This window comes from Chrysemys picta, chromosome 2 (assembly GCF_011386835.1).
Source record: "Chrysemys picta bellii isolate R12L10 chromosome 2, ASM1138683v2, whole genome shotgun sequence".
Lineage (NCBI taxonomy): Eukaryota > Metazoa > Chordata > Testudines > Emydidae > Chrysemys > Chrysemys picta.
In genome coordinates, this window is record NC_088792.1 from 73007827 (window position 1) to 73553831 (window position 546005).

Consider the following 546005-nt stretch of genomic DNA (forward strand, 5'->3'; position numbering starts at 1 on the left):
GAAGTCTGTAGCACAGATGGTCTCCCATCCATCCTAGCCCCAAAAGCAAACAGATGAACAAAACTTATAACTCACTTTACTAATTTGTTTTCAGATTAAGTAATGATGAGCATCTTTGCTAATGAAGCTGTGCATGACTTTTGAAGCGTCCAACTATTCAGATCATTAAGTCATAAGGGTTCAAAAAACCCAGAAGACTCCCTGGAAATACTTTTTAAAAGGAGTGTTTTTAAAGTGCTTAGTACTGTTTAAACTAGGGTGGTTTTGAAATTGAAATATGTCTAAGAAATTAAAGTCTGTCCTCATTGATAGGGTAAACGTGAGTAATAAGACAGGCATGGTTTATCGTTTTAAAGGTCTTTTTAATCACTTGTGCTATGTGGAAAATGTATCTCAAATCTAACTTAGGGGCTCCTAGAGTATTTCTATAATGTCCAGTAGATGCAGAGTGTGTCTTATATACTTATATGGTGAATACAAGTGGACAGTACCTAGATCTGGTACCAGCAGCATGTTTTAAAAATTAAAAAAACAATATTTTTTATTAATCTCTCACAGGCACTAAAATGTTTGAGAGAGTCAGCCAATATAGTTTTAGCACCTGATTTTATTTTTAGAGACTGTCCATTCTTCAGATGTTAAAGTAAAACATCGAGGGAGTTGTGAAATTTGACTAGATTATGCCTTTAGATTATCCTTTAGTGGTGCCCAAGGATTGAAAATGCATAAGGTTTCAGCCCTTGTTGAGGATAATGCATGAACTGTAGTATCCTAGAAACAAAAGGCTTCATTTCAACATGTTGATGTTAAGACAGTTTCGAGGAAGTACTTGCTATAAAATATTTGTGCATTCTGATGAATGAAATATTCATTCCACTCATCCATGTATTTATTTATTTATTAGCTGCCAGACTTATTGCTAGAGTATCTGAGATTATAGAAATCTAGTGGTTCTCTCTTGCATGCATAGGGGTGTGAGGTTTGTTTTTTTTGTTTGTTTGTTTTTAAATCAGTGACGGTGAGATTACTGTGCTGAAGAGTTGTACCTTGCATTTTGCCCTTTTAAAATGTGCTGATTTCAGTTTATGGATTTATTCCCTAGCAGGGGATGATAATATTCCCTATGTAATCTTAATGCCTCCTGATGAGGACCAAATATCTGCTCACTTGTAAATGGGAAGAAAAGCCCTCACTCTTGACCTTTCTCTGGGGCCAGTGACCACACAACTGTTAACATAGTTTAATTGTTCCAAAGAGATCATTTGCGACTACTATGTTATTGGTGCCTGGTGCCCTTTCTTTGCACAAGTTGAGGAAGATGATCCACACTACCAAAAATCCAAGGTATATTTTGGTTGTGTAAGCCTCTGGTAAACAAAAGTAAATTGTTATGTATGTGGATTTGCAATCTTTGCTGGTGGCCACTTTAGCAGTCCCTTTTGACTACTTTACCATTTACATTTATAGTTACCATAGGAAGTTAATGAAACTCAGGCCCACGGACTGTTGATATAAGAAAAAAAATGGTGATATGGTCAGATTCACTTGATTTCCTTACTGATGAGATTTATTTTGCCTGTTTCAAATTACAAGCTATGTTCGACATGCTGTGTTGGTTAATGTTTTTTATTGTTCTTATGTTGGCTTTGACAGTTACAAGTTGTTTGGCTGCAGAGAACTTAAATAATGGTAAAGTGAGCACTTATTTATTTTTTTTAAAAAAAAGAGGCATACTCACAGAAAGACATTGATCTGTGAAAGGAAAACGCTCTTAAATTCTTGCATCAATGACACATCCTTGAAGGACTTAATAAATCTGTACACATCTGAGAATCCTAGAAAGTACCAATGTAAACGATTGGTTTACGTGGCCAAGCCTGTCCTTATTTTATCCAAGTTTGTTGATAAATGAACTGTTTCAAATTTTGCATCTTTCTTGTAGTTGCTTATGCATATTTTATCTTTGTAAGAGTCAGGCCTTTGGCATTGTCTCATTTGCTTGAATATACTTGTGCCTGTTAGATTTCAGACTTTCAGTATTACCTGTTTGCAGTGAGGGGATTTGTTGAAAAGGATCATTGTTAGCTGTGGAGTTCCAGGAGAGTGGGCCAGCCACAGGATGGCTCTGTCCTCACCTCCATTCATTTCTTGTCAGTGTGTGTTGTGCTTGTTGTGCCATTTTTAATAAATGTATGCCATTGATTTCAGTTGTTTTCTTTTATTTTAATTGAAGCAGTTTGTGTGAATGTAGCTTAGATTCTGCTTTCCAGTGCTATTTTTGAAAGGTAACTGAACTTCTGTTGCTTCTGTCGACTAAAAATATATTTAAAAAAATTGCTGTTCAGTAAAAGAAATATCTGTGGCTACAGTTTATATTTTGTAAGTAGAATAGAGGGGTAAATAGTTGTTGAATGTGTACAGTATGTGAAGCTTTAATGCTCCTTTATTTAATTTCAGTGATTGGGGGGGGGGGGAGGGTTGGAGGCATGGAGAGTAAAGAAGGAAGAGAATTCAAAACACCTTAGATATTTGCCAGATTTCAATTTTGAACTAGGTGCTAGATTTTAGGTTAGAATTCATTTTGTTGTCTCGTACTCTTCAACTAGACTGTTAAGAACAATTGACAAATTAAACCCAATAAACGCTACCTATTCAGCATTGCAAAAAAAGTGCCAATGAATATGATCCACTCTTCATTAGTGATGCATCAAATTATGCCTTCTAAGGCTTTTTGAATGCAGTCCATTGGAGGCTCTTCAGATGCTAAATATTTTTCAGAACAGAGGATTTTCTTCCATAGTCTTTTTCTCGCTATTCCTTTCCCAAATACACGCAATGGCTGTCATTGAAAAGGATTGCTATAAATGCTTTTTTCCTTTTCTTTGCCATTGCACTTGGCTTGTTGAAACTGACACTTTTTTTTTTTTTTTTTTGTATTTTAAACATTGCATCATCCAAGGGAAACGCACTGTGGGAAAGCCTCTTTAGTACAGACAAAACAGACTCGCAGGATAATTCTGGCTTGCTGCAGTGAATCCCTGTAGTATACATGCTGAGGCCAAACATATAATCACTGTGAGCAAAAGCTGTAAGATATGATGAATGTTATATGTTCTGTCATAATTTGGTGGTGCAATTAGCAAGCAAGATAAAATTATTATAGATCTGCCAATATGGAAGACTGCATGAGTTCATGTGTGTTCTGAATAAATGTGTAGGTAAAGGGACTGAAATAAGCTAATACTTGTCTGCTTATCAATCTTGGATAGTCTTTGTACCCTTTCTTACTGTATTGTTCTTGAGGCAGCAGCTGTTCATTTTATCTAACAGGGAGCTAGGACAATATGCAGCTATTTATTTGTGCATTTATACATGCATACCTAAAGTGACCTCTGTGCCAGGTAAAATCATAGATCTTTAAACAAATTTTGATTATAACTATATAGCTTTTTTTAGGAACAACTGATCCAAATGTCATCCAGCTTGATGATGTATCTTTTTTTTTTTTTTTACCTCCCTGAGATCTCTTGTTCTCTGTTTCCCCATTCTTCCCGTCAGCACGAGTTGCTGCTCTTATGGCTATGGCAACACATCATTAACAGCAGAGTGGTGGCTTTCATTAGGGCCCTGCCAGACTTACCCATTTTCTCTTTAAAAATGAATAAAGTCTTAATTGTGTCAGAACAGTTAGAAAACATTCTTTATTTGTGTTATAAATTATTTCATTTTCTAAAGAGTACCCATAATAGACAGAGGTCAACATGACAATTATAGTGAGCAGAAGCTCCCCTGTCCCAGCACTCTCTTCGTGCACGCCAGAAATGTGTCTGTGCATCCACTGAGCTTCTTCCAAAGGTTCTTTAAATATAAAAATAGCACATCCTCCTCACAGGGAGACTTTGCTGTGTATTCTTACTAAAAGGCAACTTCTTCATTTCAGTCTACAGTTTAGTTTAAACAAATATCAATGATGCTGATACAAAGACCAAGGTTGTTATAAGTCTCTCCGAAGCCAAAAATCCCCACTATTTGGGGTTTTGTTTTGTTTTTCTTTCCCTGCTGGGGAAAAAATAGACCTCTTCCCAACCCCTATTCAAAACACTGTGATTCATTTGTTAGCATACTTTGCCCAAACATAAGAAGAACCATATTGTTAAAAATGAAAAGTGTGCAGTTCTCAAACTTAAACACCAAATGCAATAAAATGGAGTCTTCTGCCTATTAAGTAATTAGGCTCACTACTCTTTTTTATTAACCTATATGTACGGTTACAAACTCATTGGGTTTTTCAGTATACAGCCTGTTTCAGAGCCTGTTTCAACCAAACTAATCCAAACGTGTTCAAAGCACACTTGATGCTGAACAAGAGTGCAGGCTTTAAAAAAAGGGACAGAACTCTCCAGTCTTCTTTGATTTTGTTTCCACAATTTACTATCGTTTTGACGTGACAAACTACAACACAACTTCCTTTGCAAATACAGATTTGAAGTTGAAATCTGGATCTTCAATTTTAAATGTTAGACCATAATCCCGAGTTCTCTCCTTGTCTTCTATCAGCCATGTTACAGCCTCCAATCTTTGTTGACTCCAGCCATGACCTTTTGTATTTGGGATCAGTCATGTTGATTCATAGACTCCAAGGCCAGAGGGACCATTGTGATCATCTAGGCTGACCTCCTATGTAACATAGGCCACGGGATTTCCCCAAAATCGTTCCTAGAACATATTTTTTTAGAAAAAAGCCAATCTTGATTTAAAAGTTGTCAGTGACACAGAATCCACCACAAGCCCTGGGTAAATTGTTCCGGCCCTCCCTGCCTGCCCTGCTCCCCAAGCAGAGCCGGTGGCACAGTTCTGAGCTGCACCCCTGACATGCTCTTGCCTCTCACCCGAACGAGCTCGGTGGCAGCTAGCAGTGCCACCTGGGAGCCGGCCCCTGCCGCGAGATGCTCCTTGAGGTGCTTGCTCACCATTGCCTTGGCACTCCTGGCTCTGCTGCTGCTCCTCAGCCCGCAGGCGATGCGTGGAGCAGTCACAAGTCCCCCCCCCAGAACCTTTAAATTGTCCCCCCATCATCCTCAAGAGTTACAAGTCATCTCTGGTTCAGCTGATTATCCATCTTGCTGCCCAAGTCTTTGCTTAACAGGATTGAGTCTACCATCCTGTAAATATGGCCTACATTCTTTCTTCTTAGATGTATAAATTTACTTTTAACTGTATTAAAACACACATTGTTTGCTTGCGCCCAATTTACCAAGCAATCCAGATCCCTTTATATTGGTGACCTGTCCTCTTAATTATTTAACATTCCCCCAGTTATTTACTACTCCCCCAGTTCTTATGTCATCTGCAAGCTTTATCAATGATGTTGCCTAGGTAATAGATTCTGAGGCTTCTCTGAATTACTTTTCCATTTTGTCCTTGTGTGGTTCTAGTTCTTAGGTGAATAGATCAAGCTGGATTTCTTCTGAGATTGCAACACTGGTGTGATCAGCCTATAATCCGTCAAGTCCCTCTGAAACCTCCATGTAGAGTTCTTCGTTGTGTAAAATGCTTCCTGTGTTTTGGTCAAACTTATCCTCCTGCTTAGTGCAAATGTCAACGTAATTATACTAGTTAGAGGCAAATAGAAAGGTACAATCTTCACGTGAGTTCTGTCAAATGTCATTGTAAAGCAGAGGTATCAATCCTCCCTTTTCAGTCAACCAACTATGAGGCAGACGATGGCTTCTAAGAACTAAGTTTTCACAACATGATTTAGAGCTGTTAGGTGATACTGCTTTCTCATTGAGGTTTAAATAGTGAGCTGAACACGTGCACATCAGCAGGTCTAGATGACTACACCTGAGCAGTTCTCTCATCTTTTTTCATGGCACTTTGTCTCGGCCAATGGCACTTTCAGCAACTTGGATGCTGTATTCAGTGTGTTTCTTTTCAGAATCACTAGCATTAAGTAAGAAAATATTTTTCCTTCTATGGATGCTTCTAACCATGCAAGGTAATTTCTCATGTTCTCATAGACTCATAGACTTTAAGGTCAGAAGGGACCATTATGATCATCTGGTCTGACCCCCTGCACGCTGCAGGCCATAAAACCATCCCCGCCCCTTCCCTGGACTCTGCTGCTGAAGTCCCCAATCCTGTTATTAGTGACCTCAATCGGCAGAGACCCTCCTGCTAGAGATCCCTGCCCCATGCTGCGGAGGAAGGCGAAAAACCTCCAGAGGCTCAGCCAATCTGCCCTGGAGGAAAATTCCTTCCCGACCCCAAATATGGCGATCAGTAAGACCCCGAGCATATAGGCAAGAGTCTCCATCCTGACCCCTTTTAGCCATTATGCTATTTACCTACCATTGCTTGGTTTTCCTTGACAACTATGTTTTACCATTAAACCATTCCCTCCATAAACTTATCTAACTTAATCTTAAAGCCAGACAAGTCCCTCGCCCCCACCGTTTCCCTCGGAAGGCCGTTCCAATATTTCACCCCTCTAACGGTCAGAAACCTTCGTCTAATTTCAAGCCTGAACTTCCCCACGGCCAGTTTATATCCATTCGTTCTCGTATCCACGTTAGTACTAAGCTGGAATAATTCATCTCCCTCCCTTGTATTAATCCCTCTAATATATTTAAAGATAGCAATCATATCCCCCCTCAGCCTTCGCTTGGTCAGACTAAACAACCCAAGCTCCTCTAGTCTCCTTTCATACGACAGGTTTTCCATTCCTCTGATCATCCTAGTGGCCCTTCTCTGCACCCGTTCCAGTTTGAGTTCATCTTTTTTAAACATGGGAGACCAGAACTGCACACAGGTAATAGATGTTCAACCAACTATCCTGCCAGAACGTCGTGATTGAGTCTTTTAGTTCTCCCTTTGTTCCCTCTTTCTTTACTTGTAGGGTCTAGTAGTAGACTGGCAAGTTTAAATATGTCTGGAGAAATATATCCAGGGTGAAATGCTTCAGTTGTTTATTTAAACTGTTCACTTAGTGCTACATTGAAGGCAGCGTTGTTAGAATAAAAGCAAGTTCTGACTTTTTTAAATAGAATTCAAAACTTTGCATTAGTATAATCACCAGTTGATCTTTGTTGTTTTTAGGCATTGAAAAGAAATGGTGATTCCGTAATTATGCTTAAATGCTGCTGGAAGCTCTGAAACAGGGGCTTAAATTATTGAGAATGACCAAAGGCATGGTAAACCCTCTCCTATGAAGAGAGTGAAAAGATTGGGATTGTTTACCTTCAAAAGAAGATAGATAATCAGGGACATGATAAATTATATGAAATAATGAACAGTACAGAGAAGGCAGATTGGAAACTTCTGTTCTCCCTGTTCCATAACACAAGAACAAGGGGATATCCAGTGAAATTAAAAGATGGCAAATGCAAAAACCAATTAAAGGAAATTATTTTTTTAACACAAATGGTGAAACTTGCTGTCACAGGAAATCACTGAGGGCAAGAATTTAGTAAGGTTGAGGATTGGACATTTATAGGGGTATCACAGATAACTTTGGATAGTATAATCCTGATTTAACAAAAAAAAAAAAAAATTGTGGCAGGGGTATTTAACCTCCTGCTTCAAGTGCTTCCTCCTTAATTTTGACCAAGGAGGACTGATGTGTACATAAACTGGCAATTTCTTTTTTCTCTGCCTGCTTCTACCTCTTCAGGCTTGTGCATCTCAAAGTATTTTTCTTTGGTCCTTCCCCTCTTACTGATGTCTACTGTTCTTCCCAGAAGAGGTTCATTACACACCATTTCTGAACAAGTTGCATGAAAAGCCCTATAGAACTGGCATATGACGTGATGAATAGAACCCTAAAACTTGTGAAGGATTAATAACTACATAAAGAAAGGGCTATGATGGTGGTTAAACTTAAGTACACAGTGGTGTGTGAAATCACTGCAGTTCTGAAAAGGATGTGATGAGGATAGCAGGCATATTACAGTAGGTAACTACCATGTCTTGGCATTTTATTAGATGGCACTTTAAATTGTGGATTTAATTGCACAGAGTGGAAAAATAGAAGTGGGGAAGGTAGTAGCTGTGTTAAAAGGGTTGGCCATTGTAGCTGACATTGATGTCGATGGATCTCAGCGTTTTAAACAGTACAACTCCTACATATCAGAGAAGAGAAAATGTATTTTTGCTGCTTTATTTACTAAATTTTTATCTCCGTTATCACAAGAAGAGTGGTTGAAAAAAATGTAATATGAACTACAATTATAAATCTTTGGGGATTAGCCAAGGTATTTGTTGTCTTCAGATTCTCTTCTTGTGAATTTATGAAAGGGACTTCGACTAAATGATGTAGTTTAAAAGGAAGACCCTTAAACTGCTTTCCTTAGAGAATTGTAGTCCTCTTCACAGTGTAGTGTGAACTCCATATAGGGTCTTGTGTTGTTGTTAATCTGAAACTGTAGTTTTGTTATAAAGGTTAAAACCACGCTTTTTATTTATAAAATATATAGAGTCAGCAGAACCAATTGGTGGCAAAAGCCTGAAAGTAAACTTTTGAAGTTCCATAAAGAGAACAAAATTCTGTCTTTTTTTTTTTTTTTTTAAACGAGGATTTGAAAACATTTGGTTTCTAGTAGCAGGTGTGAGGGTGGGTTATCCCTTAATTACTCACTGTTCTGAGGGTGATTATGAGGAGCCACAGTAAGAATTGGACAATCCAGTTTCTGACTTAATTGTGCCTTTTAGGTACCCAAAGAGGATTTTTATGTATCTTGTAATACACATAATGGGTGAAATCCCGACTCCATTGAAGTCAATGGGGCGTTTTTTCATTAACTTCAGTGAGGTCAGGATTTCACACAGAGTCCTTCCAAACTGACACCTGCTGAAAGGACTCCATGGATAGCTTTCTTAGCAAATTTGCTAGTGGAACAGGCATTCAGCAGAGTGCGGATTGACGTGAACTCCCTCTTTTAGGAATATGGTTCAAACCAGTTCTTCATCAACTTTGCAATCTTAGGCTGTAGTGTAGACCTAAATTATGCCAACAAAGGTTATGTCGCGCAGGGGTGTGAAAAAGCCAACCCCCGAGTGACCTAAATTACACTGACCGTAAGCATTCGTGTTGACAGCGCTATGTTGGTGGGAAAGCTTCTGCAACTCGTGGAAGTTGTTTTATTTTGTCAACAGGAGAGCTCCCTCCCATCAGCATAGAGCGTCTTCACCAGACTCACTGCAGGCACAGCTGTACGCATGGACATGGCCTTTGTGTATACCCAGGATTAGAGAAACTTCCATTTTGGGCCAACAAGTGTGATGATTTTTTTTGGTGGGTGAGTGAGGATGGTGAATAATACAATATATAGTCCTGGGGGAATTCTGCACCAAAAAAATAAAAATTTTGAGCCAAAAAAAAAATAATTCTGCACACAGTATTTTAATATTCTGCACATTTTATTTGTAAAAAATAACACTACATAATCATGCCAGCTTCAATTATTTTGGTAATTTATTTCAAAATACCTGTCAGCAAGTATGTAACAATACAGACACACACACACAAATTTCCCCAGGAGTAGAGAGTTAAAGAAAGTCCTATGACAACCTAATTCCTGTTTCTCTGCCCGAGCCCAATCGGGGGGCCAGACACCCACAACCCCTCCCACCCAGAGCCCAGCCGTGGGTCCCCTCCCCGCCAGCCAATACAGCCGAATCCCCTACTTCCCAGAGACCAGCTGCGGGGCCCTCCTAGTCCAGATACCCACTCCCCTCCATCCCCAGAGACCAGCTGCAGGGTACCCCTAGCCTAGAGACCCGCCCTGCCCTGCCTTGCCCAGACACCTGCATCCCTCCCCAGACCTCAGCTGCGGGCTCCCCCCCAGCCCAAACACCAACCCCCCTACCCCTCAGAGCCAGGGATGCAGACGGAGAAACAGCCTGATGCTCAGTCCCAAGCTTGCATGGAGTACCCTGTGCACCACCACCTTCCTTCCCTCAGGGCATGCTGGAATTGCAGCTGTTGGGAACCCTGTAGCTCCCTCAGTCCCTCCCCCTGGCAGTGTATTCTATGGGCAAGCTGGGCTCTGCCGGGTCCAGTGATTGAAAAGACTGGAATTGTTTACCTTGGAAAGGAGATGAATAGGAGTCATAATAAAAGTATATTCAAATAATGAATGGTACAGAGAAAATGGATCAGGAGCATCTATTCTCCCTGTCTCATAATACAAGAAGGGGATATTTCATGAAAATAAAAAGTGGGAAATTCAAAACTGATAAAAGGAAATACATTTTTATACAGTGTGAGATTACACAGTGGAATTGATTGCCACTGAAAGTTGTGGAGTCCAAGAAATTAGAAAGATTCAAAAAGGCTTGAACATTTATATGGATAACAAGATTACACAATGTTAAACTTAATGATGAATTTTGGAAAATGTAAAATTTCGGGAGGGGCATTGAACCTCACGCCACAGGGTTTAAGCCAGTCTCAAACTTTCGGAGATTAGGATCAGACCGAATGTAGAGGGCAGAGATTACCCCACATCTGTTTACTGGGAGTTCTTATACCTTCTTCAGAAGCATCTGGTTCTGGCCACTGTCAGAAGCAGGACACTGAACTAGATGACTTTGCATGTGATCCAGGATGGCAGTGCCTATGTTTCTATATACCTCCTGTTGGTCCTGGAGTGAAGAAACAAAGTGCAGTACCAAAGTGCGGATTTGAACTATATAACCGAAGTCTAGGGCTGTAGTAGGAATATTACGTTACTGGGCTGACCATGTTCTTATTTATCATATTTAATGTTTACAAAGGAAAACTCTGTTAAAGGTACAGACTATTTTTCAAAGTCAGTTACAGAGGAATTTATATACATTACGAACCTTCCATATGACAAAACCACCTAATAGAGGTCTGCCCAATAGGATTGTCCTTCATACTTTTGTTAAATTAACAACATCTGCTTCAGAGTATCCAGTTTTACAGCTGAACACTGAAATCTGCACACATGTGTCTTTCAGTTACTCCAGTATTTAACCTTTAATGTGACTTTGCTTGATCATAATTCAGGCTTGTGGCTTAGCTGACTGATGTATTGAAAGATAGAATATATAAATATGTAAATTACACTTTGCAATTCTGAAAGATTAAATGTTTGTTTTGGTATTACTTTGGTTCAATACCATCTTTATTGGTATCAACACTTGGCTGATTAACATCTAGTTACGCAATTTCTCATTATACAAGTATGTCACAGCTCTTCAGATTTTCATGACTAACACAAGCTCTACAGGATAGTATACTCCTCAACTGAGTTTGCTTAAGCTGTAAAAGAGTTTTATCTTATCATGGTTTTACTGGGTCATTTCATTAAAAAAATCAGGGTGGTGGTTGTTGTTGTTGTTTTTGTTAGATGATTGAGAGGTTGTTTAATGACAGGAATGTCAGTTGACTTTGAAATACAGGTATTGTCTTTGTAAATTATTAAGAAAAAACTACCTGAGTGTACTCTACCTTCCTTGGTATTTGTTTGAGCCTGCCAAATATGAGATAATGATGTAGGAATCTTAGATTTGTGAAGTAGGAATCTTACTCGACTCTGCCATCATTCAATTTTTAAAAGTTTTGATGAGATTGATTAGACCTTAACATTAATTTACTAATCTTGGGTTGAAATGTATATGTATTGCTGTTTGAACATCTTTGTTATTTCATTAAAAGGAACATTTAAAATATGCTTGTTTGTCCTCTTGGTGAATAGGTGGAAGAAGATTAACAAGCTTTTTCCATATTAAACCATAGGGTTTTTTTGAAGAGGATGATTTAAATATCTTCCTAATACTGATCACCCCTCTTTAGACACAGGGGAAAAATGAAAAAAATACTTGTGTGCTGTTGTATGATGTAATTTTCCCATGTACAAGGATTAAAGATGCCAGGTCTCCCAGAAGTTTCATCATTAATTTGGAATTTCCTTCCTTTCATGTGTTTGTCAAGCTCTAGCCAGATATGAAAGGAAGGGATATAAAAATAAAAGTGGCAAAGTGGCAGGTGTAGTACCTGACACTAATTTTCTACTATTAACTTTTTATTTATTTTAAAATAAATTATTATATGTCCAGAGTCTGATATATATAGATATATATATGTGTGTGTGTGTGTGCTTGTATGTGTGATATTATTTGATTTCCCTTATTTAATGGGACACTATAATGCCAAGTCTAGCTTGTTCTTCTTCTTCAAAAAAAGAGGAGTTAGAAAATTAGTTTCAGGTACTACATCTGCCATTTGGCCAATTTTTGAAGTTTTACTGTTACATTTTCTTATTTTTTAAAATCTTTTTCTCTCACCACTATCTGTGTGAAAGACACTTACAGACATGGGGAGACTGATACAGAGCTCTCAGGTGTGCAAAATAAACAAAGAAATACATATTGTAATCTGTGGTATTACTTGTAACAACAGGTTTAAAAAAAATTAAATTAAGTTGGTATCCATTGGTGCAAATCAAATTTTGTGTTTAGTCCAAACAGTGTGACTGCAGTACAGATATCCATGAATTCTGCTAAATGTCATGAAAAATAGCTTTGTGTAATTTTATAGTTAAAGAAGCTTATGAAGAAAATATTTCCCTGTATGATTTGATAAGTGACCAGACTCTGAGAGATCCTTCCTGAAGTGCTATTAAACTTCAAAGTTTTTATCTAGTTACAATGTGTATTTGTGAATAGAATGTGGATTGTTTTTAAGCTAAAATTGCAGGTTGACATTAAGGGGGGGTCAAATTGGAGGAGTGGAGCTCCTGAGTTTTGCAGGAGCAGAGGTGGTAAGAGGAATTCCTAAGTTCCAGCAGTAGTTCTTTATGTGCCTGGCGCTAGGCTGTATCAGGCAAAACTTGCTCTCCTTTGTTGTCTCATTACCAGTATATTTAATTTATCAACAAGTTTTCTCTATTTATGTGCAGGTTGATGACTTTTTTTTAAAAAAAAGGGGGAATTAGGAGGGCATGAGTTTATACACATGCTGATTTTGGTATCCGTATATATGGTATGTTTCATCATATCCTTTTCCATGTATTTATGTCTTAAATGTGCTGAAGCTTCTGTTACCGTCTGCTGAGTCATCTTTATTACAATAACACTTATGTAGACAAGCCCCCTGATAATTGTAGAACTAGTTAAAATGATATCAGCACAAGAGTCAACTGAGAGTACAACTGAGAGGGAAAGCGTGTTTCCATCAATGTTTAAAACTGTTTGTTTTTTGTTAACACTTATTAGTCACTCATTGAAGTTAAGTGTTCTGGGAAAAGTACATTATTTGTTGAAGATTCACTGCACCAGCCTGGTCAGTTATGAAGTGAAAGCTGTCCATATACAGCCTCTGAAACGTCCAGTGTGTCCTGCAAAACCAGAGAAGACCAGAGTTGGCATTGCTGATATTTTTAAGATAAAAAAACAAACAGAAATAAAACTTCAAAAAACAAACCCCCTTAAGCCATCTTTCATATTTCATAAAATAGCAATAAAAGGGCACAAACCCAATAATTTATTTCAGGTACTTTGAAAGTCACCTTTTAAGTAAACACTCTCTTATTCTTAAAGTCAGATTGTTGACTCCTGAATAGTATCTGCTGATACTGTCATTATAATAAACCTTGATTAACTACGACACTTGCGGGCAACAATAGGAACTATTATTTATTAACTAGAACAACCTACAATGCTATATAAATGATTTTTAGTAACTACAATGTAATTGTCTTGTGTTTTACTTTAACAGACTGTTTAAGAATAAATTATTATCAGAAACCCTCATCCCAGACCTGTCAGTTGAACACATTTCTAGGCTGTCCACTCTACAATTGTAAAATGCATTTTATTGACTTGTGTGGCATGCAATTGTTATAATATTCCACAGTCCCCTGTAAGCAATAAAAATATGCTGTGGTAGTGTAGTATAGTTCGAACTTAAATGTTTTTTATAATCAACTAGGTTTAGCCAATTTTGTTTCACCATGTTGTGAGTTACCCAGAATTTGCCCCCAGCCACCTTAAAAAACATTTCCCTTCAGTGACAATAATGTATGCATCAGTTAATATGAATGTGGTGATCTCGATCATTTTAGTCTTTTAGAGCATCTTTTTAGATGGGTGCATTAGTTTTCTCCTCCCATTTAAAAATATTTCTTAAAAGTATTTTTCCATAGAAATATGAATGTTGGCTTCGAAAGAAAAATCAGTTTCTAGCCCAGGAACCCAATCTTTATTAGAGGAATTTGCAGAGTCTTCATCAGCTGTCAGGTCTTCAGCATAGGAGCACCTCTAGCCAAATGTTACACATAATTATTAACCTTCTGAGTGCCAGTTTCTGCAAGCATGTTCATAATTAGCAGTGCACTTTAATCTAAGTTATTTAGCTTTTGTATTTCTTTGACCTAGTAGTGGTGTGACCACTAATATTAAACCATTGGTAATGTAACTTTTATTACTAATGAGCTCTAAGGGAGATCGCCCACTCTAGTAACTTCATACAGGGTAATTTGGTTTACTCAATAGTTTGGATTTTTTTTTTTAACAAAAAAATGTGCATATGGATTTTTATTTTTTTTATTTTATTTTTGGCTGGAGAAAGAAGCCTCCCAATCATCTGGCTCGGAGTCCTATTGTTTAACTTTATGGTGCACCGTTTGCAAACTCTGCAAATGCATGGATGGATATGCTAGGTCTTCTAATCAGTTTGTCTAGGCTTACTCTCTCATAAATAGTATCCATGCGTCTTGTTCCTGGAGTGGCAGGGTTATCTTACTGTATTTCTGTTTTTCCAAATGGGTAGAAAACATACGATTTAGGAAACAGTCTTCTGATCTCTTTAAAATGAACGTGGACAGTTTGAGCGGTGGGATTTGCTTGCAGTATTTGAAAATATGTTTATGGTCCTGCTACCTGCAAAGAAGTTAGCGGAGAAAGTGAACCATAAGCCTGTCTTGTCTTCAGAGATATTAGCTGAAGCCAGTTCTAGTGACCCATGTGCTTTGATTGATATCTTGTTGGCAATAGTGATGCAGTATTTCTTGAAGGAGATGCAGTCTCTTTTCAGTCCTGAAATGAACAATCTTCATTTGTACAAAGATCACTTGATGTGCTGAATCCAATTTAAGGGTCTGTTTGCCTTCTGACAGCATAAAAATTACAGAAGTTAATTTACTACTACTTGTTCTGTATCAACTACCAAAACCATGTTTGAGTCTGAGATGGCACTGAGCAAGTGGCCAAGATACAGAAGTGCTATACCCTTGAGACTATTTAGCTTTACCTATGAATTGCAAATTGTATACAGCTATACAATAAGTACTACATTTGGAAACAAGCTCTGATTATCTGGAGGAATTTCTTTCCTCAGGTTGGTAGCTAATAGTCCAGTTGACAAATGACAGGAAGGAAACTGATGGTTAAAATAGCACAAGGTTGTTTGCAGAGCATAGCTTTTACCACCACATCTTTTCTGTCATTTAAATAAACCATTAGGAGTTGTTAGCCGAGTCATACTCTTTCACTTCTTCCTGATCTTATTGTTTCCTGTTTAGGTTATCATTGAATGGGAGATGTAAAGTCAAATTTGAGCTAGTTCTTCACTTTGCCTTTGTCTTGAAATATAACTTTGCAGGAAAAAGTAAAACAGATTTGCATAGAATAAGAATACTTCTACTAACATTTGAAAGTTTGGCATTTCATGTCCTTGCATATTTAAATAAAGGTATATGCTGCAACCTTGAGCTTTTATTAGGGTTACCATACGTCCGGATTTTCCCGGACATGTCCGGCTTTTGGGGGCTCAAATCCCCGTCCGGGGGGAAATCCCCAAAAGCCGGGCATGTCCGGGAAAATCGGGAGGCTCGGCCGGGGCCTCTTTGTCCAGGGCCGGGGGCATGGTGCAGGGGGCCGGGCTGGGTGCGGAGCCGGGTCGGGGAGCCGGGCCGGGCCCGCGGAGCCGGGAGCCGGGGTCGGGGTGTGCGCCGGGCCCGCGGGGCTGGGGGTCGGGGTGTGCGCCGGGCCCGCGGGGCTGGGGGTCGGGGGGTGCGCCGGGCCGGGAGCCCGGGTCGGGGAGCCGGGGAGTGCGCCGGGGTCGGGGAGCCGGGCTGGGAGCCGGGGTCGGGGAGCCGGGGAGTGCGCCGGGGTCGGGGAGCCGGGGTCGGGGAGCCGGGGCGCCAGGGCGTGCGCCGGGGTCGGGGCGCCGGGGCGTGCGCCGGGGTCGGGAGCTGGGCTGGGGGTCGGGGAGCCGGGGGGTGCGCCGGGGTCGGGGAGCCGGGGGGTGCGCCGGGGTCGGGGAGCCGGGGTCGGGGAGCCGGGGGGTGCGCTGGGCCCGCGGGGCTGGGAGCCGGGGGGTGGTCGGTCGCGGCCGGCACCCCAGGGCCCGAGCCGACCCAGGCTGGAGCTGTGGGGGGACCAGCCTGGGCCGCGCCTCCTCCCCCCCCCCCTTACCTGCTTCAGGCTTCCCGCGAATTAAATGTTCGCGGGAAGCAGGGGAGGGGGCGGAGACTTTGGGAGGGGGCGGAGTTGGGGCGGGGGCGGGCCCCCGGGGAGTGTCCTCCATTTGGAGGCACAAAATATGGTAACCCTACTTTTATAAAACAGTTCAACCTCTCTGTTGCAGGATTGGAAGCTTAGCAACTGTTCATACACATGGTAGGTTAAACTTCCAGTGCTCAGTGGCAGAGGGAACCTATGAAGGAGGAAGCCATTGCTGGAGAAAGTAGACCCCCTCTGGGAGTGGAGTAGTCTGGATTTATTTTCAATTTTGGAACCGATGTTAAATGCATTAATTTCTCCTGAACCTTTTTATTAGGACTTGCTTCTAAATTGAAGGGATTATTGCTAAACTACATAGAGCTTCAGTATACTGTTGAGAAAAATGTAAGCCTCTTTCTGAGCCCTCCAGTAAACAAGAGTTTTATTTTTAAGCTTTGAAGTAAGGTTTAAAAATTGAACCTTGCAGCAAAACAGTCCAACAGCATTGGCCTTCCCACAAAAGGTTATCAAATAGTTTGATAGCAACCTCAGAATTGTGCATGCTGTAAGTAAAACATACAAGCTGTGGTCCTAGTCCTGCAAACACTTACTCTGGGGCACAGTCCTTTCTACCATAATAAGGTAAGGTTGCAAGCACCTCACCTGATTGATAGCTCTTGCAGGACTGATCATTTACTTGGATTGTGTTGTACTGGTTTTCACTCAGCTAAATTGAACCATTTGCAAAATATCTTTGGTGTGTTAACCCCACTAAATTTTCACTAAGAAATCCCCAAAATGTTTTTACTCTAACTCATACTTCAATGTTGGATCCTAAATATTGTGATTAATTCATACTTTAACTTCTTCCTAAGTTAATTTGCTATGAAATTTACCTTCCAGTTTCAAGCATACACTTTTTCTTGCAGTATTATTTCTTTCAAAAATGCCTTTTAATAAATTAATTAGATAATTGAGAGTCATTCTTTTCCAAATTCTACAAATGAAATGTTGTGTGAGCCTTCTCTCTCTTCTGTTAGGAATAGAGTAAGATTTGGAAGACATTTGCCGTTCATAATGGTTGTGACTGTCAGACAGAAAATACCAATATCTTCAAGAAGTAGATCTAGTTATTACCATAATAATACTTAATGCGTCATGCTTTTTCATTCTTATGCTCAAAGTGCTTTACAATGGGAATTAAGTAATTAGGTCTTGTTATCCCCATTTTACAGATGGTGGGATCACCGTAACAGTATTCTGTTCTATTTTTACAATATTCTCTCCCCTGCTTCCTCCTCTACTTCCTTTAAAACACAAAAACAAAAAATCCTAGCCAGGCCTCCACCTTCTCTCTGGTGTCTATTCTCCACTCCTCATGCAGCTCCAAGGCATTTTACCCCTGGTCAATCCATCATTTTAGTTAATCTTGACACTGGGGAGCAGCTGTCCCTAATTAAAGTGGGCAAAAATATTGCTCTGATTTACTTGGTCACATGATAGTCCAGTGTGCTACCATTAGGCTGTCAGAGCTGCCCAGAAGGGGTTTTGTTGGTGGTAGTATTTTTTGTTGTTCTGGTTTGTTTTGGTTTAGGTTTCTTTCCTTGACCTAAAAATGAGACCAAGTTAAAATTCTATCTGATGTTTAAACTGCTTTACTGAAAATAGTAATTAAATGTGCATGACTTGGGGCATCATCTTAGTGTCTTCTGTCTTGGCTGTTCAAATTCATTTCTCAGTACCTTGTGATGTTTCAGTGCTTATTGAGACAGTTTCCTTTGACGATAATCTTGTGGAATCTTAAGAGATACAGAACATGCATACTCAAACTCTTGTAGACAACTAGGCATGTACGAGATATGTTAGAGGGATCTTTTCCTATCTGTCCTGCATGATTTAAACTGGGAGACAGACTAACAGGGATGAAACTGTCTGCAGCCCTTACTCTTCAATTTACACAATTAGTAGTAGTATTTATTACTTGTTTATGCTGTAGAGTATGCAAAAATAGACCTGCCCTGCCCTGAAGAGTAGCTCTGTTGGTAACTCAGAATAACTACTTTGTACGGAGGGGGGGAGGGCGGGAATACATTTCTAGCAGGTACAGTGTGTGTGGGAGGAAATAATTATTTCTAAAATTATGGTTGTGATCTTGTATATATTTTTAAAAACAAGAGATCATGGCTAAAGGAAGCTTTGTAGTTTTTTTGCTATACTTTGATGTTTCTGTATTTGGAATACTTTTGAAATGCAAAACCCCTTAATAAAAAAAATCCCGAGAACAGAAAACATATTTAATACAGAATTTCCTGACTTTGCATGTTTACATTTTCTGTTAAACTTCCAAAAGCAATGTTAAGTCTGCACCCCACCTTTCCTCCAATACCTACGCCTGTCATTGTAGAGCAACCCAAACCCCTCATCCTCCACTGGTCAGGGACTTCTTGTGTCCTTAACTAGCCTCCCCTAAGTTCCTTCTCATGATCTAGGTTAGAAACCCCCACCATTTATCCCAAACACTATATTGATAAGGGCTACCAGAGTGCGGCAGAGTTATAACGTTCTACAATGGAAGATATATTGCAGTGGATGAGGGGGGAAATTTAGGGTCAATGTTGGAAACAAATGTTTCATTACACTTTCATATTAAACGCTCAAACTTAAGTCTCTGTTTACAAAGCATTTTGCTCTTGGATCTTTTTTAAAAGAAAAAGTTTGTTTATATTTTTAACATAGTAGATAAAGAACTCTGGAACCTGTAACTAATGATCACCATCGGGACTCCATTTTTTATTCAGTTGTTTACAATAGGTAGCTTCATAATATAGTGACAACCAAACAACTTATTAGTTTTAAAGTGTAAAACAAAATAAAAAGATAGATATTGGTGTAGAGAAGAGAAATATTATTTTAGTCTGTATGGTTTGAGTATTATATGAAACAGAAAATTTGTATCACTGTACTAGAGACCGTTCTGTAAGTTGCGTAAAACGAAATGGTCAAACCATGATGCATTTTTGTGTTTTAATAAAATAAAACACAGAATTCTGCCATAGAAACCATGGCTTTTTTAAGTCCAGTCCATTTTATTTTATGTAATAAGTTAAAAAAAAATCTTCACTTCAAAATTACTGCTCCTGTTTGCAACTTGTTTGGTGTTCAATTAAGACTGTTGCCATCACTGTCGAATTTAGCAGCAATAGAGCAGAAATGACTGAGGTGGTTTTGCCTGGGAATACCCAAATTCTTCCATTGTGGTGTTTGCTTGCATGTAGGTTTGATCTGGATCTCTGGAATGGGTAGTCTCTAAAGCATTTTTGTTCTCGTCTTTGTTTTCCAGAGACATGTAACTCCAAAACAGCTTGGCCAATTTGCTTTAGATTCAATTCAAAAATAGGGCTCTGGATTTGTGAGAGAGTTAATGGTTGTATTCCTCATAGTCCTAATTGAAATATTTGTTAGTTTTTCATGGGCTACTGAAATTAATTGTGGCTAATGAAATTCTTTTCTCACACCATCCTGTCAAGTTGACCTAAGGTGGTTGGTGGCATTTTAAGTGACATCCATAAATTGATTAACCCTTAGAATAAGGGCAGTGGCAGAAATTTAGGCACATGGAGGATTTTAACAGTGAAAATTTAACCGCAGGATTTTAGATGCCTCCAGGGTTAGGCAGCAGCCAAGCAGAGGTTTTGAGGATCTCAGTGATGCATGAATATTGGACGTATGTAGCAGTTAGGCACCTAAATCCTTTTGTTGATCTGTGCCTCAGTCTTTTAACACACCCCCAACCTCCACAAAACTCTCCCCCAAAAAGGGTTATTGGCTCTTGGATTTAATACAGTATGTAGTAGCTATTTGTAGTGGAATTAGTTTATATTATTTTAAATTGTCTTCAGAATGGCCAAGTGTTTGATAGCTGCTAAATGTTGCATCTGTCTGTTATAGTTACTTAACTTGAGTATAGCAGTGACGCAGATTATAGGAGGTATCAGTTGTGCCTATCCACCATATATCTACATATTGATGTGTTCTTTTTAAACAGATAATTGCAAAGGATTTTAAGCAAAAAATGTAATCCCTCACCTTTGACTTCTTTTTGTATCTTCACTGAAGTTAATGCCACTGCACTTAAACTACATTCAAGTACCATCACTTTTCTAATAAGCACTTGGGTATTGCGCCACTTGATAGTACCTAATCCTAATTTAAACCCAAATTATATTGCATTCTGTAACTGACTTGCATCTCTCCCTTTCAATCTTTTCTTTATAAGAAATCAGTTATGCTATTTAAAAATTGAAATCCTCCAGCTATTTCATACTGTTAATTGAAATGAAAGGCTTGAAAGGTAAGCTACATGCATCACTTTTTAATAAAATATTGGGGAATGTCTACTAATGTTTTACAAAGATGTGATATATATATATTTAATCCAAACCTCTATTAATATACTACTACATCTGTGGAAATGAAAGCACCTTGCATGCATTAATAACTAATTGGAAGCCTAATAGGGCATAAGTCATTTCTAAGACTATTATGAATAATATTTTTGAAGTCATCGGGTTTTTATTGAATAATAATTTTAAGTCATTGAGCGGTTTTTTTTGTATTGACAGTTCTTTGGGTTTAAACTAGAAATGAAATGCAAAATAAAATACTGAAATATTTCTCATAGGCCCAGAGGGCCGTATTCAGTATGCTGATTATGTTGCTTCCCCCTTTCCCGCCCCCACCCCCGTTGAAGTACTCCCAGTTGACAGTTCTTACTTTGTAAATTCCAGCAGTAAATTGGTATTAACAAATTGCAAGGACCTGTTCCAGGCAGTAGTTCCATCTTAAGGGGGTTGGCTTGTGCAACTTGGAGTAATGATAGTGTTTCAATACCACTCCAAGAGGTAATTTCTTGGAGTAGTGGCTAAGGGCACCCAAGAGTGTCCTTTTCAATAACTTTGCACAGTTAAGTTGGTGCCTGTCACTAGGCAGGGCTTTTTGTAGAAATACAGTTGTGTCACAGCCCATTACACGTCCAGTAGCTGTAGAGCTAAGCATCCAGATATAGAGACCTGTATGGGACAAAGAGAAATAATTAGGGAGGAGAGGGATATCATGAGTCTTTAGGGTACGATGGCTTTTATCTTACATTAGTGTTTTTGTTCGAAGCCTCATTTCACAAGCTGTGTGAAGCTTTGGGTTGGGATGAGAGAGATATTTACCAATGTACGGTATGTAATTTTTGTGCTAGTTTTCAGAACTTTACACATTGGGGAGGATGTGGGGAGACATGCAAAGAAATCTTCTAGTATGGGTCTTGCTATTAAAATTAATCGTCAAAGTACCATGGGCATTTATTGGATTTGGAACCTAAAAATGAGATAATAGAGGTATTCGATATAAACTTCCTTCTCCTCGCTTTGCTTACCCATACAGCAGAACAAAGAGCAGAAAGCAGTCCATCATCCTTGGGTGTGGGAGCTTTACGATGTGATCTAAAATTATTTGTATTTATTTATTTCTATTTATAACACTACTACTAAGCACCCATCAATTACTCTGGATCCCTTCACATTATCATGTCCATATTGAATGCATTCGATGCCTTCCACCTCTAATACTAATACCCCATAATTATTATAATGAATAAAAGACCTTTAATTTATCCCTCCACCCATATCAGTGCTAGGAGAAAAAGGTGGTCTTTGAGGTGTGTCTGGAATGTTAAATCCAAGATTTAACCCTGATTTTATGTGAATTTGCAAAAAACCAGCTCTGTAAAATGGGCCCCAACATTAGGAAAAACCCATATCGTTGCTTCATTTTAGAAACCATTTTGCACAAAATGTATTGTGGCCAAGCGGGGATAAGTTTGACATTGTAAAACACCATGATATAGTTTTGATCCACTCAATTAAAGCAAATGAACTACTACTGTTCAGTAATAATGTAGGAAATGTAAATAATATCTCCTCTTGAGCACATTAAACTAAAAAGAAAATCAGTACACAAGGATACTCTTTTTTTCACTCTCTAATTTGTTTAATGAAGTTCCAGTAAGCAAGTTTCCAATTTTAATATGGTCTGTGAGGTTTAGCTTATGGGAACCCTGTAATAAAGCTTTACTAGGGCAGCCCTTTCTAAAATATAAAATTTTCCTCTTTGAAGTTGTGTAGTACTTAACTACCGATGTTTCTTGTTGCATTGAACTGGTGCTACCTGAAGGGATGTGCATTTTGTTTTTGTTTGCAAGGACAAATGGGGAAGGTGGTACTTCTTCTAAACATCTAGATCAACAGAACGGGATTTAAAGACCCAGAAAATCATTTCCCCTCCTTCTCCAGACCCTTGCCATACAGTGTGCGCCCCGTAGTCTTAACAATGGTACAGATGTCCCGGTATAAGACTGTAGATTGCTTGTTTCCAAGCTTCGTTACTTTTTATTACAGTCCTAACCTCTACATTGTGTATTAAATATCACATTGTTGAGATTAAACTGTTTTTTAAATCTATGGGATCATATTTATTCAAATCGTAGCTTTACCTCCTAAATGTATGTATCCTTTTTATTGCACAGCGCTGGCCCCAAAGGCGATAACATCTATGAATGGAGATCAACTATTCTAGGACCTCCAGGCTCAGTATATGAGGGTGGAGTTTTCTTCCTTGATATCACATTTACACCAGAATATCCCTTCAAGCCTCCAAAGGTAAGAGAGACAGCCTAACATTTGCTACCCAGTGATCTGTAGGGTGTTTGCAGAACTCAGTGTTCATGGGACACAGTCAATTTGAAATCAAGTTGATTTAAGAAAATGAGTTAAACCTGGTTTCAAGAACCACACCTGGAATCCCCCACCCAATTTTGGTGGGGTTTATTTTTTGATCACCATTTTTCGGGGGGCTTTTAAAATATTTGTCCCTTTCCCTGTTGTTGCACAAACATGGGAAGCTGACTTACTACACAGGGGAAACTATGAAACTGAATATACGAAAAGTGCTGTGAAATATAGAAAGAAAACCAACTGGAAAAATAGAAGCAAATATTTCTCTCTCTCATCTCTTTCAGTTACAGTAAACTTTAAGGTGTGTTTTGTAACAACAGTAGGTTAAAAGATTTCAAGCAGAAGTATGGTTTTTAAGTGCCATGGTTCTTTTAGGGACTTGCTAATAGTTGATTTATGTGTATAATATCAATTTCTTAGTAGTGCTTTTCTGGATTCTGGATGCAAATTATATTTTGGAAGCTTGTTGTATTCTGTGTTGTTGGGTTCTATCACAAATCCAATACTAATGTAAGTAGATGTAGGTTTATGGTTCACACATTTAGGCCAATATGTTTGGGGGGATACTTTAGGACAGTCTCTTAAGACAGGAAATTGCCTAACAAGGTTGCCTAAGGGTGGGTCCAGGTTTCATTGCTTTAGTATTTTTTGGTTGGAGGTGATGGTCGCAAGGAGAATCTTAAGAGGATGTCAGCTGGAATGGATATATTCAGCAATGTTTCTTTCCAGTTGCTTCACCTTAGGCAGAAGTATGCTACCATGAGAATCTTATACCCTATGGTGCCAAAGGTTTGGTTGCCATTTCATTGGCGCTTTAGCTTGTCTATCTCAAAATGGGAAGAGCAAGTTTCATTAATCTGCATGAATGGGTCTAAGGCTGCAGACATGGAAGTTTTTAAAAATGAAAGTGGTTTAAAGTTCTGACTTAAAGTAAGCCACTCAGTGCAAGAAACTTACAAAAAAGCCTATGACAGAGGCCGAAGTGTCTAGTCTTAGGGTACATCTACACTACAGGGGGGAGTCAATTTAAGATACGCAAATTCAGCTACGTGAATAGCGTAGCTGAATTCGACGTATCGCAGCCGACTTACCCCGCTGTGAGGACGGCGGCAAAATCGACTTCTGCGGCTTTCTGTCGGCGGCGCTTACTCCCACCTCCGCTGGTGGAGTAAGAGCGCCGATTCGGGGATCGATTGTCGCGTCCCATAAATCGATCCCCGAGAGGTCGATTTCTACCCGCCGATTCAGGCGGGTAGTGTAGACCTAGCCTTAGTAATGTATAATGTAAATAATTTGTATTTATGGAGCACATTACATATTTAGAGTTCCGTGTTAACATTAATCCTCACACTGTTCCTGCAAAATAGAACTATTATCCCCATTTTGCAAGTGGAAGAGATTGAAATACAGAGAGAGCGATTCAGGTTCTGATTAGACAGGCACATGCTTAAGTGCCTTTCTGAATCAGGGCCTAAGTGAATTGCCCCAGGCCACCCAGAAAGTGACACAGCCAATATTAGAATTGAAGAGCTTTTGGCTCTTTAAACTGTACTTTGTCCTCAAGGCTGCAGCTACTCTTCTGCAATATTACACCATACATTTTCTCTGGTTCCCAAGAGTATCATTACGGTAAGGCTGCATTTTATTTGTGTTGAGGTGAAAATAGTAGCTTGGGTTGACCCGATCTGTGCTTTGATCTTTTTTGTATTAATAACCTCTAACCACTTTCTTCCCCCCAATCTCACTTTGCTGGTTATATTTATTACCTTATCCTACCACTTATCTTGGTGAGTCACGGGACCAGCTTCTTTGTATCTTTTTTTCTAATGCAACAGTGGTTTCACATTAACGCAGTGACCAAGACGGAGCTCTTTCAAGTGCGACCTTTCCAGAGGGAGGGGTCCAGTTTCATTATATTGTCTGCTCTTCTTCCATATGGCTTAGTGTTCTGTTGGCTTCAAATATCTCTCTGTATTGTCTTAATAGCTCCGTGTTTTCCAGATCTGATTTGATTTTGTTAATACTGTGTTGATTTTTCACCATTGTGATCACTCCAGCATTTGTAACAAACTTTTACTTTAAACTAGGGCAGTCAAGCAATTAAAAAAAATTAATCCTGATTAATTGCGCAATTAAACAATAATAGAATACCATTTATTTAAATATTTTTGGATGTGTTCTACATTTTCATATATATTGATTTCAATTACAACACAGAATACAAAGTGTATAGTGCTCATTTCATATTTATTTTTTATTACAAATATTTGCACTGTAAAAAAGAAATAGTATTTTTCAATTCACCTCATACAAGTACTGTAGTGCAATCTCTTTAACATGAATGTTGAACTTACAAATGTAGAATTATGTACAAAAAAAACCTGCATTCAAAAATAAAACAATGTAAAACGTTAGAGCCTACAAGTCCACTCAGTCCTACTTCTTGTTCAGCCGCTCGCTAAGACAAACAAGTTTGTTTACATTTACGGAAGATACTTCTGCCTGTTTCTTATTTACAATGCCACCTGAAAGTGAGAACAGACGTTCGCATGATACTGTTGTAGCCGGCATCGCAAGATATTTATGTGCCAGATGCACTAAAGATTCAATGTACCTTCATACTTCAACCACCATTCAAGAGGACATACTTCCATGCTGATGATGGGTTCTGCTCAATAACAGTCTAAAGCAGAGCAGTCTAATGCATGTTCATTTTCATCATCTGAGCCAGATGCCACCAGCAGAAGGTAGATTTTCTTTTTTGGTGGTTTGGGTTCTGTAGTTTCCGCATCTGAGTTTTGCTCTTTTAAGACTTCTGAAAGCATGCTCCACACCTCATCCCTCTCCGATTTTGGAAGGCACTTTAGATTCTTAAACCTTGCGTCGAGAGCTGTAGCTATTTTTAGAAATCTCATATTGGTACCACCTTTGCGTTTTGTCAAATTTGCTGTGAAAGTGTTCTTAAAACGAACGTGTGCTGGGTCATCATCCGAGACTGCTATAACATGAAATATATGGCAGAATGTGGATAAAACAGAGCAGGAGACTTACAATTCTCCCCCAAGGAGTTCAGTCCCAAATTTAATTAACACATTATTTTTTTAAACTAGCATCATCAGCATGGAAGCATGTCCTCTGGAATGGTGGCCGAAGCATGAAGAGGCATATGAAAGGCATATGGCACGTAAATACCTTGCAACACTGACTACAAAAGTGCCATGCAAATACCCGTTCTCATTTTCAGGTGACATTGTAAATAAGAAACAGGCAAGAAGTATCTCCTGTAAACGTAAACAAACTTGTTTGTCTTAGCAATTGGCTTAACAAGAATTAGGACTAAATGGACTTGTAGGCTCTAAAGTTTTACATTGTTTTATTTTTGAATGCAGTTATGTAATAAAACAAATCTACATTTGTAAGTTACACTTCCACGATAAAGAGATTGCATTATAGTACTTGTATGAGGTGAATTAAAAAATACTATTTATTTTGTTTATCATTTTTACAGTGCAAATATTTGTAATAAAAGAATAGTGAGCACTGTACACTTTGTATTCTGTGTTGTAATATAATATCAATATATTTGAAAATGTAGAAAAACATCCAAAAATACCAATTGAAATTTATTAAATATTCTATTGTTTAACAGTGCGATTAATCATGGTTAATTTTTTTGAGTTAATCAAATGAGTTAACTGCGACTAATCGACAGCCCTACTTTAAACATATTTGTACATTTTTTTTTTTTTTTTCAGATTTTATTCTTATGTTCTCCATGTCACTGGCTTTTGTATCATCAACAAAAATTGTAAATGGTGAACAGCTGGTCTGTATGTGTATTAAAAACAGAGGTTTGATTTTCTATTTAAGTGGAAATCACTTAAATCCTTTTCTCATTGCCTCAATTAGGCAGAGCTCCTCTAACTAGAGAACAGTCACTTCGATAAGCATCCGTAAATTTAGGTTAGTCTATACCACTGATGATGATTTTTTTTTCTTGTTCTTACATTAACAAATATGGCTTATGCTTTAATTCCAAATAGTAACCTACTGGACTGAAAATCTGTCTGAAAAAGTTATTTTCTCAGGTTACCCAATTTTCATCTCCTGTGCTCTGAGCCAGTGTGCATTTGCAAATTGGAATGCTTGAACTTTCCATGAATTTGGTCTTTACTCATGCTTCCTTTTTGAAAAGTTTTATGATGCCTTTTAACAAATTGCTTTCTGAAAGCTGGTGAGGTAGAAATTTTGGAAAATCAGAGCTGAAGGTCAAAATAGTGCAATATTAAACCAACAGTGGATGGAACTGCAGGCTGCTTATGAGCCGATAGCAAAGTCTTGCCTGGGAACTGTACATGCCATGGACTTCCATTCTTCTTTGCCCGCCCCTATCCTAAATGGAGCTATGTTTTTTCAGTTGCTGTTATCACCAAGTGAGGTCACCCATCTGCTTGGCCTGATCCACATGACTTAGACTAGGAAGCACTCATTGGGGTATATGAAGCAAAGAAACAGATGTCTTTGTGGTTTCTGTGTATCGTACCTTTAAAGTTCTCTGATGTGCAGAGATCAGCAGCTGGTTTTGTTCTCAGTTGCTGTTGCCTGTTACAGAGGAGAGAGAGATGCTGTGCTCTCTCCTGGAGATTTTGTTACTTCCATACATAATATGCAAAAGCATGTACTTTTGTTTAATTGAAAATCAAAGTAATTTATAAAGAACAAAGTGTAATGTCTCCATGAGAGAGCATAGTGTGGGGGTGTCTCTTGTGTAACAGGCTACTGTACCTCTGAGAACAAAAAGAGCTGCAGCACTCTGCATAGCAGGTGAGTTCTTGGAGACCTAAAGATGCATTGCCCAGGAAACTAGAGGCATTAGTTTTGTAGTTACACATGCCACACCCCTGCCAGTGCTCCCACTCACAGACTGAGTGAGAGGGAGGGGCATGAACAGTGTTTTTCGCATTGCTGAATGCTAGAAGGATCCAGGAACGCAGCAGAACAGCTACGAGGGAGGACAGACAAGTTTAACGTGTGGGCCAGTCTAATCCCAGAAAAAACACTGGTACATTCTTCTTATGCCACACGCCTACTGAATGTGCAAGTCACAACTAACTACCCTTGTTACCAATAAACAGACAATAAGATTCATGGGCATGGACAGCTGGCAAATTCTGAGGATTTAGGACATGATCCGACAGCTCTTACTCAGGTGAACAATTATAATTCATGCAAGTAGTTCCATTGACTTCATTGGGACCACACATATGAGGGAGGGTTGCAGGATAGAGTTATTGTTCTCCAAAACATAGAGTTGGGACGTTTTTAAATGTGTTTCTTTTTAATGTGAAGACATAGGCACCCAGGCTAAACCTGGCCTAAAATTAGGCTCCGAAGTGCGTACTTAAGAATCTAAATAAAAGTGGACTGAATTTTCAGAAGCGCTGAGCTCTTTGAAGTCAATGGAAGCTACAGTTGTGCTGCCCCCTTTGGAAATCTGGCTGCTCTTCATGGATTTAAGAACCTAATGTGAGAGAAATCTGAGCATCTGGTATTAAAGCATGAGCCATATTTGCTATTCTGTAAGAACAAGGGGGAAAAAACATTGGTTCTCATACTGACTTTAGGCACCCAAGTTTGAAAACTTTGACCATGGCTTTGGTAACATGAATTAATGCACTCTTGATTTTGAGTCTGCAGCCAGACGCCTGGAAACGGTATTGACTTGCTGTGAGGCCTTGGGCACAGGGCTGGCTCCAGGCACCAGCTTGGCAAGCAGGTGCTTGGGGCAGCCGCTCCGGAGAGGGGCGGCAGGTCCAGCTGTTCGGCCGCAATTTGGCGGACGGTCCCTCACTCCCGCTGGGAGTGAAGGACCTCCCGCCGAATTGAGGCCGCAGATCGCGATTGCGGGTTTTGGTTTTTTTTTGGCTGCTTGGGGTGGCCAAAACCCTGGAGCTGGCCCTGCTTGGGCGAGTCACTTGAACTCTTGAACTTCCATTTCCTCATCTTGAAAATGGAAATTGTGGTGATTACATAAATTCTATGGATTTAAGTGGAATGAATAGGGAAGAGTTATGGCTGCTAGTTAATACAATCCATACCTGTTCTGCAATAGGGGAAGCAGTACTGCCAACCCCAGATGTTCAAAAATCATAAGTTAAGCCCCCAACATCACAAGATTGGTTTAAAAATTATGATTCTTTTAATTAAAAATGTGGGGTTCCTTTATTTGCCTTCTGGGTTTTAGGGTACATTTAAGTCACCTTTCCAAGCTTTTCTCTGCAACCATAAGGTCTAGGAACCTTTTTAATTGTTTTACATGAACATTAGAATTCTCACAATCACTTAATCTCCAGAAGCAAAACTGCAAATATCACAAGACTTACAATAAAATCATGAGATTTGGGAACTCTGAAGAAGGGGGCTTTGAAAAGCATTCTTCACTTCCGGACTACTCTCAAATACAATACAACTTTGACATAGTCACAACCAGAAGCTATCTGCTGGTGGCTATTTGAAATTAATTTGGTCATTGCCTTGCCATGCTGAATGGACAGGCGTCCATATCTCTCACACCATTATGACGGTGCTCACCATGATGATCATTAATGCCCTTAGTATTGAGACTGGTTTTGAAATGGAGTGGAGACAACCATCCTGCTGACCCTAGAATTGGTTCCTCCAGGTCCAGATTGGAGAAGAGCAGGAAGGTTTTTCTACTGCTTTGGTTTCATTATTTTACCTGTTCTGAGTTGTTCCACAGTTTTAGAATTCTAAGGGCGCTGCAAAAGCCCCTCACTGCAGCAGCCATCCCAAGAGTGGAGGCCTGCCTTCTTCTGACACAGGGGATTCAATGGGAATCTGCTACAGATATTGGCCTGGATGTGCTGTGGACTCTCTGATAAACAGGAGACTTCAATTTTCAACATCACACTTTCCTATACAATCTGTTTATGTTATAGGTGGGGGGGGGAAATCTAGTCTCATAATTTAACTGAAATATGATTTGCATTAGAAATGGAGAGAATTGTGCAACAAAAATAAAACAACAAAAGAAATGTTCCATTAACAGTGGGAAATTTAGCATGGAGAGAAACTGACCATCCAGGTTGATCTTATGGTGCTTGAGAAGCATATAGAATTCAGTTTTATCTGTACAGTTTGTGCAGATGTAAAGTATAGCTCATTACTTCTAATTTTCATTTAAAGTAAATACTTCATCTTCTGTTAAATTTAAGCTAAAAGTGAATTGAACTATTATTTCACACTTTTCTTCTACAAATGAAATATAACCACTGTTTCGCTTGTTGCATAAAACAATATGGAAAACACAAAAGAAAGATTAGTACAATAGTAATCTGCTTGTTTTAAAAGCTGATTTAAAACTGTTGTAATACAACTAGACACCAGAGGGCAGCAGCACACCAGGAATCTAAAAAACCCACCCAGTTTTATTATTGATTATTCTGATAGGAAAGATATTAAATGGCACTCTATAAATGTATACTAAAGCTGAGTGAGATGTAAAAATTAACTTTACATCTTAGCCATGCAGAGCTGGAGTTACTTTTAATCTGAATTAAATGCTGGGTTTTCTATCCTGTTTCTGTTTAAATCTGAAAAGTCAAACTTATGACTGTGTAGTGTGACATGTTAGCAAACAGTCTTGTAATTGTGTTTTTTCTAGGTTACGTTTCGGACAAGAATCTATCACTGTAATATTAACAGCCAAGGAGTGATCTGCCTTGACATTTTAAAAGACAACTGGAGTCCAGCACTAACTATTTCTAAAGTTCTCCTCTCCATCTGCTCACTTCTTACAGACTGCAACCCTGGTAAGTCTCTCATACCCTAACAGATAACATCTCTATTGATACTGATCATCTGGCATTTTAGTAACTTACACCCTGATCCTCCATCACTAAAGTCAAAGGGAGCTTTACCATTGACTTCAATGAGCATAGGATCAAGCCCTTGGAGAAGAGAATATCTGTCCCCACAAGATAGCCCAAGCTTTCTGTTGTCTTTGAGGGATAATAGAAGTTGTTCTGATATTCTGTATATGTCTGTAGTTTATCTGTTCTTAAGCTGCACTGCAAAGAAAGCAGCAACCAGAAAAATCTCGGACAATCATCCTGTAGATTGAAATTCCAGCTAAAAAGAAAGTGGTGTTTTAAACACCATATTCATGTGTGGAGTCTGCACCATCTGAAATTCTAGTGATTTGGTAATAGACTAGATGTATTTAAAAATTACCACCATAAACAAGGCTGAGAAGATAACGAGCTGGAAGTTTTCCTGTTCAGCTTTACAGTAAATTATTCAAGAATAAACTTCCCACCACCATATTTATATATAATTCCTAAGTAAGTTAAGAATTGTTTTTAGTACTTCCCTCCTGTGTCCCGCTTAGTTAACTAAGTATATCTCAGTAATATAAAATAAGCAAAACTTGTAGAAATTCTTCTAACTTTTATAGAAGTGTAGTAGCTAAGGTGTTGTGCTATGTGTACGTCACCAAAAACACCTGATCTAATCTTTTCATGGAAGCCAGATTTATATGGATATAGGTGCACTTAATGTCTGAGACATGCATACGGCCTTAGAAATGGTAAAGGAAATTGAAGCACACAAATCAGGTAAAATCTGCAATATGCTTTGCCATCCTTGTAGGTTATAAGTGTCTGTTGTCTTTTTACCTCCTTAAAACTTGAATTAGTGAATCTTTTCCCCCCACATTGAGCAATCACTTATAAAGCACCATAAATTTACATGTACACATTAAGACCTGTTCTCTACTTGGAAAGTCTAATAATCTATGTACTATAAAATGGGTCAGTGTTCCACCATGTACTTCCCCGCCCCCATGAATGCTTTTGGGTAACCCATCAGACCAATTCTCAACTTTCTTTTATGTTTTTCCCCAGTTCTCTTAACTAAAATGAGCAGGAACTTTTTTTTTTTCTTTTCAGCTGATCCCCTGGTTGGAAGTATTGCCACTCAGTATATGACTAACAGAGCAGAGCATGACAGAATGGCCAGACAGTGGACCAAAAGATATGCTACATAAAATGGATTTTTGTCAAACTCTTGCATTATTTGTCTGTGATGGAAAGAGCTGCTTATTGATTTTGAAGTGGGGGGAGGGAGGGCGCTGGTAAAGAGTAGGGTATTTCTATAACAGATTTTATTCAGTCTTTTATTTCCTAAGATTTTGTTGTTGTAACTTAAGGTATCTTGCTACAGTAGACAGCTAGAATTGGGAATAGCATATTTTAAGACTGTCATTAGTTCAGCAATATTAGCTCACATATAGTACCAAGAAGAATGTAAACTTAGACTTTTTTTTTTGTTCTGTTGCTTGCGATATGTAAAAGATAACAGCTTAATTTTGTACAGGTACATATGTTGACATTTATGTAAAAGTCCTTTGACGATTCTACACACTGGGTTTTTTGTTTTTGTTTTTGTAAAAGATGTTGGGATTTTTTTTCCCCCTTGGGAGGGTGTGCTGGTATTTAACAATTCCTTTTCAAAGACTCATCTCATGATATGTAATATGGAGGAGTGGATATATGGCCTCATATAGGAAATGAGAAGTAGTTGTTAATGTATTATTTTATATGCCAATCTACCTTTGTGAAAAGAATAAAGGTTTTAATCAGGATTTATGGCAACCTGTAGTGAAATACCTTAAGCTGTTTAACTGTAAGGCGTGGAATAGGAGTCACTCAGTGGATTGGTTGTATGTTGTGGGCTACTTAAGTCTGCATTTGTTACTGTGCTAATAAAAATATGTAAAAAATGACTCCTGCTTAGTGACCTGCTTTGTTGTTTTGCTGAAATAGCTTCTCCCCAATACATTTTGATGAAAGACCTATATTCAGTATCCACTATTTTTCCTTGTAAGCTAACTGCTGTCTGAAAGCATTCAGGGAAGAATTCCCTGCACTGATTTATCAATGGCCATAAACTTGCCTAGATGGGTGCTTTGTAGTAAGCAGCTCCTACAGCTTCCATTTTTGACAGGCTTTTCTACATTAGTATGTACTGCTGATGCCCCAGGAATAGAGACACGGGGTGGGGGAGGCGATATCTTTTATGGGACCAACTTCTGTTGGTGAGAGAGACAAGCTTTTGAGCGTACACGGAGCTCTTCAGGTCAGCTACAACCCTGCATACCATAGGAATAGTCCAGCAGAGTACAGTAAAACCTGAAGGGATCTACGTAGCATCCCTGTCACAGCACATTGCTGAACATGCCATGCTTCTTACCTTTAAGGTTAACTGCTCCCAAAACTGGTTTTGAAGTGCTACCCATTAGCGAAAACTGCAGAGAATGCAGCTGGAACAGTGTCAGACTAAGGATGGGCTGCAGGTGAGAGGCCGAGGGGAATGTCTGTCACAGCTGTACTGAGAGACAGCTGTACTTCCAGTTGGAGGAGGAGAAGGAATGGCATCATAAAAGAGCTGGGCAAAACACAACTTATATGAAAAGTGGAGGAAGATCAATTCTAACCTGCTGCAAAACTATTTCCTGATAATGTCACTTGTACAGCCAAGTAAGGGATAGGGACAATCTCGCTGTAAGGGAGCTAAGTGATCAGTCTTCGACAGGTATTGAATCAATGGTAAAGCAAAGAACAGAACACACTAGCTGTGCCTCAGTCCGTCCCCTCCCCGCTTTAGTCACTGAATCACACCATCTACAGCAATAGTTCACTGCCCACAGAAGCTTACTAATCCTGTAGAAAGCTGTATGTATATGCAAGTTTCACTCTGACACAACACCAGCTGCTCCAAATTGTTTGAGGGCTACAAGTAGATCAGTTACTTTACTGCAAGGGATGGTAGTACTTAGAAAGGACACTAAGCCTGAGTGACTAAAAAGCAGTAGGACAGACCTGTAAAGAAAAGGGCTTTTTTTCTTTTTAAAAGCCCCAGACAATGCCAGTATCTAGTCTGACCAAATGAAAAGTAACGTGTTGGGTTTTCGTTAGCTTATGTGGTGATGTATTACTTCTTAGTCACCCTGTATAATCCCTAATGCCTTCTCCCTTTATTAGGCTATGTCTACACTTAAAATGCCACAGTGGTACTGCTGTAGTGCTTCAGTGAAGCCACTCACTAAAGCGACCCATGGGGTTCTCCTTTCACTATAGTTGATCCACCTCCCTGAAAGATGGTAGCTAGATCAACAAATTTTCAGTGTAGACCAATTAGAAACCACCTAGGTTCTTAATGCCCAATAGAGCAGTGCTGATTTGTTAGGCCTGGCCTACACTGAAAAGTTACATTGCAATAGCTATGTGGCTTGGGTGTGAGAAATCCACACCCCTGAGAGATGTAGTTAAGATGATCTAACCCTCTGTGTAGACAGCACTAGGTTAACAGAAGAATTCTTCCATCCATCTAGCTATTGCCTGGGAGGTGGATTGCCAATGAGAGAACCCCTCCCAGTGCTACAGTGGCAAATTGATGCCATACTACCACCTGATTTCCTCTACTTCAGACAAAGGGATCAGGTCATTTAGATCACAGCAAGGGCAGCAAACAATGTAGAACTTTCTCCTGGCTCATAACCGCTATAGGATTCAGGCTATGTAGTGCAGAAGTGTATAGGGTACAGATCCACATGGTAACACTGTCCACTCCAACCTCACAGGCCTTCAGTGTTAATTCTGACATACTAGCATTATGTATCTTGCCTGCTTTCCCTGCTCTCTAATACAGAACACCCACTCATGTGGTGACTTCATAGGCAGTATTTGGTTAGACACCTGGCAAGTCCACGTGGCTGATCTGAGTCTGAATCATCTGCCATTCTGAGCATGGGTTCTCCACCTGCTGCTATGACAGCAGGGGTGGCACACCCTACTTCCTCTTTGTTATGGGTAGATAGGAGCTCCTTAAACTTGATAACATGGGGGAGGGGGGGTTAATGATGGCATGTAAAAGCTGGAGAACCACTGCTGGTAGAACAAGTTAGTCCTATCTTCATCCCACTTCCAAAATTAAGTCAGTGGTCTGCTGCAAACACAGGGGACTTGACTGTTTACATGTAGTATGGTGAGAAACATGGAGAATTCATGTACAGTCAGCAGGAAATTAAAGTGGGTGGTGTTCCACTGCTGCTCTGCTAGTGCCATAGCTCTTAGTCAGCTGCAATCCTGCAACAGAAACACATGCAAGGTTCTAGCAGAGGGTAGCAGGAGCTTGCTCAGTCATAAGGAATAGCAAATAATTGAAGATACAATTGCTGACTCTCTCATCATACGCCTTGCACACAGGAAGAACACTGATCCAGAACTACCTCATGGAGCAAGACAAAAAACAGGTTCAACTGTACAGGTAATCCAAGTTACTCCATCGTAAAAACTTGCTTCAGTTTGGTAAATTGTATTATTGCACCATCCTTACTAACTGTTCATACTTTGCACTGAGGTATTCATACCACTGTGAAGCAGAAGGATATTGCAGGTACATACTTAAAGGGTTAGTGCAGCCATCAAACTTGAGACTTTCAACTGACAGTACTCAGCAGCTTAAGCGTCACCACGAATAACTATTGAGGTCTTGCTGACTCATGACAGTACAACACAGTACAACAAAATACCAGGAAATACTACTTAGTTGGAAGTGTATGGAACTTTACTCATCTGTTCACTGTTTCACTCATCTGGCTTTCCAAGCAGCTGCTATCTCTCTGTGGAAATGATTTGCTCTCCCGCTGCTTTCGCTCTATCTCCCTCCTCAGGCCTTGTCAGGGTTCCCTCCCCACTCTGAATGCTGGGGTATAGATGTGGGGACCCGCCTGAAAGACCCCCTAAGCTTATATTCCACCAGCTTAGGTTAAAAACTTCCCCAAGGCACAAATTCTGTTGTCCTTGTCCTTGGACGGTATTGCTGCCACCACCAAGTGATTTAAACAAACATTTGGGGAGGGGCCACTTGGAGCCCTATCCCCCCAAACCCCTTCACCTCCTTTCCTGGGGAAGCTTGAGAATAATATACCAACCAATAGGTTAACAAATCCCTGGTTTGTAGGTCACTGAAAATTAATTAGGTTCTTTAAAATAATTTTATTTAAAAAATAAATAAAAGTAAAAATCACACCTGCAAAATCAGGATGGAAGATAACTTTACAGGGTAAATAAAAAGATTTAAAACAGAGGATTCCCCTCTGACTCTGCTTCCCAGTTACAAACAGAGATAAAATTACCTCTTAGCATAGGGAAAATTCACAAGCTAAAACAAAACAATCTAATGCATTTCCTTGCTATTACTTACAATTTCTGTAATTTTAGATGTATCATTTCAGGATCTTTTTAGGAGCTGGTTTACCTGCTTGGTTTCTCTCTTTGTCCCAAGAGGGAACCAACAAAGAGAGCACAAACAAAACCTCCCCCCCCCCCCATTTGAAAGTATCTTCTTTCCTCATTGGTCCTTCTGGTCAAGTGCCAACTAGGTTAATTGAACTGATTAACCCCTTGCAGGTAAGTGATTCTGTACCTCTGGCCAGGAGGGATTTTATGTTACTGCATACATAAAGATTGTTACCTTCCCTTTATATTTATGACAGTCCTGTTCAGATTGTTGGGAGAGCAGAATCCTGAAACGTGTTGATCTGTCCTTTGAGGTCAAGTTCAGTATCATATGCATCTGCTGTTGGAAGCTGTGCCACTTGTTACAGCTGAGGGATCTGCACAAGCATTTCTGCTGATCTGCCATTTGGAGCTGGCTGGCTGACTTTTAGATATACCCACCACTAACAGGCCTCTCACTACACTCATTAAGCCTCTTCCACAGAGATACAGTGCTTCACACTGTTGTTTACTTAGGCTATGGCTACACTACAGAGCTTACAGCCAATGCAGCTGCCCCACCGGTAGTGCAGATGCTCTAAGCCAATGGGAGAGAGCTCTCCCATCGACTTAGCGACCGCCGCTCACAGGGCCGGAGTAATTATGTCAGTGGGAGAAGCTCACCTGCTGACACAATGCTGTCCCCACACATACTTAGGTTGGTGTAACTTACTTTGCCAGGGAGGGATACCGACCTAAGCTGTAGTGTGTACACAGCCTTAGTCTTTCTACAGAATACAAGCTGTAACTTCCCTGTGTAGATGGACAGCAGCTGTGTTTGTGGCTTGCTCTGCTGGGCGAAGGTAGTAACCGCACCCCTTCCTATCTCATATTTCCTAAGCTGTTGCAGGGTTCCAGCTGGCTTAAGAACTATGGTACTAGCAACAGGGAAGTTGTACCATTTCTTGTCAGTGAAACCGTCCGATATCTAATCATAACCAGGCACCAATTTTTGCTTCAGTTGACAGCAGCAATATAAAAGTGGAACAAAATTACATAGTTAGTCTACCCTCCCCCAAGGGTTAGATTTTTTTTTTTAATTGCTCCTCAAGCTTTTGTTTTGTACACCACATAACAGTAAAGGTCACTTTCCATATTGGATGAGTCTAGTGGAAACTACAAGGAAGCCACATCACGTTCCAGGCTTTGATCGCTAGTTGCAAGTCAGGCCTGACCTATCTGAGGATCACTCATGGAATGTCTCTATTTCCACATGCAGCAGGAACATTGATGCTCGGATATCCCTGCCAGGTAGGCAATGTTCTTGTCTATTTCTCCTGGAGTATTCTCGCTCAGCTGTCGTGGAACTTCTCCAACTGTGTACACCACCCATGGGTAGTAAGTGAGGCGCAAAGGAGCTGAAACAACATCACACGTACCCTTTCCCAGCCATGGGAAGATAGATAAGCCCTTTCTCCTTTGCTGCAGCCAGGAGTTTTTGCAATTGCAAAAGGGGAACATCAGAGGCTGGACAGCTGCATATGGAGTAGTTTACTAATTGTCCACTTGTGAACTTGACCCAGTAGCACCCTGAAGTGGCCATGTGTGGGGATGTAGACAGCCATCACTGCTGTACATCTCTGTGCTGAAGTGGGCTTTAATAGAGCTTCCCACTAAAAACAACGCCCCCGTCCCCAGTGACCATTACAACATTTTTACAAAGTGCTCCCTTGCGGAGTGCTTTAGACCTTGACTGGCTGTGGTTTTCCAAGCAAATACTGGATTGAAGGACAGCTACATTTACGACTTTGCTGCTTTTAATTCTGAATTCAGTGTTGCCTCAGCAAAAACATGCCAAGCAATTGGCAGAGAAAAAGAGACACTATGCCCTTGCAGCAGCAGATAAACAGCTTCCCGTGGAATAGGGGTTTTTAGTTATCACAGTTATTGCCTTTGCTCTTCCTCCCAGGCAAGGGAAATGCTGACTTGTTCTGGGATTGGGAAAGCTTGCTGGCTAATGAAGTGAAAGGTTCAATGAGCGTTTTCCGATCTGTCACTGTCACCTCCCACAGTCTCACCTTCTCAGCCTTTGCCCATTGCTGTGCTTTTTCTGTTTCCACTTGTCTTTGCTCTGTGAGGTCAGTTTTGTTTCCTAAGACAACAATTGTCACCTAGAAGGAAGAGAGAACAGGCTGTGGTGGTATATACAGGTCAGTCACTGTAGCACAGAGTTGTTAAATAGCAGACAGTAGTGAGGCCGTTCACAATCTAGTCTCTATGTTAATTTCGGCTCACCCTAAACACATTCTGCATTTTGAAGTAGTCGAATGTGGGGTTCAAACTGTTGTGTCACTCAACGCGCTGGAAGCAAAGTGGGTGGTGATCGCTACCCACAACCGGAGGGAGACAGGAGAGTGGAGAGTCACACATCACCCAATGGAAACCCATTCTGCTGATGAGCAAAGCTCTACAGCCAGATTCTCCATTTGCTTTGCACTTTGTGTTACTACACACACCAATGACAAGAATGGAGAATGCTTGTGAATGTCAGTTTGACACCTACTTCACACAGGTGATGACAATACAAGGCAGTAAGGCAGCCGAGACCTAGCCCAGACTGCTGCTTTCTGAGCCCCAGATTGTAGCGTAAGGAGAGTAGGGCCTTGGCTACACTTGCGAGTTGCAGCGCCGTAAAGCCGCCCCCAGCACTGTAACTCACTCCCCGTCCACACTGGCAAGGCATTTGCAGCGCTGTATCTCCGTGGTTGCAGCACTGCATGTACTCCACATCCCTGAGAGGCATAGCATGTATTGCGCTGCCACTGCAGCGCCAGTGTGACCGCCCAATGTGCTGTGACTGGCCTCCAGATCTATTCGGCAGTATCCCACAATGCCTGTTCTAGCCACTCTGGTCATCAATTCAAACTCTACTGCCCTGACCTCAGGTAACCAACCATGTGACCCACCCTTTACATTCCCTGGGAATTTTAAAAATCCCCTTCCTGTTTGCTCAGCTCAGCATGATGTGGAGTGCTATCAGCGAATCTTTCCAGGTGACCATGCCTCCACGCGCCAAGCGAACCCCAGCATGGAGCAATGGTGAGTTGCTGGACCTCATAAGTGTTTGGAGGGAGGAAGTTGTACAGTCCCAGCTGCGCTCCAGCCGTAGGAATTACGATACCTTCGGGAAGGTATCAAAGGACATGATGGAAAGGGGCCATGACTGGGACGCCCTGCAGTGAAGGAGCTGCGGAGTGCCTACCGCAAAGCCCGCGACGCAAACAGCCGCTCGGGTGCTCCCCCTGCGACCTGCCGATTCTACAAAGAGCTGGATGCGATACTTGGGGTTAACTCCACCTCCACTCCGAGCACCACCATGGACACTTCAGAGCCGGTGGGGGGAGGGGGAGGAGGAGGAGGAAAATGGGAGTGAGGGTGGTGGGCCGGATGGAGACACCCCAGAATCCCTGGAGCCATGCAGCCAGGAGCTCTTCTCGAGCCAGGAGGAAGGTAGCCAGTCGCAGCGGCCGGTACTTGGTGGAGGACAAACAGAAGAGCAGGTTCTTGGTAAGCGTTTTTTTCTTCAGGAAGGAATTTTTTTGGTGCGGACTCTTTGGGAGAGGAGGGTTAGGCATGCATGCCTAGATGCGAAATAATGCATTGATGTGGTTTATCACATCACGGTAATTGGCCTCAGTAATCTCCTCGAATGTCTCATCCAGAACGTGTGCAATGTGCTTGCGCAGGTTTATCGGGAGAGCCACCGTGGTCCTTGTCCCAGCCAGGCTAACGTGTCTGTGCCACTGTGCCACAAGGGGCGGGGGGGAACATTGCTGCACACAGGCAAGCTGCATATGGGCCAGGGCAGAAGCCGCATTGCAGTAGAAGACCCTCCCTTGCTTCCCAGGTCACCCTCAGCAGCTAGATGTCATCCAGGACGAACTCCTGTGGAAAATGTTGGGACAGTGTTCAGTGTAGGTGGCCCCCTGAAGCTGTTGGCTCTCCCCAAGGCACAGAAACCCAGAGGACAGTACAGCCCTAAAACAATCAGTCCCCCTTACTCACCATTTTGAGGCTCCCGTGGGATGTGTGCGCTCTGTTTCGGACGGGAAAATTATGCTATTGTGTAGACCCTGTGTGTTTTCTATTCAAGTGCGGGGGGAATCATTACTCTGTCTGGTATAAACAATGCTACCTCTGTTAAATGTTGCATTTTGCCTATACAGCTGCATCAACCTTGAGACCTCAGCCATCCCTCTTATCGGCTGCTCAGAGCCTGCAAAGACTCAGGAAGAGACCGCGAAAAAGCAAAGAAGACATGCTGCAAGAAGTGATGCGGCAATCTATTAAAGAGAATGAGAAAGCACAGAACTGGAGGGAGAGAGAAAGCAGGATCCGCCAGGAAAACGCAGTACACCAGCGGCAAAGCACGGATCGGCTCATAAGCATCCTGGAGCGCCAAGCAGACGCTATCCAGAAGCTCGTAGCCATGCAGAAGGAGCAGTACCGCAAGCGCAAATGCCACCCCCCCCCCACAGCCCTTGTCCCAAAACTCTTTCCGTTGTGCCCCACTCTCACCTCCAACCCACTTTCCCCAACTTCCGTGTTCTTCACACCACCAGCTGCCTCCAACACCAGTATCTTCACCACCCAGCCCTGAAAACCATGACCCTTACCCTCTGCACTCAACCCCCATCACCATGCAGTATAGCTATCCTGAAGAGCAGCGCTCTCTGCACAGCACACCAGACAGGACATACGTGAATCTGTGATTGTACCGTTCCCTACTCCACCCCCTTGTTTCTTTTCAATAAATAAATTTGTTTTCTTTTCAATAAATGGATTTCTTGGCTTTGAAAACATTCTTTATTATTGCATAAAGTAAAAGACTCCATAGCCCAGGAAATAAACAGGCACTGCAAGTCTGCTTAGCAAACACTGATTCCTAAAGATTAGAACTACTTCACTCCCATGCAGGGCACCAGATATCACTGCTGGTTTTCAGCCTCAAATTGTTCTCTCAAGGCATCCCTAATCCTTGCAGCCCCGGGCTGGGCCCCGTAATAGCCCTGCTCTCTGGCTGTGCAAATTCAGCCTCCAGGTGTTCAACCTCGGAGGTTCATGCCTGAGTGAAGCTTTCACCCTTCCCTTCACAAATATTATGGAGGGCACAGCACGCGGATATAACCGCAGGGATGCTGTTTTCAGCCAAGTCCAGCTTCCTGTACAGAGATCGCCAGCGGCCCTTTAAACGGCCAAAGGCACACTCCACAGTCATTCAGCACCGGCTCAGCCTGTAGTTGAACCGTTCCTTGTTGCTGTCAAGGCTCCCTGTGTAGGGTTTCATGAGCCACGGCATTAACGGGATCTCCAAGGATCACAATGGGCATTTCGACTTCCCCTACCATGATCTTCCACTCTGGGAAAAAAGTCCCGGCCTGCATCTTCCTGAATAGCCAAGTGTTCCGAAAAATGCGTGCATCATGCACATTTCTGAGCCAGCCTGTGTTAATGTCAATGAAACGCCCACGGTGATCCACAAGCGCCTGGAGAACCATAGAGAAATACCCCTTCTGATTAACGTACTCAGATCCTAGGTGGGGTGGTGCCAGAATAGGAATGTGCATTCCATCTATCGCCCCTCCACAGTTAGGGAACCCCATTTGTGCAAAGCCATCCACTATTTCCTGCACGTTATCCAGAGTCACGGTTCTTCTGAGTAGGATGCGATTAATGGCCCTGCAAACTTGCATCAACATGATTCCAACGGTCGACTTTCCCACTCCAAATGGTTTGCGACTGACTAGTAGCTGTCTGGAGTTGCCAGCTTCCAGATTGCAATAGCTACCCGCTTCTCCACTGGCAGGGCAGCTCTCAGTCTCGTGTCCTTGCGCCGCAGGGTGGGGGCAAGCTCCTCACACAGTCCCATGAAAGTGGCTTTTCTCATCCAAAAGTTCTGCTGCCACTGCTCATCATCCCAGACTTCCATGACGATGTGATCCCACCACTCGGTGCTTGTTTCCCGAGCCCAAAAGCGGCGTTCCACGGTGGTGAGCATGTCCATGAATGCCACAAGCAATTTTGTGTCGTACGCGTTACGCGGCTCGATAGCATCATCGGACTCCTCACTCTCACTGTCACTTTGGATCTTAAGGAATAGTTCGACAGCCAAACGTGACTTGCTGGCGAGATAAGTCAGCATACGCCTCAGCAGTTCTGGCTCCATTTCCCGCAGACAACAGATCACGCTGCACAGAAACCGTTGAAAGATGGTGCCAAAGGTGGCCGGAAACAAAGGGATTTCTGGGATGTGAAGCGATGCATCATGGGGTGTTGGGACAGGACCCAGAATGTCCCGTACCCAAGCCCCCTTCCCACAATCCACGGCGCCAGAATGGAAAGAGGTGCTCTGTGGGATAGCTGCCCATAATGCACCGTTCCCAATGGTGCTGCAAATGTGGCCACAACAGTGCGCTGGGCAGCTGTCAGTATGGACAGACTGCAGCGCTTTCCCTACTCAGCTGTACGAAGTCAGATTTAACTCACAGCACTGTACATCTGCAAGTGTAGCCAAGGTCTAAGTCTCTTCCACCATAAGATAACCTGTTGATGTTACTACAGGCTGTTGATGTTCTGAGTAGTGCATACAGGCAACCCCTCTATGTTTTGCCTCTAAATATCACACTCAAGTGGCATATTGTCCTGGAGGAGAGACGTATAAACTAGGTACATAAGCTAAGACTAATACAATTTTTTTCAGAGGAGTTTATCTAAACATTCTCCTGATTGTTTTACAATCCAATCTGTTTGCTAGCGCAGGAGAAGCTGAAAGCAGAACTGACTACATCAGGCTACTAGTGCTATTTAACCTTGTGTATTTCAAGAGGTTTTTCCTTTTAGTTTTAATCATCTCAAGTGTTAGCAACAGGTAAGAAAATCTGTGCCAGTATTTACATTATATGCTCCTTGGAGAAGCCCTGCTCTGTACAGCCCTAAACTCAAACTTTTTACTGTGTCTCTTTAATTCTAACCCTCTCCTCTTGCTTTGGGTTGTTTTCATTCTCTCTCTCCCCCCTCTTCCTGCCAGCACTGTTTTTTACTGTAGCCAGGCCTAACTATTCTTTCCTGTTGAGCAGACTCTGGGATGTCGTATGCCTCCAGTTTCTTTCCCGGGGTCCTTCTGTCTGTAAGTACTTTACTACAGGTTCTCTTGCCTTAATATCTTCTACGACTCCCTGGAGAGCTCTCAGAGCATCATTATCTTCTGAGCAAGTCAGGATTACTGCTTTAAGTTATGTCAATATTGGTGATGTTTTAACTCTTATTGTTTAGGGCCACCATTTCCACCACGTGCTTTAGTCAAGATCACAGCATCTTTCATTTGCCACAGAGGCCTTTCCAGACCCACCCATAAGCAGCTCTGTATCTGTCCAGAAAGGGGGAAGTTGACTTAGAAAAGCACAATAACCCTCAAGAACATAACTTCTGCAACCCACTCAGGAAACAAGATACCTAGCTATGGTCAATGGCTAATCTGTCTCTTCTGTGACTGCAAGTTGCACTGCTGTCAAACCATTCCTTCCCCCCGATACGTTTTGAGTACTAACTAGTACGTCTGGTGTTTTGCAAGAAGTGGTATGACATTCTGCCTGTGTCTCCCCCCCCCTTCCCCCCCCTTCCTTTTTAATAGCCTGAATGAGCTTTATTTTGCTGATCTATCAGCTAAAGGCATTTAGCAGGGAAAACCATTAAAGGATACATGGATTCTCTAAGAAGATGGTAAGCATAAGTGTACTGTGCAGGTGATATTCAGCTAGCAGAGCTGCAACACTGTATCAACTGATAACACTAGCTGCTTTCTAAGGGAAAATACAGCAGTCATTCTGCACAATAGAAGTGATTTAACAGCCACACTGGAATACAGTAGAGCCTCCTTGCTAATTGACTCTAATGTGTGGGAGACCCACTGTCAACTACTGTATTTTGTAAATGAGCAAGTGAATAAAACCAAGTGACCACATTGTTTTATCCACTGCACTTTGGTTTTCATGTATAGCACCTGATCAGTTTACAAACTATACTACCGTCCGTATGAAATACTACGATGAAATATTACATCGCTGCCGAGAAGAGGGGCAAGACATTTATTTTATGTGCCAATTATATAGCGTGTGGATTAATGAAATTCTCCTGTATAAGAAAAGTTCTTTCATTAGATGGCCCGAGACTGCAGGGAAAATTTGCTTTGCTTTGTACTGCTTTGTAATTTAACTTTCCATTACTGTGCTATTTCAGACATGGCCAAGAAATTAAGGCATCAAGCTTTTACCTCTTTTTTGTCTCTGACTGTGTCAATCTCTTTTTTGATCACTTCTGCTCTCTGGAAGGATTCAAGGCTGTTCACAGCATACACAAGAACAAAACCATCAGCAACAGAGAAGTAATGCTTTGGAAACTCTACTCCCTCTTGCAGACCTGTAGTGTCATAGAGACGTAACTGTTCCTTTACCCCACGATCTGTTTCGACTGAAGCCAAATACACATCTTCCACTGTTGCACCCTCTTCTAAACCTGTTGTTTTAAAAAAGCCCCCTAAAAGTTAAAACTTATAATAAATTCTGTAAAGTGATGATGTAAGTATTTATTCATACTGCAGTAAAACTAATAACACTCGGCTTTCAACAGTACATTTCAATCAATTTTTTAAAAAATTGCTTTTTGGATGGTTTTGATCAGGATTTGAACTCAGATCCTATTGTGTTCTCAGCAAGACCAACAGGCCAGCTATTTACAGTAATGAGACCATGTCATATACACATTCAGTACATGAATATATGTAATGCATTTTTATGGGCATAAGTTTAGGATGATATCACTTAGGTGGCTCTTCCCACAGGTTCCCCAAATCCTGCCCACCAGAACTGTACCAGTTGTGCTAAGTATAAAGCCAGCTGTGGAGAAGTCAGAATTTGCCCCTCAGGCAGCATAACGGAGGAAAAAGGAGTACTAAAGAAATTACTAGTGTAAGGCTTAATTAAGTTTTCTTTAGCACCCTATCTAGTCCCTATAGCCCTAATGTTGCCACTCTTCCTCATATTGAATAGTACCTTTCTCCACGAGTAGGGGGACTAACACGTGAAGTCTATGGGACTACTTGTGTAAAGTACTAACAACCCAACAGGTAGACTCAGGCCATATGATGCTATAAGCAGCAAGGTTGAAGGATGTTTGAGTGCAGAGAATCTACATAACTTAAGGACATGATGGAGATCTCAGAATTTCAAGTCTAGCTCACTGGTTTTAGTAGTAGTAGTAGTTTCAAGTTTTCAAACAAGCCTTCTGTTACCAAAGTTTGTCATCTCCTGCCTCTATTGCGCACCCACAAACATACGCTTGTTGGTTCTTGTAGGATAGCTAGCTTTCTGTTGATTTTCAGACAATATTGACACATTGTGTTAGAAAATAAGGATTTTACTATGTTGAATAACACTATTTGAAACCCTTCATACCAACAAAGATGCTTAAGTATTCCACCCACACGTGTGCTGATTATTTCCCCTGCTGCATGCAACCTTTGTTTCCAGAAAAAAAGTGGCACAAGCTCTCCTTGCTACTCCCTCCCTCTTTTTCTAGTCTTCATAAAGCCAACTCCTATTAGATTCACAGCAAACTCTGAATCCAACTCTATAGTTGGAGGCAAGATCAAGACTATTTGATCTTGCCTCCAACTATAGCCACACTGACATGAGGACATAAGACTAACAGGATGAGGAAAGACCGGACAGATTAATAAAAAGAGAATGAGTGCGAAATAAGGTTGTAGATCTGATTTAGGAAAGTGGTAGCAGGAGGGTATGCTGGGGCATTTTTAAAAACTAGGTGGCTAATTGAGTCCCTTCTGGGAACAATAATTTCTTCCTGCTCTCTGCCTCCAGCCACTGTACATGTGGCAGTTCCTCCCAACCAACATAATGGAACCAGCGACAGATATGTCTGTACCATCTTACCTGATGAGAAAGGGGTGGAAATGAAGAAGTCTTTCATGCTGGAAAGAGCTGAGGGTGGGAGTGAGAATAAGTAACCATGATGGAGGACCCTGTGCCTCAGAGAGGTCCTTAAGAATTTACATAGCAGTAGTCTCAATGGGTGAAATTCAGGCCTCTGAAAAAGGGCAGCACAAGGCCTATGTGCTACTCAAAACAGGGGTTAGAACATAAGAACGGCCATACTGGGTCAGACCAAAGGTCCATCTAGCCCAGTATCCTGTCTTCCGACAGTAGCCAGTGCCAGGTGCCCCAGAGGGAATGAACAGAACAGGTAATCCCCTGTCGCTCATTCCCAGCTTCTGGTGGCACATAGGCCTCCTGCTGGCCAGTCATGTGGGGGGAATTTCCCCCAGTTAGAATAACCCACCTTTGAAGATGATTAGTAAGCTTAGACTTGCATGCATCAGCTAGAGAAAGAGGAGGACAGAACCATCTGACAATGCTATGGTTGAACCCATGCTGCCAAGAGCATTTACAGTTGTTGGCTAGTACAATCTGCCTACAGACATTTTTCTTAGAACCTTGTTACAACTGTTATGAAACAATGCTAAAGATTACTGGGGGTGGACAGGTACATCATTTATAACATTAGTAACTAGCCTAAGTCTCGGAGAGTCCAGGGGGTGGGGAGGAAGAATCCTTGTTTACATTGCAAATCAGCACCATGCAAGAAACGTGCTCGCAAATTTCATCTGTAGTAGACAAGGCACACTGTAAATTCTGCTCAAGTTTAGTGTAAATGGTTTTGCAATTTAGAAATGTGAAGAGTAAGGATCAAAGATACTGAACGCCATTTACCAATAAATATTTGACAGTGAATATTACATAATAAACTTAGACAATGCACAAAGAAACTGCAAATACGGAAAGCAAATTACTAAAAAGTGGGGTTTTCAGAAATGTCCAAGTGACTTAGGAGCATAAGTGCCATTGTCCTTTAATGGGATCCATGCTCCCATTGTGTTCCTTGGGCACTTTTTGAAAATCCCATCTCAGGTTAACAAATTTATTGGGCATAAGCTTTCATGGGCTAGAACCCACTTCATCAGATGTATTAGTAAAAGATACAGGAGCAAGTATAAATACATGAAAGGATGTGGGGTGCTTTACCAAGTGTTAAGTCAGTCTAATGAGATAAATCAATTAACAGCAGGATACCAAGGGAAGAGAAATAACTTTTGAAGTGGCAAGAGAGTGGCTGATTACAGACAGTTGACAAGAAGGTGTGAGTGACAGTAGAGAGAAATTAGTATTGGGGAAGTTCATTTCCTTAACTTATCTCATAGCTGATAAGCTTTGGCAGAAATAGAGGGGCCATAGGCACCTCGAAGTACAGGGCTGACCTCCATCTGAGACATCACTGAACAGAGGGAACATTTCAAAAGCTTTTCCAGACATCTTTAGGAGAAATTAACCAGTCAATGCTCTAGTCTGCTCTCACAAGACAAGTCAGGCTAAAGAGCCCCAGGTGCTATGGAAGTCACACCCTACCTACCAGATGTTCAGCTAAACAGGTGTCAACCACAACTAAAACTAAGTTTTAAAGAGTCTACAAAAGTGAAATCACCTCCCTTTTCAATTTAGCAGGATTCCTATTCTAGGTATCTGTATCTATTACATTTCAGATGTAATAAGTCTACTCTTTCTACAGTCATCTATATAGTCTCCCAGGTGGAAGACCAGAATTTCTAGTGTCAAAAAACAGGCAGAAAGAAAACATATTGCACCCTCCACTCTTCATCTTTTTTCCCTTTTAAACTTTTATGTTAAGCAGCAAGACGAACAAACAAATAACCTCCCACCACCACCACTACACACACACACACACACAGCCACTTTTATTGTTACTTTGCAAGTGTCCATTAAGAGGTGGTATAGAAGGCTTGAAACAGAATTTAGAAGAGTTCCAGAAAACTGATTGCTGCCAAAAAACCAAGACCATATTCATTCTCCCCCTTCATCTCAGTAAAGGTAAGAAATTAAGCCGATTGGTACCCCCAAAACTTGTTGGATCATAAAAAAGGAAAACCTATCTCACCAACAGTATGTTTTCCATAGAGAAGCTGCTCCAAAATTGCTGTTTTTCCCACTGATGCCATTCCACAAATCACTACTTTGTAGCCCTTTCCCATCTTCTTTCAGGATGGCAAAGTCAGCAAATAAATCCTGTTCAAGCAAAGAGATCTGTTATATTTAAGACATTACATTAACAGAACTCTGAAGACAGACTAAAGCAAAGCCACTGAAACATTTAGTGCTTCAGTATATTTTAATTATATAGTTCAACAAGCCATGGAGTTGATTTTGAAGCAGAGCTCTCTCTGAAGAGGTCACTAGCAGCTGGTATTTCCAGGACAATGCAATTTGCTCCCACCTCCACTTTTTAAGCCTCAAGCCTGCCAACGTTTACACACATTTAAATTTACTTAGGCAAGCAATTCCCTCCACTTCCGGGGGGCTGTTCACACAAGTAGAGTTACACACCTGCTTACTACTTGCAGGATCAAGGTCTTGCAGCCTCTTCAGGGCAGGGGCAGGGACTGCGTCTGCTTTTGTGTTTGTACAGCACCCAGCACATTGCCTGTGCAGTGCTGCCAACTCCCACCTCTACCACTGTGGGTTTCATATCTCTCTCTCTAATATATGGAGATATACCTATCTCATAGAACTGGAAGGGACCCCAAAAGGTAATCAAGTCCAGCCCCCTGCCTTCACTAGCAGGACCAAGTACTGATTTTGCCCCAGATCCCTAAGTGGCCCCCTCAAGGATTAGAACTCACAACCCTGTGTTTAGTAGGCCGATGCTCAAACCACTGAGCTATCCCTCCCCCCATCTGACCACTCCAGCTCCTGGAAACACGAGCGCCTGGGCCTGCATTTCAAACCCAGCACGAGTCTCGCCCTCACATTCGCAGGGAAAAGCTGGCAGAGGTGCCCCCAAAAGCTCAGACACCAGCGGGCTGAGAACAGCTGCGTGCTGGGCACTCTCAGGCTGGGGGGTGAGGGGGGGGGCTGATGTGCGATTTTGACATGGCTGGAGGCGGCTATGCCCAGGCACCACCCAAAACCGCTGGCTCGATGGGCAGGGACCCCTGGCCCGGAGACGGGGCGGAGAAGGCACCGTAGGCAGGCAGATGCCAGCTGGGCCCGAGGCTGGGGGAGGCTCTCTCCAGGGCCATTAGCCCAGCGAGCTGGCCCCAGGCCCGCCTTTCCCTACGGCTATTAGCCCAGCGACAGGGGGCGCCCCTGGCAGGAGGGGTCGGGGACCCCGAGCTGACGGAGCAATTGCCGCGTGCGCCGGAAACCCCGCCCAGCCGCTCCGCTCCGCTCCACCCACACGCCCGGCCCCAGGAACGCGGCAGGACCTGGGACCGCCACTCGCACAGAAAGATGCTCCTCCCACCTTGGGGGTGCAGCTCCTAGGCCACTTCCTCAAGCCCTGCCCACCCACAGCCCACTTTGTGATCACAGCCCCGCCCCCTCCTTTTATTGGCCACGGGGTGAGGGGGGCGGTGCGGTTGGCCCCCTCAGAACTACGTTTCCCAGCAGGCTCCAGCGCTGGCGCCGGAAGCGATAGGGGGCTGCAAAGGATTGTGGGAACCAGGCCTCTTCCTTTCCGGCTTCGGGCGCCATCAGGTGAGGGTATGTGCCGTGCTGGGCACTTGGCTTTATCCGATCCCATCGGAGCTTAGAGCCGCCCATCCGTCTCTCCTTCTTCGCTCCCTGCGCGGCCCAGGCCCCTAGGGGCGGGCTCCGAGGCAGGGACAGGGCGGCAGGGAGCGGGTCGGGCCGGGCCGGCCCCCTGAGTGGTGTTGGCGCGAGCTGGGCCGGGCCTCCCCCCTGCGGGGGGGTGTGTGCCTGGGGCGCAGGCAGTGGCGTGCCGAGTGGGGAGCCCCATTGGGCGGCCGGGGGCGGGTCACTGAACCGCCATGACAGGGTGAGGAAAGGGGCGCAGCGGGTGCCTAGGCCTCTCTGAGCTGGCTGCTGTGGGACAGCCCTTAGAGTGTGAGGGATGGGGGTGACCGCTTCTGACTGACACGTATGGGGGGGGGGCGTGTCGCACTAGGGTCCAGGGGCAGCCAAGCCTTAGGGCTGTATCGTGGGGGAACCTCACTGAGGAGGAGTTTGGGTAGGGGGTAGATACTGACTCCAGTTATTCAGCTTGGCTTGCTTTTACTAGTTTGTGTTCTATACAGACATCTGCACCCTGTGGATCAGCAAGGGCTTCTTAAACTGCCCCATTGAAAACAGTGAGGGAATGGTGTAGGAATGCCACCCCATATAGGTAGACTGGAAGACAGAGCTTTTAGCACAAGAGGGGAAGATAACCAAAATGTGGTTTGTTTCTAATCAGGCTGTCTCAGGTTGAGATATTTTTTAGGGTTTAATTTGACGTGGCTGAATTAAATTGGCTTTTTGACTTCCCATGAGACCTGCAAAACTATGCTGCATGGGATAAGTGGCTTCTTAAATATTTTGCAGAATTTTAATGATGCTCTTCTGGAGCTTTCAAAGAACGTGAGATACCAATAAAGTAAGCTTTTTGTTAGATGAAGAAACTGAGACCCAGCATGACTTCCCTGAAGTTTTAAGTTTCACAGAGCAATAACTAAAATTCAGGTCAGATATTATTTAGTTTGTGGTAGCAGCCAAAACATGCTGAGTATGTTCACAAAGGAAAAAAGTCTCTGGGCTGAAGAGTTTGAGGTATAAATACATAAACAGATGAAAAGAGGAGGAAACTTCATGATGGTAATCAGAATGTGTGGGTTAGTTACAGATCTCCAGAATCCCAGATGTGTGTTTCTTTAATAGTGTAGCCATGCTTGACACAAACACACACACATATATATAAAATGGATCCTTGGAGATGAGTTCACATAAGGCAGCATATTTTTTATTCCCTTTGTGTGATGTTGTTTTGGTTTTTTTGGTTGGAAAGATGCTGCAAGCTTACAGAGATCTCTAATTCAGCAGGTAAACAAACATGGGTGCCTACAAATACATCCAAGAGCTATGGAGGAAGAAGCAGTCAGATGTGATGCGTTTCCTCCTGCGTGTCCGCTGTTGGCAGTATCGCCAGTTGTCTGCCCTCCATCGAGCTCCCCGACCAACCAGGCCAGACAAAGCCCGTAGACTGGGATATAAGGCTAAACAAGGTAACTAGAACTAAAAGGGTGTGAGGTCAGCATGCTTTAGTGGTGTAATGGTTTTTGATAGGTCCTTCCATGATTGAATATTAATGAATCAGTGTAACTGGGAGCATGCTGCATACTTAATCATGCTCTTCACTGAGAGTTTAAATTTTTGTTTCCTGTGTGAAGTTAGTTTGGTATCATACCAAGTTACCATATGAGTTGTGGGCACATACGAGAAGTAGAACCTAGATTAACTCTTAATTGGCACCCATGTTGGCATTTTGGGTAGAGAAGCTAGCCATAGCCTAAATATATATGGAAACTGAAATCCTCTCATTCTTATGGTATATCTTCACTACTGAGTTAGCCTCGGTGTTCAGCATCTGGTTTAGCCTAGCTCAAGTATAGACCAGCCACAGTCAAGTTACTGTGTTTTCACTGGTGCTGCATTCCTCCTTGTGTCACCAGCACTTCTGGGGACAGATCCCATGGTTCTATGTGCTGCAATGAAATGAGCCCTGATTCTTTCCCAGTGAATTGTGGGAGACCTTGTCTGTCTTTCTGGGCACAGAAGGAATTATGGGAAGGCACTTGAGTGATCTAGACCAGTGGTTCTCAAAGCTGGTCTGCCGCTTGTTCAGGGAAAGCCTCTGGCGGGGCGGTTTGTTTACCTGCTGCGTCCACAGGTTCGGTTGATCACGGCTTCCACTGGCTGCAGTCCGCGATCGGCCGAACCTGAGGACGCGACAGGTAAACAGCCTGGCCCGCCAGGGGCTTTCCCTGAACAAGCGGCGGACTGGCTTTGAGAACCACTGCTATAGACTATATCCTCGCTGCAAACTGCTAAGTGAAAGTGGAACCTGGGTTCTAATCCACATTCCCAGCTAGACCCGCTAGCCAGAGTTAAAAGCACTAAACTTGGGTGAAGCATTTGGGAGGGGATAGGAGGGAATTTATGGGGAAACACCCAGGTAAGAGCCTGTATAAGTGTACTCTATATTATTGGTAGGTTATTTCAATTCCCAAACCAGAATACTCTATGCCAGTGGAACTGTCTATACTTGGGGAGTTTTCCGCTTTAACTGTACCAGTATATGTAAAACAACAAAACTTTCTCACGCAGACAAGCCCTTAATGTTCTGTATTACTTGGTGAGCAATGCGTGAAGATTATTGTACAAAAAGCAGTACTTGTGGTAGCACAGAAGTATAGCCCTTGGTGGGGAAGCCTAATAGCATAATTAGTGACTGAAAGGTTATAAGAAGTTTGTAGTTCCAAGAAACTCAGTTTTTAAAAAATTATGTTTGCAGGTTATGTTATCTACCGCATTCGTGTTCGCCGTGGTGGTCGTAAACGCCCAGTCCCAAAAGGTGCTACCTATGGTAAACCTGTAAATCATGGTGTTAACCAGCTGAAATTTGCCCGGAGCCTGCAATCTGTAGCAGAGGTAAGTGTCTTTCCTTTTGGTATTATGTCCGTTCGTTTGCATCTTCCTTTCCACAGACATCATCTGTCTTTCCTTGGTGTCACTCAGTAGCAACTTCTTTGGGGGGCTGAGTTGCACTGGTTCTGAATATCCTCCTTTACCAAAAAGTGATTTCCTCTGTAACGTAGAAGATCATGACTAATGATAGTACCAGAGTACTTGTATAGGATTCTTTATCCATTTCTTATTTTACAGATGGGAACACTAGTGTTCAGAGAAGTTAACGTGAGCAAGTCATTTGCACTGCACATTAATGGCAGAGCAGTCACCTAATGTATATATGCACCTAATGTGTCAATGCAGCTGTCCTATGCCCAGCAATATAGCCTACATCAAATAAGGGGGTTTGACATCAAGAAACTTCAAATATGTTATGGTGCATGTTTTCACCTATGCTTTTGGTCTCTGTAACCTAGACTGTCCAAACAAACCCACCCTGATGTTTAAACTTGCTATGATATGCGTGGTATGGTATGCATATTTATTCTGCAATCTTAATCACTTTCCTGCAGAAGACTTCAATCTGAGTTGTTGCTTCCCAATACTCTGCTTGCCAAGTAGTAAAATAATTTTTATGAAACTAACGTCAGTTTCATCTTGCTACACTAAGGGAACAACACAATGGTACCTGGTGAGAATCCTAGAATACATGGAAAGGATAGGCTTATGCATAATAAGAAAACAGGGAATAGATTAGAACATCTATCAAATTCCACCCTAAAACATAATTATTTTGCTTAGTATTTCCTACCATTGTCATAGTTCATTACATACTGTTAAACCTGTATGATCAGACTTAGATTGTAACCACCTCAGGGCATGGATTGTTGTGCTTTATACAGTATAAGAGCTAACACCATATAATCAGGGCATTCGCTGTGTCCCATAGCTTCAGAACGCCCCAATCTTACTGAATTGATAGTTGAAAGGAGTTTTGTATCTCTCCATTCCTTCCCTGTAAAGTTCTCATTTACAGTACACCCAACGAAACATCTCTAATGCTTAACAGAAAACTGCTGATGAATCAGTTAGCTAGTCACTGTCTGACCTGCCTTACTTGGTGTGGGGAGGCTGTATTAAACAAGTGTCCCTAATGGGGGTGGGGAAGCGGGAGGAGTAGCTCAGTGGGTTTGAGCATTGGCCTGCTAAACCCAGGGTTGTGAGCTCAATCCTTGAGGGGGCCATTTAGGGAACTGGGGTAAAAATCTGTCTGGGGATAGGTCCTGCTTTGAGCAGGGGGTTGAACTAGATGACCTCCTGAGATCCCTTCCAACCCTGATATTCTATGATACCCTGAGAGCTTGAAAGACTATGTGTGGGTTAACTTAGCTCTGGATTTGATGACTGGCTACTGAAATACTGAAGCTATAGTGATGCCAGAAATTGCTAATAGAAAAAAGTTTGGCTGAACGATAATTGAGAGCTCAGTTAAACCTAATTACTGTCAAAAGAACGTTATGAGGAGATGTTAAAACTGTGTTATATATGGAACTCCATCCTGCGAGTTAGAAAAATATCCAATTGTCCATCAACCCAAAAAGATACGTTTGTTGCAAACAAACTGCCTGATATGCCATTAAACCTTTTAAATTGGTTTTGAAAGGTAGGCTTTTTCCATTATTGGAGCCTTCAAGCACTAGACGGTTCTAAAGAGACTTCAGACTATTCGGTAGCTTCAGTTGATACCACATACACTTTATACAGTGTCAAAGAGTAGAATGTTACTTATTTGCACACATTTTAATACAAGAAATGAAGAAGCTGGTGGGTATCCATTGTATCAGCTGGTAGAAAATTTCACCCAAAAAAAAAAAAAGTGCTTCCATTGGTTATGCAGTCATGATGTGCTCTTGAAATGTGATGTTCATGGGTCATCCCAGCTATCATACGGAGAAGCCTTGAATTCCATCTGCGCAACCACCCTTTCCAAATCGGAGCCTTAACTATACATTATTTTACATCGTGATGAGCAGAGTGAACTGCCTTTCTACAGCAAGTTCATGCCAGCAAATCTTTCTAAAAACAAAAGACAACATTGTGAGAATGGGAGTGCTGTGTGTCTGACACTATACTTGTAGTTTCCTTGAGGGGACACTCCTCCAGTGTTTCTCTTGACCGTGCATCCGAAGAAGTGAGGTTTTTACCCATGAAAGCTTATGCCCAAATAAATCTGTTAGTCTTTAAGGTGCCACCAGACTCCTTGTTGTTTTTGTCTCTTGACCATGGGCAGAGGTGAGAAGGAGGGGGTTTGCAATGCCAAGAAAAGAATGTCTAAGAAAACAGTTGCTTGTTCTTTATAAGTCAAAGCCTGTCTGAAATTGTCTTCTGTTGTGTGTTTTGTCTATCTTTACTCTGAAAAGTATTTCTGTATGTCAAGAATGTTCCAACTTCCCTCTTTCCTGTAAAGTGTCACTTTTGTGGAGGAAAATAATTTATTTCCTTTTTGGCAACCTGAACTGAGATCCAGGTTGTCTTTGAGCAAGTCACTGTTTATTTTTTTAAAAATTGTAATGTTTTCAGATCTGTCTGCCTCATGCTAATCAGAGTAGTTCTGGTCACTTTAAAGGACTAACCAGGTTTCCAGCTCTTCCGACCCCAGTTTACTTAATTTTGTATACTTTTTTGCATAGACAACTTTTGCTGCTAATCTATTTCAGTCATTATTGAGGCTTTGTCTATAGGCAGGAATGCTTGTGTTGCAGTGTTCTAACTTTTGGTTGGAGTGTAAAGAAGATGAATATTGCATTGATTTAACTGCAAGGAAATCAATGCCCTTTACTGCTCTTTTTTATATTGAAACATGGCTTCATGTCCTTGCTTTTTGTTTCATATATAATAGTCATACTAGATCCTCGCTTCTTGCTGCAGGACTGGAAATGGAGTGGGATGTTGGGGAGATCTATTGGCCTGTGGAATAATCTTTCATGGGTAGTGATGAAAGTCTTCTGGTTACACGTGCTTAAAATTAAACTGAACAGCACTAACAAAAGTAAAAAGAGAACAGTCCTAAACTCGCAGGGGAGGGGACAGGGTTAGGTGACCCAGTAGGTCTTTTTTCTCTTGTTTCTGTGAAAACTGAGCTGCAGTGTTCTTGGACATCAATTAATGGAGAGAGGATGTTGTGTCTCAGACAAAGTGGGCAGCAGACCTCCATAGAAATTTGAGAGATGGAAAACACTTACCTCTTCCTATCCTCCCTTCCAGCCAATACGGGATTATTCCCTGTAGTGATTTTTGTGTGTGTTTTTTCTACTATAACATGGTGTCTATTAATGAGGCTTCCATCACTTCCCTCAGAAGACTTTCACAGCCTAATACACGTTCAGTAACCTGATGATACTCGATTCATATAGTCCTTCTCCTTTAAATTCCTTAACTCCGTGGTGCACAAACAGGTGGGCATGGAGGAACGTTCTGGGAGCAAGCAGTGATGCCAGGTGGCTCATGCCAGCCCCATGCAGTAGGGCCCGGGCCAGCCCCCATGGGGGAGGGGGGCTGGGACGGAGCACCAGCTCCTCCTCCACCTCCTGACTCACCTCAGCAGATCACCCAGCCTGTGGGTCAGTGTGCTCTGCGATTTCCTGTGCACAGTCCTAAAGAATTCCTCTCCTTCCACCCTTGTGTGAACTCTTTTTTTACCCTGTTGTCTAGGAGCGTGCTGGTCGCCACTGTGGGGCTCTGAGAGTGTTGAACTCCTACTGGGTGGGTGAAGATTCCACATACAAGTTCTTTGAGGTAATCCTGATTGATCCATTCCACAAAGCCATCAGACGCAACCCTGACACCCAATGGATCACCAAACCAGTTCACAAACACAGAGAGATGCGTGGGCTGACATCAGCTGGCAGGAAGAGTCGTGGTCTTGGCAAGGGCCACAAATTCCATCACACCATTGGTGGCTCTCGCCGCGCTGCATGGAGAAGACGCAATACCCTGCAGCTCCACCGTTACCGCTAATTCTTGTAAATGTCACAGTTTAATAAAGCTTGAGAAAGAACTTGAATTTACCACTGCCTGTCTCTACTTAATTGGTTAAAATGGGAAGTCAGGTTTTCTCAAGGCAGTCATAGTTGGTACTATCAATGCTACGCCCACATCTCGAATACTGCGTACAGATGTGGTCTCATCTCAAAAAAGATATACTGCATTAGAAAAGGTTCAGAAAAGGGCAACTAAAATGATTAGGGGTTTGGAACAGGTCCCATATGAGGAGAGATTAAAGAGGCTAGGACTCTTCATCTTGGAAAATGGGAGACTAAGGGGGGATATGGTAGAGGTATATAAAATCATGAGTGATGTGGAGAAAGTGGTTAAGGAAAAGTTATTTACTTTTTCCCATAATACAAGAACTAGGGGTCACCAAATGAAATTAATAGGCAGCAGGTTTAAAACGAATAAAAGAAAGTTCTTCTTCACGCAGTGGACAGTCAACTTGTAGAACTCCTTACCTGAGGAGGTTGTGAGAACTGGATAAATTCATGGTGGTTAAGTCCATTAATGGCTATTAGCCAGGATAGGTAAGGAATGGAGTCCCTAGCCTCCGTTTGTCAGAGGATGGAGATGGATGACAGGAGAGAGATCACTTGATCATTGCCTGTTAGGTTCACTCCCTCTGGGGCACCTGGCATTGGCCACTGTTGATAGACAGGATACTGGGCTAGATGGACCTTTGGTCTGACCCGGTACGGCCGTTCTTATGTTAAAGGATTGGCAAAAAAATTTAACGTGGTGATTGGGTGCTAGAATGACATCCTTGGAGAGAAGAACTCTAATCACAACAGATAAAGTAGGGGCAATAGTGCAAGCGTCTCCATTCTATTCTGGTCAAAAAGGGTGATGTGGTTTCCATGTCTATTCAGTGTTCTCTGCTGAGGCTGCTAACGAGGCCAGCTGTGATGCACGCACTGTGAAGTGAACCAAATACCAGATCTGTTTTATATTGGTATCAGACAGTACACTGAAAGATGCTTAAAACATAATTTGCTTGGGAGTGATGTTTGGTCCTTAAATGTGAGTGAGCCAAAGCATTTTTAGTTGTAATTGTTGAATATGAATGAATACTTTTAGAAATTTTCAAGCATAGGTGCCTCAAATAAGGTGCTTAAATCTATACCTGGATTTAAAATCTAGTATGAAGATACTTGTTCTTTTCATTAAAATATTGTGCATTTTAAATGCACATTTAATAAGTTCACACAGTTATGTTCAAAGATACAGGCTTGGTGAGTATTTACTACAGTTCTTCAGTGTCTGCTCAGCTTTTCCAGACTGGAACTCTGTTGCTCTTTATAGGTCTTCTGGCATTTTCTTCTGATTTATTTACTTTGATGTACCTAATCTACATGGAACAGATATATTCATTCACCTGTTTAGGAACAATGCAACCTAACACACACACAAGAAACATAATCTGCTTTCCTAGTATACTTCATTCATTCATTACAGTGGGAGTAGAGAGAGTAATGATGCATTCTTGCAGAAATGTGCCACAAAACTGGGCTCTATTTTGGACTCTGATGCCCACCAGGGCCTAGGACCGGACCACAGGGAATGTGGTTTAGAGCTATAGAATATCAGGATTGGAAGGGACCTCAGGAGGTCATCTAGTCCAACCCCCTGCTCAAAGCAGGACCAATCCCCAGATAGATTTTTGCCCCAGTTCCCTAAATGGTCCCCCTCAAGGATTGAGCTCACAACCCTGGGTTCAGCAGGCCAATGCTCAAACCACTGAGCTATTCTCCCCCACCCCCCTTAGGCCATGGAACTCCAGATTAACTGACAGCCTGAAAGTAGCTAGGGACATAAGCTTTCGTGGGTAAAAAACATCTTGCATCTGAAGTGAGGTTTTTTACTCACCAAAGCTTGTGTCCAAATAAATCTGTTAGTCTTTAAGGTGCCACCGGACTCCTTGTTGTTTTTGTGGATACAGACTAACACGGCTACCCTTTGTTAAACCTAGTTATTATCTTAAATTCCCTCTCCCTTTCCAATTCATATATTATAGGTATTTATGGGGCAGAGGGAAGGTACATGATCAATATTATGTGCTTTTTGTCTCCAGTATCAATATTTACACACTGTTTTAAGGAATCACATGAATACAGTTAAAGAAACTGGGATAGGAGTGTGAAAAATCTGTCTTTTTAAGTCAGTCTGACTCTAAACATTTTTTTTCTTTTACATGTAATTGAGAACAAACTGTCTGGTACTTTTTAGACCAGAAAGAATGGGTACAGCAATTAAATTCCAGAACAATAGCACTTTGTAGCAAAAATCTCTGCTGTTGCCAAGTACCATCAAAAGTAGTCAATTGTAAGCTTTTACCACCTGAAGTAGTATCAGATGCGTTTTAAGCCTCATGTATTAACCACTCACTTAGCATACAGTTAAAGGTGAGTGCTAGACAAGCAACTTAATTTTAACTATGGTTCAGACTTAATTCATTCCTCTCTAAAGTTGGTAAGTGTGTTTAAAAAAAAAAAAAAAGTGTTAAAATTGATTAAATGGTGTAATTTAGCTGGTGCTCTGACCAAGTTAGAAGAGCTTGCTGGCTGCCCTGCAGTTGATAGAGATGCTCGTTACTTGGCAATGCTGGTTAGGCTGAAAACTGCAGGCTACACTAATCAACAGTGAGTTTAAGTTTTATTGTTTTGTTTTCTAATCACTGAGAGCCTTTCTATAATATAGTTATGTAGAATGTAAGGCTTATAGATTTACATTTAATGGGGTCAAATGAGCTGATGTTTGGGGGAAGAGAATTGTGAACCAGCATTAATTGGGACACATTGGGGTGCCATCAGCCCTGCCCACAGTCCACCCTCGCTCCTCCCAGGCTCTGCCCCAGGTCCTGCCCCCTCCCTGCTCGTGGCCCCCCCTTCCTCATCCTCCAGCCCCCTGCTGACTTGTGTCCCTCCTCAGTCACCCACTCACCTCCTCACCTCCCCCCCCCACCTGCCGCTTGCTCACTTGCCTCTTCACCCCCCCAGCCTGCCACTCACCCCTATGGCACCAACTTCCCCTTTGCTGGGTGAGTGCTCACCCACTCCCCGATTCTTCCCGCCCAAGCATCTACCCTTACTCCGCTCCCATTCCACCCCCTTCCCCCAAGTCCCTGCCCTGCCTCTTCTCCACCTCTTCCCCTGAGTGTGCTGCATCCCCGCTCCTTCCCCCCTCCCTCCTGGAAAGTGCTAAGCACTGCCAAACAGCTGTTAGGCAGCAGGAAGCGCTGGGGGTGGGGGGAGGAGCGGGGATGTGGCGTGCTGGGGGGTGGGGGAGAAAAGGAGGTGAAGAGGGGGAGCTTGGTTGCAATTTTTCTCCAGGGGTGCTCCATGGAGTCGGTGCCTCCCTCCCACTCACCTCCTTACCTGAATATCGGGACAAAGGATTAAATATTGGGACAGTCCTGGGACATCTGGTCACCTTAAGTTGACCAGACCCGTGGAAGTGTAATTCTTTCTGTTTCAGTATTGGCATTTGTGCAAGATGAGGCAACTGACTTGGGAGCAGGGTAATATCCTAATCTGTTGTCTCATCTCTCACCTTTAAAATACAATGCAACAGTCACTTGCCTGTCTAGTTGCTGCCACACAGTGAGAAAAGCAACAAGCAGGTGATTAGTCCAGTTGATTCATCTGATGAATCTCAAATTCTCTTACTGGTCCTTTGACTAAATTGGGAGAAATATAATCTCTGTCCTCCTGCAAATATTGTCTATTACACAGCCAGAGTGGTAATACATCAGGCTATCAAATTGAAATATTTAGCTCTTTGGAACCTTTTAGGATCAAAACAACTTGGATCTGAACCCAACCAGGTGCTGCGAGTGAACTTAGGGGCTGCTTGAACCCATTCTTCCAGACTACGTTTTGAAAATTATAGCTCTCTAAAGGGATCCACAGTTCTGTAGGTTGCTCTCCTCTTCCTAACCCAGATGTTTCTGAATCAGGTCTAATTACTTGCATCTAATTACATACAGAATGTTAAGGTTGCAGAGTAAAACAAGTTAGGAAATGCCTGAACTAAGCTGCTTCTGCAAATTTAATTCAGCCTTCTTGTACATTATAATAGTGTTGTTCAGCATCACTTAGGAGGTCTGTAGCAGAGCCAGGAACAGACCCTGGCTCTCCTGGGTCCTAGTTCAGTGCCTTATCAGGGAAACATCTTTTTCTGCTCCAGCAGACCTCCTGTCTTTATTGCATTGTGCAATGAATGAGGCAGGGGTCCCATGTAACAAATGATATGTTATCATGTAAGTAAAGACTGCTACATAAGGAACATGCACCATTTGTCTGAGAGGTAAGCAGAATGAGATCTAGCTAATGACAACCAAAGCAGACTTGGCTATGTATTTCATATTTCAGCGAGAAAGAGCCAAGCAGAACTACCTTAGTATCAGCTCTGAGAATTGTGTCCTACAAGATATACTTTGTGAGTTATTTTGAGTCTACAAGTTCTGCTACATCTTCACAGTTTTAATCAAATCTTGAGACATTTATATATTAATAATCAGTCGTATGCCAGTAGCTCCTAGATGCCCAGTCACAGGAATTAGGGCTCTTAATATACTAGGCAGTGTGTATTAAGCTACTAGGCTATACATAATAAGAAAAGAAATTCCTGCCCCAAAGAGCTTACAACCTAACTACATCTTAGGTCCATGTTCATTCATACAATTATTTTTCTCTAATGTACACCTCTTCTGGCATTGTTCATTTTCATGACTAACAAGCAATTGGTTGAGTCCTTTTTCTCATAAGAAACAGTACACAGAGCCCCTGCTGTGATAATGCCTGTCTCTCACTAATGGCATCATTAGCCAGCTAAATGGAGCTACTGAGTTACATGATCCTTATATTGTCTTTACTGCCTGGATAAAAACGCAATGTTTATAACAAATATCATTAATAAAATGAGAACTGTATCTAGAAAGGCTGAACTAAAATTCAAGAAGATGCTTTGGTGTTCACAAATATTTAATGGGGAATCAATGATTATTGAATGTACAGTGAAACAAGCTTATAATGAAACTTTATAGTGAAGTAGTAGGCTCCAAATTATTTCAGCAAAGTTTATTATAGTGGACCTGCTGCTGTTTGAGTTATAGAGAACCTCTGTTTACAGTCAACTTTTTCTATGTGGGCGGTAGGGGAAAACCTTTGTTAGAAAAAGGTGTAAACTATATGTAATAAAAGATCAGAATAGTTTTAGAAATAAACTAATTTATATTTCTACAAAACTTTAAGAATACATATGTTAAGCAAAACAACTTCCTTAATTACTTGCAAGAATGAAACAGACACATGTTCAAATGATTTTTATTGATTTGGAGATGGTGGGTTCCCATAGCAGTTTAAGCAGATACATCTAATTGATGTCTAGTTGTCCATTCTCAATAGAACTAAGTGAGATCAGTTCAGTAAAAGGATACTAAGGTTTCTATGTTTAGGTCATTGATTTGCATTTGGAACATGGTGGTGACTACAACTGAACAAATCTTGCAAATTTTTATAACAAATTTGCCAGGCTTGGATTTGTGTCCTTTTATGTTCACTTTCTCTGAATATTCACAGGGCTGTTCGCTAAACCAGCAAATTTTAAGCATTCATTTTAGAATAGCCATGGGAAACACATCAGATGTATTACTGTGAATATTTACACTAGTAACTGGATTCTAAGATTCACACTCATCCAATCACTAAACAAAATGTGTCCAACTGAAACAGCTTGAAATCTGTACTGATTTAAATTTTTATTAAAGCTAATGTTAAAAAATTATATAATCCACAGGTTAAGAAAAGAGTTGTCTGTACATCTGGGTATAGTGCTTAGATTATCCACAAATACAAAGTTTGTTTTAAAAGTCATAAGATACATATAGTACACAATCAGCAGTCACCCAAATTTAGGTGAATAAATTTAACAATACAATTTAGATATTAGCATCCAAGTATTTGGGTACATCACTCATGAAAAGTTATACAGAGAGTTGGTTGTGGAAACTATTACAGCAAAAAACACTGTAATGGGTACTTCCACAGGATATCTCAGTGAACAGGCAAAGATTACATAAGGCTGGAGACCGAATGACCATTTATTGCAAGTGATGGTCCCACTATACCAGGGTTGAGGTACCTTAGCAGAGGTATAAGGAAGCTTACGCTACCACTGCTCTTACTATTTCTGTCTAAATAGAAGATTTTGCTTTTCAGTGGGTGTCATTCTGACAACTTTCATGAGTCCTAAAAATGCACTTAAAGGAGAAAAAATGATTTCAATGTAGGAAATGAGAGATGATGTTTGAGTCACAGGAGTGATTTTTTTAGCCAAATTTAGCCTGAAAGCTATTACTAGATAGCAATGAGCTGGATGGGAAATTGGGATTAAAGCCCAGGTGATACCAAGGCCCAGATCCATGAAGGGACTTAAGTGCCTGTGTCCCAGTTTTAGGCACCAGTGCAATCCACAAAACCTCTGTTTAGCTGATGCCCAGACTCACTCTGTGCCTAAATTTGTTGTAAAAATTCCGTAAGCACCTAAATTCCTGCCTGTAGGCATGCATGCTGCAGCTTCCCTCTAGGTGTCCAGGCACCTATCTCCTGCCTAAGCCCCAGTGGATCCCCAAAGCAGAAGAAGATAGGTGTTCCTCCCCCTTCCCCTGGGGCCTGATCCTGTAGGTTGTCTGAGCACAAAATGGTCAGTGTGGGGGTTGGGGGGTGAGGAAGAGGAGGCCTATCTCACAACCTTTAGCCCAGTGATTAGGGTACTCACCTGGGATGTGGGAAACCCCAGTTCATTTCTCTCCCTCTGCCTGATGAGGAGAAGGGATTTAAACGGGTTCCCCACATCACAGATAGGTACCCTAACCACTGAGCTAAAGATTATGATGGATGCTGCCTCCTCCTTCCTCCACCTCTTGCCCCAGTCTGTTTTGTGTGGAGTTAGGCAGCTACCTAACTCATTCACACAAGAAACACCTTCGTGCCTATGCCGCCTGATTCCAGGAGTGGGGGTTCTCAATTTGTGGCTTGCTAACAAAGATAGGCATTTCCCTGCAGCCCTGATTTAGGTGCCAACCTCTGTGAGGAGGCGAGGGTTAGGACACACCCCTTTTGTCAGCATCTTCTAATGGTTAGCTCAGGCAGCTCCCAGCCTAGCTTCCTGGCTTTTGTGGATCCCATTCTAAGGTATCTATCTATCTATCACTGTGCATTGTATAGGTGCCTAAGTCATGCTTAGTGAATTATGTTGTTCCAGTGATTTTCTAGGCACCTTGAAGTTAGGTGTTGCAATGCCTAAGTCCGTTTGCGGATCCAGGCCCAAATACTGGAACATATGGAAGTGGGCAGGCAAGCTGTCCATAACCCTTTAAAAAGCTATTGTGTTGTCCCAGTAAAAAAAAAAATTACTTTGACACTGACATTCTTGCTAACTACTGATGTTATCAAATATCCCATTTTGGGAGAAATTAATTAAGAAGATTGTGGCAGATCAGATCTGGCAACGTTGGGAATCTTTGGAGTTGTTTTAGACCCTGATTTTGAGTAGAAACTGTGGTCATTTGCATTGATTGATCTCCTCGCAATGAATAGTCCATAATGATTTTATTAGATCCATCAGCTGCCTTCAGTACCAGTGACAGTGAAGTTCTGTTGGGATGCCTGTGGTCACCAGTAAGAGTGAATGAAGTTGCACTTGAGTTCCATTCGTTCTTAGTTGGGCGATCTCAAAGGTAGCAATTGCCCTGAACCACCTTTATCTGGGATATTGCAGGGCTCAGTTTTCCCAAAGCTGAGGCTGCTAGATTAATGAGTGGGGAAATGTGTGCTATATGAATTTAGTAAGATGCCAATACCCAACTCTTTCTATCACATCAACCCAGTCTGGTCCAGTTGCATGAATAGCCTGATGTAGGAGATGAAAGAGGACAAGTTGGCTAAGGACTAATCCAGAGAGGACTGAAGTAGTGATGTGGCCTGGAAGATGCCCCCAGAAGAGTTGTTGAGGATGGTATCTGCACTCCTGGGGAAGGGAGTTCAGCTTTGGATTTGTTTGGACCCAGAGCTTCTTTCGGAAGATGAAATAACGGACGTAGCCAAAAATGTATTTCCAGGCTCTATGAGTGTAATTTGGATCTCTCACTGGTTTTACACCATTGTAACTCCATTGATTTCAGTGGAATTATTCCTGATTTATGCTTGCCCAAATGAGATGAGAATTGGGCTCTATATTTGCAAAATAGTTTGTTTCCTAGGTAGGAATTATTTCTAACAAGCTTTGGCTCATACCAACAAAGTCTTGTGCATGCTTTCATAAGAGATGTTACATGGTTTTAACCGTTAAGGTTTTATAGCTGGAAGCAATTTTCTTTAGCATTTCAGAGCATTTCTTTGTGACTAGAGAATATTTGATTGAATAACTAAATATTTGAAACCTGCATGACATAATCATTTATAAAGCTTCTTCTCTGACAGTTTGGTGCATAGCAGGCTTATTTATTTAAAAGGTCACACAGTCATATTTTACCACTGATAATGGCATTTTTATCCATTTAAAAGACTTATCCTAAATCATATACATTTCTAATGCATTTTACTTTGAAGAAACAGAAGCAAATTAATTCCTTTAACTCTTAGTTGCTTTTAATAGGATGGAGAGCAAACCAAATAGAGTCTGTGGACTTCGATTTCATCAATCCTGTGAAGTGCTGAGCAGCTCCTGTGAGGTGCTGAGTGTCTTCAATTCCTGATGATGGATGGCACTCAGCCCCCGGCAGCGTTAGGTCTTAAATTCTCTGTTCTCATTTAGACCTCTTATTTCCCAGGTTAGCCACATTCAGAGGGAGTTCACGTGAAAATGACGCAGTAAATAGAGATGATAAAAAACGGAAGCGATTATAATTCCTGTATTGCCAACTAATCACCTCCCTGACCTTTAAAGGTAGTGGTTTTCAACCTTTCTAGGCTGCGTACCCTTTTCCAAATAATGAGTCTACCTCGTATCCCCAACTGAGATAGGGTCATAATAGACCCATGATTAGCTTGCCAAGTCTTACTAAATAAAGTGCATTGTCTGCCATTACAGGATTTTTCTCGCATACCCCCTGACAAGAGCTCGCATGCCCCTAGGGGTACAGGTAACCCAGTTTGAAAACCACTGCTTTAAGATATTCATTATAGGAACTCTCTGGGCCAAATTAAGCTCTCTTACACTGGTATAAAACTCAGAGTAACTCCATTAAAGCTGCGTTGTGCTTACAATGGTGTAAAGGAGCAGAATTTGACCTACCTGGCCAGCTCTTTGGCTGGTGTAAATTGATGTAGCTCCATTGAAGTAAATGGAGGTATGCTGATTAACACCAGCTGAGGAGCTGGGCCATTCTATTTAACTGTAACAGGAAAAAAAAGTCAACGATAATATAAACAACAACAACATCATCATCAGTTGAAACATTAGTTTCTTGCAGTCTCAAGAACAGCCCTTGGATTTGTTTAGATCAGAGCTAAGTAGACAGATTGTCTCACAAACACTATCCCTTCCTCGTGGGACTGTGCAGACCACTTCTCTTCCCAGTCAAAATCACATAACCTCCCTGAATGTATTTTTAGCTTCTTTTAATCTGCTTCAGCACTGGAACCAAGGAGGAGAGCCAGCACCACGTAACCGGCCTGCTCTCCATGGAACACCAGCAAGTGTGCCGCGGACCACAGTTTGGGGACCACTGGTATACAGAATTGGGAGGGCTGTGCTTTCTGCCTTATTAAGCCATTTTCAGCCCAGGTGTAAATGAGAGTTTCATCTGTTTAAGACTGGGCTGAATTTTGTCTATTGATTCTCTAGTAGATTATACTAGTCCAGGGATTCTCAAACTTCATTGTACTGCGACCCCCTTCTGACAACAAAAGTTACTACATGATCCCAGGAAGGGGGACCAAAGCCTGACCCCGTCCGAGTCCCGCAGCACCAGGCGGGGGGTCCAAAGCCAAAGCATGATCCTACCACCCCAGGTGGGGGGGCAAAGCTGAAGCCAAAGGGGTTCAGCCCCTGGCAGAGGCCTGTAACTTGAGCCCCGCCATCCAGGGCTGAAGCCCTTGGGCTTGGGCTTTGGCTTTGGCCTGGGCGGTGGGGCTCGGGCTTTGGCCCCAGGCCCCAGCAAGTCTAATACCAGCCCTGGCAATCCACAGTTTGAGAACCGCTGCATTAGCATGATAGTGCTGCATGGCTCCAGAAGGGAAAAGCACAGATGATATGCAGGAATAATAGAAACGTGTGAGGAACTTTGGCAAAATTTGGGGATTTATTTTTGTTCTACTTAGGCCTTGAGCTAATGTTATTCTATGATGTTGCCTTTCTGTAGGTACCTCATCCAAGGATCAACTAGGTTAACGAAGAAGAGAAGCAAAATGAATTTAAACTGGTGGCAGCCAGGCCTGAGGAGGGAAATACCTCAGGGCAGTTGAACAGAATTAATGTAATTGGTCAACAATTATTTTGCCCCTGTGACAACAATACTACTGCATGGGAGACTCTGACCAAAGAGATGGCCTCAAGGGAATCCATCTCAGGTTTTATCCTGAGCCCAGTTGCATGTTGGGACAGGACTTTGTGCGATTTAGTGAGTACTTGCGTGCATACTCATGCAGTGCAGTAATGATCAATAAAGCCTATAGTTTATGTACTTCACTGGTGAGTCTCGGTGCTTTAATTTAAGACTCTCCAGCAAACTGACACAAGACAGTTTAAAAAAATCAAAGGAGAAGAGGACATATGTGGAATATTTATTGTTTCACAAATTATGTTACATGGAGGCCTCTCCTGGAGAGAATTCAGAGAAGGAGGAGAAAAGAAATGCAGCTGTTCTACACATAGAGCAGCATCAGCACCACATGGTTGTGTACTGACTGTATGACTTCAATAAAACTGTTGTGATATTTCTCAGGGAAAGTAAAATGTATTGTTAGAAATCAGCTGTTGTAAGAAATGCAAATATTGGTGCAATAGTGCATGAGAGAAAGTTATGGGTAGTTTATTGTGCTCGCATAATCCATTATGCTTCTCCCCAGTAAACCACAATCAACATAATTAAATTATAATAGCATTATTTCTCTCTTACAAAGCAATAATTCAGTCCTCCGGTAAATAAATTGGGTTTGGAGGCCAAGTAATTTATTACAATGAAAGAAAGATATGGCTGAAAAAAACTGAGCCATGATGATGTTATTATATAGGATCAATTAATACAAAAGTAATATATCTTGTCTTTAACTCCTAAAAATAGAGGCCCATATCCTGGTCTTCCATTGGCCTAGTGAGTCCATTTGCATTAGATGTTTATAAGAGTAACAACATAGTAACATTACATAGGATAAAAATGTCTGAGGGATATAAACTCTCATGCTTCATGCCATATACTAACCATTAGTCACGTGGATTAGGAAGAAACTTCTCTTATATGCCTCTTAGTACATAACTGAGAGACAAGGTGAGTGAGGTGATATCTTTTATAGGACACACTTCTGTTGGTGAGAGAGACAAGCTTTGGAGCTTACACAGAGCTCTTCTTCAGGTCTGGGAAACTCAGAGTGTCACAGCTAAAACAAGATGGAACAGAATGTATAGCATAAATAGTTAACACATTTGTCTCTCTCTCTCTCGGTTTGCTCTATTGTCTGTTTTGAAAGGTTCTGTTCTGCATGAGGATCATCATGAGGGACAGGGTTATGTGCTCACATTTGCAGATGCCATGACAGAAAATTAAGGGCTCCCATCTCACCCTCTCAGACTAGATATAAGCCTTTGGGGCCAGAATATATTATGAACACAGCTATAATCCTCTCTGTCCCCGCACTCCTTTTGGGATGTTGTTGATCCGGGAGGTAAGGCGCTTAATTTTATTCTTTTAATTTATTTACTCTGCTGTATATTTTTATAAGTTTACATTTTTCAGTCTCTGCTTTTTTCTTGTGCAGTTTTGTAGTTGAACAAATGGTTTCTTTCTTTCTTTAGTTTCCCTCTAGGAACCAGGGATGGGAGTGGTTTCTGTGCCTTGTGTCCTGAGTGCCAGCTAAAAGGGCCCAAAGGGACACCCAGGGCCCCCCGATCCCACTCCCAGTGGTTGGAGTACCCTTCAAATGAATAGGGATGGATCTGATGGGACCCCTAGGGAACAGCGCATCTGGGTTCTGATATATACCGGTGGTAGTGGACTATGCTATGTGGTACCCCAAAGCCATCCCACTACATACAACAATCAGAGGGGTAGCCGTGTTAGTCTGAATCTGTAAAAAGCAAAAGAGGGTCCTGTGGCACCTTTAAGACTAACAGAAGTATTGGGAGCATAAGCTTTCGTGGGTAAGAACCTCACTTCTTCAGATGCAAGTCTTGCATCTGAAGAAGTGAGGTTCTTACCCACGAAAGCTTATGCTCCCAATACTTCTGTTAGTCTTAAAGGTGCCACAGGACCCTCTGTTGCTACACACAACAAATGCAGCCACCCTAGCGGGCGATCAGGTCTTTGCCAGGGTTGGGATACTGAAGGAAATATGGACAGACAGGGGATCCAACTTCTTATCCAAAATGATGAGAGAACTGTGCGAGATGCTGAAGATCAACACTCTTAGATGCCTGTCTACCACCCACAGACCGTGGAGCTGGTGGAGCAGGTCAATAGGACCCTGAAGTCCATGTTGAAGAAATTCATTGACACTGATCCATTGTGCTGGGACTGGTTGCTGTCATCATTGTTGTTCGCCACATGCGAAGTCCCCCAAGCCTTCACCAGGCTTTCCCTTTTGAGGAGGCAGCCCAGGGGGATCTTGGATCTCCTCCGGGAGACCTGTGAAGAACAAGAATCCTGAGTCGTGGGCGCAATGTTGTACATGCTCCAATTATGGGAGCGACTCAAAACGCTAGGGGGATTTGCTAAAGAAAACCTGTTGAGAGCCCAGCAGACACAGGAGAGCACATACAACCAGGGGCCTGATTGCGAATATTCAGACTGAGTGACAGGGTGTTACTGCTGCTCCTGTCCTCCAAATAAAAGCTCTTGGCCCAATGGAAAGCTCTGTGTGAGGTGGTCAGGAGGGTAGCTAGGACGTATTGACTATGAGATCCATCAGCCTAGGAGATGGAAGGAGACTAAAATCTATCACTTCAACCTCTTGGAGGCCTGGAAGGCTCAGGAGACCTTACTGATAGCCCCGTACCCCCTAGAACCAAACCTCAGGCCTCAGGCATTGCCCCCCCCAGATCCAACCCCCCTACTGATGGGGCCAAAGCTCAGCCTGAGACAACAAGCCCAAATAATAAAATGACTCAGGCCTTCCCTCCGTGTTCTCGGCTCTCCCAGGGAGGACACACTTAGCCCATCACCACATTGCTATGACATTTGGACAGAAGATTCAAGAGAACCATTGACCCCTGCCAAGGAAAATGTGGGACGTCATCCATGAAGAACTCCAGGCTATGCTGGCTCTGGGGGGGAGGTCATTGAAGAATCCCTCAGTGAATGAAGGAGCCTTATCGTACTGGTGCCAAAGCTTGATGGATCAATGAGGTTCTTCATTGATTTTAGAAAGGTCAATGAGATATTGTGTTTTGACACCTACCCTATGCGCTGGGTGGATGAGTTATTGGAGAGACTCGGAAATGCCAAATACATATCCATGTTGAACCTTACCAAAGGGTACTGGTAAATCCCTCTAACGAGGGCATCCCTGGGGAAGACGGCTTTCCCTACTACCTATGGCCTCTACCAATGTGTAACCATGCCATTCGGCCTGCATGGAGAGACCACCACCTTCCAGTGACTGATGGATCAACTACTGTGACCCCACAAAGAGTACGCTGCTACATACATTAATGACATAGGTCATCCTCCCAGTTGGCACTATAGATGACTATGTCCCTCTCAGAGGTTACCCAAGCCCTCAAGAAGGCGGGACTGCCTGAAAACCTGGCCAAATGCTGCCTGGGCCAGAAGGGAGTAACATTCTGTGGGTACATCATGGGGCAGGGATGGCTACAACCCCTGGGGATGAAGTCCAGATGCAAACCACCTGTCTGGCCCCCTCAACCAAGAGACAGGTAAGGTAGTTCCTTGGACTGGCGGGCTAGTATAGGTGCTTTGTTCCTGGCTTTGCTACAACAGCCGACCCCCTTTCTAACCTTGTGAAAAGTACCTGACCCATGAAAGTGCAATAGACCGGGGCAGGTGAGGTGTGACAGAGCCTTCCAGGGTTTAAAGGTCTGGCTAACTTGGGGATCCGTTCTCTTTTACCCTGATTTTGCAAAACCATTTATCCTTTAGATTGACACCTCAGATGTGGGCCTTGGGACCATATTGTCCCAAGAGGTAGATTGTGAAGAACATCTGGTGTTGTTTTTGAATAGGAAGCTGTTCCCCAGAGAAACAAACTACTCTACGATTGAGAAGGAGGAACTGGCAGTGAAGTGGGCCATAGAGGTCTTACATTACTACCTGTTACGAAAATCCTTTTTACTTGTCATGGGCTACACCCCTCTACACTGGCTAAACTTGATGAAAGACATCAACATCCAGATTCAGAGGTGGTACCTGCAACCCTATGACTTTCAAGTGCTCCACTGCCCAGGAAAGGCGCACGCTAACACTGATTTCTTCTTGTAGGAGGGAGGAAGAGAGATGAGGAATGCTCACTGCCCGGTTCTAGCCTGAGGGGAGGGAGTGTGATGGGGTGTTTGAACCCCACACCATTGAAGTGAGGGTTAAGGGGTTGCTCTGGACACAGGAGGCATGCCCCACCCCTTCTGGGCATGATCACAGTGGAGATAGAGTTCAACGGGGAGCAGCTCAGCTCAGGCTCCCAGACAGAGCAGAAGAGCTCTTGGGTGTTGTAGCCTCCTGCAAAGAAGCTGTCAAGGCACCTCTGAGCCGGGACCAGACCCTACATTCAAGCCACAACAGACAATTCAGATGCAGGGGCTGTGTATGACAAACCACCACAAATAGAGGGAGACCATCCAGACAGTGGCCTGAGAGAACTCCAAGGGGGACTCCAAGACAGACTAGTGGCACCAGCAGAGGATCCAAAGCTGGGGAAGGAATAGGACCACGGAGCAGGCATAGGGGCACCTGTCTCCTAGGCCAGTGGTTTTCAAAGTTTGGGTCGCGACCCAATACTGGGTCGCAGCATGTCAGGCACTGGGTTGCTCTGGTCATGAAAAGTCCCGTCGACGGTGCTGCCCAGCTAAGGCAGACCAGTGCCTACCTGTTTCGACACTGCACTGCGCCCCGGAAGCGGCTAGTAGCAGGTTCAGCTTCTAGGCAGGGAGCCGCCAGAGGTAAGTCTGCACCCCAACCCTGCGCCCCAATCTCCTGCCCCAACCCTGAGCCCCCCCAAACCTGGAACCCATTCCTGCACCCCAAACCCCTCATCCCTGGCCCCACCCCAGAACCTGCACCCCCAGCCCAGAGCCCTGACACCTCTCCTATACCCCAACCCCCTGCTCCAACCCACAGCCCATTCCCACACTCTGAACCCCTCATTACTGGCCCCACCCCGCAGCCCTCACCCCCGCACTGCAACCCTCTGCCCCAACCCTGAGCCCCTTCCACACCCCAAACTCCTCAGCCCCAGCTCCCTTGGGTCGCGGGCATCAACAATTTTCTTCAACTGGGTCCCCATAAAAAAAGTTTGAAAACCACTGTCCTAGGCCATGGGTTTTGAATGATTGTTTCTTTGGGTCCTTGATTGGATCCTGGTGGAGCAGGGAGAGCCTGAGTTCCCCTACCTCCTGGCCACAGACTCTTGCTACTAGGCGATATTGTCCAGAGTATTGCCCCTGGACTCAACCTCGCCTCCCTCTCCCAACTAGCCCCCCGATGTCCAATTTCCCACCTAATGCAATGCAGCCACAAAGGATACTTCACTCCTTAAGGGGAACTGGTGGGGGCAGCACAGGGGAGGAAAGTAAGTGGATTTATTTCAGGATAGGTGAGTCATGTAACCTATGAGCCTTTTCCGATTTTTCCATCTACATGTAACTGGCTGGCAGGGGAGTAGCTTAACAGGTGAGAGAACCAGTGAGAAGGATTGCACAGGGAGGAGTAAGTGCACTCTTGCAGTCCCAGTATTCACATTTCCATTCACTCTGGTGCGCTGCAGCATTACAGTGACATGGTGGCAGATGACACAGCGCTTAGCTTTGCTGCACTGTTGCAAGTACTGTTGTGTGTGGACACATGCTTCTTGGTGGAGGATGGCACTGCCCTTTGCAACAATATGCTCTGATCTAGCAACGCTTACTGAGAGTCTATGTGCTGTAGTGTTGGGGCCTAATTTGACAACCTGATAAAGGCAAAGGACGGAAAGGCTCCAACACTATTTATTTACCCCTGGCCCTGGCCTCTTGTTTTAACCCTTGGGCTGCTGTTTCAAATATAAACAAGGGATGAGACTTCTTACTACGCCACAGGGAAGGGGCAAAACGAACGTTATCTTTCAGTTTGGCGTCAGGCCACTCAGGGAAAGGACAGAGGGTGTGTGTGTGTGTGAGAGAGAGTGAGTGTGTCCACCATCAATTCTGCTCTGCTCTCCCCGCGGCTGTCAGGACTCTGAGTGCTGATGCCTGCTCCCTGGCCTGATCTCTCCCCCCAACCGTGACCATATATATAACAAGTTGGGAATGGGGCGAGCAAGCAGGAGTGCAAAAAGTTCTGCAGCCGCGCTGAGAGGAGCAGTAAAGGGCTGCAGGTCGGGGGGAGGGTAATTGCTGGCTCCTATGCACCCCCAAAAGCACGTGCGCACCACCCACGCACGTGTGTGCGGCCTGCGCTCCCCGCAGCCCCCCACTCGGGACTGCAGGGAAGTGTGTCACTAGGTAAAGCGAGAGAGCCAAGGTAGGAGGAGGGAGGCAGCGGCCGGGGGAGGAGCTGCCTGCCAGGGGGAGGAGAGGGGACTCCACTGCCCAGAGCGCGAGGAGAGAAGGGGCCCGCGCAGGGAGGGAAGGAAGGGAGGAGGTGGAGGTGAGTCACATGGTCAGTGCCGCACTCTGTGACTCTCCTGTGTCTCAATCGCTTTTGTTGTAAAGGGGAGGAAGCCGAGGAGCGAAGCAGCAGCAGCAGCCGCCGCCGTGCCAGGAGCCAGCCCAGCAGGAAACCTTCCCAGCCAGGCTCTGCTGCTGCTGCTGCTGCTTTGCAGACACACGCCCAGCCAGGGCTGGGGAAGAGGCGCCCCCGCTGCAGAGACAGCCGCTGTACTGTGCCGACTGGCGGGGAGCCTGGGGGCACATGTAGAGGGGCAGCGGCGGGGAGCAGGAGAGTCGGGGTGCTAGGTCTGCTTGGTCGCAGAGTACCGCGTCCCCCCAGTTGGGAGTTTCACGGTCCCTGGTGCCGTCTTGTCGGAGGAGGAAACTATGGAGGTCAATGCAGGTAAGAGACTTGCTAAGCTCAGCTGCTAGTATGGGGTGCTGGTATGGGGAGGGGGGAAGCCCCAGGGTGGATGCTTTGGGGTCAAGGGGGAGCGCACTACGTTGGTCACTGGGGGGATCTGGGGTGGACGATCAGCGACCCCCATGTTAGTGTCGGGTGGGTGAATGCCTGATCGGGTAATGAGGGCACTGGAGGGCGGCTGTCGCTGTCAGGGTAGCGTATCTAGTAGAGCGTTTCGCGTGTGGGCTGGGCAGCTGCCCCCATGTTGTGGGGTTTGATCCCCGTTGGGGAGGGGGGGTTATTCTTATTCCTAGCCTGTGGGGGTTTAAAGTCACCCCCCACACATACACACACTCCTCGGCTGCTCTGTCCCATTTGTGTGTGGTGGATGTTGGGGAACCTGGGTTGCTACGGCTGCCTCCCACGGACTGATACCGCTCCCCCCCCCCGCCCCTTCCCTGCGGAGCCTGTGGCCGGTGTCTGCCCTTCCTCACATGGACCCGCTTGCCGAGCCATGTGTGCCTTCTGTTTACGTTCCGCGCTGCGTGCTCGCTTATTGGCTGTGCGGGGCTGTGACGTAACGATTGCATAATAGGGCTGGGGCGGGCCAGCTGGGTGGCTGCCGGCGCCGGCACGTGAGGCCCGCAGGAGGCCGCTGTTTTGGTGACCTACATTCATCGGGGGTGGCGGGACGGGGCGCGCAGGGGACACGTGGGTCAGAAGACGCCCGATCGATGCGGCGCTTCTGACCACGCCCACCGGAGCGCCGGGAGGGAGGGGTTTGCACCGTTCTGACCCCGCCCCCAGAGGTGTTCCAAGGTTCTTACCGCTCGCCTTTTGGAGCGGGAGGCGCCGCCTCTAGGCGTTGCATTGCAGGAGGGGGCGGGGGGAAGGTGTTTTTTTTCCCTTCGGAAGAGGGCGTGGCTAGAACCTTGGAACACGGAGGGTGGCTCCGTCCCGATGGGGCGTGGTTAGAATGCCCGCAGAGTGGGGCTGGGGGTCGCTGCCCCCTTCCATTCACCAGGTGATTGTGGCTGGGCAGGGGACCAGGAGGAGAGGATGGGGCAGGAGAGAGGTGTTGCCCTTGTTCCCCTCTCCGACCCCCCCAGTTCCTGGTGCTTGCCCAGAGCTCTGGCGAGTAAAAGTGCTAGGTATTTAGGATCCCTGAAGTACGGTGACCAGATAGTAAGTTTGAAAAATCGGGAGGAATAAGTGCTTATGTAAGCCCCAAATATCAGGACTGGCCATATAAAATCGGGACATCTGGACAGTCTCCTCTGGCGTAGGGTTGGCCCCCGGGCGGCAGTCTTACTGGCTCGTTGCAGCATAGCATGTTGTATTTGTGTGCCTGCCCATGTGATTGGAATGAAGACACGTTTAAAATTCTTCTCACGTGGACAGGCTCTTGCAACAGCAGGAGTATAACAGGTGAAAGAGGGGGGCAGACTCGCCTGCGCTGATGGTTGCGCTCATGTAATGAGCCCAGCAAGTCAGATGGCTGGACACGTCCAGATTACAGCATGTTACACGAAAAGATCTTGGGTCCCACCTGAGCGTATGGGAATTAGAATGTCTGTCTGGGCTTTATGGGAAGGTGGGGGAGTTCTGGCTTTACAAAAATAGCAGAAAAGTAATTGCCATGTAAGGACACAATGGCTCCTGCATCCTCCCTTAAAATAAATTGAGTGAAAAGGCTGGGTTTTATTATTCTATATATAATAGCGGCTGATTATGTAACAGCTCCTGTGGCTCTAGTGAAAAACATTGGGCAGTGCTTTATGAAACAGAATTAAATTGACTTTGGAAGGACGCATTTGCTGTGCCAGCAGCTAAATAACCCTTGGTGTGACTGTGCATCTATAAATTATTTCAGCAAGAGCTGATAATTTAATGTGCCAGTTTTGTTATTTTCAAGACTGTTCCTTTGCCCTAGAATGGGATGGTTCCCGTTTAATTGAACCTAAATGTGATAATCTTGTACAGTAGAAAATTCTTCATAGCAGAAAGAACAGTTAGCTTTCCTTCTCTTGACTAAAGTCTTCTCTTTGTACCCTATATCATTTCAGTTATTTTCATTGTTAAACTTTTATGTCAAAGATGAAAGGCAAATAATCTAAACTATTGCAACAACAATAGAGACTGGTACTAAAATAGCATCTGGGTAGGCTGAACTCTGTTTTTTGCAAAGATTTAATAATCTGCTGAAATATAAATAACGGGAGTCATCATTAAGAAGTTATATAACTTCCTGCTCAAAATACATGTTCACCGTGAGCTGGTGGTAGTATATCATTTGGAATTCTAAATTTCTTTCAGAATCCTTTGTGAATATGACTAAAATGAACATCCAGAATTGGTTTCACATCACAACAATTCAGTTTAGGATAAAATAAAATTCCTTTGTCTTCTATGTTAGCAAATTCTATTTTAAGAGTCAAGAAGTTTGTGTCTGCAGCGCTGACTCGTCCATACAATATCAGGACCTGCTGCTTCTGTGAAATGTTTTTTTTCTGCACTGCATACGTGGGTTTTTCTGAAATGCAGCTATAACCTAGTACTTCTAGTCCAGGGGTCGGCAACGTTCGGCACGTGGCTCGCCAGGGTAAGCACCCTAGCAGGCCGGGACAGTTTATTTACCTGCTGACGCGGCGGGTTTGGCCGATCGTGGCCCCCACTCGCCGCGGTTTGTCGTCCCGGGCCAACGGGGGCGGTGGGAAGAGGCACGGACTGAGGGATGTGCTGGCCGTGGCTTCCTGCCGCCCCCATTGGCCCGGGATGGCGAACCGCAGTGAGTGGGGGCCGCGATTGGCCGAACCTGCCGCGTCAGCAGGTAAATAAACTGGCCCGGCCCGCTAGGGTGCTTACCCTGGCGAGCCGCGTGCCGAATGTTGCCGACTCCTGTTCTAGTCAAATAGAAAAGAATATTAAAATCTGAGCAAAGGATTTCTGAGGAGCCACAGAATCTTCCAAGATAGTCTCAATTTTAATATATTTCTCAATAATATGACAAGTAACCAAGAAGTCCCTAGCATACAGAAATAGTTAGTATACCCAGTGGGTCTTAGATTTTCAGTGGGGACTCAGGCGCCTAACTGCCCAAGTCCAACATTTAGGCACAACTGGCTTTCACAGAACTAGGGCTCAGCTGCCACCTGATCCTGTAGCTGCCAAAGTCCCTAGGCATTCAAGTCTCCACTGGTAAAGTCCCCAAGGCACCTAGGTTTCTGTGGGTGGGCATGTGCAAATCTGCCTAAGGCCTGGCACTGCTGAGCAGCTCAGCACCTAATTCTGGCCTAAGCTCCAGCAGCATTCACAAACGAGGAATTCCCTTGCCTCTCTCAGCTGCTGAGCCCAATCTGGTAGCTGTGTTCTGAGTACACCTGCCCCACACCAGAAGACCAAGGAGGAGGTGTGCTTATATTCGCCTGGTTCAAATTCCCACTCTGCCTGCTATGAAGCAGGGACCAGGCCTCCCCCCACCCAGATGAGTTCCTGAACAACTGGGCTACTGAGTATTCTGGGGTGGCTGTCTTTCATTCTGTCCTGATGAAGCAGTTCCATGTTGTATAAATAATTAAATAGTCATTGGGCCAAAGAAAGCATGAGGATGACCGGCCTAGTGGTTAAGGCACTCACCTGGCTTCAAGTCCCTGCTCCAAATCATGGCTCTTGTTCAGCGTGCTGGTGTCTGTGAAACTCTTTTTAAGGGCCTCTCACTATGTGTGTACAGGGAACCTGAGAGCCTAACTCGGGCCTGTGAATTCTACTAGGCAGTAGGATGTTAGGCATTGTAATGCTAGATTGTGAATCTAGCCCTGGGTCTTTTGGTTTTGAAAACCTCATTAGGAGGGGCAAAGGTAAAATTAATTTGCTGTACAATACTCCTCGGTTAGGTCCTTTCTTCCACCTGTTCAGGGGAGAAGGCGCAGCTCAGTACCCTCTATCCTATAGGACAGTGGGGGGCAACCTGCGGCCCCTCAAGGTAATCCGGTGGCAGTCCGTGAGACAGTTTGTTTACATTGATTGTCTGCAGGCATGGCCTCCCGCAGCTCCCAGTGACCGTGGTTCGCCATTCCTGGCTAATGGGAGCTGTGGGAAGAGGTGTCCAGCACATCCCTGTGTCCCGCGGCATCCCGCAGCTCCCATTGGCCGGGAACAGCGAACTGCAGCCACTGGGAGCTGCGGGTGGCCGTGCCTCCGGATGGTCAATGTAAACAAACGGGCCGCATCCGGGCCTCAGGTTGCCCACCACTGCTGTAGGGTGTGAGGATGAGTCTCCTTCGCTGGAGGAGACATGATCGTTTCTATATGGTACTAGGTGCAATTGCTTAGTGTTCCCCGCTGTGATTAAGGCGGGAGGTCTCCTTTGATTGGCATTTCACTTGCTCTGCTTGGGCTCACATGGAAAGAAGCATGCTTCCCTTCCTTTGCTAAATCAGTAATGTGACTTAATGTCAGGTACAACAGTAAGCAGGACACTCAGGGAAAACATGGATCTGTCCAATGAATTGCAGGACACTTGGGCCATCTCTACAGTGGCATAGCTAAGAAGCACTTTTTCCCATCGCTGTAGAAACTCCACCTCCCCAAGTGACAGTAGCTAGGTTGATGGAAGCATTTTTCCATTGACCTAGCTGCATCTGCCCTGAGGGGTTAGGTTGCCATAGCTGCAGCATGCAGGTGTGTGGATTTTTCACACTCCTGGCCACTGTAGCTATGTCAAACTAAGTTTTAAGCATAGACTAGGCCTATGTGTCCCCCAACTGGTTAATATGGGGCTTATGTAATATTTTAGCGCTTCTTTGGTGGAATCTGGTGCACAGCTTCCATTACGATAACATGACTTGTGTCAAGTGCCACCTCTCTCTCTCACACACTACACTGAAAACTTACCCCTGGATGAACTGATCATTGCAGTATATATGGTTTATAATAATAACCCTAATAATAACAGGAATGATGTTAAGGAATATAACATTGCATATAGCATTGCATTTCAGGACTTGAAAAGTAATCCCTGTAAGGTGCATACTTAAGTAAGCACTTGATATCGAATTCCACCTGAACAAAGTTTTGCTGAAGGACTAGGTAGAAGGTAAAAAAACTTTTACATAGTGAATGGGAGATTTAAGTTTGAATTAATTTTAATGTTTTGACACTGCTATTAAAAAGTAAAATAGGTCCAGTAAAGCAATGCTAACAGGTTTAATTAAATTTACAAAAGCAATGAAATTCCGAGTTTACTCTCTGTCTTTGATTCTTGTGCCAAGTATTTCAATTTGTATGTTGCAGAGGATCACTCAGTGTTCTAGAAATTATTTATGTATCACAAAGGTATAATAGAGTAGTAGGACAGAGTGGCAGCATTTATCCTCAAATGTACTATAATTAACATAAGGCACTATGACCCAGGACCCGCTGTACCGACTTAATCTGTTGAGCAAGCACTCCTTGTCATTTGTAGCTTTTACTGACTTAAGGCATATGCATCATCTTATTCTGGTCTGTAATGAGTCATATGTAAAGGGATCTTCCACAGCAGTACAAAGGGAGCAGAAAGGGAATTAAACACAGTTTTTAAATAGCTTGGGTTTTGCCAATGAGCTTTTACATTCACCGATTTTAGTGTGAAATAGTAAATACTTTGTAATGGCTTTTAAAATATTAGGTCTTGGAGATGACAATTGACTTGGTTCTCAAAAGAAGGGTAAAGAATTGTTGTGTCCCTTGCGAGATCATTCCTTGGGCATATAACCTGGGGAAGGGACCCTATGAAAAAACAAATCAGTTTCAATGCCTAAAAGAGAGCAAGAAGCTTTTTTCTCCAAAAGTATCTCAAGAGTTTAAGACTAAACAGTCTCCCGGTTCTGCAAGTGGGAGTGCAGTGCCTTGCAAAGAGCCTGGCAACTGAAACTATATTTAAATGTGCTACAAAGAGTTGTAATGCGACAAGAGGTACTTAATATAAAAACAGGCCAGGACTGAATTCCTTATCTTCACGCCCCATCCCCTTTCTCCATTACTGTGGACACCACCAACCACCTCCCTCTCTCAGGCCTGTATCCTGGGTGTCATCTTTCACTTTAAAGACTAACAGATTTATTTGGGCATAAGCTTTCGTGGGTAAAAACCTCACTTCTTCCCACGAAAGCTTATGCCCAAATAGCAACAGAGGGTCCTGTGGCACCTTTGAGACTAACAGAAGAAGTCACCAGACTCCTTGTTGTTTGTAGATACAGACTAACACGGCTACCCCCTGATACTTATCTTTCACTTTGCCCTTTCTCTTACCCTTATCTAAATGATTTCTGCTTCTGTCTTCATAACACCTCTAAGATCTAGTCTTTTCTCCCCCTCCAATTTGCACCTCCTACTCTGAACTCCCTTCAGAACACTGCTTCTGAGATCAGGTTTTGATTAGGTTATATCCTCCCAGCTTTGAGTCCCTCCAGTGACTCCCCATCATCCACCATATCAGATGCAAGCTTTTTACATTTGCTGTTGATCCCATCCCCTGCTCCCTCTTTTATCTAATCTCATTTTCCATTTTAGGAGGCAAGGGAAGATGGGGTGGAAGGGGAGGTCAGTCATTGAAAGCTAATGGAAAGAAATGAGTTTGGGGGAGGGGTTTGAAAGAGGCACATGTAAAGACACATGGCATGCTGCGTCAGGTGGTGCTAGGGTGACCAGATAGCAAGTGAAAAATTGGGACAGAGAGTGGGGGGTAATAGGCACCCATGTAAGAAAAAGCCCCAAATATCGGGACTGTCCCTATAAAATCAGGACATCTGGTCACCCTAGGTGGTGCTGGCTCAGGAAGTGGATCACTTGCGAGCTGTGTACGTACATTTGTCATTACAGTCTTTGCTTTCCTTCCCCCAGGGGGCGTGATTGCTTACATCAGCTCTTCAAGCTCAGCGTCTAGCCCAGCCTCTTGTCACAGTGAGAGCTCAGAGAGTAGTTTCCAGTCCTCCTCTTCGCCTGTACCATCTTCACCAAACAGTTCCGCCTCCGAGAGCAGCTGTAACAGTAGGAGCGGCGATGGTTCTGACGGTGCACCAAAGAATGATCAGCTAGATGATGCCGTTAAAACAAGCCGGTCGAGTGCTGCTGGATTGACCAAGGGCCATGGTGGACTTACAAGTATGTATGTTTTGAGGTATTATCAGGCAGATAAACATGCACTGTCATGCTCCACTGTCTCAAACTGATGGCTGGTTTTACCTGGCCTGAGGACATTCCCAGCCTTCATTCTGGTGACCACAATTTTCCCTCCACGCTTAATCTCTAACTTCCTTCCTTCTAGACAGCGGTAGCTATGGTGCTCATCCTCTGGCCAAGATGTTGAGCAAACAGCCTCTTGCTAGACAGAAGCCACAACTTCAGCCTGAATCAGCCATCTTTCCAATCTTTTTTCAACCCTACTCCTTGAGCTCAAGCTCATCACCTCTGCTATGTGCCTGAGTTTTACTGATCCAGGATATGAAATGCACTGATGCCACTCCCAGACCTGGAACTGCTTCCTCACAGTGCAAAGTGGTGCCAACAGGCCATATTGTCCTTTGGCCCACAAGTAAGTTTAAATCAAGAACTCTCACTAATTTTTTTTTTATAAAAAGCCCCAGCAGTTTTGAAATTATGTAAGTGCTAAAACAAAGTCTGCTACAAGTCTCTCTCTGTGCTCCTTTCACTGAAACCTGGCCAAATGTCATTTTAAAAGACAGTTTAGTCCACAGGCTCAAACCTAGGAACAAATTCTTATTTCCATCAGTGTTTCTCTTTAATGACTATAGAGATCAGTGGAATCATTTTAGAAGTTTATATTGTGATAGCACTTAGGAATCCCAGTCAGGGCCCAGGACCTCATTGCGCTAGCTACTATACATGCACACAAGTTCCTTCACCAGGAACTACTCCAGACAGACACCAGTAAAAATGTGTTCAGAACGTGTGCACTAAGTTCCAGCTACAAGTGATTTTATTTTTTTTAAACCACAAATAAAATAAAATTAAAAGTTGGTATGGCCAGAACTACAGGGGTGCTGGTCATTGCAACTATATTGTAGGCTTCGACATAGGCGCCGACTCCGTGCGTGCTCCGGGGCTGGAGCACCCATGGGGAAAAATTGGTGGGTGCTCTGCACCCACCAGCAGCCAAGATCTCTGCCCCAGCTCACCTCTGCCTCCGCCTCTTCCCCTGAGCGCGCCGTCCCCGCATCTCCCAGCGTAAAAAGCTGTGGGAGGGAGAGGGGAGAAGCGGGAACGCAGCGCACTCAGGAGAGGAGGCAGGGAAGAGGTGGGGCCGGGGTGGGGATTTGGGGAAGGGGTACAATAGGGGCAGGGAGGGGGCAGAGTTGGGGCAAGGACTTTGGGGAAGGGGTTTGAATGGGGGTGGGGCAGGAGTGGAGTCGGGGTGGAGCGGGGTGCGAGCACTCACCGGCGCCAGGAGAAGTCGGTACCTGTGGGCTTCGACTTGCTTTAGTTACTGTGTTTCTGCATTATATATTCTTTGATAATCAGAAGTTTAGCAATAAAGGAATTTTTTAAAGCAATCTTTACAAGTTAAAAGTGATCCCCGGTTGTTTTTTTACAAGAATGTTAACATTGAATAGTGACTGCAGTGATATATGGTTCAGAGGGTATTTCAATAAGCTTTTAATTTGAATTTAGATGTTTTTCTTCTACCCGAGACAAAATTATTTTTGCCAGCCAAACTTTCTGGACAACCCTCCTATTCAGGGGCGCTGGAACAATTTGTATAGTAGGGGTGCTGAGAGACATTGAACCAAACTGTAAACCGTGTATATGATGGAAACCACTTCAAACCAGGGGATGCAGCAGCACCCCCAGAACCCCTAGGTCCAGCACCTATGCTCATATTTTGTGTTTTGATGGCATTATGAAGCCAACACTAAAGTCTGATCATTGTGCTTTAAAAAGCCTTCAAATTATTTAAAAAAATATTTCTCTCCCACCCAACCCCCACCCAAAATAAATAAATCCAAGATCTTAGTAAGACCTTTCCCCTCCTCTTCTGCTTTGTACATTGTTTGGCAAACATGAAAGCACTCAACGGGACTGCTCATGTACAGAAAGCTGCTGGTGCACTTAAGTGTTTGCAGAATCAGGGCATAAGAACCTGACAGTGAAATTGGCTGTAAACAAAATTGAGACTGATTTAACTGATTTTTAGGGTGGGATTTTTAAAAGCGCTTAGCAGAGCTATGCAGAGGACAGAAATTCCCTTTCACAAAGGATTTCAAGATTGACATTTGCTCGTGTTCTCTTTAGGGACTAAATATGAACTTTAATGCAACTGCAGTCTCAGATGGCAAATGGTTCCACTGAAATTTTTCCAACCCGCTCTAGCGCTCAGCATTAGTCCAACTCTGCTCCCCTGAAGTCACTGGCAGAGTTGGCAATGCTGAACACTTTGGAAAGTCCCATTCTTTACTATCCGAGCTGGAACAAAACATGCAAAATATAAAGAAAGAGCATAAAAAGTGGCAAGCAAATTGGACTTAGAAAATCCTTTCAGCTTTAAGAATGTAAGGTCCTGTTTCTGCAAATGCATCCCAATGGGGAGGCTCTGTGTGGCTGTGGAGGACTGCCTGCATGGAGTCAATTGCAGGATGTGACCAAAGTTTTTATTAGTAAAAAGGGTAAAATAACTTATTTGTTTGCAACATGTGATTTTGAAGTTAACAGTGTCTTTTAATATTTCTGTTTTTAAGAAAAGATCTTTATTCTCAGTTGGGGAAACTGCAACATTTATATGGGCTTCCTTGTCCTGATGGGAAGACAGATTGAGCCCAAACTTTGGTGACCTAGTTTCCTAAATGATCCTTTTAAAAATTCATAAATGTAAGCAGACTTTTTTTTCTACCATTGAGTGCAATGCTACTTTTATTAAAAATTCACTGTTAGCCCAGTGTATGTGTGTTCTCCCCATTCTATCCAGCGATTCTTCCGAAACTAATCCCTGCTGAGTTGTGCAGGGTTTTCCTGTGTTCTTGTTTTTGTCTCCTCTCTTTCTTGTACATTGAACTGATTTGCAGTATCTCATTTGCAAAGCACGTTTTAAGGGGCAGAAGTGTATTCTATGGGTAGGTCTGCACTTGCAGTGGCATGTAGAATACATACACTGCATGCCCAGCTAGCACAGGTATAAAAAGCAGTGGAGACAATGAGGCACTGCTTAGACAAGTAGAGTAGAGACCCGGCTGAACCTTAGGGTATATACCTTATGCGGCTCTCTACGTGCCTAAGCAGTGCCTCCCTATCTACATTGCAATGTAGTGTCCCACTGCCAGAGCCTTTCCTCACTGCAGGGAAAGGCTCCAGCAGGTGCGCACTCTCACTGGGGTGTGTAGCTACATGTACCCTACATACCCTGCCACCAGTGTAGATAAGGCCTATGAGGCAGAATGTTACCATTGGATTTTCATGCCCACTTTCTTCTGTTCTGTTTCTAGAATTTAATGGCATGGTCCTTCTGTGTAAAGTCTGTGGGGATGTCGCTTCAGGATTTCACTACGGTGTTCATGCTTGTGAGGGTTGTAAGGTAAAGTATAATAGTCTCCTTTCTGTTGTGGATGCTGACTAGTTTTCAAATCACTGGGTAGTTAATAATTGGAATCATGGGGTAAGCGGATGATGATGTTGAAAAGTTAAATTTATATTAATCTAATAAAAAATTAATCTGAGAAGGTTCAAAATATATGCAGGTTGCTTTAAAAAGACAAGCTGCTTGGGAATACACCATGCCTTCCCATGGGAACAACTAAACTGGTGGTCTACGTGTCACCACTGATTGATCAAAGATCTGTTCTCAGACACTGGAACACCATGAATGGCCCATTTTGTGAAGGAGCTTTTGGCAATTATGTAAAAGCCATTTTCTTGAATGGAGGAGGCTAGACATTGTGCAAGAGGTGGTCTGGTGGCTAAAATACGGGGCTGGGAGTCAGGAGAGCTGGATTCTATTTCCATCCCTGCCACAGATATCCTGTGTGATCTTGGGTAAGTCAGTTAACCTCTCAGCTCTGCTGGTTCCCCCATCAGTATAATGAGGATAATAATGGATCGTAAGTTTTGACTGCTGGGGAAACTTTTAGAATTTATTATAGTTAGAAACAACCAGTTTATTGTATTGATCCTACCGTGTTCTTCCTTGCACATTATGCTTCACTGTGCTAGCAAAATTGTCTGAGAGAGTCAGACGAGTCAGTCACGAGAAGTTGTAAAGTGCCAGGAGTGGCACCTACTTCTTATGGCTCTGAAAGTGTATATGAGGAAGTGAAGCTTACTTGCAAATGGCCGGATCTTGATAGAAGATTTGACCTGTACGGTAATGGGTTGTGGTTTTTATCGGCAGGGTTTTTTCAGAAGAAGCATTCAGCAAAACATCCAGTATAAGAAGTGCTTGAAGAATAACAACTGCTCTATAATGAGAATGAATAGGAACAGATGCCAGCAATGCCGCTTCAAAAAATGTTTGTCTGTTGGAATGTCAAGAGATGGTATGTTCCTGAATTGAATAATGACATTGTAAAAATGAATTGTGCTGCATATGCCGCCCGTCTCAAAAGAGAATGTGTCAAAGATCGTAAGGAGGCAGAAACAGATAGTTGAATCCTGTTGTACTTGGACGCTAATGTTGTCTCTTACATGTGGATTAGCTACATCTTCTCACCGTGTGGCTATACTGAGCACCATATATAAAGTAGCCAAGAAAGCCCTCCCTTCTGTGAGCTTCTGGAGTTGGGATTAATACAATAGGACGCGCGACAGCTGCTAGATGGACGGATTTGATGTAACAGTCTTAGTTTATTTTACTGAGTTAAACAATATTTTAAACTCCTCTGTGGGTATTAGGCCAGTTTTTGATCTCAGTTACACTGGTGTAAATCCAAAATGACATTCTTGGTGGCAGTGGGGTTATTGTGGAGTTACACTGGTGTAACTGAGATAAGAATCTGAACCCTCCTGTCCGGTGTATTGCATACATTTCCTAGGTTTTATTTTTAAACAAGAGGAAATAGTGCCCAATGTAGCTCTCACTGAAGTCAGTGGAAAGACTTAATAGGAGCTGGGTCAGGCCCATAGCACACTATCTTCTTATTGTCACTTCACGTAAGGCTATTACAGAGAGTAGAGTTTCAGGAGTAAGTTTTCAGTGCAAGGAGAAAGCACAGAGCTGCACAAGTTTAATGGTAACTGAAACTGCACCGCTAAATCTCTGAACGCCTCACTGAAAGTCTGCCTCGTGCAATAGTTTTCAGTGAGGTGCTGAAAATATAGATTGTTTGGCTTCCAAAGCACACATTTAATTGAGCTGAGACCTTCACCCCTCCCCCCCACCTTGTTTCACTTTTTCTTTCCCTCAGATTCATACTGAACAGGAACAAATTTAACACTCATTGGGCAAATTTAACCTAGAACTTTATTTTAAAAAATTGTGCTGTCATTCTGAGTATCATTGACAACAACCTCTAAGGGGCTGTCTACACTCAGGCTGGTACCCGATTGATTTAAGTAAACCAGTTTAATTAAATGCCAAACTCCTGGGCAAGCACACTTACGTTGGTTTAAAACTGGCTATGTTGGGTGAACTAGCCCTACAAATGTAAGCTAATGTGATATAAACCAGGTTTAAATCAGTTTCAGAGTGTCCACAGTCAAAGTTGCACTGATTTAACTACATCAGTTTTAAAGCACACATTTGAGTGCAACTGTGTGTATAGACCAGACCTAGTTTGGAATAACCAAGAAAAGGGACATACAGATACTTTTGTTATATTTTTCGCTGCCTTCATTTTACATATAAACAGTGGTGCATAACATGATCTTGGACCTGATTCTAATCTGACACCAGCTTTACACTGGATTAACATTACTGCTGATATACAGCCATGCAGATGAGATCAGGATTAGTGCCCGAGCGTAAAAAGGCAAGATTATCAGTTTTGTGTGTACTGGTTTTCATGACTGAATTTGGTGTGCACCTGTGTAACTAAAACCGTTTTTTTCTTCCTTAGCTGTTCGATTTGGCCGCATTCCTAAACGTGAAAAACAGAGGATGCTGATTGAAATGCAAAGTGCCATGAAGACCATGATGAACAGCCAGTTCAATGGTCACTTGCCAAATGAAACATTAACAGAGCATCAGGAGCAAGCGCCCCTGTCATCTCAAGAAGAGCTTACATCCAAACCCCAACAAGAGCTCGAAAACATCAAAAGTCCATCTCCTCCTCCTCCCTCTGACATTGCAAAGGAAGAAGTGATTGGTATGGTGACCAGAGCCCACAAGGACACCTTCATGTACAACCAGGAGCAATCAGAAAACCCAGCTGAGGCCAGGCAGCCACAGAGCGGGGAAAGAATTCCGAAGAACCCTGAGCAATATAGTTTGAATAGTGACCATTGTAGCAGTGGGCTTAGTGACACCCATTATACCGAGAGTGAGCAACATCTTGCTGGACAATACAAAGGGAGAAATGTAATGCGTTATCCAAATGGGCGCACCGTTTGTTTCACAAATGGCCACTGTATGAACTTTACCAATGGTTATACTCAAAGAATGTGTGAAAGGATCCCAGAAGATGGGTTTTCGGCAAATGAGAACATGAATATTTACTCATGCAACACTGGAGGGAGAATGCACCTGGTACAGTAATGTCTGTTGTTGCTGGTGCAGGGAGACTTTTTTGCCATATGTTTTTAATGATCTATAAATACAGATGGGACCAAGTGTAGCCCCAGAATCAGTGAAGTTGCACACAGGTTAATTTGGTCTACAGTGGAGACCCAGATAGCACCCAACGGAGTTTAAGGCAAAGAACTACTAGATAGAGATCAACGGCTTACACTGTGTATGGGATTTGAAATCAAGCAATTGAGATGGTTCGTCTAACAATGCTTTTAGCTGCCAGATAGTCTGTTTTCAACTAAAGCACATAAAAGATATAGTTGAAAATCAGGTTACAGTAGGTTTCTTGGAAAAGTGAGCCCTATGAATCACTAAGTCCTTTTCCACCCTTTTCCTCTTGGGGATAAAACCTTTAAAATAATTTACAAAGGTAGATACACTAACTTGAAGTATATTTTAAAAAGTATCCAAGCACGAGTTCTGAGATGCAACTTTGATCCCCGGAAGTCAGTGAGGACTTCAGTGGGGTCAGGATTTCGTCCTAGAATTAGTCTAGTTGATTTAAGTCTGTTTTTACCGAGGTCTTTTAGTACTTGCTCATCTTGTCAGAATGGTCATTTTTTAATTTAATTTAATTTTTTTTTAGGGCTAGGTTTATTTATTTATTTATTTGAGATCAGATGTTTTTATGGAAACTACCTAAAACATTTGGATTTGGAGGCTTCTGGGCTGTTCACAACAAACCTGTCCTTCTACCCCTACAACAATTTAAACTCTGAGCCAGTGATAGGATTTACAAGGACGGGTCCCTCCCTTTCTTTATCCCCACTCATCTAGGACTGTCCAGTAGCAGCATCATACCAGAAATTATTTCCTTGTTGCAGCCTCTTTGATCACCTTAACTGATTTAAGTCACGCAACAATGCTGCATATTTCCCTTCCTTTGCCCCATTTTTAAATAAGCCCCCCCACCTTTAACCTTGCAGTAGCTGCCTTTTTTTTCCTTAAAGTAGACTCTCTCTCTCTTTCTCTTTCTATCTTTGCCAAATGGAACAGACTGGAGAAGGGGAACATAGGAAATACTCCAGTTCTTGTTCTGTTATGCTCCATAATTGCAAACCTTCAAGTACAAATTGGCTAAACTTTTCCACTTCTAGTTTCTGACGATCCTTCAAGCTTTTCTCAGCTCCCTGAGAATCCCCTTATTTGTAAGCTCTTTGGGGCAGGGACTTCTTTATTGTGTGTGGCCAGTGCCTAGCCCAGTGGGGTTCAGACCTCCAGTTGTGGCTGTAGGCCCTACAGCGTTACTAATAATTCCCAGTCTTGCTAGTCTGCCTTGATTTCAGACAAGACTGGTGTATCATGGTTACTCTCCTAAACGCTGAGCAGATCTTGCTTGACACTGGTGTTTGTCTTTCTCTGGAGTTTGTCACAGCTGTCCCTGAGATGACAACAGGATGACAGCCAGTGTCTGAACATGCTTTCCCACCAGCATTCTCTTCCCCACCCATTCCAGGAGTAAAAGAGCAGTTTAGATTCTTTGATCCTGGTTTACAGTGGAGTAAGTGAGGGCAGATTCAGGGATAACTATAGGAGCCAGAGAGAGTGAGATCAGAAATGGGGGGTGTTCAGTTTCGATTCCCTGCATGGTAGTAGCTTTCCCTAATTTCATTGTTGGAGCAGCCAAAGTTAGCAAAATTTTAAACTGATATTTAATGGATCTGCATAAAATATCCCTGTTACTTAACTAATGAATATTCCTATTTTATCTGTTGTATGATTAGCGTGATGGTGTCCTAAACAACGAGTCTAAGATTGGTTAAAATGCGGAATATAATTTGAAGAGGGGTTTTTTGTGTGTGTGTGTAAATTCTAGGTTTGTCCAATGAGCAAGACTCCCTTTGTGGACCCAAGTAAGAGTGGCCATGAAGTCTGGGAAGAATTTTCGATGAGCTTCACCCCTGCAGTGAAAGAAGTGGTGGAGTTCGCAAAACGCATTCCAGGGTTCCGAGATCTTTCCCAGCACGACCAGGTCAATCTTCTAAAGGCTGGGACCTTTGAGGTGAGAATCTCAGCGAATGCCTTGCCAACATCCTTCATGCTTTAGATGTTGGGCTGACTGTGCAGCAATCTTATGCCTTATTAATAGAGATGCATGTGTCTCAATCTGGAATCAAACTTCCCCCAGGGTATGCGATTGCTCCATTAGAGAGATGGAGCCAGATCCTCAATGGTACAATCGCATATTAATGTCAATAAAGCTATAGCAGGTTACACCAGCTGAGAATCTTGTTCACATCTGGAGCCTGTTAACTTCACTTAAGCCCCAGCTGGGTTCATAGTTTTGTGTCAGCTCAGCAAAACCTTTCAACCAGAAACCCTTTTCCCAGACTTAGACAGCTGAGAACCTGCTCCACCTCCTCCCTCACCCCAGAACTCATCATTTATTTCTTTTAAATAGGTACCTGTTGCTTAGCCCAGAACTACGGGGCAGCAGGGAGAGGCTGCAGGTAGCAACCTTGCTTCCGTGGGTCTAATCTGAATTATTCGCCCCACAGAGGCTCATGTTCTCTGTTCTGCACCTGTTTCCTCTGCTGCCTGAAGTCTCTCCTGCAGAAAGAGCTGATGGGGCTAGAGTGATTCCATTTGCACAGGAGTCCCTCTGGTGGTAACTGGGGGTACTGCAGTCACTGGAACCTCCAGCATCCCCTGGTGTCACTAGCTGGAACTTTACTCAGTAATACAGTAGCTACACTGTAGATACTACATAGTGTCTACAACGTGGCTGATAGCTGGGTCATTAGTAGTGGGCCTTAGCACCACCAGCTCTTTATGACAAGTCATGCTTGCATATGGTCATTATGTACTGTACGTAAATTGGTATCAGCTGGTTAATAATGCAAGGACTCCTGATGTGGTGTTACAACTAGTCAGTGTCCCTCACTTGATGACCTTTATTTAGGGGCGTGTCCTTCTCTGTGTGTGATGCACACTATTATTAGTGGAGTTAAGCTTGCATGACTGGAGGAGACCTGACCCCACAGAATTCAAGGTCTCGTTCAGACAGGTCTGGTTTCTATAACACTTATTTTTAAGCAGGAATATTGGACTGTGGGTTTACTTGCATTGAAGAAATCATTTTCTCTTTAAAGTTGTTGGGTCCCTTGCTTTCTTCACTGATAATGCATTAAATTGCACAGTTCTAGAATGGTCAATTGTTGGCGTGAGAGGCACGTGTTACACTGTGAAACTCAGATCCAGGTCCTGGCATCTTCTGTGTTAGTTTCTCTTTACTTCTGACTGCTCCCCCTTCCAGTGCCCTATCTTACGTTTTCATTACCATATTTGTACTTAGCCTACACTATCACCTCTCCCCAGCACATCTTTTCCTGAAGTAGCCATTAAAATTCTTGCTCAAATTATACAAAAAGACTGATTCCTGTCTGAAAAATTCTACACGTTTTAGGCTCCACAGAGCGGAGACAGTCATCAAGCTGGGGGGATAATTTAGAATCATAGAATATCAGGGTTGAAAGGGACCTCGGGAAGTCATCTAGTCCAACCTCCTGCTCAAAGCAGGACCAATTCCCAACTAAATCATCCCAGCCAGGGCTTTGTCAAGCCTGACCTTAAAAACCTCTAAGGAAGGAGATTCCACCACCTCCCTAGGTAACCCATTCCAGTGCTTCACCACCCTCCTAGTGAAAAAGTTTTTCCTAATATCCAACCTAGACCTCCCCCATTGCAACTTGAGACCATTACTCCTTAAAACAGAACAACCACATTAGCAAGTTTAAACCTTCCCTCTGGCACTTCAGCATCTGAACTTGTGAACCCCATTCTTCTGTCTTCACACCAGTGATCAACATCATCAATAAAATGTTTCCATGTGCAAAGGTGCTCTCAGTGTTCAGACATATCCTTGGAAAATAATAAATAGCCCTGGCTGGCCACGTGCTTACCTTTATTCCCTCGTTTATACATAACAGTGTAATGAATAGTTAGATGTCAGTGGGGCGGTGCCAATGTCAAAAGGCCTCTGGGCATCTGACCAAAATTTAAAAGCAAAACCAAAATTACAATAGTTGAAAGTGATGAGCCAGTGAAAGACAATCCCAGGAGTCACTGGAGCTGTCGTTAATATAGATTGAAACATCAGGGAGCCAAATTCTCTAAGTACAGCCTCTCTTTGTACCTGTACAATCACTTGTGTGTAGTTTTGTACATCAGTACAAATGAGATGCCTTCCAAGACACAGTCACACACAAGCACAAATGATCGAGGCCCCTTTTGAAAACACCAATTTGATTTCCTGTCTAAAATTCCTATGTGGAGTCTAGATTTTATTTTACACTCTGGATTTTAGCTCTAGATCCTCCCCTGGTGTAAACAGGCATAGCCTCAAGCGCTTCAGTTGAACTGTGCTGGTTTACAGCAGCTAAGGAGTGGGCCATATGGTTTGACGTCCAGAATTAACGCCCTGTTCACCTAGAAGAGTCATTATTTTAGGCTAGTGACTCCACACTTCTGGGGCTCAATCCTGTGAAGTTCTGAGCATTTTCAGTTTCCAGGGAAAATTGTGGCAGCAGGGGGTGTTCAGCACCTTGCAGTGAAATTCCCCATTGCAGAAAGCCAGCCCCAGACCAGTCCACTGTTCATGGCCCATTTAAACTATTTTGCATAAGCTTCCGCATGGTGCTAAAATTCACCACAGCATATATTTCTTGGGTTGAAAGTGAACCCATAATATTATAGTGCTCCTGGGCCAGATCCTTAAGTGTATTTAGGTGCCTAACTCCCTCTTTAGGCACCTGAGTCCACTATTTAGGTGCCAGTTAGAACTTGTCAAAATCAGTGCTTAGCTGTTGCCTACCCACATAGAGTTTCCACCTGTACGCGTGAGCAGAGCCACCTAGGTCCTGATGCTGTCCCACAGCTAACAAGCTGCACCGAACTCTTGCTTAAACAGAAGCCTCCGTGGGTTTCTCAGACTAGGCTCCCCCTCCCCCCCCCCCCCCACGATGTCCCCAGCAAGGCCCGCTCCAAGAGGCATTCTCAGAGCACGCTTAAGATCCGCTGCTAGTCATAAGAGACAACCGGGACCGGATTAAGTTTGTGTGAGTAGGGCACTCCCCTGGGATGTGGGAGACCCAGGTTCAGATCCCTGTCCCAGTGAATAGCTGATAAGTGGAACAACTTCAAGAGGAGAGATTGAGCAAGTCCCCAGAAAAGCCAGGAGCTGGTGTTAGGGCAAGCACCTGGGATATGGGTGATGTTGGTTCATGCCCCTGCTCCAAATCAGACAAAGCAGAGGCTTGAAATCAGGCCTCCCTTAGCGCAGATAATTGCTCTGACCACTGGGCGATCGGCTGTGTGAGGGTGTGTCTCGTTTTCTACTAGAAAGGTCTGGGTTTGGGCTGCTGAGGCATGGGCTGACCTGGCTTAGGTGCTTAATTCCAGGAAAGGGTCCAGCTGAGAATCCTGAGTTGAAGGACGTGCCTAGCTCTAGCCTGTCAGTCAAGTGCTTAAGGCCCTGATCAGTAGGAATTAGGCAATTGAATGCCTTTGTGGATCTGGTCCTAACACCCCCCGCCCCCCCAAGCATTTCGCACCAGGCAGCTTCCCGGCCTTCCAGGATTCCTTTCCTAAGGACCTAACCTTGCATTGTACAGGTGCCCTGGTGCTACCAACAGTCCCTGCCCAAAGAACTTACACGCTAACATAAGACAAGAGATGACAGGTAGATACAGACAGATGGGGGGAGTGCAGGTAAACAGTGAGACAGTACTGGTCAGGATGACAGGCAGTCTCTGCACACCAGCAGCCTGTTTTGTTTTGGGTGGGAGGGGGGGAGAGAATCAAGGCCATAACACAAAGCAAGTTGGACGTTTTAAAATGAAGTTGGTTTTAGTTTATCTAAGCCAGAAGGTGGCAGTTCTGCACATTATATTTAAACAATGGAACATGTTGGGAGTTATTAAACATTGAGCAAATGGAACCTTACTAACCATTCCACATGGAAAAAATTCACAGTGCAGCTGAGAACAAGGAGGCAAAGTTTGACAGTTGTAAATGCTCAAAAAGAGGTGCCGATACCAAAAATATATCCCCAGTTGGAAGCTACAGACAAGGTGTAATTTCAAGCTCTGTTGTGTTAGTCTTTCCAAGGACACACATTCTGTTCTTTTCCACTGAGGTTCACTAACATAGCCTGTGAAAACCTAGCAGTGGCATAGTACTTTTACAGACAACACACCGTGGGCTACTTCCTCAGCTGATATAAGTCACCATAGCACCATTGAAATCAATGGAACTATTCCAGTTTACTGCAGGAGAGGATATAGCTTGATACTGTTACTTGCTACCCACACACACAGGGCGAAGAAAACATTTCTTCTAATACCATGAATATTTTTGTTTGTTCAGTAGCTGTAAACAAGCCCTCATACTGGTGCATTTGTGAATAGTGTTTTCTTTATGGCTCAGGATGTCTGAGGCTTAAGTTTTAGCTCTGCTATCCCCCCTCCCCCGTCAAACAACAGCTAATTTTCTTTATTCTTCCAGATTTCATGGATGTACCTTGCATCATTCTTTAGCGCTAAGTGGGGTACTGTCTATTTCTAATCAAGATGCTAAGTGATAGGAATGAACTATTTGAGTGTTGTAAAATTAGTTTTATTTTCTCTTTAGAGCTATACAAATCTACCTATATTTTCTTTTCTCTCTTTTGCCAGGTTTTAATGGTACGGTTTGCGTCTTTATTTGATGCGAAGGAACGTACTGTCACCTTTCTTAGTGGAAAGAAGTACAGTGTGGATGATCTGCATTCAATGGGAGCTGGCGATCTACTCAACTCCATGTTTGAATTTAGCGAGAAACTAAGTGGCCTGCAACTCAATGATGAGGAAATGAGTTTGTTTACGGCAGTTGTCCTGGTCTCTGCCGGTAAGGAAAGAAAGTTAATCTATACCTTTGCCAAACTTCGAATACATTTTTTCATTAGAGCGAAGGCCCCTGTAAAATATATCCATTAAGCCAAATTAAGTTGTCTTGAAGGATTTAATGGGCCTTCTCTAAATTCCTGGCAGCCTGTAGTTTAAACTTTTACAGCTCTGGCAAGGGGGAAATTGCATATGTGAAAAACAGTTCTGATTTGCAGATGTTTAGGACTTTTCTGCTATTACTCTGGAACCCAAACTTCTGTTTAAAAGAAAAGAAAAATATCTAGCTTTTGCTGCTGCTGTCTCACTGCTGTAGTAAAATATCCTTTCCGAAAAGTGTCCGCAGCCAGACAAATAATAGGTCAAGAGTGGGAACTATGGGCCTGATTTTCCCCTCCCTTATCCAGTTTTACACAGGTGCAACTTGACTTGTGGGAAGTTACTCCTGACTTAGACCAGTGCAGGTAATTGGAGAACAAGGTGCCTTTTTACCTCAGAGATATCTTCAAAGACTGGTACATAGTTTAGTAGTTTCACTTTTTTTGGTGAGGTCTCAATCTTGCAATTGGATTGGAACTTGTATTAACAATAGGGTTTAGTGAACCATACCTTGTGCAGTGGAAGAGCCCATCAAATCTTTAAAAAGATGAACAACCTCAACTATTGAAATCAGTGGGAATTGAGACACTCAATTCTTTGCTGGAGCTGACCCAGTTTTCCTAAAGTTGTCACTTTTAGTCTGTCTGGAACTTGACAAAATACTTTAAAGACCATCAAATTCTGTTTTCTGCTGCCATAAAATGCTAAAATGTCAGAGTTGAGATTTGGGCCCCAAGTTGTATTCCTGCCACATCCCAAACTCTCGATGGGGTTCTTAGTATCACTGGGAGTTTCCAGGGTGCAAGGAATGCAGGACTGGGCCCTTAAACAGTTCCCAGGTTATTGATTTTTGAGTTCACCATCAGACCCAGCAATTCATTTTCTAAGGGCCACATGGTAATATTACTTGGTGATATCACATGGGTGAGCAGTTATTCACTTGAATAGTCCCACTGGTGAGTAATCCCATTCTCTCCAATGTTGCTGCTGTGATACATTAAGTGTTTAAAAAACCAAAACAGCACCAGCAGGTGGAGACTGCAGGCCAGCTTCTACAGCTGTTTGGGAATGCAGCTTATTCTCTCCCTGTCCCCCATTTTGCTAGCCAATACATAAGAGAAGCTGGAGCAGGGGCCATGCCTCCCTTCCCATCCACCTTTTGATTCTACATGCCCCAGGAGCGTAGGGAGGGAGCAGTCCTTGTGCTCCCAAGTGTATAAGGGCTGCATTTCTGCCTGGTCCCATACCTGAGCCATGTGAGTGTGGGGACAAGGCTCCTTATACACTCCCACAAACTGTGCACCCACGTTCTGTACTTGAGTCAGGCAGAATCTGAGTGGAATAGTTTTTCTTGAAAAAGGGAAGGAGGTTGAGAAATTTAGATAGTAAACATGTTCTAGTGCAGCAGTCTCCCGTGACGTGTTCTGTTATCAGGGCTTGCTAACTAACTATAACTGGAGATAGGGCCCAGTCCTGTAAAGTGTTGAACTTGCTGTGCTTCTGTTCATCAGGGCAACAAACACCTGGCTCAGACAGCTTCCCCAAGCCGATGATTTTCAAAAACAGGACCTGAGAGCTCGGCTCTTAAATTCTTTCTTAGACCTGATTTTCTGCAGTGCTGAGCACTTGCGGTTCCTGTTGAAGTCAGTGGAAGCTGCTGGGTGCACAGCGCCTCCAAAATGTTAGGCTACTTTCATTATGCAACTAAGGTCCTGATTCAGCAAAGCACTTTAGCACATACTTCACTTCAAGCGTGTGCTTAAATCCATCTCTCTTCAGTAAAGTACATAAGTGCTTTGCATTGCTGAATATGTCTGAGCTTTGCTGAATCAGGGTTTAAATAGGGACGTGGGGAGACTCGCTTGAGGCACCCAGGTTTGAAAGTCTTGGCTTACATTTTTTCCTATATTTGTTGATTTGGACAGCTGACTCGTAACTGCTTTTTATCTGCAAACTATGTCTGCCTGTCTTTTCTCCCACCCTCTTTTTCCCTTTAGATCGATCTGGAATAGAAAATGTTAACTCTGTGGAGGCGCTGCAGGAGACACTAATTCGTGCACTAAGGACCTTAATTATGAAAAACCATCCAAACGAAGCCTCTATTTTTACAAAACTTCTTTTGAAATTACCTGACTTGCGTTCCTTAAACAACATGCACTCTGAGGAACTCTTGGCCTTTAAAGTTCACCCATAGGCCTTTAGCTCTTATTTATACATGAACTTGCCTCATGTTAAGCTATATATTTTGTGCTAAAATATTTATTTATATATGTTTGTACCACTTGTCGGAGAAGAAAACCTGAGTGATTGGTAGATATTCCGTAACCCTGCAATAACACTTCAGAGGGAGTACTTTCAGTGGTTAGCAGTGTGGCATTCAGAGTTTGTCAAGATACCCAGAATCATCAGTATGTTGACTGTTAGGTCTTTCTGTTGAGTGAAAAACTTGTCATCTTCCGCTGGTGAAAATCAAAAGCATAGTAGCTGTGTGGGAAATGAGAGAAATGACAGTTGGGCTTTCCCATATCTAACTCATGTAGTCCTGCTTGTCTGGAAAGCTCTTACTAATTCACTCATGGTTTCACTGTTCTTACGCCATGAAATTTCATGGAATATTTCCAGTCCACGTCATCATTTAGTGCACATACACACGCCATCTGTATATAATGTAAATAGATACATAGTTGGTGTTAATGACTATATAAAGTACAGAATTGTGTGTGTGTGTATATATATTTGTGTATGTATATAAATTGTTCTACATAAAAATATAGACATAATTTCTTCACAATATTTTAAACTGTGAAGGAGTTAAACTTGCAAACGCAGCTGATCTATGGAAAGAACCAAAATAGATGCACTTTGTCTATTGCTGAACTAATTATCTGACCGTTTATAATTTTTAGAAAACAGCAAATTTGCATTGCTATGCTATATTTGTTAATATAAGAAATACTGTGGCACCAGAATCGCAGTCAGGTCCAACTTTATAACGAGAACTATTAACTGAAAGAGAATTGTTCAGGGTACTAGATTGATTATTTGTTGCAGCTAAGGTTCTTACCTTGTGCTGATAGTGGTTAAAAAGCTGTTGGACACTATTCAAGCCTTCAGTACAGCTGACTACCAGATGAGCAACAGAATCCATCAATTCCTCCTCAAGAATCAAGGACAAATTTCAGGAAAAGTGTATCCATCTAATATCCAGATTACAGGTTTGTTTTTTTTTGCTTTTTTTTGTTTTTTTTGCATGTGTATGTTCTATGACCATTTCTTTCTTACACTACACCAATTTGCTACTTGACTGCTAAATAAGATTTGAATACATAATTGTGAGAGACACCTCTGTCTTTTCATGTTATTTTCCCCCCAACATTAATATGTATATAAATATTGGAGCTGCATGCTTTTTAAAGAACGTTTTGTGTATGCAAAACAGGTGCACTCGATTGTTGGATATCATGACTTGCTTAACAAAACACAGGTTTGGGGTTCTATTTATTCCAGACACAAAAATTCCCAAACTTGAGGGTCTGTTTTGTATTCTGCTGCTTTCCACCCTAGAAAGGGGGTTCCTCATAGAGTTGGGTTTCTTCTGTTATAGCAGGAAGTGACACCACAGACTTGTGATTTAAAATGCCAAAGCAGTAATGTTATAAATAGTCATGTTACTGTCATATAATGTGGGAGTGGAAAATACTCTTTTTACCTTCATGTTTAATTGACTTATGTTCAAGTTTGACCCTCTAAGGTCTTAAAATTGTCTAACACTAACTGTTGTCAACTGATAGAGGGTTGTTGCTAAAGGGTTAATGTGATGTGTAAGGGTACAATCCCGCAAACCTGATGGCAGAACTCCCATTAACCTTGCAGGTTCAAAACGCTGTGGACCTGCTTCAAAGCCGGTTTAAGTCAATACGAATCTTCCCAATGACTTCAGTGGGATTTGAATCAGGCCCTGGAGAGCTGATTCTGCACCATACAAGTCAATGGCAGTTTTGCCGCTAACGGCAGTGGGGTGAGAGGTTGCACTGTACCATGAACAGTTCTTAAGCAGAAATCTCAGTTGAAAGTGATGAGTTCTGCCCAAAAGTGAATGGCAAGGGAGCCAGACTAAAGGGGATCTGGAAAGAGTGCAGCTCTATCCTTGCTTTGCCAAAAAGCAGAGGGGTGCAGCCTTTCCCAATAGCTCCCCCTCCTCCTCAGCAGGTGGGGCGAGAGCTCTCCTCCTGTTTCAAACTACTTCAACCACTGGAGAACGGCCCCCCTTTTTAAAATGTTTTCAGCAGATTACATTTCTAGGGCATTTCCCCCTCGTTTCTGTAAATACTACATTCAACCAATATTAGTTTTAGAGCGTCACTTATATTCTAAAATGCACATTTATGAAAGGACACAAGTGCATCATTTGTTTCTGCAAGGAATCAGGGTGGCTCTTTCATAAACCCTATTTCAAAAGTGACGGTCAAACTGACCCCTGATTTTGGGCTTCTTATAGAGGCCTCTTCACCATCTCTCTCTCTCTTTCTTTTAAAACTTTTATTATTAAGCCTTTAGGAATGTATAACCAGGACTGTGTAAGTATTGCTTATTCAAATTTTAGTTAGGTTCAATATATATGCACTAGATAGATATTCTGACTTGTGCAATTTCATTTGAATGAAATCTTCCTACATGTAATGCAAACAGAACTTATATCAGCTGAAAAAACCCCAGATTCATGCTGAAAGGTTTGATGAAAAAGAAAAAGCTATTCAAAATGGCTCTTATTTTGTGAGCTCTATAACTGAACTTCAAACAAAAGTGACATTAGCCATGTCTTGTGAGCTCTTTCTTTTACTGTGTCACTGGTTATACACTTGTTAAAAGCTGAGATAATCATCTTCAGGCAGGACACTGTAGATGGGACTTTTGCGGAACGATTAATATAACGTACTGTATGAATTTATTGAAATGTTCCTCTGATTTTACAGGTTTAAAAAGATTAAATATGGGCATTATGTTAGCAAACAAAGCTGTTTCCATGCTGTTATGTATTGCTATACATATAAAGTCTACATCGGGGAGGAACAGTACATATGCCACTGCACAACAAATCAGAATGCCAGCTGGTGTAAGGTCAGTGGAGCTACACTGATTTACAGTGGCATAAGATACTGATTTTTCCTGCAAGGTGGATGAATGGTTGGTTAGTTGCAGATGATTTATTATTACAAACAGGATAGGAATAGATTTCTATCATTTTAATGCTAATTTAAAACCTCTTCACTGCATTGTAACTGAGTAGGGTACATGGTTTGTTTTCTGTAAAACTAGTCTCAGGAAGACAAGTGCACACAAAAGCAACTGATTAGCTTTGATTTTCCAATTTAAAATTTGTGGAATGTCAATGAAGCATTTACCATTTCAAGCTATCGGTTCTGGAGAGCTGGAAACACAATTTAAAGGGGCACTGTCAAATTTCCCTGAAAATTGTGTAGCTGCTGCTGCTAAACAAAATAATCACACACTCTAAAACCACCATTATTGAAAGAAAATAGAGACAACTCTTGACATTTGGCTTTGTGCATTTGGCAGTATTTTGTGTATTGGCACTGCTTGCCGTGTAGCGTGGCTGTCCACCAAATCCTTCAGTCCTGCAGTGAGCTCCTCATGGTCTGAAACCTGTGCCCACAGGGAATCTTTGTGACTCCAGTGGTGTTCTGTGCTGGTGCAGGGAGGGGGTCTGAGGGGAGCTCATTGCAGACTCCCAGCCTTAAGCAGAGCACTTAAGCATGGGCCTTGGGAAGTTTCCCACTTTGTGGGAATCTCACACACAGCAGCATGGGGGAGGGGAGGAGGAGAGTGACAAAGTCCTCCAAAATAGGCAGGGAGCCAGATGAGATTACTTTTAATTCATTTGGAGAAACTAACTAGATTTCAAGTTGACAGTGCCCCTTCAAATGAGGATCTTGCCTTGCCTTGGTCCCAAATTCTGATTTCCAGTTGTTCATGCACTAACAGAAATAAATGGTACCTTTTACAAGGAAAATGGATCTAATATTGTAGTCAGTGTCTGGGTACAATGTATTATTAAAGTATAAATGGGTATGGGCATAGACAGTATCTCATCCTGTTTCTGAACCAACATCTAAAAACTGTGTGGGAGGTATGGAGAATAAAGATTATTTCTAACCAACTGCTTTGTGTTTTAATTGTTAAACACTTACTAAAAGTAAGTGGAAGTAATCATTGCATCCTTCCCCTGAAGAGCTTTCCAAGCCCTTAATCTTTGAATTCCTGTTTAGGTTGAAGTGAACACAGATGGTGACTCTCCTGAGAGTCTCCTGTCTTAATAAATTGTTCTCAAGTAACATCATCATGGTCCACTTGTGTGCTTGTAAACAGGAGGAGAGGCAAATGAAATGTGTTAAAAGAAGTTGCAGTTAACATGTACAGAAGTCCTGCATCAGGGTGGTCACACTGTAGTTAAGATTGAGATAGGTACTCCTTTCTGAGCCCCTGTTTTCAAACATTCAAGTTACTCCCCAGTTTACCTTTTGTGTTGTAATTGGTCATGCTTATGCTCAACTCAAAGCCAATTTGTGTGTGTGTGTATTTATATATGGGAAAACCATAAAGGCATTTTTAGTTACTTTTTTCCCTATGTTAAAAATGTCACATTTTTAATTTTTTTTTGGGGGGGGGGGGAAGAGGGCCCTCTCAGGCCTCAAACCTGGCTTTGTTAAAAAAAAAAAATCACATTTAGCAAAATGCCCACCACTTAAGGATTACCCAAAAATTGGTTAAGATTTTCCAAGTTGACATCACCTTCCATTTACCGGTAACAGTTTAGGGCCAGCTTCAGTGCTCGTGTGTAACAGTAAACACACAGCAGTGAGACTATGCACAAGTTTGAAGTTAAGCCTCACACTTTACACTTCCTCATGGTGTAACAGGAATTATTCCATGGGTGGGTTCCTAACATCATCCTCTTGCATCAGGAAAACTCAAGCCAAAAACTCTACAGGCTGCCTTTAACTGCAGTTTCTGTTACCTACGTCTCTCAGGTGATACTAAGGGTACGTCTTCACTTACCGGAGGGTCGGGCGGCAGGCAATCGATGTTCTGGGATCGATTTATCACGTCTGGGGAGGTGACCAAAAGCTATTTATAAAATGCTGTAAAGTGTTAGAGCCATTTTCCTTGACTGGCCTTCATTTACAGGTCATGTTTTGTAAGCTGAGGACAGGGAGCACTAGAGGTGGTTGCTGCATAGGGTAATTGACATCTTGTTCTTGTTATATTTTTTTAATGTAGTACACTTTACATACAGAAAACATTTTTTTAATGAGACAAGCACCATAATTCTCAATTGCCCCTTTATGCCATTCTGGAAGTTTAAATGCACTTCAGATTCAGCAGATATGGCCCATTCACACGGTCCCAAACTGGTGTAGAACCACTGGAGGAAAAGCTCTGCACTGGCCCTGCTCCCAGCCTCTGGTGTGCTGGATGGCGTGGAGGCATCATCCAAGCACACTATGGCTATTTGCAGGGGCCACTCTTATCTTACTTTAGGGGCTGGGTAGGCCTCTGTATGTCCCCAGAACAGTGGGAGCACAAAGGTGGCTTAAAGGTGCCCCATACCCCTCAAATCTCCCACTCCTGCTCCAAGTGCAGGAGCGGCATCCCTGAGCATCGTGGCCAAAGACCATAGTGTTCCAGCCAGCTTGTAAAGCCTGTGCTGCGCAGGTGCCCGGGCAGGGAAGATTTCTATGTGAGCGTCTGGCTAAGGAGCTGCTTACCTAGCATGCTGTCCGGTACACTGGGCCCCACAGTTCAGCTGCACCTCATTTAACGGGGCTGCACTTACCAGCGCCTGAGCAGGTTCTTCTGAGGCAAACCGTCACTTGTGGCTGGGACTTGGAGCAGGGGCTGTTTCCAATCAGATGGCTTCTCTTCACCTTTCACCCATATTATTTCCCCCTACCCCCATTGCTCAGCTAGACTCCCTTGTTCATCTCTTCCCCTTAGCTCAGGACTCTTCTGTGGTTGCTTTATTTCTGTCTTCCTATCAGCCCTTTTCTGTACTTTCCCTTATACAAAGTCACCAGCGTAATCCATACTGGCACCTTGCCACTAGCGGTACCTTTGTAGCACTTCCTTACTACGCTGCTGAGCTATTCAGTGGCATGTATGAGCCCCCTCTGGTGGCTAGTTTGATTAGGGTTACTATATTTCAGCAAGCAAAAAAGAGGATGGGAGTAGCCCCGCCCCTGTCCTGCCCTGGCCCCGCCCCTGCCCCTGCCCCACCCACTTCCCACTCCCCTCAGAACCCCCAACCCTCCCCCCCGCTCCTTGTCCCCTGACTGCCCCCTCCTGGGACCCCTGCCCCTAACTGCCCCGCCCAAGACTTCACCCCCTACCTAAGCCTCCCTGCCTCTTGTCCCCTGACTGCCCCCTCCTGAGACCCTCCCCCCATCCTAACTGGCCACCTAGGACCCTACCCCCTACCTGTGCCCTGACTTCTCCAACCCTTATCCACACCCCCACCCCCAGACAGACCCCTGGGACTCCCATGCCCCATCCAACCACTCCCCACCCCGACAGCCCCCCCAGAACTCCCGACCCATCTAAACCCCTCTGCTCCCTGTCCCATTGACTGCTCCGATCCCTCTCCCCACTCCTGCCCCCTGACAGCCCCCCCCCAGAACTCCCAACCCCCCCCCGCTCCTTGTCCCCTGACTGCCCCCTCCTGGGACCCCTGCGCCTAACTGCCCCCCAGGACTCCACCCCCTACCTAAGCCTCCCTGCCTCTTGTCCCCTAACTGCCCCCTCCTAAGACCGCCCCCAAACTGCCCCCCATGACCCTACCCCCTACCTGTACCCTGACTGCCCAAAACCTTATCCACACACCTCCCAGAAAGCCCCCCCCGAACTCCCGATCCTCCCCGTCTCTTGACTGCCCCCTCCAGAACCTCCCTGCCCCTTCTCTGACCCCCTGGCTCCCTTGTCGTTGGCCTTCGGTTCGCCTAAGGTCTCTCTGGGAGCTTGCTCAGGAACTGTCTGAGCCGTTCTCCCGGCACGCTGGGCAGCAGTGCGGGAGGAGCTCCAGACTGCTGGAGGCGAACGCAGGGAGGGAGGGAGTGAGCTATGCTGCAGGGGGAGGAGGGACTCTCTCTCGCTGTCGGAGCCACATGTAAGTGGCACCATCCGGCTGCCCTGTTAGCCGCGCGTGCTCTGCATTGGGGGGGGGGGGGGAGAGTCCGGACATTAACAAATTCCCCCCAGACGCTATTTTTAGTTCAAAAATCTGGACATGTCCGGGGGAATCCGGACGAATGGTAACCCTAGTTTGATGCATGGACTTAAAAGTGCAAATTGGTGCCGCTCTGCTATATTTGTTTTTATATGCACTTCAGGGCAGGGAGTGGCTCTGCCTCTGTATTTGGCAGCACCTAATTCACAGTGGCCACTACCTGAAGCATTAATTATCGTTTGGCAGTAGTTAATTTCATGGGTGGTCCAGCTCAGTGCTGCTCTTACAGTGAGCCCGGCATGCACACAAGTGCCAGTTGTGATTCAGCACTGGTGCTAGTTGCAAAGGGACCAGCTGGCACGTGATAGCACAGGATCAAGACTGGCCCCCCCTGTTTGCAAGGCTCGTCCCCTGGATGTTCAATTAGTCTGGCAGGATGGGGCTCGCTCCTTGCTTAACAAACCACAGGTCTGGGAACCACAATCTTGGGAATCCTTGGCATCAGCAGGAGAACAGCTATACCAGGGCAGATCTGTGCCTTCCTTCCTGTACTCCCCTACAGCCCACTCCATGGCAGCACAATTCCTGGTAGCTTTTGTATAACTCAATGATTCCCCTTCTTTTATAAATAACCTCACCTAGTCCTGACTGCTACTCAGTTACCTGCCCATCTGAGTTTCCTGAAACCACTTGAGATCCCTGCAGCGGCAGATTGAACCCAGCCTTCTCAGAACCTATGCTCTTGCCTTTCTGCAAAAAAGGCTTCAAAAGGCTAGTTTCCCAAATAAGAGAGAGCCCCACAACCTGATGTTGCCAGGAAACCTTCATCTACTTATGCCCCTGCCTTTTAATGAACAGCAGTAGCCCATCACAATACCCTTACTTGGTCTGGCTAGAGCCTGGGCTCAATCTGTGCTCAACACCCTCAGCCAGAAAGGAGCTCTGTCTTAGCTCCCCCAGCTTTCGGCAGCCCTCCCCAGGCTCAGCCCTGCCCAAACTGAGCTGCTCATGGTCCTGCTGCTCTTCCACCCAGCCAGGAATCCCAATTCCTTCTCTTCCAGATCCAGGCAGTAACTGACTGCTCTGCCCCTGCTGTTTCTTTTTATATGGCCCTCCTGGCACCTGATTGGTCATTCCAGCAGCCCCTCTGATTGGCTGCTTGCTCTACAGCCACTCTAGGCTGCCTGGAGGATTTCTCCTCTGCTCTTTTCTGGGGCAGGGTAAGGCAGGGATACAAGGCCTCCAGCAGGGGGCCTCTGGAGCTAATCCCACTCCATCACAGTCCCATTGAAATCTGGGCCAAGTGTCAAGCAGTTACAGGAGATAATGGTCAGTTCACTGCACTACCTTTTTCTGTGCTATGGCTTTTCTGCTGTAGTTTATCATTTGCTAGGTCGTACGAGTGCTATGGCAGACTGCACTGCCTCACTCTCAAAAAGCCAAAGCCAAATTCACCCAGTGACAATAGCGTTATGCCAGGGGACAACATAATTTACTGTTTAAACCTACAATTAACATAAAACACAAAGAAATTGTCCATGCTCACTATGATATTGACACTTTAACTATGGGCATAAATGAGCTGATTGCAGAAGCATGCCTATTAGGGTATGTCTACACTATGGGATTAATCCGAATTTATATAATTCGAATTTTGGAAACAGATTGTATAAAGTCGACTGTATGCGGCCACACTAAGCACATTAATTCGGCAGTGTGCGTCCATGTACCGGGGCTAGCGTCGATTTCCGGAGCATTGCACTGTGGGTAGCTATCCCATAGTTCCCGCAGTCTCCTCCGCCCATTGGAATTCTGGGTTGAGATCCCAATGCCTGTTGGGGCCAAAAACATTGTCGCGGGTGGTTCTGGGTACATCCTCCCCCCTCTCCAGAGAAGAATGGCAGACAACCGTTTTGCGCCTTTTTTCCTGGATGAACAGTGCAGACGCCATACCACGGCAAGCATGGAGCCCGCTCAGCTCAAGACAGCAGTCATGAACATTGTAAACACCTCGCACATAATCGTTCAGTTTATGCTGAACCAGAACCTGCAAAACCAGGTGGCGAGGAGTAGGCTATGGCAGCGCTGCGGCGAGCGTGATGAGGACATGGACATGGAATTATATCAAACCGCGGGTCCCGGCGCTTTGGAGATCATGCTGTTAATGGGGCAGGTTATAGCCGTGGAACGCCGATTCTGGGCTCGGGAAACAAGCACAGACTGGTGGGACCACATAGTGTTGCAGGTGTGGGATGATTCCCAGTGGCTGCGAAACTTTCGCATACGTAAGGGCACTTTCATGGAACTTTGTGACTTGCTTTCCCCTGCCCTGAAGTGCCAGAATACCAAGATGAGAGCAGCCCTCACAGTTGAGAAGCGAGTGGCGATAGCCCTGTGGAAGCTTGCAATGCCAGACAGCTACCGGTCAGTCGGGAATCAATTTGGAGTGGGCAAATCTACTGTGGCTGCTGTGATGCAAGTAGCCAAAGCAATCACTAAGCTGCTGCTACGAAAGGTAGTGACTCTGGGAAATGTGCAGGTCATAGTGGATGGCTTTGCTGCAATGGGATTCCCTAACTGTGGTGGGATGATAGATGGAACCTATATCCCTATCTTGGCACCGGAGCACCAGGGTACCCAGTACATAAACCACAAGGGGTACTTTTCAATGGTGCTGCAAGCACTTGTGGATCACAAGGGACATTTCACCAGCATCAGCGTGGGCTGGCCGGGAAAGGTTCATGATGCTCGCGTCTTCAGGAACACTAATCTGTTTAAACGGCTGCAGCAAAGGGACTTACTTCCCCGACCAGAAAATAACCGTTGGGGATGTTGAAATGCCTATAGTTATTCTTGGGGACCCAGCCTACCCCTTAATGCCATGGCTCATGAAGCCATACACAGGCAGCCTGGACAGGAGTCAGGAGCTGTTCAGCTACAGGCTGACCAAGTGCAGAATGGTGGTAGAATGTGCATTTGGCCGTTTAAAAGGTCGCTGGCGCACTTTACTGACTCGCTCAGACCTCAGCCAAACCAATATCCCCATTGTTATTGCTGCTTGCTGTGTGCTCCACAATCTCTGTGAAAGTAAGGGGGAGACCTTTATGGCGGGGTGGGAGGCTGAGGCAAATTGCCTGGCTGCTAATTATGCGCAGCCAGACACCAGGGCGATCAGAAGATCGCACCAGGAAGTGCTGCGCATCAGAGAAGCTTTGAAAACCAGTTTCACGACTGGCCAGGCTACGGTGTGAAAGTTCTGTTTGTTGAATACCCGCCCCCTTGATTGACTCATTCCCTGTAAGCAAACCACCCTCCCCCCTTAAATCACAGCTTGCTTTTAAAGGAAATAAAGTCACTATTATTTAAAAATCATGTATTCTTTATTAATTGATTATAAACATAGGGAGAGAACCGACAAGGTAACCTGGGTGAGGTTTGGGAGGAGGATAGGAGGGAAGTAAAAGGCCACTGAAAAAATATAATATAATGACAGCCTTTTGGTTGGGCTGTCCACTGGGGTGGATTGGAAGATTGCACGGAGCCTCCCCCCCCACCCCCACGTTCTTACACGTCTGGGTGAGGAGGATATGGAACATGATGAGGGGGGAGGGAGATTATACAGCAGCTGCAACGGCAGTCTGTTATCCTGCTGCCGTTCCTGAAGCTCCACCAGACGCCGGAGCGTGTCCGTTTGATCATGCAGCAGCCCCAGCGTTGCAGCCTGTCACCTCTCATCTTCAGTATCCCTCATGACCTCACATTCACTGGCATCTTTCCTGTATTTAGATACCGTGTCCTTCCACTCATTCAAATGAGCTCTTTCATTGCGGGTGCATTCCATTATTTCCGAGAACATCTCGTCTCACATCCTCTTTCTCCACCGCCTTATCTGAGATAGCTTTCGGGACGGAGGAGGGAGGCTTGAAAAATTTGCTGCTGTTGGAGGGAGGGTTGAAAAAAAGGAGAGAAGTTTTTAAAATGATACATTTTACAGAACAATGCTTATACTCTTTCATGGTGAACAACACTATTCACATTACATACCACATGTGATTTCAGTACAAGGTCGCATTTTCCATCTTAATATTGAGTGCCTGTGGCTTTGGTGTTAGAGATCACAGATGCAGGTCCGGGCAACAGAATTCAGCTTGCATGCGGCCATGGTAAGCCATTGTCTTTTGGCTTCTGCACCCTCCTTTCCCACATACCAAGCAAAGCCCATTGACTGCTGTGGTTTTCCTGTTAACCTTCAGCAGCAGAAAACAAACTAACCCCCCCCATCCAATTCTCTGGGATGATCGCTTCATCCCTCCCCCCACCGCGTGGTATCAGGGAAGATCCCTGCAGAAACCAATCTAACCCCCCGCCCCCTCCTCCCGCCATGAATTATCTGGGATGATCGCTGTACCCCTCCCCCCATCGCGTGGCTGGTATCTAGGGTGACCAGACGTCCCGATTTTATCGGGACTGTCCCGATATTTCCTTGTTCGTCCTGTTGCCCTGCGGGACCTGAATGGGACGGGGGGGCTGGGGCCTGCTGCCCCCACTCCGGGGCCGCTGCGGGATTGCACCAGCTGGGCAGCAGCCCAGACGCGACTGGCCAGGGGCTGGGCGCAGCGTGCGTGCTGCTGGGTCCCCGCAGCAGGCCCGGGCTCGGGGGGTTCGGGCCCAGGCGCCAGAGCCGCAGCCACCGAGCTTGGCCATCGGCCGCTTCCTCCCCCCGCAGCAGTGGGAGCTGCTGCAGCGCCTGCTCCCGAGTCCCGGGAGGGGAGAACAGCCGCCGCCTGGCCCCACGGGCCGCCCCGCTACTCTCCCTACCGCCCGACTGAGTCCTGCCTGCTCGGGGCCAGGCCGGACTCTCACTCACCCTGGCCCTGCGCTTCCCCTGCGTCTCCCGGGCCTCCCTCCAGCGCTTGTGGAGGAAGGGTGTTTCCCCCCCCCCCCCCACGTCACGCCCCCCCCACCCGCGTCCTGATATTTGACTTGGGTGATCTGGTCACCCTACTGGTATCAGGGAAGATCCCTGCTAGCCAAACGTGAAAAGCTCAGGGCCAATTCTCCCCCGCGCTTGGCTAACTGCAGGGAAGGATTTCTTTTCAGCCACAGGCAAACAGCCCAGTAGGAATGGCCACCTCTGTCCCCTTAATTAAATTCTCATATTTCAACCAGGTTACCATGGGCGATATCACTCTCCTGAGGATTACACAGTGAGATAAAGAACGGATGTTGCTTGAATGCCAGCAAACACCGGGACCAAACGCTGCCAGGCTTTGTCATGCAATGATACAAGATTACTTGCTACTAGCATGGCGTGGCCAAGTGTCCTACCATGTGTTGTGAGAGGCTACCGGTGTGGTGCTTCTGCTTTCTCCTGTTGATATCACTCGGCTGCGTGCGTGTGTTTCCTCTGTGTGCTGCCCCAGCTCTGCGCAGATAGCTGACACAGCAGACCCGACGAAAATCCCCAATAACCACAGAGTCTACTAAGATACAAAGGCACCTCGGCCAAGTTTATTGCGATCTCGGACACAATTGCAGTTCCCCGTAGATTACTTAGTCTACCGGGCATACTACTAATAGATGTCTCTTGGCAAGGACCCGGCTCAGTGGCGGGACTTTCCACTGCCCCCGTGGCCGGACAAAGACACCACCCCAGGAACACATTCTTATACACAAGTACAAACAAGTTACACATCACTCCTGACGTATTGAGGTGCAGCCCCTCTACGTAACAAGGTACAACCCCTCTATGCAGTAAGGGGCCGCCTCGCACCTTGTACCTGTTGGTTCGATCAAAACATCTCTATCCATCATTTTACCCTTTTGCCCCTGTCATTGGGATGGGTCGGTCTGTTCCCTGTTATCTGTGGAATGTTCCGGTATGGTATGTCTTGGTACCATGTTTATACTGTAACTATGCTAAATGAATATGTATTTCTGCAACATCAGCCCTTTCCTTGCCAGCTTCTGTGAGCAGGGCCTGCCTCTTGCTCACAGCTTAACTTTGCTTTTTATGCTAGCAAAGCCTTGACCATTACTTTAGTTTGGTTCAGGCTTCATACTGGGCCTTCATTAGGCCTTTACCATGTTGCCTTCACTTACTACATTCCCCCACTTTTTGTCTTTTTTAAGGGGAGGATGTTTACCCATCGTCCCGGAAAAGCATAATGCATGGACTGAAGATAACCCAGTGGGCTAAACACTGTGAAGTGGTTACCCTATTTTTACCATCCATACACTCATGCCCCATCCGTCTGTCCAGTCTGCACATTCCCTCGTACGACTGGCAGACAGCTTTTATGATCCAAAAAAGTTGGGGCCAAATGCGCTGCATACATTTTTTTGAGCACTAACTAGAATTCACTGGCACAGAACCCATTTTCCCCAAACAGAAAGTAAGCAGATACAGCCCACTGCCCAGGAGCCAGTGTTAGAATCCATCCACTGTGCGGGCAGACAAAGTGTGTGCGCAAAGTTGTTTGCACAAAGATAAAAGCTAGATTGAAGCCCTTTGCATTCTAAACCTTAAAATGTCCACTATGATAACGGGTTCCCCACTAACCTTTAAATACAGTCCTCTTGTAAATCCTCACACTCCATGCAAGGAAACTAATACACATCCAACATCCTCTTTTAACAACTTTCTTTATAGCTGGAAAAAAGGCGACATGATGTTTCCAGAAGGGGGCACTCTACCACAAGAAATGCCATCAACTGGGTCAATTTATGGTGGCAAGGACATTTTCTGCTGTCTGTGTCTCAGCCCAAAAGGAAAGCTATTAGGAAAAATAAACAGATTATCAGGCTTTGCGGCAGAGACATTAGACAAGAGGGATTAAAGCACAGCTCTAGGGACAAAGATAATGAAGCATGCATTTATAGAAATGTCAGGACAAATGAGAATGACATAACCAAATAATCAAAAGCAGGGAGCAGAGGGAAAGCAGCAGCAATGATAAAAAAAATTAAAATCACAAGCACATCACAAAGAGCAGCAATTATCCCAGACTGGAGGAAGAGAAAATGCATAGCAGAAAGGGAGCACACGAGAGAGGTACAGAGCAGGAGTGGAAGAGCTCTGCTCACAATGAAAACAATACAATTCAAACCACCCAGATGCATTTAGAGTTCGGCTCAGATACCAAATTCCCGGAATAATTGGTTCCAGCTGCTCATCCATTGCTTGCTGTGCTTGTAAGCTTTTTTATGGGGAGGGGATGGCAGCCAGACTTATGCCACATACCTGGGGGGGAGGCTGGTCCCAAGGCATGGAAGGGAGCACAGGAGCAGGGGGAAAAGGATGGAAAGTGTTCAGGCAGAGAGCAGTGGGTCTACAACGTAACCCTCCCATTCCTCCCACACCACTGAGAATCCCTTCCATGGGAACACAGCCTTTGGGTGGCTAATGGGAGGTGCTTCAGGGAAGAGCCAGGCAGCCAGCACCAATTTGGTCAACAATGTACTCTCTTTCTCTCAACACACGGACATCAGAGATTATTTGAAAGCTTATTATGGCTACTTTAAGATGAGGTATGACGTGGCGCTGTCAAGTGCTGCTGTTACCATAGAAACAGGGACAAACATGACAATCAGCACATTAAAATGGCCACTTTGAAATATTTGCGTTTGTTTCTGTTAGTTTAACGACTCTATGCATTATTTCAAGACATACAAACTGGATTGCTTTGTGACCTCAAAGCATCACAACAATCTAAAGGCTAAAACAAAAAATCTAGTAATAAATTTGTACAGGTGTAATTTAAATGTAATAGGGCTGGTGACATTTTTAGTCAACATCATCATCTTGTTCATCATTATGAACTTTGTCAAGAGTGCCTGGGTTACCACAGTCTTCATTGCCTTGGCATGTACACAATTCTGAGCAGGGAAGATTGTTCTGACTACTGACAGAGTTAACTGTGCGGCAACTTCTACTGGTACAGGTACAAATAATGTCTTGTACAAGCTAAAATGCCATTGGGTCCTCAAAGAATACAAGAAGTAGTTCATCATCCACATTTTTCCATCCAGGTTGCAATGGTGATCTCACCAAGCTACCAGCTTCCTAGGTGCAGAAATCGCGGCTTCTCCATTACTCTCTCCCAATTTGCCAAGATCCCTGAAGCGGTAAACTCCCTTTGTTTTGACAACACAGATTCTCCCTCCCCCGACCACCACCAAATAGGGATGATACAGAGTCATATACTGTTAATGCGTGTACAACAGGAAGTATGGTGCAGAAGTCAGGAGGGAGCATGTCACAAGTTGCGTGCACAGGTATGATGAGATGCTTGTCAATTGTGCTTGTAAGGGTGCCCTTTTCAATTCACATGTTCTCTGCATGTTCAATTTTTGGAAAGTAATGAACAGAAAGGACCAGAACATCTATATTAAGTGATCTAATTACTATGGTTCCTTTGCCACCAAGAGACCCCCAAAGCCACACTGGCACATACAGCATGCAGAAACATTTGTGTGTCTGCTTCCTCTTGAGTATTATGCAAGTCTTGGGCTTCTTCCACACCTCTACTGTGATGGAATTTGCTACTTCACCACTGGAAAAGCCTCCAGCAAGGAGGAGTGTTTATGCTGGGTGCATTTGCAAAATGCACACTCCCGGGTGCATTTTGAGCTATATATTCACAGAGGAATTTTACAAGTGACTGCTGCTTAGATGCCAGGTTTAAGAAGCTTTCCATGGAGGCACAAGGCATCCACCGATGAGCTGGTATTTCTTGCATCCAACCTTAGAACCTGTCCGGCCCTGTCTTTCTGAAGTTTTCGCAGTGTTACTGTTGTCGTATCTGTCATAGACTTTGATTACAGCATTAGCGTTGCCAAATCCTTTTAGGATCTGCCTCAAATACACGGCAGACAATTCATTCAACGTGTGGAATTCATCTCCAGGCATCATTGGTATGACAGTTATGGCATCTCTGATCTACGCTATGATTTCTTTGTTGCATGCTCTTAGCTCATGGATTTTTTTTAGATTGAGTTTCCAGCTGATGCTCTAATTCAGCTTTGTCTGTTCTTCTTGTTGTTCCATCAGCATGGAAGAGGGACATAGACACAGGTCCTATTGGGTGACTAATAGGAGTTGCCATTGAAACATCATCTCTGCATTTTGCTAAGAACAGGGCTCTGAGGAAAACAAATTCTATATTGCTGGCTGCTGTGATTGCCCTTCCCTTGTCAGACTTCAATTTGGTTTCTTGCTGATGTCAGCAAATGTTTTGATGCCAGATTTCTTGTCTGGGCTGAAGAAGCTACATGTCCCATCACAATCAAATACACCTCTCACAGATTTCTCCAACAATCTGCTATTTTCAGCAGAGACTCTTGTACATCTGATATTACATACAGTCCAATAGATATGTTGATGTGATGTGATCAGGGTCAAATGGGTTTGTCATATTGTTGATGACATGGTTGGTAAGAGCTGTAACACACTCTTCAGTGCAGGGGCAAGGACTTGTTTGTGGATTTTTGTCTTCACTACTTCTTGTTAGGCCACATCTTTCAGAGCTTTTGCTATTCATAATATGAAGTTGTGTATTGTCATCTCTAACACTAATACTGACCTGTGCGTAAGTGTTATTGAATTAAAAAGCTAGTTTCTAGAATATTTCAAAGGCGAGTACTGCATGCATTGGCAATCACAAATTAAAACCTTCTACCAGGCAGACTAGATGCTACATTGTATGTACAAAAGGACAAACATTACATTAGGAAGGCACATACATTCATATCTACTGACTATGCAGCACAAATTATGGGCACGCAATCTACTGGTACTGGTGCACAACCTTCACTGAGAGACTCATCTGGGGAGGTGGTGGTCGTATACTGGCAGAAAAAGCCCTTCTGTCAACACACACTGCGTCTACACTAGCAGGCTATGGCATAGTCTCTTTAGTGTAGCCATAGCCCCGCTCCACGAGGTGGGGAATAATAAGGGTGCAAAGGTGTCTTCCAGATGGGGAGCTCAAAGTACTTTACCACCTTGAATGCAGCCTCAACCCCTTGAGTCTTGGACAGACTTCCATAAACATACACTAGGGCCTCTCCTTCTTTAAGAAGCTGCTTCTGCAATCATTCCACCTCCAAGGACAACAGACTATACTGTGGCGGCATACATGGTATGTGTTCCATATTGTTAGAGCCTGCATAGTAGTCATGTTTGCCTGGGTGTCTGTACCCTAATTAGGCGCAGTATTTGTGCTCGTTTGTGTGGCACACTCAAGCTGCGGAAAGGTCCATGTGCACACAAGGCCCCAAACCCTGACTTTCTTACATGTGCAAAAAAATGAGCACAAGAGTTTGTGCTTACATGTGTATGTGCAGTTACCTCTCACCGATGTTCATGCACAAATACCCAGTGTGCACAAAGGTGCTAATCAAACATATGATATAAATGGTTATTTATTTGCATGTAAAGGTGCAGACAATCCAGGCACACCCCCTTGCAGCTTGGTGTGGTGCTGCAGGTGTGCCTCACCTCAATTTCTCCTGGTTCGGGGTGGTAACAGGTTCGCTTTGACACCTTGAGGGGATGGGAGAAGAAGCCAACACATGCTAATACAATAGCATGTCCTTTTTATATAAGGCTTCAGGCCAGGACCAGCTCAAATAAACAGTTCATAAGGTTCTCCTCTCAGAGCTTTGGATCAGCTCCCAAAGCCTGTCACAAACAAAGCCTCGGATTAGGACGGTCTCCTAGAGCCTGATAGGAAACAACCACCACTCACTGCAGCCTACATAGCTTTTACCCCCTTCTCTCTGGTTCAGCTTCCTCTTTCTATGTGTCTAGCCCAGCCCTAGGGTGGGGCAGAGCCTCCTTGATTACCCCCAGGCTGTCCCAGCTGTAGGCTCCAGCCTGTCCTGTAAAGGGGGCGTACACTCCTTCACACACCTGCCCTAGAAACTTGCTCAGTCCTAGGGAAAGTTCTACTGTTTGTCCATGCCTATATGTGCACTCCAACAAGACAATCTTCCTAGCTGATGGAACAGGGATGCTGGTCTAGCCACTTCCCCATAACCATATCCTCCAACCAAAGGGGCACATCCTGCTTGGAAGCCCCAAGGATGTCTGCAAGACCCCTGGCCATATTTTTATTCTCATCACTACAATATAGAGAGACCTGGAATTGTGCTCCCCAATGTCCTCTGTAATTTGTTTGTCAAACAAATTGCTCCGCAGTCTTTAATGTGTCATACTTCAAAACAAACTGAACATCTTATAAGGCCAGCCATCCTGTCAGGCCACATTGGAGGTAATTAAGAACACCAGGCTCGCATCATTGGTAGATCCGCATAAGGCTGCCTCCCAGGCTTTTCGAGCACAGCCTCCCCAGATACACTCACAGGCAAATCCTTCAGAGTTATGGTCATCTTTCATCCAACTTGACTCCCTGTGAGGATTTCCAGTCACTACTGACTGCATCGTTTTTCCTGAAGGCTTCAGGAAAGGACTGAAGTGAGCCAGCCCCTTTCTGATCCTTTTGACTCATGCTACTTTGTGAGCGATCGTATCAGCTAAGGAACCACCTTTATTCTCCTCCCCTTATGGAGTCATCTTTTCTTTCGAGATGGACTTATTTGGGGAACACTAAATGATTAGGGGTTTGGAATGGGTCCCATATGAGGAGAGATTAAAGAGGTTAGGACTCTTCAGCTTGGAAAAGAGGAGACTAAGGGGGGATATGATAGAGGTATATAAAATCATGAGTGATGTGGAGAAAGTGGATAAGGAAAAGTTATTTACTTATTCCCATAATACAAGAACTAGGGGTCACCAAATGAAATTAATAGGCAGCAGGTTTAAAACAAATACAAGGAAGTTCTTCTTCACGCAGCGCACAGTCAACATGTGGAACTCCTTACCTGAGGAGGTTGTGAAGACTAGGACTATAACAGCGTTTAAAAGAGAACTGGATAAATTCATGGTCCATTAACGGCTATTAGCCAGGATGGGTAAGGAATGGTGTCCCTTGCCTCTGTTTGTCAGAGGATGGAGATGGATGGCAGGAGAGAGATCACTTGATCATTGCCTGTTAGGTCCATTCCCTCTGGGGCACCTGGCATTGGCCACTGTCGATAGACAGGATACTGGGCTAGATGGACCTTTGGTCTGACCCGGTATGGTTGTTCTTATGTTCTAACACTGGGCACTGATTAGGGCCCCATGATGCTGGTCTGGGCCTGCAGCTGGGGAGTGGACCCTTGTCTTTTTCTTGTCTACTTTGGTTTCTTCCTACATGGGTGTTTCTACATTACTAACATGGTATCTTTTCCCTTCAGTGAATTGAAACACTTCCTCACACAGCCTCTTACTGGACATTCCCCAGAATGTAAACTTTTCTTCAGGGCTGACCTCTCTGTCTCCAGGAGTTCCACCTTTTGATCTGGGTCTCAGTGATCTGGTACTGCCTGAGGATTTCCTTGTGAAGCTCTTCCAGGTCTCTCTCCAACAGCAAACACTTTTCCTCACCATTTTCTTTTTTTTACCCTCAGGTGGGCCAACTCCTGCTTCTTTTTTATGGCCTGAGACAAAACATGGTTCCTGGAGAAGCGTCTCTCTTCCTTTTCTTGCAAGGCCTCTTATTTTTGAGCTTGTATGGTATTCATCTACGCAAGGACACCAGCCTGCTGGCAAGCTATTGCTGGGCTTTCCATCTCATTGCACATACTTGTGTTCTTGTTGTGTACCTCTGTCCTCTCCAGAGTCACCATCTTTAGTCCTCCAGTGTCTAAATTGTTCCAGGGGATGAATGTTTTGCTACTTGATTTTCATAGTTATTTTCCTCTAACTGGACCTCCAGGCCTGTAAGTTTTGGTACACATTCTTCTAGTCTTTTAACTGCACTACTCATGTCCTGCAGCTCATTCTGGGTTTGCTCATTCTCAAGCTCTGGGCTTGTCCAAACCCTTCCAATTCCAACTCTCGGGGAGGTTCTCCCCTGGTATAACTCCTTTTCCACCTTGGCTTCCTGGGGGCAGGTGGCCTGGCATTTCTTGGACTCAGAGTCCAGTGGCTTTTCCAAGCAGGCTATCCTTGATTCCATGGCTGCAAAGGGAAGACTGATACCCGGGCATCAGTGTTCTTTCCAATTCCTGAAATTTGGTCGTCAAGTCCATATTTACTTAGCTGACCTGCAGATTTATTTTCTCAGGCTGGTTATTCACTATCTGGTGGTTGTTCTGCTCCTCTTCCAGCTGAGCCTAGCCTTGCTTCTTCTTTAGGTCTTTGACCCTAAGAACTGGCCACCCCAGCCATCAGACCATCCGTGTTGTGCAGTGCCTGGCACTTGCAGGAGAAACTTACAGCTGATAAATGTGGCATTTGGACCATCTCAGTCTTCATCTGGTTGCACCGCTACTGGAGCTTCCTCTTTAACTGCAGGGCTTCTTGGAGGCTAACCCAGATCTTCCTCTGAAGAATGTCATGTTTGTTTTCCAGTGTGTTGATTCATTCCCTCATCTTAGCTGCAATCAAATGGCTTTGCTCCTTTTCTGCAACTTTCTGTCTGTCCTCTCGTTGAAATAACCCATAAAAACAGATTGCTTTTCATCAGGTCTAACAGGTTAAAGCTTAACCGGTCCAATTGAAACTGGTATAGTGCCATGGTTGATGTAGAGGAGCTGAAATGGTTCAACTAGTTGTCCTGCTACTGTTCAATAGTGGCCTTGCAAAATCTTAAAGAATGCACTGCTTCTGGGAGCTGAGCTGAAATTTGTGGGGCAGGTACCCCAAAAGCATTGCAAGTGGAAAGTTTAGGACAGTGCTAACATAGGCACAGAACAAAACTTCAACAGATTCACCCTGACTAGTGTGAATGTACTGAATGAAGCATTTGTGTTTAAACTGTTTCAGTACAACCAGTTCAATACTCTAGAATGCACAAGGTCTAAGGGAAAGGTCAGGTGAGTACTGTGAATGCGTGGAGTGAGTGAGCAATGCTGCATTTAAGTTGCTAACATGGGTGGAGCTGCTCCAATGGGTATGTGCATTGGTGGCAGATTTTAACAAAAGGGCCAAAGAACTGTGAGTGAAGTAGGCCAATATTCCAGTAATGACTGAATCAAAAATGTAATACAGAACATGAAAGAGTCTCCATAGACATCCCTGGGATTCTGTACTGGCTTGTCATAGTAGAGTTTGCCAAGCATTCTTTGTGACTGGAGTCCTTCTTTGGGACCCAAGCAATTTTTTCACTTTGAATTATGGTCTGCCAGGTTCTCAAAAGCTCCTGTACTGCAAAGCTATTTTAGTGATTAAAGCAGTAAGGCTGGCAGTGAACAAACACAGTAAAGAACTTAGAAATCCCAAATCGCAAAGGACTTGTATATGGCTAGGAATACAAACAGAAGGTCTCAATAGAGTCTACTGATGACTGTGTCTCTGATTTGTGTTCTGCCAAACTAGCACTGAGAACCAGTTCCTCAAGAGTACTTGATTGTGTCAAAGAAAATATTAATTATTCTTATGACTGCTGGTCTCACTAATCAATTTGATGCAGTTTGCACTTCCACTGTGATGAGCACTTGTGACGAGTGACACTCAAGAGGTAAAATAGAAAAATAAAACACACCAGTAAGGAAAATCTTGCCCAAAAAAAAAAAAAAAAAAAAAACGGGGGGTGGGGTGGGGGTGAGGAAAACACCTGAAAAGATGTGTGCCAAACTTTGCCAGTGAGTTGCTTTCCTTGTGCTGTATTCCATTCCCTTTCTTCACTTGGACTGTCTCTATATAGACTGCAAGTCTCTCAGGGCAGGGACCTGTAACCCTTACTGCTGAGACTGTTTATGCAAATAAGGGCAGAAGAATCACAGCCCTTGTCTTTTTACCTCTCTATAAAGTGCCTAGAATGCTTTGTGAGCTGGTCCTACATACATGAAAAGAATTTCAAGAACAGACTTGACCATTTGATTTAAAAATAAGCCTCAAAAGTTCAGATGCTCCTCTGAACCTGCTGACCCCCTGAACAAAATTGTGCTAGAATTATGCCTAGTCATGTTTTAAATGACTTAGGAACCTTAGGAGTCCCACTGACTTTTGCTGAGACTTAGACTCCAAAGTTACTTAGGCACTTTTGAAAATTTAACTCCATGTCTACATTACGAAATTAGGTTGAATTTATAGAAGTCGGTTGTTTAGAAATCGTTTTTATAAGGTAGGTTGTGTGTGTCCCCACACAAAATGCTCTAAGTGCATTAAGTCAGCGGACTGCGTCCACAGTACCGAGACTAGCGTCGACTTCCGGAGCATTGCACTGTGGTAGCTATCCCACAGTTCCCACAGTCTCTGACGCCCATTGGAATTCTGGGTTGAGATCCCAATGCCTGATGGGGCAAAAACAGTGTCGCGGGTGATTCTGGGTACATGTCGTCAGGCCCCACCCTCTCTCCCTCCCTGCCGTGAAAGCAATGGCAGACAATCGTTTCGTGCCTTTTTTCAGCCCAGTCGCCATAGCTCTGGGATCATGGAGCCCGCTCAGATCACTGCGGCAATTATGAGCACTTTAAACACCACGCGCATTATCCTGGAGTATATGCAGGACCAGAACCTGCCAAGGCAAAACCAGGCAAGGAGGCGACAGCAGCGCGGTGACGAGAGTGATGAGGAAATAGACATGGACATAGACCTCCCACAAAGTACGGGCCCCAGCAATGTGCAAATCATGGTGTTAATGGGGCAGGTTCATGCCGTGGAACGCCGATTCTGGGCCAGGGAAACAAGCACAGACTGGTGGGACCGCATAGTGTTGCAGGTGTGGGACGATTCCCAGTGGCTGCGAAACTTTCGCATGAGTAAGGGCACTTTCATGGAACTTTCCTGAGTTGCTTTCCCCTGCCCTGAAGCACCAGAATACCAAGATGAGAGCAGCCCTCACAGTTGAGGAGCAAGTGGCAATAGCCCTTTGGAAGCTTGCAACGCCAGACAGCTACCGGTCAGTCGGGAATCAATTTGGAGTGGGCAAATCTATTGTGGAGTCTGCTGTGATCCAAGTAGCCAACGCAATCAAAGAGCTGCTGGTATCAAGGGTAGTGACTCTGGGAAATGTGCAGGTCATAGTGGATGGCTTTGCTGCAATGGGATTCCCTAACTGTGGTGGGGTGATAGACGGAACCCATATCCCTATCTTGGCACCGGAGCACCAAGCCAGCAAGTACATAAACCGCAAGGGGTACTTTTCAATGCTGCTGCAAGCACTAGTGGATCACAAGGGACGTTTCACTGACATCAAAGCGGGATGGCCGGGAAAGGTACATGATGCTTGCGTCTTCAGGAACTCTGGTCTGCTTCAAAAGCTGCAGGAAGGTACTTTCTTCCCAGACCAGAAAATAACCATTGGGGATGTTAAAATGCCTATAGTCATCCTGGGGGACCCAGCCTACCCTTTAATGCCATGGCTCATGAAGCCATACACAGGCAGCCTGGACAGTAGTCAGGACTTGTTCAACTATAGGCTAAGCAAGTGCAGAATGGTGGTAGAATGTGCATTTGGACGTTAAAAAGCGCACTGGCGCAGTTTACTGACTCGGTTAGACCTCAGCGAAACCAATATTCCCATTGTTATTACTGCTTGCTGTGCACTCCACAATATCTGTGAGAGAAGGGGGAGATATTTATGGTGGGGTGGGAGGTTGAGGCAAATCGCTGGCCGCTGATTACGCGCAGCCAGACACCGGGGCGGTTAGACGAGCACAGCAGGGTGCGGTGCGCATCAGAGAAGCTTTGAAAACCAGTTTCATGACGGGCCAGGCTACGGTATGAAAGTTCTGTTTGTTTCTCCTTGATGAACCCCTCTCCTCCCCCGGTTCACTCTACTTGCCTGTAAGCTAACCACCTTCCCCTCCCCCCTTTGATCACCGCTTGCAGAGGCAATAAAGTCATTGTTACTTCACATTCATGCATTCTTTATTAATTCATCACACAAATAGGGGGATAACTGCCAAGGTAGCCCGGGAGGGGTGGAGGAGGCGGGAAGCGCCGGGTGGGGTGCGGGAGGAGATAAGGACAAGGACACACTGCAGTTTAAAACTTATTGAATGCCAGCTTTCTGTTGCTTGGGCAATCCTCTGGGGTGGAGTGGCTGGGTGGCCGGAGGCCCCCCCACCACATTCTTGGGTGTCTGGGTGAGGAGGCTATGGAACTTGGGGAGGAGGGCTGTTGGTTACACAGGGGCTGTAGCAGCGATCTGTGCTTCTGCTGCCTTTCCTGCAGCTCAACCATATGCTGGAGCATATCAGTTTGATGCTCCAGCAGCCGGAGCATCGACTCTTGCCTTCTGTCAGCAATCTGACACCACCTATCCTCTTCAGCCCACCACTTGCTGTCTTCAGCCCACGATTCAGCCCGCCACCTCTCCTTGCGTTCATATTGTGCTTTTCTGCACTCTGACATTGTCTGCCTCCATGCAGTCTGCTGTGCTCTGTCAGCATGGGAGGACATCTGGAGCTCCAAGAACATGTCATCCCGAGTGCGCCTTTTTCACCTTCTAATCTTCACTAGCCTCTGCGAAGGAGAGACATTTGCAGCCGGTGGACGAGAAGGGAGAGGTGATAGTTAAAAAGACACATTTTAGAGAACCATGGGTACACTCTTTCACGTTAAAATCTTGCTGTTCACATTACACAGCACATGTGCTTTCGTTACAAGGTTGCATTTTTCCTCTTATATTGAGGGCCTGCCGATTTGGTGTGAGAGATCACTCACACAGTGCCAGGCAACAGAATTTGGCTTGCAGGCAGCCATGGTAAGCCACAGTCTTTTGGTTTTTTTAACCTTTATAACATGTGGGAATGGTTTCAAACAGCAGCACCCTCATTTCCCATACCAAGCGGCCGTTGGGTTGGCCATTTAAAATGGGTTTGCAATTTAAAAGGAGGGTCTGCGGTTTCCAGGTTAACCTGCAGCACAAACCCAACTAATCCCCCTCCCCTCCCCCAACACCCAATTCTCTGGGATGATCACTAACAGGGGGAACATTTCTGTTCAGCAGAGCAGAAACGGACACCTCTGAATGTCCCCTTAATAAAATCACCCTATTTCAACCAGGTGACCATGAATGATATCACTCCCTTGAGGATAACAAAGAGAGATAAGGGATGGATGTTGTCTGCATGCCAGCAAACACTGGGACCATACACTGCCATGCTTTGTTATGCAATGATTCCAGACTACGTGCTACTGACCTGGCGTGGTAAAGTGTCCTACCATGGAGGACGGAATAAGGCAGACCTCCCCAGAAACCTTTCGCAAAGGCTTTGGGAGTATATCAAGGAGAGCTTTCTGGAGATGTCCCTGGAGGATTTCTGCTCCATCCCCATACACATTAACAGCCTTTTCCAGCAGCTGTACTGGCCACGAATGCCAGGGCAAATTAATCATTAAACACGCTTGCTTTTAAACCATGTGTAATATTTACAAAGGTACACTCACCAGAGGTCCCTTGTGTGCCCTCAGGGTCTGGGAGCACACCTTGGGTGGGTTTGGGGGTTACTGGTTCCAGGTCCAGGGTGAAAAACGTGTCCTGGCTGTTGGGGAAACCGGTTTCTCCGCTTCCTTGCTGTGAGTTATCTACAATGTCTTCATCATCATCTTCCTCGTCCCCAAAACCCACTTCCATGTTTCGTGATTCTCCATTGACGGAGTCAAAGCACAGGGTTGGGGTAATGGTGGCTGCACCCCCTAGCATGGCATGCAGCTCAGCGTAGAAGCGGCATGTCTGCGGCTCTGCCCCGGACCTTCCGTTTGCCTTTCTGGCTTTGTGGTAGGCTTGCCTTAGCTTCTTAATTTTCACGTGACCCTGTTATGGCCTCTGTCCTTCATTCCCTTTGAGACTTTTTCTAATGTTTTGGCATTTTGTTTACTGCAACGGAGTTCAGCTAGCACTGATTCATCTCCCCATATGGCGAGCAGATTCTGTACCTCCCGTTTGGTCCATACTGGAGCTCTTTTGCGATCCTGGGACTCCATCATGGTTACCTGTACTGATGAGCTCTGCGTGTTCACCTGGGCTCTCCACCACGCTGGACAAACAGGAAATTCAAAATTTTGCAGGCCTTTTCCTGTCTACCTGGCCAGTGCTGTCCAGAGCAGTCACAATGGAGCACTCTGGGATAGCTCCCGGAGGCCAATACCGTCAAATTGCATCCCCACTACCCCAAATCCGACCCGGAAAGGCCGGTTTCAGTGCTAATCCCCTCGTCGGAGGTGGACTAAAGAAATTGATTTAAAGAGCCCTTTAAGTCGAAAAAAAGGGCTTCGTCATGTGGACGGGTCCAAGCTTAAATCAAGGTAACGCTGCTAAATTTGACCTAAAATCGTAGTGTAGACCAGGCCAAAGACTGAACTGATTTAACTAAACTGGTTTAGAAATGGGTTTAGTTAAATTAGTGCAACCCCTTGTATGGAACACTTGGTTCAGTTCAAGAGTGCCTTGTATCAATTTAGCTTAAGTCAGGAAGGAATCAGCTTAAGGAGAGATCAGCCTCTTTCATGAGCTGACAGCACTTCAGTCTTCCGGTGAGGTCAGGAAACAGTATGTCTACACAGCATAGAGAATCAAGTCTCCCAGCCTAGGTTGACAGACTTGGGTTAGCGGGGCTCGCACTAGTGCTCTAAATAGCCGTATAGCTGTAAAAATAGCTCAGGCGCTAAAGCCTCAGGTTGGGGGTGGTCTTTCGAGCCTGAGCTCCAGCCCAGCCCGCAACTTCAAAGTGAGTCTATGCAGCTATTTTTAGAGCGCGAGTCTGTTGCCTCTGGCTGGGAGGCTCACTGCTCCGGGGCACGGACAAACACCTACAGAGGCTAATGAAATGAAATGAAATACAGTGCAGAACTCAGACAAACTTTTGGAACGGTTTGGTTCAGGTTCGTCTTGGGTTTTAGGAGATGTTTGGGTCCCTTCTTTGGCATGAATACATTCAGTCATCCCCAAGGGCTATTTATTTTATTATAAACACCCAAATATGTGCTGAATATTTTACAGGACAAACATCAGTCAAAATAAACCAGTGATGCATTTTGGATTGCTAGATTCCTACCATGAGTTGCATATGGTGTGTAAGTAGCCCATGTATTTTCTGGAATGTGCGTTTTGCTCATAGACCTTTGCTCTTTTTGGCATCCTTTAAATCTCCTCATTCATTCATGACAGTTATGCTATCCCCATCCTCCTTGTTCCCAGTGGACAGGATTTAATGTGCTAACCCCTCTGAGAGTTGTCAGGGAACGAGAGATGATCAGTGTACAGCTCCAAAATCTTTCACTTCAGAATTCCACTCAGCACTTCAATGACTGTATTTATGCACTGCCCAGTATGGCACAGTTCCTTCCTACATGAAGCATGAGGACTGCAGCCCAGCATCGGGTGGATAATACAGGGCTAACAATTGATCTGGCTTGATGAATGAGAGGATGCATGAACTCACTCTGAGATCAATGTGTGGTCTACCAGGGCTGTCTGCAGACATACGACAAATCAAGACAGGCTCATTCTGATCCTCACACTTCCATTATAAACATTCTTTCCTAAGCATGTGTATGAGCTTGTGTCATAACTATAAAGGGAAGGGTAACAGCTGTCCTGTGTACAGTACTATAAAATCCCTCCTGGCCAGAGACTCCAAAATCCTTTTCCCTGTAAAGGGTTAAGAAGCTCAGGTAACCTGGCTGGCATCTGACCTAAAGGACCAATAAGGGGACAAGATACTTTCAAATCTTGGGGGGGGGGAAGGCTTTTGTTTGTGTTCTTTGTTTGGGAGTGTGTTCGCTCTCGGGACTGAGAGGGACCAGACATCAATCCAGGTTCTCCACATCTTTCTAAACAAGTCTCTCCTATTTCAAACTTGTAAGTAAATAGCCAGGCAAGGCGTGTTAGTTTTCCTTTGTTTTCTCAACTTGTAAATGTACCTTTTACTAGAGTGTTTATCTTTGTTTGCTGTACTTTGAACCTGAGACTAGAGGGGAGTCCTCTGAGCTCTTTAAGTTTGATTACCCTGTAAGGTTAATTTCCATACTGATTTTACAGAGATGATTTTTACCTTTTTCTTTAATTAAAAGCCTTCTTTTTAAGAACCTGATTGATTTTTCCTTGTTTAAGATCCAAGGGGTTTGGATCTTGATTCACCAGGAGTTGGTGGGAGGAAGGAGGGGGGATGGTTAATTTCTCCTTGTTTTAGATCCTAAGGGGATTAGATCTGTGTTCACCAGGAGTTGGTGGGAGGAAGGAGGGGGGATGGTTAATTTCTCCTTGTTTTAAGATCCAAGGGGTTTGGATCTGTACTCACCAGGGAGTTGGTGAAAGGTTTCTCAGGCTTCCCAGGGAGGGAAATGGTGGCAGCGGAACCAGAGCTAAGCTGGTAGTTAAGCTTAGAAGTTTTCATACAGGCCCCTACATTTGTACCCTAAAGTTCAAAGTGGGGATCCAGCCTTGACATGGTGGCATAGCGGTGGGATCATTTTAAACCCAAAAGCCAGTGAGATTTTTTTTTCCTTCTAGCTGCTTGGAAAGCCGAGCTGGAGGTAGATAGATGCATATCTTATCTCTCCTTGCCTGAAGGCAGAGGTGTTAAGTTTTTTTAACAGGTCTTTTGTTAAGAGAAGTGTTCAAATGAGCAAACTTGACTGGTAAAAGGAATTTACAAGCTGAATTGTTTTTTTTTTCTTTTTACATCCTCGGGAGTAGCTAGTTAGAAAGTCTCTGTTAACTCAGCAGCAGCCAGAGCTGAGAGCTTCCCAGTTTCAGTCAACTGCAGAGGGGGTGACCCAGCACAAGAAAACAGGAAAATGACTACCACAGAAGTAGCTAAAAAAATAGAACTGGCCAAACTAGAAGCAGAAGAAAATGAAAGAAAACATCAGAGACTGCTTCAATTAACAAAACTCGAGACACAGCAGAAAGAAAGAGAAGAAAAAGCCAAAGAGGAGGCCCACAAGAGAGAGATGGAGCTGAAAGAAAAAGAGATGGAGCTGAAAAAAAAAGAGATGGAGATGAAAGAAAAAGAGATGGAGGAGAGAGAAAAAGAAAGGAAGCATGAACTGGAAGTAGCAAAGGCTAAGCCAGATACAACAGCCCATCCCAACAACCCCTCTCCAGGTACCACTTCCCATCCCAGAAAATTCCCCACCTACAAGGCAGGTGATGATACTGAGGCCTTCTTAGAAAATTTTGAAAGGGCCTGCCTTGGATACAGCATCGCTGCAGACCAGTACATGGTAGAGCTGAGGCCGCAGCTCAGTGGACCCTTAGCAGAGGTGGCGGCTGAAATGCCTAAGGAACACATGAACAGTTATGAACTTTTTAAAAACAAGGCCAGACTCAGAATGGGGCTAACACCCGAGCATGCCCGTCGGCGGTTCAGAACCCTAAAGTGGAAACCGGATGTGTCATTTACCCGTCATGCCTACCACATTGACAAAAATTGTGATGCCTGGGTATCAGGAGCAAATGTTAAATCTCTGGAAGATCTGGTTTCCCTAGTAAAAATGGATCAGTTTTTAGAGGGTGTTCCTGAGGAAATAGAAAGGTACATCCTAGATAGGAAGCCCAAAACTGTAACTGAGGCGGGGGAGATTGGAGCCCAATGGGTGGAGGTGGCAGAAAAGAAAAAAACTAGTAGCAGTTGGAGCGAATATCAGAAGGGGCAAGCCGAAACAAAACCTTACCACCGGGGACAACCCAAGGCCCCACCCACATCCCAAGGGAAACCCCAGACGCCTTCTCACCCCACCACACCAGTCTCCACCAACCAACATCGTCCCGGTGATACCTTAGCAGGGCGATGTTTTAAATGTAATGAACTGGGACATATAAAGGCTCACTGCCCCAAGAACCCCAACCGATTACAGTTCATTACACCCCAATCACCCCAAATATCCCCAAACCCAGATGCCTCTCTCATACCCTCGGAGCGAAGGGAAACCTTGAGAGTGGGCGGAAAGAAGGTTACCGCCTGGAGGGACACTGGGGCTCAAGTGTCAACTATCCACCAATCCCTAGTGGACCCCAAACTCATCAACCCAGAGGCTACAGTGACAACTCAACCCTTCGTGTCACAGTCTGTAACCTTGCCTACAGCCACGTTGCATGTCCAGTACAAGGGCTGGTCAGGAATGTGGACTTTTGCAGTCTATGACAATTATCCCATTCCCATGCTGCTGGGGGAAGATTTGGCCAACCATGTGAAGCTAGCCAAGAGGGTGGGAATAGTCACCCGCAGCCAGGCTAAGCAAGCTTTCACCCCCATCCCTGTTCCTGAGCCGTCCACCAGGGCCCCGTCTGTGTTACCGGAGACCCAGACAAAGGTGGTGGAACTGAATCCCCTGCCAACGACTGCAACAACCGTAGTGGATCCAATCCCAGAGACCCAGCCAAAGCTAGTCCCAGAACCGGAACTGGCAACGCAAGCAGCACCAGAACCATTGCGAGCCCTGAGTCCAGCGCTTGCAAACCCGTCTACAACTCCAATGCCAGAGGGCACCAGCGAGCCTGACCTGGCGGAAGCAGCAGATAACCCTACCCAAGAGGCTCAGCCAGAGCCTGAGATACCACATAGTGCACCAGTGGACAGCGGTTCACAGTCAATGGAAACAGCCCCAGCACCTGCATCGCTTCCAGAGGGACCAAGCCCCAGTCCACAGTCCAAGGAGGAACTGATGTCTCCAGAATCAAGGGAACAGTTCCAGGCCGAGCAGGAAGCAGATGACAACCTTCAGAAAGCTTGGGCGGCGGCGCGGAGCACCCCACCGCCTCTCAGCTCCTCTAACCGATCCCGGTTTGTTGTAGAACAAGAACTTTTATACAAGGAGACTCTTTCTGGTGGGCACCAGGAAAACTGGCATCCTCAAAGACAGTTGGTAGTTCCCACTAAGTATCGGGTAAAGCTCTTGGGCTTAGCCCATGATCATCCCAGTGGCCATTCTGGGGTGAACAGAACCAAAGACCGGTTGGGGAAGTCCTTCCACTGGGAGGGAATGGGCAAGGACGTTGCTAAATATGTCCGGTCTTGTGAGGTGTGCCAACGAGTGGGAAAGCCCCAAGACCAGGTTAAAGCCCCTCTCCAGCCACTACCCATAATTGAGGTCCCATTTCAGCGCGTAGCTGTGAATATTCTGGGTCCTTTCCCAAAAAAGACACCCAGAGGAAAGCAGTACGTACTGACTTTCATGGATTTTGCTACCCGATGGCCGGAAGCAGTACCCTTAAGCAACACCAGGGCTAAAAGTGTGTGCCAGGCATTAACAGACATTTTTGCCAGGGTAGGTTGGCCCTCCGACATCCTTACAGATTCGGGAACTAATTTCCTGGCAGGGACCATGGAAAACCTGTGGGAAGCTCATGGGGTAAATCACTTGGTTGCCACCCCTTACCACCATAAAACCAATGGCCTGGTGGAGAGGTTTAATGGAACTTTGGGGGCCAGAATACGTAAATTTGTAAATGAACACTCCAATGATTGGAACCTAGTGTTGCAGCAGTTGCTTTTTGCCTACAGGGTGGTACCACATCCCAATTTAGGGTTTTCACCATTTAAACTTGTGTATGGCCGCAAGGTTAAGGGGCCATTACAGTTGGTGAAGCAGCAATGGGAGGGGTTTACGCCTTCTCCAGGAACTAACATTCTAAACTTTGTAAGCAACCTACAAAGCACCCTCCGACACTCTTTAGCCCTTGCTAAAGAAAACCTAAAAAATGCTCAGGAAGAGCAAAAGGCCTGGTATAATAAACATTCCAGAGAACGGTCCTTCAAAGTAGGAGACCAAGTCATGGTCTTAAAGGTGCTCCAGGCCCATAAAATGGAAGCATCGTGGAAAGGACCATTCACGGTCCAGGAGCGCCTAGGAGCTGTTAACTATCTCATAGCCTCCCCCACCTCCAACATAAAGCCTAAGGTATACCATGTTAATTCCCTTAAGCCCTTTTATTCCAAAGAATTAAACGTTTGCCAGTTTACAGCCCAGAAAACAAATGACGCGGAGTGGCCTGAAGGTGTCTACTACGAAGGAAAAAAGGATGGTGGCGTGGAAAAGGTGAACCTCTCCATGACCCTTGGACGTCTGCAGCGACAGCAAATCAAGGAGCTGTGCACAAGCTTTGCACCAATTTTCTCAGCCACTCCAGAAAGGACCGAACGGGCATACCACTCCATTGACACAGGTAATGCTCACCCTATTAGAACCCCACCCTACCGGGAGTTACCTCATGCCAAAACTGCTATACAAAGGGAGATCCAGGACATGCTACAGATGGGTATAATCCACCCCTCTAAGAGTGCATGGGCATCTCCAGTGGTTCTAGTTCCCAAACCTTCTCCTAAAACTCCAGGAAGAAATCACAGCCAGTGTGGAACCCAACGTCCAACACTATCTGTGATTTGGGAGGCGTGTCATAACTATAAAGGGAAGGGTAACAGCTGTCCTGTGTACAGTACTATAAAATCCCTCCTGGCCAGAGACTCCAAAATCCTTTTCCCTGTAAAGGGTTAAGAAGCTCAGGTAACCTGGCCGGCATCTGACCTAAAGGACCAATAAGGGGACAAGATACTTTCAAATCTTGGTGGGGGAAGGCTTTTGTTTGTGTTCTTTGTTTGGGAGTGTGTTCGTTCTCGGGACTGAGAGGGACCAGACATCAATCCAGGTTCTCCACATCTTTCTAAACAAGTCTCTCCTATTTCAAACTTGTAAGTAAATAGCCAGGCAAGGCGTGTTAGTTTTCCTTTGTTTTCTCAACTTGTAAATGTACCTTTTACTAGAGTGTTTATCTTTGTTTGCTGTACTTTGAACCTGAGACTAGAGGGGAGTCCTCTGAGCTCTTTAAGTTTGATTACCCTGTAAGGTTAATTTCCATACTGATTTTACAGAGATGATTTTTACCTTTTTCTTTAATTAAAAGCCTTCTTTTTAAGAACCTGATTGATTTTTCCTTGTTTAAGATCCAAGGGGTTTGGATCTTGATTCACCAGGAGTTGGTGGGAGGAAGGAGGGGGGATGGTTAATTTCTCCTTGTTTTAGATCCTAAGGGGATTAGATCTGTGTTCACCAGGAGTTGGTGGGAGGAAGGAGGGGGGATGGTTAATTTCTCCTTGTTTTAAGATCCAAGGGGTTTGGATCTGTACTCACCAGGGAGTTGGTGAAAGGTTTCTCAGGCTTCCCAGGGAGGGAAATGGTGGCAGCGGAACCAAAGCTAAGCTGGTAGTTAAGCTTAGAAGTTTTCATGCAGGCCCCTACATTTGTACCCTAAAGTTCAAAGTGGGGATCCAGCCTTAACAGCTTGTAAAGCAAACACTTCAGGAAACAACAAACAAAATATCCTGTTATCTCTACGGTCAGCTTTCACTTGACCCTGGGAAGACCATATAATGAGTGCAACAGAATGAAGAGCAAAGATTCCGATTACCCACGGTCATTATTTTAACTGACATATGCTTCCTGCTCAGGCACATTGAGATGTGTACACATGAAGCATGCAGCAAGAACCCAGGTGCTGCAGACACATTTACTACTATGCAGCCAGTGTGCAGAAGACACTATTACTACGCAAGTCACAGGCAAAGAGCTAGGCCTAGAAACCCGTCGCTTCAGCTAAGACAACAAAGGCCTCGGCTACCTGAGCTTAAGGAGAGCACCTCTAGTTTGCACTGCTGGTAATTCCCTTAGCTTCCCTTAGTCACAGGACACCACCACTCACTCAGACAACACCAGGAAATTGGAGCAGGAAAGTTTTTGCACTTCCTGAGGGCCTCATTCATCACAATGGTCTGTCAGTTTTACTAACTTTACTGTGGTGACTCAGGTCCCGGATCTTTGAGTGAGATTATTCAATTAGAACAATTGATTCATTTGGAACAGGAGACACAGGGAACACAGTAAAAGGTTTTGGTGTGTTGCTGTAAGTTAGCTCTGAAGAATCTGATAAAAGGAGCCATGTTTAGCACACCTTCCAGGGCTATTCATTGAAACAAACCAATCAGATTCTGAAGCCTAGCTCAACACATTATACACAAAGGGTGATGTTCATATGAGGTGAGCCTGGCCGTTTTTTGAGATGATCTTCTGCACCATGCAGAGGGGCTGTGTGTGGGCTCTGCAGGCAGAGTGGCCGCACAGAGGTGTGTATGCATCCCCTATGTCTCACACAATGGGCATCTGGGACAGCCTACATCAACTAAACAGAACTAATGCTCCCAGTATCCTACTAATCTGGTACAGAAGGGCTGAGATTACCTTTGTAGGTACGTACATGTCCCTCATCACTGCAGTATCCAAGCACCTCACAATCATCAGTGCTACCATGAGGTAGGGAAGTATCATCTCCATTTTACAACGAGGAACTGAGGCACTGATTTACAGTAGAACCTCAGAGTTACGAGCACCAAGGAATGGAGGTTGTGTGTAACTCTGAAATGTTTGTAACTGAACAAAACGTTATGATTGTTCTTTCAAAAGTTTATAACTGAACATTGACATAATACAGCTTTGAAACTTTACTATGCAGAAGGAAAATGCTGCTTTTAATCACCTTAATTTAAATGAAACAAGCACAGAGACACAGGAGCGGCACCAGGGTTTTTGTCACCCTAGGCGGCAGCGCTCCTCCTCTGAGCATTCAGGGGGCCTGGGATCTTCGGTGGTGGGGGTCCTTCCGCTCTGCGTCTTCGGGGCACTTCGGCGGTGGGTCCCGGAGTGAGTGAAGGACCTGCCGCCGAATTTCTGCCGAAGACCCGGAGCGGAAGGACCGCCCCTCAAATCCTGCCGCCCTAGGCGACTGCCTAAAGTCACCTAGTGGAAGCGCCGGCCCTGCAGAGACAGTTTCCTTACCTTGTCAAATCTTTTTTTTGTTTGTTTTTTGTTTTAAACCTTTCCCTTTATTTTTTAGTAGTACTGTATTTGTGCTTTTTTGGTCTTTGCTGCTGCCTGATTGTGTACTTCCAGTTCCAAATGGGGTGCATGGTTGACCGGTCAGTTCGTAACTCTGGTGTTCATAACTCTGAAGTTCTACTTGTAATTAAGGGCTAGTCTTCACTTACCGGCTGGTCCGGAGGCACGCAATCGATGTTCTGTGATCGATTTATCGCGTCTGGTTAAGACGCGATAAATCGATCCCGGATCGATCCCGGAAGTGCCCACAATCGGCGCCGGTACTCCAGCTCTCCGAGAGGAGTACGCAGCGTCGACGGGGGGAGACTTCCGGCCGCGTCTGGACCCCAGTAAGTCCGGACTAAGGTACTTCGAATTCAGCTACGTTATTAACGTAGCTGAATTTGCGTACCTTAGTCCGAAGTCCGGACTAAGTGGGGACCAGCCCTAAGTGATTCACTGAAGGTCAGACTAGGAGCCCTTGGCTGAGCTAGAAATTCAACCCCGACCTTCCGAGTTCCAGGTCACTACCCCATCCACTACAACATCCTTCCCACCTCCACGCTAGTCCAGTATAGGTGGATACAGCAGTCACAGGAGTCTGCACAGCATGACTCAGGGTTGGGACCGCGCATCCCTATCTGCTCGACACTCCATCTTCAGGGAGCCAGAATACCGAGCTGTTGGTGGGTGGAGTGAATTTCACCCATAGCAAATTCCTTCTCACCATACCACAATGAGCCTTGGGCAACAAAGCATTCATTCGGCACCTTCAACACATGGAGAGGAACCTGTGCTTTAATTATGCTGTATATTACATAAAGTGTGTTTCACAAAGGCCAAAAGTCCTCTGCTATAGTGAATCAAATAAGCAAGGCAATGAATAATACCCAGTAACAAGATTAGCTTAGTGTACTGAGTATTATTTACCTTGAATGGGGCATTTTATATGGGAACAATTCACAACAAATCCATTAAAAAAGATGATTGGGATTAGAGAATGTGTTCCACGTTTGACGCTGATCAGATTGTTCCCTAGTCTTTCTAGTTCAGTCTCCACTGTGACTGAGGGTAGAAGGAAGCAGATTCTCATTTATGCTACCCCAGGAGGCTTTTCTTCGTGGCAATCAGCACACCTCTTTGGAAGAGGTGCTAGGGTTCAGACTGCATTCTGCTGATCATCACCACGCTCAATGAACTCTATCCTGCTGGATTGTTAGAGGGGTAGAAGACTGGATGATTGCAGAGACAACTTGTTTCCAAAATGTGATCGATGAGCATAGAAGTGCAATTATAAGGCCCAAGGAAATGAAGCTCTTACTATTGCCATTACAGACTTGTCCTTACCAGGGGGAAATCTAAACGAGGGGCTTTGAGGGAAACAATGGCCATTAACATTTAAAACGCTGAGTCTTGGAGGTCTAGTTTCTCAGTGAGGCTCTGTTATGGGATGATCATTGCTTTGATAAATGCACAAGTCTGAAGGGAAACATTTGGATAGTTAAACATCTCACAAAGTCCTGTGAGGGAGGGGGAAGGAAGAACAATTATCTCCACTTTGGAACTGAGACACAAAGAGATGAAGACCCAGATCCTCACAAGGTATATGATTCCAGGGGAAGTTAGGAGCCTGAATGCTCATGAGGAGCCTGGCCTAACTGACTTGTCCAAGGTCTCACGCAAAGTCTATGGAAAAGCAGAGAACTGAACATCTCAGCACATATGCTAGGTCCTCTGTCTCTACAGAGCCACTCTCATTTTCTTTACACCCAGGTGGGTTAGCAAGGTACCCGCAAAAATGAGTCAGCAAAACACACAACACTTTTCAGCAGGCCAACAGTATCATTCTGTTACAAAGTTAAGCCAACTTTTGCTTCTTGAAAAAGATTTGCATTTTAAAACATAAGAACAGCCATACCGAGTCATTCCAATGGTCTATCTCTCCCAGTGCCCTATCTTGACTAATACGGTGATGGACCTAACCTCCATAACCTTATCTAATTCTTATGTGACTCCAGTTGTACTTTTGGCCTTCACAACGTTCCCTGGCAATGAGTTCCACAGGTTGACTGTGTGTTGTGTGAAGAAATACTTCCTTAGGTTTGCTTTAAACCAGCTGCCTAGTAATTTAATTGTGTGGCCCCTGATTCTTGTGTTATGTGAAGGGGTAAATAACACTTCCTTATTCACTTTCTCCACATCGGTCATGATTTGATAGACCTCTATCGTATCCCCCCCTTCAGGCATCTCTTTTAAAAGCTGAACAGTCCGAGTCCTTATAATCTCTCCACAGATGGAAGCTGTTCCATATTACTTAGGCAGAGGTTCACATCAGTTCTTTCTTCATCCAATCCAATTCACTGCAGTGAGAGCCAGGACAGGCTGTGTTTAACATAAATACAGCTGGCACCAAGCTAAATGTTCTCATACCTTGGGGAAGTTTTGAATGGGACTGAGGCCAAATCTTATAGTTCAGCCCCATTGCTAGACACAGCTAGGGGTGCAAAGTGGATGTACACTGAGCGGAAAGCTTTTAGGCCAGAACTATTTCCTGGCTTGGACTTGTTGATATGTTTGTTCTATATGTCTATATTCTGTACTGAGCAGATACAATATTAACATTATACAGTATAACACACCATCCTGTAAGGGGTGGGAGAGTCACAACATTTTATACAACTGAGCTGTAAATACACTGCTCCTGTGTTAGGCCAAGCACAGTTCTGAGTGTAAGTTAACAAAACCACCCAGATTGCTTTGCACTCTCTTTTCCAGACAAGCACATGGCTCATTAGTTGCTATGCTTGCCTCCATTTCTTTTGTTTTTTAGAAGAGCCACCATTATGCAGAGTCTATACAGTAGGGTTGCCAACTTTCTAATCGCAAAAAACCAAACACCCTTGCCCAGCCCTCTGCCCCGCCCCTTCTCCGAAGCCCCGCCCCTGCCTACTTCATTCCCCCTCACTCTGTCGCTCACTCTCTCCCACCTTCACTCACTTGCACTGGGCAAGAGGTTGGTGTGCAGGAGGGGGTGAGAGCTCCAGGTGGGGATGCAGGCTCTGGGGTGGGACCAGAAATGAGGGGTTCAGGGTGTGGCAGGGGGCTCTGGGCTGGGACAGGGAGTTGGGGTGTGGGAGGGGGTGAGGGCTCTGGCTGGGGGCGTAGGCTCTGGGATAGGGCTGGGGATGAGGAGTTTGGGGTGGAGGAGGAGGCTCAAGACTGGGCATGGGGTTTGGGTGCAGGAGGGGGTGTGGGTTCTGGGAGGGAGTTTAGGTGCAGGAGGTAGTTCCAACCTGGGGCAGGGGGTTGGGGTGCGGGAGGGGGTTTGGGCTCCCGCTGGGCGGTGCTTACCTCAGGCGGCTCCCGGAAGCGGCCAGCGTGTCCCTGTGGCCCCTAAGGGGAGAGGCCTGGGGGCTCTGTGTGCTGCCCACACCTGCAGGCACCGCCCCCACAGCTCCCATTGGCCGTATTTCCTGGCCAATGGGAGCTGCAGAGCCTGTGCTTGGGGCAATGGCAGCATGCTGAGCCTCCCTACGCTGCCAACTGGGACTTTTAGCAGCCTGGTCAGTAGTGCTGACTGGAGCTGCCAGGGTCCCTTTTCGACCAGGCATTCCGGTCGAAAACCAGACGCCTGGCAATCCTACTATACAGGCCAGCTGAGTGCAGTGGAGTATAAAACAAGCAGCATCAGCTTCCATTCCAGTGCGCAGCGTCAGATGCAAACACTTTTCTCACTGTTGAGTTTCCAGCTGTGTCATCTATAACAAACACAATTGAACTCCAACTGCTGCTGTTTCCCTTTTCTGGAAAAATAGGCAATTTTCAGTAGGTCCTTTATAAATTAGATTATTTTATGTAGCAGAGTTAATCCTATTCCCATTTAAGCACCTTAATCCTGCCTCAGCGTGGAGAGAGTGATGAGATTACCTCTTGAAGTCCCTTCCAGCCCTATATTTCTATTATCTTTATGCAGAAAACAGTATAAGTGGAACATTTCTTCTTGCCACATCCCCCCCCCCCAACAGTAATCATTACAACGTCCTTTTTGGGCCAGATTCTGAGGCCTTTACTCAAACTGAATAGTACTTTACTCCATGTGTTGCTGCATCACTTTCAATGGGCCTATTTGTGGAGTAAGGTGCTACAAAACTAGAGCAAGGCTAACAGAATTTGGCCCTATACTTTTGGTTTCCCAAACACCTATTGCACCCTCTCTACTATATCGAATGTAAGAATCCGTATGTCCTGCAAAATCAGAGAGGATAACTGCTAGCGCTGGCAATGCAAGATCTAGCTATACGTACTTCCAAGAAGTATGCAGAGCCTATTTCTACCACCAATATCTATTACAGGACTTGGAGCCCAATTCATGTTGCCTTGCACCTTGTATTGTCATTTAAACCAGTGCATGGCGAATGCAAAGTGGGTGTACAATGCTACAGTTAGGAGCTGGTAGTGTTTTACACTCATTTTGCACTGGTTCAGGGCAAGAGAGAATGGGACCTGTCCCCCTGCATTGTTTAGGCCTTATCTACACGCAAATTTACACTGGTGTAGTTAAACCCCTAAGTGGACACTCTTATTTTGGTTTAAGAGCAGCTTATTTGGGGTTAGCTTAAACCTGTTCCTAATCACTTTCACCTAAACTGAAATAAGCCTGGTTTAAACCAAAATGAGAACGTCCACACAGCCTTTTGCACTGGTTTCATGTCACACCTTAGGTTACACTGGTGCTCCTTTGAAAATAGACAAGCCCTTAGTATCACAAGCGGTTCCAGTGGGACTAAGCAGGAAGTCCTGAAGTATATTTTTGCAGGATTGGCCCCTTAATTTCTTCCACATATTTCATGTGCTCCAGAAAACTACTGATGCAACACAGGCAAAAATGCCAACGTTAGTCATTAAGAAATAATGTCACTTTCCAATGCTTTTAAAAACATTTTAGAAAAAAAATCACTTCTCTCAGAAATACGCTCATGGTAATAATTTATGAAGACTGCAGTCTGTCTGATGCAAGGAACATATTTTTCTACACACCAGCTTTCTACCCAGTGCCATGCTATTGTTCTAGCAGCTTTTAGACCTGACCCCAACTCCATTATCTGCTCGTCAAGTCAATGCTGGAACCAGATGGATCTTCAGTCATCACTTGCCTCCAGGCTTGCTTGATCCGGTGTGTAATTTTAATTCAATAACTATAATCTTGGCACTATAAAAAGCTTTAAAGTAATAATTCTCCAATTCAGTAGTCTGACTGTGTATCTGCATAATAAAATGAATTATTTTATATTGACAGTCAAGGGAGTGGAAAGATTTTTCTAAAGTCTTCTTGGCAAGAACCTTAAGAAGGAGACTGAGGCTCCAATTCTTTACATTGGGGCCTCCTTTCATTAATCAGCAATTAACTTGGAGTCTTTAATATTCATCACTCTTATTAATAGCATCCCACTCCCACTGGAGCATGCATGGACAGCTGCAACAGAAAATTTAATGAAGACCACTTGCCATCCAATACAAGAGCAAAGGTGAAGGATCAACAGTCCAAGAGAAGGAAGAAAAGTAGTGAATTCTCAGTACAACAAAATCAAATTAACTTAGGGCCAGGCAAACTATAGCTGAGAACACATTTCTAGGTTTAGATCTAGATCATTTTAGACCACTCCATCCAGAAATGCAGTCCCTGCACCATTCTTCTAGCTGTAGAGAAAGGAGACCAAGTTTTTGCTGCTGATTAACTCTAACAAAAGGCAATTTCTATTCCTTTATCATGGAAGGCTCACAGAGAAACAAACAAATATAATGGTCACTAATGCATTGCTTGCACATTTTAAAAATTCTACAGGTTTACATCATTCAAATTAGACACGGAACTCTGGTGAATGGCCAGAGCACCCTTCAGTTCTGCAAAGTTTGGGCAGCTGAGCTCAGATCCGAGAGTTTGTACCTGCCACAGAGAAAGAGAATGAGACAGTATGTGTGTGTGTCTGGGGCAGCCAAAAGGATAACAAAGACAGGCATCCAAACAGCAAAATTCTTCCCTAAAGGGCCTAAAATGGAGCCCTTCCAGAGAAAGAGGAACTACTTGCAGAATGTATATGGTAGAGTTTGATTCCTCTAGTCTCCTGCCTATTGTGTTACAGAGCTATGATCCCTGGGTGCTCCTCACCTGAGGAGAATGTGGCCTTAGTATTCTGGGCCATCTCTGAACCCAGGAGAAGACAACTCCTCCTCCTCACTGCTGGGTGAGGCCATCTTGCAATAAGGGGACTGGCTCTGGGACTACTACTGATGTATAGCCTCCCACAGCATCACCTGGTGGGAGAAATGCAGGAAGGCAGCTTCCCACTTAAACTTAAGAGAGAATGCAAATGCTAGCTTGTTTACGCTGTGTCTTTAGCTTCTTCTTTTGCTTCATAGTGGGCGTTGCTGGTATCCCCTTGGTTGTTAGTGACCAGAGGGGATGAAGGTGTTCTGCTTTGTTGTTAAGTGTAAAACACCATCATCATTACCACTATGGGAAAAAATTGCCAGGAGAGTGAGTGTGCATGTGTGTGACAGAGCTGGAAGCTCTAGGCCAGTCAGATCCGAGTTGGGTAAAGGGTAGAGTGTCTAAGCAAAAACTAGGTACTTGGTAAAGTGAAATTATTACCTGAACAGATGTATGATGATTTAATCTATTTTTTTTACAGAACGTTAACCAGGGGGTCACACACTTTGCACTGTCAGTAGGATGAGCTCATTGCACAACCCAGGGGCTCCTTGCCTCCCTGCATTCCACCTCTCAAACTCCCTGTGTGCCACCCTCCCATCCCCCTTTACTGCATGGACTCCCTAATCTCCCCCTATACCAGTTGCTCTGTGTGCACCTCCATTTCCACTCCCCGCCCTATTCCCTCCCTTTCCCCTTTCCCCCATTGCAGGGGTTCTGGGTGCTCCCTTCCCCTATATCAGGTTCCCCAGTTCCATCCCCACCCCCAGAGTTCTGTGTGCTCCCCCCCCCGGGTACCCTATTCCCCCTCCATGGTAGGGGTTCCATGTGCACCCACACATTCTTTTCCCCCCATGCTTCCCCTTTCCCCCTTTCCTCCATAACAAGTCCCCCATTCCCTTCACAGGGGTTCTGTGTGCCCCCAGTCCTCCCCTCCCCTTAACAAGGTTCTGCATTCTTTCCTTATACCAGGGGCTCTGTGTGCCCCATCTCCCCTCAACCCCCAGCCAGGGGCAGTATTCCACATACCCCTTCAATCAACAGCATGTGGACAGATTGCTACATTCGTACAGGTCACCATTGCAGTCAGTGGGGCTACATGTGGGTGTAGCAGTTCACCTGCTGTCAGCTGCCGGACCAGGGCCTGGATGGCCAGATTTTCAGAGGTGTTTAGCATCCACATTGAAAATCAGCCCATAAAGATTTTGATTCAGGTGTGGCTCAGAAAATCTCAATCTATTCACAATAGAATTTTTTCAGTGGATTGGCCCAGCTCTAATTTTTAGCATTGTGCTTGGAGTGCAGACTTGATATACAAACACAGATTCTCCACTGAGACCAAATTTCTATTCCTGTGGCTCTAAGTGAGATAGTTCTCCCTGAGTCTTCCCTAATAATGTATGTCTAAATTATTAACCAGAGTATTCAGCGTTTGTTAATAATTTTAAGTGCTCTCAGGATGGATCTGAATGAATGAAGAACAAGGAAGATCACTATGTTTCTAGTAACTAGTAATTAGTAACTAGATGAATATGTTAATACTATAGTAATACTTTGCACGTATAGGGAAGAATACTTTGCATATGAATGTTTAGCATATCTGGCACATAAATACCTTGCAATGCCAGCTACAAAAGTCCCATGTGAACGCCTGTTCTCACTTTCTGGTGACATTGTAAATAAGAAGTGGGCAGCATTATCTCCCGTAAATGTAAAAAAAATTATTTGTCTTAGCGATTGGCTGAACAAGAAGTAGGACTGAATGGACTTGTAGGCTCCAAAGTTTTGCATTGTTTTGTTTTTGAGTGCAGTTATGTAACAAAAAAAATCTACATTTGTAAGTTGCACTTTCACAATAAAGAGATTGCACTACAGTACTTGTATGAGATGAATTGAAAAATACTGTTTCTTTTGTTTATAATTTTTACAGTGCAAATATTTGTAATAAAAAATAATAGTGAGCACTGTACACTTTGTATTCTGTGTTGTAATTGAAATCAATATGTTTTAAAATGTAGAAAAACATCCCAAATATTTAATAAATTTCAATTGGTATTCTATTGTTTAACAATGTGATTAAAGCTGTGATTAATTGCGATTAATTTTTTTAATCACGATTAATTTTGTTGAGTTAACTGTGTGAGTGAACTTCAATTAATCGAGAGTCCTAATTACTAGATTCTTCAGCAAAAGTGACTTCCACATAATGTGCTTATCTTGTTTGAACTACAGCACATCTCCTATGTACAAGACACATTGAAATGGACTCACAAGGCACTGGAACATATTACAGCAAAAATGCATCCATAATTTCACGGTTAAAGACAAAATGACCTATAATGAGATGTGTTGTAGTCATTCACTTAAAAAATACATTGCCTTTTGAATCACATCCATCATATGCTGGACTGAGGGTTCCACTTAAATCAAGTGCACCAATATAATCATGAATGCCATTAATTGTTCCTAGGAGCTGTGCACTCATGTTGCCTTCCACTCTTATACTTTGCCTTCCTGATCTTCTCTTAGCAACATGCAAAATTTGAGGCCAAGTTTATGGGTTGCTTTTATCTGCACAGCTGCCAATAGATCTCTAATTGTGTGTACCATCACTGTAGTATCTGATTATCTACAGGGAAGCTCTACCAAGAGTGCCAATGATGGTAATTTTTTATTGGGATATTTCTTGTGTATCAACAATGGCTTATTACAACAATCAGTAGCCCACTAACCTCCCCTTTTGTCCTATGACTTCATGGGTAGTTCACCTTGAATGGTCCCTTAGAATATGTGCTAACTACTTACGCTAAACTATCTGTTCCATCTTGTATTTAGCTACCTTTCCCAGACCTGATCTGAAGAGCTCCGTGTAAGTGCAAAAGCTTGTCTCTCTCACCAACAGAAGATAGTCCAATAAAATATATTACCCCACCCAGTCTTTCTAATATCTCTTGTGCAGAATTAGACAGGATAGCTCAATGCACCTATACCATTCAGTTCTTTAGGGTTTTAGATGATTTCTACAGCACTTTATTGGTTCATTAAATTCTATAGGACTGCTCTATAAGGGGGGGTATTTAGTTCCTGTGAAAGATACCAGGACAACAAAGGAAGAAACTAAAGACCTCTGTTTATCTACAGAATAGGTACAGAATTTGCAGTGGCAAAGCAGAAGTCGCCCCACCGTGCCAATGTGATTTAACCCTGTTTGAAAGGGAACATTTTTAGGAGTGAGCATGTTTAAATCCAAGTGAGTAAGTAGATCCAAGGGAGCCCAATGGAGGCATGACATTGACAAGACAGCCAACAGCCGATGTAAGGAATTCAGTGTCTACTCAGACACTGCGTCACCCTAACTACACCGACATAAGCCTTATGTCTCTTGTAGAGGTGGAATTAGTCTGTCGGTGTTGTAGGGCACTTACATCAGTGGGAGCAAGGCTGCAGGGTGTACACTGACATCATTAGGTCGATTTAAGCTTTTTACGTTGACTTAACTGTGTAGTGTAGACAAGGCTTTAATTTCTCTGTGCCTCAGTTCCCCATCTGTAGGTTGGGGACAATAGTACTTCTCTACCTTACAGGAGGATTGTGAGGATAGGTACGTTGATGATTGGGAATTGCTCAGGTACTATAGTAATGGAAGGCCACAGAAATACCTTAGATAGATCTGCTTAGGTGCGTTCCACAGAAGATGACATCCCTTGTCCAAGACATATTTGCATCTTATTCACCTGAAGGAAGGCAGCAAGAAAGAGTAATTTCATTGACAACCCATTATTCTATCCCCACCTCCAAATTTTTGGTCAGTCCCTGTCTCCATCTTAGAACTGGTTTCCTTTCACATTCCCTTGACCTGCTTTGACAACCCCAGTTGGCTCCTTCTCTGACAAACATCGCTGGGCCTTCTTCCATGCTGGAAGACCCTACACCATAGGTGCCGACTTTCTAATATACTGGTAGTGCTCCCCCCGGGTACTCCCCAGAGGTACTCCTCCCGGCTCTGCGCTAGGTCCCGTCCCTACTCCACCCATTCCAAGAAGCCCTACCCCTGCCCCGCCTCTTCCTGCCCTGCACCACCCCCACCCCACCTTTTCCCACCCCCTCCACCAAGCGCGCCACGCTCTTGTTCCTCCCCCACATACTTCAGAGGAAGCTGCAAGAAACTTCACATCAGGCACATGTAGGATAATCTGCCACTCATATTAGGTTTCCATCATTAGCAGAGATCCTAGTTTTCCGTGATAAAAAAGCCAAAATTTTCCGATAAAAAAATCCACATTTTCCACAATTAAAATGGAACGCTGAGTTTTAGTTTCCCTAGCCACAATATATATAGGTATCAGTTGAACACAATGTTTTATGGATAGAGTTCCCTACACCCTCCCTGAATTTTCCCAACACCCCTCCCAGTTTTGTGAACTAGTTACATGCCAAACCTGGTGGCTGAACTTTGCGACTTTGTCCTCACCCACAACTATTTCACATTTGGGGACAATATATACCTTCAATTCAGCGGCACTGCTATGGGTACCCACATGGCACCACAGTATGCCAACATTTTTATGGCTGACTTAGAACATCGCTTCCTTAGCTCTTGTCCCCTAATGCCCCTACTCTACTTGTGCTACATTGATGACATCTTCATCATCTGGACCCATGGAAAAGAAGCCCTTGAGGAATTACACCATGATTTCAACAATTTCCATCCCACCATCAACCTCTGCCTAGACCAATCCACACAAGCGGTCCATTTCCTTGACACTACTGTGCTAATAAGTAATGGTCACATAAACACCACCCTATACCGGAAACCTACTGACCGCTATATGTACCTACATGCCTCCAGCTTCCATCCAGGACACACCACGCGATCCATTGTCTACAGCCAAGCTCTAAGATACAACGGCATTTGCTCCAATCCCTCAGACAGAGACAAACACCTAGAAGATCTCTATCAAGCATTCTTAAAACTACAATACCCACCAGGGGAAGTAAAAAAAACAGATTGACAGAGCCAGAAGAGTACAACCTATCCTGAAAGATGATCCCTCACTCTCACAGATCTTGGGAGACAGACTTGTCCTCGCTTACAGACAGCCCCCCAACCTGAAGCAAATACTCACCAGCAACCACACACCACAGAACAAAAACACTAATCCAGGAACCTATCCTTGCAACAAAGCCCGATGCCAACTCTGTCCACATATCTATTCAAGTGACACCATCATATGACCTAATCACATCAGCCACGCCATCAGGGGCTCGTTCACCTACACATCTACCAATGTGGTATATGCCATCATGTGCCAGCAATGCCCCTCTGCCATGTACAATGGCCAAACCGGACAGTCTCTACGCAAAAGAATAAATGGACTCAAATCTGACATCAGGAATCATAACATTCAAAAACCAGTAGGAGAACACTTCAACCTCTCTGGCCATTCAGTAACAGATTTAAAGGTGGCAATTTTGCAGCAGAAAAGCTTCAAAACCAGACTCCAACGAGAAACTGCTGAACTTGAATTAATATGCAAACTAGATACAATCAACTTAGGCTTAAATAGAGACTGGGAATGGCTGAGCCATTATACACATTGAATCTATTTCCCCATGTTAAGTATCCTCACACCTTCTTATCAAACTGTCTTAAATGGGCTATCTTGATTATCACTACAGATTTTTTTTTTCTCCTGCTGACAATAGCTCATCTTAATTAATTAGCCTCTTAGAGTTGGTTGGGCAACTCCCACCTTTTCATGTTCTCTGTATGTATATATATCTTCTTACTACATGTTCCATTCTATGCATCCGATGAAGTGGGCTGTAGCCCACGAAAGTTTATGCTCAAATAAATTTGTTAGTCTCTAAGGTGCCACAAATACTCCTGTTCTTTTTGCGGATACAGACTAACACTGCTGCTACTCTGAAACATGACAATTTAGTGAGTGTTTCGTAATTTGAATTGAAGTTGAAACATTAATACACACTGTAAAAGCATATAGAGTGTATGATAAAATATGTGTATCTGAAAAAGTATAATAGATTTGAAAAGTATGAACATAGACTAGTTTCCTTATACAGCTGTTGTTTTTTATGACAATGTCAGTGCATTCAGTTCGGTGATGTTGGCCAACCTAATAATTTCAAATGATGCATTCTAGCATTCTGGAGCAAAGTCTAAATGAGCTCTCCCTGACAGCTAGTGATGAGCTGGGGCTGGGGGGAAAGGCTTCAGGGCCACATTGTATTTACATTCACACCTAATCTACCTAGGTATCCAGTAAACAGACCTGTGTTGCCCAAGTGATGGATTTTGGCTGGTTTTGGGTTACAAATCACATGAATGCGGGGGGGGGGGTGGGAGGGAGAAGAGGAATGAAATGTTGTTGTTCTTATTGTATGAGTAAAGGTCAGTAGAACTGGACTTAGCCTGTGCTGATTGAGGGCATCAAGCGAGAGGTGGGGACCTGTCCCTCTCCACTGTTTAAAGACAGTGCTGATTAGGCTCCATAGATAGTCTTTTGTTCTGTTAAGTGACCACTGCAGCTGAAATCACTGATAATCAGGTCTAAATGCTTAGTCCTGCTGTGGGGACAGTGTTCCTGTGGGGACAGTGTTTCTGTGGAAGAGTCAACCAGACTGCACTAGCAGCGAGGTTCCCCCCCGGAGAGCTCAGCTGAAATCACTGACAGATGGGTGGAACCTCAAGAGACCAACTCGCAGAGATCACAGTGGCAGGTGGCAGCAGGAGGTGATGGCGCAGGGCCATTGGCAACAGAGTGGTGGAGTGAACGGTGGCACAACAAACAGCAGTGGCCAGAGCGAACAGTGAGCAGCTGGAGGAACGAGCAAGGTGCCTTCTTGCCCCCCACCTGGGAGGTGTATTCACATGAAAGCACCTCTGAACTCTGAGTCTCCACTGACCAAGGACAACACCGGTGAGTGGGGTGCAGTGGAGGGAAAAGTAAGGGGCATGTTAAATAAGCATTTGTTTGTTGGACTATATTTTAGTGACTTTGCTCCAGAATGCTAGATTTGTGACTGGGAATGGAAACATATATAAATATGTTTCCTAGTAGGCCAAGATTTTTAAAATGCATTATTTACCCAGGTTATCATCTCACATCTTTGCTATCTTGAGAGGTCATTATGTCAGGGAGTTTCTGTATTAAACATTTTTATTATTATAATTAATTTTTACATAAGAATGGTCAGACTGGGTCAGACCAATGCTCCATATAGCCTAGTATCCTGTCTTCCGACAGTGGTCAAGGCCAGGTGCTTCAGAAGGAATGAACAGAACAGGTAATCATCAAATGATCCATCTCCTGTTGCCCATTCCCAGCTTCTGGCAAACAGGCTAGGGACACTCAGAGCATGGTGTTGCATCCCTCCCCATCCTGGCTAATAGCCACTGATGGACCTATTCTCCAGGAATTTATCTAGTTCTTTTTTTAATCCTGTTATAGTTTTGGTCTTCACAGCATCCCCTGGCAAAGAGTTCCACAGGTTGACTTTATGCTGTGTGAAGAAGTACTTCCTTTTGTTTTTTTAAAACCTGCTGCCTATTAATTTCATTGGGTGACTGCTAGTTCTTGTGTTATGTGAAGGATTAAATAACATTTCCTTATTCACTTTCTTCACACCAGTCAAGATTTTATAGACCTCTATCATATCCCTCCTTACTCGTCTCTTTTTCTAAGCTGAAAATTCCCAGTCATTTTAATTTCTCCTCCTGTTTCATACCCCTAATCATTTTAGTTGCCCATCTCTGTACCTTTTCCATTTCCCATATATCTTTTTTGGGATGGGGTGACCAGATCTGCACACAGTATTCAAGATGTACACGTACCATGGATTTATATAGAGGCAATGATATTTTCTGTCTTATTATCTATCCCTTTCTTAATGATTCCCAACATTCTGTTGGCTTTTTGACCGCCGCTGCACACTGAGTGGATGTTTTCAGAGAACTATCCACAAATCTCTTTCTTGAGTGTAAACAGCTAATTCAGACTCCTTCATTTTGTAGGTATAGTTGAGATTGTTTTCCAATGTGCATTACTTTGCATTTATCAGCATTGAATTTCATCTGCCATTTTGTTGCCCAGTCACCCAGTTTTGTGAGGTCCCTTTGTAACTCTTTGCAGTCTGCCTGGGACTTAACTATCTTGAATAGTTTTGAATCATCTGCAAATTTTGCCACCTCACTGTTTACCCCTTTTTCCAGATCATTTATGAGTATGTTGAACAGTAATGGTCCCAGGACCGACCCCTCAGGGGTACCATTATTTATCTCTCTCCATTCTGAAAACTGATAATTTATTTTTGTTTCCCATCTTTTAACCAGTTAATGATCCATGAGAGAACTTCCCTCTTATCCCCTGATGGCTTATTTTTCAAAAGTCAATTTAAATTAAATATTATTTTTTTTAAATTATATTTTTTAAGAAATCTAGACCTGTTATGTGTTTTGGTGTAACTTGCATTATCCTTATGTTAAATTTGCATTATCCTAACAAAACATTTACTTTATTCATATCCCTTTTATATATCTCATGGGCCCTGACATCCCGCCCTGTAAATTCGAACACCTCCCCTAATTTCAATTCCTGGGGAAACCACTGGTTATAATTTTTAAGCAAGTACGAAGCCTATCAGTGCCATCAATCATTATAATAACATTTATAGAATTGCAACTCAGCTGAAGCCAGAGCCCGAGCTGCCCAGGGCTATCAGTGGTACCCGCAGCTGCCTGGGGCTGTCAGCGGGAACCCCAGCCCCAGCCCGGACACCCAGGGCTCAGTCTGTCGACTCTGGTTCAGTTAATACAGAGAGCCAGATAATGGAGGCTGGATAAATGGGTTTCTACTGCGAATGTTTTTATTTTTTCTGTAAAAATGCAAATTCCACGTTTTTTCCATGGCAAATGGATTTCAAGGATCCCTGATCATTAGTTAGAGATGGGCTTCTGGCCTGACGCATGAGGTTTAATAGATCTTCTAAAATTCGTTAGCATTCATTTATTGTCAAATCTAGCCTGTGCTTTTCAGGACAGTGACTGAGCCCTTACTTGGGAGGGGCCTAGCTTATCTTCTGCGTGTTCAGTAAATAATAGATATTACTCATCATGAGCAGATTCATCTATATATCACATAGAGACATTATGTTCCTATAAGGCTGATCAACTATCCACCTCCAGGGGTAAGGCGGACTCCCTGGTATAAGTTTAGGAGAAAAATTTGCCCCTAGCTGTTAATATCTTACATTTAAAATTGAATGTGCAGTTGTAACTTTGGTGGTTTTTATTTGGCTTAATTGTTACCCTGTAGCATACAAAAATTAATGATTACACTGTGGTCTGGATAATTCAGCTCTTTTGTGTAAGTATCTCAGAGCCAAACTATATTTAGGAATGAGCACTTGGTATTCTATAGTGCAACAGCAATAATTACCCTGCGTTCCTACACACTTCATTCAACCAAAAAAGGTCGGGACGGGCGTGTCTATATGACAGTATAGCTAGGAGTTTGGGCCTGGGCAATGCTCCCAGATCAGATCTCTATGGAGAACAAAGCCATGCACACACATTCACCCTCTTAAAACCACGCATGGAGAAAGTTTCCACGTTCTTATGAAGTCATTACAGACTGGAGTGCACAGGGTAAGAACGACGCTGTAACACAGCCAGGGCTGCAGGAGCAGAATGAAAAGATTTCTGCAGCAGATTGCCTGTAAAGAGAAACGTGTCTAGAAACTTAGCCTGCAACTCTTCCCCAAACATATTGGGTCAGTTATTCAGCTGGTGTAAACTGATGTAAGTGGAGAAACCTCAATTTATATCAGCGAGGATCTGCCCCATTGACTTAACCGAGCCTACTGATGTGAATGAGGGTTACTCTCATGAATAGGGGTTGCAGGCTTAGGCCTATTATCTGTCAATCCATGGACTATTCATGGGCAAGCAGCACAAGATTTCTTTTCTGTCCACTAATTTAGGTCCATTTAGGACCAAAAAACATTCAGGCATGTGATGGCTGGCTGCTGCTTGGCACGTTGCTGTGGTGTAGCCAAAGGTGCAAATGCTGCTTTTGCTGACATTTGGCAAAGCCCTCCTGCTTGAAAGTGCTGCCGCCAGGACATACCGGTAGCTGATGTAATTCTTCAAGGACTCCTGTGATAGATTTAGAATGGCTTCCTGAGCAAGGCCAGTATCATGGGGGAATGCTATTTGTTCAGTGCTAGCAAGCTATTTGAAGAGGAGGATCTGGTTCATGCCAAGGAAATAGTTAGATTTAGGAAAGAACATGAGCCGGTACTGTCAAATAGTCTGGGTTAGGGAACTGTTTTCCATCTTCAGCAATGGCATGGTAAGGACTTGATTGATTACAATGGGACCTGAGTGCATTGGTATCTCAGTATCAGACCTATGCCAAATTGCTTCTCACAACACTGAATATCCTAGAGGACATTCTTGACATTAACTTACAGCAGAGGTGGGCAAACTATGGCCTGCGGGACCCTCCTGCCCGGCCCCTAATCTCCTGGCCCGGGAGGCTAGCTCCTGGCCCCTCCCCCGCTGTTCCCCTTCCCCTGCAGCCTCAGCTCGCCACGCTGCGCAATGCTCTGGGTGACAGGGCTCTTGCAGAGCCGTGGCCTGTCCTGGTGCTCTGGGCGGCGCAGCTGTAGCGCCGCCAGCCACCGATGCTCCAGGCAGCGCGGTAAGGGGGCAGGGAGAAGGGGGAGTTGGATAGAGGGCAGGGGAGTTTGGGGTGGTGGTGATCGGGGGTGGGGGTGTGGATGGGGTCGGGGCGGTCAGAGGGCAGGGAACAGGGGGGTTGAATGGGGGCAGTCAGGAAGGAGAGAGGGGGTTTAGATGGGGCGGTGGGATGCAGTCAGGGGCAGGGGTTCCGGGGGCAGTCAGGGGACAGGGAGAAGGGGTGGTTGGATGGGGTAGAGGTCCCGGGGGGCAGTCAGGAATGAGAGGAGGGGTTGGATTGGGTGGGGGGGGTGGGCAGGGGTTCTGGGGACGATCAGGGGACAGGGAGGGGTGGATGGGGCAGGGATCCTGGGGGGGGCCGTCAGGGAACGGGGGGGGGAGGGTTGGATGGGCAGGAGTCCCGGGGGGGGGGCTGTCAGGGGTCAAGAAGCAGGGGGCGTCGGATAGGGGTCGGGGGCCGGGCCACACCTGGCTGTTTGGGGAGGCAAAGCCTCCCCTAACTGGCCCTCCACACAATTTCAGAAACCCAATGTGGCCCTAGGATGACCAGATGTCCCGATTTTATAGGGACAGTCCCGATTTTGGGGTCTTTTTCTTATATAGGCTCCTATTACTCCCCACCCCCGTCCCGATTTTTCACATTTGCTGTCTGGTCACCCTATGTGGCCCTCAGGCCAAAAAGTTTGCCCGCCCCTGACTTACACTCACCACAAACACTACTTCCAGGATGGTCCTTTGCATCTGCAGAAGTCCTGATTTCTGCATTCGCTCAAAGGAAATTAGCACCCTTCTACATCTGAATGGTAACTTCAGTCACAATGGAGACAAGAAAATGACAATTCAGAATTTCAGCAGCTGCCTTCAAAATAAAATACCTTCACCATGGAAACAAGACCTTTGAGGCTTGCCCTGTAGAAGCCCCTTCTGGGATAAATGGAAGTCTCCAGCCTTGTCACGCCTCAGAAGGAAGTCATGAGTAAGACGTAAACTGCTTAATTCAGCTTTACAAACTTTATATACTTGAATCAATTTCCAGGAGTACTAATTTCACTTCCAGCTGTCTCAGTTGCCTTTTCTTCTCACAAAAGAGCCACACCACAATGCTTTGATGTGGCATGCTTCCAAAACCCCTTATAACACTGGAAAATAGCTAGTGCTATGAAAAAGCCTGCCAGTGAAAGTTGGATCCTCTTTATTAGGCTGGAGGAACACACAGCATGGATAACAAATGACTGAGATTTGGAAATAGAATATTCAAGCCACTTGTGACTTAGCCCTTAGTGGTCTGGACACACTGCAGCTACTTTCTGCAAAATGCACCTTGCCGCATTTCAGGCTACAGAAATTTGCCAGCTTATTTTATGACTCTGCTGGTGACTATGGAACTCTGGGAAATTGGCTCTGGTTTGGGTTGGCCTAATATGCCCTGCTCCCCAATGTGCTAAGAATTTTGTCTATTACTGTAGGGTTACCATACGTCCGGTTTTTCCCGGACATGTCCGGCTTTTCGGCAATCAAACCCCCGTCCGGGGGGAATTGCCAAAAAGCCGAACATGTCTGGGAAAATGCCGGCCGGGCACTTCCCCTCCCACGGCTGCTCTGCTCCTCCCCTGACTCTTCGGCTCTGTTTAAGAGCTGAGCTGCCTGAGCGCTATGGGCTTCAGGCAGCCCCCTTGCCTCCGGACCCCAGCTGCCGGCCAGGCACTTCCCCTCCCGGGCTCCGGCGGCGCAGGGTCCGGAGGCATGGGGGCTGCCCAAAGCCGGTAGCGCTCGGGCAGCTCGACTCTTAAACAGAGCCGAAGAGTCAGGGGAGGAGCAGAGCCTCCGGCCGTGGTGACTCTGCTCCTCCCCTGACTCTTCAGCTCTGTTTAAGAGCCGAGCGCTACGGGCTTTGGGCAGCCCCCATACTTCCGGACTCTGCACCGCCGGAGCCCAGGAGGGGAAGTGCCCGGCCGGGGGTGCAGGGTCCAGAGGCATAGGGGCTGCCCGAAGCCCAAGCGCTACTGGCTTCATGGTTTGCCGGGCAGCCTCCAGACCCTGCGCCCCCGGCTGGGCGCTTCCCCTCCCGGGCTCCAGCTGCGCTGGGGAAGCGCTGGCCGGGGGCACAGGGTCTGGGGGCTGCCCGGCAAACCGTGAAGCCGGTACCGCTCGGGCAGCCCTTTTTGCCTGGCTGGGAGTGGGAGGGAGGAGGGGCGGAGTTAGGGCGGGGAAGGGGCGGAGTTGGGGCGGGGCCGGGGGTGGAAATGAGCAGGGCCAGGGCCCCGTGGAGGGTCCTCTTTTTTTATTTGTTAAATATGGTAACCCTAATTACTGACAATAAGTTCTAAGGTTAATCTGTCAAAGCAGCGCACAGAAAATATAGGGACAGAACATGTTAATGAATATGACGGCTTGTCCCAGCCACCCAGAACCGAACAGAGAAAGAAAGAGCAACTGAATTCTTTTGTATAGAGAACCACCTGAATGCAGTATATGAGCACATTGGCGGCAGCGAAGAACAGGTGTAAATGCCACCCACCATTCTAAAGTCTTGTTCTTCTGATAGAGCATTTCCAGGCTTTGGGGGAGTAAGTCGGATTCCTAGTATTAATTCTGAAGAGTTTTGGGGTCATTGATTCCCTTTTTAATGGCTTTATGGGGACACTTGCACATGGGCAAAACTTACTTTGACCCGTATGATGCAGTAGCAACTCTATTGTTGGCTACTACTATGGTCCTGACTCTGCAGCAAATGAACAGTCTTTAAATAAGGACTATTCCTACAAGTAAGGTTTTCAGGCATGTGCCTGTGGACTTTGTAACCCTCTGTTGAGTGTTGTTACAGATCCCACCCTTGTGCCCAATCCATAGAGGATATGGCTGTCACAGCCTTACCTAGGGAGTTTGGAGTCTTTCAGTCGCTCCTGCTTTTAGCTCCAGAGATCTCTGGTTCATTTGCCAGTGTGTCAGTCAGGACAGCAGCCATCTCATCTTTACACAATATCATGTGTTAGTCTTTCTATGGACACTCCCTTGAACTCAGTGGGGTAGGTTCGGTTTTCATTTGGAAACAAGATCTAGCATAGTCAAAACAATATACACGATACCACTGTGTGGATTGCACAGAAGGGCAGTCTTGCCTCCGTGGCTCCAGAAGGTCCACCAGGGCCCAGACAGTGAGTGTATGTAGATCATGGGTGGGCCCAGAGAGTGTCAAAGTCAAAGCCAGATTCTTCCATCTGCCCAGTGCTGCAGGTGGACAGGTATGGGATAGCTGAAGTTACTCCAGTAGAGGCCACTCACCTCTGTCCACTTTCCCTTCACAACTGCCCTGCCCCAGAAAGGTGTTATGATCACAGACAACAGCCCAGCTACTATTTCATTCTTTACTCAGTCTGGGCCTGATTCTGCTCTCATTTACCTCAGAGTAAATCAGGTGTAACTAACTTCATTGGAATCAGTGCATTTACACTACAGTAAAACTGCTAGAACTGTGATAAGGACCAGCCTCTAGTTGTTTAGGTAACGGTGTTTAGGTTTAATTTTAAACACAATGGGCGTGAGCGCAATGGAGTTACATCAAGTAAAAACAGAGCTTTGAGAAAAGTCACTGGGGAAAAAAGGGCTGCTTATAACTGATACATTATTTGAGGTCGCCAAAAATTTTCTGCAAAAACCAAACATTTTTGACAGAAAATAGCATTTTTTCCTTAAATGAAAATTTTAATGTTTTTCAACAAAAACACACACACAACCTTCTTCTCTCCCCCCCCCCCCCCGTTTGACTGCCCTTTTCCATGAAGGGGGGTGGTGGGAGGAAAGGAAGAATAAAACCCACAATGATTTTTATGGGACTATTAAAAAAAAAAAAAGAATATTTTAACATTTCAGGAAAAACAATTAACATTTTCTAAACAGCTCTAGCACTATTATTATTTTTATTGCTATTTACATTAAAGTAGGGCTTAAAATATCATTATGAAAAAAATGTTTGGGGTTGTTCAACTACCACATGTATTTTTTTTTTAAATATTCAGCTCAGTGTAATTTGGAAATGTCAAGCGCTAAACATTAATATTTTTGCTGAACATTTCGCTCCAGCAGTCGTGTGAACCCACAGCTGTTATTTTTCAAAGGTTAACAGCTAGCCACTTTAAACTGTTTCTTCCTTACCCATTACCTCCTCCCCCCCATCCGTTAACATATGGAAAACCATTTGGAACCCAGTTGTGTGTGGTGCTAAACTGAGATATTCTCACTCAGGTCATGTCTAGCTGAAGAAGACGGGGCCTGTTTTAAAATGCTTTAGCTTCCTGATGACATGATTTTAAACAGGACCTTTAGACAGGGCACGTTATCTTTAAAAACATGTTAGCTGGTTGTGGTCAAGCCTGGGGGACAGGAGCAGATGTTCCGAGCCTAGACATGGTCACAATGGGAGTTGAGGGTGCTCAACGCCTCAAAGTAACTGGTCAGCACCATGGCAGAATCAGCCTTTAGGGACAGATTCTTACTCAGAGTCCATAGTGATTCCATTGGAACCAATGGGAATACTCAGGGAGTAAATCACCACTGAACGTGAGCAAGGATGGCAGAAAGTGACCCCTAGTGTGCACACAAGAGTATAATCTATGGAAATTATTCTAAGAACCATATTTAAAAAAAAATTCTAGATTTGGTTTAAGAGCATCAAAATCTGTTCAAAAACCATCTTTATATGTTGACTTTATGACTTTAAAACTGAGCTTATTATAACTAATCTTCATCAAAACAACAACAATAAAAATTGGCACCTGGATAGATACCTTATGTATGCAGCATTCCAGCCAGATGCAATTAAATTAGGATTTATTTTAAATTGGAAACTCTTAACTAGGGCTGTGCTGCTGGGCATGGCTCTAATAAAATGATTGCAATGTTAATATACCACGTGAGTCATACGGTTATATAATTTATTTGCTATATTTTGCCCTCACTCAAAAATTGCTCTTTGAGTCTGTCAAATGGTCAGGTTATTTCTGGCAAATCATTTGCTTCTGTGACAGTTTCTGTTAAGGCAGCTACAGCCAACAACTGCAGGGTAAATGCTCTCCCCAACGACAGAGACGTTACTGTGAGATCCATTTTGAAAGGGAATCTACTTTTATGAAAACCCATTCACTTAATTTTCAAAGTAAAGAAGTAATGTGAGATAACAAACATATTTGAGAAACATTTCCCTCTCTCGTTTCGTACAAAACCCAGGCACTTTAAGACTCACAGAATACAGTCTGTGTCGCTCCCAATCCGATTAAAATGATAACAGTGTCCCCTGGCTGTCCATCAGTACGGTGTTGCTCAAAGCAATGTGTACACTCTATGGAAACTGGAACCAAAGTAACTGAATTGGTTGTAATGTACATCTAGTTAGTGCCCATGAAAGTCTGTCTGCAGACACTCTTATTTTGGAGTAAGGGTGAGGTGTTTTGATACAATTTACATTGCTAAAAATAGTGGCCTATATATATTTATACACACACACACACACACACACATACGAGACCAAGATTAAAAAAAAATAGATACCTGAAGTTAGGTTTCCAACTCCATATTTAGATACGAAAACAAGTGGCCCAGTGTTCAAAAGGAATGAGCACCCAGCCTCTCCCATTGAAGTTAATGTACAAGCAAGTATGTGATCATGTAGTTCAAGACTGCCTCTTAGCGTACACTAACGGAGGCTGAATTAAGGTTGCACAGGCACCCTTAATACTGACATTTTCTAACTTTTAGGTGGTGAATTTGCCACTTTAACATGCTTTTAATTTTTTAATGTAATTATTTATATATATAATCACAGACACACCCACACACCAATTTTGCCCGCAAATGACCATCATGCTCCTATTTGCCGGTGCTGGTATTTGATCCAATTTGAGCTCTTTTTGTGACAAACAGAGAATTCACCAGTTAAAACAACAAAGCTCAACGCAGCAGAAACTTCAGAAATAACCAACTGAAATGAGCTATGTAAATAGCAGCAATTTTATCTTGGGCATAATTGTATTTTAGATACATATAACCAAGGTGTTAAGCAGCAAATAATTCAGTCGTTACTGGTAAAAGGTTCCCCTTATTTCCCCTTCATGCATGGGCTGAGCCTGTGAGGTGCTGCGCACCCTCCTTCATTACTGACATCACCTCAGCGCTTCAAAGGATCTTGGCCAAAATTTTCAAACTTGGGTACTTAAAATTAGATGCTTCAATATGGATTTAGATGCTTAACTTTAGGTACCAAATTTGAAAATGTTGTCCTTTTCCTTAAGGGCCAGGTCCTGTTCCCATGGATGGCAATGGGAGCAGGTGCAGACCCTTTAGGTGCACATGGGCATGAAAGACCTGACCCTGCAAAGCGTCAGTAGAAGTTGACAAAGCTCAGTATCTTGCTGGAGATTCTTGGCACCAGGGATGCTGTTGGGGTCTGGGGGAACCAGGACCATTATCCTGGGACCAGACTCAGCCAGTGGAAAGCCTGTGCCAAGCACCCTGAACCTACATCCTAACCTGTAGGTCCCATCAGGAAGTATTGGGAAACTATATCCACTACAATCTCCAGGTCTAGCCCATCCCCATGAGGTAGATGAGAGAGATAGAGAAGGGAAAGACAGAAGGCTTGTGAAAGGGGAAGGATGGAAAAAGAGAGAGAGTGTGAAAGAAGAGAAGCAGCACCAACAGGGAAGAGAGGGAGTGTGTGCATGTGAGAGAGAAATGGGGTGTGTGAGCAGACAGGGGATCTCATTCTCCTCTCACACTTGCACTGTCTAGACTTGGAATGTGGTATACTGAGGATTGTCTTGAAATTGCAAGTTAGCAATTTAAGAATGGGAGTGGGGGGTTTCTGGTAGTGTTTGCAGGTGAGAGGTGTAGGGAAGTGTAGGATCAGTTTGCAGCTACCCCAGCCTAGAGTAAGATGGGGTGAGTTGTGCCTCTCTGTTTTTTTAGGGAGCAGCCTGCTTTGTCTTTCTCTGGTTTTGGGATCTTGCATGTAATTAGGGCTGCCAAACAATTAAAAAATAATTGCAATTAATTGCAAGTTTAAAAAAAAAGTTGTGCTTCATTGCAGTTTTAATTGCACTGTTGAACAATAATAGGATACCAATTTAAATTAATTATAAATATTTTGGAGGTTTTGCTACATTTTCAAATATATTGATTTCAATTACAACACAGAATACAAAATGTACAGATCTCACTTTATATTATTTTTATTACAAATATTTGCACAGTAACCCCCCCAAAAGAAACATTATTTTTCAATTCACCTCATACAAGCACTGTAATGCAATCTCTTTATCATGAAAGTGCAAATTACAAATGCAAAATTATGTTAAAAAATAACTGCACTCAAAAACAAAACAACGTAAAACTTTAGCACCTACAAGTCCACTCAGTCCTATTTCTTGTTCAGCCAATCACTAAGACAAATAAGTTTGTTTACATTTATGGGAGATAATGCTGCCTGCCTCTTATTTACAATGTCACCTGAAAGTGAGACAGGCTGGTTCTGCTTGATAACGATCCAAAGCAGTGCAAACCAATGCACCTTCATTTTCATCATCTGGGTCAGATGCCTCCAGCAGAAGGTTGATTTTCTTTTTTAGTGGTTCAGGTTCTATAGTTTCCACATCGGAGTGGTGCTCTTTTAAAACTTCTGATAGCATGTTCCACACCTCATCCCTCTCAGATTTTGGAAGACATTTCAGACTCTTAAACCTTGGGTGGAGTGCTGTAGCTATCTTTAGAAATCTCGTATTGGTACCTTCTTTGCATTTTGTCAGATCGGCATGTAGCAGAATGTGGGTAAAACCATGGAGCAGGAGACATACAATTCTCCCCCAAGGAGTTCAGTCACAAATTTAATCAACACATTATTTTTTAACCAGCATCATCAGCATGCAAGCATGTTCTCTGGAATGGTGGTCAAAGCATGAAGGGGCATACGAATGTTTAGCATATCTAGCACCATGTGAATTCCTATTCTCACTTTCAAGTGACATTGTAAATAAGAAGTAGGCAGCATTATCTCCTGTAAATGTAAACAAACTTGTCTGTCTGAGCGATTGGCTGAAGAAGAAGTAGGACTGAGTGGACTTGTAGGCTCTAAGTTTTACATTGTTTTGTTTTTGAGTGCAGTTATATAAAAATAATTCTACATTTGTAAGTTGCACTTTCACGATAAAGATTGCACTACAGTACTTGTATGTGGTGAACTGAATATTATTATTTATAATAAAAATAATATGAAGTGAGCACTGTATACTTTGTATTCTGTACTGTAATTGAAATCAATATATATGAAACTGTAGCAAAACCTTCAAAAATATTTATAATACATTTAAATTGGTATTCTATTATTGTTTAACAGTACGATTAAAACTGCGATTAATCACAATCAATTTTTTTAATCTAGTTAATTTCTTTTGTGTTAATTGCTTGAGTTAATTGTGATTACTTGACAGCCCTATGTGTAATTGGTCTGAATTCTCAGAAATACAGTAGTGTTACATTGCAGCCTTCCAGCAAGAGTATTTTTGTGTTTTTAATCTAACTCCTCTGGGTCTATGCTTCTAACATAACAAGGAAAAAAGGTGTTCATTTTAAAACATAACTAATGTCAATCAGGAGTAACTCCACTGAAGTAAATTAAGTTAAACTGGTGTGAACAAGAGGAGAATCAGAACCATTGTAGGAGAGAGTGTATATGAGAGGAGAGATTATATATGATGCGAAAAGCCTAAAAGAACAGAAGTGTGAACAGGTTGGGGAGCAATATAAGGCTCATCTCAGACCCCGTCATTCCCAGTGTAGCACTGCATAGCACTTTACAACTACGTAACAGCCCAGATTAAACATTCTGGAAGAAAAAAAGAGAGAGACTGAAAACAGGTCAGTTATAAGCTTTTTCATTTTAGAATTCAAGCTTACACAGTTATCTAGGCCCACTATATTCATAATTACATTTGAATATCTGCATACAAAAGCTATGTAAAAATTATTCTCCCCCCAAATATACAAATTTTCTCTTCGGATAGTTTAAAACATTTGTGGTCACAGATTTTTAATATATATATATTTTAGGCTGAAAAAATATTACTGATATAGCATATCACTTACTCCTGTTTGCAAAAAAATACATCATCCAAAGTACTGTCTCTCATTATACCGTGTAATGTTTGTCTTACCCTCAGGGCATGAAACCAATGATAACAATAAAAAAAGTTAACCTTTTGTCTTTTTTAAAGAAATGGCATGAAAGACTAATTTGATGTAGTTGTGAACAAATTAAAAATGAAGAGTTAAGAAAGTATGAAAAGAGAAAAAGAAATTACAGTGTGTCAGCTAGTTCATGCCCTGATATTATTTATACCAACATTAAATGGGTAATTAAATAAAGTGTCTTTTAATGTTTTACATTGTGCTCAGTAATTTAAACAAATTTAATCTACACCATCTGGCTGATGCAGATTTACATTTGATTGTCTTGTGCATAAATAGGGTTAGCTTTTAAAGTAGGTAAACTGTGCAATGGACAGTCACAAAAAACTTTTACTTGCACAATATTGCTTTTGAAGGCGACGGCAGTCAATGTGGATACACACAAGAAATGCATACTCTTTGCATTTGCTAAACATTTATACAACACGGTAAAACTTTGTGATAAGGCCAAACCTTTTTTTTTTAAAACAAGATTATTCTGTTGTAAAAAGATGTGCTCACATTACTTTGAATCTTTACGTGGAAAATAAATCTCTATTGCACTAGAATAAAATTTCTCTATATAAAATTTAAATAGGGATCATATCATAGCAATATCAAAAGGAAACAGCTGGTCATCAGTTCCATATTATTACAACAACAGGACAAATTAAGAGCTTGTTTAGGTCCTGGAGCCTCTACGTTAGTGAAAAGACAAGTATTGGACACTTTTAACTGCTCTCACAGTGAGAGAGAGAGAAGAATGTTCCTTGGTTGCTGATTTTGATTCTGTCACTGAAAAAGGTTTAGCCTTACAAATGTGGGCTACGTCTCAAAACAATAAGACTGATTTTTATAGTGTATGATTCATGCAGCAAAAAGTCAATATGACACATACAGGTTAGAGTTCCATAGCATAAAAATACATCACTAACAATGACATGCTCTGCTTGTGATCAACAGCCCTACCTAGGCTGATTTCTGATTTCTCCCTCTGGTCATTTTTTTCTTTTTTCTTTCTGAAACCGACCCCTGAAGGAGCAAGCATTTACCTCAAAGATGATTTTGGACCTTAGAGGTCTAATTTTAAAGTCTACATTTTGGCAGAGTGTAAACAAAAATCATTATCACACTGTATATACGTTATTTTAAATATTGGAACTAAGTTGGGATGCCAGATGAAAGGAATAAAATCTATAGGCATGTATTATGTAGGGCAAAAACAGTGAAGATGACAATGAAAGAGCTGGGTTGACAGAAAGAATCATGAATAAAAGACCCAACTTGCTATACCTCTAGACCAGAGAGCAAAAATGAGAGTTATGTGGCACCATCAAACACAAGAGTATGGACTGCACTGAAAAGTTCAGTTCTGTTGCACTCAGTCAGAAGGCCTTAGTCTACAAATACTACTGGGTGTAGTGCTTACTACTGGTAATAGTTAGTCACATTAAAGTCTGTTACTCACAGTAGCAAGCACTATGTTCTTGAGCCTGCAAAGACTTGGGACTACGCATGTATGCAAATTTAATCATGTGCATAAGTCATTGCAGGAAGAGGGGCTAAGTCCAGTAGCAAGTGTTTGCAAGATCAGAGCCTAATATAGGTTCTAATTATGCACTGGTGTAAATCTGAAATTAATGAAGACAGACAATGTAAAACTGGTATGGAAGCAGGGCCTTAAATGTCACTAGATCATATCTGTTAAACTAAAAGATGGATATTGGTTTTGGATTGATAAATACTGGTAATTCACTGCAATGAATTACTGCCAGATCCCATACCTTTAATATAAAAAAAGGGTTAAAAAATACTGCTATATGTACTCATTGCTAAAAACACTCACCAACATTTTCAGGCTTGTTTTCCTAACATTAGGCACCGAAATCCATGTTTAGTCACTTAAATAGAGGTGGACTGATTTTTCAGGATACTGAGTAGTCACAGTTCCCAATGAAGTCAACATCTTGGAAATTCACCCACTGATTCGGACATTTAAATACAAGTTCAGTGCCTAATTCCAGGCACTCAATAGTGTAATCTGCTAAATCTAATACTTTTAAACCTCATTGCTTTGCTTGTTAGAGTCAATGGGGACAGGTTCACGTACCAGTAGCCATTTTAACAGCAGCCAGCCTGTAAAGTGTTTATTCTCAGTGCTGGATCAGACTGATGAAGCTTTCCTGAGTCCTGAGTCAGATGACTAATCTTTTTTGTTTTTGTTTTTTGTACAACTCTTACCTTTTCTATCCTATTTATTTTGAATAACTCAGAATTGCCAATCCCAAGGGTTCAAAAGTCATGAACCAGGCCCCCAAAATCACAAGATTGGCTTAAAAATCGTGAGAGTTCTAAATTGTCAGTTTTGAGTTCTTATTTGCCTTCTACATTTTGAACATTTGAGTTTCACATTTTCAAGCTTTTTTCTACAACCAAAAGCACCAGAAAAAATCATGATGTAAAAAAATCATGTAACAACATGATTCCCAGAGCAGGGGCTATCAGAAAAACAGCAGATATCTCAAGACTTGCAATAAAATTGTGAGTTGCCAACACTGGTAGCTTCCAGAAAGAAGAGTGTTTTTCTCCCTCTTTCACCTGCGGCACGATCAAATTTTTGTACACTAAATTAGTCATAGATAGCCTTAGGAGCATGTGTGGGATTCTCACTGGCATCAGTGGGCGTTTCCCATGAAGATTAGGGGCAGAATACAGCTCTAAAAGGTTTGTATGTTTCATTTTATTTTTGCTTACCAGATCTGGAAAACAGAAGCAAGAAATGGATCAACTATTTTATTTAATTTCTACAGATATCTGTCATTCTAACTAATTTGATTTTAAGATTTGTGCAATTATTTTTCTTTTAATGCATGCAGTTAGGAACTGCTCATGCAAGCCCTGACTCGTGTGAGCAGTTCTCACACTACTGACTGACTTTCTTGAGACTGCACATCTGAGGAAGAGTTTGCAGGACCAAACCCATAATTCTCATTATTTGGTATGGGTTTTGATTCCAAGTATAACCCCCAGTATTCTGGATGATGTCCCTGACCCCATGACATACTCTGGGTTTTACTGCAAAACAATCTGGAGAATGGTGTCATTCAAACATTTGCTTTGGGGGAAGGTGGAGGAATGGGAGCCAACAGGTGTTTTTAACCTCATACAAAAACCAAACATTTAAGAGCAAGTTTCCAGTGGCCTGGCTTCCCTTGTGCCTGCAAAAAATGCACCTGTGTGTTTTACACCCACATGGAATTTTGGGCACAAATCTTAGAAGTCCAATATGTAAACTACTAAGATTAATGCTCACAACTCATTGCAGGTATAGATGCAAGTTGCACCAATAAAAACGGCGGCAGGTATTCAGCCTGGCTGAAAATATGACCGTTAGTATTCCAAATGCTTTCTTCGCATTGCAGCAGGAGTGAAAATAATTTCAAAATTCCCCTGGTGTTTTGCCCACAATGAAAGTTTTCCTAGTACCACATTTTCACGAATCAAACACCTAGGGCTAGATTAGGGCCTTTAGCTTTGAATGTCCAATTATCACAATGCCTGCCTAGTTGAGCAGGAAAAGATACCTCCCCTTCTGTCTTTGTTATCTATTGATATGTGAATGCACAATGCAACAGAGGGAGCATGAAACATAGTCTGAGGCTGTACTAAATCTTTTCAGTTGCCAGGAAGAGGATATCCTTCTGATGTATCCCACTTATAGATAAACCAGGAGACTTGCCTGGCCTGGAGTTCATAAAACTTCAGAGACTATCACCCTGTGATGAGGACGGATGAAACAGAGGAATCTCTACTCATAATGCCCTTGAAAAAGGCCCAAATGAGTGCCAGGAGCGCTGGCTGGCAGATTTCAGCAGCAGGACATCCTGTTGTTGCTCAGTTCAGCTCCTACTAGTGCAGTCAATAGAAATAATTGATTTCAGGGAATCGAGAGAGAATCTAGCCAATCAAAATAACAATGCACGTACAAAAAGGTACAAAAAGATGGCAATATGTTTAAGACAGATGCTGAAGTTTCCTATGTATTTATCTATCAGAGATTACTCTCAAGACATACTCTACATGTTACTGGGATAAAGCTGTACAGTCTGGAGCATAACTAGTAATAGGATAGGTTTCTATCCTATTTGGAGTTCAGCATAATCATTTTTTTCTCCCTGTGATCATTTGTATCTTTGCGTAACCCTGGGCATATCCTGCAGCCAGGATAAAAAACCCATTCCTGCAGAGTGCTGAGTGCATACCGAGACTTGCCAAGTGCCCATCCCTTCCAGTGCCACTTGGATGTTGATGTGACATCCCCCTTCATTTCCTCTCCTGAAGTCAACCTGAGTTAACGGCTCCCTGCACCTGTTGGAAGAGCTCAACACCTCACAGGATCAAGCCCTCAGTCTTTATTCCAGTAGACCTCCCACTGAAGTCATCTAGAGTTTTAACTGAGCAAGGGCTGAAGGATTTTGCCCTCATTTTGTACAAATGAAAAAAAATATATCAACCCCTCCTCCCCACTGTGTATTTGAAAAAAGAATTGATTGTAGAGAACACAGATATTTATGATCCATGTCATAATCCCAAGGATGTGATGCAATCACAGTGATGATGGTATTCTTAGGTCACAATGATAATGGTTACACTTAGAATGACCATGGAAAACTAGACACTGTATCTCACTTGTGGCTTGCAAAATGAGGTAATACTGGGAAAAAGGCAGGGCAAAGTGCTTTGCCTTGGAGGCCTGTTTATTTTCTGCCACTTCAATTTTATCTTCCCATTTCCCCAAGCAGTGATGGATGTGAGCTGGTGACCACTTAAGTGCTGGTGATCAAGATTGGTTTGTTTGTGTTTTCACTGTTAAGCTGTCAAAGCATTCACATCAAGGGACTGAAGGACAAAATGCAATAGTCACAAGTACCCGCATTAAAGGGACATTTTCATCAATGTCTATACAAAACAAAAACAAACAAAACAAACAAACAAAAAAACCAAAAAGAACAGAAGAAGAGCTAGGCAATGGAATGAAATGACAGCCAGTAGTGCTATAGGAATTCTGAGAACCACTCCAGTCTTTCTAATCCTCAAACACTTCCAAGAACAAAGGGGGAAAGAGTTCTGTGGGGCATTCCACCTTCATGTGCAGGAAGCGGCTGGCGTGGCAGGCTCCAATCATTCGTAGATCTGTCACTTTCATCAGCAGTTTTGGCCAAAAGTGTGCAACGTGATGTTTTCTGTAATTAATGTAGTGTTCAAAGGCCAGGAGGAAACCTTCTTGACATTTTTCTATCCTCTCAACACTGAGGAGACCTGGGCGATCTGTAGGTAAAAAGAAACACGATGAATGTATTCATTTACAATAATAAATTCCTAATCAAAATCAAGAGAGGAAGGATGACTATGTAAGAAAGGCACTGGACTGAGACTCAGGACATCTGTGTTCAAATCCTGTCTCTGTCATAAACTTCCCATGTTTTCTTGCTCACTTAATCTCTCTGTACCCCAAAGATAGTAATGGTTCCTTCCTCCTACTCTTTGTCTGTCTAGTCCTCTTAAAATGCAAGCTATTCAGGCAGGTAAGTCTCTTATTATTGGTATGTTCATTTCCTAGCGTAATGGAGCCCTGATCTCAGCTGGGGTTCCAGGTGTTACTGTGTTACAAATAATTATGAATAAAAACTTCCTTCATCAAAAATCCTGCCCCCTCTAAATTACAATTCTCTCCTGTCTTTGTTTTCCCTTTCAGCGGCAGACCTACAACTGTGACCCAAGAAGCCCTCAATGCCAGCTGGCAAGAGGGATATAGAAATATCCTGATTCTGCTATGTACATTCTAGTTCACCAAAGAATGTCACATTAGATCTTAAATGAAACCCAGCTCACATGGTCTTTAATGCTGTTGTGAAATGTATGTACAGATACTAGGTAAGGAGTTCTGTATAGATACTGAAGATATGCTCATAGAGTCTGCAGCAAGGTATTAGCCACCAGCAGAGATGAAAAAACTGGTTTTCTGTTAGACAAAGAGATGTTTATTCACTGGTCTCTTTGTCAGGATGTAAATCAAGCATTATAAGCCAACACAATAGATGCCCATTTACATACAAAGTCAACGAAGAGAGGTGAAGTCAACAGGGAAGAAGCAGAGATGCAAAACATGCCACAGGTGGTTAGCCTGTACTCTGACTACTGACAAAGAACTTTGGGGATTTATGTAGAAGGCAAAGAAGACATCCCCTCATCCTGCTGACTACACCAGTGTGACAATTCTTGGGGTACCCAGGACTGTGAGTCACCTTGTTCCCCCTGCGTCCAGTGTCAGTGAGTCTTGCTTGTGCTTAGCTGGATGTCAGCTTTCTAACATCACCAGCCTTGTAGCCACCCAAGCACTCTCCTCTGTGCCATGCCAGCCCTTACTGTCCTTACCAGTTAACAATAGGTGCACCCCAGTCCCCAAGTCCCTTTGAAGCATTCCCCTTTGATATCCAGCCCTTGACTACTTATAGAAACATTGTGTCTGCTGCCCCCAAAGGAACAATACGTACAGCAGCTTATAAGATTCAGCTCAGGACCAGTATTTTACTTAACACCACAGCACTGAGATATATTTATAGTGAAGACAAGAATAAGTTTATTATCAAAGTCTAGACATTCAGGAGATGGTGAGTAAGAATATTGGAAACACATGGTTACATAAAAAACAAAATTATAACATGCTTTCTAGAGACTAAACTTAACTATCAGATTAACCTCCTATCTAATGAAGGATATCTCACTCAAAGTCTTTTGCAGCTTTTCAACCAAGGTTGGCTGAGATCTTGCATCTAGGGTTTACAGGCAGTGAGTTTACATTCATGAAAACGGGATGGAGGATCCCATGGGAAGGCACAAGGTGAGCAGGCCTCCAGGAACACCTATGAACTGCACTCAGTGGTGCTGGCAATTCAGCAGACAGTGCTCCTCCCTCGAAATCAGCCCTGAAGCAATGCGCCAGTCTGGCTGTGAAAATGCTTCCTTTATGAGAAAACATTTAAAGGTTACTTTCAAGAAAGAAGTTCCTATGGAAATGCCTTCTGAAATCACTGTTTTACAAGCCAAGGCTTTGGAAAATAAACAGAGACTCAGACGTTTTCAGTGGAAATGTCAAATGAATGCAAATGATCAGGAAAGTCAATGTAAACCCCTGCCCTATGTATTGTTCACTATTCAAGACTTAAAGTGGTCTCAACCCCTCCTCTCCCACAAGTTGTCAGGTCTGTCGTTGCCCATGAACCACATTCTCAGTCCTGTACGTTACAGCACCCTGAGCTAGAGCAAAAGAGCAGGACACTTAGGGCTTGTCTTCACAATGGGGTAAGTCGACCTAAGTTATACTACTCCATAAGGTAGCTGGAGTCAACGTAGCTTAAGTTGACTTACTCCAGTGTCTTCACTGTGCTGCATCGATGGGAGATGATCTGTGGTCGACTTCCCTTACTCTTCTCGGAGAGCTGGCATGCTGTAGTCGACTGGAGAACACTCTGCCATTGATTTAGCAGGTCTTCACTAGCCCCGCTAAATCGATCCCTGCTGCATCGATCGCAGCAGCATTGATCTCCCCGTAGTGAAGCCCAGGCCTTAGAGAACTTAGCCTGAGGATGGCTGATGCCGGGCTCTCTATTTGTAAGCCAGGGAATGTTGGCCCAGACTCAGCTACATCACTGATCCCTTTCCAGCAACCAAACCACCTCAGACCTCTACACTGTTTGCACATGGTCTGAGACCAAGGCCACCATTATCTATCATCAAGTTTTTTTTTTCGTGCTCATCCACATAGTTTCTAAGCCCCAGTGTGATGCAATAACCAAGGATTTCAGTTGCATCATTCTAGTGATGCCTTAGCCAGTGCTCCTATATTTAAAATACCCTCTGCTTTTTTTTAGAGAGAGATTTGCCGCAGATACAATGAACCAGAACTTCACACGGGGTGGTTATAAAAGCTCTGGTGGTGCCCAATACGTTCTCGTTCTCACCTGATGACATGAGCAGCACAGCCTGGAGCAGGGCGACCTCCGTGTCATCCAAGTTAAACGAGGACAGCGACATGCCCAGGTCGAAGATGGCATCAGACACTACGCCGAGACCCCCGTTTTTCAGCTGACCCCTTGTCACTGCCATCTCCCCATTTAGTGTTAAAGTCTCACTCTCGGGGTCGTAGCGCACTGCTGCTCGGAGGGACATAATCTCCATACAGCAGCCTTTCAAAAGGATTATCTGGTCTTCACATGGCAGCTGCAGAGATTACACATGATAATGAAACAGTCTGCACTAACCAGAGTTTTCAAGCAAACTTAGTTTTGAAATACAATAAAATCCATGTTACTCTCAATAAACATCCAGGGCTGCTAAATATACTATTAACGCTGTTACACACCATACAGCTGATTGACTAAATACTCCCAAATATGAATGACACACCACAAAAGCTAACAACTGTGTGTATTATATATTTTGCCATCCCTCTGAGTGGGTTCATTCCACCCAATTTCCATTGGAAATTAATATATCATATCATCGTAATGAAGTACTAATGGGTCAGAATTTCAGAAGACCTCAGATCTCGTTAAGGCACTAAAATGAAGGGATCAAATTTTCAGAAGTGCTGTTCTCAATGGGGCTGCTGGAGGCTAAGCAGGTTTGAAAAGCTAGTCCAATACATTTTCATAATATCACTTTCCATTTGAAAAGCATTCTGCAAGGTTTAATCGACAAATTAATACTATCAGTTGTTTCTTTGGTTACAACAATACTGCACCTCTTACTTTTCTGACCTAGGAATAGGGGGGGAAATGATCACACATGGGAAAATCTATAATTGTGGGCAGGTTTTTAGTAAAAGTTGTAAAACAAATATTGTCTCTAGAGGAGATTTTAAAAAATGCCTAAGTGGTTGGGACTTGTGCTCCTTATTCCTTTAATCACTTTTGAAATCTCCTCCTGTAATATTTTGGAAATCATCAGATATCAGCATTTAATAAGAGACAATGAGCCAGATTCTGCTTTCAGCTATAGCAGTGTGACTCAGTTGCCTTTAGTGGTATGCTGGGGTGACTGACAGCAGAATTTGGATCATTATCTTCAAGGCATGTTGCAAGGCTCATCTTTTTCCCAGGGTTTGAAAATGGTGGGAGGAAGTATAGGGAGTGAGAGGGAATTGTAATGCCAAAGATGGGGAACTATTTGAGCAGGATAATTCCTGAATTACTGCACTTAGGTTGTATTTATATGTTATTTCTAAGGTGCCTGCATAGTAGGAATAGGTGCCCTTTTTAGCATTTCTATAAAACTATCTAGCTACATAAATAAATGATAATGAAAGAAGAGTGAAATCTCCAAGACTGTTTTGAAGATGTCACTGTAAGTCAACAGCAAACATGACGTAGATAATTACGTGAAGATGAAGCTAAATCCTAATTGGGTTCTAGAAAGGAGAAAATCTGTTTCATTTTTGGTTCACATTAAGATATGATTTTTTCACTTTGAATCTCAAGTGAAGTAAATGTGTGTTTTTGGCAGTTGTGCACTCACTCGCATAATGATTACATTTAATCTGGTAGAAAAACTTACAGCATGGATGATGGACAATTGGCTAACAGAGGCAAAAGCAGTGTTCTATAGGAGAAGAGTTTTAAACATGGAGCCAGCGAAAAAAGAGAAATTGACTAGGATTGCACAGTTATTTTTGCTGTGTGGCCAGTCAGGTCTAAAGTGTTAGATACATAAGGAAAATGACATGTCCCAGTCAGGGCAAGTCAGCTTCCTTCTGCATCAAGCTCAGCAGTTGCACATAGATGGGCTGCATGGGGAAAGTGGCAGTTTAGCTTCCCAAAGGAAGTGCTGTGGTTTGGCTGCTGAGACCCAGTAAGGGAGGAGAGAAGGAGAAAGAAAAAAAAGGAGAAAAAAAGCAATTATATAAAGATGGTAAATGGGAGACAAATGCAGAGAAAAAAGAGAGAGGGAAAGAAAGGGGGAAAACAGAGAGGGAATAAAGAGAAAAATGAGAAATGGCAGGAGAGACAAGGAAGGAGGAAAGAAACAAAGATAAAAAGCACAGGATAGGGAGATACATAGAAAAAATTTGTTGTTTTTATAGGAAAAAAAGTAAATAGTGGGATATAACATGAGCAAACAACTCATTATTTTTTCCACTGATCTAATAAACAAAGAAATTCCTTTACCCTCCCACCTCTCACGTAACCCCCTTGTAACTTCTTTATGGTGCACCTTTTCCCATAAGCCCGAAAGAAACACTGCACAGGCCATGGTTGAAGGGACATTGCTAGGTTAAATTGTGTCCAAAAAGTGGGCTTTGTAAAAATAAGGTTTTACCAAACTGAAGACCAATAGAAATGGTTCCTTGACTTAATTTGTTTTAAAAATACCACAATTTTATTTTTCTTAAAGAAACAAAACACCCTCAGTGCTTGTAGTAGCCTGCACACCGTAGCATATCATGGTTGGGTCTGATGGAAGTTGAGAGGCCACTCTGGCAAGTTTTAGGGACTTGTTTCTTTTAGCTCTTTTCCCCCTTAAAAGGGCAAGAAAGATGGGCATAGAAAATAACCTGTAATTCGTCAGAAAGCATGTAACCTCCTGGCGGCTGGAGCCCAGCCCCCGACAATGAAAAATAATTCCTTGTCTATTTCAAATATTCCCTTCCCCCACTCCTCCCAGCTCTATTCTTCCCCTCTATACCTTCCCTGTCTCTACCCTTCTTTGTCTATCCATTGCTTCCCTGTTTTAACCCTCTTCAGTTCTTCCCCTATTTTCTCACCTATCTCCTTATTGCTGGGCAGGACTTGAATCCTACCTCTGTATGCAATGAGCCTTCCTGACAGACCAGGTAGGATCCTGCCTGCTAGGGCCAGGACTGGCTTCCTCCTAGCCTGCCTGGAGCACAGGCTGTCCACGCTGCAGTTGATGTTGGCATTGGCATCAGGATTCTCATCTTCCAGCAGCAATGAATGCCCACCAGAGATTAGGGCTGCATCTACAGTTGACTGTGAATGATGAGTTCATCTCACTGGGCCCCCTGCTGGCCACAGATATGAACTTGGCTGCTCACAATTTGATTTTGAGACTGAAGTGACCTAAAGCTGCATTGGCAAAACTCAGCACAGTCTTAGCCAAACTGGGACCATTGACAACTCTGATACCATGCTACTAACCCATGAGCCTCTGAAACTGGGACTGACTAGCAGGTGCCCAGTCTATTTTCATTGTCCAAGCTGAGGGAAGTACAATAGGGAAACAATAAAAATACAGTGTGCATCCCCTCTTGCAGCAGGCGGGGCATGGGGGAAAAGGGCCATGGCCCTTCGCTGCTCTGTCTCTTTTGCAGAGGTTAGCTGCACTGTTCTGGCCCCATGACAGCAGGGACTGTGATTGTGTCTGAACTTTGTGCAGGGGCCAAGTGGGGAAGGGAAGGGCTTTTCCTCGCAAACTGATTCACAGCCAGAGTCTGGCCCAGGCAGGATTATTTGTAACCGAAGTAAAGACACCTGCATTTTTAAAAAAGTGAATCATTTTAGCCAGACGACGTCCCTTTCAAATAAGTACTAACGTTTGCCATTCCCATTCCTTTATTCCACATCTGTGGCCACATGAGAAGGCAGCTCTTCTGGCCCTTCGTATTCACTGTGAATGGTTTCTCACTCTATTGTCAGATACAGGGCCGGCTCTAGGATTTTTGCCGCCCAAAGGAAAAACAATTTTGGCTGCCCCCGTCCCCCGTTCTTTAATTACCCCACCCCCGGCCCCGCCTCAACTCCGCCCCTTCGCAAATCCCCAGCCCCGCCTCCTCCCCGCAGGCTCTCAAGCCTAGGAGGGAGGGAGGGGGGGAAGCAGCGCCCGCGCCGCAGCCACTCGGGGTCTCCCCCTCCCTCCCAGGCTCTCAAACCTGGGAGGGAGGGGGAGACTCTGAGTGGCCCCGGCGCGGGCGCCACTTCTCCCCCTCCCTCCCAGGCTCTCAAGTCTGGGAGGGGGAGCAGCGGCGCGCGAAACAACTGGTTCGCGCGCCGCGGCCGCTCGGGATCTCCCCCTCCCTCCCAGGTTTGAGAGCCTGGGAGGGAGGGGGAGACCCCGAGCCGCCGCGGCGCGCAAAACAGCTGATTCGCGCGCCGCTGCTCCCCCTCCCAGACTTGAGAGCCTGGGAGGGAGGGCGAGTAGCGGCGCGCGAATCAGCTGTTTTGCGCGCGGTGGCAGCAGCAGCGGAGGTGAGCTAGGGCGGCTGGGGCACATTTTTAGGGGCAGCATTCTGGCGCCGGCCATGCCGCCCCTAAAAATGTGCCGCCCCAAGCACCAGCTTGTTTTACTGGTGCCTAGAGCTGGCCCTGGTCAGATATTGGTGTCTGTAGACCAAAGTTTAAAAGGTGGCTCAGCTGCTAGGGAGGCCTGACCTAGCCAAAACGTGTAACATACAAAGGTTGTGCCACACAACTCCTGACTCATTTTCTTCATGCTTTCCACTCGCTTAAACTGTGAAGCATGTGGGCCCTGTGTGGCCAGGAGGGGTAGGAGATGTCAGATGGGCATTGCAGCCTGTTGTCTGATAGACCAGGTTTCCTAATTAAAAAGACTGCCTTGGAATGTCACTGCAACTTCCCACCACAAACACTAAATTGATGCAGACAGCTCCTCTCAGACACTGGAGTACTGCAGGGGCCTCCCTTTGGATTTTTAGATCTTCATACTTGGCCATTGTTTCATGCTTTCTTGGCTGACAGAGCCAATCCTCAGGTTAGCCAGGGAGAGCTATTTACAGTGAGCCAGCTATTGATACTTACTGCACCCTCTTTTGTAGGTGCCAGGGTAGGCAGAGGGCATTACCTGACATAACAGCTCTCCTTGACTAACCTTAGAGATTGAGCTGTCAGCCACGGAAGAGCACAATGGTGTGCCTGCCTTGAACTTCTTCCCTGACTGATGTTCAGTCAATGGGGGAAGAAGTGGTTCATTCCCATGTTTGGATTTTGGATGATCTCCCTGAGCAGGCTCACTGTCATTTCCAAGGTCATTCTCTTGGCATATAACCAGTGGGGTCAAGTGCTGTTCTGCAGGATGGGATAGTAGGGAGGCAGTCGGCTGCTGCTGCAGAACTTCCATGGGTGTGGATCCCAGGAGACTCTCAGATGTCAAGGTTATTTTCCAGTCGATTCAGCCCAGAATTTAAGTTAACATTTTTTTAAGTAAAGAGAACAATCATCATCATTGTCTACTGCTCTCAAATTTACATTCATTCCCGATTTCCACCAGTGTGAGTGAGATCAGAATAGGGCCTATGCATGTCCTAATTACACTAAAATTTAATTTTAAATATTCCTCTTACAGTATATCTCACACATTTGAATATCCTTCTGGAGTGAAGTGTTATTAGTTGCTTCCACTCTTTTGGAGTGTACATCTAACTTACATTTCACTCGTGGTGATGTGTGAGGGACAGATTGTGGCCTGGGTTTTTGCTGACATCCCATCCAGTACAAATGAGCCAGTGAGGGAGGTATCTTAGTCCTGGATTCAGGAAGGAACTTAAAGCACATACTTAACTCCATCCCTACGTAGGAAAGCATTTAAGTAAATGCTTAACTTTAAGCATGTTCTTAAGTCCCAGTGGGTTAATGGGCGTTAAGTATTTTCTTATATGCATCCGAAGAAGTGGGCTGTAGTCCACGAAAGCTTATGCTCTAATAAATTTGTTAGTCTCTAAGGTGCCACAAGTCCTCCTGTTCTTCTATTTTCTTAAAGTTATGCAAGTGCTTAAGTGCCCTTCTTGATAGGGAAGATTTATTGATTTTGCCACTGGTTTAGGCCCATACAAAACCACAAAAAAGGGATTTGGTTGATCATAGGAAACAGGAAATTAAATGACACTGAGATGATTTTTATCCTATTTTTTATTCTTCTAAGCCATCTGATTTAAAACAAAGTGAACTGGTTAGTAAGGTCTTACCTCTTCACTTCATTCTTGCATGGTTCAAGTCAACAGGAAGTGGTGGGATTTTATGAGGCTCAGATATAATTTTGTGTGTTTTCATGTCACAATGACACTACTTTCTATTGTTTCTCTTGACAGGTGCATTTAGAATAGCATAAAGCAAAAAAAAAGAAAAAAGAAATTCTTACCTCACAAAACATAGGCAACTTTTTGGCAAAATCCACCACTCTTGTAATTGCTGGTGTGATAATTTTTGTAAACTGGCTGAAGGCTTCTAAATCCACTTTCCCACTTTCTGGGGCATTAACCATTGGTGCTTGCCCAATATCTTCTGGCTAAAGATATTAAGAAATACATTAAAAGGGAAAACTTGTTTCATTCAAGTCATCTTTCATAAATTTTTATAATATGGTAGGGATTATATATAAAGTCCACCACTCTGTTCCTATGAAATTAAACAATAACATTAACCATTATTTATGCAGGCCCTATAGGTGCAATTTTTCTAAAACAAGCCATAAAATGTGCAGCTGTCTGTAAAATAGGTGATTACATAAAGAAATGGGTGATCAGTGTGCCATTACACCCATTTTGTGTGGGCAGCTGCATATTTTACACATGCAATTACCTGTTTGTGTCTATGCATATTTCGTGGGAGAAGCTTAGGTGTTTCTGCTTGGAAATTTAGGGCTGATCCTCCTTCCACTGCTCAGTACCTTCAACCTCCCCTGAAATCAAAGGGAGTTGAAGATACTCATTACCTCCTATCTACAAGATGCTCAGCACACTGTAGGATTGGGCTCCTTGGCCTACCCAGGGTTATAATGTTATAACATCACAAAGAACACAAGCCAACTGCCAAGACCTATTTACAGAGGTGAGCTAACATGACTGAGACTAGGGATGGGCTGAAATTGGAGCTAGTTTGGATCAAACAAGAACTCCCTAAACATTTGCTCATTTAGGCTGAAATTTGTTCCTCTGCAGGGCTTCAGCACAAGGCTTATGCAACATGTAAGTCCTATTTTGAGGATTTAAGTGGGGCTTATATGTATAAACTTTATCCTGAAATCCTGCAGAGGGGTGAATTTCACCTCAGTTGAATTTAGACTTGCATACTTTCTTCTGTTTTTTAAAAAAACCCACACATATCCAAAGCTGTTCTTCTGTGTTCAAAGTAAGGCTTTGCAATTGCAAAAGACCTGCCAAACACTATGTGGAGGGAGCATTTTGTTCCGTTACTAAGTTTAAAACTGCACAGGAGTTAGAGAAGAACTCCTTCAAGACAGTTGAGGTGTATGAAATTTACAGAAGTAGCTTCGAACAGTGATGCTGAAACTGCTGTTTGAAAATATAAATAACACAGGCTTAATAGGTTTTTTTAAAAGCAAAATGTCAAAGATTTTCCTACAGTTCTGCCATCAGTCAAAATCAAAATCTAACTTCTGTCAGAAGAAAAACTGGTGCTCTGTATAGAGTACATAAGCATCTGATTTGTAAAGAATTGGGAAAACCCACATGCTATGTAACTCAACATACTAATGCAACGGAGGTTAGGGGGAAAAAATTTAGTACACAGTATCCATGTTCTTGCCCTTTTAAACCAAACCAAACTGCAAAGTTTGCTACATAGTAATTTCAAAAACAACTGCGTCACTCTTTGCATATTCATTGTCTTTGTGTTATCTTCTTTATGTCCTGACACAACAGTGTGTGACCGTACATATAGAAATGTGTGATCCACTGTTGGAACTGAGTAAACATCAAAAAACCAATCAGTTGACTCAAATGCAAAACTTCCTGTAGTGGGCTTAATGATGGCTCAAGATTTGTGCAGTGGAGTATGCTGCAGGTGTCTGTGCTTATAGATATGAGAATTTCCACCTGGAGGTCATTCTATGGTCTGGTGCACCTTGGACTGAAGTAGGTTTCACTTTCCTTTGAGGCCCTTTGGTATTTGTGACATATGACTTTAATCACTCTTGTATGCTTCAGGAGTATTTGGTATTCTGCATTCATTTCCTTTACAATTGAAATTTAGAAAAATGAATCAGAAATGAAACAAATCCCTTTTAAGCGCTGAGCATCACAAACTTCCTTTTATTTTCTAGGCTGAATCTCAGTTATAGCTTATTCAATAGATAGACCTTTCCCCTGAAAAGGTCCCCAGGGACTTTCTATATTTTGCGATCCCAGTGATGTAGTATATGTATTATCCTGTTTTTGCCGCGCTTAATTCCTCCTCCCAGCATTTTTTTTGTTTAAATAAATGTATTCATTTTTGAACAAAGGGGCAATAAAAACACAATTTTTAAAAAAATCTGATTTTTGTGTTATTACTTGAAGCCATGCTGGATATCTGTCCATATGTAGAGAAGTGTGTCTGAATACACATGCACACACAAAAGACTTTATTTATATTATGGACTGACACCAGCATATCAGGAGTAAGACGTACTTTCTATTTTTCCTTACTCTACCAAAACAGTGGGATCCAACTGCTGTGTCTGTTACTCAATATCATTCTGGTTCCCGTTTTAGCTGCATAGTTTGATCAGATGACCAGATTCACAGAAGCTGGCAACCACTAATTATGAGATTCATGTGATTTTTCATACAGTTCACCAGTCAACATACAAACAAATTTGGGGGACAGTGCTGGGAAGAGGCTTATGAGGGAATAAAAGAAACTGGCAACAAAAGCAGAGTACAAGGTTACAGTTCCTACCAGAAATTTCCTTTTTTGTTTCCAGTGACTTCCTTGTGCATTGGTGGCCACATGTGCTTCAGTGACAATTTTGATCAGCTCCCATTCCTCGTCTGTTGGCTCGGGTCTGTGCCCAATTGTTTTTTGTAGCTCCTCCCGACGTCTCTTCTCTCGGTTTTCTTCTATCAGTTTCCTTTTTGCTAACCGCTTGCTGTCATCCAGCACCACTATCAGGAATAAAAACAAAATAAAAAGTAACAAAATGGACGCCTACTCTTGGGATTGTCTGCATTTTAGTCTGACCTATGCCAGATGTGCTGAAAGAACTAGAAACAACTTGACAAGGCAGTGGGTGAAGAAGTCTATCAGCCAGCCTGGTAGGCAGCAGGGCTAATCTTTCTTACCTCCACACTTATCTCTCTAGATCCTGAATGATTTACTTACACATGTGCTTAACTTTATGCACTGAGAGTAGTGTCATTGTCTCCAATGGAGTCCCACTATCGTCAATGGAGTCCCTTTACGTTCAATGGGACCACTCACAGAGTGTAAAACTATGCAAGACTGAGAGTAAATTGGACCCCCCCATCCACTTGTTACTGTATTCCAAGCTAGAAAATGAGGGGTCTTTCTTTTTCCTTAAGAAAGAAAAGAAAAGAAAACAAAAAAACAGCCAAGCCAATGCTCATGTTACAGTCTCATAAACTGATATGAGGTAAAATGGGAAGCAAGAATATAATTGCGTAGAGCAGTGATTCATAAACTGTGAGTCGGGACCCCAAAGTGGATTGCGACCCCATTTTAATGGGGTCTCCAGAGCTGGTGTTAGACTTGCTGGGGACTGGGGCCGAAGTCCCACTGTGCAGGGCCAAAGCTGAAGCCCATGCTTCAACCCTGGGCAGTGGGGCTCAGGCTACAGTCCCCTGCCCTGGGGCTGAAGCCCTTGGGCTTTGGCCCCATACCTGGGGCAGTGGAGCTTGGGTGGGCTCAGACTTTGGCCTCCACTCCTGGGGTCGCGTAGTAATTTTTGTTGTTAGAAGAGGGTCATGGTGCAATGAAGTTTGAGAACCCCTGACCTATACCAATTATATGAAATTGGATGTGGGCAAACAAAATTATGGAATGAGGCAGGGCTCCAGAGATTGCCTGCAGAAGTGGGGTGTGTATCTAGAGACCCTAGCAACATCTGAGCCAAGGTGTCGCAGGATTTGAGGGTCACAGAGGCACTATAGAGGAATATTATTGTTGCCTTTATAGAATCTAGCTTCTCTTCAGCCTCCCTATTTTGATCTCTATGAGACCTCACTTTCCTAGAGTACAAAAGGGAGCAAGTGATGACAGCAGTTCAAGTCTATACCATGGCAGAATGTAAAGCAATAAAATATTCAGAGTCCCCTTCAAGAGGAGTTTGAGAAGCCAGTCTACATAGTACAGTCAGGCTCTCTAAAGGTCTATCGACCTGATCAAAATACACCCCTCTTCCAAAGTGGCTCCCTTCGGCGGCCGGCAGGCCCAGGCCAAGAGGCTCTGGCCCCAGTGTCTCCTGCCTGGCTCGGCTCGGGCCCTGGGGCACTGGCCCCCAGCCGAGCACCGCTGGTCCCGTCCCCGTCCCGGCCCCATCCGAGCACTGCCGTCCCCGTCCCCGGCCGAGCACTGCCGCCCCTGGCCCCATCCTGGCACCGCCGGCCCGGCCCCGGCCCCCGGCCCCCGGCCGAGCACCGCTGGCCCCGGCCTGGCCCTGGCCAAGCACCGCCGGCCCTGGCCCGGCCCCGCACCCCAGGCCGAGCACCGCCGGCCCCCGGCCGAGCATCGCTGGGCCCTCCCTCCCTCCCTATTTTCCCAGACATGTCCGGCTTTTTGGGATTTCCTCCCGGACGGGGATTTGAGGCCCAAAAAGCCAGACATGTCCGGGAAAATCTGGACGTATGGTAACCCTATCTATATGGACAGCTCCAGTGGATTCCTCCGCTTTTGCTCATAGCTTCCCCAAGCTGCAGGGTTAGATTAATCTGTTGCCTTGTAAGTCCCACCATTGTCCACAGGACTCCAAATATCCTCAGTTTAACTGATAGGAAACTAGACAATTTCCCACTGGTGCAATCTGGGAAAGCAACGAGCAGCAGTAGAGGCATTAAAGTTTGCAGACAGAGTTCACGAAGATAGTACTACCTCTGTTTCAATTTGTCTCATATTGACAGGTTGCAGACAAAGGGCCAGAATTTAAATTTTGTAAATGACATTAAATTCTGCATAATTTGATGGCACTTGTCTGTGAAAGCTTTCTACTGACCATGAGCAAGAGTAATTTTCAAACCTAAATGCAGGATTTCATTTCAAGGAAGTTATTGCAGAAAATGTGTTTTAACGGTGAGTGCTGGTTTTCCTATAACAAACTCCTAGTTGCCTCTAGACCAGTGGTTCTCAAACTGCGGGTCGGGACTCCAAAGTGGGTCAGGACCAGTGGTGAGCTGGAGCTGGTTTGCACCGGTTCGCAAGAACCGGTTGCTAAATTTAGAAGCCGGTGTAGAACTGGTTCCTAAAGGGGTGGGCGGGTGGGCAAACTCCGGTCCCCGGGCCACATCCGGCCCACAGGACCGTCCTGTCTGGCCCGCCTGAGCTCTCAGCTGGGGCCCCTCCCCCGCTCTCCCCGCCACTCGCAGAGCTGCCAGAGCTCTGGGGAAGCAGCGGGACTCCCGCGGCTATTTAAAGGGCCCGGGGCTCCCCTGCTTTTACCGCCCCTTCTACTGGGAAAAGGTGGGGTTGGGTAAGCGTGGGAGTCCCGGGGGTCTGTCGGGGTGGTGATGGATGGGGTTGGGGCAGTCAGGGGACAGGGAGTGGGGCGAGTTGGGTAGGGGGTGGAGTCCTGGGGGGCAGTTAGGGTGGGGGGTCTTGGGAAGGGGTGGTCAGGGGACAAGGAGGGGGGGATTGATGGGTTGCAGGTTCTGAGAGGGGCAGGACATGGGTTGGGGTCGGATGGGTGGGTAGCGGGGGCGAGACAGGCACGTGGGGCTTGTACTCACCGTGCGGTTCCCTACCGGGTCTTCGGTGGCACTTTGGCAGTGGGGGGGCGTCTTCACTAGCTCCTGGTGAAGGACCTGCCGCCAAAATGCCGCCGAAAACCCGGAGCGAGTGAAGACTCCCCTGCCGCCAAAGTGCCACTGAGGACCCGGTAGGGAACCAGTTCTTAGGATTTTGGGAGCTCATCACTGGTCAGGACCCCAATTTAATGGGGTCACCAGGGCTGGTGTTAGACTTGCTGGAGCCCGGGGCCAAAGCCTAAGCCTCACCGCCTAGGGCCAAAGCTGAAGCTTGTGCCCCACTGCCCAGGGCTACAGTCCCCCGCCTCGGGGCTGAAGCCCTTGGGCTTTGGCCCCCTTCCGGGGCAGCGGGGCTTGGGCAGGCTCAGACTTCAGCCTCCACTCCTGGGGTCATGTAGTAATTTTTCTTGTCAGAAGGGGGTTGTGGTGCAATGAAGTTTGAGAACCCCCAGTATAGAGGTTGACTAGGTTCTGTGAATTCACAAAGATGATAAATGACCTGGAATATTATTTGGTCATATAAATTTCCACCACTAACAATTCTCCTCACCCTTATTCCTGTAGGCTTTTCTAATCTTTTTTGAGTCCAGTCCTAGTGAGACATATTACATTAGACAGCCCTAGAGATGGATCACCTCTGTTTATCCACAGAGAGCAAAATCCTCCTTGCCCTACTCACATGAGTTGTTCAATTTAAATAGATTGAACTATTCAAGTCAGAAAAGAAAGCAAGTTTTGCCCATAACTGGTACCACACAGGGAGCAGCAACGCTTCCTGTACCATGTCCCAGTAATATGGATCAATTCTAAATTGGAAGGGTCACCTCTACTGGTAGAGGGAAAGTTTGGCTGTCATGCTCATTCACTCCTTTACTGGGACTATCAACTAATGGTGGTGTTGACATCTGTTAACAGGAACCAAACTGAGATCAATATCTCATTTTAAATAGCCACTAAACAGCCAATGGTAGTAACTTTTGGTCATTGCCAGTCTAGGCTGGATCTGAATTGGTGGCCTAGAGCCATCCAGTCCCCTCTCATGCTGTTTTCACTGGGAACGATGAAATGACAGGTACTTCATTCTAGTCAGCACCTCTGTGCTTCCATGTATATGTAAAACATTATAATTCCTATTAGGACAAACAAACTTAGCACATTTTAGTTATGTAATTTCTCCGTAATGGGTCTTTTCTTACTTTGTTTTTCTGCAGGGGATTACACTGGTAACAACCATTAACTAATGCATGGGGTGATTTATGTAAGTTACTCCCATTTATACTAATTGAAGTTATGGTGTAAATCCCCTGTGCAATGATGGGAAAACAAGACCCCTAAGGGGTTAATCTTGCAGCCATATGTCCTGGTTCTCTAGAATTCGAGTAGCACTCTCTCTCAGTACATACGTTCTTTATGGCTAAAAATAAAATAAACAACTACAGGATGACTCATACAAAGACATTCAACTTCACATTCTCCAGAAATTTCTAAACAAGATGTTTTTCCAGCCAGGCATCTATCCAAATGGATTCCCTCTCCCACACTAGAAATTAACATCCTTCATGTTACATAATGTGGTTAAGGCCAAGAGAAGGTCCAATCTATTAAAAGTAAACAAAATATTACCACCCTATGATAGAAATAGTTTGGTATAATAATAAACATATTTCCAAAGACTACATTATACAAGGGAAAAATTTCTGGTGGCTCTGTTATGTTCAAGCAATCTTCACCAGTCAATACATTTTAAACAAAGAGCAAAATTAAAAGAAGAAAAAAGAAATCTACTTACAATCTGTTGCCATGCCAACATAGATGCATTTTTTGAAGCGACATTCTTGACACTGGTTTCTTGTTACTTTGTCTATCACACATTTTCCTTCATATTTACAGGAATAGGTTGGATGGAGATTTTTCTGAATGGTTCTTCTAAAAAATCCCTAAGTGGGAAAGAAAATTCAGGAAGCATTAGTGTTCTGTTTTTTTTGGTTTTGAAAGGTACTTGGACTTGGTACTGATGCAAACATGTATGCAAGATGGAATATTGTGTGTCATAAGTTCTAGGATATTTAATGAGTACATCAGTCCTCTAATATAGGCTCCTTACTTTGTTGGGTTGCGAGAAACTTTCCCCCCTAAAATTAAAACTAGAGATAGACCTGAGATGTAAAATTCAGATCCAAATGTGGGTGGGGTACTGTTCAGATGCAGGGTGTTAGGTTTGCCTCTTTTTGACAGAGGTACCAATTGTAGTATTTGCATCTAAACTCAGATTCTGAACCACCCACAAAGTGTGTTCAGAGCTGGTGTTTTCGAAGAGTCCTATTATAAACACAGAGGCCAAGTAAGGAATTCTGATCTGCATCCAGGTTGAGATTCAGACCTCCCAAAAGCCCAAGAGCATTTGAATCTGGGGGTTTGATTCAGGCCCATCTCTAAATTAAAACATTTATGTCTGACTAAAGGGAAACATCTGCTTGTGCGCAAGATGCTTGTGTGAAAGTAATTAAGGCTACCTAGAGAATTAAAAACAAAAACATGCAGCAGTAGCATTTTGCCAGAGCTAAACAAAACTTGCCCATCAGAAGTTTTAAGCTCAAACCTAAATATTGAACCCACAATTTTCAAGTGGACTATAAATCTGAGGAAATGAGTACAGCCTTACCTATGCCCACCTTTGTAGTCAGGACAAAATGTCACATGTAAGATTATCACCACCAATTGCAGTATGAATTTGGGACCTGCTGGCATAAATTGATGTAGCTCCACTGACGTCAATGATTTACATTAGCTGAGGATCTGATTGCTAAAGAAATCAGATAGAGCCTTCTCTCTGAAAGTTAAGGACCTGAATCTGCTATCATTAAAGTCAACAGGAGCTTTGCCACTGACGTTAAAGACAGCAGGATCAGGCCCTAAAAGGGTATGCAACTACAGTGGGGGCAATCCAGAGGGGAGCCAAGCAAGATGTTCAGATCTGTATTTGATTCCAAATCTCCCAACAGTTTGGGCCTGCCTCTAGCTACCATGCACATTATGGACCTAAAAAACCTGAAGCACTGAGTCTCAGAACCCCAGGCAGTTGACTCAGTGTCACAGGGCTTGAGCGGGGGGGGGGGGGGGGGGGGGGGGGGGGGGGGGGAGGAGTGGCGGGGGGGCTATAAATTGCAGTGTAGATGTTCGGGCTTGGACCAGAGCCTTGTCTCTGAGATCCACCCAGAACTCAGTTTCCATTCCAAACCCGAACGTCTACACTGCAACGTTTAACCCTGCAGCCCAAGACTTCCGAGTCCAAGTCAGCTGACCTGGACCAGCCGTGGCCATGCCGTGGATCTTTTATTGCTGTGTATACATACCCTAAGGCCCTGACCATGCAAAGACCTGCACATGTGCTTAATTTTTTTGTACAGTGGGTGAAATTCAGTGGAGTCAGGATTTCACCCAATGAGTAGTCTTTTGGGTGTAACATCACAAGGAAAAAGGTGCATTCTTAACTCAAGTTAGCTAACTCTAAGTAAAATCCTAGCGAAGACAAGGCAGTTTGTAGCATTCACATGAGTTAACAGGTTGAGTTAAAGTTATGGGGGAGCCTAATCTTTAACTCAACCCGTTAACTCATGTGAACACTAAAAACTGCCTTGTCTCCATAGAATTTTACTTCAAGTTAGTTAACTCGAGTTAGCTAGCTTGAGTTAAGAACATACCTTTTTTCCCTAGTGAAGATCAGGCTTTTGAAGTCAATGGAACTCTTCACAGTGCATAACATTACGCATGCTTGGAAGCCTTTGCAGCATCAGGGCCCGTGGGCATGAGCCAAAGCCCACTGATGTCAATGGAAAGGCTTCCACTGTCTTCTTTGGGCTTGGGATCAGACCCCAAAACAAATAACTGGATTTGAACACATTCTCAATCCCATAATGAATGCACATTTTAATAGGAAGAGAGAGTCTGAATCTCTTCTTACTTATGCTGGTTTTGCTCTGGTGTGGCTCTATTGACTTAAGTGAAGCTACTCTTTCATTACAGTGGTATAAGTGAAGAGGGATGGAGGCCAAAGAGATAGAAAGCAGCTCTGCAGATCAGCATACATTGGAACTCTGGGTAATTATGGTTAAAGGAGGAGATGCTATATGATCCCTGGGGAGCCCTAGAATGCATTGCTAAGGTTTAGCTTCCACAAATGCTTCTTGTCATTAGTGTGGCTTTGGCTTTATAATTTTTAACATTCTTACCCAAATAAGCTACTCAGATTCTGGTTTCTAATCCAGCCTCTTTGCACTGCTCAGAAACTTTTAGTTAAAAACATTCCCATCAGCTCTATAGGATGCCAACACCAGTCACAGTCTAGCCTGTTCTTCAATGTTGGTGTTTTTTATTCCACCTATTCTTTATAATATATGTGTAGATTGATACAGATAACTAATTACACACACAGCCAAATTTTGCCCCTTTCGGATGTGTGGGTCTTCCCTTGACTTCACTGGGAGTTGCTTAACACACATACCAGAGGGCTGAATAAGGCCCAGGAACACATTATATTATAAGGCTATGGCTATACTAGAGAGTTTACAGCGGCGTAGCTGGATTAAGTTGTGCCCTATTTTGTATTCTGGGTTTAGGGGAAGTGAGTACGTGGGTGAAAGTGATCATGAAATCACAGAGTTTGCAATTCTAAGGAAGGGTAGAAGGGAGAACAGCAAAATGGAGATTTCAGGAAGGCAGATTTTGGTAAACTCAGAGAGCTGATAGGTAAGGTCCCATGGGAATCAAGACTGAGGGGAAAAACAACTGAGGAGAGTTGGCAGTTTTTCAAAGGGACACTATTAAGGGCCCAAAAGAAAGCTATTCCGCTGGTTAGGAAAGATAGAAAATGTGGCAAAAAGACCACCTTGGCTTAACCACGAGATCTTGCATGATCTAAAAAATAAAAAGGAGTCATATAAAAAATGGAAACTAGGATGGATTACAAAGGATGAATATAGGCAAACAACACAGGAATGCAGGGGCAAGATTAGAAAGGCAAAGGCACAAAATGAGCTCAAACTAGCTACAGGAATAAAGGGAAACAAGAAGACTTTTTATCAATACATTAGAAGCAAGAGGAAGACCAAAGACAGGGTAGGCCCACTGCTTAGTGAAGAGGGAGAAACAGTAACAGGAAACTTGGAAATGGCAGAGATGCTTAATGATTTCTTTGTTTCGGTCTTCACCGAGAAGTCTGAAGGAATGCCTAACATAGTGAATGCTAATGGGAAGGGGGTAGGTTTAGCAGATAAAATAAAAAAAGAACAAGTTAAAAATCACTTAGAAAAGTTAGATGCCTGCAAGTCACAGGGCCTGATGAAATGCATCCTAGAATACTCAAGGAGCTAATAGAGGAGGTACCTGAGCCTCTAGCTATTATCTTTGGAAAATCATGGGAGACGGGAGAGATTCCAGAAGACTAGAAAAGGGCAAATATAGTGCCCATCTATAAAAAGGGAAATAAAAACAACCCAGGAAACTACAGACCAGTTAGTTTAACTTCTGTGCCAGGGAAGATAATGGAGCAAGTAATGAAGGAAATCATCTGCAAACACTTGGAAGGTGGTAAGGTGATAGGGAACAGCCAGCATGGATTTGTAAAGAACAAATCATGTCAAACCAATCTGATAGCTTTCTTCGATAGGATAACGAGTCTTGTGGATAAGGGAGAAGCTGTGGATGTGGTATACCTAGACTTTAGTAAGGCATTTGATAAGGTCTCGCATGATATTCTTATCGATAAACTTGGCAAATACAATTTAGATGGGGCTACTATAAGGTGGGTGCATAACTGGCTGGATAACCATACTCAGAGAGTTGTTATTAATGGTTCCCAATCCTGCTGGAAAGGCATAATGAGTGGGGTTCCGGAGGGGTCTGTTTTGGGACTGGCTCTGTTCAATATCTTCATTAACGACTTAGATATTGGCATAGAAAGTAAGCTTATTAAGTTTGCGGATGATACCAAACTGGGAGGGATTGCAACTGCTTTGGAGGACAGGGTCATAATTCAAAATGATCTGGACAAATTGGAGAAATGGTCTGAGTTAAACAGGATGAAGTTTAACAAAGACAAATGCAAAGTGCTCCACTTAGGAAGAAAAAATCAGTTTCACACATACAGAATGGGAAGAGACTGTCTAGGAAGGAGTACGGCAGAAAGGGATCTAGGGGTTATAGTGGACCACAAGCTAAATATGAGTCAACAGTGTGATGCTGTTGCAAAAAAAGCAAACATGATTCTGGGATGTATTAACAGGTGTGTTGTGAGCAAGACACGAGAAGTCATTCTTCCGCTCTACTCTGCTCTGGTTAGGCCTCAGCTGGAGTATTGTGTCCAGTTCTGGGCACCGCATTTCAAGAAAGATGTGGAGAAATTGGAAAGGGTCCAGAGAAGAGCAACAAGAATGATTAAAGGTCTTGAGAACATGACCTATGAAGGAAGGCTGAAAGAATTGGGTTTGTTTAGTTTGGAAAAGAGAAGACTGAGAGGGGACATGATAGCAGTTTTCAGGTATCTAAAAGGGTGTCATAAGGAGGAGGGAGAAAACTTATTCACCTTAGCCTCTAAGGATAGAACAAGAAGCAATGAGCTTAAACTGCAGCAAGGAAGGTCTAGGTTGGACATTAGGAAAAAGTTCCTAACTGTCAGGGTGGTTAAACACTGGAATAAATTGCCTAAGGAAGTTGTGGAATCTCCATCTCTGGAGATATTTAAGAGTAGGTTAGATAAATGTCTATCAGGGATGGTCTAGACAGTATTTGGTCCTGCCATGCGGGCAGGGGACTGGTCTCTATGACCTCTCGAGGTCCCTTCCAGTCCTAGAATCTATGAATTAGTTCAGTCCAGCAAACTTTTCCAAAAAATGTTTTTAATATCCCCCACCCCCAGCTTATGCTACCACAAACCTACTATATATAGTATATATAGGTTCTTGTCTTCTTATAAATAAGGCTGGGCAATGTTGCAGAATTTAAGAAATGATTTCAAAATGAGTGTTAATGTTTTATCCTAGTACTCTTGAATTCAGCTGGTATTGCTTGTAACTTGCTGTATTTTTTTTTATTGTTGTGCAATAGAAAGATTTAAAAAGTATATTGTGCAGAGACTTTGGGAAAACAATGATGTTAACAACATAATATGTGTGATAAGATTGAATGGACAGACCTTGCTCTCAGTACAGAATGGGTACTATGAGCAATTGTTGTTGGTTTGTGGAAATTAACACACATGCTATTCTTGAACAGGTAATTACTAATTTGAATGGTGTTAAAAATACAAAATGTTAATAAAATATACATCTGTCTATCTATCCATCCACCTGTCGACACACATGTGACCCTAGAGTTCAGATCCAAATACTCTACATTTTTTGGGAAATAAAGATCTGCATCTGATTCCTGTGATTCACCCATCTCTTTGTATGACACCAGAGTGTGTACTGTGTGGTCCTGTCTTCTTAAGATGCCTCCTTTTCTGCAGGAAGGGAATATCTTGTTTACAGGATCTCAGTGTTATTCAATTGAATTCACTGCAGCGAAGGAGTTCTTTTAAAAGGACATGCCTGTACCATGCAGTTTTTTACATTTGTTTGTCTGAAACAATCTCTGTCTTCATTTAAAACAAACAAACAATTGTTCATATAATTTTATAAATACAGTTCATGGTTTAAAGTATATATCATTAGTCATGATATAGAAGGTAAAATAGTAAAAGAAAAATTCTAAAATACAGTACTTCATGTTGTGTTTGCAAGTGCCTGTGTGGGGGTTTTGTTTGTTTTTTTGTTTGTTTGCTGTTGGGTTTTTTTTTTTACAATAATTATCAGAGACACAGGAATACTGGCATTTGTCAAAAATAATTCATACCAACAGGCTCTTTCCTGGTGTGATTTAGCATAGCTCCATTGAAGCTAATGGAAGTATATTGCTTTGCAACAGGTAAGAATTTAGTCAAACATATTTTAAAAAATAGAAAACAGACTCCTAACATTTAAGCTAGAAAAATATAATTGTATTGTCCTCTCTTCAGTTGTGAACTGTCTGCAAAAATACACCACATACATGATGCATATAAGAATCAATAACATAACCAGTCACCTGGATTATTATGTGTAAGAGATGTTCTTGTTCTCTCCTAATCTGCCTTTATATTTTATGTGACAGCCAAGTACAGTAGCTTTTATGTGATTGGAACATGAACTGGAGTGCCATTTCCAGGTCCCAACTTCCCGCCCTGGCTATTTACCTTGCATCCTTCACAAGTGATGCAGCGATAATGATACCCGGTGGCTTTGTCACCACATACTACACATAGCTCGTCCTTGTCTAAGTAACTGGGTATGTATCCTGTAAAGGAAAAGAGAAAGTGGCATGAAAACAATAAAATAATGCAGATCTTCTCTGCCTAGTCCCTACTTCTGACTTTCCATAGCAACTGATTGACACTCCTGGTTTAAAAAGTCACACTAGAAAAGTGACAGAAACATATAAAAGTAATCTACAATTTTCAAAACTGCTGTTTCAGTATCTACTTGTAACACAAGTCTACAGAGGCAAGTCAGCAACGTGTTCTTTGAACGAACAAAATATTATTTGATACAAATAAATAGAACATGTTTCACTTTTCAACTCAAAGTCTTAGGTAGGAAAAAATAAATGCAAGAAATACAGCAATATTTAATTTCTCTCTGTTTTGGTCTGTGTAATCTGATATGCTTGTAGCATGAAGTAAGATAGTTCCAGGTTACTTAAAAGACTCAATATCCTATCAATCAAAAATGTTTATTTACATTGTGTTCCTTTCCAACTATTTTTGTAGGCATGATTCAGCATATAGCCAAAATGATATCAATCCTACTTTACATAGGTGTGTATTACTGTAACTTATTTAGTGTAGGTGGAATTTAAAACAGAACATAGTTACTCTCTATGTGAGAATCAAATATGGGTGTGTATATCTCTCTACGAGTGAGAGAATGACACATTTTTTCTCATTCATGTGGTTTACCATACAGCCAACATCTGAAATTAACATGGATATCATTAAGTAAAACAGTTGCATTGATTGGTTCTTTTTCCATAATAACACATTAGATTTTAGTTTTATAAAAGTATTTAAAGAATTTAAAATTAATTTTAAAAACAACACAAAACATAATTCTAAAGGTAACAAAAATATATTTTTAAACTAGGGAGAAATTTAAAACCAAAGTCAAGCATAAGACAATTAGAATAAAAGTTTTGTTCAAACAATTTAGAATTAATAGAATTCAAAATGTGTTTATTTAGGAAGGTCTCTGCATAAGGATTATCCCATACAGGGATTTCCAGGTGAGATTCACTTTGTGGGAGCAATGGAAAATTGTAATAATTTCCACACGACTCTGGAAGAATTATTAAAACAAAACAAAACAAATACAAAACATATTGAACATATATACATGGTATATATAGACAAAACAAGGGGTGGTTTTGGTTGTGCAAAGGGTTTGCAGTACCCAAACAAAATAAGGTTTTTATCTGCATCCATTTTATCCAAGCCTGCAAAGTTCAGGGAGGCGGAGGGGGGATTAGACGAAGGTCTTCAGTTTTGTATTGTTTCTAATATACGTAAGGGATACCATATAGCAGTGGTTCTCTACCTTTTTTCAGACTCCTAAAGATTTCAAATGGAGGTATGGACCCCTTTTGAAATCTTAGACATAATCTGCAGAGGCCCTGGACCTCAGCTTGAAAACCACTGTTCTATGTTAATGGCAACTGCTCACGGACCCCTTAGACATGGTCTGCGGACCACAGGCTGAAAATCACTGCTGTATAGGATCCCAGTTGAAGAACCTCTGAGAGAGAAGATACTGGTGCCACCCACAGGGGAAAAGGAGAAACTGAACAGAACGTTTACTAGTTGACCAATGCCTGGTATTGAAGTGCTTGCCCTGGTTTTTAGAAGGCAGGATTGTTATTTCTTTTGCAAAGGTTTGTAATTATATCTTTTTAAAAATCTTTCCTGCACTGGGCATTTTTAAGGCTGGATTGTTACCAAAACTAGTCAATAAAACTGAAAAACAAATGCAATTAGAGGGACTCTTTTGGATGGAGACTTCTGTAAACATGATCCTTTCCACTTGTTTGTTGAGCCTCTTTGTGGTGTTTTGTCTTACACTAGACTGTAAGCACTTCGAGGCAGGGGCTGTGTCACTTTGTGTGTTCATACAGCACTCAGGGTATGGTTACATAGCCACCGGGAAGTGTAGTTCCCAGTGTGGGTAGACAGACATGTGCTAGTACCCTCAGACCAATAGGGCCCCAAACCTGAGTGGGGACTCAGCAGACAACCACAATGCAAATAATAAATAACAATAATCATAAAAACAATAGAAGACAGCTACTGGGGCTATGCTACAAGGTGGACTGCTGCTGGTTTCTTGTGCCTAACGCATGAGAGAGGCAAGCCCCAGAAGTAATGAACTAGAAACTGAAACTGCTCTTTGAAAGACGACTTTAGAAAAATCAGACGGGATCTGTCCTGAGAAGAATGGGATCAGACTGGGAAGTAGGACTAAATCAAAGGCATATTGAGTTGAGATAGACCAAATGAGGGTGTTTGAGAGTTTCTGGCCAACCCCAGGGCAACTTGGGGGTTACTGACGTGCCACTTGGCATATGGAATTTGGGGAAGTTACCAAGACCTTATATTAGCAAGAAACTGCTGAAAGTAAAAGGTCCCAAGGGACCTAGTAAGTTGCCAAGTATTTAGGTTTAGGCCATCATTCTCACTGTGTCCAAGCTGCACACACAAAGCTCATCACAGCTTCTTGATCTCTGGCTGCCTGCCCCAGAGAAGGCAGGAGCAGCTGGGGGCCCATTCTAATTTACAACACAGATGCCTAATGGACCTTCTGCCAGTGAAGGATTAAAAATAGTGGAGCTCTGCTCCACCACTCCTCCTCCCCCTCCTCCCGGCTGCCTCCACATACATCATGGTGGGCTAGACCAGGAGGCAGCAGAGCTGGCGGAGAGTTCCCCTCTGCGAGGCTACTTGCTTAGGGCAGATATGCGACCATTCCTGTTATCCCTCTCTGCCTTGGAACGTCCCACTTTTAAGGATCATAGCAAACTTTTTTCTACATGGCAAGAAGGCAAATGAACTGCAAGACCATGGCCTTAAAGACACACTCCAGTTTAGAAAATAAAAATGGCAATATTGAATGTGAGAACAGTCCAAAGTAAGATGGGTTGTTTGTACCCAATATTAAGTTTTCATCGTACTGATCTTAGACATGTATAACTACACCCTACGATGTGCTAAGTGCCCTCTTCTCCCATTGATTTAAAATGTGAAATGGGGTGCTCAGAACTTTGCAGGATTATGCTCCTAGTTTACAATTCTGCAGGTAGGACTGGTGCTGCTCTTCTACTAAGTCAATAAGAAATATTGGCAGAGAATTCTTATCGCAGGCACATGTGTGATTAAACTTTTGGAGAAGTGAAAGCGATAAACTCTCTTTTTTATATTTCTGCTCCAAAATCTTTGTATTCAAAAAATCTGAGAATCATATTCATTTTCTCCCAGCAACTTATTGGGCCACCAGCTACTGGGGAGCAAGAAACAGGGCCCTGAGCAGTGTTCAAAAAAATCAACATGCTCCAAGTAGAAAGGAATCTGGCCAAAGGGAATGAGGGGACCTACTTAATGAATTCCTATAAATCTAAGCTTTTATTACAAAAATAAGTTTCTAGCCATTATGGTTGTGACGATAACCTTCCAACTGTGATCTAAGCATAAATCAGTGAAGTGTTGTCTTCCAACAGCAGCCCCCGTGCATTTTGCTATTGCTTATAGCTGGATCAAGCAGCAGGAGAGAGAAATTAATTGCTGCTACTCTAAATCTGTCAGCAGCATAGAAATTATGCATTACTGCACAGTGTTGCTGCTTGGGAAAACTGTGGGCAGCAGTAGAATGGCATTAGATTTATTCCCAGGGAAAAATAACCCAAATAACTTAAACTGAGTTTCAGGAAGGGATAAAGGAGCAGACATCTCTTCCATTCCCTCTCAGCAGCAGCTGCCAGGAAAAAGACAGAGGAAAGGTAGATGGAGACTTGTCTCTCACTTCGGCAGTAAATTCACATCTCTGGTGCATTTAATAATTTCTGGCTGAAAATATAATTTCCAACGTTGGAGAAGCAGACATTGTCTGGACAGGATACCCAGGTGTTCTGCCACCAACATATCACGGCCAACGACAAGTCCTCTGTGAGGTTTACATCTCTGATCTTGATTATTGTTGCATTGCTTAGTCAGAATCTATACTCAATAGTCAAGCTGGAGCCATCCAGCATTTGCTAAGAAATTCTTAATGAAAGCAATATCTATATCACTGCGAGTTACAATATTAACCAACTTTATTCCCTGGTCATTTCAACTCAGGCGTACGGTGCGCCTGTCAACCTCATCTGACAGACACAGCACGCTGCATACAGCTTGGTGTCTGATCCTCATCATTATCCGTTTATCCATCCAGTACAATTGACATTGTTCATCTTAATTCCCAACTGCAAACCTTTGCTCTGAATGGGAGAACACAAATAAATGTTAATGACCTTGACCTGTCATATGTTTGGTATTTCTCTTGCAGTCTAACAGATAACTCCGTTGCCTTCCAGACTACCACCTGCCAATCTGACTAATCTTATTCTCTTGGCAAGACTAAATGCTCAGCAGAATAGTTGTCCTTACCTTAGAGTAACGTGTGTCATAATCCACTATGTGCAATCCTGTCTTCAATCTGAATACCTGAACAAATTGAGTTTTTGCCTATAGCATCTTTCTACAGGTATGGCAGGAAAAGTTTACTTCTCATAGGGGTTATCATGGTTATCATCCATAAGAACAGCCATACTGGGTCAGACCAAAGGTCCATCTAGCCCAGTATCCTGTCTTCTGACAGTGGCCAATGCCAGGTGCCCCAGTGAGAATGAAAAGAACAGGTAATCATCAAGTGATCCATTCCCTGTCGCTCATTCCCAGCTTCTGGCAATGCTGAAAGAAAATCAGATCTGTTGATCTATGGAGGATGACCCAGGCTGTCATACTTTGTGGTCTGTTTTTGAATGCTACATGTGTATCATAATCTGAAGAGCTGACAACTTGCAGCAGCACTCATGGCCCATGGCATTCTTCCAAGGTTGAGGGGAAATGGAACAGATAACAGCTTGCTATTCTTGCCACTCCCTCAAATACAGTTAGGAAAAAGAATAAAGAAAGAAAACTCAAAAATACTTCAGCAAAACCTGTCTACAACCACTCACAAAACCCAGGAGGATCTTATTGCCTATACAGCTTGGCCCTGCCCTGCTTTTCAAATATACATCTATTGGCAGGTGGTCTGTTTCTGCTTAGTCAGCTCCATGTGGGCGGAAGTGTCTGTTTTATAGACTATTAAATTGTCCTGCAGCTTTTAATTGCAATGGACTTAATATTATGGGGCCAATCTCGCGAGGTGCAGAATATCTCCTGTGAAAGGCCAATTGTCTTCAACGTCCACTTACGGCCATTGGGAGCTCACAGAGCTTTATGCTACATGAAAGGCACTTGGAAACTCATAGGATCAATCACCTAATCAAAAGAAAATGTCTCCCCCCTCCATAAAATGCCCCTGAACTCTTGCTGGGGAAAATATATCTTTTCTAAATGTTTCTGTTCTCCAGAGAAATTGGAAACCCATTTTTAGAGAGTCAAAGAACAAACTTCAGTTATAATAAAAGTTAAGAACTTCTCAAGTTGTAGGGGCACCAGGCCTTCAGGTCTGAGCATCCCACTGTGCTGACAAATATGTCAGACTTTTTAATATTAGGCTAGCTAATAAACTGCAGTTCAGAAAAACTCTATGACCACTTTCAGCAACAGAAGAGTGGGATGTGCGACATAGATCTGAAAAAATAATTCCTATGTACCAATAGTTGTTTACTGTTACATTCTTGCTGCTGCAATAGAGCAATCTTAGATTCATTGCTTACAAGCAGAAAAACCCATTTTAGCCTTTGCACAGGAAAAGAGATCTGTTTTTAACAATATTAGTATTTTAGTGCATTTTCATTGTATCGATGCGCTACAGCATATGTAGGGCCCTACCAAATTCAAGGTCCATTTCGGTAAATTTCATGGTCATAGGATTTTAAAAATCATAAATTTCATGATTTCAGCTATTTAAATCTGAAATTTCACAGTGTTGTAATTTTAGGGGTCCTGGCCCAAAAAGGAGTTGGAGGGGTGGGGTGGTCACAGATTTCACAGTCTGTGACGCATTTTTCATGGCCGTGAATTTGGTACGGCCCTAAGCATATGGTAGTATACACAGACCTATTCTTGCAATCCTTACTTCCCCCACTTGCATGAGAAAGGGCTTCTCATTAACATAAGTGTTCTGGGACTTGTCCCTAAGATAGTACTGACACACACTGCATTGTACTGTGAAAATGAAGAACAAAAATTTATTACTATGTTGACCTATTTTGTACTGTATCAAACCTGAAAGGTAAATTTACATTAATGTTCTGATGATTCAATCTGATACTAACACATTGTAACACCCAACAATTATAAAAAAGTGACCAGAATCAACCAAATGCAGAGACAGGTTGTGTGTGTGTGTGCAAATGTAGAGAGAGAAAGAGAGAGAGTTTTCCTGGGATAAGGCACAGGGCTGGGAGCCAGGGAAATTGAGTTCTATTCTGTTATGGGCCCTGAATTGCTGTATTACAATAGGCATTTTTGTACTTAACCTTTCTGTGCCAAATGTTTCCCATCTGAAAAATGGGGAAAGATACTATGTATTATTATTATTTATCTTCAGTTTTTTGTTTGATCAGTTTTGACTGGACCTCTTCAAAACTGTCTGTTTTCTCTTCCTCATTTATTCAAAAGTTATCTTTGAGAAAAAGTGCTTCATGTTTTGTAAAGCACTGAAGTAGAGAAAATGTTATTAAACAAATTCACACTTCCCTGGACAGGTGATTAGCTTGCTGGCCTGCGTTTTTGACTTTCATTTACATTATTCTTTGTCTCACAGTATCACTAAACTCTGGTAAGTGACTGCAAAGATGCCATTTCAGGGCTCCCTGTTTATTTTCTTTACAGTGATTCCAACTGTGCTCGGTTTACAAGTAAACATGTGACTTTTTTTTTAAATAAGGGCTAGCCCACAACATTTAGGTTGGGCTCAGAATCTTTATCAATAATATCAGAGTTTGAGCAAGTGTTCTTGACATGGTGTTGAAAACAGTCTAGTTCTATCTGCACTCTCTCTTAAACTGCTGCCAGCATTCGAGCAATTGCATCTGTGGCTAACTATAGATACAGAATGTGCTAGTGTAAATAATGCTAAAAAGTCAAGCCGTGTTCTTTTTGACTTGGACCTTATTACCAATATTAAGCATTCTGCATTTGGGACTCAAGTTAAAAATTTCAAAGAAACATCTAAGTGACTTGGGAGTCTATGTCCTATTTTCAGAAGTGACTTAGGCTCCTAAGTTTCACTGAAAGTGAATGAAACAGCATCCTAAATCACTTAGGTGCTATTGAAAATTGTACACTTAGTTAACAATTTTGCTGGTGATGTGCAAGGCAAATGTAGAATCCCTTTTGCTCTCCCACAGCTCTTTTGGCTCTGCTGGATAACACTGGTAAAAGGCAATCAAAACTTTTTTTTGTCACTGCAAAAAATCAAGCAGCTATGACGCCAAATGCACCCTGATCTGTTCAGTTGCAAAGATGCCCCTTTTCTGATCACAATCATCCCTAAATTACTCACTTGAGCCAGGAATACCTATTTTTTGTAAGCCCTGAAGATGACAGCTAAAGTGCAGGCAGTTGTTTCCTTGCAAAGGCCAGAGACGACAAAATGATCAGTCTCTATTTACTGTTTTGTTAATTGTGTGTATGTTAATTAATTATATTATATTAAATTGCTCTTTTAAGGAGACAGTTGGACAAACAATTCTCTACCTCACATTTTCTTGGGGATTCAGAAAATAACCTAATGACTTTCACACTGTTAGGAACTCAGTTTGGACTAATTAATTGGTATACTGTGACTACCATACTGTATGCACTCTTAGTTGCATGTAAATTGGCAAAAAAGATATAAAGAGATAAGAATAATACTTTAAAAATACACAGCACCTCTGATCCCACAGTATTAAAGAATTTTGCAAATGTGGACATTAACCTCATTGTAAAGATGGGGAAACTGAGACACAGACAGGTTGAATGTTTTGTCACCATCTAACCTTGGACTCAGAGAGTCCCAGCTTACAAACTTTTATTGACGTGCATATTTTTTATTCACACAGGGTGAAATTTATTCCACCTACATAAGGTCTGAGAGTGAAACCTTGGCCCCATTGAAAATAATGGGAGTTTTGCCATCAATATCTCTGATGCCAGGATTTCACCCAAGTACATGGGCTTTATGCAGCTGGGGAGGTGAAATCCAACCCCAAACCTAGGTTCAGGGAGGAAGTTGTTCTGCAGTCCCATCCTGTTTCAGCCTACAGGCGGGAATAGCATACACAGTTCCTTCACACCAGTTTCATGGGATATTGGAGCTTCTGGACTTCTATAAACATATTTTCTATGGCCCCTCAACTGGCTCATCCCTACCTGCCACAATGCATTTCTCCTCACTGGCCTACTCAAGGCTGGTGCAGAGATGGTACATGAACACCCTGTCTAGGAACTCAGCTGCCTGACAGCCATGTAGCCTCTATGCAAGACTTATATGGTAAAGAAGACCTTATGTTGGCCCCCTTCATCAGGCCATACTAAGGTTGAAGTCCATGGAACAGAAAACTTGGTATCAGCTGACTGGTGTTTTATTCTCAACTATGCCTCAAAGGCCTGATTCTGCAAAGCTCTACTTTATGTGAGCAGTCCACTGAAGTCAGTGAAACTAGAGTGAATACAGTTTTGCAGGTTCAGGCACTTTTGGGAAGAGCAATCAGCTCTCTGTTCTAATGGCTAAAAATAGCTACTACAGACAGAAGCAGAGCAAGTTATTCCTCTGCGTCTGCCTTGCCTGTTACATCGGGCCGTGGCCTCTAAGCACGACCAACATACAAATAATAAATTCTCATAATAATAATGTGCTGCCATCTTTCAATAATGTGCAGTACAGCACAGAAGTTACTGACTGCCACAAAAACTAGGAAGCAGACACCACCCAGCTGCCCCTGATTTTCAAGAACTTACACAATTTTTCCTTAATATTCACGTGTCCCATCAAGGACTGTGATTTAAAATGGACAATAATGAGATTGTTAGTGTGCAATGATAGCTAGGAGTAGGATAAGGTGTTTTCTGATGTCTTAGATCATTTGGCTTAATTTTCTAAGAACTTATTATTCTCCTTTAGTAACTATCCCTCATGTCACATGGGCCTTTTGTTCTTGATTTTTATTAGTGAGTTCCTCAGTTTCTCTGTGAGGGGTTGAGAGGTAAGGGAGACAGTAAGGACCTATTTATTAACACTGGCTTCCTTTAGCATCTGAAGGATTTGAATTGTTTTTATCTTTTAATAGGGAATAAACCGAAGACTAAAAGTTTAGACAACTTTATTACTGGAGAATACAAAGTGAACAGCATGAACATTATTGAGACTAATAGGAATTTCATGGAAGTAACAGAAAGCTCAGTTGCAATTATAAGGACTGCTCAAGGACACCTGCCTTGGGTCTTAATTTTGCCTTAATGAGCTATTACTAAGGCTTCACTAACAAACAAAAAAATCAATTTTGGATCAATACAGACACACTTGTCCTGTGCAGTGCCTTCTGTTGTCAGGACAGGATTAATACGTGTTAACTTTATGACAGTTTGGCTGAAAGCATCACATAAAAAAGAAATACGAACATGCCTGCAACTTCTTAGATTTCTTCTGTTTGGCAAACATAGCGTTTGACTAGGTTTGATATTTTATTGCTGTCCACGGAGATCAAGGTTTAAAGAATCCATAAAAACTGTGCATGTTCTCTGTACATGATCAATGTGAAACAGGCACCAACATTTAAGTGTGATTGAGAGCCTGTTCCCAATGAAAATCTCTGAGACTTCTGATGAAATTGGTGCAATATATTGCAAACACTGAACAGGGAGTTTTAAAAAATGATTACACTATATTCGGAAATTAAGCCCTACCAACAGGTAGGAATATTGTTCATGGATTACTAAAAATATCACGTCTGTGTGCTAAAACAACTTGTTTTAAGCCTTGACATAGATAATTATTACTTAGGATCCTTTAACATAGTAAAATGACACATGCAGTGGCAAATCCCTATTTTATATGATAAATTCATCATGACCGGTATCTTACTGCCAAAGATAAAGATATGAACGAAGTCTACAACAAAGTTGCAAATGTATCACTTAAAACCACCTAGTTTAAAAGACCTTTAAAATGTTACAAGTAGAAAAACATGCACTATTTAATCTTTAATATGATCACGTTCTCTGGGTTTTCTTTTCCTAGATTTGGATTAGTTTTTAGACAGATGCCTTTATAATCATGAAAAACTATGCTGTTTGAAATACAGTACAGAGATATTTTTTCTACTGAAGTTACAGATTTATTGCACCAAGTTCTAATGAATATTTCCTATAGGGTTTTCAGTGTTCCTAATAATATTAAACAGACTACTTTTGGTTACAGAGCCACTTTAAAATAGCAAATAGTGTCTGTTCCCTAGCTAGTTACATCAGATTCACTAGGTTTTTGATTAATTGCACACAGGTCTTAACAACTAAAGGGCACCATCTTGATACAAATGATATTGCCCTTATATTCTTTAATTAGGCTAAGTGAAATATATCTTAATGCAGATATATAATGTATTTTTATAAAATGCCTGCATCAAGTTTTAAGCCAGTTTCAAAGACAATGCATAATGTTAAAATATTTGCACACAGTTGCTAATATTCTGGGTTCTTTTTGAAAATTTATATCTATTTTATCCATTTAAAAACAACAGGGGAAATTCTATAAAGGAATGTTATGGAAAATTTAAAAATGAACAGTGATTTAACCCGACGGGGAATGGATATTACAATTGGAATATATTCTACAAACATTTTGATTAGATCAACTTTTTAGAGGGAAAAATAAAGTGTCATTATTGCATTATCTTTTATTCTTGAATTTCTAGTCTTTACTGCCTTAAATAATTAGAAACTACATGCTTTTCAGCTTTTCATTTTAAGCACATCAATTATATTAAATTAAATCATTTATTTTTTAATGAACATTTACAGTTCCATTTTTAACAAATTCTGTTTGATATGGAGCTACTTAGCAATTAAACACTATTAACATTTAATGATGTCAAGGATAAACAAAAATTATTTTTATATAACCAGAAAATATGAAGCATATCCAACTGAAGGACACACAGTGAACACATCTTGCAAGGGAAACTTTCTCATTCAGTCTGATGAAATACAGTAAATGAACGTAACGAACATGCAATATGCAGAACTAGCGATATATTTGAAAATGGCTTTTACAGATTAAGAAAAAAGTGCTTGGAAATCCTCATCATTCACAGAAAATCTTTCAATCACCTAGCAACCTGCTGCTGCTTTCAATTTTGAACAGGCAGCCTTCACATTCAAAGATGTATCTGAGCCAACTGATGCAACTGCAAGTTTAAAGCAAAACAAAAAAACAAAAACAGATCTTTTTGTGTGGTTATGTAAATAAATTGCCCCTACCTTTCTTCTGAGAGTACGATGGCGACTGCACTTGAGAAAAAGTAGGTTTTTCTTCTGTGAAATATTCAGGTTGGTTGTACTGATTCAGGGCCATGTCCATGTCAGAGTACTCGCTTTTAAACACGTTTCCAGGGTAACTACAGGTATATGGCTGATTCACGGCCCAGGCCTGTTCCATATATATGTTGTTACTGTGCAGGACCTGAGCATCACAACTGCTGTAACCCTGACTATCTTCAATATATGTGCAATAATCGGCGGACTGCATGTAGCAATTGCTACCAGCAGCAGGATGCACTTCATATATTTCTTGCATACAGTAGCTCATTTTGTTATCTGATCTCAGCTTCTACTTTACATATACACACACACACACATGCATGCATGCACACACAGACATGCATACACATGGAATGGGAAAGGAGAAATGAATAAACAACGCCAACAAAGTCGATTGCAAAACAGCGTGTTTTACTTTGGAGCAGCACCTTATGTGCTAAAATCCTATTTATATTGGGATGGCTTGTGAGCTCCCCTGCCAATCAAACATATTGGGAAGCAGATTTATGACAGTCGAAGGTCTTAATCTGTGACTGTAATTCCTGGGGAAGATGGCAGACAGGTAGCAATGACCACCAGACAAAGAAGGCTATGGCCAGACAACCCTCCCAACTGTTTGTTAGAAATAATCATTTATAAACCATTTCAGCCCCTTCCAATATGATTAGACAATGATTACTAAGGCAAAGACAGTTATGTCACTATAGTTGTCAATTTAAGTGTGAAGCATTATAAAGACCTCCTAAGAACTCCCAGAGGGGATATGCTGAAAATCCTAAAATCAATAATCCTGTTTTTCAGCATTAACCCATAGAAAATCCAATAGTGCTGTGTTGTTGACCCAAACAGGAGTCTAATTTTACAAATTTTAGCATCTTAATCTGTCATCAGCTTTATTGATTTTGTTTTACAGAATTATCTGCATGAACCTCCCACGCCTCACACACATACATGAACTCCCCGCTGCTTGTTAATGCATTTACAGGAAAGCAGCTTTTTTAAACTTCAGTGATTTTGGTAGGTAATTTCTATTAAGTTCAACAGGTGGGAAACTTCAAAATAATTTGTCTTGATCAGCAAATAGGATACTGCTTAAATAAGCTAATTGGTTTGCCATTACATTTCATTCATCCTGTTTGCATGTTTCAGTAATGAAGTACTGAATTTATATTTGATCGCAAATATAGCATGATTACAGGTTTTCCCCAGTCATTTTATTCACTCACGCAAGCTATCAACATATAACACCATTAGTTCAGAAACAGAGTTACTATATGACCTTATAACAATTCACCATCTCAAACGCTAGTACTACTACACCCATTTTAATCTAATCTCTCTCTCCCCCGCTTTTTTCTTTACACCAAAAAGAATTTCTGTTGTCTCTATTTTTTCCCTAGACAAAGAATTTTCCTTCAGTGGCATGCTACAATATGGCAAGATGTTTGTGAGAACACTAACATGATTGTATTATTCATTGGATCACTAAGTTCTTCTTGTTATTGAGAAGCAAAAATAACATTAACAATATTAACAAAAGAAGAAACTGTTTCTTAATGTTATTGTTTCACTGATGTTAAACAATATTCACCACTCTTAAAAATGTACTGAAGTAAGGCCCCCGCTTCAGCCAGGAACTTAAACATGGGCCTAACTACCTTGAACTGAGGCCTTGGGTCTTAAAAAGTACTCTTGAAAGTCCAAAGAATGGGACTTGAGGAGGACACATTGTTCCTTAGTTGGTTTCATGGAACATTTTAGAAAGATTTAAAGAGTACATGAAGGAACACTACCTCTTCCTCCAGACACAACTAACCTATTTTATTATGGGCCAAATCACTAAATCCTGAGCAGTGCAGAGCACTATCAACTCTCACTGATGCCAGGGCAGGTGCTTTTCACTTCTCAAGATTTGATGCATTCTGTTTCACCCTCTGATTACTTGACATTTGTTTTTCTAACTATAAATCAAAAGCTGAAGTCAACAGAGTTGTTTCAGGAATGAAATTGCCCCTGTGAACTCTCATCGTGGAAAGCGTCAACACACCTTTTGGAGAAAGGGATGTTTACTAATATTTCCAGAAATAAGTCCCAAAGCACCATACACCTCTGTCCTCTGTTTTTCAATGTCTCAAACTCAACAAAATATAATTTAAAATTAAGCTTTCAGTAATATGCTTTATAAAAACACATTGTAAGTGTAATTTTGGTTTTAGCTGGAATTTATGCCATAAGTTTTCAAAACTAATGAGTGGTTTTGGGTGTCTAACTTGAGACACCTTAAATGGACTGATTTTTTAAGGATGGATGCTTGGCAATTTCTGAAAATCAGTCCCCTTTAGGGTGTTTTAAGTAAGGCACTGAAAAATGAGCCCCACATATTACTATGTTGATTTGCTTGTGCCTGACGTTTTTTCTGCCACGTTATTAATTTCTTTAAAAGGCCAAAAAAAACCCAACAACGAGTTTCTCTTCTCCCTTGAGAACAAAAGCAACTTCTTTACCAAAAAGTATTAAACAGAGCCAAGGCCACAACTCAAGCTGAAAATGTACATTAGAAATCAATAAAAAAAAAATTGGTGGAAACATTTTGGGAACTATTTTTCCTTTATGATTTATTGTATGTAAACATCAGATGTGAGTGCACAAATATTTTAGTACTTGTCACAGTTTCCTTCTTTGACAATAACACTGAAACAAAATAACCAGGAACCTTTGCAATTATTTATTTATGCAGAAACACATAAACATAGGCTATGTGATTAGTTTGTGTGTGTTACACAAACACACCTTTTAATCTACTGAGAATACAGTACCCTCATTGCCCAGAAACAAACCATTCCATACATGCAGAAGGGTATTTTCTTTTGATTACCACACACAACTCCCATTTCACCTAACGTGAATTTATGTAAGAGCTCACAACAAGATGAAACTATATGCTACAGAATAACTGTGTAGGATATCTAAGCATATATTTTCCTCAAATGTTCAAATGTTATCCATTGGTATGTCTCAAGCACTGTTTACCTGAATAAATCCTCAGTTATTTAATTTAATAATGAATTATATATATTAGACTCTTGATATAACCTAAAATTAATTATTAGCCATTTAAAAAAATTAGTTACATGAACATAGGGAAATGTTCAGTCTAATTTTTTTTTTAAATATTGTCATTTTAAATACCAACACCAAAGATCTAATCCATTTACTTCTGTTTAATTTGGTACTAACAAGGAAGTCATGAACTGACTTTTCAAAAAGGTCTGAGAGTTTAAATAGTCCTTTGCTTATCTAGTCAAGACAGAAAAATTATATTACTGTCTGTACGGGAGCCCTTTCAAATACACCTTTCCTGGTATCAGCTCGAGTAGACATGTAACATTGTGTGTATTTTATTCCATATATTCCATGGATACAGAATCAACAGATTATTAAGGACAAATTTTGCCATCAGATGCTTATGTAATTTCCAGTAAAGTGAGCCAGAATCCTAGCTCCATTCATATCCCAAGGCAGCATTTGTCCCTAAGCAATTACTATCTCTTCTGAGTAAAGACATGTATTAGTAATACGTTTCAGTCTGAAAAGACTAACAAGCGTATCTGAGCTAAATTATATTTAGCAAATTGTAAAGATAAAGATTATGTAGGTGTCAATCCTTCTTTGACTAAATCTGCAAGGAATTTAAGTTTTTCATTATTCTAGAAAAACAAGCAGATAGTTTTCTCCATTTTTAAGAAATAAGTAACTGAGATGGTGCATTGGTAACTGTTACAATATTCATATACTCAGGGTGAAATCCTGGCTTCACTGAAATCAATCTGAGTACAGCTTAGACTTCAATGGGGTCAGGATTGCACCCCAACACTTTTCTTTGAAATGAGTTTGGGGGAAAGACCTGAACAATACATGTTCAGAAACAGACTAATTTAGATTAGACAATAAATATTATAAAGTTTAAGGGATACAGACTTGAAATTAAACCATTTATATAGTGTGGAGTGGGAAACTGAGAAATCACATCCATTCAAACTGAAAGACTAGAAGAGTTGTTGAAGATGTTTGCAACATCTAGGTGGTTAGCATTACCTATTGTGTATTGGGTCTGTCATATATAATGTATAACATATATGTATTTCTGAAAACTGTGCTCCAGCAATTGGAAGAAAAATCTTGCCTAGAGTCAGAGAACAGATTGTTGCACTGAGAGACTCTGACATGCCAGTCCAGGCTTCATTTGCAAGACAACAAACTTACTTGTGGGCTACACTGGTCTGCATCTACACAACAAATTTAGTTCCTGCATTCCCCCAGTGTAGTGAGTCAGTCCAAAAGCCATCTGGCCAAGTGGTCAGTTCTTTTTAGTTCTTTAGTCTCTCTGTTCTGGAGGGGGCCCTGCGAGGTCATATATGGGAAGAATCAGCCCCTCTTGGGGGTCCCCTCTTCCTCTCCTCAGGGCTCTGTCATGATAGAGGGGAGTGGGGGATAAGGCAGGGGGACCCGGGATCTCCTGCTCCACCAGGTCCCAACCCAGGGCTTAATGTCCAGACTACTTGTTGGTCCATTCCAAGTTACATCCCTTCCTGGTCTCTCCCTTTAGGGAGTGATCAGTAGCAGCAGTTTAGTCTGCCATGGGATGGGGGAATCCTGCTCTTTGGGGCCTCTCCTGGGTTCCCAACTCTAAAGCAGGGGGTGGGAGGAATCTGGACCACTGCTTCCAGCATCTTCTCACCAGTGTCATAGTCACACTGTCCAAAGCTCCAGACATCAGCCTCACTCCCTGCTCCAGCCTGTAGCTCCTCCCCGCCTTCCCCTGGGCTGTCCGTGCCCTTTTAAACTATCCCTCTGCCCGGAGCATGCCCCACAACTCCCAAAGGGTGGGGCCTCCCTACCCCAATATTGCCCCAGGCCTTGCTCTGGTTTAGTGAAGGGTCTGTAAACCCCATCACACCCAGTCAGTGATCATAACTTTGGAGGCTGTAGTGTAGACAGGATTCAGGCATTTTTACCACTGGGTTGTCTGACCCTGGCGATTTGTCTTTCGCTTACTGAAGCACAGTTATCTGGCACTGTTTGGTTCTTACTGTGTTTAAACCACCAGTCAGAAATATCCATTGGCCAGTAGTAAAAATGGCTGCCTTCTCCACATTACAGCCTCCATGGGTGCTATTACTGGGGAAGCTGCGGTTGTGAGGAATTATGGATCCTAAATGTGCCAGGGTAGATGCAGTTCCGATTCCATCTCTGAAAGGAAGGACTTGGTACATGATCAAAAAAAGGACAGAATATTTTTGATGTAGACTATCTGTAGGGCTGGATGAACCTTACACTGATGGAGGGGAGGAAAAAGCAAGTGGAAAAGTGTAAGGTTAGGCTGCAGTGTGGCATGCCACGCTACATGCATTACTGCCTTGGGATCTGCAGGGAAGCAGCCTGAATTTCCCAGGAAGACTTAGAATTTCCTGGGGATTCCAGAATGTGGTGCCTCTTCCTAGAGAGAGGAGGGAACTATGTGAGGTGAAGCTTGAGAACCCGATCCTGTAATGCCCTCATGACCCATTAACAGAAATTCTGTCACAGTTTAGGGCACTCAGCACCACTCAAAAGCACCTCCCAAACCTGGGTTTGGAGTTTCCAGCAGACACTTTCCGCTTGTGATTTTGTTTTGATAAATGAGGCAATCAGCTTCTTAGTAATTATCCTTCACCCATCTCTTTTCCTCATCCATTTAATTTAACTTTCTTGTCTGAAAATGAATAGAACTGATATAAAATACCCTAGGATAGAGAATCTATGGCCATGATATGGAGAACTCTGTTAATAGATCTCTCTCTCTCTCTTTCTTTCTCTCTAACATTAAGTCTCATCTTATTTGTTTTTTGTAATAATATCAATAATACTTATGCTACAGAATATGCACTGTTTTTCTGAGAGTAACTACCACAACACAAAGAAGTCAAGTTAGAAAAGACTGGGGAGAGTGAAGAAAAGGGCCCAAATGGGAAAGGCCTGTTTTGACCCAAAAATAATAATTATATATATATATGACAAGAAGTATTGGGGCATGAGTGTCTCCACTTGCAATATGCTAGTATTTAGCTGTCAACATAAAACTCAGGTTGATAGTCCTGCAAACACTTGTTTCCTTGGAAACAAATCAGATCATAAAACAGTGCCAAAAATTAACATCACTACTAGAACCAAAATGTTGCTGAAACATTTTCATTTGAATCTCTTAGGGCCTGATCCAACAGCCCTCACTCAGGTCCCAGAATGGGACTAATTACCTAAGGAAGGATCGCAGGACTGGATCCAAAGAGTCTGGAAGCAGAGTTGAAAACAATACACACAATTTCTACTTCAGCCATTTCTTTTGTGTATTGTAGCTGTATTTTGGTTTTTTGATTTAAATGGATAGTGGATTCTTTCATTTGTGAATAAAAACAACAAAAAATAACATACATAAACATTAAAAAAAACACTTCTGTGATTATTCCTACGTAGGCAATGATTTCATCAGCACAGTGTCCAAGACAACCCAGAACACTGACACATGCAGAAGCAGAGCCATTAAACACATTCAACACCTGTAGAGTATAATTTACCATTTGAGTGCCCTATTCCCCAGAAGGGTTGTATTCTCTTGACTGTTTGCAACCTGAATGTGTCTGGCTATGGTCTATGTTATCTCAGTTCGGTGCATGACACCCCAGCTCCCTTTTTAAAAACATTCTGAATCACCATCATATGGATTGCATCACACAGCATATAAATTATTCAGGACTCGACGGGAATCCCCTAAGGACTATAGGGAAGGGTCTTATGATGTCTTTGGCCCTGAACTGTATATACTGATGGAGAAAAATATTTATAGGTTTCAGAGTAGCAGCCGTGTTAGTCTGTGTCCGCAAAAAGAAGAACAGGAGTACTTGTGGCACCTTAGAGACTAACAAATTTATTAGAGCATAAGCTTTCGTGGACTACAGCCCACTTCTTCGGATGCAAATATTTAAATATTTAATATTTAATATTTAAATATTTAAATATAAATAAATATTTATGTGGTCAATATATTTTTGCACATTTGAACATTTAGCATGAAGGATTACCACATATTTCAGAATTCTAGTGTTGTTGTACAAAGTAATATTATCATCTCCTGGTTTTTGAATACAATTATATGCATTTTGTTTCTTTTGTGTTATTATGGCCATTATATTCCTTTCTTCGTGCCATATTTATATGATTACAAGTGACAACACAGTATTGTATTTTAAAATACTAACCCACATTTCACTCATTAATCACACCAATTTGATGTTCTTTTACCTTTAAAAGAATGCCAGCATATGTTTTCTATGCCAGTTCTGACAAAACCCACTATTCTGTACTATTCTTTGAAGAAATTACAATGCAAACTGTCTGCATGCTGTGGTCTCATATTGCATACTGTGGAGTTGATTCAGGACAATGTTTATCTTTGTGTACTGTAAAGAAAGTACAATTTACACCATCAACTGTTCGCTTTGGCAAATCTATTAGTGTGGCTCTGGCTCTAGACAAGGTTTCCACCATATCTTTCTCTGCCAAATACACCTATACCTGTGCCCATATGGTATAATGAGTCCCTACTTTTTAAAAAATGTGTGTTTTTGATCTACTTGACTCTTTATTTTGTATTACAGTTATATGTATCCCACGCTTTAGGCTCAGGACACTGTTCAAAACACAAACTTTTATCACAGAACAAATTTTAAAAGAAAAAAAAATTCTTAAATGCCAATCCAATGACAGATGCAATCTCTCTTTGATGTGCCCAGATATCAGCCAACCATATTAGGTTCCTAGTTCTGGCTCTCCAATTCCTATATTATGCTGGATAACACAGAAAACGAGATTTATTTCTTAAATAAAGCTATGTTCAGCTCAAACTTCAGAGTCCAAATAACATATTCACCACTTATATGAGCAGAAAGTGCAATCTTTATAGTATTTGCCCTATTTTTAACCACCAATGTGTCACTATTATAATCACAAAGTACATATATCAGATACTATGCACTGTTGTCTCATTTCAATGTTAGCATTTGGTGTTTAGGGGCATGCATCTCAGTGGAATCAAAGACCTATTAAAGAATAGCATTTTGGCTATGACATTCCACCAAGACTGTAGTAAGATAAAACACCAGTGTGATTTGTCTTTCATTCCAAGATTTAATATCCCTTTTTCTATTTGGTTAACTAAAAACAGTTAATTTTATACTGAAAAGTTCAGACTAGTCATGAACTTAGTCCTCAGTTAGGATAAGAGCCCTTGATGAATTTGAAGAAATTTGGTTTACAAAGAATGAAGTAGTCTCTTTTCATAATCCAGAATTTTCTGTGGGCTCACCCTGGCCATTATTTGATTATTTCCTTATAGCTCATTCCAGTGTAGGATGCTCTCATGTCTTGTCACAAATAAATTGTTTATTGATAGTTTGCTGACAAAATGGCACAAACAGGCAAATTCTTCAACGATTTTTGAAAACTTTTAAGACTAGTACTGAACAAACATTGGTAAGTACAATTATAGTCCGATGACCAAGGCAACCCAATTTGTTAAGTCCCCTCATGTCTCATAATCGGAAGACACTGTTAAAAGACATTAGTTAATTAGACAGCTTATCTCTTGACAAAGTAACTACTGCTACTTAAAATGTGCACCTTTTTTCAAGTTGTCTTCCCTCAAGACAATTTTGAGGTAAAAAGTTCTTTTCATTCAAAAATGAAGAACGGATAATTGTATTAAAACAGTTTAACACACAACTTAATTAATAGAACCCTTGATGGAGCTGTCTGTATTCTGCAGACTTCAGACAGCCCTTAGTAAGACGTTAAAGCGATCAACACCTGACATCTGTTAGCTAGAAGGCATTCTGAGGTAAAGAGCAGCTAAATCTAAAGAAATCAGGTACTTAGACCAGTTTAACTTTTTCATGAGGTGATATCCTTCCTGACACTATAATCTTTCCTCCTGGAGTGACGCAAGACTTTAAGTAAAAGAAAACAACTTGTTGTTCCCTCCCTCAGAGCATGATGCACATATATTTATTTCTTTGAGAGAAGAGCACTGACGAACTATTTATTCCAGTTTAAAAAGGAATATAAACCACAAAACCACCAAATTTGTGGTGACAGTTACGCATTTACAAGGCATAACACCCCCCTCACAACTCTGCTCTAGCTTGGACAAACAGGACCATCCTAAAACAGAACTTTCAATACTACTGCCTACTCAAGGAAAAGAATATTCACTATACAAAGGCCAGGCACAAAAAGAAATAATTTTGGTCAGGGTTCAAAGGGGGGGGAACCTTTTTAAAGGGACATCAGGAATTAGTTATATAATGTATATAGCAAATTAATTTTTAAAATACATTTCAAATTGTACATCACTTTAGTTCTTTACAAATATATTAAAATATACAAAGATGAAATACTCTCAGGATAAACTGAAAGCCACAACTATTGCCATGAAAAACATCCGTAGCTAGATTGTCCCATATTACAAAGCTGTTATCTATGGCCAAAGCCTGACCAACTCCACACACACTCTGGCTTCTTTTCTTTTTAAATATTTGTTATGTTCTAAATAATAATTCTAATTACCTTTACATTTTTTTTCTTCTATATCGTACTCCTGGGCACTTGACCTGCCTTGAATATTCACTTCTGTATGACCTGGATGTAATATTGAACTAGTCCAAACTGAAGCATGTAGAAACTGTGAAGATTGCTGTCCATTTCTCAGCATATCATTTCTGGAATGTCTTTTCCTACACAAGCGATTTTCTGTTATATCTACAAAATTCCATTTGTGATATCTGTCAGGAAGATGTACCAGCCTATCCCAGGCTGGAAGGCCATTTTTTGGTGGGTTGACAAGCACTGGCTGACAAACTGTTGGCATTGCCAAGATCTTGCTGAGCTGTGGAGTTTTGGAAAGCAAGTGGTTTCCCAATTCTCTTGATCTGGTGGTATTCACAAGCATCTCCACTTGACCGCATTGATAAGATGCAGAGCTTTTCAGCCATGCACTTTCAGCCACCGTAGTCAGTTTCCCTTCAATGCAATTAAATGCAATGATTTCCCCCTCTGTTAAGCCTGAAAAGAGAGCTGGATCTACATGCACAGGTTACCACTTGATGCAACTTTCATCAACACCACAACTAGAACATGGGCCCGGGGCAAGTTACCATCAATTTATTGCCTCGCTCATATGATCATTTGAGGTCTTGTGGGTCGAGGCTGGTCGTGTACAATTTTCAGATACTTAAAACACAAAACATCAAGGATTCAGCCTTGTTTGACTTTGCTCTTAGCGTAGGCTGACCTGAGGGACACTCTGTTACCTAAGTATGACATTCTTATGTGGGCATGCTTAGCAGTTCCGCTCTTGCTACCACTACCTTTTTCTAGTTGAGGTTACTAGAGCAATATCAGAGAGACACATTTTATCTTGTGAATTTTAACACTGTGGTCCTAAGCAAATAACAAATACATAAATAATAATAAATAACAAGGCACCAATTATTATATTTAATTAACAACAGTCCTGAAATTTATTTGTTTTAAATAAAACATTTAAATACTGTCAGTTCATAAAACTACGTGTCTAAAAATAACTCCTTTTTACTACTGGACAGCAAAGCTAGATTCTACAGCAGGGGTAGGCAACCTACGGCACGCGTGCCGAAGGCAGCACGCGAACTGATTTTCAGTGGCACACACACTGCCCGGGTCCTGGCCACCGGTCTGGGGCCTCTGCATTTTAATTTAATTTTAAATGAAGCTTCTTAAACATTTTTAAAACCTTATTTATTTTACATATGACAATAGTTTAGTTATATATTACAGACTTATAGAAAGAGACTTTCTAAAAACATTAAAATGTATTACTGGCACACAAAACCTTAAAATAGAACGAATAAGTGTAGACTCGGCACACCACTTCTGAAAGGTTGCCGACCCCTGTTCTACAGTAATGTTATTCCATAGCTGGTGTTCCAAATAGTCATTGAATCATAGAATCATAGAATATCAGAGTTGGAAGGGACCTCAAGAGGTCATCTAGTCCAACCCCCTGCTCAAAGCAGGACCAATAGTCACAAATGTTTATATTTTAGATTACATGAATCAAAATTAAAATGTAAAATAGTTTTATAACATGTTTACTGAACATCTTAAGTCATTGTCAATGGATGTCAATTTGATATTCATTGCTACATTAATCATGATGAAATTCTGCTATTCTTATGGACTGAACAGGTAATTTTACAGGAATTTCACTCAAGAGAATTCTCTGTATACAAACCAATAATTGGATGTATATTAACTATGCAAGTAGGTAATAAAGCAGTTTTAAAACAATTATGAGAATCAGATTTTCAGATTTGACATGTTGTTAAAAGTTCTGAAAGTTATCGCTATGTACTTTAGTAAATGGAATATTGCTATTATAGGACTCTTGAAAATGCGAGTCTGGTTAGAAAAGTGACTATTAAATACTGTTATTTTGTGTTTGTTCTTATTCCCATATATCTCATTCCCAAATATCACATTTACTCAATTTGTAATTCAAAGCAATCCTTTTCTAATTGCTATCAGTGCATACTCAGCCTAGTATTTGGAAATCAAGCTGCATTCTTTCTGTTCTGTGTATCTCTATTTGTTATCCACAAAAGTATTCTGAAACCAGAACCTGACTAACAACGTAGTGACTATGTCTGAGGTAGGAGAAACTAAAATAGAGTTTTCTCTTGTCTACCTTTTCTAGCTCTATAGTTCTCACCATAGTTCAAACTTGATTTTGTCAGTAACTACAGCACATTAGACCAAAAAGACACACAAAGAGCAGGTACAATGACAAGGCATCATTTGTATGATGCTATTCAGAAAACGTTAGACACAATTATTTAAGAATTGAAATATTAAAACACAAATATTTCAGCTTTTATATTCTGAACATGTTTACACCTTGTAAGTTTCAATACTTGTTTAAATCTAAAGGAAAAGATGGGTTTGTTATGACCTCTACCTGTATGCACTTATTTGCAACTATATGAAAATAAACACTTTCTAGGAACATTCTGAAGATTTTTGAGGCCCCACCATACAGGAAACTGTAGGGAACAATGTGTTGTAATGCAGTTTTCCACAATTCCTTGAATCTCAAAAAATACTACCTCTTAAATTAATTTCACTTTCCAGTGGTCTCCCTGTACGGCTAGTACTGTATATCCATGCTAATGACAGGGTCAAAAATTGGCAAGATTACACAAATATGCAGACCCACATACATATTTTTATATTTTGTTATTCATATTTCATGAAAAAGCCACTGCAACCCTGGCAACCCCACATGACATGAAAAAAATCAGTTACATAACTTAGTAGTTGATTTAAGGACTGGAACTGAGATTCATAAGCTAGACCAGGGGTAGGCAACCTATGGCACGCATGCCGAAGGCGGCACGCGAACTGATTTTCAGTGGCACTCACACTGCCCGGGTCCTGGACACTGGTCTGGGGGCTCTGCATTTTAATTTAATTTTAAATGAAGCTTCTTAAACATTTTAAAAACCTTATTTACTTTACATACAACAATAATTTAGTTATATATTATAGACTTATAGAAAGAGATCTTCTAAAAACGTTAAAATGTATTACTGGCACGTGAAACCTTAAATTAGAGTGAATAAATGAAGACTTGGAACACCACTTCTGAAAGGTTGCTGACCCCTGAGCTGGACACTTGAACCTTTTCAGAGTAAATTTCTGTCTTTTTCACCAACTTTATTTTTGACACAAAAGTCCATCTACCATGTTACTCTACCATATACCACTCGGCTCCGGTTTAGTTATGAAGTGCATTTAAAAATAAACAAGAAGGAAAAAGGTGGGCTACAGAGCCACCACAGTTGGAGAGACCAATGCATCCTGAAATGTTCTGAGAGAACACTTTTCAATACCTCTGTATTATTAAATTTACCAAGGAATTTTCAAAGAAGTCTTTACATTAAAAAAAAGATCAAAGATCTTTTTCTCTTTGTGTTTCTAAAGCATCCCAAGGACTTTTAGACTTGAATATTAACGTTTGTAGCCTTGCAAGCTTGTATATGTGCCATGTTGCTATAACAGCTGTGTGAGCAAAGCTTGTATTTCTTTGAAATTTGTCTGTGCAGTTTTGGATTTCATAACTCAGCATCAAATGGTCTTTTCTTGTCTCATTCTGATGTCCATGGTGGTTGCAGTTTATTTAGTGTTGTAAGGTTCCTCTTTACTTAACTAAGGTTCCTGAGCTACCAGGAGTTCTCTCCTAATAGCTGTTGCATTCAGCTTTTGTCAACACTTCTTAGAATTCAGCAATCTCAAAGGAAATTAAAAAGAAAACAAAATTGGAGAGGTGTATTCCCAGCTGAACTATATTAGTGAACAGGTTAGAGGCTGGAAGCTAGAAGCAGTAACAGTGTGGAGGGCAGGCCACTGAGAATAGCTCAAGATGGAAGGTGAACCTATTCCCAAATTCTCCATAAAATAAAGCCTAACACACACAGAGTGTGATATAGCTGATTGGAAATATTGGGCCAAATACATCCTTACATAGTACAACTCCATTAACCTTAGTGAAGTTAGACCAGGGATAAATTTGGACCACTGTGTGTAGAAAGACATGAAAGGGGGAAAACTGCTTGAAAAAATTGCATCTCAAAATCTCATTTCCAAAATAAAAGCTTTTGAAAAAAGGATTTGTTATAACTAATATCACAACAGGAAGCTTTCCATATAAGATAATGTACCATTTTCAAATTATTTCTATGCATGGTTTTTTGGTTGTTGAGATTACTCATACACAAAGATGTGCCAGGATGCAGCAACTTTAGGGTTACCATATTGAACAAATAAAAAAAGAGGACCCTCCACTGGGCCCTGGCCCCGCCCATCCCCCCATCCCTGCCCCAACTCCGCCCCCTCCTCCCTCCCACTCCCAGCCACGCGAAAAGGGCTGCCCGAGCGCTACCGGCTTCACGGTTTGCCGGGCAGCCCCCAGACCCTGTGCCCCCCGGCGGGCACTTCCCCAGCACAGATGGAGCCAGGGAGGGGAAGCGCCCAGCCTGGGGCGCAGGGTCTGGAGGCTGCCCGGCAAACCGTGAAGCCGGTAGCGCTTGGGCTTCGGGCAGCCCCTATGCCTCCGGACCCTGCGCCCCCGGCCGGGCACTTCCCCTCCCGGGCTCTGGCAGCGCAGGGTCCGGAGGCATGGGGGCTGCCCAAAGCCCATAGCGCTCGGCTCTTAAACAGAGCCGAAGAATCAGGGAAGGAGCAGAGCCGCCGCGGCCGGAGGCTCTGCTCCTCCCCTGACTCTTCGGCTCTGTTTAAGAGCCGAGCTGCCTGAGCGCTACCGGCTTCAGGCAGCCCCCATGCCTCCGGACCCTGCGCCGCCGGAGCCCGGGAGGGGAAGTGCCCGGCCGGCGGCTGGGGTCCAGAGGCAAGGGGGCTGCCCGAAGCCGGTAGCGCTCGGGCAGCCCGGCTCTTAAACAGAGCTGAAGAGTCAGGGGAGGAGCAGAGCAGCCACGGGAGGGGAAGTGCCCAGCCGGCATTTTCCCGGACATGTTCGGCTTTTTGGCAATTCCCCCCGGACGGGGGTTTGATTGCCGAAAAGCCGGACATGTCCGGGAAAAAACGGACGTATGGTAACCCTAAGCAACTTGCATGATCAGGAGTTTACCATCTACAGTTAGCAGTTAACGGATAAGGCCAGACTGTGATACCCGCATTTATATTAAGTAGCATTTTACACTATGAGCAGTGCCACTGAAGTCAATGGGACTGTTGTGGAGTAAGCTATTACTCAGCATGGGCAAAGGCATCACATTCTGGCCCACAATGAGAGTCTGTTTTTGAAAACAACAAAAACCCGGAGCAATGTGCAAAAAGAACAATTATGATTCCACGACTGTGTGTGTGTTTGGTACCCAACTGGCCGTTTGCATGCCTAAATACCAAACTTGCATTCATCAATTACAGCACAGTAACTGTATGTAAAAATCAGCTGAGGAGCTGCACCCTTATGTTTGTGTATTGCTCCTGGGCTCTGACTGTTTGAAAATTTGCCTCGTTTGAACGTTCAGTTAGAAAGAAAGTAGAGTTTTGCTGTTGCCGCTGGGCCAAATCTTGCAATGTTTACTGAGGCAAAACTCCTATTAACACTTCAGTGGAGGTTTTGTCCAAGCACAAGCTAATTCAAGGGTGCAGAACATATTGTAGTGAGCATCCATTACAGATGGGCTCTTGCTGTGTTGGGGAAAATATTTAATTTATGGATTAGTTAATTTAGTAATCATCTTTTAAAGTGCCTGATTGATAGGACTATCTTCTCTTATGAACTTGTTGGCATTTCTCATACTTTCAAATTTCTACAAAGGGAAAGGACCTGCCACAGAGGGATCACTCATTTTGTCTTCTTTTCCCACGTTATTATGGTGTGGCCTTTTCCAATATTTCATTATGGTCTAGCTTGTTAAAATGTGGGTTTGTTTCACCATTACAGAACAATATTATTTATCTTATACCCTTTTCTTCAACACATTGTGCCTTAATTTGTCAGCAGCATTTCCTTCAATAAAGAGAACATTGTGTCTTGAATTGTATTCCCAGCTTTGTGGTGCCCTGAGTGAGTCACTTCACATCTCTCTTCAGATTCCTCTATAAAATGGGGATACTACTATTCACATACATATCTAAGAGGGGAATAGTGAGAATAAACTGGATGGAGCCGGAGGGTGCTTTCTCCATGGGCAGCTCTGCAAGAAGGGGTGGCTGCAAGGAGCTGTCCTTCCCTTTTGCCCTAGTGCATGGACCAAGCACTACCACAGTCCCTATTCTTTTGCTCTATTGAAGGGGAGGAGTATTCCTTTGAAATAAGGAGCAGCTTCAAGATCTGTGTAGCCTGGGGAATCTGCAGAGCTTTCTTGGTGCTTTTTCCTGAACACAGCCCAAAGTAAACGGCATTACAAATATTTGCAAACAGGATCTGTGACTAAAGGTGAAGGTGGAAAAAACAAGGAAAGAAGGTAAACAGAAAAAATAAATATAAATCTAGGCGCTATACACAGAGTGTTATTTGAACCTCAATATACACAGGGCTATCAAAGCCCCAGTGACTACAGCCATCATTCACTTGTTTATTAACTTAAATAAACCTACTCACATTTTTTCCGTTTCTCTATTTCAATGTACTAATGGGTACTAATGGGTGTGCTAGTGGAGAAGAGGGCACAGCAATCTTCCACATTCTCCTTCCTCCTCCTTGGTGCATCTGGGCAATAGGGAACCATAATATGGCTGCTACCAGTAAATGGGAGGGGCAGGGCTGCCATCAGCTTTTACTGACTCCAAGAGGTATTTCTGGGGGTGGGCTGAGGGGGTGTGTCTATAGTCCTGATCCTGTGCACTGACGAGCAGGATGGTTTGAACAGCAGCTGCTGTTCAATGCGCTCCTCACAGTGACCCTTAAAGCACTGAGCCAGATCCTACACCAGCTAAAGATCTAGCCCATTACACCGGATACAGGCATTTTATGATGATAATGATTATTATTCTTAAACATCTATATTGTGGTAGCACCAGATGTTAACCAAATTGTTCCATTGTGCTAGGAGCTTACTCCATCGATACCACATTAGTGGTACAAGTATTTTCTTCCCTCCTTTGCTCCCTCCGCACAAGGCCATAACTGAGCCGCGGGTAACTAGGCAGAACAGTAACACGCTGAGAGGTCGTTGTTTATACTAATCCCTCAGTTACAACTCAAATTAGTAAAAAGGGGTCAGTAAGATGCAGACTGATGTATATATATACACACACAATACTGAATTGTTATTTTTACTGTTACACAGCAATCTGCTGTCATTGAAAAAAATTATTTTAAACCTAAAAGGAGTTCAAAATCTACCACAGTTTCTGCTTGGACATGATCAATGTAGTTGCAGCAGACAAATACATTAGTCTCTCACTTGCATCTAACTGACTTCCTTGGAAAACAAATGACTCAAAACAGTGAATCTTTTACACAGCCTTGCCTCCTCTGATTTGCACATTTTATTATAAACTGGGCAGCAAGTGCTATGGTGTTTTTTAAAAAAAAACACTAAAATATACAAGCATCTAAGGGCACAAAAGTGGGCTGGTATCAGAGAGATCAGCTAAGGCAAATGTAATCAGGATTATGACTAAGGGTTCACGGTAGGTTGATCAAGTAGGCTAGATTTGCACGGGCCCAATCCAGTATATCTAGATGATTTTTAAATAAGAAAGGCACAACTAAAGAACAAGGAAAATGAAAAAACAAAACAAATAAGCAAAACTAAACTAAAACCCAACTCATCTTATGTACTAATGTCTTGGGGGCAGAAGGCTTTAATGTGTGTTATGCTCTAATTTGCTGTGTGTGATAAAACTGTCTGTTCCAAGCAAGGTTGAAGTTTCTTTTCTTCCTGTGAGTTGCACGTCAGAGAACATTTTTTCTTTTCCATACTGCATCATGGTAATGTTTCCTTCCCCAAGAAATATGAAGAAATTTCCTCCTTGGAGTTTCCTACTTGGAGTTCCTACTATCTGTTGTGTTTAACGTTTGCAAGGGGCAGAACTAGTACAGAAAGACCTGCTTGTTATGTATAAACACCAGCTCTGTCGCGTCATTGGCCAGAGGTACATATGGTTCTCCACATAACAAATGCAAGCAGATGTGAATTATAGCCTAAATTTCATACATTTAAAAATGTCAAACTCAATACAGACAAAAATCTCTGATCTAGTGCTGGAACGACTATAACCTGGTGCCACCGCCACGGGCCGTCTGGTATTTCAATAGAGAAGAATAAGAGCACGCCTACGCTGCAAAAAACCAACCAAACAAACAAAAAACATGGCAGTGAGTGTCAGAGCCCGGGTCAACTGACTCGGGTTTGTGGGGCTCCAACCATGTGGCTAAAAATAGCAGTGTAGGCATTCCTGCTTGGGATGGAGCCTGGGCTCTGAAATCTGGTGGGTGGGGAGGGTCTAGCTAGATTTTGCAACTTTAGCAACATTCTTTTAACAGTTTTTGGGAGTGGATTTTCTTCAGGTTCAAAAAAAAAAAAAACTGAAAAAACAAAGAAATTCCATTGTGTGTAATGGTAATGAGCCCCCTAGTCCATGTGGGTTGAAAGCAGGGTCTGAACTCAGGACCATCAGATCCATGCCACAGTCCTCTATAACGTGAGTTGAAGGAATAACTCTACTATCTGACAGCACCAGTATAATGTTTAAGTAGAAACCAAGTATGGGAAATTCTGGCTTGAATAAATGAAGTTTGTCAAAGTTACAAGCAACTGAAAACAGAGTTATAATGAAAACTGTTAGCCTACCTTAACTACAGGGATCACTACTGCTCCACCTATAATATACAACAATTTTTAATACAGAATGTAAAACAGAATTTTCACTGCTTACGTTTAATCTTATAGTGAACACAATGAAAGATAATGTCCTTGAGAAAGAATAGAATCCTTCACAAAGATCAGTGGCACAATGTTTCATAATTCACATCATACTCAACCTCAACGGCGTTTTTTTGTGGCTTACACTTAAAGGTAATTACATGACAGGAAAAACAGATTTCATTTTTGGAAGCAATGACTGTTGCAAATGGTGTTCATATTAATGTGTAACAAAAGCTAAAGATAAAGTCTACAGCTGGCATTGTGACCTATCCAAAAGTACAGCACATACTGTATTACCTTTATACCGGCTTGTTGTTGACAGATATCATAAAACAACAAGCTCTTCCGTACGAACCCGTGCAGTTGCTTTTTTGACGGACTAGATCAGTGCCAGCTACCATTTGCAGTGCAGATACACTGGGGATTAAGTTAGCTATGTATATCTCCTTAGGAACTTGGGCAGGATTACGCTCAAGTAAACAGAAGTTCCTAATTACTTACAGGGAAAAATGAATCAGAGGAAAATAATATCTAGAGGGATATGGTAGCCCATTTGCAAGTTAACCAGCAGCAACTGTCTCATGCACAGGGTCTGATGCTCTCACTACTTGATGAATATGGGTGAAATCCTGGCCCCACTGAAGTCAATTGGAGTTCTTCTGCAATTGACCCAGGGCCCAGGATTTCACCCTAGATTTCAATGACTGAATATGTAGTTTTGTGACAGCTAATGAAAGAAAAAAATAGTAAAGGGAATATAAATGAAAAAATAGAGGTAAATGGGAAGGAGTGGCAAACTGCGATGATAAGCAATAAAACTGGAGAGTTGCCATAAAACAATCCAGGCACATAAAAGGTTAGTTTTAATGGATTCTTTCAGATTTCCATGAGGTAGATGAAATCCACATGAGGAGGAAGTTTAAAAATAAATAAATTAACCACACATCATATTAACACATTATTATTATATGTATTATTTATACTATGGCCAAAGGTATACTAGGTGCCTCTTTTAATTCTTGGTGACAGGCTGAAGGACCTTTAGCAAAGTAAAAGGAGCAAGCAAAAGCGTCATTTGCAGAAAACTACATCTGAACTTGATCAGCTGTGGTCTTAGAAATTTGTATGATACTTTACTGCAGCTGTGAGGGAAATGAAGTGATCCTTCTCCTTCTACACCCCAGCTTTCTGGCCATGAGTCATTCAATTAATTCAGATTGCCTTTGTCCAGTCTCAAACTGGAATAGCACTCACTTCAAGGAGCTGGCTTCTTTTCTAAAGCTTCTGAATTATTATGATACAATCTCTCTGATTCCACGAGTCAGCGTGGAAGTCAGGAATAATCAAATATGAAAGTAAAGAATATCTCACTTAGGCAAAATTTGGACAAGACACTGGGGTTTACACTACTACTGTTTTGAAAAATGTCATAGGATCTTTGATGACCACAAAAAGTCAGGAGTTCAGTATGAGATCTCATCTGAAAGTAAACATTGCCAGCAGTACAACACCGAGTAACAGCGTGCTGGTTCCCTGGTTCATTACTGGCTGAAAGGAAAGCATGCTACCTACTGAAATGCCAATATCACTTCCTATAGTTGTAGGTTTTCCTTGAGGTCCTCCACAGAGGTTATACTGATTTTAGTGCTGCTACACACTGGTAGGGGTACCACAGTGCAGGGGTAAAACCTTAGCCTCCAGTTTTTAAGGTATATCATTTCAATTCAGTGGTTAGAATACCAGATGAACACAGATAACAAAATGATTAATGAACATTGCATAAATTAATTATGTCCACTTTGAAGACACCTTTGTTCTTATAATTAGACTCTAGGACAAACACTTTCAATTCTGGAAGCCTACAGTTAGGTTTCTGTAGCCATATTTAGGCACCTAATAAGAGGCCTTACTTTATTTAGGATCTTAAATATGGTCTCAGTTTTTTGCTTTTGGCACACAGGTTTGAAAATTCTAGGCTACAATATTTGTGTGTGTGCATGGGGGTTTGTATATAGAGAGAAAAATGCTGCCATTAAAAATAAACAAAACAAACAGATGACAAACCATCAATTATTTTACCAAAGCAAACTGTATGTGGGCGCTACATGGAACAGTAGTTGGTACATAACATCAACGACTTAAGAGGAATGGGCCATTTACATGGTGGCAAGCAGTGAACTATTTAGTAGTTTAAGAAAGCAAAGCAATAGAAGCATGTAAAAAAATCATGAATAGCTTTAAAAAGGCCAACAACAATTTTGCCAGTTGTAATTTTGGGTGGAGGAATTATATGTTATTACTTTGTTAGAGGCATGCTAGGGTTACAAATTATATATACAGTGTGCACATATATAGTGTATATTCTATGCTATCCATCTCCCTTGACTATCACTCTAAACCAAATGTTCTGCAGCAGGAAGAGAAACATGCATCCAACCTCTTCCAGAGTTTTAACCTCCATCCCCATTCAAGCCAGGGATGGGGAAACAATCATAGACATAGAAAGTGAAAAGCTTTTAAACAAAATGAAAAACTTGATGCTGAAAGGCGTCACCGTAAAACTCTGCAGATCCAACCTATAGGGATGTGAAAAAGTGTGGAAAGATTTCTACATGACTGCTAATACACTTCTACTATGAAAGTTTCCTTGGAACAAGTAGAGAATGGCTTTTTGAACATCTGGAAAGGACATGAAGCTCTGATTAGCCAGTCATTCACACAGGGAAGGTGCCTGTCTTCTCTTCAGAGGTCTGAAGCTGTTTCTGTTGCTATCATGATCTTATGAAAATGTATGGAGTTGCGGCCTGATTTCAAAGAAGGAAATTTGTAAGTGTTGAATCTCAGCTTTAAATCTGTGGAACAGACAGATTATGTGGCCACGGTCCACTGAGGCCTTACAGATGCCAAAGTCTGGGGCCATGTGTACACAGCTAAGCTTTTTGTTCTTCAAGTGCTAATTTAAGATAACCTAGTTTAAGCCATTTTAGTTCTAAAATTAACAAAAAAAACCCTTGTACCTTGAATGAAGCCCATGGAAAGGCTTTTGCTCAGGAATTTGATTTTGAGCTGTGATCATGCATGGCAAGGATGCCCAACTTCCGGCCCATGGGCCGTTCACAGCCCACCAAAGCATTTAATAAAGCCTGTGGCCTGCTTCAACATGATATACTAATGGCCAATTCATTAGCATTTTGTCATCATGTTTACACCATTTTAATTTACACATGGAAATATGTAAAAACAACAAGGAGTCTGGTGGCACCTTAAAGATTAACAGATTTATTTGGGCATAAGCTTTCGTGGGTAAAAACCTCACTTCTTCAGATGCATAGAGTGAAAGTTACAGATGCAGACGTTATATAATGACACATGGAGAGCAGGGAGTTACTTCGCAAGTGGAGAACCAGTGTTGACAGGGCCAATTCAATCAGGGTGGATGTAGTCCACTCCCAATAATAAATGAGGAGGTGTCAATTCCAGGAGAGGAAAAGCTGTTTCTGTAATGAGCCAGCCACTCCCAGTCCCTGTTCAGCCACACCATCAAGGGCTCATTCACCTGCACATCCACTAATGTTATATATGCCATCATGTGCCAGCAATGCCCCTCTGCCATGTACATTGGCCAAACCAGACAGTCCCTCCGCAAAAGAATAAATGGACACAAATTGGACATCAGGAATGGTAACATACATAAGCCAGTAAGTGAACACTTCAATCTCCCTGGTCATTCTATTACAGATTTAAAAGTCACTATCATTGAACAAAAAAACTTCAGAAACAGACTTCAAAGAGAAACAGCAGAACTAAAATTCATTTGCAAATTTAACACCATTAATCTGGGCTTGAATAGGGACTGGGAGTGGCTGGCTCATTACAGAAGCAGCTTTTCCTCTCCTGGAATTGACATCTCCTCATCTATTATTGGGAGTGGACTACATAGGGTTACCATATTTTGTGCCTCCAAAAGGAGGACACTCCACGGGGCCCTGGCCCCGCCCCCAGCCCCGCCCCTCCCCCGCCCCAACTCCGCCCCCTCCCCAAAGTCTCCGCCCCCTCCCCTGCTTCCCGCGAATATTTGATTCGCGGGAAGCCTGGGCAGGTAAGGGGAGTTGTGGGGGGAGGAGGTGCGGCCCAGGCTGGCCCCCCCGGCGGCTCCAGCCTGGGTCTGCTCGGGCCCTGGGGTGCCGGCCCTGGCCCCCGGCCGACCACCCCCGGCCCGCCCAGCACTGCCGGCCCCCGGCGGCCCAGCGCACCCCCCCGGCTCCCGGCCCCGGCGGCCCAGCGCACCCCCCCGGCTCCCGGCCCCGGCGGCCCAGCGCACCCCCCCGGCGGCCCGACCCCGCGGCCCAGCGCACCCCCCCGGCGGCCCGGCTCCCGGCCCGACCCCCCGGCTCCCGGCCCCGCGGCTCAGCGCACCCCCTCGGCGGCCCGACCCCGCGGCCCCGGCCCGGCTCCCGGCCCGGCCCAGCACACCCCCCCGGCCCCGCGGCCCAGCGCACCCCCCCGGCGGCCCAGCCCCGCGGCCCCGGCCCGGCCCCGCGCACCCCCCCGGCGGCCCGACTCCCGGCCCGACCCCCCGGCTCCCGGCCCCGCGGCCCAGCGCACCCCCCCGGCGGCCTGGCTCCCGGCCCGACCTCCCGGCCCCGCGGCCCAGCGCACCCCCCCGGCGGCCCAGCTCCCGGCCCGACCCCCTGGCTCCCGGCCCCGCGGCCCAGCGCACCCCCCCGGCGGCCCGGCTCCCGGCCCGACCTCCCGGCCCGACCCCCCGGCCCCGCGGCCCAGCGCACCCCCCCGGCGGCCCGGCTCCCGGCCCGACCTCCCGGCCCCGCGGCCCAGCGCACCCCCCCGGCGGCCCGGCTCCCGGCCCGACCTCCCGGCCCCGCGGCCCAGCGCACCCCCCCGGCGGCCCAGCTCCCGGCCCGACCCCCCGGCTCCCGGCCCCGCGGCCCAGCGCACCCCCTCGGTGGCCCGACCCCGCGGCCCCGGCCCGGCCCAGCGCACCCCCCCGGCCCCGCGGCCCAGCGCACCCCCCCGGCGGCCCGGCCCCGCGCACCCCCCCGGCGGCCCGGCTCCCGGCCCGACCCCCTGGCTCCCGGCCCCGCGGCCCAGCGCACCCCCTCGGCGGCCCGACCCTGCGGCCCCGGCCCGGCACTGCGCCCCTGGACCCCGGCCCGGCACCGCGCGCCCGGCCCCGCGACCCCGGCCCAGCCCTCCCTCCCGATTTTCCCGGACATGCCCGGCTTTTGGGGATTTCCCCCCGGACGGGGATTTGAGCCCCCAAAAGCCGGACATGTCCGGGAAAATCCGGACGTATGGTAACCCTAGGACTACATCCACCCTGATTGAATTGGCCCTGTCAACACTGGTTCTCCACTTGCGAAGTAACTCCCTGCTCTCCATGTGTCAGTATATAATGTCTGCATCTGTAACTTTCACTCTATGCATCCGAAGAAGTGAGGTTTTTACCCACGAAAGCTTATGCCCAAATAAATCTGTTAATCTTTAAGGTGCCACCAGACTCCCTGTTGTTTTTGTAGATACAGACTAACACAGCTACCCCCGATACATGGAAATATGTAGAATCTGTTTGGCCCACACAAGGTTGTGTGGTCTCCTGTGTACTAAGGTTGTGCACCACTGATGGAGGGTATGTCTACACAGCAATTAAACAGCCATGTTTGGCTGGTGTCAGCTGAGTTGGGCTCACTGGGCTCGAATTCTACTCATTAGCGTGAGTCAGCTGACACCACCCGTAAAGGGCAACTGCTAAAACTAACAAGCCGTGGCAAAGGTTTAAGGAACTGATTAAAGAAAATATAGATAATACTGAGAATGCTTGTCCAAATAGGCCAACAACAAACATCTTTGGCAAGAATGTGTGATCGGGATGTGAAGAGAGGCTTCTTTTATACCTACAACTCTAAAAAGTTCCATTTAGAATTTTTAAAGGCCTTGTGAATGTGTTCACATTCTGAAAAGCCAGAAGCAGCCCATAGCATCCTCTCTTTATCAACACAGTAAAATAATAATAATTCCAAGACAAAAACGAGCTAGAATTAAGCGGGTAAATAAATAGCCATTAATTTACGACATTAATACAATTATCATTAGAATGTCCTACAGTAGTTATAAAAAATCCTAACTATTTGAGAACGAGGATAATTGTAGCTGAAGCTCAACAATGAACCTTAACTTTGTTGCCGATTCCCTGCCCATTTTATATATTTACATGTCTACCAGCATTTCTACAGTGACTATCACTAATACACCTCTACCCCGATATAACGCTGTCCTTGGGAACCAAAAAATCTTACCGCGTTATAGGTGAAACCGCGTTATATTGAACTTGCTTTGATCCACTGGAGCGCACAGCCCCGCCCGCCCAGAACGCTGCTTTACCGCGTTATATCCGAATTTGTGTTATATTGGGTCGCGTTATATCAGGGTAGAGGTGTATTATTAGCCAACTACCAGGGGTGAGATTGTATTATAAGGGTACATTTTTTCAGTTATTGACTGCAAGTAAAAACATTACATTCTGAAGCTCAGTCAACTCTTTTCTCCCCATGATAAATAAATGTTCACTGTTTTGGTGAATGAGGTCCATAGAGTGAATCGGATATGATTGGATATGTTCTCTGTACCTGAAGGGTGGATTCTTTAACTCACATGTGGAGGATAAGTATGAAAGGAAGATCTAGTGGGGTTTCCAGCCAGTACAGGGAGATGCATGGTTTAGATTGTTTTTGCTAGCTCCTAGTGAAATAGGAGATAGGGGAAGGTGTTATTTTAGATATTATCTGGAGATTAAGATGGAGCTCTCTTGACCATAGAATCATAGAATATCAGGGTTGGAAGGGACCTCAGGAGGTCATCTAGTCCAACCCCCTGCTCAAAGCAAGACCAATCCCCAACTAAATCATCCCAGCCAGGGCTTTGTCGAGCCTGTCAAGCTTACTAAAAACCTCTAAGGACGGATATTCCACCACCTCCCTAGGTAACCCATTCCAGTGCTTCATCACCCTCCTAGTGAAAAAGATTTTCCTAATATCCAACCTAAACCTCCCCCACTGCAACTTGAGACCATTACTCCTTGTTCTGTCATCTGCTACCACTGAGAACAGTCTAGATCCATCCTCTTTGGAACCCCCTTTCAGGTAGCTGAAAGCAGCTATCAAATCCCCCCTCATTCTTCTCTTCTGAAGACTAAACAATCCCAGTTCCCTCAGCCTTTCCTCATAAGTCATGTGCTCCAGCCCCTAATCATTTTTGTTGCCCAGTATGAAGTTGGAATTGGGTAGGATCAAAACCTTAGTATATATATGGAGGATAAGTGAGATTCTGGTGTCTCTGGCCTGTAGTAGAAATAAATGATGGTCTGTGGCTGGGTCTATGAAAAATGTGTGGTGGGTGGATAGTAGTTTTGAGGTCCTTTTAAAATGGCTCTGTATCGGTTTCTGGTCTACTGGCTTACGCTGGGAAAGAACACAGGGAAATAGATTGATTTAGTTTGTTTTTTTAGCCGTTTCAAAATTGTTTTTCATTTGAAATTAACAAACAACAATAATGTACTGCAATCACTTCAATTTATGGGGGCAGAGTGACAGATGTAACAGAGTGACAATGGCACAGCTGCAAATGGAATCCAGGACTCCTTACACATAGTTCCGTGCTCTAACCACAAGGCAATGTTTCAGGAAAACAAAGTTCCAAAAGAAAACAGCCTTTGTTCCAAATGAAACTGACCAATCTAATTGTGGAGGAAGTGTCAGGCTGAACTATCCAACATTTTTGAAAATAAGAAAAGATTTTAGAAACTGACCCAAACATACTGATTTGCTTATTGAGAGCTTATTGAGAGAAGAAGAGAGCACCAAGATTCTAAAATAATGAACCATGCTTGAGAAAATGGCTAGCAGTCTTTACAGAGTTTAAAAAAAAAAAAAAAGTAGAGACATTTGCTTCCTCCATTCATTATTAAAATTGACCTAAATGTGATTTTATTTTTTTGAAGACGAAAGTGCCTTTTGTCTGGAAAAGGGAATGGTTGTTTACATGAGTTATGACAGCAATATTAAATAAAGTGTTCAAATTGGGCACCTGCACAGGTGTACAGAGATAAGCCCTTCTTGTTTTGTGAACATGGAAGTGTTTTAGTAGAAACTTGTTTTCTATAAAGCAAAAACAATCCCAATGCAGTGCTAAGAAATAGTATCTTTAAAGGTAAAAACACTGGATTTAAAAAAAAGCATCAGTTACACAAAAAGAATAAAAATTAACAATAAGCTACCATGTCGACATGGTACCATCTATTAAATATGTTATTTTTAACTGCACATTAGAAAATACACCTTCCCAAGTAAAAGGGCCTTTGTGGAGTGATTCACAGCTTCATGCAAAATCAGCCCACATTATAAATCTTGCTAACCTTTGAAAATCCCCAATAGCTTACTACAAAGCTGCTGAATCCTGGACTAACCAAACCTTACATTAAAGTTTTTACTGTCCTTCTAAAAAGTCCATTAGTTAAAGGAAGTAATACTTCTCAGTTAGTGGGCTTTTTGTCATGGTCTGCTGGACAAGAACAGGGAGACAACTTGCTGTGCTACACAGTGATGTAGGTTAAATTAAGTTACCCTAAGAAGATCGTTGAGGGAATTTATGAGAAATCACTCCTCAATTGATACTCGACAATCAATTGTTTTCCATCTGAATTATTGCAGAGGGCTACAGGTTAATGAGCATTACAGAGAAACAGACTACACAGAAAAGGTGACTGTTTTATCTGAACCTATTACTTTTCCTAGTCCTTTGAAATTACATAAACTAGTCTTGCAGCTACTCATTTGCAGAAAGATTTGTTTTCATAAAAGCTGATTATTTTCCTTCTCCAAATGAGTGACCTATTACAAGAAATATTGCATATTAAGGTCTGCTTTCTGAAAATATGCATTTATGACATTTAAATTCTATTTCCCGTCAGCACTTAATTATATTATAATTCCTATCTTGATTCAACTTAATGGTCATTTTCAAACAGAACTGTATTAATATCTGGGCATTGAACCCCAGTTTCTGGATAAATTGTGAAAAGATATACACTCAGGGTGAAATCCTGGCCCCACTGAAGTTAATGGCAAAAAATCCTGATGACTTCAACAGGACTTAGTATTTTACTTCAGTATATTGTAAAGCAGAAATTAATGTGAATTTACTGTACACTGCAGCTGTTATTTACTTGCTCACACTTTGGCCCAGACTTGATTCCTTGCTCAGTTCCCACTATAAGTGAAGTCAATGTGAGTTTTGCCTGAGGAAGGACTGCAAGACTGGTGTCTCAAGACTTGACCCTGCCTGCACCAATTGTGTCAATGGATATTTCACCACTGACTTCAATGGAGGCAGAATCAGACCATCAGTGAATATGTTACTGCTACTCAGGGGTGATGCTTCAAGCATCAGCTCTGCTAGAATATTTGAACAAAGGAAAGTTTTGTTATAGAGTGTGTTTCACATTCTTTATTGGAAACTAACTTATTAGAAACTACATCATCTTAAAGAGAGAGTACTAGTTCCAAGCCTATATTCTATTCTACATCTGTATTACAGTAGATAAAGTTATAGTTCTAGCTGAAAAGGCAGTTTCTGTATAAGCCCTTGTTTCCAAGGTACTTATATCTTTCTGCAAATATTACTCTTTGAGTTGACATTTCTCACTGCAGTTATGACATTTTTGGGAGGGGTTGGGTGGGTAAATACTCACTTGGGCATTTTCTAGCTATCTGTGCATAAATAAAATAACTCTTTAAGACATTTCTGCAATTCAAACATGGCTTCTTTAAAAACATCTAATTTGCTATATAGTTAATCAGAACTGAGAATAAGTGCCTTTAACATGTTTAAAAGAATTTGCTTTTGAAATAGCAAAGTTATAATTATACATGCATGTATATTTATACTGTCCATGCATCATACATCATTTGTCATCATTTATTTAAGTATATGCTATGATGCTGAAGGCAGCTATTTGAAGGTACCAGCATGCATGTATTTGAAATCACACTCAACTCTGAATCCTACCTGCAGTGTGTGAAACTACCCCTCTTCTTGAATTTCCCCTTTATTTGAACGTGTGATCATTATAATCTGTACTAAAAATGTATGTCTCTAAATGGGTGCATCACATAGACTGCAAAATTTGAGATTCACAACTGATAATGTTAGTAAAGATGTATAGACCAACACAATGCATGCCAGACCTGCCCCCTTCCCACAGCCAGAAATTACAAAATTTCATGCACTCGGTAGGACTACTTAGATTCCTGTGGCTATGTTCCAGGGCAAATTAAATTTATTATGAGTCTGCATTCTAATAAATGCACATTCACATTTGTGTAAGAATTTATTTTTTATTTTATTTTCACTTGGCTCTCACATAAAAACACTGCACTATAGTGCCATTTTCAATTTCGTATTTTATACATTTACATACAAAGGAGTCCCACTTTCTGAAAAATCAGGCCCCATAAAGTGTGTCACCAAGCCAACTGCCTCCTGTCCTGAACATCCTCTCGAGGCCTGAGGTCAATCTCCAGACAGCTTGCCTCAGTTTCTCCCGTTCACTTATTAAATACACTCAGGCTTTATGTCCAATAATGCCCCTTCTCCTGGGGTCTAATTTATTGACATAGGACATAAATCAAAGCTCAGTGCTGGTGCTTCTCTTTTCCCCCGGAGTCTGCTCTGTGCAGCATTTCCCTGCCATGTCAGGCCACTCTCAGCCATACCTGGCTGGAGATTTTTTTTACTCCCATGGAGTCTGTTTTCCCTGCCCCTTAGCCTTCTTCAGCCCTCTGGTTCTGGCTTCCAGACCCAAACCTTCCCCGGGGTCAAGGGTCTCCTGCAAGGGCCTCCTGCTCAGGGCAGCAATTCTGCACTCTCTGCCATACCTTTCTTTGACTGTTTCTCCCTAAGCATCCTCCTCTTTCTGCAGCTTCCTGCTGCTCTTATAGTGGAATCACCTGATCCCTGCTCAGATGTGCCTCCTGAGCCTAGGGTTGACTGCCTCAGGCCTTTAGCCCTTAAAGGGGCAAGCCACCTAAATTGGGCATCCAAAGATTGAGGCACACAAAATCATTTTGGAAAATTTGGCATCTCTCTTTATCGTTATGTCTAGCTAGAGATACAGCTAAAGAGTCAGACAGATAAACACAGCACACACACACACAACATTCACTTCAAAATAATCACACTACTACAATGTTAAAGTTGAGATTTTAAATGCACCAGAATAAAATAATTCAAAAATAATGACTTGCACAGTAACTGTGACTTGGTTATTAAACAGAGTGCCAAATCCTGCAATCCTTTCTCAGGCAAATCTCCCACTGATTTCAGTAAGGACCAGAATGTTTGACCAATATCTACTAAGTAATCAACAGTAATAAAAAATGCAGCATACATGCAAGGGGGCGATATATAAAAAAGTGAGTAGATATACATTCAGTATAATACAAGATATAATTCGAGGTAATCTAACACATTTTGGGCAAGATTTTGCTCTCAGTCACGTGGGTGTAAATGAATGGTAGCTCCATGAACTTCGGAGAGCAGAATCTAGACCTTTATTTTAATTTATTAAGGATGACCTCCCATCTGGCTTTAGACCTTTCTCTAGCAAAGATTTGAAAAGCTTTATATTCTAAGCATGCTCCTTTCTCCACTCTCAATCATGCAGGGGGATTACAAGCTCTCTTAATAAGAAATGAAAAATTAAAATGGATCGGGATGAAAAACACTTTAAAGCAGCAGCTGCACTGACACTGATTTTAAAATCAGTTTCTTTCACCCAGCCATTTTGCTTTACACGTGTCTGTGGTGCTTACTCCTATTTATAAATGCTAAAGAGCAGATTATACCAGTTAACCCCTTCTTTGCATCCAGGGCAGTTCAGTCACACTTCCCAAGGGGAAGCACAATGAGACATTTTGCTTTGGGGAGTCACAATGTCTCCAGGAGGTCCCAGTCCACAAGGCCAGAGTACTGGGTACTTTTATGCCCTTTGTAGGGTGCAGCTTTCTACCCTCTGCTGCACAGTGCATGGAAGGAGGGGCAAAACCATGACCTACCTCTCCTTGCCCCCTCTGGGGCACTGGGCATTCCCAAGGGAGTAGAGATGGGATGCCTCCTGAGCATAGTGACTGGAATTCAGTCTGACCTGTTGTGACTTCCCCCAACCAGCTCAAAATTTGCATCCTGCAACTCACACGGGAGCTTTTAAAATGCAACATGCAAGTTTAGAAATGATAAAAAGCTATTGAAAAATACGGCATCACCCACAGCTTCTTTTTGAAAATGCAAATTAAAAAAAAAAAACCTAGAAATGTACAGTGAAAGTGAGAGATTCAACATCATTTCTGTACATGGCATCTTTGTAGACATCCCACTCTTGGATTACAGTTTTTTTTACATCCATGATTCTAATGCTAAGTGAACATTCCCACATTTTATATCTAAAAGGGGGACAGGCTGGTTAAGGAGACTTGAAATGAAATCCAGAGCCTTTCGCTTTGAGATCCTTGGCCTCAATTCAGCCCAGGTCAGTAGTAAAGAAAGCCATTTTTACAGGATGATTGCTTGATGGTCTGAGTTTATTTCAGTCCAGTCCTTAGAAGACATGTCCTCAACAGAGAAACCACCGTGACACCCGACACAGTTGGTAGCAATTGCCACTGTGTTGGCAGTTTCAGCAGAGGAGTCCAGGAAGGAATGGTCATGGAGCATGAACTACTCCCTCCCTCTCTGGAGCAGGCCCCTCCAGCAGGGGAGTTGAGGCACATCAACAGGGTGATGTGGGGGAATCTTACTACCTGACTTATACCTGTTCTGGGGGTACAAGGAGGACTTCTGTCTCCAGGACCAATTCATTTCAGAACCTTTGAAAAGCACTCAATGCCCATAAAATATTATATATTATTTTATTTGACACCGTGTAGAGACTTTGTAGAAAATATGGGTACCTGACATACTGCTGGGAGTTATGGATAAGTAATCATTCTCATTCTTCTTTTTCACCAATATCACCTGCCAAAAGGAGAAAAAAAATATATATGTGATACATCCACAAATGTAAAATAGTTGGGCTAACAGTAAGTAAACAGGATAAGACATTTTTGGTACTGGATGCTGCAGTCCATGTCTGCTGGCATTTCACATTGCACTGAAGCTGAGGTGCCTTGCACCACTGCAGAGGGCACAAAGTGTGAGCTACTGCCTGAAACCTAGCAGAGTTGTGGAAGACCAGGTCTCCAAACGCATAGTCAGAAAGCATGTGCATGTGAGAGAAGAATGCTCCCACTCACACCATGGAACTACCAGCCAGGGGACTCCTTCCTCTGGATTTTATGTAGAAGGCAGGACCAGCTCCAGGGTTTTTGCCGCCCCCCCCCCCCCCAAAAGCTACGATTGTGATCGGCAGCACTCCGGTGGCAGCTCCACTGCGCCGCTTTCTTCTTCGGCAGGAATTCGGCGGCAGGTGCTTCCCTCCGAGAGGGACCCGCCACCGAATTGCCGCCGAACAGCCCGACGTGCTGCCCCTTCCCCTTGGCCGCCCCAAGCACCTGCTTGCTGGGCTGATGCCTGGAGCCAGCCCTGGTAGAAGATTCCACTGGGCCCCAATTAATATTAATGCAAAGATGCCTTTAGAACTTCATAATATCTTGCAAGGGCCATGTAAGTTACTTGTGTTTTCCTCCCACTATTCAATGAAAGCTTTTCGGACATGTATTCTTATTTTCTTTAGATTTATTTGGGTTCTAGGGACACTTCCGCCCCCTCTTGAGAGATAACAGGCTTGATCGCCAGCTAAGGTTCTGCCCATAAACTTTATAGTGAAGTTGTTAGCATTATTTCACAATAACCAATACATCCATTACTTAGTTGTTGTATGGCGTCTTTCTTATAGACAAGTACTACAAAACATAATATTTCCTTCAGTAATTAAATCAAATAACTTAATTGTAAAAGAAATGCAAGCTTTAGATATTGTAAGCAAGAAGATGCTCTATGGATAGTGTGATTACTTTAACTGAAAATTCCTTTAAAAATTAAACCAGAGGATACATTGTTAAAATAAATACGCCTGTTTCCTATATTCTTTACCACACCAGTTGCAGTATGGGAAAGTAAATGCTTGGGGTAAATGTGGGCTCCTAACCCACAAAAAGTCAGAGTAATCATTCAGGCTTTGAACATGGAACTCCATGGGGACTTGGAAGAACAGAACGGACCACCACCAAAACTGTGGCATAACGTCTCACTGTCTTTATTTCAACCTAGACGCTGGAACACCAGCTGCACACCCTCTGCACCATCTATGTGGAAGGGTCCTGGGTCTCTAGTAGCCCTTCTGTGTTGGCCTACATGGGCCTGGTATGGAACCTCCTCTGCAGGGTGCAGAGGGTACAAAGACACCACTGCACGTCTGCTCCACCTGTGACCCTTCATACAGGGCTATCATGGGTGCAAGGCAGTGCTATAAATTCATGTGATGTCATGCCAGCAAATATTGAAAATCAGCCAATCATATTTTGAAGACCCATGTCAGAGTCCCCAAATATAGTCAGTCTGATGTGTTTTTTAAGGTAAAACAAGAAAAACGTTTTTCCATTTATCAGGTCTGCCTGTCCACATTACCTGTTCTTTATTAATTATGTGGCTGGAACCCCTTACTATAATTTGGCTGGCATCATGTTATCCTCTAGCTCCCTCTAGTGCACCATTGATACCAACCATGAACAGGATGTCATACCCAGCTGTGAGTTATGAAACGGAGCCAGTCAGAGCCACTAAAGTGGCAGGGGAAGTGTGCTCCAGCAATGAAGAAAGTACAACAGTACTAATGTGTTAAACGAGTGACACGCCGGGGGTAGAAAGCTAGCAAGAAACAGTCAGTAGTGTGAGAAAAAGGAGACGGGAGCCAAAAAAGGTTTAGCAGAGATGCATGCAGAAGTGCATACATAAGCAGATGAAAGAAGCTCTCCTTGGGAACCTGGGCAGGGTACAGATCTGAATTTAGAGCCACACATGATATAAAATAAGAAACAGCTGCATTTAATCTTTTGAGTCTCCTTGAGCTTCACTCTCATGATTTATGACACTGGCACAAACCCCTAATGAAATTATAGCCCTATAATTCACTGTTATTTATTCTCTCTTGACATGATTAGAAACCTACTAGTCCAATGTTAGGATTTTTCAATGTGAGTTTAGCCCTCATAATGTAATGTATTAGTATATTGTTTTAATTGTAACTTGTTCTTAATTTGTTTTAATCATTTTTGATCCATTTAGCCTGACATGTTTGATAAACCTTAACAATAAATTGTTATTCCAAAGTTTGAGATTGCTACACCAAGTTCCCAAAGTATTTAAAGGATCTCAACTTTTATGGTAATTATAACAGCAAGAAAGAAAATAAAACCTTCTGGATGAAGGTTTTATGGGACAAAAGTCAAAATAATCAGACTCCTTGCATGTTCTGATGTATCTGTGTCTCCTCTTTCCCTCCCTACTGGCTGCCTGAAAGCAAATCTGAACTCTTCGTAGAAATAACAGTATGTCCTTTAATCTTTAGGTGCAAAACAGATATTCTGTTTCACTTTTGCCATGTACAAACAAGTATAAACAGAGGCTACAAAGAAAACTTTATTCTCTTTCTACTGACATCTTGTGGAACTCTGAGGTATTTTATACTCTGCCAAACAACAAATTAAACAGGAAAGTAGTACACATAGATCAGGTCTGTTCCTACTCCCATTAAAGTCAGGATCAGACCCCTTCCAACATGCCAGTGGAACTAGTGAATCTCACCAATAAACCATTTGCCTGAATGTAATTGTGGTTAGGTGACTTACTGACAATCTGACAGTACTCTTAAAAACAAATCATCATGTTTTGGAAATAAAGCTTGTCCCTCCTGTAAATAATTAGTTACTAGTCTTAAAATTATTGTCTACAGGCCAATTTAAGAAAGAAATAAAGAAAAATAAAAGCTTTTTCAGCCAATCATGTTTTAAGGACCAACACGCCGCAATGGGATTTTGCCATTTTCCTCAGTGAGACCAGTACTTGGCATGAAGTAATCACTCATGTAAAAAGTCAGGAGGAAATGAATGAAAGGAAAGATGACCATTTGTTTAGGTCACTACACTGAGACTCAATAGATCTGTCAATGCCACAGACCTCTTGTGTGATTTGGAGCAAGTCACCTAATCTTTCTGTGCCTCAGTTCCCTGTCTGTAAACCTGAAAGACTACTTTCTTCCTCTTTCTCTTGTCTGCGTAGCTCACTGGGTCAGGGACTGCCTCCTGCTCTGAGTATATACAGCAACAAGCACAATTGGGCCCTGATTGGTTGGGGTTGCTAACTGTTTTATAGATGACAATGATTTTAATAGTGTTTCTTAGGGTTACCATATTTTGAGCCTCCAAAAGGAGGACACTCCACGGGGCCCCGGCCCCGCCCACGCCCCCCCCCCCGCCCCAACTCCGCCCCTTCCCCAAAGTCCCCGCCCCAACTCCGCCCCCTCTCCTGCTTCCCGCGAATATTTGATTCGCGGGAAGCCTGAAGCAGGTAAGTGGGGTGTGGGGGGAGGAGGCGCGGCCCAGTCTGGCCCCCCGGCGTCTCCAGCCTGGGTCGGCCTGCCCAGCACTGCCGGTCCCCAGCCCGGTCCCCGGCCGAGCACCTCCGGCCTGCCCAGCACTGCCGGCCCCTGGGCCCCCGGCCGAGCACCCCCGGCCCGGCACCGCCGGCCCCCGAGCCCCTGAGCCCCCGGCCCGGCACCGCCGGCTCCCGAGCCCCCGGACCCCGAGCCCCCGGCCTGGCACCGCCGGCCCCCGAGCCCCTGAGCCCCCGGCCCGGCACCGCCGACCGCCGGCTCCCGAGCCCCCGGCCCGGCACCGCCGACCGCCGGCCCCTGAGCCCGCGGCCCGGCACCACCGGCCCGCATGTCCCGATTTTCCCGGACATGTCCGGCTTTTTGGGATTTCCCCCCGGACGGGGATTTGGAGCCCAAAAAGCCGGACATGTCCGGGAAAATCCGGACGTATGGTAACCCTAGCAGTGTTTCTTGATTCAATTCTGGAATTAGTAATTAAAGTTTCATCCTGCATTTTATCTGCAGTAAATAAAATAACTTCCTTTTAAGGAATGTGGCAAATTGCAGGGAACAGTTCAGTCTGTGCTGTTTATCTGTTTTGTTGTCCCAAAAGTCAAATGTTTTTGTCTATAGATCCACAAGGGCATGCTTTGCCTCCAATCTTTAGACAATCTCTCTGGAAGAATACTCCTTTTAGTGCTGGGCCTTAAGGCTCCACTTTTTATAAGGAGGAGCCCTCTGGCCCTGCTATACCACTGACTTTAGCACCCCTGTTTCTGACCTTGGCTCTTCCAGCCAGTCCAAAAGAACAGGAACGCCGGTTACAGATTTTGGAAAGCTATGCAATCAGCAGATGCTTGCAGGGACACAGTGCAGCCTTTTCAAACCAAGGCAGCTTTTATGTCTACACTTAAACTGCAACATCGGCACCACTGCAGCTGCACTACTGTAGCATTTCAGTGTAGACGCTCACTACAGCAATGGGGGGAGGGGGGTGTTTCTCCCATCACTGAAGTTAATCCATCTCCGTGAGAGGTGATACTAGGTTGATGGAAGAAACCCTGGGGGTTAGGTCACTTAATTATGTTGCTCAGGGGTGTGGATTTTTCACACTCCTGAGCAACATAGCTGGGTCAACCTAACTTTTTAGTGTAGACCTGGCCTGAGTTAACTGGAATACAGTATTGAAATGTCCTAGGGCTAGAATGAAAAGAGTTCTGATACCCAAGTGCTCACACCTCAGTCCTTTGTTCCCAGTCCCAGTCAAGCTGCTTCCATATTTCCTTTCCCTTGGCTGCCAGTTATTAAAAGTTAATATCCAGTCACTTGTCTTCCATTGTATCTCCAGTGCAACCCTATTCATATGTAGACAACTCTTGGTAGTTCATTCATACCAACTCAGACCCACCTGACTCTTACCCATTCCCCATCCCAAGAAAAAAATTAGTCCCTTCATAACCAGTGGGTAACATTAGAAAACAGTTTTCCCTCTTGAGCTACACATTTTTTTTTTGTTAAAATAATACCCAAATGCCCCACATTCTTCACAGTTTTCTCTGGATCTAGTATTGTAATCTGTTTGAGGGGTGAGTGGTGTCTAAATTAGCTACAGAATTTTCCTCCTTGGAGGCTGGTTAAGTGTGGAGGATATTAGAGAAAAACTGGTTCTCATTCAAACTCAGTTACTGATCTAAAAAGGTTGTAAAAGGGTACAAATGGCATCCAGGCGGGAGATTTATGGGGCAAATCCCTTCTCCACAACAGCCCAGTAATGTTTGGGATTCATACATTATGAACATTGGTGCCTAACTTTTCCCTTTCTGCACTCCACAAATGATACAACTTTTACATGAGAGAGAAAAGGTGGATGATGTAATATCTTATGGTCTGGGAAAGATAATCAGGTGGGTCACAGCTAATTACAGGGCAGAACAGATTGTATTTAGCTCTGACACTCTGTTTACCTGTCCCAGACCTGAAGAGGAGCTCTGTGGAGCTCAAAAGCTTGTCTCTTTAACCAACAGAAATTGCTCTAATAAAAGATATCACCTCACCCACCTTTCTTTCTCATATCGTAGAACCAACACAAATGCAAACAACTTTTAGGTTTTCACTCTTAATGTTACCACCCAGGAAGCAATCTCTAGCAATCTAAACTTTTGTGCCTTTAGCAATCTGTCTAGTGTTTTGCAAGAGGGCTAGCCACAGTCTCACTCTCCCCTTACAGTCCAATCTTTCCATTCATGAAGGATTTCCCTAGGCTACTATCTTGAGATAAGCCCCATCCCAAAAGCATTAGTTGCAGATATATGGCAGTTAAGGTTGCAAAAGATTTCTCCTGTCCTTTCAATGCAGATATTCTGAACCTTTTCCCCAGCCTCCAGATTTGCAGCCACATGCTGTGTGTATGATTCAGTGTCAGGAAAGGAAGATTCAGGGTTTGTCTTCACTTGACGTAGCGCACCTGGTGAAGACACAATATGTCAACGGGAGAGCACTCTCCTGTCAACGTAATTACTCTACCTCAACGAGAGGCAGAAGTATGTCTGCATAGTGAAGACAGCGCTTTTTGGCTTTGTCTACATTGGCAATTGAAAGACAAAACTTTTGTCGTTCAGAGGTGTTAACCCTTATACCACCCTTATCCCTCCCTCCCCCCGAAAGAAAAAAGTTTTGCCGACGATAAGCGCTGGTGTGAACAGCACTTTGTCGGCAGGAGTACTTTCCTACCAACAAAGCTAACGCCACTTGTTGAGGGACAAACAGCAGATGACAAACAGCAGCTGCTGACAAACAGTAGCTACACTGTGCACCTTTTAGCAGCACAGCTGTGTTGCTAAAAGCTGCATAGTGTAGACAAAGCCTAAGTCAATGTAACTTATGTTACTTAGGGGCGTGGCTTTTTCACACCCATGAGCAACGTAAATTGCATCAATTTAAGCAGTAGTGTAGACAAGCCCTCAGATTTGTCCAAACACAGAAGAAACATTAGAAATGGCTACATACTGTCCCTTTCCCCATATCATATCTCAGGACTCTTAGTCTCCACTGGCTAGAAAAGGGCATATTTGGAATTCATTCAGAAACCTGGGTTTCAAGTTTAGGAATGGGGTACTGAAGCCTTTCACCTCTATATCACTGTTTCAGATCTAAGCAGTGGCTGGTAGTCTTTAGCATCTAATGGCTGTTTTAGTGAGGTATGCCAAATGATTTTGCGGTTTGAGCTCAGTCCCCTGTGGACAAATGTTCGCATCACAAAAGAAAGTCTTACTGGCAAATGTCAGCAGAGATGCCAAGGACTGAATGGGCATGAAGAGAAATGACTGACTGACTTTTTATCTGGTTCCTTTCCAGAAAAGAGCTGTTAGGCAACATGGAGGAGCCAGCACAGTGGTCCACACTACCACTTAAATCGATATAATTTATGTCGCTTGGGGGTGTGAAAAAAATCACCCCCCCCATGTGATGCAAGTTACAGCGACCTAAGAGCTGTCCACACCAGCGCTATGTTGTGGGAGATACTCTCCCACTGACATAGCTACCGCCTCTCGCGGAGGTGGAGTAATTACACCGATGGGAGAGAGCTGTCCCATCGGCATAGAGCATCTTCACCAGATGCGCTAGTTCGGCGCAGCTGCGTCAGGGCAGCTCTGCCAATGTAGAGCTTCTAGTGTAGACTAGTCCTCAATCTCCAGTACTGTACTGTCAATCTAGCATCTGCCAGAAAGCACTAACAATTCTGTCAAAAGCATTAGGCCAGTCTCTCTTTCATAATGTAGCTAGTCTCCCGAACCTTCTCATTTTTAAAGCCTATCACAGTCTAGTGTGATGAAGTCAAGGCACTGAACATGTTCTAAAGTCTATAATTACATTGCCAGCAGTAAATAATATACTTTCAGTGCACACTTGTAGATAGACTTGCCAGGTAACAAAATGGCTTCCATTAATGTACTACCAACATTTCTTGTGTATGCTGAATCAAAAGTGACCTTGAGATCTTCAGATGACTCAACATATGACTTTATAACATGATTGACAACAGAAATGCCCATGCACTTCCCCAGGGCTAAGCTGAATGTACATCACATGGGAGCTAATAAAATTAGGCGCTGAGTCTTGGAGGGTTCTATATATATTTAAATACCACTGATTTGAGGTCACTCAGCAGCACTTCCCAGTCCCAAGAGGTGTGCAGCAAATTAGATTATCGTGCCCTTTAAGAAAAAATTGGGAGACTTGTCCATTCATCTTCAGCTAGAAGAAAAGGTGGTTCTGACTCTGCCACTCGGTAGCTATGTGACCTTAGGAAAGTTACTTAGCCTCTCTGTTCCTCAGTTAGCCCATCTGATAAATGGGTATAATAATATATACCTCCATCAGAGAGGTGTTATGATGCTTAAATAAGTAGCATTGGTCTGGATTGTCTCCAGATCTGATTCTTCCCATGTCAAATGGTGGGCTAGCAGGCTCCACAACACCATCCCTCCCTCTTCCATATCCCACCAGAGAGTATTCTGTGAGTCTGGAGTCCGCAACAGGGGAGAAGGTGAAGGAAAGCAATGGGTGGGTTAAGGATGGTGCAGCGCAGCGCTCCACTTCTGTCCTAGGTTAGGATGGCTTCTCCTGAGCCTGACTGCCCAGTGGCTCTGCTCACTCCCATCACCCATGCCGCACTCAAATGGTGTGGGCTAAATTTGAGTGATGAGTGGCCTTGCGACTGGGTACACAGGGTCACAGTGCCACTCCGGTTTGGCCCAGCTGCCTGTCCACCATCAACCCGTGTGCCAAGTTGCAATGTCAGCCACAGAAATTTTGCCTTGCTGCCCCTGCAATCTTCCCCATCATGATGGAAGAGCAGCCAGGCCAAATCTGAGTGGCGCTGGGACATCTAAGTGCCCAGTTGCAATACCACTCAAATTTGGCACATCCAATATCACTGACCATATTTAAATAAAGATTGGATGTTGTTCTGAAAGATCTGCTCTAGGAATTATTTTGGGGAAGTTCTATGGCCTGTGTTACACAGGAGGTCAGACTTCTGACTTCTTTCTGGCATTGGAATCTCTACATCTTCTGTCTTGGAGAGGATGATCTGGTCTATTTCTACAGTTTTCATAAGAACATAAGAATGGCCATATTGGGTCAGGCCAATGGTCCATCTAGCCCAGTATCCTGTCGTCTGGCAATACATGGGTGAATCACAATATTGTGGAGTCTGACCTTTGATTTTTGAAGGCTGGCGGCTGGCAATACTGCTTCTATCTCAGTCATTTCCAGAACGTCTGGCTGTGATCACATAAACACAGGATTATTTCTTGAATGCAGGGTCAGTCAGAATTGGAAACTGAGCTGTGAGGTAGAATGTCCTTATTAAAACATAAATATCCTAAGCCACAGCAAAGGGAACACTCAAAGGTAGTAGCTGAGTAGATTTTTTTGTTTAAACGTTTTTAGATTCATATGATCAGAAGAGGCCATCAGGATCCTCTAGTCTGACCCGCAAAACAAAGGCCACAGCATTTTACGCAGTGATTCCTGCATAGAGCCCAATGTTCTCCCTTTCAACTTTGTTCTAATGTAAAAGTCCCTTCTAAAATGCAGTTCTTATGGTTTTGTAATTGGGAACTAGGGAAGTGAAGGGAAAAATGCCAGTTAATTTTGATCAGGTGTTCCAGGCTATGAGACCTTACATTTTGTTTTGGCACAAGATGTGGCACTTTTATTTTTCTTGGGGGCTATCTTAGCTTTGTGGTGAAGGATTTACTTGATGTATCATCTGAACATTTTGTTCTGTAAACTTTCTCCACAAAAGCTACTTTCATTTTACCCTCCACTTTCTCTGAGAAAGTCTGAACTGGAGACTCCAATTGCAATTTATGAAAAACAGTCAGTAGTGCATGGATAATACTTATTATTAATCGAATATCCTTGAAATATATTTTTAATAGTAAACCAAAGTCAACATTTTTGGGGTTATGTTATGTGCGAGATTCTTTTTCACTGGCCACTTTAGTGGAATATTTGTAGGCCGCAGTTTATATGAGATGATACCTACAAAATAAGAATGCAGCATTCTCTTTCTTCAAAAACTGGACAATTTAGCGCTCTGTGAGAAATGACATCAGTTCAATACCTGGCAAACAGATATCCCCATCACAAAAGCCACCATCACAATTAGATTTTGAGGGGCCATCTCTGCAGGAAGCTCAACCACTATTTCCCCAGTAGATCATTTTGAGTGTTAGCTTCCCCACAAAATAATACTGTGCGGTAAATGATAACTGTATAAGTATGATTGATATACCTTTCACATAAACATTTCAGTCTCTTATCCTTCAGCATCTGATCATATTAGCAATGAGACACTGTGCCCTACAATTAGGACATCTGCCAGTAGTATTGTCTATTCCTAGTCTTTCCTTTTTCACAGTGGCAGTATTCTAAAGTGGCAGTCTCCTTTCCAGAGGGGTAGTTTTTTACCATTGAGCTTCAACACTCCCTTATTTTATCTTGTCACTAATCTACCCTGAGAGGTTTTTGAGCACTCACAACTCAACATGAATGGTTGATCCTCTGCATCTCTCCAGTTCAAACCATTAGACAGTTAATGTTCAGCTCTGTAATGAAAAGTACAGAAAGGCCCTGAGTTTCAGCAGGTTGTCTACAATGTAAAAGCCTGAAAATTGTTACACGCAGATAATACTTTTAATAAGCTATTATTGAAACCTCAGCCCCAGCCTCCTCATGTAGATTTTTGAAAGCATTTGGATTTCAATTAGCACAATTGTAAAATGAACAGTGTTCGTTCAGATGGATAGAAATAATTTTAAAGAAGTACAGTGCCAATGAGGCTGCTATTCTTCTACATGGCTTTCTGTGTCTGAAGATGTCCATGTAATACATGAATATTTCTGGAGATAAGTTAGATGGTCTGCAACGTCCGGAAAGGTGACATAATTCAATACGGTTAGAGTTCCATTCACGTTTATCAGAACCTGCTGTATGCAATTATTTTGGTGTGTTTGTGTGAACCTGTCACCTACTGGAAAATATCATAATTAATCTGTCAGGGCAACAGGGGAATGTGGAAAGACAGCTAAAATATGTTTTCCATTCTCCAAGGATTCTAATACACCAGTATCATCCCCTTTGCTTAACTGAGTAGAGAAAGAGATGTAGTCTTTAAGCAGGATGGATACTAAGCTGAAAATGTAACAAGTCAGTACTAGCTATAAATTAAAGTCATGCTTGCCTTGCTTAATATGTGCTCATAGATAATGATAATACACTTACAAAATATATGAATCTGATCATCATTTGGTATCACAGTTGTAGATTTGATAACATTAGATATATAGCTCTAAATAGGGTGACTAGATGTCCCATTTTTAAAGGGACAGTCTCGTTTTTTGGGACTTTTTCTTATATAGGTGCCTATTAACCCCCACCCTGTCCCATTTTTTCACAGTTGCTATCTGGTAACCCTAGCTCTAAAGGCTGCATATGTGCTATTTAAACACTCCAGTAGGTTAGAAGACATATCCCTTTAGGGCTGTGGAGCACTAGCTGACATATCCCCCAGCTCAAAAAGCTCCACCATTATCACCTCTGAAAATGTGAGCAACAAAGAGCAGATTTCATCAGTCCTGCCACCTCCCTACAAAATTGTTCCTGGAAGCCCATAAAAACCCTCCTTACAATCCACCAAGAGTGTATGTGTGCCTTCATGCAGGCATACAGTAGATGATTAGAAGCTTGTACCTCAACAGTACTGGAACTGGAAGCCTAGCTTTACAGATAACTTTATGGTGCCCAGCAAGTAGGGTGACCAGAGAGCAAGTGTGAAAAATCAGGATGGGGGAGGGAGGGTAATAGGAGCCTATATAAGACAAAGCCCCAAATATCGGGACTGTCCCTATAAAATCGGGACATCTGATCATCCTACCAGCAACTTATTTTTGAAAATTGGATTTTGTGCCTCTTTCTCATTTTTTACAAAGCATAAAGATTGGAAAGGGGCTTTTTTGTTTTATATGTTGTTTTACATAATTTTTTTCTGATCGTTTTTAAACTCAGAAATATCAGGAATGTCAAATCTTGTCATCCCTGGGTCTGCTTCCCTGCTGTGAGCCCAAAAGAGCAAGGGGGCTGAAACACTGACAAAAATGACCTTGCTTCCAAGTGCTCTTTGGCAAATTAAAATGTTTGGTAATGATTCCGAACTTTGAAAAAAAATTGATACACATTTCACAGAAAGGGTCACAGAAAATGGGTCCATTTCAAACCCTGAAAGATGGAAACCAATTTATAAATTTCTGTATTTCCCATGAAACGGTTTCTTCATTTTTCAGTCAGCTTTGCAAAAAATCCTTTCCCCTCATAATAGCTCAGTCTCTTGACTCTTGTGATGTCATAATGTCACTAGTTCACCAGTCACTATAGAGTGAAAGTAAATAAAACCTGAACTTATAACATATTCAAAAGAATAAATATAATAAAATAGTCACAACCCCCTCCACATCTTCTTATGAAAAAAATCAATCAATCAAACAAACAAAAACTTGTGTGCTTTCTTTGTATATCTCATAGATCTAAAAAAGGGCATGGACCCTATATTTTACCTGTACAGGTCCCCTTTAACAGAAAGCATTTTAACCAAACCTAGGTGCACTCACAAAAGTTCTAGCTGATTTGCAGTTGTGTATTAAAGATATTTATAAATGGAGTGATTTAGGCCTTGATTCAGAAAGGTACTCAAGCACATCCATAAGTATCTTGCTTAATAAGGATCCTAGTGGGGGCTACTGGAGATGTAAAAAAATAATTAAAAAAAAAAGAGTTTAAATGTAAGTGGTTATTCTTGTATATGTTTTAAATGTAAATGTATTTGTTTTAAGATCATTGGAGATACCCCACGGCTTTGACGTAACATTTTTCTTATTTTTGTTTTCTGTTCTATCAATTCAGGACACATTAGCTCTCATTTAAATTTCAATAAGGGAGAGTTTATCTTCCATGTTAATTTTCATCACTGCTCATTGTGAAGTCTGTAAGTGATGAGCTGTGTCCTGCAATTACTTGCAGGTCATCTTGAATTACCCGCCACTCTCTACAAATGACTAATTACAGATAACCAGAAAGATAGTAATTTTCAAACAGTTTTACTGAATGTGGTAATTTCCCATCATTATTAACTGGATATTAAAAATTACATTTTCTAAACCTCCGACAGGAGGTGTCTGAATGAAACTTGTCAAAGGAAGACAAATGTTGTCCATGTGCCTCGTGTGAGTGCTGTGCCCATAAGTTTAGTGAAGCAGAAATAAATATGATCTGAAATGCAAATGTCACTTTATTGAATGGAGATGAGAATTACCTTAAAAACTTCTACTGGCATTTGTTTTGAACTATTTCAGAGGTATTTCAGCAGGATTAATACAGCTTCAGGCTGGCTGCTTTCCTTAACCAAAGCTTTATAGATAAAGAAGTTTGCTTTAAAAAGCAAATCTAACTACTGAAAAGTCATTTTCCATATCAAGAGTCTCAGAAATCTTTTACAGTGGCCAGATAATTAGAGCTGCGTAGAAAGCATTGGATGAACAAATGGAGAAGATTCAGTTATGGGCAGAGAATCAGATCCACGGTTTTGCACCAACTGAAACTTGGGGAGGTTCAGGAACTGAACCTGCATCTGAATTTTCCACATGGTCCCTATCTTTATAACTGGACAAACTAAAACCTTAGATCCAGATGCCCACATACACCTCTACCCTGATATAACGCGACCTGATATAACACGAATTCGGATAAAATGCGGTAAAGCAGTGTTCCAGGGGGGCGGGGCTGCGCACTCCGGTGGATCAAAGCAAGTTCGATGTAACGCGGTTTCACCTATAACGCGGGAAGATTTTTTGGCTCCCGAGGACAGCGTTATATTGGGGTAGAGGTGTACTTTGGAGTGGGAGTGTTCAACACCTGAGATTTGTGGGATGAGTGCATCTATAATTATGGTTTGGGGAAATTTCTGAGGTACTGTTTAATGAATAAAATTTAGGTTGTAGGACCAGGACAACAATTAAAGTAGTAGCACCAGTTGCCTCGTCTCTTCTGAATGTTTACAGGCAGCAGAACTTAGTAGAGAGGGATGTAGGGAGGGTGAAAATCTGCTCAGCTCATTTCTGGGGACAAACTGGTTGCACGAATTCTGCAGCACATCAGTGTACTGCTGCATAAACAGAGTGAGAATGCATATTGGCCATGAGCTTACCATGTGATATGGCACCAAAGAAGGGTAATGCAATTCTGGGATGCATAAGCAGAGGCATCATGTAATGCAGCAAGGAGGCAATAATCTCTCTCTGTTCGGCTGTGGTGACCACACACCTAGAATACTGCCTTCAGTTGTGGACACCTCAGTAGAAGAAAGATAGTAATGAATAGAGGAGAGTTGAGAGCAGACCAGTGAAAAATGATTATGGGGCTGGACAGACTGATTTCTGAGGAAAGAATAAGAGAGTTAACTATGGCTTGGCTAAGTGACAACAAAACACTTGATAACCATATAGCCAAGAAGAACAAGAGCTGATGGCCGAATGCTCTTGCTATGGAGATTCCAATCAAATTGCTGCTTAGTGTTACTGGTGGGTATGTAACTATGTTAAAAGGGTAGGTATTTTTAAAAGTGAAAATTCCCTCCTGTTTTTAAACTGATATTTTGAAACAAGCCCATACGGCCATTTCAGAAACTTAATCCAAAGCTTATTTTTCAACAGAACAACCCAATTATTCCAATAATAATTATGCTTCTTAAGTTCCAGAAACATACTGAAACTCACCAAAGACATCATGACATATGCCTCAATTGTTCATTAGAATGATGGTTACTAGTATTACTCACTGATGATTTCACTACCTCTCGCAAGGAAACAACACACACACTTTTAACCTTTTCCCTCCTTCCTCTCATCCTATTGAATTATTTATTCTGTAATTAACCAGTTAGGCTCCATCATGTTATTTTAAAGTGAATCATTTTAACTGCTAGCAAGTAGGGTTTGTTTGATTCTCAGTACAGGTGTTATGGGGTCATGTAACGGGGCATTTTGGAACCACAGAGAACTACAGGTGGCTCTCTGCAAACTGCTGATGTTTTTTTGCTGTAAGCTGCTTTTCTTTAAGTGATTTGATTTTTAATTTTTTAGACATATTTATAAGGTGCACAAGTTTACTACAAATTTACATTTTTTTATTTTTCATTCCTTGTGTCTTGGTCACATGGGACACTACTTTATTCATCTCTGTCATTTTTTCAAAGTAAGATTTTTTTAAAAATAATAAAGTAATTACGTTACCCCCACAAGGGCATCTAGGTTGCTGTATAATAAAAACTCTGTAAAAGACAAAACCCCCTTAATAATAAAGCCCACGCTACTTGAAAGTCAAATAAGGAAAACACGTGGAAAGGATCTGACACATGGGAAAAAGGAAAGGGAAAAAGTTATACGATGGGACCAATATAGATCACAATAAAATTTTTAAGTAACATAAAAACTCAGGTATGATATAAAAGATTTTGCTCTACATAAGTGTGTCCGGGTTACTTTGTCCATCAACTTGATTTAAAGAATCAGTATCATTCCAAGGTTAAAAAGAGTTAGGCCTGATCTACTCTAAAAAACTAAGTTCGCTTAACTATGTCGCTCAGAGGTGTGAAAAATCCACACCCCGATTAGCATAATTAAGCCAGCTGAAGCCCCAGCACAGACAGTACTAGGTTGATTGAAGAATTCTTCCGTCTACCTAGCTACCGCCTCTCTGGGGGGATTGTCTGTGCCAATGGGATTACCTACAGCGGTGCAGTTTTGCCGCTGTAGCATTTCAAGGGTAGACAACCCCGCAGACATTCCAGTTATGAGTAATGACTTGGACATTAGACATTCCACGCTTGATTTTCAGAAAGGCTTATCCGCAGCTCCCACTGGCATATGAGTGCTCAGCACCTCTGAAAATCAGCCCATCGACCTAATTATCAAAATGACAAGAGTGCAATGTTTGGCCTCTAGACTGCATTAAATGAAATGAAATATCATTACTGAGTGCTAATACCATGGGGATCTAGGGTCTATTGCTATGAAGTAAGCACAATCCTCCTATTCTATCATGTTGATCTTAATCTCCATGCAAGGGGAGCCTGCACAAAAGAAGGGGCATTCTGACTCTGTGGCATGCTCTCTCCTTTTCCGCCAAGAAGATGCCAGTGGTGTTCCAGCTCCTGATTCAACCCCCCACTGGAATCAATTGCAAAATGCTCCTGGGCCTTGGGTCAGACCCTAGCCTCCCTAAGCTACCTATGGGGGAACACAGCTCAGGTTTATACCTGCTTTGTTAACTTGGGTTGTTTCCTCTCTGTGCTTTGGAGCTGGCTTTTATTAGACAAAAAGAACAGGAGTACTTGTGGCACCTTAGAGACTAACAAATTTATTAGAGCATAAGCTTTCGTGGACTACAGCCCACTTCTTCGGATGCATATAGAGTTACAAGGGGAGATAGATTCAATGTTTGTAATGGCTCAGCCATTCCCAGTCCTTATTCAATCCTGAGTTGATAGTGTCTAGTTTGCATATCAATTCCAGCTCAGCAGTCTCTCGTTGGAGTCTGTTTTTGAAGTTTTTCTGTTGTAATATAGCCACCCGTAGGTCTGTCATTGAATGACCAGACAGGTTAAAGTGTTCTCCCACTGGTTTTTGAGTATTATGATTCCTGATGTCAGATTTGTGTCCATTAATTCTTTTGCGTAGAGACTGTCCGGTTTGGCCAATGTACATGGCAGAGGGGCATTTTTTCTCTCTTACTTAATTGGCCTCTCAGAGTTGGTAAGACAACTCCCACCTGTTTATGCTCTCTGTATGTGTGTATATATATCTCCTCAATATTTATTCCACTCTATATGCATCCGAAGAAGTGGGCTGTAGCCCACGAAAGCTTATGCTCTAATAAATTTGTTAGTTTCTAAGGTGCCAAACGTACTCCTGTTCTTTTTGTGGATACAGACTAACACGGCTGCTACTCTGAAACCTTTTATTAGACAGTCAAAGTACGTGTGATGGGGCAAGGCCAGATGGCTACAGTAAAGTAGTGAAGAACAGGTATGTTAGCCCCAGGCTAAACAAATCCCTGGTACCATGGTAACCAAATGGCAGTTGCTCCAGGTTAATCAAGACACCTGGGGCCAATTAAGATCTTTCTAGATGGCAGGAGAGACAGCTAGATTGATTGGGACACCTGAAGCCAATTAAGGACTGGCTGGAACTAGTTAAAAGCCTCTCAGTTAGTCAGTGTGGGGTGGGTGTCAGGAGCTATAGGAGGGAGCTGTGCTGTTGGAGGAACGAAGTAGTATGAATCCATACCAGGTGCAAGGAAGGAGGCCCTGAGGTAATTGTGAAGAAGATATTGAGGGGGGGCTGCTGTGGGGAAGTAGCCCAGGGAATTGTACATGCCCTATTTCCAAAAAGTCAGCTTTCATAGCTGCTAAGTTTAGGGTCCCTGGGCTGGAGCCTGTAGTAGAGGGTGGCCTGGGCTCCCCCTCCCCTCCCTGATTAATCATGGATACTGGGAGACAACAGAGACTGTGAGGGAGGGTTGTTTCTCCTCACCTCCCTTGCTGGCTTATGATGAAAATGGCTCAGTAGACTGTGACCCTTGCCTCTAGAGAGAGAAGGGCTATGTGGAGGGTCACAGTGAGCCTCTGAGGCTAGGAAAAATCTGTCAGGAAACGCAGGACCCACGGAGTCAAGGACAGAACTTTGTCACATACGGTAATTTTTTATCTGCAGTGTGGATCTCTGTTGCATATTCTGCTCTTGTTGATCTCAATGGAAGTTCCATGACTGACTGCTAATTATTAATTAAGGTTTCTGAAGTCCTTTGAGGATTGTAATCTTCAGCACTGAGGAACAACTCTGAGGTTTTGTTGCTCAGACATTCCTCAAAGAGAGGCTTGGAATGTAACAGACCAAAGAACCACACACTTGATATTAATTATTAAAAAGACTGATGATCAAATCAAAATAATAATTTGTTCCGATATCAAATATGATAAATAAATGGTAACAGTGTAATACAAATACAATGTCAAATCCAAGACAGGCTAAACTTCTTTAATTAGAGAGTTTTACAGACTCTCATTGTCTAATCCCTTGTCCACACTAAAATTTACTTTGGTATAATCCACAACCCTGAGTGACTTAAGTTTTAGCAACATAAGTGCTAGTGTAGACAGTGCTATGTTGGCAGGAGAGCTTCTCCCTGTGGGAGGTGGAGTAATTAAGCCGATGGGAGAGCTCCCGTTGGCTTAGAGCGTCTTCACCAGAAGCGCTACAGCAGCGCAGCTGCATCAGTGCAGTTGCAGTGCTTCTAGTGTATATGTAGCCTAAACCGATCAATGAAACTGAACTTTTTTCCATCTTTTCATGATTTTACCCTAACGGAAGGCATTATGTAAGTGCTAAGTATTATTATTATTACTGTTATATGCACTGGAGAGCTCTAGTGTGAATTCGAAAAGAAAATCTTTCCCTTAGTACCAAATCAAGTCAGGAAACTGGTAATGGTGGCCCGGGACATCAGAAAACATGTTCCATCCTGAGTCCTCATCTGTGCTCCAGGGATAGCTATGTATCAGAGAAACTAATCTGTATGGCCATAAGCATGAAGGCCAACAAACCTGGTTTATTGGTTATAAAGTAGAATCAGAGGTTTCATTAATGTTACCACAGTCTAAGAATCACTTAAGTTTTAGACATTGTCCTCCCTATTTCTTTAAAAAAAATAAGTAAATGAAACCATGGATTTTGCTGAATGCATTAAATAAATGTATTTCCGAAGACAGTCTCTTTATCAAATTACATAACATTAGGGAAAAAAATCACATTAAAACCTTTCTGCTGATTAATATATTAACCAGCAGAAAATTTATGCATTCAGTGCACTTCTGCTGTCAGTAAAACTATGTTAATTACTATGAAAACATGTGGCTCCTGGATTTAGAGCTTGGTGTTCATTGCCGCATCTTGATGCTGCCAGACTTCTACTACCACATTCATACCAACTTCTTCCTGACTGGCAGACATAAATCCATGCTTCATCTAGCAGGATACCTGAGGAACTTACTTTACCATCTTTCTATCTTTTCTTTTTCTATAGTACCACTCACGACAGTATCTGATCACTGCATACACTTTACTAGTGCCTGCACAAAAGGACAGAAATCCTTGGTGTAGAGAGGAGGAGGAGCAGATACTGCAGAATGATGCAAAGGAGAAAGGGAGACAAAGTGGCGGGATTCAAAAAGGGGGGAAAAGGACAGGAGAGAAGCTATAAGCAGGGCTAGTGCAGAAAGAAAACACCAAGCGGGAGGAAGGACAATCTTGTCATTAAGTTACTGGAATAAGATTCTGGAGCTCTAGGTTCAATTCTTTGCTCTGCTGCAAACTTCCTACATAATCTTGGGCAAGTCATAGGGGGTTTGATCCAATACTCTTCCTCCCTCGCCTTCATTACTGCAGCCTGCCATACTCCCCTTCCAGGCCTCCTTTTCCGTTCCAGAAAGAGACTCCACGAACCTCCTCTGCATTCCTCTGGCTCCCTTAAAAGTATTGTATTAGGGTGTGTCCCCAAGTGGGAATTAATTAGGGTTTTTTTTATTATGGCAGCATCTAAGAACACCATTCAAGGATCACAGCTCCATTATGCTAAGCTTTATACGCACATTTATTAAAGATGATGGCCCACAACTGAGACAGCTTACAAACTAGGTCTCAGACAGGGCAGAACAGGTGGATGAGACAGATGAGAGGAGGTGGAGTTGAGATGATGAATTAACAATAAAACAGAGTAGCATAAAAGCTGAAGTCTCAGCTCACTACTTGCTTAAAAAATGCCAGACAAATGCCAGATTTGTAGCCATCACCGCAGAGGGATGCATGAAGGAGGAATTTTAAAGGGATTATGAATTTAAGAATTTTGATGAGGCGTCCTGGGAGAAAGCATGGAGGTGCCTATGGAAGAAGCAGATAAACAGGCAATTGAGGCTGGCTGCCATATTTGGCAGGCATTGACAGCTCACTAAATTGATAGGTCAGTAAGACAGGGTGAGGTTAGATGATGTAAGATCTTAAAAGCAAAGACAAAGTTCATGTGTTTGGTGGGGTGAAGGAGAGGAGCCAGTGAAGAGATGCCAAGATGTGACTGGAGTGACAAGCCAAGCAGCTTATGTTTTAAGTGCATTTGAGGGAGACGGCATGGCTGGCGTCAAGGCCAGAGAGGAGGAGATTACAGTCATAGTGCAAAGGTGATGAGGGCATAAATGAGATCTGGGGCAGCCTGGACACATTGAAAAGGCCAAATATTTGGAATGTTACATAGGTAGAAGCAGCAAGATTATGGCACAGCCTGTATATCTGGATAGAGACAGAGGGCCAAGTTGAAGAGGATAGGCCTGAGTGACAGGGAGGACGGTGATGTTCACCTTAGTGGTAGGTGAAGGAGAAGAGCTTGAGGGGAAAGTCCCATGCTACCCACTGCCTTACCTGAGTTGCTGGTTACCTCCCTGCGGCTCCCCTGCTCTCCCCACTTTGCCAGCAATGTGTGTGTTTCTCCCCCTCCCAGCTTCAACGCTTCTCCCCCATGCAATGCTTTATGACCTAAGGGACGTACTGACTAGAGCAGGAATAGGCAACCTATGGCATGTGTGCCGAAGGTGGCACGCGAGCTGATTTTCAGTGACACTCACACTGCCCGGGTCCTGGCCACCGGTCTGGGGGGGCTCTGAATTTTAATTTAATTTAAAATGAAGCTTCTTAAACATTTTCAAAACCTTATTTACTTTACATACAACAAGAGTTTAGTTATATATTATAGACTTATAGAAAGAGACCTTCTAAATACGTTAAAATGTATTACTGGCATGCAAAACCTTAAATCAGAGTGAATGAATGAAGACTCGTCACACCACTTCTGAAAGGTTGCCAACCCCTGGACTAGAGCAATGAGGGAGGTGTTCCTGGCAGGGAAAAGTGAGGCTAGGTTGGGACTAGTTCCTCCCTAGAGTCCTGACTAGGGTGACCAGGTGTCTCACGCAGCCGAACATCTGATGACAGTCGTCAGAGAGAAATGCATTCTCTAAGGCCTTGGCTACACTTACCCGCTAGTTCGGCGGCTGGCAATCGAACTTCTGGGTTCGACTTATCGCGTCTAGTCTGGACGCGATAAGTCGAACCCGGAAGTGCTCGCCGTCGACTGCGGTACTCCAGCTCGGCGAGAGGAGTACCGCGGAGTCGACGGGGGAGCCTGCCTGCCGAGTGTGGACCAAGGTAAGTTCGAACTAAGGTACTTCGACTTCAGCTACGTTATTCACGTAGCTGAAGTTGCGTACCTTAGTTCGAATTAGGGGGGTAGTGTAGACCAAGCCTCAGTCTCCTGGAACACTTACACAGAGGAGCTTGAAAGTCAGGAATGAGACTTGGAATTTGACCTAGTGTTCTACAGAGCAGCCATTGCAGTGAGAAATGCACTAGAGGGATGTGCTTTCAGCAATCGGTGTTGCATTTTGGACTCATTGTTCTAAAGTTCATAACTATGAAAACTGAATTGGATTAATCAAGCCTTAAAGTCACAAAGGTATAGATTACCAAGGCCAACTCATCAGCAGACAGGATGAGTGCAGTCTAGTTTCTCTCAGCTGGGGAAAAAGTATTGTGACCATCCTGCACCAGTGAGGGCCCAAGGGCATTTTGATGGTATGGGGAAGATTCGCTCCCTAGATAGCCCCATTATGGGGAGAAATGTTGTTTGGTGGGACAAGCAGGGAACTGAGAGTCAGGACTCATAGGTTCTATTTCTCATTCTGTTATTTACTAGTTATGTGATTTTGGTCATAATTCTGTAATCCTTTTGGCTCCGTAAAATGGCTATGAAACTCACTGATCTCTGAGGGGTGAAGTGGTGCAAAATTAGTTAGTTTTTGTGAAGCAGTTTTGAGATCCAGACATGAAAAGCTCTACAGAAGGGCTTAGTATTAGCATTTTCTTTGAGATGTTGTAGGCAAATTACACGTAGCTTTGTCCACAAACAAAGTACTTTTTAGTAACTTTGGGTTTTAGATGTCTTTACGGTTCTCTTCACAGTGGAGAGTTCCGTTACTGCATGTATCAGAAAAAAATATCAGTGCATGCACATCTATAGCTATATATTCCAGGGTACATGTTGTGCGACTGCTCTAGTTTACACTCAGTAAAATGTAGGTAAGTATAACCCAAAAGGTCGGGTCAAGAAAATCCTGACTAGACAAGCAGGAAGCCCTAGCTCCTGGATTCATGTGAATATGTAAGAATCTCAGCTTTCATTTATAAAATCAAAAGTTTTTAGTCCTTATGGTTGTGGAGAAAAGCATACCCTCTGAAAGGTAAAAAACAAAAAACAAAACCCAAAATTAATTATTTTAAAGAATATCATTATTTTTAAACCAGTCTCATGATTTTTGTGGCTTGACTCATGATTTTTGAATGCCTGGTGTTGACAGTCCTGAAGCATTAATAGTGTTTTGGGTCCTACAGAAATCTTTTCTCCCATACAATATGTGATATTGTGATATCATTGCAATCGATCAACCTACTGGAATTCACAACTGTATTGACATTTATATTTCTTGTTACTTTACCAGAGTTACATGAAGGAACAATGCAAATGAATGAACTTTTCCCATATTCAGTAATATTAGTCAATGCTGGGGAAGCGTGAGGCTCTGATCCTGCAAAGACTTAAGAACCTACTTTACTTTAAAGCTCCTGAGTAGTCACAGTTAATTAAATACAACCTTAATCGGTCTAGTCATGTACTTATGATTAAGCATCATGTTTAAGCATTTGCAGAATTGAGGCCTAAGATACACTGTAATGGGAGGTGAATTTTGCAGCCAGGAAACCTGAATTTAGAGTGGTTTTATCTGGGCAAAATCAACATTGCAAATGAGCTTATTTTCATTTTTTTCCTGGTAAAATAAAGATTATTACTGATTATTATTATAATGAATCATAAAATGTGTGGCTGAGTAACTCAGTGAACAAAACATTCTAGTTTAGAAATATAAGCTAAAGTGAGGTTTAATTTTCTTGTGCACTGTAGCAATCACAAACCAGGCATCAAATTCAATATATATCTTGGCCAGAATTTCTCAGTCTAGATTTCCCCATGCTACTGCACTGGTTGATACTAATAAATCCTGACCCACAAAAGCAAGGTCTTTGAGTTGATCTATTTAGCTTTTATTTAATTTATATTTCTCTGTATTGATTCTATTCACCATGCAGAATGTTACTGTATGTTAGGGTGAGGAGGCAGGGTTAGCCTGGATAATTGTGGTGGTCCTTTCAGGCCTTGGAATCTGTTCATTTCCTGTTAATCTCCTTATTTCATAAAACACAGGGAAAACAGGATTGCCTGCATTGCCCTCAACATGCTCATAACTCCTGCAACGCTGCCTTAAGACAATGCCTATAATAAAATGTCAAGCTTCAAGGCTTCAGCTGATCACCTGAAGGAGTCAGGAAGGAATTGTGTTCCCCATTGCACAATTGGACAGCTGTATTCTGGGATTTCCCCCTCCCCCGTACTTTTCTACAAAGTATCAGAGATTGGCCACAGCTGGAGATGGGACATAGGGCAGGTTGGACCAATTCTCTGAGGCTATATAGAGAATCCTCTTTCTTACATGCCTGTCTGGTGGTTCTTGCTCACATGCTCAGGGTCAAGCTGATTGTCACATTTGGAGTCAGGAAGGAATTTTGCCCCAGTCAGATTGGCAGGGCCCTTGGAGGTTTTTTGCCTTCCTCTGCAGCCTGGGGTGTGGATCACCTGTTAGGACCCTCTCGGTGCATCTCACCTAATCAATGGCCTGTCATTTCAGGAGCTCAGCCTAGATGATCTAAGGATGTCTTCTGTCCCTATTTTATGGGTATGTCTATGTGCCAAAAATAACCACAGAGGCAGTGAGTCTCAGAGCCTGGGTCTACAGACTTAGGTTCATGCTACGGCACTAGAAATAGGTGTGTTGATGTTCTGGCTCAGGCTGGAGCTCAGACTCTGAAACCCACTTACTTCCCTGGGCTTTATAGCCCAAGCCTGAATGTCTACACATCTGTTTTTAGCATCTGTAGACCTGGGCTGTGAGACTTGCTGCCGTGTTTGTTTGTTTTTTTGCCATGTAGACACACTCTATGAAAGTGTATCTAACTGCTGCATCTCACAAGGCCATTTCTCTGGTTCATAATAACTCAGAAAGAAATAAAGATTAAAAAAAAGTAAAAATTCAATTAACATGTGGGTTTGACCCATAGATTCTGCCACTCTTGCTTGTGTTGAGTAGTACCTCACCCCACAAGGAGACCCACTAAAATCTACTCTGAGTAAAGCATCGCTCAACGTAAGTAAGCATGGCAGAAAACTAGCCACAAGGAAGGATAGTCCAGTGGTTAGGATGCTTGCTAGAATTTGAGAAACATGGGTTTAATTCCCTGTGTTGCCACAAACTTCCTGGGTGAGGCTGGCCATATCATTTTAAGACAGACTTTCAACGGTTAATAAGGCACCTAGTGGGATTTTTCACAACTACATAGGTACCTAAGCCCCACGGAATTCAGTGGGAGTGAGGTGCTTTCACAAATTCCACCAGGTACTTATCTGCACCATTAGGCATTTAAATACCCCTAAAATGTGCCTCAGTTACCATCTATCAAATGGGATTGGCAAGTTTCAATTTAAATTGTTAGTCATCGGTAAACATCGATCTCACTTGACACACAGAAAATGACCACAAATATTTTTTATATAATATATATACAATATTTTATATATATATATATATATATATATATATATATATATATATATATATATATACACACACACACCTCTACCCTAATATAATGCGACCTGATATAACACGAATTTGGATAGAACGCGTTAAAGCAGTGCTCCGGAGGGGTGGGGCTGCGCACTCTGGTGGATATAACACGGTTTCACCTATAACGCGGTAAGATTTTTTGGCTCTCGACGACAGCGTTATATCGGGGTTATATAGAGGTGTATATCCATCAATAATAATCAGCAGGGATCGGGTGTCATCAGCTCCATGGTTATGCAAGGAGCCCACTGGCTCACTCCTGGGCAGGAGTGTGGGGCCGATCCCTGGGTAGGAGCCATTTAGCAGCATGGTGGCCTCTTCCTTGCAAGCCCTGGAAGCCCTGGCTGGGGGATTCGGTGCCAGTGGGCCAGGACTGTATGCTTCGCTGCACTTTGCGCCTGGGTGTCTTGGGCCTCACAACTGTACAGACAACCCCCTGCAGCCCCGCTTTCAGCACTGCCCTAGATCCAATCCATCTCCACCTTAATTTCCTGCAACTGTGAAAATTAAAATAGTTAAAAATAAAAAAACCCTAATAAAAATTACTATTAATTACTGAAATTACAAAACAATAAAAATTGAATTCTGCCAAGCCTAAAAATGATGATTATAGCACTGCACTTCCCTGCCACAGAGGAGTGCAGTAAGGGTACAAACATTCAAGTTTGTGAGGTATCCTTTCATAGGCAGTTATATGTGGGCAGGCACAAATTTGCACCTTTGCAAATATGCAAAACTGGAGTCTGGGTTGATGGCTTTTTAAAAAAAATTAGGTGCTCAGGGCCAGATGATACACAGTGCAGCTATGATGGTACAGTAGCTCCAGAATTTGGCTGCAGTATAGAATGGGCTGACAACAGCCTCCATTCCTAACTGAGGACCTTTTACTAGGTTCCTGTCCTCCTAAAGGTCAAGTCTCTGGCTCTATGTCCTCCATTGGCATACAGTTAAGAAATGGTTCACAAGGAGTGTAGCATCACCAAGCATGGGGAGAATCAACACAAAAACAAGCCGTGTCACCCCTTAGAAAAATGAGAATCTGATGGGTACATTTTGAGCATGGGCAGCTCTGTATGTTTTGCCGCCCCAAGCACGGCAATCAGGCGGCTTTTGGTGGCGTTTCTGGGGGAGGTCCGCCGGTCCTGCGGCTTCGGCGTACCTGCCATCAAATTGCCACCGAATCCGCGGGACCAGCAGACCTCCCGCAGGCATGCCGGTAAAGGCAGCCTGACTGCTGCCCTCACAGAGACCAGCAGGCCGCCCCCCACGGCTTGCCGCCCCAGGCACGTGCTTGCTGCTCTGGTGCCTGAAGCCGCCCCTGATTTTGAGCATGACCGTAACTGGAATAACTTGCTTTTTTCAATATCTGCTGCAGTTTAGTTACTATGTACCAATTGGGCTACACTTGCTGCTTTTCCTGTCTATCAGCTAAATCAGATATCAAAATGTAAAAATTTAGCACTGAGGAACATCATTTACACCCCACGAATGCCTGATTTGAGAGCCATAAACCACTGTATAAATTCAAGGAAACACGAATGCATTATTTTAATTTGAGAGAGCTAATCTTGGTCCAGTGTTATTCAAGTGTCCATTCTCCTTTGATCAGCACTCTGCCATTTCAAAATGTAAGAAGCATCTCTAGATATAAATAATGTTCTTTAGGGAATAATCTTGCACTGGTGGAGGGATAATTAATATGAGCTAACAAAACTCAACAAATCTTTTTCATCTAAGGCCCTGATTCAGCTTAGCCTTTAAGCATATGCTTAAGTCCATCCCTATTCAGAAAAGCATGTAAGCACACGTTTAACATTAAAGCCAAAAGGGCATAAGGGTATGCTGAAATGCTTTGTTGATAGGGATGGTATGCTGAACTGGGCCTATTTTCAGTTATTTTTAACTGAGACATACTGTATATTTGACAGTTAATCTGAAACTTAAAACTTTGTAGTTCTGGGGTGCGCACATGTATATAGATTCCTCCTCCCTACACTGTTTTACGCCATATGTCACTGAACACAATACACTGCTTATGCAAAAGTGAGATAGAATGGCATCATTTTGGGGTATGATTCATGTATGAAAGTAAAGTGACAGGCATTGTTACACATATGATTTTGGGGGGCTCATGTCAGACATCAGCAGTTTCATATCTCAAATTAGAAAAATGTAATAGCAGATTAGGTGACATTCTACAGCCTAAAAACACGTGTGACAAACCTCTCACTTTACTTACATATTTCTAACATGCTGTAGAATGTTTCATCATGACGGCATACTATTCCATATATGTAATTGCTGGACTATATAGTTTAGTTTTTAGATTGCCCAGAACTGTTATACACTTGCAAAGTGACCAGCTGTCCCCATTTACCAGGATTGTCTTTGTTTCATGGGACTGTCCTGGTTGATTCTAATGAAACACTGCAATTCTTTATCCCTTACCACTTTACTTTTGAAGTCAAGTTCATTGCTACCTCTCTCCTAGCCTGATGTGCCAGCCAAAGTCCACTTCTCTCTTGGTGCCCAAAGGAAAACAATAATCATGGCATTTCAGTGTGATTCACATACTAAAAACTCATCAGGATCCTATTATATCAGCAATACCATTACATAAAAATATCAGTGACAATACCTATATTTAGATGAGGTTAAGAAGCAAGTAGCACTATTCACACACCATTGCACCGTATGTATATGCAGTTATCTATAGTACATCATAACTATAATTTCATTACACAGAAAGTAAAGTAAAATATCTCCACTGCTGCCCAAATGTATGTTAATAATACATAAGCTATTAAGTATATTTCGGAACATTTTAATAGTCAATAGCTGTAGCCCAAACAAGAAATACACATCTGTTTTCCTTTTTCTTTATTTTGCCAATATGATTGCTAATAGTAGAGGAAATTCTAACACAGTTCTCGAAACAAATTACAACTGATCCTCATCCACAAATTCAAAATAACTTCATTGATATTAGACAAACGTCATTTTTAGAATTCTCAGGGCTTGATTCAAAGCCCACTGAAATTAGTGGGTGTCTTTCCTATATCTCCAAGTGGTTCTAGATCTGACCCTTAGTGTGAGAATAGGCACATGTAACAAAAAACTTCTAAGCCAAATTTTGGACTAATTTCCTTATGTTCAGTTCTTATTCAAACCAGTGGAATTGGGTCTAAGACCAGAAATTTTTGTTTAATATGCAACAAAGGAAACATTAATTGTGAAAAACTGTTTTTATTTAAAAAAAATAAGTGTTTTTCCTTCAATTTCTGTTTCTTCCATTACACAACATTCTTTTGTTTTTTAATCTTTTCGTAGTTAGAATACTCAGAAAAAACAATGATCACCTCACAGCTATTACCATTTTTTTTACTGTATAAATGTTTTTCCTGTAAAATCTTAGGTAGCTCCTGATCTGAAAGACAGAGCTGCAGAAACAAATATCACTTACATAAAAGGAAGGTTGCTGACCTTGGTCAACAAACTGGCAAAGGCTTGGGTATGTTGCAGATAAGGGAGATGCTGTCTCCATAAGTCAGACAACTATGAATGTGAATTAAAATATGGCAGTACATTAGGGGAAATTAAAAAAAAAAGGGAGCTAGGCTAAAAGAGTCACCAACCTGGAAAAGAAAGGGGAATTCCTATAACTCTCAAGTGGAAGGAGAAGAGGGAAAGGGGTGTTGCTCCTTGTGGAAAGCATTTATTAAAATCTCTGGAATCAACTTCTCACAACAAGAAGCTGTTGACCAAGACAACAGCTAATATGGCTTAAACCCATAAACAATGCCTAGTGCACCTCCCCTTGCTCTCTTTAGGAAGTTTCTGAAAAAATGTTCTGTTTTCATCTAGACTCTGCTGGACTGATTCTCCACTGCCTTGCACTGTGTGTGGTCATTTACATCCATGCAAAGTGGGCGTGAAATGCTACAAAAATCAAAAAGGTTGCACTTACACCCAGTTTGCACAGGTGCAAATAACTACATGAGGCATACAGCACTGGAGAATCAGATCCTTTATAAGGAGAATCTAGGGCAGTCTAATTACAGCATTTTTCTTGTTTGGTATAATAAGAGATTATAACAATTAACAATACAACAGACTCTTTGTAACACTCTCTCCTTATAAAGGGATATTTATTTAAATATAATGCCAACTTGTTACAGGAACATGGTAATAAACTCTACTAGAGAGAACACCATGCCTCAGAACTTTAAGAGATTTGTACATCATTCAAATAGCAAACAGGCAGAAAGAGGAGCAAATTATTGCAGGAGTGAAAATCATATATTCTAAGCTAAATGGAGGAGAGTGCACTCAGGTATTGTATATTGGGAATTTTACAGTTTTGGGGAGAATTTGCTCTAACCTTCAGGTTACAGAATCATTCTCATGCTGTGTGTGCTCTTGCATTCTCTCTCACCCAATGATTCTTTCATTTATTCACAGTGTAACTGCTTCCATAGGAGAGACTGAGTGAGGCCACACCAGAAAACCCCATAACCTATCTTTCGTCAGTTCATGCATCACTCTGGAGCTTAGGCATCCAGACACCTGGCATGGGGCTGCAGTGTGCAGGCCCAGAGAGAGATACATAGATACCTAAGGAACATTTACTGCAAAAATGTAGGCACCAAGCAAGTTTATGTTCCTACAGCATTCTGGGGAAGCTGAGCAGCGGTGCTGTGAATCTCAGTGGAGCCTGATTCTGGGATTTAGGTCCCTAAAGTGGCAATTAGGTGCCCAAGTCCATTTGTGAATCTAGCTAATCCTCTGTTACCTCTGCATTTGGTTTGATTCTGAATTGCAAATAAATCCTTTAACTTTTTTTTTTAAATATATCTAGCCCTGGCCCTACAGTGGTTTGACTTTAGAATAGCATTGTATTACTCAATATATTCTACTTTTCTTACTCCCTTCCCAAATTTCCAGTACATGTCAGGCCTGCCATTGAATATACAATGGGTTCACTAAATCTTTGCAATATTTTGTACTGTGTCATGTGTTACTGAATAAGATATACTGGCAACCTAGACAACTGACTGTCTATAAAAGATACAATGTGAATGTGTTGAGATGTCTTGCCCATTTCTCAGATACTTAAGACATGAAATCCACCACTATGTGATGTGGGTGCAAAGACTGAAAAGTAAATAAAAGAGCCTTTGTTGGTAGTGTAGTGCTAGGAAGTCAGAATAAACTTGCAAGAGGAAGGGAAAGGAGGTCTTCTTGAAGTTTCCAAGAAGCTATTACAACTGATAGTTCTCTTTCCATTAAATACCATAAAAATGGTTGATATTTCGCACATTATATCATCTCTGTGACCTACATAAGGCTCCCTGCACCAATGAAGCCAAATTTAAGCCATGCGCAAGGGCTTACGAGTGGCTTCATAGTATATACGGCTTTGTGATGGACCCTCTGCATGGGGGTGAATTTCATTCTCTCTATATAAACATTAGCTCTGATCCTCAAGGATTTGCTTGGTCCACCCATATGGACCCAGCAGCAGCACAGAGGCTGTTGTAACTTTTGCAATTTGTGTTGGAGGCATGGCAGGTAGGCTTTTAGAGAAGGGATATGGTAGAAAATGAAAGCGAAAAGGACCTACTGTCTCTTGGAGGAATCCTGGTATGTTTCTGAATATTTTGACCTGTCTAGTTTTAAATGACTCATGCACTGAGTTGGTCACTGCCCCCCACAGTGCAATAGATTTAACGTAAGGTGAATAGAAGAAGGTATTTCTTTTGCTTAATTTCACCCATTACCTATACTCCCTTCTTTCTATTTGCACCCTTTGAATACTAGCAGATGTCTGATTTCATCTCCACAATTTATGTCAGGATTTGTCAACATGGGGATATTGACCAATAGCTTTTCTGGTTCCATTAAGCTGCTCTGGAATAGCTCCCTGTTTGGACACTATATTCCAAATAAGTGACTATTCCAGTATAAAATCCTTTTTATTTCAGAATACAGCATTCACATAGGGAAATTATTCCAAAACAGCAAAAAGGGGCAACAAACAGGGGAGTTTGTGAGGGAGCGTGAGAGGCAGATACACCTAACAAGCATACTCTAAACTTAGGCCAATCATTGCCTCCCAAAAAACCTGCAGGAATTAAAACAAATGCAGGCAGAAGTCCAGCAGCAAAGTCAGTGGGGGCTATCCAGTTTATTGCACTGAATGCAGCATTACAATTACCTGCCTTGCGTACAGGTGCCATGTGTATGCATGCAGAGCAAGCAACTCATGGCCTTCATAGACACAGTATAGTCTCTTAAGGCCAGAGTGGCTGACCTGGAGGAACTAAGACAGATAGGTTCATAGAGGAGACTTTCAGGGATACAACAGAGCAGTCTCACCCCCAGGCTGACAGCCTCTGTGCTGTTAGGGAGGATGAAAGTCTCAGGAAAGGAGAACATCAAGCTGCACTGGTGAGAAACAACAAGAATTGGGATCCTCCTTCCAGATGATGTCATGGTATCATCTTATACTGAGGATACCTCCTCAGATACACTGAGAGACCTCAATCACTAGAAAGAGCAAGATAATAGTAATGGGGGATTTGATTATAAAAATATAGATAGGTGGGTTTGTGATGAGCAGGAGAACTGCATGGTAAATTGCCCGGGGGCAGCGAAGTCTGTGGATCTCACGAGACATCAAGACAGACCCATGTGCAATGCTGGGGAGGTACCAGTTGTTATGGTACATGTAGATACCAATGACATAGGGACAGGTAGGATAGAGCTGCTAGAGGCCAAATTTAGGCTGCTAGGTAAGAGATTAAAATCCAAGACCTTCCTGGTAGCATTCTCTGAAATGCTTCCAGTTCCTTGAGCAGGACCAAAAAGACAGTGCAGTTTTGCCTATCTCAATATGTGGATGAGACGACGGTGTAGGGAGGACGGATTTAGGTTTATTAGGAACTGGGGAACCTTTTGGGAAAGGAGGAGCCTATACAGGAAGGGTGGGCTCCAGCTAAACCAAAATGGAACCAGATTGCTGGCATATAAAATTAAAAAGGTTGCAGAGGATATTTTAAACTAAGGGCTGGGGGAAAGCAGACAGGTGTTGAAGAGCGCACGATTTGGACAGAGACATCCTTTAGGGATGAACTTATTAAAAGGAGAACTTTATATCCTGGTAAAGAGGATAGGAGAGAAGATGGTAAAGTACAGATAGGAGCTAGTGAGGAACAGTCAAACATGAAAGTCCCATTTAAATATAATATGTGCAGGCAAGCAGCCAAATATTGACAAAATGTATAAATGCTTACATACAAATGTTAGAAGAAATGCTAAACACTAGCACTCTAGGTCACCCATGTTAGGCATTAAATGAGGATATTGATATAATAGGCACTGCAGAAACTTGGTGGAATGAGGATAATCAACAGCACATGGTAAAATACCAGAGAACAAAGTATATAAGAATGACAGAATAGGTTGTGTTGGTGGGGGATTGGCACTATATCTGAAAGAAAGCATAGAATTAAAGAAAGTAAAAAACTGCACCACAGAATCACTATGGATAGAAACTCCATGCTTGAACAATTAAAATATAGCAGAAGGAATATACTACTGGCCACCTGACCAGGATGGTGACAGCGACTGTGAAATGCTCAGGGAGATTGGAGAGGCTACAAAAGCAGAAAACTCAGTAACAGGGGATTTCAACTATCCCCATATTGACTGGGAACATGTCATCTCAGGAAGAGAAGCAGAGATAAAGTTTCTAGACACCATAACTGACTGCCTCTTGAAGCAGCTTGTTCTGGAACCCACAAGGAGAGAAGTAATTCTTGATTTCATCCTAAGTGGAGCAAAGGATCTGGTCCAAGAGGTGAATATTGCTGAACTGTTCGGTACTAGCGACCATAATGTAATTAAATTTAACATCCTTGTAGGGTGGAAAATCTCAAAGAAACCCACCACACTAGCATTTAACTTAAAAAAAGGGAACTAAACAAAAATGAGGAAGCTAGTTAAATGGAAATTAAAAGGAACAGTCACAAGGTTGTAATGCCTGAAAATGCATTGAAACTATTCAAAAACACAGTAATATAGGGTCAAATTACATGTTTACCACTCAACCCCGCCAAATCAAAAAAAAAAAAAAAAAAAAAAAGGAAAACATTGTCAGAGGACCAACAAAATGCCACCATGGCTAAACAGCAAAATAAAGAAGGCTGTTAGAGGCAAAAAGGCATCCTTTAAAAATTGGAAATCAAATCCTACCAAGGAAAATAGAAAGGAACAAACTCTGGCAAGTCAAAAATATAATAAGGCAGGCCAAGAAAGAATTTGGAGAGCAACTAACTAAAGACGCAAAAATTAAAGAGAAAAAACAATTAAGTTCATCAGAAGCAGGAAGCCAGCCAAACAATCAGAAGGGCCACTGGACGACTGAGGTGCTAAAGGAGCACTCAAGGAAGACAAGGCTGTTGCAGAAATGCAAAATTAATTCTTCGCATTGGTCTTCACTGCAGAGGATGTGGGAGAGATCCCCACACCCGAAACATACTTTTGAGGTGACAAATCTGAGGAACTGTCCCAGATTGAGGTGTCAACAGAGAAGGTTTTGAAATAAATTGATAAATTAAACAGTAATAAGTTATCTGGACTAGATGATATTCACCTAAGAATTCTGAAGGAACTCTGATTTGAAACTGAAGAACTACTAACTGTGATGTGTAACCTATGGCTTAAATTAGCCTCTGTACCAGATGACTGAAGCATTGCTAATGTAACAGTAATTTTTAAGTAAGTCTCCAGAGATGATTCTGGCAATTATCAGCTGGTAATCCTAACTTCAGTACCATGCAAATTGTTTGAAGAACAGAATTATCAGACACATAAACAGGAAACGTTGGGTAAGAGTCAACATGACTTTTGTAAAGGGAACTCATGCCTCAGTAATCTATTAGAATTCTTTGACAGTGTCGTCAAGCATGTGGGGAAGGGTAATCCAGTGGATATAGCATTCTCAGAGTTTTAGAAAGCCTTTGACTAGATCTTTTACCAAAGGCTCTTCAGCAAATTTAGCAGTCATGGGATAAGAAGAAAAGTTCTCTCCTGGATCAGTCACTGGTTAAAAGATAGGGGATAGGAATAAATGGTCAGTTTTCACAGTGAAGGGAGGTAAATGGAGGGGCTCCCAAAGGATCTGTACTGGGACCTGTACTGTTCAACATTCATATATGATCTGGAAAAGGGGGTGAACAGTGAGGTGGCAAAGTTTGCAGACGATACAAAATTACTCAAGATAGTTAAATTCAAAGCTTACTTCAAAGACTTACAAAGGGATCTCACTAAACTGGATGACTGGGCAACAACATGGCATATGAAATTCAATGTTGATAAGTACAAAGTAATGCACATTAGAAAAAATAATCCCAACTATATATACAAAATTATAGGGTCTAAATTAGCTGTTACCACACAAGAAATATCTTGGTGTCATCGTGGACAGTTTTCTGAAAACATCCACTCAACATGCAGTGGCAAAAGTGTTTATAATGTTAGGAACCATTAAGAAATGGATAGATAATAAAAACCAGAAAATATAATAATGTCACTGTATAAATCCATGATATATCCACACCTTGAACATTGCATGCAGTTCTGCTCACCCCATCTCAAAAAAAGATAAATTGGAACTGGAAAACATATAGAAAAGGACAACAAAAATTATTAGGGGTGTGGAAGATCTTCCATATGAGGAGAGATTAAAAAACTGGGACTGTTCAATTTACAAAAAGAGATGACTAAGCGGGAGTATGACAGAGGTCTATAAAATCACAACTGGTATGAAGAAAGTGAAGAAGGAAGTGTTATTTATCCCTTCACAAAACACAAGAACTAGAAGTCACCTGATGGCATTAACAGGCAGAAAGTTTAAGACAAATGTAAGAATGTACTTCACAATGCAAAGTCAACCTGTGGACCCCTTGCCAGGGGATATTGCGAAGGCCAAAAGTACAACTTGGTTCAAAAAAGAATTAGATAAGTTTCTGGAGGATAGGTCTATCATGGTCAAGATGGTCAGAGACTCAGTCTGCTCTGGATGTCTCTAATTCTCCAACTACCAGAAACTGGCACTGAACAACAGGGGATGGAACTCTGGAATTTGCCCTGTTCTGTTCATTTCCTCTGAAACATCTGGCACTGGTTGCTGTCAGAGGACAGGATACTGGGCTAGATGGACCATTGGTCTTATCCAGTGTGGCTGTTCTTATATTCTTATGTAATAGCTAAATTATATTAGAATAGCTATAGTCAAATAGTTGTGCTGAAATAACTATGATCAATTTGTCCCACATAGACAAGGCCTTATTTATCTCTCTTCCACGTCTCATGTCCTCTCTGTCAATCATCATTTAGTCTAACTATATATGGATTTAATCACCCAAGTATGAAATGTACATACATGTCAAACTTAGGTGATTAAACTTATATTTGGGAACCTGAATAAAAATAACCTAATTTTCGAAGGTTCGCAGCATCAGTTACTTCTGCTAAAGTCAATAAGCAGGTGCAAGTATTCAGCACTTAGACTGCTTAGCTTTGGAAAACAATTTTTCACTTGCAGGTAAAAGGTAAATATCACAATTTCATTAATGAATTTGATATGTGCTGTTCTCAAAGATAAATAAGTTTAAATTCACTCTGAAATTTATTTGATGGGAACAATCAGTATATCACAGCAGTAGATATCATTCATAGCATATAAAAGACCACAGTAGAAATGTACTATGCTAAATATGGACCCAGCCTCAGTAATGGCTACTCAACTAAATGAAACAGTATAATAAACACAAGTTTATCTCTGTATTTTAACTTGGGAAATGTGTAACTGTATTAAAATCTGAGGTTTGGTTCCTACAGTAAGAGAGAGTGTGAACTGAAGTAATGGGCATATAACATTTAGGATCATTATGCATGTAACCTACTCATAGAAAATTGTATCATTTGAATTATACTTTTTGTCCAGAAAAACACTACGAATTATAATCCAGATTATTTCACTTTTATTGAAATTGCAATCTATTTGAAAGGTTCAAAATAAAACCTTTCCTTTTCCAACAAGACATATTAAAAAATTGTAAATGTATTCTATAAAGTTAAATGAGCACTAAAATAGCATTTTCAAACTTATTTATTTATTTGTATATGTGCCTGAAATGCCCACCTGCATGAATAAATACAGGATTTGCTGAGTTCAATAGTTGTGTGTATGCATTTTTTGGTGCACCCATCCACAAACCCCTTTAAGATCTGCAAACCCTGAAATACAATACAGTCTAAGGTTCTGATCCTGCAAAAGTTTACATGAGAGCAACTCTCCCCAGTTGAGCAGTCCCAGATAACTCTGTAGGACTACTTTTTTGTGAAAAAGTTATTCACAAGAATAACTCTTTCCAGGACAAGGTTCTATACAGACAGCAGCCTTGTTGTTGTTGTTTAAATATTTGTGGCTCTATTTTTAAATACAATTGTCAATACAGAAAATTAACTGCTAACTTCTACCTCCAAGATATCAACTCTGGATATAAACAAGACATTCAGAATCTGTCCTCAGTTGATTTTTTTTGTGCACCGATATTATAGAAGTCCCTAGATCATACCTAGGAAAAATAAAGTGAGATCAGGGTGGTATAATAATATTTAGCTCTTCCATAGTACCTTTTATCTGAGAATCATCACATCCTTTATACAGAAGTTATATAATTAAAACCTCAAACCATTAGTGGTAGGTACAGTAGTTCAGCTACAGATAAAGTTCCAACCATACACCATTGGAATGCAGCCACTTTTAGGGTGAAACATGGAAGTACATCAAGTCTACACAATTTATAGCAAGAAGTAATTTAGAATGCCATATTCAATTACAACTGCAGGGGGAATTTAGTTGGGCATACTGCAATTATCTGAGTTGGCCAGTAGGATTTTAACAAACCTGTACTTACTAAAAGTTCTCTTTCACTGATTGCATATGGTCGGGACCTAATTTTATGGAAATCTCATCCAAAGATGGCACCTTGCCTCTACACTGAGCTGGGGCATTTGGTTAGTTCTAATTCAGATGGAAGAGCGTCACCTACTCAATCCCCCAAAATCACTTCCTGCAGTACCTAGAGCAGATATTCATTGGAGGTCTTTCATTCAAGTACACATATATCCTAGCCTGTATGGTCAGAAAGGCAACTTTTATTCTTAATTTCCTTGGCTTGCCAATTTAACTTAGTCTTTTGGTGCTAGATCATCCTAGAATTGTGAAATTAATACCTATATCATACATTACCATTCTAATACACTCCTTGTGCACTCATAAGAGTGACTTTTCTGGCTATATGCAGAACATGTTATGGCTGGTAGCAAAGGTATTACATAAAAATTCCCCCTTCCCACTATTCCTCACCTCTTTCTCCATTGCAATAAAAAAGAAAGAGGAAAAAGTAGTTTATATGATGAAGGTAACTTTCTGAAGAGCTTATGTGGAAGAAAGAGTTCTTAGTTTGAAAAAAATGCATATACAATCCTATTATGAAGCTGCAACATATTGCAACATATGCCGGCATAGAGCCTCATGTTTATAAAGCACCGCTTTTAGGTGGTGTACTTGCCACTGTAGTTCTGCATAAACTGATGATTTAAAACTGAATTTTCATTGTAATGTCTAAAGAATTTTGGCTGACTGGTAAGAAGATGGCACACAAATGCAACATTACAGCTATTCACACCCTGTTTTATTGTTTGCTTTCTCATGTTAAGACATGAGACATGATTATGTACCCAACAGCTAAACCAGAGAAACATGAAACAACCTAATAAAGAAAAATTAAAATAATAATTTGAATAAAGAATAATGTACATCTTCTTTGAGGTGCTCAGATACATACTGCTCAGATACATTTACTGTATAGGTAAAGAAAATGAAAAATAAGGTCAGACATAAATCTGAGAAGTCTTATTCCAGATGGTTGTAACATACTGAGAAATGGCACATTTGAAACCTATATTATGGTTAAATTGAGGGGGGAGACTAATAGTTTGTTATTTTTTATAGTTTCATCTTTGTCTAAAGAAAGAAATGACCAAGGAATGTGTTGTTTGCAGTGTTGTTGCAGCCGAGTTGGTCCCAGGATATTAGAGAGGCAAGGTGGGTGAAGTAATAACTTTTGTCAGATCAATTTCCGTTGTTAAGAGAGACAAGTTTTGAACTACAACCAGCTCCTCTTCTGCTACTGTTTGTTTTCAGAAGAACTTTCCCCTATGTTTTTTTTTTTTTTACAGCTACAATTTTATAAAATGATAATTTCTCAAAACATGTATTGTTCACGGTAAAAATGCCTGATGACCCATAACATTTCTGGTTTCAGCCCATCACTACAAACCATGCACATGTCTTTTTAGGATGTTTGCTCTGCTCATGACCACGGTTTGTAGAGAAGGGCTCAAACCAAAACCCAGCTCCCTGGAATTCTAAAGAAATTCTATTCAGAATCCAGACTCAGACGTTTGTAGCTAGTTTCTATGACGGATTATTGCTAATGGGCTGATCAAAATCCCAAATCTGAAGAGTAGCAAATTCTGGGAAAACTCAGGTCTAGATCAGAATGTTAGAATCCAGACCCATCTCTAGTAGTAATCATAATAATACCCTTTTGTAAATTCAATTATTTATATTAAAAAAAAAACAGAAAAGCTCTGATCAAATCAAAACATAGAATTAGGAAAAAAACAAGCTTCCCATAAATCAAATTATTATACACAGAATTTTCCATGGGTTCGCAAGGTAAATCTGAAAGGAATGAGGAGAAAGAAAGACACATAAAATAACAGAAAAACAAAACAATAGTTAAAAACAAGAGTCAAGATTAATTCCTTTCTTTCTTTCTTTCTTTCTTTCTTTCTTTCGAAAAAGAACAGTACTCCAATACAAATATCACCTGGTGCAAGCCAGATGCCACAATAAAAAGACGTACTATGCACTAAAAATTGCTTAGTGTTCAAACAGACATAATAAAAACTGAATAATGATCCTGAAATAGAAATGTAATCCACAGTGGATAATCCTTAGTTTAACTGGATAGAAACTATAGAAAAGTAGTTAAGACGTCATTTTGTCTATATATAGCTCACAATACCGTAATAAAATTTTGTCTTAGATTTTATTGTTGTTGCTTATGATAGATCTAGATGGAAAATTACTTTTTTTTTTGCCAACGCATATTTTCTTCTCTGCTTAGGCAACCTGAAAGACTGCCTAATTCAAAAATTTTGTCCACTGTATAAAAGTCAGTCTAGCTTTTGAGGTTAAAATCATGGATGAAGTAGAACCTCATCTTTAAAACTGAATTATTGGTTTGATATATCATGGGGATAAGGACAAACCTTTCAATATCCAAATTATGATAGATCATATATTATTTTACAAGTTTTAATCAAAATATGTACACTTGGATCCATAATCTCAACACCAGAGGGTAAACCAATGACGCAAAAGTCCCAGCTTTAGTGTTGCCTGGTTTGCTGCTAACAGGTTATACTGAACTATACTATTGGACTTTGGCTATGTTTGGGCATTAATTCTGTTGTAAATTTAAACCATGCCATGAGTGCTGACAGCATATGGATAAGTGCTCTTTTTTCAGGTATAGATGAATCTAAACACAAAATGGTTTTATTTTTTTGCTCTGCTTTTCAGTGTGAGTTGCCATTCTCCTGAACTGGCACATCACTAACGCCACCATAACTCATTTATACTGACTCACATCCATTGCCAGCTTCTCAGGATCTCTCATTTTAATGTCTACTGCCTCCTTGTTATGGTAATTCAAAGATCCAGAATTCTCAGGGTAAATACATTCATGTGTTTTACATAAAAAGCTTGTGTAACACTTTAGATAGACTTTAATGAAATAGCTGTAATTCATAATTCTTCAGAACATTTCTGAGCTGGGGGAAGGGAGCAGTTACTTAATACAGAATTGCCTGTCTGTGTGTCTCTCTCTCCTTATCTGACTCGCTCTTGTTCTAGGACCTAGGTTGAGGAAAACCCACCAGAAGCCGTCTGACCTTCCTTTTTTTAAAAAAAACCCTACCCTATAATTACACCCTGAATAAGGAAAAGAGGAGAAACATACATGTAGAACTTAACCTACCGACTGGAATGGTGCCTGCAAACCAGCAACAGGAAAAAAAGGGAAGGAATAACTCACCATGATAAATTGTTGCCAAGGGAAGACAATTTGATAGCACCTCTCAAGTCAACAGTCTGAGGGAGCCCATATTCTCTTCTCCAGTCTGTTCTCTACTCAGCCCTCCACCCCACATAGGGGAGAAAATAAGGAGGAAAAAGAAGCCAAGAGACTTCAGGGATTGTGAAATGAACAATCAGATCTCTTGTGCCAACACTTCTTTTAAAAACATTCACTAATAAAGCTCCCAGAGGCCAGCAAGAGGCAGAAACACTAGCACACCGTGCTGTAACAGCACATTTAATACAATGTTATGAGACGCTTCATACCTTTCCCTTCATTGCCAAAACTCCACCCCTTCCCTCACCACAGTTGAGGCCAAACTCTGCTCTCTGTTACACCCATGCACTCCCAATAAGTCAATAGCTAAATGATGACAAAATCTTCCTCGTTGTTATTAACAGCCTTGGCCCTTTCTGAAGTTTTAGCAGCATCTCACTTCTGCCCCTTTCCCATGCCTAATGCAAGGTGGACATCAGTCTCCTGAATTGCTAATATGAGCGACTCCCCCCCCCCCCTTAGCCCGTTTTGTAAAAAACTATCAGTTAAGTGGAAACTGGACACTGTTGGGGACGGATAGCTTGGTGGTTTGAGCATTGCCCTGCTAAACCCAGGCTTGTGAGTTCAATCCTTTAGGGGGGCCACCTAGGGATCTGAGCCAAAATCAGTACTTGGTCCTGCTAGTGAAGGCAGGGGGCTGGACTCAATGACCTTTCAGGGTCCCTTCCAGTTCTATGAGATAGGTATATCTCCACATTAAAAATAAAATAAGCCTTTTAATGTCTAGGCTGTTGGTTTGAAACAGCCCAGGACTGTAGGGATTGATAGTCATTGCCATCTGATGACAATTCAGTGATCTATATGAAATAAGCTGGTTGATTTAGTCCACTTCTTTAGTTCACTTCTTAGTGGGCAGGTGTTGACAGTGCAAAAACACCACCAATATTGGCACAAATTAGTGATCTCAGCAGAGAGGTCACAACCTGAATGAGTCTGGCAACTTAAGACAGTCTCTCCAGAAGAGTGGTGAAGGATAATGTGAAGGAAGATTCCCTCCAGTATGAAGAACTTTGGCTACCAGAGCTAAAGGATAAAGCTATTCATTAGCTCTGTTCTTCTGTTTACCTAGAAGCTCATTATTCAGCCACCCACTGACATATTTTCTGACTCACTCACTCATGTTTTCACATGAATTTAATAATCCTGAAATGTGAAAAGTCATGCAAGAGTTTTTATTAAGTGGGAATCTACATCTCCACACACACATTTTCTCCTCATGCAATACAGAGGACTGGTCACCCCTCAAACCTTGAATAGCAGTAGGAAGACCAACAATGAAAAAACAGCATTGTTCCTAACTCTCAGCTGTTTCACATATTTAACCCAAATTTCCGTTTCCCTTATCCTCATGTTTATACATGTATTGTGTTACAATGATTTGTTAATGCCAGATTATAAACATCAAGGAATTTAAATATCTTCTTTATGTATAATGGATTTTCTAGATTATGTCTTGTTAGTCCATCTCGTTTTGAGTCATTTTGTTGTGTTTTGACAAAGTATTTTGCCATTTGTGCCTTTAAGATACAGTATTTAATAATGACACGTAAAACAGATGTCACCAACCACAAAAAAGATGATGATAAACCATTTAGAAATCAACCACACATGCTCTTAGACCAAGATGGTCACTGGCCCTAAATACAGCCATGTTGAGGAGCATGGCATCATCAGCTGCTCTCCTCCCACCTGCACTGTTTGTTTGGATTGCCACTTTGGCTGTAGGGGAGGCTCTGCAGGGCCATTACTTTGCTCCTCTGCCCATGAGTGAGTGAGAAGCAGGCAGAGTAGAGCTGTGCTGGTAGAATGGGGGAAGTAAGGTGTACCCTGTAAAGGGCTATAATAACTTCCTTTGCTCCAGGAGCAAGGGAGAACAGAGAAGGAACGGTGATTCACAGTTCTTTCCTGGAGCTGGCTGATCCTGAGGCAGTGCAGCTACATGCTGCCACCCAATTCAGGGCTAGATGTTAAATCTCCATTTCAAGGTACAATTGGTATGTTTTGTTAAGAGCTTGATAGATAGGGACACAACTTTTTCTTTTATAAAAACTAAAAGGCAGCTGAGTGATATATGTATATGTACCTTTCCCCCTTCTCACTAATTTAGCTAATTTTATAGCCTGAATTTCTAAGAAGGCAGAGCACCTTGCCAAATGTCCTTTACTGGGCTATTTTTGCATTCATCTCCCTCAAGCACCACTGCTGTATCGTGTATCAAAACAACCGCTTGTGTGGATTTGATAGCCTGCTAAAAAGTAAAGGTTACCCATAGCTACAGCAATTTGAGCCCTGACTGGAATTTACCAGCTGGTTTTCCTGGAGTACCTTTCACTTTTGAGTTTGCTATAAGGCTTTGCTCTTCTTTCCCCATGAAAAACTCCCTATACGCTGCCACCTGAACTCCAAGTTTGAACTCCTTTCCCTACACTCACATTGAGTGACCTTCCTTCTGGTGAACAGAGCTGAATATGATTCCTTGACCGATCCTTCCCACTGGGGCTCAGTGTGGGTTTCTGAAGCAACGCTAGCCCTGCTGTAGTAGGAACTAGTGACCAGAGTTGAGAATTAAACTGAGGTCTCTAGCACTGAGCCTTTGCCGCATGGGCACTGGCCTGTTCAGCGTCCTCCTTTTTATTGTTAATTTCACTAGATATGATTCTGATACATGGGTGGCAGGTTTGTAGAAATTTTGGTGGTGCCTAGAACCCGCCCCCCCAATTCTGCCCCCCCAAACTCCACTCCCCCACCTGCCTAAGGCTCTGGGAGGGGGGTTGAGTGGGGGGAGGAGGTCTGGGGTGCAGGCCCTGGGATGGGGATTAGGGTGCAGGAGGGGTGCAGGCTCTGGGATGGAGTTTGGGTGCTGGGTGCAGACTCCGGGCTGGGGCAGGGGGTGGGTGTGCAGGAGGGGGTGAGGGGTGCAGGCTCTGGGATGGAGTTTGGGGGTGGGAGGCGGTGCAAAGGGACGGGGTGCAGGCTTTGGGAGGGAGTTTGAGGGCAGGAGGGGGTGTGTGGGAAGGGGGAGGGGGTGCATGCTTTGGGAGGGAGTTTGGAGATAGGAGGGGGTGCAGGGGTGAGGGCTGTGGGTCTGAGGATGAGGGGTTCATGATGCAGGAGGGGGCTCAGGGATGGAGCAGAGGATTAGGGTGCGGGGGGATGAGGGGTTTGAGACATTGGAGAGGCTCAGGGCCAGGGCGGAAGGGCAGCCTGCCTTCCCATTAGTGGATGGAGGGCACTAGGACCCCGGGACAGCAGACAGCAGTTGCTGCCAGGAGCAGGGCTCCCTGTAGGAATGTGCTACTCCGGCAGCACAAGCAGGCACTGGAGAGGTGTGCGCTGCTGTCTTTCGGGCGGGGGGCGGGGGCAGGTGGAGGCCGGGTCCCGCTCCAGGCAGGTACGTGGCCGGGTTGGGGGGGGGAGACCCAGCTCTAAATATTGCTGGAGCAGGGCCCCCGGCCCTGAATATTGCTGGAGCTCGGGCACCACAAAAGAATATAACCTGCCGCCTATATTCTGATACCATATTCCTATGCTTTCCCTGCCCACCGCGCCCATTAACCTGTTTTCTCCCTGTTTCATCACTTTTGTTTATTGCCCCTTAGCAAGTTTCCTGACACTCACTTAACTCAAGAGTATCTAGTAACTCATCTGTCACCCTTCCTGACCACTTAGCACCATTTAAAGCGAGTTACAGTGCGCACAGCATTTAATTCTCTTCTTCTTGTCCAAGATCTCAGAGGAGTGACAAAGTTACCACCCATTTGTTCTTAGATTTTGTTTTCATCAAAAATTGCCAAAAGATGTTTTTCCTGCAGTGACACTAAGCCAAGCAAGCAATACTCCTGCCTTCTCTTGATGATGTTAGCAAGTCTATGGTAGGCTGTTAAGCTCTGAAATTCAGGGCTGGGCCAGGAACATTTAGAAGAATGCCAAAATAGCTGAAAGAACTGACTTGCTCAAGAAATTAAAGCCCTTCTGACTATCTTCCAGAATTCTGGTGAAGAAAAGGGAGGGAATGAGAGAGACTCAAGAAAAATGGACAGAAGCCCAGCTTGAAGGTTTAAGCCAGAATGGTTTCTGGCCAAACAGGAAGGTTGGCGAGTAAACAAATGAAGGCTTTATTACAGGCTTTCATAAGCAGCATTATAAATACTATATGAAAAATGTCAAGCCATTTAGATTTCAAGCACCAAGATAGGATTTACTCTAGAAACAGAATTATGTTGGTTGATATCTCTTCAAACATTTCAGCTGAATGTCAAAACTTCAGGAGAACTTTATCAAATGAGAATACAAGGAGCTGTTGACAACTACAATATTCAAACATTTAATCAAATGGCAAAGAAACTGTGTTCATAAATTGTCCTTCCCTTCTCTTTGCCCCCCCCCCCCCCACACACAAATATTAAAGGGAGAAGAGGGGTCCGATTTCTTAACCAACTCATCTTTCAGAAATGTTTGAAAGTAAAACGTAAGCTAGCCCTGCTACAATATTTTATTTTGAAAGAAACAGGTACCTAGAATAGATTGTTGGTGTGAAAGTAAGTTTAAATAAACCATGAGCAGATGACCTTCCCATAAAGGTTTCTTCAATATTTCAAGAATCCTTTAAAACGCACTCTTATTTCAAAATATAAAGAATATTTTTTCTCTCTTTTAAACACAATTGAAAATTCAACTCCCCACAAAAGAAATATTCAGGATGGAATCTTGGGTCACCTAGCCTGGTCCCCATGTATACAAAGTCTGAAACACAGAAGAAACAGTTTCTTCTGTGTGCATGTTTGAAGAGGTGAGTGGACCCACCTCAGACATCCCACAGCAAGGGAATATTAGACCCTCTACACACTGCAGAACCCTGCTCCATGGTGGCAATCTGAATGCAAAAGCATGGCGGAGGGGTGGGGGCGGCCTGCAACAAAGTGGAACATGACTACTGAATCAGTGCAGATCAACCTACCTGAAATCTTGTGTGAGGGGGTGCAGTGGGCTGCAGCCACTACTCCAGACCAAACAATGGATACTCCTGAGGGAATATGCACCAAAAATGCAAAATTCTGTAAAATTCTGCATATTTTATTTGTCAAAATAGTGCAATATAATCACACCAATTTCACTTATTTTGGTAATTTATTTAAATGACCATGCAGAAAAAAAAATCACAATAACTGCTCAGCATTTCCTAAACATATGAAAGTTAAGTTATAAATACTTGGTAACCACTACCCTGCATTCCAGTTATAATCCTGGATTTTCATTTAAATTACATTACCTTTATTTTGGTATTCTGTAAAGTAGAATGTTGCTTTAAATGGCTCAGAATTTCACACCTGAAAGAGTTTTGCTAATCATTGTCCTGTATTTTTTTAAATGGGTAAGTAAAATAGATCCTGAGCTGTAATCTAACCCCATTGTGCCTCTCTGGCACAGGGAAAAAAGCGAGAAACCACACAGCCCTTCCAGCTGAGGATTCCATTACTGTCATTTACAATAAGGCTCCCTTGCACCACTCTGGCAAGGTAAAGGAGTCTTGGGTTTTAGCCCACAAAAGCTTATGCCCAAATAAATGTGTTAGTCTCTAAGATGGCACAAGTACTCCTCGTTCTTTTTAATTGACTAAGAATGTGAACAATTAACTGACAATGGGAACATTAGCAGCCTGTCTGCTTAGTTGTTACATTTCTGCTCTGCCTTGGGGACAGAGTCTGCTTCACACAGCCCTACGCCTCCAAGCCCAGGATACTGCAACAGTGAGCAAGATGGACAGAGTCAGTCTCTCTCACTCGTTGTTAACACAGGCATGGGCCCAACCCCACCTGCTTAATGTCTCTCCACAGAGGCGCATGCACACCCAGCCTCCCTCCTCCCCTCCGCGGTGATCTGCTCTCTGCTGCCGACTACTCCCAGCAGACACGCCCGGGCTGCCCAGAAGGGGCGTGTGTTCCCCACAGATTTCTTTGCTCCCCCATTTTTTTACGGGGCAGCCAAGAAATCTGTGGAAGGTATGAATTCTGTGCCCCCACAGGAGTAAATGAAATGAAGGCTGTCTGGGTTAGAGGATTGTGAACATCTTATTTCTCCTGCAGGAGGAATGTCCTATGTCCTCCATGCAAAGCCCACTTATCTTGCCTTTGATGAGGGGAGGTAATTATCACACCCAAGGAGTAGTGCTGGGGGTCACTCACTATAAAATATCAAGCAAGAAGAGTCTTTGTGCAAAGTGTTAGAAACATTCTGAGATTCATCCTAAAATTTCTGAATATCTTCATTTTTAACAATGAAACATTAAAGATTGCCTCCTGTCTCCTGAATCTTCCTGCAGCCCAGGACACTCTCATTTCTCTTCGAAGTTATATTTCCTAACAGCTAACAATAAACAAACAGACACCCTAAGCTATTCTTCCTGCTCATGTCCTCCAGTCACCCAGAAACACACCTGCAAGACAGAAAAGCTTTCCACAGTATCAAAAATAGAAAAAAAAATGAGCCAAGAAAAACCTCAAAACACAGAATTAAAAAAGTAATAACTTCCTTTTGGCTAAATATAGAAAAACTAGTTTGAAGTTTAAAGAATCTGAATTTTTATACCATTTTATATAAATGTAATGAACACAGCAAAACATGAATTATAAAATTATTGTAGAACTCTTGGTCCCATAAATCACAGTATGAGATCTGTTTACTGCATACTGGATATAACTGGAATGAAACAATGGTTTCATATTCTGAAATGACATACAAATAGCATATCTTCTACATTAGTTTTTATTTGTTAGCATTATATCTTAGAAAATTTTGGAGCAAATATGTCTATCTGTAGATAGTTTTCTTTAAAGCTACCGGTCCATTACAGGCTATATGCTGTGCAATAAACAGTTTAAACAGTCCATGTAATCATATGAAAGTAGAAGCCATCAGCAAAATGCTGCTTGGCAAGGGGTAGCTTAAACACTGATGTTGCAACATTATATTATTTTGCTTTTCCTATATCAGGAATGAAACTATACTCAAACTCAAACGTATGATCATAGTTAGATAAATGTCAGTCATTATTTAGTATTATTAATCTAAGGATTCTTTAGCATTCAACAAACAATGGGTGTAATCCTCTCTCGCTCATATATAGAGCTAGGTGAAAAACTGATTTTTGGTTTGCTAGCAGTTCTAATAAATAGGTGAAAAAACTGGTTTGACCCAAACCGAATCGGAAAAATTAAAATGTCAGTGAATTGAAAGAGGTGACAAAAGTTTTGTTTCGGGTCAAATTAAGCAACCCAAAATGAACGGTTTAGTTTTGTTTCCTGGCACTTTTTAACATAAAAGCAAAGGAAACAAAAGGCTAGATTCCCAAAATGGCTGGAGGAAAAGGAGATGATGGTGTTAGTGCTGCTTCCTGGTTATAGGCTATTCTGAGGCTGGGCTCTCTCAGTCTCTCTTGTTGAAGCTGTGCCATATTGTATAAATACTTGAATAGTCCTGGGTCCAGAAACAGTGGCTAGGGCACTCCACTGCAATGTGGGAGTCCCTGTTCCACACCAGCAGAGGGGGAAATTGAACTTGGGTCTCCCACAGCCTAGGAGAGTACCCTCATCACCGGGATAAAGGTTATAAGACCGGTGGCAGCACTACCACTGCCTTCTACTCCAGCCATTTTGTGAATGGCACCTAAGTCCTGGAAAAAAAAAATTTAGCCAAAACAATTAGTTGAATTTGTGACTAGTTTCACGTTGACTGAAACTTCATTTTTCAGTGAATAAACCATTTGTCCAAAAAATTTCACTCGGGTCTATTCACTAATCCCATTGGGTTCAAATAGACTTCTTACGTGAGCCTGGATAACTCACAGAGGGTAATTGTTGCAGGATGGGAGTCTATGATTCTGGCTACAACTGGAAGGGGAAATACTAAAGTACACAAAGCTATTTCTGCCATGACTGGAACCAAGGATTACTGGAAATCAAATAAGACCATTGTCAAAAGATTTCCATCCCAACTTGTAGCTAAACCAAAGGGCGGTTGAACAAGCATCCAAAATGCTTGGCTGCTTACGTTGGACTGTTGACCTTTGGCTGCCACTAGTTATAACAGGGAACCAATGCATGCATCCATTTGCAGTGATTTACTATTTACTATTACTTTGCACCAGGGCCGGCTCCAGGGTTTTTGCTGCCCCAAGCGTAGCAAAAAAAAAAAAAGCCGCGATTGCGATCTGCGGCGGCAATTGAGCGGGAGGTCCTTCGCTCCGAGCGGGAGTGAGGGACTGTCTGCCGAATTGCCGCCGAATTGCTGGACCTGCCGCCCCTCTCCAGAGTGGCTGCCCCAAGCACCTGCTTGCCAAGCTGGTGCCTGGAGCCGGCCCTGCTTTGCACTTATATAGAGCCCTCTATCCAAGGATCACAGAGTGCTTTACAATCTTTAACAAATTTAGCCTCAATATACCTGCACACTTCTAAGATTAGTATTATTTTACATCTGAGAATATTCATGCAATGGGACTACTTGGTTATGCGTTTGCAGGGTTGATCCCCCAGTGACTGGTATTTGTAAAATCAGGTAGAGTGGAGATTAGAACTCAGGTCTCATAATTCCCAGTTTTATACCTTAATCCTGCAATCAGTCTCCCTGACAATGGCACACAAAGTATCGCCTTAATAAATAAGATGAATGGGGAAAAATTCTACAGATAAATTTTTTTGGGGAGGTGGGGGGCAGAGATGTTTAAAATTATTTGTTTATTTCTACTTATTTGTAGCACAATTCAATAGGAAAGATGATGCAATGGAATTGGCAAATGAAAATAGCTTCTGGTCCTGCCTTACATCTAGGTCTTAACATGCTTTGACAGAGGCAGCTACGTGGTCCAGTGGTCTAAGCACAGGGCTAACGGCCAGGAATCCTTGAGTGAGCTTTCATCTCAGCTCTGCCACTGACTACCAATGAGGCCTTGGGCAAATCATATAAGCAAACTGAAGCAGGGAAGTTATCTGTCAACTAAAGTCAATAAAACCTGCCTCAAGTGGCTACTGTGAGGATTCATTAATATTTCTACAGTCCTTGGAAAATAAGAAGCACTATTTGTTGGGGCTAGCTCTGAAAACATCCACTCAATGTGCAGCATCAGTCAAAAAAGGCAAATAGAATGTTGGGAATCATTAAGGGATAGATCAGTGGTTCTCAAACTGTGGGTTGGGACCCCAAAGTGCGTCATGGCCCTGTTTTAATGGGGTTGCTGGGGCTGGTGTTAGACTTGCTGGGGCCCAGGGCTGAAGCCAAAGTCTGAGCCCCACTGCCCAGAGCTGAAGCTGAAGCCCAAAGGCTTTATCCCTGGGTGGCAGGGCTCAGGTTACAGCCCCTCTGCCCAGAGCTTAAGCCCTCAAGCTGCAGCTTCACCCCCACCCAGGAGGGCTGGGCTTGGGCTTTGACCCTCCTGCCTAGGGCAGCGGGTCTCAGGCTTTGGTCCCCCTTCCTGGGGTCATGTAGTAATTTTTGTTGTCAGAAGGGGGTTGCAGTGCAAGGGTGTTTGAGAAATGCTGGGATAGATAATAAGACAGAAAATTTCATATTGCCTGTATATAAATCCATGGTACACCCACATCTTGAATACTGTGTGCAGATGTGATCGCCCCATCTCAAAAAAGATGTATTGGGAATGAAAAGTTTCAGAAAAGGGCAACAAAAGTGATTAGGGGAATGGAACAGCTTCCATATGAGGAGATATTAATAATACTGAGACTTTTCAGCTCAGAAAAAAGACGACTAAGGGGGGATATGCTAGAGGTCTATAAAATCATGACTGGTGTGGAGAAAGTAAATAAGGAAGTGCTATTTACCCCTTCTCATAACACAAGAACCAGGGGTTACCAAATGAAATTAATAGGCAGCAGGTTTAAAACAAATACAAGGAAGTATTTTTTCACACAATGCACAGTCCATGGAACTCTTTGCCAGAGGATGTTGTGAAGGCCAAGACTATAACAGGGTTCCAAAAAGAACTAGATAAGTTCATGGAGAATAAGTCCATCAGTGGCTATTAGCCATGATGGACAGGGATGGTGTCCCTAGCCTCTGTTTGCCAAAAGCTGGGAATGGGCGACAGGGGATGGATCACTTGATGATTATCTGTACTGTTCATTCCCTCTTGGGCACCTGGCATTGGCCACTGTCGGAAGACAGGATATTGGGCAGCCCTTTGGTCTGACCCAGTATGGCCATTCTTATGTTCTTATGATTGTTAATAATTAGCCTATTTAACAATTTACTGTCTAGGATGACATGTACAAGAAAAGTCATTGTGTTACAGCAATTTGATCCTTTCCTTGATGCTAAGTTTAAATGCTGGCTACACGACATTTTTCAATATTAGTGTTGTTTGCATGCCACATGATTTTGCTATACACTAGAAAGCATCATTTAACATCAGACAAAAAACAATATAGAATGACATCTATGACACTGCACCCCATATTCTTCATAGAGATAGTATTATGATATGATTATGGCATAATTCTGATGTATTTTGTGCAATATAGGTCATGTGAGATATCATTGGAAAGGTTATGATTTACTGAATCTGATTATTCTGTTTAGATACAAAAATGATACATGCATACAAAGTTAGGAATATTGACTATATATCAGTATATAGTAAAAGGCTATCAGTCTAGATGACTGGCTGGGAAGGGCCCATTCATGTTAATGAGCCATTAGGAAAACAATAGGCCTTAAAAGAAGCTTTTCTTCCTGTTGGAGAAAAACAGAGTTCTCACTCTCAGGTTGGGTGCAGCAAGTCAGATACTTTATTTTCTCTAGCAATTGCGTGGAGGGAGAGAGCAAAACAGGTCTCTCCCAGGTAAACAATTACAGCAAGCATTTATGCCTTTTGTTACATACAATAATGGCGACAGCTGCATTTTGTTTATACATATGTTATCCTGATATCTTATTTTCCTCCACAATTTAGATTATAGTCTACATTCCATACTTATCTAACACAAGGTCGCAACAACTTCTCATACAGTTCTTTCCCACTCGCCTCACACAATCCTCGCTTCTACAAATCTCACGTTATTAGGGTTACAGCTAGCCTGACTCTTGCTCACATAAGGGGATTGTGTGGATTTGAAATCTCCTTCAAATCCCTGTCAGTTCTTTCTCTACTTCCACATTCCTGAACCTGGGGAGTCATCCTGAGGACACTACAAACAGCCTCTGACTCATGGCTGCTGTAGCACTACAGGGACATGTGACCAGGTCACCTGGTGCTGGACTCCATCTTGGGATACCACTAGGGTGACCAGATGTCCTGATTTTCTTATATAGGCTCCTATTACCCCACCGTCCCCATCTCGATGTTTCACATTTGCTGTCTGGTCACTCCAGATACCAGTGTTTTTCCACTGACTGGCATGGGAACCAAGCTTTGAAACAAAGGGTTCCTGCCACAGGGCCGGCTCCAGGCACCAGCTAAAGAAGCAGGTGCTTGGGGCGGCCAATACCAAGAGGCGGCACTCTGGCCGCTATTGGGGCGGCACGTCTGGGTCTTCGGCCGCAATTCGGCAGTGGGTCCCTCAGTCCCTCTCGGAGCGAAGGACCTGCCGCCGAATTGCCAACGAAGAGTGGAGTGGCATGATTGCGCTGCCGCGGCTTTTTTTTTTTCCGCTTGGGGCGGCAGAAAACCTGGAGCCGGCCCTGTCCTGCCATAGGCAAAAGCTATATAAGGCAGGGGAGTGACGTCATCAGAGTTCTTCACTGACTCCCGACCCAAAGAGACTCTTGGAAACACCTAAGAAACAGAGAGACTGAACTGGGGGAAGTGCTGGACCCAGGCTAAAGGGATTTTTAGCCTGTGAATAGAACACCTGGGGATTTTAAGATGTAAATTAGTGCAGCTTGCCCCTTAAGAATCTGCAGCCTGCTGGTATCATCACTTAGGGTGAGGATCTGCTATTCATATCCAATTCCTTTAGTATATTAATCATAGTTTGCGTGTTTTGTTTATTTGCTAGGTAATATGCTTTGATCTGTTTGCTATCCTTTTATAATCACTTAAAATCTATCTTTTGTAGTTAGTAAGCTTGTTTTTGCTTTGTCTAAAACCAGTGTGTGTTGAAATCATAACTTGGGGCAGAAAGTTGTTTTATATTTCCTCTCCCCATTGAGGGAGGGGGTGAATTTCATGAGCTTACGCTGTACAGTTCCCTATGCAGTGCAAAACAGTATAATTTTGTGTTTACACTCCAGAAGGCGGTGTGTGCCTGAGTAGCTGAAGCCTCCCCATGCAGAGCTGACTACAGCATCTGTATGTAACTGCAGCTGGGTGTGTCCCTGTCTATATGTGTGCTGGTATAAGTGCAGACTGGAGCTTCGGAGAGGGCTTGGCAGGCTGGGCACAGGAGTACAGTGTAAAGGGAGCCCAGGCTGATGGGTCAGGAGGCTCAATCGTTCTCTAGTTCCAGGCAGCATCCTGTGGAGGGACCCCATCACATCATCTATTGCTGCATTGTCTGCAAAGTGTCTGTTAAGTGCATCAGTGAAATAGGGTTTCTCTCCCTGAACTCCTGCTGACAGATCTAGGAATTTTTAGGATTCATTCTTTTTTGAGAGAGCATAGTACTTGCCTGAAGTAAGCATACTTCTTCCCTATATTGAAGATACTTTACTGCTATGAGGCCCAATACTGCAACCCTTACTGCCCAAGTAGTCTCACAGAAGTCAAAGTGACTCTCGCGTGAATAATAACTACTCACATGAGCAAAAGTTGTAGGATTCGTTTCTTAAATAGGAAAAGGACTCTTATGCTCTTGTTAAGTGATACTGTTTATGGTTATGCACCTTTATTTGTGTGTTTAGACATAGGGCATGCCCTTTTTTTTTTAAACAGAATGCTATAGGAAGATTTTTATCATCTTAAATGGATTAAATTTACAACACATTTAGTACAAAATTAAAAGCACATGTTAAATTAAAGTGCGTCATCTCCACTGGGTCATTTTCTGGGAGCAAGACATTTGCCTATCAGTTTCAGGAATTCCCTAATCCCCTGACAGAAAGACTTGTAGTGATGCAGTAAAGTGATACAGCAATGAACAAAGCCAGGCCATGGTTTCTGACGTGCAATTCTTGGTGTGTTGTGTGCATTATTACATGCTTAAAAAACCTGCCACAAAATAATTCAACATTTCATGCCCTGCACTGAATGTTATACACAAAACCAAGTGAGAGTAAATTCTGCCCTGTCCTGCGACAAGACTGGAGGGGGGGGGGGAAGTAAGGCAATGGAAAAGGTTTCCAGTTTACACAAGCAGGACAAAACCCCTCCATAGCACTCAAGTAATCCCAAAGAGAGATAGCTGGCTAATATGCTAACTTGCATATCATCAGCTGAGGGGTGTGTAATCACTCCCGTCTGCTTCCTCCCCAAGCAAGGTTGTGTATATTCTGCTATCAGTAACAGCACCAGCTGGCAGTAGTAGGGAAGCATGTTGTTCTGCTCAGAAAAACAGCTAAGTTGCTCTCCATAGCATATTCCTCCCAGTGTACTGGCAGGATTTCTGTAGAAAATAAGATTCCAGGTAGCATCTCTACACCTTAATGCACTGACCAAGGCAGAATTTCAGGGTAGTTTACCGCAAATCCTCACCAGCCCCAATGCCTGGCCACATATTATGGAATGAAAAGGTTGCAGTGCTCTTGGAACAGTGCAAATCTTTGATCTGAGAAAGACAAACCAGAAGCACCTATTCCCCACTGACTTGCAACCCACTCCCCTCCCCGTCATCTACCTCTTTCTCTATCCTACCCCTCTTGTGAGGCACAGCTCATGTCGCTGCTGCCAGCACCACCCCCTCTCCCTGGCATCTCTCCGTATTGCCACCTCCCCTCTCTGGCAGCCAGCCTGGGGAGTAGTCAGAAGTTGTCCTAGCCTAAACAGCACTCATTTTGTAAAGTGCTGAGATATTATGGTGATGAGCACCACAGATATGCTTATAAATACAGAGACCCTGACTACTGTCCAGAAAATTTCCCCCCCATAACTTAATAATAGGATGATGCTTATTCACAATAGGGTGAGATTCAGCCCATGCATGGAGGCTGCATAGACCTTACATACCACTTAAGCCTGACTTGAACTATTAATATGGGGCTTGTGTGGGCTCTTTACACTGCAGTGAATTTCACCCAGTAGTGAATAATATAGTTAATTGAAGCAAAAATGAACATCTGCAAAGCTAACTCATTATCATCCTTCAAATCCCTCTTTAAAAACTTTCCTTTGCCATAAAGCTTACAAAAAAACACCTGGACAATGGCAAGGCTGCCGACGCGCTAGGACCACAACCTATCATGCTGGACAAGACTGTCTCATTGTTCCCTTGTACTTGTCTGTCTGTATCCATCTATTGTTTCTTGCCTTATACTTAGATTGTAAGCTCTCTGCAGCAGGGACTGTCTTTTAGTCTGTTTGTACAGAACCTAGCACAGTGAGGTCCTTACCCATGACTTTGGCTCCTAGGTGCTGTAATACTATCATCATCAACACTGGAGTTACAATGATTTAAAACAGGTGTTCCAGAGTGCAGAATCAGATCCCCCGTCTCTAATGGACTTGAGATGCTGTGGGATGTTCACAAGGCTATTTTACATTAATTTATATTACATGTTTCTCCTGAGTAAGATTTCTAATCAATACAGTTTATTTTACAATTGTTACATGGATGATCCCATATTTATTTTTCCTTTCCTGCTCCTTATATGCAGGTACAGAAAATATGATCAAGTGTCCATTGGGAGTGAACAACTGGATAGCCAAATATTTCCCAAAACTCAATTATGACAAAACTAAATTATGAGCATGAAGATAGCAACAGGGTGGAAGCAAGCCCCCCCACCAACTGCGATAACATAAAAGAGTAGTAGGAGACTAGTTTGAAGGCCAGCATACAGGAAGGAATATAAGGCCTAGCAGGCTGCAATGGGCTAGCAGTAAAGATGCTCCTAGGGTCGGCCGTGTACTAGTAGTCCTCTGGCCCCAGCAAGTCAGCAAACTTTTGCACAAAAGACACAACAATTGTTAAAAGGAAAGATGTTGCAACTTGCATGGAACTTGATGGAAAGAGCACAGGCTGCAGGAGGGAAGAGTTTGGAGAGCCCCAAGAAGATAGTCTGTTTGCACATGGCTGGAATTGCAGCACCCCTGTAAAATGTTTTCTTAGTAAAGATTTAAATTAGTTTTAGAAACATGGAGTCCTCTCCTGTTATTATGCAGCACATGGCAAATGAAACAGGATTGAACATTCACGGATCTTCTTAAACATACATATGTATATTTAGGAGAGATAGAATAGGAACATTCTCTGCTGGGGTTCTCTTTTTAAATAATTATTATATGATTACACAAAATATCCACAATAATACAAAATGCTACATACTTGCATTTGTCTTAAGTCTGAATTACTGTACTTAAATACTGTGTGATTAAGATCTCAGCCTGCTAAATTAACACAGGGTTTTTCATATTTTTTTTAAACAACAATAAAAATATCAAAATCAATACACCAATGTTTGTAAAAGCACTCTAGGAGCCCCAGATAAAAAAATGCTATATAGAGCAGATGTAAAGTAAAGTATTGTTATGAAAGAAGGGTGGCAAAGATATGCAAACAGATGTGCAGGAAAAGGTTCTGTATGAGATGAAATAGCAGCCTTAGTAAGATACACAAAAGTTACGTGTGTATAGGGTGACCAGATGTCCCGATTTTATAGGGACAGTCCCGATTTTGGGGTCTTCTTCTTATATAGGCTCCTATTACCCCCCCCCACTCCCTGTCCCGATTTTTCGTACTTGCTGTCTGGTCACCCTATGTGTGTAATGGACTGGCTTTTTCCTTAGAAGTTTCCTAGCTAATACTGACCTGGCCCAACATGGCTTATCTTGTGATATTTGATGAAGGCACAATCTTCGGTGGTATGGCTGCAGGGTTTTGTATATTCATTCTGTATCTACTGTATTCACTAAAGTTCCAGGGATTGAGAAAACAGCAGCAGAAATCAAACCCAGGCCTCACATATAACACTGCAGAACACCAGAAAGGCCTTTGGTACATGAAGGATGAAAATGTAGCCTCATTGAAGTCCATGGGAGGTTTACCATTGATTTCATAAGGCCAGCATTTCCCCTGAAATCTTCCAGTCTAATTTAAATGTATATAATATTATTAAGCAAAGCCAATACTACCAGCAACAAACCTAGAAATGGTGATGTCCTTAAGCTGTCACCATCCATGTACTGATCAGAACCAAACATTTTTAACTTTCAAAATTGGGCAAGGGTCCAATGTTGTTTTCATTGAAGTCAAGGAGAGTTTTGCTATTAAATTTACTGGGCAAAGGAACAGGCCTAAAAGAGACCTACACATTAAGGCTACTTGTTTTAAAGCAGTCACTTCCTATCCCTGAAGCTGCAAATTACTCTAACTCCCATAACTTATTCATCCCATGATTTATTTATAAATATACAATATAATTATCATACCACTGGCTTTAAAATATTATAAACTGCTGCTCTTGCTGCCATGAGAATGTGGTCTTTCAAATTTCTGTGGGTATAAGTATTCTGGGCATTCGCCCTGGTACCTCTTTCTGAAGTTAAGGGGAAAGATGTATTTGTGCACAGTACGAATGCAATTTTTAAGTCTTTGTAACTTCAAACACATTTCTTTGAACATGGCAAAGGCATTAGACTGCATTTAACACCAAATAAAGTACATGTCAAATTTGACATTGAAAAAAAAAATTTAATTTCTAAAGTAACCACGATCAAAACAAGGACCCGGTTCTGGTCATTCTTACATTGATTTTACATAGTATAATTCCATTGGCTTCCCTGAAGTTACTCCAGATTAACACCAGTGGTCGGTGAGATAAGAATCAAGCCTAATTGTCTAAAACATTTCTAAACTGGAAAAAATGCTTCTCCTGCCACATTCAGATAAAGCAAAACTGGAAGGTTGTTTTTAATGAGGCTTTGAAAGAATTCATTTCTCAGCAAAGAAAAAGCATGAGGAATTTTTGTTGAAAACAAAAGGAGAGGAGGTTTGAAAGATATAAGTAACTGAAATTACGGCTCAAGTATCGGGGGTAGCCATGTTAGCCTGTATCCACAAAAAACATGAGGAGTCCGGTGGTACCTTAAAGACTAACAGATTTATTTGGGCATAAGCTTTCGTGGGTAAAAAAACCACTTCTTCAGATGCATGGAGTGAAAATTACCATTTCACTCCATGCATCTGAAGAAGTGTTTTTTTTTTACCCACGAAAGTTTATGCCCAAATAAATCTGTTAGTCTTTAAGGTGCCACCAGACTCCTCGTTGTTTTTTTGAAATTAGGAAGGTCAATGAAAATGCCATCTTCATTTTAAGGATAGAGGCAGTATATTATGTCTACCATCTCCACTGAATGTGTCTTACTCTATGTTTGTAAAGCGCCATGTAAAGGTATGATGCTAATAATAGTAATGATGTTCCTGATTGTGCCTCCTGGATTGCACACAGGGGGTCATTGCTGCAAACAGATTTCCCCATCTTCCAGGCAGACAGGGAGTGTCAACTACTACCAGGGCACTGTGCTCCCCACCTCCAGACTAATGGAAGGTTCCCCATGGGTTCAATTGTCTGTATACAGAAAGGAATAGGACAGCCAAGGGAGAAGTAGTTGTCAGGCCAAGGCAGACACATTGTTCCTTCTAGATCAGTGGTTCATAACAAAAAAATAAATAATACCATCAGGGAACCTGGCTGTATTATCTTTTCTATTTAGCACCTCTACTCTGTGGGTCTCAGAGGCCACCACACAAGGAAAAGATCATGGTAATGCAGTGGAGTCACACTGCCAAGGAAGGGGAAGTGTCAGAGGTCACAGCCAGTGCAGGGACAAGGGGCCTCTGCACAGAAACCCCTGGCCCATGGAGCTAGATATTCAGCAGGTTTGTGATGAGTCTGGTGGTCTACTCCATGGGGTGCAAACATTCTCCCTGATGGAACACTCAAGAAGAAATTCTGCCAGAGGAACCTCAACAGTGGTTCTCAACCTGTTTCATACAAATTGCTCACTCCTGGCTAGCCAGGAGCCTCCTCCCATTTAACTATATGGGAAGAGCAAGGTGGTTGCGACTCCTTGATCCCTGTTCTTGACCTGCTACAGGTCATGATCCCCCAGGATGAGAACTCATGGTCAAGGAAATTTTATCCATTGAGCCCATTTTTTCATAGGTTTTTCACCCTGGGAGAGGTAAATCTGGGCCAATAAATAATAAATAAATAAATACACCTTCCAGTTAGATTCGCTTTTAATATAAAAGTAAATGTTTAACTTGAAGATGGAGCTTCAATAATGCATTGTTGTATAGCAGCATCATTTTTTGAGAGACTGGTGTAGGCATGGGACTGGATCAATGGGGAGGAGGCCCATTGAAAGTGCAGGCAAAAGTCCAAGGAAAAATGTATTCTGATAAAACGGTTAACATGTTATGCAAACACTTACAAAACTATGCAGAGCCAGTTTTAGGTCATCATCTTTGATACCAATTATTAATTAGAGACTATTCTATTTTGGCAGAAGGCCTATCAAGAGAAGAACGTGTGCTGCATGAGCTCTAAGAACAGGCTTAGAGTGCTGTTTTGAAGCTTCAAACTACTTTGATGAGCAAAGAGCAATGGGCCAAGAGGTGTATCTCAGACATGCCAAAATGTAAGGGAGGAGTTTTGAAGCAGTTTGGTATTTCCCAATTAGCTTCATCAAATAATACAGGACTGACAGGAAATAACAGGGGAAATGGTTCCAATAAAAAGGTAAATTGGCATCTGGGTGCTCTCCAGGAAGCAATTCTCTCTCCAGATTAAAAATGTACTACTGTTGAGAAAGGACTAAATGGGAGGAACAGAGGTCTTCTCAGAGAGGCAGACCTCAATGGAATTGAAAAATGAAGTAGATATTGGATTAACAACACTGAGAAGAAGGGATGGCCTGGTACTACGGTAGGGAATGCCCTTAAGAAATGTATCACTTGTGATACAGGAGAGCCAGGGAGCAGCGGTAGAGGGGAAATATATAAGCCCTAGGCTAATTAAGGTGTGGTTACCTGTAGACTAGGGAGGGTTGCTACAGGTTAATTGGAGCACCTGTAGTCAATTAAGCCCTGTCAGGAACCTAACAAAACCCCCTGCTTCAGGCAGTCAGGGGAGGAGGAGGGAGGAGAGAGGACTGGAGCTTGGAAGTGTGTTGTAAGATTTGAAAGACCAGAGAACCGAAATAAGGGAGACCCTGCCCCAGCAGGGGAGGGAGACTTCCTCCCCCAGTGTCTAAGGGCCAAAGGTTCCCCACCCAAGGGGAAGAGGGTATGAACTCGCAGGGGTTGAGAGGGGCTGGGGCTCAGAGTGAGGTGCAAACCCAGACCCCTTCCCTGCTTCCCTCCTCTACCACTTTCCCGGGCCACTAGTGGGGACCTCGGTGGCCCAAGAGCAGGAGCAAGAGGTGGCATCTTAGCCCCCCTGCCAAGAAAAGCACAGGACCCACCATACTAACATCAGCCATGTTGTCTCACACTACATAGTCTATATGAATACCCTAGTGTCAGGGCCAGGCCATAGGCAGCCAGTGTGCCCTGGTCAGCTCTTAAGTTGCGATTGGGAGACAAGTCACAAGATCAGGAGCGAGCCAGGTCAGAATGCCAGGAAGTCAGGGTCAGGCATGAAGTTGCAGGCGGATAGAGCCAGGTCAGGATATCAGGAAGCCGGAGTCAGGCACCAAGTTTTAAGCAGCAATCAAATAGGAAAGTGAAGGACAAACTGGGGTCACAAACCACAGTCTACCACAAGCACAGTCTGGAGCAGAAATCAACCACAAATGGACTTGAATCCTCAATCTTCTGATCTAAAGTCAGATGTCTTATCCATTAGGCCACGTGAAATAGGCATGCAGTCTGTCTTGTTGCTCAGACAGCTCCTCCTGCTGGTTTCTGGATTTAAATACTAGTGTTGGCCAATCAGTGGGTTGTGAGGTGTGCTGGGAGGTCCTGGTGGGTGATACTCCCTGATGAACCTTGCTTCACAGATAGACTGTAGTGATGCAGCTACTTCAGCAGCCTAGAGCCCCCATAGTCCCAGGTTCTTACACCTACTAACGCAGATTTTTTTTGAGACAAAGATCAAGTAGATTCTGTCAGACTGATGTCTCTAAACAAACTGAAATTTGGGACTAGAAAAAGCACCGCAGCAGTCACTTGTTCAAGTACAAACTGCCAGCACAAGATTTGTACAGCTAGCAGGGAAAACCACAGAGCATTTGTACCGAGCATCACAGATTTTATTTTATCCAGATTGCATCAGTGTATTGAAGAGAAGAGGAGGGACAGGTGACTACAAAAAGGAACACAAAATCTGACTTATATTCTGTAAGTGAGACTCTGATTTTGAGGATGTTTTTGTGCGCCCTTACTTTCCTAATAGAAACAGCTGTTTCTTGCACTGAAGATCCCAAAAGAAAGATGAATTCAGACAGCACAGAATCAGATGCCTCAGAGATTCAGACTGCACCAATTTCAATTCCTCATTCGGGATTTTTTGTATTTTATGCTTTTCACTGTTTTATAAAGATTTGTCTGGTACATACCTAAAAATTATATAAACCAAATTAATGAAAATAACTGATAAAAAAGATACCAATACACTAATCATCAGATACAGGTAACAGTAATAAGATATTTAAGAAATCTTGAATATTGCTCTTGGAAAACATCCAAAACCAAGGATTTAACAACTAAAAAAGTGTGCCTTCCAGCTGCTTGAATGGAAGCAATGTTATCTTTTATAAATTTTACTTGAGGATTATGATAAGGTAGACAGTAGACATTTATTATACTTTATTATACTGATCCTATGCAGAGTTTGTATTTCTTCTCTACATTTACTGTTCTCATCATGAATTACTTTGGAAAGCAAGCAAAAATACCAGCATGTGGCTGCAGAGAGTTTATGGGAAGATGACTGAGGACACGCAACTAGAGCCAGCACAATTTTGTGGGAAGGAAGGCTGCTGGAAGCCTACTCCTCCCACGAAGAACAACTGTCCCAGACTAGCGCTACAGAGATCCATTAGGAAAACCGTCTCCCAGTTTGAGATGCTATGGCCCTCGCACAAAGAGCAATTTCTCTGTCAGGTCTGTGCTTTAGACACTTCTGACCCCAGATAGAGACTTCTTCTCTCTCAGGCCACAGAACCTTCACCTAAAGCAGTTTCCCCATTTAATACCAAAGCCTCTTCTTCACAGATTCTGTCAGTCTAACCAGTGTGCCTAAACATTGACTACAAGAGTATTAATAAATGAGACCATCAGAAAATAATCTTGTTTGACCAGTGGCCAATAGGTCATTTGTTTAGAAATATAGTCACAAGACCAGCACCACAAACAAGAAAGGAAAGATATCTGTGTTGAAATAGAATTTAACAACAAGAGTAATATGTAACTCCCCAGTTCTAAGAACTATGTTGGAACAATAGTGCTCCAAAGGCAATAAAAAGCATTTAATTTTTGGACATGGCCACAGGACTACCCTCAGAATATATACCTAAGGGAAGTGTGGAGTTATCCAGTATTAGGTATTTAGAGGAATGAGGAGTTGAAGGCTTTCTGCTAAGCTATTGTTTTCTGTCTTCTTCATTCTTGTGAAGATTTTCATGTCATAATCATCTTCTTTACATGTCCCAGTGACATTTTCTGTGTTATGTTTTACTGCACAGTTTAAGAGATTGATGAACGGCAAACATCTTATAAATATTTTACTATATCCTGGGTGATTAGTTTTAAGAGGCATTGAGCATCTGGATCTCAATTTGATATGATAAAAAAAACCAAGTTAGGCAATTAGCTGATAAGCAATTAACAGGATTAACAACATATGTAATTAGCTACAGTCAGATCAGAATGGCATGATCTTATACACATAAGCAGATTATTTAGTTAAGTGATAGGCATTAAGTAGAGTGCACAGTATCAGAAGTGTGTATGTTTATTTGCAGTCACGTCTAAAAGAAGGGTTTCTCAAATATCCAATAAACATATTATCGTTATATAAGGGTCTGGTAGCACCACCTATTTTGAAGATTGCTCAAAACTTCTTACTATAAGACCCTATTTTCAGTTGCTTATAAAACTTTGCCAAACTGCAACCATTTGGGCTGAAATTGTCCATGCTGGGTGTCTGCCACAGCCTGAAGTTTGGAAAGTTTCAGCCAAACCAGTTCAGTCACTTCCAGGAATGAGGCTAGGAAATGTTGATTTGGTTTGCAATGTTAAAAAAATATCTGGTCACTTTGTCTTTGGGAAGCTGTAGTTCCCTCCTGCTTTGGATCAGGACTTGAAATGATGGGGAAGGAGGGATGGGAGGAGGAGGCATGGCCTTTATGTCAGGGAAGTGCTTTGGCATCCCTGTGAAAATCCACCAAATTTGGCCAATTTATAAGCCTTTGCAAAATCTCAGTTTGTGCATATTCACTGAACAGAGTTTAGCAGCTGAAGTTACCAAAAATTTTGTCCTCACTGAGCATGCTCCATCCCCTCACAACTCCTAGCACTGACCAGACTGTCCTAAGGTATCCTCTGCATGCTGAGAAATGGGAGACATGCCCTGACCTAGTGAGAGAATTTCTGTAAGTTTCATTAACTTTCTGAAATTTGACTCTCTACGTGTTGGGTGATAACCAGCACAGTACTTTGAGAGGAAGTGTCAAGATGAAGGTGAAATTTAAATCATTTATACCTTTGCTATATTTACTGGTGAAATGAGTGAAAGAACTTCTTTGTTATATGCATTATGGTCTTGAATCAAAACTCACTCAAGTCAATGGAAAGACTCCCCTGTTGATTTCACTGGGCTTTGGATCAGGCCGTATGGGTACAAATAAAATCATATGTAACTGACTAAAAGAAATGACTGCCATCTGTAGATATTTTGTATTCTTCAGTCAATTACTGGACACTTTTTCTCCGTGACAGTGCAGTTTACCTAGTCTTTTTCCAAAAAGTACAAAGAGGAGAATGTGTCTTACACCACTTACTGGTCTTGAAGCGTTTTAGACTATAATAAAGCATGAGAGAGGCATGCAGTCCTACATTCCTTCTTTTGTTCCTGATCTCAAAATTATAGTTTTCTGGCTTGTTGAGAGGTCTGGTTGGATATAAACTTCAAATACCCATTATGACAATTTTTGTTTCACTGATTATAATCTTATTAATGCCAGCTTTTCTGCAGCGAAGAAAATCACCTCTTATTAGAGAGATGGTTTGCAATTTCATAATAATTGTGGTATTTCTAAGCACTTATTTTAAAAGGACAAAGCAATTCTTATTTTAAAAGGTCAGCAGTAAACCATTGCATAGAACAATGCTCTAAACTCTTCAGAATACCGGCATCTCTCTAGATTAGGTAAGGCAATATGAACATGAACAACTAGAGTTTTATGATCCACTGTCACTTAAATACAGAAAAGCATACTGCAGTATGTAGACCTGTATGCAGTATTTGAAATGGATTGTTTGGAAACAGCATCTCACCCTAATTCATGTCTAAGCAGTTCTCCCAAGTAGACAAGGGTTTGTTGGTGTTCATTTTTCCTTATAACTTTATAAAACTTCTGTATTTTACATAGTACAGTGGGCAAATGCTCCTTCTGAAAAAGGACCGGGAAATAAGGAATTAAATATATAATTCCACTCCGAAGTGGAGGTTGCACCAGGTCAAGAGAATTTACTGCTAGAGAGTCAACTGAAGTCAATGGGAGTCTTTCCACTGACTTCAAATGAGGCCTTGGATGAGGCCTACAGTCAGAATGGTATCATAAAGATGCCTATACCTGGCCTTTCCCACCCTCAACCCCCCCCCTCCCCAAAAAACTGTGATTTTGTTGCCTCACCCTTCATGTATACCTCGTCCTTTGATTAGCCAACCAATCCTGACTTCTCTTTCACTACTCCTGCCTTATTGACTGATTCTCTTCTCTCAAACTGTAAGTATAGGAATTTTTAAAAAAGAAGATTCATACTTAACATGCATAAGATGTACGCATGCAACTCACATTGATTTTCATGGGAGTTGTGCAGAGATCTGAAGGCCCTAACTGTTTTAAAGGGACATTAAAATAACTTTCACCTTTTACTTTTCATAGCTTTGTTTCAGAAAGATGAATCAGCATAGGGACAAAATCTGGGTACTGGCATAAAAATGAGATCACAAAAGCTACACCACCCAAAAACAAACCAACAAAGTTAGAACCCCTCCCAAAATGGAGCCGTTATTTCATTCATATAAACCTAATTCTCAGCATATTACTATTATTATTTCTTAGGCATTGACAAAGTACTTTGTGCTGTACATGACAGAGATATCAATCTAGGAGACAGATGTATAAAGAGAAGGCACCCAGGAAGATCCAAAAGAAGATGATGCCTTTGATAATTTCTTCTCTTCATCTTAATCTTAGCCAGTAGCTGAAATATTTTGGAGGTGAAAGGGTTCATAAGAGTAATTTCCTTTCGACAACACTAACATATTTCTTGTTACAGAGAAAGTGAAAAAGAATGGCAAAACCTTACAACACAATTATGTTGTGACACCTTGTTTTATTTTTTTAAACTAGCTGCTAGATAACTGCACAGGGACTCACTAGATCCAGCCCAAAACTTACTATCAACAAATTAAAGTGAAAATGTTGTCAGTGCACGTACAGGCGGTAAAAAGAAATGCTGCAGAAAGGCAACACAAAGCACCAAGTGAGTTGGAAATGGTCAGTGAAAGGCAGAGGACATGCAGTGCAGCTGTTTCATGCTCTGGTTATTTTTTGTGAGGTTGCTTTATGTAAAATTAACTAATCTTTCTTTTCTGAAAATAATTTCTGCTTCAGGGCTGTATTATCTTCCTAATTTTTCATCCAAAAAAGTCACAAAGAGCAGCACAATTTACAATATACAAATCATAACAGCTAAAAAACTGAATCATGTTCACACAGTAGAAATAAAAATTACCAAGTCTTAATATAAAATCAAGCTCTGGTGTCCCCCCTTCCCCCTTCCCCCCACCCATTCCATCACCAAAACAAAAAACAAAGAATGAAAGAAACTGATAAAATGCAACTGTTGTGTAAGTAGTGTATTGGCCAAAATTCAGGCTGGGTAATTAATTACATTCTGCCTCTCCAAATTCCCACAGTAGATTGACTTAGAGAAATAATTCTTTTGCTTCCCCTCCTATAAAAGACCTGCTGTGTAGTGTTTCTATGGCAAATGGATACTGTGTTCCACCTCAGAGAAAGCTGGCAGCTTTATTGGAGAGAAGTTAGAGACATTTATAATATTTGGATAGAGAAGACAGCTGAAGATACAAAAGAGCCAGGAGCATATTACAATAAGTTTGAAGAGTATGTCAACCCAAGTTACCCGATGTTTGCTTGCTACAATTTCTATAAACACAATATGAAGCATAACTGAACCCACAGGACATTCCGCAATTTAGCTATAGTGTCTCTCTGAGGATCGTGACATGAATGGGACAGGAGAGTGCTTGGGACAAATTCAGAAAAAGTCTGGGAAAAGCCGATAAATTAGGAAGCTAAGTTTGATTTAAATAAAATAGTAGACCTTGCTAAAACACATGAAATAGCATCAGCCCCGCTACATTCATATCTAAAGAGGGAGCAGTGCATAGAGTGCCAAAGCCTCACCATGCTTTCAGGAACCCCTAAAGCAAAACAGTATCTCAAGCCACAGGCTAGTAGGCTATAAAGGAATGGATAACTATTGTGTTACTTGTGCTAGTTGTGTTAATAAATCATTTGAGAGATGGGAGTTATAATCAATTTGTTATGAAGCCAATGGTTGAACAATGTGGTCTGAAATTAAATAGCACTATTCTGAATTATTTATTTAGAGCAAATGTCAAGTTTTTGTAAATAGTAGACTTGATAAACTTTCTTTGGTTCTGTCTGCGATATTACTGCAAATCATGCAGACGGCCTTGCTAGTTCTGTTAGCTCTTGAAAAAATTGCTCATATTTAGCCGTGGTAGAGTTCTTTTTGGATGTTGAAGATATCATCAGTAAAACCTCTTTTTTTCCTTTTCTCCATCTGCTCTATCTTAGATTCTCTCTCACTGATTTACTACTTATGTGTAGCTGATGCCCACAGGTTATACCCATGCAAGCAAAGAAAACATTATATGGTGACAACATATTTCATTTTTGTATTTTAAAATTTTCTCAAGTTCTAAATCAAAACCAGGGATAGTTCAGATTCAAGTCCCATTTATCTAACTCTCCTGCTGCACCCAATTTTGGGGGATTTGATCAATTATTCCAGTTTTGGCCCATCTTTCGTTATGTTCCAAAATATTTTTCATCTGGCAGGGATAAAATGTTCACAGTTCTATATGAACAAAGCAGTGGGCACCACAAAGATAACACTATTTACCCATCTAACTCACTACTACAGACAAGTTTTTAACATATTTCCTTTTGTTGTTGGCATTTATTGCAACACCTCCAAGCATATGAGCACAGGTTTTCTCTGGACCAACCTTATTAGCTTTGCAGACCAAGTTCTATATGCCCATCCTCCTAGCACAGACTCAGGAATATAGATCAAATGGTGTGATTTGCACCATGCAACTTTCCAAGAGAAACTGATCTTGATCTAATTTTCTCCCCAATGGAAATGTATAGGCACTACTGAAATATTGAGTCAGGTAATTTTTGGAAACTCATGGACAGGATTTTTTTTGTGGTTCAGAATTATATTCATACACTATTTTTAAATGACTTTTCCTTTTACCCAACAGACTACATTGGTACTACATTCATATTTAAGCATAACATATGCTATGCATAGTAACAAATCCTTGCAGCAGTCAGGATGTTGGATCCCCAGTTTCCTTGTTATTGGGGCAGGAGTAATAAAGTGTTGTTACCCTTGTTGTGTGAACCGAGAGCAGCAGAACTGTACCTGGCATACTCCAATGGAGGGACTCACCCTCAACTGAATGGCACTTTCTAGGCAGGGGACATGGGTTCCAAAGCCCAGTGAGTTGAGAGAGGGTGGGGATAGGTACTTGTACCCAGTGGTGAGGGCCCTGGCTAAGAGTCTTAGACATCATTTGATCCTTTCTCTCTCCACGGTATAATAAAAGAGCTAATTTAGACTCAAGTGAGAGTCTTGTTACATGCTGCAGAGCTGAAATCACTGATATCTAAGTATTAGACCTACTTTGGGACAGTGTCTCTATTGCAAGAGATTTCCCAGTGTGCACCAGCAGTGAGGCTCCCCCACTAACAGCTGAAATCATTGAGAGCTGTGTTAAGTGGGGGGCCCTGAAGACATCTTGGCGCAGCCGGCAGGGCAGCTGGTGGAGAGGTCCGGCCAGCGGGCCGCCAACCCCCTACACATTCAAGGATTAGTTTGCTGTCTGTGTTGCAGGTATCTGAAGAAAAAACAATTTGGGATATAATAGGTCTTTTCAAAGGAAATTAAAATTTTATCAGCATATTGATCCTGAAGATATAGGCCCCCGGCCAACATTTCCTAACATGGGGATCTATAGGTAGGCATCTAAATCAATATTTTGCCACCTAACGCAAACTGGCTGAATTTTCAGAAGTGCTGATCACAGACAAAGCCCTCTGAAGTGAATGAGAGCAGAGGGTCTCAGCACCTTTGAAAATCAGGCCACTCTGATATAGATACTTAAAATACAGATTCAGGTTTCAACATATAGGCATCAAGGGTAGAAAATTTTGGTCATAATGTCTAGTTCTTCCCACTGTTGGAAGTAATCTTCCAAGGAACAGAGTGTATCCTCATTTTGGATGCTGAGCTGTTTTGCATTGTTTGAAGACTCCATGACAACTAATAAATGCAATGTAAATCACTCCCTGTAAGATCTCTCAATTCACTTTGGTAATGGTAATCACGGAGAGCATGACCCTAGGCTTGAATGTCCACAATCTTTTCTATAGCTCATGCATTGTTGAAAATATTCAAGCCTAGGGGGCATATTCTCCAAGATTACCATAATCAAAGACCAGTACGGGTATCTTCCTGTCTTTTGTATAAACGGTGTGTTGTACTGAAGTGATTATATTTGATTTTTAGAGTGCTACCTACCAATCACTGCTGTAAAAGCATACGTCCCCACTGGTCCACCCCTCCAAAACTATAGGTTGCATCCATACATCCCTGTCTCCAGCCTTGAAAAGCAAGTAAGAGGGCTTGATTTTCCAGGTGTGCAAACATGCCTACTAAAATGCATGTGTGTTTTGTTTCCTAAAAATACTATAAGATTTGATTCATGCACTAGCAAAACACCTAGACGAAAGGAGAGACAGGAGAAGAAGAGGAAGAAAAATTAGAAAATCCCTCTCTGTTCTACATTCTGAAGATAAATCCTGACATTAGGCCAGAGCACACCTTAAAACGAGAAAGGATTTTAAAAAATGGTAGAAATAAAACATGACGACTACAGAAATATTAGTACTCTCACTGTTTAATTGAGCATGGTAAATTACCACTCTTGTTCTCATCAATGCATATTTTTCATGTACCACTATCTATTTGAGCTTACATGCATATATAATTTGTTATATAAATGTAGGCACCTGTATTTTAAATTAGATCCCCAAATGTGCCTTTACTTATCTACAAGAGATGTCCTGCCCAGGCAGCACAGAAAATGCTTCCTCATATTTCACCGACAATATGTTTCAACCCTACAATGGGGAAATCCTCACCTGATATGAAAATGCAGTATTTACTGTTACCATAGGCCCCTGTGCTGCGAAAGACAAACAAAGTTGCCAGGTTTTGTGTTGTGGTCACCTCTCCTCTCCAAACTGGACCAGGACTGAGATCATCATATCATTCCTTGTGCTGTATTTTAGGTATGTGAGATAGCTAATACTTTTGCTGTCAGCCTAGGCTGGCTTTAAAGGCACATGTCTGAATTGCTTATTTTTATAGGCAAAAGATGTCAAGCATCATTTTGTTGGTTCATTTATTTCTCCCTTCCTGGGCAACTAAGGACTCAAGGGAAGCACTGGAAAGCAAGGTGTGGTGTACCCAGCCTCAGAGGAATTAAAGTAATCAAAGTCTTGCCCACGTCTGCTTTCTACAGTGAGATGATATTTTAATCACCCTTCTAGCAGATGTGACAGATGTAAGACCTGGGAATTCAAAAGGCTATACTGAAAATATGCCGGACACGTATGGACTTTTGAAACAATAAAGTGTTAATGGATTTCCTGAGGAATCCCCAAGGAGAAATCAGTACAAATTCCCAAATTCAGGTTATGCAAAAACCCCGCCTTTTGAAGCTACGCCCTGAGGAGAGGTCATTTCCTGCTGATTACCTATTACTGAAGGCCAAGATCAAAGGCCTAAGCTGTACAAAGAAACAGCTGATCTGCCCAGCCATTGTCCTGGTTTGGATTTAAGATGGATGTGCACTTGGAAAACGTGGTTGTGTGTTTTGAAGGACTAAAACCTACCAGAGCCCTAGGCTGGAGTTGGGGGTGACCTCAAGGTAAGTTTTTTAGCAAATGGGCAGGAACTTTTTTTGTTTTTTTTATGTTTTCTCTGTAATGCTTTTATCTTAAGAATAAATGTGCATGCTTAGAAGGAGCTATATAGTAACTTATACCTGTGGGCAATATACTTGGAAGGATTGATTCCTCTTGGATACTGGCCCAGGGGATACACCCCCACAAATGACTCCATTTGCATTTTGGCTAACACAGTCTCTTGCAGGTCTGAAGCTAACTCATGGGACCTGATTCACCCCCTCTACTTTTAAAGCCATAATATCACTCCTCAAAAGTAAATAATACAGAATATCTGACAGTACACCTATAACCAGCACCTCGACTCTTCCTGGTCTGTATAGAAATCTGCAATGTAGGTAGTAGAGTGAAGGCTTTTACACCAGGAATTTTAACCCAGATTTTACAACGTGCAAGCATTAGATGGGGTTTCATGATCCCAGAATTTCTCCATCCAATGAATGTCTCCCCACTGACTACCATCTTCTGTTCATACTAGCGATCCAATGGCTCTGCACCCAGGAGGTTGCAGCATGACATGCGGACAGTGGTTTGGGGTGTGAATGGCTCAGGATGAATATTAGATGCCATCGGCAGACTGGCTGTTTGACTCCCTTCCTTTGGCGATTCAGTCATACAGTTAACTCACTGAGGATGGGGGTGGAGCTGGTATTTCCATTTCCACACTGGGCCTCAGCGGGTGGAGTAGGCAATCCCAGGCAAAGTGATTTTCAGCTGGTCACAGATGGGACACTGTTTTTCCCCACCGGTCCTGGGGCTTTTGGGAGGTGGCTTCCTTCCCCCCTGAGTGTGGGTCTCCACTTGGGCCCATTCCCTGTCTTCTGATCCCTTTCCATCAAACCCAAGCTAACTATCCACACTAATGCTAAATAATTGATGGAGGTGATCTCTACGGGACTAAGTGCACATCCTGTGTCTCACTAGTTGAAGGGATGTTGCCAATAGAGATTTCTGACTCTAAATACAAAGGAATCTGGATGATGCACACTTCAAGATGCATAAAAATGAACTGGCCACTTGCTCCCCAAGTATTATACTTCAAGAAAACAAATTCAAGAAGATTTATTAAAATGTTAATAAAACAGTTCTCAGGCAACTGTAAATCTGTGTTCTGGCACCTTCCAAAAAGTTGGGTTTTAATTCACTGCATCCTAATGACTGTGAAGGAATTATGTTCTTAAATGTCCCAATCAGATACTCAGACTCACGCTCGCGAATCGCAAGTGTCTCTTTAATGTATCTCTTGCAGCTCTTTGGAGCATATGATATTAAAACACTGTGATTTAATTATTAACCACTCAAACTTATTAACCAATCAGGATGCTTTTACTATGTTATTAGCCAAGTGTATTCATAAACTAATAATACTTGGTCAGTCTTTTTGCTGTGATAATTAAACACACACACAACATTTCACCGTCAAACTGTTTAACTATGACTAGATAGTATTATAGTAAATGAAACGATGAATTCACACTTCTATGGCTCTTTTGGGTAATATTGATCGCTAATGTGACTCCCGAACCACTGAAGTCTGAGTATCACTGGTCCAGATGATTGCCCGGATAGATTTCTATCAATAGTTCTTCTCAAGCTTTTAAGGTGTGCTGCTTCAATCCCGCTGCCAAGCATGTGCACTAAGCCAAAAATCTCACATGGAATTTTGCTTTATTAAGAAGTTTGTGAGTACAGAACAAAGTTCATTAATAAACAAAACTAATGGGTCGTATATATATATTTAGTGACGCAGTAGTAGGTGGCACTCTTTTTTCTGTGTCAATGTTAAGCCCGTGCTCTGTTCAGCATATAGCGTCAGTGGTACTGTGAAGGACTGCTGGGCTCTTTCAGATGGAATGTGAACCTTAGCCCCTGACTACTTAAGGTGACTGAAGATCCAATGGCATACTTCATAAGAATAGAGGTGCTAATCCTGGTATCTTGGCCAAATCCCAGTACACAGTAAGTAACGCAACTGCTCTACCTAAATAACTTCACCCTGCAGTTGAATACGGTTTAGAGTTGCATGAGCTGTTTTACACATTTGTTACATTAAAAGCCAGACGTATGTAAAAATGGATATATAGGGAAATACATATTGGTGTAACATAAAGGCTTTATTGGCATGAGTTTTGTATGCGTGCATTAATCATGATTGGAGAACCCAGGTGTGAGTTATTTAGGTCATCTCAAATAAGTGCTAATAATATCTTTGTTCCACATCACAGAATTATGTGTTCTATATAAGCTACATACAGTCTTGGCAACTTACAATTCAACATATCCTTCAATGGATTTAATACCTTGCTGAGTGAATTCCATTGAGCTCCAGTAAATAAGACACTACTTTCCTTCAGAACAGGTGGAGTTTTAAGACTCCATGACTGACAGTGCCAAAAAACTATTTTACAAATATTTTAGACCATTTTAAAAGATTTGATTGGGATTATTTTTCTTATCCTTACACCTGTAAATCAAGGCACCCCTTGTTACCATGAATCCTGCAGAGCAAAGCTTGCAGGGAGAGAAATTTGGATACTGATGAATGTAAAACACCTTTAGAAATACCTAAAATGGCTTATCTACACTTAAAAATGTCACAATGTATAGCTTGATATTATACCACACCATCATGTACTAACTTGTGAATTTTAGAAAAGTTTATCATTCTTATAGTATTAATGTTGGTGTGGCTGTAAAGATGTGTTTGGGTGACCATGCACGTGCAGAATGGACATAAAACATTTAATTACAATAATTTGAACTGGAAATAAATTTTTTAAGATTTTTTCCCCCTACACATTTGGGTGTTTGTTTATGTTCATGAAACATGTTGGATTGAAAGTTCTCTGCTTGGCTACAGATCAGGAGCAGTGAAAACTTCCCTGAACTGTTCCACCAATGGGCCTCAATCTTGCCTTGGAGGAAGCCTCTCTTGAAGGCTTCAGTCTCCATAGCTCAGACTGCCAACAAGGACTCCAATCAGTGTCAACGGCAGTGAAGATTTTTGTGATGTGGATGATTGTCCACTGGAAACCAGACAAAGACCAGCTAGCACTAAGCTCATTTCATATGGACACCTGAACGGTGATTAGAGGGTAACAATTTTTGATCACTACTGATCTGGTCTACATTCAAGCTTAGGAATTTTATTTTTTAAACTTCCATTGTTTCTTTATGCAGTTCAAAGGGGAAAGGGCACTGTGATATTGACGTGGGTAGATATAAAAATGTGTTTTTAAAATTTTCACTTTCCCTTTTATTTTCAGTTCTGTTGTGCTATGCTTAGAGTTTATCTCAACTTCTGTTTATAGTGCTTTTGTGTGGGGCCCAGGCTTCACACCTATCTCACTCTCCTCCTCACTCTCTGCTGACAAGCCAAAGTTTCTACTTTTTGTGTCTCTTTTTTTTTTTTTTTTTTTTTATAATCAGAGAATGAGGCACAACATGGCTGTGCAAGAAGAAAAAATTGAGAAATGTGTAAATTGTCTCAGCATTTTGAAAAATATGTGAAAGACCAATGACAGAATACCATAGACTAGCTTTGGCTGTGAGGCTTCAAAAGGAGTATTGTACCTTCATTCCATAGCCAACCATGATAAAATGTACATGATACAACAAAAAGGGTAGAATTATTGACCCATTTAGTGGCAAATAACACTGACTTTAAGAACGATCTGTTACCTTTCATTATCTAGTAATGCTTGAAGTAACCAGCTTGTTAATGAATAATTAAATTTTTGAATGACTGACAAGGAATTTTTCCAAATTAATTTTTTTCTTTTTACTATTTCTTTTAAAAAAACCCTGCAATTTTGAAATGGAAGAGTTATACTCACGAGCATCTAACAGCCTGGCATTTGTTACCAAATCACATATGAAGAAACACATGGACTTTTCAAAAGGTAAAAAACCACAAACAAACAAAAACAAACAAACAAATAGGGCAGGTCAAATGTTTGGTCTATCAGCTCCAAAAGAGTCACTTAGTAGCTTTTTTTTCTATTTTTCAAACCATGAACTGTAAGTATCACTACAGAGATCACATAATAACTACAAATTTTTGCAGTTTTACAATGGATTAAAAATGGAAGTAGAAAGTCAGTACGCACTGACTCCCCACTGATTTGTTGACTCACCATATGTTCCTTTTCTAGTCTATCCTGTTCTATATAGGTTCTTATACTGTGCTCATCACTGTTGTATTGGAGTACCTTCCAGTAGTGCATGAAACAATATGACTACATGTCTGTCACAAAGTTTGTTCTTTCATCCTCTTCTCACGGGGAGAACTGTGTGGAGTGTTTTGGTCTGGAATTTTTTTATAACACTCCCCACCCTCCAAATCCACCCCAATATGTTTATGTTAGAGAAAGTAAGGTCAGAGAAATGCAACTTGCACTTGGAGTGGAAGGTGGTGAGGGTTGATTCTTAGTTCCTATAGGAGCTCATGTCACACTGGTGGGCTGGCGCCTGAGAAAGTTCTGTCTCTTGTTCTACAGTGAAACCAGCTCTAAGGCACACTTCTGTTAGGCCACTCATCTTAAATAGTCACTTTACAGTATATAAGTTTTTTTAGGATACTTTTGTTTAAAGGCCACTGTTAGGCCAATGAACTTGGTAAGTCCTTAATGATAGAAAAGAAGATGAAGCCTGTTTTAAGATGCAGTGTTTGAATGTTAGAATACACGCTTTACTTCTGAAAATACTTTTTTTTTTTTTAAACAGAAGCTAGACCAGCACCGCCAGAGGATGCAGTCCACAAAGGCTCTACTACGCATCATATGTCAAGGCCAAAAAGCTATAAGTGGAGGAATGTGATGCACTAGAGACAAAAGAATTTAGAGACCTTCAGTTAAAAAGTACCGGGGTAATCAAAGAAGGCCATTAAATCAAAGATATGAGCCAGCATTAAGTTTGAGTAAGAAGATCCTAGAGGTGAAGAAGGGTGTGGATAAGTTAGAAGGAAAATGAATCAGTGATCAATATGAAATATCTCCATTGGTGGATAAAAACAGAGCAACTGAAACAATGTCTCTTGCTCTTTAGTTGTACCTAGCTTTATTTTCAGATTAAACGAACAGCAATGGTACACTGATGCTTCAAAACCACACCTAACTAGCAAGTAATTGCCCATTATTGGCAATTCTGAAAGTTAGCTATTGATTCTCTATCACAGTACAAAGAAATTAAACTAGATAATACTTAGTCCTGCCAGGAGTGCTGGGGACGGGACTAAATGACCTCTCAAGGTCCTTTCCAGTCCTACGATTCTATGATAATGAATATTAAAACACATCTAGGCTGCTGACTTCTCATTACAACAACAAAAGTAGTGGCATTTGTTGTTGTTGTTGTTGTTCACTGAAAGACACCAGGATTTCAGGACAAGTTTGCAGTGTCAGGGAATTTACTGACAACAGGCTGTGGCTATTCAGTAAATGTATGACCTTTCCTTTTTTTGTCTTCTGTTCAAAGACAGTCTTTGTGATTAATAAACAAGATACACACAGTCTAGACAAACAGACAAATGTAACAATTTAATCAACGAATACCAACTAATTCAGGACAAACAATAATATTAAGTACTGTTGCAGTTTCATTTTATCCCCAAACGAAACAACTGTAATCTGAATACAGATTTAATTTAATAAAATTTAAAATTGTTCTCCAGCTCAAATATCCTACCTGATTGTCTCAGGGAAGAAATTAATATGTTTGTAAATTGATACTCCTGATAACCTTTTAATGACATCCGAATGTCTGAAATCAGATTAAAAAACCTGATAATCTTTTGGTGATCTCTGATGGCAAAATCAATTTCAATATTTTATCGTCAGTGACCAATATGAATAACTGTACCATATTTCTAACTGAGTGGATACATTGAAATTAATCACATTATTCAGCCACTTGTTACAAGGGTCTGTATTATATCTGTCTTCACAAACTCACTCACACACTTGTTATAATAAATATATAAAACATGAAAATTATTAGATTGATTATAAAGGGGTAGATGTAATGACAGATAGAATAAAGCAATGTTAGTTTGCCAAGGGTGTTCTGAGGAAAATGCAATACAGACGCAGACTGCCTTAGCTTTTCCTAGTAAACTCTCCTGGGTACAGAAATATGGTTCTGCATCATCTTGGCTCCACCCTGCCCTGTCTAGTCCCTACTGTCTCCCGCTACATGGACCCCTGACCAGCACCGAGGTCTCCATGGGATCAGATGGCAAGGGGGATGCTGCCACAGAGATGGCTGAGTTTGGGATGAAGAAAGAACTGCACATGGAGGATCTTCTCTACACATGGATCTGAGGGGCACAATACCCTTTTAGTTACAACTTGGTTAAACTTGATAGTGTAGACAAGAACTATGTAGTAACTGGGCTACATGACCAAGGCTTTAATGCAGGTATTAAGCACAATGGCCTGCTAACCATACAAAATTTAATCATGCTGCAATCAGGTCAGGGGACAAACAGTAACAGTTTGTAAACAGTTATTTTGTTAGGTGTAAGAACCCTTAGACAAAAACACAGTAAAAAAAAAATGCACGTCAGCCCAAACTTATAAAAACTGCTCTCCCTCTCTCTCTCTTCCTTGGAACAAAACTAGGTCATCATCCAAGAGATAAAGGTCTTCATTTGGATTTACATAAAAGTCCTTAAAGAGAACAGAAGGCATGTTGTTCAGAAATGTTAGGAAGACCCGTCTTAGACTGAAATTAAAGTTATGGAGCTTGTCAGCAGTTATTTTTCTCCACAGACAATTTTAATTTTTCAGCAGCAATTCAAATACTGAGAAATTTCAATGTGGAACTGCTGCCACAGTGCCGCATTAAATTTGTAGTTTGGGTGCATCATGAGCCCATTTTCCTCAATAGGCCAAGCTTCCTGATCAGACTACATCTCCCATAATGCACCATGGGCTCCCATCTTGGAGAGAAGATGTTGTACATCATGTGAGGTAGTTTTCAGCCGAAATTTTTCAGTTTTGGTCCACATGTTTTTGATTTCTCAATTTAAAAACAGTTTAGATGAAAAATGTTCCATCTAAACAGACAGAAGCTGGGACTGGACAACAGGGATGGATCACTCAATAAATTTCCTTTTTTTCATTCCCTATGAAGCACCTGGCACCAGCAACTCTCAGAAGAAAAGCATACTGGGCTAGGTGGGTCATTGGTCTGACCCAGTATGGCCATTCTTATGTTTTGATGTGATGTTCAATTAGCCCTAGATGGCAACCATATTTAATAATAATTTATCAGACAAGCAGATATATTATTCAATGGCAAAAACTATGTTAATGCAGAGTTAAGTGTGTCATTCCCTTGCAGAATGCTGAACTGAGCAAAACTCTGAAAACCAGGAAATGCATGGTTAAAGTTGCCTGTGCAACCTTAACTTTGCCCTCTTACAGCAATGCCCCAAAATGCCCCATTCATCCACATAACTTTTTGCCAACCCCACAGTGGCTGAAACATATAAGCTCTTCACCTCCTTTTCCATTCACTCTCATCCACAGGATTCCATCTAACACTATTAAATGACAAAAAGAACAGTGCAGTTATTTGTGTTAACAGGACACACTGGGGCACTGCTAAAAGAGGGCAGAGTTAAGGTTGTATTTTGACTCACACACATGGAGACACAAACCCTAGAACTTTTTGAAAAATGGCTATTTTTTCCAGGACTTATATTTCTGGAGTCCTTGGCGCAAATGACCCCACATGTTGGTCAATAACTCTACTCTGCACTCAAACAAGATGTTGCTAATTTCAAGAAAATCTGTGAATCTGTGGGGATTTTAGAGCATTTTGAAATGTCATCCTTTAAACAAGAAGGATAGAGGGACCGCAGAGGGAACGGGCTCTTCTACACATCCATCTGCAGCACAGCAGGCTCTGAAAGATGTGAAGTGGCCCATTCATTCCAATGTGATGTTCTCAGCTGAATGAGAACACTCCGTGGAGACTAACAGAAACTGAAACAATATCTCCGAGGGCAAGTCTATATGACAAAATTAAGTTGACGTAAGTTATGTTGACGTACAGCCACCACAGTAATTGAATCACTTTTACACGTCCACACTATGCTTCTTGTGTCGGCATCCTCATCTGGAGCGCTTGCGGGGCATTGAGGGACAGTTTCTAAAAGGCAGCGACAGTCGATGTAAGCAACACTGTGTCTACACCGACACTGTGTCAACCTAACTACATCGATCTAAGTGCTATGATTCTCGCGAAGGTGGAGTTATTAAGTAGGTATAGTGAGTGAATGACTGGTGGGAGCTACATTTTAGTGTAGATGCTTACAGAGTTAGGTTGACATAAGGTGCCTTACGTCGACCTAACTCTGTAATGTAGACCAGGCCTGAGATACGAGAACTGCTCCATTCCTACCAGCGGGTGTTCCCATCCTCCTCCTGAGTGCTTCAGAGCTTGTGACATGCACAAAGTATGCCCATTCTCAACTCCCCACCCAAAGGGGCAGGACTTCCCCAGATCCTGGCTCACATGGGGGCAAGGAAGGGGTTGCCACAGACCTTCTTTGCTGCATCCCCAAATCCCTCTCCCCATATTCCCCCACTCCTCTGCCCCACTGCCCCTCTCTTTCCAGAAAGCAATCACCTCTCTTTTCCACAAAAACTTTGATTACATTCCCCCCCCCCAAATGAAAATTGCCATCCACAAATCACAAATTGCAGCAACTTCCAGTCACTTGGTTCAAAACTCCTTTTGTCCTAGGTGGGGGCTTCTGATTAAGTTATCCTTAGTTATATTAATTGAAGGATGAAGTCACAGCCATCAGGATGTCTGTGCTTCATCCAAGGATTAGTACCTCTCAGTTTAATAGTACACATCAGCAGAAGGAAAATGGTTTTGGGGGGAGGAATAGGGGTTATAGCTCGGGATCCCCTAGGTCAAGTGACCCCAAGTTTGGATCACTAAATGCTACCCAACATCTTCATGAGTGACACCAATGCAATCCGATTAACCTTTAATTTGGGAGCAAAAAAGAGTCAAACTTTAAAGCACATAAAATGGTTGGAATGGAAACCCTCCAGCCACTCTTCTGTATTGGCACACTCACAGTGTAAAAATGTACATTTTTCTTAAATTCCATTCTCAGTTTGGGTCCCCCAAAGATTTAGAGGGTGCCAGGTACTACCTCGGGTAAAAATTGACTGATTGAGATCATTTTGACCAACATCACATCAACATCTTGATCCCTAGCTCAGGGGAGGAGAGAATCCACCTAGAAACATTTTTTTAAGATGGCCTTTTTTTTTTTTTTTTTTTTTTTTAAAAAGGGCATCTCTCTCCAGAACCCCAGGCTCAAACAACTCCAGATTTGGATCACTAACCTTACTCTGCACTCTCCTGAGGCACACCACATGTTAAAGAAATTCAACTAAACATATTGATTTAGGAAGACTTGGAAAGATCCACTTTTAAAAAGATGTCATGGCACAACATGAAGTACAGTTGCTCATTATGGTCCTGTCTACACTATAAACTTTGGTCAATGAAAGTTACTTTGCATAAAGCTGCCGCAGTTAGTATATCACTTGGTTCCTTGTGTTGGCACTGTGCATATTTACCAGGAGTACTTGTGTTGATGCACAGTGCAGTGCATCATAGGAAGGCATCCCAGTGTGCAACCCACCACCATCCAGCGTGCTGTCTTTTGGGAAGTTCTGGCAATGCATGGTTGGGCAGAAATGAGTCAAGCAGGGATGACTGGGAGTAAGGGGTCATATTCCCAGCATGCATCTATCTCCCATAATGTCATCTATATCACACAATTTTTGCACCTTCTTAAAAAAATCCCTCAAATTTGCATGAACCTCCTCGTTGTTCGTCATCTCTGACAAAATCACGGAGACTGCACAGCTCTGCACTACTGTCATAAGAGTTCCAAGCACAAGACATACGATCCTCCGATATTTGCAGAGCCGTAAAAAAAACCAGATCAGCAAGGAACATGATGATTTCTCGGAGGACAGATTTCTTGGAGGATATAGAGCGTACCATTTCAAGGTTGTTGCTGGCATTTACAGAGCAGCTGCAGATGATGGAGTGCCACTTCTGATCCCGAGAAATGAGCACTGACTGGTGGAATCACATCGTAATGCAGGCATGGGATGATGTGCACTTAGTGCAGAACTTGCAGAACACGCAAGGCCACGTCCCTGGATCTGTGTGTTGACCTGGCCCCAGCATGCCAACGCAGGAATACAGAATGAGAGCTGTACTGGCAGTGGAGAAGCGAGTGGTGATCGCATTGTGGAAAATTGCAACACTAAATTGGGAAATCATTTGGAGTTGGAAATTCCACTGTGGGAGGCTGTTGTCATGCAAGTGTGCCAGGCCATTAATTGTCTCCTGCTATGCAGGACTGTGACTCTTGACAATGTGCAGGACATAGTGGATGGATTTGCAGCAATAGGGTTCCTGAACTACGGTGAGCAATAAACAGCATACACGTCCCTATTTTGGCATCAGACCACCTTGCCACAGAGTACACACACAGGAAGAGCTACTTTTCTATGGTTATGCAAGCATTGATGGATCACTGGGGATGCTTCACCAACATCAGCGTTGGTTGATTGGGGAAGGTGCATGACGCTCACATCTTTAAGAAAACAGGACTCTTCAGAAAGCTACGAGCAGGGTCTTTATTTTGTAAATGGTGAATTACCATTCGCACGTTGAAATGCCGACTGTGATCCTGGGGGACCCAGCCTACCTCTTGCTCCCCGGCTCACGAAGCCATACACCAGCCATCTTGACAGCACCAAGGAAAGATTCAACTACCAGCTCGGCAGGTACAGAATGACAGTTGAATGTGATTTTGGTAGATTGAAGGAATGCTGGCATTGTTTACTCACAAGATTGGCTCTCCGTGAAAAACAACAACAATGGTTATAGCTGCCTACAGTGTCCTGCATAGTATCTGTGGAAAAAAAGGGGGAAAAGTTGCTGCCAGGGTGGAGGTGGAGTGGTTGTCTACTGAGTTTGAACAGCCAGACACAAAGACTATTAGAAGACCTTAATGGGGAGCTATGCGGCTGAGGGACGCTTTGAAAGAGCACTTTAACAGTGAGTCCTAGTAATGCATTGTGGTGTTCTGTGCTCTATCTGTCCCTGCTGTTCTGGGGCTTGTTAGGAACTGTGTGGAGCTTGATGTATACCTATGAATATAACACTGTTAATGCACCTATTAATTTTGTGACGCTTGCTGTACATTAATGATTATTACATTGTTATCACTGATCTGATGAGTTGGGTCACATTGTACAGCAACAAGTAAGCTTCTGAACTGCCAGGCACTTTGCAGAATATGTTGTGAACTAATAGAGATGAATTATTTTCCAAATAATAGCATTTTATTCAATAACAAAACCAGTGCAAAGAAACGTCTATGCAATTTAAAAGCAAATACATTAAAATGTAATATATTAATGGAACTGAACTTAACACAGGGAAACAACATTCATATCCATTTTACCTACACATATAGCAACTGTGGCTTTCACAGGCCCATGTATGTGAAGCTGTGGTTTTCCTTAATGTCCCCCAGGGTGGAATGGTAGGGGTAGGGGTATGGACCCTGGAACGTAGAGGGGGATGTAGGGAGGTGCTGTAGTGGTTGTCCATGGATTGCAAAGGGAGGCGAGGAGTCTGTGATTGTTGAACCTGTAGGTCTGCAAGAGTCCACAGCATCTGTGTTTGTTGCCAGAGAAGCCCAATTATGTCCTGTGAATCTCCCTCTCCTTTTCCTGCTGGAACTTCTGGGCCGATCTCCTCCCTGCTCTTTCTTTCTTCAGGCTGCCTGCGATGTTCACCCTCCAGGCCCTTTCCTCCCTAGCTTGTAGGATCTCATTGAACATGTCAGCCCAAGTCCTCTTCTTTCTCCTCCTTATCTAGCTCAGGCGTTCCATGGATGTGGAGGGGGAACCTCTGAAGACTGTTACAGCAACAGATGCAGATAAAACACAGAGTTACCATTGTCAATAGTGACGACAGTAAGTGAAAGTTACGGTTCAGAACTCCCTTCCTTTGCTACCATAAAGTTTTAAACAAGACAAGACTTGCATATTGACACTTCTGCTTCAGTGTGCTTGTGCCAGGCACCACTCACAGCTGGTGAGCATGGCCCACCAGGGGCGAGGGAAAAGCGGAAGGAATTGTTTGGTTGCATGAAACTAGTATAGGGCAATGGTACGGAATAGTGGCACCATTTTCCACAGGTAATGGTGGTTTTAGCTGGTATCTCTCTCCTGGCAGCAGCAAAGGCAGAGAGAGCACAGCTGCTGCTGGTGGCATCCCAAAGCTGTCTGGACCCATATGCTGCTAGCCTGTGTAATGCAGTGGTGCCTGCTGAAGTTATCACAGACTGGTGTGGGGAAGTGTCTTACCAAGGAGGAAGAAATAAGGCTGCCATCCCTAGGAACCTTCGGCAGAGGATTGCCGAGTACCTCCATGAAAGTGCATTGAGATATCTGAGGAGGATTCAAGGGACATTCCTGTGTACACAAACAAAGTGCTTTGTGTGACCCCACTTGCCTAATTCTACAAGGGAATGAAAAGCAGATAAAAACGTTGCCTCTCTTTGTTGTACCGCAACCTCCTATAGTATGAGTAAATTAATGAAAAGTCAATAGCTGTGTCCTGCTAAGTTGGGGGTGCCATCACTGTAATGGGAAAGAAATTTACAGACTTACCTGAGGTTCCTTCCCCTGCATCGGGCTCACCCGTGTTCGACTGCCGGGAATGACTGGACTGTGGTGGAGCTTCAAACAGGTCCTGCATAGCTGGAACCCCTGGTAGCATGTCCCTCATCCTCTTCCACCTCCTCATCCCCGCTGTTCATGCCAGTGGCCTGTGGCTCAGGCTCCTCTGAGGCATCCATGGTCAACTGTTGGCCTCCCTGGCCTTCTAATGTGCCTGACACAGTTCCTTTGCTTTCACGTGGCACTGCTGCTGTTTCCTGTTGTATCCCTTCTCCTGCATCCTCCATGCAATCTGCTCCTTGATGTCCATGTTTCTACAACTGGTCTGTAGCTGTGCTTGCAGGAAGCTCTTCTTGCTTCCAAGCTGCAGCGTGTCTGGAAATGCAGCTGGCATGGGCAGCTGCACACAACAGTGGAGAGCTGCTAAAGTGTGCTTGCCACGCTGGACAAGCAGAAGAAGGCATTTTAAAAATTTGCAGGGCCTTAAAAGGGTAGTGGGGGGCTTCTGGTCTCTGGGACCCCTAGGCAGTGGACCAGAATAGTCAGTGCCAGGCGTTGTGGAAGAACTGCTGGAGGGCTGTTAGGATTAAGATAAGTAACACAGCGTCTACACTCGCATGAGTCTCAGTACATCGATCATAGCTCAATGCTGCTTGGGGAGGTGGTGCTACTGCATTGTTGTAATGGGGCGACACAGTGGAATACAAATTTAACTGTAGACACATGCATGACTAGGTTGATACAAAACAGCTTATATCAACCCAATTTTACAGTGTAGATCAGGCCTATGGTTAAGTAGCTAACCACCTTTTTTCTGTTTAATTTCCCTTTAAATCCACTTTTTCAGAATGGGAGAAATCAGAGTGATTTCAAGATAGCCATGCAAACATTTCTGGTGTGAATCTTCAAGTGAATACATATTTAGGAGACTTGTACTTTCTACAAACAAAATATAAAAATCACTTCTACAAATGTTTGTGGAAAACAAAAAGAATTGTAAATACCATCAAAGCAAATTCATGTTTCTATTTTTTATCCTAATATAATCGTCAAATCCTTTTAGTAGCATTTACCCAGATCAAATCAGCTGATTGGGTAAAAAGATAGCAAAGGGGAGGAATGGGGGACTCTGTAATCTGAATGAACTTCTGACTGATTGTTTGCAGTATTGTTGTAGCCATGTTGGCTTCAGGATATTAAAGAGACAAGGTGGGTGAGGTAATTTCTTTTATTGGACCAACTGCTCTTGGTGAAAGAGGCAAGCTTTTGAGCTTACACAGAGCTTTTCAGCTCGAAAGCTGTCTCTTTCACCAACTGAAGTTGGTCCAATAAAAGAAATTACCTCACTCCCTGTCTCTCTTCATAATGATGGCACTTAACCTTAACTATGAACTTTTTAAAGTAATTGCAGCCCTGAGTGAATTCCATCCTAATTTAACCACTGGCTTTCACTCTTTCTTCATTACTGAAATCCTATTTTCTTGCACAGAAGAAACTACTTACATTGGAAATGTGTATTCAGTGTAGACTTAAAACAAAGGACTACTGCCACATTGACGATACCACCTTGAATAATGTGATTATTGTAAGCATGAATGCCCCAACCTCGAAGACTCTGAGGCAGAGTCTTCAAACTACTGTACAATTAATCACACATATACAAACCACACCTGGCAACTGTCACTCAGATGGCAGTACACAGGCATTTAGTGACACTCAAATGTTTTGTAAAGGGAATTGCAATGTGAATAGTTTTCAGAACGGTAGCCGTGTTAGTCTGTATCCGCAAAAAGAATGAGGAGTACTTGTGGCACCTTAGAGACTAACAAATTTATTTGGGCATAAACTTTTGATGAAGTGGGTTTTAGCCCACAAAAGCTTATGCCCAAATAAATTTGTTAGTGTCTAAGGTGCCACAAGTACTCCTCGTTCTTAATGTGAACAATGTACAGAGAAATTGTGCAGTTAAACGGAAATTACTTCTGCTACTATAACATTTTATTAAATATATATTTTCCACTCCCCCCCCCCTTTTTTTTTTTTTTTTTTTAATACAGGCATGCACACATTACCAGTATTACTGCTCATTATTTTAGGCATTAACTACTAGGACAAAGTATTTGAAATTATAAATGTAGAATGCAAAAGGATCCAATCCTGCCAAATGCAGAGCACCCTGTAAAATACTCGATTTCTACCAGGCTAAAGGCACAATGCTGCACAGACAGAGGAAGGGACAAGTTGACCAAGTAGATAATTCCAGTTTTTATGAATCTACAGATTTACAGGGACACTGCCTGTTGCACTAAAACCTGGCAATTGCAAGCAAATAGCCAGCAAAAATTCCAGGGAATCAAAATTAAAAATATAATGTAATTGAACAGTGTAGTAGCTCATTAAAACAAAAAGCAGGAAAATGCTAAATTCAATAGGGTGTCATCTGAAATTTACCAGAATATGTAATTATTCCTTAATAAGGTGAATGGATTTTCATTAATACCACACTCTCAATTCAAGCGGAACACACAATTTACTGTAAAATAATCAGGTTGTATTATGCAGATGCGTAGGTGCTTTTAAGCAACTCACTTAACCAAAGATGCAAGCCATCGTGTTTTAAAAAAATATTTGAAATATTTTATCATTATAATATTTGAAATATTTACATAATTTATAGCATAACATAACAATAATTTAATGTATGCCACCACAATCCATTTTAAAACACATTGCTTTCCCAGAAAGAAGGCCCAATTCACCACTGCATTACCCCAGTTTTAGACTGATATAACTCCATTGATTGCAGCCTGTTAACCTGATCCAAAGCCCACTAAAAGCAACTTCAGGGGGCTTTGAATCAGGTACTATACCCTGCACTGGCAAGAGAACAACTTGACAATATAATATTGATGGGGCTGTAAGTAGTGTTGCCACCTGTGTAATCACACAAACCTAAACATTCTTGTCCTGCCCCTTCCCCTGCCTTGCCCCTTCTCTGAGGCCCCAACCCCCTTGCTCACTCCATCACCCCCTCCCTGTGTCACTCATTCTCCCGCATCCTCACTCACTTTCACCAGGCTGGGGAAAGGGGTTGGGGTGCGAGACGGGGTGCATGCTCTGGGCTGCAGGGTGGGGCTAAAGTGTTCAAAGTATGGGAGGGGGCTCTGGCCTGAGCCTAGGGCAGGGGCTTGGGGTACAGGAGGGGTGAGGGCTCTGGGAGGGAGTTTAGGTGCGGGAGGGGGCTCAGGGTTGGGGTAGGGGGTTGGGGTGCAGGAGGAGGTGTGGGCTCTGGGAGGGAGTTTAGGTGGGAGAGATGGCTGAGAGCTCGGGCAAAGACTTTGGGGTGTAGGAGGGAGTGTGTGGTGCAGGCTCTGGGAGGCACTTACCTTGAGCGGCTTCCGGAAGCTACTGGCCTGTCCGGCTCCTAGGCTCAAGAGTGATCAGGTGGCTCCGTGTGCTGCACCAGGTAGGCACCGCCCCCACAGCTCCCATTGGCCGCAGTTCCTGGTCAATGGGAGCTGCGGAGTCGGCGCTCAGAGTGGGCATGAGGGCAGCGTGCAGAAACCCTATGGCTGCCCCTGAACTTAGGAGCCAGACATGCCGGACGCTTCCAGGAGCTGCGCAGAACCAGCGCAGGCAGGGAGCCTGCTTTAGCCCCACTGTGCCGCAGACTGACTTTTGGCCTATTAAAATCTCCCAGATTATTTTTTAATAGTCACTGGGAGATTGAGGCTGATTCTGGTAGACTCCTGGCCAATTTGGGAGGGTTGGCAACCCTAGCTATAAGGGTGTCTCACCCTTAACGGCTGGAGGGCTTGAGGGAAGCCAACCCTGACTACTAAAGGAAGCATACCTATGTGAAAGTAGCGGATTCCCTATAAAGAGCAGCAAGTGCACAAACCTATCTTGGGAAGCTGTAGTTGGCTTGAGGAAGCAGAAGCTGCAAGGTGAAAGACTAGCTCTTGCAGAGATATTGAACTGTGCCCCACTTCTAGGAAAGAGAGCTAGGAACCTCCCCCCCCCCCCAACTAAAGGGCGAGAGATACTGAACTGGGGTTGGGGCCTGAAGGGCCAGTATATATCTGATGACTAAATAAATTGGACCCCAGGAAGGGAAATGTTTTAATTTCCTTTGGCCTGTGTTGAATTTGTTTAAGCAGAGACAGGGGGCCATAGAGTGACCTCTGGCCATGAGGGAGTACTCAGCTGGTGGCTGACCCCGTGACAGGTACAAAAACTGAAGTTAATGGAAGCTGCATTCATACTAGGGTAGGGGAGGAGGGATAGCCTGCTTAAACCGAGGGTTGTGAGTTCAGCCCTTGAGGGGGCCACTTAGGGATCTGGGGCAAAATCAGTACTTGGTCCTGCTAGTGAAGGCAGGGGGCTGGACTCAATGACCTTTCAAGGTCCCTTCCCGTTCTAGGAGATAGGATATCTCCATTTATTTTATTTTATTTGGTACTGTGGTTCTAGTGAAGTTGTGCAAGGTACAAGTCAATAAATAATTTTGGCCTTTGTAGTATTACAGTACTCTATTGAGTAGTAATTAATTTTAGCAACACAAGTTTGAAAAAAGTTAGATATCTAATAAACACATTTTTTTTAAACAAGATAACTTATCTAGACTTTGTTTCTTTATCCCAAATACCAAAAGTAGTATTAGTATGCATTATGGATTAATGGCACAGAGCATTTCAGTTTTAAAATAAGCAGATTGGTTTTGAGTAATAAGAAAACAATGCATTTGAAAAAATCACTAATGGGGTATAATTCTACTTCTTAAAACCTTAAAATGAACAACATTAAAAAAAAAACCCGTAGATATTTTAGGCTGAGATTTTATATGTTAGGTTTCTACTAGGAGTAGAGAGCAGTTATAAATCCTTGCATATCAGGATTTATAACTACTGTACAGTAGCATAACAGAATCATTTTAATAAAAAAAATCAAAATGTGATGAGTATTCTCGATCCAAGTTATTAGGAGTGGTAAGATGTGAAGCACAGTGAGGGTATTAAGTAGAGCACATATTTATTTAACTTTAAAAGTTTGTGACTTTCCTCATATGACCTTTCTGGCACATAGCCAGAGCTCAGCTCTTGTTGACATTTAATCTGAACATAATCCCTGAAATCTCTCCACTATTGCTGGGTTACTGGGGAATGATTCTTGGGCAATGTACAGAAGCTTATGTTGGCAAGTTTTATTTTCAGCTTGTGGCTAGTCTCTCTTTTTCTCCCAGATTTTGCAAATGATTTGTTTTAATAAAAAATGTATGTCCCTTATTTATTATAGAAGAATGGCATCTAAAAATAGAAAACAAATCAGGAGAGAAGTTACAAACAGAAATAACTGTACCATTTCATTCCAGATGATTTTATTCTTATCGCTACAATAGTCTTTTAAAGGTGCAAACACAACACAAAGCTCATGAAAATGAAGACCACCCAAGGAAATGAGCCAAAGTGACCAGAAACAGAATCAGATCTGTTTGAGAAAATATATTCACAATACCTTACAAAATAGTTTAATATAGCTTTTCTACATGTTCTCCCTAAAGCCTCTAATCTGGGTGCCTTGTTTTAGGCCCAATTCTGCACCAGAGGTTCTGCATGGAGTCCTATTAACTCCCCACTGATATCAGTGCAAGATCAGGACCTTCGTGTGCAGAAGTAATAACAATTCCAATAGGAAATGTACACATTTAATTATCAGGTTTGCTCTTTGTGTGAGAATGGAAAATTGTAAATATTGCATCTTTATAGTGAAGAAATATTACTTAAAACTCCAGTGAGCCAGCATGCCTGGAAGCTATAGAGATGACTAGAGTTTTGTCACTAGTGCAGTGAGAGTCTCAAACTCAATGATTTTCATGTTTTTTTTAAATATATCCATGATTTTTTGCATTTCAGGATTTGTTTTCACAAGACTGGGGAAGCTTGTGAGTGAGGTGGATTGGATGGTAAACAGTTAACAACATTAATAGAGGCTAAGAGAGAACATGACCTCTATGACACCAAGGACTAGACCAGTGGACACTCAGGCTGAAATCCTCACTGCATTGAAGTCAATCGCAAAATTTCCATGGACTTCAGTGACACAACAATTTCACTCTAGTGACAGCTCTAATTGCCCAAGTAATTATGAAATTATCCCATCTCCCCCAAATACTGAATGTATAGCAAAGTTACTATGGACCACACATTTAAAGTAAAACCTGTTTTACTTTTTAATCAGTGACATCCAGCAAAGCCTTTCCCCAGCATCATACAAATGGCACCGGACTTTCCTCTCTGTATTTAAACCTCTTTCTACAAACAAGACTTTCCAAGAGCTGGGAGAAGAGGAAGTGTTCCAAAGCATTGTGGATACTTTTATAAACCCTTCTTTCTCTCCAAAGCTGATGGGATTAGCTGTAAAATATTCTTATATTCCGTGTTCAATCTGTAATGAAGAGGTGCGGGGGCTCCAGCAATTATTTTTACATTCATAACAGATGCAGCAAGCCCAGAGATGTCAGGGCTGTGAACTGTCCGCCTGGGCTCAGCCCCAGTGAGCCCTGGCACAAATTAAGCACTGCTTATATTCAGCAGCAAGACCAAGGCTCTCGAGTCTGTTTTCTAGGATCATGTCACTTCCTCCTTAGTAAACAGGCATCTTGTCGTCACCACTTTCCTCTGGTCTAGTGTCCCTCTTGAGCTTTTCAATACTACTTTTTGTCAAAGGTCATCTGCTCCTTGCAAGCAATATGTGCTAACCAGTGGCCTCATCCCACTTCCGCTGATGCCAATCAACGGGCAGACAGTTGGATTAGGTCCCCGGAGAGTGAGAAGTTGCATCAAGGACTTGAACCTCAGCTCTTTAGAACAGCACAGTATCATCACTAAGTCACTGGGTTGCCATAACGAAACCCTTTTAAAGGAATATCTGAACAAGGAATTGATTAATTAAATGCAAACACTTTCCACATGTCTAGGAGGGGAAAACGTTGCAATTTTTTTCATGGGAATTTTTAGATGAAGGCATAGGAGGGTCAAGACAAAAAAGTAATGGAAGAATCTTTAAAATTTTCAAAAAACTCACAGCTATTGAGCTTGATTCACCTCCATGGGCACCAGAAGATACAAACTGCTAGCGGAAGCCACTCTATCGCAGGAAGAATTCACCCATGGTGAAAGGCAGGATTTGTTAGCACAGCCACCCGTCCTTGGGAGTTACATCACTTATGATCAGAGCTGGTATCCTGCCAGAGCTTCATAGGAGCTCCACCAGCAAGAGTTGCCTGGGGGATGTGCTGACCAATGCATCCCCGGATACTTTGCTCACGTCCCCCTCTTTGGCCAGAACTGCCTACTTTTGCAGCTCTAGGTATCCTGCAGAGCAAAGGCTGTAAGCACCTCAGTCAGCGCAATCCCTCCAGATAGACTTTTCAGGGCCAAGGACTTTAAGTTGAGACCCTTGTTTTTGTTCCCAAAGTAATCTTTCTTACAACGGTAATGCAAATAACAAGAACAGTGCATATGCTGTGCTAACAGTTTAAAACATACATTATAAACCCAGCTCTCCACTTTCGTTATCTTAAAGCCTTTTCTTCTCTATAAAAATCTTTGCATCACTGTTATCAGCGGGACTCTTATGAACCTCAAAACGAAAACTGTTCACAAAATCTTCTCCTAACCCACAGACCATCCTTTCAGCCCGTGCCGACACAGTGAGCCCCTTCTGCTCCACGTTTTCAATCCCTGATATAACAGCACTGTGCACAAAACAGAATAAATAAGCGTTAGATTGGTTTGTCTAGTGACTCAGCAACAGCTGCTTATGTTGCTACTTCAGAAACACCAGAAACAGACTCCAGAGCCTAGGTCTTGCTGCTGAATATAAGGATATTGTGCAGGCAATCCCATCAGGCTTTGAAGAGAAAGAAGGCTTTGCATAGCCTACAGCAATCACTCATACATGATCCAGGAGGAGATATTAGCAGTGACTATTTGAAGAAGACTCTGTTCATCATTCATTCTCCATTTACAATGAGAAGGGGAGGTGTCAGAAAGCAAGAGTCAGGGAGCCTAGAGAAATAAACACAAACAATATTATACACAACAGACATTCAGCTACAACCTGTTTTAATGTTACTAACCGTGTTCAGTTAAAGCATTAATAATGCTCTGCACCTATGTGGTACTTTCCATCTGATAATCTCAAAGTGCTTTATAAACAACAGTTCTCACAACGCTCCTGAGAGGCAGACAGCTATTACCACATGGCTAAACTAAAGCAACACACTGAGATTAATAGCCTGATGTTCAAAAATGTACGTGTGCAGTTGTGTGCCTGATTTGTTTGCATATACAATCACAATAATTGTGCACATCAAGTACTTACACACAAAAATGGAATGATGTGTCTAACTGGTCAAGTGCATGTGCCAATACCTGGTTTGCGTGTGCACCTGTGGTAACTGTGCATGCAAATTAAGTGCACATTGGAAGGTAAATGCAAACTACATACATTCTGAGAAATAAGTTTCCAGACAAATTGATCAAGTTCACACAGAAATTAAGTGATAGAAAAGGGGCAGAGCCTAGGGGCTTTGACTCCAAATCTCACAGGCCAGTCGCCACTAGATCACACTCTAGAAATACCATAATAGCAAAGGGGGGAAAACACGTCATTTCTAAATGTAAAGTCAAGTATTTCTCTGAAAATTAAAAAACTGGGCAATTAGAGCTATAATTCACATAAGAACAAGCAAAGAAGAAATGTGAAATGGATGTTTTCCAAAATTTAGTTTGGTAAGACTAACATCATTTCACAAATTCATTGTGAGTGGACCTGTTTTTGTTTCTGGCTCAGACTTTGTGAGTATCCTGCTATATTTTCTTTACCATGATCAGAATCTTCTCTACTAAATGTCATTATTCCAGGTTCCACTTTTCTCTCATTTAATCCTAGACTCCCCAATCTGTAAACTCTGTACTTGACCTCTGGGTAGGAGTGTAGACAAGCAGATTAACGAGAAGCCAGAACAACACATTAAGATATACCTATTTTAAGAGCCTTCCACTGTAAGTATCCCAAGGCACTGTATAAAAATAAGTCTCTGCAAATCTCATTTGAGCCTAATGAAAAGCTCACAGAGACTGGAATGTCTTACTATGCTTGTAAACACAGATACAAAGATAGATGGTCAAATGTCATTAGGGAAAGATTTCCAAGCCTAGGGGCTATATTAACACAGGCCTTGTTACATACCATCTCAGGTCTGCATATAGCAATTTGCTTCAGCCTTAAAGCTGAAGTGTCTTAGGCCAGGTCAACACTAAAACGTTAGGTTGACACATCTCCATCGCTCAGAGGTGCGAAAGAGCCGCTGCAGCTGTACCACTGTAGATATAGTGTTTGTGAGGACCTACTGGCAGGAAATATGTCCCCCTATATCAAGTAGGCTGACCAGGGAAAGAAGACAGCTTGAGAATTGTTACAGAAATTGGTTGGTTCAGGTGGCCCCTGAGCCTTTGCCTAACAGGTTAAAAGGAGTGTGCCATGCACCTTTTAAATGCAGCTATCGAACTTGTTCCTGCTTCTTTCTTTGGCTCCACAGTTGCAAGAAGTTCAGGTACAAGAGCTATCACCTGTAGCATCTGTAGTGACCCGGGCTCAGCCTGGGAGCAGCAGGCTGGGGGACATGGAGAGGAGAATAGAGGAAGGTGAGAGTGTGAGCCCTCTGCCCACATTCCACCCCACAGACCCCCACGCTTACTGTAGAATGCCCAGCCAGAATGCCTCCTGCCACTCTCTGGCCCCTCGAGTCCTTTGCAGAAGGTCTCCTTGCAACAGGCCCACACTGAACACAGCCAAATATTGCAACAACCCCAGGGGAGACAGCAGGAGGTGACTCAGGGAAGGGAGAGGCAGGAGTAACAGGGACAGGGCTTTGAGTTAGCAGAAGAGCTACCTGCACACGCACACCAGGCCCTGGGCTACCCTTAGGAGCGGTGTCAGTTTCCATGGTGCCAACTCTTGCGATTTCTTTGTCAGTCATGTGAGTTTGGCTGGTCTCAGCCCTCACTCAAATTTCAGTGCTGCCTAGGGAAAACCCCCTCTGATTGGCTGTCTTCTCCACTGCCCCACCTCTGGGGGAAAGAGTGGCCAATCAGAGCTGCTGGAAGCAGGCAGAGCTCTCTCCTCCTCCCCTCAGGAGCGGACACCATTGTCACAAGGGGGTCGAGGGGTGGAATGGAGCAAAAAGAGCCAGGCAGCTCAGCTCCATCCTTCCCCTTCCCCTCCTGTGAGCAATGGGATGGCTCCTCTGGCCTTCCTCCTCCGAGTCCTCCACTCTCCCTCTCTGCCAAACCCAGCCTGGGAAGGGGCAGAGGCGTGTGAAGAACTCCCAGAGCTGCAGGAGGAGCAGAGGGGAAACCGGGGAGCAGAACTGGTTGGGGCTAGGAGAGAATGAATCGTTGGACCGAGGGACCGGCAGATGTGGGGACGAGGGATCCTACAGGGGAGCCCCAAGTCACCTTAATGAATTTGGGTGCACTGACAACACTGTTGCACACACAGTGTGTGTGTGTGGTGCGGGGGGGGTGATGGGGGAGGGAGCTGAAGTTCAAAAACCAGAAGGCAGATGAAGCTGCAATATCATCTTTTAAAAAAAGAAATCTCATGATTTGGGGGGCTGGACTTGCATTTTTGAACCTTTAGGCTTGGCAGTATTGCCATTCTGGGCTCAGAAGCTGCACTGGAGAACGGTCTCAGGTCCTGGCCCTAGAGCTGAGTGGTGGAGGCAAGCGGGTGCACCTCCGTGTGCTGGCTCAGCAAGACAGCACAGCTCTACTGCCGCTGCCCTGGCTCTCCTAGCAGCCAAATGGCTTCAGTAGAATTTACAATCCCCAATTCCTCAGCAAGGGCAGCAGTGCTCCACAGGAAGTACTTGGGAAAATTTGATGGCCAGGGTACAGAACAGTCACTCAGCCTGGGTTCCTATAACTTGGGCTGCTACTCAATTGACCTTGTGACCTCCAGAGGCACCACCCAGGAGGCAGGAATTCGATCCCATCTATCTAACTAGTTGGTACTGACTAGCCACCAGCTACAGATTCCCCCATTTGACTACAGACAAACAAGGCAAAGCCCCTTGGTTACGTATGGATGTGTCACAAACAGGCCTATTCCACCACCATCTGAGCTTGGGCTTTGGGTCTCCAGACTGTGAAAACACAATGGTTTAATCAAGTGTTTGTCCCTTGAGAACCTGGATTAATTTACAGCAGCCATTTCCAAGGATCATGTGGTAGAGTGGGATGTCAGGAATCCAGTGTCTCTGAATCAGGCCAGAAAGAACATCAACAAGGAGATGAAGATATCTAGCCATGGGAAGGAAGGTCCTGGCTACTGTTCAGCTGTCAGATTCTGAGGACTGGACATTATCATTCCATGCCCAAAACCCCAGCTACTAGAATTACAGAATTAGTATAGCAGAATCTCATCTTTCACTGAAAAAAAATAAAAATAAAACCTCTAGTCCTCATGGTTGTGAAGAAAACCTTGAAAACATGACCTGAAAGTAGACAACACAATGAGGTCTGCCTGAACCTGCAAACAGCCTAAAATGACAGCTCTCAGAAGAGGGAACTGACTCATATTTCAATAAGCTGTTAATTTCAAGTCCCATTGCTCTCGAGGGCTCTGCCAACATCATGCCTGCAGAGGACTCCGTGTAGAGGAGGAGAAGAGTGCAGTAGGCCCATCCCATCCATCTACGTAGGTCAATGGTCTTAAACCTTTTTGCATTTGAGGACCCCTACAAATTTTCAAATGGAGGTGTGGACCCCTTTGGAAATCTTAGGCATAGTCTGTGGATGCCCAGGGATCTGCAGACCACGGGTTGAAAATCACTGTTCTATAGTAACAACAATTTTTTGTGGACTCCTTAGACATAGTCTGTGGACCCCCAGGGGTCCGTGGACCACTGATATAGAAACATCCTGGTTGCTGGCATAAGTACTGGGGGGAAAGGGGAGTCTTCACAGATGTCACCTCTGCCTCTCCAGGGAGGAGAGGGATCCTCAGCTGCCACCCCTGCTACTCCCAAGGGGATGGGATCCTGCTGCTGCTACTCTGGGAGATAACGTGCTGCCCATGCCCACTGTTAAGATTACCTTCAGGAGTGCAGTATAGTTAGTATGGTGACTTGTGCATCCTTTCACACTCTTGGCCATGTTTACATAGCGGTTATTTGGTATTCATTTCATATTTTGTGGTTCTTATTTCGAATGACATATTGGAATGAATTTTCAGTACCATTTGTGGAATATCAAAACAAAGTTTCAGGTTTCCACCATTTTACCGAAATATTCATTCCAGTAGGCCATCCAAAATTAGAACCACAAGGTATGAGACGGATACCAAATAACAGCTACATCAACATGGCCAAGAGTGCGATAGGATGCAAAAGTCAAATGTTGAAACCCATTCAAGAATTTATGGGAAAGCAAGAAAATGGATGAAGTTGGGATGAAATATGATCATATTTTATGCTGATGATTAACTTTGCTTCAGTGTCCTGGAGAGAAAAGGTTTCAGGCCTGTAATATTTCTCAAGTGATGAAAGGAAACTCTTTTTTTAGCTTCTGATTCAAGGGTGACTTAAAAAATAAATAGGATTCGAAGGTGGCTCCCTATCTGCCAGCAGCAGAGAAAAGAGCTATTCTAGGGTAATCACAAGTAAAAGGGGAGAAACAACAAAAGGAAAAAGAAAGTGGCCAGTGATAAATACAATATGGAGGTTTAGCTGTTTATATTTTAAACACCTGAAAAATTCCATGGCCTTCATCTAGTGATGGGTGGGTCCCTTATCTATGGATCTTTTTCATCTTATATGTTCACTCTGAAAAGTTGGCAGGTGGGCTTTCATACTCATCAGTATGATACTCATTCAACTGAATGTTATTTATAGAAATATACAAGACCAACAAAACCAAGACATTGATAAAAAGGCACCACACTTTTATCACCTCATATTTAAATTCAATCATATCTAAAGCACAAAATATCTGTTAACTTAGCCACATCACTCAAAACAGAGTGAGGAGATGCAGTTTGCCCAGTGAATAAAAAAGCTTAAGAACCACTTCATCACTACTAGTTTTAGATCTGTCTGAGTAAGGAAAATTTCAAATAGTTACACATTTACTAATTTATTTATATATTTTCCTAGTCAAAGGTGAAGTTAGTTTCCAACTTCAAGCCTGACTTTTCAACTCCACTGTAACATACCACAAAAATATCTGGAATGTCACAATGCCACACTTCAACCCAATGTAGAATTTTTGGAAACATTTTTTGGGTCAGGGGGACGGCGAGAGGGAGAATCAAGGCTGGCGTTTTCAAACTCCTTTGTTTTCAAAGTTATCCTGTCTTTTTTTTTTTTGGATATTTTCCTAATGTTTTTTGTCTCCTCATGTCTCCCAAATGGTTTAGCTATAAATGCTAATTTATTTTCTCTATCCATCCATCCATGTATTTATATGATCTCATTACAGTAGTATCTGAGCACCTCCCAAGTACTTAAAAACTGAAATAAAAAATAATCTCTCTCCTTTTTTGAGCTCAGCTAGTAGAAGAAATAGACTGATTAGTTTATAGGGGTATTCTATTATGTCAATATGCATGAGTGTGTCCAAAGAATTTATTCAAATGCATTTTGTATTTAAAACTGTAAGTGGTTCATGGTTTCATAGGCCAGACTGTACCACTCTGATCATCTAATTTGCTCCTGCATAACACATAGGCCATACAACTTTCCTGAATTAATTCTTGTTTGAACTAGAGCATAACTTTTAGAAGTGTTGAGGTCTGTCGTCATTCTTTTCCTATGCATGAGCAAGTTCCATAGTCTAAAGTCCAGTTCCTGTGAAAGTTCTGTCTCCCGCACTCACGAGTTCCCCTGCCCCCTTTGATCAACTGTATTGTTGTTCCAATGTAACAGTTGTTTTGGGAGGCCATGGTTATGGAACTAGTGCCAGTCCCATGGAGAGCTCTGAAAGTCAAGACAGTGACTTGGAACAGGACTCTGTTCAATGGAGCGAGTGGAACAAATGGGGTGATGTGTTTCTACTTGGTTTGGTTAGACTGTCTGAAAAAAGGTGCCTTTTAGTAATTTTTTCAGGGGTGAGATTGGCTAGTGGTAGAATCACAAAAACGTATATCACAGATCACAAAGACCACTTTATCCAATTCTCACTGCTCACCCAGCATTAAAGGGATACTGTTAACCTGAATTTTAAAAAATGACTGGTGTTTTAAAAATTCAAATTTCTTATAGGACACCCTGTAAGTAGCATATATGGAATTTTTAAAATTCCTTTACAAAAGAAAAAAGAATCAGGTTTTTCTTGCACTCCTGTTGATATTTATAAGGATCCTTCCAGCATAGAAGAGAGGACAGACCCAAAATCAATGCCAAACATGCCCATTCCTTCTCTATGCACATATAGAGTGTGCGTCTTTCTTTCCCCAATAGCTGAAACTGAAACTAGAGTCTGTGGGGGCTTCTCTCCTGACAGTGATGTAATCATGCTAGATCATGATTCAGGAAGTGCAACTAAGCAGAAACGAAAGACAATGAAACTGGCAGTACGCTATACGTGGATGGCAAATTCAAAGAGTGAAACAAGAAAAAAATACCAAAAACTACATTTTTTTCTAATCTCTTTCAGTTATGCACAATAATCTTGGGTTTTACTTATGAACAATAGTAGGTTGCAAATTTTCAGACAGATAACATGCTTTTTAAGTTGATGGGAGACCTAACATTTTCACCTCCCTAAAATTTGCAGAAAAAGTATGACTAGATTAAAATAACAAATTTATAGGAAATTATAAAATCCCATTTTCTATTTTATAGGGTCCATTCCCAACGCACCATAATACTAACATACGGAAAATTAATAACTACAAAAAAATCTCTACATGTGCCAGTTGCTATACAATGTAACTAAAAATACAAACTTGAAAACTTTAAATGCATTTACAGAAACCTGGATGAATTCTCTTCATAAAGTTCTGCGCCACCAACACATCACCCTGTGAGGAAGCTGACAGAACACTAACATGACAATGTACCAGGTGACTATGTCCTTTATTAAATCCTTACCAAGCAGTCAGGGTTTGATTTTTATAGGTTCTGATCACTGATGTTGCTGGGAGCTGGTGGATGCTCACACATTTGAAAGATAGGCCCTTAACAAACTATATAGCATCAACAGTAAACAGCCAATAACATAGGACCAGTAAAGAGCAAATCAGAGAGACAAAGTTGAAGTTGAGTGGATCTGTGTAGATGGGGTGGGATGATGATACTGAGGGATGAAGGACTGACCATTCATTTCCGGATATGTCAACATTTGGCTTTTTGGAAGCTGTAGAATTTTTGTAAAGAAAATGTAATTTACTGTGGGGTGTCACCTGAACTTGACTGAAATACACTTTCTTTGCTAACTCTTTTTTAACAGACTGAGTGTTTAGGAATAAATAATGTTCCTGAATCAGTATTTGGAAAATCCACATGCGAGGTACTGCACTTCTCCAATAGGCCAATTGGTTTCCATAGCTTATTTTGATATTCAAGTGACCCTTTCCCCTTACAATAAAAGGACACTTAATATACACTGCCATTTAAAAACAAAATAAATTAACTACTTGTTGGATTTTGTTTAGAACAAAAGAAGGATCATGTCTGCACCACTGGAAGAAAGGAGGATGAGACACTTATAGGTTTGGTACTAGATGTGATAGGAAGTCTGACAAATGTTATTTCACTGGACCTTAAATGGAAAATAGTAGTTATAGTGAGGACTTGACGTCAGCTCTTAGCCAGAGAGGGTCCAAAAATGACCGTTCGTATCATGTTCATTCTGTACCATCATCTTGTGTACTGAGAGATATCTCTGGATGCATGTGAAATAGGAAAAATAACTCCTATGTTCATGTCTTGGATGAAAAACATGAAACACAGACATAAAAGGCAAATATTAATATTTTCTTCAGAATTACAATATAGCACAACAGCATCAACAAACAGTCCAACAACAATTTGGGGCAGTCAATGGAGCTGTACTTACTTCTGTGAAACTATGACAATTTATACCAACTGAGGATATTGCCTCATAAAAAATATTATCTTTTTGCAAAGCAAAATGCTGAAAATAGTCACTCAGCTGTTCTAAGCAAGTTATAAAACTGGATTAAACAGTTGGGATACAGAATCTAAAATACACTCATTGGATTTTTTTTTTTATAAAAGTACCAGGATTTTATGGGCTAAGGGCTGAGAAGGGCGTAAAATATGAATTGCACACAAAGACTTTGTGGACACCCATGAAATACACTATATAGATTTGGGATATAAAAAGGAATTTTACATCCGCTCCAAAAATATCACTTCACTTTAAAATTTATGCTAGCAGATCAATTTCTACCCACTGTCAGAGACTTAATTTCTCCTATATCTAAAATAAATTAATATATTTTTTTAAATTAGTACACGTACAAGCGGTCCCAAATTGTTTGGTTTATCTCCAAAATGTAGAATTCAGCAGTGCTTCTATAAAGCAAGATATGAACTGGAAGAGCAGTCTGGGTATTTACATAGAAATTAGCATTCAGGTATACCTTTTTATTATTAATAGGGGATATTTTCAAAGGGACAAATGGAAATCAGGTGCCTAATTCCCATGAACTTTCAGTGGGAGTTAGGTGTCTAACTACCATTTATGCCTTTGACAGCCTTTTCCATAACTCAGTTCGTATCGCCTACATAGTGTGAAGCAGAGCTAAAATTTAATAACTAAACATATAATAAATTGCAAATAATTTATATTAGCAAAATGCAAGAAAAATGCTCATTAATTATTATAATTATTAATCCTCCCTTGTTAGGCCTTCCCAGTAAATTAATTTCCAACCATGGACTGAATGCCAGAATAATTTGACTTTATAAGACCTCATAGCTCAAGATATAAGTAGTCTGTATACTCAAAGGCTTGTGAATGAGTATGGGAGGGAAGGATTTGGGGAATTACATTTCATGGAACATGTGCACCCCCACACTACTAAGACCAGCTACCCACATAAGGAAGTACAATATATAACCAGTAACTGTACAGACTCATTCCAGAGAAAGCAGTTCTCTCTCCACTGGAAGTGTAATACCACGTGGGACACATCCAGAAAGATTGGTAGGCAAAAGGTTAATTCCTCTGTGGAAAAGTTGCTTCCCTACTCTTTGCTGGTGATAGAAGTCTCAGAACATGCAGAACAGATGAAAATAAAATGTAATAATTAAAGGCTAATTATCTTTATTTAGCCATCGGCAACCAGGTGTTCTGAGTCAGAGAAAATAAAGGACTGAGAAAAGAACTGGGGAAGTTTTCCTTTGGCTCAGCGAGTAGATGTGAGCAAGTGCTCTTTGACTATACCCAAAGGCACTATCTACAAAACCAGCCATTGTTAAACTCAGTTGTGTCTGAAGCAAGTTATAGCACATTTTGCTCCTCCCTGTGTGGCCAACCGCCAAAGCCAAACCCTGGGATAATTTGGTTGTTTTTTTTAAAATCTTCATGCTTTATGGTCTGATCCAAAGCCCACTGAAGTCAATGGGAGTCTTCCCCTTGATTTCAGTAGTCATTGAGTCTGACTCTTAGACCAGGTCTCAAGCGTGTTATTATTAAATCGCTGAATTACAAAAGTGAGAGGTGGGAAAGACCTGATAGCTCAGCCAGCCCATCTCCCACCATGCAGATTTGCTCCTTAGTCTTTAGAGTATATTTTCTATAATTTTCCTCAGTCAAGTTTTAAATATCCCAAGCAATAGGGCTTCCACCACTTTTCTTGGAAGATTATTCCACTGCTGTCCTTGGTGGAAGACTTCAGCAGCTTAATACATCTCAACAGCATGCAGCTTTTCCTGACATTCATCCTCATTTGCCCTGCTGTTTTCAGTTTCGTATCACTTGTACTCCAACACATCATCCAAAATAATTCCCCTCCATCCTAGGTGTTTAGACTGTTATCAGGGCCTTGGTCCCACCATTCTCGTAGATGAAATATACTTATTTAGCTCTCTTAATCTGTCCTCAAAAATGTCCTCAAGTCTACTGATCATTTTTGTTACTCTTCTCATGACTCCATTTGACTGTGCCATAGACTGGATAAAGAAGATGTATATTAGCAACACAAACACTGGTATAGCATGGGCAGACAGCAAACTCTTGGGCAGAGAGCGCCTGAGGACAGAATGAGAGAGCACAAGACAGATCAAGCTACCAAAGTAAGTAGAGTTTGGCTGCAGCAAAAGTTGAACGACGGGGGAAGAGGCTGAGGGATTATAATCATTATTACTCCTGGGGGAATTCTGTGCTACTGCGTGTGCGCAGAATTCATGTCCCCCACAGATTTCTTTGCTTCCCCACAGAAAAATGACTTTCTGACAGGGAAGGAAAGGGACGCCGCAAGAGCAGTCACACACCACTCCCTAGCTGCGCAGGTACATCATTTCAGGCACCCAGAGCATCCACCAGAGACCGTAAATCACCACAGGGCTGGGGACACCTCAGTCAGTGGCTCCTACCCAGAGCCAGGATCAGCTGCTAGTCCCGGCTGGGCTAGAGGCAGGAGAGCATGGGATTTCCTCTTCCCCTGCAAGGAGTGGTTGGGTCTGTGTCAGACCCACCCCAGAAACCTCCCCCAGCTGCAGGAAGTTCACCATCCTCCCCTGCTTCCTGTCCCCATTGCTCCTGAGCTGCAGGGGCAGTGGTCACTGTGGGGGGAGCTGCTCCCCCATCCGCCCAAACCCTGTGCATACCCAGACACCCCCACCAAGCCTGACCCTCACCCAGAACCCCCTAGCCCTTGATACCCGCACCCCATCCCATTGAACCTCAACTCCTGCATCTGGAACCCCCTGCATCCAGACCCCCATCTCTGGACCCCCATCGCTGCACCCAAACCACCCCCACTGAGCTCCCTGCATTCAAACTCCCACCCTGACGAACCTGAGCCCCCACATCCAGACCCCCATACCACTGACCCCTAATTAACTGCACCCAGACCCCCACCCCATCAAGTCACACTTTCCCAGAACCCAGATTTCCCTGCTGAGACCCCCACATCCAGACCTCTGCGCTGAGCCCCAACCACTTTCACCCGGAAGTCCCTGCAGAGTCCCATTGCCCCTGCACCTGGAATCTCCCCAACGAGCCTCTGTGCATCCAGATCCCCCCATACCTAGACCAAGCACTGAGCTGCCTGCACCCAGATTGTCCCACACAGAATCCTCTCACCCCACACCTGGATCCCCCCACACTGAGCCCCTCCACACTTGGATCCTGCCTGGTTGAGCCTGCCTAACCCATGCCCAGTGCACCTGGGGAAGAGGGGCAGGGCCCCATGGTGTTTCTGGGGCAGGCCCGGGGCGTGTGCTGTATCAGGGTCGGGTGCAGCCTCACCAAGTACGTGTCCTGGGAGTGGAGAGGCTATAGGGTGATCTCCCACCTTCGTACAGCCTGTGTTCCCCACTGCCACGTTGGAGCTTCTGCATTTATTTATTGACAAATAAAACTTACAGAATTTTAAAATATTGTGTGCAGAATTTTCAATTTTTTGGCACAGAATGACCTCAGGAGTAATAATTTAACTACTAGAAGGGCACCAGAATACCCCCCTAGAAAAAAAACTGTGGGCTGTTGTGTGGGGTGGGGGTGAGTAGGGTAGGAGAAAGAGAGAAAAGACGCAATACACCCAACAAATATACTCTAAACGTAGGCCAATAGCCCCTCCAAAACCCAAAAAACAAACCCCAACAGGAGTGAAAATAATGCAGGCAGAAGTCCAGCAGCAGAGTGGGGGCTACCCAGTTTAATGCACTGAATGCAGCATATATTACTACCCGCCTTCTGCTGCAGCCATATGTGTGCATGTGCCTTAAGCAACTCAGACTTCAGAGACACAACATGGGCTCGTAAGGCCAGAGTGGCTAAACTGGAGGAATTAAGTGAGACAAAGAGGTACACAGAAGAGACTTTCAGGGACACAATAGAGCAGTCCCACCCCAAGGCTGACAGCCTCCGTGCTGTTAGGGAGAATGAAAGTCTTGGGGAAGAAGAACATCAAGCTGGAATGGAAGGAAACAATCCCATGGTTGGACCCTCCTTTCAAATGATGTCATGATATCCTCTCACACTGCGATATCCCTCCTGGAGAGGGAACCCCAGTTACTAGGAAGAACAAGGTAATAGTAATGGGGGAGTCAATTATTAGAAATATAGATAACTGGGTTTGTGATGGCTGGGAGGACTGCATGGTAAATTTCCTGCTGGGTGTGAAGGTTGCAGATATCACAGGACATCGAGAAAGACCAAGATGCAGTGCTGGGGAGGAGCCGGTGGTCATAGTTCATGTTGGTACCAATGACAGAGACAGGTAGGAGAGAGTCCTTTAGGTCAAATTTAGGCTGCTAAGTCAGAGATTAAAGTCCAAGACCTCCATGGTAGCATTCTCTGAAATGCTTCCAGTTCCATGCGCAGGGCCAGAAAAACAGGCAAAACTGCAGGGTCTCAGTGTGCAGATGAGAAGATGGTGTGGGGAGAAGGGGTTTAGGTTCATTAGGAACTGGGAAAGGAGGAGCTTATACAGGAAGGATGGGCTACACATACACCAAAACAGAACCAGACTTCTGGCATGTACAGTAACATTTAAAAGGTTGTAGAGGATTTTAAACTAAGGGCTGGGGGGTAGGGAGGGAGTGGACAAGCCAACAGGTGCAGAGGAGCACATGGTTCAAGCAAGAACATCCCTTAGGGATGAAGTTATGAAAGGGGGAACTCTATGTCCTAAGTAAAGATGTTAGGAAAGAAGTTGGTAAAGTACAGGTAGGAGCTAGTGAGGAACAGTCCAACAGAAAAGAGTCCCATTTAAGTATAACTCATAAAGGTAAGCAACTGAATATTGATCAAATGTGCAAGTGCTTACATACAAATGCTAGAAGTCTAAATACTAAGATAGGTGAACTAGAGTGGTTGGCATTAAATGAGGATATTGATATAATAGGCACTGCAGAAACTTGGTGGAATGAGCCTAATCATTGGGAATGCAGTAATACCACGGTACAAAATACATAGGAATGACAGTATAGTTCATGCTGGTGGGGAGGGTGGCACTATATGTGAAAGAAAGCATAGAGTCAAATAGTAAAAATCTTAAATGAATCAAACTGTACCAAAGAATCACTTTGAATAGAATTCCATGCATGAACAATAAGAGTATAGCAGTAGGAATATACTAATGACCACCTGACTAGGATGATGGTGAAATACTCAGGGAGATTAGAGAGGCTACAAAGGCAGAAAATGCAATAATAATGTGGGACTTCAACTATCCTCCTAGGACTGGGTATATGTCACTTCAGGAAAGGATGGAGAGATAAAACCTCTAAACACCAAAACTGACTGTTTCTTGGAGCAGCTTGCTGTGGAACCCACAATGGGAGAAGCAATTCTTGATTTAGTCCTAAGTGGAGCACAGAATCTAGTCCAAGTAGTGAATATAGGTAAACCACTCACTAATAGCGACCATAATGTAATTAAATTTAACATCCTTGTAAGGGGGAAAATGCCAAAGAAACCACAATAGCATTTAACTTCAAAAGGGGAACTAAACAAAAATGAAAAAGCTAGTTAAATGGAAATTAAAAAGAATAGTCACAAGGATGAAATGCTTGCAAACAGCATGGAAATTATTTAAAAACACCATAATATAGGCTCAAACTAAAGGTATACCCGTCCAAAAAACCTAGTAATAGGACCCCAAAAAGCCATCCTGGCTTAACAGCAGAATAAAAGGAGTGCTTAGAAGCAAAAAGGCATCCTCTAAAAATTGTAAGTCAGATCCTATTGAGGAAAATAGAAAATGCATAAGCTCTAGTGAGTCAAATAGAAAAGTTAAGGCAGGCCAAGAAATAATTTGAAGAGCAACTAGCTAAAGATAAAAATAATTTGCTATTAGTTTTTGTAAGTTCACTAGAAGCAGGAAGCCTTCCCAACAATCAGTGGGACCACTGGATGATCAAGGTACTAAAGGACCATTCAAGGAAGACAAGGCTATTACAGAGAAGCTGAATGAATTCTTTGCATTGGTTTTCACTACAGAAGACATGAGGGAGATCCCCACACTTGAGCCATTATTTTTAGGTGACAAATCTGAGAAACTGTCCCAGATAGAGGTGTCAGAAGAGGAGGATTTGGAACAAATCGATAAATTAATCAGTCATAACTCACCAGGACCAGATGGTATTCACCCAAGAGTTCTGAAGGAACTCAAATATGAAATTGCAGAACTACTAACTGCAATATGTAACCTGTCCCTTAAATCAGCCTCTGTACCAGATGACTGGAGGGTAGCTAATGTAATGCTGATATTTTTAAAAAAGACTCCAGAGGTGATCTTGGTAATTACAGGGTGGTAAACCTAACTTCACTGTCAGGCAAACTGGTTGAAACTATAGAAAAGAACAGCATTATCAGACACATAGATGAACACAATTTGTTGGTGAAGAGTCAACATGATTTTTGTAAAGGGAAATCATGCCTCACCAATCTATTACAATTCTTTGAGAGTGTCAACAAGCATGCAGACAAGGGTGATCTATTGTGTACTTGGACTTTCAGAAAGCCTTTGACAAGGTCTCTCACCAAAGACTCTTAAGCAAACTAAACGGTCATGGGATAAGAAGGAAGATTCTCTCATGGATCAGTAACTGCATAAAAGACAGGAAACAAAGGGTAGGAATAAATGATCAGTTTTCACAACAGAGAGAGGTGTTGGGATCTGTGTCATTCAATTATATTAATAAATCATTTGGAAAAGAGGATGAACGATGAGGTGGCAAAATTTGCAGACAATACAAAATTACTCAAGATAGTTAAGTCCAAAGCTGACTGTGAAGCTTTACAAAGGGATCTAACTAAACTGGGTGACAAAATGCTAACAAAATGTTAGGAACCATTAAGGAAGGGATAGATAATAAAATAAAAAAAGTGATAATGCCACTATATAAATCCATGGCACACCACACGTTGACTATCGTGTGCAATTCTGGTTGCCACCTCCCCAAAAAGATATATTAGAACTAGAAAAGGTACAGAGGATGGCAACAAAAATTATTAGGGGTGTGGAACAGCTTCCATATGAGGAAAGATTAAAAAGACTGGGATTCTTCAGTTTAGAAAAGAGCTGACAAAGGGAATATATGATAGAGATCTATAAAATCATGAATGGTGTGGAGAAAGTAAATAAGGAAGTGTTATTTACCCCTTCACATAACACAAGAACTAGAGGTCACTCGATGAAATTAATAGGCAGCAAGTTTAAAAGAAACCAAAGGAAATTTTTTCACACAATGCACAGCCAACCCATGGAACTCATTTCCAGTTATACTTTTGGCCTTCAAAACATCCCCTGGCTTCAAGAAAGAATTAGACAAGTTCATGGAATAGGTCCATCAATGGCTATTAGCAAAGATGGTGAAGGATGCAACTCCATGCTCCAGGTGTCCCTAAACCTCCATCTGCCAGAGGTGTAGATTGGATGACAGGGGATGGATCACTAGAAATTGCCCTATTCTGTTCATTCCCTCTGAAGCATCTGGCAGCAGCCACTGTCAGAAGACAGGATACTGGGATAGAGGGACCACTGGTCTGACCCAGTGTGGCTGTTCTTATGTACAAATGTCTAGAAGACCTAGACTTTGCTGATGATATTGCCCTACTGAGCACAAAAAGTTACAAAAACAGACAACCTGGCAAAAACACCAGGAAAAGCAGGGCTCAAAATTAGTTAAGCTAAAACAAATAGTCTTTAAACCCAGACTTCAAACAGTAACGTCACATTAGAAGGGAAAAATATGAAGAAAGTTGAAGAGTTCACCTACTTGGGCAGCATCACATTGGCCAACGGAGACCCTAAGAAGGAAATGACATCAAGAATAGGACAGGCATCCATAGCATTTACTAAACTCAACTGATGAAATCAATATTTAAAGCATCAGAACAAAACAGAGAATTTTCAATTCAAATGTAATCTCAGTACTAATATACAGCTATGAGAGCTGGAGATCCACTAAAACGTTAGAAAACTAGACACCTTAGAAAATAAATGCCTACCAGAGAGTCTGGGAATGGGTTGGAAAGACTTCAGAAGAACCCTTAGGAGGGAGAGCAGAACAGTTGATCTCAACACCCTAGAACTGAAGGAAGCAGCAGCAAATGGCAGAGGAATGGAAGAGACTAGTTTCTGCTTTGTGCACCAACATTGGGATGGAAAGGATGTAACGTAATGTATATAACTGATCATCTTTGTTACTCTTCTCAGGACTCCAGTCAGGCTGTACCTAACTGGGTAATAATTTGGTTTGGTCACAACTAATTTTAGCAGTTGCTAAACTCAGAAATTTTGGAAAGTAGAGCCTAAGGATCCATTGCTTCAGTCACACCTGTGCAGCCCTACATGGTTGTATGAACATGAGTATAGCTAAGGGCAGAAAATCACCCTAAAACTTCAAATAGTTTCCGTTTGGTTCATGGATTAAATGAAAATTCAACAATCAGCCAAAGTGTCTGAGTTATTTTTAAAAACCCCTCTAGTTTTCTATTTTCTTTAAAAGAATCAGTTTGTTTTCTGTCTCTCATACAGATCTAGCTTAATCTAACCTGAATCATTAAAACCTACCAATGAACACACCAAACAGCCCATTTTCCAGACATGTATGATATACTCATTTGCAAATCACTTTCCTTTTTTTCCCTTCTTGATCACAATTAATCATAACAGTTAACGATCATGTTATACCACATATAGTTTTTAAAAGGTAAGAACCATTTTTAGTTTGAACATATTCCATTGGCATTCTAGAGAAGGTGGAAAAGGTCAAGAGGATCTAAAAGGATTATGAACAGATTTACAAGGGGAACATCATATTATGACAATCAGAACCAGTAGTTTCAGAATGTTACCTAATGTGATAGGGCAAGGCCAGATGGCTACAGTAAAGTAGTGAGGAACAGGTTTAACCTCCTTTCAGTCTTCTTGTGGATGTGACTAGTTCTCAATGCAGTTAAAAATAATTTGAAAAACACAGAACAACAAATCCAGTCCCATAAAGCGGATGCCACCAAGCACAGCACGCCACTTTCCCATTCTGATAGGTCCAGTATTGGTTGCCTAGAGTAGGGAACGCTTCTTGCCATTTTCATTAATCTTTTGCTGCCAGGAATGTGGAGCTCCTGGCATTAATCCTTCCTTCCCGATAGTTTCCAATGGGTTAATTTCCAGCTATGGAGTTCATGCCTGGAAATGTGACTTCCAACACCAAGGATTTAAGAGATAATGTAGTTCTGTATCATGCTTAATTACTGGGGATCCCGATTCTTGGCATCAAAGTTAAATACGATTATTCCTTTATGTCAGGTATTCACAAGTGGCTCAACACCAATCTTTTTTATTTTCCTGTATGACCTCATATCCCTGTTTCTTTGGCTTAAAGATGTAGTATATTATTCTACTCCACAATTAGCAGGAAAAAGGCTTCCTGCACCATCATATGTCTGGGGCAGGAGACAGGTGGATTTGGTGAAATAAGTCCGAAGGAAACCAGGAATTTCAAACCTGATCCTGAGGGTTCTCTCTCAATTTATCATACCCTATAACCTACAAACAAACTGCAATTTATGCTTTAATCAGGGACCTGTGATGTTCTGCAGAACTTCAGTGCTGCTTTCTGCGTTAAGGGTCAAAGGTTTCTGAGGAAGATTTTTTTCCTCGATTTTCTGTGTCACTTCAGTGCAGACCTGAAAACATGCTAACCTCTTATGAGGCACACACAGGTTTAAAGGGTAGGTATCTATTAGATTATTTTTCTCTGCAATTTTATGTTTTTACCTTTACTAAGCAAATTAACATTCTGACTCTAGGAGAGGGCAGATGTTTTTTTAAATTAACTTCCCAGAAAAGAGTTTCACAAAATGATAGTAAGGCAAATGCTGCTCATGGTCTTATTCTGACCCAGGGACAGAGGGGAAAGTGTTTGTAACTGGGCAAAACTTTAATAGCTAGATCCAGCCAGTAGGTTTGACTTAGACAAAAGCTCAATGATTGCCTCTGGACTCACTAGTTCCAGGAAGAGATCCTCCTATCACACTACATAACAAACACAAGTTGTTATCAACCCTGGATTATACTATCACCTGTTTTTGTGCAGATGAGTAGAAAGGGAAAGCAGGGCAAGGATCCTCTCCCATTTTGGAGCCCACGTAAGGGCAAACACAATAGAGACTGCTCAAGCCTTGCTCCCTCGGAGGAGCAAACCACCAAAAAAATAACACAAGGGAGGTTGGGTCGGAAAGGATGAGAGCCCATGCCCTCCATCCTCACTCTGCTCAAATCCATGGAACAGGGGAAGTGTTCTGTTGAGGAACAATCTGCACTATGCTAGTGGCAGTCTGCACTCCTGTTTGCACCAAGCAGCCCTGGAATAGTTTGTGTCTCCTGAAGTGGTGCTCCTCTTAGAGCGATGTGCATCTGCACTTACCCCTACTCATGGATCTGTGCATATTGTGCAATTGAACCCTCTCTGTATAGCAGCTTGCATATCACAAAAGGTTGAAGAATTTGAAACTGGCCCATCAGGGTGGCTAATGAAGGTCACTCACACTTTACATTCCATCCTCTGAGGAAGAGGAGTGGAGATGGGGCTTTGAAGTTAAAAAGAAAAAACATCCTTTTGAAGGGATCTTTTTTCTTTTTTTAATTGAATTTTAAACAATTTGCCTTTCTGTGCAACCCAGCTCAATAAAATGAGGGAATGTGGGCTTGGGGTTTGATTTGTGCTGTTTTTTTTATTTCCTATTTTATTTTATCCTTGCCAAGATAAACCATCCATGTTCTGAAGGTACCTAAGCCTCCTTGTAACTACCTTTGGACACACATAGCAAAGTTTACTTTAAGCTTATGCACATAAAGCTGCACATTTCTGCTTAATAGTTAATTAATTCTTACTTTGAATAAAAAGCTAAAACATCGGCACCTCTCACATTAGTTGGGGAGGGGAAAATATTACTATTGACTACATATTTCTTTTGTAGAAATATGCTATCCTATCATGCCAAGAAAATTAATCTTGACATCTACTTTTCTAGTATGGTTGTGACTTATAGATATGTCTTTGCCTTCTAGTAAGTTGCACACTCAGTAAAACTACACGTGGCTTGAGGAAGCTGTGTTTTCGTTTTGGCAAAACATAAGTCATTGTGTTCTGGTTTTGCCAGCACAGGTAGAGTCTTGCCTAGTTCTGAGTTAGTTTTGGATTCACTACCTATCAGTAAAATTTATTAACAAGCTGTGAGCGATTCTAAACTTTCTTACGCAAGTCTAATAGAAGCTCACTAATTTGCACACCCCACAGTTTGCACACAAATAAATGGTGGTATTTTCTCACTTCTCAGAAAAGATATTATAGCAAAATGTTATAGTTGAATCATGTTTCTAAGACTTAATCCTACTACAATATAACAAATAATTAACTACACCTGTCAAATGAGTGAATAACGTACATTTGGTGTTGCAGTATACTCTTTTTACTGTTTGTCTGCTTATGTAATTTACAAAATTCAGTAATTTGCAATGTGTCTCCCATGTAGTATTGCAAACTAGCCAGATCCTAAATTATGAAAAGAGAGGGCTATTGGACTCCAAGAACCAGAGGACACAGGAGAGTGTTTAAAGGAAGAGTACTGTATTAAAGGTGAATTAAGCAAAACCACAGAGGAGAAAATGGAAACAACAGAACAAACATTAGCTCCATGGTTGATGATGAACAAGAATGACTTAAAAGTATTTGTAGATTTCAGCACGAGATCAGCAGCAGTTTCTAGATACCCTCAGTGGTGGGCTATGTATATACTGATGTTAGACAACCGTGTCTGGCCCGTGCCAACTGACTTGGGCTCACAGGGCTTGGGTTATGGGGCTGTTCAACTGCAGTGTCGACATTCCGGATCAGGCTGCAGCCCAAGCTCGGATGTCTACATTGCAATTAAACAGCCCCTTAGCTTGAGTCAGCTTGCACAGGCAGCTGCGGGTTTTTAATTGCAGTGTAGACATACCCTCAGGGACCTGGGGTTGGGAGTGAGGGAGTTGCTGAAGGTTGAATGGAACTAAGGACATTCAGTGGGCAGTCACTTCCCCACAATCTCTGATCTACCCACTTGTCCACACATCTGTGGTTATCTGTACACTTGAAACTGCACTTAACTTCAAGGCCTTTGCCACATTTTCATGCAGCTCAGTGAATGATTGGGGGGACTGCTTTTGTTCAGAAATGCTTTCTGGATAGTCGGGGTGCAGTAACCTGAAACAAGTTTCGGTAGAAAGGGCCCTTGCAGGTAGACAGTAGATGTGATGCTGAGGTCACTGCTTTGTAAAATGAGAGGGACAGAAGCTGTTGATTGTCCTTCCAATGTGTCCATAAATTAAGAGCATGCTGACATTACCAAGAGAAGAACAGGACTTCTCATATGCTCCGTTCCCCCTGGTTCCTTCCCTCCACCAATGGTTGATTTATGTGCCCATACTGTACCATAGAATGCATCAGATTAAAGGAGTCATGCTAAAATGGTATGCCACTCTCCCATGCTGACAGTAAGTTCATCTGTTTGGCCAACTTGGCAATTTTAAGCAGTGGTGCTGTAAAACTCATTTAATAAAAAGAGCACTGCATAAATGCAAATCTCTCCCAGTGGCTGTAGCACACACCCCGGACCAGGCTATCCTTACTGAAGCCAGATCCATCTTTCTAAAATGTGAATGAAGACAAACATGTCCCTGATGCACTGGAATTACTTCAGTACTTCCTTGCTACAACTACAGAGTTGGACTTAATAGCTACATATACTTAATAGCTTCTTATTTTTAAAAAATAAACCACAAAAAGTCAATTTTCCGTTTAGCAAAGAGAGAACATACCAGCTGTCCAGTTCTCTCAATGCAGCAAAACTCCATTGAATCAAGAGTTTCGGTGTTGTGCAACAGTGAACCCAATATTTTTAAATCTTATTTGAACAGACATTCTAAATACAGTGTATGCATCAGAGTATTTTTCCGCCACTGAACTCAAGTCTAACCCAGTATATGAACTAGAACGAAAGGCACATTTATTTTAAGATGCCAGTGACAAAGTACAGAATTGTCTACCTAGACAAAGTACAGAATTGTCTTTGGAGACTGGAAATAATTATGTAAACAAAGACCACAAAACAAGATTTTCAATAGTTTTTGAACTCAGTCAAATATCTTCAATCTTTTTAATATGAATACAAAATCCTGGGCCAGCAGTGCATTTGCAATGAGTCACAAGAACACCCCTGACCACAACTCAACCGCATTTCACTTTCATTTATTTTTGAGTGCTATCATGCTCCAATAGTAATGCTATTTGCAAACACCAAGAAATGCCATCTATAATCCTTCATGATTTTCTCAATTAACTGCCCTGCATCTTATACCATTGTTCAGTTGAACAGTTTTTTCTTTCGTCCTGAAGACTATTTCATTTACATTAAGTTCCTCAGATATGAACTTTTCTTCAGAAGGAAACAGTAACAATTTGATGCTTCAAATAAATTTGATAATGGAGCCAGCAATTTTCTCTCACTGCACAAGAAAAAATGCTCTTTCAGAACCGAGATGCCATTTTTCAGAACTGAGATATCCTTTAACAGTGACTTTGTGGTAGTAGCTGATGATTTAAAGAGTCTATTCTGAACAACTGATTCTTTACCCCCCAACCCTTTTCTTCCCATTTCTTTCTCTTTTGAGTGTTATGAATAGGTTGCTACATTTTCCCATTTGAAGATCAATATACTATAATGCTAAGAAATAATCTAGCAAATGCCTAAAAGTTTGGTTTTCCACCCAACATAGAAAACCCCTCAATCACATGCACGAAGAAAGAACCATCCAGAGTTAACCAAATGCAAACTAAACTGAACATATCATCAACCTCCCTTGTTTATAAAATGCTGAAGTTGTAGCTGCCCACAAGTCCAAGTAGTTAAAAACACTATGAAGGCATGATCAAAAGCCCATTCTAGATGACCATGGCCCCATTACTGAGGAAAATAATAGGAGTAATCTATGTATAGAGCGTGCTCAAAACCTGTTGATGGTTCAAAGGGCATGCATGTTGAAATACAAGGATCAAGTAATCTCATCCCCTAGGCCTCCTTCTGGAATGCCCCTTTATGGAAGGCTTGCAGAATGGCCTTTTATTAGGCTTTGAAGCAGATCCAGAATTGGAGTAGAAAATTCTGTCCCTTGACATTTTTTGGCGGTTACATAGGGCAACCCTCCCGTCAGAATTTTGCCCATAGCTTTAGGTAATTACTCCTTGTTATAGCATTCTGCCCAAAATAATACCAATTCCTTCCAGAGATGCTATATCATCTAGGTTCAATAGGTGCATTAAGGATGGAGGATCTGATTCTAATCTCACTTAGACCGATTTTCCACCAGCATGACTCCACTGACTTCAGTGAAGCTACTCCTGGTTTAAGTGCGATCAGAATTAGGCCTACAGTGTCAGTCTTACTGTTGAATTTCCTTGCTTTTATTATTTAGGTCAAATTTTCAATATTATTGTAGAAAAGCTTTTGTATGATATATAAATGACATTTAAGAAAGTGCTTGGATATTAAAGTTAATAATATAATGTACATTTATAGCAATGAGCCTATCACATTAATAGAAAAGGATGAGATCTCTATATATTTTTTCTGTACAATGTATCAGGTTCCCTCTTGACAGTAAATAAAATTATTTCTTCAATAAACCCCTTAAAAGCCATTTCTCATTTGCTCACTGAAGGATCTGCTGTCTCCAGTCCAATAAAATTAGGATGCACTTTCTTGTAGCAGATAAGAAGTGAAGAGTCTTTCCTCCTATACTATCCAAGGATTCAAGTGCAGGGCCCCAAGCAAAGATGTATATCTCCATACATTTTCAATACTGTGCAAAGTGGCTTACAATAAAATGGGAGTTCTATCTTATCTGCTGAAAATTTACCCTACATGGTCTAATGGTACAGTAATTTCAGATACACCAGACCTGAAATAGGTCTTGTTCAAAGAATGGCATTTACAGGACATTGCCAGAATAACTTTAAAAAATTCTCACCTTATTTTAGGGAGAAATTAAGGATTTCCTAATTAGACCACACAGGTAGCTTGATAACCATCACATATAAACTACTGAATAACTTTAGTATGAACTGCAAGTCATTGAATAAATTAGGCTAAATCATGCAGCCGTCATTCAGACAAATGAGAATTTTGTCTTGAGTAAGGCCTGAGTAAAAACTGAGCAAGAACTTCTGGATCTGGCTCATTAACATTATTGTTATGTATTGCAAATGTGTATGTCACTATATCAGCTACATTCTGCCCACTAATCAATCTCTTCAGGAATTAATTGAAAGACTCTTCCTTTCTCAGCTGATATAATTCAGTCACCATAAAACAATAGCGACCTACCTCAGTGATAGTACTGAAAATTCCATAGAATCATAGAAGATTAGGGTTGGAAGGGATCTCAGGAGGTCATCTAGTCCAACCCCCTGCTCAAAGCAGGACCAACCCATGTCTGTGGCAGCCTATATCGTATAAGGCAGTGGCTCTCAAACTTTAACAACCCAAGTTCCCCCATTTTGATTTTAAAATTTTCAGGGACCCCCAAGTCCCTGCTCAGCCCTTGCCCTGCCCCCTTCCCTGAGGCCATGCCCCTGCCCGCCCCCTTCTCCAAGGCTTTATTTCCAGTATGAATTTATCTTGCTTCAAATGTCAGTCATTGAATCTTATTTTGTTTAGATTAAAGAGGCCTCTAATGTCAAATATCTTCTCCCTGTGTAGGTACTCATAGATAGACTTGGCAGAATTCAATATTTATATTTTTGGTAGTTTATTTTAAGCATTTTTTTTCCTATTTTACATTTTCACATTTTGGGGAGGTGTCAATAATGGTGTAATACTGCCATTACAGCACATTTTATACACATTAAGTAAGTTCTCAAGCAGCATTTTTCTCATCTTGTCTATCTGTAAATTTCAATCATCATCTAAGGAAATATTTTTTCATTGGTTTGAGTGTGCATGTTGAAATCAATGTTTACTGACATTTACTGATGAAAAATCTAATCCTTCCAAACCTGCTTATAGACCATAATCAAGTCGCCTCTTAAAATTGTCTTCAGGAAGTTAAATAGATTGAGTTCCTTAAGCCTGTTGGGGTTTCAAGCATGTTTAACAAGTTACAACTCAGAATGGAAGGGCCAGGTTAGGCTGCTGCTGGTGTGGGACAGCTGCTATGGTGTGTTACAGGAGGATTGTGTGGTGTTTAGGCAACTGAAGAGGGGCTATGAATCAGTACCCAGAATCCTCAATTCAAACAAATGTCAGAGAAACGATATTAAAAACATTTGTAGCAAGTTTTCTGAGTGTACTTTCCTGTCCCCTTGCAGGCACAGGTTTCTCTGGCTACCAGAAGTAATGGTATTCCATTCCCAAGCTCTTGTCTATTTGGGGAAATGACAATGGGATATAGCACCTTCCATCTTCAGTCTACCCGTTCAGTTCAAAATGAGCCCAGGATGGTAGTTACCAAAAATTGTTGACCTCTAAATGCTACTTGGTATCCTGTGCCAAACACATTGGTGATCTCACAGGAGTATCCGATAACTGGATGTCAGCATCACAAAACCCATTTTTAAACAGGGCTAACAAGCTCTTTTCTTGGCTGTCCGAGGACAGATGCTCGAGAGTGAACGGAGGAGGAGATTTAACCATTTCCATTCATGATCTGAGAAAATGTATTGGGGCAATGTGAGAAAACTTCTGCTGCTGCTGTAATGCCATACTAATTAGTGATTACTATTTACATTACAGTAGCACACCAGAGCTTTAATCAAGGTCCTCTTGTGCTAGGTGCTGTACCACAAACACAAACAATTCATGTTGGGCAATATTGTGCCCAGTCCTTGTGCAGGGGAAAAAGCAGGGCAAAAGGCGCCTTTTGACTTGTATCCCCATTTAGAAGTCAGGCATGATGGCAGCTGTTGCACTCAATGTACAAGGGCTGCTCAGGGCTAGAGTCACTGCTGGGACTAGCTACTTCAAAGGAGCCAAGATGGAGTGAGTCCTGCCCCTCCACATCAGCCAGCACGTTGCCCAACACCCGTGTTAGCACTGCACACTACAAAAGTTCTTGTGATGGGAGTATTCCCTAGGGAGACGATCAATCCCCTGGCAACCAATGGCTGGTGCAAAGGTGGCACAGTACAGCAGTGAATTCACCCCATTCTCTCTCAGAAGTCCCACTGGCACAAGCTGCTGCATACTACCCCCAAAATGGGGCTGTGACTAAAGGCACAATTCAACTGTCAACATTTAAAAAAAATTAATTCCACTTAAAAGCCCAGAGTAAGAAGCTCCAGAGTGACACTGCTTAGAGGTCTGCAGTTTGTATTTATTATAAACATTTTTTTATATTTTCCACAACAACAACAAAATGTGTGTTGACACCTCGCTACTTTTTCACCACAGTTCTGATCATGGGTTTTTTCGTTAATATTTCGCACTACTATTGACTTGAGATTTCAAAGAGTTTACACTTTGCACAGCTTTTTAATTTCTTCTCAACGTGCCCTCCTCCCTATTCCAACTGAAACCAAAAGCATATTTTATGTAAATACAGCAGCGGTTTTAGAAGTCAGCAGGTTTGACAAAGCTCATCATGATGCACTAATTGGAGGAAGTTTGACTTTGAATCAATGCAATGAATCCAGTTAGCTATTCTGAAAGCTTCTATAAATTAACAGTTGATAAGGTCTAAAATGGTTAAACTGGGGAGCAGTGTTAGGAAACAATAACAAACAGAAAAATCAGAACTTTTTGGATGTCTATGAAAATAAAACTGCTAACTGAAAAATAGCACTTGAAAGTACTTAGGTATTTCTCTAGTATTATAAAAAGGGTCATGCTCAGTTGCCTGTCAGAACAATTTGCCATCAAATCTCTGATTGTATGTGATTTGACTTTACAGAAAATCTGCACAAATACAAGCAGCAGCAAATAGATTCCATAACATGGCACATGCATCTCAACATCCTCATCAGTAAGCGAAGAGATAAAAAAATTGAAAACCTGCAGCATTGTTCTTCCTGTTGGTAACATTTGCCTTTTTTGTGCCTTCCTATCTATCTAGCAGACATATACAAAATCCATTTCCAAAATGTAATCTGACTTGTGCTGTAAGGAGGAGCCGAGGACGACAGTCTTAAGGAGAGTATTCTTGTTTGGATGCACAGGGCTCTATTTACTCATGTAACTTTCATTAGCATTCATGGGTGTTACACACACTAGTAACCATGCAATAAGGCACATACATATAAATTTCTTAAAACACAAAGGGATTCTGAGCACAAAGTCATATCTTTCAGTGGTAATACCATTGGTACAGTACTTCATTTTCAGACTGCAAAACAACTCTCTTTTCAGGCAAACAAGTTAACTGTCAAAATAGCAGAAATTGTACCATATACTGAAAAAAAAATATTTCTCTTGATGGCTTAGGACCAAACAAGTTTCAAAGTCTGGGCAGTCAGCCTGCAGGGATTTAGAAACTTCACTAGGGAGGGGAACAAAACTAAAACATGCAGCAACATCTGAACCAAATAATCATATTAGTGGATGTAATGACTTCCCCTTTTCAATCTATACTTTAACATATTGACTCAAACTATCTAGTATCAACCCTAAAATGTTGGACAGTTTTGTTAAAAATCAGCAGAATTACCTGAATATTTCACTGGAAATAGTATACTGAAATCTTACCTCATTAGAACTTCATTTTCAATACCTTTGCTGAAAAGAGTAAAGAAATCCTGTATTAAAGATCCATTTTGTAAAAGGTCTTTTCTGAAACTATTCACTAAATACATAAAACTACATTTTCTCACATCAGAGTTAAAATTATTCTCAACAACTTTATATGGAAATATTGTGTAAATCTTTTAACAAATATTTAAAATATTGTGAGAATAGGAAAACAAATTGTCATTGAACTAATTTGTAATCTGAACCCCAGGCTGTTCATACACAATTCACAGCTTTGTTTTCACCACAGGTGATATTTTTATACCTGTATATTATTTATTACTTGTATTGCAATAGTGCCCCATCGTACGAGGTGCTGTAAGAGACAGACCCTGCCTGGAAGACTTAACAATTTAAGAATACTTGGCACTTTTTAAGAGAAACCTATGTGAAAATATACATATGTATACTGCTATTAGCCTCAGCCTGCATCTTAAGTGAGTTAAGGTAAATGGCTCACAATGACAAAGGTATGGAAAATTCAACCCATTTCAAACTATCTCTGTCAACTCAGATAGTTCAGCATAAATTATGAAATGTGGGTGGTTATAAAACTATTAATTTCACTGATCTTTTAGTTTTCTGTGAACTTTGGCTAGCTTACTCTATTTGAACTAAGAAATGCGCAAGATATCAGTATTATGACTTGTGGGCCCAATTCTGATCCCTTTGAAGTAAAGGGGAGTTTTTATCACTACTAACATACATGAGAACAGGATCGGGCCTTTTATCTTTACTCATTTTCTATATTAGCATAATATATATTGCAACACGGAAAAAAAACAGAAAGCCAGATCAGATAAAATTTGACAATGATTGTAAAGTGTGTGATGAAAAGAAAGAAAGGCAAATGAGAATGGCAATGAATTGTGAGCAAACCAAAGCTTCTCAGCCTCCAGCATCTACAGTACATCTCATTAACCATCAATAATTCCATTTGTAATTTAATATGTAAAGAAAACACAAGTAAAAAATAATTCCCATCCCTTTTCTCAAGACTGAATTTAAAGCCTGGCCTCAAAGCATGGGATCAATGTAATATAATCACACTGTTCAACAACTGAAGTTCCATCTTCTTCTGATTTTAATAATGGGATTCTTAGATGGCTGAGCTGAGTTCATCAGTGTAAGGCATATTACCCTACACCAGAATCAGCTCCTGCTATAGCTTATAGCCTGTTTAACTACTGCTTTATAAAAGGCCTTTAAAATCTGTCTAGCACAGAAATAGAATGTGTAAGCTTAAAGAAACAGATTCTTGAAATGGAAGAATTCAGGAAGTCAAATACACAGTTTGAGAAAAGGTATAAGATCTAATTTTTATGGTCCAGATCCTCAGCTGGTGCAAACCATTGTGTTGGAAGCACAATACCTTATGTAGGTGTTACAAGGTTGGAAGAACTTTATTATTAAAGTCCATTCACTGATCTCAATTATCATTTAACCCACACCAGGAACAAACTAGCTACATCAGATGCCAGAGGGATTTAGAAATTAATGATTAGAAGTACCAATTTATATTGGTGTATGGTCACCCAGGAATTTATATCAATAGATTCTGGGCTTGTGGTGTGATCCATAGCTTTTGAAACAAAGCTGTGATAAAAGGATTCACACCCTAAATACACTTACAGCCAGCAGTGCTTGAAGACACATCTGACTTATCCAGCATACTTTTAAAAGAGGAGTTAAAGTTGATTACAGTGGGCTTAATATCTACCAGAAAAAATCCTAATGTACTGAGAGATAAAGCTAGGCTTACACTAAATGAACAGATCCAGATAACAAACCTCATCTGATCCAGATGTCTATTAAAGGGCAGGCTGGATTAAGGTAACCTACAGCCATAGGTGCATCCCACTATGCTCTCTCTCCTCCCCCCCCCCCAACCCAACTCTCTGCTTAGGCTAGTGAGGTCAGGAGACACTCATACAAAAGCTATCTGCTGGAGGAGGGAGGGCCCCACAACTGCTCTTCTTCATGCAGGTTGGGGCCTCTCTGTCTTCAAATGAGAGACACGCTGTCTTCTATCCAGGTGCAGGGGATTTTCAGCCCCACCTCACCTGAAGACTATGTGTGGGGTTTTCCACCATCCAACCATCCCAGAAGAGGGATACATGTGGGCCCTCCTGCTACCCCAGCAGAGGGCTCTGTGTGTGCAAACCTCCTGACAGCCCAGGAGAGGGCTACATGTGGGCATTTAAAAGTCGCGTGCAATGTTGATGATAACAGTACACCATGCTCTCATGCTAGGCGATATTATGTTCTCTCATAGGGAGGGGAAGAACTCTACAACCAGAGCTCAGAGATTGCCTTACTATATTCAGATGTGTCACATTTCTTTGATCAACAAAGTACTTTTTCTTCTAACTGTATTCCAGGATATGCGCCATCAAATGTCTTAACTTAGAATCACTCTGCCATGTATTGTGCTTCCAATTAAATATATCTTAAAAGTCCATTAAGTACAACTTAGAGAAACAAAAGCAACTGATTGCTGCCAACGCTAAGCAACAAAGATCCTTTAAGTTCAGCAAGAATTTAACGTACAGCAAGGTATTTGACATTGTCCTTTCAATTCAGTTTAGGAAAATAATAACTCCCTTTACAAGCTCAGAGCTTTTCTGAACATCTCTTTATAAATCACTTTCATAAATTGTAAAACTCATTATTAGGAAAACAAATGCCAGAAACTGTTCCTATGAAGGCACTTTGCTACCCGCCCCGTTTACAAATTTACTTACAAAGAGCCCCATGATCCATCTTTCTCCTGTTAAAATTAACGGGAGTTTTGCCATGGACTCCAGTTTGTGAGGAGTAAATATTACAGTATAACATTGTAAACATTGTTATTTCTATGCAGTTGGCAGAGGGAAAATCTTGATCTGTTGATATTTTGTTGCTAGTCCTCCAGAGGACTAGCACTGCTAAACTAATCAGTTGCAGCCTTCTAATCATATCTATATTGCATGTAAATATGTTAGTGTCGCAGGAAAATGTGTTCCTTCTACCAGGTTGAGAAAATGAACTGAATTGCATTGAGATCTAAAAATACAAAGGCCATAGTCTTGTTTTAATCAGTATTGTTTCATGATTTTATGTTGTACATTAAATTCTGCAAAGGTGGAGGTACAACAACATAGCTCAGCATTAACTAGAACTTCCTATATAGCCACATAACAAATATATTCAAAAAGCTAAAAATGGGGTTTTGCTCTAGCATCTCTCTCAGCCATGTCCATCAAGTGATCACGGTGTGTTAACCATTTGCTAAGTGATAAAAGAAAAGGCATCAATGAAGCCTTTGCATAATGCAGATATTATTGCCACATTCTGCCTAGGAGGTCTTTGAGCAAAGAGCCAAGTGCATGTATCAGGGCAGTATTTTTCCATTTATACATACAAGAAATCATCACCTCCATTCTCACACAAGTCCCCTCGTTCCATGTTCATTTCTGGATCCAATTAAAATAAAATGCCTTCTTTGTTTTTGAAACCCTGCACTGATTACTCTCCCTCTTTGTTTTCCTCTTGGTTCCGCCTCATGATCTCATCACATTGATGAGATCAATGCAAATCAATTCTGGGGCGGGGGGGGGGGGGAGGCGGAGACACAATAAATCTCTCAAAGTTACTAAAACAGTTTAAAAATCTTAGTCTTCTAGTCAGATTCACGTCATGTAGCATTTATGTTAATTTACTCTGGCACAAATCCTGGTTGAAGGCTCTGCTGACAGAAAGAAGACCAGGAGACTAGCTAAGCAAAGGGGCTGCACATGAGGCCACTGGAAGCCAACACAGCCCAAGAAGTGGATGATAGTAACTAGAAAAGGAGAGTAGTCAGGGTGACTGAGAATGTACTAATTCAGGGACAAATTCCTCTCTGGTGTCACTCCTTTAACTTTGGCCCTGAGTGCCACTCCTCAGTAGTTCCCAGTTAAAACTTCCACCAGTGGAAAATCCAAGGAAAGGCAGCAGTAAAAACCCCACCAGAGCTCCCTCAAGCTAATTCTCTCTTAAGATGTAAGGAACTTCTCTGGCACAGAAACATAATTTAATTCTTCCTGTTCCAGCTTTACTGAGTCAGGGCTATTAGATTTCACTGTTCCAGAATATGCTTGGGAGAGAACACTACAGAATGAAGATTGCTCATACAGATGGTAAGAGGGGATTGCAGCAGTTTGCAAACTGTGCCATGCCACTCTGTGAAATGAAAAGCTCTGGGTTTAAGGCCATGGCATGTCGAAAATCTAGATTGTGACATGCCTTTTACTTCTCTGAAATGCACACTGCAATCCACAAAATGCTCAACCTTTTCTGAAAATTACTCTGTATATATTAGTAAGGTATTGCTAGGCTGTATGCATATTTGCTTGTAACGATTATAAATACACCTCTACCCCGATATAACGCCACCCAGTATAACACGAATTTGGATATAACTCGGTAAAGCAGCACTCCGGGGGGGGGGGGGGGGGGGCGGGGGGAGCTGCATGCTCCAGCGGATCAAATCACCTATAACGCGGTAAGATTTTTTGGCTCCCGAGGACAGTGTTATATCGAGGTAGAGGTGTATAAATATGTACATTGGACTAAGCTCTTTGGCTCCAGCAGATGTATCTGAAGAATGTTTACTTCTCATACAATGCTAATCACTATCATTATGCTGGTTTAGGTTATCTCTAGGATCAAAGGCTGGAAAGCCCATTTTTGGATTGGGCAGTAAGGGCAAGTTCATGACTAGAGGACAAAAAAACCCATAAGAATCCCTAACAAAGCATAGGTATGGATTAAAAAATAACCATCGTTGCCAGAAAGCTGAATATGGTAACCCAGCCCACAGCTATATAGGCACATTCATCTCTGCCAACAGCAAAAACAGCATATGGTGCTAAGTTCTGCTGCCCATCCAGCATGAGCAGCCAGAGTTCATGTTTCAAGTTATGCCTTTTTCTTGAACGAAGAGCTGAATCAGACTCTGAGATGCACATACAAGGATAACACACATTTCTGTTCAACTCTGGTTTTCCCCTCTCTTCAATCTTTATTTATTCCCTTGATTAATCCTAACAAGTTATTTGGAATTCATTCATTATGGCTATGGCTGGTTGGCTGTCATAGCCGTCATGAATTATGTAGCTTCTTGCTTTTTTTCAGGACCTCTATGAGTTCTTGCTATCTAGCTCTCTGCAGGGGTCTGAAGAAGCCACTGCTTCCATCTGAGCAGCCTGTGCCCCTTGCAGAGGAATAAAGATGTCACCACTTTTGCTTCTGCACATTGCCTGTGACCCCTGCAGGGAGCCGACGAGCCACTGCTGCTGGTGACCAACCCTCTACAGGGGGTGAAGATACCCATGTATGGCTGAGAATGTGCGGTCCAGTGCCAGGTGCCTTGTGAGGAAGCAGAGGATCCCCAGACCCTAATGCTATTCCTCTGTTCCTGGTCCTTTAACCTTTTTTGTGCATTACATAATGTGACCTATACATTCATTTTTTTTAAAGCAAAACCATAACTTTAAAATTTTCCCCGTGACAAAGCCTTCATTTTTCACAGTCTTTGCCATGACAACCAATGAAGTGCAGAACAGAATCTCCTTGACCCTTTCTTCCTCCCTCTTCCTTTTCTTTTCCCTCAAAGACTCTACTGAGTTTTCTCTTTGACCATCTCCAAATCTTTCTGACCAATGCACGAGAACTGTGCAATTGGTCCAATGATTTCCCCTTTCCTGCACTCTTTGGTTTCAGTAACACATTCACACTGCATTGTAAAGTACTTGCAGAATTTCCATTATAAACTCTATTTAAATTTATAGTTGAAGAGATGAAAAGGCATTTTTGCCACCATAATGCAGCTCAGATTTCAAGTTTATTTTTTCCGAATTTCTCTGCTTCATGTATTTTTAGTTTCTTTTTAACAAGTTTTCTTTTTTGCTTAAAAAAATTAAATTAAGAGACAGCCAAACACACTTCGTTCTTAAAAGGAAAAATAAAACCTTACTACAAAAATAACTAGATCTGTTAAATCCATGTCAATCTCATTTCTCTAATTTTGTTCATATAATTTGATTACTTTTGGCATTAAAATGAAGAGCAACGGTATGATTCTGATGTGGAGATTTCATCAGAAGTCAGCACAGCTAAACTGTGCTGTTTTGGGCACTCACACAACACTTGTGAAAGCATGTTCTCAGCAGTGGGCATCCATTCTCTCTGGGGAGAACCACTACCATGTGTTCAGGAACCAGCTTTGTTCTTCTTCTAAAACATTTACAAGAATTTCATGCACGTAGGGCCCATTCCAATGCCCACTGAAGTCAATGGAAGGACTCCAATTGAACTGAGAATAAGTGCCCGAACTACAGAGGGCTTAGGATGCTAAATTCAAATCTGGATACAGATTTTAAACAACTCAGCATTCACACTTTTTCTGATCTGCGTGTTTGATAAGAAAGATGGGAACAACCAGGGCTGGTCTTAGAGAAAATGGTGCCCTTTCCCTGGCTGCACCTACCCAGGGGCCCACAGCCCCTCTCCCATAGTGTTCTGCAGTGCCATTCCACATAGGGGAATCCTCCCCCACAGATTGGGGCAGAACCAGGGGGCTGTGGCTCTCTAACAAGGCTCTCTCAAGCCTCCTCCCCTCCCCTACTCCTGCTCTGCAGTGATGTGTAGCTCCCCCCACCCACCATCACCTATCCCCCTAGGTGAGCAAGCACAGGAACAAACCTTGGGACAGATGATTCTGTGGGGGAGGCCAAAGGGGGAAGATCTCCTGGAAGTGAGCAGGCAGGCGTTAGCCCAGCTCTCTGCTCAGGCAGCTTCCCCGCTGCCATCCGGGCTGAAGTAGGTGAGAGGTGAGTGAGAGGGGACTGCCTGCGGCTGGGGCTCTGGGTTACCTAGCTCCTGCTTGCTGTCGGGCTGCAGGAAGCAGCATGTCCTGGGGAGGGAGCAGGGATGTGCAGCCACATGCAGCCCCTGGCTGCCGGCCTGAGTGCATGGCAGCAGGGAGGAGCAGGGAGCCTCACAGCAGCTCCACAGTCCTGCACCTTCCGCACCCCTTGCAGCCGGGCCAGGCTGGGCATGGCAGCCCGGCTCCATCACTCCCTGACTGTGTTGGAGGGATCCCCGCGTCACCCCAGGGAGCCAAAGGAGCTGCCGCTGCCACTGCTGCAATCACCGAGGTGAGTTAAGACCCTCTTGACCATGGTGCCCCCTGACCACAGTGCTCTGGGCAGTTGCTCACGTTGCCCAACTGTAGGTCCAGCCCTTGAGCCCTGGGGACAACTAGAAAAATTCACATCTAGATGCAGCTTTGCATTTTAAGCTCAACACTTGGAGGTGTTGAGATTGGAGGGTTTCTTTCTTTGTCCTCTCTTGATTCTGAATGAATGTTTTCAAGCAACACCCATGTGCCTGCCTAAGCACGTTATACAGCAGTGTTAAGACCAAGTTGTAAACTGGATTTCAGAGAACCCCCCCCCCCCACCGTAAGAATACTTCTTTCATTGTTTTTAAATCACAGGATGAAATAAATTTATTTTTGTATATTTTCTTAACTCCCATTAATAAACACACATGACTTGATCAGTTGTAGTTTGTTATGGTATGTAAAAAGATGGATTGACATATATGCACCGCTTCAAAATATTATATTCAGCTCTATGTATGAAATCATGAAAGAGATTGTGGGCCTGATTCCCATTTACACTGAGTTCCCTTTATATGAGTGACACCTACTTGAAGGCCTTTTTACAGTGCCAGAGAAATGTAAAGGGGCCTCACTCCCACAATCTAAGCATGGTGACTTTCTTTTTAAAAAGAACAGGAGTACTTGTGGCACCTTAGAGACTAACAAATTTATTAGAGCTCTCTAAGGTGCCACAAGTACTCCTGTTCTTTTTAAGGATACAGACTAACATGGCTGCTACCCTGAAACCTTTCTTTTTAAAATTAGCTATGTGCTTTACATTTCCTGTAGTTGTATCCTGGTGCCATCAGAGCTCCTCAGAATATTTACAGCTTTGTAACTCCCTATTATTAATTCTATATTTATAGCAAAAGACCTTTCCACTGAGTGACAGCTGTGATATTGCATAAACAGAATATAATTGAAAAACAAAACTACATTTTCTTTAAATATACAAAAATTCCTAAAAGATCCATCTTCAATTGTGGAGTATCTGAAATGTGGAGGAAGACATTTTTTCCATGTTTCTCACACACAAGAAAGATTTCAAAGTAAAAACTAGCCATTAAAGAGAGAATAAATCAATCATAATAAATCATGTAAATCATTAAGTCATAGATTAAAGCATAATAGTTTGTGTTCTTGTCCCCCTGATAAAAATCATGAAAAAGACAAATACTAGAGAATAGCTTTGATACAGCACTGCATAGGTACTGAAGAAATGCAAAAGCACTAAACACACCATTTCAGTTCCTAATCCAGTTTAGCTCAGTCATGCCTTTTAGTTTTCCAGAAGATCTTGGCATTAGCTCCAACAAGAAAAGCAAATATCAGTTCTGAGGGGTTTTATCTTATTATGCTACAACATCTTGCTGGAGGAGTTTAAATAAAAAATTGCCTGAGATTAGTCATATTTGGCCATCATCAGCAAATGTCACTGCAATCACTAGGAATGTTTACCACCTCCTCACAAACCACAGCGACAAAGTTAGACAGCTCTGAAAAGAAATTAAATGTTAAAAATGGCGTGTAAAATTAAAGTTGTCATACTTGATAGTGAAACTAGGGCCTAAAAGAACTAGCTGCTCTGTTCATTCCCTCTGGGGCACCTGGCATTGGCCACTGTTGGAAGACAAGATACTGGGCTAGATCAGGGATCTCAAACTGAGGGTCATGACACCTCAGGGGGTCGTGAGGTTATTACATGGGGGGTCACGAGCAGTCAGCCTTAACGCCCAAACCCCACTTCACCTCCAGCATTTATAACGGTGTTAAATATATTAAAAGGTGTTTTTAATTTATAAGGGGGAGTCGCACTCAGAGGCTTGCTATGTGAAAGGGGTCACCAGTACAAACTTTGAGAACCTCTAGGCTAGATGAACTTTTGTCTGACCCAGTATGGCCGTTCTTATATTCTTATATAAAAGTACTGTCATTGAGGTCTGACAAAGATGTCCAGTTATCCATGTGGTACCCTTTTAACCTTAATGTCTTTCAAGGAAAATTTCTGTGTGAGAATATATATTGTCTATTACACATCAATGAATTTTCCAAAACTCTTTTTAAAAATACCTGTCACTATTTCAATATTTTCATGGTCACTAATAGTCTCAGCAAAAGCTACCATTTGAACAATATTTCCCAGTAGGAAAACCAGAGTGACGATAATATAACCTGCTTAAAAACAAGTTTCATAGTCTGTAGTATTCCATATAAATTCTAGTCTCCCTTAATCACACTCTATATCATACTGTCAAATAGAAGCTTGGTATTTTATTAATTCTTACTAATTTATACAGTCCAGTGACACCCAAAATGTGTTAGGCACTTTACAGATCTATAAATCCATTCCCTGCCCAGATCATACTATCAATAAGAACATAAGAACAGCCATACTGGGTCAGAACAAAGGTCCATCTAGCCCAGTATCCTGTCTTCTGACAGTGGCCAATACCAGGTGCTCCACAGGGGATGAACAGAACAGGTAATCATCAAGTGATCCTTTCCCTGTTGCTCATTCCCAGCTTCTGACAAACAGAGGCTAGGGACACCATCCCTGCCCATCCTGCCTAATAGCCATTGACAGATCTATCCTCCATGAATTTATCTAGTTCTTTTTTGAACCCTGTTATAGTCTTGGCCTTCACAACATCCTCTGGCAAAGAGTTGCGTGAAGAAATACTTCCTTTTGTTTGTTTTAAACCTGCTGCCTATTAATTTCATTTGGTGACCCCTAGTTCTTGTGTTATGAGAAGGAGTAAATAACACTTCCTTATTTATTTTCTCCACACCAGTCATGGCCATAACTCTCCAAGGTATGTAAGCACATGGGACTACAGTAAAACCTCAGGGTTATGAGCACCAAAGTTACGAACTAACCAGTCAACCACACACACCTCATTTTGAACTGGAAGAATGCAATCAGGCAGCAGACACAACAACAAACAACAACAACAACGCTAATACAGTACAGTACTATGTTAAATGTAAACTACTAAAAAAATTAAGAGACAGTTTAAAAAAAAGATTTGACAAGGTAAGGAAACTGTTTCTGTGCTTGTTTCATTTTTCGTCTGCATAGTAAAGTTTCAAAGCTGTATTCAATCAATGTTCAGTTGTAAAATTTTGAAAGAACAACCATAACATTTTGTCCAATTATAAACATTTCTGACTTATGAACAATCTCAATTTCCAAGTTGTTCATAACTCTGAGGTTCTACTGTACTTGTGTATTTAAGATTAGGCATGTGCTTTATAAGACAAAAAGAAATAAAAGGTGGGAGAAAGAGGTAAAACATACAATCAGACTGGTCAGAATAATGATTGGCACACACATCTAAATTTCCATTTTATTTTAATAAACTTTAAAATCATTTTAAGTGATTTTCTCATCTTTATAACTAGATGCATCAATCAGAATATCTTCTATATCACAGGAGAGCTTTCCCTTGAACTTTGAATTGCAATCACCATGACAGCTGCACTCCACTGTATAGGTGTTAGTGGTGTTTTCAACTGTTCCAGGGAAAACAGAGAACCATGAACTCAGTTATTACAAAATGTATTTGAAAGTATGCATGTTGAACTTATCAGAGTTAGTGGAAGCAGCCAGGTCTTAGGATCTGGGACTGATGGCATGCAGATGAGATCTTGGAAGAGACACCATGCCACAGCCTGTCAGGTTTTGTTCCAAAGCCCACAAAATACTAATGGTGATCATTGGCCAGGGGTATCATTCAGTGACATGTACCATGTGGTATTTCTTAAAGCTACTGAGCCAACTTCATTCCCCCATTCCATCAGAGATCAAGTAAGAGAAACTAAAAGCAAATGAAATAACCTCAGTGCATTTTGGGGGTAGGGGGTGTGGAATAAAAAGGCACAGCTTCAAGCACCTACGGATGCAAGGCATAAAGGCCTGGAAGAAAAGAACAGGTTTCAAGCCCAAAATGTGTAAACAACTCTAAAGCTGGATAATGTACTCCAGCACGGCCAACATGCATCAGTTGCATCAAGTTTTGACAATGAAAATGGAAGCAGAGCCCAAGAGGAAGTAGATGGTACCTGCAACCTTCCACAACATACCCTGTCAAGCAACTGACTCGAGTGAATTGCATCCAATGCAGTGACAAAGGAGGAATTCATTAATTTACCCATCCCAACCAAAGGCAGCAATAGCTAGCGAGCCTGAAGCCTTAAAGGTGTTGATCACACAAAAGATCTTGCAGCCAAGTTAGAGTCAGTGTATCAATGGAACAACATGTTTTTAAAAATAATAATTATAGGCTGGGTTTTGACCCTTTCACCAACCCCTTTGAACCTCAAAAGGTATTCTAACGGGGAAGTTGCGGGCTCCCCAAAGCAGGGGAATCCCTGGCTGACATAGCCAGCCCTCCTGGTCGTCTCTGTCACAAGGGGAATGTTGAGGGTATGAGGGGGTGTGACAGGAGCACAGTGATTTCTGGAGATATTCTACTACATACTGTCACCTAGGGGACATTACCAGCCAGTGTAGGGGCAGAACTGTTCCCAGGAACAGGGAAAGACAGAGACATCTTTAAAATTCACCATCTGAATTAAAAAACATTCATTTTTCTAGCCTTATGCCATTATATTTTATATAGGGAATTTAAATCAGAAATTGTTCCACAATATATGACCACAATCTTTATATAATTTAATGAAGACTGTTATGATTTCTTTGAAGAGTCAGGAAGAATTCCACATTTCCTCACATAATTAAAATATGAAGTAAGGAATCACAAACAAAATCAATACATTTTGTATAAAAATATATTGGGATCATCTGGTCCCAGAGACTCTTTCATTGTTAGCTGACTGACCATTTGAAAGCGTCACAGCATCATTAAGAAAGTTTGCTACCTGTTTTACTTCTGGTACGGGAATTACTTTTCTGACCTCTTTTCTAAGGTCATAATGCAAGATCTAGTCTAATTTCTGTAAGCAACTTATTATTGGCAGGCAGAAGCATGCAGAATAAGTACTGGCTTTTAAGGTTAGCCTTAAACATTCAAACACAATTATTAATGCTGCATGTGACTTAAAATCAACTGGATTATTATTAGCATGTATATTGTGATCCTGTAAGGACTGCAGCCCCATTCTGCTAGATACACAGGGATGCTGGAACAATTTTTATGGTGGGGGTACTGAGAGCCATTGAACCAAACTGTAAACCCTGTATATGATGGAAACCACTTCAAGCCAGAGGGTGCAGGTAGCACCCCTAGTTCCAGCACCTTTGCAGATACTTTACAAACACACAGGACAACACAGTATTAAAGAGCTTACCATCTAAGGCTCTGATCCTACAACTGGCTCCACATGGGCAAATCTTTATGCCAGCAGGAACCTCACTGATTCCAACCACATGGATCCAGCTGGAGCATGAGGGCCTAATACAAGACAAGATACCACAAACAACCAGAAGAGAAAAGTCGAGAGAAGGAGGAAGGATAGTTACATAGACTAACAATGATCCTGATTCAGGGAACCATCTCTACATAGGAAGGGTGCTTAAGCACAAACAGGCGCTTAAAGGTATGTGTTAGCATTTGCCTTAATAGCATACCCTTACATGCTTTCCTGAATCGGGGCGAAAATGCACAACTTGATGATTTTGCATCACAGAAACATTTTTTAATCAAGATTTTATATATTCCCTATCAAACTATTACCTTCTTGAGAGTTGCTTGCCCCAACCCCTGGAAATATGCCCATGGCCTATTATATTATTTATTGTCTGTTTTCCCCCATCTAAACAAACAGATCATCCTCAACTGCCACTCTACCCATCATTCTTAATTCCATATTAATTTTTATATATGTTATTATGAGCTGGGTGAAACTTTGTTATGGGTTGAGTTAAAACCGCATTGAGGTTGATACGCTAATTGAAGGATGAGTTCAAACCTACCTGCAAACATAAGCCCCACTTAAGACGAACAGCGTTTGTGAACCCACCAGAACTTTTGGGCGGAATACTGATTTGGATACGTGCATGTGGGAAAGTGAGAGAACACACAGGGTATGTCTACACTGCAGTAAAAAAAACCTGCAACTGGCCCTTGGGCTCGGGCTGCAGGGCTATAAAATTGCAGCATAGACATTTAGGCTCAGGCTTGAGCCTCGGTTCTGGGACCCCATGAGGAAGAGCTGTGTGTAGCTCAGAAGCTTCTCTCTCTCTCTCACCATCTCACCCACCTTGTGTCTCTTTTATTAAGAAATTCAGTGTCCTTGTGCTTAAATTAATGGACATTACTAGCCATAATATTTTCTAGTTCCTCTTTCAAGCTTCCATTCTTTAGCTGAGAAGTTTTCAATGCTGGCATTTACTATTTAGCTGTCCGGAAGAAATTCTTTGTACGAGAAAATGTCAGAAGTGTAGGATGATAAAATCACTTGAATAGTGTGTTTAACTTGATATTTTTATTTCTCTGTGGAGTGTGCAGCAGCTGTGGCTTGATAATTCAAAAAATCTCAATTATAAAAAGAAAAGGTAATCATGCCTAGAATCAGTGCAGAACATTAACCAGAGATTTCTTATCCCAACCTGAGCATGAAGTGTTAATTTCAACCAGTGTGAAAATCGATCCAACATTTGAATTTGAAGTCTGCCACCTGCTGGGCTGTTAGCCTTGTCAGTCATAGAGAAACGAGAACTCTCATTAGCGGCTGACTCAGATGAATCAGCATAATTAGGACAAAATGGATCAGGAAAAGTATCATTAAAGCATTGAAGTAGTTATGTTATAATTATGGTACTGAGCATTCTCATTCTGAGGTGTAGTTTTTAGAAGTACTTTCTGGAAAAATTTCCCTTTAGGGTGACATTGTTCTTAATCACAAAGATAAATGTTTTAGAACTTTGTTCAAGTTTCAGTCAGATTTTTTTAATTATCCAAGGGCAAAAAAAAAAAAAATGTTTTCCAGGTATTGAGAAATTTCCCAGACACATTTTTAGTTGCATAGATAAATCAAAAACAGTTCAATGTTAAACGTACATGCACTTGAGCCAATTTAGCAGCCCTTTACTGAAGTGTACATGGTCTAAGGATGTAGGACAATGGAGATAACAAGAATTTATATGTTCATAGTCTTGACTTACTATCTAGTGTCTCTTTGAACAAGTATGACAGCAGTTGTAGAACTCTGTGGTGATTTTTTTTTTAATTTTTTTTAAACTCTTTTTTCCCTGTCTGCCTTTAGATTATGTCACTGGCTAAAAGGCTTTCTTATATTTTGTACCTAAGTGATGGCTGGTGGTTTTGAACTTTTTGGTTAATTTTTATGTTATGGCCTAAATACATTATTGCATTTGGCTCATCCATAGTCACTTCACTTGAAGAATCAGTTAAAAAAGTCTGCTGCTGCTTTAAAAAGTGGCTCTGTAAAATGGGAATTGTAGGATCATTTCTGAGCCTTTATTGGCTGCCAGTGATTTCCCTAAAGTTACAAGATGAGTGAGATAATATCATTTATTGGACCAACTTATGTTGCTGAGACAGACAGAGAGAGAGAGAGATGTTCAATTTACAAGTAAAATAATTGTTTTCCCTTGACTGCCAGCCTTGCAGATTCAGTCTGGGCTTTGAGACCCAGGCCTTCAGTGATATATGTATATCCTCATTAGTTTCAAGGGAGTAGAACTCTAGCTCTTGAATTTTAAATGTTAGGAGAGAAGGAAGGAACTCAGAATAATTTTACATCAACCATATTTTAACCTCCCTTTACTGTTTCAGGTTCAACCTATGACCTTTGTATTTGAGATTAATCATGTGGAACATGAAATGGAAACATTTCATAGCTTCTCTGAATCATTTTTTAATTTTTGTCCTAATGCTGTTTCAGTTCTTTGTTAACTAGATCAGGCCAGATTTTCTTGTTGTGCAAAATGCATATTTTAACCAAAGTCTTGTGCTCAGTAAAAATTTCAACATGTTTGTGGTAGCTGGATTCAGAGTCACAATCTTCCTAAGAATTCCACTGAGGATCGCTGGAAAGTTGCATCATCAATCCACCAGCTAAAGGACTGATAGAGGGTGCAGAAAGGTTTTTGAATTTTAACTTTCAGTATTGTGTTGCTTCTTTCTCTGTGAGGTTAAATAGTGGGCTGAACACCTCTATGTCAGAAGTTTAAGGTGATTGCCTCTAAGAATGTCCCTCAGCTTTTTCATTTTATTTTCAGTGTCTGAATAAGGGTCAAAGCCTTCCTTGTGATACTTTACTCTGCATTCTTGGGTGGCATCTTCAGCAATCTGGAGACAATATTCTTTGGTTTTCTCAGATGTAGAATCAAAAGTATTAAATATGAACACATTTTTCCCTAGATGCTTGTAGCCATTATCAGATGTTTCTGATCCTCAATCTACCAGTTTGTGCTAATATCAAAGTTGATTATTTTTGTTCTTCTCTTAATTTTTCCTCTGTTTCTCCACTCGTAACAACTGATAGTGGCCCTACAAGTTTAAACATGTCAGAAGGAATAAATCAAGGGTGAAGTGCCTCCAATTTAAAGAAATTGCTCATTTGAAATGCTGTGTTGAAAATGATGATGTTAACATAAAGGATAGTTGTGATTTTCTCATCAAGTTTAATTTTTTGTTTTTATGACTAATCACCAATCAATCTCTGCCATTGTTTGGGTGTTGAAGACAAATAGAGACTGTTTCCAAATGAAGCTAATGTGAATCCCTGTCAGTAGTTCTTCAACATCATCATAGCTATTTATTGATGACAAGGATGAGATTAAAAATGTCTCATTTGCAAGATCAGACTCAGTGTTCTGCTTTTCAATGTCAATAGACAAACTGACTAACAAATTTATTAGAGCATAAGCTTTCGTGGACTATAGCCCACTTCTTCGGATGCATATATGCATCCGAAGAAGTGGGCTATAGTCCACGAAAGCTTATGCTCTAATAAATTTGTTAGTCTCTAAGGTGCCACAAGTCCTCCTGTTCTTCTTTTTGCGGATACAGACTAACACGGCTGCTACTCTGAAATAGACAAACTGTCATTCAATGGCACATTCGATCTTGAAGAATCAGAAGTAACCAATTTTCTTCACTTTCTATGAATTCTTAAATCTTGCTACTATATAACTCTTGACATGTTTACATTTTACTTTAGAATAACTGCCTGTTGTCATTACTTCAATCCACTGAACAACTTGTTTCCTACTATTCCCTTCAACTTTTGGCTTGCATAATCATATAAACTCATACAAGGATGTTTGGTAAACACTGATCACTTAGTAAATTCAACACTATGAACACTGAAAAATAAGATGAGCAAGAAGAGTTACATTGATCTATTAACGTTTTTGACCAGTTAAAGCAGAGGTGGCCAACCTGAGCCTGAGAAGGAGCCAGAATTTACCAATGTACATTGCCAAAAAGCCACAGTAATAAGTCAGCAGCCCAGCTCCCCCCCATTAGCTCCCCCTCTCCCCCGCTCCCAGCACCTTCCGCTGACCAGCAGCCCCGCCAATCAGTGCCCCCTCCCTCCCCGCACCTCCCGATCAGCTGTTTTGTGGCATGCAGGAGGCTCTGGGGGGGAGGGGGAGGAGCGAGGGCACAGCAGGCTCAGGGGAGGGGGCAGGAAGGGGTGGAGTGGGGGCAGGGCCTGTGGCACAGCCAGGGGTTGAGCAGTGAGCACCCCCCGGTACATTGGAAAGTTGGTGCCTGTAGCTCCAGTCCCGGAGTCAATGCCTATACAAGGAGCCGCATATTAACTTCCGAAGAGCCGCATGTGGCTCCGGAGCCACAAGTTGGCCACCCCTGACTTAAAGTTTCCAGTCATGAAGCCAGAAACTAGAGCCTAATAGCTTACATTTTCAAAAGCATCTAGTGAATTTTGATGCCTTAACTTTTTGGTGCCCTAGTTGAGCCACCTTAAACGGGACTGATTTTAAGAAAGTACTGAGCTCATGCGATCTGAAAATCAGGCCCACTTTAAGATGTCTCAAGTTGTTCACCCTAACATGCAGTCACCCAAATCACCAGTTGCTTTTAAAACTTAGGGCAATGTTTCCTGTATCAAAAACCTGCAAAAATACATTATGTTCATGTAAATACTTCAGTGACACAAAGGTTAAAAAAATACTGAAAAACCCACTGGGGTGGCTTTTTTTCTGAAAAACAAAAACAGGTTATTTCTGACTAGCAACTACAGAAAAACCTTACAGCTTTTCTTAGATAGAGAAAATAATCAGCCGTGCTTTCTTCTAATATTTTACATTTTGAGAGACCAAAAGGCATCTGCCTGTTTATTAGAAGATAAGATAAAACAGATGCAATGTGTTGTCATCTTGTCATAAGTGAAAGAAAAGTAAAATGTCTTGTATATGTATTGGAATACACCGAAACTTCACTTAGGCTTAACAGGTTGAACTCTGATCTCTGAAACAGAAGTGTGGAAGCTGCTTTTAGAAGATAGCCTTACTGTTTATGTCAACACTAGCACTTTTGTCTTTTATATAAAACTTATGTCGCTCGGGGGGGGGGTGTGAAAAAACACACACCGTGGAGCGATATAAGTTACACCGACAGAAGTGCTGGTGTGGACGGAGCTATGAGCTTCTCCCGCCGACATAGCTACCACCGCTCGTGGAGGTGGTTTTATTCAGGGGTGCTGGAACAGTTTGTATAGTGGGGGTGCTGAGAGCCATTGAACTGTAAACCCTGCATATATTGGAAACCACTTCAAGCCAGGGGGTGCAGCAGGCATCCCCAGTTCCAGCACCTATGGTTTTATTATGTCGATGGGACAGCTCTCTCCCACTGGCATAAAGCGGCTACCCGAGCGATCTTACAGCAGCGCAGCTGCATCGGTCCAGCTGTGCCACTGTAAACTCGCTACTGTAGACATGGCCTAACACACATCCACCTATGTGAGATCAGAATTAAGTTCTAAACATAGTCTCTTCACATCCCCACCCTATCATTTCTCATTAAGTATTGAAATGTCGGCTCCTACCTCTGATGGACCCATTATGCCAACCTCCATTGCCTACCAGTTAAATTTTCAAACAAGCACTTTCCCCCCCCTTTCTCCCATGCTGCCCCTCACAAGTAATCAGAGCTCCTTACAACCACAGCAAAGCCACATCATTATCCACCGTCAAATCCCTCCTTAATATTCTCCTTTGCTATGAGGCCTACACAAAACTTGACAACAGTTAGAGCGTTGCTGTGGTGATACCACTACCTAGCATGCCGATCAATATTGTTGCACTGTTTCTTTGTACTCCTACAGCGATCTGTCTGTATCCATTTGTTGTCTCTTGTCTTATACTTAGATTGTAAGCTCTCTGGGGAGGGACTGTCTTTTTGTTCTGTGTTTGTACAGCACAATGGGGTCCTGTCCATGAGTGGGGTCCCTATATGCTACAGTAAAAACAAATAAAGTAATAATAAATTTCAGATTTATAGCACTGAATGCACAGACTAATTGCCAAAACCTGAAGTATTTACCAAAACTCCAAACAAAAATGAATCCAATGGCAGTTTTGTCTGTGTAGGAACTGAAGGATTTGGCTGCGTTATTTTAATACTGTACTAGTAAATACTGCTTTGCCCTTGGTCTGTATACACTAGTTTCTGTTAGCACAATACACAATTCCCAGTTAATATTAATGAGGATAATACACAGATATCAGTGGGAGAGCTAACCTCTTAGATGTCACAGAACTTTTACATCAATGGTTCCTATTATCAGTCATAAGCTATTTGGTAGAAATAGACTTTTTGCCAGGAAAATTCAACTCAATTGGAATTGTGTGATTTAACACTACTGTACAAAAGACCACTGCTCTATATCCCAGCACAGCAGGAAAAACCCTAAATTGCTTTTAACAGATGAGCATTTAGTGCAACTAGTATAATCTGCAGTGACATTTTCCCCTTCCTATTATGTAAACCCTAAAGCTAAGCCGATGCTTTTCTCCACTGTACAGCCTGCCTCTAACAACCAAATATGGTACCTTCTTATACCTATTTCCATTTCCATAAAATACCTCAATAGTGAAAAGAGATAAGATTGATATATCAGATTCCAGCCCTAGACTGACAGCTATGGTCATCACACTTCACATTAGACTGAGCTATAATTAAAATACATTGGAATTGTACTTTAGGATAGGTTGAGGCACCTCCTTGAGATCTGGACCCACTGGTCAGAGAGACCCAAACTCAAAGGCAGCAGTTCAGTGTCTGACTGCTGGAGTAAGCAGGACTGTCCCACCTGGAAGGAAGATCAGGTCGTCAGCACAGAAAGATGACAAGTTCATCTTGGCAGGAAGAGACTTTTCCAAGAGAAAGAACCCACCTAGTGAGTAGAGGGGGGGCACTTGACACCAAAACAAGGATCTTTTGGGGCTATGACGAGAAGTGGGGGGTTGTCACATTGGTACACCCCAATATTAGGCCTTTCTGGGTGACCTATTTTGGTATGCACACTTGGCTTTAGAATGCATTTAGATAGACAGCCACACTTCCAAGAGAGTCAAGTTCACATATTTAGGACCTAGTATTCAATGCACTAAGTGCTTAAAAGCTGGCAATTTTCATTCAACTATGTAAGGTTTGTGATATTCAAGCCATGTTCATAGTGAGTGTTAATCTGGCATATAGTTTCAAAAGATTTCTTCAGTAAGATACCTAATTAGTAAGAGAGTGGACAGAGCTACCAGGCAGGCACACAAAAAACCAAACCTTCAGAAACACTGTGCTCAATGGCCACTGTCATTAGGCAACTCTAAAAGAATGACACCTACATCTAGGACACATTACATTGTTTACATATGCAAAACATGTTTATGGTTTCTTCGAAACACGTCTTATATTATTATATTGATAATAACAGACTAGGTTTGTGTCATGTCACTCTTCCAACAATGAGTATATATAAACTTGCCCTCTACTAGTTACAACAGTGTGTTGTCTTTCCTCCTTCAGTGTGTACCGTGGCCTTCTACTGATGTCCACAGTGTTCATATTCTAAAGCTCTACAGGTCAGACCATTAGGAGAAAATCCTAACTTTTTCACCTGATGTAGCAAATAAAATAAAATAATAAAATGAAAATACAAATGCATAGTGCAGGCTCATCTGCTTTTACCTTCTAAGACCTAAGTGCAGTTCTCCGCTTCCCCTGCAATAGCTGATACAGCTGATGATATTTCAAATACACATAATACACACAGTTAAATTCCTGACACATTACTGGTGTAATCTTCTTATGGAGGGCCTCATCCAAAACTGACTGAAGTCAATGGAATTCTTTCCATCAGGCCCAGAGGTCCTAATCCTATAAGATGTTGAGCTCATTCAAGTCTCACTATGCCCTCAGTCCCCACTGAATTCACAAAGGAAGTTGGAGATGCTTGGCATGTTACAAGATTTGGCCCTTCAGAGACGACCCCTTGAAAACAGGCCTTGTCACTTAAGCAAAGGAATATCTTATTGTCAACAATCAGATTTTATAATCTCTATCTATAATTTATGTACATATGCACTTAGTAAATGATTTGGACTCCTGAAGCGGAATTTACACCTAAGAAAATAAGGTTTTCAGTTCAGCTTTAAAAGGCCATCTGTACCTGGCTCGTGTTCCATACATGCAAGTGTTACTTGGAAAAGATTTGTTTTTAACATAGAAGCTGTATCTATCCAGTACCAGAGTTCAGTTCTCACAACAATGGGGGGGGGATTTGAGGGGAGAAGATGAAGACACTTATTTAGCATGACCTCATATTGAGAGACCTGCATTACTCAAGACTCCTCCGTGAAAGGTGTTTCATTGGGAACTCTGCATAGGGATCTAGGCCAACATGTTATCTAAATGTAATTAAATTTATTTTGCTTGCCCCACATTCTTAAATATATACAAGGAGAAACAGCATTGTTATCCTAATGTCATTGTAAGCACATGACTATTATAGCTTAGCACAAACTAATTTAGTCATCCCTCTCTCCATAGCTAAATAAATTATAATTGTAAACAAAATGGAATGTTGAAATCCTACATGCCTACTGGCTATTGTGCAAAGACCAGTATGGAAAATATAACATAGCATGTAACTTGTAATTTTCATTACATATACACCTCTACCCTGATATAACATGACCCGATATAACACGAATTCGGATAGAACGCGGTAAAGCAGTGCTCTGGGGGGTGGGGCTGCGCACTCCGGTGGATCAAAGCAAGTTCGATATAACCCAGTTTCACCTATAACGCGGTAAGATTTTTTGGCTCCCAAGGATAGCGTTATATCAAGGTAGAGGTGTAATCAGGTAGTTTTCTATTATACTGTTACAATTACAAACCATGAAAATATAAACTTGCAGGTTGGGCATTCACCACTAATTAATGAACCGCTGGGTTAAAGGCCTGAGGCAAACTTTTGGGTCTTCAGCATCTCCAGACAATCTGAATGCTGTGAAATGCCTCCCCCAGTCATTATTGCTTAACTCATCCCATACATTTCCTTTCGGATATCACTGGTGCAGACTATTCTAAGTCCAGAATAAGGCTTCAATACCTTGCCCTATGGGAGAATCTAAGTCAGTGGTGGGCAACCTGAAGCCCATCAGGGTAATCCGCTGGCAGGCCGTGAGACAGTGTTTACATTGTCCGTCCGCAGGCACGGCTATCCTCAGCTCCCAGTGGCCACGGTTCACCATTCCCGGCCAACAGGAGCTGCGGGAAGCAGCGTGGGCCGCAAGAACATGCTGGCCGCCGCTTCCCGCTCCTGTTGGCCGGGAATGGCGAACCGCGGCCACTGGGAGCTGATGATAGCTGTGCCTGCGGACGGACAATGTAAAAACAGTCTCACGGGCTGCGGGCTGCCCACCCCTGATCTAAGTGTTCAAACTACACTTTCATTTTATCCATTCCAACATAAGGCAGAAGACATTTTTAACAGTTTACTCCCAGATATTCTGAGTAGAAGACTGAAGATCTGTAAGAATAATCTATAGTTTTAAATAAAAAATAAGGTGGACCTAGCTATTATAGTGCCATATCACAAGATATTACAGTAATTGTCCTGGAAGCAACTGCTACAGTTAAAGGTTGCAAACACTTTCTATTACAATCCCACATTTTCTCATAACTTTAACATTCTGAAATATTCACCTTTTGGGGCTGAAATTTACCAAACCCAGGCTCTGCCCAAAGATGGTGTGTGGTGTTTGTTTTTTGTTTTTTTTTTAAGTTTAAGGGAAATCCATTTAGCTACTTCTGAGTTATGGGGAAGGAGGAAAAGATAGTTACCGCACTTCAAAAATTCTAACCACATTCTTTTTCAACACAGATACACCAAAAAGAGATTTAAAGTTTGAAAGCTGAAACTTAGCATGAACATCATTCAAACTTCAGGACTAGTGCTATTTTGCTTGACAAACAAAACTATTAACAATGCCAGGAGCATTTGAAAATTGCATTCTGAGTATGCAGAATGTTTTCATGAAACATTCACAAGAGGTTTCTTTTAAAGTTGAGAAGTGCAGTCAAATTTTCCAGGAGCTGTTCAGAGATTTCATCTTAACCTGCAGTCTTTCATTCAATCCTCCAACTTCTGCATCATCCTTCCAATTAAGGCTTGGGGGCTTTTTAAAAAAAATAAAGTAAAAATAAAACTATAAGGCCTTAAAGCAGATTAAACAAACCAACAACCAACCACCACCATGTAAACATTTCTAACAACACAATTAGGGAGGTGGACCCGATGTTGGCTGGAGAGCAGGCTATGGGATGGATAACACTTAACCTGCTTAAATGTTTCTTAAACAACATACTTGTAAGATGAACTGAAGTTTTATGTAGGCTCCTAGTCACCTTTTGGCTGAATGGTGATTGCCAAATCGGCAATTTACTAATGATGAAGTTATGCATTCATTTTGTTTAGCTGATTGTTGACAGTTAGTTCTAGAACAGGAGACATTACAGTGAAAGTTTTTTTCGCATTTAATTTTTCCAGTTTTTTTAAATGGGGGAGAAAAGTAATGTGAAGATTGCCTACTTGTCCTGGGATTTTCAAATGAACCCAATCCTCTTTAGGGCACTTTAACAATCCTAGCCTTAAGCACTCAGAAGTCAAGAAATACATATTAAGCTTAAACATGCTACCTTAACTCCACATTACAATACAGCTTTTGAATGTGTGGTCATCTATCTTAGAAACAAATGTGTAACTAAGATTCCGCAACTAAATGTGCTGGCTGGGGCTCCAGATAAGTGCATGCTCCAGTAAGAAACTATATTATGGGATCAAATACTATCAGTCAAATAATTAAGTCAGCAATATACTGCATTCACACAAGGACAGAGATAAGATTGTATATTCTATTTTAACTTTTGTATTTCCGGACTCTTGAGTAACTACTGTGCAACTTTTTCATTGTGCTTCTTTCCATTTAATAATGTTGATTTAACCCACATTTACATAGTATGTGTCTACCTCTAGTGGCTGATTTGCACTGCTTTGCACAAAAATGTGCTCTATATGGACACATTCACGATCTTTTGCAACTTGAGGGACACTTTGTTACAGGAGCAGTTTCATGTAAATGGACAGAGAAAATACTAGGTATTACCTTTATAAAATTGTTCTTTTATTCATAAAGAAACCATTCAAGATTGCAGATTACAAGCAATAATGCAATCAAAACTGTTCACTGATATAGATCAGGCCAAAATAGAAATACAGTTTACTTTAAATAACTTCTACTCTATAGAGAACATTTTCCTGATAGGCTTTCCAACTGTAACACAGAATTGTTACAACAACAAATCATATACTATTAGATCCAAAACAATCTTTGTTTAAAGAACATAAAGTTGGAAAGACATGCACTCAAAAATAAGGAAATGTCAGAATTACAGTTCCCTGTACGCATTATCATAAATTCTTTGATTACATGATCACATACTAGCTTTTTCCACAGGATCCTGCCTCATTTTGCATAGGATGGACCTGTTCTGGGAATTAATCAGGTTTTCTGCAGAGAATGAGGCCCTGTAACATCCCGGTCTCACTTGTTGCAGAAGATATGTAGCTAACAAGACTGCAAAGATTATGAAAAAAGACGAGAAGTTGTGCCAACACATACATAATCACTTCTTAGAAAAAGAGGTTATTTCATAACAAAGGGTGCAGCTCTTCATGATGAAACAAATGCTCTGGGGAAAATTCTCCTAGATATCGAAGGATACTGAAGGTCTCAGGTCAAGCAAACCACATGGTTTCATCATGCGGGAAGCTGAGTTGCTACATAGCAGGATCATAAAACCCCTCTATGCTGTGGAACACAGCTCCATGATTTCCTCTGCATAGAACAGAGAGAGACAGAACAAATTCTAAAGTTTGCGGACGATACCAAGCTGGGAGGAGTTGTAAGTGCTTTGGAGGATAGGATTAAAATTCAAAATGATCTGGACAAAGTGGAAAAATGGTCTGAAATAAATAGGATGAAATTCAATAAAGGACCAAAGCAAAGTACTCCACTCCACTCAGGAAGAGACAATCAGTTGCACACATACAAAATGGGAAATGCCTAGGAAGAAATATTGCAGAAACGGATCTAGGGTGTCAGAATGGATTACAAGTTAAATGAGTCAACAGTGTAACTCTGCTGCACAAAAGCATATATCGTTCTGGGATGTATCAGCAGGAGAGTTGTAAGCAAAACACAAGAAGTAATTCTTCCACTCTACTCTGCGCTGATTAGGCCTCAACTGGAGTATTGTGTCCAATTCTGGGTGCCATATTTCAGAGAAAATGCAACAAAAATGATTAAAGGTCTAGAAAACATGACCTATGACTGAAAAAATTGGGTTTGTTTAGTCTGGAAAAGAGAAGACTGAGGGGGGACATAACAGTTTTCAAGTACATAAAAGGTTGTTACAAGGAGGAGGGAGAAAAATTGTTTTTCTTAACAGGGCCGGCTCTAGCATTTTTGCCGCTCCAAGCAAAAAAAAAAGCCGTCCGGACTGTGCCGCCCCAAGAATGGATGGAATGCCTCCCCTTAGCACGTGCTTCCTCCGCTGGTGCCTGGAGCCGGCCCTATTTCTTAACCACTGAGGATAGGACAAGAAGCCATAGGCTTAAATTGCAGCAAGGAAGGTTTAGGTTGGACATTAGGAAAAACTTCCTGTCAGGGTCTTTAAACACTGGAATAAATTGCCTAGGGAGGTTGTGGAATCTCCATCATTGGAGATTTTTAAGAGCAGGTCAGACAAACACCTGTCATGGATGGTCTAGATCAGTGGTCACCAACCCGTTGATCGCACTGGTTGATCCTGGAGCCTTTGCCAGTCGATCATGATCTCCACGGCCAGCGGTGCACCGGGGCTCAGGCAGGCTGCCTGCCATGGCCTCATGCTGCTTCTGGAAACAGCTGGCTGCTGGCATTTCTCTGTAGCCCCTGGGAGGAGGGGTGAGGGTGAGGCAGCTCTGTGTGCTACCTCGCCCCCAGCACCATCCCTGCAGCTCCTATCGGCTGGGGACCCACCAATGGGAGCTGCGGGGGCAACGCTTGTGGGCACAAGCAGTGCATTGAGACCCACTGCCACCCTCTCCCCCAGGGGCTGCAGAGACATGCCAGCAGCCAGCCGCTTCCGGGAGCAGCGTGGGGCCATGGCAGGCAGTCTGCCTGAGCCCCGCTGTGCCGCCGACCGGGAGCCACCTGTCATAAGCGTCTCCCAGCCAGAGCCTGCGCTTGGCACCCCTTCTTACACCCCAACCCCTGCCCCAGCCCAGACCCCCCTCCTACACCAAACTCCCTCCCAGAGCCCACACCCCTCACCCTCTCCTGCACCTCAATCCCCTACCCCAGCCCAGAGCTCCCTCCTGCACCAAACTCCCTCCCAGAGCCTGCACCTCTCACCCTCTCCTGCACCCCAACACTCTGCCCCAGCCAGGAGCCCCCTCCTGCACCCAAACTCCCTCTCAGAGCTTGCACCCCAACCCCATGCCCCAGGCTCAGCCTGGAGCCCCCTCCCATATTCTGAACCCCTCCCATACCCCAACCCCCTGCCCCAGCCCGGTGAAAGTGAGTGTGTGGGGGGGGGGGAGTGAGCAACTGAGGGAGGGGGAATGGAGGGAGCGGGGTGGGGCCTCCAGGAAGGGGCGGGGTAGATCCTGGGTTGATCTTTAATACAAAAAGTGATCTTGTGCGTAAAAAGATTGGAGACCACTGGTCTAAATAATACCTAGTCCTGCCTTGAGTGCAGGAGACTGGACTAGAAGACCTCTCGAGGTCCCTTCTAGTCCTACCATTCTATGAAATAACAGGGCCCATTTTTAGCATGCTTAATTATCCTCAATGCAACTGAGCAAAACTCAAAAGGAGAAGTCACCACAGGCCACAGTCCCCCTAACCCATGCCACCAAAATGAGTGAAAGTAGCTGATGGGTTCAAAGGGAACTTCAGACCAGCTTCAATAGTAAAGATATTTAGACTGCATCAAACTATTGGAATGGCAAGATGGGGGGGGGGGGGTAATTAAAATGCATGTTTTTTTGCCAAAGACTGTACACCAAATTCTACGGTGTACCCGAATGCAACTTTCACAGAAGTCAGTAGAGTTATATGTACATAGCCATAGCCTTGCTTGTTTGGCTGGCTTAAAAAAAAAAAAAAAGGCTTGCCCTAAAGATTACTGTATTATACTAGTTTGTTCTATCATTCATTTGGCATTTTTATGTAATTAATGTACTAACATATAGGCTAAGATTTTTTTTTTAAGTGACTATGATATTGGGTACTTCAATTTTTGGATGCTCAACTTCAGGTACCTTATGTGGGGGGACAGACTTTTTAGGAAGTACTCAGCAGCCACCTTCTGAAAATCAGATTGGCCTTCCAAAAAGACAGGCACTAAATACCCATGGTCATTCTTGAAATTATTGGTCATACTGAATAGAATTTTGATTAAGTTTATATATTGCCCATATTAAGGAAGGAGTGCAGTCCAGCAGATAAGGCTCTTGTCTGGTAATAAGGAGTTATGGAATCTGTTTCTGACTCTGCCACTGAGCTGCTATGCAACCTTGGGCAGTCACTTAACCACACCACGACTCAGTTTCTCTGTCTGTTAAATTAGGATAACTTTTTTTTTTTTTTAAACAATGCATTTTGAGATCTATGGATGAAGAGCTGAGTATTGTTATTTTAAAAGTCCATTTTATATATTATTCCTATTTCATGTTGATTTTTAGCCCGAGTCAGCAACTCCAAATGCTATTTAAAATGTGAATAGATTTGTGTACAAATTGTGGGATCCACCAGTGCAGACCCCTGCAGTCATCTGGAGTTCCACCTGGAGTCAATGGATTTCACACTAATGGATTTAGATGCAGAACTGGGACCTTAAACAGAGTCAGGGATTTATCACATCTCTAATTCTGAAACAGTAGTTGAAGAAATTACAGGTTTACAAGTGGGGGTGGGGGGGAATAATCAAATTCTGATATTTGATTCTGTACAAATACACCTTTACCCCGATATAACGCTGTCCTCGGGAGCCAAAAAAAATCTTACCATGTTATAGGTGAAACCGCGTTATATCGAACTTGCTTTGATCCACCGAAGCGCGCAGCCCCGCCCCCCGGAGCACTGCTTTACCACGTTATATCTGAATTTATGTTATATCGGGTAGCGTTATATCAAGGTAGAGGTGTATGTCAAATTCTTAAAGACAGATAAAGGTAAAAAGTGAGATTGCAAGGAAAAGCAACAAGAAATGGGGGGAAGAAATGAGAGAAAGTGAAACAACACAAACTAAAGCAGCAGAGCAAGCTTTATAAGGTTAATAGAAACTTTAATACCGAAATGTTTAAGTATATTGTAGTGGAGTCACCTCGGTATGGGAGATGATGTCTCACAAAAATAGACTGGTCTCCAGTTGTGATATAGAGCAGGCAGGAAAACAGGGGGGAAATTATGGCAATCCAGATTTTTTGCTCTGTTACACAGCAGTACTTTTTCTGTTTTTTCAACTTTACCTTAGAATTTCTTTTTAAACTATTTTGTTTTCTTGCTTTTGAAATCAAAATTTTTTTACAACTAATTCCTTTTCATTTCAAAAATGGAAATAATTTGAAAAACCCCCACCATGTGGCTAAGCTGAGTAAGTAAATATGGCAATCCAAAAAACTCCCAAACTAAAAAAACAGACATAGAAGAAAAACAAAAAGACTCCTTTTTAATGAAAGTTTCATTGGAAATTTTCTATAAATACAACATTTTTAAATGAAATATTTTGGTTTTTTTATATTAAAAATATATATATTTTTGCCAAGGTTGAATTTAGATGGAGAAGAGGTTCAGAAATTTCCATCAGCTATGTTCCTGGCTTCAAGACTCACCTTTGGTCCCCAGCCACAAGTTAATTAGTACAACTGTTTTACACTGTTTGATATCAGTATGGGATAGATTGTGCAAACTTCACAAAGGCCAGAGTAAAGGCCTGTCCTTGTTTGAAAAGGAATACTGCCTCAGGGGAACACCCAATGTCCACTCCGACCCTCGCTGTAGTTAATGAAATGGCTCCCATTGACTTCAACAGGAACTGAATCAGGCCTTTCAGTCTGTGTGCTCCACTAAGCCCAGGAATTGCATCTGTGGCTGATCCTTACCTTATGGTAGAGAAGGAGTCTCTTTGTTACTCCTTCCCCAGTTCTAACCATGTATGGGCCAGGCAGAATCTAGTCCTATCTACTCAGGTCACAGTATGAATATTATGGAAGGTAACAGGGAGACATTTCACTCATTGTTTGGGGCTTGATCCAAAAAGTTCAATCAAGTCAACAGCGTTGGGGTTTTTTCCAATCACTTCAGTGGACTTTGGATCAGGCAATCAGTTTCCTACATAGAACTCTGTTTCAATTAAAAATATAATAATGATTTTTTTGTGGGGAAATAAGGTGGAATTTAGAGTATTTAATGAGGTTTAAAAACTTTCTGGAACATTTCACATTATGTTAATCACTGCATTTCCTTCCTCTCATTTCAACACGTAATGATGGTCTTTTAAAGAGTCAGTTGAAAAACAATGTGAAACTTGGAACATAAACAACAAAAAGGGATGTTTATATGGCTATTACAGGGGACATATTTGATCAAGTCAACATCTGATCAAGGGAGAAACAACTTCATGTGATCCTAACATTCCCTTCTAAATTCCACTAGTGTCATCTTGTAAAAGTTGATGAGATAACACTTTAGACCTCAGACCTTGCAGTAATCAGAACCTAAGTAATACACAGCTGTTTTTAAATCTCTACATACCATGTTTATCATAATTGTATAAACAATGTAGAAATACCTAATTAGATAGAGGATATTTCTATACCACTCAAGCATTGGTACTCAGATACAATAGTGATTAGAAAAAGTAGGCTATAGTGTCTAACATGACTGGTGGTTTGGGGTATCCAGCTGGAGGTATCTTAGAGGAGCTCGCTTTTTTGAAAATGCTGAGCAGCTGCCCCCTGAAACCTCAGACCCCCTGAAGGCCTCAAGTTGGGCAACAAAAAAATGGAGGCACCCAATCTCTCTGGTCAGTTTTGAAAATGTAGGTCTTTATATATAAACAAACTAGATTAGATCCCTGTTGGCTTTTTTGTATTGTAATGTTAAGAGAACTCAAAATATATTTTTAAATAGGAAAGTTAAAATTATTTAAATGTTAATACTCCTTCCCCCCTCCCCCCCCTTTAAATAAGTCTTTTGAGATAGAGGCCTCATTGCCACAATGCCATTATATCGAAGAGGATTCTCCTCTGGGCATGTTTTAAAGTTCAAACCATATTTCTTAAAGAGCCACCTGTTTGGTGGAGGCAGAGAAGTCAGTGATGGAAGAGGCCTGCTAGATTATCTAACTCACCTCCAGGGCAGTGTAATATCATTCCATATTCTCTGGTTGCAGGTGTTTTGTTCAGTCTAGATTTAAATGTTTTCCATCTCTTCTCTTAGAAGCCTCTTCCACAGCTTAGTAGATCTCATTCTCATGAAGATTTTCCTGGCATTCAGACTAGATTTCCCCCTTTCTTAATTTCATCCTATTACTGCTATTAATATCAACCTTTATTATGCTGAATAATTCCTTTCCCTCCTTGAGTGTTGTTGCTTTCAAATATTTGCAGATAATTATGTTGCCCTCTCTTCCCCTCACCAGTAGCTATGTATATACTTCTCTATAGTCTCTCCTCATTTCATTCTCTCCAGTCTCCTTATTTTTGTACTTTCTGCATTCTGAAAAGTTACATTTCTAAGACTGGTCACATCAGGGCCATAGAAAGAGGGACGAAGATAGAGACTGACTATAACATCCCTGTGCAGTATTGTATACAGTCATATGTTATACCAGCAAAAAAGTCAGTGTACTATATTACAAAGCACTGTCTAACTTGCTTTTAGGGTGACCAGATGTCCCAATATTTGGGGCTTTGTCTTATATAAAGTGCTATTACCCCTCACCCCTTGTCCCGATTTTTCACACTTGCTTTCTACTATTACCCTTAAGCTACTTCTGCTTTACTGGTTCCAATTTTCTCCCTCCAATTTAGTATCTCTGATCAGGCCAAATACTTGTTCTCTCCTGCATTGTTAAACAATGCTCAGAACAAATTTTGCCAGCAATGCAACCAATGCCAAGCAGCTGCCCTGTAATGGAAAATCTAGGCCCGGATAGCTAAACATGCCTGAATTTTATATTTAAATCAAACTGAACAAGCATTCCTTAAGTCATGGGTATTGTGAGAGCAAAAAAGATGTGTATAGAATATATAGACAAACAAAAATAGCTAACAATTATTTATTTTGGGAAGAAAATAAAGATTATCGAATCAAACAAAAGCATAATCTCTGAAGAATATAGAAACTGAAAGATAAGATGATGCAATGTTATCAGGTGCTCAATACATAAAGATAAGTATATGTAATGTACCAAATACAACAATCATTTAAAAATACTGTATTACTGGTGATCATATGCTACATTTGTAGAATTTTCATAATGTTGACTAGAAAATATTAATGTGCATCAAAAGGAAAGAACTCAATTATTTCCTTGAAATACCAGCATGACCAATTAAATAAAATTCAAGGGTTCACAAAAGACATTATATGTCACTTAGTTACAAATGACATGGGGAAAAAAATTAACTAAATTTCCATATTACAGCAGTAACAAATGGCACATTAAAAGTCTGAGGAGGACCAAGAAGTTGTTCAAAACAACCATGTGCATAAATCTCAGTTCCGATGTCAATATTTTAGGCTTAGTAGTCCTCTATTTTGTAAAAACAGCTACTGTGTTGGCATGATACAGTGGCAGGTCACTTGAAATAGGAATCAAGTCCAAAACATGGGTGGAAGATCAAAACATGAGTTGGCTGATCAAAAACTATATTCTAATTTTGAGGGGGTAAAGAAAACTGCATAGCAAAAAAAGTTGTATTTGAGTCAGGTAAAGAAGTAGATTGACAAACATATCTGTTGTTGGGCCAAATGATGGCAAAAGCTATCTCAGTTTAAAACATAGCAATGGTTTGTTATTAAAATGAATGCTATGAAAAGTACTTGGCAAATCTATAAAATTAAGTCAGCACAATTTCTTTTGTGGGGGAGGAGGAATTACTACTAATAAATATTTATATTACCATAGTACGCCGCCTGCCACAATTAGGGGCCCTTTGTGCTAGCCACTGAGCAAATACTTAGAAGACAGAGTTTACTCAAACAATTTCAATTTAATCCAAACATTTAACTCTTCTTTGTCATGATTAAATAACTAATGCTACACTTGTCTATACATCATCTTGGCAAAAAAAAATTCTAATTAACCCATCTAGATTATTATTAAAAGGACATTGTCAATTTACAACTTAGATTAAAAGTAAAATGACACTGTCATCTTAAAAATAGGTTGTGAACAAATAACTTGACCTGCAATACTGATAACCCCTTAAAATTGTTAAGCATCAATGACTGTCAACAGGCAATTTGTTACTATTTTTGCTCTGTATGTCCTTTCTATCCCTCCCCTATTTATCCCAGCTCAAACAATAAAAACCAGTGAGTACGTCTACACTCCATGCTTCTTTTAGCAGTGTGGAGTATATACCTGGCTATGACATACCAGTGTAGGCAGTGATGCAAGAGTTAGGCAAGTACAATAATGGCATACCTGAATGGTGCGGGCATACCTTACATGGCCCTCTACTCACTTAACCATGCCTTCCCATCCCATCCACAGTGCCTGCACTAGTCCCCCAGCTTAGCCTTTCCCTGCGGCCTCCTCCCTACCAGGGCCTTTCACGGACGTACAGCTGCACACCACAGTGCAGACAGCTTGCTTTTCACTGCTCTGTGTAGCTACACATACCCTACACACCTATGATGCCAGGGATGCATAGTGTAGACGTATCCTGTGAACCGAGTTTCACTTGCACTGAACCTGAAAGTGAAATTCACTGTATCAGTGCAGCATTGTTTGCGTTTCTAACATTGCTGGGAAATGTTTTTGTTTAAAAACCAATTATTTTCAAATGAATTTTAAAAATTGGTATTGGAAGCATTTAAAAACTATTTTCTCCCAATATTTCAATTTTGGGCCACATTTAAATTCACACTGTCCTTTTAAATATTTACTCTAACTGATTTTTAGCATTGAAATGAGAATAAGTTTACCTCTCAGTCACTAGAGTGATTATTTATTTATTGTTATTAATAGCATTATTAGGAACTTGCTTGAAGAAATTATCTTCCAACTATTTATAATCAGAGAAGCTAAGTGATAGCTCAAAGTCAGTTGGCATTTATCCATCACACATCGTCTTGGGAGCTCAAGAATGCCATTCTAATATTGTCAAGGGAGGGATTAACACTGCTATTGCTTTATTTCCGTGTGTCCCTATTACGTTTTCTAGGCTCAATCATAAAGCTCTAGATTTTAAAAAATCCATTTGAAAATCTATCAAAAAGGCATAAATCAAACAAGATTCCTAAAAGACTTTCCCACTTCAGACAGGCTCCAAATCCTCCAAAGATGCAACATGAATAAGCTTCTCAACTATACTGTATCATGCTCTGGCACATCAACCTGTCTTCCCTGATTAACCCTGCTACCCAGGTGGGAAGACAGGTGAGCCTTGCATTAGTCACATATCACTGTGCAATTTTCCTCCCACCTTTATCCACATAGCACTTCTTCCACATCATCACACACGTTGTGAAACTGGAATCACTGCTCTTGTTTTCCATAGAGGTGTCGGTCAATTTCAGTCGTATTGTTAGCTTGAAAATGTCTGCAGTGATAGAGCTCTCAAATTCTTCATGGATGCTATTCTCATCAAGTTTAGGTTTTAGAGCTTAGAAAAAAAACGTACACACACACACACACACACACACTTTAAGGTCTGAGTTTTCAGAATTCTAATTTGCAAACTTTTTTTTAAGAGTAGGTAGACATACAGCTAACACTGCAGGAACTCAATATTATTATTTCTTAAGCACTGATTTGCTTGATACTGTACAGGACAAGAAATAAAGACAACACCTTGACCTGCTGTGCTCTCAATGTAAGGCCATGATCCTGCACACTGCTCCATGCTGGTGCACCCCCAGTGCACCCCGTGCCCACTAGAGCACCACTGACTTCAATGGAACTGTGCACAGATGTGGGGTGTTCCACCCATGCAGAGCAACTTGCAGGAACTGGGACTAAAGAAACAGATTGAATAAAACAAGATGCATTGGGAAACCCATTAGAAAGCAAAAATGAATGGCACCCAGATTATAGGTTTGATCTGATAGGTCTGGAGCTGTGACGGTTGCTTATTTTAAATACCTTTCTTGCACCATCAATTCATTTATTTAAATTTTACTGCCATGATTGTTGGGAACAAAATTAGTCTTTCCAACATAGTAACACTCCCATATTGGTTAAGAAACACAAGGATGTGTTTTGAATTCTAATGCTCTGTAGGTAATTTAAAAATCAAACACCTGTTTACATATCTAATTGACAATTTATTACACACAAATAACACGTATTTTAACATATCAAACTTTTATAAAGTAAATTATGGTAAGTTACTTGATAAGTTACACAAATTCTATTACTTTTTACAGCACACCTTTTAAACACAAACACTTCTATTATATGGCATTCAAAGTGTTTTGTCTCCTAAACTGCCTCCTCTTGATTTGTCTCCCTTTCATTCAATCCTAACATACTTTAAAATCGAAAAACATTTTTCATAATGTGATGTGGCAACTTTTGCTCTCTGTTATATTAGTATAAACTCAGAGTAAGTCCACTGATAGAGGCAGGGATGAGAAGCCCGAGTGGAGTCTGGGACTGTGTAGGCAAGGAAAATGGGACTGGAACATGGAGTCGGCAGTGGGGAAGGAACAAGGATAGGTTAAAAGGGCCAGGGCAAAAAGGGCCAACCTTGTGTGGAACAGAGAGAAGAGTCTGTGCATGTTAGAACACATTCCCCTCCAGAGCCTGAAATGTAATCCAAGATTACCGCATCTCACCATTCCTCTGCTGTCAGCGACTGTGTCCATAAAAACCTTTCTGCCCTGTTTCCTGCAACCTGTCCTTGTTCCTTCCCCACCCTTGGCTCCTTGTTCCAGTCCCATTTTCTTTGCTTACACAGTCCCAGACTCCACTCAGGCTTTCCATCTCTACCTCTGGAGTTTTCCGAGGGTTGTATAGTGAAGGAGCCTGTTGTCTGTAGGACCACTGCCTCAGTTACTGCAGAAGTTCATAGCTGTGTACTGAATGAGGCAAGGGTTTTCAGGAAGAGAAAGGATGGTCTCATGGTTAAGGCAGTTGAATACTATCCTGAAGAACTGGAATCTATCCCCGCCTCTGCTACAGAGTTCCTGTGTGATGCTAGTCAAGTCACTTAAGCCAAACTTGTCACAGCGATCACTAGTTGTGTATTCCTCGTTGTCTGGGTGCCTAACATGATAACTTGGGGTCTGATTTGCAGAAGTGCTCACAGTTGTAATAGAAATTAATGGGAGCTCTGCTTGAATATATAAAGTGCTACATAATGCTAGGAACTCTGAAAAATCTGGTCCTAATAACCTCAAATTTAAACCCCCAAATTAGTGGGCACTTCTGACCTTAATTTCCGTGCCTCTGCTCCACATATGTAAATGCGGGGGTACTGCCCCATCCCCACCTCCCAGGAATGTTGTAAAGATAAATTAGTTAATGTTTGTGAAGCACTCCGTTACTATAGTGATGAGCACCATAGAAAAGTCCACGAGGAAATAAATTAATTTCTTCAGAGCAGGGTTTGACTAGTGTACAGTAAATAAGGCCTGAGGCCACGCATTGAACAATGAGGAGAAAACAAAATATTGAACAGCTGCTCATTACGTGAGCACTGTCTATCCTGTGCACTGAATGAGGCAGACGTCCTGTGGAAAAATACTATGATTCTGCAATTAAAGACTATCAGAGTGCATGTGCACTCATAATTGTGTTCACGCTCAAGTCCCTTCATGACCTATCCCCTCCCTACCTATCATCTCTCATTCAATATCCAAAGGTCAACTCCCTCCTTTAATCAGCCCCTAATGGCAGCCTCCACTGTCCACGTGTTACATTTTCAAACAATGTGCTTTGTCCTTTCTGCCATGCTGCTCTCCAGGCCTGGGAGAACCTCCCAGAAATATCAGCAAAACTCTCTCATTATCTTTCAAATCCCTCCTTAAAACCATGATGACTACAAAAAACTTGACAACAGTTAGGCTACTGGTGTGCTGAGGCCACAGCAGTATTGTCTCATTGTTTCCTTGTATTCCCCGTCAGTCTGTCTGCATCCATCTGTTGTTTCTCGTCTTATACTTAGATTGTAAGCTCTTTGGGGCAGGGACTGTCTTTTTGTTCTGTTTGTACAGTGCCTAGCACAACGTTCTCTTGATCCATGCCTGGGGATCCTAGGTGCTAGAGAAATACAAAGAAATAATAGTAATAATCATCATCATCAATAATAAGGTTACAAAGACAACCTGAATCTGGCATTGCCTAACTTTTGAGTGCCTGAGTGTGCAATAGTTGAAGTAACACTGGCGAAACCTACCCTGGACCTTTCAGTTCTAGCCAACTATCACCAGTGTAAAACCTCCCATTCCTGTGCAAATTAACAGAGAATCTAGTACAGCAGCCAGTTACAAACTCAGCTTATCGAAGCTGACATTCTAGACACAGCACAATCTGGACTCAGGCCAAGACACAAAACTGAAACTGCCTTAGTGCCGCTGATGGATGATCTCCATTTGTCAATGGATAGAGCACAGACATCATTTCTCATCCTCCTGTAGCATTCTGCACTATTCATCACAAGATTCTACTGTCTTACCCGAGAGAGGTGGCAGGAATCTCGGGTAATGAGCGAACATAGTTTGAGTCCTTCCTGGAAGGATGCATCCAACGAGTAGTGATAGGGAAATTGCACCTCTACCCCTCACTTGTGGAGTTCCACATGGATCAATTCTCTCTGTTCCTTTTTAATATCTACATGCAACCACTAGGTGAATTGATCAGACAACATGAACTCAAGCACCAGCAGCATGCAGATGGTAAGCTACTCTATATTCTTTACCACATACAACCACACCACTACCACCAAAATGGTCCAGTGCTTGGATGAGATCAGTTCATGGATGAGGAACACCTGGTGGAAGCTGAACCCAAACAAGACAGATGATGCTGGTAGGCATAGGAAAGTGCTTTGAAGAGCTTGCAGCCACAGTACAGTCTCCATTGGTTGAAGAACACATCCACAATTGGTCAATTCCATCCATAGTCTAGGAGTACTCTTGGATTCCTTGCTGATGCTAAGCTGCCACATAGCGCTACTCGCAAATGCTGCTTTCTACCAAATCCATTTGGCTAGAAAACTCCATCCCATTCTGGTGAATGAAGACTTGGCCTCAGTTAGCATGCTTTTGTCACCTCTCGGCTGGATTACAGCAATGCAATATACCTGGGCCTGAAGTATTCGGCTCTAAGTAGTACAGAATGCTGCAGCAAGTCTCCTCAGCAACTGAGGCTCCCATGAACATATCAAACCCATCCTCTGCTCTCTATGCTGGCTTCCCATAGAATTTTGAATCAAGTTCAAGATTTCAGTCCTTTTCTTCAAAGCACTCCATGGCTAGAGCACAAGATAGCTAAAAGCTCATCTAAAGCTCTGGCACAAAAACCACAGTCGACAACTACACTCCTCTGGCACAATGGAATTCACTACAAGAAGAATAAGTTTGTTTGTGTGAGAGACAGAATTCTCCACAGGGGTAGTCCAAGACTCTGAAATGAACTCCCCCAGGAATAAAAGGACCACAACAAACTTCATCACTTTCCGCTCCAAGTGCAAAACACTTTTATTTGACCTTGTCTTCTCTACCATAAACATATAGCAATAGGCATATTAATATTTAAAAAAACAAAAACCCCACACACTACCAATCTAAGATACCTATCACACATGCTTCTCCCTACGAGGAAAGGTTGAGAGAACAAACAACATGACAGATGTGTAGTCATGCTGCTTAACACACTCCTGGAAGGTGCTCTGATACGATCGTGGTGAGTACAGTATAAGAACCTACATAGAATACAATAAAAATTTATTTAAGTAGCAGCTTTCATACAAACTGTATCCCCAAAACTTTAGTGTCAACATTTAAAAAATTAAAGCAGAGGGAACATGAAATGATGGGTCAGGGAAGGAAGATGTTTTTCAGATAAAACTTGAAACAAATGGTAAATCAAGGAAGCAGGGGGCTGCATGAAAGCTATCCCCAATGGCAAGAATTGCAGGGGAGAAGGCTCTCGAAGTAAGAGTGGTCACATCATATGAAGGGCCAGAGGGGAAGTGAACACTAGATAAGCAGAGATCTGTGAAGTAAGCTGGAACAAATCCATGGATAGTTTTAAATTTTGAACTAGATCCTAAAATGAATGAAGAGTTGGAAGAATTATTTTAAGACAGGCGTGATAATGTCACACTTCTTTGTATGACTAAGAAGGTAAGCAGCCTTCAGCACAGTCTGATGTCTGGAGAACTGGCTTGAATAAACTAGAGAGAAAGGAGTTAGCATAATCTAGGCAAGAAGAGATACTGTAAATTCATTTGATAGCAGCAGAGTCGCGGTAAAATCAGTAACATAGTAAGGAGGACAAGATGAAGGGACAGCAAAAGTGGAGATACACAGATTTGTAGATACAGAAGATGTGGGAGGAGAAAAAGCACAGAGTCCAGGAGTATTCTACAGCTGTAAAGAGGGAAGGCAAAAGTAAGGCTTGACAATGGTATTGATCCACTACTAGATGGAAATGGTAGAATTATCAATGATGATGCAAAAAAGGCAGAAGTGTTCAATTAATATTCCGGTTCTGTACTTCGGGAAATAAAAACAGATGGTGATAACACTCTTTCCATTCAACCAGGATCTCTGGATGATGTTAAACAGAAGCTGCTGAAGGTAGATATCTTTAAGTCAGCAGGTCCAGATAATTTGCACCCAAGAGTTTTAAAAGAGAAGGCTGAGACGCTTGCTGGACTGTTAATGTTGATTTTCAATAAGTCTTGGAGCACAGGGGAAGTTCCAGAAGACTGGATGAAAGCTAATGTGTCAGTTTTTAAAAAGGGTAAACAGGATGACCCAGGTAATTACAAGCTTCTCAGTCTGACATCCATCCCAGGTGAGATAAAGAAGGGTAATTTAATTAATGCAAATAAACATGCATTTAAAGAAAATAGAGCCTGTCAAACGAAGATGATTTTTTTTTTAAATGAGATTACAAGTTTGGTTGATAAAGGTAATAGTGCTGACGTAATATACTTCTGTAAAGGCATTTGCCTTGGTACCGCATAACATTTGGAGTACATTAAATAGATTAAAAACTAGCTAATTGATTGATGGGTCTCAAAATGTAATTGTAAATGGAGAATCATCACTGAGTGGGTGTGTTTGCAGTCGGGTCCTGCAGGGACCAGTTCTTGGCCCTATGCTATTTAACATTTTTATCAATGACCTGGAAGAAAACATAAAATCATCACTTATAAAGTTCGCAGATGACACAAAAACTGGGGGAGAGGTAAATAATGAAGGGGACAGGTCACTGATTCAAAGCAAACAATATGCATTTTAATATGACTAAGTGGAACTCTATATATCTAACAACAAGGAATGTAAGCAATACTTACAAGATAGGGGACTCCATCCCAGGAAATAGTGACTCTGAAAGAAAGATTGGGGGTGTGTGGTGGATAATCAGCTGAACATGAGCTCCCAGTGTGACACTGCGCCAAAAGAGCTAATGCAATCCTGAGATGCATACACAGGAGACTATCAAGTAAGAGTAGAGAGGTTATTTTACCTCTATATTTGGCACTAGTATGACAGCTGCTGGAATACTGTGTCCAGTTCTGGTATCCATAGTTCAAGAGGAATGTTGATAAATTGGAGAGGGACCAGAGAAGAGACACGGAAATGATTAAAGGATTAGAAAACATGCCTTATAACGAAAGACTCAAAAAAGTCTATTTCTCTTAAAGAGAAAATTAAGGGGTGACTTGATTATTGATTAATCTATAAGTATCTACATAGGGCTCTTTAATCTAGCAGAGAAAGGTATAGCACAGTCCAGTGGCTAGAACTTGAAGCTAGACAAATTCAGACTGGAAATAAGGCATACATTTTAAAAGTGAGGGTAATTAACGATGGGAACAGTTTGCCAAGGGTCATGATGGATTCTCCATCACTGACCATTTTTAAAATAAGACTGAGTAATAAATAAATAAAATAAAAAGAGAGAGCGAGCGAGAGAGATGCTCTAGGAATTATTTGGGGGAAGTCTGTGGCCCGCATTATACTAGATTATCACAATAGTTCCTTCTGGCCTTGGAATCTATTAAGTGTCAAGGAAGAAAGATGGGCGGGGGGGGGGGGGGGGAGTTTGGAATTGTGTTGCAAGATGCTGCTCTTGCCTAAAGAAACACTCGTGCCCTGTGAAAATCTTCTTTAAAATTCTTAACTAAGTACATACAATTATCTAAAAATTTGCACTTGCCTTATAGTTCACCCTGGTGATCCAGTTCTAAATCAAAGCTAGAAGCTAGTTCACCAATATTTTCCTCTTTCCTCAATTACTACTCTTTTAATAGTACCAAGTTCACACTGAAGCATATTACAGGGTCAAATGGAGTTATTGTTGTACGTGATCAAGTGCTCCATAATGAAATCTATGTATCACAGTTCATTTATAGCACTATTTATTTCTACAAAGAAATCTGGGCTGCACTGAAAGGTCGCTTACCAATCATGGAGATAATTGATTCTGATAGATCGTTTTTTAACAATCTTTTATCCATGCTTTTTAACAAATGTATTTCATCCATGCAACTTGATTCTACAAAGACTATTACTCTTTATTCATGAAACAAATGGAAGTTTTGCATTTTGACTACACATTCACATCCTTCTTTCTACTTATCTTTTACATAGCTTGACTCTTAGGATAATTGATTCCTTTACTCCTCCCAATGGAAAACAAAAACCTAATGTATTGGTTTAGATTCACCTGAGGACACAGGACAACTTTGTGATCCAGAAATATCAGGCTACTTTCATCCATATACCCTACTTATATTATAATAGCGATTTTATTTTGTGTGTGAAATTGATTAAGGCTCTGCACAGTAGCTAACTATACATTCAGAGTTACTTGAGGATATATATTATGTCTTGCCTGCAATTTCACCCACATCATTGGGTTACAGCAAGCTAATTTATCCTGTAATTGTAGAACAGTCTTATTTCCTAATAATCTACATTGGGCTACTAAAATAAAATTAAATAGGTCTTTATAATTAGAATGCTGAGAATCAGTCACTTATTTAAAAAGCACACATCATCTTTTCTTACAATAGCAATTGGACAAGATTCAGTGTGTCAGATGCTTCTTGGTAATAGAACAAAAAACTGGAGGGAATAACAAGAGGACTGACACTTCCCCCAATCTTTCCACCTAAATTTTATTCTCTAATCATAAAGCAGCTTAAAGTAAAGAAATCCTGATAAGCAATGGAAACAAACACTGTCTCTTTCATGTTTATGTAAAGCTCAATAATTATTATTCAAAATGTCCCTTTGGGCAACACGCAACTAATAGAACAACAGTCTTGAAAACATACCAAATATTCTTATACTGAGTTATTATATGGTCTGCTGCATGAATGCATAACAAAGGCTTTTGTAATAAGCGCATTATTTGTGTATGGCATAATGACATGACATACTTAGCACTGTAGAATACACAGAAGTAAGAGTCTATCTGAAAGAGGATACAAACTAAGGTGTTAAGTCAGTAAACAGATATAATGATGACTATATTTCTAACCATGCAGAGTTCTATTGACACGGGCCTAAACGTTTACGCTAGCACATCTGTTTGTGGGATTGGAACCCAAATGGAAGAGACTTGGGTATGTGGTCTCTTGCAAAACTAGGAAAGGAGGCAGAAGGAAAAAATTATGGAAATCTACAAATATATTTTTGGTGGGTCCTTAAATACCTGGTCTGATGGCAGAGCACATAACAAATTGAGGTTTTTCCAAATTTTCAGTGGTTTGAGCATTGGCCTGCTAAACCCAGGGTTGTGAGTTCAATCCTTGAGGGGGCCACTTAGGGATCTAGGGCAAAAATTAGTACTTGGTCCTGCTAGTGAAGGCAGGGGCCTGGACTTGATGACCTTTCAAGGTCCCTTCCAGTTCTAGGAGATAAACATATCTCCATATATTAAATTTAGGACCTAACTGTATCATCTAGATTTGAATGTAGAAAGGGCACTCCGCACACAGATTGCCCCATGCTGTGCAGAATGATAGGTGGAGGTGTTCAGCTGCCTCTCCAGCAGCATTTCCTGTCTTCCTCCAGACTGTACGAGGAGCTCCAGGGGTCCTGGTATACAGGCAGGGAGAGGGTCAAGCCCAGGGAGACAATGTATCTACACCTTAATCCTCTGCCAACCCAGTGCAGATCAGAATGAAAAAATAATATTCCCATCTATTTCCATGCCGTCGCTTTCCCTCACAGTGGAGAACCTACTTAAAGAACCACACTGCTTGGGTGGGGGAATTAGAGCTCCCAGACACCTAGATGCAGCACTGAGGTATATGATCTCCACAAAGATGTCATTAGCCTTTCATAGATCCTTTTCAAAGCCTCAGCCTATTTATTCAACCCTGTGTCTTTGCTTTTATATCCACTCTGCTTTTCTGTTCATACCCCTCTGTTTTTATAGTAACAAAGAAACACCAAATGCAGAAAGTTAAACCCTGAAATGGGGCTGACCTGCAGAAACCCCCACCTTTAGAAGGGCCACCTTGACTAGCCATTAACAAACAAGATTCTGGCTCCAGGGCCTCCTGCTCCACACCAGGGAGCTTTGTTGGGGTTTTATCCCCTTATTTCCTTCCAAACAAAACAGACCTCAAATCCTGTTGTAGTAGACACAAAGTATAACAAACTTTTGAGATTTTTTTTTAACGTCATTGATTTTTCTTCTCCCTCCTTTTCTCCCAAGCTGGAGAATAACTAAAAAGTTTTTACATGTAGCTGAGAGAATAGTCCTGTTCTTCATTAACAATTTACGCTGATACACATAGAGAGACAGAGAGAGATTATGGGTAGAAGTCCCCAACACACTTTGGTTAGCATGAATTGCCAACTGTTGCAATAATTTATATTCAAAATGTAGATGCTGCAATTAAATGAGCTTTTCCCACCCACAATAATGCACCGCCTGGTCCCTGCCCGATCACTTAATACGTTTCATATGAGTGGCTACAAACATATTTAGAATCCCCTGTCACATAACTCATCATGGAAACTTCCACTCTGTACCAGCATCGCACCGTAATGATGCCAAAGACATTTTACAATGATTTTGTCAACAACTCGACACAGGCTGTGTGGAGCCATCACCCTCTTTAAATATTAAAAACAAGACAACCATATACCATGATGAAATAATCCCAAGGGGGGGGGGGGGAGGGGAATCACCATTAACTGTATAAGAGGCACACTCACGCGGCTGTTGCCTTTCCCACGGATCAAGGCTAAGCATAGTAGCTGCGAGGTAATGAAAACTATTCTTATTACACCCTCCCTCCACAACAAGAAATTATTACTTAAGAAATATGATCTTAAAATCCCATACAGAGACCTCCCTGCCTTTGAAACCTGACTGCAATACTTGGGAGCCTGTTGTAATTTAATAAGACTTAATTGACTCGGGTTCTAAAAATATCCTTAATACAACCATTTAGCCTGGGTAACATCTGTCTACAGCTGTGCCCTTGGCCAAGCACCGACGTAAAGTCTTGTCCATGTCCCCTGTTAATATATATTTGTATTTTTCCCCACGGAGGATTGAGAGAGCCAGGAAATCACTTACCCAGAGATGAGGGTTTCCTTCTCAGCTATTTCACTCCTTAGCTTATAAAACGTGTCATCGTGTTTTAAGGCGTACTCTCTCTCCCCCCTCCCCCACAAACATACACTCCTTCCCCGCCTGGTGCCCAACTCCTGAGTCAGTGTCACTCCTCGAGCCGGTCGCTGTCTCTGGATGTGACCTGGATTCCCCCCGCGCCCCCACCGGGAGCCGGAGACACAGCAGCTGCAGCGTGAAAAGGAAAGGAAAGGCCAGTGGCGGCTCAGCTGAGCCTGCCCCAGCAGCCCCGTCACCCTGCACGGCGGCACGAAAGTAGGGAAGAGAGGCGGTGTAAAGGGACCGCCAAGCGCGGCCAAATCAGGACCCTGCTACTGCTGGGGTCCCCTCGGCACCCCCACGCCCCGAGGACGGACGGACAGAGCGGACCCGCTCCCTTTTCTGACCTGCCGTAGGGGGCTGCGCGTCCCAGCGCCCAGCCTCTAGTTCTCGCCGCGAAGCAACACAGCCCAAAACAAAGCGACACTGGATTATGCAACGCGCAGCCCCGCGCATGGCTCAGCTCTCCCTCCCGGCTGGAACAGTTTGCGTTTGCAATTCCCACCTAGTCGGCTCATCCCAAGTGGGGAGCTGTACACAGTATTGGCGAGCAGCGGGGGGAGAGACCAGGTACTCCAGGGTCCCACTGCAAAACGCCTGAGCCTCACCTACTCCAGAGCCCGCCTGACAGCCACAGCCATGGTCAAAGTCTCGCAAGGCACCCTGCAGACCACTTGTGGCTATGCTAACTAACTCCCCCACAACACCTGGGAAAGGAAAATAACAGCTACCTTATCTCTACCAGGGAGCCCACCACCTCCGGGGGTTTGTTGTAAAGGGCAGAAAAGCGTTTACAGCACTATCCATCGCTGTGCCTGCCAGTGCCCCTCTGGCTTTGGGCAAATCGCCTCTTCTCTCTACCACAGTCTGATCCTGCTCCCCCTGAGAATCAATGGTAAGAAAACTACCACGGCGAAGGATCCGGCCCTAGTTACGGTATCTTAAGTACCTTATCTTATCCCCATTTCTAATCTCGCTGCTGTATGTATTAGGAAGATCTATTAGTCAATTCTTGCACTGCCCTTTCACCGTGCTACGTAAGGGGTATTCAAGCTTATTTAAAAAAAAACCCTAATCAAGTATTTTAAAATAAAAAGTGAAAATTTAAACCAATTATAGCAACTTAAGTACTGTGAGAATTTCACAGATAGATTCTCTCTGAGCTAAAACGTTGATTCTCATAAAAAATGTTAACTAATGTCAAAGAGAAAAGCTTTGCACGAAATGTTTCAATCTGAAATTAAATTAACTAAGAAATGTAGCTGGGGTTTAAAGAACTATCAGGTCCGGAATTTAACTTTTTAAACTGTTTCACAAATGAATAGAGATTAGGCTGGAAAGGCTGATTATGAGTTCTAGCCTGGTGATATGGGGCGAGTAAAAAGAAAACTTACTGAGGAAATCACAACTAAATAACTATGCATAGAGCTGCCAGCTACTCAGCAATCCTCTACACAAAACGGACAGAGTCCCACCAAAGGAGAATATAATTTCCTGAATATTCAGAGGCTACATACAGATAGACAGCAATAAAACAAATTGCAATTATTATTTGTAACTTTCCCCAAAAAAACACCTAAGTCATGTATGGAACAGTAGCCATTAGCACCCCGTCATCCGATTTTATTTTAGTGCAAAAATACAAGATAAGAGCTGTCTATTTTACATACTGCTGGACTTTTCTGGATTATTACAGTGAACTTCCGACCTATGTTTCAGGGGGATCAAACATTTTCAGAGGTTCAGTCAATTGTTTAGCAGCTTTGGCATCTCGTGGTACAGGTGGCCCAGCGTTAGTGCCACTGGTCTTGGCTGGCAGGCAGAGCATCCTACCTGAGTCTGAACGTTGGGCCTCTGTTTCAAGGCAGCCTGAAGTCGCTGCACATCATAAAGGTGCGCGATGAACGATATAGGGGAGCGGGGATGGGGGATTCTGACTGCTGTACCAATGTCCCCCTGCTGGCCAGCCTGATGATGATGTTTGAGTATATGACTCTCCTCTCGAATGAGGAGATAGGTCCTCCAGCTATCTCCAGGACGTTTATTCAGGAAAGGCAAGGTAGCGCCCACTCACGCAGTAGTACTGCAAGACTCCAAACCCTGCTAACTTCTTGTCATCTTCAATTGTGTGGCTCGTTTGGAGCAAGCCCTGCACTAGGGATTGGCACATTATCCATGCGAACAATCACAAACCTGTTAGTTCTGCATGCTTATATACAAACACTTTCCAGCAATGTTCCTTTCATCATGCTATTATAATTTTATTGAACCAAAAGGACAATGAGTTTATGCTGACAAGTCCTTTGCCTCTAGTTGAGTTTGATAGATAATGACCAATAGGGCTATAAATAGAGCACTGAATTTCTTTGACTAGATGCTGAAAGATACCAAGTTATTCTGACAGAACAGCTGGAAATTTTGTCTAAAAGAAACTTTATTGCAGATGGTTTCAGCACACAGTTCCTCTGCCCAGTTTGTAATAAGGACACTGGGCTAATATGTTTTCTTGGTAACAACAAATAAGATTGCTTGAGGAGGCAGGAGGAAGGAACTGCTATAGAGAAAATGACAATACTGTACCAATATTGATTCCTTGTGTACTCAAGAGTGAGGAGAGGAAGGTAAGAGTGAAAAAAGGTCTTCCATCCTCTAAATAAAGACCAACTTCAGATAGTAAGATGGCATCTAAAGTAACAGGTATGAAAGAAACACTATTTTAAAAAGTAAGATTGGTTTGTTTTCCCTGAAGGATCTATAGGAATATTAAACTCTATTTGCAATTATAAATCATTTAATGCAAATCTTTTAATCAAAATAAAAATTTACAGGCTCACAAATCTCTCTCATTTTGTCAGGAATGAGTCATGTACAAATAAAATGAAATCAACCAAGAAAAGAACTCTCATACCATGTGTATGTGGGTGATGCTCTGAAAAACTCCTAATTTATTATTTAAATTCTACAGCAGCCAGCAAGATAGGTTTATGATGAACAGACTAGAATGCATTCTGATAATTGGACTGTAACCAATATTCATTCTATCTATGCAATAGAACAACAACAGTCCCCTTACTGGGGTGGGCAAACTACGGTCTGCGGGCCGCATCTGGCCCGCCAGCCATTTTAATCCGGCCCTCAAGCTCCTGCTGGGGAGTGGGGTCTGGAGCTTGCCCCGCTCCATCCAGGAAGCATGATCTAGGACTTGCCCCGCTCCAGCGCTCCATCCAGGAAGTGGGGTCCGGGGCCGCTCCATGTGGTTCCCGAAGTAGTGGCATGTCCCCTTTCCGGCTTCTAGACGTAGGGGCAGCCAGGGGCCTCGGCTCCATACGCCACAAGTGCTACCCCACAGCTCCCATTGGCCGGGAACCACGGCCAATGGGAGCTGCAGGGGCTGCATCTATGGATGGGGCAGTGTGCAGCGGAGCCGCCTGGCAGCGCCTCCGTGTAGGAGCCAGAGGGGGGACATGCCACTGCTTCCAGGAGCTGCTTGAGGTAAGCACTGCCTGGAGCCTGCATCCCTGAGCCACCCCTCTGTGCCCAACCCCCTGCCCCAGCCCTGATCCCCCTCCCACCCTCTGAACCCCTCAGTCCCAGCTCAGAGCACCCTCATGCACCCCAAACCCTGCACCCCCAGCCGGAGCTCTCAGCCCTTCCTGTGTCCCAACCCCCTACCTCAGCCCTGATCCCCCACCCGCACTCCGAACCCCTCAGTCCCAGCCCGGAGCACCTTCCTATACACCAAACCTGTCATCCCCAGCCCCACCCCAGAGCCCATACCCCAGCTGGAGCACTCACGCCCCGCCCCCCCCGCCTGGAGGCCCCCTCTGCACCCTTAACTCCTCATTTCTGGCCCTACCCCGCACCACCAGCCAGAGCCCTCACCCCCTCCCAAACCCCAACTCCAATTTCATGAGAATCATGGCCTACCATACAATTTCCATACCCAGATGTGGCCCTCGGGCCAAAAAGTTTGCCCACCTCTGCTTTAGACAGACAAGGTGAGTGAGGTAATATCTTTTATTGGACCAACGTCTGTTGGTGAGAGAGACAACCTTTACAGTTTACACAGAGCTCTTTTTCAGGTCTGGGAAACATACTTAGGCCTTGGCTACACTGGCAATTCACACCGCTGCACTTGCTGCGCTCAGGGGTGTGAAAAAACACACCCCCCCCGAGCGCAGCGAGTGCAGCGCTGTAAAGCGCCAGTGTAATCAGCGCCTGCAGCGCTTCACGCTCGCTCGCAGTGCTGCAAGCTATTCCCCTCGGAGAGCTCTCGCAGCGCTGGCGGCGCGACTACACTCGTGCTTCACAGCGCTGCCGCGGCAGCGCTGTAAATCCGCGAGTGTAGCCAAGGCCTCAGAGTGTCACAGCTAAATACAAGATGGAACAGATTGTTTAGCATAAGTAGGGTGAGCAGATGTCCTGTTTTTAAAGGGACAGTCCCATTTTTGGGGACTTTTTCTTATATAGGCACCTATTACCCCCCACTCCCCGCCCTGTTTTTTCACAGTTGCTATCTGGTCACCCTAAGCATAAGTAGTTAACACATATTTCAAAGGAAGAACAGGAGTACTTGTGGCACCTTAGAGACTAACAAATTTATTAGAGCATAAGCATAAGCTTTCGTGGACTACAGCCCACTTCTTCGGATGCATGGGCTGTAGTCCACGAAAGCTTATGCTCTAATAAATTTGTTAGTCTCTAAGGTGCCACAAGTACTCCTGTTCTTCTTTTTGTGGATACAGACTAACACGGCTGCTACTCTGAAATATTTCAAAGGGCCATTCAAGGTGAAGTGGCCCATTAACACCCCTCCAGGCACAGGAGGGAAAGGCAGCTGGGATGGGCGGTTAGTGGGTTATAGAATGTTGTAAGAATCCATAAATTCAGTCTCTGTTCAGTCCATGATTTTTAGTGTCTTTATGAATTTAAGCGCCCACGCTCATCTTTTGAAAGTGTTGTGCAGATTATCTGTGAGGATGAAGACTGATATGGTCAGATATAGAGTGATTGTTTTGTGAAGAGAGTTCACCCAAGAGTGATATGAGGTTTTTGTCTTTTATCATTTTGCTGTGAGAGTTCATTTGAGAGTGTAGTAATTGTCTGATTTCACCCACATAGTTATGATTGGGACATTTAGTGCAATGGATGAGGTATACCACATGTTATGATAGGCATGTGTAGGGCTCAGGAATCTTGAAAAGTTTGTTGTTGGGCGTGTTGATCTTTGTAGAAGTGGAGTTATGTCTGCAGGTTTTGCATCTGTTCTGACAGGGTCTGGTGCCGCTATGAGCTGGTATGTCCTGGGCTGTGGGGAAATAGCTTCTGATGATGAGCTTGGAGAGGTTAGAGGGTTGCTTGAAGGCCAGAAAACGGGGGTTCGGGAAAGATTTCTTTCAGGATGGGGTCCCTATCAAGTATGGGTTGTAACTGTTTGATGATACCCTGTATGGATTCCAGGGTGGGGTAACGGATAACAACTAGGGGTATGTGTTTGGAGGGAGATTTATTTCTGTATTGAAGCAGGTTCTCTCCAGGTATTTGGGTGGCCCAATCCACAATGCAATCTACTTCTCTAGTGGAGTGTCCTTGTCTCGTGAAGGTAGTTTTGAGTATGTTAAGGTGTTTATCCCGGACTTTCTCCTCAGAGCATATTCTAAGTACTTGGCTGTAGATGACAGATTTCTTGTTTGAGGTGATTACTGGATCTATGAAGGCAGGTGTGGTGATCCATGGGTTTCTTGTATAAACAACAGAAGTTGGTCCAATAAAAGATATTACCTCACCCACCTTGTCTCGCTAAGATCCTGGGATCGACATGGCTACAACACACTGAATACAAGAGCTACTTTGTCAATCTAAGAACAATTGTAATGGTGACACTAACTTAATTCACCCTTTTATATTTGCAAGAAAGAAAGAACGAAAGCTGAGAGTCTGGCCTTATCAAGGGACTCCAAGAACTGGCCCCAGAGTGTCTCTGTCTTAATCTGACTCTGAGATGAACAGCAGAAGATTGGGGATTATGCAACTCTACTGGACTAAGTTTTTCCTTGGATGACATAAGGTTCCCTTAGATGTAACGGTTTTTTTCCTGCCCTCACCACCTATAGGGAAAACCTTGGGGTTTTGTTTGTGTTTGTTTGTTTTTTACTAATTTTCACTCTGTGTCGCTCCCATACCTGGTTTATTTATGGTAGGTCCATCCAGTGGTACGGTTTTCCCCCTGCTGCTTTTTGTCTCATTGCTTATTCTGGATTCTCACTCTGGGTTTAGAGATGACCATGACAGGGATTGGAAAATAATTTCTTGCTCAGTTTTTCCTGCCAAATCTACCTCTGACAGGGATTTTGACATAAATAGGTTTGCATCTTCCTTCCAGATACTACCCACCCCATATGTTTTGGTTTTTTACTCGTTTGTTGGTAGTACATGCCAATAAAACGTGAGCCAAGGAAGTAGCTGGGTCATATGACCTGACATCTTAGTGCATATTTTCTGGAGGGGAGTGAGTCTTACACCTAAAAGCACCTATAAGTTAAAGCGTTGTCATTGGATAAACAGTCCTTGTGCAGCACTCAGTAGATACACCAGCCAGTAGATCAATGCAGCTATCACACAACAGTGCTACCAATGAATTCTAGCCCGGGATGAGTTTAGCATGCAGCTTTTAGCCTAGGTTAAGGTCTATTTATTTTTAATGAAAGCTGTGGCCAATCTCATCCTAAAAGATGTGTAATAAAAGTAGCAAGGCTAAAAGCCATGCAACACTTTGAAAACATTATGGTGTTATTTGGAGGACCAAATCCTATTACTCTTACTTAGGTAAAACTTCCATTGTATCCTACAGTGCTACTCCTGAAAGACATCCTGAATGTTATTTTACTGCAACTGTTTCCATCTTCAATTCCCATTGTACCATACATTGTAATGCATTTTATTTCAGAGGAGTGGACAATCTAAAAATAATTCAATGTGATATTATCATTTTATTTTTCCATAGAGATTCAGTTCTATTCTAACATCAAAAATTTCAGGGGGAAACACAGTGTGCATATGAGAGAGGGAGAGAAATGAATGAAAACAAATATTTAAAAAGTTTAATGGGAAAGAAACCAAGAGAGAAACAAACAAACCTAGAGGCACAGTCTAACCTCCAATGCACACTGGATATAACCACACATTTCAACAAAGATCAATTTTTGATCTTGCATGCAGACACGCAGCAGGCGATTTTTCAAGTTATGCAAGGATGCACATGGCAAATAGGTTAGTGTGTGGTTCTCACAACTAAAAGAACAAAAAACTGAAAAATATATAGAACGGAAGCTGAAAGGAGAAAAAACATTAAATTATTAATAAATCAAAGCTGTAGTTTTCAAATTGTCATTATAAAGTAATCCGGTAGACAGTCTTTGCCTTGCTAGTATCTCTATAAAAACAGAGGCAACATTGCACTCTAAGTAATAACCTGCCCATATTCTTGGGCAGTTGCACCTGTTTTACTGAAAGAAGGTATGCCCATCAGACACCCATCCTATTTCTGAATAGTGCTATGAGATCAAATTAAACAGTCATGTATTTCTGAAGGGTCTTCAACTTATGGGCCTCATCTCAAGGACCGTGGGCCTGAGTCTGATCTTACAGCATTGTGTAACAGGAATAACTCAATTTATGTCAACAGAGTTAGTGTGTAGAATCAGCCAAGTGAGAGAAATGGGCCCAACATCTCTAATGTGCAGCTCTCCCTTAGCAATGGATTGCCAGTATCAGACATGAGTCCATAAACTTGCACCCATAATCTTCTGAGCCACTAGTGAGAGAGCTCACAACTATGGGCAAGCTGCTGAAATTGTGCAAAATCTCCCAGGAAGGACTCTACCCAGTTTGAATACAGACTCAGCTCTCCAGGAGGTTGGATCAAAGTACACAAGAGACTAGATACTATTCAGGAAAATTTGCCAACTATGAAGAAAAGAGGTTGAACCAATCTCAAGTGAAGTCCACAAGACTGGGTGACTGACTGGACAACATCAAGGACTTTGGGCATGCTACCTCTTTTCATAATAAGTATAAAAAGACAAAGGACATTACAGTCCTTTCAAGAAAAATCAAAGCAAGAGTGAATGGAGATCTCTGAAAAGGCAGATCGAGCAGATGAAAGCTGTTCTTTTACTGACTGGATAACAGTCTTGTTGGAACCAGATCTCTTGTCCAAACCACTTTGGTGTCAACTGGAAGATTACTGCTTGGTAGGCCAGTTGCAGTTGTAATCTGGCCACTGTGGGGACAAAATAAAAACTTATCAGAAACAAATTTGATTTTGAAGACCTGACAGAAGCTAGAACTTTCCTGGGAGTTAACATTAGGTTTCATTTTCAGTCTCTTGTCCCTAAACTGGAAGCACTGTGAAGGCATCAGCTCAGCCACTAGATGGGTAGACGTATTGTCTGAGAGATGGGGCAGCTCCTATAACTCTGAATCAACCTGCTCTTCCTGAATGAGCATCAATATTGAAGGGGGGAAAGAAATATGGAGAGATCCCAGGTGATTTCCTCCATCTTCAGCTACAAAAGGTAGAGTTTTATCTAATAATTAAGAATCAGCAGGCTAAACTTGACATTTCCACTAAACCCAGACTGGAAAGTAGAGGACAGACATCTCTTCTCAGGACATAACTGCAGAGGAGGTAGATACTCTTTACAGCAAATAAAACCTGCAAGGAAAGCTGTTTGGTCTTAAAAAAAAAAAAATCCACTTTTTTTTAAGCCAGACCTGAACCCAGTATTGTGTCATAGCGCTTAACATCAATTATCCTGTATTTACTGAATAGTTAATATCTCCATCTATTAGATGTGTATAGAGTTCACTGAAATATGTAGGCCTCTATCTTCTCTTCTATGATGTGGAGCAGAGCAGAAGCAAAGAGTTCACATGCAAATAGAAGCCAGGAGATGCAGAAAGATGCAAGGCAGTAACACAGTTGCATTCCCCTATCATGTAGCCATCTTCTAGGGTGACCAGACAGCAAGTGTGAAAAATCGGGATGGGGGTGAGGGGGTAATAGGAGCCTATATAAGAAAGACCCCAAAATCGGGACATCTGGTCACCCTACCATCTTCTGGCCTTCTGTAGAAACTGTGGCTGAGTCTACACTCAACTTTTTGACAAGTTAACCCACCATTGCTGTATCACTGGTGCTTGCAACAGTGTGAAATCTAATTTAGACTAGCTACCTCCAGGTTTACTACTGTATCGTATAGACCTGCTTAAAGCACCAGCACTACATTAGTACTGCACTAGTACTAACTTAGTTGCTTTCACTGGTGGAGTTACAACAGTGGAATATTTCAGAAAAAGCTCAGTGTAAACAAGGCCTGTTTGTGGTTTGTGGGGGAAGGAGTCAGTTCTTGAATGCCATGTTGTCCCTCATACTAGAATATCTAAGTTGCATTTTGCAAATGGAGCCTTTAAAAAAGGAATTAATTTCTTTGTGCTGTAGGACTGATGTTTTAATGTTGTATTGAGCACCCTCCTGTAAGATGCTGAGAACGTTTGTTTCTATTGACTTCCTTGCAGCACTGAGTCTTCCATGAACACAGTGTGTTCCCAGAACTACTGTTACAACTGTGGGACTATCAGCTACACAGTGCAGGAGCCTGCTATGCTGCCAATATTTTGGGGAATAATCTCTGGGCCCAAGTCATTGCTGTCCTGCACCTAGGGTAGTCCTCTATACCACTGTAGGGAGAAAGCAAAGTGGGTGTAAAATGCTACCAAATGAAAATAGTTGCTTTTGTACACATTTTGTACTAGTGTAAATGACTACATGAGGTGCAGGCAATGGTGAATTGGGACCTCGGTCCTTGGCTTAAGATTTACAAGGTCTCCATTCTCTAAGTCCCTGCAGCTTTGAGACCAGCGTGCAATTCAGAGATCTCCTCTGCTGCATTGTGTCCAGGTATCTGGTGATGAATCCAGATTGATGAAAAGCCAAGGGGCTTTGTGGATAGATTTTTCCTTCAACCCCGTTTGATACAGGAAAGGGAACAATGGATCTGGGTGATTTTTGAACTTGTAGGAAAGCTGATTCTAATGCCTAATGGGTTCGTTATTTTATGTACTGATTGCAGTATTAATTATATCCCTTACATTTGGCCACAATTTGTAACAGATTTCCAGGTTTAGTATGAGATTTGCTGACCTACAAAATATTGAGACATTTTCTCCACTTTTTATTTAACTGAAACAGCTTTTTAAAAAATCCAAAAAGAGTGTGTCATCAGCCATTTATTTCACTATTTTGTAGCCAAGTAGAGAAAATGTTGTAGTTTATTAATGGAATGATCGTCCACCACATTACATAAGTGTATTTTATATTTTTCTAAGATCCCAATCCTTCCAAAATGTATGGACATGCTTAACTTTATGCATGCGAGTAATCCCACTGAAGTCAAGTTAATCTTCATAGGTCAGACTCAGTCACTAAACTAGCGAGTTTATAGTGGCACAGCTGTACCAATGCAGCTGTGTCACTGTAAGATTGCTCGTGCAGACTGTTCTTTCATTGATATAACTAAACTACCTCCAACAAGTGGTGGTAGCTATGTCAGCAGGAGAGCATCTCCCGCCAACATAGTGCTGTCCACACCGGCGCTTCTATCAGTGTAACTTATTCATTATGGGGTGTATTTTTTTCACATCCCTGAGCAACATAAGTTATACAAAAGTGCTAATATAGACATAGCCTAAGAGGCATAGCACTGAACTTGCAGCCCGAGGAGAGGGGCTATGGTGGCTTTAAGCCACCTTTGTGTCCTCAATCCTGGGCTTCTCTGAGAGCAGGAGAGGCTGCTGGAGTAATTTAAAAGTGTAAGGGCTTTTCTAATTTACTGCAGCCTCTCCTATGCTGCCTTATGGGCCACAGCAATGCCTGGAATCTCTGTAGTACCATGTGCTGCTGCCCCCCCACTGGCACCCTCCCTACACCAAGGCATGTATGGGGGCATGTATCCTCAGAAGTCAGCCTTATGGAGTCTCTGCAGTGCCTGCAATGAGAGAATCCTTTTCCAGCTGAAATGGAGGCTTTTAGAGCACCTTTATGCTGCTTAGAATAAAGTGGCTGGAACACTGGGTAAGAATCTCACCCCATATATGTGTGTTTGCAAAGGACAAAAATAGCTTGATAGAAGCCCTAATATTATCTCCAAAAGAGCAACTATACCAGGTCCATGGCACTGCAAGTGAGGATAACCACATTTTCTGTGGTAATTCATAGATTCCAAGGCCAAGGCACCATTGTGATCATCTAGTCCGACCGCCTGTCCGACACTGGCGACAGAACTTCCCTGAAGTAATTCCTAGAGCATGTCTTTTAGAAAAACATCCAATCTTGATTTCAAAATTCTCAGTGATGGAGAATCCACCACAACCTTAGGTAAATTGTTTCAATGGATAATTACTTACACCATTAAAATTTTACACCTTATTTCCAGTCTGAATTTGTCCAGCTGCAACTTCCAGGCATTGGATTGTGCTATACCTAAGGCTAAGATTATGTCACGGAGGTCACGGAAATCATGGAATCCATGACTTCCGTGACATTTTCCGCTTCAGCCCCAGGGCGCCAGGGCTGGAGCTGTCAGCCAGTGGGGGCCCTGGAGCTCTGAGCCGCCATGGGAGGCAGAGGCCCCCATAGCTCTCAGCCATTGCAGGGGGATCCACTGCCCTCATCTGAGGCTCCACTATTTTACAGTTATTTGGTCATCTACAAGTCATTCAAACAAAAATTAGGAAAATACAAGAGGCAACTGCAATGACAAGTAAGTCGACCCTAACACCTAAAGAACCCACCCACTGTACTCAAACCCACAACTGTGCCCTCCTTTCCTCTGTACTGAGACATTACACACTGGAGTCATTGCAACAGTTGGATATTTTACTTCTTCAGGACACAGCTGCACCAGCAAAACATGGTTTAAAAAAAATGATGGCTGAGACAGATAAGCAGCCCTTTCCCTGGGCAATTTACATAGTTGAGCTAACTTCAATGTGCCAGAGCCTTGTGACTGTGGACTCACCCACTACATTCAGCCAGCCCTTCCTCAGGGCAAAAAACTGTCAGATATGTACTTAGATACTATGGTGATGGACAAACAAACACATATAAGTAGGCAGATCAACACACACCACTTAGTTTTGGATTTGTTTCCATAAAGATGAAAAAGGCAGAATAAAATCCAGTTTAGCAGTTTTGTGAGGATTTAAGGGCTATGGAAATTGTGATGGGTACACAACCTTATTTTTATTATCTCCATTTTTCAAAAACATATACTTTCATTTCTTCTCACTCAATTTCAGACATGTCAAAAGGCACTCACTTGTTCTTGGTAGAGACTAAATTTATAGGAAGTCTGAACTTTAAAAAGCCACTTTTGAGTAATATGAAAAGAAAAATCTTTGAAAAATTCTCAACTGATAAAAATCACTTTTTATTGCTGTAATTTAAAAAAAAATGAATTTTAACAAAGAACGTCATTGCAAAGTAGAATGAAAGTACTTGTTCAACCTTGACTATAAATATCACAGTAACAATACAATGATCATCTGCACATTGGAAGGAAAAGGTTTCTCGAGAACAAATGGTTTATTTACTGTTAATTATTCATCGTTTAATGTTAAACATGCCCCATTAATAAAATAGCATTTAGTAATGCTTTTATAACATTTCTGCTTCAATATCTTCTTTTCAGAACTCTAATAGATCCTCCAAATGAGCTTTATTAATCATAGATGAAAAATTGGCAAAACCCTACTGCATGCCTTGACAACCTTTCAAAATGTCCAATTAGGTCAAACCAAGAAAGCTCTAGAAACCAATTATAACATGAGTTCTAAGCCAAGAAACCTCATTGTACTTTGAAGCAAATGCAACTCTATAGCAAAGAAAAACAAAATATGTAAGGTCATAAAAAGTATTGTGCCTGAAATATCAGTTCTATGCACGATAGTAAACCACTCCTTGAATAATGTAATTTTATCATTTTTTTATCACTGTGGAAATATCATTAGCTACTTTATTATGAGAAATGGAACTAAACAGTTTCTTATTTATCTAAAAAGAAAGCACTGACTCTCCATTAACAGTTTCTTCAACATCCTACATTTATTGCACTCATACCAAGAATTTACAAGTCTAGACCTTGAATTTCACAAGCGCCATACCTCACCTGCTAACATACAAATGTAGAATAACAACATTGCTGACAATATGATGCAAGTAATCTTGGCTCAAACAATATTAACTACATTTAGCTCATAATAAAGACTTAGAACTTACTCAGAAGTTTATGCAATATACCCCTAGATAGTGCAATAGGTATGTGATGAAGCAGAGAAACTGACCACCAGCACAGCAGGGGTGAAGGAGAACCTTTGGACCCAGTCGTCCCCGTCTCGTTATACCTGCAGCCAATGCCAGGCCTGGAGGGAGCAGAAAAGGAGAGAGCCTGGCCGAGTTCAGGGCTGACTGATGAAAAGGCAGGAGCTAGCTATTGCCCTACCTGATTGGAAGGGCCACCATTTTGCCAGCCAAGGCAGACTCCAGGGAGCACATTCTGTCTCCCAGCCAAGGGAGGCAGACCTAGGAGCTTCTGGCAACTGAGGTAACTGGGTGACTGCAGTCCAAAAACATTGTGGAGTTTGGCTCCACCAAACTTATGGCTGCCCCACCCAAAAGAGCCTAGGACCGCAGCAGGGTGCCATCCAAGATCCATGAGAGGGCACCACAGGAGGCAAGCCACTCCAGTAAATTGGACTACAGGGGCCATGCCCCAAATTGAAGAGACTCTGTTAGGAAGTAGCCCAGGGCAATGGATTTAGACCAGAGGTGGGTAAACTACAGCCCGCGGGCCACATCCAGCCCGTGGGACCCTGCTGCCTGGCCCTTGAGCTCCTGTCCCAGGAGGCTATCCCCTGACCCCTTCCCTTCTGTTCCCCTCCCCTGCAGCCTCAGCTCAGTGCACCATCTGTGCGATGCTCTGGGTGGCGGGGCTGCGGTAAGGGGGGACAGAGTGGAGGAGTTGGATAGAGGACGGGGAGAGTTCCGGGTGGTGGTCAGGGGGTGGGGTGTGGATAAGGGTCAGGGCGGTCAGAGGGCGGGGAACAGGGGGGGTTGAATGGGGGCAGGGGTCCCGGGGCGGGGCAGTCAGGAATGAGAGGAGGGGTTGGTGCACCTGACTTTCAGCTCTTTGTTTCCCTGGTCAAGGTGCGTTAATCTTTCAGGCTGTTTGGGTAGAGGGACCCAGGCCCTCCACTCCACCAGGTCCCAGCCCAGGGCTCTGTGTTAGTTGACCCCTGAATGAGTGGCACTTCAAGCAGGGAGTCTAAATCAGGGGCAGGCAAACTTTTTGGCCTGAGGGCTGCATCGGGTTTCCGAAATGGTATGGAGGGCCAGTTAGGGGAGGCTGTGCTTCCCCAGACAGTCAGGCGTGGCCTGGCCCCCACCCCCATGTCCGACCCCTCCTGCTTCTCGCCCCCTGATGGTCCCCTGGGACTCCTGTCCCATCCAACCTCCCCTGTTCCCTGTCCCCTGACTGCCCACCCCCATCCGTTGGCAGAGCCATGCGAGCCCAAATCAGTTGACATGGGTCAGCCGCAGGTGTTTTATTGCCGTGTAGTGCCAAAAGCAGAAGACCCTCATACCTGCTCTAAAGAAGCACTCCTCTATCTGTGAAACAGTAATAAGCTGTAGTCACAACAATCAGCAACTAGAGAGAAACAAGGTCACACACACACACACACAGTGTATTATTTTAGCATTAATTAGTTTTGCTGCAATTAATACATATTCTGTCTCCCCATTCTGTCATTCTGCCCCCAGGTTAGCATTTTGTAAGATTTGTACATTCCTGCAATCACTGGATCTCAGCCTTTACCACAGCTGCTTTACCCTGCTTGGCAATATTTTCCTTGTAATTCCCTACCAATTCTATTTTATGTTTCCTCCAAATTGTCTCTCTCTTCAGTTTCTCTTGCTGGAGTTTCAATTTTTGCTCTTTAACATTTTGGCCTTAGATTAGAGAAGATCTTCCCTCAAATAAGTCTGGATCAACTATTTTCCCCCAGCTTGCAGCCTTTTTGGACTGCTTGACAACAGCCTTGAGCACCTTCAGTATTGCCTACATTAGGTTGTTTCACCATTCGTCTGTGGTGACTTTCTCTTCCCCATCTTCACTGGGCCAGCAAACATCATCCAGTTGAACTTGGATAGCCTGGCTATCGTCACCCTATGAGATTTTTTTTGAGCTTTGCTTTTGAAAATTAGCTGCCGTCCATTTAGCATGCCTGAGTTCTATCTCCATATCATGGTGGTTCCACTTCATATCTTGCAACCTCAGTACAGCTCCTGTATGTCTCCAGCAAGGTTTGCAGGGAATCCATTATAGGCTCATGTTTCCTCTTGGCTAGTCCCATCTCCTATTCCTTTTCTATTAATTATTATTATTTTCTATATGTATTCTACAAGCTTCCTCATTGTTTCTGCCTTGACCTGGTTGATCTCCCATTGAGTCCAGATCTTTTTTTTGTGCCCAAGGAATATCTTGGCCTCTTGAAGGACACATTACAGCTTCATATTCTCAGCTTTCAGAATACTTCTGTCTTATGAATCCTCTTTCAAATTGCCTAATGACTGACAATGAGATCAGAAATTTCCTTTTGAAAATTCTTCTCTTCTTGGAATATCTAGTAAGAGTTCTCCATCATGCTCAAAGAAATTTCCTTGGATTTCATTTCTTTCTCAAAGTTCTTCCTCAAAGAGCCTTTCAGTTAATCTTTTCCCATGAACTGTACTGCTGTATAATCACGTTCCCATTGTTCCCTTTCACTAGGCCAGCTTCTGCTTGCAAGAGGTTTCCTTCATAAACTAAGACAATTGTTCTTTCTACCATTTCCCTAATATTCCCTCATGCCATTTCTGATGTGTTCTTTCACATCTAACAATGGCTTTTCATTTATCTTGTTCAAAGCTTCATGCCAATTGTCCCATATCACTGAATAGTGGAAGTTGCAGATTTTCACTTTATATTCATTGATACAATGACAGAGCAATGAATCTTATATCCCTTTGGTAAAGCTTGGTTCTCCCTTTTAAAAGTTTCAAAATATTTATTTAAGAGGCTCATCAACCACAGAGATGTAGAACCTGAAGGTGTCCTGTTTTCCTCTGCAATTTTCGTTCAGTTTCTCAGGGCTTGTCTTCACATACAGCGCTACAGCGGTGCAACTGAGTGCTGTAGCGCTTTAGTAAAGACGCTACTATGCCAACTGGAGAGCTTCTCCCGTCGGCTTAGTTAATCCACCCCCCTGAGAGGCAGTAGCTATGTCAAAAGGAAAAGCTCTCCCGTCGACATAGCACTGTCTACACGGGGTTAGGCTGGTATAACTACAATGCTCAGGGGGGTCATGAATAGGGCCGGATTTCCAATTAGACACACTAGGCACGTGCCCTGGGGCACCGGCGTTCTAGGGACACCTAAAAGTTAAAAGTGGGTTAAAAGGTCAGCTGTAGGTGGGGGGAGGGGGGGCGCTGAAGATGCTGTGCCTAGGGGTGCATAAGATGTAAATCCGGCCCTGGTCATGGATTTTTTACACCCCTGATAAATGTAGCTATGCTGATATAAGTCTATAGTGCAGACCTACCCTTAGTCCCTTTCTGTATTTTCTTCCCTCCATTGTTTCTTTGAAAACAATTTTTCTTTAATATAGAAGTCTCTGACCTCATACATTCCTACAAATGACATCCACATTGCCTTTCTCTTTATCAAGAAAACATCCCACTTTCTAATCTGCAACACCTCATAGTTGCTATAGTATATACTTGGTGACAATCAACTTTCTACCATTTTGCTAGATTTTTTCCTGTGGCACCAATATTCTCTCCAGAACACATGAGGACGATTTAGAACCTGAAAGCCTCCCTCTTCTAGTCTGAATACTGTTTTTCTAGTGTTCAAAGCCAGATGACTGGTATATTTTTTTTTTCAGATTTCCATTATATAGAAAGCCATCTCTCAGCTATTCATAAGCGTCTCAGTGCATAAGGACTGCCTTTACTGCATTTTGCCACTGACTTCAATAGGAGTAGGATCTGTCATTACTGAAGGGAGATTTGTTTTGTGGTAAAGACATATGACTGAGTCCGGGAATCTGATTTTTCTTCAGCTCTGCCACTGATTTCTGTGGGACCTTGGACATGTTACTTCATTTATCTGTTCCTTGAGTTTCTTCATTAATTTTTTCCCCTTATTACTTTGTCTTATGTCAATTCTTCAGAAGTAATTACTAGAGAAACACACAACTCAAACATATATTGTTGCCAAAATGTACTGTCTTGGCCACCACACTCACCAGTAGGCCACTTGTACATATATTTTTAATGGCCATTGATTACCCAGAAGTGCCAGTGACATGCTATGTCATTATAGAGATTGCACAGTACATTAATGGAAAAATTCACAAAGGGCTTCATTTGTTAAATGATCACACAGAGTTACCTTCAATGACACAACTCTACGTTTACATGTTGGTCTGTGACATGAACTTTCAACACTTTTTCAAAATCTTTAAAATGATGATCTTGTTCAGCCGCAACTTTTAGTTAAACTTAACCTGCCACTCAGACAAAACATAACAAACAAACAAAACAAAAACAGTATGGTCCTTTGGAAGGAAACTGCTATTCTACTAAACTATATACAGTATCACAGAATATACAGAAAGGGATACTCTGCAAAAAGCCCACATTTGAGCATTATTTTGTTTACAAAGACACAGTCACAAAAAATAAAAATATTTGCTAAGCTAAGTGACTTGGAGAAACTAAACACATAATATCTCTACTCTAGCATTAACAAAACCCCCACACTGGTGATTTATTTAAGAAATTTCTGGAGTGGGGGGGAGCCACACAATCATTAGGAAGCTGCAGGAAGTAAACGAGGTCTCATGATACACTTAGCAAATGATAAAAGCCAGTGAAAAGCAGGGTTTGATTTTAAGAGAGAGGTGAAAGGGGAGTTTTTCCACTGGTTCCTGTGGTGGGGTCTGTCAGGCCTTCTCTGCTCCCAGCTGGAGGCATCAGCACCCCAATACTCCCTACCCAAGGAAAATCTCCTCAGATGGGGCAACCAAACAAGATAGTCCTCCAGAGGCCTAGAAGAGGCAGGAGAAGAACCAGCAGGCCAGTTAAGCAGGCTTGACTGCTTTTGCTCAGGAACACACCTAGGTGAGACTGAGATAGAGGAAGAACTCCTCCGAGCTAACCCAGAACTCAGACCCAGGCCAAGGCTGCAGTTTGAGGGGAAGGGTGCTGCATTTCAGGGGAGGGGGGTTCCTCTTTGTTTAAAGGTTCAGCCAGCTGAATCCTGAGTTCCTGTTTTGTTACTTGATTGTTTGGAGACTGACACCAAGCTTACCCCACCGGCTATCCTGCCCTACACAGACAGCCAAACCTTTCAAACTAAAGCAGGGAGCATCACGCATGGCCCTCAAAGGGGCACTACAGAGCAGCCTTGTCTCCCACAACTTGGTATGAGAAGTGGGGTCAACTCCCCCTTTTTCCATAAAGAGGAACCATGGAGGAGACCATATGACTCCTAGCTCAGCAGCAGCAGCCCAGCAGCTTTTCCTGGAAGGGCAGCAGGAGGCTCAGCGAGCCAACCAACAGCACCAAAATATGTTCCTCGAGCTCTGGCAGCAGCAGTTTCAGGAAGCAATGCTGGAGCAGATCACTGGCCACCCCCCACTCTGAAGTGACTCTGTTGGCACCAGCTATCGCCTTTTCCAAACTGGGCCTGCTGATGACCCTGAGGCGTATCTTGTTACGTAGGGAAAACCCGGTGGCGTACCAGGCCTTAGATCAGAGGTGGGCAAACTAAGGCCCACGGGACCATCCTGCCCGGCCCCTGAGCTCCTGAGCGGGAAGGTTAGCCCCCCTCCCCTGCAGCCACACTGCCGCGCAGGCAGCGCTCTGGGCAGCGGGGCTGCGCGCTTATACAGGGCAGTTAGGGGACAGGGAGCAGGGAGCGGTTGGATGGGCAGAGGTTCGGGGAGACAGGGGAACAGGGGGGATTGGATGGGGATGGGGTCCCAGGGGGCCTGTCAAGGGGCGGGGGTGTGGATAGGGGTCAGAGCAGTCAGGGGTGGGGTCCCAGGGGCGGTTAGGGGCAGGGGGGGTCCTGGGAGGGGGCGGTTAGGGGACAAGGAGCAGGGGGGTTGGATGGGTTGGGGGTTCTGAGGAGGGCAGGAAGTGGGAGGGGGCGGGGGGAAGGCTGTTTGGGGGCACAGCCTTCCCTACCCGGCCCTCCATATAGTTTTGCACCCCGATGTGGCCCTCAGGCCAAAAAGTTTGCCCACCCCTGCCTTAGATGATGAAGTTGCAAAGGACTAGGATACCCTGGAAGCCGCCATCCTCGACCAACTAGGGGTATCAGCTGCGATCTACTAGCACTGATTCTGGACAATTTCTCACCAGAGGTATGACCCCGGCTGTGGCTCCAGGACTAAAAGAATGGGCCGTCATCTGGCTCTGGCCAGCATCCTACTCTCCATCTGAGACTGTGGGTTTGGTGGTACTCAAACAGTACCCAGATATTTTGCCGACCGTCATTCAAACCTGTCAACCTGGGTATGTAAATACAACCCCAGTACATTGAAGACTTTATGACAGCAGGTTAGGTCCAGCCAGGGTGGATAGCCCAGGTTGGTGAAGCCTGACAATCTCCTGAGGAGCAGGAGCGGTCCTAGACAAGCTGCGAGCAACTGGTGCCCTAGGCGAACCATGCAATCGGCACCCCCACCCCCAAACCCTAAGGGCAGATCTAGGCTGAGGATTTTGGTAAACTGGCAAACATTTTGCCCCTTTTTTCCTTTTAATGTTTTTTTAAGCGTTTTTTTTTTTTTAAACCAGAGGCTTAATTATTCGGTTTGTCTGTCCGTCTAACCAATGTTTCTGAGATCAGATAAAATAGAGACACAAAATTTTCAGAATAGATTTGTACACGACAGCTAGATGATATTTCAGTATGATTTCAAATAAAAATGCATTAAAAATGTTAATTATAATTTTTATTATTACAAGTCCAAAATCATCCATTACACTATCCTGCTTTGACTGCCATTACCACCACATCCAATATAGAAAGAAATAAGAAAACTCTTCAATGAACTTTAACCTGTATTTACAAAACACTCCGAATAAAAAACAAACACTCTTTTAAAACATGACTTTTCTTGCTTTAAGTTTTAAAAATTCAGTCACTAGTTCTTTTAGATCCAGTTTTCCAGCTATTTCATGCTCTATTGACATTGTGGCAAGTCCAGCAAGTCTCTCTTACACCATTGTTGAACGCAGATATGTTTTTATCAATTTTAACTATGAGAAGCTACGTTCCCCACTAGCTACAGAAACTGGCAAAGTTAAAAGAATGTGTAGAGCTATAAAAATGTTTGGAAAACTGTCTGAGTTTATTTTCACAAACAAACTTCAGTACTTCTTCAGGAGTGGAATGTTTCTTAAGTCGTCTTGAAGCCGGATACTCACTACACAAATCTGTAGCATCAATGTCTTTTGAATTTTCATGAGTCAATTCCGACTCCAGTTTTATACAAAATTCTCTTATCTGTTTTGCTGTTTTCTTTTGCAAGCTGTGGATATCATATAGAAAGCCAAATACTGACTCTAGCTGCTGCATCTGTTGAAATCTTTCATCAACCAAGTGAATATCAGTATCAAGGACTGTGAAGTAGAAATTCACTTTGAACCTTTGTTTTGGGTTCTGAATGGGTGTGTCTCATCCTTCAAACTGCTGTTTCTTTTGCCAAATGCAAACTGGCTCTGGTTCAAATTCTGTTGGAAAGTCTATTTCTTCAGCAAGCTCGAGAGACTCTACCAGTGTTCTTTCAAACCCTTCATCACTTCTGAATTCCTCCAGAATATTTTTAGTTTGCTGCAGTTTTTCAATAGCAGAATGTATGTTCAAGTTCTTTTCCTGAAGCAGGTGGCCTCTGCGTTACAATCACTGCAGGAGGCGGAACTCACCACTAATCCAAAAGTATGGAAATTTGGGATGCAGGAAACCTGCTATCTTGGGTATTTCATAGAGGACAGCTGGATTCAACCCCTGCAATTTAAGACAGAGGCCCTGAGGATGACCCCAGTTCCTATCACTAAGAAACAGGCTTTCCTGGGTCTAGCCAGCTATTATCAAAGGTTCATGCCCCATTTTGTGACACTTTCAGCACCATTGACAGATTTCACAAAGGCCAGCACACCCTGAACAGTCTGGTGGCCTATTGAGTGTAGCAAGACATTTACCTAGATATAGGATAGCCTCGATCAACAGCCTGACCTATGTTGTCTGGACTTCTCATTCGTGTTTATATTACAAAATGATGCTTCCACAGTTGGACTGGGAGCAGTACTGTCACAAAACGTCAAGGGGATGGAATATCCAATACTATACCTAACATTTACCTAGATATAGGATAGCCTCGATCAACAGCCTGACCTATGTTGTCTGGACTTCTCATTCGTGTTTATATTACAAAATGATGCTTCCACAGTTGGACTGGGAGCAGTACTGTCACAAAACGTCAAGGGGATGGAATATCCAATACTATACCTAAGCTGGAAGCGGCAGCATCAAGAGACCAGGTAGTCCACCATTGAGAAAATGTCTGGCCATCAAATGGGCTTTTTACCTTTTAAGGGCTCCCTTCTGCCTCGTAACAGACCGTGTGCCCCTTAAATGGTTGCAATTGATGAAGGACAATAACTTTCACATTACTCAGTGGTATTTGGCATTGCAACCCTATGCTTTTCATGCACGACACCGGCCGGGTTCACAGCACTAGAATACAAACTTATTTTCCTGGGACAGTGGCCTTGTTGCAGAGTGGAGAGACCAGGCCTCTGGGCCTGTTCTGTGGGGACAGGTGTGTAAAAGGATTGGTCAAGCTTTCTCTGCTCCCTGCTGGTGGCATCAGTACCCTGACACTCCCTGTCCAAGGAAAATCCACTTAGACTGGGCAACCAACAAGACAGTCCTCCAGAGGCCTAGAAGAGCCAGGAGGAAATACTGAGTGACCAATCAAGAACCAGCAGGCCAATTAAGAAGGCTTGCCTGCGTTAGCTCAATAGTACACCTGGGTGAGTCTGGGAGAGAGGAGGAGTAATTCAGGCACAGGCAAGAGCCTTGCCCTAAAGGCTGCAATTAAGTATTTGCATATGAAGGGTATTTCCCTCCTTGCTCTTTGTCTGAAGGCACAAACAGCCTGAATTGTTACTGATTGTTTAGAGACTGATGCCAAGCTTAGGAGGGCACCCTTCCCCAGACAGCCAAACCCTGCAAACTAAGTCAGGGAGCACCTGTAGTGCCACATGTAGCCCTACCTTCCACCAGATCTTTCCCCTCTCCTCCATCCAACATGCAGGTATCCAAAACCGTCCTCCACCCCATATTTGACACTGCAGTACAAACTGAGTAGGGCCTAACGTTTCATGCAAGGACAAACTGAAGCAGCTCCTGAATGTGAGGGCTGGGTGCCAAGATCACAGCCGGTCTCAACACAACAGTTCACGTTCAGCTGGGGCGGGAACACCTTTGCTGTGTCTGCTGCAAAGTTCTGAGGAGGGCAGGGCAGGAATCCCCCAGGCCAGCAGCAGCAGCTACAGCTAGTGTAAACGGTAGTGAAATAAATAGGACTCGCAGTCTGCTGAACCTGCGACCCCCGCTTTCAAGGCGTGTACAAGACTTGACCTGCCCAGCACTCCCAGATCTCGGGAGCCCCAGCACACAGCACTTTCTCTGCCTCCCGGCTTTGAATCCTGGGAGAGACAGGGGGAGCCTGCACTTAAAGCCCCCAGCTGCAGGAGTCTAGCGCAGCAGCTGGGCAGGGGCAGGGGCAGGGGCAGAGTCACACCCCCCCCCCGCCGCCGCCCCCGATCCCAGAGCAGAAAACAAGGCAGCCCTGGAAGGGCCCTACCCACCCCCCGGAGCAGCGCTCGGCAGCATCCCGCCCCCCCCTTCCCAAGGGGCTTCTGAACCACTTGTGGAGACCGGCAGCTCCGTCCACCTCGGCCCCCAGCTCATTGCTGGCTTGCAAAGACTTCTTTGCACACCGTCCCCCGCAGCCTCCCCCTGGTCTCTGGGGCGACTGACTTGCGGAGAAAGGGCAGCCCCTAAGGAAGCGCGGAGGGGGGGGAGCTCTCACCTGACAAACGCCAGTCTGAGCGCGGGAGACGCCGGGCAGGCTTCAGCAGCGCTTCCGAGCGAGAGAGGCGGGCTGTGTCCTGAAATAACCCTGCAACTAGGGCGGGGGGAGCGCGGGCGGCGGGGGGGAAGTAATGCTAAGCACGGGCTGAGAGAGGAGAGGCACAGCCAGAGAGCCGGAGCGAGGCCGGGCTCTGTTTCTCTTTCTCTTCCCCGGGGAGGAGCCGCCTGGGCATTGCCCAGCTCCTGCAGATGCCTAGCACGCGCCCCGCGCCCCACTCTGCGCTGCGCTGCGGGACAAAGGTGGACGGGCACAGTGACCGCGCTGTCGTCACCTGCTCCCCCAGCCGTTTGCCCAGCTGGGCAGAGGGCAGGTTGAGAACGGGGTGGGGGTGGGGAGACGTGTGGCCGGTCCCTTTTTTGACAGATTTCAAGACAATCTTCTTGCTCCTGTTCTCTCTGTTACCATACTCGCTCACTCTGTTCGCGGGCTGCTAAAGTAGTTATGTGGCGTGGCCTCTTAACCTCATTTCTGCAGCGGACTAGCCAGGCTTAGGAGGCAGCACTTTTTGAGGGTCCCTCCCTTTATGCCACGTGTCCTCAAAATTACAGAAATCCTCGGGCATCTACTCTAGCTCCTGATCGCTCTCTCTCGAGACAGAAAATGAATCCAGAGTCCCTGTTCAAAGCATCCTGGTATTATAATTGTGTGCAATGGCCTATGGGTAAGATGCTATGTTGATTAACTTCTATGTTCCAGTTATTATAGCACAATTATGTGTAGTTACCAGTTTATAGTCAGTGAGCATTTTCCTCATCTGTGAAATAAGGGTAATGATACCAACTTCCTTAGTAAAGCACTTTGAAATCTACTGATGAAAAGTGCTATAGAAGAGTCAGGTATTAATTTTTTTATGGTGTTTATTTTGAAGATGGCTGATGAGAGCAGTGATTTGTGATCTGCATAGAGCTCAACTGCTTGCCACAGAGAGAGAGGAGGGTTGTAACTTAGTACCCAGGGTCAAAGTGCAGGGTCTGTGGAACTCTGTTCATGCTGACTCACCATATCCTCTCCCTGATGGCTGCTGTGTCTTTTATTCCTTCCCTCAGAGGCTGCACCTCTGCTCCCCTCTGCTTTCCTTTGGTGGCTGTCCCATCCCCATCCCCACCCCTGCTTCTCACCACTTTTCCCCTCACCACCTTTCCCTTCCCCTAGTGGCTGCTTCCCACTTTCCTCCTACTTTGGTGATTGCTTATTCCCTTTCACTTTCCTTTTGGCTTCTGGTTCTGTGTTCCCTTCCCTTTGGTAGCTGTTGCCTCCTCTGCCCATTTCCCCCTAACCCTGCCAGCTCCCACTTTACTTCCTTCTCTGGTGGCTGCTCCTTTGCCTCCTTCCCTCACTTCTCTGGTGACCGTTAGTTTCCCCCCCGCCCCCTTCCCCGCTGGCTCATTTCGATCCCTGGGCTATTGTCAGGAGTAATGGGAGGAAATTTTTAGAAGGCACATTTAAACTGGAAAATGGAGGAAAACGTGCTAATGGAGATAATTATTAGACTGGGGTGTAACCTCCACAGGGAAGTGATGGAAGTCCCACACTCTGAGCACTTTAAACCAATAAAGCATTAAAAATGTACTGTAGGGAAGAGTCCTTCAGTGAGTCCACGGAATGGATAAAAAGGCCTGTTGTCTTTTCCCTTTCTAAATTCCTCAATATCCAACACATCAGCTGGATGTTTCTGCTAAAATGATCAGAGAAACAATTAAGAATGGTGGCAGTCAAATTGTCATCATTAGCCTCCAGATGTAACATCCTATTGTGGTTAATAGAATCTGTTCTACATAAGAACATAACATAAGAACGGCCGTATTGGGTCAGACCAAAGGGCCATCTAGCCCAGTATCCTGTCTACCGACAGTGGCCAAAGCCAGGTGCCCCAGAGGGAGTGAACCTAACAGGTAATGATCAAGTGATCTCTCTCCTGCCATCCATCTCCACCCGCTGACAAACAGAGGCTAGGGAGGGACACCATTCCTTACCCATCCTGGCTAATAGCCATTAATGGACTTAACCTCCATGAATTTATCCAGTTCTCTTTTAAATGCTGTTTTAGTCCTAGCCTTCACAACCTACTCAAGTAACGAGTTCCTCAAGTTGACTGTGCGCTGTGTGAAGAAAAACTTTTTATTTGTTTTAAACCTGCTGCCAATTAATTTCATTTGGTGACCCCTAGTTCTTGTATTATGGGAATAAGTAAATAACTTTTCCTTATCTACTTTCTCCACATCACTCATAATTTTATATACCTCTATCATATCCCCCCTTAGTCTCCTCTTTTCCAAGCTGAAAAGTCCTAGCCTCTTTAATCTCTCCTCATATGGGACCCTCTCCAAACCCCTAATCATTTTAGTTGCCCTTCTCTGAACCTTTTCTAGTGCCAGTATATCTTTTTTGAGATGAGGAGACCACATCTGTATGCAGTATTCAAGATTTGGGCATACCATCGATTTATATAAGGGCAATAATATATTCTCTGTCTTATTCTCTATCCCCTTTTTAATTATTCCTAATATTTTTTCTAATATTTCAGGCTTTTTGTTTGTAGACTCAGGAAGAACCTGCTAGAAAATTAATTGTTTTAAATGAAAGCTTAAATTATTCAGAAGGCACTGGGGCTATTTGAGAAATGCCAGAACAGTGCTCTGGCCTATTTCTACTCACTTTGAGCTCTGCCTGCAAATATATTTGAATAGGGGAAGCTACATAATAATAGTCCTCTGGGCTTATGTTCCTTCTAGGTGGAGTCATTTAAAAAAAAAACGGACATTGAATTCCATTTTTCTTCCAAACTGGATATTTTTCTCACAATGGTTAAAGAGAACTCAGTGAAATTTCGGCATTGGCTGGATGCAGGTGTTGATAAACACAGTAGCCAGTATATAACCACACACTCACCCACTTCACGAATTTCAGGGTTTAATTGACGTGGAAGATGATAGCACCTTACTTCCATTGTCAGCCTGGTGACACTTTTAACACACAGGAACAAAAATAAGGACAAAGTAGTGCCTAGCTACCATAGTGATGCATGCATTAGAAAACCATAAATAAGATAATCATTTATATTACTCTTACTGATGGATACAATTAATTTGATTAGACATCCTAATAAGATGCCAGCTGAGACCCAAGCACTGTTCAGAAGCAGTATAAGGATTAAAATAACATTCCAGTTTTCATTTAAACCTTTAGAATAGTGCAATTCTATTCTGAAAATGACTATACAAGTGGCTTCATGGGGTTCTGTGTTTATTGTGATGATTTCTGCATCAAATGTGCTCAATTTACAAGTAAAAAGTTGGCTCTACTAACTTCTACCCCTGCAAACTCACTTGGGATCTGAAAGTCAACTGGAATCTACTTAGGAATCATCACAGTAATCATGGTTTAAAAATCTAATTGAAAAAACATGTATCCCTTTATCTTCAAACTATTGTCTTACAGGACTTTTTTTTCCCCCCCAAAAAGATCATATTGGGTTTAGAGCTTAGCAAATGTCAAGATCATGAACATTTTACTTTTTTCTGCTTACATCTAGAAAATAGCTGAAGAGGTAGAACTGTCATTGTGTTAGGCCCTAAATTTGACCAATTATTTTAGATATATGTAATTATTTGCAAAGACCATGTAATCTTTTGTGTTCTGTTTTTAAAACAGTGCTGTCAGGTTCTTTTTTCTTTGAATTAAAGAGCTACCTGAAAACTTTTCATGCACTCTATCTGCATTATACCATTAAACAAAACTATAGGACTTCTACTTATTTAAAAAACCCTGCTAAAATTCAATATTTGAAACAAACAGACTCAGTCATGTAGGGTCTAAAATTACTACAAACTCAGCAAATGGACTCTGAAGAATGTTTTAGGCACAAAATATATATTGAATGTTCATGAAAATGAGAGACTAATAACTGACTTGAGTCAGAAATAGTGCAGGCTGGCAGCGTGCAAGCTTCCTTACTGATCATTGCTAATGCACTTCAGTGCTGACTTGCAACATTCCCTACTATTCTAGTGCCGAGCCACTGGAAAAGAGACTGCCACTCATGCCAAAAGTGTCTAGCTAATAAGCAACTTACTGGAGTAAATAGTTGTCTAGCAAAGATGTGAGTGCTGAAAATTTCATCAACTCAGTAACTGACATTATTATTATGTATTATAAAATATTGAAGTAGCACCCAGAGGCTTCATTGTGCTAGGGACTCTGCAAACACAGATGAAGATATAATCCATGTCCCAAAGAACAAGTATTACAGAAAGAGTAGGGGAAAGGGATACAATAAAATATATACAATTTTTATAAACCTATATTTACAATGTTTTGAATAACAATTATTAATATACAAATAAGTGCCAGCCAACCCCATGTATCTTTTGAACTATCATTTCCTACAAGCTTACACCAAAAGGTTTTGGGGTAATAAGAGTAAGGAAGAGTGTGGGTAAGGGGGAGTGTGCGGAGCTCAGCTCCAGATGTTCTAAAGCAGTGATCCCCAAACTGTGGGACACCCCCCGGGGGGGCATGGAGGAACATTTGGGGAGGGGCTGCAGCAGGGCCCAGACCAGCCCCCACCAGGGCTGGGGAGGGAGCGCCATACTTCCAGTCCCACTCCACCCCAGACCAGCTCCACCCCCAACCCCATTCTGCTCCCAGCCCTGCTCTATGTCCAGGCCCAGCTCTGCTTCCAGGCCAGATCTGCTCCCAGTCCTGCTCCACTTCCAGGTGCAGCTCCGCTCCACCCCCGGCTCTGGCCTCAGACCAGCTCTGCCCTTATTCCCTCTCCGCCCCAAGACCAGCTCCACCTTTAGCACCAGCTACTCCCCCATCCCCAGTCCACCCCCAGCTCCGCCTTCAGCCCAAGCTCCTCTGCTGAGGAAGCCTTGATTGTGCAAAATGGTGGGGGGGGGGGCACAGACAGATTCTATTAATGGTAAGGGAGGGCGCAACTGAAAAATTTGCACACCACTGACCTATGGTGATGGGAGAACCCGTTCCATCAACGTAAGTAGTAACAACGCTGAAGTGTTACAGTGGCACAGCTGTGCTGCTGTAGTGTTTTAAATGTAGACGGGCCCTTACTCATGAGGATTCTTGTTCTAAGCAAAAGGCGTGATGAACTGGTAACCAATGGAAAACCCCTGGGTGGGATTTGAAGGACTGTTAATCAGTCAGAGCTCTTGTTGGAGACAGGAGTTGATCTCTGGTAAGCTTATTAGCACAAGTATAGGTTCTTTTATTGTTTTTAATATGTTTTCTCTGTAATGCTTGTATCTTAAGAGTAAATGTGCTTGTGTAACCCACACACCTTCTGGGTGTGGTGTTCTGTCCCATCTAGTGGTACCGAGACCACTTAGAGAGAGAGATAAATGAGTCTGCTCTTCAGCCTTAGCCTGTTAGCTCATGAAGTAGAGGCTCATGCACTAAGCTCCTGAGGTCCCAGGTTTGATCCTGCCCACCGATGATCAGGGTCTGTTGGCGTTACACTTGCTTGAAAGAGCTGTGATATCTTAACTGTGGCAATTACACCGTGTATCATCTCTGAGGAGAAAAGTAAAACGAGTTGACTTAGGAAGCTGTACTTTGCTGGGAAGGTCACAGTGTAGGCAGGGAGCTGTGCTGCAGGGAAATACAGCAAAGAGGAGGGAAAGACACGGCTCTCCACCCAAGAGAAGTGATGACTGAGGAGCCTGGAGCCCAGTATGGGTCTCCTTGCTGGGACCACAGAGGGGGAATACAGGTGCAGTTGCCCTCTACTGTGACAGGCATCATGGAGACAGATTTAATCTTATGGATCATCAGTTCAAAGAGATGTTCCATGCAGAAGGAACAATGTGGAAGACTACAAAGGAGATGTTTGTGTGATCAGCCAACAAATAGATGGACAAAGCTGGCGTTGTTGGTAGAGCAGAAGAAGTGGAGAGTGACTAAGGCCTGGTCTATACTACCCGCCTGAATCGGCGGGTAGAAATCGACCTCTCGGGGATCGATTTATCGCGTCCCATCGGGACGCGACAATCGATCCCCGAATCGGCGCTCTTACTCCACCAGGGGAGGTGGTAGTAAGAGCCGCCGGCGGGAAGCCGCAGAAGTCGATTTTGCCGCCGTCCTCACAACAGGGTAAGTCGGCTGCGATACGCCGAATTCAGCTACGCTATTCACGTAGCTGAATTTGCGTATCTTAAATCGACTCCCCCCTGTAGTGTAGATGTACCCTAAGAAAGAATCAATAGCTGGCAAAGATGGAGAGGCTTAGTTCTGAAGGCTCCTGCAGGTGAGCGTAACAACCTTCACCTTATGGAGTGAAGCAAGGGAAGCCAGTTGAGAGACTCAGTTGGGGTGATGTGGTCAGAGGGATGGGCAAGGAAGATGATCATAGAGAAAGAAGAGAATGTGTTATTGGCATGATATATCATAAGAACCATACCTAGAAGTTTTTTTAATCTAGATTATTAGGCCATTTCTACAGTGAGGATTTCCCCAATTCCAGTCACAGAGGCCTGCCACTAATGTATACCTCTAGTATAAACAAAGTAATCTGCAATTTGTGCTGGTGCAGTTTACCTTAGCTACACCAAAGGTTTGCACCAGTGTAGCTTCCCTGGTGGCTGGGTACCACTGGCTGAAACTAGGACAAATTCCCAGTGTAGACCAGGCCTAACTTTATGGAAAAACAGTGTCTGTGTATGGGCCTCAAGCCTCTGATACCTATGTCAGTTTATACAGCGTCCTTGTCTTTTCCACAGAACATTAGAAATAGCAATTTACTAAGTGTAGTACTAGAAAATTATCGGAAACATATTGTTATTTCATATTTGTATTACCCTATGGCCTGTTGTGCTACATGTTTTAAAAACACAAAGGTGCCCTGAGGACTTTATAGCCTGCATGCCTTTCATTTTCAGTATTTCATGTTAAATATTTGTAATTGTTTTCTGAAATCAAACTTTTTTTTTCAGTTTCAAAAGCAGACCTCTTGGCATGGGTACAGCAGACTAAGCTGTAAATTAAGAGAGTCATGGAAGGAGTCAAGTTTCCAGGGACCAAATGAGAGCTGTCCTTGGTCACAAACTGGAAAGGGGATAGGGGACAAGGGGATAATTCTCACTCAATTACTTGGGGTATATTATATACCTACTATAGCGTATCCTTTGATATACTCTATATACCATAAACTGGTAGTGGAACTTCACATTTTCTCTTGGCAGAAACATACATAAATGACAGCCAATAGAAAGTAGGATGGAAAAATAATTGAGTCAGAGAAAAGAAAGTATATTGCTCATAGGACCAAGTTGAGAAATCCTTACTCAGGGTCCGCTCATTCTCTCTTGCAGAATAAATCCCACAGAAGAGAGATAAAGGGGCAGGAAAACATTGTGAGGTTTATCCTATAGAATTTCCTGGCATTGTTCCCTTAAGGGGAAGGGATTTGAGGGGCAATGGAGTTAGGGCAGGGCAAAGCCCCCCAGCCCTGAAGTTTCCCCAGATCTATGGATGCAGGAATGGGCTGCCTGGATAGCTCCTGCCTTCACACTGTTCTGCTGGCCCCTCCTTTCCCCTGTGCATGGCTCCTATATTCTCCAGGTGGTGGGGTTCTCCAGTGACCATTCTTCCTGTCCTAACTGTATTAACTCTCTCCCAGATTTCTGTATGTGGATCCCATGGGGAGAGACAGAAGGTCTGCAGGGGATAGTGTTGTGGAGAATGACCAGTCCCCTGATTCTCTGATTCCTACATCTGTCTCAAAACCCTTTGGGGAATCTGCAGTAAAGGTGTGGGGGCGGAGAGGAAGAGGAAAGTGCACAGGTGGGAGGAAATCTGCTCATGGAGGGGGTGGGAGAGAGGCTAAGTTCTGGATAGGGTTAGCTGTTAACATGGTATATAAATATATTATGGGCTCGGAACAGATTATGATTGTATGAGCATATGGCTGTGGAATAAAGTAATTTTGGTTTAACTAATGGTAGGAGCACCCAGAGCTTGGGGAGTGTGCTTCGAGTATCTGGGTCTGAGCCAAAGCTCACAGAAGTCAATGGAAAGACTCCCACTGACATCAGTGGGCTTTGAATCTGGCCCTTAATGTCTTAGAAATCCAAATAAATAAATATCTTCCTTATAACATGCTTTATGGCCAGTAAGCCTGAAGAAAATTTCAGCAGCAGCAAATAAATTGTAAGATTCACGTACTATTATATTGTTGGTGGGAAGGGAATTAGCTTAGCAAACTGGAGGTTATTTTTCATTCTTTCATTCAAGGATCCTTTAATAAATAGAATCCCCTAGAACTGGAAAGATAGAGGGAAAGAAAACAGCCTTCTTCTGTTCTTTGTCCCCTTTAAGTACCCTAAAGTGTCCAAGTACAGAAATAATGCTTTAGACCAAACAGTAAAGGGAAATGTTAGTTATAGATTATAGTGGTGTGCCAGCCCTCTCCTCCTTCAAATCCCTCCTCAGAGCTCACATCTGCTGTGAGGCCTACAAGAAATCAGCCAACTAATGATGGCTGGGCTGAGGGCAGGGCCGTCCTTAGGCATGCACGGCTACATAGGGCACCCGAAAATTTGGGGCACCACCGGGACAGCAGATAAGAGTGGGTCAGCTCGTGCACACCCAGGATGCACTGCAGTCTCCTTAGGCAGGGGCTGTATTCACAGAGCCAAATGCACTGGTGTGACGCATTCTGCACGAGGGAAAGGGTACAGGGGTCTCTGCTGGGAACTTGGACTCTCTGCTGCTGTCTGGTGGGCCGTGCGGCTTAGTATCCTTTGCTGCCCTCTCCCTCCCGCCCCCGGGCTGCGAGCCTGGGCTGCTGCAGCGTCTGCTGTGTACGAAGCTCGGTGTGTGTCAGCAATGGGGCAGGAGTCTTCTGGGCGTCTGTGGGCAGGGGTGGTGGCTGTGCCCCCTCGACACGCTGGGGTCACCATGCCGGCTGGGGACTGCCTTCCGTGAGTCCCTGCCTTCCCCTCCCCCGTCCCTCAGTATTCCCCGCCTTCCCCCCCCATCCCTCAATATCCCCCCTCAGGTAACTCGGGGGTATATAAGACAAATCAGACTCCTGAAAGAGATATAGTAGTCTGAAAAGATTGAGAGCCCCCACTGTAAATAGATCAGTGGCATTATCCAGTTTAATAAGCTGGGTTTCCAAGGAGCAGAGACGTAGATATTGGTGAAGAAGGAAAAAAGTCTGTGAAAAAGGATGCTAATGTTAAAGGGTATGTCCACACTACCTGCCGGATCGGCGGGTAGCGATCGATCTATCGGGGATCGATTTATCGCGTCTTGCCTAGACGCGATAAATCGATCCCCGAACGCGCTCCCTGTCGATTCCAGAACTCCACCAGGGTGAGAGGCAGAAGCGGAGTCGATGGGGGAGCCACAGCCATCGATCCCGCGCCATGAGGACGGGAGGTAAGTCGATCTAAGATAAGTCAACTTCAGCTACGCTATTCTCGTAGCTGAAGTTGCGTATCTTAGATCAATCCCCTCCCCTCTTCCCCCCCCCCCCCCCCCCCAGTGTAGACCAGATCAAAGTTTTGGAGACTTTGTGGGATTTTGTGGATGGTTCATGCACAGCTCTAGAGTAGAAGGAAAAAACCTCAACCCTACTTCTAGAAAGTCTTTCTTCACCATTGGACAGTCATTGTAATGGCTAGCCAAACCTGGCATTACAATAAGAATATCATCTGCAAAAATTACTGTAGGGAAGCAGGTTAATCAGTTCATATCCAGTCAAGATTGCAAGTGATCAGAAGTTATCATCATCTGATTACAGCTGTCTATGTAAAATTAACTGGTGATGGAAGTTCAGTGTCATAATTGACATTGTTTATCAGAAAGGATGAGTGACAAAACCTGGAGATGGTCCTTCTGTAACAAGGACACATTAGGTTGGAAAAAGAAATTAGCTTGTCTTTGTCCATGCTGCACTAATTATAGTGGATAGGACTTCTGTAACATTTCTGTCCTACCTTAATCTAGATTAGATGATTCTGTGATGGCTTCATTTTGGTCACTTTGTGCTTTACCTAGGAATAAAACTAGTGTCCTATTTTCCCGCTGCTTGCCGTTATTAAACTGGATAGTGCCATTGATCTATTTATAGTATAAGGTTGATATAGAGTTGTAACTAACGTTAAGACTGATGCCCACTACACATTTAAAACTAAAAAGTGACTTTGTAAAATGACATGGGTTTCCAACTCTATTGTGTCTCAGTCAGGGTGGAGTGCCTTGTAAGGTGTCTCTACACTAGCTCAAGGTCACAGATTCATGGCTATCCTATATTAGTTATTTTAAATAATATTTATGATAATCTGACAATAATTTAAACAGTTATTTCTTTATAAAAACACCCTTATAAGTTATAATGTCATATCGGAAACAACTTTCCGGGTCACAAAAAAGAAAACAAAAAGATGAAATAGAATTAGCTATAAAAGCACAGATGGGTTCTATACTTAAGTTTGTATGTCATGAAAACAATGAAATTGATCAAGATCATCAAGTAACTGCCGAAGAAAATTTTTACGCAGACGAAGTTCAAGAAACTCAACAAAACACAGAACAACCATTGCAGACACAAAACAAGAAATTACAACAGTTGAAACTGCACTAGCATGGGATATATATGACATTGGCGGATGGCCTCAATCTTTAAGTAACAAATTACACGACATTATACTTGAGAAAGGCCCTGTGAGACTAGAAGGTCTCGAATATCCTAAAGACATTAGAGGTAGGAAATTCACAGAAAACAATGACTACAAAAGACTTTCTAATGGTGAAATTGTCAACAGACGGTGGCTTGTGTACTCTAAATGCAAGGATGCTGTATTTTGTTTCCCATGCAAGATTTTCAACAGTTGCAATTTTAACATAGCAACCATGGCTATTAATGATTGGCAAAATCTTAGTCACAAATTACCGCAACATGAAAAGGCACAATACCTCATTGAAATTATGCACAAATGGTGCGAACTGATTGTAAGGTTAAAAAAATCAGACAACTCCTGATACCCAAAATCAAAGATTGCTGGAGTCAGAGAAGCAGCATTGGCCTTGTGTTCTTGAATGTCTATTATCTATTGTTGAATATCTATCGACAAACAATCTTGCTTTTAGAGGAAGCATTAATCAATTATACCAGCCCAAAAATGGCAATTTTTTGGACCTTGTACAACTGCTGGGAAAATTTGACACAGTGATGAAAGAACATCTCCAAAGAGTAACTGAAAATGAAATACATGACCGCTGTTTGGGACCAAGAATTCAAAATGAACTGATCATGCTAATGAGTGGTAAAGTGAGAGACAAAATTTGTTTCATTGGTTCCTTTGGCAAAATATTTTGCCATAATTCTAGATTGCACTTCGGACATAAGTCATCAAGAACAGATGTCGTTAGTAGTGAGATTTGTCAACATTAGTGATTCAGCACAGATTCCAGTTAAGGAATCATTTATCAAATTTTTAGAAGTAGAGTACACTACAGGTTTTGACTTCTTCAAACTCTCCTTGATGAACTAAAATGAATGGGATTGTCCGTAATGAACATTAGAGGACAAGGCTACAATAATCGTGCCAATATGAGAGGATGCATTTCTGGCGTGCAAGCTAGATTGCTGGCGGAAAATCCACAAGCCTTTTTTGTTCCGTGTGCATGCCACAGCCTTAATTTGATTTTGTGTGATATGGCCAACTTCTGTAGAAGTTATTTCTTTTTTTGGTTTGCTGCAATGCATTTACGTGCCCTTTTCAGCTTCCACTCAACAATGGCAAATATTTAAAGCACATGTCAGTGGTATTACCGTTAAGCCTCTATCTGAGACACGCTGGGAAAGTAGAGTAGAAAGTATAAAAACATTGAGATATCAATCTGAGGAAGTTTACAAAGCACTTGTTGCTATTTCGGAAGAAGCCAGAAATCCAAAAGCTAAAAATGAAGCACAGTTATTGGCCTCTGAAATATCCAGCTTCAAGTTTCTAACATCTGTCGTAATCTGATATGACATTCTTGTTAAAATTTCAAGTGTAAGCAAAATAATGCAGAGTCTAATGATGCAGTTTGATTCAACACTTACCTTACTAAACAACACACAAGACTTTTTAGTGAAATACAGAGAAGCTGGATTCAAAGAAGCAAAGGTTACAGCAAGAGAGTTTGCGGAGGCACTCGGTGTAGAACCAAAATTTCCACATCCGAACGAGACAAGAGTTTTAAGGAAAATACGATAAGCGGAATATGAAGGAGCAGATGAGCCCATAGATGATCCAGAAAAGAAATTTGAGGTTGAATTTTTTTAATGTTGTGAAGGACAAAGCAATATCTGCTGTTGATGAAAGGTTTAATACCTTACGAGCACACCATGAACAGTTTGGATTTTTGTATGACATAACTAAATTCAACGAAATAGGAAAACAACAGCAGCCAATGACAAAGTGCAAGAAGCTAGAGAGCCTCCTGAAGCACGGTGATAGTTTTGATTTAAATGAACTTGAACTATATGAAGAATTGAGTACATTGTCATCAATATTGCCACATACAAAGCTGGTGATGGACATTGTACAATTTATTCATACCAGCAAACTTGTTGACATATATCCTAATTTGTATATTGACACTCGTATTCTACTGACAATTCCTGTAACAGTAGCATCAGGAGAACAGAGTTTCTCAGAACTGAAGCTCATTAAAAACTATCTCCGCTCTACAATGAGTCAGGAATGCCTGACTGGTCTTGCTATTCTTGCAGTCGAACAAGACATCACGTCGTGTTTGTCATACGATGACATTATTACTGATTTTGCAGCCAAAAAAGCCAGAAAGATAGCTTTTAATTAAAAACAAATCCTTGTTTCAATACCTCTTCATAGTAATTTCCAATAAAATGTTGATAAATTAAAAAAATTATATTATTTGCATCATTCTGTCAAGAAATCAGAATTTTTTCTATAGCACTACTTCTTTAGTGCAAGTATAGTCCATCAGCATTATAGTGTGCTTAATTTGTTTAAACTGTTTTTAATAAAGTGCATGTGGCAAGTTTTTCAATATTGTAAGCTTATGTTTGTGTTGCTAAGAGCAAGTGAGGCATGGGGCACGAGTTTAATAATACTGCGTAGGGCCCCATAAATCCTAAGGAAGGCCCTGGCTGAGGGAGCAGTAATGGTTAAACTAAGATTCTATCAGAGCTATTAAAAAGTGTTTTAAATATATAAATAAAATAAACTGATTTGGATCCATCAAGTTGTGCACCTAATGCTTTGTATGTCTGCCCTTTCTTCCTAATTGTTACACTAGCTTGTGATCTTTTGAATTAGCCTGAAAACTCTTCAGAGCAGGGACTAGGTCATGTGGTTTGCACAGCACGTGATGCAGTGGAGTCCTGATCCTTACTGGGCACAACTGCAATACAAATAATAATTCACAGATGGGGAAAAGAGAGCAGAGAGAATTTAGTGACTTGCTAAGATTTTACAAGTCATTGTCAGAGATAGGAATAGAGAACCCATGTCTCCTGGCTTCTGGTCTAGGGCCCTGTCCACTAAACAATGGGTTTTCAACCTGTGGTCTCAAACAAGTGCCAAGAAGTCACTATGATCCAATCCTTCTCATATTGTTATATGGGAGGGTGGTCAGGAGTGAGGTGCCGGGGGATCCTGGTATGAGAAAGGATAAGTAGCATTTTACTACACCACACTGCCTCCCTTCAAACATGTCTTGTTTTAATATTCTGATTTCAGCTCAGCTATCATGGTTAATGATGAAGCAATCATTACTTTCTATTTTTGTACCAATACAAATACATGTTCTGGCAAATGCTACCTTTTGTAGTTACTATTTTCATAAGTTACATGGACATTTAGTAAATGTTTCCATGGCAATGCAGCAACAATTTGTCATAGATGAAGGTTGGTTTTGGTATTCATAGACAAAGGTTCTGCATTTTCTTTTTGTTTTTAAAACCTTTTAAAATGTAACTGTGTAGGAGTATGGTCTATTATAATAACAAGGCTAGCACAGGATTTTTTTTATGCAAAAAAGTTCAGGTTTGGGGGTACCAGTTCAAAATATTCTATTTTAAAAGACTTGTGGAAAACACATTGGGGTGAGATCCTCAGCTGGTGTAAATCACCATCACGCCATTGAGGTGAGGCATGAGCCTTGCTTGCCTTTCTTTGACTGGAGTCCCAATATGAGTAAGGCCAAGCAGGGAGAGTGTGGTTTTGGGGGGGGGGGGTGAGAAAGGGGAGAAGAGGGATTTATTCTTTCTTATTCCTCTATGTGGCCAAAAATAAGAACTGAGACAAACTAGCCCACTGAGAGTTACACTCATCCAAACAAATTGGTCTTACAGTCAGAGGACAACTTCTGGATGCAATTATTTATAACCATGATGGTACAGGGGAAACTATTTGCCCAGTTGCCCTGAGAAAAGAATGCAGGCTGCTGATATTCTTGGGGGCTCCTAAACAAGGTCATGAAGAATGTCTAGAACCTTCCAAACAAAGTCTTCTCACCCCCTGCCACTATCAGAGTTAATGTTCTTCTGAAAAGGAGGCTCCAAAGTAAAAAGCCAAAGGACAACACAGGAATAAACTGGGGAACTTTGAAGGCGATTAACAAAGTGAACCTTGGCACAGTTGCTGGTAGACTTGGTCAGCTTAATAGCTTAGCCATTTTATGTATTTCATTCACAACAGCCAACACACTGCTGTATGTTACACAGATACACTCAGTTTATCTTTGGAAATGAACTTAGACATTCCACAGGAAATGTGTGGGAAACGAGAACTATAAAACAAACAAACAAAGGAGGGGAAGAAAAAGTCAAGTCAGGCAAACTGCAAAAAGAAAGATGCCACTCACTTTTGTGGCTCTGAAGAGACCTGTTAAGAAAATAGAGATACATTCTGTTCCAATACCTTTATAATAATATTCCCTTACATTACTTTGTAAAACACCTATACAAACAAATGATTATATATTAGTCTAGGAAAACTGAATCAACTAGTGTGTAGTATTCACAGAACACAGGAGTCTGCTCATGTATTTTAGTCAGAGAGAGAAAAGGAGATGTGGTCCACAGAGAAGATCAAAGTATAATTTATCTAGTAATTGTATCTAATATCTCTAGAAATTTGCTATAATGCTCCTTATTCTAGTCTGGGAGTCTCCTCAGCAAATAACTAACTATGCCAAAGTTTGTGATAGGTTTTGATGCAGCTGAACATCCAATTGGGACTCTACTGAAAACACTAAGAACTAGCTTATCCCTAGGCCTAAAGAGGTCACTCAGTGGAGCAGGAAGAAATGAGGGCTTCCTTGTATTGCCAAATTAGGGTTACCTCTGGGCACAGGAGGGAGTGGAGAGAACAGAGTCTGCTGTTACACCCCTTAGTAAGCAAATGAGTGGAGGGGCTGAAAAGTGAGGGTGGGAGGCATAGGATGTGCTGCTGGCCCTTACTCAAGGCTTAGCCTAGAGGATCAATCTATTTCCAAAATTATTAGAGATTTAGGATAAGCCTAGATCTCCAGAATTGCAAGCCAAGCGCATTTTAAAACTAGATTACCTCCCCATCCATTACATCATCTTAATTCTCCTCTCTCACTTAAGAGTTCACTTTTTAAAAAAATGTCAAAAACTAATCACTGCTCAGTACACCACTTTGTTAGTACTAATACTTGCCTATCACAACGGAGAGCTGAAAGGCACACTTAATTAATACTTGTAAAGCACTCTGAGATCCTCAGATGAAGGCATCATACAAATACATAAAATTATTATCTTGCTGTTTACAATTTCCTTCACATTTTAAAAATAGTCATAATATCATCATTTTCTAACTATTACAGATAACTCCCTTGGTTGGTTGATTCCCACACTCAATGTATAATCTGAAGGGAAATATGAATCCTTTTTGAACTTATGTTGTGGTCTATTTGCCAGAAGTATTGCATTTTTTACAGGCCAGTAAGCTCAGCAAAGACCTTCAGGAGCTGTTTCTGTGCATCTCAAGACATGTCTGTGTTATCCTATTAATTCAAGACCAATTCATGTTGTCTCCATAAGCTTCCAACCTCAGAGACGCTGGAGCAAGAGACAGTAAAATAATTCAGAACTGGTGACATGCCAGAAACTGAGCTGCTTAAGAAAAACGTCCAGTTCTTCTACTCCTATAAACAAATAAAACTTGCCACGTTATTAATGCTGTTTCTTTGTTTTGGTTTGGTTTTTTTGTTTGCTTTTTTTGCCTTCAGTAAACTTAAAGTAAGGCTCTAAAACTGGCAACACTGTTTTTTTAAAGGGGCTGGAGCAATGCATACCGCTGTATGTAGTCATAAGATCTTATTTGAAGCCTCATGCCGAGGAATTGGAGTCGTTTCAGACTTCATTACACAAGGCAATTTGGCTCCTTTTCAGATCAGTTGCCCTCTTATTCAGTGCCAACTTTGACTTAATTCCTTTACTAAAAGGAAATATGTTGCATCCTCTTTTCAAAGCAGTTTTTCAAACCAAGTGAGTTATAGGTGCACGTGTTTATATAAAAAGGGTGTTTATAGTTTTGTCATCTCAAAATAGGAAGGAAAGTTTGCCAAACAATGGGATTTAGTTATTACGTAACAAAATATTAGGTCTCAGAGAACTTGTTTAAATAATGTTACCTCACCAGTGACAAACACCATAACCACTTCAAAAAGCCTCTTTTTATGGCTGCAAACCCCGCCCACGTTATAATTTGTGTGAGAGGTAGCTATGTTTACTAGACTTCTAAGTTGCTTTGCAAGGCAGCATGATCAATGTCTCATCATTGGATTGGGCGCCAGGAGACTTGGGCTCTATTAACAGCTCTACTATTGACTCACGCTGTAACTTTTGGGCAACTGGTTTAGTCCGTCTGTGCCTTAGTTTCCCTAGGTGTAAAACTGCGGTAATAATGCTTGCACATCATTAAAGTCATTTGAAATCAAGAGATAAAAAGTGTCAGAGTATTGTTCTTTTTACTAAACTTAGCTACAACATCAGTGTAAAGCTAAAAGCTAATAGGTACATTGATCATCTAAAAACAATTTAACAATATACTGCATTCTCTGTATAATTCAGAGTATTGAAATGAAATATTTTGAATGTTAGCTGGTTGGGACCCGGATATGGGAGCAAAGAAAATCTTATAACAGTCTGATAAAATGCCTTAAAACAAAGTACATGTGACTAGTAAAATACCAAACACAGATAGAGAAAAGATATGGAAGAAACTGCAGATTAATTTCTAACCCTAACCCTAAAATTAAGTGTGATTGATATAGCATTACAACTGTATTTTTTCTAAAGAAAATAAAGGTTAGTCCTGACATTTAATTATTTTCCTAACATACAAATGACTTTTGGATGTAAGTTGTTACTTCCGCCTCCATTTCTGAAACATTGTAGGTACCAGTCAGAAGACAGCTACACAGAAGGAGAGAAAGTCAGAGGAGAAATGATGTATTTATGTACTGTACATTTGTGGGGGCATCTTGAGCAGTTGTGATCATAGATTGTAAACAAGTAGGTGGTTTCAGTCACTCCCTCCCTAGATTTATTTTTAACACATTATCTTAATCATTTCTGTGTTTTTCCTCTCAACTATGGGCTAAATTCAGGCCTAGTATAAGAGGTCACATCTGCAGTGACTTCACCAGGGTTGGGTTTGGCCCAAATTATTTTCCTTTGTATGTGTATCCTTGTTAGCAAAATATATATTGCTGGAATTCTAATTCTGATTCCTCAGTCCTTACAAACACAAGTATTAATAGTGGGTCAAATCTTGGTCCCACTGAAGTTGGTGGCAAAACTCTCATTGACTTCAATGGGACTATTATTTGGCCCTATATCCATAAAAAGAAAGCACGTGACTGAATTAGGTACTTCTGAAAATAAGGGAATAATATCACTGGCTTGATCTGGGCATAGGGCAAGTGGACACTGCCCAAGCTTTCCCATATGTTTCTGTAATGTACCACCACTTGAACTGCAAAACTCATAAGAACTGGTTCTCCTCTCATGCCAGTTTTACACTGGTGTAATACCATTTATTTCAGTGGCATTAGTCCTGATTTACATTGGTGTAAGTGAGAGTGGAATCAGGCCCCTGTTGTCCAGGTTTTCTTCAAATGATGACCTGGCTCCCTGTCTGCAGGCTGGTCTGTGATCAAAGGTTTTGTAGTGTTAACGGAGAATTTCAAACTCTTTGGTCTGGGAGAGCCTGTGTTAACCAGTTTCTCTTCTTCGCACCAAGGAGCAATGTTTCCTGCCTCGGTGAACTGAAAATCCACCCATTGTTAGCAGGAGGAATAGGAGGTGGGTGGGCAGGGGACTCGCTAGGGATCAAAGGAAGATGGGGTGGCTAAAAGGAACTGGGGGCCTTACTGGAGGTTGGAGGGAGGAGTGCATTGGGATATATTACTGGGGATATGGGTAGGATAGGGAAGCAGGAGAACCTCTTCCTACGGGGAGATGGGGGGGAGTGGAAAAGACTGACATAAAAGGATATAATTCCACTGATGTCAATGGAGTTACATCTGCCTACATCAATAATGATTTTACTCATACAGCATCTGCGTGTCTGCTAGTTAATCGGGGGGGAGGGGTATGTTCTCTTCTTGGCAGATAAGTGTAAGGCCCATTAACACTTATAGGGTTCACAAGTCAGCATTGCGGGGAGAAGAAACCCTTAGCTATATGAGCTATTTCAGAAGTCCTGCTGGAGAATGCTCTCCATATGAATAGTTTGTAAATGTTACTGTTTGTAGAATGGGAAATATAAGACCAAAGGGAAACATGAGTTAATATAAACAAAGGCTAAATTACTTCCTCCCCATCCCACAAGCACAAAACTGCATCATGACTGAAATATACATGCTTGTCTGATAGATTCCTTCAACTCCAGCACAGTGGTTAATTTTTTAACAATCTCCTTTAATGGATTGGAGACTTTAATACAGTGGAATCCACTAACAGTCAGTTCTCATTGTCAGTTGCTAATGTTATGCTTTAGAGAAATCCCCATCTGTCTTCCAGGATGTTAATTTTTAGTTATGATTTCCTCTCCCCATTGCCCCTGTCAGCTTTTGAATAAATAGCAATTCATTTGTTATGTTTCGACAGCAAGCTACAAGGTTCCTTTGACCAACTCTGGGTGGATTTCTTTCAATTCTCTTTTTGCTAGGGCCTGAACCTGAAAGATACTGATCACTCTCGATGTCCACTGACTGCAGCAGGAGTTGAGGGTGCTCAGCATCTTGCAGGCTTGATCCCTAATTTTACAACAGATGTCTGAAATGCAGTCCTTCGAATAATTTGTTCTTCATTGTTTACTGCATTATTATTCTAGAAGAATAAGAAAGTTGGAAGGGAGCACAGGGAAAAGACAAGACATTTTTTCATGAAAATTCTCCCCAGAGCCATTGAAAGGAAAAGCATAAATTAAATATGTTGGGTGAGTTGATGATTTACAAGACTGAAAATCCAAAATCCAGTCCAGGAGTGGATCCAGTCTATTAATGTATGACTGATAGTTGTTACTACCTGACAGGCTAAGTGAGTTAAGGTTTGTCAAGGCTAATTCCCCACTCTAGCACTTCGAGTGCAGAAGGTGGAGGCCTGCAAGGATTCTAAAAATTAATACTGGCCGCTCCAGGCTTGTATTAAACTCCCAGGGTTACAGCTTTTCTCTGACCTTGGATTGGTGATGCTGCCAGCACCCAAGTGCAAAAACCCTTTTGAGAGCCCAGGAAGATGCACTTGGGAATTCCTTCCTGTGGGGTACCCTCAAGCCCTTTCACCCCCTCCAGGGAAGAGCCGAGAAAGAAGAAGAAAAAAGGAAATCAGCTGTTGCCATCAGCTAATTAATCAACATGTACACAAACCTCTTAGGGACACAAAAATCCAATCCTATTCTTAAAAAAGGTAAATGTTATTAATAAAAAAAGAAAATACATCTGGGAACTCAGGCTATTGCTCGGTTTTAAAAGAGCAACTACAAGGATTAAGCACCAAGAATAGCTTTCTTGAGGTCCACCTTAAAGGTTACAAGCAAAACAAAAGCACCTGGGGTTAGCACAGAGGAATAAAGAGATAAATCTAATCGCGTCTTCCTAGAGATTTCCTGATATACTTACATATCTGGGGTTTTAATGAGTAGTTTCTAGATATGATGCTGATGATTTTTCATACCTGGCTCAACCTTCTTACAGCATAAGACTGATAGTTGCCCGGTCCACCTCTCCCCAGGAGAACAACAGACAGACAAAAGGGGAGTCTTTGTTTCAATTTTAAAAAGTTCTAGCCTTCCCATTGGCTCTTTTGGCCAGGTGCCCACTCACTTCCTTTTACTGATGCATAGCAGTGAGACATTTTAACTCTTTACGGGGAAAGCAATTAGAGAACAGCTACTAAGAGGGATTTTATAGCTACTGGCTGGCTGGGTGTCCCTAAAAGGGACCTACCCCCCTCCCTTTATTTATCACAAGGTTAGTGACCTCAATCCAGTTCTTAGTGGAAAATTCTCCAGGCTAAACTTCATGATTACATTTGCTATTAATTGGCAATCTCAGAAGAAAGACTAAAGACTGAAAGGGTATGAAGGTGGCCACATGGTGTAGGGCCTGTGCTCCAAGGATAGAAATCATATCTGTCCTACTCAATGGAGAAGATTGCACTGCCTATGTGCAAGGAGCAGCATGTGATTGCATCTGCCTTAGGCACAATCTCTCTAGTGCTTTTTGAGTGAGAGCAGCTCCCCATTACCCTGCATAGGTCTGTAACAGCACTGCCAGAGCCTAGCCCTGCATGTATTCAGAATCATATCTGCTTACTTTAGTATGTAAGAACATAAGAACGGCCATAATGGTCCATCTAGCCCAGTATCCTGTCTTCCGACGGTAGACAATGCCAGGTACTTCAGAGGGAATGAACAGAAACAGGCAATCATCAAGTGATCCATCCCCTGTCATCCACGCCCCGCTTCTGGCAAACAGAGGCTAAGGCCACTCAGAACATGGTTTTGCATCACTGCCAATTCTGGCTAATAGCCATTGATGGACCTATCCTCCATGAATTTATCTAGTTCTTTTTGGAACCCTGTTATAGTCTTGGCCTTCACAACATCCTCTGGCACAGAGTTCCACAGGTGGACTATGCATTGTGTGAAGAAATACTTCCTTTTGTTTGTTTTAAACCTGTTGCCTATTAATTTCATTGGGTGATCCCTAGTTCTTGTGGTATGTGAAGAAGTACATAACACTTCCTTATTCACTTTTTCCACACCAGCCATGATTTTATAGACCTCTAGTATATCCCCCTTAGTCGTCTCTTTTCCAAGTTGAAAAGTCCCAGTCTTTTTAATCTCTCTTTATATGGAAGTTGTTCCATACCCCTAATTATTTTAGTTGCCCTTCTCTGTACCTTTTCCAATTCCAATATATCTTTTTTTTTTTTTTTTTTTTTTTTTTGAGTTGGGGCGTCCAGATCTACATGCAGTATTCAAGATGTGGGCGTACCATGAATATATAGAGAGGCAATATGATGTTTTCTGTCTTATTATCTATCCCCTTCCTAATTATTCCCAATATTCTGTTAGCTTTTCTGACTGTTACTGCACATTGAGTGGATGTTTTCAGAGAAGTATCCATAATGACTCCAAGATCTCTTTCTAGAGTGGTAACAGCTAATTTAGACCCCATCATACTGTAAACATTAGTAAAAAAATAGTTTTAAAAAAAGGTAAGTTTTTACTGCTTTTTACTCCCAGTAGTCTTGCATAACTAACACAGCCAAGAGGAAGCAAGCTGGATTCTATTTTTCTTTTCTTGTACATCATCAAAATTGTTTACTGAGTTTCAATCCATTATATCTGTGCAAAACCACTACAGACAATAGGACTGCACAGATGTAACTGAGGGCATAATTTGACCTGCTGGTGATAATGCATGAGAAAGACAGACAGAATCCAAACTGACTTTCAGATCTCAAGTTGAGTCTGGACTATAAATTGGGGATGGAAAGGAACTTTTCTTCTTACTTGTAAACTCAGCATACACTTCTACCCCGATATAACGCTGTCCTCGGGAGCCAAAATATCTTACCATGTTATAGGTGAAACTGCGTTATATCAAAATTGCTTTGATCCGCTGGAGCACGCAGCCCCCTCCCCCGCCCCCCGGAGCGCTGCTTTACCGCGTTATAGCCGAATTTGTATTATATCAGGTTGCGTTATATCGGGGTAGAAGTGTATATCATCTAACAATAATTGGCATGCAATTAAAATATAACCCCATAATGTCATTTTCACAAGGTCACCTTTTAGTAAATATATAGATCTGTACTTCAAGGAGATAGATAGGGTCTAATGCAGCTCCCGCTGACTTCAGTGGGAACTGGACCGATCTGGTTATCGTTAAAGCTTTATTTATTAATTTGTGTTATTTAAACTTAAGGTATATGAGACTGGACAATAGCTAAAGGAAAGCAGTAGCTGTTAGTTGCATAATGAATATAATATAACAGGGTAACTTCCGGCTCTAAATGGATGCTGCTGCGGCCTTCCCCATTCCACACAATTGGGCCAGTTCATCCTTGTTCTAGTCAGTAGCATTTTGCTACCCTTAAGAAACAGGTTTTGGAAGGCAGCTGGTCAAATTATTCTGGTAAACTAAGTTTCTTACTACTTTTGAGGGGAAAACAGCCTCTGTGACTTTGTTTTTTCAAAAAATGTTTCTACAAGTAGAAAAACCTATCAAAATGCCTAACCCTGTATGTGTCTTGCACATTCACTGCCTATGTGGACTGAACACTGCTCAGCACACCATATCTCTCCGCCTGCCAACAGCTCAATGAGTAACACAAACCACTGGAATGTAGAACAAAGGACCCAAAGGAGGAATTTAGCAGAGATGAATAGAAAAAGTGGCTGAGAAGATGTGGAAATTATTTATTTGGCAAAAATCAAGTTAAAGTTACATTATTCAGCTCTCCTGATGTTAATAAATTATTTTTCCAACAGGAAGAAACCAGAATCATGTTGGATGGAAGATAAACACAACACAGGATAAAACTTCAGAATTGTAGAGTTCTTAAAACAGAATATTCCTTTTACTGAAAATGTTGGAAATCTCTGGAGTCTAATAAATTTAGCAGTGAACTTAGATTTATAGTTAAAATGAGGGCTATTCTTGCTAATGGATTTTAAAATATAACCCTCTGCAAAGTAGACAATGAAAGGATAAATAGTACAATAGCTAGCATGAGAGAACATTTTGTACCAGAAAGAAGTTTATTGCACAGACTAAGTACTATATAGAAAATCCATAAAGACAAATCCCATTCAATTATATAAACCCAAACACAATTAAGAAATGCCCTTCTTCAATGTTTCTCCATTTCAAGTTTAGAGGATTAAGGGTTTTTTTAATTTTAGGGACAAATTCTTACACTCTTGCACACATTGAGTTTCAATGGGACTATTCATGGAGTGAAGTGCAACTCAGACTGAGTAAAGGTATCAGAATCTGGCCCTGAGCTGTATTGCAAAAAAATGCAAGGCATGTTTATATGGCCCAATTTATTCTGCACTGATTGAAGTAAATGGGACTCCTCGTGTTCTTAAAGGACTGTGAAAAAACAGGACAGGGAGTGGGGGGTAATAGGCGCCTATATAAGAAAAAGTCCCAAAAAACGAGACTGTCCCTATAAAAACAGGACATCTGGTCACCCTATCTTAAAGTTATACACGTGCTTAAGTACCTTGCTGAATTAGACCCTTCAATAGGATCCTCAACACCTCCAACCATTACTCAGCAACTTGCAGGATCAGGCCACTACTATGGGCCTAATTCGATAAACCGTCTGTGTTTAACTCCCAGTCAAGTCAATGAAAGCTCTGCATGTGCAGAGGGTTTGTGGGGATGAGCTAGATCTTAGGGGAACACCTACATAAAATGTGATTGTGAATTTCTGCTCTTCTTGAGAGCTGCTATTAATCTTGTTAATTGAGGCAATCCAACAGTAAGTATTGACAGAGTTTTGGTTCTTGTAATACCATTAACATTCAACCAGTAACACCTTTGTATTGTAATAATCAGAGCAGACAAGAGGAGAGAATGAATAAATTCAACAATCAAAAAAATCAAGGAAAAATATTCCAATACATGCTTTTTTCTCCTTTGTTCATTTAACAAAAGAAATCTGTCCTGAGCATCAGCATATCAAAACTGCTAAATCTTTTTACAGTGTTTTACCCTTCCTGCTTGTGTAACAAGAAATCTTTGTGACACTCTGCAGCAATCTGGTGTCTGGGGAATGCAAAGAAAGACTTCGAAATCTTCCAGAAAAAAGACCTCTTACTGCAAGATCCAGGTCAGCATTAATTATAAATTACTATTGCCATATAATGACTTTGCGTGGGCTATGATAGTTACTATCTTTGTCAAGTTATACTTTAGCAATTCCCATATCCTCTGTAGAGGATATTGGTGGAGGTGGGGAGGGGAGAGTCATGTGCCCTTGTGATAGGGTATATAAACCCCACACTGTCCCACCAGGGGTTAAAAAGCTGCTCTGGGCTAAGCCAGCCCCATCTCACCATACCTGCAAGTAGAGTGACCAGATGTCCTGATTTTATAGGGACAGTCCCAATTTTTGGGTCTTTTTCTTATATAGGCACCTATTACCCCCTACCCCAGTCCCAATTTTTCACAGTTGCTGTCTGGTCATCCTACCTGCAAGAGATGCACAGAGTGTAGGAGGAGTTAAAAGGGAGCAGAACATCTTACTTGTGGGCAGACCAGGGAAGAGAAAGGACTCTATTGTTTAGCTCCTGAGAAAAGGGTTGAGGGAAGGTGGGATCTCTCCCTCAACAATCACCTGAAAGTCCCTCCCTGCAGGAAGGGAGGACCTGCTTCTATTATACCTGGAGAGGGAGATGTTTCCCCTCTCACCTACTAGTGCAGTTTATTTGTGTTAATTCCCTGTGTGGTGTTTATGGACAATCCCTGAAGGGTAGAGACTTGGAACTGACTTGGCTGAAGGGCCAAGGCACCAGACGAGGTACCTGCTGCCCCAAGAGCCACTACCCTACGCCCGGCTGTGAAGAGGCACCCAGTAGTGACTGACCCCTTTCACAGCCTCCTCTGATAGACTGAGAACTCTGGACAATAGTGGGGTGGTAGAAAGTGGCCCAGGAAGAACAGCCTTAAGGTTCTCCTTGGTGTCAGACCCTGGGTGTTGCCCTCATGGGGCCCTGTGGGGGAGTCTGATGAAGTGGGAGGGCCTGGGCTCCCCTACCAAAAACCCGCTCTCCATGTTAAAGGTCCTAAGCCCTGACCACTAGGCAGTACTCCCCATGAGCAAAGACCATCACAGTCCCAAACAGGAAAGATGTTTATTATATTGTGAATCTGTACACTAGAGTAATTTTTCCCTGCATTCATAGGCTGTTGCCTCTAATCCCAATAATGTCTAATTCCTAAGAAACATAATTCATTTGACAGGTCTAATAACTACCAACTGTAAGATTTCATGATACACTAGAACTTTGTTTGTGGGATTTGGCAATGAAAGTTGTAGTAGTTGAAAATGGATTATATCATTTACAGTACCAACACATCCAAAATAAAAAAGTTATGGGAATGGAGTCCAAATTTAGGCTCCAGTCTGGCAAACTCTTACACACGGGTATGTTTACACATGCGAGTAGTCCCATGGGACTACGCACACGCATAGTTCTTCACATAAGAGTTTCAGGAGGAGGGCCTTCATTTCTTCTTCAATAAAAAAGCAAAATGTCTATTTCTATTTCATGGAAAATACAATGGGTCAAACCCTGAAGTCCTTACACAGTGGTAATTTTGCCTGGATGAGGTTCAAGAAAAAAATGAGTAAAGATTTCAAGATTTGGCCCACTAGGAGATGGGCAAAAGGGCACAAATTGCCGGTGAAACAAGAAGTGCAGCAAACTTTTTCTGGTATTATTACAGATTAATACAGGTCCCAAAGAACCTAATGTGAAAGCTACTGTGTTAACTTTGGCCTGGTCTACACTACGACTTTAATTCGGTTTTATCAGCGTTAATTCGAATTTACCCTGCAACCGTCCACACAACGACGCCATTTATTTCGAAATAAAGGGCCCTTTAAATCGATTTCTGTACTCCATCCCGACGAGCAGAGTAGCGCCAAAATCGATTTTAACATTTCGAATTAGGGATAGTGTGGCCGCAATTCGATGGTATTGGCCTCCGGGAGCTATCCCACAGTGCATCATTGTGACCGCTCTGGACAGCAATCTAAACTCGGATGCACTGGCCAGGTAGACAGGAAAAGCCCCGCGAACATTTGAATTTCATTTCCTGTTTGCCCAGCGTGGAGAGCACAGGTGACCACAGATAGGTCATCAGCACAGGTAACCATGCAGGCCGATAATCGAAAAAGAGCACCAGCATGGACCGTGAGGGAGGTACTGGATCTGATCGCTATATGGGGAGAGGATTCAGTGCTAGCAGAACTTCGTTCGAAAAGACGAAATGCCAAAACTTTTGAAAAAATCTCCAAGGGCATGATGGAGAGAGGCCACAATAGGGACTCAGATCAGTGCCGCGTGAAAGTCAAGGAGCTCAGACAAGCCTGTCAAAAAACAAAGGAGGCAAATGGTCGCTCTGGGTCAGAGCCGCGGACATGCCGCTTCTACGCCGAGCTGCATGCAGTTCTGGGGGGGCCGCCACCACTACCCCACCTTTGACCGTGGATTCCGAGGCAGGGATAATCTCATCAGCTACACCTGAGGATTCTGCCGATGGGGGAGAGGAGGAGGAGGAGGAGCTTGCAGAGAGCACACAGCACTCCGTTCTCCCCAACAGCCAGGATCTTTTTCTCAGCCTGACTGAAGTACCCTCCCAACCCTCCCAAGCCGGTATCCAAGACCCTGACCCCATGGAAGGGACCTCAGGTGAGTTTACCTTTTAAAATATAAAACTTGTTTTAAAAGCAAACGGTTTTTAATGATTACTTTGCCCTGAGGACTTGGGATGCATTCGCGGTCAGTTCAGCTACTGGAAAAGTCTGTTAACGTGTCTGGGGATGGAGCGGAAATCCTCCAGGGACATCTCCATGAAGCTCTCCTGGAGGTACTCCAAAAGCCTTGCCACAAGGTTTCTGGGCAGTGCATCCTTATTCCGTCCTCCATGGTAGGACACTTGACCACGCCATGCTTGCAGCAAGTAATCTGGTATCATTGCCTGACAAAGCCTGGCAGCGTATGGTCCCGGTGTTTGCTGGCATTCAAGCAACATCCGTTCTTTATCTTGTTGTGTAATCCTCAGGAGAGTGATATCACTCATGGTAATGTGGTTGAAATACGGGAACTTAATTAAGGGGACAGAGGTGGCCGTTCCTACTGGGCTGTTTGCCTGTGGCTGAAAATAAATCCTTCCCTGCAGTTAGCCAAGCGCAGATGGGAAATTGGCCCTGAGCTTTTCGCGTTTGGCTAGCAGGGATCTTCCCTGTTACCAGCCACGCGGTGGGGGGAGGGGTATCATGATCATCCCAGAGAATTTAAGGCGGGAGGGGGGTGGCGGGGGGGGGTTAGTTTGGTTCCTGCAGGGATCTTCCCTGATACCAGCCACGCGGTGGGGGGAGGGGTACAGCGATCATCCCAGAGAATTCATGGCGGGGGGGGGGGGGTGGTTAGTTTGTTTTCTGCTGCTGCTGACTGTTAACAGAAAAACCGCAGCACTCTACGGGCTTTGCTTGGTATGTGGGAAAGAAGGGCACAGAAGCCGTAAGACAATGGCTTACCATGGCCGCATGCAAGCCGAATTCTGTTGCCCGGACCTGTGATCTCTAGCAGCAAAGCCACAGGCACTCAGTATTAAGAGGCAAAATGCGACCTTGCACAGAAATCACATGTGCTATGTAATGTGAATAGTGTTGGTCACCGTGAAAGAGTATAAGCATTGTTCTGCAAAATGTATCTTTTTAAACAATTCTCTCTTTTTTCCCCTCCCTACAGCAGCTGCAAATTCCTCAAGCCTCCCTCCTCCATCCTTATCACAGATAAGGTGTCGTAAAAAGAAGACACGAGACGAGATGTTTGCAGAAATTATGGAATCCAGCCACAGTGACAGAGCTCATCTGAATGAGTGGAAGGAAACGGTTTCAAAGTATAGGAAAGAAGCCAGTGAACGTGAGGACAGGAGGGACCAACGTGAGGACATGAGGGACCAACGTGAGGACAGGAGGGACCAACGTGAGGAGAGGAGGGACACTCGAGATGAGAGGTGGCGGCAGGAAGATCAGAGGAGGCAGGATGCAACGCTGGGGCTGCTGCGTGAGCAAACAGACATGCTCCGGCATCTGGTGGAGCTTCAGGAACGGCTGCAGGAAAACAGACTGCCGCTACAGCCCCTGTACCCCCCTCCCGCCTCCCCATGTTCCATATCCTCCTCACCCAGATGTGTAAGAACGCGGGGGGGGGAGGCTCTGTACACCTTCCCATTCCACCCCAGTGGACAGCCCAAGCAAAAGGCTGTCATTTTTTTAACCTTTTTTTAGTGGCCTTTTCCTTTCCACCGATCCTCCTCCCAAATCCCACCCGGGTTCCCTCCCTCTTTTTCTAATCTATTAATAAAGAATAAATGATTTTTAAATGATAGTGACTTTATTTGGTTTGAAAGCAAGCTGGGGGAAGGGGGAGGGTGGGTTCCTTACAGAAAATGAGTCAATAAAGGGGGCAGGTTTTCATGAAGGAGAAACAAACAGATATTTCACACTGTAGCCTGGCCAGTCATGAAACTGGTTTTCAAAGCTTCTCTGATGCACAGTGCTTCCTGGTGTGCTCTTCTAATCGCCCTGGTGTCTGGCTGCGCGTAATCAGCAGCCAGGCGATTTGCCTCAGCCTCCCACCCCGCCATAAAGGTCTCCCCCTTACTTTCACAGAGATTGTGGAGCACGCAGCAAGCAGAAATAACAATGGGGAGATTTCTTTGGCTGAGGTCAGAGCGAGTCAATAATGAACGCCAGCGACCTTTTAAACGGCCAAATGCACATTCTACCACCATTCTGCACTTGCTCAGCCTGTAGTTGAACAGCTCCTGACTCCTGTCCAGGCTGCCTGTGTATGGCTTCATGAGCCATGGCATTAAGGGGTAGGCTGGGTCCCCAAGAATAACTATTGGCATTTCAACATCCCCAACGGTTATTTTCTGGTCCGGAAAGTAAGTCCCTTGCTGCAGCCCTTTAAACAGAGTAGTGTTCCTGAAGACGCGAGCGTCATGAACCCTTCCAGCCCAGCCCGCGTTGATGTTGATGAAACGTCCCTTGTGATCCACAAGTGCTTGCAGCACCATTGAAAAGTACCCCTTGCGGTTTATGTACTCGGTGGCTTGGTGCTCCGGTGCCAAGATAGGGATATGGGTTCCATCTATCGCCCCACCACAGTTAGGGAATCCCATTGCAGCAAAGCCATCCACTATGGCCTGCACATTTCCCAGAGTCACTAACTTTCGTAGCAGCACCTGAGTGATTGCTTTGGCTACTTGCATCACAGCAGCCCCCACAGTAGATTTGCCCACTCCAAATTGATTCCCGACTGACCGGTAGCTGTCTGGCGTTGCAAGCTTCCACAGGGCTATCGCCACACGCTTCTCAACTGTGAGGGCTGCTCTCATCTTGGTATTCTGGCGTTTCAGGGCAGGGGACAGCAAGTCACAAAGTTCCATGAAAGTGCCCTTACGCATGCGAAAGTTTCGCAGCCACTGGGAATCATCCCACACCTGCAACACTATGCGGTCCCACCAGTCTGTGCTTGTTTCCCTTGCCCAGAATCGGCGTTCCATGGATAGAACCTGCCCCATTAACAACATGATCTCCAAAGCACCGGGGCCCGTGGTTTCACAGAATTCTGTGTCCGTGTCCATGTCCATGTCCTCATCATGCTTGTCGCTGCGCTGCCGCCGCCGCTGCCTCCTCGCCTCGTTTTTCTGGTCCTGGCTCAGCATAAACTCCACGAGAACGCGCGAGTTGTTTACAATGTTCATGACTGCTGTCTTGAGCTGAGCGGGCTCCATGCTTGCCGTGGTATGGAGTCTGCAGTGTTCACCCAGGAAAAAAGGTGCGAAATGGTTGTCTGCCGTCCGTTGCTTTCATGCAGGGAGGGAGGGAGGGAGGGAGGAGGTGAGGCTGTACCCAGAACCACCTGCGACGATGTTTTTTGTCCCATCAGGCACTGGGATCTCAACCCAGAATTCCAATGGGCGCAGGAGACTGCGGGAACTATGGGATAGCTATGGGATAGCTACCCACAGTGCAATGCTGCAGAAATCGACGCTAGCCCCGGTACTTGGACACACACCGCCGAATTAATGTGCTTAGTGTGGCCGCATACATTTCGACTTTATACAATCTGTTTCCCAAATTCAAATTATATAAATTCGGATTAATCCCGTAGTGTAGACATACCCTTTAATAGGAGCAGGATCGGGGTTCTTTGGGTCCGGGGATTGACTCACACACTAGAGGAAATAGCCAGTGAGAGCTATGAATATTTTAAGATTTAGAACCACAGAAACTGATACACAGATAAAGTGATCTCAGTCATTTTGTAGAACAGGATGAATTGAGTACATTAACAAATCTGGAAAGAGATAGCATGAAGGGATCATTATTGTGTGAAGAAATAAATAAGATGCAATTAAACTATTAAGCATAGGTAAGTCTAATGGGGGTTACTTGAGCATCACAGATTATAGTTTGATCAGCTGAATTTGGAGATACAATCAGTATTCAAACAGACTGAAGGAAAGGGACAGCTGCATCTCACTTAGGATCAAATCTTACAGTCCTTATTCAGGCCCTGTTTCATTGACACCCCTGTGATTTTCCTTGCAGTAATGTCAATCACTGGCCCATCTCAAGGCACAAAGTAAAAATAAAAGAACTACATTAAAGTTCTAGCAATGAGAATGGAAAACATTTCCCCCAACAATACATTTTTCACAGGTAAGCTTTATAAAATTCAGCAACAACCTGAGATCCTTGACATGGCTGCCCGGGGGAGGGGGCGGGCAAATGAGGCAATTTGCTCCAGGCCCTGCAGGGGCCCCCTGAAAATATAGTAGTCTATAGTATTGCAACTTTTTTTTTATGTAAGGGGCCCCTGAAATTGCTTTGCCCCAGGCCCTCTGAATCTTCTGGGTAGCCCTGATCTTTGATATATCTAAAGAGGCATTAGAGAAGGCGAAACACTACATTTCAGAAAACTAGAAATTAATTTGGCCAAGAAATTTTGATGGATGCCAAAGGATTTGAAATATGCAAGCATATATATTAACAGATCCTTATGTAACATGGTCAGAGATAACCCCATAGATCAGTATTTACAAATACCCTTTGCCAAGCGGAGTAAACTAATACTTGCAATAAGTAGTCAAGAGTACCATCCTCATTTAAAATATAGGTGAAATCCTAGCCCCTCTGAAGTCAATGGGAGTTTTGCCATTGACTTCAACGGAGCCAGGATTTCACCCTTTGTGTTCTGTAAACTACAATATCTTAAAAATACAGATTATGATCAGGTCTTTATTTGGAATGGGAAAGACCCATAAAGATAGAACATGGGCTCACTAAAAGGAGCTTTGGACTTGCCAAACATATATTTTGTAGCCGCTGGCTTGACCTAGATGGGTCTGCTTTTGAGTCCTGCAGTTACCACCTCTCTATGGTTTCCTTTCAAGTTTATGAAGATAGTGCCTCTTACTCAGACTAGCCCAGTTGTTCCTATGAAGCAATTGAAAACAATCTATCTAATTTTGAAGCATACTAGGGAAATTTGGATAATGGCACAAACTGGGTAATGTGATATTAAAACTATCTTCTCAACTGCCAATATGAAAGAAATTCTTTTTATTGGTTGGAGTGGGGAAGGGCTGGGTTCAGCGTCCTTGTTCAATATATTTACAATCTTATTAAAGATTGTCTAAAGCAACACTTTCAGGAAGTACCAGAAATTTCAGCAATTATTATAGCCTTACTCATGCTAAAGAGCACAAGTACTTCCCATTGATGGCCTGATGCTGCGAGGTGCTATTCACTATAACCTGAGATGCTGGTTTCCACAGCCTGCTGCTTTTAAGGCTCCCTGTGAAAGACGGGAAAGCAAAGTTTAAGTGTGCTTCGCAGTAATATGCACTGTTTAAATATATTTCACTAGAAGGGCAGCAAGGGAGGCAACATTTAATTTGATATAATTTAAAATTGGGAGTGTTAGGGCTTGCCTACACTTGAAATGAACGTAACATAAGAACATAAGAGCGGCCATACGGGGTCAGACCAAAGGTCCGTCTAGCCCAGTATCCTGTCTTCCAACTGCAGCCAATGCCAGAGGGAATGAACAGAGGGAATGAACAGAACAAGTAATCATCAAGTGATCCATGCTATAGCGGTGCTGCTCTAGTACTTCAGCATGGACACTACCTATGTGAACGGGTAGGTTCTCCCATCGCTGTAGGTAAGCCACCTCCCTGAGAGGTGGGAGTAGGAATGGAAGAATTCTTCCGTTGACCTAGTTCTGTCTATAGAGGGACATAGGTCGGCTTAACTACATAGCTCAGGGGTGTGGATTTTTCACACCCATGTGTGACAGCTGCGCTGATCTAATTTTCTAGTACAGACCACCCCACAGATTACCTCAGTTGTGACAGTTCATTAGAATTAATAGCAGAGTACCACCTAGAGCTCCAGCCCCATTGCACTAGATGCTAACCACCCACTTTGCCGCAAGGAGCTCACAATGTAAGTATATGACAAAAAATAACAGGTGGATACAAAAGACAAGGGAGAGCACAGAAACAATGAGACTATTATGATCAGCATGGTAAGAGGTCACAGCACACCAGATGCCTAACCACTGTTGATTTATATGTAAGGGGACTGTTGCCCCCTTACTAACATTCAGTGGGGGTGTTTTGGTTGGCTAGCTCCCAGTATTAAAAGGGGAAGGGTCGATGGGAAATCAGGACCCTGAGACTGACAGTCCCCAGGACAGGGCCGGTTCAAGGATATTTTGCGCCCTAGGCGAAACTTCCACCTTGCAGCCCCCACCCCCAAATAAATCACATACATTATATACAATACACAGTCACAGAGTAACAAGTTATAATTTAGAATTTATGTTTCCACGCTTTAAGTTTAGCAAATTTAGAAACAAGTTCCTCCAAGTCAATGCTGTGAGCAATGTCATGTTCCAGGGCTGCCCAGAGGATTCCGGGGGCCTGGGGCAAAGCAATTTCAGGGGCCCCTTCCATAAAAAAAAGTTGCAATACTATAGTAACATGTATTTGGAAATGTAAAAAATAACTAGTGAAATGCATTCAAAAAATAATTTGTAATAATTTGAAAATACACTAAATACATTATTTAAAAACATTAAAAGCTGTAATGGTATATATACATTTGCAATTACATAATGGGCTGTTGCTGGGTGATGGTGATGGTTGGTGCCTGGGGGTGGTGCTGCTGTTGCCCAGGGCTTGGTGGAGAGCTGGGCTCTGGGTTTGGAGGTGCCTGGCTCACAGGAGCTGGGCTCAGGGATGTGGGGAGATGGGGTCAGGGGGGTGTCCGGATCAGAGGGGCTGGGCTCGGAGCTGGGGGTCAGGTCTGTGGGGAGGATGGGGTCAGTGGGGTGCCCGGCCCCGGCCCCTTACCGTGCCGCTTACCCCCTCTCCCAGGAGCCTCCAACATACTCGTGGGGCAGGGGGAGCCTCCGACATACTCGCGGGGGCACACTGACCCAGGGGAACCCCTGGGCTGCCTGCTGGCGGCTCAGACTCCCTCTCCCTCCCAGCCTAGCGGCAGCTCCATCCCATGCGATTCTTCTCATTGCCAGCGGGGGCGCCAGTGGCTGGGCAGAGCAGACATGGTGCACTGAAATGGTGTGCGGCTCAGACTCCCTCTCCTTCGCAGCGCCGCTTTTTGGCGCCCCCAAATCTTGGCGCCCTAGGCAACCACCTAGTTGGCCTAAATGGTAGCACCAGCCTGCCCCAGGAACAATGGGGAGAGGCCAATGCTCCAGATCAGCCTGATTGAGGGGGGGGGGCAGGCTAATCAGGGAGTCAGGAGGGCAGGGGGGTCCCATCCTCTGTGTGAGCTGGAATTGCCTGGGTCAGACAGGGTGGGGCCAAGCTAAGGAGAAAGCTTGGGCCCAAGCTGAGCTGGGGAGCAGAGCTGTGCCAGCCAGAGGGGCCAGAAAAGCATCCCAGGGAACACGTTAGTGTTGGGAGCAGAGTCACAGAAGCAGCCCACATAGGGTGACCAGATATCCCAATTTTATAGGGACAGTCCTGATATTCGGGACTTTTTCTTATATGGGCACCTATTACCCCCCACACTCTGTCCTGATTTTTCATATTTGCTGTCTGGTCACCCTAAGCCCACGGAGCAGACCTGTGCTGGGAGCAGAGCTGCAGCAACCAGAGCCAAAAGGGCCAGAGAAGCAGCCCAGGGAGCTGGAGGCAGAGCAGCAGCAGCAGTGCTGAGGCAGAGTGGAGCTGGAGCTGGGGCTGGGGCAGTCCGGAGCTGGGTCCGGTGAGCAGCTGTTGAGAGTGAGTGGGACCCTGGGAAGCGGGCCCAGTCCAGGGAGACGCTCCCAGCCAAGATGCCTGGCAGGCCAGACTTGGAGGGGGCTCGTAACTCCGACAGGGCAGGGGTGACACAGGGAAGAAAGGTCCTGCCACCTAGAGCCTGAGAGCATGTGGCCATCACCAGAGCAAGTGTCCGACCCGCAGCATCCCTGCAGCACAGCCAGGGCCTGAGAAGAGGCCTGGGACTTGTGAGGAACAGGCTGAACTGCCCTTACATTCCAGAGATGCTGGTTGTGATGTCCCCGTGCCACAGAGCGGGGTTACATGTTTTCCTTTAACCTTTTCTCATTTTTCTCTTATTTTTTTTAATCGATTGCTGTTTATTAAATTGTATTTGCTTTGAACTGTATGTAATGATCAGTGGGTCAGGGAAGCATCCACTGCAGAGAGAGCACCCCAGAGTGGGGACACCCTAGCCCCTGCCCGAAGTGACCATGGCAAGGTTGATGGTCAAGCCCCCCAGGAATCCTGGGCCCAGTCTTGTTGGGGTTATGAGGACTCTGCCACAGAGGAGAGTGGAAGAGGAGCTCTCGAGGTCAGGCAGGCCTCTGGGTAAAGGAAGTGTACTATCTAAGGCATTGAAATATAGTTATTGTTGCTATATCTTTGACCAAAAGATTAGAAGGACACCAACAAGCTGAAGTGAGTTTCATGTGCTATGTTTGCCTCTGGGACTCCCTGCACATTCCTGCAGTTTTACATTCACACTTTCCTCTTTTAGAAACAATATTTTTCTCTTCCCTGTGCTGTGTGACAGGCTTACACAAACAAAAAGGGAAACAGACTAACTGGGCTATGCCGGGGAGACATTGGAACTGACTGCAAAATGCTGTCAAATGGACAAAGCAAACTGGAAAAGATAGAAATTTTATTTTTCTTTAACCTTTTCCAGGATAGCAATCTTGCATACCATTCACAACAACACTAAGTAAACAATTTTCAGAAAGAAGTTTTAAAGAAAGTTTTAAGTTGACAATGTCCCCTAAAATAATGAGAAAGTGGAAAAATGGTACAATTTTGCTACCGTATACAGAGGAGGCCAAGTTTGCTTTGTACAAACATCTTATTTCCAGTTTGCTTTGTGCATTCAACAGCATTTTGCAGTCAGTTTCAACATTTCCCTGGCATAGCTTAGTTAGTCTGTTTCCCTTTTTGTTTATGTAGGCAACATTTTCAGATGTGTTCACTTAATCAATTAGCTTCAGTGTGTATGTAGGCTGTCTCCCATTAGGTACTCAAATATTCACTCCAAATAATTGGACAAATCAGTTACAATACCAAAGCTTTCTAATCCTTATGGTCAGAGTTCATTAGTCCTATTGAAGAAAATACAGATGAATACAGGAGAGTTGTCTGACATCCAGAATTCTATTGAGCGGAAGGGATACAATAACAGTCTAGGTTTACATATCCCTTTGTCAGCTGGGCTGTATTTATATTTTTATTATATTGTTTAATGTTTGTGCACCTTGTTTTTTACAATTTCAAAAATTTTAACATAGGGTAATAGAAAAGAAAATGAAGGTTTTATGTACTTTTAAGTGACATTCATTTAGTACTACTTCATGATAGGTCTCTTTTTACAGACAGATAAATCTATAATGCTATGAAAATCAACAAGTAGCCAGCACTGGAAGCTATGGACTCAGGAAGGGAACAAATACTTCAAAGTAAAGAGGACTGCCAAACTTGTATATGACATTGAAATTATCCTGGATGCCCTTCAGGACTTAAATCTATTTTTGTGTTTGCGGAAGCTCCTTGATATTAGAATAGTTCAGATAAATCTCTCTCTCAATTTCAACCAGTTTATACTGAACAATAATAAACCTTATTTCATTCCATAAAATGCTTCAGACACAAGCTTGGTAATTTTTTCCATTGTAATTTCTTTCCCCACTGCTGATAAAAACCTAGCACAAATCACAAAGGTACTACATTCTAGATTGTTGGTAGCAAGTTTTCAAACTCAAACTGGTGAGGAAAATAGTGTCCTAGCCATCTGAAGTTTTGTTGCTGTATTTACGAGTCCAGTTTGTCTTCCACATATGGCCCCAGAGCAAGGACAACAACTGAAACCAATATTCACTGCATTTGTGAATTAATCTCTTAAAAAATATGGTCTCATTTAACAGGCAAGATTGCCTGCCAAAGACCATAGCTAAGTTACCTCACCACAAAGTTCCACATTCAGTCTCAGGAATGAAGGGGCTTAAACCTCTTAGGGTACATCTACACTACAGGGGGGAGTCGATTTAAGATACGCAAATTCAGCTACGTGAATAGCGTAGCTGAATTCGGCGTATCGCAGCCGACTTACCCTGTTGTGAGGACGGCGGCAAAATCGACTTCTGCGGCTTCCCGCCGGCGGCTCTTACTACCACCTCCCCTGGTGGAGTAAGAGCGCCGATTCGGGGATCGATTGTCGCATCCCGACGGGACGCGATAAATCGATCCCCGAGAGGTCGATTTCTACCTGCCGATTCAGGCGGGTAGTATAGACCAGGCCTTAGAAACATCAATGACTGTATGGTTAAGACAACTCCCACCTGTTCATGCTCTCTGTTTGTGTGTGTATATATATATCCTCAATATATGTTCCATTCTATATGCATCCGAAGAAGTGGGCTGTAGTCCACGAAAGCTTATGCTCTAATAAATTTGTTAGTCTCTAAGGTGCCACAAGTACTCCTGTTCTTTTTGTGGATACAGACTAACACGGCTGCTACTCTGAAACCTGTATGGTTAAGATTTATTTTGAGGGTGTTTGACAAATAGCCTGATTTCACTGCTCCGTATGGCTTCCATTTTAACTCTAGGCATTAGCCTTGGGTTATTCAAAAAATCTTGTGTATCTTTCCCTACATCTCAAGCTACATGAGTGCAGTTGCACAGCTACCACAGAACTCAGGGTTTATGTAAATACCAAACTTGCAAGATACTTGTATCATCCCTCCAAAAAAAAAAAAATAGAAAACCCCCAAACACAACCAGACAAAATGTTCATTAATTGAGGATGTCTTTTGAGATGTCCTGTTTAGCTCCAGTTTACTGGAAAATAACTAAATTAATAAGCAGCACTGTGATACTAGCACCCATTTCTACACACATATGGCTAGATTGTGACCGCAGGCAAGGGGTGGTGTGTAAACTGCACTAATCCAGAAGTAACCTGGGGAGGCACTGTGACTTTAGAGCAGGGGTCAGCAACCTTTCAGAAGTGTTGTGCCGAGTCTTCATTTATTCACTCTAATTTAAGGTTTCGCGTGCCAGTAATACATTTTAACGTTTTTAGAAGGTCTCTTTCTATAAGTCTATAATATATAACTAAACTATTGTTGAATGTAAAGTAAATTAGGTTTTTAAAATGTTTAAGAAGCTTCATTTAAAATTAAATTAAAATGCAGAGCCCCCCAGACCAGTGGCCAGGACCCGGGCAGTGTGAGTTCCTTTGGCACCCAGGCCTAGGTTGCCTATCCCTACTTTAGAGACATCTGGAAGTCACAATTTCTTCCCTGCATCCTTCTTGCTCTGGGTGCTAATAGTTTGCTAATGGTCTATTATGGCACCTCCTAAATCAGCTTAGCTGTGCTGGCCAGTGGAGCCAAAGCTCTGCTCTTTCATCGCCCTGCCCACCTTCTCTGAAGATGGGGCAGCGGGTTAGTAAGCAGACACTTAGGTCTTTCTTTACTGTAGGGTTAGCCCAGGATTGTACAAAATCCCACCTACTGTCCATACACAAAAGACTTTTACCCAGGCTTACATATGGTTTGAACCAGGCTTGCTTATCCAGCTGGGGGTACTGATTAGAGCCTGGATTTTGCTTTCAAATCAGCTCTAACCCACCTACTTTGCAGTGTGGATGGAGGCTGTAACCTAGGTTCCAGAAGACTAGTCCTCCAGTGCCTTCCCACAATCCCCCACAGACTGTTTTTTCTCGCCTTTCTACTGATTGCCTTCTTCTGCACTGGAAGTTACCTACCAATTTACACACACCAGCTCAGCGTTTAAACCCCACATTCCACATGTTTTGCTCCATTTCTACACAGCACCTGACTGAACAGAAAGGCCGGCCAGGAGATCCTCATTCCAAGGTTCTGATGGATCAGAACCTGCAAGTTGGTCAAAGCCTCACACCAAGGTTCTGATGGATCTCCTGCTGATAAAAGCTCACCTTAACTGATCACTCTCCTTATAGTGTGTATAGTAACACCCATTGTTTCATGTTCTCTGTGTATATATATATATATATATATATATATATTTATTTATCTTCCTACTGTATTTTCCACTACATGCATCCGATGAAGTAGGCTGCAGCCTACAAAAGCTTATGCTCAAATAAATTTGTTAATCTCTAAGGTGCCACAAGTACTCCTGTTCTTTTTGCGGATACAGACTAACACGGCTGCTACTCTGAAATTTAGGGAGATGTTCCCAAAATCATCCCCTGTACAGTAACATCTCCAAGAGGCTGTCAGAGGAGAGCATTGAGTGGACAGGAAGAGAATAAAAAACCCGAAACCATGTTTCACAAGGCAAAAGATACCAATAGCAAGTCTGGAAACTCACAGTCAACCTATTCCGACTACAAGGGGTTTGACCCGTTGCTCAGTCACAACCTGAGCATAGAGCCCAGTGCCAAGTTGCATGGGCCGTTGAGACCAAATGGGTTTATTTTTGGAGTGGGACCAGACAGATCTTGCTAGTAGGGTACAGGAGAGGCTGGAACAGACCCCACAGCTGGAAAAGACCCTGTGAGCAGAGGGACTGAAGGATGTCCTGGGCCCGGAATACATGCAGCTGTTCAGGGAAAGGGACGGGAACAGAGAGGAGAGGAAGGGGCATTAGAACCACAGCATAAGTGGGAGGGTTTTGCTGGTTTCTGACCATTGCAATTACTGTTATGGAGGGTATCACATGCTGTGGCATGGACTTTGCTTTAGTTGAGGGTGGAAGCCAAGCCATTACATTGAACCGCCTTCCTCACTTCTCCCCAGACACATGCGATCCCAGGAAGAGTGTATGTGTGTGTGTGGGGGGGGAGGGGCGGGATTAAACATGCAGCTACAGATTTACTCTAGTGTGCGTGTTATGTGCACAGTTGTATGCATTCCAAACTGGGATTACAAATTGAGATGGGTCCATGCCTTGGCACTATCTGGAATGGAGGTCGCAGACAGAATGCATGCAGAGCCATAAGTGTTTTAGTTTACTGTGTAGGTAGGACAAGAACACATCTGCACGGGATGTGAGAAAGACAGACCAATTCTCCCACAATACACTGAGAAACAATTTGTAGAGGAGCACACTTTAGTGCAGTACTAAGAACCATGGGATATACCCCCAGAAATCCTAGCACCTAACCTTGGTTACTGCAGGGCCAGCGTGGACATGGCCATGCAGGTATGACTTGAGTGCCACTAAGTAATGCGGATGCTCTCACTCAGGCTTGACTAACCTGGGTGCCCAGACCTGGGTAAACTGTATTGTGAAGACATACCCTCAGACTTACTCTGAAACACAAGGCCAGATTTTCAAAGAGCTTTATGTGTCTAAAGCTGCAGATAGGTGCCTAGTGGGATTTACAAAAGTGTCTATGTTAGCAGGGCCGGCTCCAGCATTTCTGCCACCCCAAGCAAAAAAAAAAAAAAAAATAGCCGCAATCGCAATCGCGATCGGCGGCGGCAATTGGAAAAAAAAAAAAAAGCCGCGATCGGTGGCGGCAGTTCAGCGGCAGGTCCTTCACTCCTAGAAGGAGTGAGGGACCTGCCGCCCCCGAATTGCCGCAGGTGCCGCCCCTCTCCCTTGGCTGCCCCAAGCATCTGCTTGTTAAGCTGGTGCCTGGAGCCGGCCCTGTATGTTAGTTAGGTACATAACCTGCTTAGGCACTTTTGTTAATCTCACTAGACACTTATATGCATTTTTAGGCATCTAAGTACCTTTGAAAAACTGGTCCCTGGTCCCCAAGATCTGGGTAAACCCACACAGAGGAGTTCCTACGCCTCCTTACTCCCATAGACGTATAATCTCAGTCTCAGTCAGGGCCAGCTCCAGGCACCAGCCAAGCAAGCTCGTGCTTGGGGCGGCAGATTCTAAGGGGCGGCATCCGCCCAATCCTAGGGTGGCACGAGGGTGACACGGCTGCCTTTTTTTTGTTGTTGTTGTTGGTTCGCCGCTCCAGCCACCCTGCGCCCTGGTGGGTTTTTTTTTTTGGTTTTTCTTTTGTTTCGCCGACGACTTTCAGTGCGCCACTGTAGGGGCCGGCAGCGTGGAGGAGGGGAGCACCCTGCTGGGAGCGGGCTGCGCTCTCCATCTGCCCCAGCCGGTGCCAGGTCTGCAGCAAGCGGGAATAGCGCGGAGCCCTCCCAGCAGGCGGCGCGGTGGGAGGGGCCGAGTGGCGAGCACCCCAGCTGAGGGAAGCCCTGGCCACCCCCCTTCTCTGTCTCCCCCCGCTCCCTCCCCCTGCTAGCTGGGGCGCACACTCCACTGCCCGGGGCATGTCTGCAGCGCAGGGAGTCCCGTTAGCCAGAGTGCAGCCGCCGCCCGCCCAGAGGCTCATCAGCGCAGCTGGGGGAGGCAGCCACGAGCTGCCAAGTAAGTGGCACCGAAAGTTTGCACCCTGTTTTTTTGTTTGTTTTTTTGGTTCGCCACTCCGGCCTCCCTGCACCCTGGTTGGTTTTTTGGGGGGGTTGGGGGTTTTTTTGCTTGGGGCGGAAAAAAAGCCAGAGACGGCCCTGGTCTCAGTGTAGATTTGTATTTATTTTGTTCATGCTGGCTAATTTCAATATAAAACGTGGTATAGATTCTGTGAGGGTGCGCTCTTCTGTAGTCGTTCTACAGACAGAAAGCTGGGGGGCACAGAGGGAAGCAGGAGCACACTTACTGAGTCATGCAATATCAGTATTCACAGCAGACTAAAAGAATGTGCCAGGTAACACCATGATTCCAATGTGCTAGTATCATGGTACTACCATGATAGTAGAGACAGTCAATATAGTCATGCAAATACCCTTGGTTCCAATTTATATTGTCCATTTCATGTTACTATAAGAAGGGGTTCAACTAAAACATAAATATAGCTCCACTTATCCATTAGATAAACCAAAAGTATATTCTAATAAAATACATGAGAACTAAAACACAGCTTGATTGTTAACACATGCCAAATATACTAGCTCCTGTCTAACTGAAGATAATAAGTATATCTCACTTTTGTAATTTGTTCTCCCTTTTCATACCAATCTTCCCTGGCCCTCAAAAGTACATTCTATAAAAGCAAATCTGACATGCTCTAAATAAGCTTAACTATATAAATATATGCTGACAAGGTAGTGTCAATGAATCTATTTTATGTTTGTCTACAGGGCCCACCACCATAATATCTATTTGCTCCTAAATGTTGTGGGTTAACTACAATCATTCAGAAAAAAAAAAAAAAAACTAAATTCACTGACTAATGAAAAAGATCATCCTGGCAGATTGTTTTCCATCTGTAGAAATGATGTACAGTAATATTGCTGTAAAGATGACAAATTTGTCCTTTGCTAATGAAAAGTTGAATTTTACATAATATCCAATTAATCATGGCAAACACAAGAGGTTGTTTCATTTGTCATATCTATTTCATTAGGAATGACCTAGCACAGTTTTAATGAGTTACATTTATTACCATGATGTTAATACATTTTACTGAAGTACAGTAATTATAATAGCATGAAATTCAAAATAATAGTCTGAATACCACACAGGAATTAAGCAGGACAGAGGATTCCTACGACCTTTAATTAGCACCTTGGACTCAAACAGTCCCCTACACTTTGGAGCTCTACATCCAGTTGTTGCCCAATGTACCGCATGTTAGAGAAAGGAACAATGGAATTTTGATACAGCTAACCAAAGGAAGTCAATTACATATGCAATGAATCTTCTATCTTCCTGAATTTCATCATACATAATTAAGTCAGAGGACGGGATGAATACTCTTCATTGAATAAATTATTTTTAAAATGTCAACTATATTGGTAAAATAATTTCCTTACTTTTTCCCCCTGGTATTCAACCAACTCTATCAGTTAGATAACTGTATATCCAAAGTCAAATATTATCATCAGTAAAGTGAGGAAAATGGTAGGAGGATATAACAGAAAACGACATTCTCTGGTGGGTGGATGAATTTCTCAGGCTAGGTCTACACTACCCGCCTGAATCGGCGGGTAGAAATTGATCTCTCGGGGATCAAATTATCGCGTCTCGTCGGGACGCGACAATCGATCCCCGAATCGACGCTCTTACTCCACCAGCAGAGGTGGGAGAAAGCGCTGTCGATGGGGAGCCGCGGAGGTCAATTTTGCCGCCGTCCTCACAGCGGGGTAAGTCGGCTCCGATAGGTCGAATTCAGCTACACTATTCGCATAGCTGAATTTACGTATCTTAAATCGACCCCCCCCCCCTCAGTGAAGACCCGCCCTCAGTGTTAAAAGCATTTTCCAGGTATTTCTTTTGTAAACGGACCTTCAATAAAACAGGCAATGGAGATTTCTTAGGATAGGCTCATTCCCAGTCTTGCAATCTTTTCTTATGCAGATCTTCATCAACTTGAAGTGAAAACATGCACACATTCCTATTGACATCAGCAGGTCCACAAAAGCTGCATGATCAGGCATAATCAATAAATAATAAAAAGACTATTCTGCTAACATGCTCCTGGGTAGAGGGCTCATGGCATATTTTTCACTGTTCCCAAATTATTTTGAACTCCATCATATTCTGCTGGATTGCTAACATGGTATTTAATGACTATACTTTCTCTTTGCAAGAAAATTCTCCTTGGCATAGAGCTATAAACCCATAAACTTTTCAAATGTATTGCCATTTCAAAAAGAAAAGTAAAACAAATTAGACAGGTGGAACAATAAGTCAAAAATCTCTGTGTGTGGAGCTCTCTTCTTTTATAATTACTATTTCATTCAACGAGGATCAGTAGATATCATCATGATATCAGGAAGTACAAGTGTTTCCACTCTGCACAGCAGCCATCATTAAATATATTAAATATAATATATTAAACAAGAACATAATGGAACTTAGAACATTTCTAATATCTAATTTCCAAGTTGAAATGCAGTTTTCTTATGAGTTTGGCTGTAGGTATAATTTTCAGAAACCAATGCTGTGTATTTTTTAAAATAGTCTACAATCAAGATTTCAGTAAATGAAGATTAATTCTGAGACAATCTATTGTTATTATATTTCCTTCTTGTTTTGACTCCAGCACCTACATAACTAAATAAAAAAAGCAATAACAGCAGATTATATTGTAACTTTCATTGAAATTCCTAGATAAGCAACTAAAAGATATCCAGGATAACTTTATCACAATTAATCCACTTTATCACACTGTGTCTTTAATACAATTATTTATGTTCTTCTGGGCTACGGCTTTTCTATACCACTATAAATCACCTGAAGTGTTCCGATATCACGGAAGATTTTATGATGCTATTAGTTATGTAGTTTAGCTGGAGGCCAAGTCTCTCAGCATTTTTGCATGAGCTGCATAAATATAGGGATCTACTTTGACAGTGAAGAACTGTATTTAATCAAACACAGATTTTTGTGGGGAACTGATGAAATGTTAGCCAATTCCAAATTTTACGTGTGATTCTCCAAAAGGATTTGACACGTCGGTCCGTTTTCAAGCCTCTATTTTTGTGCAAACCTCTCCGGCAGCAGCAGACATTCTGTGCATGTAACAAAGGTTGCAGCACTGTATATTTAGGTATACCTCACGCCTCATTCTGGTATCTGAGCACCTTAAAACCTATTTGCTGTTTCATTAAAAATATATGATGCAGCAAACAGGCAGGGTTGTAGGAAAGAGAACTTTTGCCATAGAGGCCTGTGTTTCATACTCAGGGGCCTGTGGTTTTTTTGGTAGCAGCCTGGCTCCAGCTTGCAGTCTGGAACCCCCTGGTGAAGTAGGTCCCTCCTAAAACTTGACACACTTTCTCTAGTTATATTCTTCATACTACATTTAGTAGCAACAGAGAACAGTTTTGAAGCAAAACACTCTGATGATCTTATTAACTGTGTGACAAATCTTAAAATCCTTTACTCAGTTTTTCTCAGTCCTATCGAAATTCATGGGAGTTTTATCTTAATAAGGACTAGTTAAAAACTATGTGTCCTATTGAACGGGGAGGCAGTTCCACTCCCCGAGATCTAGCAATCTCAGGAAATCTGTCAGAGACCACAACCATCTGCCCTAGGGTCCCTTACTGTCTTCCTCTGCTCCAGGGCAAACAGGGACTCTGCAGAAAGTGTTTTCTCCTGGAACCACCCTTTAGAGAGTTCCACAGCAGGGAAAGGTTATACAGCAAAGTACATTCCTACAGGTTTCGTGAAAGGGCACGGCACAGCACCGCCACTCAACCCTTTCCCCTCCCCCCCAGATGTGGATCCTCAATCCCATGGAGGGGCTTCCACAAGGATCTGGGAAATAATGGAACAGAGTTGATAGAGGTCCAAAGGATTTTCATCTCCCCAGCCCACAAAGTCAGAGGGGATGGCAGACATGTGAGCAAGGACTTCAAGGTATGACTTTTTGCTGGTGACATGGCAGATGAAAGGTAAAATCCCTTTGCATTATTAACAGCAATCTATGTGTATATAGCTAATTTCACCCTGCTCTCAGGGCAAGGCTCAGAGAGTAGTGCTTAGAACGACCATCACAGAATATGCTGTTCTGAGTATTGCAGCCTCCCCAGTCTCTGTTGTTGCACTGCAGCTCACAAAAACCAACCAAACAAGTCAATTGGCAGAGTTTGTGGAACTTTGTAGGTTCAGAAAGGGCTGGTCATAGTCAGGATTCAAGAGAAACAGTAATTCAGGAACTCCCTGCACCTATCATTTGATTTTCAAATACATACATAAGCTGCCTTTATGAGTCTATACTGTATTTATTTTGAGGGAGGAGGGTACAGTTTTCTCTATCTTGTAACATTATATGTCAGCAAAGAAGCCAAAATGAAAATTGCTTATCCAAAATTGTCAGATGGAGTTTCAGGATTTTGTTGTATGCCTGACGTATGTCAATAATATAAGAGGCATATCACACACAAGCTGCTTTTTGGATGTGATATTGCATTTCGGCTGTGGCATGTCAGAAGTCTGTAATGTCAGGGCACAGTCTGACTGGTCAAAGTAGGCACCCCACTGACCCAAAATATTCCCCCAATATTAAGCAACTGTAACAAACAAATCAACCAACCTAAACAACAATTTTAAAAAAAATATGCCAAGCACCGTTTTTATCCCAAAAAGGGAGAAGAGCCAGAAACTCCATGAAGTCCACTAGGGACTTCACAATTGCTGTTGATTTCATGGGGGAAATGTGTAATATAGTGATGGGCAGTAGTATGAAACCCTAAGATAGATAATGGTTCTGTCAGGGACAGTCACTATTGCTGGGGCGGTTCTTGGGATGGGCAGGCTATGAGAGATATTAGCCTGAGTGTTTCAACAAGAAAAGTTTCAGAGTAGCAGCCGTGTTAGTCTGTATCCGTAAAAAGAACAGGAGTACTTGTGGCACCTTAGAGACTAACAAATTTATTAGAGCATAAGCTTTCGTGGACTACACGAAAGTGGGCTGTAGTCCACGAAAGCTTATGCTCTAATAAATTTGTTAGTCTCTAAGGTGCCACAAGTACTCCTGTTCTTTCAACAAGAAAAAGTCTCCTTAAGGATGTGGACACTTCAGACACAGAATGCCTCTTCTCTAGCTCTTTGTCTTGCCTGTATTTAGATTGTTTGGGGTTTGTTGTCTGTTCAGTTGGTGCATAGGTGTGTGTGTACATGCGTGCATGCTGGATTATTATTTTAGGTTTTCTCATATGTTTTATTTGGCAGTTACTACTAATCTGGTCTTCACGGCACTGCTTTGTTTGGCTCAAGTAAGCCCTTGCAGGAAGCCCGTGCAAACTGGACCTAAATTCTGTGGCATTCTAGTACTGGAGACTCAATGTTCTGCGGCAGTCTGATTTAGAAACCTCTTTTTTAAAAGTTGACTGAATTAATTATTACCATGAATCATGCAGTCAAGAGCTGGGAAGATGGAAGAGAATTTAGAGCTGGGATGAGCACATCACTGGATATCTTTGCTAAAATTAGCAGCAGTGATGGAGTTGGCAAGAGGTGGAGTCTACGGAAAATTCCAAAGCTGCAGAATACACTGTCTCCTTTCTCTCATTTATATATGAACAGCCCTTGGTTCTGTTGAAGTCAAAGGCAAATCTCCCAATGACTTTAATAGGCCCATGATTTGGCCCCTAATGCATGTAGGATCATGTGTTATTTTTGTAAATTTGGATTATCCTGGACTCAGTGCTCAGTTTGCATTTTGGGGCTTTCTCAATTTAAGCCAGATTCTTACCACTACTGGAATCTTCCTAATAAAATTATTAATTTTAAAAGCATCCAGTCATGAACAAAATATATTCTTTTGTTAAGAACAAATACTTATATTCTTGGCCCATACACATATTAGATTAAAAGAGAAAGTGAGATGTCAAACAAACCCCAACACACTCTTTTTGCAGCAGCCACTGATTTTTCCATTTAGCCATCATTTTGTCCTATGATAGGGATAATTTCCTATTGTTACTAGTGATTACAGAGCATCAGTTGTGATTCCACAGTTAAGGTTGAAGCAAATTCTGCATGATAAGCTGGTTTTTAAAGTGCTTGCTCCCCAACTTCTTCTCCAACATTCTGTGAACTCTTGCCTGCAGCATCTCCTCCCAGGATAGAACCAGAGTTCTGGGGGAAAAGCCGCAGCAGCATGCCTGGGAAAATTCAGACAAAGGGGCAGATCTTGTGCTAGTGGAAATTGGCATAGTGCCTTTGGTTTAATGGGACTACACCAATATATACCAGCTGAGGATCTCACCCATTTTTTGTACATTTACTGTTTTGTACATTTACCTGTCATTAGTTGCTGTTGGTTTTGGTGGTGGTGGGGAGACGGAGGAGGGTTAGTGGTGGTGGTCCCAGGATATTAGACAGACAAGGTGGGTGGGGTAATATTTATTGGACTAATAGAAGTTTGTCCAATAAAAGATATTACCCTACCCAGCTTCTTTCATTTTTTTAACGTTTCCAACTGCGTCTATTGGCTCATCATATCTCCAGAATGAGTTTGGCTAGAATCTCCTAAGTGGTTTTGTTCTCTTGGCCTCACTCAGGAGAAATGTTTTAATATCTTAGGTGGTTAGGGCTAGACTGAGCCTTGGTTTCAGGTGCTAAGTAGCTGTGTGAACCTAGCAGTCTGAAAGGAATTTGACTCAGTTTTAGATTCACTTTGGACTCACTGGACCAGATTCTCCATTTGGGCCAACTTGTACTCACTGAAGCAACAGAGAGGTTAGGGAGGAACGTGGCTTTAAGCCACCTTTGCTCCTCCTCTATTCTTGGCCCTGCTGAGAATCCCCAGGGTAAGAAAGCTGCATCCGACTTCTAGCTTACATTCGACAGCAACAGTCCCCAACGGGCCATGCTGATAGCCAAGAACAGCTAGAGGCCAGCAGCATTCCAGCCACACACCCCTCCCTCTGGTCACACGTTCCTAGTACATCCCCTATGCCAGGGGCTGCAAGGAAGACTGGCATGAAGCCATAATGCTGGCTTTGCTCCATCTGGAGAACCCCCTTATCCCAGGCAGAGGTTTAAGTGACTGCACAAGTTGTGTTGCAGTGGAAAATCATGCTTATAATCTATGAATCACTTGACAAACATTAACTAACCTCCACCCAATGATTTATTTATGATTTGCAGGCTCAGGTCAGAGGGCTCAAACAAATGTAGCAGCAGAGGGGAAAGTAAGCTGGTACGGTACGGTATGGCGAACTGGCAAGAGCCGGTACACCGCTGACCATACTGGCTGGCGATTTAAAGGGCCTGGGGCTCCCGGCAGCAGCCAGAACCTCGGGCCCTTTAAATCGCTGCTTGAGCCCCACTGCCAGAGCCCCAGGTACTAGCAGCAGCCAGGGGCTCCGGCAGCAATTTAAAGGGTCTGGGGCTCCGCTGCGGTAATGGCGGCCAGGAGTCTCGGAACCTTTAAATCACGACCAGAGCCCCCGGCCACCGCCGCTGGAGCCCCGGGGCTCCTGCAGTGGGGCTCTGGCAGTACTTTAAAGGGCCTGGGGCTCCCCATACTGTCCGGAGCCCTGGGCCCTTTAAATCACCGCCCAAGCCCCACTGCTGGAGCCCCGGGGTAGTGGCAGTGGCCAGGAGACCTGGGGCTCGGACGGCGATTTAAAGGGCCCAGGGCTCGCAGCTGCCGCTACTGCAGCCAGAGCCCCAGGCCCTTTAAATCATGATTTAAAGGGCCTGGGGATTTAAAGGCCACACCTCTTCCGATTGAGGCCCCGCCCCCTGCTCAGGACTTACTGTACCGGTAAGTGCTTTAAGTTACTTTCATCCCTGTGTAGCAGAATCAAATGACTGATGAATTTTAGAAAATCATCATTATCCATGTGTGCAATTTAGGACAACACATGTCCAGATGACTTAGCAATAGATGAAATCTTATAACATTATCAAAATTAAAACCAGTGACTGAATCATCTTACTACATACAGTTTCTAAAACATTTGCACCCACAGGTAGGGACAGCCAAGCTACTATTTTGCACTGTATTTTCTTGGACATATAAACTTTAATAATTGTCCCTGATATTCTGTTTTTTTTGTTTTTTTTTACTTACACATGGATTTCCAGCTGTTTCTATGTGGTTCAAAAGGTGTTTAGTATATGCTGCATGCCTTTCTATATAAACTATGGGTTGAAATAGAGAAAAAACCCTCAGATTTTCAATATTGATAATATGGTCAATATTATAATATATGCTTTTCATTATAATATGTGCTTTATATTATAAATTATATAATAATATATTTATAATATAATATAAAGCACATTTAAAAACAAGATGTAGAGTATGTTCCAAGTGGCATTATGCCACTTACAGTGGAGAAATTTAAAAATAGGTAAATGCCCAAGATATTGATAGTAGAGGGGAATCTGAATTACTTCTAGTCTGTCTGCTCCTGCTGATGCTTCTTATGCTGCAACTTCTGATGCCCAAAAAGATTCTGCTCAATGCATGTTCAGTGCCAATGCAAGCTGTCAAGCAATGGAGCAAGAAGAACATTCTAGATTTCCACATGCCAAAATGCAGATAATTAATTTTAATCTCCCCAGGAAACAGAATGATGGTCAGAAAAAACCAACTTGCTGCCAGTTATTTTTTGGCACTGGAGTCTTGAAGAATTCCCCCCAAAAGACAGAAGATTGGAACAAAACCGTGTCTTCCACCTTGACACTGAAATACAGAATAGGCACAGACAGGAGCTCACACCCTATTAGGGGAAGTGGGCTTTTTCCTTTAAATGGCTAAATAACATAAGCTTTTTGTTGAAAGTAAGTTGGCAAGACAAGGCACGCATGCCTGCTGCCGAAGAAACTCCTGCTTGTGTCTAACACAGCAGAGAACATGCTGGACAGTTTGAAAATGTGTGAAATGGAACCTCCATAATGTTCGCTGAGGAATCTGGCAATTTGCTGCTTTATAATTATGACACAGTGCTTGGCACAAGCAGTGTGCGCCACCTTTCATGTGAGGATATCAAATGATGTTACAAATGTTGGGTGGGGGGTTAATATTATTGTACAGATGAGAAAACTGAGGCAGAAGGGCAGATTGTGACAGGCTCCAACTTGGGTGAAAGCAGGCAAGGTACCTAACCCTCCACTTCTGTGGCCTACACAAGGGCCTGTTGCTTTTCCCCGCTCTTTGAGCCCTGGCAGTGTATATGGCCCTGAAGGAGGCAGGGAAGAGGCAGGGACACAGCGTTTCACAGGCCTGCAGAGCAGATTCCCCACAATGAGGGAACGGGCACAGTGAAACTTGTGAGGGATTGGGCCCCTTAGGAAGGATGTGCACCTTCATACTCACCTCTGCTTCAGTTAGTGATCACATGATCCCTTCACCCTAGATGATTTGCTAATCATCTTCAAATCATCACAGTCAGCTTCAAAGTTAGGAATATAATCTAGGTCTGCAGACCTCCCTGAGCCAAATTCTGCCTAATACTATCGCTCTTCTGTGCCACTCTTGTGGTTCACTGTACAGTGAGGATTCCCCTGGCACTGGGTAATGAACAGCTGGCATAGAGGTAGCATAGGGGACACACTAAGAGTCCATTGAGCCATAGCCAGAGCAGACTGTTCTACAGTGATCCTCATCTGGCAAAGCAGCCCTTTGCGGCTGAGGCAACTCTAAGTTCCAGCAAGAATCACACTGACCGCTGGCTATCCCTGGGGTCAGTTGAGTGCACAGGTGGCTTGGGTGCACTGAATGGAGCTCTGGCACAGCAGGGCACATAGTTCATCTCTTGGTCTAATCACTAGCCCTGGCTGTTTCAGGGCCAGGTACTCAGGATAATGGAGCCGGGTAGAGACTTTAACCCAGTCCCTCAGTTTTTCCCAAACTTCTGCCCAACAGATTGTTTCACACATGATTTGCCCATTTTGGTGATTGGAGCAAATCCCTCACTGGGGGCAGTGGCCCTCATTGGCACAGGACAGGGCAGTGTGTATGTAGTACTGCCAACACCAAGCATTCAAAAGTCCTGAGTCAGGCCCAAATACATCACAAGAATACTCGAAATCATGAGATTTAAAAAAAAAAAAAAGTGTTGAGTTCTTTTTATTTGCCTTCTGGTGTTGGATCTTTTAGGGTTCACATTTTCAAGCTTTTCTCCACAACTATGTGGGCAAGAAACTTTTCATTTTAATGGAAGTTGAATTTCACTTAATTATTGGAATTGGGTCTTTAAGGAAAACACTAAGTATCATGAGACTGTCTATAAAATCACAAGAGATGGTAATACTGTACTTTCTGCATTAGCAGGGCTTAGTCAGGTCCTGGAAATGCAAAAGTTAAGGTTTTCAAAACAACCTTAAGAAACCCATAGTGCATATATACACGGTATTCCATGTTATTACTTAACTAGTGACAGGTTTACCTTAAATTAGTAGTTCTACACCAGGAGTACGCGTACCCCTGAGGTACATAGAAGTCTTCCAAGGGGCACTCAGCTCATCTAGATCAGTGTTTCTCAAGCTGGGGGTGTCACAGGACAGGTTTAGGGGGATCCCAAGTGCAGAGTCAGCATTAGGAGGTGGCAAGCAGGGCAACTGCCCAGGGCCCTTTGCCACAGGGGCCCCCCCACAAAGCTAAGTTACATGCTTCAGCCCCACTGCCTGGGGCTCAGGCTTCAGACAAGGCTCACAAGTGAAAAACAGGCTCAAGTATCTCACTGAACTGTAAGTACAATATTTATATTCCAATCGATTTATTTTATAATTATATGGTAAAAATGAGAACACAAGCAATTTTTCACTAATACTGTGGCTGTGACACTTTTGTATTTTTAGGTCTGATTTTGTAAGCAAGTGGTTTTTAAGTGAGGTGAAACTTGGGATACACAAGACAAATCAGACTCCTGAAAGGGGTACAGTAGCCTGGAAAGGTTGAGAACCACTGGTTTAAACTATATAGTGGGCCACATTTTTTAAAATGTGGATGCTGATTGCAGGCTTACACGTCCACACACTATTACCACATTTGGGTGCACAAACAATGAGGCCTTGATCCTGATTGGAATGTCTGGTCGCTATTGTAATACAAATAATAATAAATTATGTATTTGCACACACAGATGGTTATATAGACATCCAAAAGCCTAGTTACAGGTGCCAATATACAATTTGTGTCCATAGTTGCAGTAATAGAGCATGAAAATGTAAGCATGAGATTCTACATAGCTCTTGGACCTCAGTGTATTATCTGTCCAGGTATGCTCAGTGTGGTGGAGTTAACATTGTAGTCAGACCCTTAACTTTGGCATTTCCTGATTTGCATGAATTTAAGTTTGCAAACCACATTGCATTCAAGATGATATATCTAATACAATACTGAATTCTGTAACTGAAATCAGATATTCATTTCATTATAGCATTCTTCTACACATTTTTACACTTTCTAAAAAAAAAAAAAAAATTAGCCCTCCCTTGACAGGCAAATCCTCAGGATTTGAGATACTGTGCTTCTGTTTTCAACTCTGCCCTGGTAAAAGTCCTAGGAAATCTGGTCACAACCCTCTTAGTTTTGAACAATTTGATCAGGATTAGCCTAAATCAAACAAACAACCATCTATTAAATGAAAGGACATTATCAGCATTACAGATGCTGAATGTTGAAGGTTAACTTATTGAAAGATTTATATATGCTCAAGAAATTAATTCCAGTTCATTTCCAGTTCTAAATGGTTTCATTGTATTTTTCATTTGGAACTTTGTCACCCTCTGGCGATAAAGCAATAGAAACAGAGACTTCTGAAAAAGGCAAGTTAAATTGTGTAGAATAACCTGAAGCACAACACTACCAGCAAAGTCTTAGAATGAGTTAGTATTCAAAAATTAATTATTTGGCACAGACAGATATTTTGGGACAAATTTTCAAATTATTTGTGCATGCAAAGTGGATATTTACATGTGCAAATGCCTACCTAATTTTTATGCATAAGGGAATTGTTGGCAGACATAAAACTTAGGCATTTACATTTGAAAATTTAACATGACCACATCAGGGCAAATCTAAGTTAACAGTCATGAGTCAGATGTCATACTGGATTAATACTCTAAAATCTTGTTGGTCATTACATGGGCCCCAGAGGCTCACAGACACGTTTCCTGAAGCTTCCAGCCTGACCAGCTGTCAAGGTTGTTTCCCCACTCTGAACTTTAGAGTACAGATATGGGGACCTGCATGTAAACTTCTAAGCTTAACTACCAGCTTAGATCTGGTTTTGCTGCCACCACTCCCAAGTGCTAACTCCGTTCCTTGGGTAGCCTTGAGAGACTCCACCAATTCCCTGGTGAACACCGATCCAAAACCCCTTGGATCTTAAAACAAGGAAAAAATCAATCGGGTTCTTAAAAAGAAGGCTTTTAATTAAAGAAAGAAAGGTAAAAATTATCTCTGTAAAATCAGGATGGAAAATAACTTTACAGGGTAATCAGATTCAAAGAGCCCAGAGGAACCCCCTCTAGCCTTAAGTTCAAAGCTACAGCAAACAGAGATAAACACTCTAGCAAAAGGAACATTTACAAGTCGAGAAAACAAAGATAAACCTAACACACCTTGCCTGGCTGTTACTTACAAGTTTGAAATATGAGAGACTTCTTCAGAAGATTTGGAGAGCATGGATTGATGTCTGGTCCCTCTTAGTCCCAAGAGCGAACAACCCCCAAAACAAAGAGCACAAACAAAAGCCTCCCCCCCACCAAGATTTGAAAGTATCTTGTCCCCTTATTGGTCCTTTGGGTCAGGTGTCAGCCAGGTTACCTGAGCTTCTTAACCCTTTACAGGTAAAAGGATTTTGGAGTCTCTGGCCAGGAGGGATTTTATAGTATTGTACATGGGAGGGCTGTTACTCTTCCCTTTATAGTTATGACACCAGCGGTATCACAACATGGGTCTGCTGCTGTTGCAGTACTAGTGGCACAGATGTTCTCTAGACATGCCTATAAAGCCTATCCTTGCTAGGGATGACGTATTCATGGCTCATAAAGTTATTTCTGGAGAGCAAGCTGTGACACTGCACCCCATATTCTTCAGAGTGATATTATTATGATATGATTATAGCATAATTGTGATGCATTTTGTACAAGATAGGTCATGTGAGGTGTCATTGGAAAAGTTATGTTTTGCTGAATATGATTATATTATTTGTATGCATGTATCATTTTTGTATCTAAAGTTAGGAATATTGACTATATATCTGTATTTCAATCATGCTTACTCTGGGTGACACCCACAACTAGCCTTTCTGGTACAACAATGAAGAAGTCAGACAGTGCTGCTGGCCCATCAGCAAAGACAATGGACCCTAGAAGAACTTAACCTTCCTGTGAATGTTTTGGCCAGTCCGTAAGCAATGGCTGCTATAACCCTGCAAGGGTATGTGACCAGACTGCATGACTCTGGACTCCATCTTGAGATGTCAGTGTTTTTCCACAAATTGAGGTTTGGGACAAAGGGTTCCTGCCATATGCTAAAGCTATATAAGGCAGGGAGTGACATCATCGGTTGTTCTTCACTCCCCACACAAGAAGACTCCTGGAAACAGGCTAAAGGGATTTCTAGCCTGTGTATGAAAGACCTGAGGATTCCAAGCTGTAAAGCAAGTGCAGCTTGTCCCTTAAGAATCTACAAGCCTGCTTGTACCATCTCTCAGGGTGTGAATTTGCTAATTCGTGTCCTATCTTTCTAATATCTTAGGCTTAGTTTGTGTTTTTGTTTATTTGCTAGGTAAACTGCTTTGATCTGTCTGCTATTGCTTATAATCCACTTAAAATCTATCATTTGTACTTACTAAACTTGTTTTTGCTTTATCTAAACCAGTGAGTTGGAGTGAAGTGCATGGGAAATCATAGCTCAGGGCAAAGGCTGTTGCATATTCCTCTCCACGTTGAGGGGGAGGTGAACTGGATAATAAATTCATACTGGTTGGGGTTTGGTCCAGGGCAGGACGGTACCGCTCAGTGGTCCTAGGCTAGGAAGCTGGCAGTTATTTTGGCTGTAGCCTCTCTATTGTTGGTTCACACGCAGTGGCTGCTCAGAAAGCCTGCATGTAACTGCAGCTGGGTGTGCCCCTACCTGTGTGGATGCTGGTGAAAGTGTAAGACCGGGAGTGTGTCTGCAGCTTGTCACAGCAGCACAGTGTGAGAGGGAGCCCAGGCTGGTGGGTCAGAGGGCTCAGTAGTACCCCAGTTTCAGGTGGCACCCTGGGGGGGGAACCTGTCACACAAGCATTTTTGCCTTTGAAATGCAGTGAAGACACGTACGTAAAGACACTTGTTGACAATGACTAATAAAAGCCCTCATGGTGTCCCAAGATTAGAGTTGGACCCTGGCCAATAGTTAGCAAGCACTAGGTTTCCAAATCAAGATCACGTTGTTTGAATCCGATTTAGGTGAAAAGGAAAAGAATTCTGTGTCTTACCTCTTCCCTCCAGTCTGTCCAAAATAACATTGCTCAAATAATCTACCTGGTTCACCCCTCAGATCACAACTCCACTTCTCTGAATCCATTCATTGGCTTCCTGTCTTTGGCTGCATAAAAATCTCCTGAACTCTTGCCATCCAACACTGCACTCTTTTGCCAACATCTATATCCCTGTTCTTATTTTCACCAACTCTTCCTCTCCCTGCCCATGCTCTTCCCAGTCTTGTTCCTTATTGTTCCCACACTCTCTTTTCCCTATTCTCCCCTTCTTTCATGCTGCTCCAACATTTGGAACAGCCTCCTGACTTCCTGCTCACCAAGTTCCCTCTCTCCCCTCCTTGAAACAATTGCTTCTTATAAAGGTATGCTTCCCAAAGCAGTCTCCTGAATTGAATGTATAAGCAAAGCTAATGGTCAAAAGAGTGAGCTAATTAATTCTTCTTATCATTTCATAGAGTTTAGGGTCACAAGGTACAATTAAATCATCTAATCTGATCTCCTGAACATCACAGGCCACTAAACTCCATCCAGTTTCCCATGCATTGAGTCCAACAACCTGGATTAGGTTAAAGTATTATAGCAGAGACTAACCTGTTGTGCACCACGGGCAGAGAACAGGAGGGACTGGGGTGCACCATTGCCTGAGGCCAGTGCAATGGCAGAGAATTGATTTGGTGAGATATACCTAGCAAGTGACTGTGCCTCATGCTGTTGAGGAAGGCAAAACAAACCCTAATGTCCCTTCCAATTTGACCTGGGGAAAGGTGTGGGGGGGAATTGCCATTTTTGCAGTTTGGAAGTATTGCCATTTTTAAGGTATGACCCTGACATATGAGTGCGACACACCAGTCAAGTATCTGCAGAAACAAATTTTCTGTCTCACCTCAGGGCACTGCCCCAGTGTTCCTTCTCCAGCCGTGGCCATCTCTGGTACTTCAGAGGAATGAGGGGGGAAAACAGAATATGTTGGGGGTGGGAGGAGAGAATATCCTTTCTGATCCCAGCCGGAGACTGGCTGAAGCCTTGAAACATGAGATTTAGGACATAAGACTGGAAGGGACACCTGAGTGACCAAGCCCAGCCCCCTGCCAGCAACCGTGTTACAAAATCCCACTCAAATTTATCAGTTCCATCTTAAAACTAATTCCGTTATTTGCCCCCACTTCTCCTATTTGGGAGGCTGTTCCAGAAAATCATTCCTCTGATTATTAGAAACCTTCTAATTTCCAGCCTACATTTATTCCTGGCCAGTTTGCTCTTGTGCCCACATGGTCCTTTAATTTAAATAGCTCTTCATCTCCTTGGTGTTTACTCCCTCCCCTAATATTTAAAGAGAGCAATCATATCCCCTTCTTAGCCTTCGTTTTGCTTGGCTAAACAACCCAAGCTCCTTTAGTCTGCTCTTGTAAATAAGCTCTCCATTCCTCCGATTATCCTAATAACCGTTTTCTGCATATGTCCCAGTTTGAATTCATCTTTCTTGAACATGAGTGAACAGAATTGCATATGGCAGTGGTTCTCAACCAGGGATCAGTGGTCCCCTGGGGGACTGCAAGCAGGTTTCAGGGGTCTGCCAAGGAGGGCCGGCGTTAGACTCACTGGGGACCAGGGCAGAAAGCTGAAGCTGGAGCTGTGCCGCAGTGGGGTTGAAGCCTAAACAACTTAGCTTTGCGGGGCCCCCTGTGGTGTGCGGCCACAGCAATTGCCCTGCTTGCTACCAGCCCTGGGTTTTATATGCAGAAAAACAGTTGCTGTGGCACAGATGGGCTGTGGAGTTTTTATAGCATGTTGGGGGCGGGGGGAGATTCAGAAATAAAAAGTTTGAGAACCCCTGGATACAGTATTCCATATGAGGTCTTACCACTGCCTTGTACAATGACAATAATACTTCCCTGTCTCTACTGAAAATCCCTCACCTGATATATTCCAAGATGGCATTTGTCTTTTCCATAGTCACATCACATTTTCAATCTGATCAAGGATTTTTCTCTTCCTGTCTTGAACTGCCATGCAGATTTGCTGTTGAACATTGCCACATTTCACTGTAGAAGTGATTGCCGTTCAGTACTATAGTACTTTGTGATCCTTCCAAAGAAACACAATATAGATTTGGGTTATTCAAAATAATCACAATGGGAAATTTAAGGTCATGTTGTTTAAAAGAATTTTCCCCATAACATTAGACTTTAATATTGTGCTTGTGTGATCTAGCATAGTATTGGTTTACTAGGTCAGGGTATTTTAAAATATACTTTATTTTATGTTAAAATATGAAAATGATTATGTGTAAGTACATTTTCAAAACCTGTATTTTATTTGATATTGGATTTTCAGGAAAGCAATGGTATGAACCACACAAGTAGCATTTCATTAATCCACATCTGGTATGCAGGCAGTTCTGACCATATCCCTAATGCTAAACGTTTTTCTCTGATTCTTGGCAAAGTTTTAAATGATCAACAGAAACTGTGTCTGCAAAGTGAATGTATTAGTATATAAAGAAACAGTGACAAAAGACTGAGCTAAATAGACAAAACAGACTTTGTGCTTTGGGGCTCAATACTTCCTGGAGCTGAGCACCTCCTAGGAGGTACTGAACTCCCTCTACTCCCATTGATTCATTGGGATTTGAGAGTGTTGAGCACCATACAGCAGGCAGTCAGTACCATGCAGGATCAGGCCCATGGAGTTGGAGGTTATAGGTTTTTAAAAAAAACAAAAACAAAGGCAAGGCAATTGTTGTACCTCCTTAGAACAGACCTCTAAGAGAACCTTGATCAATGAAAGGAAAGAGACTAGCAAAAATGGAAAGCAGATGATAACCCAAATTCACCATTGGCGCGTGAGTTCTTCATTTTCTGGGTGCCTAAACTTGATACCTTGGGGTCTGATTTGAAGAAGTGCTGTCACAGCTGCAACAGAAGTCAATGGGAGTTCTGTTTGACTATGCAAAGTGCTGTATAACACTAAGTACTCTGAAAAATCAGGTCTTAGGTGTTTCAAATTGGGCACCCAAAATAGGACACCTAACAACCCTCCTCTGCCTCAGTACCCCATGTGTAAAATAAGGATATCAACCCTTCAACTCATGGGGGTATTGGGAAAATAAATCCAATGTTTGTCAGTCACTCAGATTCTCTACTGATGAACGCCATAGAAAGCCCCTGAGGAAATTAATAATTTTGTCATCAGAGCAGAGTTTGAATAGTGTGCAATAAATAAGACCTTGGACGATGCACTGAACAATGAACACAACAAAATATTGAGTAGCTGCTCACTAACTGAGCACCATCCTTTCTGTGTATTGAAAGAGGCAGAAGTCCTGTGGGGGGGGGAAAGTCTGTGATCATGTAATTAAAGACTGTATTATTATGCATATGTACAAAGGGGTCAAATTAAGGTTGTATAGGCAACCTTAATCTGTCATTTAACTTTTGAGTGCTTTTGTGTGTGTGTGTGTGTGTGTGTGTGTGTGTGTGTGTGTGTGTGTTTGAGAGAGAGAGTATAAAATGAGTTCTGCAGTTTTATTTGTAGCCCACTTCTGGATCTTAAACTCTGCCCTGAGCAATACAAAGCAAATGTCACAGTTTATACAGAGAGCCTCTAGCATCCCAGCTGTCTTCTATTTTCTGAAATCACTCTCTGTAGAATACCAAGGTCCCAATCCCAATTGGAAGAAGCGGTGACATTCTCATTGACTTCAATGGGAGAAAGATCAGGCTCCAATCCAGCAAGAAAAAAATATTTTTATTTCTCCCCTGTTCCAGATTAAAACAGTAACACTTATTTCCATTCAGATCAACTCTCTGAAAAAACAGAAAAAGCCTTCATAGAATGGGATTCACAAAAAATGACTCCTTCACCTGGTGGTTGTTGTTGTTGAGCCCAGAAACCTTTACTCAGCTACAACCTCGGTTTTCAAGGCAGCAGTGTCTGTTATCTAAATATATAGCCATACTGTGTTAGCTGAGGCAGTTGTACAGGACCAGGCCACAAACTGAGTGCCTGAACAGATGAGGTTCTAAGTGGCAATCAGAAGGCATTTACCATGCAGGACTTGACCCTAAGTGAGTGGCTCATACAACACTTTAATACAGGACTTCCTGGTTCCACAACTTCTTATGTAATTATTAAACACAAATGACATCACCCTGGCTCCTCTCCTGTACTATAGTGATGCATGGTTCATTTGGAGACCACAAGCCAAATACACTTCTGACCTACAGAAGCACAACTCTCAAATTCAGTGGAGTTTCCACCTGCTTTACATCACAGTTGAATTTGGTCCCCAGTCTCCAAGTACCATAAAACTGCAGAACAGACTCTGCTTTTTCACTGTGCTAGTAGTTTCCCCAGTAGGTGCAGTATTACTCTCTCTAGCACATTTAAAAATCCTACCAACATGACCTGAATCTTTTTATAGGTAGCAGATATTGTTTGGAAAAATAAAACAAATTCATTTACAGTGGTTTATTAAAAGTAATGGTTATGTTGAGACAACACAGGGGAAAATCTCAGTTGGTCTTTTGGAATATTGCAAGCTTGCTGCTTCAGTGAGCTTACTGCAGCACACCCAGTTACATAATGTAACACAAAGTATTGACACACTAATGTAACCAGGCACAGTTCCAAAAATGTGTGGTTTACTGAACATCATGGCTTAAAGAATGGAGACTTAGTGAGCCCACTGCAAACGAACTTCAACTTTACAAAGGGGAAAAAGTCTTTTCATTGTTCTTCCTTCAGACATTCAGCTTGACCCTTGTAAAGCAGATACCATTAATGTTAACTCTGCATAGAAACAAGTTATTTTCCATTCCTCTTTCATCTCTCTAGAGAAATAACTAAATAACTTGATAATCCATGTCTGTCATGTCACCATTTCTTATTTCTTTCATTCCCTCACCTCCCTTTTGTCTATTTATTTGTGAGGCTTCCCCTTTTGCTGCTTTTACCCCCATCTTTATTCTTCTTTTTAACATCTCACTTTTTCATTTGATCTTCTTCACTCCACGTTTGCATAATACACAGGATCTTGGTGTGATTCATGGAAGATAGGTCCATCAATGGCTATTAGCCAGAATGGGCAGGAATGATGTCCCTAGCCTCTGTTTGCCAGAAGCTGGGATTGGATGACAGGGCATGGATCACTTGATGATAACTTGTCTGTTCATTCCCTTTGGCCATTGGTCACTGTCAGAGGACAGGATACTGGGCTTCATGGACCTTTGGTCTGATCCAGTATAGCCGTTCTTGTGTTCTTATGATTATGTGGCATGCAAATGACCCCATGATTCTAAAACTGCCACACAGGTCCCCGGCTGGGTCACACGGATGGCCATCCAGAAAGCTTGGGGCTTTGTGAAGAGAGGATCAGGAAGCCGGTAAAGAGACCAAAGATGATGCAGGAAAGAATGGGTGGCATTTGGAGATGCACATGTCTTGCAGTCCTCCAGGAGCAGAAACTGTGCTGCAGCATAGCAAACAAGCTCTGCCAAAGCAGAGTCAGGACAGATTGGATGGCTGTGATGGCAGAGCAGGATGGTCCTTCTCCTATGCACCATCTGAGCTTAACTCAGACAAATTAAGTTCTTAAATTCACACCAGAACAGGGGCTTAAGTGTTCCACAGAGCAGATACCCCCTCCAAAAATCTCCATCCTACTCAGCTTTCACTTGAACAGCTACCCAGATGCAACCTCCTATCAGGCCTCCCCTATTTTAAGAGATGACTTAAAGGGCAGCCAGAGGAAACCATTTACAAAATCCGGGAATTATGCTACATATTCTTGAATGTCATGCAGGGCCAGCTCTACCATTTTTGCACAACCAAGCAAAAAACAAAACAAAAAAGCCACTCAGACTGCCGCCTGAACTGCTGAAGCGGAAAAATAAAAATTAAAAAAGCCGCCTGGACTGTGCCACCCCAAGAATGGACGGAATGCTGCCCCTTAGCATGTGCCACCCCAGGCACATGCTTCCTCCACTGGTGCCTGGAGCTGGCCCTGATGCCATGTGCCGGCACTTTAGTATTTAAATTCAGACAATCATAGGGTGTTACAGGACTGCTCCATCACTTGAATGGCACCCAGGGAATGCCCACTTTCTGCTGGATGCTGCTGCACAGCCCCTGGGAAACAAGGATGGTTTAGACAGAGCCAGTTGGTGGCAGGGAAGCTGGGAAAGGAGCTTGGATCCAGACTATGTTGTAAATTAAGCAACCTTGCAGTTTGGTGTTCATTTAAAGTACTCATCGTATGTAGCCTTCTATCTCCCTTGGTCCCACCAGAAAATACAAATTCAATTAAAGCTCAAACAAAGGGAAAATGCCAAACAGCGAGAACATGGGGGAAAGATTCCCGGTTAGATGACACAGCTATGTCTTCACTGCAGAGTTAATTCAAATTATCTACATTTGAGTTAACTGCTCTTGAGTTAGCCTCGCTTGAATGAGAGCAGCCGCACTTGAGCTGCACAGTGTGATTTCGCTGCAGTGATTGCATTCACCGCACACTGACTGCATTACCACAACTCATCAGCTGTGAAATCAAGCTGTAGTCCCTACCCCTGATGAAGCAGCCAATCCAAGTTAAAAGCACCATCAAGTTAAGGAATTGTGTGAGAGAATGGGTCTCAAGTTAGGACCAGCATTTTGATTTATAAAGTGAGTTAACTTTCCTATGAAGATGAACCCATAGTGATAAAAATGCCTGCAATGTATCTGCAGCAGGACTTCCATGGGCAGTAGCCCCCATGGAACTGAACCAATGCAAAAAACCATTTTCCCCAGTACAGATGCACCTTGAGGCTGAGGCTACGTTTATGAATTCCACTATTGCAACTAGCACTGGTGAGAGTGAACTAATGTAAGTTACAATGGTGTAGTGAGCCCATACTAAGCTCCCGTGTAAGGTGCACCCAGTGTTCCATGTCCACACATAACTGCTGGGCTTGTGGGTGGCACAGCTCCTAGGAGCAGTGGCCAGTCTATGGTATATAGTGTGCATTCACATTCTGTTCATATTTAGGCAAAGGGCAGCTTAGCTGCACATCTTATACTAGTGTCCTTTCCTCTAGGTTCTCTTTTGCAGATCTCAGGAGAGTGGGAGTTGCAGCTGGGGCAGCAGACAGGGTGTCATGGCAACCCTTAATAAAGAAAGTACATTCTTGTGTCACAAGTACACAGTTTAGATTGCTTGCTCATGGGGTAGGAAGAGTGTCTTCCTATGTATCTGAAAAATGTCTTGTACAATGGGGCTCCAACTGTGATTCAGGAGTACAGCAGTACAAAACTATATGAGGAGGGGGACACATGCTTGTGTCTGTGGGTATGCAACCACATGTGCTACCCTTGGAGTTTGTTATTTGTTTTCCACAGGGAGCAAAAGTTTCTAAATAAAGTTTGCATTTTTCAGTCTATTTTAGAGTCCTCCTGTGCTGCTCTGGGCAAGCTGCACTGACAGAAGGACCAGGTAGAGCTAAGAGCAGCTGGTACAGCCTCAGCTGTTCTCAGCTTGGTCTGACCAGCATTGGGAAGCTGGGTAGAGCCATGAGTAACCAAGTCCCACTTCTGCTGTTCTCAGGCCTGCCTTAATCAGGGCCTGGAGCAGAGCTGGGAGCAACCAAAGTACTGTCTTGGGTGTTTTCAGGCCAGTATGTACGCAGTAGGTGTGCGATTTGACAGACAGCAGGACCAGATTGCACAGGGAGGTCCAAATGCACAGTTGCAATTGCCAGCAGCACCTGCTGCCTATACCAGCACTGTGAAGGTGCAGGGCAACAGTGATGGATGTAGGGTGACCAGACAGCAAATGTGAAAAATCGGGACGGGGGGTCGGAGGTAATAGGAGCCTATATAAGAAAAAGACCCAAATATCGGGATTGTCCCTATAAAATCAGGACATCTGGTCACCCTAAATGGATGCCAGTTTCTTATCTTTGCTCAGAGCTAGTGCAGTCTCCAAGTTTGTTTGTGATTATGAGGGGTATTACAGAGATGCTAGGGGATTGCAATGCTAACATTCCATAGTGTGCAGTGTCACTGATTTATAGGGAGGGAAAGCACATAAAGTAAAATCATTGCTGAAATTCTATCCATACGATCCCACATTTTGTCTGGGTTTAGGCTTCTGAATATGCAGGAGGAGCCAAACTCAGATTTCAAGGACTTATTTTCCCCTCTAAAATAACTTCATCAAAATGAGCAAAATAAATACTACTAAGGACAAAAACTCCTTTAACAAGGGATAATCGTGTTTAACGTAAGGCGGTTGCATGTTCTGCCCCCAATAGAGTGATAGAAGTAAAATATTAAGCCGATACTTCAGTAGCCAAAAGTGACCAAATAATAAATAAAAACAAGTATGCTTGCCACATGTGTTCATGGCCCTTCAAAAGTCTTTTCTTTCTTTCTCCTGCACTGCCATCTGGTGGTGTTTTGTCAAAAAATGACTGAAACAGTCTATAAAATCAGTTTAAATAGCTTTCTAGGGACACAATGTTCAGAGTTTCAATTCTGTTACTCATAGGCTTGTCTTTGCTTAGTTTTCAAAGTGTTTTGGCTGCTGTGGCATAGACATAATGTGATTCTGTTTGATCGCTCATATGTTTTATTTCTGCTATCCATAAAGGCTCTGAAGTCTGATTCATTGGTGGTTAGTTATTACATGCAGGTAATTGTTAAAGTTAAATCCATTTAGATTAGAACCATTTAGATTAGAACCTCTGAGAGTACAACTGCTACCCCCGGAATGCCGCCCCTGCAATTGTGCTGCCCCAAGCACGTGCTTGGTTTGATGGTGCCTAGAGCCAGCCCTGGATATATGAAATGTTTGTTTTTTCCTAGTAGTCACTCAGGACTATAATTCTCCTATCTTTAAAAAAAGCAGTTTTTTGTCTATCAATTCACCCAGTAAAGTCCTGGCTGAAATCAATGGGAAAAAAAGAACATTGACTTTAATGAGGCCACCCATGAAGTTTCCTTTTCATCCTGCTAATGGAGAAGAAGGAAGGGTTTGTCCCTCATGCTGTTGAATGGGCAGGGAAATATAGCCCACAAACAACTGTGGATGTCTTGTGTGCTGCATGACTCTCATCACACTTGCCATGTTGCCACTGGCTGATTCTCAATACAGATAGCCAGCAACAACCATTAAATGGATTTTAAGCAGCTTTAGGGGACCTGTAAAAGAAAGAAAAAGGTTTGTGCCCTATGTTATTCTTCATGAAATATTAAAAAGGCCTAAGAATGCAAGGGGAGGTGGTTCCTACTTAGTAGTACTTTAGAAAGTTAGGTCTTGCCTATCCTGCAAGATTCTGTGGATGACTGGAGAACTAGAAGAATGACATCTGGGAAGAGCAACCTGATTAAGAAGGTACATGGATTTTTAACTTGGGCTGTTTACAGCTTATTGGGTTTTGTCTTAGTTTTTGTAGACACATCGCTAAATCCCAAACCTGAGAAAAGCTCTCTTTATTAAAGATTCAACACCACAGGCTCATCCATTAAGAGCAGAGTAAACTCCCAACCCAGATCTGAGTTCTCCAAGAAGTCCTTCAACAAAAACAAAATGAAAGAAGACTTGACATCCCTGCTAGTTAGTGTAAATATCCAGATGGATCTAGACTTATCTGCACACAAACTCATACTGAAATAACTACATTGCTTATTATTCACACCTTTTCTTATTTCAGTTCAAGTCTGTGTGCTTCTATGAAGAATGAGCTATTCTGATTTATCTTTGAAAGGTCCCTGCAACAGGACTGGCCACCGCCTGAGCCACAGGTCACTACAGTCCCCTGCTACCAATTTCTCCCCTCTTCCAGGCCCCTTAATAATCTCACAGTTCACAGGTAGTTAAAGCATTCCTCTCTAGTGGTCCCATTTATTGAGTTCTTACATACTGGCCCTCTAAGCCCCAGTTCAGTCACTCTCTCCCTTCAAGTAGGGAGTCCCTTCTTCACAGAGCTATGTCCCAACTCAAAGTCTCTCAGGCTTTACCTGGGTAGAGCTCAGTCCTCTTCAGCCCCCTCATTTCCAGGCTCTCAAGCCCTTCTCCCAATCAGGGTCTCTAGTATAAGCTAGGCTCAGTACTTCCAGGCTTTACCTGGCTGAAGCTCAGCCTTCCTCAGCCCTCTGGTTCTGGCATCCAGACTTAAACCCTTCTCTTGGGCAGGGTCTCTAGCAGGAGCCTCCTGTTCACTGCAGCTCTTCTCTAGCACCACTCCCTTGTTTGTCTCTGCAGGAGCCTTTCACATCTCTACAACCTCCCTCCCTCCTTCCTTTGCCCATCCCCTCATTGCAGCCACCTGCTGCTCTTTATAGGGCAATCACCTAATCTCTCTCAGGTTTGGCTCATTCTGAAATCAGGGTTGTCTAGCTCCGGCCCTCCAGCCCTTAAAGGGCAAGCCACCCTCTTACAGTCCCCTTTGGTCCCAAGTACATTTCCAATAGGAAAATTATAGGTTCGACGCAGGAGTATGCTGCACAGCACAACCATAACCTAGCAGAACCCCCTTCTGTTTCAGATCACCAAATCTCACAGAGCTTGTACCCCACCAAGCTCCTATTATTATGACTTCCTTCCACTTGCATTGCACTCGCTCCATTGTATCTTATATTATGATCGGCGGTTCTGCTCCTATTACTTGTATTCATAATGCTTTTTGAATTCCTAGTCATCCTGTATATTTCCTTTGCATAGTTTGGTTAGCTGTAGTTTATATGGCTATAAGATAGACAGTTTTCATACCTCACTAGTCAAGCATAAAAGATTACAGTAAATCCTGTTATTTTCACAAGTCTGGTAACAAGTGCATGATGGCATCATCAGTGGTGGAAATAACACATTTATTTCTGCATTCCTGATTTCATCATTTACGTTTATTTCTTCAGGGGAGGAAGGGTGTGGGATGTCACAAACTATCACACTGTGGAGAGTCGTTCTTCTACTTGGAATTCCTAAATGGAGAGACAGTACTGTGTAAATTCAGAAGATTATAGTTAAACCTCTCTAGTATGTATTTACCACTGCCTATTTAATATTTATCTGACTCTCACATAATATTGTCCCGAGGTTTTCTGAGACCACAGGAGATAATTAGTTTTTTGACTGAACGTTAGAAACTGAACATTCTGAATGTTAGTTTCTTCATATGTGATCTCTTTAAGATATTACATCATCCAAGGGTTGAGCCCAATTCTCATATCTATATAAAGACCACTTTACACTGCTCTGGCAGTGAAAAGGGTCTTCAAGTGAGACTAGTATAATTTTCTCCCATATTAAGGCCCCTTTACACTGCCAGAACAGTGTAAAATAGCCTTAATGCAAATGAGATTCAGGCCCTTTATCTTAGAGGTAAGGGGAAGGAAGGGGGAGATGCAAACTTCAAGCAATGTCAGTTCTTCTTTTTCATTTTTCTTCTACATTCATCATATAACCTCTCTGACCAAACACTGATACATTCATATATTTTGGCACACGAGTGACAGTGGGTCTATTCTTTATCAAATGTTTGTCTAAAAGGGCTCCATTTGGCTTTAGAAACAGGTTTTGGTTTCTTAGGCCAGCTTTTTCCCCACTGATTATACTTTCTATGCGTTATTATTTGTGATATACTGGACTTTTTTTAAAGCTGGGTTGCTCATTTGTCAGGTGCAGAACTCCCTCTATTTTGAAATGTTCCAGTGTCATCACATACATGAGTGCTGGGTATTTTATTCCCTAGCCTCTCTGGAAAACAGTAAATGATGCCATTTTGAATAATGTCAATGTAACATAGTGTATCTGAGTTTGGATTCATGGTGTACAACAAGCAGAATGCAAATTATTACCTAACAATTTAATTTCCCCCCAGGAAATAATGCTTTCCGGGTCAGCAGCTGTCATCCAGGAAAGCGTTGTCTCTTCTGGAAGTAAATTTGGGTGCACACGCTTACAGCATTTATGTTCCTCCATTAGCAAAGCTCCAGCAGTCTGTTCCATGCTTTGACAACTCATGCAGTTCTGGGGCTCTCTGAATATTTAAAGGACACAATTACAAAAAGCAGCCCTTGCTCCCATGCAACCGTGCAGACAGTGCATGCAGCATATTTGTGGAGTCCTTGGAGACAAAAGAGATTTTGGTACAGTGGTGACTCATGTTAATTGCACAGCTATCACAAGATAATGTGATAGTATTAACATAAATGACTATATATTACCATTATTCTTAGCACTCAGTATTAAGTGCTGGCATTTACGATGGTGTTCACTCCTTCTAGTTCATAAAACAAAATCTGAAAATATCCTGGTTGAGATTATTTTCTAAGGATTTTGAACAAGCTTCAGAACCGTGTGGGCAATGTAATACCATTAGCTGCCTCTACCCACAAGTAGCAAGTGAGTAACCTGATCTGCTAATTACCCTCAAAGATGAGGACTGGCAGTTTCTGTACTCAGAAAGTGAAGAAATGTCATTTTAAGAGGTATCAGTGTAGTTACCCTCAACAACAGCTAGGCAGTCAGAGTACAACTAATTTACAATATTTGGCCAAACTGCACTGTGCAGACATGCTGACTGTGGTAGCCCACATTAGGTTCCTAAATTCTAACAGCTTTCTTTAAAGGACATGGGAGAAGGTAGGACTAGTGGAGATTCTCTTTGCAATTTTACCTGCTATATGTGCATACTGGGTGTGAAGGTAGCTGGATAGAATGGGAGTCACTGGGTGCTGAGGAAGGTGTGCTGGCTGAGGGACGCTGGAGGTCTGTTAGGTGCTTCCTTCTCCTCCCGCTCCCCCAATCCCTCCTCCGCCCCACAATCAGCTCTGGAGAAAGCTACTCCATGGCATTTTGAAGTGCTGCTTCTGATGGAGCTGAGCACTGTCTGAGGAGGGAGCTGCCGCAGAGTTGGGTAGGGCAAGGGTGAGCAGAGCAATGGAAGTGACCATAGGGAGGGAGCAAAGATGCTTCTTCCCTCCCACTGGATCTTAGCACCCATTGTATATTGAAGTGTGTAGAGCCCAGCAGGTGTGCCCTCATGACTCACCTGTGGGTCACTCCCTGCTAATTGAGAGACATTAGTACAGACCATTGATGGCTAGCACCGGTGGCTTCAGTCCCTAAAACTGTCACTGGTCTCTCAGATTAGCAGTGGTCAAAGAAAACTCAGGAAAACAAATTCTAAGACAAACAAGTAGACAAGGGGCAGGAGTACAGCAAACAATATGATAATTGGCCACATCTTGTTGATACACGCTTTTGGATAAAAGCATTTTTAAACTATCCCTAATTGCCCCTCAGCCATGTTAAATCTCACATTGAAGATTTACCTTCCCAAAATACCACATCATTGGAAATTGTACTGTTTTGAAGGGTCGGTCAAATGTAAATCAAAGAGTTATTAGAACTTCCTGTTTAATAATTGTACATATTTAATATGCAGCTTCGGGTGTCTTCTTTCTCCCCAGGGCTGCAGACTTGGATTGAAATATAATTTTAAAAGGGATGTCTCTCTCCAGAGACAAAGAGGAAGAATTTTATGCAGAATGGCTTCCCTCCTGCCCAGATACCATACAAGAAGATTCAGAGAAGATTTCATTATATCTCACCATGGACTAACTTACAGAACTCTTAACTCCCCTGTATATAATTTTGGAGAATCCACAGGACCCATATGGACTGAAACACTGGACCCTTTTGGTTTAGTTTTGTTTAAAACCCAGAGAGGTAAAAATGTAACATCCTTTGTGTTAATGTATCACATTGCTGCTGACTGAATATGCATGGAGTAACCAATAAATGACCTATTTTAAAAAATAATCAATATCATCTTTAGAAAAATTGGCTGATAGGGGTACAAAACCAGCTGTACTGAATAGTGCAGTTCAGTATCAAGTTCTCAGACAGCATTTTTTTTATTTTGGGGGGGGGGGTATAAGAATGTTAAATATGGCTATTCCTCTGATAGCCCATCATTAGTTCACCAGACACAAGTTTAGATTCCATTTCAGAGCAGTTGATGCATTCACAGGCACAGAAGTCATCACAACGCAGTATCTGAGAGCAGAATGAACCGAACAGACTTTGGCTAGTGGTCAGAACTTGTATCTTAGAATGCACTGTATAAGTCAAAATGTTCCAATGACACTTCATTAGGAACACTGCCTAGAAGGATTTTTTTTTAATTGCTTGTGGTAGGGCCAGGCATGGTCCAAGCAGCTGGAGTCCCCAACTGAGCAGAGAAACCTTCTCTGAACTTTCAGGTTTATTTTATAGCTTTTTTTTCTAGTGCAACTGAAGTAAACCCCAGGATACCCATGCCACTGTCTGAAATGAAAAATGAAAACTCTGAAGAAAGAACTTGAATAATACTAACTGAAGTTTTTACCTAGGGTTTGTAGCATATTGGATTAAATGATTTCATTGCATATTCCATAGTACAGAAATTAGATAAGAGAAACAGTAATAATAAAAGTATAAAGGGGATAAGTTGTGCATGTGTTTGGATATTTGTGTCTCTTTACTGACTATTTTAGGTTAGATTTCCTTTGATTTTTTATGTCTATTTTTGTACTAATTTTACTAAATTTTTCAAAGGCCTTCAAGACGTAGGGAACTCTAGAAATAAACATTTTTTGTTATTACAGAAATTCAAGGGCCACATGCTCTTCTCCTGTGGCTTCACCTCGGAAATGGAAAATCTGCTCAAAAACCTTTAGTAACTTACTGAATTTCTACCACAAGTCCCTTGCATGTTACCTAGAAATAGCTTGTACTAAGCTGATGCCTATTGCAGATCATGAGATCCGTTTCCACCTATAAATAGGGAAGTCGGCACATCAGAGGCAACTTGACAGACTGGCACAACTCTAATTCTCCTCCCATCCCTAAAGCAGCCAGTGAAAGCCTTGCTGTGCTGAACATTTCTTGGTAAAGAAAGCAAACAGGTGAAAGGCTCGGCTCCATTTGAAAGACGTTAAATGTAAGATCATCCTCATGTTAATATTGCTAATGCCTGCAGTTTCCCAATCAGACCCCTCCCTCTGTTTGATGAAGGGATTGGGTGAATGACTAAATGGATACCCTCTGAACTCCTGTATCAACTTGGGCTGTTGGAGAATGCAGTGAGAAGAAATAGTTATGCCCCCTTGCAATGCTGAGACTTGTTTATGGTATAGGTATATCGTTTTTTTCTCCAATACTGATTATAGCAATTGCAATGTTTTATTATTTTATTTCCTTCCCAGTGCAGGAAGCAGGGCAAGAATTATTTTCATGAGGAAAAGGAGATTTCAGTGAAGATTTACAGTCAAGCAGGTGAAAGTTGGAAAGCAAAATATTCCTCGTTCCTGCTAGTAATGACTCAAGAACCAAAATCAGAGGTGAATAAAGGCTTGTGTGCGATGAGCTTGTTTCGCATGTCCATCTCTGTGGCAATCCACAAAGGCTATTCATTCTTGTAGAGCTCACACTTTTAGCTCTGGAGGTCCTGGGTTCAATCCATGGTGTGTCAAACCACCACATTTGCAAACAAAATAATTAAGATTATGCAGAACAAAACTGTTCCTGGTTTTTCAAAAAAGGAGGGGATGTGAAAGACATTAGCATCCAATCTCCCAAATATTGAATTGAGAATGAAAATGGTGACAAGTCGTTGCAAATAGTAAAGCTAGTATGCGCACCATTACACTGAAGAGGAAAAAGAAGGAAGACTGCCGCGATTAGACGTCTGTATAACCAGACGAACAGCCTGAATTGTAGCAGGCACTGTTTACGAAAATGAAACAAACACAGACCAGTTTGATTCACATGCCTCAATAAGCGCAAAAACATTTGTAACAAGGAGCCTTACAAACTGAGCAATTAGTGCTATGGAAACATCCTGTGCCTTATGAGCTCAATAGGATCGCAAACTCAGTGAAACGCAATGAGCATTCAGTCTCGCCTGGACACCAAAGCAGGCCATGCTTTCAATTCCCTAACAAGCAACAATGGAAAAATCAACAACCAACCATGTCTGACATTCCCACTACAGCTGGCATCTGCAAAACAGGCCAATAAATGCTTGAGCAAAACTATATAAAAGCCAAAGAGAGAGGCCCAGCAAGACCATTCTAAAAACTTTGAGAGTTTCACATCAGACCAATGCAAAAGGTTTACAGAAAAATTGTGTTACATTTTCGTAAGAAAAAGTATAAAAATAACATCAGTAATGGATATCCAGTTACTGGACTATATTGCTAGCAAGTATATCTATCTATCTATTTATAAGCACATCTTACAATATTATAGCATTATGTAAACCTGGGAGCCTCTTTCATATTGTTCTACTCAGAGGTGCGTTTAATTTCATGCAATGGTCTAGTGCAGTGCTTCTCAAACTCTTTCATACTATTAATCATTTCTTAAGATAAAGATCATCTTGAGGATCACCTACCCACTTACATCAGATCCCCATACCTCCCAGCAGCACCTATAGTGCTGGATTACATGAAAATGTGATAAAGGCAATATTAAGGAGCCAGAGGAAAATAAACTCACTTTCATGCAATAAGTGCAGCTGCTAGGTAATATCTCTGCATTTTGTATTTGTGCTGTTTAATTCCTGTCCATGGGTATAGAGCTTTCCATTTATTACTACTGTTCTCTCCTCGTTACTTGCAATTCCAACTGCTTTTGGTTCTAGCCTCCTAGTTTGGTGTCCTCTGCAGATTTGATCACAATTGAATGAACAGCAGTCACCCGCCATAGAAAGACATGAAGCAGCTGTATAAAAGAAACTTGTTTTTTGCTGTTCTTTATTATAGGTTCAGTTAGTCAAATAAAAGCTCAGAGTTCTAGAACAGACTACAATTAGCAGCAACTATCACTGGTTGAAGAGCGATGTTTGCTTCACCTTAGTGACAGAAGTAATGCTGCAGATCACATGGGAGTGCTCTGTGGATCACCACTGGAGAGCCCAGCTACTGGTCTAATAGAGCAGACTGCTGTATGTCAGAACTTGTGGGTCCAACTCTCAACTCTCCCTCGCCGTGTGGCCTACACATGTTTACCTACCACTCAGGGGTGTTATGAGAATTAATTAATTGGTTGAGAAGAGTTTTAAGATCACATAGTGAAAGGTTTTCATATATGCTAAGTATTATAAATCTATCTCAGTTAAATGCAATCAGTTTACTATTTATCTGCCTTTATTTCCAAACTAGCTTATAGATCCCATGGTAATCATTACATTTTCTGGTTCCAGATTCTTTTGTTTGTAATTATGCAATATTTGTAAATAAATTCAAACATTTAAACTATTTTAAGATGCGTATTGATTTATTTTATGTCCTGGAGCTCTTTACCAAATGGCTACCGGTATCAGCAAACAAAAGAGATGTTTGTTTGGTTTAACGTATCTGATTGGCTAATGGTTTTCATTGCATTTCAAGGTTATATTTTTTTTTAATTATATGCTAGGCATAATCCCAAGCAGCATCACTCATTCTGGCTCCCGAAAAAAATCAGTGTCATGACATTGACTGGTGCTGCAAAAATTTCATCACCAGAAGATGGCACTTGCTATATGTGTTATAACACTCCTGAAACAATGAAGTTGTACAGTCTGCTGTAAGAGTTTTAAGAGACCTGTTAAATCACTGATTTCATCCCATTCCCAGTCCAGGATTTAATCCCTAGATAGAGGATATATAAGACATTAAACTGATAATACACTGGACTCCCACTGGTTTCTATGGGAACAGAACTGGGCCCTTGATCTTAGGCAAAAGGACAAGCTGAAGCGCTATTTAATTTGATACAACCCATACATTTGTATGGAAGAGTATTTCTATTATTCTCTCTCATCCATAGTTACTAGAGCTGGTCAAAATTTTCATTCAAAGCTTTTTTCCAAAGAAAATGGCCTTTTTTCAAAACTGAAAACTTTCACAAGAGTCTTTTAATTTTATTTAAAAAAAATACCACTCTGTTTTTCCTCCCACACCAAAATATCTGAATGTTGACATTTTGAATTTTTGTATTTCCTCCTTTTCCTTTCTGCCAATTATGCCAGTAGAATGAAAGATGTTTGTTTTTAGGGTTTTTTCCCCTTTTTCCCTTTTCTTTTTTCCCTGCTATCTGTAACTTTTCAAAACTTCCTCTACTTTGGAGCAGTTGGAATGGCAAAAGGAAGAAAAAGGCAAACGAAAAGAAGAAAGGAAATTGAAAAAACCTGGACATCATTTATTTTATTGCAGAGGGGGGGAAATAAAGGAGAAAAGCTCTAGGTGGTAACTTTCATTTGGTACTTAAAGAGTTTTAAATAGTTTGTGTATTATAGCAGGTTCCTAGCAGTGCCCACTTACACCTGTAAAATAGTTTCCATTCTAACCTCACATTTCCACATGCTCATGACTCCCCGAAACATCAGTCTTTTGGGGTGAATTTTCCTTGTGAAGAGTATGCCCTTGGGGCTCCCTAAGCCTAAGGGTTCATGGCTGCAGAAGAAGGAGATAAAGATAGGGAAGTGTGGCTGTATGTGATATCATCCCCATGACAAACCCATGAGAAACTATGGGAATTAATGCCAAACCTGCTAGCACTAATTCCTGAAGATCCCCACATGTCAGCAAACCCACTCAGTAGAGGAAAGACCATATGCAGGTCAGGAAGTTTTGGCAACATGACTCCAGCTGGGTGCTGTCAGGAGGAAAGAGAGGGGACAGAAACTAACACACAGCCCTCAGGGAATATCATGAGGACTATGAGATTTTTCTATAAGGAGATCCATATGCTTGAGTGATGCATGAATAACCATACTTCTTGCTCACTTTCTAGGGAGGCAAACCCCATCCATCTGGGACAATCTGTACCATACCACATGTCCTAATGTCAGAATTTTCGTACCTTGTTACATTCTGAGCAAAGGTAGCAAGAAGTAAAGAATGAGGAGAGTATCAATTGGCTTCCAGAAAGTCTTTGGGGACTTGTGCAGGTAGTATGCACTAACTTTCCTATCAGGGGGGTATATTTTTGTAAGGCCCTGTTAAGCTGGAGTCCAAGAGTTGGCTGAGTCATGACTCCCTCTTTGCTTTCAGAGAGCTCTAGAGGAGAAGGCGAAAATTTGGGCCTGATTCTCCCACTGCTCACATGTGGCATAGCCATTTATAACTAAGTAAAGTGAGGTTTGCAATGCTAATAAGTACGGATACGATTTTGTCACTGTAAAATTAGGCAAAATTCATGGAACAGTCATGGTAAAAATGTACAAAATGAGGGTTTGGTCACAGCCACAAATAATGTGTAACAATTTAACAATAAAGTATTACAGTGTAATGTACAGGTGTTGACACTGACCCAAAGGCTGGGTGGCCTGCTGAGGTGAGTCGGGGTGGAGGTGGCATTCCCTCCCCAACTCCCGCTGCCCAGGGCTGAAGCCGCCCCCCGCTGCCCAGGACTGACGCCCAAACCCAAACCCTGCCGCTGGGACTGAAGCTGAAGCCCGAGCCCTGCCACCTGGGGTTGAAGCACAAGCCTCACTGCCTGGGGGTGAAGCCCGAACTCACAGACATCTCTTAAAATCATGGACTCTGTGACCCCTGTGACAGAATCATAGCCTTGCTAATAAGTGATTGCAGAATTTGGATTGGTAGCATTTTACACCTACGTGGCACTTGCGGTGCACAGGTGTAAATGACTACACACGGTGTCAGGCAGGAAAGAATCAGGTTCAGAGTTTGTGTTAGAGGAGAACCCTGGGAAAAGTGCACACTCTACCAGGGAGTTCCTGGGCCCAGAACTTTCTGTTACCTCAGTATAAATCAGGAGTAACTCTGGACCCAGTTCCCCACTACCTTGCACCTTATACATTTGTCTACACCTTGACAAAGATGAATGGAAAGTGGATCTGCAACAAAGCCAGACTAGAATGCTAGTGTTTCACACCCACTGTGCATAGGCATAAATAACTGGACCAAGTGCAAGGCAGTGAAGAATCAACCCCAATGGAATTAAAATGATGTAAAAGAAGGAAAGGAAAATTGTGCAACATCTCTTCAGACAAATAGAGACTCTCTCTCCTTCCTCCAGCAGTGGCAGCCACTTGGGGACAAGAAGCAGCTCTTTGGTGAAGCTGTTTCCTGTCAGCTATTAAGGATCAGCTTTTAGAGACTCATCACCTACAAACTGGGTTTATATCAGCCATAGAGTAGGAAGGCACAAATAACTAAATTTCCTGTAATGATGACTTTTGCTAAACCAAATTTTATGGAATTACTGAGGAATAAGATATATTTTCATGGGATCATTTTAATCAAGATGAACTTTGCGTACAGCATGCTGTTTGTGAATACACTTAACTAAGAACACTAAAGTGTTCTCCCACTCAAAAACCAGTGGGAGAACACTTTAACCTGTCTGGTCATTCAGTGACAGACCTGCGGGTGGCTATATTACAACAGAAAAACTTCAGAAACAGACTCCAACGAGAGACTGCTGAGCTGGAATTGATATGCAAACTAGACACAATCAACTCCGGTTTGAATAAGGACTGGGAATGGCTGAGCCATTACAAACATTGAATCTATCTCCCCTTGTAAGTATGCTCACACTTCTTATCAAACTGTCTGTACTGGGCTATCTTGATTATCACTTCAAAAGTTTTTTTTCTCTTAATTAATTGGCCTCTCAGAGTTGGTAAGACAACTCCCACCTGTTTATGCTCTCTGTATGTGTGTATATATATCTCCTCAATATATGTTCCATTCTATATGCATCCGAAGAAGTGGGCTGTAGTCCACAAAAGCTTATGCTCTAATAAATTTGTTAGTCTCTAAGGTGCCACAAGTACTCCTGTTCTTCTTTTTGCGGATACAGACTAACATGGCTGCTACTCTGAAATTTAACTAAGAACAGTTAACTTGGGTGCCGTAGAGAGACTTTTACTTAGACTAGTTCTATACTGTAACAGTTCTACAGAGAGAGAACAGACAGAGACTTGGTCCTAGGATAGCTGGACCATAATTTAACTCAACTTTCACAGGAGCATTATGGTGGAAAGAGTTCAGGAAGCTTCTTCCCAACAAGAGCACATGTGCAGAACCCAGGCAGAATGCTGACTTAGCGCTCAGAGATGGGTAAGGAGCTAATTATTTATTGCTCCTTGTATTACAGTAGCACCCAGAGGCCCCAATCCGGATGGAGGCCAACAGTGATGAAAAGTCCAGCCAGGAAGCTTGCAGCAGTACAAAGTTGTCATTACCTCGCCTCTGCTGGTGGGCCCCCCATGTAGCTAACACAGCTTCCCTTATGGGCAACACTGACTGATGAGGGAACCAGCGAGGGAGCCTGGGATGCATTGACTGAACAGTTTCCTCCACTGGCTCCTTTGGAACCTCTAACAGCAACTCAAGGCGCACCCAAAAAGAATCGTCTAGAGCTGGTGTTCTCACTTCCACCCTCACAAGGATGAATTCAACCTTCCTTTCACTGGAGCACAGTGGACCACGCTGGCCTAAGAGGTGCAATTTGCACCTCCCTGCACCAATGAGGGTGAACTTTGCCCACTATATAATTACTATTGGAAATCTGACTGCAGAAATTAAAGGAAAAACAAATCAAATAAGGTATTATACACAACAGCAAATATTGCACTATTTTATATTGCTAAGAATTGGTTTCAGAACAGAGCATATAGAAAATACTGATATTAAGTATAATGCAGCATACTATAATTTCACTATAACAAATGTTTTGCCTGGTCTGCTGCTCTCAAGAATTCCATCTTCAGCCTTCACACTTCTAGCAAACAGCTGCTCTCTCCAGGGCCTGTGACCCCTTCATGTATATTCTTCCTCTTGTGCATTTCTTTGTGCCCTCTAGTGCCTGCCTCTACCACCAGGTTTGATTTAACTTTTAGGTGCTGCTCTCCTAGACTGCTGTCCCGGCACTATATCAACAGTCAGATCTAATATAGATGTGTTATTTTCACCGATGCAACAATTCATTCTTTTTAACTCACTACTTTAAAATATGTTAATTTCCTCAACATTCAAAATTATAACCTCAGGCACTGACTTCAGTGGAAACAACCGCAGGCCCCTTATTTATGTAGGAGGACCTGTAAGCACATAGTCACAATGCTTTTCATTTGAATCAATTTATTAAAAATCTATTAGGCTAAAAGGTTTAGAATACTTAAGTTGGAGGGCAAATCAAACGTCGACAAAAAAAAATCAGTGCAAACATTAATTTGATTTGAAAAGCAACTGAGCAAGTGAAAATACCATAGGTTGAAATGTAACAATATAGGGAAAATATATAAGCTCAACATTTCATATTATTATAAATACACCAAATCTGAAAAAAACAATATTAAGATATTTATGGCCACTTTAATAGAAAACACACAATTTATTCTGAAGTCTCAGATACAATATCAGAAAGAGCAGGTAGGACATTAAACTGTACAGATTAAGACTACAAATTTGAGAGGTGTGGGCCACTCATAACTTCCATTGAAATTGCCCAAGTCAGTTAACAACAAAGCCAGGAAGAGAAACCAGATCTCCTGACTCACAGTCTCCCATGTTAGACCACATTCCCCCTCACAATTAATAATGGTATTTTGCAATTGTGTCTTCCATCCATGCCTCTCAAAGCATTTTGTCATGATGAATAAGTATTATTGTCACCATTTTACTGATGGGGAAATTGAAGTGATTTGCCCCAGGTAACATGGTGAGTCATTGGTAGTTACCAGAACAGCTCTGGCTTCCGACCTGCAGTCCACTAACTAGGTGCCTGATCCAAAGCCCATTGAAATCAGTGGGAGCAGTGGTGGATTTAGAGTTAGTGGGGCCCTGTGCTCAACTTCATTTTGGGGTCCCCCCACGGGACCAAGAAAAAGAACATTCTCTCTTATCTCCCCCGCACCCAGTTTTTCATTATTTTTTTCTTAATCCTCATTCTATATTATAAGTAATAGGAAGTAAATGAAAATAATGAGAGGTACCTTGATTGTTTTTGTAGTCTAACTTTTTTTTCACAGACCACTTGAAAAGTGCTGAGGGTCTCGGCAGACCACTTAATGATCTTTCCAAATATTGTTTGTACCGTTAGCTAACTATTGCAAAGTGCCTTGGATAAGAGCACTTTATAAAAAAAAAAACCGTAATAACCTTTCCTCGGTCCACCTGAATGGAGTTCTCTGACCACAGCTTGAGAACTTCTGGTCTAGATGAAAGCTTCTATTTGCATTACGCTAATGTGAAAAATGTGTAAAAATAAAAAGTACAGATGATGTATGAATGGAAAAATAAAAGTTAACTTCCTCTGAAGAAACTTATTCAATTTGAAAAAAAAAATTATTCAGATAGCTTTTTTTCTACACTTTTTCTTTACAAAATCATAAATTAAGTCATCATAAGTAATATTTGGTAAAGAGGCACTTTCAATTGTATGTAGCGAAACCACAGCTTGTGTAGTCGCAGCACAGCACTGGGAGAGAGCTCTCCTAGTGTTCTAAAAAGCCCACCTCCACGAGGGGAATAGCCACCAGCGCTGGGAGCCCGTGGGAGCCACTTTTTTCACGCCCCTGAGCAAGAAAGTTGCAGCACCGTAAAGTGCCAGTGTAGACAAACCCTAAGACAATCAGTTTAGTTGTAGGAAGGATGCACACTGTTCTCTGAAAAAACTCCAAGTAAGTCAGGCTGTGGGGCCAGCAGCCACTGTTCTGCACTGCCAAGCATGGAATCAATGACTTTTGTTGTATCCTTCCCACATTAGGTATTTTCTTATGTTCAAACATTTGTCTGCATGAAGAGTTGCATTCTGCTCTCTTGGGCTGCACTGGCAGGGGTGAACGAGAACAGTACTGAACACCCACCTGAAGGTGAGGGGGGCACGGTTCCATCGGCAGTCACATGAGCGCCCTGCTGCCTCCACGCACTCATCTCTGCTGGCCTCCCGCAGGCTCTGCGCTGGCTCCTGCGGCCAGCCCCATCCCCCAGCCGTCCCCCTCCCCCATGGGCTGCACCCAGCTGCTGCTCACCAGGCAGCGGTGAGTGGCGCAGGCCGGAGGACTCAGGAGGAGCGGGGGCAGCCACTAGGGTGACCAGACGTCCCGATAAAATCCGGACCGTCCCGATATCCGCCGGCAGCACTGGGGTTTTTTTTGTTCAGCTGGCAGGACTCGACTTTTTTTTGCTCTGGTTTCCCCTTCAAAGCACCACTTCTCTCCAGCTTAGGGGGGTGACCAGATGTCCTGGTTTTATAGGGACAGTCCTGATTTGTTTTTTTGTTTTTTTAAATAGGCTCCTATTATCCCCCACCCCCGTCCTGATTTTTTCACGCTTGCTGTCTGGTCACCCTACTCCAGCCGGCTGCACGGCTGCCCTGTGCTCCTCCTGCATCCTCCAGCCCATGTTCACGGCGCTCGTTGCCACCTGTACCTCCCACCTGCTCCCCTGAGGCTGCAGGTGAGCCTCCCTCCCTGCTCTTCTGCCCCCCATAGTTTTTGCCCCCATAGTCCCACCCCATGGAGCGGGCTGCCCGAGTGCCCGGCCGTGGGGCCCCTGTTGTTGGGGGGCCCATGCCAGGGCATGGTATGGTTCGCAGTAAATCTGCCCCTGAATGGGAGTCTTGCCATTGACATCCATGGGCTTTGAATCAAGCAATCATTGAGGTATTCTGTCTCCCTGTTTGTATGTGTGGATGTGAGCAGACCCCAGAGCACATTCTTCGGGTGCACTACAGGCCTCATTTTCAGCCTCTTAAACACAACTGACTACTGCAACCCCTGGTGAAGAGCAATATCTAACCTGTTATCACATAGTTCTCTTGTTAAATGCTAATTAGAATACTTGTTAACTGATTATTCAAAATGTAATTACACATTTAGTGCTAATGTAATTTTGGGTTTTATTCTATACCAACCAGACTTACAATCTGCATATTCATGAGCTTCAGAGGGTGCTCATTTAAAAGTCAGCTGAATTTAATAAACATGACAAAAACTGGCTTATTGTATCCAAATTAAAGCTCAAGGCACATCATTTAAAGTGTTACCCTGTTTTATGTTCTTGGGTTACTGAATCAAGGATCATTTTTCTAAACAAGTCCACACGAAAAACTCCTAAACAAGATCACAGCATGTAATATGGAAATGTGAGAATGAATATTTCATCAGATCAGTAATCAATGTGTCACTTAATATTAATGCTCAGGGAAATACTCAACCTCAAATATAATAGGCCAAATTCTCTCCTCAAATACACTGGTGCAACTGGCCATATATGTCAATAATCAAAAGGGGTATTGTCTCAGTATAGGAATGCCAGAACCTAACCATTTCAGACAAAGTAGTAAACCTGCATATTGTTTAGCTGTATGATTGGATTAAGACTGGAAACAGTGATGCTTACAGGAAATTGCCAACTGATAAAGAAAACCAGTGCATTTATGCTTTTGAAGAAACTTATTCAGAACCATTGGCTAAGCCCATAAGTAATGTATGTAACCCATGTGCTGCTATTCCTATTACCCTTGTCTTCCCTCACATCTGTGCCCTCATTGTGTGTTACACTCACTTGTTACATCTTGTCTTAAAGTAGATAGTAAGTTCTCCGGGCAAGGACAATGTGTTTGTACATTGTCAAGTACAGTGGAACCCCAGTCCATTACTTATCATAATGATAAGTAATTAGATTTAAGCCAAAAATCATCCTTGTTCACGTCTAAGGAGTTTTGCCTGGCTAAGGACTAATCAGGGCTCTGCAGCTCTCCAAAGGCAAGTTAAAAATCCCATGAGACATTTTTAAAAGAATGGAGATAAGTGGCCGTGTCTTGGCCAAAAATTCCCTCTTTCGTTATAATGATTATTTCAAGGCTTTGTGAGCTTTTGGTGAGCACATGATGAGTGCTTGTTTGCCTCCACAGTCACTGAATTACTCATTACTTTGTAAACAGCTTTGGGATACTTTGAGTGTGCAAGATGCCACATAAAACCAAGATCTCTTATACTCAATTTACTTGTTTGTATGTCACAACCAATGAAATGGGGAAATCTGTAAGTTAAAGGAACATAAAACCAATTAAAGTCTCAATTCATCAAGATTAGTGCAGCGTTTCTCAAGTGTTTGTTAGAGGAAATTCATGTATGGCCTCAGCAGCGCTAGCGTGCATGTCTCTTCATAGTGAGACAAGGTGGGTGAGGTAATATCTTTTATTGCCCCAACTTCTGTTGGTGAGAGAGACAAGCTTTTGAGCCACACAGATCTCCTCTTCAGGTGATGCTCTGAGCAAAAGAAGAGCTCTGTGTGGCTCAAAAGCATGTCTCTCTCACCAATAAAAGTTAGTTCAATAAAAGATATTACTTCGCCCACCTTGTCTCCTTAATATCCTGGAACCGACACAGCTACAACTACACTGCATGCCTTTTCATCATAATTTTCACAGAATTGTTTTTTATTCCGTATGAAAACGATGTTACTAGAGTATTTAGGTTATATGGTGACGGACCCAAAAGTCAGGAAATCCCATAAAGCAGTGGTCACCAACCAGTTGATCGTGATCGACTGGTCGATCCTGGAGACTCTCCCAGTTGACCGCGATCTCTGGCTGCGGCGGCGCAGCAGGGCTGCCTGCTGCTAAGGCAGGCTCCCTGCCTGCCACAGCCCCACGCCATTCTGGAAGCAGCCAGCATGTCCCCACGGCCTGCAGGGGGCGGCGGGACGGGGGCAGGGGTCTCCGCACACTGCTCTTACCTGCAAGCACCACCCCCGCAGCTCCCATTGGCTGGGAACAGGGAGCTGTGGCCAATGGGAGCTGTGGGGGCGGTGCCTGGAGAGAGGGGCAGCACACAGAACCACGTGCCTCCCTCAGGGGCTGCAGAGAAGTGTTGGCCCCTTCCAGGATCGGCGTGGCCACGTAGTGCACTACTGGCTGGCAGGGTGGCCTGGCTCGTGATGCCACCGACCAGGAGCCACCCGAGGTAAGTGCCCCCCTCCTGGAGCAAGCACCCCACACCTCAGCCGTGAGCCCCCTCCCGGAGCCAGCACCCCATATCCTCTCCTGCACCCTGAATCCCCTCCTGAACCCCAAACTCCTGCCCCAGCCCTTACCCCCTCCCAGAGCCAGCACCCCGTACCCCCTCCTGCACCCCAACACTCTGCCCCAGCCGGAGCCCCCTCCTGCACCCATACTCCCTCGCAGAGATTGCACCTCCTCACCCCCTCCTGCACCCCAATCCCCTGCCCCAGGCTCAGCCTGGAACCCCCTCCCACACTGCAAACCCCTTGGCCCCAAGCCCAGAGCTTGCATCCCCTCCCGAACCCCAACCCCCTGCACCCCCGGTGAGAGTGAGTGAGGGTGGGGGAGAACGAGAGACAGGCGAGGGGATGGAGTGAGCGGGGTAGGGCTTCAGGGAAGGGGCAGGGCCTTGGGGAAGAGGCAGGGTAGATCCTGGGTTGTCCTTAAATTCAAAAAGTGATCTTGGGTGTGAAAAGGTTGGATCCCACTGCCATAAAGGCTAATGATAGAAATGGGGGTGGGAAATCATAAGGGAATTCAGTTTCTAGGAGTTAAAAAATCTATCAGCTTCCAAAAATTGCAAGTATTATGTATGAATTCCATAGTCTAGAACTGTGTAGCTAGACACTACCTGAATGTTGACAATCTTGTCCAAAAACACTGGAATCCAACTGGGCACATTTTGCTACACAGATGTCTGCAGAATGTAGCTGAGTGGAACTCTATAGCTCCAGCCTTGACTGAGGCCCGCTGAGTAGTGAGGAAAAACTGCACCATAAACTCTACTTGTTTATTTGTATAGTGTGAGACAGACTAGGATCCTGGTGAGCTGTGGTGCTGGGAGAAGAGGCAGTGACTCTATACCCTACAGGGAGCATCGGCGAAGCTTGCAAAAGAAAGTGCCTGAGCTGAGTTCCTAAGGGCATGGCTACACTTTGAGTTAGAGCGCATTAAAGCAGCCCAGTGTGCTCTAACTCACAATGCATCCACACTGGCAAGGCACGTAGAGCGCTCTGACTCCGCGGCTAGAGTGCTCCTGGAATAATGGTTGATGCGCACCCGCTGGAGCGCCGTGGCACCAGTGTGGACACCCTGATCTGTTAATGCGCTCTGATCGGCCTCCATAAGTGTCCCACAATGCCTGTTCTAACCACTCTGGTCATCACTTTGAACTCTACTGCCCTGCCCTCAGGTAACCAACCGTCAGACCCGCCCTTTAAATTCTCTGGGAAGTTTGAAAATCCCCTTCCTGTTTGCTCATCCAGCCGTGGAGTGCTCTCAGCGAATCTTTCCAGATGACCATGCCTCCAAGCACCAGGCGATCCCCAGTATGGAGCAATGGTGAGGTGCTGGACCTCATCAGTGTTTCAGGGGAGGAAGCTGTCCAGTCCCAGCTGTGCTCCAGCCGTAGGAATTACAATACCTTTGGGCAGATATCAAGGGACATGATGGAAAGGGGCCATGGCCGGGACGCACTGCAGTGCAGGGTTAAAGTGAAGGAGCTGCGGAATGCCTACTGCAAAGCCTGCGAGGCAAACCACCGCTCCGGTGCTGCCCCCACGACCTGCCATTTCTACAAAGAGCTGGACGCGATACTTGGGGGCGACCCCACCTCCACTCCAAGTACCACCATGGACACTTCAGAGCCCAGTTCAACAAGGCAGGAAGAGGAGGAGCAAAGCAGGAGCGAGGGTGCTGAGTTGCATGCAGCCAGGAGCTGTTCTCAAGCTAGGAGAAAGGTAGCCAGTCATAGCAGCCGGTAGTTGGGGAAGGACAAACACCAGAGGAGGTTCCCAGTAAGCGGCTTTTATTTTGGGAAGGAAGTTATTCGGTGCGGGCTCTTGGGGCGAGGAGGGTTAGGGCTGCATGCATGCCTAGATACAGTAATCGGCCTCAGTGATCTCTTCAAAGGTCTCAGCCAGAACTTGCGCAATGTACTTGCGCAGGTTTCTTGGGAGAGCCACTGTGGTCCTTGTCCGTGTCAGGCTAACATGTCCGCGCCACTGTGCCGTGAGGGGTGGCGGGACCATTGCTGCACACAGGCAAGCTGCATATGGGCCAGGGCAGAAGCCGCATTGTAGTAGAATCCCCTCCCTTGCTTCCTAGGTCACCCTCAGCTGTGAGAGATCTTCCAGGACGAACTCCTGTGGAAAATACGGGGACAGTGTTCATTATGGAGCCCCCTGCAGCTGTTGGCTCTCCCCAAGGCACAGAAACCCAGAGGACAGTACAGCCATGAAACAATCAGTCCCCTTTGACCCTGTGCTCACTCACCATTTTGGGGCTCCTGTGGGTTATGTGCGTTCGCTTTGGGACGGGCAAATTATGCTATTATGTAGACTGTGTTTGCCCTCCTTAAGTATGGGGGAATCATTGCTCTGTCTGGTGTGAATAATGCTGCCTCTGTTAAATGTTGCATTTTGCCTTTACAGATGAAACCTTGAGATCTCAGCCGTCCATGTTATCACCAGCTGAGAGACTGCAAAGAATCAGGAAGAGGCCTCATAGAAGCAAAGAAGACATGCTGCATGAAGTAATGCAGCAGTCACTTAACAAGAATCTAAAAGCACAGGAGTGGTGGGAGAGTGAAAGGAGGCTCCGCTAGCAGAATGCGGATCGGCGGCACAAAAGCGCGGAGCTCCATCAGCAAAGCACGGATCGGCTGATAAGCATCATGGAGCACCAAGCGGACTCGATCCAGGCTCTCGTAGCCATGCAGGTAGAGCACTACCGCGCCCACCCCCCGCAGCCCTTGTCTCAAAACTCTTTCTCTTGTGCCCTCATGTCATCTCCAGCCCACTTTCCCCAACATCAGGGTTCTTATCGCCACCAACTGCCTCCAACAACTGTATCTTCACCACCCAGCCCTGAAAACTACAACCCTTATCCACTGCACTCAACCCCCATCACCATGCAGTACAGCCATCCTAAAGTGCAGCACTCATTGCACAGCACTCCAGACAGGAAGGCTGAGTATGATAACAGGACATACGCAAATCTGTGATTGTACCATTCCCCACCCTACCCCCTTACCCTTTCTGTTTCCCAAGCAGTTGTGTTTCTTTTCAATAAATGCATTTTCTTTTCAATAAATGGATTTTTTTGGCTTTGAAAACATTCTTTATTCATAGATTCATAGATTCTAGGACTGGAAGGGACCTCGAGAGGTCATCGAGTCCAGTCCCCTGCCCGCATGGCAGGACCAAATACCATCTAGACCATCCCTGATAGACATTTATCTAACCTACTCTTAAATATCTCAAGAGATGGAGATTCCACAACCTCCCTAGGCAATTTATTCCAGTGTTTAACCACCCTGACAGTTAGGAACTTTTTCCTAATGTCCAACCTAGACCTCCCTTGCTGCAGTTTAAACCAATTGCTTCTGGTTCTATCCTTAGAGGCTAAGGTGAACAAGTTTTCTCCCTCCTCCTTATGACACCCTTTTAAATACCTGAAAACTGTTATCATGTCCCCTCTCAGTCTTCTCTTTTCCAAACTAAACAAACCCAATTCTTTCAGCCTTCCTTCATAGGTCATGTTCTCAAGACCTTTAATCATTCTTGTTGCTCTTCTCTGGTCCCTTTCCAATTTCTCCACATCTTTTTTAAAATGTGGTGCCCAGAACTGGACACAATACTCCAGCTGAGGCCTAACCAGAGCAGAATAGAGCGGAAGAATGACTTCTCGTGTCTTGCTCACAACACACCTGTTAATACATCCCAGAATCATGTTTGCTTTTTTTGCAACAGCATCACACTGTTGACGCATATTTAGCTTGTGGTCCACTATAACCCCTAGATCCCTTTCTGCCGTACTCCTTCCTAGACAGTCTCTTCCCATTCTGTATGTGTGAAACTGATTTTTCCTTCCTAAGTGGAGCACTTTGCATTTGTCTTTGTTAAACTTCATCCTGTTTACCTCAGCCCATTTCTCCAATTTGTCCAGATCATTTTGAATTATGACCCTGTCCTCCAAAGCAGTTGCAATCCCTCCCAGTTTGGTATCATCCGCAAACTTAATAAGCGTACTTTCTATGCCAATATCTAAGTCGTTGATGAAGATATTGAACAGCGCCTGTCCCAAAACAGACCCCTGCGGTACCCCACTCGTTATGCCTTTCCAGCAGGATTGGGAACCATTAATAACAACTCTCTGAGTACGGTTATCCAGCCAGTTATGCACCCACCTTATAGTAGCCCCATCTAAATTGTATTTGCCTAGTTTATCGATAAGAATATCATGCGAGACCGTATCAAATGCCTTACTAAAGTCTAGGTATACCACATCCACAGCTTCACCCTTATCCACAAGGCTCGTTATCCTATCAAAGAAAGCTATCAGATTGGTTTGACATGATTTGTTCTTCACAAATCCATGCTGGCTGTTCCCTATCACCTTACCACCTTCCAAGTGTTTGCAGATGATTTCCTTAATTACTTGCTCCATTATCTTCCCTGGCACAGAAGTTAAACTAACTGGTCTGTAGTTTCCTGAGTTGTTTTTATTTCCCTTTTTATAGATGGGCACTATATTTGCCCTTTTCCAGTCTTCTGGAATCTCTCCTGTCTCCCATGATTTTCCAAAGATAATAGCTAGAGGCTCAGATACCTCCTCTATTAGCTCCTTGAGTATTCTAGGATGCATTTCATCAGGCCCTGGTGACTTGCAAGCATCTAACTTTTCTAAGTGATTTTTAACTTGTTCTTTTTTTATTTTATCTGCTAAACCTACCCCCTTCCCATTAGTATTCACTATGTTAGGCATTCCTTCAGACTTCTCGGTGAAGACCGAAACAAATAAATCATTAAGCATCTCTATCTTTCCTAACCAGCGGAATAGCTTGCTTTTGGGCTCTTAATAGTGTCCCTTTGAAAAACTGCCAACTCTCCTCAGTTGTTTTTCCCCTCAGTCTTGATTCCCATGGGACCTTACCTATCAGCTCTCTGAGCTTACCAAAATCTGCCTTCCTGAAATCCATTGTCTCTATTTTGCTGTTCTCCCTTCTACCTTTCCTTAGAATTGCAAACTCTATGATTTCATGATCACTTTCACCCAGGCTGCCTTCTACTTTCAAATTCTCAACGAGTTCCTCCCTATTTGTTAAAATCAAGTCTAGAACAGCTTCCCCCCTAGTAGCTTTTTCAACCTTCTGAAATAAAAAGTTGTCTCCAATGCAGTCCAGGAATTTGTTGGATAGTCTGTGCCCCGCTGTGTTATTTTCCCAACATATATCCGGATAGTTGAAGTCCCCCATCACCACCAAATCTTGGGCTTTGGATGATTTTGTTAGTTGCTTAAAAAAAGCCTCATCCATATCTTCCACCTGGTTAGGTGGCCTGTAGTAGACTCCTAGCATGACATCTCCCTTGTTTTTTACCCCTTTTAGCCTAACCCAGAGACTCTCAACACTTCCGTCTCCTATGTCCATCTCTACCTCAGTCCAAGTGTGTACATTTTTAATATATAAGGCAACACCTCCTCCCTTTTTCCCCTGTCTATCCTTCCTGAGCAAGCTGTACCCATCCACACCAACATTCCAATCATGTGTATTATCCCACCAAGTTTCAGTGATGCCAACAATGTCATAGTTGTATTTATTTATTAGCACTTCCAGTTCTTCCTGCTTATTGCCCATACTTCTCGCATTTGTATATAGGCATCTAAGATACTGGTTTGATCTTTCCTCCCAGTTTTGTCCTGACCCTCCTTTCTCTCTGACAATATAGCCCACACTCCCTCTCGTTTCCGACCCATCTCCCCGGTCTCCATGTTCCCCACTTACCTGTGGGCTTTGCTCACCTGTCCCCGTCGAACCTAGTTTAAAGCCCTCCTCACTAGGTTAGCCAGTCTGTGTCCAAATAGGGTCTTTCCTCTCCTTGAAAGGTGAACGCCATCTCTGCCTAGCAGTCCTTCCCCGAATAGCATCCCGTGGTCTAGGAAACCAAAGCCCTCCTGGCGACACCATCTTCGCAGCCAGGCATTCACCTCCATGATGCATCTGTCTCTGCCCGGGCCCCTACCTTTGACAGGAAGAATTGAAGAGAATACCACCTGCACCCCAAACTCCTTCACCCATACTCCCAGAGCCCTGTAGTCACTCTTGATCCGCTCAGTGTCACACCGCGCAGTATCATTTGTGCCCACATGGATGAGTAGCATGGGGTAGTAGTCAGAGGGCTGGATAATCCTCAACAATGCCTCCGTAACGTCTCGGATACGGGCTCCCGGCAGGCAGCATACCTCCCGAGATGAAATGTCAGGGCGACAGATGGGCGCCTCCGTCCCCCTCAGCAGAGAGTCTCCGACCACCACTACCCTACGTTTCCTATTCGCAGTGGTGGTAGCAGACCTCCCAGCCTTAGGGGTACGAGGCTTCTCCTCCTTTACTGTAGGGAGTGATTCCTTCTTTCCTGTATCAAGAAGAGCATAACGGTTACCTATTACCACGGCAGGAGGGTTCGGAGCAGGGGTGGAGCACTGCCTGCTGCCAGAAGTAACCAGCTGCCAGTGTCCACCCTGAGCCATCTCCTCCTCCACCAGTGGTGTATCAGCAGTCCTGTGTACTGGGACAGCTACCTCAGCTGTCTCCACATGGACACTGTCGAGGAATTGCTCGTGGATTCGGATGCTCCTCAACCTAGCCACCTCCTCCTGTAGCTCTCCCACCTGCTGCCTGAGAGATTCCACCAGCAGGCACCTTTCACATTGGATGGTCCCCCCAGCCTGGATATCAGTAAGTGGAAATTGCAAGTTACAGTCTCTGCAAAACCACACCAGGATCTGGGTAGAAGCATCCATGCTCAGGTGCTCTGTCTGGCTACAGGCACAGGTGGAGGAGACAGAAGCAGTGCTGGCACAAGTGTTGCGGGTCCTCCTAACCATCGTAAGCCTCCCTCTGTCAAACTCCTGTCTGCAGCCCCCTGTCCGCTGAAAGGGTTGTTTAAGCAAGAAGTTTTGAATGTAGTTGGTTTATAAGTATTAAGGGGAATAAAGGGAAAACAGATAGAACCGGCAAGGGACCCTCGCCCCCTTCCTGCTCCCTTCCAAACTCCCTGTTAGCAGCCCCTGTTCGCAAAAGCTCCCTGGTCGCTTGTGCGCTGCTTTATAAAGCCCTGGCCTGTATGAATGCCCCGCCCACTGATTAAGGCTCAGCCACTTACCAGAGGCTTCTAGCTTTCAAACCTTCCTTTGAAGCTCACAGCTTCCAACTGCCAGCCACAGCACACGGTCTTTCAAACAACCAAAACAAACAAACAGACTGACAAACACAAGCTCAGCACACAGCAAGTAACCCTCACACACAAACAAACACACACTACAGACAGTCACTTACCCCAAAAGGGTGCTGTATTGCTCCTCCTTCACCTGGAGAACTCCCTTGCGAAACTCCCTGTTAGCAGCCCCTGTTCGCAAAAGCATAATTATTATTGCATAAAGTAAAAGATACTTTAGCCCAGGAAAGCAACAGGCACTGCAAGTCAGCATAGCAAACACAGATTCCTATTAACATTGGAACCACTGCACTTCACTCCTGTGCAGGGCACCAGACATTACTGGTGGCTTTCAGCCTCAAATTGCTCCCTCAAGGCATCCCTAATCCTTGTAGCCCTGTGCTGGGCCCCTCTAATAGCCCTGCTCTCTGGCTGTTCAAATTCAGCCTCCAGGTGTTGAACCTCCGAGGTCCATGCCTGAGTGAAGCTTTCACCCTTCCCATCACAAATGTTATGAAGGGTAATCATGCGGATATAACTGCAGGGATGCTGTCATCGTCCAGGTCCAGATTCCCATACAGAGAGCACCAGCGACCCTTTAAACGGCCAAAAGCACACTCCACAGTCATTCTGCCTGTTGTTGAACCACTCCTTGCTGCTGTCAAGGCTCCCTGTGTAGGGTTTCATGAGCCATGGCATTAAAGGGCAAGCGGGGTCTCCAAGGATCACAATGGGCATTTCAACTTCACCTCTGGTGATCTTCTAGTCTGGTAAAAAAGTCCCGGCTTGCAGCTTCCTGAACAGGCCAGTGTTCTGAAAGATGAGTGCATCACGCACCTTTCCAGGCCAGCCTGCGTTAATGTCAATAAAACACCCATGATGATCCACAAGTGCCTGGAGAACCATAGAGAAATACCCCTTCCGATTAACATACTCGGAGGCTAGGTGGGCCGGTGCCAGAATTGGAATATGCGTCCTATCTATCACCCCTCCGCAGTTAGGGAAACCCATTTGTGCAAAGCCAGCCACAGTGTCATGCATGTTACCCAGTGTCATGGTTCTTCTGAGCAGGATGCAATTAATGGCCCTGCAAACTTGCATCAACACGATTCCAACAATCGACTTTCCCACTCTAAACTGGTTAGCGACCGATTGGTAGCTATCTGGAGTTACCAGCTTCCAGATTGCAATAGCCACCTGCTTCTCCACCAGCAGGGCAGCTCTCAATCTCGTGTCCTTGCGCCACAGGGTGGGGGTGAGCTCCTCACACAGTCCCATGAAAGTGGCTTTTCTCATCCGAAAGTTCTGCAGCCACTGCTTGTGATCCCAGACTTGCATGACGATGTGATCCCACCACTCAGTGCTTGTTTCCCGAGCCCAAAAGCGGCATTCCATAGTGGTGAGCATATCCATGAATGCCACAAGCAATCTCGTGTTGTATGTGTTACTCGAGTTGATATCATTGTCAGAGTCCTCCCTGTGAGTTTGGATCTTAAGGAATAACTCGACTGCCAAACATGACGTGCTGGCAAGACTTGTCAGCATATTCCTCAGCAGTTCGGGCTCCATTCCCACAGACAGAAGGGAAAACAGAGCGCACAGCACAAAAAACGTTGAAAGATGGCGCCAAATGGGGACGGAAGCAGAGGGATTGCTGGGATGCGATCTGATGCATCACGGTGCATTGGGACAGGAGCCAGAATGCCCCACGCCCCCTGCCCCCTTCCCACAAGCCACAGCGCCAGAATGGGAACATGTGCTCTGTGAGATAGCTGCCTATAATGCACCGCTCCCAATGCCACTGCAAGTGCTGCAAATGTGGCCACGCCAGTGCGCTTGCAGCTGTCGGTGTGGACAGACTGCAGCGCTTTCCCTACTGCGCTCTCCGAAGGCAGGTATAACTCAAAGCGCTCTAACATCTGCAAGTGTAGCCCTAAATCCTGCACGTGTAAACCCCTAGAGCAAAGAATCTGTCAGCAATGTGCCTTCCCCAACTTTGAAGATCCTTAGGTATGTTAAAGCAGGGTTCCTTTGGCAAAAATGGTGTGTGACCATGTAATTAAAGATTGAGTTGAGGCCTGGCCTGACATGAGTAATCAACACCTGGAAGGAGGCCTCATTTCTTGGAGAATGGAAGTAGGGACCTAAACAGATCATTAGATTGAAAAAGACAGAATGTCTGAGCCAGCTAAGATAAGAGGTAGAACACTGCAGGGAACCATTTACTAACAATAGACAAGATAAGTTAGGAATGTAAAGAGGTCAGGCTTGGACAATGCATGGACAGAGTGTGCTGCACAGGGATTTGTTCCTGCAAAGCAACCAAGCCAAGCCAAAAATGTGCGATGCGATGTATAGTATATGCAATGAGAGGTGTAAATGTATATGACGGTAGAGGATTTCTGTGTAACTTTGGAGCCGTGGTACAGCCAATACCCACCCCCTATGCCTGAATCTGATCAACTCAGCATAGCTTTGCTGTATGCCAAATAAAGGTACCTGAGCAATGAAATCTGGAGTTAAACTGCGGTTTTTGGATCCCAGAGAACAGGATGAAGTGTTCTCCCAGAATTGGACAAGGTGTTCCGGATAAGCTGAGGGGAATATTCTCGGAGGGAATCCTAAAAAAAGACAACACAAAAAGTAGAGTCTATGACACTGCTCTCCTGGAACACTGCAGCCGATATGCCAGAGAACCTGCACATTCATATGCCCTCTCAGCTCCACAGAAAAGAGGGCAGGTCTCCATGGCTGACTAGCCATCTCCTGTGAAGATCTTTAAGGGAGCTGCACAGTCTCAGACAGGACAGATGAATGACAGATCTGAAAGGGAGCTGTCTGCTGGGCTGCATCTCGGCAGCTGTCGTCTGAGTTCCTCCCTCTGGGGCAACTGGGAGGGCTCAAAGGGTAACACAATCCCCTGATAACCCCTAGCCCTAAAATGAACAGAAAAACACTGTGCGCCTATCTCCGTCACACCCTTTCTCCCAGTCACAGGGTAGCTGGTATCCGTGAGTAGACCAGGCCTAGTGTCCCCTATGTCAGAACAGGTGAGCCCCCCTTAAGTTAATTAAAGAGGGCAGGGCTACACCTGAGCCTATAAAGACCTGTCAGAGGTCAGAAAGTGGAGGAGAAATTGATATATATGTGATAAATAACGCAAACATTGTCAAATGTGTATAGATGGGTGTAAAGATAATAAAACCAGGAGAGTAGGGACAGCATTCTGCATCTCAACACTTGGAATAAAGACTATCCATTTTTGTAGCTGTTATGACAGCTAAACTGGAAGGGACAATGGTGGTGTTATATTGGATATTGAATGTGCAGCCTACCTCCCTTGTCATCTCGTCAGATTCACTGTTAGGACTACTGAGAGTTAAAAATGGGGTGTCAGATAGCAGAAATTATATAATTAATTAGATAATACTACTAACAACAGAATTGGCAGAGATGGGAGTAAACAATGAAACAGCATGGATTCCAGAATAAGTTGGGTTACCAGGAAACGAAGTGGCAGACAAAGTAGAAAAAAATGCTGTAAAAATGAAAAAAATGACCTAAAGATCCCTCAGTTAACAGGAGATTAAAAACTTAATAAAAATTTAACTAAGGGAGAAGTGGCAGGAAGTATGGACAAAAGAAACAAGGGCGGGAGGGAAGATTTCATGAAGCATGCCCTGGAATCGAAAATACTGACATACTACAAGAACCTGAGAGAGAAAGTGAGGTAGCTCCTCTGAATACTTACCAGACATGGTGGCTTAAACAATAACTTGGCATTAATAAATACACAGGGGAATGGAGAGGGACCAGTTCCGCAGAAACTTGGTCAGGGAAGGCAGCAAGGAGTTCATTTATAGATCTCTGCTGCAGACGGCTTATAATATAAATAGACAAGACAGGCAAAAGAAATATTATTAGACCCATTTCGCAGGTGGGGAACTGAAGTACAGAGAGACTCGACCAACATCACCCAGGAAACCTGTATAAGAGCCAGGAATTGAACCTAAATCTCTTGACACATACACACAAACACACACCACTCCGAAGCTTGGTGTATTGACCAGAAAAACATCCTTCCTCTCGTTTTAGACTAATTTTCTCAGCGACAGGGATCATTGGTGAGTGATGCAAGGCAATCCCACCACCATCCCACATGTTGGGTCTGCAGTGCTCCCTGCCCTTACTGGCCCAGACAATATAAGGGCTGAGAACCAATCATGTGTTTCTTGCACAACAATGCAGAGTGGCATGGCCCCAAATTTCTCTTGTACTCAAAGTGTGCAGATTAGGTGGAGGTGGAATCCTCTGGAATAAAGTATTCTCGGGTACAGGCCTGACAATTGCTCCCATACAGGTCAATGGCAAAATTCTCACTGACCCCAGTGGAAATGAGATTGGGCTTCCTGTATGTAATACAGAACTGATCTCAGAGAGAGACTGACTCAGTGCAGGCTCTGAAATCCTACAGGCTTTCTTTGAACACAAACTATAATATTTTGTACTATAGAGAAGGGGTGTTTATTTATTTAGTTATTTTTATGGTCACGTAGGCCAGCACCTAACCAGCCTAAGAAGGTTTGCTCCCCCTCACAAAGAGCATCACACTGATGGCTGGATTGAATGAGCGTTAAGGGTTTTTCCCTCGCAATAGCTTTTATTTTGGGCCCCTATTATTTCTCTCATCCTTGTATATGCTGTAGCAGGATGGACTACCAGAACCAAGACTGATGCTGCTGTATACAGTCCTTAGGAGGAAATCAGACAGAGGTGCATATGATGCAATAGTGTACCCACTCATTCTCTCCCTCCAAAAAAACTTCTTGCCTGAAACAGGAGTTTAGAACCTGATTCTACTATGTGGCAGCTTCATGTCATGCTATCCTCTGAGGCATCAGGCTGGCCTGGGGGATGGAAGGTGGGTGGTCTTTTAAAGCAAGAGCCCTCAGAGAGATTTGACTATGACACAGTAAGAAAGGTTCCATTTTCATATTGTATCTCCTTACCAGTTGTAAATCAGTCATTTAAAGGATGCTTTCCATTCTTTCTTCCCTTTAGGCATCTCTTATTTCTCTCTGGGAAAAGGAAAGATGTGGTTTATAGCTAACTACAGGACTGAAATGACATATATATTGGCAACAGCAGGCAACAAATGTGTCCCTAAAGTGGCAATATGTGCTTTTTGTTTTGTTTTAAGACTTTGGTGTCATAGGTAATTTTTCTTTTCAAGCCTTCATTTGAATATAGTGAATTTAGAAAGTAACATTAGGTGTGTTCAGTAATAGGGGCTGCATACTCTGACCCAGGCTGTTTGATAATATGAATAATAGGGCAAGACTGTCAAGCTAAAATACTACAGGGCAGAAGAAGATTATTTCTTTGTTATGCAATATTTTCTTACTAAAATGTTATAATAATTATTTAGGCGCTGACGATTAATTGACCTTTTTCTTTCTTTTCTTTTTCTGCCATCCCTTCTCTTCAACTAAAAAACAAACAAACAAAAACCCCACCAAACCAACAATTCTGACTGCCAGGTTCTCATACATAATCTGAACTATTCACAATTGTCTTAAAATGGGCAGACCATAAACCAGAGCGGTATTGTCTCTGTTACAGATTGACTCGGTGTTCAGGAATCTAACCAACTAACAGGAGAAGTTTTTCACTCGGGGAGAAAATAATTGTTTGATAAAATAACACAAGACTGCAATTTAAAGAATGAATCTTGAAACCTTACCTATGTAAGTATGCCTGCTGACTTCACCATACTTCTCAACTTCCAGGATACCAGGAAGGGAATTCAGACCTGCACTGTGGCCACACCCGTCCCTGTGAATTCCAGAGGCACACCCTGCCAGACAAAGAGGAGGCTCTGCAGTCCCTGCGTGACCCCATGGCACAAAGGTCTGGGGTTAGGGGCAGGGTGAGAGAGGGAGCATGACTGGCATAGTATATTAGCTACTTATATGGTCCCACTGCTGTTTTATCGGAGCACCTTAGTCTTTAATGTATTTATCCTCACAACACCCCAGAGGGGTAGGGACAGAGATGATGCATGGTGGGCGGGGGCGGGGGAGATGTAGGGTCACGTGCCCCTCAAGATTTGCTGTTTGGCTTGTACTGAGCATGCTCACATGGACTGAGCACGCTCAGTAACACTGCTGAAGCCAGCTGCCCTCTCTCTTCCCCCCAGCATCAGGCAGGCACTGGTTGTCTCTGGGTAGGGAAGTAGTTACCTCTCCATAAAATGGTGATAATAAGGCACACAGTGACTAAGTAAGGCATCTAAACCCCAAATGTAGGCCTCTAAGTCCCAGTTTTAAGCACTACTGCGATCCACAAAATCCCCACTCAGCTACTGCCTAACCCCAGTAGATGCCTAAACTCATTCAGCACCCAAATGTCCACTGTAAAGTTCCCTAGGTGCTTAAGTTACTGCTTCTGGGCATGTGCACTGCTGCCTCGCTCTAGGCATTCAGACACCTATCTCGTGACCAGTGCCAGGTTTACAATGGCGCAAGTGGCTCCATGGAGTTGGGTCCATGCTCAGAAGGGGCCCCAGCCTACTCCACTTGCACTGCGCCCTGAGACCCCGCTCCTCCCCCCACCCACCACTTGTTCCTCTCGGCCTGCCCACCAGCTGGCTGAGGGCTCCTCTACACCCCCTGGCCCCACCCCCCTGTTCCTCTCTGCCCCCTGGCAGAACCCCAGTGCACCTCCGGCTCCAGGCCTGTGGGGCCCCGCCTGTCTCCCTGGAGCTGAGCTGCCTGGGACTGTGCAGAAGCCTAGCCAGTCTCAGCCTGCAGGGGTGGACAGTGTGGGGGGCTTTGCTGGGACCCTCCGGGCAAGTGCATCTTGAGGTAGCCAGGCCTTGGCCTGGCTGATCGCACCACTCCTGAAGGGACAGAGCAATTCCCGGCCCCGGGACCAGCCCTGCTGCACTGCCAGCTCAGCCTAGCAGACACAGTCACCTCCTAGCAGGGCCGGTGAGTGCAGCCATGAGGCAGGGCATGGGGGAGTGGGTCTCTGGGGAGTCTGGGGGAGGGGGGGTGCTGGGCTGTGAGGGGGCGGGGAAGATGTGTGTGTTGGTGCAGTAGGGAGTGGGGGTTCTGTGGGGGGTGCTGGGAAGTTGTGGTGGGGCTGTGGGCAGGGGAGTGCTGGGCAGGGGTGGCGATGTGGTGCATTTCTCGGGGAGGTCTGGGGTGGGCGCTGGTCATAGGGAGTCAGTGGGGTGTTGGGCGAGGGGCTCTGTTGCATTGCATGGGCCTGCCCCCCCAAGGGGAAGGGGCATGCTGGCATCACAGGGCCACTGTGGTCTGGCAACTGCTGGTTTGTAAATAGTGCCCTTGCACTGGGCTGGGCCTAAGGGATTTACCCTAGATCCCAGAGAAAGTCTGTGGGCAAGTCTACACTACAAAATTAAGTCGACCTAAGTTAAGTCAATGTACAGGCACCACAGTAATTAAACTGCTTTTGCATGTCTACACTACGCTCCTTGAGTCAGCGGTGCGCGTCCTCACCAGGAGCGCTTGCACCAATTTCACTGCCAATGTGGGACAGTTTCTGAAAGGCAGCAATAGTCGATGTAAGCAACTCGGTGTCTACACTGACACTGCATCGACCTAATTTACATCAACTTAAGCACTGCGCCTCTCACAGAGGTGGAGTTATTAAGTCAGTGCAGTGGGTGAGTTACATCGGCGGAAGCTGCATTTTAGTGTAGCAGACATTTACAGAGTTAGGTTGATGTAAGCTGCCTTATGTCAACCTACTCTGTAGTGTAGACCAGCGCTGTGACATGGCAGTGAATTGATTCCTCATCTTAAATCCCAGGCTAACATCCTAACTCCTGACCTGAATTCCTCACTAGTCCCAGGGAGACAGGGATGGACAGGTCCATACTTAGGCATACGCAGCTGCGTAGGGCACCATGAAATTTGGGGCACCAAATTGCCCCAAATTTCATGGTGCCCTAGGCAGCTGCGTGCTGCATACGTGGCAGCACCAGCCCCAGCGACCAGCCCTATCCCTCGGCCGGCCCCCCCTGCAAGGGGCAGGGCTGTCCCTAGGGGGTGTGGGGCCCCGGACCACACCCTTCCCCCCTGCTCCGCCCCCAGGCCGCCCCCATTCCATCTCTTCCCCCAGCGACCCCGCACTCACCGGCAGCAGCGGGAAGCGGAGCAGCCTGGCCCCAGCCTGCTCTACTCCTCCAGCTCCCAGCCGTGTAGCTCTGCTTCCTGCCGCCAGGGAGTGCGGAGAAAGGATCGCCCCCCGCACTCACCGGTGGCGGGAAGCGGAGATACGCGGCCCCAGCGCACTCCGCTTCCCTTGCACCGGCCCCAGCCATGTCGCTCGGGGTGGGGAAAGGACTTCCCCCAGTTCTCACTGGTGGCGGGAAGCTGAGCGTCGCAGCTGGGAGCTGGCGAAGTAGAGCAGGCTGGGGCCGGGCTGCTCGGTTTCCTGCCGCTGCTGGTGAGTGGGGGGATCCCTTCCCCCAAGCTCCCTCCCCCGAGCGACATGGGGGCCGGGGCGAGGGAAGCGGAGCGGGCTGCTCCCAGCCCCCCGCTAATCCCCTGGGCCACTCTGGGCCTGTGGGACTCCCAAAAGTGGCCCCCCACAGCTCCTGCCTCCCAGACTCTGGGGTGGGGGGAGGCCTGGGGCCCCACACAGCCCCCCTACAGGGGGGGGCTGCATAGGGCACCCAAATGGCTAGGTACGGTCCTGGGGATGGGGCACCATGAGCAGCAAGCCTCAAAAGCAGCAGCTGGTGGACACCCTTCCTTCATGTCTTTATAGCCCCAGCTAACTTTTTCCCTTGCAGTCTCTCTGCCCCTTATTTCCCTCCTCTCTCTGACACCAGTTTTGAGTTGGTCTCATTGGAGGTGTTTGTTAGAGAACATAACCCAACATGACTGTTTACTGTTAATATTTACACACTTCAAGTTTTGAGCAGCTCCATGTGTGATATTTTACACACGTTACTGTTAATGTGCTTATCTGTAAATATGTACTTGTGATAATCAGGGTCAAGACACCCCACAGGGAGAATGGAGGATCTGAACCCCAAGAATAAGCGCATGAATGAACTAGTTGTATACAATGTTATTGTGTATAAATGTCAAGTATGAAAGCTTGTAATGTTGATGGTCATTAGGAGATTTGTTCACAAGTTATGGGCATGAATGTATGCATATGTATAGGTGTAGAACTTAGTATTGTAACTAGGGCTATGGCTACATCACAGAGCTTACAGTAGCACAGCTACACCTAGCATTGTGCAATGGAGTGAAAGACAGTGGTGGACTATTCAAGTTAATGGAAAGACATTGAAACTGAAAAGAAAACTCCAATCTTGAAAAACTAAGGCCATGTCTACACTACAGCTTAGCTCCCTATTAGTTATGTCAATCAGGGGGGTGAATAAACCACCCTCCTGAGTGACATAAGTGACACTGAATTAAGCGCTGGTGTGGACAGCGCTATGTCAGCAGGAGAGCTCCTGCCAACATAGCTACTGCCACTCACGGGGGCTGGAGTAATTAAATCGACAGGAGAGAGCTCTGCACTGCACCGCTGTAAGCTCTGTAGTGTAGCCATAACCTAAGAAAGGAGGGAGTTTCCCAATTCCGTGTAACCATGAATTACCATAGTCTGAGAGAAAGGGGAAAAAATGCAAACCCTGTTAAAAGGGAAGGAATTTGAAGTGAAAGCTATCCAGAAACTGAAGCGGAGTGCTGTCTGTGGAACACTACATCCCCCCCAGGACAGAGGACATACTAGGAAACAGTTCAGAGGCACTAGCCATCAGAAAAGAGAATTTAGCTAATAGAGAAGTATAAAGCCTCAGATTGCGTCTTTATGTTTATTTTCTGTGTAACTTGGATACGTTTGCTTTTCCATACTATTTCATCTTTGAATCTAAGGTTTATCTATTAAATAAACTTTGTTTATTTTTACCCCAAGCAGGTCTCTGTTGGGCAACTTGTGTGGAATGTGTGTGCCAAACTGAACTAATAATCGGGGGGGCAGGTTTCATTCTTCTGGGATCACAAACCAGAGGGCAAGAGTCCAAGTGTCTAGCCATTAAGAACACAGGAGATGGACTTAGAACCAGAAGGGCTAATGAGGTGTCCCTGCAAGGAATAAGTAGGCAAGTGGAAGCCACGGTTGAAGCCTTGATGCTTTGTAGGCTGGCTACTGGTGTCAGAGTTGAGCCATAACATCATAGCATTAAGGCATCCAAAATTACAAGGCAGGTGGTGACAGCAAACCCCTTACTGGTCTAAGTGATCCCCAAAACATCATAGTATTTTAAGGACTGCTCCCATTAACCAAAATACCGATACTAAAAATAGAAAAACAAAAGAAATATTAACATCACTTCTAAATTCATCTCTAAATACAATGTTTTACAATATAAAATAATTTCAACAGCTGTAGCTATTCCAAGGTCCTTATACTAACATATATATTCCCAGTCAAAAGTTACATTAAGGCCTGGTCTACACTAGGAGGGTGTGGGGGGAAGATCGATCTAAGTTACGCAACTTCAGCTATGTGAATAACGTAGCTGAAGTCGATGTACTTAGATCAACTTACCATGGTGTCTTCACTGCAGCGCGTCGACTGCTGCCGCTCCCCCGTCGACTCCGCCTGCACCTCTTGCAGCGATGGAGTACAGGAGTCAACAGGAGAGCGCTCAGGGGTCGATTTATCACGTCCAGACTAGACGCGATAAAACGACCCCTGCTGAATCGATTGCTGCCCGCCGATCCAGCAGGTAGTGTAGACATACCCTAAGATGGAGTTCAGGTTGACAATACATACCAGTATTATAGGATAAAATAAATTAGTGGATGTTGCAATTATTCCAAAACCAAATGTGTTAAACCTGGGAAATTCAGAATAAAATGTTAAACTTAAAAGAAACCCGAACATCTTGAAGGATGAAAATGCAGTTACGGCACTGAAACAACAGTACTTCTGCCCTATGCAATTGTAACACCAACAGGTGTCAGTGGGTAGGATTGAAGCTGGGACCTCTGGAGCTAAATGCATGAGCTTCTACTGCATGAGCTAAAAGCCACATGGCCCTTAGCATCACTACTTCAGCACCAGCAGTCACCTCCTCCATCTGCCTACTTTCCTGTGCCTCAGACCGCAGCCTAAAATATGCAGTTACAGATCAGCTGCTCTTTGACTGATTGCTCTCTTTGGCTGTACATAGGGTAGAGCTGTAGGTACTGTAGCTCAGGGAAGGAAGCAAGCTAGGCAGTAACAAGCTAAAACTACTCAAGAGCGGGATAAAGAGGTCAAACCCCCTATTTTCACCTGTTCTTATGGCTTCCATTGTAATCAGGTAACTAATAAGGATTGCCTCTAGGCCAGGGTGCCATGCCACCTCCAATCAGGTAGAGGCATCTTACAGTATCACCATCATGGTCCTGCTGCACCTTTCACCTGTTCCTCATTGTGAGGGACATCACTCAGTTACAAAGTTACCTACATTCCACACAGGTTTGGTGTCTCCTCCGTTTTACTATTGAAAAAGTATTTACATTGGAAATAAAGAATCATGAGGCTGAGGTTATAGAATGACCAATTTATCCTATAGAGGTGAGTCCCACATTTTGTCTCCTGCATGAATAATTTTTTTGTCCCCCTCATTCTGGGTCTTTGTCACATATAATGTGCCTCATTCAGGTCTTGGCAGATTGTTCTAAATTCTCAGATCCACCTCCAGCCCATGGAGACTAGCAGGTTTACAGCAAGGAATACAGTAGAATTCACAATGTAACAAGAATCTATAAAACAAAACAAAGATGCTGGGGAAAGCTACCCCCTGGAACATCTATGAGGTCTTTCTTTACACCCTCTTTCAAATTACACAGATTTAATACTGCCATAGCATCCATGTATTCAATGTATTTTTCAGGAGCAAATTACAAACATTTCAACCATAGGCATGTAATGTAAATTGTTTTGCCAAGTGGTTTTTCCTGCTGTGATTAGGATGATGAGAAAGCTTTTATTATTTAAAATCAAATCAATAGATTCCATAGCCCCATCACCTTTTTTTTTACAGAAGATTTAATCACAAGCTAAGGGGAAATTTTTGTAGGATTCCCCTTGTAAAAATATTGACAGCATATCACTGCTTTACTATAATTTCACTGATGAATAGTTTTTTTCTTATTTCCCTTTGTGATGCAAATAAATGAGTGCAGACTATCACATGGCATTGTTCTGTTTTCTATGTAAATGCAATAAGGGGTGACTTGCTCACTTTTCAGAATACCTGTGTACTGCCTCTGCGTAAGAAATCATAGAAACATTAATGTAAAACTAGTTCTGTGCCTATTAGCATGTTATCATCACATTATGAAGCTTTCAACAGATGGTGTTTCCTATGTGCTTAAACAACCTTGACCTTCAGTTCCTTGCAATGCGAATAATATTACATCACATCTAAGAAGAACAATGTAATCATCTTTTCTATTTCCAGCACTAAGACAGTCAACAGTATTTGATACAATCAGCATGTGTCTTGATACTGAAGGCACATGGTGACAAGTCTAACTGAATGTAGTTATTCAGCTGTCATGAAATGCACCTTATGGTGATAAACTTCGGCCATAAAATTGGAAGACTATCACATAAACATGTTTCATGAAGAAATACACTAACAGAATTCACTGCTAGTTTATTGTTAGAAAACAGCATTCTATTTATTATGCTGCAATTTTTTACAGTAAGTGAGTACTCGAAACTCATTACATTTTACCATGAAGTAATTACTGGGTGTTCATTCCTTTACTTCAACCAACAATTCTATCTAATTAGTGCACAATAAATTGAAATGCTGAGATTGGGGAAATGTGAAAGGACTCACACCAGAGTAGGCACCTGCAAGCAGTTCATGCAGTACATGTTTAACCTGAGATTTACTTGACACAAAAATAGTATTTTATTTTATTTTAATGACATCAGAATATTTGCCTTGTATATTTTTTCTTCTCCTTTCAATCATATACAGTCTTAAATGACACAGTGTACATGACAATCACTAAAGGGTTCATCTGTAAAAAAAAAAAGTGTCCACAAGCTCAGAGAAAGTCTTATCTTCAGCATAGGTCAGTCAGTGAGAGCTTGCTCCAGCAATGTCATGCTTCTAGCTTGGCATTTTATTGGTTGCGGAGATTTTTGAGGGCAGTTAGGTGCCCGGTTTTCATTGGAAGTCAATGGGAGTTGGGGAGACCAACTCCCATTTGTGCTCTTGAAAAATGTATTGAGTGCTTTGTTAGTTGTTATCCTGGATGAGACTGTGTTCTATTCTGGTCCCTTTAGGCTACTCCAAGAGAATAAAGGGGCACAATTGGCCTCTGGGGAATATTACCAATGTGATGGGTTTCTCTGGACAATGTGGAGACACTGGAACAGCTCCGCTCCGGCCTCTCTTGTAGTCCCTTTTGTAGAGGGCATGCCAGGGGTGTGTTGGGATGGTGGAGAGAGAGTGGCTGGAACATGCTGTTTTCTGGATATCCTTAGCTGCAGAGCAGTCCCTATTGCATTGTTGCAACCGAGCATGAATTTAAAAAAACAGCAACAACAAAATCCATCCTACAGGTCAAAGTTCTGTCAGATTCCTGTCAGGCATCCACACCATCAGACTGCCTTAGATAATAAAATAATAATAATATCCCTTTGCTCTTATGTAAGACTTTTGAGGCACAGATCCCAAAGTGCTTGGGTTGCTGCCATGGAAAGACCCAATATGCCAGACTTTAATTGTGGACTCAGTGGACAAGGTGAGGAAGTCACCAAAGTCTCAAAGAAATGGGAAATATTTTAGGAGAGCCATTAAATTCACACAGTCACTGACCTAGCCACAGCTGCTGAATCTTGGCACAGGTGATTAATATAATTAAAATGGGATTTCTCCAATCTAAGGTTTGACATTGCTGTATTATTTCTAGCCAAAAAGCAGATCATATTAGATGAAGAAAAGTTCTTTTTTTCTTTTTTCTTTTTTCTTTTTTTTTAATTTTGATGATGCCCAGCCATTTTTGTTCATCTAGCTACAGAAATGGAAACTTAGTGCTGGCGATGAACTGGAAAGTTTCATGAATTCTGATGAAGAACTACTCATGAAGCCAGAAATTCTAGATTTCTAGAAAGGATATTTTTCTTCAAGCTTTTATTTTTCTTATTATTGATCTAGATGCTTTTATTAGTATGCTAAGATTGCATCCTATGTTGTCAAACAAAAATCTTCTGGTGAGATTATATCCCATGCTGAAATGCTCTATGCCTCCCCCCGCACACACACACACTCTCTCTTTAAAATAGATATTGGGGCTACCGTTTCAAAAGTGGCAATTTCTGCATACCATCATTTGCACAGTGGCCAAAATCTGTAGTTTCACTGATTACCTAACAATTAAGAAAAACTAGAGGAGCAAAATGTTTGAAAAATGGTACTACTAGACAACATGGCTGCAAGTACCTTGTGCAGTAGCAAAAGCAAGCACAACTGAAACTGAATCTGAAACCTTCCTGTACCATCAAACATTGCTTACGCTACAACAAAGGCTCTGTAATCCCTGTCTATCCTGGGCCGCTCTTTGAATGTCCTCAATGTTGTTAAGTCCTTTATGTTTTCTTCTAAGTGATGTTCATTGGAGGGATTCTTTTGGTTGGCTCCTCTTATGTGTTCACAAAACTCTGCCTGGTCACAAAACAAAATGGCTCAATCTCCAGGCAATTTCAAAGCTACTCTATTAAAGAGCCATTTCTTTTAGTATTGTATCATGCAGTGTTGTTGTAGCCATGTTGGCCCCATTATAAGACAAGATGGGTGAGATAATATCTTTCATTGGACCAACTTCTATTGGTGAGAGAGGCAAGCTTTTGAGCTTACACCAAGAAGAGCTGAAGAAGAACTCCAAGAGAAGTTGGTCCCCCGCATTGTCTCTCTAGTTTTGTATCAGATGTTTTTCAAATATGAGATTGCCCTGACTGAGCATGAGATATTAGAGTGGAGAATGTCACTAGGAAATTACAGATAAATATCATATTGATATTTGATATCAATATCAATATCAAATTAATACTAAACTAAACTGATCATTCATCAGAAGCAGGGGTGTTGGTGGTCAGATATATAGGGGATCTGGAGCATATTAGCGGCTTTTGTTTGAGACAGTACTTTGTGATGTTTCCTGTGGTCCACATGAAGGAATAAACACCCCCCCCATTCAACTTGGTTAACTCCTAAATATCAAAGAATTACATCTACAGGGCAAACCAAAGTAGGGACAAGGACCTGCTAGGAGAAAAGACCAACCACAGAAAACCATCCTGTGCCAATTCTCTCCCCCTCTGATAGATAAGGGTGGATTTGGACCATCTCATGGCAACTTGGTGAGAAGGTACTTGTTTTGGAGAGGTTTCCAGGCTATGGCTACACTGCAGACCTTATAGAGGCACAGCTGTACCACTACAGCTGCGCCTCTGTAAGGTCTCCCATGTAGCCATGCTATGCCAGAGGGAGAGAGCTCTCCCCTCGGCATAATTAAACCACCCCTAATGAGCAGTGGTAGTTGCATCGGTGGGAGAGCATCTCCCGCTGACAAAGCGCTGTCCACACCGGCGCTCTCGTCAATGAAACTTTTGTTGGTCGGGGTGAGGTTTTTTTCATACACCCTGACCGACAAAAGTTTTAAAAGCAAAACTGTCAGTGTAGACATAGCCCCAGTTTGTGCTCTAGAATTTAAGCTTTCACTAAAAATCACTTTAAAAATTCCCTAGCCTTATGGTTGTGAAGATAAACTTCAGAATGAACATAAGTAGTGCAAACTTGTGCCTCAGTCAGTACACAATCTGAAACAATAACTCTGAGAACTTAAGACTGTCTGTATTGTTTTGTTATGGATCTAAGATGGGCTAGGAGACAGAAAGCAAACAGATTTAAATGGTCAATATTCATCAAGGTTGGAGGATAACTGTTGGGCATCCCAAGGATCCATACTGGATACCATTTTATTAAAATTTAATTATAGAATTCAGTAGTGCAACCTCTTCTGGAATACTCTATGCAGTACTGGTCACCTCATCTCAAAGAGGATATAGCAGAACTAAAGTGTGTGTGTGTGGGTGGTGGGAGGATCAGAGAAGAGTGACATGAATGATAAAGGGCCTGGAAAAAAAACTCATCTGAATAAAGATTGAAAAGACTGGGACTGCTTATCTTACAAAAGTAATAGAAATATATAAAATAATGAATGCTACAAAGAAGACAGGTAGGGAACTTCTGTTATCATCATGCCTAACAAAAGTGTGACTGGGTGTACCAACCCCACACTGGGCCAAGAAGGCCTGACCAATCATTGTGGGCCCAGGAGACCGTGCCCCCTCACCTATGCTGCTCATGCTCCAGGTGGAAGGGACTGATAAAAGGAGGCAACCCAGCTCAGTCTGGGCTGGCTGAGGAGGGGGAAGGACGTGTGTGGCAGGCTCCTGCAGAGCCACCTGCGACTCTGTGGACCCAGATTACACTGCAGACAACCAGCCGACCATGGAAACCGTTGGGGACGCTGAGCAGCTGCCAACTGAGGAGGTGCTCAAGATGAGCCTTGTGGTAGGAAGTGACCCAGGAATGTATTAGAAGCTGGTGCTTGAACCCTTACTTGGGAATTTCCCAGCTTCATAGGGCCCTGGGTTGGCATCCGGTGGTGTAGGTTGGGCCTGGGTTCCCCTACCCGCCCCCCGCACTGGCCACTTGGTGTGGCTACTGGGGGCTCCAGCTACCCACTAACTGTTTGCTCTGCCCTGCCCAGAGGGTTAGAACACCCCAACTGCTACTGCCTGCCCCAGCCAGGAAACGCAGGGACCATAGATTCTTTGCTTTGCTCTGCCCTGCCCTGCCCTGCCCAGGAGTTGCAGATTGACTGTTTGCTTTTGCCCAGAGGGTCAGAGACATCTAACTGCTACTTTTTGCCCTAGCCTGCAGGCTTAGGAGACTAGAGACTGAGCATTTGCTTTGCCCCATTGTGACAGGCTCCCCAGGGTGCAACCTGGAACTGGGGTACCACTGAGCCCTCTGTCTTACCAACCTGGGCTGCTTCTCACACTGTGATGCTGTGACAAGCTGCAGACCCCCTCTATAGCCTGCACTCACACAAACATTCACAAGCAGGGACACACCCAGCTGAGTTACATGAGCACTTTCACCAGCCACCCATGAAGCAACAATAGAGAGTCTCCAGCCAGTTCCCTCCAGCTCCCCAGCCTAGGACCACAGAGCTGTGCCATCTTGCCCTGGTCAGAAGCCTGACCAGTATAAGTTTATTACCTAGCTCTTCCCTACCTCACTGTGGAGAGGACATGCATCAGTTTTTCTTCACTGAGCAGATTCCCCAAGCACTTCAAGCAGCACACTGTTTTAGGTAAAAAATATAAAACAGATTTATTAACTATAGAAAGACAGATTTTAAGTGATTATAAACAATAAGTGCACAGATTAAAGTAGATTACTTAAGAAATAAAACAAAATCACAATCTAAATTCAATAAACTAGACAGGATTTGAATCAAACCGTGTCTCACCCTGATGGTACAAACAGTTCACCAATCTTCCACATACAGGTTGGGATTCCTGGGACCACCTCCCAAGTTCAGCCTTTGTTCCTGAGATGTTTCAAGGTGTTGAGTTGTGGAGGGAGTGAGGCCAAGGGTATGTCTACACTACGGGATTAATCCGAATTTATAAAATTTGAATTTTGGAAACAGATTGTATAAAGTCGAATGTATGCGGCCACACTAAGCACATTAATTCGGTGGTGTGTGTCCATATACCGGGGCTAGCATCGATTTCTGGAGCATTGCACTGTGGGTAGCTATCCCATAGCTATCCCATAGTTCCCGCAGTCTCCTCCTCCAATTGGAATTCAGGGTTGAGATCCCAATGCCTGATGGGGCCAAAAACATTGTCGCGGGTGGTTCTGGGTATATCCTCCCCCCTCTCCAGGGAAGCAATGGCAGACAACCGTTTCGCGCCTTTTTCATGGGTGAACAGTGCAGACGCCATACCACGGCAAGCATGGAGCCCGCTCAGCTCAAGACAGCAGTCATGAACATTGTAAACACCTCACGCGTTATCGTGCAGTTTATGCTGAACCAGAACCTGCAAAACCAGGCGGCGAGGAGTAGGCTACGGCAGCGCGGTGGCGAGAGTGATGAGGATATGGACATGGAATTCTATCAAACCGCGGGACCCAGAGCTTTGGAGATCATGCTGTTAATGGGGCAGGTTATAGCCGTGGAACGCTGATTCTGGGCCCAGGAAACAAGCACAGACTGGTGGGACCGCATAGTGTTGCAGGTGTGGGACGATTCCCAGTGACTGCGAAACTTTCGCATGCGTAAGAGCACTTTCTTGGAACTTTGTGACTTGCTTTCCCCTGCCCTGAAGCGCCAGAATACCAAGATGAGAGCAGCCCTCACAGTTGAGAAGCGAGTGGCGATAGCCCTGTGGAAGCTTGCAACGCCAGACAGCTACTGGTCAGTCGGGAATCAATTTGGAGTGGGCAAATCTACTGGGGGGCTGCTGTGATGCAAGTAGCCAAAGCAATCACTGAGGTGCTGCTACGAAAGGTAGTGACTCTGGGAAATGTGCAGGTCATAGTGGATGGCTTTGCTGCAATGGGATTCCCTGACTGTGGTGGGGCGATAGATGGAACCCATATCCCTATCTTGGCACCGGAGCACCAGGGTACCCAGTACATAAACTGCATGGGGTACTTTTCAATGGTGCTGCAAGCACTTGTGGATCACAAGGGACGTTTCACCAACATCAACGTGGGCTGGCCGGGAAGGGTTCATGACGCTCGCGTCTTCAGGAACACTAATCTGTTTAAATGGCTGCAGCAAGGGACTTACTTCCCGGACCAGAAAATAACCGTTGGGAATGTTGAAATGCCAATAGTTATTCTTGGGGACCCAGCCTACCCCTTAATGCCATGGCTCATGAAGCCATACACAGGCAGCCTGGACAGGAGTCAGGAGCTGTTCAACTACAGGCTGAGCAAGTGCAGAATGGTGGTAGAATGTGCATTTGGCCGTTTAAAAGGTCGCTGGCAATCGTTACTGACTCGCTCAGACCTCAGCCAAACCAATATCCCCATTGTTATTGCTGCTTGCTGTGGGCTCCACAATCTCTGTGAAAGTAAGGGGGAGACCTTTATGGCGGGGTGGGAGGCTGAGGCAAATCGCCTGGCTGCTGATTATGCGCAGCCAGACACCAGGGCAATTAGAAGATCACACCAGGAAGCGCTGCGCATCAGAGAAGCTTTGAAAACGAGTTTCATGACTGGCCAGGCTACAGTGTGAAATTTCTGTTTGTTTCTCCTTCATGAAAACCCGCCCCCTTTATTGACTCATTCTCTGTAAGGAACCCACCCTCCCCCTTCCCCCAGCTTGCTTTCAAAGGAAATAAAGTCACTATCGTTTAAAAATCATGTATTCTTTATTAATTGATTATAAACATAGGGAGAGAACCGACAAGGAAATCTGGGTGAGGTTTGGGAGGAGAATAGGAGGGAAGTAAAAAGCCACTGAAAAAAGTCCACTAGGCTGGAGTGGGAGGGTGCACGGAGCCTTCCCCCCCCCCACCCCCTGCGTTCTTACATGTCTGGGTGAGGAGGATATGGAACATGGTGAGGGGGAGGGAGGTTATACAGCGGCTGCAGCGGCAGTCTGTTATCCTGCTGCTGTTCCTGAAGCTCCACCAGACACCGGAGCATGTCCGTTTGATCACGCAGCAGCCCCAGCGTTGCAGCCTGCCTCCTCTCATCTCGAGCGTCCCTCATGACCTCACGTTCACTGGCATCTTTCCTGTACTTAGATACCGTGTCCTTCCACTCATTCAAATGAGCTCTTTCATTGTGGGTGCATTCCATTATTTCCGTGAACATCTCGTCTCGCGTCCTCTTTCTCCGCCGCCTTATCTGAGATAGCCTTCAGGACAGAGGAGGGAGGCTTGAAAAATTTGCAGCTGCTGGAGGGAGGGTTGAAAAAAAGGAGAGAGGTTTTTAAAATGATACATTTTACAGAACAATGCTTATACTCTTTCATGGTGAACAACACTATTCACATTACATAGCACATGTGATTTCAGAACAAGGTCGCATTTTCCATCTTAATATTGAGTGCCTGTGGCTTTGGTGTTAGAGATCACAGACACAGGTCCGGGCAACAGAATTCAGCTTGCATGCGGCCATGGTAAGCCATTGTCTTTCAGCTTCTGCGCCCTCCTTTCCCACATATCAAGCAAAGCCTGTTGACTGCTGCGGTTTTCCTGTTAAACTTCAGCAGCAGAAAGCAAACTAACCCCCCCACCATCCAATTCTCTGAGATGATCGCTTTATCCCTCCCCCCACCACATGGCTGGTATCAGGGAAGATCCCTGCAGAAACCAAACTAGTCCCCGCCGCCATGAATTATCTGGGATGATCGCTGTACCCCTCCCACCACCGCGTGGCTGGTAACACGGAAGATCCCTGCTAGCCAAACGCGAAAAGCTCAGGGCCAATTCCTGCCCCCCCCCCCCCCCCCCCCCCGCTTGGCAAACTGCAGGGAAGGATTTCTTTTCAGCCACAGGCAAACAGCCCAGTAGGAACGTAGGAACGGCCACCTCTGTTTCCTTAATTAAATTCCCGTATTTCAACCAGGTTACCATGAGCGATATCACTCTCCTGAGGATTACACAGCGAGATAAAGAACGGACGTTGCTTGAATGCCAGCAAACACCGGGACCATACGCTGCCAGGCAATGATACCAGATTACTTGCTACTAGCATGGCGTGGTCAAGTGTCCTATCATGGAGGACAGAATAAGGCTGCACTGCCCAGAAACCTTGTGGCAAAGCTTTTGGAGTACCTCCAGGAGAGCTTCATGGAGATGTCCCTGGAGGGTTTCCACTCCATCCCCAGACACATTAACAGACTTTTCCAGTAGCTGTACTGGCCGCGAATGCATCCCAAGTCCTCAGGGCAAAGTAATCATTAAAAAACGCTTGCTTTTAAAACAAGTTTTATATTTTAAAAGGTAAACTCACCTGAGGTCCCTTCCATGGGGTCATGGTCTTGGATACTGGCTTGGGAGGGTTGGGAGGGTACTTCAGTCAGGCTGAGAAAAAGATCCTGGCTGTTGGGGAGAACGGAGTGCTGGGTGCTCTCCGCAACTCGTCCTCCTCCTCCTCCTCCTCCTCTTCCCCGTCCGCAGAATCCTCAGGTATAGCTGATGAGATTATCCCCGCCTCGGAATCCACGGTCAGAGGTGGGGTAGTGGTGGCGGCCCCCCCTAGAACTGCATGCAGCTCGGCGTAGAAGCGGCATGTCCGCAGCTCTGACCCGGAGCGACCGTTTGCCTCCTTTGTTTTTTGATAGGCTTGTCTGAGCTCCTTGACTTTCACGCGGCACTGAACCGAGTCCCTATTGTGGCATCTCTCCATCATGCCCTTGGAGATTTTTTCAAAAGTTTTGGCATTTCGTCTTTTCGAACGAAGTTCTGCTAGCACTGAATCCTCTCCCCATATAGCGATCAGATCCAGTACCTCCCGTACGGTCCATGCTGGTGCTCTTTTTCGATTATCGGCCTGCATGGTTACCTGTGCTGATGAGCTCTCTGTGGTCACCTGTGCTCTCCACACTGGGCAAACAGGAAATGAAATTCAAATGTTCGTGGGGCTTTTTCTGTCTACCTGGCCAGTGCATCCGAGTTCAGATTGCTGTCCAGAGTGGTCACAATGGTGCACTGTGGGACAGCTCCCGGAGGCCAATACCATCAAATTGCGGCCACACTAACCCTAATTCGAAATGACAATATCGATTTTGGTGCTACTCCGCTCGTCGGGGTGGAGTACCGAAATCGATTTTAAAAGCCCTTTATTTCGAAATAAATGGTTTCGTTGTGTGGATGGGTGCAGGGTTAATTCGATTTAACACTGCTAAATCCGAATTAAAGTCATAGTGTAGACCAGGCCCAAGTGTTGATGTCGCTTCCCCCTTTTATAGCTTCTGCCATGTGGAGGGAACTTAATTGTCCCAAACAACCCCCTCAGCACAGTTAGTGAAAAAGTACTGGTACAAGATGGAGTCCAGTGAGCTGATCACATGCCCTTGCATGCTTCAATAAGTCATAGCATGAACCATTACCCATATTCTGGCTAGAACGTCCACAGGAAAGTCCATCAGGTGGGGATAAGCATCTTCCATGGCCCATTGTGTTCACTGATGGGACATCAACTTAAATAGTCCATTCACAGTGCGCTGGCTAGACTGGATGTAAACTACCTTGTGGGAGTTATCACAGAGTCAAACACCATAACTTTTCCATTGACACCTCACATGGCATATTTTATACAAGATTTGTTGCAATTATATAACACTGGTGAATATGGGGGTGCCAGAGTGTTGCTTTGGGGATATAGAGTGTCACACCCACCCCAGGATCTGCAAACTATTTGTGGGCTTTATCCTGCCCAGAAGGTTAGAGTCCAAGCTGCAATTGTCTGTCCCAGCCAGGAGGCTTGGGAGGCATAAATGGAGTGTGTACCAGGTCCCATCAGAAGCTCTGAGTCCCTCCCCAATCAAAATTGCCTGATCCAATAGGGAGTCCCGACAATTGTGTGATGGGACGTACCAACCCCATATTGGGCCCATGGGGGTGGCCCTGTCTGACACACAGGGTCTCTCTCCCCACCATGACATGTGGTGCAGAATGTAGGTAACATTCAGACCCTGTTAAGAGGACCAACAAGAGGAGGACAACGTGAGAAAACCCCACAGCCAGTATGGATACTGAAAAAGTACTAAAGTGGGTGCTGCAAAGCCAGCAGCAGCAGGCTACCCAACAACAAGCAACAACAGACCCAGCTGCTACAGCAAATAGCCACTCAACAACAACAGATGGCCCAGCACCAAGAACAACAGCAGCAATTGATCAGGGAGCTAGCGGCACAACCCCAACCCCGACCAGAGCATCTGGTTCAACACATGGTGGCACTCCTACAACCATCGGTATCGCCTGACACCACCAGGGTGAGCCAGGGGACAGACAACACCTGGATGGGGCTCCCAGTGAGGCTGGCTAAGATGGGGCCCTGACAGGGCAGGTGGAAGGATGTTTCGCACCCTAGGCAAAACTTCCACCTTGCGCCAGCCCTCCCCCCCCCCGAGGCGCCCCCTCCTCCGCCTCCTCCCCCTCCGCCTCCTCCCCAAGCACGCCGTGGCTGTTTCACTTCTCCCGCCTAAGGTGATTGGCGCCGCAAGCCTGGGAGGCGGGAGAAGTGAAGCAGCGTACTCGGGGAGGAGGCGGGGCAGGAGTGAGCTGGGGCGGGGAGTTCCCCTGCGTGCCGCCCCCCCCTTGCTGCAGGCGGCCCTCCCCGCACTCCACTGCCCCAGCTCCCTCTGCCTAAATGCCGGCAGCGACCGGGGTGGCCAAAGATCCGGCCACCACGATCGCTGCTGAAGAAAATGGTGCCCCCCAAATCTTAGTGCCCTAGGCGACCGCCTAGGTCGCCTAAATGGTTGCACCGGCCCTGGGCCCTGAAGTGACCCAGAGGCCTTCTTGGTCTCATTCAAACGAGCTACTACCATGGCCTGCTGGCCTCCTGAGCACTGGACTATACTAGGGGCCCATACTTGACCGGGCCTGCACAAATTGCGTACCGGAACCTAGACCCTACTGATGCCCTCGATTATGCCAAAGTGAAGGTTGCCATCTTAAACCATACACTGGAGTTAGCTCCAAACAATTTCAATGGGAGAGATATCCCTTAGGAGCTTGACCTCAAGCAGTTGCTCAGTGACTCCAGGACTATTGCTAGTGGTGGTTGGACCTTGAGAAGTTGACAGGACCTCAAGTGGTGGAAGCCATCATCGTGAAATAGTTCACACAAATCCTTCCCCCTGAGGGGAAGGAGTGGGTTCGTCAACACCACTCAACTACTCTCGCGAAGGTGGTGTCCCTGATGGAAGATAACTTGGTCGCAGAGTATCCCGGGCTACAGGCGCCCAAACCAGGGAATCCCAGAAGCCACAGGAGGGACCCATGTGATAGACAGCACAAACCCAAAGACAGGGGGAGGGCAGATTAGACCCAAGCCATAGGTAGTAGCCCCCAACCCAGGAGCTGCATGAAACCCCAGCATGAGACTCCAGGGGCAGGAAACCCCATCAGGCAGGCCCAGGCCATCATGACAGAACTCTGCAACAGAGACAATGAGGAACAGATGTTATGAGTACGGCCAGGAAGGGCACTTCAGATGTGATTGCTCCTTTATGGACTGTAATTATGGCCAGGCCTGGGTGGCAGACATGTGAGCCCAGAAGAGAGGTCCACCCAAACTTCTGGTCACTATGCAGGTCAATGTCACACTAGTAAAAGGTCTGGTTGATTTGGGGTGCAACCAGACACTCATTCGGGCCAACCTAGTGAAGTCACAGGGCAGGACAGAGGCCCTTATATACCAGTGCATCCACAGGGATGTACAGCTGTACCCCGCCATCAGGGTAAAGCTGGAGGTGGGCCCTCAAGAGGAGACATGCTGGGTCGGCCTGGCCGAGAAGCTGGCATACCCTGAGGTCCTGGGATGTGACTTGCAGTGGTTCAGGGAGTTCATGCTGGAGCGGGGATGCCAGATCCTGGCAGAAATGAACCTGAGACCATGGCTAAAGGGGCTCCAAAGCCAAGTGGAGGATGAAGGGCAGGAGGAAGAATTCCAACCAGGTGGAAGATCCCGGGCCTCACTTCATAGAGATGGAAGCACCAGAGGGAGCTGGGTGCAAATGGATGATGGTTGACGGGGACTTCATGAGGGAGCAGAGGGAAGATCCAAAATTGAGTCATGCATGGAAGCAAGTGACCAACACCTAGGAGGAGGGGGGCACCAACCAACAAGTGCCCCAACGGCCCCACTTTGAGGTCCACAATAACTGGCTATACCGGGAGAGGATCCACAAATCCAAGAGGTATTCCAACAACTGCTGGTGCCAGGGAACTTCCGGCAGGGCCTACTGCATCTGGCTCACTTGGTACCCCAAGCCAGACACCTGGGGTGGTAGAAGACCTTACAGCGGGTGGTTCTTAGGTTTTTCTGGGAGGAGTGTATGACGGGGTGTACCAACCCCACACTAGGCCAATGGGGGTGGCCCGACCCAACACACAGGGCCCCCCATGACAACAAGAACCAGAGGACAGTCAATGAAACTAAGTGCCAGGAATTCAAAACCAATAAAAGAAAATACTTTTTCATACAATGTGTAATTAGACCGTGGAATTCATTGCCATAATAAGTCACTGATGGCAAGAATTTCACAAGATTTCAAGAGCAGATAAGTGACCTCCCAGGTAATGGGGTCCCAGACCTATTTACCATTAAACAATGATATTTTTTGTATAAACAGAAAAATCAGATTGTTGAACTTTGAGAGAGAAAAAGAACAGTAGTCCTAGAGAACTACTGGATTTACATGAGCTACTGGAGTGAATTAGATATGTCACTGTCTATTCCGTGTCACTGTTTATGTTGCTGCATTTGGAAGTCTGAAAAAGGTTTCAAGTGCCATTTTGTTGAAAATAAATTTCATGTAAGCACCAGATAGGGACAAGTGATAGTGTTATGGGGGCAAGGGGGAAAGCAATGTTTCTTCAATATCATCCTTTCATTTTTTTGACACAGCTTAAGCTGCACCAAGATGTCAGAAGTGTGAAAATGTCTTCTGTTCACTACTCTATAAAAGATGTGTGGCAAAAATCAAGGAATGCCTGTGTAAGTAATTTTATTTTTTATGATTCGTGCCCCCAAAGGTCTTGAACTGTCAGATTTATTGTCCATCCAATTTTATGACTTTTAGTTGTATTTATTTCTTGATATTTACCATCAACTTGTGTCTATGTGAGCTCTGGTCTGTAGACTTTCATATTGCTATATCATTTGTTAAGCTTTACATGTAGCTTCAATTCAACATCAATCCCCTGAGACATGCCATTAACATGAATCACTTTTGAAAGTACGTGATGCAATATGAACTTCTTGTTGAGTCAATCACTCATTGTGATGGAAAGAAGTGATGACCTTCACAGAAGTGCAGTATCACAGCTAAATATCCCAGGACAGAGCTCTTTACTGCTGACAATGGCGTCTGCTCACACAAACTTAATCCTAGCATAAAAAAATAGGCTGAAGATTTTTTTCCCCTGTGTGGTGAGCAGGGTGGAACGATTTAAATCCAATATATTTAATTCACCAATTCTAATCCCTATTTAAATCAACAAGCAGGAAACCTTGATTTAAATAATTGATTTAAATCATGTTTTCTATTTGTACTTTTTAGTTATTTCCCCTAAAGATATGATGATTCTTATTCGTTGATAATAAGGGTTGTCAATTAACTGACGCGATTGACTCAAAAAAATTAATTGTGATTAAAAAATTAATTGTGATTAATCACAGTTTTTATCACACTGTTAAATAATAGAATACCAATTGAAATTTATTACATATTTTTAGATGTTTTTCTACATTTTCAAATATATTGATTTCAATTACAATACCAAATACAAAGTGTACAGTGCTCACTTTATATTATTATTTTTGATGACAAATATTTGCAGTGTAAAAACGATAAACAAAATAAACAGTATTTTTCAATTCACTATAAGTACTGTAGTGCAATCTCTTTATTGTGAAAGTGCAACTTACAAATGTAGATTTCTTTTGTTACATAACTGCACTCAAAAACAAAACAATGCAAAACTTTAGAGCCTATAAGTCCACCCAGTCCTACTTCTTGTTCGGCCAATCACAAAGACAAACGAGCTTATTTACATTTACGGGAGATAATGCTGCCCACTTCTTATTTACAATGTCACCGGAAAGTGAGAACAGGTGTTCGCATGGGACTTTTGTAGCTGACATTGCAAGGTATTTACGTGCCAGATACGTTAACATTCGTATGCCCCTTCATGCTTCGGTCACCATTCCAGAGGACATGCTTCCATGCTGATGACGCCCATTAAAAAAATAATCCATTAATTAAACTTGTGACTGAACTCCTTGGGGGAGAATTGTATGTCTCCGGCTCTATTTTATCCACATTCTGCCATATATTTCATGTTATAGTAGTCTCGGATGATGATTCAGTTCATTTTAAGAACACTTTTGCTGCAGATTTGACAAAACACAAAGAAGGTACCAATGTGAATCTGAAGTGCCTTCCAAATCTGGAAGGGATGAGGTGTGGAGCATGTTTTCAGAAGTCTTAAAAGAGCAACACTCTGATGCAGAAACTACAGAATCCGAACCACCAAAAAAGAAGATCAACCATCTGCTGGTGGCATCTGACTCAGATGATGAAAATGAACATGCATTGGTCCACACTGCTTTGGATTGGTATTGAGCAGAACCCATCATCAGCATGGACACATATCCTCTGGAATGGTGGTTGAAGCATGAAGGATATGAATCTTTAGCACATCTGGCATGTAAATATCTTGCAACACCAGCTACAACAGTGCCATGAGAACGCCTGTTCTCACTTTCAGGTGACATTGTAAACAAGAAGCAGACAGCATTATCTCCTGCCAATATAAACAAACTTATTTGTTTGAGCGATTGGCTGAACAAGAAATAGGACTGAATGGACTTGTAGGCTCTAAAGTTTTACATTGTCTTATTTTTGAATGAAGTTATTTTTTGTACATAATTCTACATTTGTAAGTTCCACTTTCATGATAAAAAGCTTTCACTACAGTACTTTTATTAGGTGAATTGAAAAATAGTATTTCTTTTGGTTTTTACAGTGCAAATATTTGTAGTCAAAAATAAATATAAAGTGAGCACTGTACATTTTGTATTCTGTGTTATAACTGAAATCAATATATTTGAAAATGTAGAAAACATCCAAAAATATTTAAATAAATGGTATTCTATTATTGTTTAACCGTGCAATTAATTATGCGATTAATTTTTTTAATCACTTGACAGCCATAGTTGATAATTTTTGTTAAACTCTATTTGGATGAAAATTCAAATTAAATTAAAATTCACAAAAACAGCATTTTTAAATGGTTATTAGTTAACTAAGGGTATGTCTACACTAGGAAATTCGGTCGAATTTATATAGAAGTCGATCTTTAGAAAGCGATTTTATACAGTCGATCGTGTATGTCCCCACTAAATGCAGTAGGTCGGCAGAGTGCGTCCTCAATACCGTGGCTAGCATCGACTCACGGAGTGGTGCACTGTGAGTAGCTATCCCACAGTTCCTGCAGTTTCTGCCGCCCATTGGAATTCTGAGTTAAGCTCCTAATGCCTGATGGGGCAAAAACATTGTCGTGGGTGGTTTTGGGTACATGTTGTCAGTTGCCCCTCCCTCCATGAAAGCAACGGCAGACAATTGTTTTGCACCTTTTTTCCATGCAGATGCTATACCACGGCAAGCATGCAGCCCGCTCGACTCAGCTCACTGTCACCGCTGCTGTTGTGTCCTGGGTGTTGCTGGCAGCAAACGGTGCAGTAGGTCTGCAAACCATCATCATCCACCATTTCCACTGCAACTCTGCTCTCCTGCTGTTGTAAATGAGCTCAGTCTCAATTGAGTAAATGATGACTGAGCTCAATAGAGTAAATGAGCTCAGTCATCCACCACTTCTGCTGCAACTCTACTCTCCTGGTGCCATGAATCCACCTCGCAGGTCCTCTCGTCATTCGGCATAAATATCCATTCTCATGGCATCCGTCATCATCCACCGCTTCCGCTGCACAACTCTGCTCTTTTGCTCTCCTGCAGACGCCATACCACGGCAAGCATGGAGCTTGCTCAGCTCACCAATGTTGTTGTGAGCATTGTAAATACCTCGCGCATTATCCTGCAGTATGTGCAGAACCAGAACCTGCAAAAGCAGGTGACGAGGCAATGACAGTGCAATCACGATAGTGATGAGGACATGGTCACAGACTTCTCTCAAAACACGGGCCCTGGCAATTTGGACATCATGGTGGTAATGGCGAAGGTTCATGCTGTGGAGCGCTGATTCTGGGCCCGGGAAACAGGCACAGACTGGTGGGACCGCATAGTGTTGCAGGTCTGGGATGATTCCCAGTGGCTGCGAAACTTTCACATGTGAGTTGCTTTCCCCTGCCCTGAAGCGCCAGAATACCAAGATGAGAGCAGCCCTCACAGTTGAGAAGTGAGTGGCAATAACCCTCTAGAAGCTTGCAATGACAGACAGCTACCGGTCAGTCGGGAATCAGTTTGGAGTGAGTAAATCTACTGTGGGGGCTGCTGTGATCCAAGTAGCCAACGCAATCACTGAGCTGCTGCTATCAAGGGTAGTAACTCTGGGAAATGTGCAGGTCATAGTGGATGGCTTTGCTGCAATGGGATTCCCTAACTGTGATGGGGTGATAGACGGAACGCATATTCCTATCTTGGGACCGGACCACCTTGGCAGCCAGTACATAAACCGCAAGGGGTATTTTTCAATGGTGCTGCAAGCACTGGTGGATCACAAGGGACATTTCACCAACATCAACGTGGGATGGCCAGGAAAGGTACATGACACTCGCATCTTCAGGAACTCTGGTCTGTTTGAACAGCTGCAGGAAGGGACTTATTTCCCAGACAAGAAAATAACTGTTGGAGATGTTGAGATGCCTATAAAAAGAAGAACAGGAGGACTTGTGGCACCTTAGAGACTAACAAATTTATTAGAGCATAAGCTTTCGTGGACTACAGCCCACTTCTTCGGATGCATATCGTGGGCTGTAGTCCACGAAAGCTTATGCTCTAATAAATTTGTTAGTCTCTAAGGTGCCACAAGTCCTCCTGTTCTTCTTTTTGCGGATACAGACTAACACGGCTGCTACTCTGAAACTTTCGAGATGCCTATAGTTATCCTTGGGGACCCAGCCTACCCCTAATGCCATGGCTCATGAAACCATACACAGGCACCCTGGACAGTAGTAAGGATCTGTTCAACTATAGGCTGAGCAAGTGCAGAATGGTGGTAGAATGTGCATTTGGACGTTTAAAAGTGCACTGGCGCAGTTTACTGACTCGGTTAGACCTCAGTGAAACCAATATTCCAATTGTTATTGCCGCTTGCTGTGTGCCCACATTATCTGTGAGAGTAAGGGGGAGACATTTATGGCAGGGTGGAAGGTTGAGGCAAATCGCCTGGCCGCTGATTACGCGCAGCCAGACACCAGGGTGATTAGAAGAGCACAGCAGGGCGCGCTGCGCATCAGAGAAGCTTTGAAAAACAGTTTCATGATTGGCCAGGCTACGGTGTGACAGTTCTGTTTGTTTCTCCTTGATGAAAACCCGCCCCCTTATTTCACTCTACTTCCCTGTAAGCCAGCCGCCCTCCCCCCTTCAATCACCACTTACAGAGACAATAAAGTCATTATTGTTTCAAAATTATGCATTCTTTATGAATTCATCACACAAATGGGGGATAACTGCCAAGGTAGCCCGGGAGGGGCTGGGGAGGAGGGAAGCACTGGGCGGGGTGGTGGATGAGGGAATGAGGGAAGGACAAGGCCACACTGCACTTCAAAACTTATTGAATGCCAGCCTTCTGTTGCTTGGGCAGTCCTCTGGGGTGGACTGGTTGGGTGCCAGGAGCCTGCCCCCCCGCATTCTTGGGGCATCTATGGAACGTGGGGAGGAGGGCAGGTGGTTACACCAGGGCAGCAGCGGCAGTCTGTGCTCCTGCTACCTTTCCTGCAGCTCCACCAGACACATATCAGTTTGATCCCCCAGTCGCCTCAGCACTGCATCCTGCCTCCAGGTGGCTCATCACGCTGCTGCCACCTCTCTTCTTGCTTCTGCCACCTCTCATCTCATTCGTCCCTCCTGTCCTCGCGTTCATTTTCTGCCTTCCTGGACTATGACATTTTTTGCCTCCATGCATTCTGCTGAGCTCTTTCAGTGCAGGAGGACTGCATGAGCTCAGAGAACATTTAATCACGAGTGCGTTTTTTTCGCCTTCTTATCTGTGCTAGCCTCTGGGACAGAGATGATAGGGGTAGCGTTGAAACATTTGCAGCTGCGGGAGGAAAAAAAGGGAGAGTAGTATTTAAAAAGACACATTTTAGAGAATGATGGGTAGACTCTTTCACAGTGAACCAAGCTGTTAACATTACATAGCACATGTGCTTTTGGTACAAGGTCACATTTTGCCTCTTATATTGAGGGCCTCCCGGTTTGGTGTGAGAGATCACAAATGCAGGGCTGGCAACAGAATTCGGCTTGCAGGCAACCATGGTAAGCCACAGTCTTTCAGCTTCTTCAACCTTCATAACATGTGGGAATGGTTTCAAACAGCAGCGTCCTCCTTTCCCATAACAAGCACTGGTTGGGTTGGCCATTTAAAAGGAGAGGTTGTACTGGTTGCGAATGCATCCCAAGTCTTCAGGGCAAATTAATCATTAAACACACTTGCTTTTAAACCATGCATTATATTTACAAAGGTACACTCACCAAAGGTGCCTTCTCCGGCTTCATGGTCCGTGAGCCCACCTTGAGAGGGTTGGGAGGGTATTGGCTCCAGCGTGATAAACAGTTCCTGGCTGTTGGGAAGAATGGTTTCTCCGCTTGCGTGCTGTGCGCTATCCTCCTCCTCATCCACCTCCTCATCTTCCTCGTCCCCAAAATCCTCATCCCTGTTGCATGAGACTCCCCCCTTGCAGGTGTCCATGGACAGGGGTAAGGTAGTGGTAGGGCCCCCCCCCCTAGAATTGCATGCAGCTCATCAAAGAAGCGGCATGTCTGGGGCTCTGACCTGGAGCGGCCGTTTGCCTCTTTGGTTTTTTTGGTAGGCTTGCGTGAGCTCCTTAATTTTCATGCGGCACTGCTGCGGGTCCCTGTTGTAGCCTCTGTCCAGCATGCCCTTGGAGATTTTTTCAAATATTTTGGCATTAAGTCTTTTGGAACGGAGTTCTGATAGCACGGATTTGTCTCCCCAAACAGTGATCAGATCCAGTACCTCCCGCTCGGTCCATGCTGGAGCTCTTTTGCGATTCTGGGACTGCATGGTCACCTGTGCTGATGAGTTCTGCATGATCACCTGTGCTGATCAGCTCACCACGCTGGTCAAACAGGAAATGAAATTCAAAAGTTCCTGGGGCTTTTCCTATCTACCTGGCCAGTGCATCTGAGTTGAGAGTGCTATCCAGAGCGGTCACAATGGAGCACTCTGGGATAGCTCCCGGAGGCCAATACCATTGAATTGTGTCCACACTACCCCAAATTCAACCCAGTGATGTCGATTTCCGCGCTAATCCCCTCGTCAGGGAGGAGTACAGAAATCGATTTTAAGAGCCCTTTAAGTCGACAAAAATGACTAATGCTGCTAATTTGACCTAAATTCGTTGTGTAGACCAGGGCTAAAACTACCTTAAATGTGCTGGATACATAACAAAAAAAGTATCAGCAAGTTTATCAAAACGTGTTTTTTATTTAAAACTAACTGATTTCAAGACATATTATCTGCAATTGGTGAAATTAACTGTTTCTGGTCACTATGTACTTTCAAGATCTTAGAACTAGTAGATCTTATCCTTTCACATCCAGTTTTTATTTATAGTTTGGAAGAGGAAACAATCTTCCCTGTTTTTTAACTCTCAATTGGTTTCTTAACTTTGAATAAACTAGTCATTGAACTGAACTAGTTGAATAAACTGAAATGAAGAAAATATTTTCTCTTCTTCTGCAGTAGAGGCTACTGCTGTCAAAAGCTGGTTTAGCGCATCAGCAAACTCTGGTTCCAGGTGCTTAGCCAGTGACTTCTACCAGTTCAGTGGGTTGATGTTCTTTAAAACTTCAGCAGCACACATGTACAGCTTAATATTATTTTTAAAATGTAATTTAAATTATTTTAACATATTATAGCAAGTTTAGGCAATAACATGGTTGTCATAATTTCAAATTTAATTTTAAGTCGTTTTTTTCATGTATTTCATTTAAATCAAAGCCCAATTTAAATTTAAAAAATTGGTTTTTATATTAAAAATCATGGATTTTTATCCACCCCAGCTATTGCCTCCCTCACTTTATTTCATATCTGTGTTATTTTCACAGTAGACATAAAAGATTTGAGAAGAGAAACGTCTGAGTTGTGCTTTGGTCAGTCCTTCTCATCTTCTCCAATGTCCTTCCAATGAAATAATTATGAATATAATTGGGATAATTGGGAGGGAAGAAACACTTTCCCTCTATCTCTACCCTTCATTTCCATCTACTCAGGCAAATCAAGCTATCTCATTGACTCAATGACCAGATAAAGTCATCAGAAGGACTTAAAACCATAGATCCTCTGACGATATGACAGCAGCAAACACTGTTTGGTCCTCTTGATAACTATGATCCTGATCATGCAGGCCAGAACTGATAACATGCCTCTATTACCGGGGAAAGAATAGGTGGCTAACTTGATTTGCCCGTTAATCAAACAGTGCTTTTGGAACTTAGATTTTAGTAAAATTTCCCCAAAATGAAGTTGTACCACATCTTGTCTCCTCAGTGTTCTGTACAATTGCTATAAAGTAACTTGAAAGTAAAATAAGGACAGAGGAAGAAGCAGTTTTGTAGTGAAGAAACCCAGGTCTTAGAACCAAGCGATCTGGGTTCTGTTCCTAGTTCTGCTATGGATATCTTGTGCAAGTCACTTAACCTTTCTATATCCCAGCTTCTCCTTGTGAAAAATAAGCATAATTGTATGTACCTGCTTCAGAAAGATGATGGGAGGCTTAATTCATTCATTAATGGTTGTAGAATCTGTGGATAAAAGGGGGCATAAAAAGGCATAATGGGTTATTAAATATGAGAAAGCGACTCCTTCTAAAAGAAGGTCAGTAAAAGCAGAGCAGCAGCACTTTTTACACCGTGATATGGAGTTTCTTATGTTTTCTATTAGATTCCCCTCCTAATGCACCCTGAGTCAAGCAATAGGCATGAGGTGTACTCTGCAAATGAATCAGTATGATAGATATAACTCAACTTAGATACACTATAGATGTTTTATCTTGCATTAGGTTGCAGGGCAAATAGCTGTCAGATTTGTGGGAATTTTCCCCCATTTGTTGTATAGAAAAAAAGCTTCTTCCCTGGCACCAATAATACTATTCCCTTCAATAAGAATTTGAGTGGTTGAACCAGAATCACTCCTGCCTCCAGAATCTCTTGTCTCCTGGACTGTTGAATCAATATCAGATTTACCCAACCATGCCCACACCTGTAAAGTAAATGGTACAGTTCAATTGGCTGGTCACAAGAACAGTAGTTCATTTCCACTGTATGCAGGTTCTTTAGACCTTATTATAACAAAAACTCGTAGTCATTATCTTTACAAAGTTTGTTTTCTGGAGCAAGAAGAGAAAAAACCATGGGATCATGGTTCAACAGTCCCACCAGTCTTAGGAGAGTAGCAACATCTTATAGTGGATAGAAGTGGTCAAGAACGTGAATTTGAAAACCTTGTTAGTTACATAAGACATCTTTTGTGTTGGTAAACAGATGCAGCCATATTCTACTGCCATGTCTTTCAAATATAACACAGCTATGTATTACCAAAGCTTTCACTAGTAGTGAAAACTGTAGTTAGGGTTGCAAAAGTTTCCATTGTGAATCCCATTGCTAGTTCATAACTAGAGCTGGTTGAGAATTTTCCACAGAAATGATTCTTTGACAGAAAACTTGACTTGCAAAAAAATCAAAATTTTCTTTGGAAAAATATAGATGTTTGCTGATTTTTTTTCTATTGGAAAAATCAAAACGCAACATTTCATTTCAGTTGGAGTTAGCCTTATGTTAGAGTTGGTTCAACATTTAATCTGCTTCCAGCAGAGCGACTGCATTGCCTTATAGGACCTGTAGTTCAGGTGCCTCATACATCCATTCTCCCTTGGAAACAGGTTTCTCAGCCAGATTATATTTCTTAGGATGTACTACAGTCCCCCCTCTGGCTGAGCCACAGTTTCTATTACAGCTGGTGCCAACAAGACTGAATTGTAGTATGTAATTAAGGTCTGAAATTTAAATTGACACTACATGATAACTACAAGTGTCTTCAGCTACAATAGAGTTCTTTCTGTTTTTGTGTCTTTGGAGGAAGATATCACCACATTGGGCCAAATGAAGGACACTGTATGTATGTGAGTAGTCTCAGCTGAAGTGAGGCAAGCAAGTATTAAAAGCACTGGAACATAGGACCTACTGCATCTGATGAATGGTCCATCTAGCTCACTGTCCTCAGTGTTCTGTATCCAACAGTGGCCAGTATCAGATACTTCAGAGGAAGAAGCAAAAAATCCTGAATTAAGCAATTATGGAGTAATCTGCCCATGTGGAAAGTTTCGTCCTAGCCCCTTCTGTTGGTTTCTGCCCTGAAGAATGAGGCTTTATATCCCTTCCTAATTTTTTTTCTAAAAATTCTTATTAATTTAACTCTGGAAGTCCACATAGTTGGCTAAATGGACCCAGGCAAAATCACGCTACTCCCAGCTAGACAAATACTGCAGTATATTGCAACAATGGTTGGAAGCATCTTATTATGTCTGATGAGCTGGTAAAGGAAAATTAGAGAAAATATGAGAAGCTGGCGACTAAGAAAAATCACCACTATAATGTTTAAAAACATAACAAATAAGTGCTAATTCCAACAGGAAATGTCAAACCCAAATGTAATGATTTAGAATTCAGTTTGCAATACCCTTTGCCTCTGATTTAGTAAAGTACCTCAAAGCCAAGTTACGGCTATAACCCAGCATCAGGCACGCTACTTATACCCACAGGCATTTTGATTTGTTCATGGCAGATATTGAAATGAGGGACATTCTTTCTGGATCATCATTTGGGACTGTAGCATTTAAAGGTCATAAGATAATGCATCTTCCTGAGAACTATTATCAACAGCCACCTCTTGGAGTATTGACTGATAACGATTCTATATTGTTAAAAGCATTTTGTGTCAAATAGAAATAAAAGTGTTTGTCATCATTGTTTTCTGGTCCTTGTATATATAAATATATCTATATAAAAGATAAGGTTTTTCAGTATTTATTCTACTGTCTGTTCATGTACGTGAAAAGCCCTATCAAAGTTTAATGTTTATAGCAATATCTTCTTTATAGCTATGACAACCCGGGTGTGAGATTTTAACTACAAATACCTGTACAGTAAATGTTAGTGCTCACAGCCGACTATAGTAGTAATAGCAAAGGATCCCAAAGGTGCTGTGGCAGCAAAGAAAAGTTTAGAAGCTAAGAAAATATACCACTTGTTATCATAGTCAATTATTTCTTTCCACCCCTTGAACCTCTGTTATCATATTTATCAGATTACCCACTGAGAATAACAACAGGAGTCATGTTATGCAAATTGATAGACAGACGCCAGTTTCAGATGAAAAGAGCAGCGCTGAAAGCAAAATGAATGAGAGCAGGAACATTGTTGTATGTAATGTTGTTGTAGCTGTGCTGGTCCCAGGATATTAGAGAGACAAGGTGGATGAGGTAATATCTTTTATTGGACCAACTTCGTGTTAGTGAGAGAGACACGCTTTGGAGATTATATGGAGACTACATCCTGAAAGAAACCTTTCCTGAAACCTCCCTTCTGGCCTTCAAACAACTCCCCCCCCCACCCCCCAATTTCTCCTGGCAGCTTAAATTGATAACTTTGCTAGACACTAAAAATCATGGACTGAACAGAGACACTGGATTTATGGCTTATTACAACAATCTGTAAGCCACTTAACTCCCCCCAGCTACCCCCACATGACTGGGGAGGTGTAAATGGGCCACTTCCCTTTGAATGGTCCCTTGAAATATATGTTAACTATTTATGTGAAACAATCTGTTCCACCTTGTATCTAGCTGTGACACTCTAAGGCCATATCTACACTAGCACTTATGTCAGCAAAACTTTTGTCACTCATGGGGTGTGAAAACAACACACCCCTAAGCGACATAAATTTTGCCAGCATAAGAGCTTGTGGGCACAGCACTGTGTCGACAGGAGACGCTCTCCTGCTGACATAGCTACCACCACTCGTTGAGCTGGTTTTATTATGTCGACAGCAGAGCTCTCTCCCTTTGGCATAATGCATCTACAAGAGCGATCTTACAGCAGCACAGCTATGCCACTGTAAGCTTGTAAGTGTAGACATGGTGTAAGTATATTTCCCAGACCTGAAGAAGAGCTCTGTGTAAGCTTGAAAGCTTGTCTCTCTCACCAACGTAAGTTGGTCCAATAGAAGATATTACTTTGCCCACCTTGTCTCAGTAGGAACATTGTAATTTACTGTTGGCTGGCTCCCAGGAAGTGTATCTTTCACCTATGGGCAGTCACAAACATCCGTGAAGCTAGTGGGTGTAATAGCCACTTTCCATTATTCAGGCTAAATGAGGGAGTAGTTAAGTGCCCCATTCTTTAGTAAGACCCAAAACAACAGACGACACCACCCAAATCACAGACCAGCACGTCGAGGCTGGAATAGGAGTTGGACCATGTGGTCTTGGGGGGTTTCCTTTGGTCTGAATGCAAATGCCAGGACTAGGTATTATTTTTGTAGAGCTATGTGTGTCTTTGAGCCAGAAGCAGACAGACAAGGCAGCAAGACAGCCAGAGAAGTACTGGGGGGAAGTGAAGAGAGAGATTTTTGTACGGAGTGCTGACTGGAAAAAGGCTTGGATTTTTGAGCAAGGAAACTGCCTCCTGTTTTTTTATGCCTACTGTGTTTCCAGGGAAACAGGATTTTGTGTACATTCTTGGTAAATAGAGAGGATGGCATAAAAAAAATAACATCTATTTCTCCTACTCATGGAAACAAGCAGCAAGACCCTGAATATTGACTCACTGCTTGGGCCAAAAAGGGGTAACATTTCTATATGCAGCAGAAGTGACTGAGAAAGCATGGCTAGGTTTGCCCATGGTTTGTTTGTTTTTTTGCACTAAGCATTGACAGTGTGCTTGGCACTATACAAACCAAAGGTCATTGCCTGGAGGACCATAGTCAAAGGCCTGATCCTGAGTCTCCCATCAATTTTAGTGGATGTTGAATAGGCTCAACCAGAGGCCATAAGGAGAAAGCAAAACAGTTCAGGCAGAAGACGCTTTGTTCCTCTAGAGGCTTATATAGCCCTCGTTACCATAATACATGAGCACCTTACAATCATTAATAGAATTTATCCTTACAACACTGCTGTCAGGTAGGGAAGTAACATTCCCATTTTACAAATGGGAGAGTTGGGTACAGCTGACTTGCCTGTGGTCTCAGAGGAAGTCTGTGACAGACCCAGGAGCTCAATGCCAGTCTCCAGAGGCCTAGTCCAATAGCTTAACCAATAAGCCATCCTTCCTCCCATTGGGCATAGTGATATTTTAAATGATGGAGTTATGACAACATTTTATACATCAATGGGTTAACACATGGCTTCATTAACACAAAAGATTGACTTCATGAAAGATATGAGATTGAAGGAGCAATTACAATGAAGAGAGGATGGTTGCCCTGTATATGAGAGGTAGAAGGGAGTTCCAGGCATAAGGGGCAGCATGAAAGAAGGCACAAAGATGGAAGTGAGAGAATGCTGTAAAGGGAGGAGTGAGGTGGGAGCTCTGTAGAGGTGCTAATTGAATAATAGTGGATATGACTCTTCAATAAAAACGAGAGTTCCATCCATTTCAACTCATTTATCTACTATTGTCTGTACTAATAAAATTCTGATCTGAAATAACCGCCTCCCCTTTTGTAAGGATTTCTCTCGAGAAGCCACTGAAAGCTGTTCTTAGAGTTCAGAAGTTGAACATAATGATTGATTCATATTAACTTTTTTTCTTTTAACATTTGGTTGTCACTTTTATATTTCCTTAACAGTCTAAAATCTGTTTTACAAGTTTAGCAGGACTCCTGCTACTGGAGGGGAAAAAAGATTTATAAAATTCAGTGAAAAGAGTAGCTCTGGCTCACCCATAAATGAAGATTCTTCCCCTCTCCATACGTCACTAGCTACCGACAACTAGATGTTTCTGAGAGAACATTAGAGGTGTCATATTTTGTTATAGTTTACCCCAGGGAAACATCAGTATAATCAGTTGCCTGGAAGTAACTGAGAGCAGACTATGGCCCTTCAAGAATGTGGCCCATATTGTTGTATATTGCATACAAAAAACTATGCAAAGTCAATCACTTAAAAGTTAGGAAATGACAGAATTTAGGTTACCTGTGCAAATTTAATTTGGCCCCCTTGTGCATATGCACAATGGAAAAGTTTTGCCTAATATCCCATAAGAAATCTGGAGCAGGGCCAGGTTTAGAACCCAGTACTCTTGGGTTCTAGTCCAGAGTCTTACCCACACACACAAAAAAATCCTCTTTCTCTTATCTCCTTACAGAAATAGCATGTGTTCATGTAATGAATAACTGTATTCTAATGCATATGTATGGTCAACCTAAATTCTTCTATTTTCTAACTTTTTAGTATGTAACTTTGCAAGCTAACTGTTCTTAAAAGTAAGCATTTTTAGTTATTTGAAAAATTAACACTTTTGACTGATGAATTGAGAAACCAGGACTTTTCAGGCATCCTGAAGGAAGTTGTTGGGAGACAGCAGGTGTAATGAGTACTGCAGAGTGTTCCCTGTTGTGTTCTGTCTACATCTGCCCTGCAAGAATGCCTCAGATCTCCTCAGTTCACTTGATTGCAACAACTTCATGCAACCCTCGCATTCCAGAGAGAAGCAAGGCCCAATATTTTCATTGACTCTACTATGTGGCATGTGCCCTGTCATCAAATTAAAGATAAATCAAACATCAATACTGCTTTTCTGAAAGGCCAATAAGATAAATTAAATACAGACTGGATTCCTCTTTCTGAATTCACACAGTGGGGAATTTCAAAAGGTGTAATTCGACCTCTCTCACCAAAGATTTGTAACTCATAATTACATTGATACATACGCCATGTCTGCAAGAGCTGTGAAATTCACAGTATTTTTAATGTGAAATGTACTGTTTTATTGCATTAATTCACATTTAATGTGTACACAGTAATAACCATAAAGTATGATAACTAAAGTTTTATGTTTTCATCAGGACCTTCATTTAGAGAGCTTTCGAAAGAGTCCAAGGAAATTAAAATATCAGTCAGTTTACCTGCCGGATATAGAGCTAAAGCAGAAAGCAGCATAATTTTTTTACAAGCAGCCCACTTTTCTGCACATGATGTCCCTACCTCCGACTGATAAAATACAATAGTCATAACATTGTACATATTTTTAAACTACTGTACACTGTGCACAAAACAAAGATCTCAGAACTGAAGAAAAATGCATCTCCATGGATAAAATGTTGCTACTTATGAGATGCCAGGCACTGGGGTTGAGGAGAAGAATAGCCACAATGAACATATGAAATTCCAATACTTCTTCCCCATAATGAACAAGAGGATGACATTGACATCCATAAAGCTGGGGTATCACACGTGTTATGGAACATAGTTGCTGAGGATGAGTAGCATAAATTAATGAATAGACACTAAAAATAGCCAAAGTATTTGAAGCCCATAGAAGAGAAGCAGCATTAAGACAACAGAGACATACTGTGTGATCTATAAAAAGAGGAAACTGAATCTATGATGTTTCTGCCTTCCTCTGAAGCACCTGGTCCAGCCCGCTGTTAGAGACAGAATACTGGACTGGATGGACAGCTTTAGGATTAAATAGGCATTTAATTTGGGGAAAACTGCGGTATATCACAGGCTTCCTCACACTTCCACACTACAGAGCCCACTTTTCTTTTATTAAAACTAGCCTTTGGAGCTTTGACCTGGATTGAAATGTGTCATATAACTATGCATGGTTCAAAACTCCCTTCTATATGTAAGCAGAGTCAGGATGAGCTCTACCCTGACATCTGGTGGTGAATTACGAAGAGTGTGGAAAAGAACTCCAGGGGCTGATCCTGTTTGCATAGGCACACCCACCCACATGGCATGAAACAACAACAACAGCCAAGGTTACTTTGGCTGGTGTGGGATCCCCAGTTTCTCTGTTATTGGGGCAGGAAGAATAAAGTTTTGTTACCTGATTCTGTGAATCAAGGCCAGGGAACTGTTGTATGACAGAAGGACTGAGTGAGTCCTTCACCATTACCTAAGTAGCACTTGCTTGACAAGGGGCATGGGTTACAAAACCCAGTGAATTGAGAGAGGATGTGGACAGGCTCTTTGAGCTGTGGTCCAAGTGTAGTACCTGATGCTATGCCGCCCCCCCCCCCCCCCCCGAAGGCTTGAAATGCCAATTGCACCACCTCCTCTCTCCACTGTTGAATGTCAGAGCTAACTTTGATTCCATTAGGAGTTTAGTTACAGGCTGCTGAGCTGAATTCACTTTGGGCTAATGGTGCACCAGCACTGGGGCTCCCCTATTCTGAGCTGAACTCACTAAGAACTGAAATCACAAAAGAGTTAAAGTTATTAAGTGCTGTGTTAACTAGTGGGGGAGCCTGAAGCTATATTGCTAAGCAGCTAGCGGAGCAATTTGTGGGGATGACTGGAGGAGCAGTGAGTGGCGCAAAGCCTTGTGGGGATGGTTGGAGTGACCCAAGGAATGGTGAGAGGAGCTGTTTTGTGGGGACAGCTGGAGCGGCTCACAGGTTGCAGAGCGGAGCAGCTTGTAGAGTGGAGCAGTTCGTGGGACAGCAGGAAGTGGACTGGCT

General features: G+C 42.8%; 5 protein-coding genes and 2 long non-coding RNA genes across 30 annotated transcripts in view; 4 read left to right on the forward strand and 3 right to left on the reverse strand.

Annotated features, from left to right (window-relative positions):
- UBE2E1 (ubiquitin conjugating enzyme E2 E1) overlaps nucleotides 1–33057 on the forward strand; it is a 58268-nt gene extending 25211 nt beyond the window's left edge. For all 7 annotated transcript variants that reach the window (XM_005297066.5, XM_042840183.2, XM_065583485.1 and 4 more), the window contains 3 exons: nucleotides 23045–23177; nucleotides 30937–31084; nucleotides 32222–33057. In XM_005297066.5, coding sequence (XP_005297123.1) covers nucleotides 23045–23177; nucleotides 30937–31084; nucleotides 32222–32319 — 379 coding nt within the window. In that variant the 3' untranslated portion in view covers nucleotides 32320–33057. The remainder of the gene's footprint in view (nucleotides 1–23044; nucleotides 23178–30936; nucleotides 31085–32221) is intronic.
- On the reverse strand, nucleotides 13255–21866 carry LOC135981351 (uncharacterized). The gene is made up of 2 exons (XR_010598335.1): nucleotides 21244–21866; nucleotides 13255–13364 (listed from the first exon to the last, which is right to left on the reverse strand). It is a non-coding gene; the product is annotated as an uncharacterized LOC135981351 (long non-coding RNA).
- Nucleotides 33058–34621: 1564 nt separating the features above from the next.
- On the reverse strand, nucleotides 34622–50051 carry NKIRAS1 (NFKB inhibitor interacting Ras like 1). 3 transcript variants are annotated; one of them, XM_065583487.1, is made up of 4 exons: nucleotides 49965–50051; nucleotides 48638–48765; nucleotides 44883–45124; nucleotides 34622–38724 (listed from the first exon to the last, which is right to left on the reverse strand). In XM_065583487.1, the coding sequence occupies exons 2-4, from the start codon at nucleotides 48729–48731 to the stop codon at nucleotides 38485–38487; spliced, it is 576 nt and encodes a 191-aa protein (XP_065439559.1). In that variant the 5' UTR covers nucleotides 48732–48765; nucleotides 49965–50051; the 3' UTR covers nucleotides 34622–38484. The 3 variants fall into 3 exon arrangements, with proteins under 3 accessions (XP_065439559.1, XP_065439558.1, XP_065439560.1); XM_065583486.1 differs by having other exon boundaries at nucleotides 50003–50050; XM_065583488.1 differs by having other exon boundaries at nucleotides 49084–50044.
- A 40-nt stretch (nucleotides 50052–50091) lies between these two features.
- RPL15 (ribosomal protein L15) lies at nucleotides 50092–57230 on the forward strand. 4 transcript variants are annotated; one of them, XM_042840196.2, is made up of 4 exons: nucleotides 50092–50235; nucleotides 51577–51758; nucleotides 53048–53184; nucleotides 56875–57230. In XM_042840196.2, exons 2-4 carry the CDS (start codon nucleotides 51587–51589, stop codon nucleotides 57178–57180), a joined length of 615 nt encoding a protein of 204 aa, XP_042696130.1. In that variant the 5' UTR covers nucleotides 50092–50235; nucleotides 51577–51586; the 3' UTR covers nucleotides 57181–57230. The 4 variants fall into 4 exon arrangements, with proteins under 4 accessions (XP_042696130.1, XP_005297124.1, XP_042696126.1 ...); XM_005297067.4 differs by having other exon boundaries at nucleotides 50093–50241; XM_042840192.2 differs by having other exon boundaries at nucleotides 50095–50235; nucleotides 51574–51758.
- A 17053-nt stretch (nucleotides 57231–74283) lies between these two features.
- NR1D2 (nuclear receptor subfamily 1 group D member 2) lies at nucleotides 74284–101498 on the forward strand. Of its 4 annotated transcripts, none has more exons than XR_002889156.3 (9): nucleotides 74284–74629; nucleotides 81512–81772; nucleotides 85105–85193; nucleotides 86007–86151; nucleotides 87670–88298; nucleotides 90157–90342; nucleotides 95015–95225; nucleotides 97318–98535; nucleotides 99194–101498. XR_002889156.3 is itself a non-coding variant. In XM_024107343.3 (8 exons), exons 1-8 carry the CDS (start codon nucleotides 74614–74616, stop codon nucleotides 97512–97514), a joined length of 1734 nt encoding a protein of 577 aa, XP_023963111.2. In that variant the 5' UTR covers nucleotides 74284–74613; the 3' UTR covers nucleotides 97515–101498. The 4 variants fall into 4 exon arrangements, 2 of the variants coding, with proteins under 2 accessions (XP_023963111.2, XP_023963116.1); XR_010598336.1 differs by lacking the exons at nucleotides 74284–74629; nucleotides 81512–81772 and adding exons at nucleotides 81950–82202; nucleotides 84364–84493; XM_024107343.3 differs by having other exon boundaries at nucleotides 97318–101498.
- A 56767-nt stretch (nucleotides 101499–158265) lies between these two features.
- THRB (thyroid hormone receptor beta) lies at nucleotides 158266–414445 on the reverse strand. 10 transcript variants are annotated; one of them, XM_065583492.1, is made up of 11 exons: nucleotides 414145–414445; nucleotides 347023–347052; nucleotides 239885–239952; nucleotides 238556–238621; nucleotides 229698–229761; nucleotides 186569–186669; nucleotides 180089–180236; nucleotides 175283–175488; nucleotides 172743–172889; nucleotides 166595–166853; nucleotides 158266–163901 (listed from the first exon to the last, which is right to left on the reverse strand). In XM_065583492.1, the coding sequence occupies exons 4-11, from the start codon at nucleotides 238604–238606 to the stop codon at nucleotides 163660–163662; spliced, it is 1218 nt and encodes a 405-aa protein (XP_065439564.1). In that variant the 5' UTR covers nucleotides 238607–238621; nucleotides 239885–239952; nucleotides 347023–347052; nucleotides 414145–414445; the 3' UTR covers nucleotides 158266–163659. The 10 variants fall into 10 exon arrangements, with proteins under 10 accessions (XP_065439564.1, XP_065439562.1, XP_065439563.1 ...); XM_065583490.1 differs by lacking the exon at nucleotides 414145–414445 and adding an exon at nucleotides 390778–391930; XM_065583491.1 differs by lacking the exon at nucleotides 414145–414445 and adding an exon at nucleotides 390778–391930 and having other exon boundaries at nucleotides 238556–238684.
- A 3-nt stretch (nucleotides 414446–414448) lies between these two features.
- Nucleotides 414449–487232, forward strand: LOC112059896 (uncharacterized). Its single transcript, XR_002889160.3, has 3 exons — nucleotides 414449–414868; nucleotides 438521–438595; nucleotides 483456–487232. It is a non-coding gene; the product is annotated as an uncharacterized LOC112059896 (long non-coding RNA).
- Nucleotides 487233–546005: the final 58773 nt, after the last annotated feature.

Excerpts from the sequence above, each read along its gene's own strand:
- NKIRAS1 (XM_065583487.1), bottom strand. The coding sequence starts at position 48,731 with ATGGGAAAGGGCTACAAAGTAGTGATTTGTGGAATGGCATCAGTGGGA. Across the intron at positions 45,125-48,637 it reads CTATGGAAAACATACTGTTG|GTTTAGAAGAGGGTGCAACA; the intron begins GTGAGATAGGTT and ends TTAAAACAACAG. Across the intron at positions 38,725-44,882 it reads CAGTCAGAGACAAAAAAGAG|GTGACAATTGTTGTCTTAGG; the intron begins GTAAAAGCTTGA and ends TCTTCCTTCTAG.
- RPL15 (XM_042840196.2), top strand. The coding sequence starts at position 51,587 with ATGGGTGCCTACAAATACATCCAAGAGCTATGGAGGAAGAAGCAGTCA. Across the intron at positions 51,759-53,047 it reads GGGATATAAGGCTAAACAAG|GTTATGTTATCTACCGCATT; the intron begins GTAACTAGAACT and ends TTATGTTTGCAG. Across the intron at positions 53,185-56,874 it reads GCCTGCAATCTGTAGCAGAG|GAGCGTGCTGGTCGCCACTG; the intron begins GTAAGTGTCTTT and ends CCTGTTGTCTAG.
- NR1D2 (XM_024107343.3), top strand. Across the intron at positions 86,152-87,669 it reads TGTTGGAATGTCAAGAGATG|CTGTTCGATTTGGCCGCATT; the intron begins GTATGTTCCTGA and ends TTTCTTCCTTAG. Across the intron at positions 95,226-97,317 it reads AGTTGTCCTGGTCTCTGCCG|ATCGATCTGGAATAGAAAAT; the intron begins GTAAGGAAAGAA and ends TTTTCCCTTTAG.
- THRB (XM_042840221.2), bottom strand. The coding sequence starts at position 208,190 with ATGCTTGTGAATACCACCAGATCAAGAGAATTGGGAAACCACTTGCTT. Across the intron at positions 180,237-186,568 it reads TCACTTGTGAAGGATGCAAG|GGATTTTTTAGAAGAACCAT; the intron begins GTAAATAGCCAG and ends TTTCCCACTTAG. Across the intron at positions 166,854-172,742 it reads AGTTGCCTATGTTTTGTGAG|CTGCCATGTGAAGACCAGAT; the intron begins GTAAGAATTTCT and ends TAATCTCTGCAG.